At 47.8% G+C, this 404,491-nt stretch overlaps 5 protein-coding genes and 1 long non-coding RNA gene across 13 annotated transcripts; 1 reads left to right on the top strand and 5 right to left on the bottom strand.

Annotated features, from left to right (window-relative positions):
• Nucleotides 1–10,436: 10,436 nt before the first annotated feature.
• On the bottom strand, nt 10,437–18,557 carry SUPT4H1 (SPT4 homolog, DSIF elongation factor subunit). Its single transcript, XM_050928973.1, has 5 exons — nt 18,427–18,557; nt 18,118–18,224; nt 13,198–13,253; nt 12,782–12,835; nt 10,437–10,954 (listed from the first exon to the last, which is right to left on the bottom strand). The coding sequence occupies exons 1-5, from the start codon at nt 18,493–18,495 to the stop codon at nt 10,887–10,889; spliced, it is 354 nt and encodes a 117-aa protein (XP_050784930.1). The 5' UTR covers nt 18,496–18,557; the 3' UTR covers nt 10,437–10,886.
• A 5,644-nt stretch (nt 18,558–24,201) lies between these two features.
• On the bottom strand, nt 24,202–153,836 carry RNF43 (ring finger protein 43). 3 transcript variants are annotated; one of them, XM_050928926.1, is made up of 9 exons: nt 153,647–153,836; nt 83,963–84,085; nt 61,588–61,662; nt 59,544–59,675; nt 58,936–59,037; nt 53,900–54,055; nt 52,569–52,671; nt 49,727–51,217; nt 24,202–26,773 (listed from the first exon to the last, which is right to left on the bottom strand). In XM_050928926.1, the coding sequence occupies exons 1-9, from the start codon at nt 153,647–153,649 to the stop codon at nt 26,730–26,732; spliced, it is 2,229 nt and encodes a 742-aa protein (XP_050784883.1). In that variant the 5' UTR covers nt 153,650–153,836; the 3' UTR covers nt 24,202–26,729. The 3 variants fall into 3 exon arrangements, with proteins under 3 accessions (XP_050784883.1, XP_050784881.1, XP_050784882.1); XM_050928924.1 differs by lacking the exon at nt 153,647–153,836 and adding an exon at nt 148,884–151,014; XM_050928925.1 differs by lacking the exons at nt 61,588–61,662; nt 153,647–153,836 and adding an exon at nt 148,884–151,014.
• A 550-nt stretch (nt 153,837–154,386) lies between these two features.
• On the bottom strand, nt 154,387–226,627 carry HSF5 (heat shock transcription factor 5). The gene is made up of 6 exons (XM_050928931.1): nt 225,952–226,627; nt 221,288–221,653; nt 218,845–218,942; nt 205,269–205,796; nt 200,725–200,902; nt 154,387–154,454 (listed from the first exon to the last, which is right to left on the bottom strand). The coding sequence occupies exons 1-6, from the start codon at nt 226,625–226,627 to the stop codon at nt 154,387–154,389; spliced, it is 1,914 nt and encodes a 637-aa protein (XP_050784888.1).
• Nucleotides 226,628–230,771: 4,144 nt separating this feature from the next.
• On the bottom strand, nt 230,772–240,420 carry LOC127037370 (uncharacterized). Its single transcript, XR_007770345.1, has 3 exons — nt 240,268–240,420; nt 238,557–238,661; nt 230,772–231,039 (listed from the first exon to the last, which is right to left on the bottom strand). It is a non-coding gene; the product is annotated as an uncharacterized LOC127037370 (long non-coding RNA).
• A 28,829-nt stretch (nt 240,421–269,249) lies between these two features.
• On the bottom strand, nt 269,250–400,141 carry MTMR4 (myotubularin related protein 4). Of its 6 annotated transcripts, XM_050928900.1 has the most exons (21): nt 400,057–400,123; nt 398,289–398,341; nt 382,708–382,776; nt 363,613–363,694; nt 339,351–339,440; nt 331,270–331,386; nt 330,201–330,283; nt 329,707–329,873; nt 324,684–324,780; nt 288,126–288,239; nt 282,774–282,970; nt 282,313–282,441; nt 281,810–281,921; nt 281,176–281,371; nt 279,531–279,716; nt 275,747–275,917; nt 275,441–275,595; nt 273,164–274,418; nt 272,522–272,632; nt 272,042–272,130; nt 269,250–271,600 (listed from the first exon to the last, which is right to left on the bottom strand). In XM_050928900.1, the coding sequence occupies exons 4-21, from the start codon at nt 363,616–363,618 to the stop codon at nt 271,423–271,425; spliced, it is 3,453 nt and encodes a 1,150-aa protein (XP_050784857.1). In that variant the 5' UTR covers nt 363,619–363,694; nt 382,708–382,776; nt 398,289–398,341; nt 400,057–400,123; the 3' UTR covers nt 269,250–271,422. The 6 variants fall into 6 exon arrangements, with proteins under 6 accessions (XP_050784857.1, XP_050784856.1, XP_050784858.1 ...); XM_050928899.1 differs by lacking the exon at nt 398,289–398,341 and having other exon boundaries at nt 400,057–400,141; XM_050928901.1 differs by lacking the exons at nt 398,289–398,341; nt 400,057–400,123 and adding an exon at nt 389,297–389,318.
• Nucleotides 359,015–361,159, top strand: LOC127037350 (uncharacterized). Its single transcript, XM_050928965.1, has 2 exons — nt 359,015–359,529; nt 360,549–361,159. Exons 1-2 carry the CDS (start codon nt 359,139–359,141, stop codon nt 360,770–360,772), a joined length of 615 nt encoding a protein of 204 aa, XP_050784922.1. The 5' UTR covers nt 359,015–359,138; the 3' UTR covers nt 360,773–361,159.
• Nucleotides 400,142–404,491: the final 4,350 nt, after the last annotated feature.

Genomic DNA, 404,491 nt, shown 5'->3' with positions numbered 1-404,491 from the left:
GGAGGAAAGGCCTGGGGGCAGAGAAGCAGCTGGGGGGTGTCAGTAGGTTATAGATTGTCAGCATGAGCCATAAATCCAGTGCTGTCATTTTCCATTTCACCTGCTGTAAACAGGCTGAGCTGGGCATCTGGAGGGGAGACAGGGCAGAGGTGGCTTGAGAGGGAAGCAGAGAGGAGGCAGGGCCAGGGAGGGCTCTTTTCTCTGCAAGGGTATTTCAAAACAGGCCTTTCCTCTGTTAGCAGGGACTGGCTCCTACACAGTTAAGGGCCAATCCTGACTGCTTCCACAGCACCATCACCTGTGCTCACCATTCCATAGGCACAATTAGCTTTCTTAGGACTGCGCTGTTTCTCCCTTGGGCTGAGCTGTGCTCCCCCCCCTCCCCCGCAGTTCCCATGGCACTTCAATGCTGCCCTGGAGCCAGCATCTCTTCCTGGGGCGGTTGGTGCTGCAGGTTTCCCCCGCGCTGCTGCAGGTGAGCTCATATTCTGGAACTGAGTTCCCATGTTGTCCTAGCCTGGGGCACAGCATCAATCTGATGAGGGAAGAGAAGAGCACATCCTACAGCTCTGCTGAGCCCTGGCTGGAGGAGGGGAGGACTCTGATCCCTGCTGCTCAGGAGAAGCCACAGGAAGGATCTCAGCCTTTCCACTGACCTCAGGGAAGAGTCAAGACACAGTGTCCCAGACCGCGGTTGCTGAAAGCTGTAGGGTGTTGTGGAAACCTGGAGCACAGCTGGGGAACTACTGAAAGACTTGCCAGAAACAGACAGGACTAGAGGAACTTCATCACTGCCCTAAATGCCAGAGGTGCAATGGGAACATGATGATGATGATGATGAATATAAACAAATAACACAAGTATGTAGGGACAAAATTAGAAAGGCCAAGGCACAAAATGAGATCAAACTAGCTAGACATAAACGGCAACAAGAAAACATTCTACAAATACATCAGAAGTAAGAGGAAGACATAGGACAGGATAGGCCTGTTACTCAATGAGTAGTGGGTGGGGGAGGAGGGAAATAACAGAAAATGTGGAAATGGCAGAGGTGCTTTATGACTTCTTTGTTTCGGTTTTCACCAAGAAGGTTGGTGGTGATTGGACATCTAACATAGCGAATACCAGTGAAAATGAAGCAGGATCTGAGGCTAAAATAGGAAAAGAACAAGTCAAAAATTACTTAGACAAATTAGATGTCTTCAGGTCACCAGGCCTGATGAAATACGTCCTAGAATACTCAAGGAGCTGACTGAGGAGATATCTGACCCATTAGCAATTATCTTTGAAAAGTCATGGAAGACGGGAGAGATTCCAGAAGACTGGAAAAGGGCAAATAGCGTGCCCATCTATAAAAAGGGAATTAAGGACAACGTGGGGAATTACAGACCAGTCAGCTTAACTTCTGTACCCGGATAGATAATGGTGCAAATAATTAAGCAATCGGTTTGCAAACACCTAGAAGATAATAAGGTGATAAGTAATAGCCTGGATTTGTCAAGAACAAATCATGTCACACCAACCTGATATCTTTCTTTGACAGGGTAACAAACCTTGTGGATGTGGGGAAGCGGTAGACGTGATATATCTTGACTTTAGTAAAGCTTTTGATACTGTCTCTCATGACCTTCTCATACACAAACCAGGGAAATGCAACCTAGATGGAGCTACTACAAGGTGGGTGAAAAACTGGTTGGAAAATCGTTCCCAGAGAGTAGTTATCAGTGCTTCACAGTCATGCTGGAAGGGCATAACAAGTGGGGTTCCGCATGGGATCAGTTCTGGGTCCAGTTCTGTTCAATATCTTCATCAGTGATTTAGATAACGGCATGGAGGGTACACTTATAGAGTTGGCGGACGATACCAAGCTGGGAGGGGTTGCAAGTGCTTTGGAGGATAGCATTAAAATTTAAAATGATCTGGACAAACTGGAGAAATGGTCTGAAGTAACTAGGATGAAATTCAATAAGGACAAATGCAAAGTACTCCACTTAGGAAGGAACAATCAGTTGCACACATACAAAATGGGAAATGAGCCTAGGAAGGGGCACTCTGGAAAGGGATCTGGGGGTCATAGTGGATCACAAACTAAATATGAATCAATAGTGTAACACTGTTACAAAAAACAAGAAAAAAGAAAGAAAGAAAGTGAACATCATTTGGGGATGTATTAGCAGGAGTGTTGTAAGCAAGACTTGAGAAGCTATTATTCCGCTCCATTCTGTGCTGATTAGGCCTCAACTGGAGTATTGTGTCCAGTTCTGGCTGGCACATTTCAGGAAAAATGTGGACAAATTGGAGAGAGTCTAGAGAAGAGCAAAAAAAAAATGATTAAAAGGTCTAGAAAACATGACCTATGAGGGAAGATTGAAAAAACTGGGTTTGTTTAGTCTGGAGAAGAGACGACTGAGAGGGGACATGATAACAGTTTTCAAGTACATAAAAGGTTGTTACAAGCAGGAGGGAAAATAATTGTTCTTCTTAACCTCTGAGGATAGGACAAGAAGCAATGGGCTTAAATTGCAGCAAGGGAGGTTTAGATTGGATATTAGGGAAAACTTCCTAATTGTCAGAGTGGTTAAGCACTGGAATAAATTGCCCAGAGAGGTTGTAGAATCTCCATCATTGGGGATTTTTTAGAGCAGGTTGGACAAACACCTTTCAGGGATGTTCTAGATAATACTTAGTCCTGCCATGAGTGCTGGGGACTGGGCTAGATGACCTCTCAAGGTCCCTTCCAGTCATATGATTCTATAATGAGGAGAATTGTTACTGTAAGACAGAGGTTTTCAGCCTGGGGCACCGCAGAGTATGTCTAAGATTTCCAAAGATGTCCACACTTCCATTTGAAAATTTTTAAGAGGTCCACAAATGAAAAAAAAAGGTTGAAAACCACTGCTCTAGTGCAGGGGTTCTCAAACTGTGGATCAGGACCCCATTTTAATGGGGTCGCCAGGGCTGGCATTAGACTTGCTGGGGTCTGGTGCTGGAACCCCAACCTTTGGCTTTGGCCTCCCTGCTTGGGCCGGGGGGCTTGGGTGGGCTCAGGCTTCTATATAACCTTCCTGGGGTCACGTAGTAATTTTTGTTGTTAGAAGAGGGTTGCAGCGTAATGAAGTTTGAGAACCCCTGCTCTAGTATATTTGTTTCAAGGAAGTGCACCCCCTAGGGGCCCCTCAGGGAACTGCACCAGTTCATGGTCCATTCTCCATACAGTACTGCCTCTGTGGCATGCCAGCAGCTGTTGGATGTAGATATCCACTATTGTAAAGTTTTCACAGAAGAACATGGACAGAGCCAACCCTAGGATTGGTAGGGACTTCTGCAAAAGAAGAGAGCAGGACTCCTTCTCTCTCCCTCTGCACATCTTAACCACCAAGGCACCCGAGCCACCTTAGACTTCATTTCTGAACCATGCTAAGCATAAGCAGCTCACTCGCACTGGCTGTGAAGAGTTGTGAGTACCCAGCATCCGGGAAAATCAGGCCCTTCTAAGGTGTCTCAGCTCCAGCACCCAGAAGCAAAGACACCGAGAATCAATGGCCTATGCTGGAAGTTTTGACTTAGAAGTATAGCCAGGACTTACAAGGTGGAGGATGGAGCTGCCAACAGAGCAGAGGCATTTCAGCCTTGTGTATGATTTTACCTCTGAAAGGTGTGAGTCCCCTCGCCCTGGTTCTCCTCCAGCCTCTAACATCAGCATCTCACCCCCTGGATCCTCCTCCACCACCACCCCCCTGTTAAGTGGGGGATGCATCATATGCTCACCCTGAAACCGATAGCTGGCTGATCTTACTTGAAAGCGTGGCTTCAGCCATTGTCACTGGTGACTCATGATGACAGCTACTCCCAGGTTCTGGGGCCTGCAATGTGCAGGAGGTCAGACTAGATGACCGTGATGATCCCTTCTGGCCTTGGAGTCTAAATTGTTCAGTTTATTCACCAAAAAAATGCAGATTTGGTCAACCTGAAACTATTTGCAAATTTGAGCTGCTCATGTCAACCAAGGGAGTGTGTTTCAGAGCCAGCGGAGTGGGCTTGTCTATTTGTCCCCTTTATCACTCTTAGCTCAGTGGTTAGGCCACTTGCCTAGAAGGTGGGAGATCTGGGTTTGAATCCCCAGTCTGGGGAAAAGGACTTGGGGATGGGTCTCCCCCCACCCATGTGAACAGCCCAGGCTGTAAGCTGTTCTGCTGTCACTACTCCGGTAAAGCTGTTCCACTTTGTATAAATATGTAACCATGTGTTGGGCCAGAGAGACCAAGGAGGACACTGGAGCTTGGTGATTAAGGCACACGCATGGGAGATATGGAGTCAAACCCCCCCCTCTGATTCAGGCAGAGAGAAAACTGGAATCCACAGCTCTACCTCCCCCGTGAGTGCCTTAACCATCAGGCTACACAGTTGTCCTTGCGCTCTTTGGCCCCAAAAAGAGAGTTAAATGTTTATACTAGGCGGCAGAGTTTGAACAGAAGAGTGTGAGCCATCCACCCTAGAATAGCCTGCTGGTTAAGGTGCTCACAGAGGGGAGCTGAGTTTCAGTTCCTGAGCATCCCAGGCACATACCTAACACATGGGCAAACACAGACCCAAGCGGTTTGCTGCCTGAAATGGCCTTTCCCCAGGTGTCAGCAAATTCCAAACATTTTCAGAACCAAGCCGAACATTTTTCCTGAGTTTTTGGTTTGCTTACTGAACTAAAAAGTCATTGATTTGCCCAGCTCCACTCCCAGAGCCACCTCTTTACTCAGGACCTGCCCCCTTCCATCCAAATTGAATTCTCTTCTTCCCCCCGCACCATCATCTTACGCACCGCCAGCCAGCAAACAACATTATGTGCAAGTGGAGCTCCGAAAGTCCCCCACATGCACCCATCTCTGTTACACTGGTGAGTCCCTCCTGCCTCCCTGCAGCTCAGGACCATCACCTTTGGCTCAGCACATGCAGGCTCTGTCGAAATCTTGCAGCTTCTTCCTACACATTTCAAAGGCCCGACCTGTCTTGTCTGCCCCCCCTCAAAAAAACCCTTGTCCAGACATTTGTCATCTCATATCTTGACTACTGCAACTGTCTCCTCTTGGCCTCACCAAGGGCAAAATCCCTTCACCACCACGCCCACATGAACACTGCTGCTAAGATCAGCTTCTTTGCCTCTCCCTCCCAGTCCCTCTTCCCCACCACATTAAACGTGCTACTTTCAGGCCATTTAGGACCTGTCACCTCTGACATGGCCAAGCCCAAGCCCCCTGCCAGCAATGCCAGCCTTCATGGCCCATTCGGCCAATTCCCCAGCAAGCACCTTTGTGCTTTCTCCTATGCTGCACTTTCTGCCTGGGCAAAGCTTCCCGTTATGATCTAACACTTCTGCGTTGTCCTCCTTACACTCACCTTGCCCCAATGCCTACGCAGCACCCTTCCTTGGCTAGGCCATGGCAGGCTGGGACAGCTGTTTGTAAAGCTGATCAATGCCCCAGGCCCCCAGCGGTTTTACCCACCTGTTGTCATCCACAAGACTGTAAATTCCTGCTGCTTTGGTACATGTGCATCCAGCACCCAGCACAATAGGGCCCCGATTCCTGGCTGGGGCACGAGGTGCTAGCAAATGCTAATAAGCTTGTGTCTTACTGCTCAGCACCTGGTCACTCGGCTGGGACAAGGGGGAACTTCTTACCCCTCAACAACCCGCAGGTGACGAAGGGAGAAAGCCGCAGCACATGCGAGCTGGGTGGTGAGAGGAGAAGCAAACAAGGAAGATGAGAGCAAAGCAGGAGAAGAACGTGTGATGACTGGTTACACCGACTGGATGTGAGTACTTAGCCGTAGGATCCTCACAGCCAGGAAAACATTTGCAAGGGCTACATCTAGGAGGAAGATGTCAGAGTGTGGAGAGCACAAGACCATGCTCAGCCCTGTTCTCCTGTTCAGTTCACTGAGTGCAGGCACTTCCACACATGGATCCTCCCCTCCTAAACCACAGCCAGAGGGGACTGTGAGAGCGCAGAGGACTCCCAATGGCCTGCAGACCAACCCAAGATATGAATCTCTCCTTACAGGCACTCTGTGCGTGCAGCTACAGCCCTGATGCTGCACAGAGCTGGAACTTGTGAGGAGCAAAAGCACGTGGGCGGCCAAATAAGGCACAGGCTGTGTGAAAGTGGGCGAAAGGCGGCCCCTTGCTCTGTAGCAAGTGCAGCTGGTGGCTGCTTGGCTGGGCGTTCCCCAGAGCTGCAGGCAGCTGCTTTTGGAAGAGACATTCTGCACTTTGTAGTTTTGGAAACTCACTTTTCATGACCTGAGGCAGAGCTGGGTATCAGTTCTTGAAACCTGCGCACCAAAATCAACTCACTCACACTTCCTGCCTCAGCACGTCCTAGCTGCAGCCAGCCCCCAGCCCAGTCCCTGGGTCAGCACTCTCACGCCACACAGGCTCAGGCTACCCAGAGAACAACCCGGCTGCTTAGAGCCAGTTCAGACAAGGCTGACACACACATACCCCGAGGCTTGGCTGAAATAATCCAGCAGCACACCATGCAAGAGCAGAGTAGGAGCTTCTGTCCGCTGACTGCAAGCTTTGGAGTCCCCCCAAAACAACTGGGATCCCTCTTTCCTGTCTCCTGGCCCTGGCTGGGATATGTTACAGGCTCTCCCCACTGCCTGTGGGATGGGAAACCTCCATCCACTGCCACCCTAACCCCCTCTGCAGACCAGCTCTGCGTATGTCTCTAACCCCCAAGCAGAAGACAATTCCCCTGCCCTTAGCTGTACAGGCAGAGCAGGTTTGGAGGGAGGCTGCTGGGAAGAGAGAGGATTAGTCTTGGCTTTGCAATCCGGTGGCCATTTGAATAGCTGTGCAGGGGCCCCCCACTTCCCTAGAACTACCCAGAGGCTATCGAGTCAGTAGGCAGCCAGTGCTGCCCCAGCATGGGCTAGGGAGCTGAGCTGAGCTGCAGGCAGTGGGGTGAGCACGTTGGGAGATGCCACACTCGGTCAGTATCACCTAATGCCCAGCATAGCAGTAGAGGGCACGCTACTGCTGGAAACCCCATGATCTGCACCAGACAGAAAAAGCCAGTGCCAGCCACTTTGAGATCCCCTGGTACTCAAGACATTTGCCTGAGCCTCTTAGCCAAATGCCAACACTGGCTGTCAAACTTCACTTTCCTCCATTCCCCTTGCTGTCTCACCTAGATACAGGTTGCTTCTTCATGTCCTGACACGCTGCATTGCTGTGCCATTAAACAGCTGCCAGGTATCACTCCACAGGTGGCTGCACTGCACTGGTGGGAGGAGGAGAGATTCCTGTGCTGGGTTTGCAAAGTTCCCCACTTCCATATACTGTATACCCCAGTGCTAGGCTACAGCCCACACAACCAACAATAGAGAAAAGGCTCTTCCTACCTCTCCTCCACTTGCCAGCCAGATCCTTCCCTTGCCCATTCCACCCTGAACACACCAGACTGCCCCTATGCCCAGCACTTGCCAGCCTACTCTATACACCGATTCACCAGGGCCCCAGCCATCTTCACTCTGCTCCAGGTTCCCAGCAGCAGGGCAGGACAGACAGACCTGGGGAGGGCGGCAAGCCCCCTGGCCTAGCCCTACTCCCAGGCAGCCAACGATCTTCCCTCTCACGGGACAACAGCTCAGGCCAGCCACCCCAGCCCCTTGGAAGGAGGGAGTCTCCCTGTCAGTAAGCAGCACCCAAAGAGCTCAGCTGTTGAGCACCTGGGGAGGGCTGGGTGTTGGGGGAGCCTCCAGCACAGAGCCAGAAAGCTGGGAAGGGTGAAGTGTAATTGGCATGTAAGAGGGAAGCTGAGACCATGCAGTCTGCCTGCCCCCTCCCGCCCGCCAGGGCTCAGCAAGGCCCACAACAAGGCTGTGGCACCCCCATGTGGCAGCTAAAAAGGGTCAGCAGTGAGGCCCTCAGCCAGCAGGGCTAGGACCAAGGCAACATGGGAACAGCACCCTAACCACAAGCACAGAGCCCACCCCCCCACCTGAAAACCAACTTGCCAGAATCCCCTCCCCCCACTCGGACAACTCAAGCCCTCTACAAACCACCTGCATGTACACTATGAACCTTGAACACTCTCCCTACACAAGCTTCCCCACAAGATGATACAAACGCTGGTAAGCCCCAAATCCTACCCCAGACACGACTGACTCTGGCTAGCCTGAACCCTCCCACACAAGTCCCCTCAGCTGACTAAACCACAATTGGGTGTAGAGGGTTACCTAACTTATGCTGCTCAACTGCCCAGAAACCATCACTAGCTCTCCCCAAGCTCCAAGGTTTAACCAGGACCAGGTGTCCCGGGATCAGCCTTTTCTATAAAGCAGCTCAGCCCAGCAGTCACTGATGCCAAATATTCTCCACAGATGCTTTTCACATCACAGTTGCAATTAAACTGAATTTCTTACAATTTCACTATTCACTGAGAGTTGTCCCTTGTGCAGGAATTGCCAGGCTGGATCAGACCTGAGGTCCAGCATCCTGACTCCAATGACGGCCAGAACCAGACGCTCCAGAGAACAATGCAAGAACCCCACAGTAGGTTGTTTTAGGGTAATCAGGCCCCAGGAAGGTTTTTCCTAATCACCATCAGATAGTTAAGCATCTCCCAGCGTGTGCCCAGACGCAAACATTAAAATGAAGAGGCTTTTAACTTCACACATTAGGATTGAAGGGTGCTCAACACGTTTCGTTTTCCTGTGGGGGATGCCTTAGGAGACATTTAATCCCCAAAGCACCAGGGTCATATCACAATTCAGAACCCAACTTTCATCCGAGTTTTGTGATGGGATGTGAAATCACCAGCAAACCCCCAGAAACAACTGGCACTGGGCATGTCAGAAAGGAGCCTTTTTAAATCTCCTGGGCAGGAATATACACAGAACAATATGACAACCTCAGAACACACAAGGATTGATATTCACAGAGTTACAGTAGAGACTTAGAACTGAAATGTGAATGCAGCCGTCATTAGGCAGAGGTTGAGTTGAGATTGGAACCTTGGTCCTCTAAAAGCATATAGGCCCTGGCCTCAAGTGAAAACATCCATCTGCCACACATCCAAGTTCTTTCTAAGCTGCAACCAGCCAGTAGAGGCCACATGCTCCCACACAGGTCGGTGTACATACACAGGTACACACTGCCCTACCCTGGAGCCAAAGAGAAAACACCTCCCATCCCGCCACCCTTGCTTTGTATAAGGCCCTCCCTATTCACAGATATTGTTAATAACTTTGCCTTGTGATAGCCTCTCTTCAAATGAAGTCAACATGTTCATTTTCAAGGAGTTTGAACTCACAGGAAGTCTGGAGGGAGACTAAGAAGCCATCACCGAACTGCCGAGACAAACACCAAGAGGCAAAGTTTCAAATCAGGGAAATGTGAAGGATCTCTCTGAGCAATGAGCTAAATGCCTTAATGACTCAGCACTAGAAATACCCCTGAAGTCACAAGGCCACGTACCCCTAAATCACTCTGGAAAAACCTCACCCTCAGACATACATTTTTCTTCACACTTACAAAAATATTCTCCTCAGTTTAAATGCAGCAACTTTCCAGCAAAGCAAGTTTTCCATGCGCAACTGATAGGATGCAAAAATAGGGCATTACAACGGACATTGATTGCAAGGTTAGTTCCAGAGGTGAAGGAAAATATGATTCACGTGGCTAATTTTTATCAGCTTTGTCAGCTTTAATGTTTGTAAGTTAGAGACCAGCCCAACCCCAATGGTCAGCAGCTCTTGCTGGAGAAGTATAGAATGAAGAGGAGCAAATACAGAAGTAACATGAGCAGCATTTTCACAGGAGACAAACAGGGGAAGAGGAGTAGGGAAGGTCCATCTGCCTAGAGGGCAGGGCACCAGTGAGAGCACAGGGGACTCTGGAATCCAAGCCGCATGGAGTGTGGGGTGTAAGGTGTCCACACCTCTCACCTCTTCCCCAAGCCAACGGGAGTCCCTGTACCCCTCCACACGGCCCCATCTACGGGCCTTTCTCTTGCTCGACATGCCACAGAATCCTCAGCTTCACCTCCTGCCTCCAGCTTGTGCTAGGTGCTACACAAGCACACAGAGAAAGCCTGCTTGGGAGCCTTACTGAGCACTGGATAGTGCAAACAGCTCTTAACATCCTCCTCCTCTCCGGCTCTCTCCTTCCTTCAGCACCTGGCACTGGAGCTTCAGCCGTCAGACTCTGCTCAGTAGTGCAGAAACGAGGCCCCATCCCAGTGAGCATAAGGATTCCCATCTGGCCCAAGGTGCAGAGAAAGGGGTGGCAGTTGCAGAGTCCAAGCCCAATTCCAGCATGCAAAGGGCAGCAACCAACCAGACCAACTCCCATAGTGAGTCCCTGCATGGGGCCCCAGCCTTCCTCAGACAGGCTGCTAGGAGGCTGGTGCAATAGGTGACTCGCAAAAGAAAACAGATGCCTGTGACCATATTTTTATTGGAAATAGTTACACAAAACAACCCTCCTCCCATGACCCATCCCCCACACAATGTCTGGTTGACCTGCTGCTTCTGAGAAACTTGGGGTGGGGGAGTCTGTATAATGCTCTTAGAGAAACCCTTCATCATACACAGATGTGTTCCTGCCAGCCCACTGCTTCCTCCATCCTGGCCTCAAAGATTCTCCATTTGCTCGGTGAAGAGAGGCACCATAAGAATCCAGATAATGCTTGAGCAGCTGGGTCTGATCCAAGCCCCCCACTACCACCACCATCAAATTAGAAGTTCCTGCTCACCTTCCCACCCCTCCCCCCCAGACTGAAAAGCACCAGAGCTACTTTCTAGAGCAGTCTTGGTACCCCAGCCACTCTGCAGAAAAGGAACATTGGCCACGTGCTGGAGACTCCTCCATGTGGTGCAATAACGGCTCAGGTTTTAATGGCTGTGTCTCGGGATTTGTAGGCCACACCTCGGCTCTTCAGCTCCCGCACAATCCCTGCAACAAGACAAACAAGAACTTCAGTGTCATTGGGAAAAGGGAGACCTGGGAAATCTGGTGGCTATGCACCTACTCATCCTTGCCCAGGTGTAGGCCCTCTCCCTGTCCCCGTTCCCATAATGCCCAAAGCCTCACTAATTACTCTGTTCACACTCCTTGTGAGGTGGGCAAGTCTCAGCCCCATTTTAGAGAAGGGCAGCTCAAAGGGTCCATTAGATCATCCAGTCTGACTGCCTGTATAACACAGACCATTACATGTCACCCAGTTATCCCTGGACTGGACCCAGTAACTTGTCTTTGACTAAAGCACCTTGCAGAAAGGCATCCAGTCTGGATTTGAGAACACTTAGACGAAGAATTCACCGATCCCTTTGGCAGGTTGTTTCAGTGGCTCAGTGCCATCACTGTTAAATATTTGTGTCTATTTCTACTTTGCATTTGTGTGGCTTTAACATCCAGCCGCTAGGTCCTGCTCAGCCATTCTGCACTAGGTTAGATTAAAGAGCCCTTTGGCACCCAGTATTTTCTCCCCATGCAATTAATTCCCCTGAACCTTCTCCTTGACCAGTTAAACAGTTGAGCTCTTGAAGTCTCTCGCTGCAAGACATTTTCATCAGCCCTCACATCATTCCTCTGGATTTCTCTGCACTCTTTCCAACATCTTTTAAAAAGTGTTGATTCAACAACTGCACAGTCTTCCAGTATTGTCTCATCAGTGCTGTATACGGAGGTGAAAATTGCCTCTCTAGTCACTACTCCTGTTTCTGTACCACAGCTCACATTAGCTCTATCTGCCCCAGCGTCACACTGGGAAGTCAGGATGATTTGCTTGTCCACTTTGACCCTTAAATCCTTTAAAGGCTCACTGCTCCCATTCGGTAGGTACAGCCTGCACCACTTCTTCCTAGATATGTAACACTGCATCGCATCGTCTCCTCCTTTTTTCCAAATGCCAACACTGGGTAGGGCCAAGGTTTGAGCAGATGCCAACCATGTCAGTTCTGTGCTGCCATCTGAGTCTGTTGGCGGGTTGCCTGGATGGCTTCACCTCCTATCTCCTTGACCATCTCCAGTTTCTCTCTCCATGCACTTTTCCATAGAGCAAAATTTTAGGCAGTCAGCAGGGGGTTACTCTAGCAGCACGGCCAAACACTGAAGCTTACAGAGCTGTGTGTAAGCTCAACAATTTGTCTCTCACCCACAGAAAGTGGGCCAATAAAAAGATATTACTTCACCCATCCTGTCTCGCTAATAGCCTGGGACCCACATGGCTAAAACACTGTCTGCCCAGTCTTCGTCATTTACCACGCCTCCTCTGTCTCACCCACAAAATTGATCAGCAATGATTTTATGTTTACATCCAGATCACTGATGGAAATGTTGCAGCATTGGGCCTATCACCTACCATTTTGGTGGAACCCCACCAGTTAACACCCGCATTTGATGATGATGCCCCATCAACAACTACTTTTTGAGATGGTCAATTAGCCAGTTTGTACTCAGCTTGACACATGCTCTGATATTGTACAGTTCTCTTTTTAAAACCAGAGAGATCAGAATGGTGTGTAGTGACTAAATCAAATGCCTTATAAGGTAAATTATATCTCTGCACTTTTATTAAGCAAACACGTAATCTCAAAATGAAATCAGGCAGAGAGATACAAAGCTTGTCTAGATCATACAGAGAGCACATGGCAGAGCTGAGAATAGAATTCTGATCCTTCCTCCACCATGTGCGCATTCAGGTGAGTCCCCCTACATGGGGAGACACCATCCCACCACCCTTTTAAAAATCAAGAGAAAAAAAAAAATCAGCCAGATTACCTTGGGGCAGACGACCAGTTACAGACACTGCATACACACCAGGCTTGAAATTACCTGCAAGAGACAGACAGACAGCACACATACTGGGTTATACTGCACATCACCATCCAGCCAAAGAACTCAGCCCTTGGTAATTTGGTGTGTTGAATTCCCCCCACCTCCGCTCCCAATTCAATGGTAATAAGGGAGGAATACACTAGAAGGGAGTGAGAAAGCACTTTTCCCATGAAGAGTAAATCACCCTGTCTTTAAAGGACACCTGCTCAACAACAGAGCATCAGCCAGGACTCCACAGCCCCACCTGAAACTTATCCAACCTCCCTGACCCTGCGGGGGTGGTGAGGAAAGCTATTGCTGCTACCTGAACATTCATCAGAGAAAAATAAGCTGAAGTATAAGAGGAGAGAGACACTCACTGACTCGCTGCCACTTGGAGACCCAGCTGTCCTCAGGGCTCATCATAGCAATAATCCTGCAGAAGAGAAGCGGATTAGTGCACAAGGCATGTTTCTGACTGCAAGTCCCACCACACAGCACAACCCAGACTAACCAGAGGTTGGATGGAGAGCAAGTTAAGACCCCCTCCTCCTACATTCCCCAGCACCTGGCAGCAGCAGGGTCATGGATACTAGCAGCAAAAATTAAGCCCTCTTCTATGGTGTCACCATGGCAGAGCCCCCTCTGGCAAAAGATAAAAGGGAGGAGGGGGAAGTGTGGAATCAGGAGACTCCCATTAACCCATTGGAAGGTACCAGCTCCTGCAAGTTCACAGAGACATGTCTGCCTTGACCAGTCAGATCAGACACTTGAGACTCCACTATCTATACACATGGTTGGCACTGCTGCCTACAAGTCAATGACAGGTTACCGTATACTCTAGAGGGCATTCTGCACCAAATATTAATAGTTCTGTGCACAGTATTTTAAAATTCTGCAAGTTTTATTTGTCAGTAAATAAATGCAGCGGCTCCAGCATGGCAATGGGCAGCACAGGCACTGGCTGCATGAAGGTGGGAGATCACCCTGCAATCCCTCTCCCTGGGATACGGACTCAGCAGTGATGCTGCACCCAACCCTGACAGCACAAGGCCTGGGGGTCTGGGTGTGGAGGTTGCACCAGGGACGTCTGGGTGCTGGGGAAGTGAGGGCTCAGGGTGCGGCATCAGATGGGGGTTTGAGTGCAGGGAGCGCAGTGGAGGTGCATGAGTGGGGGTCTGGAGGCAGAGGACTGGGTGCAAGGTGGCTCCAGAAGCAGGGTCTGAGTTTCAATGGGGTGAGGTATATGGAGGGCTTTGGCCTTCCAGATTACACCCCTGCATGCTCAAGCAATATTTTTATACTCCTCCCTAGTCATCTGTCCACATTTCCACTTCTTGTAAGATTCCTTTTTGAGTTTAAGCTCACTGAAGATTTCTCTGTTAAGCCAAGCTGGTCACCTGCCATATTTGCTATTCTTTCTGCACATTGGGATGGTTTATTCCTGCGCCCTCAACAAGGCTTCTTTAAAATACAGCCAGCTCTCCTGGACTCCTTGCCCCCTCATATTAGCCTCCTAACAACAGTAAAGACCTCTTTCCCTTCAGCTACAGGAGCAAATGGAGGGGAGGATGGAGAGAAAGGGGGAGGAAAAAACAAACACACACAGGACAGATGGAGAACGTTATTCTCTATATGGTCTGGCCCATAGAGGGACAACACACTGCCAGTGGAGCAGCAGTGGAACACTGGAAAGGAGGATTCTGGATTTCTATCCCTGGCCCGGAGAGCAGAGTGTGGGCTAGTGTTACAGACAGCATGGCCTGACATAACATAACAGCACCCCTGTGTCTGACCAGCGAGGGAACTGAACCGTGGATCTCTGGATGTAGTAGCAGCAGCAAGAGACTTCACCACATTGTGTAAGCAGGGGCTACACAAGCACATGGAGGTGTTAGTGCTACAGGGCACTGCTGTGCTGCAGAGTTGTTAATGCTGCTGTTCTTGGAGCTCTGGGGTTAGCGGCACTAGCAGAGAGGGCAGCTTGCCGAGTCAGCAGACAATGCCGTTCATAAAGAAAGGCCACAGGCTCGGCTCTGTGGTGAAGATGCTTGGCCAGGTTTATTGTCAGCAAAGCACAGTACAAGCGTCTGGCCAATGGGTCACAGGGACATTGACACACATATGACAAGGTAATGCCTCAGTCAGCATAAAAGGATGCTGTCCCCATAGCCATTACAAAGTGGCCCCTTTTATAGTTTCTTCTTTTATACACTGATATAAACAAGTTACGTCTGACACTCCAGGTGTTGTTAGTTACTGCCCTTCTTCTTGTACCTTCTAGTTCCAACAAAATACCCTCATCCATTATCCTGTCATCCCCTCCTGATCTTATGAGGGGTCGGTAAGATCCTGTACCACCTCTTGAAAATTTGTTTACATAGTTATTTGAAACCTTTGCATATTCTTGTACCATCCTCTCCGGTCAGAAATGGGCTTACTTGGTTAGCCAATATCAGGTGTGTCACTGTACTGCCAAGGCTTACTCTGGTTCATACTGTTTGTTACGTCTTGGGTCCCAACAAGGCGTACACATGGTTCCGGTTGTTCCTACTGAAGGCTGTATGGCAAAATTTTACAGACTTGGCTCTACTATATTAGAGACATGGATTCTGTTACTAGTTTTGCCTGAAGTGAATCTGTGCAAGCGTTAGCTCATCTGTGACAGGCGCCTACGATAGTTACCTCCCCCAAGGTAACAGTCAGAGACTTTGGTTAAAGGAACAGAAATATTAGCAGCTGTCAGTGGAAGAGGGGAGACTAGAACTCATGGCCCCCCTCACTCACCTCTCAATGCATCCTCCCCTAAACTACAATGCACAGTGTGGGGCTCTTCCCCCACCCGCCAGCCATATGAAGGCAAGAACTTGTTGCATTTTCACAAAAGTTCCTGCAGCAGGGGGATTGATGATAATTAATTATATTGCTGATAAATTAATTTAAGAGAACTGACAACACTTAGAATTCTAGTACAACTAGCTGATATTAATTATTTCAACCAGTTTAACAGATGCAAAGCGCCTGTTTGCGATATTCCATATCATTCCCAGTGTATTTTTTAACCACGAGTACATTTGCTATCCTCCAATACAGCATGAGAATCCAAGGGACTGCATATTAACACGGCATACACTAAACTGATTACCAACTGGCTAACTAATAGATCTCAAAACGTAACTGTAAACAGGGAATTGTCATCCTATTGGGCGTGTTTCCAGCAGGGTCATACAGATTCTTGGCCCTATGCTAATTAACATTTGTCCGAGTGACCTGAAAGGAAATATGAAATCATCACTGATAAAGTTCACAGATGACAGAAAAATAAGGGAAGTGATAAATAATGAAACAGGTTACAGATTCAGAGTGATCTGGATCTCATGGTAAACTGAGCACAAGCAAACAATATGTGTTCTACTGCAGTTAAATGAAAATGCATACAACTAGGAACAAAGAACGTAGGCCATATTTACACAATGGGGGACTCCATCCTGGAAAGCAGTGACCCTGAAAAAGATTTGTGGGATGAGGTGGATAATCAGCTGAATACGAACTCCCATGGGAAGCTGTAGCAAAAAGTGATAATGCGATCCTGGGATGCATAATCAGAAGATTCTTGAGTGGGGGGTAGAAAGGTTATTTTACATCTGTATTCGGCCCTGGTGCAACCACTGTCGGAATACTGCGTCTAGTTCTGGTGCCCACAATTCAAGAAGGCTGTTGATAAATTGGAAAGGGTTCAGAGAAAAGCTATGAGAAGGATTTAAAGATTAGAAAGTCTGCCCTATAGTGATAGACTCAAAGAGCTAAATCTATTTAGCTAACCAAAGAGAAGGTTAAAGTGTGACTTGATTAGTCTAAGTATCTACAGGGGGAACCAATATTTAATAATGAGCTCTTCAATCTAGCAGAGAAAGCTATGACACAATCCAATGGCTGGAAGTAGATGCTAGACAAATTCAGATGGGAAATAAGGCGTAATTTCTGAACAATGAGCGTAATTATCCATTAGAACAATTTACCAAGGATTTTGGTGGATTCTCCATCACTAACAATTTTTAAATCAAGATTGCATGTTTTTCTGAAAGTTCTGCTTCAGAAATCACTTTAATGAAGTGTTCTGGCTTGTGTTCTATGGGTCAGACTACTACATGGTCACAATTCCTTCTGGCCTTGGAGTTCATGAATCTGTATTATACAGTGGGGTGGCCAAACTGTGGCTTGCAAGCCAGATGTGGCTCTTTTACAGTTAGAGTGCAGCCCTCCCATTCTCCACCCACCAGGCTGGACGGGGGGAGCTCAGGACTTCTGACCTGCACCAGGATGGCTGGGCTAGGGGCATCTGCCCAGAGGGGAGAGAGGTCGAGGAACTTCAGCCCTGCAGGAGGTGTATGCTGGGGTTTGGTGGCTTCAGCTCCACTCTTGGTGAACCTTCAAGCCCCAGCAGGTGCCTCCTGCAGGGCTGGATCCCCTAGCCCCTCCACCCTGCCGCAGGGCAGAAGCCACAAGCCCTGGCAGGTGCACCTGGCTCTCAAATTTCTGAAGACTATCACACATGGCTCACATGGTCAGTAAGTTTGACCACCTCTGTTATACACTCTCCTGCTTTTGTCCATGCTCAGCCTTGGTAGCATCCTTAAGATGACCAGAGGTAACCCCGTCCTCAGTTCTTTTCTCAGGTCCTTAAAGTTATCCTTGGTTTGTTTAACCTCGCTCAGCTGTGACACTTGTCCATGTGGGGGCTCCCCAGCTGGAGGATGCTGTTCTCCTTCTGTAAGCAACAGAGGGATACGGTCATGCTCCTCATTACAGAGCCCCAATCCAACATCTCTGGCTTCCACGCCCACTGGCAGGCACTTTAGCCTATGGCGAGATCACTAGGAAGCCTCAAGGTACATCCACACTGCGATAAAAAACTTGCATCACCAAGGCTCTTAGCCTGGGTCAGCTGACTCAGTCTGCGGGGCTAAAAACTGCAGGGTAGAGATTCAGGGTCAGGCTGGAGTCCAGGCTTCACCATCACACGGTCTCAGAACCTGGGCTCCAGCTCAAGCATCTACACTGCAATTTTACACCCTTGCAGCTTGAGCACCACAAGCCCAAGTCAGCTGACCCAGGCCAATCATGACTGTGCCTAGACCATACCCACGGCCTCACATCAGTCTTGTGACATGCTAGGCCAAGCCCAAGGGGGAGCCCCTGGGGGAGCAGCCGGGCCAGGAAGTGCTAGAGCTGGTGTCTCATAGCACCCAAGTTCCCAGAAAGTCACCGTGGCCCCCAAGCTGCCTCGCCCTGGGGCTCACCCATCAAAGGAGGAGCTGGTGCAGTCATAGACCATCTCACGGTTGCCCTTCATCTGCAGGTAGGCGTCGCAGTTATCGCACCCGTCATACTCGAACTGGTCGATCGTCTGTGTGGCAGGAGAAGAGAGATCAGAGCCTGGTATCCCCACGCGTGTCCACCCCCCGCGTGTCCCCTCTCCGCCCACGCGCTCGACCCCCCATGAGTGTCCACTCTCCTCTCTCACGCGCTCGGCCCCCCGCGCGTCCCCTCTCCGCCCACGCGCCTGTAACCGCGACCCGCGCGCGTCCCCTCCCCCCACGCCCCGGCACCTTGACCAAGGAGCAGAGCAGACAGGCCCGCAGGTGCCGCAGATCCTTGGGCACCGTCTCCAGCGCCATCGCTCGCCCCTCCCCCACCGGAAGAAGAGAAGCCCCCGCGGCCCATAGAGACACACCACAGAACGGCTCCGTCACTTCCTGTGCCGGACAGGCGGACTTCCGGTCCCGCGCCACTCTCGGGGCCAGGCGCAAGCGCAGAATGCGTCGTTCCCGGGTGGGCGAGGAGGGAGCGGGGCTTGGCAACGGGCCTGACGTCACTTAGCAACCGGCTTAGAGCTGACTCCGCGCCGCCCGGCCTGGCTTCTCCTGCCGGCAGCGCCGCGGGGTGGGGGGGTCTGAGCCGCGGCGGCCCCGCTGGCCGCGTGACGCGGGGTCCAGCTGCTCCGCCTCGGCGCGTGACACCCGCTGCTCGGCCAGGCCCTGAACAGGCGGGCCCGGGACACGTGCCCATCCGGGTCCGGGCTGCGTGCGGCGCGTGCGGCCAGGCCCTTCCCCGCGGGAGCGGCGCTGGGCTGAGCGCTGCCTCTCCCCCTCCAGCGGGGCTGTTAGTCTGTACGCTGCCGCAGGACTCTGCCCCTTGATCTTCAGCTGCTGTGGAAAGACTCTTGCCAGCTGCGCTGCAGGACAGACCACGGACACTAGTGTAGACCCGCCACTGGAGCAGGACTTACCCAACTGCTCGTTAGTCAATAGTAGATTATTGGGCCCAGATCCTCCATGGAAGTTAGGGCCCTAAATACCTTTGAGGATCTGGGCTTTAGTGACCAGGAATTTTGGAATCTGTTACTGGCTCTGGAAACTGTGTGTGGCTTGAGAAGAGAGAACAGGTCTCCAGTTCATTCTTCTGGCAGCAAGACAGAAATACCCTTGCTTGAAGGAAGGGGAACAGTGCACAAGTGACTGGTTTCCGCTGAAATGGATCTGGCTTTTTTCCTCTGGCTCTTTTGGAGTACGCCTGCCCTGCAATTGGAGGTGTGATTGCAGCATGTGTAGACATACCTGAGCTAGTTTTAATCTAGCTAGTTCAGGTACCAATAGTAATTAAACTGTGGCAGCACAGACTAGCTGCTCAAGCACAAACCCACTAGAGAGCCTAGGTATGTACCATGAGCCTCTTTGGCCTGTGCTATGTTAGCACATGGGTTGTAGCTGGTTCATAATCCTCTGTGTAGTCCAGCCATAGGAAGATACAGACCCACTCTGTGTTCGTGTGGCTTATGCACAATAAAAAGTAAATTGCCATACCGCTCAAAGCCGCAGTCCATCTAATTCTCTCCTTTTTCTATCTTCCTGCCTCTTTTCCTTTACTTTTCAGTTTTTGATTTGATTCACTTTTCTTTCCCTTTTCTCTGTTTAACTCTCCCATCCTCCCACACATTCATCTAATGCCCTATCTTCACCTCTTCACTTTAGAGTATCAGGAGGGGAGAGATGAGGAAGCTATTTTGTTGCCCCAGGAATATGACTTGTCCTGTCTTTTCTCCCAGGAAGGGGATGGGAAGCCACCAAAGGTACAGTAACGCCTCACTTAAAGTTGTCCCAGTTAACATTGTTTCGTTGTTATGTTGCTGATCAATTAGGGAACATGCTCGTTTAAAGTTGTGCAACGCTCCCTTTTAACATCATTTGGCAGCCACCTGCTTGCAGGAAGAGCAGCCCGTTGCAGCTAGCTGGTGGGGGCTTGGGACCTGGGGGGACCAGCAGCCCCCTTATCAGCTCCCCACTCCCCTAAGTTCCCTGTGCAGCAGCTGCCCCTCCCCCCACTGCCATGTGCTGCTCCTGCCCTCTGCCTTGGAGCTGCTCCCCAAGACTCCTGCTTTCTGTGAGGGGGAGAGGGAAGGAAAAGGGGGGCTAATGTCAGGGTTTCCCCCTTCTCCCCCCTTATCCTATCTTCCGTAGTGCAGGGGGGGCACACCAGAGCCCAGGACGGAGTGAGCTTGCAGCAGCTGCAGTCTCAGCAAGCTGATCTAACTAACAAGGTAGTGTACTTAAAGGGGAAATGTGCATCTCTCCCTCCATTCCTGCTGCCTTGTCGAGTGAGAGAGTTAACCCTTGAGGGCTCAGCCAGTTGCTAGTTCATCATTTAGCAGTAAGGCAAATATCCCACCCTCCGACTCCTCCACCTCAACCAAGCTTCACAATCATCATCACTGTGTATCAGTATTAAATTGTTTGTTTAAAACATATACTCTGTGTGTGTGTGTGTTTGTGTGTATATATATATAATATAGTCTTTTGTCTGGTGAAAAAAAATTCCCTGGAACCTAATCCCTTCATTTACATTTATTCTTATGGGAAAATTGGATTTGCTTAACAACGTTCTGCTTAAAGTTGCATTTTTAAGGAACGGAACTACAACGTTAAGTGAGGAGTTACTGTACCTGAAGAGGGATGTCTCTGTTGTGTCTGATTCCAACTCCTACTTATTGCAAGGAATGAGGGGCTTGTGACGTTAATGTTTATGCAGTGCTTTTCTCAGGCTACTGGAATTCCTGAAATCAGCAGATTGCACAGGCAGCTAACACAGAACTACAGCTTGGGCTTGTCAGGAGGCAGAAGCAATCCTGTCTACTGTGCTTTCTTCACAATGCTGGCTGCCCGAGAGGTGGGGGGAGGGTAAGTACAGTAGTTACTCATGGACAGAGACAGCTGGGCCAGGCTCCCAATGACCATCCCCCAAACCTGGCACACAGCTCCAGTGGCCCATCCCCCCTTGAGACACTACATATGGGAGTAGATCCCCACATCCTGGTTGTGGGGGAGAAGGGAGAGAAAGTGAGCCTGGGTGGTTTTCACCTCATCCACACCCATACCTTCACAGTCAGCAGTCCCTCTCCCCGACGGGCTAACCAAGTTCTTCTCTTACCAGAAAAGGTGCTAGCAGGCAGTACTACAGGTTCAGTTCCTACTGCTGATGTGTGTTGGGTTGTTACATTTGTACACAATAGCATTTGTTTTTATTTTTTTTAAAACAACTAGATTACCTAGAAGAAAACTACATTGAAAGAACATTATTTAAGTTGAGCATCAGAGGGGTAGCCGAGTTAGTCTGGATCTGTAAAAAGCAACAAAGAGTCCTGTGGCACCTTATAGACTAACAGACATATTGAAGCATAAGCTTCCGTGGGTGACTAGTCACTTCGTCAGACGCATGTCATCTGATGAAGTGGGTATTCACCCACGAAAGCTCATGCTCCAATATGTCTGTTAGTCTATAAGGTGCCACAGGACTCTTTGTTGCTTATTTAAGTTGCAAAGTCTAGCACTTGAAAGTTAAGAAATGCCTACTTTAGGGTTGCCCATGCAACCTTAATTTGCCTTCTTTGTGCGTGTGTATTGCGATAAGAGTTTTTAATTACTTGGTCACATATTATTTTTCCTATGAGACCTCTGCCTCATTCAGTGCACAAGTTGGGTGCACAAGAGGGCAGAATTAAAGTTGCAGAGACAACCAACTTTCACGTACTTGACTGTACACACGCACTGGACTGTATCTCCGGCTCCCACCTACCGCTAGGAGCTTGGGCGTGTCCTTCTCATCAACATCAGAGGCTAACAGGAGATATTTGAAATAATTTATTTCTGTGGCATTGGAAGGAGGCACCTTCTTAGAACACAAGCCTCTGATGACTGTATACAGAACAAAAACACAAGAACAGACCTGATACGTGGATAAATATATTAGTAAATAAATATATTTCTGAGCACATCACCATATTCAAACATCTTTGTTTCCATCTCAGACATAAATATACAGATTTGCATATATAAAAAAACCTATTCTTCCTTTTTGGTTTGTATTTTACCCAAAACACCCAAGAGCCTTGCAGAACAGACTCAGCAAAAACTAAAAACCATGTTCACATTTCAAAAGGATCTGAGCTTTACAAGACGAAGGAACAGAGGGCTGTTTGCATGAATGAAGGAGGCTATAGACACAGCTACGGGAGCTGTGCCTGCTTTGGGCTCCTCTCGTTGACGCGGGCTGTCCTAGGAAGAGGCTGTAACTCAGCTGCCGGGGGCTCCGGGGAAGTGCTGGTAATCCTCATTTGAGCAGCTCTGGCTTTCACTTCTATTCCCAGCGGGGGCCTCCGCTCTATAGGGCAAGGACGAGAGCTTAACCCTGAACCCCTGCCTTGGACAAACACTGCTGACATGCAGTGCCTGATCCTGAGTACTGCTGAGCTCCTGGGAGTCTCCTTGAAGTTACATGTCCATTTGGAGGTGCAAGTGTTCAGCACATGTCAGGATTATTTGTCATTGATTCTTACATCACCTCCCCTCTTAGATGGCTAAGGAATCTATTCCTCCTTTTATTGAATAGTGCCTTGGATTAACTCTTCCAGACAGAGCTCTTCCCATCTGATAACCCATATGGACAGAATGGCAACCCCTCCCCCATCTAAACTACTTCCTAGATCTGCTCTCCATGCCCAGAGGGATCCTGAGGCCTTGATAGGTTGGTTTTGTGAAAGAAAAGTAGCAGCATAAGGCCAGGAAATAAAAACACTTTAAAGCGGGAGCTGCCCAATGCAGCCCACCTAATACTGCAGTACAGAGCAGCAGGGGTCCTTTACTACGGAGCACACGTTCCACTGAGCTTGGGGCCTATGCTAGCCAGAGTCCTCCTAAGGCAGGGCTTCTCAGATTGGGGGTCGGGACCCCTCGGGGTCACAAGGTCCTTACGTGGGGGGCCGCGAGCTGTCAGCCTCCACCCCAAACCCCGCTTTGCCTCCAGCATTTATAATGGTGTTAAATATGTAAAAAAGTGTTTTTAATGTATAAGAGGGGCATCGCACTCAGAGGCTTGCTGTGTGAAAGGGGTCAGCCATACAAACATTTGAGAACCACTGTCCTAAGAGAAAGAGATGAATACTGTTAAACTGCGAATGAGAGGCCTAGTCTTTCAAGGTGCCGAGTGGGCTCATCAGTGGGGGTTTAGCTCTGGGGTGGAAGGCCGCACTGTGCAGGATCCTGCCCTTGGTCTGAAAGCAGCTTGTAGTTCAATTGTCTTAACAAAGACAACTGAACAGCATTTGGCTGGGGCATGTGATGAACTGCAGAAGAAGAGCCATAGGCCAGCGTGCACTGTCCGTAAGCAGAATCTGGGGAATCTAGGCCAGCTCCTGCTTTCACTTCTACTTTAAAGGTGACCTGCTTGGGGGAAAAGGGGGACTGGGCTTATGTCCTTTTCTTCCTTCTTTCTGATGGAGAAAGAAAGCCTGCAAAGTTTAAGATACAAATCTGTCTTTGACCTTAGAAATCCAGCCCCTCTCCATGCTGAAAGACTGCAGTTGACTGGAGAACTAGTGGAATGGTGATATCACAGGAGCTAACAGAATGAGAGCAGACCAACTGGGAGAAGAGCTTTTGGTTAGACTATTTACAGCAGTGGTGTTGGTTAGCTGCTATTAACACCTGGCTAATTTCAATGGCAGTGGACACTTGGGAGACAGAAAGCCATTGTTACTGATTAAGGGGTTCAGAATTCACAGTAAACTTCCCTGGGACCCCTCCCCCAAAGGTCCCACATCAAAGCCAGGATAGAACACAAGAGTTAGACCAAGATCCATCCAGGCCAAGGCCCTGTCTCTGACAGGGGCCAGCCCCAGGTGCCTCGGAGAAAGGTGCAAATGGGCGGCAAGCTTTATGGGTCCATGGGGCCTGTGCTCCAGGAATATTCAGGACCCAGGGTCCCAACTCCCCCAACGTTCAGGGCCGGGTCTCTCCCCTGGCCCCGCCTGCCGCCCCCTCATGCCTCCCCCGGAGCATCTTCTGGCCCTGCCTGCTGCCCCCAGGTGATTTAAAAAAGGCAGCCTCCTGCCCACCTTCACTCTATGCCACTCTTGGAAGCGACTGGCATGTCCCTGCAGCCCCGGGGGTCGGGGGGAGGTCTCCCTGGGCTGCCCCCGCCCTGAGCACCTACTCCACAGCTCCCATTGGTCGGGAACTGCAGCCAATGGGAGATGCGGGAGCAGTGCCTGTGGGCACTGGCACACAAAGACTCCCAGCCCCCCTGCCTCGGTGCCGCTGTCAGACGGGTGTGCAGGTTGCTTTGGGGAGCCACTCGAGATAAGCGCTGCACCTCTCACCCTCTCATGACTTGGACTCATTCTGGGCACCACCAGAAATTATACAAACCTATTGCCCCTGAGCGCAACCACCTCATTGTAGCAGCTGTGGGAAAATCTATCTCCACATTAGGTCTCGGCCTGGTCTCTCCTACAGTCAGGGCGAGTGCAAGGATGTTTCGCACCCTAGGCGAAACTTCCACCCTTGCGCCCCCACCCCCCCGAGCCCTGTAGCAACCCTCTGCCCTAAGGCGCACCCCCCTCCCCCATGGCAGCTCCCTTCTTGAGACCGTTCATTAGTCTGATCTGTCTCCTCTCTAAGGTAACAATCCCAGTCTTTCCACATGAGGTTTTCCAGTCCCTGATCATTCTCATCACCCTCGCCCTCTGAAACCCTTCATGTCCACACTATCCTTCCTGAGAGGGCTGATTAGAGTTGCACATTCCAGGGGAGGCTGCACCACCGATTTCTATAATGGCATTATAATAGCTTCCCTATTATTGTCAGTGCCATTCTGCATGCATCTTCTTTGCTTTTTTGACCACAGCTGCACACTGAACTGAGGTCAAATTTAATATGCGTCTCTTTCTAACAGATCTGCTCTAGCTCAGCTCTAGAGCAGTGTGATTCTGGAACAGCCTTCCAAGGGGGGTAGTGGGGCCAAACAACATCACTGGTTTTAAAATGCAGATTGATACAGTTATGAATGAGATTATCTGACAGGGTTGGCTGCGACAGCGGGGGACTGGAGTCAAAGACCTAGGAGGTCCTTTCCAGTCCATATGTTCTTATGTTGCAACAAGAAATCACGGATTTGAGGCAGGACTCACTGAGTGATGTTCCCTGGCTTGTGTTATTACAGGAGCTCAGATTAGATGATCATAATGCTCCATTCTGGCCTTAACACTTGTGAATCCATGAATTCCTGGATTTCTAAAGTAAATACAAGCAACAACAAAAACCCCTCCCTAATTTTTCCAGCCTTCTGTCTCCATCAGAAAGAAGCTAGAAAAGGACACAGCTGATTTTGAAGAATTCTTTTGCAGGTCACTGAAAAGAGCTTAAGATTCCAGAAATGCTAGTTGGGATGGGGCGCTACTGAGCATTTACTGTCCCAGATGCTTTCCCAGGGACTTGAGTGTGCGTCTTACTGTGTCATGTGATGATGATGGCAATGATCACGATGAGGAAGGCAGAGAAGGAGGACCCATGCTGGCTCATGGATTAAGAGCGTAGTCTCTCATTTCTCCATGATTCCCAAGCTTTCCAGAAAAGAGAGGCTTTGAAACATGCACTGCAAGTGAGCTACTCAGCACTGTTACAGACCTGGCCTTTATAACTACTTTGATAATTAAGCAAAGACTTACGTGATGAATGAGGAATCCAATAACACTTCCAGGTAACGTAATGGATTCTGAGAAGATTCTCAGCCCCAGCTCTTTCCTGGAAATGCTAGCAGAATCCTGAATGTCCTCACTGCTCCTCCAGCTGGATCCTAGTATGGGCAAAAAGACAAGTTGTCCCCACCCTGGCCTCAGCTGAAGGACAGTCAATTGCCAAGTGGCAGGAACCCTCAATTCCCACTGCAGTCAATGGAAGCATCTTGCGGACTCAGGACCTCAGAGAGCTCCTGCAGTGTAGAAATGGAAGAGAGCATCTTGTGCTTAAGTTAGAGAAATAAGAGGATTCAGGGTTAGTGAAGTAGGCTGGCCTGACTTTGACCTAAGTGACAAAATGAAAAAGGCAGGAGCTATTTGGCTCTATAATGTCATCTCTGCAGTTTTTAGTCTCACTAGTCTGCCCATTTCCAAAACATTTCCAAAAGCCTCCAAACTCCGCCAGGTTTGTGACCATGCCAAAATACCGGTGTATGTCTACCCAGCAGGCTCTCCAGATAACGAACACTGGACACAGGGTTGGAATGAGTAAGTCCATGCCCCCAGAGTGTCTTCTGATCAGTGTGTGCTGTCTATGCCTTAAAAAGAGAGAGGAGCGGTGGATTTGTGTGACCACAATACAGTAAAGTGGGCAGGGAGCAGGCAGAAGGGGGCATCATGGAGGTTACCAGCACATTTTGTTTCTCAGTGTGGGGAGACTAGGACTGTTACTACACTACCTGCTCAGAGAAACAGGAAATAAGTCACTGATTCCAGTTCTTGTTCATTTCCTGAATGTTTTGTCCACTCTGGCTCTCTGTAGTATGCAGATGAGTTCATCTTTCATTAAACAGAATGTTCGTACACATCTTGGATCGCCTTCTTGGATCCTGCATTCAAAAAAAAATATGTAAGTTACAGGTATCCCAGCCCCCAAAGCCCAACTCCAACAGAGCCTTGATCCAGCAATAATATAGAGAACAACATGCCCCTAGCTTCCTGCCAGCATGTCCTGGGGGAACCTTCCTGTCACCACATGCATAGTCAGTCTAACCTTCCCAGGTAAGGAACAGTCCAAGCTACAGCTAAGGATAAAATTAAACTGCTCTTGTAAGTACCTGGTTCGCTCAGAACTTTCTGAAACCACTTACCATGGATGTGACACTTTCCAGGCTTTGCGCCAGCACCAAAGGGGTTTCGGTTGTTGGTGTTTTAGGGAGGCTGTTTGTTTTAATTTGGAGTAAAATACATTGAGCCGTTTTTGAATTATTAATGATTGAAAATAACAATTATTTGTATACCCAAGGTGCCCCTGACCACACCCTCCATGCCTTGGGCCTTACAGCAGAGTAAGCTCGACTGCAGTACAAGGGGAACACAAGTTCTTTGGGTATGGATGCACACGAGTGTGTTGTGTATCAAAAATGTACTGGGGGAAAGCTACATGGAAAGTTGTGTAATTGTTTCGGAGTTGACAATGAAGTCAAGCCCCAGCAGAGGCAGAGTTTGAGCATGAACTCCAGGCTTGGGTGCTCTGCTGAGGTAGTGGTAGGGCCTGACAAGTGTCCATTTATCTCTGAATTATCTAGGTACTGCATGGTTTACATAGACATGTTTCAGCCTATGGTCTGCTCACAGACTATTTGCCAGGACTATTGCTTCAAATATTCACTTCTCTGCTGTGTGACTAGGCACATAAATCACATGGGATCGTTTCTCCCCCGTCACTGAGTCACTCACAAATCATAGAATCATAGATTAGGGTTGGAAGAGACCTCAGGAAGTCATCTAGTCCAACCCCCTGCTCAAAGCAAGACCAACCCCAACTAAATCATTCCAGCCAGGGCTTTGTCAAGCCAGGCCAGGTCAACCTCTCAGGATGGAGATTCCACCACCTCCCTAGGGAACCCATTCCAGTGCTTCACCACCCTCCTAGTGAAAAAGTTTTTCCTAATATCCAACCTAGACCATCCCACAAGGTGCTCTCACAATGGATACACAAGTGTGTCCAGAACAAGTGCACAACTGTCCGAGTCTTTACAACATTCTCCTTGCCCCACATTTATTGAGAATGAAAGGAAACAGTTGCTTGTCTGAATGTTTGTGGAACATAAATACAAAAGGTTGTGAAACCTGTCACAGCAAATTCAGTGTCTGCAGATACTTCACTGCTTTGGAAATGGGACCAAACAGATTAGAAATACAGGCAGAAAATAAGCAAATAAATTTAGCTTGAAAAAAGCAGCGACTAGATTCGAGAAAATTAATCACAAACAGCTGCAATGCAAAAGAAGTGCTCTGTCTCTGCATATATGTACATAAATAGATAATAGATGAGGTGCCAGTAGGTAGTACTCAAGCATATGCAGCAGTGTTCCTGGGTTTTGCAGGACCAATAAAACCTGTTGCTAAACACTGCAGATTGTTTCTCATATGCAATATTTAAATGCAGTTCGCAATGTGGAGTCAGAGATTTTACTTATCAAATTCTACTTTGTGGCTGAGCAGAGGCCCTGAGTCACTTTGGCATTCCACACCCATCTGCAATGCCAGTGCATGGGTCTGTCTGTGAAGCAAGCATTCTACGGCCTCGTGGACAAACGCTGAAGCAGCTGCAAGGCTAACATTCTCCCGGGTCGCCCCAGGACAGTGAAGTGTCCACTCACAGTCCAGCTTCACAAACCAGACCAGGAAATAACTGAGACATTGTAAGTGCTTATGCTTTGGTCAGAATCAAGTGACAAGCTGCGGCTTTTGGAAGTGACGGACGACGTAATGATCTACAAGGTATCAGACAGTTCCAGCCTGTCACAAAGGAGCAAATAATCAATATGGGGATTTTTGTAAAGGTCTTGGATTCCTTCCTGGAGAACATCACTTGGAAATCAACCCTAAAATGGAACTGCTACATGCACCACACAGAGCAGCAGTTCCTATGAAGGAAGAACTTAAAAACCAGCATGACAACTTCATGGAGAGGGGAGTCTAGAAGAAAGTTAAAAGATTGACAGACTGGACAGCAGTCCAGTAGCTATTAAAACACTAGACGAACTCTGGTATTCACTCCATACCCCTCAGTGAAGCTCCAGAGCACTCCCAGTGAACTTTCTGAGCCACTGGAGGGATTCTGCCCAGCTTCACAATGGAGCTGTTCTAGTCAGACACCACAGATGGCTTCTGGCAGGTGAAACGTGTGACAAACATCTGGACTCCTTTAGGCAAATATAGATGGCTGGGAAGGCCATTTGACATTTCTCTGTCTCCAGAAGAGCACCAGGGATGTCACCACGAAGTGCTAGAGGGACTCAGGGAGTTGATGTAATTGCAAACGGCGTATAAGGGCTTGTCTACACAGCCCCACAGTGTGGACTATGGGGGTCTGAACTGCAATGCACACTAAAATGTTGTGCTGTAACTATCCCATGTAGACCCTGCTAGCATGAACTAATATGTACCTTGTTTGCATTACCGTCATCCTGTTTCAAGCAGGACTATTTTGGCTGTAGAGGATTGATTGTGGAGACACCCTTGCAGAGGCTAATGCTGAGCACAATGGTGTCCTGATTGCGCTATTCAGCAGAGAATTTCTAGTGAGCTTGAAACTGACTAATAAAAAGTGAGTCTGTGCCTGCCAGCTGTGCCACATCCAGACACCTTTGAACAGCAGAGAGCTGAAAACCAGACCGGAGACACCTCAGGCAGTTTGGGAAATGGCCATCCAGACTGTCCGGATCAGAAGGAAGACGTGGTGCTGTTTAGTATTTGGGAATATTGGAGATACAGAGAAGAGAAGGTTACTCACCTTGCACTAACTGAAGTTCTTCAAGATGTGTGTCCCTGTGGGTGCTCCACTCTAGGTGTCGGTGCGTCCTGGCACCGTCGATCGGAGATTTTCGGTAGCAGTGCCTGGTTGGGACGCAGGCGCTTAGATGGTATCTCCCGTCTCGTTGGAATCTTCCTGAGCACCTGTGTCCCACACCCCCCTCAGTTCCTTCTCTACTGTGGAGCGATTTTACTAGTACTCCAAAGTAGAGGGGAGGAGGGCAGGGAGTGGAGCACCCACAGGGACACACATCCCGAAGAACTTCAGTTACTGCAAGGTGAGTAACCTTCTTCAAGTGCTGTCCCTATGGGTGCTACACTCTAGGTGAATGTGTAACAGTACCCACTGTGGTTGGTGGGACTTTAGAGATGCGGCAGTGAGTACTGTAGATAGTACTGTATGGCCTACTATGGTGTCTGCCATGGTGTCTTGTGTGAGAGCATAGTGTTTTGCAAACGTGCTTTCAGATGACCATGTAGCCGCTTTGCAGATGTCAGGAATGGGAACGTTGTGTAGGAAGGCAACGGATATTGACATAGCTCAAGTGGAATGAGTTCTAATGCTTCGGGTGGTTGAAGATTTTGCATGTGGTAACAGGATCTGATGCAGTCAGAGATCCACTTGGACAGACGTTGTTTAGAGATAGCCATACCCTTTGATCTTTCGGTAATGGAAACAAAGAGTCGTGAGGACTTACGAAATGGTTTAGTCCTGCCTAAATAAAAGGCAATTGCTCGCCTGATATCGAGAGTATGCAGGGTTGTCTCTTGCAGAGGTTTGAGATAGAAAGTAGGTAAGTATATAGGTTGGTTGAGGTGGAAGGTAGATACCACCTTAGGAAGAAATTAGGGTGTGGTCTCAAAGTGACTTTGTCTTTGGAGAAGATTGTGTAGGAAGGGTGGGCCATCAGGGCACTCATTTCACTACTCTCCTTGCCGATGTTATGGCAACTAAGAAAGCCACCTTCATGGACATATGGAGATGAGAGGAGGTAGACAAGGGCTCGAATGGAGGTTTCATGAGAGCATGTAGAATGAGGTTAAGATTCCATTAAGCAGCCGTTGGGTAAATTTCAGGGTAGAGATTTTGCAGGCTCATGAGAAATCGTTTTATGGTGGGGTGGGTAAAGAGTGAATAACCTTCTAAGAGGTCATGGAAAGTGGTAAGCACCGCTAGGAGCACTTTGATGGAACTGAGCGAAAGTCCGTCTTGTTTTAGTTTCAGGAGGTAGTCTAGAATGTTAGGAAGGGTCACCGTATTGGGCACTAAGTGATTATGTGAGCACCAGTGAGCAAAACGCTTCCACTTCTGCAGGTGGGTTTTACGAGTGGAGTCTTTTGTACTGTGCAGGAGGACATATCGGACTTGCTCGGAACAGGCTAGTTCATGGATTTGGAACGATGAAGGAACCATGCTGTGAGGTGGAGCTTTTGGAACTGGGGGTGAAGAACCTGTCTGTTGTTCTGGAAAAGGAGAGCTGGCCTGTTGGGGAGAGCCCATGGGTGACGGGAGGACATGCAGCATAGGTAGGGATACCACGTCTGTCTCAGCCAAGCCAGGGCAATAGCATGACCCGGGCCTTGTCATCTACAATCTTCCGAAGAACCCTGTGTAGTAGAGGGATTGGTGGGAAGGCGTACAGGAAAGAGTTGTTCCATGGGATGAGGAATGCGTCTCCTAGAGATGCAGTTCCAAGTCCTGCTCTGGAGCAAAACCGGGGCCATTTTCGATTCTGGGTTGTGGCAAAGAGATCTATTGACGGGGTGCCCCAGAGGGAGAAGAGCTATTGAAGTATTGTGGGGTGCAGCTCCCATTCGTGCTCTGTCGAGAAGTGCATGCTGAGTGTGTCGTCAGTAGTGTTGTGGCAGCATGGTAGGTAGGAAGCGGTGATTTGTATTTGATGTTGTATACACCAATTCCATAGTCGGATGGCTTCCATGCAAAGGGAATGTGATCGGGCTCCCTTTTGTCTGTTGCTATGTTGTCTGTTAAGACCTGAATAGATTTGTTCCTTTTGAGGGGAAGAAAGTGAAGGCACGCTCATCTCACTGCTCTGAGCTCGAAGAGATTTATGTGTAGGTGTGTCTCTGATGTGGATCGCTGCCCTTGTGTCCTGTGTCCCTCTAGATGCACTCCCCAACCGATTAGGGAAGCGTCCGTGGTGAGCATGAGCGTTGGGGATCGTTGCTGGAAGGAAACCCCAGGGCAGAAGTTCTCTGGTCTTGTCCACCATTGTAGGGAAGCTAGAACGTTGAGAGGAGTAGTTAACAGCATCCCTACGGTGTGTCTGCTGGGTTTGAAATTGGAATTGAGCCAGTCCTGAAGACATCTCATGTGCAGCCTGACGTACTGGACCACGAAGGTGGTGGCTGCCATATGACCAAGGAGCTGTAGGCAGAGTCTTGCCTGTGTCCTTGGACGAATAGAGAGCGTGCGTTTGAGCTGTGTGATAGCGAGGAATCTGTGACATGGGAGTGAGGCTCTGCTCTGGATTGAATCAAGATGAGCTCCGATGAACTCGATCTGTTGTTTAGGTGTCAGGGTGGATTTGGGGGCATTTATTTGGAAGCCTAGACTGTGAAAGAGGGAGATGGCAAAACGGGTAATCGTCCAGGTACGGGAAAAGCATGATCCCATGTTGGTGGACGTAAGTCACAACCACAGCTAGAGTTTTGGAAAAGACTCTCAGCACTGTGGAGAGGCTGAAAGGAAGAACTCTGTATTGAAAATGGTCATGACCAATTGTGAAGCGTAGAAAGAGTCTGTGAACTGGATGAATTGATATGTGAAAATAGGCGTCCTGTAGGTCAAGGGCTGTAAACCAGTCTCCTTGATCCAGTGCAGGAATTATTGTGCCCAGTGTGAACATTTTGAATTTTTGTATCCTCACAAATTTGTTCAGTTGGCGTAAGTCTAGTATAGACCTCCATCCCCCAGTCTTTTTCTGAGTCAGGAAGTAATGGGAGTAGAAACCTTTCCCTTGATGTTGCATCAGCACAGGCTCCCCTGCACCTAGCTGTAGAAGATGAACCACTTCTGCGCTAAGTAGGTGCTCGTGAGAGGGGTCCCTGAAGAGGGACGGGGAAGGGTAGGAGGATAGGATATGAATGGGATAGAGTAACCGGACTGAACTATTTCGAGGACCCAGTGATCCTGTGTAATTTGCTGCCCAGCATGTTGGAAACTCTGGAGGCGGTGGCCAAATGGGCAAGTAGGCTGTGGAATCAAGGGGTGGTCGCACAGACCCTCGACCAACATTTCAAAATTGTTGTTTATTCCCAGATGGAGGGGAAGTGGTTGCTTGAGCTTGATTTTGTCTGTGCTTAGGGAGTCTAGCGCGATTCCTATTTACGTTGTATGGTTGAGGCCGATAATATTGTTGTGTACATGGTCTTTGGTAGGGTTGGTATCGTTGTCCCCTGAGAAGAGATGGTTGAATGCCCAGGGTGCGCAGTGTCGCTCTAGAATCTTTCATTGTGTGAAGTAGTTCATCGGTTTTTTTGGAAAACAGTTTCTCTTTATCAAAGGGGAGGTCCTCCACTTTGTTCTGCAGATCTTTAGGGATGCCAGATGCAGAAAGCCATGAAGATCTGTGCATAACCACAGCCGTTGCAGTCGTACGGGCTGCTGTGTCCACCATGTCTAAAGAGGCTTGTAGGGCCATTCTGGAAATCAATTGGCCCTCGCTCAGAATTGATTTAAAGTCTGCTCTCCTATCCTCTGGAATGTAAGAGGCAAATTCAAAAAGTTTATTGTAGTTATCAATCAATAGTTATCAATAGTCATAGCTGGCAAGGAGGGTGGTGAAGCACTGGGATGGGTTACCTAGCTGGCAAGGAGTGCAGAGTAGTTTGCAGTCCTGAACTGTAGAGTGGAGGATGTGTAAACCTTGTGATCCAAGACGTCAAGGCCTGATAAGACTACTTTTAAACCCCAGGGGTTCCTGCGTGGGGGAAATACTCACTTTGAAAAATCTGGTAGTGGTAGGATGGGAAAACAGAATGTATTCCTCTACAGCTGGTTGGGGGGACTAACAGCAGCTTGGTACTCCTTGCAAGAACTGATTGAGACACCTGTGTTCTTCAGAAACAGTATATACTCCAAAGGAATTTTGGCATTTAAATGCATTAGGTGATGTTCACACCAAATGACAAATATTCTCCACTTTGAATTACTAAGTCCTTTAAGTGAAGACTTTCCTGCTATTGATTAGTATGTTGTGTAGTTCAGAAGAACATTCACTTTTTCTACTGACATCTATCCAAAGCCCATACAGTTTCGTGGAGGGTGTGTAGGTTGGGATGTTGGATTAGATTGTTGTTCTAAGATACTAGGTCTGGTTTTAATGGTAGAAGTATTGGTGGCAACTCGAATGCCATGAGTTGTGGGAAGTAATACTGTCTTGGCCATACTGGAACTGCTGCATCCTGCCTGACTTTCCGGAGCACCCTTGGACTCAAAAGTAACTGGTGGGAATATATGTATCTGAGCATCTGAACATGAAATGAGCAATGCATCCCTTAGGGACCCCACACTGTATCCCCATATAGACTAGAAAGTTGGACATTTCTTGCCATTGTGCATTGCAAACAAGTCAATTGAAGATGAACTGAATCATTGAATACTTTCAAGAATCAGAGGGGTAGCCGTGTTAGTCTGGATCTGTAAAAGCAGCAAAGAATCCTGTGGCACCTTATAGACTAACAGACATTTTGGAGCATGAGCTTTCGTGGGTGAATACCCACTTCGTCAGATGCACGTAGTGGAAATTTCCAGGGGCAGGTATATATATATATAATCAGGGAGGATGAGGCCCTGTTCTAGCAGTTGAGGTGTGAAAACCAAGGGAGGAGAAACTGGTTTTGTAATTGGCAAGACTGTGAATGGCTTGCCAATTACAAAACCAGTTTCTCCTCTCTTGGTTTTCACACCTCAACTGCTAGAACAGGGCCTCATCCTCCCTGATTGAACTACCTCATTATCTCTAGCTTGCCTGCATATATATATATACCTGCCCCTGGAAATTTCCACTACATGCATCTGATGAAGTGGGTATTCACCCACGAAAGCTCATGCTCCAAAACGTCTGTTAGTCTATACGGTGCCACAGGACTCTTTGCTGCTTTTATTGAATACTTTATTTCCCGTTCATGGTCTGCCAAGGAATTCTTGCTCAGATCTCTCTGCCAGTGTGTTCTGTAATCCTGGTAAATGGATAGCTGTGACTGTAATGTGATGCTGAATGCACAGGTTCCAGTGTTGCTCTGCTTGTCTGCATAGGGTTGACGACAAATCCTCTCCCTGCCTGTTTACACACAGCATGGAAGTTGTATTGCCTATCATGATCTGAATGGAACCCCCTATGAATGGCAGGAACCCCTTGAAGGTGATCTGGATTGTTCTGAGCTCCACAGTATTCCTGTGGCATTGGGGAGGGGAGGGACAGCTCAGTGCTTTGAGCATTGGCCTGCTAAACAAGGGTTGTGAGCTCAGTCCTTGAGGGGGCCATTTAAGGATCAGGGGGCAGAAACACAACAACAAACTGTCAGGGACAGTACTTGGTCCTGCTAGTGAAGGCAGGGGAATGGACTGAACTGGACTCAATGACCTTTCAAGGTCCCTTCCAGTTTTATGAGATAGGTATATCTCCATATAAGAAGATTCTTCAATCATTTGCCTGCACTAAATGATGTTCCAGGTGGGCTCCCTAACCCAAAGAGCAACATCTATAACTATCATCTCCAGTGAAAGGAGCAGGAAGCAAGGGACTCTTGTACCTAGGCTGAGGGGGGTCTTTCTACCAACTGAGTCAGAGTAGAATCTTCTGTGGGATTGTTAGGAACATAGCCAATTTATGTTGGTTTGGAACGTAGACTGACTTCAACCAGTTTTGCATACACTTTAGGTGAAGTCTGGCATGCAATGCTACAAAAATGCTAGAAGCCATGTGTCCTAACAAAGTGAAACAAATGCTTGATGTTATCTGAGACACCTTCTGCAACTGTGCAATCAGACATGTCATCATCTGGAAACTGGGCTGAACTAAATAGTCCATCAGGGCTCTGCTAAATTCTGTCCATTGGGATGATACTAAGGGCAGCCTTTTCTGCATTTACCTTTAGGCTCAGAGTACTGAAGAGATTAAGAATAGTCTGGATGTAATTCTGCATTTCTTGATGAGCCTGTGATCCAAATATGGGTGTACTGATATCCCCATCCTTCTCAGGCAAGCTACCACTACAGATAGCAACATTATGAAAAGTCTTGGAGTTGGGGATAGGCCTGTACTGGTTGTGGTTTCAACCTACCACAAACCTGCGGTATTTTCTGTATGCAAGATGGATGGCACCATGAAAGTAGGCCGTGTGAAGAATGAGAGACACAAACCAGTCTTCTGGATCTAGCGTTGGAATTATCACTGCTACGGTCACCATCCAACCCTTATGCACTGAATGAAGGTGTTGGATAGCCAGAGGTCTGGAATGGGTCTCCAAACTCTTTCCTTCTTAGGTGTGAGGAAATATTTTGAAGAGAAATATTTCTCTCTGTAACATGCATAAACCTCTTCTATACTTCCAAGAGTGAGTAGAGTATTGACATCTTGGATGAGTAACCTCTTGTGAGAAGGGTCCCTGAGAATGGATGAGAAAGGTAGGTGGAGTGTAAAACTGGATCACATAACCAAACATTAGGATTTCTCTGACCCATTCCTCTGATATTATGAGGTTCCCAGAATGAGGATATGTAAAGAGAAGGTTTCCAATGGGTGTTAGAGCAAAAGATTAATGGGTTCCTGTCACGGAGTCACCGGGCGATGCTCTGGAACTTCTCCCCATCAAGCCAGTCAGGACTTTGGGGAACCTCCTCTCCCTCGGAGCAGACTTGTTCAGGGCAAGAAGGTCACACGTCTTCACCTCCTGGGTCTCTCCTTGGAGCATTCAGCGTCCTCTGCCCCTCCGTGTGCTTCCCACAGCAAGCCCGCCCCAGCGGGGTCCTGGGGAAGCCACAGGGTCCTGCACCCCACTTTGCAGTCAGATGTGACTCTCAGCCAGACAGTAAAACAGAGTTTTATTCGATGACAGGAACAGGGTCTAAAACAGAGTTTGTAGATACAGTGAACTGGACCCCTCGGCCGGGTCCATTCTGGGGGTCAGTGAGCCAGACCCCCATGTCTGCACTTCACTCCTTGTCCCCAGCCAGCTCCAGACTAACAACCCCCTCCAGCCCCTCCTCCTCTGCTCAGTTCCTTTCCAGGGCCAGGAGGACACCTGATCTCTTTGTCTCCAACACCTTCAGCTGACACCTTTGCAGGGGAGGGGCCCAGGCCATCAGTTCCTAGGAAACAGAGTGCCAGGCATTTAGGTGCACTGGCCCCTTCCTCTGCAGCAATCACACACCCTTATTCCACCACCTAGATATTAAGAACTGCATAGGGGACACTGAGGCACCAACACAGTATTCAGAGCAAACATTAAGAACATTCCCAGTTTGTCACAGTTCCAAGGCCAGAAGGGACCATTGTGATCATCTAGTCTGACTTTCTGTATGGCACGGGCCAGAGAATTTACCCAAAATGATTCCTAGAGCAGATCTTTGAGAAAATCATCTAATCCTAATTTTAAAATGGTCAGTGACGGACAATCCACCAGGACACTTGGTAAATTGTTCCAGTGGTTACTTACCTTCACTGTAAAGAATTTATATCTTATGTCCAGTCTGAATTTGTTTAGCTTCAACTTCCAGCCATTGGATTATATTATACCTTTCTCTTCTAGATTGAAGAGCCTGTTATTAAATATTTATTCCCCATGTAGATACTTATAGATTGTAATCAAGTCAACCCTTAACCTTCCTTTGTTAAGCTAAGTAGATTGAGCGTTTTGAGTTTATTGATATAGGGCATATTGTCAAATCCTTTAATCTTCTTGTGGCTCTTCTCTGAACCCTCTCAAATTTATCAACATCCTTCTTGAATTGTGGGCACCAGAAGGGGATACAGGATTCAAGCAGTGGTTGCACCAGTGCCAAATACAGATGTAAAATAACCTCTCTCCTCCTACTCCGGATTCCCATCTATGCATCCCAGAGTCACATTAGCTCTTTTAGCCACAGCATCCCACTGTAAGCTCATGTTCAGCTGACTATCACAACCCTAAACTGTTTCCCAGGATAGAGCCCCCCCCCCATCATGTAAGTGGCCTACGTTCTTTGTTCCTAGATATCTACATTTATATTTAGTCATATTAAAACTCATATTGTTTGCTTGTGCCCAGGTTATCAAGCTTTCCAGATCACTCTGTATTAGTGACCTGTCCTCTGCATCATTTACAATGTCCCCAATTTTTGTGTTATTGGCAAACTTTATCAATAAGTCATCAGCAAACTTTATCAATTTTTGTTTTCTTCCAGGTCCTTGATTAAAATGTTAAATAGTGTGGGGTCAAGAACCGATCCCTGCAGGACCCCTCCCTGAAGCACGCTGCTTGCTGGTGGTTCACTGTTCACTGTTATTTTGAGACTTTTCAGTTAGCCAGTTTTTAATCCATTTAATGTTTGCCAATTATCTGGACCTACTGATTTTAAAGAATCTAATTTTGGTAGCTTCTGTGTAACATCATCTAGAGATACTGGTGGAATGGAGAGTGTTATCAGCATCATATGATGTGACTATATCATCTGCTTTTTCTCCAAATACAAAACAGAAATATTTATTAAACATTTCAGACTCTTCTGCATTATTATTGACAATCCTACCATTTCCATCTAGTAATGGACCAATACCATTGTTAGGATTCTTTTTGTTCCTTATATATTTTAAAAACTCTTTTTTACTTTGCTGCTCATAGAGTGATTTCTTCTTCTACTTCCCTTAATTTTCTACACTTCCCAACTTCTGATTTATATTCATTACTATCAACATCCCCTTTCTTCCGTGTGTGTGCGTGTGTGTTCTCCCCCCGCCCCAAACCAAATTGGGTTTTATAACCAGCACAGCCTTCTTCCTCAGTTGCGGAATTGTGGCTTTGTGACCATCTAAGAAGGCGTTCTTAAATAATTCCCAATTATCATTCACAGTTTTCTGATTAAATTCTTTCTCCCAGCTGAGTTGGCTCATAATTATTTTCAGCTTTGTGAAATTAGGCCTATTCAAGCACCAAGTATCTATACTTAATGGTCTGGACTTCATTTTGTTTGCACATTATGAATGTGATCAAGTCACGATCACGTGTACCTAAGCTACCATTAATTTTAAGTTCTGTGATCAGTTCCTCTTTATTTGTTATGACAAGGTCTAATAAAGAATTCCCCCATGTTGTCTGCAACACTTTTTGAGTAAAGAAATTGTCATCTGTAATGTTTAGAAATTCCAACAATTTTGCTATTACTTTGAGTCTTTGGCTAACTGTTCTTCAAATTCGTTTTTGGCCTTTCTAATTCTATTTTTACACTTCATTTGCCAGAGTTTATGCTCCTTTCTATTTTCCTCACTGGGATTTAACTTCCACTTCTTAAAGGATGCCTTTTTGCCTCTCACTGCTTCTTTTACTTTGTTGTTTAGCCTCGGTGGCACTTTTTTGGTTCTTTTACGATGTTTTTTTAATTTGGGGCATACATTTAAGTTGAGTTTCTATTATTGTGTTTTTAAAAAGTTTCCATGCAGCTTGCAGGGATTTTACTTTTTGCGCTGTGCCTTTTAATTTGTTAACTAAATTCTTCATTTTTGTGTAGTCCCCCTTTCTGAAATTAAATGCTACAGTGTTGGGCCACTGTGGTATTTTCCCTGCCACAGGATTGTTAAATTTAATTATATTATGGTCACTATTCCCAAGCGATCCAACTATATTCACCTCTTGGACCAGATCCTGTGCTGCACTTAGGACTAAATCAAGAATTGCCTCTCCTCTTGTGGGTTCCAGGCCTAGCTCCAAGAAGCAGTCATTTAAGGTGTCAAGAAATCATGGTATCATGAAATTTAAGATATCGTGGATCTCAATGTGTCAGATGGGTATTTGCACAACTTACTGCAAAATGTGACTATACCACATCCTCCACATCACAGCATACATAGTAGAAGGACAAGGACGAATCAATGTCACTGTATGTCTACTGCATGCTGCTGGTAGATGCGGTGCTGCAGCACTGAACAGCAGCATCCTCTCCTCTCCCCTCCCCAGTGGCAGACGGTACAGTAGAAAATGACTGATAGCCCTCCTCATCATCCTGTGAGTGCTCCTGGCTCGGTGAGGTTGGCCGGGGGCACCTGGGTAAAAATAGGAATGACTCCTGGTCATTCCCAGCAGATGGTACAGAACGGCTGGTAACTGTCTTCATCACGGCAACTGGGGGCTGAGCTCCATCAGCCTCCCCCCTTTCATGTCTAAAGAAAAGATTCTGTACTGCCTGGACTATCATAGCAGCAGGAGGCTGAGCTCCTCTCCCTCGCCACCGTTTAATGTCCTTCCTGGACTTTCATAGCAGCTGTAGGCTGCCTCCCCCTCATTTTATCTCATTAAAGAGTCAGTGTTTCTTATTCCTGCATTCTTTATTACTTCAACACACAAATGGGGGGACACTGCAACAGTAGCCTAGGAGGGTTGGGGGAGGAGGGAAGCAATGGGTGGGGTTGTTGCAGGGGCACCCCCTAGAATGGCATGCAGCTCATCATTTCTGTGGGATCTGACACGGCGTGGCTGTGCTCTCTGGTTCTCTAGTACACTTGCCCCATATTCTAGGCAGGACTGACTATTTTTAGATAAAACAAAACAAAGGAGGGAATGACCTGGGGAGTCATTCCCATTTTTGTCTTTGTGCCCCCAGCTGACCTCAGCAAAGGCCAGCCAGGAGCACCCATGACAGCAGCAAGTGATACAGAACAACTGATATACCTATTTCATAGAACTGGAAGGGACCCTGAAAGGTCATGGAGTCCAGCCCCCTGCCTTCACCAGCAGGACCAAGTACTGATTTTTTTGCCCTAGATCCCTAAGTGGACCTCTCAAGGATTGAACTCACAACCCTGGGTTTAGCAGACCAATGCTCAAACCACTGAGCTATCCCTCCCCCATCATCTCATTGCCAGTATACAATGGCATGGCAGACTGTGCAATAGGGACGATAACCATCTCTGCTACCTTACAAAGGCAAATGAATGCTGCTGTGTAGCACTGCAGTACTGCCTCTGTCAGCAGCATCAGTACACATACGGTGACAGTGACAAAAGGCAAAATGGGCTCCATGGTTGCCATGCTATGGCGTCTGCCAGGGCAATCCAGGGGAAAAGGGTGCGAAATGATTGTCTGCCGTTGCTTTCACGGAGGAAGGAATGAGTGACGACATTTACCCAGAATCACCCACGACACTGTTTTTGCACCATCATGCATTGGGATCTCAACCCAGAATTCCAATGGGCGAGGGAGACTGCGGGAACTATGGGATAGCTACGGGATAGCTACCCACAGTGCAACGCTCCAGAAATCGACAGTAGCCTCGGTACATGGATGCACACCGCCGAATTATTGTGCTTTGTGTGGCCACGTGCACTCAACTTTATACAATCTGTTTTACAAAACCGGTTTATGTAAAATCAGAATAATCCTGTAGTGTAGACGTAACCATAGCTATGCCAAGGTGAGGTTTCGGTGTAGACCAGCCCTAAGGGAGCAAGGCTCCAAACTCATTGACAGTTGGGCAACCTAACTCTTTTAGGCTCATTTGGAAATCCTAGTCTACGGCCTGATCTATACTACAAAGTTAGAGCGACTTGTGTCAACTTCTTTCACAATTGGATCTACATTTGTCTCCCCAAAATGTAAGCACCCTGTTTCCTTGACGCACTATCACCACCTCCTCAAACAATGCAGAGCTCACCAGTGCAAGCACCCCATTTCACTGATGCGATACCATCACCACCTTTGGGGAGGTGATGGTATCGCATCAGTGAAATGGGGTGCTTGCACTGGTGAGCTCTGCATTGTTTGAGGAGGTGGTGATAGTGCGTCAAGGAAACAGGGTGCTTACATTTTGGGGAGACAAATGTAGATCCAATTGTGAAAGAAGTTGACACAAGTCGCTCTAACTTTGTAGTATAGATCAGGCCGTGGTGGTGATGGTATCGCATCAGTGAAATGGGGTGCTTGCACTGGTCTACCTACTTCCATTGACAACATGCTAGTGTAGACACTGCACTACCTGTGTTGCTCCTAACAGTGCTCCGGTAGCTGTCCCACAATGCTCCTGGCCCCACAAGATTGGTCACTATAGTCACAATTTTGCACTTGACTGCCCAGGGACCACAAATACCAGAGCCCCACCTTCCCCCTTTGAAAACCTCAGCACGTTTTGAAATGCCTTTTTCTGGTTGCCTGCCTTGGAAAGCACACCTACTAGCCCACGTTTGCAAGCATCTCACCATGCCAGCTCAGCACAGACAGAGCTATACATAGACATGTTCCTGCCTACAAGTCCTGGATCTCCTTGGCCTGTGGGGAGAAGAGGCTGGGTAAGCCAATTAAGGAATAGCCAAAGGAATATAGATATCTGTACACACATTGCACAGGGGATGCCAGACTTGGCACAAAAGGAATGAGCAGCAGTGCCTGGTGAAAGCCAAGAAACTTCAGCAGGCATATCAGAAAGCAAGGAAGGGCAACAACAAATCTGGGGCCACTCTGCAGACTTGCTGCTTCTACAATGAACAGTATGCGTACTTGGTGAGGACCTTACCAGCACCCTGAATGTGATTGTGGATTCATTGTTAGAACTGGGCACAGAAAAACCTTCAATGCCTAGTGAGGAGGAGGTGGGGGGGGGGGGGCACAGAAGGGATGCAAACCATGCTGCAAGCAAGGAGCTATTCAAAACTCTGCTGAAATCAAGCCAATCCCACCAGGTAAGAATGAGTGAGGAAGGGAAAGGGAACTCAGCTGAGTGTATGAAGTGCGCAACCCTGCATATCGATGGCAGTAGAAGGGACTCAGTCCAGGTGATGTTTCATATCTGAGGTGCACTCATGCTGTTCCTCAAGGATGGGAAAGCATACCAACATCTTGGCACACTCATGGGCTTCTGTGTCCAGCTGACACCTGAGGATACAATTGTGGAGATCCTACAAGATGTGGCCAGGATTGACTCCTCCCTACTGGCACCATGGCAGAAGATCAATGCCTTGAACACCTTCCTGATCCCTGTATCTTATTTGTCCAGAGGGATCAGCTGTGCCGAAGGTACCTCTGAACAATGCAGACAACACCATCAGGCAGCTAGTGAAGAAGTGGATGTTTCTTCCCCAGAGAGCCAGCAATAAACTGGTGTACATCTTGCACAGGCAGGGTGGTGCCAGTGTCCGTCAAATGGGTGATCTGTGTGATGGTGCAGTGATCACTTATGCCTTCTGATTTGCCCAGATGCCATGGTGAGGTACATTGCAGAAAGTGCCATGCAGGATGTCATCAAGAAGCAAATTGCCAGGACCCCCTCATAGAATATCAGAGTTGGAAGGGATCTCAGGAGGTATCTAGTCCAACTCCCTGCTCAAAGCAGGACCAATCCCCACACAGATTTTTGCCCCAGATCCCTAAATGGCCCCCTTAAGGATTGAACTCACAACCTTGGGTTTAGCAGGCCAATGCTTAAACCACTAAACTATCCCTCTGCCCACCAACCAAGCTGTTGCCATCTACCTTAGCAGCTCCCTGGAAGGCAAATTTGGAAGAGACAGGGAGATTTTGCTTTGCTCTAGACTTGTGCCCACAACGCTACACAACGACTGGAGAAGCATATCGGCTGCCACTGGACATGGTGTGAGGAACGCCAGGAGTTGGGAGTCCTGGTGCCACAGATGAAGAACACGGACCACACAATCATCACTCCAAGAGCCAGAATCATGCTAGAGAGGACCCTGAAGGATGCCATCCGCTGCCAGTATGTCGAAAAACTGAAGTGGAATCCGGACCAGGGCAAGGTGTTCGAGGTGACGTGCAAATGGGACTCCAACAACCACTTCCTCCCTGGGGGCAGCTTCACCCGATTTGCTGACTGGGGGTTCATCCACAGGGCCTGGCTCAACTGCGTTCCACTGAACGGAGCCGTCCGCCATGGGAATCAGGACAAGCGATGCAGGAAGTACGGCTACGCCAATGAGACACTACCCCACGTCCTGTGTAGCTGCAAGCCCCATTCCAGAGCCTGGCAGCTGCAACACAATGCCATCCACAATCACCTGGCCAGAGCCATCTCGCCACCCATGGGGAAAGGTTGCTGTGAACTTCACCATTCCCAGAACAGTCATCCAACTGCAACCGGATATCGTCATCACCAATGAGGACTGGAAGATGATCATCCTGGTGGATGTTACCATGCCCTTTGAGAACAGGACCCCAGCCTTCCATGATGCCCGAGCTTGAAAGGTGGAGAAATACGCTCTTCTGGCAGACACCTTCAGATTTAGGGGATACCAGGTTCAGACACACATGCTGATTGTCAGAGTCTTGGGCACATGGGACCCCAGTAATGAGCGAGTGTTGAAAGAATGCAAAATCAGTCAAAGCAATGCTTGGCTGATGCGGCAACTCATGGTGTCAGACAGCATCAGGTGGTCGAGGGACATCTACATAGAACACATCACCAGACACTGGCAATACCAGGAGGGATGAGCTGGAGTGCCAATGAGAAGCACAGGCAGGAAAGTAATTGAAATACTTCCTTGATAGATTGTATTTTCTAAATGGACAACCTACCCTAAATTCTCAATTACTGAGGGACAATCTTCAGTCATTGATATATTTTGCTTCCCACAACCACAACGCTGTACAACTTTTCATGAGTGATGGACTCAAATACATGGATGCTAATATCTAAACTGTATTCTTAAATTTATTCACCTAAATCTGGGTTTTTGCTGATTATGTACTATATGTATCTTATGACTTTTAAAAACAAACTTTGTTTTTGTGGATAATCTAAGCATTATACCCAGATGTACAGACTCTCTTTTCTCAGCCTGTGTATTATATAATTTTAACATTAGTGTTAATAAAAATTTAAAATCTATTCCCTATTCATTGTCCAAAACCTCCCTCCCTTCTTCCCTGTTTTAAAGTGGTGCCCACCCCATCCACATGTTTAGAGAGCAAAGAGACACTTTGGATTCCTCACTTTACTTTTAAAACCAGCACTGGGAATCCAATTCAAGTTAATGCTTTGGAATCAATATCTAGTTCATAGAATCATCAACTTGCCACTTTAATCAACTACTGCATGTTAGGCAATAAATTCAAATGGATTCGTGCGGCAGGCCAAATTCCACAGTCCACACAGATCAGGGTCCTGTGCTCGGTTAGTGGTAGAAGAAAGGAAGAGGTGGTGTTCACTTTGGCTGTCTGAGCTAGCAGGGGGACACAGTTCTCCTCAGCTCATTACTTTGTCCCTTTAATCCACTTGAACAACCTCGGTGAAACTCTCATGGAGATACTCTGCAATCCTCTCTGGAAGGTTTCTAGGGATGGCACCCTTGTTTCTTCCCTGCGATAGGAGACATCCCCATGCCACTCTGCGATAAATTCAGCTGGCAACAGAGCAACAAACAGTATAGTGGTATATGGGCCAGTGCAGCCTTGGGACGCCAGTAGCCGCTGTGTTCTCTAGGACTTTGTCCTCCTCAGGAGCAAGAGATGTCAACTCCAACCACTTTGCACATTCTGTATTCCAATATCCCAGGGACACGCAGCATCTAAACCTCCCAAGCAACAGTCTGTCCAAAGACCCGCTCCAATCCATGGAAACTCCATGGCATTGCTCTGTATATCCCCAAGCATAACGGGTGGCAGCACAGAGTGAATCCATACCCCCAGCACTCCATGCAAGGCGGAACTAGGAGATCCATGACTATACCAATGCTGACCTGTGACAATTGCAGGATCGGCCAACAAGAACAGTGCAGTACGTGTGTTTACCATGAATGAAACATTTTAAAATGTTTTAACATGTAAATATGTATTAATCAGCTTTTATAAATATGGGTCACCTTCTTACAGTACTGCTTCAAAGTTTCTAACTTGTTTATTTGCACGTTAGCTTTGTTTTCTGTTTATCTGCACACAATAAAGTTTTATTCTCTGAAACTCAGAGTCCAGTTTACATCAAGCAGACGTGCCACATTACAGAATTCACAACGGGAGTCAAGATCCCACCCATATTTAAGGTCTATACACATGAAGACACAACATTTCCCAAAAGCATCACACAACATTTCTATGTCTGACTGTTATAAAGTTCTTTTAAGGCCTCCCTCAACCTTATGGCTCCATAGTTGGCTTTTCTACTAGCCCTTGTGTCTGGCTGTTCAAATTCAGACGACAGCTGGTGCACCTCACGCCGCCCTGCCAGTAGCCTTTCCCCCTTTACCTCATGATAGTATTATATAATGCACAGCATGCTGCAACGATAATAGGAATGTTTGCCTTGCTGAGATCCACCCTAGGCACTAAACATCACCAGTGAGTTTAGAGTCTCCCAAATGCATATCCAGTGGTCATCCTGGACCTGCTCAGCCAGGAGTCGAATCTTTCCTTGGTTCTGTTGAGGTGGCAAGTGTATAGTTTCATGAGTCAGGGGAAGCAAGGGATATGCTTGGGCCTCCAGAATCACTATGGGTATTTCGACATTGCTAATGTGAATGAATCAGTTGAGGAAGAATGTCCCTGCTTGCAAGTTTCTCAACAGTCTTACGTTCTTCAAGTGTCAGGCACCTTCCCTGACTAGCCCACATGGACATCAATGAAGCATTCTCGGTGATCCACTAACACTTGTATAATCATGCAAAAGTAGTCATTTTCTGTTTACATAGCCCCTGGCCAGGTGGGCTGGTACCTGAATATGGATCTGTGTGCTGCCTGTCATCCCACCACAGTTCAGAAACACCGTTGCTGCAAATCCATCTGCTTCCTATTCCCTGCACATTGTCGAGCGTCTGCACAGCAGGAGACAGTTAATGACCTTGCACATTTGGATGACAAAGCCTCCTATGGAGTTTCCAAATCTGATCTGATTGCCCACTGCAGCATAGTAATCTGGCATTGTAAGTGTCCCGAGCAGCACCACCACTTATCAGTGCAGCTCTTATTGTGGAGTCCCAGTGCCAGAGAGCTGGCACAAGCTAAGCGCACAGACCCAGCAATGTGGCCTTTCATATCCCAAGGTCCTGCCACCACTGCTCATCATCCCAAACCTACGTGACAGTGCCACCCCACCAGTCAGGACTTGGTTCTCTGACCCAGAAGTGCCTATCTACTATGTAGAGTTGCTCCATGAACCCCAGCCACAACCTGACATTCTGATTTACTTTATCCGTCATCCTGCCATTGGCCTCGAGCATCTCATTTTCCTCACAATGCCACCAGTTGTAGCAGTAACTGCTGAGATTCTGCAGATAGAGCAGAATGCATCCTGTATTAGCAATGCTCGTGAAAATTGCACTGAGCTGTGCGCGTGCTTCTGCCAGAGATGTCAGAGACTAAAACGTGGTGTGCAGAACTGTAGGAATTTTTAAAATAGCATGAAAGTTATGGGATGGAATAAGCATTATGTATTGGAGAGTGTGGGATTGTGGGAACTTGATCCTTAGTTCCCAGAAATCCCTGGATGAATAGCTGGTATCCCACAAACCACTGTGAAAATGTCCCACAAGGCATTGCGTCGGATGGCATCGTGGGGCATGCTGTGATACCTACCTAGTGATGCAACCAGATCTGGTGAAGACATGCAGCACTGACGCAAGCAGCCAAGTGTGCACATGTCCGAGTGCAATACAAAAGTCGGTGGCTCTAAGCCAATATAATTTATATTGACCAAACTTTGTAGTGTAGACACAGCCTAAGAGTGTATTTACACATTCTCAAGTACATTCACAATTGACACACATCAGTCAGGCTACATGTGAGCCTTTTATTAATAATCTGAATGTGTTGCCAGAGACACTCCACGAAGCAGCCTCTGCACAATCTAGGTAAGGAGGAATGTAATTTATAGACTCACAGAGTTTAAGGCCAGGACCATTACATCATCTGCATAACTCAGGCCAACGAATTTCACACCATTACCCCTAGCTTGAGCCCAACAACTTGTGTTTGTCGGAAGCATGTCTTCCAGAAAGGCATCCAGTCCTGATTTGAAGACACACAAAAAGATAGAGAATCCACCAACCAGGCAGTTTTTTTTTGCAATGATTATTCACCCTCACTATTAAATATTATGCCCTATTTCAATTTGAATTTGTCTACATTCAGCTTCTAAAAGCTCAGATGCTGTCAGCTGATTTATAAGACAGGCAAAGGATTTATTAATCACATATGCTATTAATTAGAGCTTTAATATTGTAATGCCATTGGCCATTATCTTTGAAAATTCGTGGCGATCAGGGGAGGTCTCAGATGATTGGAAAAAAGCAAATATGGTGCCCATCTTTAAAAAAGGGAAGAAGGAGAATCTGGGGAACTACAGACCTCACCTCAGTCCCTGGCAAAATCTTGGAACGTGTCCTCAAGAAATCCATTTTGAAGCACTTAGAGGAGAGGAAGGTGATCAGGAACAGTCAGCATGGATTCACCAAGGGCAAGTCATGCCTGACCAACCTGATTGCCTTCTATGATGAGATAACTGGCTCTGTGGATATGGGGAAAGCAGTGGACGTGATATACCTTGACTTCAGCAAAGCTTTTGGTATGGTCTCCTACAGTATTCTTGCCAGGAAGTTAAAGAAGTACGGACTGGATGAATGGACTATAAGGTGGATAGAAAGCTGGCTAGATCGTCGGGCTCAGCGGGTAGTGATCAACAGCTCGATGTCTAGTTGGCAGCCGATATCAAGCGGAGTGCCCCAAGGGTCAGTCCCGGGGCCGGTTTTGTTTAACATCTTCATTAATGATCTGGATGATGGGATGGATTGCACTCTCAGCAAGTTTGCGGATGACATTAAGTTGCGGTAGAGAGGTAGATACACTGGAAGGTAGGGATAGGGGCCCGAGTGACCTGGACAAATTAGGGAATTGGGCCAAAAGAAATCTGATGAAGTTTAACAAGAATAAGTGCAGAGTCCTTCATTTAGGATGGAAGAATCCCAGGCACTGCTATAGGCTGGGGACCGACTGGCTAAGCGGCAGTTCTGCAGAAAAGGACCTGGGGATTACAGTGGATGAGAAGCTGGATATGAGTCAACAGTGTGCCCTAATTGCCAAGAAACCTAACGGCATATTGGGCTGCAATAGTAGGGGCATTACCAACAGATTGAGGGAACTGATTATTCACCTCTAATCGGCACTGGTGAGGCCACATTTGGAGTATTGCGTCCAGTTTTGGTCCCCCAATACAGAAGGGATGTGGACAAATTGGAGAGAATCCAACGGAGGGCGACAAAATGATTAGGGTGCTGGGACACATGACTTCTGAGGAGAGGCTGAGAGAACTGGGCTCATTTAGTCTGGAGAAGAGTGAGGGGGGATTCGATAGCAGCCTTCAACTACCTGAAGGGGGGTTCCACAGAGGATGGAGCTCGGCTGTTCTCCGTGATGGCAGATGACAGAACAAGGAGCAATGGTCTCAAGTTGCAGTGGGGAAGGTCTAGGTTGGATATTAGGAAACACTAGTTCGCTAGGAGGATGGTGAAGCACTGGGATGGGTTACCTAGGGAGGTGGTGGAATCTCCATCCTTAGAGAGTTTTAAGGTCTGGCTTGACAAAGCCCTGGCTGGGATGATTTAGTTGGGGTTGGTTCTGCTTTGAGCAGGGGGTTGGACTAGATGACCTCCTGAGGTCTCTTCCAACCCTAATTTTCTATTATTCTAATGTCTGAACTCTGAAAACATCCATTCTCAGTTGTTGTCAGTAGCTTGGGGCAATGTGTGGTGTTTATATGCGCGCGCGCGCACACACACACACACACACACACACACCCCTATATATATGAACCCTGAATTGTACAATCCACTGTTCAGAAGTTTGCTAAAAGCAGAGGTGACTAACAAACTTACCCTGATTGTGTTGCAGAGTTTGGCAGGGGAGGTAAAGACTTGTGTTGTCTTCTGCAGTGCCTGTCCCTGAGAATTCACCTGGATATGTGGGTTTCCCCTCCCGTTCTGATAGGTCCTTGTCCTGCTGCTGGGACTCCAAGTTGGAGGGCGGGACTCGGCACTTCCAAACCACCTGAGAGCCTGAGCAATAGGGCATAGGGGCCGTTGGCAACAATGACTGAACTTCTGGGGAGCAGCAGTAGCCAGGGGAGTGGCCATAGTGAATGTGAACATTGCAGTCTTTGTGCACGTCTGAGTCCTCTGAAAGGTGAGCCAGGACAGGCTCCGGGCGGCACTTCCGTTTCCTTCTGTGGTGACGGCTTTGTAAGCCATGTTTCTGTGACAGCGGGCAAGGCAATGGACCAGCTGCTCCAGCTTGCCTACTGAAGTCAGACCTGTCTGCAGAAGAAGAAAGGTGCTTTGAGAGGTCAGGTCCCTGATGCACACAGGAGGGCTGTCCTGACAGAGATGCATCCTGGGACCCTGGGCTGCTTTCGAGAGGCTGTTTGCAGTGACGAGTTTTCTCAGTCCTCTTTTGTGTCCGGGCACTGGGCACAGCCCCAGCAAACTGGGGCCTATGCTGGCTGGGTTCCTGGCCTGATCTCCCAGATGGACACTCCAGGTCTTTCCTGTAGTGATGATGCCTGTGGTGGTGATAATGGACATGACTCAGTATCTGACTCTTGGCTAATGCAGTGCTGCCAGTCTCCTTCAAGTCCAAAGACCTCGGCCTTGGCTCCCCGGGAGGCTGCAGCTGCTCCTGGCCATTGTCAGTGGAGCTACAGTACACCCAGGGGTCGTAGTCACTGCTCAGGGAGCTGCGGAAGGTGGAGCAGCTGCCATGGATGCCCTGGAGGCTGACGTCTGTGCAATTCAACATAGAATCACTGGAGGAGCCATGACAGGGTCCGGAGCTGGAGTCACTGCCTGGACCATCAGCCAGGTACCCACTGTGCTCTGTGAGATAGCTCTCCCCTGAGCCACTGCTGATGTGCTGCCTTCCATGACTGGTTCCCCAATGAAGAGGGGCAGCATGGTGCTGTCTCGGTACTGCCGCAGTCCTGAATCCCAGGCAATGGGCCTGGTGCTGAAGTGGGCAGGTCCTGTGAGAAGATGGCATCTGTCCACATGCTGGAGATTTTCGGTGCTGCTCATTCCCTAGGCCTTGGGCTAGAGAGGGTTGATGGCTGCATGTGGCCATGGAGCCCACTGGCCTGTATGGCAAATAGTGCATGGTGCTGAAATCCAGTTGGGAGAGCTCTGGGGAATGGAAGAAGGGGTTGCCATGGGGGAGCTGCGAAGCAAAGTTCCTGAGCCGCCGCTGGGGGTGGGCCTCTGGGAGGTGATACAGGGCGTATCCTGGGTGTTGTCGGAAGAGGTGAAGCTGCTGCCCAGGTTCCAGATCCTGGGAATTCTGCCTCAGATGTGCAGGCTGGGCAAAGGCAGCCCCCTCTAGAGAGACAGAAAGGGCATATCCACTATGTGTCTGCATCGCATCCCACGGTAACCTGGCAACCTCTGCCCAGAACTCTGCCCACACACCCAATGCCTGGCAATTAATCTCCAGTGCCTGCCCCCACTCACCTCACGCCTGGGCAACCCCTCCCCAGTGCCCTGCCCTCCTCACTCAGTGCCTGGAAACCCCTTCCCACTCACCCAGTGCCTGACAACCCCTCCCCAGTGCCCTGTCCCCCTCATTCAGTGCCTGGCTACCCCTCCCCAGTGCCTCGCCCCCCTCATTCAGTGCCTGGCAACCCCTCCCCACTCACCCAGTGCCTGGTGACCCCTCCCCAGTGCCCTGTCCCCCTCATTCAGTGCCTGGTGACCCCTCCCCAGTGCCCCACCCCCCTCATTCAGTGCCTGGCAACCCCTCCCCACTCACCCAGTGCCTGGTGACCCCTCCCCAGTGCCCCACCCCCCTCATTCAGTCCCTGGCAACCCCTCCCCAGACCCTGCCCACTCGCCCACCTGTCCTGACCCATCTCTCTTCTGTGCCTGATACCCAAACATTCCTTGTCCCCACCAGCACATGAGGGCCCTTTTACTGCTTCCCATACAGTCTGATGAGGCTTCCCCAAAAGCAGTGCCTCTGGAGACCTTCAGAGAGCTGCACATGGAGGTGTGGGTGCAAGAAAGCTTCCTCAGTGCTGGTTCACAGCCACACAAGTTCCCTCATATGCACACCACAACCCCCCTTCTCCCACACACCACAAACACTCTCCCCCCCAGACACATAACACCACCCACCCCCACACTCCCAACATCCACCCCTACATCCACACCACACCTTCCTCCCACACACCACAACCCCCCTACACATAACACCACCCCAACACACCACAACTCCCTCTCCCCATGCATCACAACCCCCTCCCCCATACCCAAATAGCCACTCACACACTACACCTCCCCCCACACTACACTCCCCCCATACATAACACTACAACCCCCTTCACATAACACCACACACACACCCCCCACAACCCCCCTCTCCCCATGCACCACAACCCCCCCATACCCAGACACACCACACCTCCCCAACACATCACACTCCCCCCCCCACAACACTACAACCTCCCCACATAACACCCACACACACACCACAAACCCCCTCCCCCCATGCACATAACACTCTACCCCTGAACACACACCACATTCTCCCTCTCCCACCCCCACCCCCCCACAAATACCCACATACATACCACACCTTCCCCCCCCACACCACAACTCCCCTCCCCCACCCACCCACACTCTTGCTGGGAGGTGCTTTTCATGGGCGATTTGGTCCCTGCTGGAACCCTACCAATGATATTGAACATGCAGAGCGGGCAGGTGTGGTGCTGCTGCAGCCAGGGGTCGACACACTCTCTGTGGAACTCATGGGAACAGGAAATAATCCGCAGCTCCTAGACAGAGACAGAGAGGAGGTTTGGGTGGGCAAAGCAAGGTCCCTGGAGGGAGCTGGATATGGGTGAGGAGGCGTCTCCCTGCTCCATGGATCAGCCCTGATCCCGCACTCTGGGCGCTTCCCAGTGTATAAAACAAGACCACCGAAGCATCTGGCTCCGAGCATACCAGCCCATGCCTTTGCAGCTCTGGGGTCTGAGTGGGGCACACATTGCAAAGCCCTCTGGAGGAATGTCCTGTCAGCAGCCAAAGTCCCCAGTGCTGAGTGCAACCGGTGCAGCACCCCTTGGGGAGAGGCATTGCTCAGGGAACCAGGCCCCAACCCATTAGAAGCTTTCCCCACACCCACAGCTCTCCCTGCAAATGTCCTGGCAGCCAGGCCGGGCCATGGAGCTCCGGAGTCACCTGGTCCTGGAGAGAGAGAACTGATCCCTTGATTCCAAGGCCAGAAGGGACCACTGTGATCATCTAGGCTCACCCCTCCACAAGACAGGCCAGAGAACTTCCTCGCAATAATTCCTAGAGCAGATCTTAGAGAAAAACCTCCCATCTTGATATAAAAATCATCAGTGATGGAGAATCCACCACAACTGGGTAAGTTGTTCCAATGGTTCATTGCTCTCGCTGTTAAAAACACACGCCTTATTTCCAATCTAGCTTCAGCACCCAGCCATTGGATGGTGTCACTTTTCTCTGTTAGTATGAAGAGCCCCAGATCAAATATTTGTTCCCTGTGATCGTCACCCCTTAGTCTTCCCTGTGTTAACTGATTGCCAGCAGGGGAGCCACGCTCTGGGCCAGCGTCATGTCTGAAGGCTCCCAGTGGCAGCGTGTTGCAGTAATCTGCTCTGGAAGTGACAAAGGCCAGGATACCTGGAGAGCAGCCAGGTTCACACACCCAGCAAGATGGTGCTCTTGGCATTAGGCATCACCTGAGCATCCTGGAGCAGCCTAGGACAGACCCCCAAAGGACGCAGGCCCATATTCTCAAAGAGATTTAGGCACCTAATTCTGGATTTCAATGGGAGCTGGGTTCCTAAATCTCTGTGAGACTCTGGGTTTAAAGCCCTCCCAGGCCCCCTCTCCCATGCTGGTACATTTGCCATTTACACAGAGTCCGTCCAGCTGTGCAGCCCCCCTCCCAAAAGCACCTCTGCCCAGAGAGTTCAGAGCCATGATTGGCCAGACTCGCTATCTGGCTTCCACTCCAGCGTGAGCTCGTCCTACCTGGCCCTCGCTGAACTCCTCCAGACAGATAGCGCAGATGGAGGCTGAGCTGCAGCTGCTGGCCGAATCCCTTAGGGCGGCCTGTCGGCACCGGGCCTGGAACTTCCGGATGGCCAGCCGGCTGATCGCCTGCATGGTCTGCTGCTGCAAGGAGTCCTGGGAGAGAAAGGAAAAGAGAACTAGACTGAAGAAGTGGCAGAGTGAAGAGAGGACTGGCCCCTCCTGCATAGCTAGGACGAAGATACACATGTTCCACCAAATTACCAGATATGAAAAGCTAGGGCTCTCCTTTCACCAGCCACGCTACAACCTGCAGCACCAGGCTGGCAATAAAGGCAGCTGCAACAGACAGAGACCTGGCAGCTGGTCAAGGCAAACCGTGAGGCAGCATGACCTAGTTGTCAGAACAGGTCACTAGTCTTCAGGAGACCTGGCTTCTATTCCTGATTCAGGTTGTAGTCTGGGCCCAATCCTCCAAACATGCCCACTAATTCTGAGTGCCTGATGCCACTCACCCAGTCCTCTGATTTGTCTGTGTCCCTCTCTATCCTGTCCCTACCCTCCAGCGTATCTACCACTCCTCCCAGTTTAGTGTCATCTGAAAACTTGCTGAGGGTGCAGTCCGCGCCATCCCAAGGATCGATCCTGGGGCCGGTTTTGTTCAGTATCTTCATTAATGATCTGGACGATGGCATGGACTGCACCCTCAGCAAGTTTGCAGATGATACTAAACTGGGAGCAGTGGTAGATACGCTGGAGGGTAGGGATAGGATACAGAGGGACCTAGACAAATTAGAGGATTGGGCCAAAAGAAACCTGATGAGGTTCAACAATGACAAGTGCAGAGTCCTGCACTTAGGACGGAAGAATCCCATTCACTGTTACAGACTAGGGACCGAATGGCAACAGTTCTGCAGAAAAGGACCTAGGGGTTACAGTGGACGAGAAGCTGGATATGAGTCGACAGTGTGCCCTTGTTGCCAAGAAGGGTAACAGCATTTTGGGCTGTATAAGTAGGGGTTCTGCCAGCAGATTGAGGGACGTGATCATTCCCCTCTATTTAGCATTGGTGAGGCCTCATCTGGAGTACTGTGTCCAGTTTTTGGGCCCCACACTACAAGAAGGATGTGGAAAAATTGGAAGGAGTCCAGCGGAGGGCAACAAAAATGATTAGGGGGCTGGAGCACATGACTTATGAGGAGAGGCTGAGGGAACTGGGATTGTTTAGTCTGCAGAAGAGAAGAATGAGGGGGGACTTGATAGCTGCTTTCAACTACCTGAAAGGGGGTTCCAAAGAGGATGGATCTAGACTGTTCTCAGTGATGACAGATGACAGAACAAGGAGTAATGGTCTCAAGTTGCAGTGGGGGAGGTTTAGGTTGGATATTAGGAAAAACTTTTTCACTCAAAGAGTGGTGAAGCACTGGAATGGGTTACCTAGGGAGGTGGTGGACTCTTCTTCCTTAGAGGTTTTTAAGGTCAGGCTTGACAAAGCTCGGGCTAGGATGATTTAGTTGGAAATTGGTCCTGCTTTGAGCAGGGGGTTGGACTAGATGACCTCCTGAGGTCTCTTCCAACCCTGATATTCCATGATTCTGTGATCCTCCAGATCATTAATGAAGATACTGAACAAAACCGGCCCCAGGATCGACCTTTGGGGCAATCCGCTTTATACCGGCTGCCAACTAGACATGGAGCCATTGATCACTACCCGTTGAGCCTGATGATCTAGCCAGCTTTCTATCCACCTTATAGTCCATTCATTCAATCCGTACTTCTTTAACTTGCTGGCAAGAATACTGTGGGAGACCGTATCAAAAGCTTTGCTGAAGTCAAGGAATCACATCCACTGCTTTCCCCTCATCCACAGAGCCAGTTATCTCATCACAGAAGGCAATTAGATTAGTCAGGCATGTCTTGCCCTTGGTGAATCCATGCTGACTGTTCCTGATCACTTTCCTCTCCTCTAAGTGCTTTAGAATTGATTCCTTGAGGACCTGCTCCATGATTTTTCCAGGGACTCAGGTGAGGCTGACTGGTCTGTAGTTCCCTGGATCCTCCTTCTTCCCTTTTTTAAAGATGGACACTACATTAGCCTTTTTCCAGTCACCCAGGACCTCCCCCGTTCACCATGAGTTTTCAAAGATAATGGCCAATGGCTCTGCAATCACATCTGCCAACTCCTTTAGCACCCTCGGATGCAGCGCATCCGGCCTCATGGACTTGTGCTCGTCCAGCTTTTCTAAATAGTCCTGAACCACTTCTTTCTCCACAGAGGGCTGCTCACCTCCTCCCCATGCTGTGCTGCCCAGTGCAGCAGTCTGGGAGCTGACCTTGTTCGTGAAGACAGAGGCAAAAAAGGCATTGAGTACGTTGGCTTTTTCCATGTCCTCTGTCACTATGTTGCCTCCCTCATTCAATAAGGGACCCACACTTTTCTTGATCTTCTTGTTGCTAACATACCTGAAGAAACTCTTCTTGTTACTCTTAAAATCTCTTGCTAGCTGCAACTCCAAGTGTGATTTGGACTTCCTGATTTCACTCCTGCTGCCTGAGCAGTATTTTTATCCTCCTCCATGGTCATTTGTCCAGTCTTCCACTTCTTGTAAGCTTCTTTTTTGTGTTTAAGATCATCAAGGATTTCACTGTTAAGTCAAGCTGGTCGCCTGCCATATTTACTGTTCTTTCTACGCATTGGGATGGTTTGTCCCTGCAACCTCAATAAGGATTCTTTAAAATACAGCCAGCTCTCCTGGACTCCTTTCCCCCTCATGCTGTTCTCCCAGGGGATCCTGCCCGTCAGTTCCCTGAGGGAGTCAAACTCTGCTTTTCTGAAGTTCAGGGTCGTATTCTGAAGAAAACTGTTGATGCCCGCGACCCAATGGAGCTGGGAATGAGGGGTTTGGGGTGTGGGAGGGGCTCAGGGCTGAGGCAGAGGGTTGGGGTGTGGGGGTGGAGCCAGAAATGAGGGGTTCATGGTGTAGGAGGGGGCTATAGCTGGGGCACGGGGTTGGGGTGCGGGAGGGGGTGAGGGCTCTGGGCTGGGGGTGCAGGTTCTGGGATGGGTCTGGGGATGAGGGGCTTGGGGTGCAGGAGGGGGCTCTGGGTGGCGGGGCTCAGGGTTGGGGCAGGGGATTGGGGCGCAGGGTTGGGGCACAGGCTTATGTGGCTCCCAGTCAGCGGTGTAGTGGGGGTGCAGAGGGAGGCTTCCTGCCTGTCCTGGCACTGTGGACCGTGCTGCACCCCAGAAGCAGCCAGCAGCAGATCCTAGGCAGAAGGGTGCAAACAGCTCCACACAGCTCTCACCCACAGGCATCACACACCTCCTAGCTCCCACTGTCCAGGAACTGGCCAATGGGAGTGCGAAGCCGGTGCTCAGAGCAGGGGCAGTACACGGAGTCCCATGGCCCCCCACCTAGGAGCCGAACCTGCTGCTGGCTGCTTCCAGGGCGCAGCGCGGTGTCAGAACAGACAGGAACTAGCTTGCCTTAGACAGGCAGCACCGCCGACGGGACTTTTAACGGCCTGGTCGGCGGTGCTGACCAGAGCCACCATGACCCAGTGCCTGACATTCCGTGACCTGGTTCTGGGTCGCGACCCGCAGTTTGAAAACCACTGTCGTAGGGCAGGGGTACAGAAAGGCTATAAGTGCAAAGAATTAATGGCACTAGAATTAGTAATGCCAGTTGCTGGAAGAAAAGAGACTAGAACTCATAGGATCCTGGCTGCCTGTATCTTCCCTATGCGAGGAGGAGGAGAATCTGGTTTGCCCAAGCCCCACCTGGAGCACTAGCTTCGGCCCTGGCACGTGTTAGAGGAGGCTGAGTGGGGCACAGGCTCAGTGCTGGTAGAACATTCCGAATATGGGTGCAAAAGTTTTGACATTGGGAAAAGCTCCTGGTTCTTTTATGGAAAACGACTGCGCTGTTTCCATTCTAACTTTCAAAAATGTCCAACCTGAGGGAGAGCCCAGACATGAGGAATTTCTGCCTGAGGTGAGTGTTGGGCTACCTCAGCTCTAGGCGTTGCTGCTGCTCCACCTGCAATAATCATATAATACCCCAAATCTCAACTCCTCTGGGACTTACCTTCCTGGGTACTGAGCTTTCCATTCTTCTGCTTATCTTTGCTGCTATGTGTCATTTCACTAGAAGACATGCCAGCTTATCTTTCTATTGAGTCTGAAAAAACTGGTTCTGTCAGAAATGGGGAAGTGCTGAATCTCAGGGCAAGGGCGGGCGGTGTTCTTTGTTCTTTCCATTTTCTAGTGGATTACACTAAAATGTAGCTATTTTTATCTGAGTTGTGGTCCTGGCCAAGAAAGTTACTCAGGACTTTTGGTGCCCAATCTCAGATGCCTTAAACAGGCCTGGGGCACAGAGGTAGCTGCTTAGCCCACATTGAAATCCAGGCCCATTTCAGGTGTCTCTAGTCACATGTCACTTCTGGATCGCTTGGCCAACAAGGTATTCAGGAAATGGGCTGTCAGGAGTGACTGTGTTATCCTGTAGAAAAAGGAGGGTTTCCAAATTTGGAAATATTTCCGTACTTGGAAAGTCTTCTATGTAATGTATTGGTTTTCATCCCAAACACTAAAATATTTTAATCTCTCTAATGTTAGAACAGGCCAGTGACATCAACTGGCACCGAGGACAGGGTTAGTTAGTGAGCTGGAGGACTTTGCCAACATTTGTGTGTAAATGGCACCTGCTCCGGAGAGCTGGCTGAGAAGGTGCTGCAATGCACAGGTACAGCAATGTCTGGGATGAGTGCAAACCACATATGACGTGACTGGTCCCCAAAACCCAGGGCTGGAGTTTGGCTGTACTGAATCACTACAGGAACCCAAACTGCTCACATTGTTTGAGCTGCAACGGGACGCTCGGCTTGTGTAGACAGGTCTCCTCTTTCTCAAACACACAGACACTTTCCCCATCACGCCCTTCCTTAGACTAGCTGTGTGCAGAAGGAACCCCCACTGCTCCCCTTTTGCTGACAGAACAACCAGGTTCTGAGCTGTCTCCACACAGTCTTACCTGAGTTCTGTTCCAGTGACACTTGGTGCGAGTGACAAAAATCAGAACGATCACGATGACAGTGCTCAGCACTGTGAGAAGAATCCACACATCATAGTCTGGCTGTTGGAGAGAGACAGAGGATCCGTTAGCCTGGTGTCTGTGCCTGATAGGAATGAGAGCAGGCCAGGCTCCTGATCTCTTCATGATCGTTACCCTTCAGACATATGAGGGGTGCCCGGCCAGACTCACCCTCCCCTATCTTCATAGGGAAAAGAAAACCGGTCTGAGGTCCTCTCTGCAAATCTCAGCCAGCCCCTCTTGGTGCCTCAGCTCGCTAGGCTTTGCTCTGCAGAGCAAAGGGCTGGGCCTGGTACCAGATAAAGAGAGAAGAAATTTCCTTAGATGACATGGGAGGTTTCAGAGCGAAATTGCCAATGAGCCGAAGGGGCTTTACAACCTTCAGTAGCCGTGGGCAGCCTGAGCCACAGAGGGGGAAGAAGGGCCCCGTCTGGCTCTTGCAGAGGGCCAGGGTGTCGCTCCCATGGAAGGGAGGCACAGCATTGCTCCAGAGCTGGCAAGATTGACCTGGAGTGGAAAGGAGAAGGGGGGTACGACATGTTCCTCACCCACGCTGGCTGCTCTTTAACCTCAATCTTCACATGCGCTTCTCGATTCTTGTTCACGACGCCCATCAGAAGCTCAGCATCATGGCCCCAGATCAGAACCACAGGCTGACTCAGGCCCCTGGGTTTCCTCAGCTGCAAAGAAACAAGCTTGTTCATGAGCTGGCGCAGAGCACAGCCTGAGACATGGGTGTGATGGAGATTTATCAACACCCACAATCAAATGAGGTGTGGGGGAATGAGCACTGCTGCCCAGGACAAGTGCTACAGTCGCTGCCCAGAACCCATGACATGGTATATTTATTATTGACCTTCTGCTCCTCCGTCTGCACCACGGGGAAGCGCCTCATCCCCCCACACCCTGGCTCCTGCCCACCTCTCTGCTCTTGCTTTTGCTGCTCCCCTGCCTGCCCCTTCACTGTCCTTGTCCCTGCCTCCTCTACAGGCACCGCTTGACCACATCTCTTGCTTTCCTCTGTCAACCCCTTTCCCAAATCCGACAGGCTTCACCTCAGAGCGGGGGCGATGTTTCGTAACCCTGGCAAAAAAATAATAAACACTCTGGTGTGGTTCATTGCCTTTACCCCCGGCCCTGCCTCCAGTCTCCTGCACCGTACGTTGTCTGTCTCATTCGTAAGCTGTCTGGTGCGGGGCCCTTTTCTTTATGCTGTTCCTGCTAGTAAAGTGCCTAGCACAATGCTGGGCCTAAGGAATGAGTGAACAAATCAACCATGAAAAGTGATGGGGCCAGTGCCAACGATCAGTGCCACATTCCTTTTTGTGTACACTGATATTGCAGCACTGATCTGGGCACAGTCTCTCTAGCCCACATCTGAGCTTTCTTCGCTCACTCACCTACGTTTGATTAGTACTATATTCTGGTCAGTCATTATTCGACATAACTAACGCTGCCTGCCTCATGCCCATTTCAGCAAAAGCCAGGTCTGCTTCCTCCCATGGAACTAGTTGAGGCTGGTCTTAGAACGCAATGTACTTGAATCTGTTACACCCTGACAAAGGTCCAGTGTTCTTCTCACTAGAGTAAAGTGTTCTTGTAGATAACAGCCACTTTATTTTATACTCACTTCCTGTGAATCTAGCACCACAGGAACTGGAGTCTATTTGTACCTATAGGCTGCAGGTCTCGTTCCGCTTAGCCTGGTGACAAAACACTCGCAAGCAGCATTGACCACCCACTTACACAACAATAACAGCTACTCCACACAGGCCTGAGACTTGCTCCGTTCCATTATTGTGTCACATGGGGTGGGAGGAAGCAGCCCCCTTTGTGTGAGACCAACACAGTTTATCACTGGCAGAGAAAAGAGCCGGCGAACCCTGAGCTCTTTGCACACAGCTGTAGTTCGGAAGTCTACTTGGATTAATTCTGAAGAGCAGCAATCTTTCCTGAGACTGGATTGTCCCACACTCTCTCACTCCCACCATACTTCACCACGAACTCTCTCCAGATCTCTCCCTACCAACCATGCTCGCTCTCTAAACACCCAATGTACCTCCTTGTGCCCTGACTCTCTGTAGGGACCAAATGTCCCCCCTCATTTCTCCTTAGGGAACAGATGCTCCTCAGTGATCCTGTGTAATGTCAGTGTTGTAGATGTTTTACCAGTTGTGATAGTCTATATGGCTCCCTCATGGGTAAAGGTTCGGCTGCTAGCATTAGGACTCTGGAGGGACTGCACTTGGCAAACTCGATGCCTGAACAGTTTGGCTGCACAAAGCAGGGATTATGTGCATAAATGCCTGCTTGAACATCTAGTTGTGTGATGTAGCTAACCCATTAGGGAAAGGCTTTGTGCGAAGTGGGCTCTCCGTGTTTGGGATGAGCTGGGGAAAGGTCTCTGTTCTATGGTACTGAATGGAGGAGCCAACCTGCACCATCACCCCTTGCCTCAACCCCAGCTCTGTCCCTTCATTTCTGCAGGTCCTGGCTACTATAGAGAAAGGGGAGCCTGGACTGGAGCTATGTGTATTTCAGGACAGGATGGTACCACTGAACTTTTTCTGAAGGTATCAATAGCGTTTGTACCTGGTCAGCGGCGCTTTCATCATCTGTGATGTCGAAGAGGATGGCACGAGCCCCCCGCTCCCCTGCTAGCTTCGCCTGTCCAAAAAAACAGACCAAGAACTTGAGTGGATACTTCATGCTGCACTTATGTGTTTTGCAAGGCTTGCTAGTCTAGCAGCCAACACACAACAAGATCCAGAGATTAGAAGCTGAAGTCAGCAAAGTCCAGCTAGAAACAAGACATGATATTTTAACCATGAAGCAATGACCCGTTGGAGTAGCCTCCCAGGCATGGAGGATTTTCCATCCCTTGGAGCCTTGAGGTTGAGACTGGCTATCTCTAAAAGATCCACTCCAGCTGGCCCACAAGTGAGGGCCCAATGCAGGGCTTGCTGGGGGACGGTCTCTGGCCTGTGCCATACAGGAGGTCTCAGTGGACAATCAGTGGCCTTCACATCTATGATGGTTACTGCAGGAGACTTTGTACAGAATGTGGCTACAGCACGATCTCTCAGCACGTTTGTCTACATTGCAGCTGGGCGAGATGGACACATGCTAGCTTTGCTTGAGGTAATGCGCTAAAACAGCAGTGTAGCTGGGCTTGCATGGATGGCAGTTGGTCTAGCTGGCCGGGGGGCCAGGCAGGTTTGTCCCCCGGCAGCTCGCCTGCACTGTCGCTTATGCCACCCTCGGCTACACTGATATTTCTAGCGTGCTGGTGCCAGCGGAGCTAGCATGTGTCTGTCTACCTGCACTGGGAAGCACCCGCCCAGCCGCAGTGTAGACATACCCTGGGTTACATACACCTGTTAGTTCCTAGGTCTCCTTCGTGCCCAGTCCCACGTTTGCATCAACACAAAATGTGCCATTACACTACAGTACACAGTGTCCAATGCACATGCAATTATACACACACAAACACACTCACTTAGGCATCATCACAGCATGTGTGCAAACACACGTGAAACACACATGTACATGTACCCAGACATTGTCATGTTTACATATCCATGCACACATTCATTCGTTAATACTTAGACCCGTGCTCACAGGACACCCACTCACTTACACACACAGTGCCATGTCCGTGTCTGTATACATGTGCATGTACACACACATACTTACACATACACACACACACCTGCAGGCATATACACACACAAAGACATGCCCATGTCTGAACACATGCACACACACATATACATGTATATACCTACACTTGAACACACATCTGCATGCACAGACACACGTTTCCTTGCACACTGAGGCTCATCACACACACACACACACACACACACACTCTTTCAGTCCAGCACATCCTCACCCCCCTCAGTGCTGAGCTGGGTTTGCATCCTGCAGGCTTACATGGTGCAAATATAGCGATAGGATGTGAATTTACTTGCTTTCCCCTCTTCTATATAGAAAGCCTCATTTATCCCACAAAACAAAGGGGAACTGGATCAGGGTTATTGCAAACAAAAAGATCAATGGGGCGTTTCAGCTTCCAAAGAGCCGACAGACGGGAGGCAGGATAGTGCAGTGGTTAGGACACTAGCCCAGGACCTGGGGTCAAACTCTGACTCTTTCATAGAGGCCGTGTGTGACCTTGAGCAAGTCACTAGCTGCTCTGTGCCTTAGCGGCTAGCTGTGCAGCAGGTACTAGCCTTTGTGATGCAGTAGGGACTGTCTGTGTGGGGAGTGGGAGAGCAGGGGAGGACTTTAGGGGATGGACGATGCCAGGGCCTGTAACCTGAGCTAGGTAAGGGAGGGGAAAGGTCAAACACCTTTGCCCGGGAAGGGGAACAAAGGAAGGGAGTGGCAGGAGGGAAGCAGTTTGAGTTTGGAGTTGGGGCTGTGTGGGTGGAATTCAGGGTATCCTAGCTAGGATCCAAGCACCCTGAAAGCCCAGAAGGACTCGGTGGAGGGGTCCTGACTGTGCCTGCAAGCTCTGCTGTAACCTGTGTTCCTGTTGTCCAATAAACCTTCTGTTTTACTGGCTGGCTGAGAGTCACTGTGGGTCCCAGGAAGAGGGGTGCAGGGCCGGACCCCCCCACACTCCGTGACAACTGGTGGCAGCGGTGGGATATACTGCACCCCGTGGACGGCGCTTCCTGCAGTAAGTGACCGGGGAGCAGTAAAACGAAGGGGTGGTTAACCCCTGGGAGTGTGTGCCCAGTGAGAAGGACTTTGCAGTAACAGGGTCCCCCGGGGGATTGCAGCGAGCGGTCCCAGGGGCGGAGGAGTCTGCAGCTCGACCCTGGCAGAGAGGTGGTGACCTCAAGAAGGCCTGGTGCACTAGGGGTCCCCCTGGAAACCATGGGGAGCGGCGAGCACCCCGGCCTGTGAGTGGCCAGCAGGAAGATGTATGCCAAGCGGCGCAAGTGTGACCTGGTGGAGCTGTGTAAGCAGAGGGGGCTGCACCCAGGGAGGCTCAGCAAGGACCAGCTGATTGCCCAGCTGGAGCAGGGAGACCGCATGAATGAACGGAGCCCTGTCTCTGAGGGAAGCAGCCGAGCAGATGCAGCGCAGGCACCAGTGACTGTCCCTGCTGGGAGTGGTCAGCCGGCAGACGAGGGCTTCCCGAGACCCCCCCTTCCTAGGCGTAGAGGAAGGGCGGGGAGGAGCCCAGTGTATACCGAGGGCACCGTGACACCCCCGGCCAGCAGGGGAGCCTCACGGCGAAGCTCACCCCCCAGCAGGGGTTCCTCCCGGCAACGCTCGGCATCCGTGGAGCGGATGCGGCTGGAATATGAAAGGGAGCTGAGACGGGAGGAGCTCGAGTTAAAGAGGCGAGAGCTGGAGGAGAAGGCGAAACAACGTGAACATGAGCGGGAGGAGAAGGAGAAACAGCGTAAACATGAGCTGGACCTGGCCCGGCTGAGGAGAAGTGAGGCCCCGGCTGCGGTGAGTGAGGGGGGACCCAAGCCTACAAAGAGCTTTGATAAGCACTTGCTGCCCCGGCGTAAGGAGGGGGAGGACATAGATACCTTCCTGATGGCCTTTGAGAATGCCTGCGAGCTGCACAGGGTTGACCCTGCAGACAGGATCGCAGTTCTCACCCCCTTACTGGACTCCACAGCCGTGGAGGTGTACAGCCGACTGAAAGGGGCGGAGGCAGGGGACTACGAACTGTTCAAACAGGCCCTGCTCCGCGAGTTTGGGCTGACTCCTGAGATGTACCGGAAAAAGTTCCGGAGCCAGCGTAAAACCCGTGAGGTTACATACCTACAACTGGTCAACCGGGCGCAGGGGTATGCTCGCAAGTGGACAGCTGGGGCCCAAACTAAAGAGGACCTGCTTGACCTATTCATACTGGAGCACCTGTACGAGCAGTGCCCGTCCGACCTGAGGCTGTGGTTGATGGACCAGAAGCCGGAGAACCCGCAGCATGCAGGCCAGCTGGCCGACCAATTTGTGGACAGTCGGGCAGGGGATGGCAGGGAGGAGTCTCGAAGGAGCAAGCCTGCCTCAACGCAGAGAGAGAGTCATCATGGGACCTCCCAAAGGGGGCCTATGGAGAACCCCCCCAAAAGGGGAACATCCAGCGGCAGGTCCCTTCGACCCACTCAAGGGGACCCACGAGATATGGGCTGCTATCGCTGTGGCCAACAAGGTCACATACGGGCCCAGTGCCCCAAGCTCAGGGACAGACCAAGCAGACCCAACCCGCAGAGGGTGGACTGGGTAAAAACCCAATCGGAGGAGGGGCTACATTCCCAGGAAAGGGGGGTTGGCAACATACCACCTGTGGATGCTCCCGGTTCCGGGTTTTTGGTTTACCGGGTGGGCGCGGGGCTGCCCCTCCGGAAAGAGTGCATTGTTTCCCTGGAAGTGGATGGGAGGAAGGTCACTGGGTACTGGGACACGGGCGCAGAGGTGACGCTGGCCCGGCCCGAGGTGGTGGCCTCAGATCGGATGGTGCCCGACACCTACCTGACCCTGATGGGCGTGGGCGGGACCCCATTCAAGGTACCCGTGGCAAGGGTACACCTGAAATGGGGGGCCAAGGAGGGCCCCAAGGATGTGGGGGTACACCAATATTTGCCCACTGATGTGTTAATGGGAGGGGACCTTGAGGACTGGCCTAGTAACACCCAGAGTGCCCTGGTCGTGACTCGTAGTCAGAGTCGGCAAATGGCACTGCACCCCGAAAATGGGGAAGGTACTCGACCTGAGGTGCAGGACCCTAACTCAGGGAGCGGGGAACGCCCAGGGGCACGGTGCAGAGAGGCTGCGGCCTCAGACCCAGCCAGCAAGAGAGAGCCGGTCCCCATTCCTGTCCCAGCTGCTGAGTTCCAGGCCGAGTTGCAGAAAGATCCCTCCTTGCGGAAGCACAGGGACCGGGCTGACCTTAGTGCGGTACAGACCATGAGGAGAGGTTGCAAGGAGAGGTTCCTGTGGGAGAAGGGGTTCCTGTACCGAGAATGGGCTCCCCCAGGGGAAGTAGAGTCATGGGGGATCAGGAGGTAGCTGGTGGTTCCCCAGAAGTTCCGTCACAAGCTGTTGTACCTGGCCCATGACATCCCTCTCGCAGGGCACCAGGGAATCCGGCGCACCAGGCAGAGGCTGCTACAGAACTTTTACTGGCCTGGGGTCTTTACCCATGTCCGACAGTACTCCCAATCCTGTGACCCCTGCCAGAGGGTGGGGAAGGCCCGGGACAAGGGGAAAGCGGCTTTGAGGCCTTTACCCATCATAGAAGAACCTTTCCAGAAGGTGGCCATGGACATAGTGGGACCCCTCAGTAAGACGACCCGGTCAGGGAAGAAATACATCCTGGTGGTGGTGGATTTTGCCACTCGCTACCCCGAGGCGGTGGCCTTGTCCTCTATCGAAGCAGACACAGTGGCAGATGCGCTGCTGACAATTTTCAGCCGGGTGGGGTTCCCCAAGGAGGTCTTAACGGACCAGGGGTCCAACTTCATGTCGGCCCTGCTCCGGTCCTTATGGCAGAAATGTGGGGTCCAGCACAACTGGGCCTCAGCGTATCACCCCCAGTCCAACGGGCTGGTAGAAAGGTTCAACGGGACGCTGAAGATGATGCTAAAAACATTTATGAACCAGCATCCGCAAGATTGGGACAAGTACTTACCTCACCTGCTGTTTGCGTACAGGGAGGTACCCCAGGAATCTACCGGGTTTTCACCTTTCGAACTGTTGTATGGAAGGCGGGTGAGGGGGCCCCTAGACCTGATGAGGGACGAATGGGAGGGGAAGGCCGCTCCCGAGGGAGAGTCAGTGGTGGAGTATGTCCTGACCTTCCGGGAAAGACTGGCCGAGCTCATGGGCCTGGCCAGGGAGAATCTGGCCCGAGCCCAGAGGAGGCAGAAGGTCTGGTATGACCGCACAGCACGAGCCCGTACCTTCGCCACCGGGGATCAGGTGATGGTTCTCATCCCCGTGAGGAGAAACAAACTCCAGGCCGCCTGGGAAGGGCCCTTCAAGGTTATCAAGCAACTGAATGAGGTAAACTATGTGGTGGAGCTGTCAAACCGGGCACATCACCGTCGGGTGTACCATGTGAACATGATGAAACCATACTATGACAGGGGGAATGTGGTGTTGGCCGTGTGTGGACATTGGGAGGGGCAGGGAGATGACCCCTTAGTGGATCTATTCCCTGGGACAAAAGCTGGTTCCCCCCTGGAGGCGATTCCCGTCTCTGAGCGACTGACCCCGGGCCAGCACGCTGAGATCAGAGCGGTGCTGCATCTATACCGACAGCTGTTTTCCAACCAGCCTGGACGCACTAATTTGACTGTCCACCGGGTGGAGACCGGGTCACACCCCCCTATAAGATGCTCCCCTTTTCGGGTCACTGGTAAAACTGCCCAGGATCTTGAAAGAGAGGTCAGGGACATGCTGGCTTTGGGGGTGATCCAGCCGTCTTCCAGCCCTTGGGCCTCGCCAGTAGTGCTGGTTCCCAAGAAGGATGGGTCAATCCGGTTCTGTGTGGACTATCGAAAGCTCAATGCCATCACCGTATCTGATGCCTACCCTATGCCCAGGCCTGATGAGCTCCTAGACAAGCTGGGAGGTGCTCGGTACCTCACCACTATGGATCTTACCAAAGGCTACTGGCAAGTGCCGCTGGACGCAGATGCCAGGCTGAAATCGGCCTTTATCACCCCTCTGGGGCTCTATGAGTTTTTGACCCTGCCCTTCGGCCTCAAGGGAGCGCCGGCCACCTTCCAGCGCCTGGTGGATCAGCTACTGAGGGGGATGGAGAGTTTTGCCGTGGCGTATATTGACGACATCTGCGTCTTCAGCCAGACCTGGGAGGACCACGTGTCCCAGGTTAAACAAGTCCTGGACCGACTCCGAAAGGCTGGGTTAACAGTAAAGGCTGAGAAGTGCAAGGTGGGGATGGCTGAAGTATCTTACCTGGGCCATCGGGTGGGGAGCGGCTGCCTGAAGCCGGAACCAGCCAAGGTGGAGGTGATCAGAGACTGGCCTGCTCCCCAAACCAAAAAGCAGGTCCAGGCCTTTATTGGGATGGCGGGGTACTATCGAAGGTTCGTGCCCCACTTTAGTGCCATAGCCGGCCCCATCACTGAACTATGCAAAAAGGGGAAGCCAGACAAGATGATCTGGACTGAGCAGTGCCAGGAGGCTTTCCGGGCGCTGAAGGAGGCTCTGGTTAGTGGCCCAGTTCTAGCAAACCCAAATTTTGACAAACCCTTTATGGTGTTCACTGATGCCTCAGATACGGGACTGGGGGCAGTGTTAATGCAGGAGGATGAAAAGGGGGAGAGACACCCCATCGTGTACCTGAGTAAGAAGCTGCTACCCCGGGAACAAAGCTACGCGGCCATCGAGAAGGAATGCCTGGCCATGGTGTGGGCCCTTAAGAAGCTAGAGCCATATCTCTTTGGGCGACACTTCACCGTGTACACCGACCACTCTCCCCTGACCTGGCTGCACCAGATGAAAGGAGCCAACGCCAAGCTCCTGAGGTGGAGCCTGCTCCTGCAGGACTATGACATGGACGTGGTCCATGTGAAGGGAAGTGCCAACCTGACAGCGGATGCGTTGTCCCGGAGAGGGGACCCTGAACTTCCCCAGGTCACTGGGCAGAGTGACCCCGCTCAGTTCAGTCTCGAAGGGGGGAGAGATGTGATGCAGTAGGGACTGTCTGTGTGGGGAGTGGGAGAGCAGGGGAGGACTTTAGGGGATGGACGATGCCAGGGCCTGTAACCTGAGCTAGGTAAGGGAGGGGAAAGGTCAAACACCTTTGCCCGGGAAGGGGAACAAAGGAAGGGAGTGGCAGGAGGGAAGCAGTTTGAGTTTGGAGTTGGGGCTGTGTGGGTGGAATTCAGGGTATCCTAGCTAGGATCCAAGCACCCTGAAAGCCCAGAAGGACTCGGTGGAGGGGTCCTGACTGTGCCTGCAAGCTCTGCTGTAACCTGTGTTCCTGTTGTCCAATAAACCTTCTGTTTTACTGGCTGGCTGAGAGTCACTGTGGGTCCCAGGAAGAGGGGTGCAGGACCGGACTCCCCACACTCCGTGACAGCCTTGCCCTGCTCCCAGGGGCTGGCTGGATACACTCACTAAAGCCGGTGAAGCGCTCGTGTACTGTGGTGATGGGGGCCATACCCTAGACAGGAGAAAGAGAAGAAAAGAGATTGTCAGACACCTCCACCTCCTGCCCGCTGTGCTTGAGAGGGGAACAGGTGAGCTGGAGGAATAGGGAACTGACTTACCCCCGAGCGAGCAGGAAGGAAAGCACCAGCGGGGGCTCCATCTAGGAGCGCGCGGGGAGAGTGTGGTAAGGAACACGAGGACGGAGAGCAGCCAGACACCATCATGGAGCAGTGTCCATATGGCAGAATGAAGGCTGCTTTGGAGTAGCCAGCAGGATCTGGTACAGAGGCACATTTCACTGAGAGCTCTTCAGGGTCCCCTCCCTGCATTTCCCGGCAGCTCCGAGGTGGTGGTAATGGCTGCGCTCTTTGAATGGGAATGTTACCTAATAACCGTACCTCGACGTGCTCAGTCAGTCTGGCTGTTTGTAGCTGGGTCTAACGTCTCACTCAGCCTACATGGAGAGCTCGTTCCCATGCACACTCTCCAGCAAATCTCCAAGAGGCTGCAGGGCCAAGCTAGAGAGCGGGGAGATGGAGAAAGGCACCGAGGTTCAGTGGCTCCCTCTTATGTATCCAGGCACTGCCAAATAGAAACCCCTGGAATGGAAGGAGGCGGCCCCTGCCTTGGGAGCCCAGTACCTGCCTCACAGTCACAAAGCACCGAGTGTCATCTCCTGGGACACAGCTGGTGTGTGAGGGATAATGGGAAGGGTTAAACTGTGTAAATCAGTGCTGGATTGAGGGGGCAGGGGCAGGAGCAAAGTGCAGACGTTGCTGGTTGTGGAGGATCATAGTGTGGGAGGCTGTTGGTTTGGGGGGATTCCAGTGCAGAGGTTTCTGATTGGGGGGACGGCAGTCAGGCAGTTGCTGTTTTGGAGGGATCACAGGGCAGGAGGATGCTGCTACCGGAAGAGATCGCAGTGCAGAGTTTGCTGATTGGGAGGGATCACAGTGCAAACGTTGCTGTTTGGGGGAGGCTGGGAGGGGAATTGCAGTAAAGGTTTCCAGAGGGGGGGTTGGGGTGGGGTAGAGGGAGGATTGCAATGCAGAAGTTGCTGGTTTGTGGAGGATTGTGGTGCAGGATATTGCTGTTTCGGGGGGGATTACAGAACAGGAAGTGCCTGGTTTGAGGTGGATCACAGTGCAGGAGGTGGGGGGTGGGGGTCGCAGTGCAGAGGTTGCTGGTTTGAGGGGGATTGCAAATGAAGTGATTGCTGGTTTCTGGGGGTTGCAGACCAGAGATTGCTGGTTCAGAGGGGGATTGTAGTGCAGAGGTTGGTGGCTTGGAGAAGGATCACAGTGCAGTGGTTGCTGGTTCAGAAGGGGATCGCAGTGAAGTGGCTGCTGGTTTGGGGGGTATTGAAGTGCAGATGTTGCTGGTTCAGACGGGGTCATAGTGCAGCAGATACTGGTTTGGAGGGATTGCAGCACAGAGATTACTGTTCAGGGGAGATCACAGTGCAGAGGTTGCTGGTTCGGAAGGGGATTTGTGTTGCAGAGGTTGATGATTTGGAGGGATTGCAGCGCAGAGATTATTGGTTCTGGGGGGATCGTAGTGCAGAGGTTGCTGGTTTGGGGGAGTGTTGCAGTGCAAAAGTTGCTGGTTTAGGGGGGATTGCAGTGCAGAGGTTGCTGGTTCGAGGAGTGTTGCAGCACAGAGGTTGCTGATTTGGGGGATCGCAGTGCAGTTGTTGCTGGTTTAGGGGGATCACAGTGCAGTGGTTGCTGGTTCGGAGGAGTGTTGCAGCACAGAGGTTGGTGATTTGGGGGGATCGCAGTACAGAGGTTGGTAGTTGGGGGGAATGCAGTGCAGAGGTTGCTGGTTTGGAGGAGTGTCGCAGTGCAGATGTTGCTGGTTTGGAGGGTTGCAGTGCAGAGGTTGCTGGTTCAGAGGAGTGTTGCAGTGCAGAGGTTGCTCGTTTCGAGACAGGGGAGATCGCAGAAGGGACTAGATATCGCCTCTGGTTTCTCACTGAGCTCCTTCCCCAACACTTGGCTCCAGAGTCCTCCTCAGCAGCAGGCAGGAGGCGTCTGTCTGAGTGCACACAGGCCTAAGGCAATGTGGTAACTGGTCATTCCCTGCCCCTCAGAACTGCTGTCCCCTACATTCAGAGAAGCACCACTGACACTGGCCTGCGAAGGGCATTGTGGCCTTGACTCTGCCCAATGCAGTGTTACAGAGTCCCCCATAACTTACCCTCTCAGTGTGTGACACGATTGCCCACCCACACCCGTTGTCACGGAGGCACCAGACCAATGCTCTGGAACTGCTCTGAATGAAGCCAGTCAGGACTGGGGGGTAACATGCCTCCTCTCTCTGAGCTGTCGCCAGGACAAGAAGCCTATATGGCTTGGGCCTTCCTGCATCTGACCCTGGAGCATTCAGCTGCCCCGTTCTCACTGCGCGCTTCCCGCGGCGAGTCGGCCTGGACAGAACTATGGGGAAGCCAAAGGGGCCTGCACCTCAACTTCACAGTCAGATGTGACTCTCAGCCAGCGTGTAAAACAGAAAGTTTATTAGTCGACAGGAAGACAGCACAGAACAGGGTTTGTTAGCACAGAAAGCAGGAGCATTCAGTGAGGGGGAGGGGAGCCCAGAGCCAGTGCTCGGGCCTTCCCCCTGGGCCTGAAGCCAGTCCAGAGCGACTTACTTCCGGCTGTCCAGCCCCCGACACACCCGTTGCCTCTCCTCCAGTCTTTTGTCTCACTTCCTGGGCAAAGTGTCACCTGGTTGCACCCCCCTCCTGGTTCTCAGGTTACGAAGGGCATCCGCCATCGCAGCTGCAGCCGCCTCACCTGCCCCCCAAGGGTCTCAACAAAAGTCACACCCCTATTCCCACCACCTAAGCACTGGTGTAACCCACAGGGAAACTGAGGCACACACCATATCCATGCAAAACAGTAAGACTCTCATAAGCTCACATACAACATAATAAGGAGGAGAACCCCACTTTGTCACACCTCTCCCCCCTTTGAGACCGAATGGAGTGAGGTTACTTTAGCCAGTGACCTGGCACCTGAAAAAATACTATCCTGCTAATGACCCCCTCATACCTACTGGTAGGTCCAATCTCACTCTCTCCCGCCTCGTTCCACCACCTTGTGCTGTCGTCAGCCACCGCTCACTAACCTTTCTCCCACCCAGATAGCTGAGTGTCTCTGGCTCCTGCATTACCCTGCACTAGGCTTCTCCATGCTGTATTTCGAAGCACAGAATGAGATCTCCAGCCTCCTGGGAACTGAACCCTGGCTGAGTGCAATGTGGGTCTCTGGCTCTGAGCACCTGAGCAAACCAAGTGGGATCCCTGGCTAAAGGTGTTGTTGTTGGAGTCTCTGATATATGCCATCATGTGCCAGCAATGCCCCTGTGGCTTGTACATTGGCCAAACCGGACAGTCTCTACACAAAAGAATAAATGGACACAAATCTGACATCAGGAATCATAACATGCAAAAACCTGTAGGAGAACACTTCAGTCTCTCTGGTCACTCAATAACAGACTTAAAAGTGGCCATTCTTCAACAAAATAGCTTCAAAAACAGACTCCAAGGAGAAACTGCAGAACTGGAATTAATTTGCAAACTGGACAGCATCAAATTAGGCCTGAATAAAGACTGGGAGTGGATGGGTCACTACAAGAACTAATTTCCCCCTGCTGATACACCTTCTTGACAACTGTTTGAAATGAGCCACCTTGATTACATTGGCCTCATTAGCACTACAAAAGTGATTTCCCCCCTTTGATATTCACCTCTTCTTGTCAACTGTTGAGAATAGCCCACTTCTGCCTTAATTGTATAGTCTCATTAGCACTGACCCCCCACTTGGTAAGGCAACTCCCATCTTTTCATGTGCTGTGTATTTATACCTGCCTCTGTATTTTCCACTCCATGCATCTGATGAAGTGGGTTTTAGCTCACAAAAGCTGATGCCCAAATAAATGTATTAGTCTCTAAGCTGCCACAAGGACTCCTCGTTATATGAGAGTCAGTTTGTTTCAATGGTTCTTCCTGTGCAAATGTAAAATAATGAGGAATCCAAGATGTGTCCACATGCAGGGCAGACATGGCCATATGTTTTTGCCACAGCCTGCTTTCTTCACTGACGCTTCTCTTTGGCTCTTTCTGGTCTGCTGTTCTCGATGGCTTTAACCACAGACCAAGAGGTCTGCCGCCGTTCTGATCTGTCAGCAGCAGCAGCTTCCCATGTATTCGGGTCAACTTAACCAGCTTTAAGAGAGTCCATACATCATTTTTTTTGTTTGCCTCCCAGCATATGTGCTCCCTTTCACAACTGTCCATAAGATCTGGCTTTGGGGAGTTGTGTATAGTCCATACATATGAGGTGACCAGCCCAGCAAAGTTGTGTCTGTATGATTAGGGATTCAACGCTAGTGACACAGCACTGGTCCAGGACTTTGATGCATGGTATCCTGTCCAACCACTTCATGTTACAGATGAGATGCAAACAGTGCATATGAAAACTCTCTAGTTGCTCCTGCTTTAGAGTGTCCATATTTCACAGCCATAGAGAAGAGAGCTTAACACAACTGCACAATAGACACTCATCTTGATGAAGTCGAATGCCTCTCACATGCCACAGGTGGAGACTAAGTCGACCATAGGCAGAACTGGCTTTAGAAATGCACTGCATCATTTCATCATTGATCATAGCAGTATCAGATAAAGTGCTGCCAAGATAGCAAAACTTTTCTACAGCATTAAGCAGTGTGTCATCCATTGTGATTTCGGGAGCAGAATACATTTTTGCTAGCACAAGCTGGTAAAACACTTCAGTTTTCTTGAGACTGATAGAGTCCAAATTGCTTTGCCAGTCTAGATTCCCGGAAAATACCCCAGCATTATGTCACTAGTCAGGGGCTAAAGGACACCCTCTGCTCCAGCCCTTACAAATGGGGCACGCACACGTGGGGGATGCAACACACACAACTTGGAGGGGGCAGGGAGAATTCAGACAGGCGTGAAGGTGGGGGAAGGTCTCACACACACATACATTAACCCTGTTGGGTGGTCCTAGCACTGAGTTCCGTAGGGTTCTATTGGCATGACACTGTGTCACCAAAGAGTAACAGAGACAGACCTTGCTAGGCTCTGCTGCAGTGGGTAGGCTCTGTCTAGACCAAGGCTTCACTCTGCACTTGAGATATGGTTCCCGGCCTCCACTGCCTGGAGCGTGCCTTGCTGACCAAATGGGACATTGCCTCATAATGTGATGTCATCTCTGCTGTCGCTTTACCCCCTAGGGTTAGCCTAGACCATCTAGCATATTTTCAAACCAAACCGTCCTTATCCGTGCTAAGGGCAAAATCATATCTCACAACGTGCTGGCTCCACTGTGACCGTCTACATGGTTCTGACACAGCTTTGTGTCTCCCAGTTTCCATATCTAGTTTGTGGTCACCTGGTGAGAGTTGGCTTTAACTTCTCATATGTCACGCTGGTGAGGGCTCTATTATCACAATAGTTCTGTGCAGGGAGCTGTACCAGATCAGCTTGTGGGGGGTTGGGATGTGGAATTCCCCAGGTATTGTAGGTTTATAGGTTTTGCTCTGATGTCTTGAACATTTCTGGGCTTTCGGTGGGTGGTTTGTCCACTGGCCAGGAGGGTGGAGTTGTAAAACCGGAAGGTGATGCTACAGGAGGGACAGGGCTCTCATTGGGATGCAAGTTTTGGCCCTCTGCTGCTTTGCGGGTTGGTGAGTGCTTGCTACACAGACTGCACAGCGGGGCTTAAAGTGTGTGCGGGGGAAGGAGACACTGGGATTGCAGATCTGGCAAAAATATCATTTAAAACTCAAGTCAGGTCAGTAAGGGGCATGCTCTCGGCACGGTCTTACAAAGCAGCTGCTCCCAGAGTATGCTAGACCTGCCACCTGTCCCAAAACACTTTGAGCACTGCTGCACTAGCCTCTCTGCTCACTGCACGCAGGCTGCACTTCCCCCCAGGACTGACAGAGCCAGGCCACCAAGGTCAGGAATTAGAGGCCATTGTCCCAGGGACTTTGACACCTCTTGGAACTATTCCCTGCCAGCCTCGGAGCGGTCTTTGGCAGAGAAATAGTTAATGGCTGCCTCTTCTGGAAGGAAGGAAGGAAGGAAGGAAGGTGAACAAAGTGCAGAGCAGGGATGATCTTACTCACGCGGGGTGCTTTGATCTGAGCGTCCTTGGGAGAGCATGTGCAAGCATGTATCTGCCAGAATTGCCACAACAGGCTTCACAATTACAGTGTGTGCCTCTAGCTAAGGGGTCAGAGGTGAGAGCCAGAGCTTCCCAGCTGTAAGATCAAAGGCAGCACTCCTGCACCGTGGCTGCCCTGAGGTAAGAGGCATTCCCCAACCCAAAAGAGGATGTTACACAGAGAGTTCAGCTCCTTCTTCCTCCTGCCAGGCACACACGTCCCTCTTCCCTTCTCTCCTGCTTGGGCTGCAGGGGCTCTGGAGAGCAGGGCTAGGAGAAAGTTTGGGAACTAAGATGGCAAATCCAAGGCCAGGGGATTAGGGTTGAGGGCTGAGGATCAGAGAAGGGATTGGGAGCTCTAGAGTTTGGTAGAACCAGATTGGGAAACTGGGTGGTGGAATAAGAGGCTCAGAGCAGGCTCTGGATCAGGGAGCGGAGTCATCAAAGGATCCTCAAAGTTTGCCAGGCCCTGAGGACAAACAGGACTTTCAGGTAGTGAATGCCACCCAGTGGGAACCAGTCAGCATGCGCTGGACAGCAATCGCTTTTACAAGGATTTTCTCCGGTTAAAGACAGAGGAGACGGAAGAAGCAAGCAACAGGAGCTGGGCAAATGATTCTTGACAAATAGCTTCTCTGCAAAGGTGATTGTTGGGAATTCATTTGTTATTCAAAATCGTTTGACAAATCTTTGCTGCAAACTCTTAGGCCAATGGGCTCCTCACAAATCATTGCTGTTGGAGTGCTGGCAGTTCGTTAGCCGGGCCATGTAACTGGTCCCTTCGGCCACATTCCATTGCTGGTTTCCATGACGGAATGGCCTGATTTCTAGTCACTTGGGATGCAAATCCATACTGGCAGGAATAGTCCTGAACTTCTGGCTTTCTGTAGCCATCCTTGGAGCAGAAACTCACCCACCATCACAGAAAAAGAAACACACAAGACTGGCTGCAAACACACGTGCAGCAGAGGGGCAGGTGAATAATTCCTCACAGTATCTGCCCAACTCTTCAATTAACTCTCCCTGTGCATCTTAATCACCTGGCTATTGATTTTCAGGTTTGGATGCCTCATTACTGGAAGGAGTTCAGAGAAGAGCAGCGGGAGGGATCAGGTGGCTGGAAGGAGTGACTCACAGGGCAAGACTGAAAGGGCTGATTGTGTATTGCTTGGCTGGGTGACAGCGAGGGTGGAGGTTATGATAACATTTTACAAAGGCCTATTCTTATCATCATTTATATAGTGCTGCAATTATATCTGCTATGCGCCACCACAGGAAACAAAAGCGAGATCCCCTTCCTCAGACAGCAGGAGCTGGTACCCCAGCACCGACTCCATGCTTCCCGCTTCCCAGCACAGGGAGTCCCGCGGAGCGAGAGGAGGTGTGTTGAATACAGAGCAGGAGGCTGCTCCACCAGCGGCATGCAGGGAGTCTACATCTGGGATGAAGGGGAAGAGAGCGATGAAGACTGAAGCTTGGGAGGATTGTAGAGCAGGGAGATGTGTGGGCAGCGCTGTGGGGTGGAGCTGGGCAGAGCCTACTGGCTGAGTACTCGGCCCTGACGTGGAAGCCAGCGAAGGGCCTGAGGGAGCTGCGGAGGCACAGCCTGTGTGGTGCACAGAGACGTGACCTCTGCCAGCAGAGCGAAAGGGGTGAGGAACTAAAACCTCATTCACTGAGCACTGCTGTGGACACATCTGCCCATAGGACAGGGCTGAGCTATGCTTGTCGTCGGGCGTCTTTGGTTCAGGGCCCCACGTTGTGGGAGCCCTTGTCACTGACAAGTGCCAGGAGAGAGGTTTCAGACCTGCACAGGAAGAGTGGGATGACGTTTGTCACAGTCATGTTAACTGGTCAACAGACAAAGTCCAGCCCTAGTCAAACCCAGTTCTGAAAGCAAAATGTAGCCCCCAAATGGGGTGGTGCCCCACGAGAAGAGTCGTTCCCTGTGGCCCCCATGGGCTCCGACAGAGCCCAGCATGGCTGACGTCCCCTGGCAGCAGGCAGGAAGGGGAGGGGGCTATGACCCCCCCAGTCACCCTGGCAGCCCCCCCCCGGCCCCCCAACCAGTGGGAGAAAGGGAGACCACAGCAATCCCCAGCAGCCAATGAGGGGGCAGAAGCCAGCCAGGCAGACAGGTGCCTGGAAAGCCAAAGGAGGCACAAATGGCTCAGTGTTACAGGGGGGTCTCCCAGCTGCGGGCCAGCACAGCGCTCCAGGCCCCGCACCTGGCCTGTCTGCAACGCCGACTTGCAGACCGGCCTCAGGCGGGACAATCCACTTCTCCTGCCACAGCCTACCAGCCCCAGGACACAGCCCAGCTCTCCAGCCACCGCCTGCAGCCACAGCGGTTCGGGATTTGGATCCAGAGACCAGACCTGCCCTGCCCGCAACTGAGCCCGAGGGTTCCAAGCTTTACAGACTGTCAGCACCGTTCAGGGAGGGAGCGGGTGGCTAGTCCCTCTCCAGCAATCCCCAGGGAGGGCCTTCTGGCCTGCACCGCTCTCCTGACCGCTCAGCCAGAAAAGGCACCTGCGTGAGTCCCCTGGAGTACAGTTAGATGGGTCGTTAGGGCTTAATCTTGCACCCGGAAAGTACCTGGCATCTGCAATAGGACAAGTCTTGCACTGCCAGGTCCCTGGATGATCAAGTGTGTTTGTAATGCAGGGTCGGTGCAAGGCAGTTTTGTACCCTGGGTGAAACTTTGCACAACCTCCCGCCTGAGCTAACCCCCTGCACCCCCTCGTAGCAGCTAACCCTGCCCACCTGCCCCACCCACCCAAGGAGTCCCCCAGCCCCCCATGGCAGCTAACCCCCACCACCACCCAGGGAGCCCCCCTTCACGGCAGCTAACCCGGCCCGGGGAGCCCGCCCCAGCTCTCCTCCACTAAGCATGCCGGTGCCGCTCTAATTCCCCTCCCCTCCCAGGCTTGAGCAGACTTAGAATGGGGGCTGTGTGCTCAGCGGAGGAGGCTGAGTGGAGGTGATCTGGGGCGGGGAGCGGTTCCCCTGTGCGGCCCCCCCCGTTACTGCAGGTGGCCCTCCCCGCACTCTCCCCCCCAGCTCACCTCCACTCCACCTCCTCGCCTGAGCGGGCTTTTGGGTGCCCTCAATGGCTGCCTAGTTTGCCTAAGTGGTTGCACCAGCCCTGTTCTAATGGCATCTCCTCCCAGGCCTGCAGCATGTCCCCATGTGCACCCCCAGATACCTGGGACGTGGGAGTCAGACAGAGCGGAAGGCGAAACACTGGTGGGCAGGAACATTGGGGTGTGTGTGGTCACATGACCTAATGCCCTTCAGTAATTAACAAGCATTATTGAGACAGCTCATCAGTTAAATCCATTAATATTGTACTGACTGTATATTTCTCCGTAGTCAGAGCCTGGTATATCGTTCCTAGTTATTGTCTTTAACCCGTTTGCTTGTGTGAGTTTGAATTATTTGTGACTCAAGTGTGGTAGTCACAGCCTTACTGTGAGTAGCCCCTCGTCTCACTGTAGACCCAGCTAAGTAGCTTTATTCTTAGCACCCCAGGAGGAGGAGTCAGGCACCTCCTAGCAGCACCATGAGATGAGCCCAAGCGACAGAAATGACTGGAGGTCCCCACTCCTGTTTTCCCATCAGACAGGTACTAAGCCAGCACCAGAAGGAGACTTACAAAAACAACCAATGCGAGTGACTATACACTGGGCACTGCACTTACCCCGAGACCTAGTCATGGTAAAGAAAGCAGAGCAGCATTTGCTTCAGGAATGTTATCACCGTGACACAGACAGAAAGGATCAGGAACGGGACAGGAAGAATGAGCACGTTACTGGGCAGTGCCATATTGCTGAACCTGCCTGTGCAGTCATTCCCCACCTGATCGCTGTGCCCCACAACTAGTGTTCCCGTCCAAAGGCTCAGCAAAAGCCAATGCTATGGCCACAACCCTTACCTAGGGGAACTGATTTCAACTTCCAAAGGAAGTGTTGACTTGATGTGAGAGACTGTACTGCAGCTTTCATTCTCTGTGCCTTGCAAACATTGCCGAGTTCAGCCTCCCACCGCCGAGGAGGTAAGTCACTGCTGTGACCCCCTTACACAGCTGGGAACTAAGGCACAGAGAATTACGGCCAGAATGGTCAGAACTGCTCAGCACCCACACCAGGGACAGATATTCACAAAGGCTCAGCACATCGTTCTCTTAAGGCAAAATTTTCACAGGTGTCGCAATGGGAGCTGCTGGGTGTTGAACACTTTTAAAAATCCTTTTATTTAGGTGCCTAAATGGGAGCGGGGCACTTGACATTCCAGGTCCAGCTGTGGGTGCTGACCACTTCAGTCTGGCTCTAAATGCATTTAAAATGCAGCCCCATGCAATTTCCCCAAAGTCCCACAGAAAGGCTATGCCAGAGCCAGCAACAGAACGCTGATCTGTTGCTAAGGCTGTCAAGCGATTGAAAAAATTAATCGCGATTAATCGCACTGTTAAACAATAATAGAATTCCATTTATTTAAATAGTTTTGGATGTTTTCTACATTTTCAAATATATTGATTTCAGTTATAACACAGAATACAAAAGATACAGTGCTCACTTTATATTTTTTATTACAACTATTTGCACTGTAAAAAACAAAAGAAATAGTATTTTTCAATTCACCTAAGACAAGTACAGTCGTGCAATCTCTTTATCATGAAAGTTGAACTTACAAATGTAGAAGTACAGAAAAAACTGCACTCAAAAATAAAACAAACAATGTAAAAATTTAGAGCCTACAAGTCCACTCAGTTCTACTTCTTGTTCAGCCAATCGCTCAGACAAACAAGTTTGTTTACATTTACAGAGATAAAGCTGCCCACTTCTCGTTTATGAGAACAGGCGTACTCATGGCACTGCCGTAGCCAGCATTGCAAGATATTTACATACCAGATGTGCTAAAGATTCGTGTCCTTTCATGCTTCAACCACCATTCTAGGGGACAGGTGTCCATGCCGATGACAGGTTCGGCTCAATAACAATCCAAAGCAGTGCAGACCAACACATGTTCATTTTCATCTTCTGACTCAGATGCCACCAGAAAAAGGTTGATTTTCTTTTTTGGTGGTTTGGGTTCTGTAGTTCCCGCATTGGACTGTTGCTCTTTTAAGACTTCTGAAAGCATGCTCCACACCTCGTCCCTCTCAGATTTTGGAAGGCACTTCAGATTCTTAATCCTTGGGTTGAGTGCTGTAGCTATCTTTAGAAATCACACATTGGTACTTCCTTTGCGTTTTGTCAAATCTACAGTGAAAGTTCTTAAAATGAACAACATGCTGAGTCATCATCTGACTGCTATAACATGAAATATATGGCAGAATGCAGGTAAAACAGAGCAGGGTACATACAATTTTCCCCCAAGGGGTTAAGTCACAAATTTAATTAACGTATTTTTTTTTTAAACAAGCATCACCAGCATGGAAGCATGTCCTCTGGAATGGTGTCCAAAGCATGAAGGGGCATACAAATGTTTAGCATATCTCGCACGTAAATACCTTGCAATGCTGGCTACAAAAGTGCCATGCGAACACCTGTTCTCACTTTCTGGTGACACTGTAAGTAAGAAGAGGGCAGCAGCACCTACTGTAAATGTAAACAAACTTGTTTGAGCAATTGGCTGAACAAGAAGTAGGACTGAGTGGACTTGTAGATTTTTTTGTTACATAACTGCACTCAAAAACAAAACAATTTAAAACTTCAGAGCCTACATTTGTAAGTTGCACTTTCACAATAAAGAGATTGCACTACAGTACTTGTGTGAGGTGAATTAAAAATACTATTTCTTTTGTTTATCATTTGTACAGTGCAAATATGTATAATAAAAAATACACCGACTTCAGTTATGCCACAGAATACAATATACATGAAAATGTAGACAAACATCCAGCCCAGAGCCCCATACCCTGAGAGGGCCTGAAGCCCAGAGTCCCATCCCCCCTAGGGGTCACAGTTTTTCTAGGCAGGGAGGTAACAATTTTTTTTTATGTCCAAAGTGTGTTGGCAGCACAAAAAGGTTGAGAAACCCTGATCTGAAGTATAAGTCACAAGCTAGAACAGAGGAAAGATGAGCCCAGTGCTCTAGAGCAGCGGTTCTCAAACTTTTCCAACCCGAGGACCCCCATTTTGATTTAAAAAAATTTATGGGGACCCCCCAAAACCCCCCCGCTCAGCCCCTGCCCCACCCCTTCTCCAAAGCCCTACCCCTGCTCACTCTATCCCCCCTCCCTCCATTGCTCGGTCTCCTCCAATCCTCACTCACTTTCACCAGGCTGGGGCAGGGGGTTGGGATGCAGGAGGGAATGTGGGCTCCAGGAGGGAGTTTGGGGTGCAGGCTCTGGGAGGGAGCTTGGGCATGGGGTTCAGGCTCTGGTTTGGGGCAGAGGATTAGGGTGCAGGAGGGAGTGAGGGGTGCAGGCTCTGGCTAGGCGGTGCTTACCCTGGGCAGCTCCCGAAAGCAACTGGCACATCCCTCTGGCAGCGGTTTCTAGGTGGGGGGGGATCAGGGGGTCTCCGTGTGCTGCCCCGGCCCACAGGCACCACCTCCACAGCTCCCATTGGCCGCAGTTCCTGGCCAATGGGAGCTGCAGAGTCAGCACTCGGGCACGCGGAGACCCCCTGCTTCCCCCCCCAGCGGCCACAGGGAGGGATGTGCTGGCCACTTCTGGAAGTGGCGCAGGGCCAGGGCAGGCAGGGAGCTTGCTTTAGCCCCACTGGAGTTTTAGTGTGCAGGAGGTGTTGGGAGGGAGGGGAAAGAGATGGGGAGGACAGAGGAGGAGTTGATCAGCAGGGCCTGCGGACCCCACTTTGAGAAGCGCTGCTCTAGAGCCTTTCAGGCACATTGGTCACTAGCAGAAGAGGGATTCAGGATGATGGGCATTTGCCCTGGGTAAACTGGGGGCAGAAAAAAATCTGTTACATTCTCCTCTGTTGCAAAGATCCATCACATTAGTTACAGTAACTGGACATAGGACGTGTCTGCCACAACTTGCATCACTTACCAATGTGGGGCTTCCTTCTATCCTAGATAGCTTTGGTCATGGAACCTCTGAGCCCTGCCTGGACAGACTCAGCAAGCAGGAAGCATTGGGCCTGACCCCTCCGAGCGCTGAGATGCCTGCTCAGTCCCACTGAAGCCAAGCGGTGTTCTCTGCACGGCTACAAGACACTCAGTGCCTAGTGGCAAAGGAACCACTGAAAGGGGCCAAGCAGGAAAGAAAAGGGGCAGCACCCAACTCCTCAGCTGAGCATGTGAGGAGCAGAAACGTGTAATTCCCTCTCTCACAGCGGAGATCATAACAGACACTAATCATTGAGGACAGTAAAAAAAACCAAAACAGGCTATAAACAGAGGCCCAGTGCTGCTGACAGTACCTTACTCCAGTGAAATCAGAAGGACGCCTCGGTGACTATGGTACAGCCTCATGGTGGGGGACAGGACTGGGCCCATAATGGCTGAGAAATAAGTTGCTAAGCAGAGCCTCTCCCAGAATGGAAATAGTCCATTCTGAGGTTGCAAAAGACACTTGTCAAAATAGGGTGTCTCTACATTGCAAGCTTCTGTGCCAGCCCTTCCTTTCACTCCCCTTGGAAAGCTCGCCTGCGATGCCGCGCACGAGTGTGAAATTAGAATAAATTCCATATCAAAAACGAAGTGAGGAGGCTGTCAAGGTTCCAGGCAGAGCCACTGACAACGCTGCCATAAAGCTCTGTGCTCTGCCTTAACGCTGCCCTCTCGTGCGCACGCTGGATTCAGAGTTTAAAGCCGGAGGGGACCACAGTGCATGTGGTCTGACGTCCTGTCTAGCACAGGCCAACACGTTTCACCCCCTTGCCCCTGGATAGGGCCCCATCGTTTGTGTTTGGCTGAAGCATTTTCCAGAAAGGCGCCCAGTTTGGATTTGAAGACACCAACAAACAGAATCCACCACTTCCTTCCCAAGCTGGTTCCACCAGTTAGTCCCCCTCGTTGTTAAGTATTTGTGCCTTATTTCCAACTTGGATTTGTCTGGCTTTTACTTCCAGCCCGAGTCTTGCTCTGCCTTTCTCTGCTAAAGAATCCTAATACCAGCTTTCATTACAGGACCACAGATTATGTTTTCCGGGGGATCTTGCCTCATTCAGTGCACAGGATAAATGGTGCAAAATATAACCCTTGTGCTGCCAAGTGCGGCCCTAGTGGCTGTGGCTGATGTCTGTTGGGCACATAACTGACTGGAGCGGGCAGGAGAGCACACAGCATGTGTGGAGGGGCAGCAGTGGGTGGGGAGTGGGTAAGCTGTGGATAGGAGCAGGGTTTTCTTCTGATGCTGGCTAATGGTCACCTGTCCCGAAGAACCAAGGCTCAGATTATGAAAACGTTACGCTGTTTACAAGGCTGTTAGATTCCAAGTGCTATGAAGTTTGGATACCAGGGCCAGCCAGGCTCCCACGTGCAGGAACACACTGGCTCAGAGCCCCTCCAATGGGAGCAGAAACCAGGTCAGTCCTCCTGCCAAGGGAACAGAGACCCCTCCTGCATTCCTCTTTATTTCTGCCTGTCCCTTTAGTCCCCATGGCCCAGGCCATTTCCGTTCAGCGCGTTCATGCACATACCTTGTTGGCCAATGACAGACAGGGATGCAGATCTCGATCGGGCCGCTCGAGTTTGACAATCGTGACAAAGCCGGAGCCGGTGTGCTCGTCCTCACTGGTGTTACACAGAGACAGCGGGTGGAACTGCGGGTACAAAGGAGGAGGGAACTCAGATCTCATTGAGCACAATGGGTGTGTCGGTTTTTATTATAACCAGTGTCCATCCTGCTAGTGTCTAAGTATGTGCGGGATCCCTGAACCGACATGCAAGGAGCTGAGCAGGGTCAGGCTATTGGTCCAGTGACCGGGTGGGATTTACACCACTGGCCAGCAGGCTCAGGCAGGTCTGCCCCAAGAATGCCGTACCCCTGCCCACAACCAGTGCCTCAGCCATCGAGACAGCATATGGGGAGAGAGTCTCCATCAGCCAGAAGCCAAGCCCAGGGCAGGTGCAGGTGCCTTTGCAGATCAGGTCTCACATAGAAACTCCATCACCAAGCAGCAAACTCTAGTGCATTGCCCAGTACAGCGAGAGCTGGGCTAATGAAGCCGGAGGCAGGGCAGGAGCCTGATGCTCTTTAAGCTTTGCACTCACTAACCAGCCTTTGCTGTTTGGCTGGAGTTGCAGGCAACACTTCTTAAGGGGGGTGAGTGCCCAAGAGCGGCAGTGGGGGCGGGGGATTAGTAGAAAAGCACAGGTTACCATGCCCTGGTGAGTCAGCTCAAGGGGTCCCAGCAGGAACTGGAACGTCCGGCTCAATCCCCTACAGGCAGCACATGCTCCGATGGAACCGTTCATCCAAAGGTCCCAACATTCTTTGCCACTCTCAGTTCTTCCAGCCACCCAGGTCGCTATCATCACCCCCACGTTAGAGGCAGGTAGGGCCTTGTCCAAAGTCAGAGTCACTGGCAGAGCCAAGGGTAGATCCCAGGAGTCCTGATAGCTGGTCCTCCCTATTTTGACCACTAGACCACTCTGCCTCCATGCAATTTTAATTACATGCGCCAGGACAGTTAAAAGCAGTTAATCTAAGAGGCGGCCTCCCTCCCTCCCCAGGTTTCTGGGCCCAAAGCCACACAGAGCACATGTATAAAGCCAAACTGCCTTTGAGCTTGCAACCGCATCAGTCACTGAGGCAAAACCACTAGTGACCCCCTAGGACCAACTCCATCCCTGATATGCAAACTGCATTTACAGACAACTCCCCGGTGCAGCACTGGTGCCTCCGTGGCTTGTGGGCTCCCACCTGCATAGTGGCCACAGAAACCCAGTGTTTGTTATCCAGCCGAGGAGGAACGGGGACACAAAGGGGGTGTAAGGAACAGAAGGAACTTCTGGGGCAGGCACAGCTGCACGTGTTCTGGGGCCAATGCACAACAGCCTATTGTCCAAGATTCACATCCTGCCTCTTGCCTGGCCAGAGTTATACGCGACAGGGGCCTGTTTCCCACCTCAAAGTTGCTGTACCACCCTGTGTGCATCTGGTATCTGGCCAGGCCACACAGGGCTCTCATGTTTGTGTCTGGCCACCGGTGAATCAAGCCATTTTTTCCTCATAATGACATCCCAGGAGGGGTCTTCTCAGGTCACTGTGTTGCCGAGTGTAGAAAGGAAGGATGGTCTTGTGGTAAAGAAATTGGCTAAATTCAATCCTTGGCTTTACTGCAGCCTTCTCGTGACCGTGGGCGAGTAATCCTATCTCTCTGCACCTCAGCTCCCTGTCTGTGCATCCTGCCCCACCCCCGGATGTTGTGTGGGTAAATTATTGTGTGAGAAGTGCTTAGATGTTATGAAATAAGAAAAGTGTCTAAATACGTAGGACACTGGAGAATAAAAGCTTTTTTAGCACACTAAGGCATCGGAGTACGGGAAATAAGTGGGAGAGTTCATTGAATGAACCACAAAGAATGAGGATATTATGAATTTGGGCAAGATTCTCATACCTGAGGGAGGGTTGCCAACCCTTCAGGATTGTCCTGGAATGTCCAGGTATTAAAAAGATTCATATTTAATTAAAGATTATGTCATGTGATAAAACCTCCAGGAATACATCCAACCAAAATTGGCAATCCTACCTGGAGTGTCAATATAGCTGCATGCAAAGGCGGCTTGTGTGATCCACAGCAAATTCTGCTGCAAGGGCCTTGCCTTCTGTGGCATTCAGTGCTGCAGCTTCTGCAAACTTAAAAGGAGGAGGATGAATCCTGGCCCTGTACCCTGCTGCAACCAGTCAGCTGGGAGAGGGTGCCCAGCACAGACACTGCCTCTCCCCCATGCAAGATACAAGCCCTCATGCAGGGGGCATATTGGGGGTGGGGCTAGAGGCAAAAGTGGGTGGCGGCATAGACAGTACATGCTCTACTCTGGCCAGAGAAGTTGCCATAACTTGCAGCCTGCCTGATGGCCATTGATTTCTGAGCCTTTAGGTCAGTGGTTTTCAAACTTTTTTTCTGGGGACCCAGTTGAAGAAAGTTGTTGATGCACATGATGCAATGTAGCTGGGGGTGAGGGGTTCAGAGTGTGGGAGGAGGCTCTGGGCTAGGGGTTCAGGCTCTGGGGTGGGGCCAGGGATGAGGGGTTTGGGGTACAGGAAGGGGTTCTGGGTTGGAGGACTCAAGGCTGGGGCAGGGGATTGGGGTGCAGATTTAACTCCAGTGGCTCCTGGACAGCGGCACAACCAGGGTACAGATGCAGGCTTCCCGCCTGTCCTGGCACCGCGGACTATGCTGCGCCCCAGAAGTGGCTAGCAGCAGGTCCAGCTCCTAGGTGGAGTCATGCAAGCGGCTTTATATGACTCTCACCGACAGGCACAGCCCCCCCACCCAGTTCCCCAGAGCTGGTGCTCAATTCGGGGGCAGAGTGGGGAGCCCTGTGGCCCCCCTGCCTAGAAGCTGGACCTGCTGCTGGCCACTTCCGGGGTACAGCGCAGTGTCGAACCAGGTAGGTACTAGCCTGCCTTAGCTGGGCAGCACCACCGATGGGATGTCTAACATCCTGGTCAGCGGTGCTGACCAGAGCGATCCAGTGCCTGACATACTGCACCCCAGTATGGGGTCACATCTTAAAGTTTGAAAAAACACTGCTTTAGGTTACACCAAGATCATTTTCAAGCTTTTCGCGGCAACCAGGAGGGCTGCTAGAAATGTACTTTTTAACGAAAGCTGAGATTCCCACATAATTAACCAGCTTTAGATCTTGGGCCTTTAAGAAGAATACCAAATACTGCGAGACTCACAAAACAAAAAAAAGTCACCGGAGTTGGCAACACTGGGGACATAATAAAAAGGTGTAATAATTAATGGTGTAGAGATGATAGATTAAGAGCACATAACGAGAACAAGGGGGACATTCAATAATATTGAAAGGCAGCAAATTCAAAACTGAGAAAAGGAAATACTTTTTCACACAATACATAGTTAAACTGTGGAACTCACTGCCACTGGAAGTTATTGAAGCCAAGAATTTAGCAAGATTCAAAGGAATAGACGTGTATCTGTATTACAAGAGCATCCAGAGTCAAAATAGTTAATGCTAAAAGAAGCGTTTTGGAAGAAGGAGAACCCTAGGAGATAAACCCTTCTGGTTCAGGGCTGATGCCGATCTCAGACTTTGAGGGATCAGGATGACACATTCATGGGTACAGAGTATTCCACAGCTGATACTGTGGGGTTTCTGCGGCTTCCTCTGAAGCACGGTGCTGGCCATTCTCAGCCAAAGGCACTGGATTAGATGGACCTCAGTTGTGAGGCAGGCTTGGAATTCCTATGTTCCTACAAAATGGGAGAGAGACTTTGCCAGCGGAGAAAATTCCTAGAGTAAGGAAACAAGGGATGAAACTGTGAGCATCTACTGCAGGCCACAAAACTGGCGGAGAAAGAACAAAGCTGACCTGCACCAGCTCGCCCAGTGCAGCAATCTCTGCTGTGCTAATGGATTACAACAGAATGAAACCAGCATCCCTGCCACTCCAAACTCTGGAAGGACATGATGGAAGCCAACCAGATAATGAAAAGGAAATAAACGACCCCTACTTACACTTCTCCCAATGGAGATCTCTCAATCCCCTCCCTGCCCGCATCTCCCAGAGACCTCCTATCCCAACCAGGGCTTGTTCACTCCCCCAGGGCTTTGCCTTCCTCTCCCACCCGTGTTAAGGATACAAACAAACCAAACAACTACATTTTTGATTGACAATTTAATTATTTGCTCCTAGAAAACTAGCCAATGCATTCGATTGGTTCTACGTGCTGCCACCTGACTCCTCATCTCTCCTCTCCAGGTCACCCTCCTCCTGGCATCCTCCCCCTCCTCCACCACAGGGCTCTTTGGCCCCCACTCAACGCCCTGCAGAACACCGCCCCATTGACTTACTGGCTTTGCTCTCTTTTCATCTGACCCTCTGCCAGCCTGGAATGCCCACTTGTCATGTTTCCTTATGCCAGGCCCTGAGCTCGTCAGAAGGGCTGTGTCTGTACTGCACCCAGTATGACGGTCCCACTCTGACAGCTTCCCTCAGTCAATCATCATCATCATCTGGGCTGCCCAGAGAATTACCTAAAGCCGCACATGGCCAGTACCCCTGGGTGCAATGCTACAGCACTCAGACAGGTAAAGGGCTGGAATGTGGGGTGCCCCTCCGACAGGCTCAGGAGGAGGGGAGTTTCATAGGGCTCAGTATTGAGACAGGCCCATTGTACAATTTTTATTAGTGATTTAAACAAGCTACCTTCATTTCTAGGCGACTTTGAGACTGGCGGGGGGTAAGGTGCCAAGGACACTGTGGTGATGGCAAACCAGCTATGAAAGGTAAAATACCTGCAGCAGAGGTTTTCAAACTATGGGGCATGTCCCCTTACGAGGCCATGGAGGAACATTCAGGGGGGCGAGTGGCGATGCCAGGTGGCTCGTGCCAGGCTCACACGGTGGAGCTGAGGCCAGCTCCCATGGGGGGCAGGGAGGGGGTGACACCTCCACCCCCTGACTCACCTCAGCATTCAGAACAGGGCCTTGGGCCTCCCAGATCCTAAACCTGCTGGGCTGCCAGCACTGATTCAGGAAGCCCAGAGGCCTGCTTGTTTGTGTCCCAACCTGCCTTGGCCTGGATGGGCCCAGCCCCGGGGGAGGAACAGCACAGGCTTAGTAAGAGCCAGGCCAAACTGTCTCGTGCCCTTGACAGAGGTGGCTGTGGGGGGGCTCCCTGAGCAGGAGCATTGCCAGGGGAGGTCTACAGTCCCTTTGCACTGAGCTACTGTGCAGTGAGGGTTTCCCCACTTGATGTTGAGCTCTGCAAGCTCCACATGGCACTAATCACCCCCGCCCCAGACTAGATGGGGCTGGGCCTTTCCCCAGCAGCGCTGGCCCAGCAGCGCTGGCCCTCACTCTCTTTCTTGTGGGAGGTTAGGGAGCGCAAGCCCTTCAGGCTTCTGTGATACCCTTATTCAGGCCAGGAGGGGCCCAGCCCCACTGCTGCACTGGGCCTGGTGATGCTGGCAAGGGCCAGGAAACCAACTATGACCCTAGGAAATGCAGAGGTTGTCCCCAGGGCTGGTGGGGCCTTGGGCACAGAATGATGGGGGGAGAGGCCTGGAGTTCCTCTCTTCCCTGAGGGCAAGCAGCCATCCCCTTGACTAACTCAGCCCCTCAGGAACAGCAGCGACCTGGCTTCCAGGGCAGGGGAGGGGTAGGGGGCTGCTGGAGCCCAACACTCTGCTGTGTGGGTCAACGACTGTCACTGCAGCACTTGTATGGCCCGTTGTTATGGGAGTCCCCTGGGGCCTTGCACCATGTGGCTTTGACTGGAGCAGGAGGGGATTGCGCTTTCACCCCCGGAGCCCTTCCAATAGTGTTCCCTTCCCCACCAGGCCTGATCTGTTCTTCCAGCCCCTAGCTCCTGGGTGCTGTAGCATGCAGGTGTTTCCATAACCCACCTGGGCCAAGAGCCACATGGCTGCTTTGTTACCAGTGCAGCAAAAAACACTGGGCAGTTCCACCACAGGGTGGAGCTATTAGCAGGAGCCCAGCTATCCTGGACATGCTCAGATCTGATCACTGAAACCATTGCACTTATCTGGCCCATTCTCTGGAACCTAGTGGAACACGAGGGGCCCTGAAAATTGAGCCGCCATGTCCATCCCTGGGCCTGGGGGCTGACGCAGTTTATGTGCGAGCTAGAGAGAACTCCAGGGGAGGTTCACTTCCTGCACGAGTGCTTCTTTGCTCTGTGTGGCTTGTGTAAGTGTGTACAAGACTCTGGGATGAGAACGAGATGGAAGAGAGATCAGAAGGAATGCAGCAGCATCTGGCTCTGGGTTAAACGAGCCTATCCACTCCTGTATTATCGCTCCCTGCTCAGAGCTGCCACACTTGGAACGTAACACGGTAAAGTTCCTTGCTGAAGCTCAAAGGCTCCCTTATCATTCCTCTAAACCTTTGAGAATAAGGGCAACATTCTGGTCTGTCATTCAAGTGTGACTCTAGTGCCCCCCACTGGGGTCATCAAAGTGGGAGCTTGTCCCTTTGATCATACTGTTATAGTCATAAGTGAAACAGTGAATGAATTTCTATGCACTAATCTACGAGAGACTGTCCTTGAGAGTCAGTGTACTTTAGGTGAAGGAGTTGGGGGAGCTGAGAAAATTAGCAAGTAGTTATTGTTCTTAGTCTAGCCTTGTTGGTAAGAATGATAAAATCTTCTCCCCTTTATTTTGGGATGCCAGCCCCCCAGTCTTGGAAGAGTCCTCTGGTGGCAATTTTTTACACCATGCTTTGCTGTACCCATAAAGCCTGTTGCAATGAAAATTGTGATAGAAAACTTGTACTAATTTGTATGAATAAGAGTATGGCCAACCTCAAGAATTCAAAAATCATGAGTTAGGTCCCCCAAAAATTATGAGATTGCCTTAAATATCAAGAGGATAAGTGTGGGGTAATTTAAGTGTAGAGTAACTATATTAATTCATTCTCCATCATCCTTAGCACCCTGCAAATACATCATGTGAGTGCACAAACCATCACTGCTGTCCCTGGAGCCAGCCCTCATAGTGAGAGGTGCATTTTCTGATTGCACGTAATATTCCTGCAATCCAACAGTGCCTTAAGACTGCTCCTGGTGAATTGGTTCGCCTTGCATCTCGCACACATTGTGCAGTGCACAGCAGAGCACAATAATGCAGCTGGCATTCACAACACTGCCATCCAAATGGTTCTGAAGGCAGCAGCATCTTGACTCCTGCCTTCCAAATGCACATTCCACCACCATCATACAGCTACTGGGCACATAACTGAACCTTCTTTGCCAGGCCTCTGAAGTCAGTAAATGGTTTCACAAACCATGTGTAACAATCCTCACTTGAGGGGTAGCTGATAGGGGAGCATCACCTAGTGGTCAGGGCTTAGACCCAGGACTTGCTGGGGGGTTGTTGGTAGGGGAGTGTGAGCTCTCCCACTCCACCAGACTTTGACCCAGGGCCCTTTGAGGGCTGTCAGATCACAGGGTTGCTTGAGGCCACCCTCCTTGGACAACTTCCTATCACTGTCCCCATCCTGCAATTGTCCCAACATCACCATCTGGGTCTAGGCAGCATGGAGGGTGTCTGCTCACCACAAAGCACCTTCTGGATGCTGCCTGTACCAGGGTAGTGCTCTCTCTCTCTCTCTCTCCCCCTCTTCCCCCCCCCCCATGGTATGGCCCCCCTCCTGGGCCAGCTCAATCCTAGGGCTTTCCCCTGCTTCCCTCTCAGGCTGTCCCTGTAGCAGGCCCTCCCTTTCCTCAGGAAAGGAGCTTTGGACAGTGTGACAATGCTCTGTCCTTGTCTCCATAGGGCCCATGTTTCCTGGCAGATTTTGCTAGCCTCAGAGGCTCACTGTGCCCCTCCACATAGCCCTTGTCTCTCTAGAGGCAGGGGTCAGAGCCTGAGCCACTTTCATCGTAAGCCAGCAAGGGAGGTGAGGAGAAGCTATCCTCCCTCACACAGTGTCTGTTGTCCCTCAGTCTCAGTGATTAATCAGGGGGATAAACAGGGGAGCCCAGGCCCACCCTCTACTCCAGGCACCAGCCCAGGGACCCTAATAGTATCAGCTATGGTAGCTGATCTTTTAGAAACAGGACAAGTACAATTCCCTGGGCTACTTCCCCACAGCAGCCCCCACTTCCCCCTTACTTCAGGGCCTTCTTCCTTGTGCCTGATACGGTGTGTACAGCTCAGTCTCTCCAACAGCTTCCTCCCACAACTCCTGACATGTGCACCCACCTGACTAACTGGGAGGCTTTTAACTAGTTTCAGCCAGCCCCGATTGGCTTCAGGTGTCCCAATCAACCTAGCTGTCTCCACTGCTTTCTGGAAGGCAATTAAGATATTGGCCGCAGGTGTCTTGATTAACCTGGAGCAACTGCCATTTGGTTACCATGGTACCAGGGATTTGTTTAGTGTGGGGCTAACATACCTGTTCCTCGCTACTTTACTATAGCCATCTGGCCTTGCTCCATCACAGCAGTTATCTAAGGGATGGATTCTGTTCTCCCTCAGCTCTGCCGGAGCTGCAGATTGCAGGTCTGCTCTCTTCACTGGTCTGCCCCAAGTGAGCTGCTCCCCTGCCTTGTAGCTCCTCTTCCAGTTGGTGCATTTCCTACAGTGTGGCGTGTTGGGGCTGGCTGGGCCCAGAGCAGTTCCTTTACCTCTTGTTACCCAGTGTGGGGTTGTACACCGCATCACACCATGACAGAAGGTGATACATGAGGTCCCCTAGAACAGTGGTTCTCAACCAGGGATATGCGTAACCCAGGGGTACTCAGAGGTCTTCCAGCATCAACTCATCTAGATATTTGCCTAGTTTTACAACAGGCTACAGAAAAAGTACTCGTCAAGTCAGTACAAACTAAAATTCCATACAATGACATGTTTATGCTGCTCTATAAAATGTAAGTACAATATTTATATTCCAAGTGATTTATTTATTAATGATATGGTAAAAATGAGAAGTCAGCATTTTTTCAGTAACAGTGTGCTGTGACCCTTTTTGTATTTTTATGTCTGATTTTGTAAGTAAGTAGTTTTTAAATGAGGTGAAACTTGGGGGTGCGCAAGACAAATCAGACTCCTGAAGCCATACAATAGTCTGTAAAGGTTGAGAGTTACTGCCCTAGAATAACAGTGGAGACAGATTCTGTTTGTAACAATGTCATCAAGAGGGAGTAGGGTCCCTGCTTGTTCATGGAGGTGAAGTCCTGATCATCGAAAAAACCCTGACATAAGAACATAACATAAGAACATAAGAATGGCCCTACTGGGTCAGACCAAAGGTCCATCCATCCCAGTATCCTGTCTACCAACACTGGCCAAGGCCAGGTGCCCCAGAGGGAACGAACAGAACAGTAATCCATCCATCAAGTGATCCATCCTGTCGCTCATTCCCAGCTCCTGACAAACAGAGGCTAGGGACACCATTCCTGCCCATCCTGGCTAATAGCCATTGATGGACCTATCCTCCATGAATTTCTAGTTCTTTTTTGAACCCTGTTATGGTCTTGGCCTTCACAACATCCTCAGGCAAGGAGTTCCACAAGTTGACTGTGCGCTGCATGAAGAATAACTTCCTTTTATTTGTTTTAAACCTGCTGCCTATTAATTTTATTTGATGACCCCTAGTTCTTGTGATATGAGAAGTAGTAAACAACACTTCCTTATCTACTTTCTCTACACCAGTCATGATTTTATAGACCTCAATCATATCTCCCCTTAGCCATCCTTTTCCAAGCTGGAAAGTCCCAGTCTTATTAATCTCTCCTCATACAGAAGCCATTCCATACCCCTAATCATTTTGTTGTCCTTTTCTGAACCTTTTCCAATTCCAATACATCTTTTTTTGAGATGGGGCGACCACATCTGCACGCAGTATTCAAGATGTGGGAGTACCATGGATTTATATAGAGGCAACATGATATTTTCTGTTCATCATGCACCTTGCCAGTACATCCCACATTGGTGCCCCTGAACCTGCCTTTAAGGTTGACCAAAGCCTACATAATGATGGAGTATTACCCTTTAGAGTTTGTACTCATTTGCTCCTTTTGGAGAAAAAGTTATGGGCACATAAGTCCCATCAATAACCCCACTGAAAGATCAGTGCATGGTGCTCACACAGGTCCAGGAACATCTGCTTCTTCATGCAAAAGTTCTAGAGCATCTGTTGGTCATCCCAGGTCCACAGAACAATGTGATCCCACCAGTCTGTGCTTATGGAGGGCCACTACTAGTAGTGCACTACCAAAAGGTGCATTACTACTCCAGGAGCTGCGACCCATGGATAGTCTGCAGCACTGGCAGGACGCATCAGCTGCATCAACTGGGCTGCGGATGCCATGTACTCTCCTCTCAGAGCTGCCTTCAACAGGACAAATACTGCCACTGAAATCTCCACCAGCACCTCGCAGATGCTCTGCCTGAATCTGGAAATAGCAGGGAACCGGTGACCAGGAAAAGGCTGTCCACCAGTGCTGGAGCCACATTGCAGACTCCTGTTGCAGGGAATATGCAAAACGTCTCAGCTGGAAGTGTTGGTGGGCTAAGAGCACTTCAGGCAAGTGCCACGGAAGGGACAGACAAGTTCTCCCACAATACATCACAAATCAAGCTCTGGAGCTAGTAAGGGTGCTAAGAATCCTGGGATACGCTCCCCAGAAGCCGAAGCTTCTGACACGTCCGCATGGTACAGTATGGACGTGCTGGCACAGGTATGAGGTGTGCATAGCAATACATTGTGGGTACTCACAAGTGAGCCTTACAAAGAACAGGTTTGCAAGTGTGGGCCACATGGACTCAGGTTTACTACACAGTGTAGACAGACCCTGGGGGCAAGGTTAGAGGGCTGGTTCCACCTCAGGCTATGCTGAATTCATGAGAGGTGAGCACATCGCTGAGATTGCACAGGAGCTGTGACGTACTCTTATTGGGTATCAGCTGGTAGGGCTGCTTGGAAGCTCTTTGGGGCAGGGTCTGTCTCTTTCTTCTGTGTGTGTCTAATGTTCAGCACAATGGGGCCCTGAGCCTGTCTGGGCCTCCCTGGCTTACCACAATACCTGTAATAAATAACATGAATAATAATTGCAGGTTGCTTCACCAGCTCCCAAAGGGGCTGGGTGTGTAAGTGAAATGCTAGCAGTGGAGTGAGACGGGTGATGTAAGAATCTAGCCAGGAAGCCAAGAGGGCAGTTGTTGTGGGATTCATGGTTAGGATAATGCAGAGACCCTCATATTTATTCTCTATTGTGAGGGGCCAGTTGTGGGTCTGTTTGTCCCTGTGGTCTGGCTAAGCTCCCTTGCCAAGCAAAGGCGCTTTGCACAGAAAATTTCTTCTGTTGGCCTGTCCCTGTCCTGCCGGGTGGCTGCTGGCACAGAGGGGCGCCTTGCACACTAGCCAGAGCAGGTTAACATGAGAGCACCAACAGCAGCAAAGCAGCAGGAGTATTGGTCAAGCTCAGAGCCCACTATTCCCACTGAAACCTAGTTATGTGAGTACCTACTCACTGATGTGTGTCAGAAAATCTACAGCTGACCCTAAATGGACTGATTGGCTCATGGGTAGAATTAGTGGAATGGAACTAGCCAAATCCCCAAATGAAATTAGCAGAAGCTAAACTTGCTGCCAGGTAGCCACTGGTGCAGAGTCCCAGAATGTGACTTGCACCTTTTCTGACCACCCCTCTGCCTCGCTCTCTGAGCAAGCAATGGCCACTCTTCAGGATGGCAGGAGCAGAGATGTGGCTGACAGGCCCATCCCCCATCTCAGGCAGAGCCTATGCTTTTCTTTTAGAAGCAGGTTTTTCCACAGAGCTCAGCATGTCAGGGTCGAGTGGATGTTGGGTCTCGGTCACTTCTGAAAACCTGGTCCCCTTATAATCACGAGTGAGACAAAAACTGGGCAGAGCCAGTTCTTGTCTAGTGAGCCCCAGAATCCACTCGCAGGGGAAAAGCTTGGCCCCATGCTCAGGACCCCGCACCATCTTAGTGAAAACTCAGCCAGGGAACTTTCTAGGCTGGACCTGGCTACGTCCCCTGGCTGTGGCCAGAGAAGGCATAGGGACACCGCCTTTGGAAAGGGAAATGTAATGGCATACAAGCAGTTTCTCCTCACTTATTCCAGCTTCAGACATGGCTAAGGCTCTTGTAATTCATTCTTGTGTGTGCCCTATCTGGAAACTATTTAAATACGAAATAGGGACTCAGGAAGCCGCCGTACGGCCAGCCAGAACTCTTTCATCCGCACGCAGTGGGGAAAGCAGAGCTGGAGGCAGCACCGCTGGGAACAGCAGGAGATTTCCACAGAGCTTTGGAAGGGAGATTTGTATTTTATCAGGAGCAGAGGGTAGGCTCTGAGTGTGCAGCCAGGGACTATTTACATTGTCAGATACAGAGCTGTGGCAATCTCCTGTCACTGTCCCCAGTAACTGACTGCAGGCTCATGTCTCTCTGGTCTTCCTGCCGTGATGCCATAATACCTGGTGCATTCTTTTTAGAGTGATCAAAGTGGCAGCACCCAAGGATTACAGAGCTGACCAGGTAATAGCACTGAAACTTTCAGGTATTCTAAACACAGCTTTATAATTTCCTTGTGTAACTTACATGTCTTTATAAAGCATTCATAGAATCATAGAACATCAGGGTTGGAAGGGACCTCAGGAGGTATCTAGTCCAACCCCCTTCTCAAAGCAGGACCAATCCCCAGACAGATTTTTGCCCCAGATCCCTAAATGGCCCCATCAAGGATTGAACTCACAAGCCTGGGTTTAGGAGGCCAATGCTCAAACCATTGAGCTATCCCCCCATTGTTTGCACTCAGGTTCTGCACCAATTTAATTGTATAGTAGCAACACCATGCCAGTGAAATAGGGACAAAACTTCTGTGCAGACAAGGCCTAAGCAAGTTCTTGGCAGCTGTCTAAGGCAGTAGTAATAATCATGGCCGTGTCCTCTTAAGGCAAAGCAAGTTGAGAAGGGCAGAATGGAGAGAGGACCCAGGACCTCCTCAAAAGCAAAGTCCAGTTTCAAGATAGGAAGGATGCTGGAGTCAAGGTGAATTTGGCAGAACTGGAAATAAGGAGGTGGAACCCTGTGGAAGCCCTCTCCCCTCTGCCTCCCAAGCCAAGCACCACCCTTAGCTGAAGGAATTACAACCCCAATAATTGACGCGTGTCTCTCTTAGTTACTCTTCCGCTTACACCACCTGAAGAAACACTGCAGCAGGTCCATCTTGGGACCGGTGGTCTCCTTAGTACGTTTCACCCTGCTGTGTCCACGGGAACAGTTCTCTGAGCTGTGGCTACAATTGCAGTCTGGCCCAGGAGACACGTGCAAAGCACCTAGGTCAGGTGCCTAACTCTCACTAAGCCCTTATCTGCATCGTTAGGTGCCTAAATACCTTAAGGCGTCAACCGTGTGTCATTTAGGCCCTTTGTTGGGTTTTGCCTCAGCCTTCAGTAAGGATGATGACATAGCCCATGCGGGCAGAAGTAGGCTGGATGGTGGGAATGAGTGTATGGAAATGGAAATTACCACATCAAAAGTGGAAGCAAAGCTCAAAGAGATATATGCACTCAGGTCAGAGGCACTGGATAATCTCCATCTCAGAACTCTGAAAGAACTGGCACATGAGATTGTAAATCCTGTGGCAAGGAATTTTAATCAATGTATCAAATTAGGAATGGTAACGTAATTTGGTAATGGTAAAATAGCAAAGGTAGTACAGGGAAAAAATGCGATCCAGGCAACTACAGTCTGATCTCAGTAGTATGCAAGGATTTAGAGCAAATTGCGGATGAAAGACTAATTAAAGGCATGGAGGTACATGGAAAATGGGAGAAAATGCAACATGGCTTTCTCAAAGGTAGATTGTGCCGGACTAACATGAGCTCCTGCTTTGATAAGATTACTGATTCTCTAGATAATGGAAGTGCAGTAGATCTAATACAGCTGGACTTCATTAAAACGGTCAACAAGGTACCAAATAGGAAATTATTAATTACACTGAAGAAAATGGGAATTGGAACAGGAACTGTAAGGAGAAGGCTGAAAAAGAGAGGGCGCTGAGTTGTGCTGAAAGGTAAACTACCAGGCCAGAAGGAGGTTGCCAGTGGAGTTCCTCAGGGGCTGGTCTTGGGATCGAGTTTACTTAATCTTTTCAGTAATGGCCTTGGCACAAAAGTAGGAATGTGCTCTGCAGCCTTGATGCTCTAGCTCGGGATTTCTTGTCTGAACACTCTGAACCCCATCCAGATTTGTCTCCAGGCAGGTGACCCCTCTGGCTCCCCAGCCAGGCAGTGCCTCAAGGAGTTCTTCCTTGGCACCCCCATACAGGGAGTATTGTGAGACTCAAGCAGTGTGGGTTGGCAGGGAGGTCGCTGATTGGTTCTGTGGATAGTGTGGGCAAAGCCATGCTCCAGCCCAGTCCCTCGCAGCCTTCCTGCCAGCATTTCCCTTCCCACACTGTCACGCTGCTCCGTGCAGAGACGCACAGGTGGGCCCAGATTCTCCAAAGGGCTCCAGGGCATCCAGAGTCTTTGGACAATACCTGACACCTTCCAGTCCAAAAACTAAGCCTGTTCATCAAGGTGAAACACATCCTCCACCCCCGCCAAAGCCAGGCCCCCTGCATTTTAGAAGACCAAACCAGCTGTGTCCTGCCAATTTCGTATAACTTAGCCCCCCCAATCTCTCCCTCCCACTAATCCCCCCCCCATTTTAACACATCTCGTCAAACTAACCCAGTCACCCAGTGGGCCTTGGAGTTTAACTGCCAGAAGGCTGTACCTACAGAGACTGATGTGAACCAGGAGGCCCCAGTGTCCAGGCCAATGCCCAAGAGAAAGGCCAACCTCAGCTGAAGGGGAGGGTGCTGGGATTCCTGAAAGGGTGCTGTGCCTCAGCCCTGCTTGGGGGTTCCATTTATCATGCCAGTCTCCACCTGGTCGATATGAAGTGTCTGATAAACGTGTCCCGTGCCCCATCATCCCACTCCCTTTCTGGCTTCTGGGAGGGAGAAGGAGCATTTCCTCTCTGCTCCAGCTCTCGCCCCACAGCCTCCTGGCCTCTGAGGCTGGGTGGGGGGTCTCTGCTAAGGACGCCTCCCTCAGTATCGGTTTTTGAGCTTGGCTCCTCAGAGACTAGCTCCACTTCCTCCACTGCTGCTCAGAGCCCTCCACACCAGCACTTGAGTCCTGTCTGCTTCAGGGAAGCCCACAGGGCTCTGAACAGCAGCAGTGAAACCAGACATGACTCTGGTTTATGTCCAGTCTGCTGCAGTGTGGAAAGCTGAGTCACCGAGGAGGCACGAGGTGAGCTGTTGGAAGGCTCAGGCAGACGTCACTGTGCCACTCACACTCAGGTGCCAGTTGCTGGCTTTCTTCACAGCACAAAGGGCTACAAAGGAAAGACGGTAGCAAAGAATGTAACAAAGCTGAGTGCCTCCAGATGCGGACGCCATTCAGATAGAAGAGCTTCCTTCCCCCCACGTAGCCCCAAGGGCAGCGGATGCTGTATGCTCCATGCTCTCCCTTCGTCAGTTTAGCTGAAGCTGCTGCAGAATTTCCACCAGAGGTCACAGAAATGAGGGACCTCGTCGTAGAGTCTGAGTGCCAGTTCACTGACCAGGGCTTCCCCCACGATCCCTTCCTCATGGACATGCCAGCACTCAGCCATCCCCCCCCTTTATTCCAGTCCATGTCCAAGGCATTGCAGCAATTCTGCACACCCAGGTGGACTGCACTTGGGAGCCTCTCCTGTGCCAGCAGTTTCAGCCGCTTAGTGCGAATGGCATTGTCTGCTGCCCTGCCAAGGCGCTGGCTGATAGGAGATCTGCTTGTGTCTCGGTGGCAGTAGGGGACAGCAATTGAAAATGCCAGGCTGGGGCAGAGGAGTCGCTGGGGCAGGGGAACTTTGGGACAACAAACACAGAAAGCATCCTGCCAACGCCAGAGGGCCCTAAGCAGAAAGTCCAGGCAGCTTGCCAGAGGTGCACTGAGCAGCTAAGCTTCAGGGCTGAGACACCGCTGTGTCAGGCACTTTAGAAATACCTCAGCCCCACCTGACTCATTTATTTCCACCACCTGTTGTGTCTTGTCACTAACCCAGATTATGAGATCCCTGGAGCCGACAGAGAACGTCCCTGCTTATGTGCATGCAGCACACAGGTCGGTGAGGCCTGAGCCCTGGCAGAGGGCTCTCACTTGGCTGTGCTGTAAATATGATTATTACTCAGATTTCCAAAGGGCAGGTGAATGCTCCTCAGGCTCCCTTCCAGCAGGGAGCTCACACTGGCCATCTCAAGCCCACCACAAGTCCATGGCAGGAAATGTACAGCAGAACTACATGGCCACAGAGCCATGCTGCTGGTCTACGAGACAACTGGGTGCCTAACTGGCGACACAACTGCAGTGTGCACCTGCATGTGATGTGCCAGACCAGTAAATCTATTGTGAATACTAACTCAGGGCCTGGGCCTGGGGAGAGGGGGCTGGACATCCCTCCAGTCTGTGGGACCTCTCGGGTAAGTCTACAGCCCTGTGGCCGGCCCAGGTGAGTTGACTCAGGTTTGTGGTGTGTGGGCACTGAGGCTCTGGCTAATGGGCAGTTTAATTGTGCTGGAGACATTTAGGCTTGGATTAAAGCCCAGGCTCTAGGACCCTTCGAGGGGGGAGGGCCCCAGACCTACACGGAAATTTCTAGCGCCACAGTAGGAGCCTGAGGCAGCTGACCCAGGCTAGTTGCAGTTGTGCTGTGACTTTTATAGCCGTGTAGACGAACCCTGAGTGGCATAAGTGGCAAAACTCCAGCCTTTTTCTTTTTGCTGTGTTGGGGTGTTTGATTTAGTGCATATGTAGAGGTGTGTGTGTGTTTCAGGGCAGGGTTGCCATGTATCCTGGTTTTCGACTGGAACACCTGGTTGAAAAGGGACCCTGTGGTTCCAGTCGGCACCATCGACCGGGCTGCTAAAAGTCTGGTTGACAGCACAGCAGGACTAAGGCAGGCTCTCTGCCTTCCCTGGCTCCGCATGGCTCCCAGAAGTGGCGGCATGTCCCATCTCCGACTGATAGGCTCAAGGGCAGCCAGCGAGCTCCACGCGCTGCCCCCACCTTTAGCGCAGGCTCCCCAGCTCCCATTGGCTGGGAACTGCAGACGCTTCCACCTCGGAGCCGGAGCGGGGACATGCCACAGCTTCCAGAAGCCACTTGAGGTAAGTGCTCCTTGGAACCCATGCCCCACATCCTCTCCCACAGCCCAACCCCCTACCCCAGCCCTGAGCTCCCTCCTGCACCCAAACTCCCTCCCAGAGCTTGTGCCCTGTACCCCAAACTCCTGAGCCCCTTCCTGCACTCCAAACCCCTCGGCCGCAGCCCAGAGCCCCCTCCTGCACTCCAAACTCCTCATCGCTGGCCCCGCCCCAGAGCCTGCACTCACAGCTGGAGTCCTCATCCCCTCCCGCACCCCAACCCTCTGCCCCAGCCCGAAGCTCCCACACTCCAAACCCCTGATTTCTGGTCCCACCCTAGAGCCCACATCTCCAGGCAGAGCCCTCACCCCCTCCCACACTCTAACCTCCTGCCCCAGCCCAGAGGCAGGGCCACCCAGGGGGGGCAAGTTTGGCAATTTGCCCCAGGCCCCAGGTCCCACGGGGGCCCCCACGAGAGTTTTTTGGGGCCCCTGGAGCGGGGTCCTTCACTAGCTCCGGGGGGCCCGGAAAACTCTCATGGGGCCTGGGCCCCTAGAGCTTCTTCCGCTCCGGGTCTTCGGTGGCAATTCGGTGATGGGGGGGGGTCCTTCCACTCCAGGACCCACCGCTGAAGTGCCGGGTCTTGGGGGGCCCCCACCACCGAAGACCCCAGGCCCCTTGAATCCTCTGGGCGGCCCTGCCCACAGCCCCCTTCCACACTGCAAACCCCTCAGTCCCAGCCTATAGCCCCCTCCTACACACCAAACCTCTCATCCTCGGCCCCACCTCAGAGCCTGCACCCCCAGCCCTCACCCCCACTGGCACCCCAACCCCCTGCCCCAGCCAGGTGAAAATCAGCGAGTGAGCAAGGGTGGGCGATAGCAAGCAATGGAGGGAGGGGGGATGGAGTGAGCAGGGGTGGGGCCTCGGGGAAGGAGCGGGACGGGGGCAGAGTAAGGGTGTTTGAGCAATCAAAAAGTTGGTAACTTTAGGCAGTGGTTATCCACTGCCCAGTCTCTTCCTCAGGTGTTTGTACAGCTCTTGCTCCCATAGCCTCACCCCACCTGCAGGGCAAGGCCAGGCTGTTAGCCGTACTTTACAGGCCTAGAAAGCCATAACCCTTGTCTCTAGGGACCATCTGCTCAGTAATAATAATTATACAGGCCTGGCTAGCCCAGAGACACCCCCCGCATGCGGGCAGGCTAAGTCTGATGTCAGAGTGTCTGCTTTCACTGTGGGTACCCCCTGCCCAACTGAAAAAAGGCCTCTTATACCAGCGTAAACATGACCACACAGGAGCTATAACAGCATGGCCTTATTGGCCTAAAGCCACCGTGTAGAAAAAACCTCTCGCCCCAGCCAGGATCTGAGTGACTGGTGGCATCAGGGTCGGGGCAGGGAAAGAAACCCAAGGGAGGCTGCATCCTCACCAATGGGCCATTTTTCCTTCTCTGCCCACTGTCAGTGACTGTCATGTGTCACTCTGCCCTGAAGGACAGCTACAGAAGAAGGGGGCAGGGGTGAGGGACTATTCCAGAAGAGGGGGTCAGAAGAGAGCCCAGGGGAAGAGGTGTGGGACATGCTGCCAGGAAACAGGCTCATGGCAGTGTTGCTATGAGGTGCTGTGGGATGGTGGCCAAAGCACTGGAGCCAGGGAAGCTAGGGCAGGGACAGATGAGCAGGAACAAAGTGAGCAAGGGGTCAGCACTAACTGTAAAACAGAAGGAAAAGGCATGAATTGGGAAGAGGTTTGAGCTGCCTGTCAGTTTTAGGAAGAACGGGAGTTGACATGGCAGAGTTTTTGTCTGAAACGCAAGACAAATTGCTGCTTCCTGCTACTGTTGGGCATGGAGCTCAGCTCACAGGGCATGGGGGTTTGTAAGTTACATGCATCAGGTTTCAAGGCTTGATGTAATAACAAACACACCTTACCCACATCTGAGTCACTGACAAACATGCACTCAGATAACAGGATATTATTCTTAGAGAGAAACGCTGGAGTTCTACCTCCCAGGGCAAGTGAGAGAGAAAGACTGAAACATCTGCCTTCAGACATCCCCTGCACCTGGGGGTGACTTGGGGTGTGAAAACGTTCCACTCTGCTGCTGTGACAGCCCAGGGACGTACACACACACACACACACACTTTGGTGCTTTCAAGGGGGCAGGAGTTGCAGAGGGTTTCATTTGACAATCAACCCCCAAGCTGATAAATGCTGCTCCTTTTCTCTTTGCTGGCAAAGGCCTGTGAACAATAGGGAGGAGAAGGTTTTAGCACAGAGGTGGGCAAACTACAGCCCACGGGCTGTATCTGGCCCATGGGACCATCGCCCTTGAGCTCCCAGCCAGGGAAGCTAGCCCCCAGCCCCTCCCCTGCTGTCTCCCCTCTGCTGCAGCGACGCTGATTTGCGGGCAGTGTGGCTTGTGCCCACCCATCTCCCAGGCTTTCCAATAAGCCAGTCTTGCCACTCTGAGTGTCATGGTAAGGGAGTGGGGGAGGAGGGGAGTTGGATAAGGGGCGGGAGTCCCTGGAGGCAGTCAGGGGACTGGGGGAAGTTGGATGGGGCAGAAGTTTGGGGGGGCAGTCAGAGGATGGGGAGCAGGGGGCAGTTTGATAAGCATGGGAGTCCCAGGGGGGCATGTCAGGGGACAGGGAGCAGGGGGCAGTTGGATGGGGTGGAGGTTGGGAGGGGGGCGGTCGGAATGGGGAACAGTTGGATAGGGGGTGGCGCCCCAGGGCTGGTGGTTAGGGGTAGGGGGTCCCAGGAGGGGGCAGTCAGGGGACAGGGTGCAGGGGGAGTTGGATAGGGGGTGGGGGTCCCAGGAGGGGGTGGCTAGGGGACAAGGAGCAGGGGGGGTGGAGGCGTTGGGGGTTCTGAGAGGGGAAGTCAGGGGGCGGGAAGTGGGAGGGGGCCAGGCTGTTTGGGGAGGCACAGCCTTCCCTACCCAGCCCTCCATATAGTTTTGCAACCCCAATGTGGCCCTTGGGCCAAAAAGTGCCCGCCCTCATCTTAGCACAAATCAGGACACTTGTACCATAATGGCACCTGGGGGGGAGTTGAGTGCGCAGAGGAGCAATGGTGTTTATTTGTTTGTGTGCTTCACTGTCCCAACCACAGTCTTAGAGGAAAACTTCCCCTGGAGCAGGTTATCCCAACTCCCCACCTGTGGGGGTCCCATGCATCTGCCTCTAAGGCACCTGGTGGTGCCAACGATTGGAGACAGGATGCCGGGCTACGTGAGCCCCTGGTTTAATGGGTCTGGGAATTCCTCCGCGTCTGGGTTCCCAAGGTGAACTCTCCTTGCATCAGTGCTAGCTGCCTCTGCAGTCACCCCCAGCCAGCGCCGGGCCCCGGCCTAGCCACCCGGAGGACCCAGCAAGGCTGTGAGGGGCGGGAGTCGTTTCACGCAGCATGTGGAAAAATACAGGGAATGGCACAGGGGAGCCTCCAGGGGTCACCAGAGAAACATGGGTGGCTGGGAGGGGCCGGCACGTTGGCTTGCTGCAGGCGGGAGTCTGGGCCAGGGGTAACTTCTGCTGAAGCTGCCAGGTGGTGGCTGTGGAGGGGGAGGGGGAATGCATTGTCTGACTCCAGCATCACATCCACCCCCACCACCCAGGCCTGCTTTCCTCGGCCTAAGCCAGGTGCAGAACAAAAGGAAACGGATGATTTAGTTATTGCTCCTGCACAGAAGGTTTGAAGGTCAGTTGTTCAGAGCAGGCTCCATTGTACGGCCAAGCACTGCAGCAGAGCTGGAGCTGCAATCTGCACAGCGGGGGCCATTACAGTCCGGCTGCCTTCGAGCGGAGAGATGAAAGGCTTTTTCTAATGTAATAACTGACGGCCTCTTCAGTGCCGTTTGAACTGTTTACAGACCGAGTTAACGATTACAGGCAATGTGTATCTTGGCTGGCTGCCCAAAATTCCTACCCGCCCGTCAGATACTATCAAAGAGCCCTTCACTGCCTGCTTGGAGCCCTTCCAAAGCACCGCACAGAGATGCCGACACAAAAGGAGGAGTGTTCAGTGGGCACTCGGAGGCCCAAGCGAAAAAGTTACAGTGTCAGCTCTGGCCGGGGGTCTGAGCCTGGCTGCCTGAATCACTGGCTCAGGACAGATGGAAATACCAGTGAAGTCAGCCAGCAGGGACTCGTCCGACAGGCCATTACCACGAGCTGCCCACCCTGGGCTCCACTTACTGCAGGAGAAGCTCTCAGTGAGAGGATTTCCCGCGCATTCAGCCTAAGCTTCCCCTTTCTCAGTGTAAACTCATTGCTCCCACTCCTACCCTCTGTTACCAGCCTCAGGAATTCCTCTCCCCTCTGCAGCTCCCTTTTAGGTCAGGACCCCCAATTTGAGAAACTCTGGTCTCCCGCAGGAAGGTGGTATAGTATAGGGTAAAAGCACACAAAAGACCAGATTTCACGGGGGGAGACCAGATTTCACAGTCTGTGACGTGTTTTTCATGGCTGTGAATTTGGTAGGGCCCTACCTCTCCATCATTACTTGCATCTACAAACTAGTTTAGTCTGGGTTAAAAACCAGGCTCTCAGTCTCTGGGGCAAACTCTGGAAATATTCTGCTGAATTGCAGGAGTAGAAGCAAGGACCTGACGCAGCTGAATAACACAGAGCCACTTTTAGGCAATACTGAGGCCACACAGTGAACAGGGCAGGAAACACAAAGCTAAGATTGAATGTTCAACCATAGGGCCCATTCCTTCACCCACTGAAAGCCGTGGGAGTTTTGCCACTTACTCTGATAAGAGGTATCAGCTCCTTCTGCTTAGGCATTACTGCACACAGCCAGGAGCACTGACAATTACTCATATACTAATGTTGGATACAATGCTTCTCCAACTTAGATACAAACATGGAGCATCTTGTAATGCATTTGTGTCACTCCCTGTACTCCAGCTAAACTCATAGAAGACACAATGCAAACCCCTAGAGTCCTCGTGCCACTTCAGTGCAAACCTCTAGAGTCTTTGTGCCACCCTGGTGCAAACAAGTCCTCATGTTGCCCCAGTGGAAACCCCTAAAGTCTTTGTGCCACCCCAGTACAAACCCTTAGAGTCTTTGTGCAAACCCCTAGAGTCCTCGTGCCTCCCCGATGCAATAAAGTCCTTGTGCCTCCCCAGTGCAAACCCTGAGAGTCTTCGTGCCACCCTGGTGCAAATGAGCCCTTGTGCTGACTCAGTGCAAACCCCTACAGTCAGTTGTGCCACTCTGGTGCAAACCCCTAGAGTGCTCATGCTGCTCCAGTGGGTATGTCTACACTACGGGATTATTCCGATTTTACAGAAACCGATTTTTGGAAACAGATTGTATACAGTCGAGTGCTTGCGGCCACACTAAACATATTAATTCGGTGGTGTGTGTCCATGTACCAAGGCGAGCGTAGACTTCCGGAGCGTTGCACTGTGGGTAGCTATCCCATAACTATCCCATAGTTCCCGCAGTCTCTCCCGCCCATTGGAATTCTGGGTTGAGATCCCAATGCCTGATGGGGCCAAAAATTTGTCACAGGTGATTATGGGTAAATGTCATCAGTCAATCCTCCCTCTGTGAAAGCAACAGTAGACAATCTTTTCGTGCCCTTTTCCCTGGATTGCCCAGGCAGATGCCATAGCACGGCAACCATGGAGCCCGTTCAGCCTTTTTTCACTGTCACCGTATGTCTACTGAGTGCTGCTGACAGACGCGGTGCTGCAGCACTACACAGCAGCATCCCATTGCCTTTGCAAGTTAGCAAAGATGGTTACCAGCCCTACTGTACCGTCAGCTGCTTTGCAAGTTGACAGTGATGGTTACCAGTCATACTGTACCGTCTGCTGCTGTCATGGGTGCTCCAGGCCAGCCTCGGTGAGGTCGGTTGGGGGCGCCTGGACAAAAATGGGAATGACTTGCCAGGTCATTCTCTTCTTTAAGTTTTGTCTAATGGAGAGTCAGTCCTGCCTAGAATATCAGGTAAGCCTACTAAAGAACCAGAGAGGCAAACAGCCGCTCTGGGTCAGCGCCCCAGACATCCCGCAGAAATGATGAGCTGCATGCCATTTTAGGGAGTGCCCCTGCAACAACGCCACCCGTTGCTTCCCTCCTCCCCCACCCCTCCTGGGCTACCGTGGCAGTTATTCCCCCATCTGTGTGATGAAGTAATAAAGAATGCATAAATAAGAAACAACACTGACTTTATTGCCTCTGCAAGCAGAGATCAAAGGAGGGAGGGGAGGGCGGTTGGTTTACAGCGAAGTAGAGTGAACCACCATTCTGCACTTGCTCGGCCTATAGCTGAAAATGGGAATCTGTGATAAGCACTAGGATAGAAGCACAGGCAGGACTGAATCTCCATTTGGGTGTTGGTCTTTGGTTGACACTGGTAAAATACAAAATGTCCCAGGATATGTATGTTGGGGGACAGTTCTAAATGGCAGCTTAATTTTTTTATTTGCAGCAAAATGTAGAGGTCTAAGTATCCGATTGTGAGCCCTGGTAGCAAGGGGTAGGCTGGGGTAGGCATGATCGTGCGGTGCTGCTGACTGGGAGAGCAGCCTGAGGCAGAAGTCTCCAGCTGCCATGATATTCCAGGCAGGACTGAATCTCTATTAGACAAAACTTAAAGAAGAGAATCACCTGGAGTAATTCCCATTTTTGCCCAGCCGCCCCCGGCTGACCTCACCAAGGCCAGCCAGGAGCACCCACGGGACGATGATGACGGATACCAGTCCTACTGTACCATCTGTCATCCGCAAGGCAAGGCAAGGCACAGGGATGCTGCTGTGTAGCGCTGCAGCACAGTGTCTGCCAGCAGCATCCAGTAAACATACAGTGACACTGAAAAAAGGCAAGAAATTGTTTTTTTCCCTTTGCTTTCACGGGGGGGGGGGTCTGATGACATATACCCTGAACCACCCGCAACAATGTTTTTGACCCTTCAGGCTTTGGGAGTTCAGCCCAGAATTCAAATGGTTTTCAGAGAGTGCAGGAACTGTGGGATAGCTACAGTTGTCAGTCGCCCCTCCCTCCATGAGCACTCATTTGATTCTTTGGCTTTCTGGTACACTTGTCTCAGCTCCTTAAGTTTCACGCAGCACTGTGTTGAGTCCCTGTTGTGGCCTCTGTCCAACACAGCCTTGGAGATTTTTTCAAATGTTTTGGCATTTCGTTTTTTGGAATGGAGTTCTGATAGAACAGATTCATCTCCCCATACAGAGATCCGATTCAGTATCTCCTGTACAGTCCATGCTGGAGCTCTTTTGCGATTCTGGGACTGCATGGTCACCTGTGCTGATCAGCGGTCCACGCTGGGCCAACAGGAAATGAAATTCAAAAGTTTGCAGGGCTTTTCCTGTCTACCTGGCCAGTGCATCCGAGTTCAGATTGCTGTCCAGAGCGGTCACAATGGTGCACTGTGGGATAGCTCCCGGAGGCCAATACCGTCGAATTGCGGCCACACTAACCCTACATTGAAATGGCAATACCGATTTCAGCGCTACTCCCCTCGTCGGAGTGGAGTACCGATATCGATATTAAGAGCCCTTTATATTGAAATAAAGGGCTTAGTTGTGTGGATGGGTGCAGGGTTAGTTTGGTTTAACACTGCTAAATTCGAACTAAATTCGTAGTGTAGACTAGGCCTTAGTGTCCTCATGCTACTCCAGTATAAATGCCTAGAGTTGGCCGTGCTCCCCTGCTGCAAACCTCTAGTGTAAACACATGGCTCCAGTGTAAATGGCGCTTGCAATGGTGTGGTTTATTCTGGTCAATTATTTATGTAATTTGTACAGTGCATGGTCTCCAGTGGGGTCTACACCAGTGGAACTACATCAGTGCAGCTACACTGGCGGGAATTCCTCTGATCTAGACAAGCCCTCACTCCAGTGCACTTGACTCTGGCATGAAACTTGGGCAAGCCGCAGAGTACAAGTTAGAGTTTATGCCGGGGCAGCATGTCTCCACTAGGGATTTGTACTAGTGCAGCTATGTTTCTACCTAAAACTCCCATGCAGCCAAGCCTTTAGGGATGCAGGTATCCAGATCTGAACCCACAGTTCATCTCTAGGAACAGAAAATGTGGGTATATATTGCACAAACTGAGTGTGACAGATATGTCAATTTCCTGCAATATCAATGAAAAACCTTATCGAATTAGGTTTAATTATTCTTGGAATCCATTGCATTAAATGCAAAAATTATGTATTATCGTGGGCTGGGATTGTATGTTGCCTCTCTAGAGGGGAGATGTGATATAAATCCTGGGACATGTTATAAACCTCAAATGACTACACTGAACAATGTGCCAGACACAATGGACTTTTGGGATAAACAGTGTCAAGTGGTTTGCCCCTAGGGTGAAGTGAATGCAAATTCTCCACACCTGATTATGCAAAAACCCAGCCGTTTGAAGTTACATCATGAGGGGAGGAACACAGTCTGCTGTTCACCTGTTTTGGATTTACTCATAGACTTATAGACTTTAGGGTCAGAAGGGACCAATGTGATCATCTAGTCTGACCTCCTGCACAAAGCAGGCCACAGAACCCTACCCATCCACTTCTATAACAACCCCCTAACCTATGTCCGAGTTATTGAAGTCTTCAAATTGTGGTTTGAAGACCTCAAGCTGCAGAGAATCCACCAGCAAGTGACCCATGCCCCACGCTGCAGAGGAAGGTGAAAAACCTCCAGGGCCTCTGCCAATCTGCCCTGGAGGAAAATTCCTTCCCGACCCCATATATGGCGATCAGCTAAACCCTGAGCATGTGGGCAAGACTCACCAGCCAGCACTCAGGAAAGAATTCTCTGCAGTAACTCAGATCCCATCCCATCCCACATCCCATCACCGACCACTGGGCGTACTTATCTGCTGGTAATCAAAGTTCAATTGCCAAAATTAAGCTATCCCATCATAGCATCCCTTCCATATACTTATCAAGCTTAGTCTTAAAGCCAGATATGTCTTTTGCCCCCACTACTCCCCTTGGAAGGCTGTTCCAGAACTTCACTCCTCTAATGGTTAGAAACCTTCGTCTAATTTCAAGTCTAAACTTCCTAGTGTCCAGTTTATACCCATTCGTTCTTGTGTCTACATTGGTACTAAGCTTAAATAATTCCTCTCCCTCCCTAATATTAATCCCTCTGATATATTTATAAAGAACAAGCATATCCCCCCTCAGCCTTCTTTTGGCTAGGCTAAACAAGCCAAGCTCTCTGAGTCTCCTTTCATATGACAAGTTTTCCATTCCTCGGATCATCCTAGTAACCCGTCTCTGAACCTGTTCCAGTTTGAATTCATCCTTCTTAAACATGGGAGACCAGAACTGCACACAGTATTCCAGATGAGATCTCACCAGCGCCTTATATAACGGTACTAACGCCTCCTTATCTTTGCTGGAAATACCTCGCCTGATGCATCCTAAAACCGCATTAGCTTTTTTAACGGCCATATCACATTGGCGGCTCATAGTCATCCTGTGATCAACCAATACTCCAAGGTCCTTCTTCTCCTCTGTTGCTTCCAACTGATGTGTCCCCAATGTATATCTAAAATTCTTGTTATTAATCCCTAAATGCATAACCTTGCATTTTTCACTATTAAATTTCATCCTATTACTATTACTCCAGTTTACAAGGTCATCCAGATCTTCCTGTATGATATCCCGGTCCTTCTCTGTGTTAGCAATACCCCCCAGCTTTGTGTCATCCGCAGACTTTATTAGCACATTCCCGCTTTTTGTGCCAAGATCAGTAATAAAAAGGTTAAATAAGATTGGTCCCAAAACCGATCCTTGAGGAACTCCACTAGTAACCTCCTTCGAGCCTGACAGTTCACCCTTCAGTATGACCCGTTGTAGTCTCCCCTTTAACCAGTTCCTTATCCACCTTTCAATTTTCATATTCATCCCCATCTTTTCCAATTTGACTAATAATTCCCCATGTGGAACTGTGTCAAATGCCTTACTGAAATCAAGGTAAATTAGGTCTACCGCATTTCCTTTGTCTAAAAAATCTGTCACCTTCTCAAAGAAGGAGATCAGGTTAGTTTGGCACGATCTACCTTTAGTAAAACCATGTTGTAATTTGTCCCAATTACCATTGACCTCAATGTCCTTAACTACTTTCTCCTTCAAAATTTTTTCCAAGACCTTACATACTACAGATGTTAAACTAACAGGCCTATAGTTACTCAGATCACTCTTTTTCCCTTTCTTAAAGAAAGGAACTATGTTAGCAATTCTCCAGTCGTACGGTACAACCCCTGAGTTTACCGATTCATTAAAAATTCTCGCTAACAGGCTTGCAATTTCATGCGCCAGTTCCTTTAATATTCTCGGATGAAGATTGTCTGGGCCCTCCGATTTTGTCCCATTAAGCTGTTCAAGTTTGGCTTCTACCTCAGATGTGGTAATATCCACCTCCATATCCTCATTCCTGTTTGTCATCCTTCCATTACCCCTGAGCTCCTCATTAGCCTTATTAAAGACTGAGGCAAAGTACTAATTTAGATATTGGGCCATGCCTAGGTTATCCTTAACCTCCTTTCCATCCTCAGTGTTTAGCGGTCCCACTTCTTCTTTCTTCATTTTCTTCTTATTTATATGACTATAGAACCTTTTACTATTGGTTTTAATTCCCTTTGCAAGGTCCAACTCTACTTGGCTTTTAGCCTTTCTCACTTTATCCCTACATGTTCTGACCTCTCTAAGGTAGCTGTTCAGGGAGTCTCAACACTAAAGGCTTGAGCAATATCAAGGAAAGACTAACCTATGCATGGGATGTTCTAAGCAAAGGATGTTATGAATGTGCAACCACAGAACTAACCCCTAGGTGGGGTTAGAAGGGCTAACTCCTACAAGAGCCCTGATTGGAGCTGGGGAATGATCTCTGGTGAGCTGATCAGCATGCAGGTAAGTTCTTTTATTCTTTTCTCTGTAATGCTGTCACTATAAGAATAAATGTGCTTGCTTAGATGGAGCTGTATGGTAACTTGTGACTGCTGCCAATTACAGCTGTTCTTAGTCTTCCGAGAGAGAACAAAGTGCAGATGCTGGCCTGAATAGGCAGTCTGGGAATATCACGGTGTAGGCAGGTAACTGCATCCTGGGAAAAAAATCAGTCAGAAGAGAGTGAGAAACACAGGTCCCTACCCAAGAGCGGTGACAGCTGAGGAGCCAGAAGCCTAGTGGGGTTCCCTTGGCCGACCGCCAAGGGGAAATACAGGTGCAGTTGCCTTGAGCTGTGAGACTGAGCAAAAGGTGTTGGTTCCTAGGACACAGGCATTGCAGATTGCAAGAAATGCATTCTGTGATAAGGGCTGTTGGGCACACACTGCCATTGCTGTCCAGGTATCATGGCCCATACCCGCTGCAGTCAGGCTCTGATGGCTGAGATTTCTGAGCAGGCACAGGAACAAGTCAATTGATTTTCAATTGCACATTTGTCCTTGTTTTCCCATTGTTTGGCTTTTCTCATGCATTTGTTTTCCCTGGGACGGGAATGGGGGAGATGGCTGAAATGGCCCATAGGAAGGAGTGGATGTCTTGCTGGATATAGGGAGATAGAAATGTGGATGCAAAGGGCATTTCACTGTGATTTGACTCAATAAAACTATTTGAAATATAAAATCAGTTCCTCCTATACTAACCTGCCAAGACCTGAGTTCAGGCCCTCAGGTTCTGCGTTTCTCTCACTGCTATTGATGACATCATTGACACCTAAGAAGCTGAAGGAATGAAGGGAATGCAGCTCCTGGCTCCCGTAGGTGTTGAGCTCATCAGCTACAGCAGGAGACACACACAACCAGGGGCCTGGGCTCCAGTCCTGGCTCAGCAGCCGCCTTTCACTCCCTTCACCGCTTTGAAGGCCATGTCCCCAAACAAAGTCGCACCAATTTAAATACAAGTGTTTTTGTTACGGGCTGCAGACTCCTGTGACTGTGGACAGGGTGGGTAAGGGAGTATCTTTCTGTTAGTGAAAGAGATGAGCTTTCAAGCTACACAGAGCTCTTCTTCGGGTCTGGAAAAGGTCCTCTGAGTGTCACAGCTAAATACAAGATGGAACAGATTGTTCAGCATAAGTAATTAACAAATATTCTAAGCGACCATTCAAGATGAATATCCTGTTAACATCGCTCCAGTCATAGGACTAAAAAGGGGGTTTAGTGGGTTACAGATTGTGGTAATAAAACAAAATCTACTGTCTTTATTCTGACCATGATTTTTAGTGTTTGGCCAAATGATGAATTTAAGCTCATCTTTTGAAGGTGTTGTGCAGGTTTCCTTTGAGAATGAGGACTGAGAGGTCAGATATGGAGTGGTCATTTGTGGAAAAGTGTTTGCCCATGGGTGATAGGGTGTTTTTGTCTTTTATCATTTTTCTGAGAGTTCATTCAAGAGTGTAGTGATTGTCTGGTTTCATCCACGTAATTGTTTTTGGAGCATTTAGTGCACTGGATGTTTAGTGCACATGCTGTGATGTGTAGGACCCATTGATCTTGAAAGATGTCTCGTACTGGGTATTGATCCTCGCAGCAGTGGAGATATGTCTCCGGGTTTTGCACCCGTTGCCACTTTAAGTGGTGGGTCAAGGTCTGTGGGGAGCTTGCTTCTCATGAGTTGGGTGAGGTTGGGGGGGCATTTGAAGGCCAGGAGAGGTGCAGTTGGGAAGATTTCTTTCAGGAAGTGGTCCCCAATGAGTATGGGTTGTAATTGTTAAATGACACCTCGTATGGGTCCCAGGGCGGGGTATAGGTCACAAATAGGAGCATGCAGTTGGAGTTTTTTTCCTGTATTGAAGCAATTCTCTCAGAGTATTTGGGTGGCCTGTTCCATGATGCAGTTTACTTCTCTGGTGGAGTATCCTTATTCATTTAATGAGATTTCAAGTGTGTAAAGGTGTATATACCAGACTCTTTCCTCAGCATATTCTATGGGATCTGAGTGCCTGGCTGTGGATAACAGATGTCTTGGTGTGATTGATGTGGTTACTGGATCTGTGAAGGTAAGCGTGATGATCTGTGGGTTTCTTGTATATAGTTGTCTGTAGGGTTCCATTGTTGAAGCTGATTGTGGTGTCCATGAAGTTGATGCTGGTACAGGAGTTTTCTAGAATGAGTTTGATGGATTCAGGGCCAGCTCCAGGCACCAGCTGAGCAAGCTCGTGATTGGGGCGGCAGATTCCAAGGGGCGGCATTCCGGCCGCCCTGGTTTTTTTCTTTTTCTTTTTGGTTTGCCGCTCCGGCCACCCTGCAGCAAACTCAGCAGGGCCCTGCAGCAAACTCGGCAGGGCAGCCTGCATCCTTCCCTCCCAGCCGACCAGAGTGATGCAGAGCCCTCCCAGCAGGCGGCGCGGTGGGAGGGGCCGCATGCCAAGAGCTCCGCTGAAGCCCTGGATGCCCCCCTTCTCTCTCTCCCCCTCCTCCCACTAGATGCGCACTCTGCTGCACGTCTGCAGCACAGGGAGTCCCCCTGCACTCTGGCTCCGACCACCCTGCAGGTTTTTTTTTCCTGCTTTGCCGCTCCGGCCACCTCACGGGCGGTGGGGGGGTTGTTTGTTTTTTGCTTGAGGCAGCAAAAAATCCAGAGCCAGCCCTGGATGGATGAGTGGTGATTGTTCAAGTTGCAGTGGAAATCTAGAAGGGAGTTATGGTTGTCTGTCCAGAAGATGAAAATATCATCACTGTCTCTCAGGTATATCATTGGTTTACTGGTGCATTTGCCCAGAAATTCTTCTTCAAGGTGGCCCATGAAGAGGATGGAGTAATGGGAAGCATTCTATTATCTATGGCTGTTCTTATGGCTTGGATAAAGTGTTTATTATTAAATGTAAATTGTTGTGGGTTCGGAGGAAATGGATGAATTTGGTGATATGTTTGGGGTGGATATCTGAGTGTTGTCCATTGTCTTGTGGATATTTCAGGCAGGCAGCAATTCCATCACTGTGAGGGATACTGGAATATAGGGAAGTGACATCCATGATAGCAAGGATGGTGTTCTGAGGAAGGTTGTTTTTGCAGCAGAGTTACTGGAAGAAGCCGATTGTGTGGTGGCAGAAGCTGGCACTTTGTGTGGTTAGTGATTTGAAAATGGTTTCTCTGAGTTCCGATATTTCTTCAGTAAGAGTGCTATGACTAGTTATGATGGGTGTGCCTGGGTTCCCTTGTTTGTATATCTCAGGAAGCATGCAGATCCCTGGGGAGTGTTCATGGGGGATGAGGATGTAGATTTTCTCTTGCAGTCATTTGGGGAAGTATTTGACAATATCCTTAAACTCCTGGGTGAATTGTGGTGTGGGGTGTTCTTTGAGTTCTTTATAGTAGGTGACGTTGGATAGTTGTCAGTTGCCTCATTGACATAGTTGTCACAGCTGAGAACTACGATGGCATCCCTTGTCTGCTGTTTTGATCACTATCTGGTGGTTGGATTTCAGAGACTGTATAGCTGTCCTCTCGGCGGTGGAGAGATTGTGCTGGATGTGATGTTTGTTAAGGATTTAGAACATAAGAACATCAGAATGGCCATACTGGTCAGACCAAAGATCTATCCAGCCCAGTATCTTGTCTATCGACAGTGGCCAATGCCAGGTGCCCCAGAGGGAGTGAACTTAACGGGTAATGATCAAGGGATCTATCTCCTGCCATCCATCTCCACCCTCTGACAAACAGAGGCTAGGGACACTGTTCCTTACTCATCCTGACTAATAGCCATTAATGGACTTAACCTCCATGAATTTATCCAGTTCTCTTTTAAACGCTGTTATATTCCTAGCCTTCACAACCTCCTCAAGTAAGGAGTTCCACAGGTTGACTGTGCGCTGTGTTAAGAACAATTTCCTTTTATTTGTTTTAAACCTGCTGCCCATTAATTTCATTTGGTGGCCCCTAGTTCTTATATTATGGGAACAAGTAAATAACTTTTCCTTATTCACTTTCTCCACACCACTCATGATTTTATTTACCTCTGTCATATCCCCCCTTAGTCTCCTCTTTTCCAAGCTGAAAAATCCTAGCCTCTTTAATCTCTCCTCATACGGGACCCATTCCAAACCCCTAATCATTTTAGTTGCCCTTCTCTGAACTTTTTCTAATGCCAATATATCTTTTTTGAGATGAGGAGACCACTTCTGAATGCAGTATTCAAGATGTGGGTGTGCCATGGATTTATATAAGGGCAATAAGATATTCTCCGTCTTATTCTCTATCCCTTTTTTAATGAGTCCTAACATCCTGTTGTTTTTTTTGACTTCTGCTGCACACTGCGTGGACATCTTCAGAGAACTATCCACGATGACTCCAAGATCTCTTTCCTGATTAGTTGTAACTAAATTAGCCCCCATCATATTGTATGTATTGTTGGGGTATTTTTTCCAATGTGTATTACTTTACATTTATCCACATTATATTTCATTTGCCATTTTGTTGCCCAATCACTTAGTTTTGTGAGATCTTTTTGAAGTTCTTCACAGTCTGCTTTGGTCTTAACTATCTTGAGCAGTTTAGTATCATCTGCAGACTTTGCCACCTCACTGTTCACCCCTTTCTCCAGATCATTTATGAACAAGTTGAATAGGATTGGTCCTAGGACTGACCCTTGGGGAACACCACTAGTTAGCTCTCTCCATTCTGAACATTTACCATTTATTCCTACCCCTTTGTTCCCTGTCTTTTAACCAGTTCTCAATCCATGAAAGGATCTTCTCTCTTATCTCATGATAACTTAATTTACATAAGAGCCTTTGGTGAGGGACCTTGTCAAAGGCTTTCTGGAAATCTAAGTACACTATGTCCACTGGATCCCTCTTGTCCACGTTTGTTGACCCCTTCAAAGAACTCTAATAGATTAGTAAGACACAATTTCCCTTTACAGAAACCATGTTGACTTTCGCTCAACAAATTATGTTCTTCTATGTGTCTGACAATTTTATTCTTTACTATTGTTTCAACTAATTTGCCTGGTACTGACGTGAGACTTACTGGTCTGTAATTGCCGGGATCACCTCTACAGCCCTTTTTAAATAGTGGTGTTATATTTGCTATCTTCCAGTCATTGGGTACAGAAGCCGATTTAAAGGATAGGTTACAAACCTAGTTAATAGTTCTGCAATTTCACATTTGAGTTCTTTCAGAACTCTTGGGTGAATGCCATCTGGTCCCGGTGACTTGTTACTGTGAAGTTTATCAATTAATTCCAAAACCTCCTCTAGTGACACTTCAATCTGTGACACTTCCTCAACTGGTCACTTACAAAGGATGGCTCAGGTTAGGGAATCTCCCTAACATCCTCAGCCATGAAGACTGAAGCAAAGAATTCATTTAGTTTCTCTGCAATGACTTTATTGTCTTTAAGGGCTCCTTTTGTATCTCAATCGTTCAGGGGCCCCACTGGTTGTTTAGTCTATCACTATAAGGCAGGTTTTCTAATTCTTTCATCATTCTCGTGGATCTCCTCTGAACCCTTTTCAGTTTATCAGACTTCATGAATTATGGACACCAGAATTGGACACCATATTCCAGAAGCAATCATGTCAGTGCCAAATACAGAGGTAAAATAACCTCTCTACTACTGCTCGACATTCCTCTATGCATCCAAGGGTCACATTAGCCCTTTTGGCCACAGTGTTGCATGGGGAGCTCATGTTCAGCTTATTATCCACCTTGATCTCCAAATATTTTTCAGTCACTGCTTCCTCCATCCTGTAAATATGGCTGACATTCTTTGTTTCAGGATGTATATATTTATATTTAGCCATATTAAAATGCACATTCTTTGCCTGCACCCAGCTTACCAAGCGATCCAGATTGCTTTGAATCAATTACCTGTCCTCTTCATTACTTATCACTCTCCCAGTGTTTGTCATCTGCAAACCCTACTAGTGATGATTTTGTTTTCTTCCAGGTGATTAATAAAAATGTTAAAAAGCACAGGGCCAAGAACCAATCTCTGTGGGACCCCATTCAAAACATACTGGTTCAATGATGATTCTCAATTTATAATTACATTTTTAGACCTATCAGCACAACATCTGCACAATCCACTGTGAGCAGCATCCCATTTTGGCTTCTCCAGTGGGTGAAGCTTGGTTTGTGGGTGGTGCTTGGAAGAGCATCATCACCACTTTTTCTTGTTCCATTTGGGCCCTGTCTAGAATACATGGCTGAGTCTCCCCAGGGAAAGGATACTGCAGCTGTAAGAGGCCCCACTGCTGGTAGCTATCTTCATCTGAAATTCTTTCTTGTGGCCCAGTTCAGCAGTCTGTGATGCTCCACAGAGGGTCTTCTGCTGAACAGGGAACATTGCTGAGCTTGTTCATGTTGTACCTGGGCCCCTCCAACATTATCAGAGTCTATGGTTGTGCCTGGGAGCTGGTTAGAGATTCCCCCCCGCCCCCAATCCTATGGAAAGGTGCACAGAGCTCAGTTCACATGCAAGCGACATCTGCGATGTCTGACTTTCCAGCCATTTCCTGGAAAATGGTATCAAGAGCAACATCCAGTCAATGAAATACCTACGGAAAAGTTTGTTGTCACCTGTTTGATACTGTATCCACAAACTTTAGGAAGGGAACGTTTTCATCCCAATTCAGCTGGCTTAGCCTATCAATCATTCTCCAAAAGGAGCCTCATCTAATGCGCATTTACACTGCTCAGCACACTCTGCTCTGGATTTACCCCATGCAGTCAAGACCAGCTTAGCTGTGTAGCTAAGACCTGGTGCCTCAAAGCACTGCTGCCAGTTTCCATTCTGTTGTCAGAAATTGGTGCAGCACTTGGGAACGCAGGGATAAATCATTAACAACCACTTATTGTTCCCAGGTATTTCTGGCAATAGACCATTGAGGTCAACTTGGACAAACTGTTACGGTTTAGTGGGGGTGGCTTTTTCCCCAGAGGAGCATTCAGATTCTTGTCTGGTCCCTTAAAAATAACAGTCTGAAAGTATGCTGCCCTACCCAGTCCAATATATGTGAACTGGTGTCACAGCCAGTTCTCCCCTCCCTAGGCTCTGTCTACTTTCTTCCTCAGACTGTGATCTCTCTGGGGAAAGGACTATTTTCTTATAGGTCTGTAAAGTGCCCAGCAAACTTTGGGCACCAACTACACATTAAACAATCATAATAAAGTGCACCCCCAGCAATGGAAGTAAAGTGAAAGCACAAATATCTTCCTCCCTGTCTACCCAGAAAAACATTAATTTACCAACTGCATCATTACATGGATCACTTAAATCACAGACAGCACTAGCGATACTGTCCAGAAGTGGTTGTTTTTCAGGATGTGGGCCCCTGCAGAGTCACCAGCCCTCATTTGTTCCATCCATTCATCCCAAACACCTCTCTCATTTCCTAGTGGTACAGCTGCAATGCAACGCCAGGTGCCTGCATCTGTGTGCACTGTGCTGGATTTATGAATTCATATTCTGATAGTTTAAGCAGCCATCTCTACAGGCACCCAGTTGGTGACTCTCTGAGAGCCAGAGCAATGCTTGATACTCTCTGTATACCAATTAATAGCATTGATGGTGTTTTAAGAGTTTCTGCACTGCCAGACATTCTAGTGCTGTGGCTGAGTATTTATTATTGTTGGCATTTAATTTCCTGCTTCTACATTCAATTGTCCACCTACCTCTGATGCTGTCTCATTGTTATAAATCGAACACCAAGTGGCACTTCCAGAACATCACATGTGGCGACCCCTTGGATTTATGAATGGGGTCATTTTACAACTACACGAGTACACAATTCTGACTTGACACCTCAAAGGTGTATTCTGCTCATTGTACAGAAAATCCCCAAGTAGAAGGACAAACCCTGAGGCCGGTCTTTCTGCAAAATCTAAATGCTTACAAATCATCCACATGTCTCAGATGGCAGCATTATCAGCCAGCTCACCAATTTCCTCCGTTTGGGATTCTGGGTCCAGCTTTCTGCTAGGAAAAATGTCATTTACTGCTGCCTGGCTTTTGAAGCCAGCTTTCCTGAGATGAGTAAGGTCCTTTTCAAACTTGCCTACTGCTTGGGACACTTACAGAAGCCAACAAAATCAGCCAGGTAAGTCCAACTCTTAAATAAAAGAACCCACTCATCTCACACAAGTGCTGGCTGCATCATCAGAGATCTAATGGAAGCCAGTTGTAGCCCAAACGCAAGTGAAAGCTGCCTTGCAACAGTCCGACTGTGGGATCTGGAGTTGTCATGGCAGCACAAACCGATGATGATAGGAGGCACTACAGACTAGATCCAGCCAGCACAGAAGTCAATGGAGAGACTCCACTGGATCAGGCCCACAGTGTTCCAGCTCTGCTGGGGAAGAAGGAAAGTCTCTTAGTAGTGATTTAATTTAGTCAACGCCTGGGTGCCATCACTTAGCACTATAACTGGGGGGCGGGGGGGCTTTCACATTGTCCTCCATCACCTCGAGCACTTTCTGTATCAGGCCTTGTGGGAGTGGCTTTGGCTTCATGCTAAGGCAATGTTGGACTCTAGTTGACTAATGGCCAAAAAGTTCTGAACTTGCATTGCCACCTACCATTCCCTCAGCTGCACCAGGAGAAACATACCTTCCAGAGGCAGCGAGACCATTTGGGTGAGCACCACTTACAGCCACAATCACAGCTCCAATCTGTGGCAACAACTGCACTCTCTGTCAGAGTCCCAAATTCTCCTCTGGGACCTGGCATATTGTTGTTTAAAGGGCCCTGGGATGCTGGAAGATATATTTAACTGCCTCCTAGAAATGCAAACTACTGGATGGCAGCTGCCTGCCTTAAGGGAGGGGGCTGAGGCCTTGGCTAATAATAATAGCTGTAAAGTGAATGAAAATAGTAATAGCTGGAATTAGAACTCACAGTCTCCTAGCCTGAGGCTATGATGTGCAGAACAAGGCTGTTCTCCACACACACACACACACACACATCCCCAATCTGACTGAGCTGCTAAACAGGTGACTGTCCCGCAAGATGCATAGCCCTGGTCTCCATTTCTGACTCAGGAGGAGCCCACTGTACAGACCAGAGCATGTCCCACCCCAGTGAGAGGCTGGACAGGGCTTACATCCATGGCTGCCAGGCCACAAAAGGCAAACCCTGCCTTAAAACTCTGCCAGACTCCTTAGTCATGGCTGCGAGTGGAAGATTGCTGTAATGTCTCCATTTACGAGGCAGCCAGGAGTCCTGTGATCACTCACATCCACGTACTGCAGCGATGCACGTACTGCCTGCGTTGCACAGCAAGGCCCACAGCAATTTCTCCAGAGCGTGTTCTTCCAGCCCTCTGATCTCAGGCAGCTGTGCTCCTTCCTGCAGATCGGAGTTCATGTGCTGCTCAGGATATGCTGCTTCTGCACCTTTGTCTGTGGGTAGCAGCCAATCCTCTGTGGCAAGCTCCCTCCATTGGATTTAGCTTGTTAAGCTTTTGCCCCCGGAGCACTAACCCATGCTGTTCTAATGAGGATCTGTGTGCTCGACATCGCCCCAGTGACACTGGGGGCTAGTTAAGGGCATTCCATACTAATCAAACTGTCAGCCTGCAGCAGGATTACCAGCATCACCATGCAATGGGATGGCCCATACAAAGGAATGTCCAGCAGAGACATCCCCAAGCCTGATGAAAACAGAAGGAACAAGGGGTATATACCCAGTCCAGCAAGGTGAGGGCTCCTGCCTCCTGTCTCCATAGGGACCTTCCCTTTCTTGCCTCCTTGTCTGGTTGTTGCTGTTTTCTGTGTTGATGGTGATAGGTTTGCAGGGCTTTGAGGGCCCTAGTGAGGGAGCCCAGCACAGAGTGTTAGTGCTTTGCCTTTCATGCCTTCTCCACAATCCATTCTAGGACCCACATATTTCTCCAGTCCCTTTAAACTCCGTTTATACTCCAGGACTGGGGATGAACAGCAGTTGGTTAGAAAACAATTTCTTTTATTAATAAAAAATTCTTTGCAGGGCGTGAACAGCAGGAGAAAGAAAGGACTTTTCTGAGCGGCAAGCTAGTTGGAAACCCCCTGGGGGAAAGAATCTGATCCCTTGTCTTTGAAAGGAGTAGGCCTGTCTGTACAGGCTGCTGGAGCAGCAGGCCTGGGAGAGCTGTTTGTGTGCATGGCTGACGGCAACAGCACATCAGCCTCTTGTCTTTTCCTTGCCAATGGAGACATCTCAGGATGTACAGGATTTATTAACAATATGCCGCTTCTAATAAGAGCACATCAAATGGCCCCATTTCCATAACCCACAGAGAACTATCCCCACACCCAAGCTCTCAGGCGTGCTCCTGACAAACCCATCCCCCCACTGCACACACCTGTCCCACACAGCTTTTCATGCCTGCCCCCAAGAGCACCCCAGCCCTGAGCATGTCCCCAAGAAGAAATCTGCCTCCTGCAGCACCACACTTGTCCAGCCAATATCTGCCCTACATTCTCCCATAGCTGCCTGGTGTACCTGCTCCTCAGCCTGTTGGGTTCAACTTTGCACAACTGTGCTGACCAGGGACCCCCTCAGACCAGCTAAAGAGAAGGAAGCAGGATACCACATAGCATGGCCACTCTGGGAGACCTCACAAGCTACACAGTGATGGGCAAGGTCAACACTTTTATAGCCCTTCGAGCAACCTTCAGGCAGCGATGCTGGTGATCCACTAGTTAACACATTTCCCTTTGAACCAGGCTTGAACCTAGGGCCCAGAAACATGACAGGGGCACTGTGCTGTATGTGCTATCACCAGAAACATTCCAACTCCCCAGACCTACCTATTCCCCACTGAGATCTTCCGTCTCCCTCATAGACTCCTAAAATTGAGGACTGAAAAAAAAAATCAAACGGTTGATAGACTTTATTTGCAACTTTATCACTTGCAACCTTCTTCCCATGGAAGATCCTTCCAAACGAATGCCAAACCACACTGAATAAGAACATTAGAATGATGTTTCTGCTCAGATAATCAGCAATGAAAAAAAAGTTTTCATTAGGCATCAGAATAAACACACTGAGAAGAACGGTGCCGTTCACACACCCTTCAGAGCTCGTTTCAGTTTGCAGATTCAGACAGCCCTAATTCAGCTCACATTCAGAAGGTTTTCATCACAACCAGAAAGGCTAGAAATAAATGTTTTAAATGAAAGCATACATCACAGAAAATATTAGACCAAAAAAAAAAAAACAATAGCAAAACAAATCTTTTGAGTTCATGGAAATTCTGCATGTGAGGATTGAGTGTCCTGAGTTATGGGTAACTGTAGCATGACACGAATTCCAGGCCCTGAATGCCCCCTTCAGTCTTATGCACTAAATAGAAGTCCCCAAAATGGGCTCCCTTTAAATCAGCCCCCCCCCAATAGATAAGTTCTGCGATCTCCTGCCTCACTGTGCCATAATAGTACATACTCCCTGGGCCCAACCTTCCCCCATTGTTCTGCTAGTCTCAGTTCCTACCTGCCAGTAAGAAGCAAATGCAGATCCAGGGGGCTGCTTTCTTAGGTTAGATGCTACTTCTGGATCATAGCAGTGGGTGCAAGCATGTGCTATGCCTCTTGAAGGTGCAGCCCAGGGGCTTTAAGCCATCTTTGTTCCCCCTGATTCTGGGTTATTCCAGGAGTTGGTGTGGCCCTCAATGAAAATTGGGGAGCTCTGCAGGGCTTTCTAAGTTACAGAAGATGATCCCTGGCTGCCTATTGTTACAGCACTGCCTAAAATCTCCATACTGCCATGTGCTGTGACCCACCCACCCCTAAATAGCTCTCCCTACGCCAAAGCATGTTATGCAGTTCTCCCCCACCAACTAAGGGGATTTTATGGTCCCTTTATGGTGCCACTGCACAGCATACAGGGCCAGGCCAGGGGGAGAGAACCCCTTCCCTTGCCATCTGTGTACCTGAGCAACCTCTTTGGTGAGGCATGCTTGGCTGCATTCATCAGCCCACAGTTCTCCAAGTAATTACTGAACTCTCCCTATAGCCCAGTTTCAAGCATGCTGAGACCTGGCCCAGGAGTTCTTTGCTTTTGCCCACAGCCCAGGGGGTTGAAGCTGATTGCACTGGAACATCTTTGTTTTCCACCCCTAACATCCTAACCCAGAGTGCCACCTCCAGTCTCTTTGTTTTAACAGTATCTCACTGGCACCGCAGATATGGCCAGCACACAGCACAAGCCCTGCGCCTCTCCATCACTTTTTCTATCCATGCTGAATAGCTCATCCTCATCTGCACTCACAATCCACTTCTGAGAATCCTCTTGCCATGTGTCTGTCTGCTCCACAAGTCCATAATTTTTGTCACTCATTATGACTTCATCACGGGCCCAGTTCTCTCTGGCAGCACAAAACAACCATAGAGGCACCATATACAGTTTTATCAGGTGACACAGATGCTTCTATGCCAACCCTCTCCTGGCCAAGGAAAAATCAGGGTATCATAGTGCCCCTGCACTCAAGTGTTCAATACTACAACAGCCCCTTTCACCTTCGGTCGCTGGTGCATACAGCAAATCAGGGCAGCTTCAAGCTCCTCTACTTCTTGCTAGGAACCAGCACAGCAGCCAGATGGCCCGGGATTGGGGCAGGATGCAAAGGACACCTTTCTGCTCCTCCTCCCAAACTATACTGAATGCTTTGCAGTTGCAGCTAAGGAGCAGTCCCTAGTTCTTGCTTGTTCCCGTCACTCCTGGAATTTAGGGACAGACTCTTCAGTACATTAATACTCTTCATCCTCTCTTTCAGAACTCCAGCTGCTGCCTTGCTTTGTAGGTTGGACCTACACAACAGCCTATTTGTGTCTGTGTGTGTAGATTGGAGGCAGGTGGGTTCAACTGAAGCAGTTCAGGACTTTGAGGGAGCGAAGCAAGACATGTAAGGGATTGGTTCAGCACTGTTAAGGACTGGAGAGAGGAAGGGGACATGCAAAGAGAGGACAGAAAAGGCCTGATTAGAGCATGACAGAAACGGAATAAAGTGCAGGGCCTGGAGAAGCATGGAGGAGAAACGGTGTTTTGGGTAGCAGGCGCAAGACTCCAGGGAGTTTCCCTGGGGAAGGATTGATTAAGAGTCAGAGCTCATGATATCTAGGGCTCAGGAACGTGGTTGCTGGTGTGAAAGGACAGCAAGGGAAACTGGGTAGATGGCATGCTGTTTGCATGTGAAATTCAACCATAACAAAAACAAGAGGAAACATGTTGCCTGCTTAATACTTTTATTAACATTTGCAGAGATTAGGAGCTAGAGACATCTGATCAGTGTCTTATTCTATACCAGCATATCTGATTCTAACCCTGCCTCTATGCCTGGCCCTGAGCTAGTCACTGACGTCAACATTTTTCAATCTACATTAGATAGTCAAAGGCAATGCAGAACACCCACAGCTCCCACTGCTTGCTCAGCACTTCTGAAAACCAAGCCACTCTTTTAGATTTCAAATGTAGATCTAAGTGCTTGACTTTACTCTCTGATGGTTGAAATTTGGCTGTAATTTTTTTGTACTTCAAATTCTGCACCTGTAAAATGGGCATAATACCTACAAGCCTATCACACGGACCTGCTGTGAAAATTAATCAGAGAGCTTGCTCACTTGACTTGCCAATGTTGGGCAGGATTAGGGCTTATATAAAAACTAGCTGGTTAAAGTCTGTTCAGATAAGAGTGAGATGATACTGCTGCTCTTTCCTCCCATTGTTTCCCTGTATCCAGCAGTATCATAAATTCTGTACATTGGCAAGTCAAGTGCGAATGTAAATTCTGTAACTGAAGTCAACATAACTTAGGTCGACTTACAGCAGTGTCTACACTGCTTTATGTCGATGGCAGACGCTCTCCCGCCAACTTACCCTCCGCCACTTAGGGAGGTGGAGTACAGACATCGACAGTAGAGCGCTCTGCCATCGACTTAGCTTGTCTTCACCAGACCTGCTAAATCAACACTGCTGCATCGATCACAGCAGTGCTGATTTAGCAAGAAAATAGACAAACCCGAAGCCTCCAGTCCTTAGGATTGCCATTAAAACACTGTACATGTGCAATGAATGTAACAAATACAGTGATATCTGCTGCAGTCTTTAGACAGCCTGAAATAATAGCTCTGAGACCTATGAAGTGTCCCTATTCATTTCAAGGGATGATAATGCTAAAGTCTAATTATGATAATTCAGAAGAGCAGTACTGTTCCATTCCTGGTCAAAGCAAGAAAGAAAGGACAGGGAAGATGATATGATGAGGCTCTCTCAGGAGCTGAATCTCACTCTAACATTTCAAGTAGGAGTTTGTTTTATGGGCAGTGTTCTAGGGAAGTCTACTTCTTTTCTCCAAGTTTGAACACAGCAAAAATGGACAGGTTTCTCTAGAGCTGGGTGAACCAGAATGACCATAGTGGGTCAGACCAAAGGTCCATCTAGCCCAATATCCTGTCTTCCAACAGTGGCCAATGCCAGGTGCCCCAGAGGGAATGAACAGAACAAGTAAGCTTCAGCGATCCATCCCGTCACCCATTCGCAGCTTCTGGCAAACAGAGACGAGGGACACCATCCCTGCCCAGCCTGGCTAATAGCTATTGATGGACTTATCCTCCATGAATTTATCTAGTTCTTTTCTGAACTCTGTTATAATCTTGGCCTTCACAACAACATCTCGCACAGAGTTCCACAGGTTGACTGTGCGTTGTGTGGAGAAATACTTCCTTTTGTTTGCTTTCAACCTGCTGCCCATTAATTTCATTTGGTGACCCCTAGTTCTTGTGTTATGAGAAGGAGTAAATAACACTTCCTTATTTACTTTCTCCGCACCAGTCATGATTTCAGAAACCTCTATCATATCCAACCCTTAGTCATCTCTTTTCCAAGCTGAAAAGTCCCAGTCTTATTAATCTCTCCTCAGATGGCAGCCTTTCCATACTCCTAATCATTTTTGTTGCCCTTTTCTGAACCTTGTCCAGTTCCAATGTATCTTTTTTTAAGATGAAGCGACCACATCTGCATGCAGTATTCAAGATGTGGGTGTACCATAGATTTATATAGAGGCAATATGATATTTTACGTCTTATTATCTACCCCTTTCTTAATGATTCCCAAGATTCTGTTCATCTTTTTGACTGCCGCTGCACATTGAGTGGATGTTTTCAAAGAACTATCCACAATGACTCCAAGATCTCTTTCTTGAGCGGTAACAGCTAATTTAGACCCCATCATTTTATATGTATAGTTGGGATTATTTTTTCCAATGTGCATTACTTTGCATTTATCAACACTGAAGTTCATCTGCCATTTTGTTGCCCAGTTACCTACTTTTGAGAGATCCTTTTGTAGCACTTCGCAGTCTGCCTGGGACTTAACTATCTTGAGTAGTTTTGCATCATCTGCAAATTTTTGCCACCTCACTGTTCCTTTTTCCAGATCATTTATGAATATGTTAAATAGGACTGAGCCCAGTACAGACCCTTGGTGAATACTATTTATCTCTCTCCATTCTGAAAACTGACCCTTTATTCCTACCCTTTGTTTCCTATCTTTTAAGCAGTTATCAATCCATGAGAGGACCTTCCCTCTTATCCCATGGCATCTTACTTTGCTAAAGAGCCTTTAGTGAGGGAACTTGTCAAAGGCTTTCTGAAAATCTAAGTACATTGTATCCACTGGATCCCCCTTCTCCACATGCTTGTTGACCCCCTCAAAGAATTCTAGTAGATTGGTGATGAATGATTTCCCATTTAAAAAAAACAGAATCATAGAATATCAGGGTTGGAAGGGACCTCAAGAGGTCATCTAGTCCAACCCCTGCTCAAACCAGGACCAATCCTCAACTAAATCATCCCAGCCAGGGCTTTGTCAAGCCTGACCGTAAAAACCTCTAAGGATGGAGATTCCAGCACCTCCATAGGTAACCCATTCCAGTGCTTCGCCATTCTCCAAGTGAAAAAGTTTTTCCTAATATCCAACCTAAACCTCCCCCACTGCAACTTGAGACCATTACTCCTTGTTCTGTTGACTCTTCCCCAACAAATTACGTTCATCTATGTGTTTCACAATTTTGTTCTTTACTATAGTTTCAACCAGTTTGCCAGGTACTTAAATCAGGTTTACCGGCCTATAATTGCCAGGATCATCTCTGGAGCCTTTTTTAAAAATTGGCATTACATTAGCTATCCTCCAGTTATTTGGTACATAAAGTGATTTAAATGATTGGTTACAAACTAGAGTTGGTAGTTCTGCAATTTCACATTTGGGTTCCTTCAGAACTCTTGGGTGAATGCCATCTGGTCTTTGTGACTTATTACTGTTTAGTTTATCCATTTGTTCCAAAACTTCCTCTAACGACACCTCAGTCTGGTACAGTTCCTCAGATTTATCATCCTTGAGTGCTCCTTTAGTATCTTGATCGTCCAGAGGCCCCACTGATTGTTTACTTCCTGCTTCTGATGTACTTAAAAAAATTTTGCTATTACTTTTTGAGACTTTGGCTAGCTGTTCTGCAAATTCTTTTTTGGCCTTCCTAATTATATGTTTACATTTCATTTCCTAGAGTTGATGCTCCTTTCTATTTTCCTCACCAGGCTTAAACTTCCACTTTTTAAAGGATGCCTTTTTGCCTTTCACTGCTTCTTTTACTTTGCTGTTTAGTCATGGTGGCACTTCACTGGTTCTCTTACTATGTTTTTAAATTTGGGGCATACATTTAAGTTGAGCTTCTTTTATGGTGTCTTTAAAAAGTTTCCATGCAGCTTTCAGGGATTTCACTTTTTGCGCTGTACCTTTTAATTTCTGTTTAACTAAATTCCTCATTTTTGTGTAGTCCCGCTTTCTGAAATTAAATGCTACAGTGTTGGGCTGTTGTGGTGTTTTTGCCACCACACGGATGTTAAATTTAATTATATTATGGTCACTATTACCAAGCGGTCCAGCTATATTCACTTCTTGGACCAGATCCTGTGCTGCACTTAGGACTATATCAAGAATTGCCTCTCTTCTTGTGGGTTCCAGGCCTAGCTGCTCCAAGAAGCAGTCATTTAAAGTGTCAAGAAATCATGGTATCATGATGTTTAAGATATCATGGATCTCAATGTGTCAGATGGGTATTTGCACAACTTACTGCAAAATGTGACTATACCACATCTTCCACATCACAGCATACATGGTAGAAAGACAAGGACGATTCTGTTGACACAGCCATTGCTTCCTACAAGCAACTAGGGAGAAGCTGCCCTCAAGGGATGGCCCAGGTGCTTCAGGCACAACAAGATGAACAGCTGTTCAGAATCTGATTGTGAATACTCACAGAGAGGTAATGTAGTATTCACCCAGCTCTGGTCTTCCCAGCAGAATATAATCATAAAAATGGAAAACTGAGATGCTGTAGACTACAATTACCAAACTAAATGTAGAAGTCAATGAAATGGGGATGTTTAGATTGCTTCTGTAGATCTAACACTACAAGATAAAAACTTCCTCAAAAGTTCAATATAACCATTATTATCAGTTCTCAAAGAAAGTAAATCACTGCTGATACAGTCAGCAGATGACAGGGATGGGTGAAGTGATAAAAGTTGAAGACAGGGCACAGATCCTGAGTAATCTCTGGTAAACTGGATGTGACGGGTTGGATCACAGAAACCCCCTGGGAGCTGCTACCCAATGTGCCCAGACTACTTCTACCCCTGCTTTCCCTGTCAGCTCAGGACCCCAGCACCCTGTCTTGCTGAGCCAGACACACCCGTCTGCTCCAACAAAGACCCAGGGTCTGAATTACTTGCCCCAAAGCTGCAGGTTTACCTGAAAGCAGCTCACAGAAGTGTTCCTGTCTAACACTCAGATGCCCAACTCCCAATGAGGTCTAAACCAAAATAAATCCGTTTTACCCTGTATAAAGCTTATACAGGGTAAACTCAAATTGTTTGCCCTCTATAACACTGATAGAGAGATATGCACAGTTGTTTGCTCCCCCAGGTATTAATACATACTCTGAGTTAAATAATAATAAAAAGTGATTTTATTAAATACAGAAAGTAGGATTTAAGTGGTTCCAAGTAGTAACAGACAGAACAAAGTAAGTCACCAAGCAAAATAAAATAAAATGCACAAATCTATGTCTAATCAAACTGAATGCAGATAATCTCACCCTCAGAGATGCTTCAGTAAGTTTTTTCCTCAGACTGGACACATTCCAGGCCTGGGCACAATTCTTTCCCCTGGTACAGCTCTTGTTCCAGCTCAGGTGGTAGCTAGGGGATTCTTTATGATGGCTCCTCCACTCTGTTTTGTTCCACCCATTTATATATCTTTTGCATAAGGTGGGAATCCTTTGTCCCTCTGGGTTTCCACTCCCCTCTCCATTGGAAAAGCACCAGGTAAAAGATGGATTCCAGTTCATGTGACATGATCACATGTCACTATAAGACCACGGGCCTTCATTCCTCCCAGCCTGACTCACAGGAAGTCTTGCCTGCAAACAGAACCATCCAGTCAATTGTCCTGGTTGATGGGAGCCATTAAGATTCCAAACCACCATTAATGGCCCACACTTTGCATAATTACAATAAGCCCTCAGAGTTATATTTCATATTTCTAGTTTCAGATACAAGAGTGATACCTTTATACAAATAGGATGACCACACTCAGACAATAAGCTTTGTAATGATACCTTACACGAGAACTTTTGCATGAAGCATAGTCCAGTTACGTTATATTCATTCATCATCAATTTCTTATAAACTCATATAGACTGCACCATCACACTGGACACAAACAAACATGCATTTTAGTACGGCCAAATGCAAAGTCCTATATATAGGAACGAAGACTGTAGACCACACATTTGTATAACTGTAGTGCATAGTAGGACCTCTAGTCATGGACCACGACCTCATTGTGCTAGGCACTATACAAACATGGAACAAAACCAGTATCTGCCCCAAAGAACTTCCAATCCAATATAAAGCAAGAGATAACAGAGGGATACAGACAGAGCAAGCGAGGAGTACAAGAAAACAGTGAGACTGGATTGGTCAGCATGACAGGTCAGTGCTTTCTCTACACTGGGGTGACGGGGAATTTTTTTCTTGGAAAGAAGGGACTGTGAAAAGGATTTGGAGTCATGGTGGATAAACAACTGAATATGCACTCCCAGTGTGATGCCATGGCCAAAAGGACCAATGTAACCGTTTGATGTAACAATGGGAGACTATCAAGTAGGATGAGAATATAGGCCATATAAGCTCTACATGGCATCATTATTAGAATATTGTGTTCAGTGCTTGTGTCCACACTTCAGAAAGGATGTGGAAAAGCTGAGAGAGAATTCAGAGAAAAGCCAGAAAAACTGAGGACTGGAATGTATTAATTGTAAATCAGGAATGTCAGAACAATCTCTTGGGCTACAGCAGACTCTAAATCTTTACCAAATGATTGGAGGAGAATGAAACTTTTTTCATTTAAACAAGTAAGTCTGTAGCCATTTCTCTTGTGAAAAGTCTTCAAAATGGAAAATGATTGCTAGTATGATTAGTCATGCCATTTTTCCTTTAAAAAAATCTTTCCAGGAGCTGACATTTGCCAAGGTGACGACTGACTTTATGGTCCACAGATGATCAGAGAATTTTTTAAAACTTGCCTTAAGGTCTGGTAGACTTTTATAACAGGACAGAATGGGGCAAGGATTGGACCTTCCCACCACGATACACACACACAACCACCAAATTAATGCATAATCCCCCTTGATTTCCTCTCAAATCTTGGTTAATGCACTCATGTCTGCAGAACTCTCAAACCACACAAGGACTCTTGTGGCGGTTATATGTTCCACATTGGCTCTACTAGACTTTCTAAGCCCTGCATAGACTTTGCAATCTCTTTGTCCCCAAGTCACAAAAACTCCATTACCAAACATACATACACAACTTCACTGCTCACACAACTGCATGTCCCATCCACCCAAAGCCTGGTAATACACTTATTCCTGCACAGTTTATAAATCTGGAAATGCACAATTCAAATTCCCCAAAGTGTAACTCCGCTTCTGACAGACATGAATCTGCCTTCGCTTGTGGCTGCATTGGGTGGCATGGTCACATATACAGAGTAAGAATTGCTTCAGGGACTTTCCCACATTTTCTAGCCTTGGATTTCTTTTCGTGTAACTGAATATTCCGAGTTGCCGATGTTTGTTTCTTTAGAACGCCACTTTACTTTGATATTTTGTTCATAGATACAAAGATTTTAAGGCCCAAAGAGCCATGATGATAATCTATTCTAAACTCCTGTGTAACACAGAGAATTTTACTATTTGATTTTTGCATTAAGCCTACAATGTCTGGTTGAAGTACAGCACATCTTTCAGGAAGACAGCCAAATTTGATTTAAAGATTTCAGATGATGCAGAATCCACCACATCCAGAACTAAATTGTTCTGATGGTTAATCATCCTTGCTGTTTAAAACATGCACTTTATTTCTAATTGGAATTTGTCTAGTTTCAGCTTCCTGCCATTATTCAGCCTTCGTTTGCTAGATTAAAGAGCCCTCTACTATCAGAAATCTTTTCCTTGTGTAAATTCTTGCAGATCAAGTCACTTAACCATCTCTTTCTTAAACTAACTAGATTACGCTTCTTTAGTCTCACGGTAACAGATTTTCCAGACTTTGGAAATGGTTCAGAAAAGAGCTACAATGATTCAGTTTATCAACATTCTTTTTAAAGTGCTGATATCAGAACTGGACACAATATACAGTAATGGCCTCATTTAATGCCATTTATAGTGGTAATAACACCTCCCTACTTTTTGCCTGATATTCCCGTGCTTATACATGCAAAGATCATGATAGTTCTTTGAGTTACCATACTGCACTAGGAATTCACAATCACTTGATTATCCACCAGGATGCCTAAATGTTTTTAAGTCACTGCTTTCCAAAATACATATCTATCATGTGTTTCCTGCATGTTATTGACATAAATTTATAATTTTAATTACCTTAAACACAATTCTGTCTGGAAATTAAAGTCACTCATTTGTGCATGGACATGAAATGCAGCTCTTCTGTGGTCTCCTAAACTCTGCATAGTTCTCAAACAGCAAATTATACATTTCTTATGTGGAATTGGTTTTGGTTGGCTGATAAAAGTGAGACCACAGAATACAGCCACAGATGAAGAATTTAAACATAATACTGGGCTAATCTGGGTACAGAAAATGCCAAGTAGAATTTTAAATTAATGAGAAAATTTTGGACACTTACACAGTATGGAATATTTGGTGTTTTTTCTGAAAAGGCTGACAAATAATTCAAGGTCGACCTTCCAGAGCATTCAGAAAGTTACATTCTGTCTTCCGTCACTCTCCCCCCATTTCCTGCTTCCCTAAGATTTGTGACTCGTGTCAAGTTCTACAGGGGCAGGGAAAGTCCAAGTTCACTCTATTCCGATAAGATTGCGGGGTTCAGCAGTACTGTGTAGATCAGTGGTTCTCAACCTATTTACCATCATGGCCCACATATGCAGCTCTCTATGTGTTATGTGGGCCACATCCACACAACATATATACTACTTGCACATCTACAAAAAAAATAAGGTTTAGTATTTGTTATATGACAGCATGTGATTCAAATCGACATAGTACCTTTCATTTCAACATTGGCAAATGTCTACCAAGAGCATTTTAAATTAGCAAAATAAGTAAATCATTAACTGTAAAAATGAATTAATTTACAGTAAGGGTGGCATGGCATGATGTATTGCCACCTTCACTTCTATGCTGCTGGTGGTGGCACAGCTGGGCTGAGCACCCAGAGAGCACAGCTATAGAGCCTGCCTGCAAAGATGGGGCACACCCATCCCCAGCCAGGCCCTGTTCCTCATGTACTTAGGCCCTCCCACCCAGGGACTGACACCCAGCCAGAGAATACCCCCCCTCACCCAACCCCCCACCCAGGACAGTCCCCCAGCATCCAGACAACCCCCCAACATCAGGCTGGCACACAGGATGCCCTGCACAGGCAGGATGACAGAACAAGAAGCAGTGGTCTCAAGTTGCAGTGGAGGAGGTTAGATTGGATATTAGGAAAAACTATTTCACTAGGAGGGTGGTAAAGCACTGGAATGGGTTCCCTAGGGAGGTGGTGGAATATCCTTTCTTAGAGGTTTTTAAGGCCCAGCCTGACAAAGCCCTGGCTGGGATGATTTAGTTGGGGTTGGTCCTGCTTTGAGCAGGGGGTTGGACTAGATACCTCCTGAGGTCTCTTCCATCCCTGATATTCTATGATTCTATGATGTCCTGTACAGGGCAGAAAACCCTCCCCCAGGACTGCCCTCTCCTGCACTCAACAGGGTGGTGGTGATTCAGTATCCTGGATTCCTGCCAATGCCACTGGGCCTGATCCTGCAGGGGTGGTGGTGCTGGGGCTGAGTCCAATCCTGCACCACCCCCTTCATTGCACCTCCCCGCCAACTCTGCGTCCAGGGAAAGTGTCCCTCCCACCCCACCCTAGTTATGGCCCTGAGGATCTCACATGAGCCACAGCTTTGTGTTGATTAGGCCACAGCTGGCCCGTGGGCTGAGAACCAATGGTGTAGATATTATCAACAATGTTTAGTATTATTATTTCCACAGAATTACTATCATTTGCTGAGCATGGTGTGTTCAGTGCTGCACTGTACCACAGAGAGAACATGGTCCCTACTCTCTGAAGCTTACAATCTATTTTTAAAACTCCAAAGTATATACCATGATGCACACACAAAATGCCAGGTGACTAGACAATGGATTTACAGGTGTGCACTTTAAGGAGGAGTTTAAAAGAGGAGAGCATAGAAGCTTGCAGCACTGTAAGGGGTTCCATTCTTTAACTGTTCAGTAGGCATCTGACCAGTTTCCAGGTCTGATCATCAGCAGTGTGAAAGCTTACTTTCTCTTGAAATATGCATATAAGCAAGTTTCAGGGTATTTTTTGCTGTCTTGGTCAAATGTAAGCTGAATGATAAGTGAGATGTGAGATCACTTAATAAAGATTATTTAATATTGGCTTGACATTTGATGAGGTATTAGTTTATTTCCTTTTCCTCCCTCTTCTCCAGACTTAGACAAATAGGCAGACTGAAGCAGTAAGCTGTATACATACACTTCATTATTTCCATCTTCAGCAAATGACTGATAAAAACTTAGTTATCTCATATTTCTTTGGGTGATTTCCCTAAGAGATCTTATGATTAATTTTTAGCCATGAATTTCTGAATCAGGTTTTAGTCCCAGAATTATAGGGATCACTATACTGCACCTTAAATGTGGATTATTTGGTTTTCTTCCAGATCCTTAAGATATCTGATAAGAATAGGGCTGGCCTGTTGGAATCAACATCTGTCCCTATTCCTAATTCAAAACCCCATAAAACAATGTAAGTGAGCTACTGATGGTTGTGCACAACATCACACTAAGTAAAGGATCGATAAAAGCAGCAAAGAATCCTGTGGCACCTTATAGACTAACAGACATTTTGAAGCATGAGCTTTCGTGGGTGAATACCCACTTCGTCAGATGCATGTCTATCTCACCATACTATTAGATTTCCTTCTCTATCTTACATATAACAGTCTTCCAAAATCTTTATTCAGCCCCAGTGCTCATCATCCCTACATTGCTCCATTATTTGGTTATTTTGCTCTTTATAGGAAAAGATGAAGCACAAACTGTAGCAGTAACACAGTCCTAAGAACAATTTGCAACTTGTAGCACAAATAGCCAAAGTTCTTTCTACAAGTGTCAGACTATCCTGCCTCTTGCCCCAGTGACCGAGGGCTGTAAATTCAGATTCTAGTATCTAAGGGGATATGTTTACTTCATACATCTGATCTCTTACTTGCCTATCATTGTTCTTCTTCTTCCTTCACAGAAAATGGATAGGTTGAGAAAGGCCAGATCCCAGATGAGAAAGGTCCCTCACCTACCTTTGATGACTCACTGGATTTCAACTGGGACAAGAGAATTCTAAAACTTGAATTTTAACATTCATGTATAGCTCCCAATTTCTTGGGAAGAATTGTTATGCTCTAACAGACAAATAAATTCTTTGGGTCAAAGATTTTATGTGAACAACAATTATTTAATGGGTTTCTGCCATGCTTATGTCTATCCTTCCAAACCAATATACAAGACTGGTGTGATTTTGCACAGATCCTTAGTCTATTTTTCCACACATGGATTTGATTGAATAGTGGAGGATTGAGGTAAATAGAAGGAGGGGACTCGAACACTTGGAATGAAGGAATTCACTCTCATATCTGGGGGAACAGAAAACCTCAAATTGCCTTCTCCATCACTGATTACTTCACATACTTCTCTTATCCAAATTAAATAATCCTACAGTTAACTCGAAGTCTGTCTCTGTCTAAATATTTAAGTTGTTCCCTTCAATGTACAATTTTGTACACTTTTCAACACTGCTTGAGCTGTCTTTGTACTGGCTTCGTAACCAACCTACCTAGGTCCTCTTAGATTTTCTGATGTTTTAGCTCTCTCTCCCCCCTTCTTTCACTCCCACAGTAATGCCCAGCCATGAAGGAGCTAGTTTATATGAGTGACTGAAGAGCTCGTGAGACAGCCGTTATCAAACTATTTCAGAAGCAGAGCATCTCTGCTACATAGTGGTTTCATGTTATTTTGAAGCAGGAAGTAACATATTTTGTGAGACCTACAGAAAACTTAAAACCCAAACATTTATTTTAGATCTAGTGATGAAAAGTGCTTTGTGAGTTCAATGATTAATGAGAATAGCAGGACAAACTCTACTCTCACTTATATTGGTGCTACTTCATGGAAGGCAACGTGAATTACATAGGTAATCCAAAGAGGAGAAAATGGCTCAACATAAGCAGTTACAGTACATTGGGGTGATAATTAAAAGAGCTATGAATTGTTATGCTTCAGAGCAAAAGCAGATCGATCCTCAGATCACCTAGGTGAAATGAGTATGAAATTTCCCATCCTAATATTCATTACACTAGCAATATATTAGCAAGTGCATTATGTTTATTCAAGATCCAACGTTTTTCTAAAATATATGCTCTAGGAATTATTTTGGGAAAGTTCTATGGCCTGTTATACAGGAGGCCAGGTTCTCTGGCTGGTGTTATACATGAGATAATATAAGATGATCACAGTGGTCCCTTCTGGCCTTGGAATTGATGAATCTTACCGTGGTTTTTGCCTTTACTTGCAGCCTACTGCTGGAGCCAGAAATACTAGACTGGATGGACTATTGGTCCATTGTGGTATCGTGATTACTTTTACTAACTAGACTGTAAGCAATGATGTGTTCAGTGCTTAGAGCACAATATGGCCCCAATCCTGACTGAGTCCTACAGGTACTACCATAATACAAATGATACATTTCTTCCCCCTTCTCATCTCACAGATCCAGCTCCTTCCTATCCTCTCTTTGCAGCTTCATAGTCACACTTAGCTCCTTCCCTTCAACACTCATCACTTTTGCTCAGCCCTGTTCAGTTATTTACCTGCAACACTTTCTTGTTCCTTTGAATGTTGTTCATGAAGCATCAATATCGCTATTTGCACACAAGCCCCTCACACTGAAAACATCCTCCCACTTCAATCCTCTTGTTCGGAGATAATCCTGACTTCCATGAACTAAGTTTGGAGTCTGAGAGTAAAAGCATTTTTTTGTATCCAAGTCCATAATGACATGAATGGGCTCATTCCTTTCCAACAGCTTTAGGACAGGAATTTCCCACTGCCATCCCAGCTGCATATTTTCTGATTGCTCACTTCCTTATCACCTTTCCAGGACTAGAACAGGCTTTAGTTCATATACAAATCATCAAAGATACTTGGAGCACTAAGGATTTTGTAATGAATTTAGCCATTACAAAATCCTCACTACTCATCCCTGTGTGGCGCCCTTCTGAGCCCAATAGGAAAGTGATGTTTGGGGCATGACCTCAAAGAAGAGTTTAAGATGAAATAAACATGTTGGCTTGGTAAAAAATAAAACTCATTAAAATACGTACTTTGGTACTCAATTCTTGTCTCAGACCAATGCGCAAAGGAAAGTGTGGGATCCTTAACATCGCCTCTGGAGACAAACTTGCATTTTTACTGCATGATTTGTTTCTCATGTAACTGGAGATAGAGTGTGGGCTACACCCTTAGTGTATCTTCATTCAGATACTTACATTCTGGGCTGCAGATGCAAAAATATCAGATGATTCCTGACTTGTACTTAATTTGTGACTCATAAATGCATTAGATTCTACCTGAAGTTGACCTCCATTCTGCTGCTGATACACACACCTTGGGACTTTTTGCATCAATCTCTGCTGGAAATAATTTCACACCCCTCTCTAGGGATTAGGACTTTGTTACAGATCACCTACCAGAAAAAGTAGTCTAAACTCTTACAGTCTGGGAGATTCCTTAAAATGCAATGCTAGTCTGTCTATTGTTTTGCTTTTTAAAAAAACCAATTGATTCTACGCTATTGTATAGTTATACCAAGTTTCATGGTAGTGAAAACTACAGTTAAGGCTGCAACATAATTAATTATACAGCTCTACTTTTATTTACACATCACTTTCTCCTATTTAGGTTGATTTTTATTTGTTTCAACCCAAAGGAAAGGAATTTTTCAGGAAAGTTTAAATAAAATCTTATAGACACTTTTTGAGTCATAAAAGTGGGTAAACTAAATGTATATTATTTATTTATAAACAGCAGTTACAAATAATTTTGTATAGAAGTATACTCAGCTGACTTTACAACTTCAAACTTTGCAGGTGGCTAGATCTAAAATAGTTTCTTTGCTACTTTGGAAAACTTGAATAACTAAAAATGATAATGGATAAATTATACTTGATATTTCTACCAAATTTTCAGTAACAGTCATCAGCACATGGGAACTGCCACAATGGATCCATGGTCCATCTAGTCCAATATCCTGTCTCTGACAGTGGCCAGCCTCAGATGTTTCCCAGGAAGGTGAAAGAAACCCCACAAGAGGCAGATGAAGAATAATCTGTCCCCTTGCAGGACTCATCCCAATTCCTAGTAGAGATCAGCTGAAACCCTGAAGCAGGAGGTTTTTTACCATTATCATAACAACTCTGGAAATAGTTGTTATTCAGATAAATATCCCAACCCTTTTTGAAGCTTGTTAAACTATTGACTTCAGTGACATCATGTGGCAAAGAGTTCCACAGCTTAATTACATGTTGTGAGAAAAAGTATTTCCTTTAATCAGTTTTGAATTTATAACCTTTCCATTTCATTGAATGTCTCCTTGTTCATGTGATATAGGACAGAGAGAACAAAGACTCCTGATTTATCTTGGTGATACATATGGCAATCTCTTGTCATATCCTTGGGAGACGTTACTGAATTAAGTTTTAGTATCTTTGGGGTCCATTGTATTAAATAAATGTATTATTGTGGACACACAATAAGGGATCTGCACAGTCTGACAATCTCTGGTTAGGAAAGAGAGAGATGTGGGTCTTTGCCCAAGAGAGATGATGGCTGAGGAGCTGGGAGCCTGGAGTGGATGCCCTGAGGGACCATGATAGGAGAAATACAAGTGCAGTTCCTCTGAACTATAACAATCTTCTCTAAACTATTATTTTACATACTTTTATCACGTCCCCCTTTCTCTCCTTTCTAAAGATAATCCAATCATATCACAATTTTTAAAAGCCTCTATTGCCTTTTCCTGACCCTCCTATAATTCTGCAATATCCTTTCTGAGAGTGCTGCATATAGTATTTTAGGTGTGACCACATCATTATTTATATAATGGTATTATGCCGTCTTTTGTATTTTCCATGCCATTCCTTTGTTTGCTTTTTTGACAATAATAGCATATTGAGCAAAAATTTTCATTGAGTTGGTCACAGAGATGAGATGATAGCTAATTTAGAACCCTGTAAGGTGTAGGAATAGTTCAAATTCCCCCCCTGCAATGTGCATTACTTTGCCTTTATCAAAATAGAATTTCTGGGTGCTTAAAATGTTGCACTGGCATCGCTGTTATGCTTCAGTGTAGAGAATACCTCTGCCAACAGGAGGTGTTCTCACACTGGCATAGGTAATGCACCTCCCCAAGAGGCAATAGCTAGGTTGACCTAGCACTGTCTACACTGGGACTTAGGTCAGTTTAACAATGCCACTCCGGGGTGTGGATTTTTCACACTCCTGACCAACATGGTAAAACTGACCTAATTTTCTAATGTAGACCAGGACTAATCTACCATTATTTTGCCCATTCACCTACCTTGGTTAGGATTAGGTCTACACTTCAAAGTTGTACTGGCATAGCTATGTCAACCAGGGATGTGAAAAAGCACACCCTTGACTGACAACTATGGTGAAAAACCCCCCAGTGTAGACACAGCTATTGATGAAAGTGCCTCTGTTGATGTAGCTAATGTCATTCAGGGAGATGTTGTCCCTAAACTGACAGAAAAACATCTGTTGGTGTAGGCTGACTCTACACTAGGGGGCCATGCTGGTGTAGATTCCACAATGTAGACATAGCCTAGGTCTCTCTAAAGTGCCTCACAGTTCTTTCTAGTTTTGACTAACCTAAATAACCTTATGTCACCAAACACCCGATCTAATACAGAACCTGGAAGCACACCACTTTAGCCATGATGAAAATGAACTATATAATTCCACTCTTTGCTTTTTATCCCTGAAATAGACCCAGGCCAGTTGGGAACAGCAGGGTAGTAGAAAAGAGATATACTGGCCACTGGATAAGCAGTTTTGTGTTCCCTGAATGACCAGAGCAGGGGCTGCTCCAGGCTAATGAGAATACCTGACTCTAATTAACCAGCAAAGAGTCAGGGTGAAGCTGTAAGCACCTGACTCTAATTAAGGCCCCTCTGATACTATAAAAGGGCTCACTCCAGTCAGGCCAAGGGAAGCCAGGGAGCTAGAGGAGAGGAAGTGTGTGAGAGGAACTGGGAACAAAAGGTGTGCAAGAAGCTGAGAGTGAGTAGGCACACTGCTGGAGCACTGAGAAGTACAAGCATTATCAGACATCAGGAGGAAGGTCCGGTGGTGAGGACAAAGAAGGTGTTGGGAGGAGGCCATGGGGAAGTAGCCCAGGGAGTTGTAGCTGTTGCGCAACTGTACCAGGAGGCACTCTAGACAGCTGCAGTCCACAGGGCCCTGGGCTGGAACCTGGAGTAGAGGGTGAGCCCAGGGTTCCCCCCCAAACCTCCCAACTCCTGATCAAACACAGGAGGAATTTACCTGGACTGTGGCTTCTACAGAGGGGAAGGTCTCTGGGTTGTTTCCTCACCCACAGGGTCAATCTGTGAGGCGAGCAAATCTGCCAATAAGCACAGGACCCACCAAGGTAGAGAAGGAACTTTGTCACAATCCCATTGCCATTTTTTGTATCTACCCCATGACTACTTAGTTTCTTTAGTAGCCTCTTGTTAAGAGCTTTTGACAAACGACTTTGGAAGTCTAAATAAATGTCAGCCAGTTCTCCTCCTTACACACATTCAATTAATTCTAATAGATTAGTGGGATATCATTTTCCTTTGCAGAAATCATAATGATTAGTCCCTATCATACCATAATCTTCCAGGTGTTTCATTATTAATTATTCTATTTTTAATTATCATTTCAACCAATTTACCATGTACAGATGTAATGCTTATTGGTCAGTAATTCCCCCAATCAGCCCTAAAGTCTTCTTAAAATACAGGTAAAGCGTTTTTCATCCCGCAATAGTCCAGTACAATAGCTGTTTTTAACAAGTTCTTATTTTTGCTAAAAGCTCAGCCACTTCATACCAGAGCTCTTTCATAACTCTTGGATCTATCATCTGGGCTTTGTTCAATCATCATTTTGTTCCAGCACCTCTCTCAATCTCTGGTAGTACCTCTTTTTAATACCAAAAAAAGAGCAGGTATCTTCCCCCAAATCTTCTGCAGTGAAGACTGATGCAAATAAATCATTTAGTTTCTGAGCAATTTCGTTATCATTAATTGCTCCCTTCAACTTCTGATGATCCAGCAGACTGAAATTCTTTTGCAGTTTTCCTGTTTCTGATCTAGTTAAATGTCTTGTTGCATTTTTTATTTAGTGCTTTGAGCAATTTGTTCCTTGAAATTCATCTCAGCCCTCTGAACTTTCCTTTTACATACTGCTTACTGTAATTTATGTTCCTGCATATTGGCATAACTAGGGTTCCTGTTAGACATTTTGAAAAATCTCTTTGGCTCAGGTAACCTCTTGAACCTTGCCAACAGAAGGTAAGACTACATCGGAAAAAAAGCCCCACAGCAGTGAGTCTCAGAGCCCAGGTCAATGGACTCAGGCTCAGGGCTGATGCTTCAGGGCTGAAAATAGCAGTGTAGATGTTCAGGCTCAACATGGAGCCTGGGTTCTAAAACTCGAACATCTACACTGCTATTTTAGGCCCCACAGCACAAGACCCATGAGCTAAGACCCAGGCTCTAAGAAGACTCACTGCTGTGGATTTTTTTTTTCTGTGTAGATGTACCCACAGTCATATTTACTTTCTCATTCTCCTTTCTGTTCAGCCTTCTGTGATTCTCCTTTAATTTAAGTAGCATCCATGTCACATCCAAGGACTTTTTTCTTTACCTTTTTCCTTCAAGGTCTTTGACTAGACTTTATTGAAGTCTCTTTCTAAAGTTTAGTGTCACTGTGTCCTTTTTTGATACTTTGCTTAGGATGTTGAACCTATACCATGGTCACTATTAGTGGCTCAACTACTGTTAATTCTTGAATTAGATCTTGTATGTTACTTACTTTAGACTACGGCCATGTCTACAATAGCAAGTTTACAGAGGTACAACTGTACCAATGCAGCTGTGCCGCTGTAAGATCACTCGTAGTCATTCTATGCCGACGGAAGAGAGCTCTCCTGTCGACATAATTAAACCACCTACATCGAGCGGCATTGGCAGGAGAAGGTCTCCTGCAAACATAGCACAGTCCACACTGGTGCATCTGCTGGTGTAACTTATGTTGCTCAGAGGGGTGGGTTTTTTTCACATCCCTGAAAGACATAAATTACACCGACAAAAGTGCTCGTGTAGACATAGCCTAAGTTCCTCTTATGTGCTCTAGATAGACCTAGTTGTTCCAAGAAGCAATCAACATTTAAGTGTCAAACTGTTTCTTTGAACTTCATTCCATTGTACCATACAACCTGTTTATATGTGGGTAGTGGAAGTCACCCATTATCATAATTTTGTTAGACTTTGCTGCCTCTGATTTCTCTCAACAATGTGCAGTCTATCCTTTTGTTGATCCAGAGATCAACCATTGTGACAGACCCAAACCAGTGGGGTACAGGAGTCTGGTAGAGGGCAAATATACTGGTCACTGGGTGAGTAGTTTTCTGTTCCCTGAGTGACCAGAGCAGGGGCTGCACTAGAGTAGTCAGGAACTTGCTAGAAGCAATTAAGGCAGACAGGCTGATTAGAACACCTGCAGCCAATCAAGGCAGGCTAATCAGGGCACCTGCGTTTTAAAAGAAGCTCTCTCCAGTCAGATGGGGAGGAGCCAGAGGAGAAGGAGCCTGTGTGAGGAGCTGGGAGCTGAGAGTGTACTGCTGGAGGATTGAGGAGGACAAGCATTATCAGACACCAGGAGGAAGGTCCTGTGGTGAGGATAAAGAAGGTGTTTGGAGGAGACCTTGGGGAAGTAGCCCAGGGAGGTGTAGCTGTCACACAGCTGTTACAAGAGGCACTATAGACAGCTGCAAATCCATAGGGCCCTGGGCTGGAACCTGGAGTAGAGGGTGGGCCCGGGTTCCCCTCAAACCTCCCAACTCCTGATCAGACACAGGAGGAGTTGATTCAGACTTGGGGGAAATTGCTGAGGTGAGCAAATCTGCCAATAAGCACAGGACCCACCAAGGTAGAGGAGGAACTTTGTCACACCATATAGTCCTGCTAATATATTTACATTTTTAAAGTTTGGGATTTGTATCCGTATACATTTAACTGAGTTCACTCAGAACTATCATCTCCCAACTGCACTATCAACTCCAATAGTGGGAACCCTCTCCATTTCTAAACTTTGTAATCTGGGGCTAATGTTGGATTCTGTTCATCTGTGGATAACTTGCTACACTGATTAATTAATCTCTCTGTTAAATTCGACCTTACTTGTAATCTGAATTGATCTAGTTTCAGCTTCCAGCCATTAGATCTTATTTAGTATTGCTAATCCTAGGTGTTCAAAAATCATGAGTCAGATCCCAAATCATGTCATTGATTTAAAAAAATTTTTTTAATAAAAAGTTTTGAATTTTTTCTTTGCCTTCTGAGCCTTTAGGATATTTTGCTTTATGTTTTCAGGTTTTTCTCTGCAACCATCAGAACCAGAAGCATATTTTACTTTTTTTTCCTTTTTTCTTTTTGTTAAAGAACTGAGTTTCTCATGCTATCTCCTGATCCTAGCAACTGTCTTTTTAAGAAAAACACCAAATATTGTGAGACTTGTAGTCAAATCACAAGAGATGCTAACACTGACATCTTTGTCTGCTAAATTACAAGAGCTCGCAACTATCAAATCTTCCCATGTTGGTTTCTACAGACTATGATCAATCACCATTAACTGTTTCTTGGATAAAATTATAGCTATAATTTGAGTTTCTTAAAGGTCTCTCTATCTGGCAGGTTTTTCAGACCTTGGATCTCTCTCCTTTTTTTTTTTTTTTTTAAACCTTTCTAATCTATCAACATTCTTTTTAAAATGTGGACACCAGAACTGGATCCAGAATTCTTAATACTGATCTCATTAATGTCATATACAAAGACAATACCATGTTTCTACTTTTACATGAGTTTGAACAGTTATACATCCCAAAAATAAATTATAATTAATGTTTTTAATTTTTAATTCTGAACCCCATGCACATGCTTTTCGATACAGTCTTTAGTTATGTGATCACATATTTCCTCAAATAAGTTTCATTATCCCTAATCTCTAATGGAAGAAGGCAGAGTCAATCTGAAGTACGGCTCTATCCCTTTTTTTCTGGGAAATCTGATATTTCTATTTTTTCCAACCCTACAAGTGAAACTAAATGATTTACCCAACATCTAATGGAGTCTGGGGCATGGATAAAAAAGCAAACTGGCTGAGACTCAAGTCAGCACAGAGACAGATAATTACACAATAGGGAAAAGGAGAAGTAGTGTTAGAAATGTTATTAGTAACCACAACTGAGGGAGTTCATCTGCCAAACATTTATAAGGTTTGAAATTGGGGGCCATTTTGGATCTCAGATGCTTCTGGATCTCCAATTAGCAGCAAAGGTCAAAAGTGCTTTTTATAATGTGCTTATCTAGAAGGTTGTGTCCTTTCCTTTTTAATGTAGGGATGCTTCCTGCAATTATCCAGACTTTTTCATGTCAAAGACAGATTACAGCAAGGTGCTTTACATGGGGCTGCACCTTGACACTGTTTGAACATTGCAGCTAGTGTAGAATGCTGCTGCCCACTTACTAAGCAATGGTTCATGCTGAGAGCATATTATTTCCATTTGAAGTATAAAGTGTTGGTTTTGACCTATATAATGTCTTAAGTGGTCCTGTGTATTTGAGAGATTATTCTCTCTTTGTGACATATTACCTCTGGAGTGCCAGAGCTAACTGTCTCCTGGTTTAGACTGGAGGGGGCTGATGGCAGGGACTTCTCAGTGAGGGATCCTTTGCTTTGGAATTATCTCAATCCCCTATACCCTCCCTAGTCACAGGAGCCTGGATTTGGTGACCTTTGGAACATGCTGCAAAATTCAGTGTTTTCCCAGGCTTTTTCTGGTATAAACAGAAAGGATGTTTGGGAGGGAGCACGGTGAATAGGACTGAATTTGGTCTGGGTTTGGGAGGGTTTTATTTATGAAGTCATATTTATAAAGTCTGATACATGAGGCTATGTAATAGTAATTATTTTGGTCAATCTAAGAATACCCTAGTCAGAGAATTTTCCTTTAACGTATGAGGCCTAATTTTGCAGCCCTTGGCCCCTTATACATGAGGAATCCTACAGAAGTGAAAGGCAATACCTATGGAAGAAAGGGCTGTAGGATATGCCCATAAGTGATTAACATTTTACTACACTAATTCTGAAGCTGATTCTTGTATCATTGTATTAACAACTTATATTTTCCAATTGTTTTGTTTTCAGCATGTAGCTCTCTAGTTAACTTCATTTATCTATAAAAGGCTGTTATATAGCCTTTAGCTTTATTAGTAGAACTAAAAATCTTCACAAAGGACTGTTCAGACATTTCTCTTCAGTGGTAACACTGATAGTTTATGTACAGTTGTGTTTAGGACGACTGACTGGTTGTACATTATTGATTTTGAAATGTAACCATGTCATCACAACTTTAGATCTAAACTTGGAGGGTGTTTAAAAAAAAAAAAAGCTTTTCTCATTAGCTGATGGAAATATAATGTTGTGTTTAGTATCTAAATCATATATAAGGACTTGAATCTGTAGATACTTGCACACATGCTTCACTTTATTCACGAGTAGTCCCATTGATGCCAAAGTCAAGCATGTGCAGGACAGGGATGTTATTAATACAAGGACAGTAAGATATTCCAATATACTATAAGATGTATTTCCCTCTTTAAATGTAAACCCATATATAGGCCATCCTATTAGTTTCTTATATTTGAGTTACTTAAACCCTTTTCATTGTGTACTTTGAGGAAATAAAGTGAATTTGCTCTTATTCTTACAACAAGCTACAATTGTGTATCTAGATTTCAACTCTTTCAAGGGGACCCATGTGCACACACGGGCCTTACCATGTGGATCCTACAGCAGGATCTGACCAACTTGTTTTTAAATGGCACTGTATTGTATTACCTGAGTATCAGTATGTTATAACAGAATTAAAGAGGATATTATACATACACACAAGAGGTCAGAGCTAAAATTGACTATGCTTTTCTGGCCATTGTGCCTGGCATGGTATAAACATCCTGAAAATGAAGATAGTCTCTGATCCCACAAATTGAATCTTAGGCCCTAATCCGGAAACCAGCTGCACGTGTGCATGAACCTCTGCAAACGAGTGAAATACCATTGACTTCAGTGGGACTCTGAGATTGAGAAATGTCCACCTGTACAAAGCTAGTTACAGAATCAGGGCCTAAAATCAGACACACAATACAGTTCAGTATATGTTTCAATACATTAAATAAGATTAGTGAGAGTTTCTCCAATCTTTTCATTTTGTGGACATTTTTATTCTCCCATAGATTTAACACTCCAATCTACTAATGTTTAGTTCTCGAAATAGTTCATTCTATGGTGTCTTAGAATAGGTTCAGCTTCCTTCTAATAGTAAAAGGATAACAATTTGAAAAACTGCATTAGGTTAAAATGTTCAAACTTCCATGCAACATGGGCTATCCTCTTTTTTTTTTTTAAAAAACCTGTCAATATTCTATATTTTGTGGGTGAACATCTGAAGACTTGTATGCTCAAATGCAGCACTTACAAACTGCAGAACTGTAGATTTTGGTATGGCATAAATATTGACTTCATGGGTGTTGCTTGAGGACAGAACTGGTCCTCAAGTATATTTGTCGAGGATAATGGGAATATAGTTTAATATAATAATACTTTGAACTTGGAATGAAAGTGCTAGAGCAGAGCAAATTGCTTTACAAACCTGAATTAAGCTTCAAAATGCCTCAGTGCCTCTATTTTGTATTACTGTCCATTTCCAATTTGTTAGCAGAGGACCATATATTGCAAGACTGGCTCAAAGATCTTTCTGTTCTCCCACTATTATATACAATTTAATGTTTTAGTTACAGAAAAGAGTCGGTGTCACATTTGGAAAGTCACCACAGGGAACCGCTTTTCAGAATTATATACAACTTCAGAATTGAAATTAATCAAAACTGTCTCCATGAGCTTTGCAGTATCTGGTTCTTGAACAGGGAGCTCACAAGGCAAGTCACTGACAGACAAGATGGCACATGAAGGTACTCCAGTAGCGCACTATGCGCTGCTACAATGAACCAAACTCTACAGATACATTATGTGAGCAATCAGCCTGCTCACTGACCAGCACAACTGTGCTTCTGTCACAGCCTCTGCTGCTATAATCTGTTCAGAGGCTCTCCTCTCTCTTTGGATGAAGATGTTAGAAACAGATATTGATTACACTTATAACAGGTAAGGTACTGACGCTGTGGGAACCTGCGAATTGAGGATAATTTGCCTCCTTAGCTGAGCCAACACTCAGATCCTAGATCAATAATTATGGAGGGCAGAATGCACCTGTATCCCTCAGTTCCATTAGAAATATAGAAGTAAGGGGAGAGGTAGGAGAATCTCTCAGGATTTCAGCAGAAAGCCCATCCTCTGAGTGGTGTTTGCCCAACATGGAAAGTAGCTCACCAGACTTTGCATTGTATCACCAACTATGACAGAAAGTAATAAACCCCATAGGAGCAACTGAACATGTCCATACATTCAGCATTAGGACACTAGCAGCATTAGTATACAACTGCAGTTGATGACAGGATGAAAAACAGCTAGAAAAGAAATTATCTTAAGAGCCACAGTGTGAAAGGTTAAAGAGCAGTAGGATACTATACTACAAAGCAAACAGGTAGGCATAGTTCCTCTGGTTACAAATGTACACTTGAGAAATAAAAACAATTCCACTGCACTAGGGGCAGTAAGGGGGTGGGGTGAAGGGAGGATACGGCACTAGGAGCATAAGGCCAATGAAATGGGACAGAATAAAGTTTCTCTTACCTGCAGCAATTTTCCTTCTGCTGGAGTAACCTCAGCAACATTAGCAAACACTCCTTCCAATGTGATTGGCTCCACTTTTAAGGGGATCACCCTAATAAGAGCCTTCTGTGCTGCTGACCTCTCTGACTCCACTGCCAGTGCCAGCCCAGTATGGCCAAGTCCAACCTGCAGTGTAGCCATTAGCAGCCAAGGCCAGAGGACAGCCAGCTGCAGCTGGGGGCCAGCACTCATGCTACCAGCTGCAGCAGCGCACTTCGGCCACACATATCGCTCAGGAATGCATCCTCACCCCACCAGCAGGTTCCAACAGTTGACAGAGCTGGTTAGGTATAGAGCTTTTGTGTGTTTCCAGTCAGTGGGGCAGATGGGAAGGAGGGGAGAGGGGCTCAATACCCTACAGCCCCTTCCTCCTGGCACTCCTTATAGGGTTCCTCTTCTGTTTCTCACCATAAAGGTTTCTCTTGCTTGGTGCCACGTGCCTAAAGGCCTGTGGAGCCTTAACAAAATTAAAAACAAAACACCAACAATCTAAATCAAGCGTTTCTTCTTCTCCTCCAATGGATAAATCCAGAAAGATCAATATAAACTGAACAAATGGGCATTAAAAAAACCCAGTCAGGACATACAACAATACTATGTAGCATTTCAGTCCTGCCTGAACTAATCACAAAGCGAGTCTCTGCCATGCAAGATGTGTCTCTACAGCTCCTGCCCTTTCAGGATTACATTTCAGGATGATCAGCAGGTCGAACACATCAATCTTAGATGCACTTGGCCTTTTCTCCAGCTAGTTATCTTCTCCACATATCTCATTCCCAAAAGCACAAGCTCTTCCGATTTAATGTTAATTACAAGTATCAGTGTCCTCCATCAACTCCACATATTAAAGACTAATGTTGGAGGAGAGCGGATATTCCCCTTCGATAATTACAGCAGTATTTTTAAAGTTCAGTATAAATAATAAGTGTTTGCTATTGGGCTATCCTCCAAATGTATTTGATCCCTGACATGCCTGTTCTGTTAGAAATGCCTCTCACTTGGGCTCAGGGATCAAGATTTATTCTCCTGGTTCAGCATAAGGATAGGAAGTCACTAGTAATCTGTGTTTGGAATCTGTTTTAAAGCACATATCTTCTGATCTTCAGTTCCCAAAATTCATTAGATGAACAAGAGGCTTCTCAACCTATCTTCAAATTCCCAGGAGGTAAAAAAATTTTTTAAAAGTTTAGGCACAGGCTTTGAGAAAAAAGTTACCAACATGTCCTTGTTTTATGCTATTCCTGTGCACGCTCAGGAACTGCTGTAATTGCTTTCAAGCACATGCTAATACAATCGTAAATAAAAGCACCACACAAAAAAAATCCATACGGGCTACCCAAAGGTCACACAAAAAGTACTGAAGAGTCTTCATAATTGTAGACACGATAGAGAAATTCAGCAACTAAAATGACTTTGGACACTGATCATTCTCCTGAGAAGGGAGATATGGATTTTTAGGAGAGATCTGCAAACCTGCTGAGTAGTCTGCCTGCAGGAATCTCCAGGGGCTGAAACAGATGGAAATGTTTCTATAAATCCTGGACAAAACCAACTTTTAACAGCTTAGCAAAAACTGTCTCTTACTTTACCAACCTGTTACTTAGAAAAATATAATTCTCTCTCTCACACACACATGCGCGCACAAAATGCAGGTAGATAGGAATGGAATTCCACAGCCCGAAAGACAATCCAATAAGATCAAAGGTAGAAATTTACTCCAGGCTGAAAGTTCCTGGGCCAGGCATGGCTGAAAGTTAAGTGTCCAAACGCAATCGAAAGAGCTTAGAATGAATTCAAAAGCATTTCTGAATACTCCATTCAAATAAAAAAGTCTCTCTCTTCTTGTTACAGCACATACAATGATCAGCTTGAAATGTGGGGAGCGAGAAAGAAAAAGTTTGGAAATATCAGCAACAATCCAGCAGCAAACCTAGGCAGACTGCTATCAGTATAAAGTAGGCAACAAATCCCAGAAGCAAGGACTCTGAATCCTGAGGTGGACTTGGAAAGTTATGTAGATGTCGGGGAAGAGCTTTCCTTCCAGAAAAGCACTTCTGGATCGACTCTCTGGAGGAGGAAGCCTGTGGTTTGCAGTTTGTGTTCCTCAGCTCTCTGCCTCCCTCCCCTGGGACTGCAAGCTTTCTCTCTACCTGCTGACACAAAGTGAGGGTGGAGCAGTCATAGGCAACAACCCCACCCCCTTGATATCTGGTTCTCAATGCTCCTGGACTCCCTCTCCTGATCCACAGCTAAATTGCATTCAACACATCCCGTACTAACTTACTAACGATTAAGCTATCACATATAAATCAGGGTCATTGAGAGGTCCTTCAAACTGACATTAAAGCAAAGTCTGTGACCAACATAGCAAAGATAAAAATAAATAATAAAATAAATTAAAATGCAAAGTCAGATCAATAAACAAATGAAGTAGGGAATTTATCAGTGGGATGGCAGGCTCTTTCCCAGCCTTCCCGTGACACTCTGAATGGCATCAAGCCAGTATCTGAAGCAACTCCCCTCTGTAGAATGTTCTGATTTATTGCAGCCTTATGTCTTCGACCCTGGGAAGGACTCTGTCCATTTCACGCACAGCTTTTCTTCAGCTCTTGCTAATTTAGATTCAGTAGCCCTTTTCTAGTTGCTACTGCAAGAACGTTTCAGGTCAGGCTGATGTCAGAGGTCTGGAATTCAACTGTTATTCTCCTCTGACATCACTGGGAGGTGAATAATACTATAGGTCAGACCTATAACCTCAAAGTTAGGTTGCAAGTGGAAGTTTGTAACTAGGCATGTGATGGATCTGTGTTGAGGCAGAATCTCAGAAAGACATACAAAACCCTCCCAAGTATGTACCATACAGAAAATATGCTTTCCTATCCAGCCAGCCTCTCATTAAGCTAGTTAGGAAAGAATCTCTGTAGAACGTGGTACTTATGAAAAAGGAATTGCACTCAAAAACATGACCAATTAATGATCCTTTGCGTACACGTGGAGCCAAATTCATCCCTGGTGAACTCCACAGAAGTCAATGGAGTTACACAAGGGGGAAATCTGGTAGACTATACTTTTAAGAAGCCTATCAGTGCAGCAATGATATTTTTTAATTTATAAAGGTGCTATCAGGAACTATTGGTTAAAATATTTATTTTTAAATATCTACATTTTAAAATTTAACACACATATTGAGAATATAAATGCAACATCTATTTCACTTTAACAACTTTGGTTGCAGATTACTGCAACCATGATCTGTATGTGCTGCTGTCATTTTACATTGCAGTGTAACCAAACTTCACACCGTTCCCGTTAACAAGAAAATAGTAAAACAATGTGCCTGGTTGGAGCAGTCACACTTTATTATTTACTGATTGAAATACATCCATGCTAAAAGTGCCGAAATATTGAGATGTCCAGTCTGCCAGGTTACCCGAGACTTGTTTGTTTTGTGCAATACTAAACGGATTTCTTTACAAAGTGAATGTCCTTTCTCTTCTGCCCTCTCACAATGTGCCTGGGAGTTAATGAAGGCTAAGGAAAGCTACAGCTGATAGTACTGTGCATGTAAAGTATGGCAGGAGATCCGGCTCCATGGTCTTTTTTAATTCAGAAAGGTAATAAACACTAGGATTTCATAATTAATCATTAAAACAACAGAACCTTTAACCATGCCAAGACTCCTTGACTCACCTCTCCAAAAGAACATCACATGTTTTGGTGTAGACAGGACTGAGAAAGTTAAGACAGGAAGCTTCCTTATTTTATATGTAACAGCTCCAGTCTGGCAATGCAGAATTCCAGTGATCCCTATGACTTCATATTCACTTCTTAGTCAGGGCAGCTGAACTAGACAGGACTCTCCTCAAAACCTGCCATCACTCCCTTAATGGCAGAAACTGCTAAAGGGTAATGAGGCTCTCCCCTATTCCAACAGCATCATCTGCAGTAGTCCCAAGCCCTGCCAGCCTGGGGTGCAACAAACCAAACTCAGATTTCAGTGTTCCTGCTGTATTGCTGAGCTCCTTTTCCCTTTAATTGTTTGAATGCATCAAGTCCATCTTTTACTATTGGGTTTCCACATATTCTAATTTGACTGCAGGGCCTGAGAAGATGCAACCCCCTAAAACATTCAAGGCCTCTGAAAACTTACTGTATGCATACAACAAAAGATGTAAAATGTCAGCTCTGAGGAAGGTCAGGATAGCAGTGCTCCTGCTAGTGTGCCATGACCAAGAGCATCCCCCAGCTTCTAACTTTCTAGTCTGGAGCCTTGGAAGGGGTTTAAGAGGTCTGATCTTGGTTCATCCTACCATCCAGAGTTTTTCTGTGAGGTCCTGAACATAGCTGTAAGCTGTAGAAAGATTTAGAGGCCATAACTCGGTGTCTGACAAATTAAGGCCTATTCGCTCTGTTTCTTCCTTGTGCATTTTCCCAATTATATTGGACTGAGTCTCACTGACTATAAAGATACATGAACAGGCAGGAAACAATTAGAGTTACATTTTTCAATGCTGCCTCATTCACATATATTATCCTAACACAACAAATATTGCACATGCATCCTTTATCGCTCTGTCAGTATTTCAACATTAATAAATATTAATACAAATACATAGCTGTTAAAAACCTTAACTCTACTGTCAATATAAATACAATTATATTAAACAATGTCTTGTGAAGATCTACTTAAAATAAGCAATACAGTAAACAAAGAGATGACTTACCATTACAGATATCGCTAGAATCAAATGAAATGATTAAAACAGAAGAATGTTTCATTTATGTAAAAGATCCAGCGGCTGTGGTGTGTGGTGGATGCTCATCAGTTGGACACACTTGCTGATGAAACAGAGCACTGTGCTTGGAAGGAAGAGCATTTCCTGAGTAATCACTTCGAAAATGAGCTCACTTTTCTCTGCTGGAATCCCTGACTCACTCAGACATGGAATCTTTTGACCTCTCAATGTTTTTGTTTCTCATACAATTCTCTTTAAAGGGCTGCCATAACTCCAAGGAGATGCACTGTTAGCACAAAACTGGGGCTGTGCTGACTATACTCCCCAACAAAGTGAAGTAGAGAGATTCCAAATACAACACGAGAAACAGCTTGCTCCCCAGTAAGAAAGTCTTGCGGAGGCTTTTAAGATTTCCTGTTTACAGAGAGTCCAAGCTTTTTGTTTCTAAGCAATTTTAGGCAGGTAAACAATTACTACATATTAAACACTCTGGCCGCTAGATGTTTTACAACCTGTCAAAGTAGAAAATGTAACAAAAGAGATTCAGTAAACAATGAAGTGACTAGTTCCCCATAAAACTCACAACAAAAGCAAAAGGAAAGAGATTTTTTTTAAACAGTTGAAAAGTTCCAAAGTGCATATTATGTGCAAAGCATTGCCTCTGGGGTCTGATATGGAGAACCCAGTTGGCAGTTACTGCACATTTTCACATGCTTGTCACCCACTTCTCACTCTCTTAATTCTTCTTTTGGAAAGTGCTCCTGTTTGCAAGCTACATCCACCAGTAGATGGAGATCTAGGAGGAAAAAAAGGAGCAGTTATACAGTACACATGAGTGCATCTCACCTAACTACATCTAGGGCAGAGTTCTCAAGTATCTTATCATCTACTTTCTGGGAGCTGGTATAAAATGTAGCCACAGCCAGCATAAACCTCAGGATTTTGCTGGTCATTGTCTAGGAACACCAAGTGCTCAGACTTTGGGCACCTGCACCTTTCTAAACAATTTTTATCTGACATACACCTATCTAGACTGAGGTGAAACATTTCACAGCTGATTGTTAGTTTATTTGTGCTGCCGCTTGCCAGAATTTTAGCCCTTAGGCATCTACTGTTTCCTGCTCTCTCCTGCAATACAAATGAAGTGTCCACAACCATCCCGTACACAGAGGTCAGTTAGGAAAAGCATAAGCAGAGTTCAAAATCAACCATATACTGTCCTCAAATGAAGATAAATTCGGAAAAACATGGACCAATGTTCCTCTCTGAAACTTACATTTCTTAAGCAGAGTGAAGATATTCTGGATGTATCCACAGGGCTAGATTAAGGCATAGGCTCTGTAGATGCCTAGGGCCCCAGCTCCTGGAGTCATGTGATTACATCAGAAATTCATCTTTAAAAAACGAAAGAGTTTCCTAGCCCTCAAAGTAGGAAAGAAATCTTTAAAATATGATTCAAGTGTATTGATGCAGTGAAGTCAACAGACAAGACTTACCTGTACTGTAATTGTTGTCCTTTAAGATGACGGTGCAGAAATGTATTCCACTCAGGTGTGCGTGTGAAAGGGCATTAAAGTCAAAGAACTTCCTTAGCAGTATCTGTAGGAGTGGCATGAATGCTCTGGTCCTGAGCTACTCCCCAGGATGTTTAAGGGCGGCACCACACTGACCCCCCCTCGGTTCCTCCACGCCAAACATCAAGAATTTAGACTCCAATGCTGAGGAGTTTGAGAGTGGGTTGTGGAATACCCATTTGCCATGGATCCACAGGATCAGTGCTATGCTCTCAACTTTGGCACAGTCATTTGGAGGAACCCCTTTGATGTGCCCAACTCACAGGGGGTTCCAAGCTTCCTTCAGGGTAGGCCACGCAGCCTCACCACTTCCTGAGACAGAACCTCTGAGCTTTAGCACTCCTGCTTCACATGGTGAGCTCTGCTCAGCAAGTCCAACACAGATAGATTCCTGGTAGAAACTTGTACTCTCTTCAGGAATTAATGCACCTCACCAAGCATTACAGTGACACTCAAGCAGTATTTTCCAAACAGTAGGGCTTATTAAGTCAACTGGAATACAGCACAGAAAACCCTTAAGTCAACACAGAGAATAAAGGTTAAAGCATTCTGGTTAGCCTCAAGTCCTAGCCAGGCTGTATTAAAACTCAATTTTCAGGTTCTGTCTCTCTCAGGAAATTTCTATATGTACAGCGCATCTGGTGAAGACACTCTCCAGCACAGAACGTCTTCACCAGATGCATTTCAGCTGTATCGGTACAGCTGCGCCTGCTTGAGAGCTGTACATAGCACTGTGCACACAAACACTTATGTAAGTGTAAGTATGTTGCTCAGGAGAGTGGTTTATTCACAACCCTGAGCAACATAAATTATGCTAACACAGGCTGTAGATACAGCCTCAGTCTGACCTCCTTAACCAGTTCCCAGATGAGAGAGTCCCTCAGCTTCCTCCAGAAGCCAACACTTTATCCTCCACTTCCAGTTCTTTGTCTTTGAGCTGGGGTCTTTCCTCAGCATCCCTGTTTAGAGGCAGGGAAATCCATCTTTCTCTGGGTCATTGGTTGCTATGGGTTAATGGCCTGGTGATTGCGTTTTCCACTATCTCCTCAGCCAGTCCTTTTTAATAGCCCATTCAGGGTCAGAAAGCTAGATCACACCCACCCACCCACCCACCCCGTACGTCTCTTAGTCTGCCCTCAGAGCGAACATGGTCCTTTTTTCCCCACCGGGTCATGCAAAATATAAGGGAAACTGAGGCACCCAGAGAGTCATAAAACTATTACAGAAAATTCCCACTCTATCACACACAGCTGCTCCCACATCTCGAAGAACAATTGTTACAATACAGGTAAGTAACCGTTTTTTCTTTTTCAAGTGGTTGCAGATGTATTCCACTGAGGTGGCTCACAAACAGTAACAGAAGGAGATGGGCTCGGATTTTATTTAAGAAGTGCCTGCAACACTGTCTTCCCAAAATTCACATCTGATCTGGATGCAGTCATAACAGCATAATTGTTTGTTAAAAGTATGTATGGAAGACCAAGTAGCAGCCCTGCATATGTCCAATATTGTAATATCGCTGAGAAATGTGATTGAAGCTGTTTCGGACCTCTTCAAATGAATTCTTAACCTGTGCTGAGGTGAAATCCAAGCCACCACATAAGCCGTTTAATACAGGATGTTATCTACCAGGAAATCATCTGCACCGAGACCACTTGACCCATCATACAATCCACAAAAGAAACAAAAAGATGAATGGAATGGCTTACTTCTTTCCAAGTAAAATACTAAATATTGTCTCACATCCAAGGAATTAAGACATTGTTCGTCAGCACTTGAATGAGGTTTGGGAAAAAATACAGGTAAGTGACTAATCTGGTTAAGATGAAATTGTGATGCTACCTTACACAAAAACTTAGGATGAAGTCTCAAAGCAATCTTGTCCAGGAAAAACTACGTATATGGAGGGTTTGTCATTAGGGCCTGCAGCTCACTAACTTTTCTCACAAAAGTTATGACCACAAAAAATGCTTTATTTTGGCATAGTAGAGACATAGAACAAGTTGCCAAGGTCTCCAATGGAGGTACCATGAGTAGGGTCCTTCCATATAAACAATTGTGAAAAACATATCACAGACTGTGAAATCTGGTCTTTGGTGTACTTTTACCCTATATTATACAGATTTCACAAGGGAGACCAGTGTTTCTTAAACTGGGGGTCCCAACCCAAAAGAGGGTTGTGGGGAGGGGTCAAGGTTACTGAAGGGGGATTGCGACCTTTATTTCTGTGGTGCCTTCAGAGCTGGGCGGCTGGAGAGCACCAGTTGCTGGCCAGCTGCCCAGCTCTGAAGGTAGCGATGTAGCCTGCAGCAGCACAGAAGTAAAGGCGGCAATATCCTGCCATGACACCCTTATTTCTACACTGCTGCTGGCAGTTGCGCTGCCTTCAGAACTGGGCTCCCAGCCAGCAGCCGCAGAGCTTCCTGCAGCTGGGGGAGGTTCCTGGAGGTGAGTCTGACCCAGCCCTGGGAACGGGCCCTGCAGGAGAAGAGGAAGTCCAGTCACTCACCAGCCTGGATAGGACCAGCAGCTGGAGCCCGGCGTACAGTAGGAGCTTTCAGCCAGGGTGCCCTGAGTCCTGCCCCTCCCTGAGCCCAATGCCCCAGCGCTCAGGGGTTAAGGAGCCCTTGTGCTAGCTGTGTGGGTGGGGGAGGTGACCATAGGACCCCCCCACAACATCGCTCACCTGTAAGGCCAGCCCTGTCCCCCCCACAAAGTGAAGCCCCCTCCATACTATGCCACCCTCACTTCTGTGCTGCTGCTGGGGGCGGCGAGAGAGCAATGGCTGTTGGCCAGGCGCCCAGCTCTGAAGGCAGCTCTGCCACCAGCAACAGCGCAAAAGGGTGGCAATATCGCAAACTCCCCTCCACATTACATTCTTTTGGGTTGGAACCCCCATGATTACACCACTATAAAATTTCAGATTTAAGTCTCTGAAATCATGAAATTTATGATTTTTAAAATCCTATGACTGTGAACTTGACCAAAATCGACCATGAATTTGGTAGAGCCCTGGCCAAAACAGTGTTACGGTCCCACTGAGAATCACTTCCTTCACTGGTGGAAAGAGACAAGTGAGCCCTTTCAGAAATCTGACTACCAAAGAGTTCAAGAAGATTGATTTTCTCTTGAACTGGGGGATGTAAGACCAAAACTGAGTGACATATCAGATGACTAGAGGTATAACAAGTATTCTACAATGTTCTGAACACACGACTGCATTGTTGAGCTCCCCAGATGAGGAAACGATTCCATTTTGCCACATAGGGAGTCCTAATAGAGGGCTTTCTACTGTTCAGTAGAACTTGTCAGAAACAGCTTCAGAACAGGGTTTCTCTTGTCTAGCCACACAGTATCCATGCTGGGAAGTGTAGATTGTTCAGCGCAGGATGTGAAATCAATAGATTGGGACAAGGAAGAGGAATGGATGGAAGAACAGAAAGACTGAGGAGATTGGAAATCCAACACTGTCACAGCCAAACTGATGCAATGAGAATCAGTCTGGCATCATCCATCCTTAGCCTGAGGATTACCTAAGGAATGAGCAGGACTGGGAGCAAAGTATACATCTGAGCTGATTCCCAACTCAGATGAAATGTGTCTGTCATGGAATCCAGACTGAGATCCATTTGAGAGCAAAATTGATGGCACTTTTTGTGGTCTTTCATTGCAAACAGGTTAACAGCAGGAATACACCATTCTCTGAATATGTACCTCAGCACACTGCTCTTCAGAGATCGTTCATGATTCTGAGAGAAATTCCTGCTGAGATGATCAGCCACGTGATTCTGGGCACTTGGTAAATGAACGGCTGTGAGAATGAAGTTCTCTTCAGTGCAGAATTGGCAGAAATTTACTGCCTCTTGACAAAGCTGATAGGAGTGGTCTCCCCTGTTTGTTCATGTAATACATTGCTGTGGTGTTGTCGGTGAGTATGTAAACCACTATGCCCCTGATCTGTGCTCAACATTCCTTGTGTGCATTGTAGGCGACAAGTAATTCTGGAGAAAATAATATATAAAACTGAATTGCTTGCAAAATTATAAAGTGACACACTTTATACACCCACTCGTATAATAAACCCCTAGTCTCTGGATGAGTTACTAAGGTCCTCAAATCATGATTTAAAGACTTCAAGTTACAGAGAAACCACCATTTACACTAGTTCAAACCTGCAAGTGACCCATACCCTATGCTGCAGAGGAAGGTCAAAACCCCAGGGTCTTTGCCAATCTGATCTGGAGGAAAAACCATCCAAGACAGATGGCTCTCCAGCATCTTTTGGAAAACTTCCAGTGAAGGAGCTTCTACAAGTTTGTTCCATCATCCTACTGTTCTTCCAGTTAGGAAGTTATTCCTGAGATTTAATCTAAATCTGCTCTGCTGTAGTTAGAATCCATTGCCCCTTGTCCTGCCCTCTGTGGCGAGAGAGAATTTTTCTCCATCTTTTTTGTGGCAGCCTTTCAAGTATTTGAAGATCGCTATCACATTCACCCACTCCTTTAATCTCCTCTTTTCCAAACTAAACATAGCCAGTTCCTTTAGCCTTTGTTTATATGGCTTGCATTCCATTCCTTTGATTATCTTCGTTTCTCGCCTCTGGATCCTTTCCAGTTTCTCTACATCCTTTCTATACATTGATGAATAAAACTGGACACAGTACTCCAGCTGAGGCCTAACCAGCGCAGAGTAGAGCGGTACTGTTACCTCCTGTGACTTGCATGCTATGACTCCCTAAAAGTCTCAGTCAATGGCACATTATTGAGGGAGGTGATGAAAACTATGTGGGTTCAAGTCAAGTGTTCAGGAGGATCTCTGTTAGCATGTAGCAGGTATGTATACAGTCCAAAACCCACTTGGCCACTGTGAAGGCATTGGTTGTCCTGTTATCTATTTCGCTAATAGCCTCTTGGTGAGGCTCTAAGTGATGTAGTTTACAGGGCTGGCTCTGGCTTTTTTGCCACCCCAAGCAAAAAAACAAAAAAAAAACAGCAAACCTGTGGGGTGGCTGGAGCAGCAGAGCCAAAAAAAACGTGCAGAGCAGCCGGAGCGTGAGTGCAGGGGAACTCCCAGCGCTGCAGACATGCCCCGGGCAGCAGGGAGGAGGGGGAAGGAGTGGGCGGGGAGAGAGAGGGGGGCAGCCAGAGCTTCCGCCGTGCCACCTGCTGGGAGGGTGCCACGCCGCTGCAGTCAGTGGGGAGGGAAGGTTGCGGGCTGCCCTGCCGGGCTTGCTACTGACCTGGCAACAGCTGGGGAAGACGGAGGGTACAGCCTGCTTCCAGCAGGGCACTCCCCTCCTCGGTGCCGCTGCCCCCTACAGGGCAGTCGGAGCAGCGAACCAAAAAGAAAAAAGAAAAAAAAACCTGCGGGGCGGCCGAAGCGGCCAAGCCAAAAAAAACAACAAACAAATCAGGATTTGAGGGAATGCCGCCCCTTAGAATCTGCCGCCCCAAGCGCGAGCTTGCTCAGCTGGTGCCTGGAGCCGGCCCTGGTAGTCCAGTACATGTAAACGGACACTGCCCTAAGCACACCTAGTGTTTGGAGTTTTACTTTGGCTATGGAAGAAAGGGGCTTGGGGAAAATAAAACAGGAGAATGAATAGACTGGCTAATGTGAAACTCTAAGACAACCCTGAGAAGGAACTCTATGTGGGTATGTCTACCCTGCAATTATTAAACCTTCTTTTGCCAGGGACTCTGAAATCAGGGTATGGTTTCATAAGCCAAGGCAAAAGGGAATACTCGGGGTCTCTCAGAATAATGGTGGAGAAAGTAACTCCATTTATGTCAATGTCATTTAGTGGGAATAGTGTCCCAGCCTGTCCATGAATGTAGACTCCTGAGAAGCAAAAAACTCTGGCATTATGAACTTTTCCAGTACAGCCCAAGCTGATGCTCATAAATTGGCCTCTGTGGTCTAAGAGGTTCCACATAACAATGAAGTAGTATCCTTTGTGGTTTATGTACCATGTTCTCCTTGAGGAGGGCAACTTATGGGTTCATGAGTCCCATCAATTGCCCTGGAGCAGTAAGGAAACCATATTCTCTCAGCCAGCAATTACCTCTGGAATATCTTTACTGCCCACTATACATAGGTAAACCACACACCTGATTGCCTCAGATACCTCCACCACCACTTTACTCACAGTTGACTTTCCAACTCTAAACTGGTTGACAATGGATCTGTAGCAGTTCAACATAGCCAGCTTCCAGATGATTACGGCAACACACTTCTGAACCAGCAACGGTGACCTCAGTTGTGTCTCTACACTAGAGGGTGGGAGCAAGCTGTTCACAAAGCTCCAGAAATGTAGCTTTCTTCATGTGAAAGTTCTGGACCCACTGCTAGTCAACCCAGATCTACAGGAAAATGTGACCCACCAGTCTGTGTTCTACATAGGGAGGCATCAGCGACTATGCCAATTGTACTGAGTAGCATCTGCCAGTGCGAGTCTGCCATGCCAGGGTGGTAGTACTCCTTCTCCATCAGGAAATCCATCAGGTATCTTGGGTGGGACAGAAAACACTACTGAAATGTCCACCAGCACCTCACAAATGCTCTGCCAGTTTCCTGACACAGGAGTGAAAGCACAAGCAAGAGAAGTTCTTCAAAAGGTGCCTCCATGTTGCTAGCTGCAGTAGCTGGGAGTACACCGACCAAAATGACTGCTCAACGGACTGAATTGGCAGGCTGTTCAAACTTCCTGTAGTCTGCAGGGTAGGCAGTATAGTTTTCTCACAGTGCATCATGATCATGGGGCTAGAGTGGACACATTTTGGGAAGGAGCTAAGGACTTTGGGATATGTTTGATTTGTCTCAGGTCTGCGCGCTGCAGTGTGGATGCCAGAGCCCCCAAGTTTGAGCACGAGTTAGAAAATTCTTAATGTAGGATTAAAAAACAGTGTAGGCGCTCAAGCCCAAGGTTCCCTAACATGAGTCAGCTGACTCAGGTCCCACTAACCCTGGGTTTACACTGCAACACAACAGAGAGCTGGTGGCCATGGGCTCAGAGGGAGGGCCCATCAATCAGTTAACACTACATTGAGATCCAAAGAGGAGGCATTCTTTGATTGGAAGAAAGGCATGGGCAAGTTCTTTGAGAAATATTGTCACAGTAGGGTGAGAAAATATGTGGGCCTGTACCAGAGGCTATTCACTGCTTGAAAGAGAATGAGTGATCCAAAATACTGTGGATTGTCGCTTGCAGAGGAGCATAATTTTGTCATGCAATAACAAATAAAGAATATTTTCCATTTGGCTCAATAAGTTCATCTCACTGTGGGCTTTCTACTTTGGTACAGAATATCTAGCACTGCCACAGAGCGGTCCTTTTCAGTAGTGGTCAGCCAGATAACATCCAGGCTATCAGCTGTAGACACTCTGGCTCTAGCTGAAGAACTGGGCTGTTGCTCTGAGACAGTAGCAGTGAGTGAAGCCGGTAGGGTTATTGGCTTCCAAATGGAGTCTCACTAGTTCAGGCATGTTGCTAAAAGGCACATAGCATAGACAAAGCCTTAGTTTGTGACAAGTTGGAGTGTGAATCTAGCCTGACAGCACTAGCCTGCCATGGACTAACTGTCCATGTGCACTCTGCTGGTGCGCCTATTAACAGTTTGTTAACACACTTCGATCTAATTCTCTTTGAAATGGGACTTGATCAAAGTGCATTAAAAAACTGTGTGTGTGTCAGCAAGGTCCACACTGACAGATAGTTCCCAGCAAGCTAGTGCTGGCAAAGTAGATTCACACCCCAGCTTGCTTCTAAGATAAATGTTCATGTAGGCAAGCCCTGTTCATGCTGCTACAAAATCTGACTACTGCTTGCAATTTTAAGCCAGCGAGTCTTTCCTTACTTTTTCTTCTGTCACATGGTTTCTAAAGCCCTCAAACGAATTCCTTCTTTGACTATTAATCATCCCATGTAAGTGAAACATAGCCCTAAAGTCCAGACTGAGTGGGGAGCCTCTGGGTGGGGACTGTGGAACCCCATGAACTGTCTGCAATTGAAACAAACTGCCTAGCAGACTTTCAGAAAGTTTTGGTTCTGTTCAGATAAAAGGCTAATGCCCATCTGACAACTAACATATGGACTGCCACGTCTGATGCAGTTTTGAGGGGAAAAATTGAGATATGGATGGTCTTGTTTATATGAAATTGAGAAGACACCTTGGGTCAGAACTTGGTATGTAGTCACAATAATACTTTAAAACACTGTAAAAGGCGGCGGCCGTGGGGTGCGGAGGTTTCTGCTACTAAAGCCTCCAATTCTCCAACCCTCCAAGCAGAAGCTATGGCTACCAAGAAAACTGTTTCAATAGCTAGGAGAAGCAGCAAACATGTAGCCAATGGTTCAAAGGGGTATTTCATAAGGCAATTAAGAGCGAGGTTCAAGTTCCATAGTGGATCAGGTTCTCCAATCTGTAGAAAGAGATTCATCAGTCCTTTCAGAAACCTTACGGTCCCGGGGGTAAGAAAAAACTGAAAAACCTTCTACCAGTGAAAGGTATAGCGCCACCAAGAGGACCCTAAGAAAACTCTTAAGGAGACCAGATCTTTTCAATTCCAACAGGTAAACTAAAACTGTGGGAAGAGGAGAGTGAACAAGAGAATCTTGATGATGGGAATACCAGTGGTGAAGACTCTTCCATTTCTGAAGTATTTCATGTAAATGTCTTTCTACTATGTAACAATATTTGTTGCACCTCTGTTGAACAGGAAGTCTCTATCCCCAAGAAGCATCAAGGAGTCACACCTGAAGTTGCAGAATTTCTAATCCGGGATAAAGCAACAAACCAGTCTCCTGAGACAACAGGTAATGTCTCAGCAGTGGACAAGAAGTGAGTCAAATCAGGTCAGGATACCAAACTTGTCTTGGCCACGTCAGTGCAATCAAAATGACTATGGCTTTGTGCTTCTTTATCTTGTTCAAAACTTGGAAGAACAACGGTGTTGGTGGATACTTGTAAAGTAGACTCTTTGCCCAGGAAATAAGGAAAATATTTCCTAAAGCCCCTCTGGAAATCCCCAAGGTAAAAATATGGTGCTGAGGACTCATAAGTCCCCATTTGTAATTATAGGAGAACTACCTGCTGAGGTCATTGCTGTGATATTCTGTATAGCAGGGAGGTAAGAAACTGAGATCACTGTTTGGTTGGCTATGCACCAATTCCAGCAGTTTACTGCTCCAGCACAAGTGAGAGGGAACACACCCTGCCTGACAATTGATGTAAAACATGCAGGCCACATGGCCTGTCATGATCTTGAAGGATTTTACTTTGATCAAAGAAGGTGAATACAAGCACTTCTCACTGCTCTCAACTCTAGAAGGTTGATATGAACAGGGCTGGCACTTCCATTTAGGTGACCTAGGTGGTCGCCTAGGGTGCCAGGATTTGGAAGGGCAGCAGACTGCTCCGGTGGACCTCCCACAGGCGTGCCTGCAGATGGTCCGCTGGTCCCGCGGCTCTGGTGGAGCATCCGCAGGCCCACCGGAGCCGCAGAACCAGTGGACCCTCCGCAGGGATGCCTGGGGGAGGTCCACCGGAGCTGCGGGACCGGCGAGCTGGCCCTTCGCCTACGGCGCCAAAAACCCTGGCGCTGCTCCTGGATATGAAGAAGCATCTCTTGTGATGACTATTTGTCCTGGATTGTGTCTGACCTCAGATGCACACCCTATCCCAAGAAGGATGGGTGTGATGGTATGACGATAGTAGGAGGATCTTAAATTGCAGGAGTCCTGAAAAGATCTGCTGTATTGGTGTCAAAGTGGATTTCTCAAGATTGAGTTGGAGGTCTAAACTGTGGAATAGTGACCTTGTCATTTGTACTGCTGATAATACCTCTTGATAAGAGGGAATTCTGAGCAACCAGTCATTGAGATAAGGGATAACGATTATCCCCATAAGACATAGGTGGGCAGCTACAATTACCATGATCTTTAAGAATACCCCTGGGGCAGAGGTGAGGCCAAAGGGGACAGTGCAATACTGATAGTGGTCGCAGTTGACTACAAAGTGAAGAAATCTCGTGTGAGAGGGATGAATTGTGACATGAAAATAAACGTCTTGAAGGCTGACAGTCAGAAACTAATCCCCAGAATCAATGGAGGAAATTATAGCTGCAAGAGTCCCCATCCTGAATTTCAGCTGTTTCACATATTTGTTAAGACATCTGAGATCTAATATTGGCCTCCATCCCCTGTTCTTTTTGGAAACCAGAATGTAGTTGGACTAAATCCCCGTTTCCCTTGAGTTATACTGGAATGGGTTCTGTAGCTCCTAAGTGTAGAAGAGAGGCAACCTCTTGTCTAAGCAATTGATCATGAGATGGATCCCCAAAAAGGGATGGAGAAGCAGTGGTAGGACGAAGGGATGGAAGTGAAGGGAATGGAGCAACTGGACCTTATGATATCCAAAACTCACTTGTTGGATGCTATGGCCTGACATGCAGGTTGAAATTGGGAGAGATGGTATCCAAATGGGGGGTGAGAGAAAATGGAATAGTGCAGTCATCCTTGTGGAGTGGGTGGGTCAGACTCTCAACCAAGTCATCAAAATTGGATGGCTGGGATGAAGTAGCTGTGGGAGTAGCTGGCTTCTTGGAATATTTTGGTCTCTTAGTTGGAGGTTCAGGAGGTCTACAGAAAGTAGAAAAGTGAGCTGGGAGAGATCTCTGGGCTGTATGACACCTGCTAAATTTTCTTTTATTCACAGGTGTATAGAGCCCAAGAGATCAGAGTGTTGCCCTCAAATCCTTCAAACTGTGATGGGAATTGTCAGTAGAGTTCAAAAATAAAAAACTTGTGACTGTTAAAAGGAAAGTCCACTACAATATATTGTACCTCCTAAGGTATCTAGACAGCTGGAGGCAAGATGGTCATCACATCATGATTGCAGTAGAAATGGACTGGGATGCAGTCTTAGCTGAGTCTAAGGAGGCCTGTAAATGTGTCTTGGCCAAGAGCTGACCTTCATTTATGATGGCCTTCACAGTGCTCTTTTTGTGCACAATGTACCTTTTGTGACCAAAAAAAATCAAGATGCTTCTGGTCCTTGGTATAGAGTGTCTTTGGTGTTGTACTGCCTCCCATGTTTATTAACTGCAGAACCAAGGAATTCTATTTAAGATGTGAGAATAAAAATTCTGACTCCTTGACCAGGACATAGTATTTCTATTGGCACACTTGTATGTAGGGAGTGCTGTTGCAGGAGTTCGCCAGATCATCTTGGCTGGCTCTAAAAGTGCCTCATTAATTGGAAGTGCCATATGTCTTGAAGCTGAAGCATGTAAAATCTCCAGGAGTTTATGATGGGAGTCCTGGATTTCCTCAAGAGGAATATGAGGTGTATCCAGGACTCACTTCATCAGCTCATGGAACTATCAAAAGTCATCCACCATGGAAGGTGGTGGAGGCATTACAGCCTCATTTGGTGATGATGACAAAATATTTGTGTGAAGTTTTACTTTCCTTGTCAGTCCTTGCCTTCTGTTCTTTAAAGGTCTACTATAGCGGTTCTGATTAGTGAGGAGGGAGCGGGGCACAGGAGAATGAGACTGCCTATGTCCCTATGAGAGGGACTCAGGGCCCTTAAAAATTGTTGGTGGTATAGGGCCCATGGATTGCAGTAAGACCATTGAGGAGGACCATAGGGCATAGGAGGAGATAGCTACCATTGGTCATCTCAGCTGTTTGAAGGTGGAGGTCACCTAGCCTCCCTTCCCTCTGTGTGCAGAGTAATGTGTCTTTGAATAAATAAAATTCTTGAACAGAAAGCTATGAGTCCAAATCAGACTCCTCTTCCACATAGATGGAAGGTAGGGGGAGAGGGATAGCTCAGTGGTTTGAGCATTGGCATGCTAAACCCAGGGTTGTGAGTTAAATCCTTGAGGGGGCCAGTTAGGGATCTGGGGGAAAAATCTGTCTGGGGAGTGGTCCTGCTTTGAGCAGGGGGTTGGACTATATGACCTCCTGAGGTCCCTTCCAATTCTGATATTCTATGATTCTATGATAGATGGTACCTATTCTCCCTGGATGATGGAAGTCAGAAAAGTAGAGGGTCTCAATGAAAAATGAGTAATTGTTGACCCAGAAGACCTTGGTACTGAAAAGGGCACAGTATGAGTAGGCAGTAGAGACTCTGGTTCATTGGAGACAAAGAAGTCCGTTGAGTATCTGAATTCCTGTGGTATTGGGGGTATGCTGGAGGTCAGTATTGGTACTGATATAAGTACCTGTCTAGTCTGAATTGAAGGATGAACATGCCCAGGCACAGACTCAGATGTAATAGTCCCAAGAGTACCAAAGATTCTGATGGCACTGATCTCCAAACAGGAGACATGACCAATGGAAGCAGGAGGATGACTTTGGTGTCAGGTCCTCCTTGGTAGAAGCAAGACTCTTAGAAGCAGCCTTAGACATATTCACAGTACCAGAAACACTCAGAGCCTCAATAGCACTCCTCTTGGGGTCTCTAGTGACCAAGGCTTCTTTGAAGGAGATCTAACACTCCTGCTCCCCTTGGTTGGTTATCCACCAATTTATAAAGTGAGGCTCTTGGTACTTTTAGCATGGATGAAGATGTCTCAGCCCCCAGGGCTTTCAGTGACTGTCATATTGAGGTGGCCAGAATAGCAGCTGTCTTCTCCCTTGCAAGTCTCAGTGACTGAGATCCTAAGGTAGAAGGGATAGCAGAAAACTCCTTGAAGCTCTCAGTGACCAGGATCCTGAGGTAGACAGGGCATTCAGGGGTGTCCTCAGAGCATTGGTCTGAAGCCAGTTTTAAGGATTTCCCTATTCTCCCTGTTCTTATGAGATCTGATTTTAAATGAAGTACATATCTTCCACTTTGAGAGAATACGGGTATCCCCCAAACACTCCAGACTCTGAGAGCATCTGCCACTACCTGGGATCACCTCCCATCAGGAAAGACAATATTTAAAGACTGGAGATCTTGGCATAACCCAGAAAATAAAAGTCCAAAATGATTCTGTAACTGAGGAAACACAAATACAAGAAAACAGACAAACATCCAAATAAACTAACTAATCTAACATTTTATAGGTAGGCCTTGCCTGAGTCATTAGACACACAAGAGAGGCCTCATTCTTTGGAAGATTGTATAGGGAGGTAGATGAATCTTCAGGCTGAAAACAGGACATTTGTGCTAAATAAAGTAAGTAAATAGGTCTATAGGCTAAACAGACAGAATATCTGAGCCATCTAAAATAAGAGGCAGAACACCAAGGCAATCATTTACTACCAACAAGATAACAATGGACAAGATTGGTTAGAAATCTAGAGATGAGGTAAAGAGTACATTGAGCGTGGAAAATGCATGGACAGAGCATGTTGCACAGGGATTGGTTCTTGAAAAATAACCAATCCAATCAAAAAATGTGCGATTCAATTCTTACTAAATGCAAAGAGCTGTGTCATGTATATAAAGGGAGAGGGTTTCTGTGTAACTTTAGAGCTGTGATGTATCATAGAATCATAGACTATCAGGGTTGGAAGGGACCTCAGGAGGTCCTCTAGTCTAACCCCCTGCTCAAAGCAGGACCAATCTCCAACTAAATCATCCCAGCCAGGGCTTTGTCAAGCCTGACCATAAAAACCTCCAAGGAAGGAGATTACACCACCTCCCTAGGTAACTCATTCCAGTGCTTCACCACCCTCCCAGTGAAAAAGTTTTTCCTAATATCCAACCTAAACCTCCCCCACTGCAACTTGAGACTATTACTCCTTGTTCTATCATCTGGTACCACTGAGAACAGTCTAGATCCATCCTCTTTGGAACCCCCTTTCAGGTAGATGAAAGCAGCCATCAAATCCCCCCTCATTCTTCTCTTCTGCAGACTAAATAATCCCAGTTGCCTCAGCCTCTCCTCATAAGTCATGTGCTCCAGCCCCCTGATCATTTTTGTTGCCCTCCGCTGGACTCTTTCCAATTTTCCCACATCCCTCTTGTAGTGTGGGGCCCAAAACTGGACACACTACTCCAGATGAGGCCTCACTAATGCCAAATAGAGGGGAATGATCATGTCCCTCGATCTGCTGGCAATGCTCCTACTTATACAGCCCAAAATGCTGTTAGCCTTCCTGACAACAAGCGCACACTGTTGACTCATATCCAGTTTCTTGTCCATCATAACCCCTAGGTCCTTTTCTGCAGAACTGCTGCCTAGCCACTCGGTCCCTAGTCTTTAGCAGTGCATGAGATTCTTCCTTCCTAAATGCAGGAATCTGCACTTGTCCTTGTTGAACCTCATCAGATTTCTTTTGGCCCAGTCGTCTAATTTGTCTAGGTCTCTCTGTATTCTATCCCTACCCTCCAGCGTATCTACCACTCCTCCCAGTTTAGTGTCATCTGCATCCACACCTCCTACATTTGAGTCTAATCAACTAAGCGCAGCATTGCTGTATGCCAAATAAAGATATGTGAGTGTCAAAGTCTGGAGCTGAACTGATTTCTTGGGAAGCAGAGTGGAAGGAAGTCTCAGGGGGAATCCCAACACACTAAAACCACTCTGTAAAAGCAGGCACGTTTGACGCTCTGTCTCAGGCCGAAGAGGAGGAACTGAGAGCTGTTCACCTCTGCAGTCCTATACATCCTTGCTATTGGGCATGAGTGGTGCACATTTATGGGCCGAATGGGCGCTATTACCAAAAAATTTCTGATCACAGGCGCAAAACAGTGGGACAGGGTGCATGCACACCTGAAGAGGAGCACCCTTAGGGAAGAAGAATCAGAAATTACAGGCAAATGTTTGAGTCCCAATTGCAAGGACATTTGACCTTCTCAGACCATCTTTGGACCGTGGGTTCATCAAACTAGTGCAAAAGCTGATTAATGTGGATGATACCTACAGCTGAGTATCAGCCAGTACTGTGTTACCACTCCCAAGTACAGTTTCAAGGAGATGCCATGATCTAGCTGAATAGGAAAGAACAAATTTATCAGATGACATACCAAAAGATGTGATTGTGGTGGGTATGACAACTGATATGTGAGAGGTAAGTGGGTGAGATAATATCTGTTATTGGATCAACTTTTTGTTGGTGGCAGAGGCAAGCTTTCGAGCTTCACAGAGCTCTTCTTCAGGTCTGGAAAAAGTAACCATAGTATCATAGCTAATCTGTGGGACAGACTGTTAAGAATACAGCATTAACACATGTTGCAAGAAACCATTTAAAATGAAGTAGCCAATTAACACCTCTGCAGTCATAGCACAAATGAGGGTTAGTGGGTTACTAATTGTAATGAGCCATAAAAACACTGCCTTTGTTGAAAAAAATGGTTACCTACCTTTTCATAACTGTTGTTCTTCGAGATGTGTTGCTCATGTCCATTCCATCCTAGGTATTTGCACACCCACGTGCACAGTCGGAGATTTTTGCCTTTGCAGTATCCATAGGATTGGCTGTAGCGCCCCCTGGAGTGCCACGCTCATGTATTGGTATATTAGATGCTGCTGACCCTACGCCCTCTCAGTTCCTTCTGGTTGGCAGCTCTGACAGACGGGTAGGAGGGCAGAACACGAGCAACACATCTTGAAGAAAAGACGGTTACTCACCTCTGTAACTGTTGTTCTTCGAGATGTGTTGCTCATATCCATTCCAATTAGGTGCACGCACGCTGCATGCACGTTCATCAGATGATTTTTACCCTAGTAACACTCGGTGGGTCTGCTGAGGAGCCCCCTGGAGTGGTGCCGCTATGGCACCGGATATATACCCCTGCCGACCCATCGCCCGCTCAGTTCCTTCTTACCGACTACTCTGACGGAGGGGAAGGGGGGCGGGTTTGGAATGGATATGACCAACACATCTTGAAGAACAACAGTTACAAAAGGTGAGTAATGGTCTTTTTCTTCTTCAAGTGCTTGCTCATATTGATTCCAATTAGGTGACTCCCAAACCTTACCTAGGCGGTGGGGTCGGAGTGAGATGTCGCGGAATGAAGTACTGCTGAACCAAATGCTGCATCATCTCTGGACTGCTGTACTAGTGCATAGTGGGAAGCGAAGGTATGCACAGATTACCAGGTCGCTGACCTACAAATCTCCTGGATGGGTACGTGAGCCAGGAAGGCGGCAGATGAAGCTTGAGCCCGAGTGGAGTGGGCAGTGAGGTGGCTAGTCGAAACGTAAGCCAAGTTATAGCAGACACGGATGCATGACGTCACCCAAGATGAAATTCGCTGCGAGGAGACCAGCAGGCCCTTCAACCAGTCTGCCACGGCTACAAACAGCTGGGGTGTCTTTCGAAAAGGCTTTGTTCGCTCAATGTAAAAAGCGAGAGCCCTACGAACATCCAGAGAGTGCAGCTGTTGCTCTCGACGTGAGGAGTGCGGTTTCGGAAAGAAGACCGGGAGGAAGATGTCCTGGTTGACGTGGAAGGCAGACACCACCTTAGGGAGGAAGGTGGAGTGTGGACGCAGCTGTACCTTATCCCTGTGGAACACCGTATACGGGGGATCTGCTGTGAGGGCCCGAAGTTCCGACACTCGCCTTGCCAATGTGATAGCAACGAGAAAGGCTGTCTTCCAGGAAAGGTACAGCAGGAAGCAGGTGGCCATCGGCTCAAAGGGAGCGCACATGAGCCTAGATAAAACTAGACTGAGATCCCATGTAGGGGCCAGACTATGGACCTGCAGGTACAAACGCTCTAGGCCCTTGAGGAACCTGGTGACCATAGGGTTAGAAAAGACTGAGCGTCCGTTCTCTCCTGGATGGAAGGCTGAAATGGCTGCCAGGTGTACCTTGATGGATGAGACCACTAGACTGTGCTGCTTCAGGGATCAGAGATACTCCAGAATGGTGGGAACTGGTACCTGCATGGGGACAGCATTGTTCTGGGCACACCAGCAGGAAAAATGCTTCCACTTGGCCAGGTATGGGGACCTAGGAGAGGGCTTCCTGCTGCTCAGGAGCACCTGTTGTACAGAGATGGAGCAACACAGCTCGGAGTGAGTTAACCATGCAGCATCCATGCCGTGAGATGGAGGTCTAGGTGGTGTAGTCTGCCGCGCTCCTGAGTTATGAGGTCCGGCCACAGCAGTAGGGGAAGTGGTTCAGTCACCGACAGGTTGAGGAGCGTGGTTGACCAATCCTGCCTCGGCCATGCTGGAGCGATCAGGATTAAGCAGGCCTTGTCTCTGCGTAGCTTGAGGAGGACCTTGTGGACCAGTGGGAATGGAGGAAAGGCATAAAATAGATGGTCTTTCCAAGTTATCAGGAATGCGTCTGACAGGGAACCCGGGGAGCGCCACTGGAGGGAGCAGAACACATGGCACTTCCGATTCTTGTGAGAGGCGAAGAGGTCTATGTGGGGAAACCCCCACTTCCGGAAAACAGAATGGATAATGTCCGGACGAATTGACCACTCATGAGCAAGGAAGGATCTGCTGAGGTGATCTGCCAAGGTGTTCTGGGCTCCTGGGAGAAAGGACGCCACCAGATCGATTGAATGGGCTATACAAAACTCCCAGAGGTGTATGGCTTCCTGACAAAGAAGGAAGGACCGTGCTCCACCTTGTTTGTTGATGTAAAACATGGCCGTTGTGTTATCTGTGAAGTCTGTAACACAATGGCCCTGGAGATGTTCGCGGAACACCTGACATGCGAGGCATACTGCCCTCAGTTCCCTCACGTTGATGTGCAGGGTTACTTCCTGTGCGGACCAAAGGCCTTGCGTATGGAGCCCCGCAAGGTGGGCACCCCAGCCTAGAGAAGACGCGTCTGTGGTCAGGGCTAGTGAAGCTGTGGGGCATGGAATGGCATCCCTGCACAGACCAGGGAGGGGTTCAGCCACCAAGTCTGCGAGGTTAAAACGTCCTTTGGCCAGTACACTGAGGAAAGCCAGGTCTGAAGTGGACGGAGGCGTAGTCTGGCATGTTTGGTCACGTAAGTGCAGGAGGCCGTGTGGCCTAGGAGACCGAGACACATGCAAACTGTCGAGGTCGGGAAGTTGTGGAGGCCTTCAATTATGGCTACAATTGCCTGAAAGCGGGGCTGCAGTAAACACGCCCTGGCGAGATTTGAGTCTAGGATCGCTCCAATGAAGTCTACTCTCTGTGTGGGCACCAGAGAGGACTTTTCAGTGTTGAGCATAAGGCCGAGTTGCTCGAACAGTTCTCTGATGAGATGCAGGTGATGCTGCACTTGCGTCTCGGATGGACCTCGAATAAGCCAATCGTTGAGGTATGGGAAGACTTGTATGCGATGTCAACGGAGTGAGCCCGCGACGACAGCCATACACTTCGTGAAGACTCTTGGCACCATGGAGAGGCCGAATGGAAGAACTGCAAATTGGAAATGCTGCTGGTTGACCACAAAGCGAAGGTATCGCCTGTGCGGCAGGTAAATCGCTATGTGGAAGTATGCGTCCTTCATATCGAGGGCGGCGTACCAGTCTCCAGGATCAAGGGAAGGGATAATGGTTCTCAGGGATACCATGCGGAACTTTAACTTTACCATGAATTTGTTGAGTCTGTGCAGGTCCAGGATGGGCCACAGACCCCCCTTTGCCTTGGGAATTAGGAAGTAGCGGGAGTAAAACCCCTTGCCCCTCAGGTCCTTCGGGACCTCTTCTACTGCTCTGATGTCTAGGAGCATCTGCACCTCGTATAAGAGGATTTGCTCGTGAGAGGGGTCCCTGAAGAGGGACGGGGAGGGGGGTGGGCGAAACAAACTGAAGATGGTATCCAAATTCCACTGTGCGTAGGACCCAACGATCTGAGGTCACGCAGGACCAGGCAGGGAGGAAACAGGAGAGATGGTTGAGGAAGGGTGAGAAAGGATCCGGGAAGGAGACTGGTGCTCCGCCCTCAAGCGCACCTTCAAAAGTTTTGCTTGGGCCCCGCCGGTGGCTTTGGGGGGACCTGATTCTGGCCTGCTTGGGAACCAGATTGTCTCCTATGGTTACCCCGGCCGCGCCTTCTAGTGAAGTCCTGCCGCAGCCAAGCATTAGGGTAGGTGCGTTGAGGCTGAGGGAGGAAAGGTTTGCGTTGAGTTACCGGGATATGCATCCCCAGTGAGCACATTATGACTCGGTTGTCCTTGAGGCTCTGAAGCCTCGGATCTGTTATAACCGAGAACAAGCCTTGTCCCTCGAAGGGCAAGTCCTGAATTGTCTGTTTAAGTTCTGGCGGAAGGCCGGACACCTGTAGCCAGGAGATGCGTCGCATGGCCACTCCCGAGGCTAGAGTTCTGGCCCCCGAGTCCGCTGCATGTAAGGACGCCTGAAGGGATGTCCTTGCCACTTTTTCGCCTTCTTCTAGTAAGGCAGCAAACTCTTGTCTGGACTCTTGAGGAACAAGTTCTTTAAACTTCCCCATGGAGGTCCACGTGTTACAGTTATAGCGGCTCAGGAGAGCTTGCTGATTAGCTACCCTAAGCTGTAGGCCTCCAGCTGAGTAGACCTTGCGTCCGAATAAGTCCAGGCGCCTAGCCTCCTTGTGCTGGCCATGCCGCTCCCTCTCGTTCACCGACTGTACCATCAGAGAACAAGGGTGAGGGTGCACATAGAGATTCTCATAGCCCTTGGATGGTAACATATATTTCCTCTCCTCCCTCTGGCAGTGGGAGGAATAGATGCTGGGGACTGCCAGATCGTATCTGCATTGGCCTGTATGGTCCTAATGAAAGGCAGGGCGACCCTTGTAGGTGCATCTGCTGACAAAATGTCAACCACAGGGTCCTCTACTTCCGGTACCCCCTGCACCTGTAGGTTCATATTCTGTGCCACCCTGCACAGGAGATATTGTTGAGCTCGGAGATCTATGGGTTGGGGACCAGAAGAGGATGTGCCTGCCACTGCCTCGTCTGGGAAGGAGGAGGAAAGCCCAGGTACCAGTGGATCCTGAGGAAGTTCTGGCTGTGGAGGATCCTGGTGATCGAGATCTGATACAGCCGGGACCTAAGTGTGGACTGGCAGGACAGCAGCCTCATCTGTGTCCAGCGGGGGAGGACGGCTCACAGCGGCCTCAGGTATCCGATGGTCGGAATGGGCTGACAGAGAGGCGCCTGAGGGAGCACCTTCGGCTTGATGGTATGCCCAAGGTGTCCAGAAGGACCATTGTGGTGGTCCCTGATCTGGATCTTGACTCTCATATTGGGCTTGACTAGCGTCCTCTACATCCTGGCCCTGGATATAGTAGCCGCTGCCTGCCTGAGACGATGATGAGTTGTGTCTCAAAGGCCCAGGGGGGACCCAAGCGCCTATGAGCATCTGCCCCGTCCAGCGCTGTCAGGTCACAGGGACCAACGGCTATAACGGTACCAGGAGGCCGACCTAGATCTCGACGAGAATCTGCGGTGTTGGGATCGGCTGCGAGGCAACCGGTGCTGGGATCGGTGCCAGGACCCGGATCAGTACCGAGCATACTGGGAGGGCATGTGTGAGGTAGAAAGGTGCCGCGAGTACGACTGGCGCCGCGATGGAGAGCAGTGCCAGGACTGCAAGCGGTGCCGGAACCGTCGGTGGGACTGAGATCGGTGTCTATCTGTCATTCCCAAGGAGGCAGGCCTCGTCAAGGCAGGTTTGCCTATCGACTGAACAGCCCGCACCGGCAGTGCCGGGGACTGAGGTGGTCCAGGCTCCGTCAACGCAATCAGGTCGCGGGTGGTGGAGAAGGTCTCCGGAGTGGACGGGAGGCCGAGCTCTACCACAGTGCGCACTGGGGAGCTGTGAGCACCGGACTCGACGGCCCTTGTGGAGCCAGAATCGATAGTGCCGAAGTCTGCGGTGCAGGAGCTGACATCCTGGCAGGACGATCTGGTCTGGGCTGGTGGCGGCACAGGCGGTGCCGAAGCAACAGGTGGTTTATGCTGCTTCTTTGGCTGTGGAGACAGCGAACAGTGCTGTGATTGTATCGGTGCCGGAGAAGGCCGATGCCGGGGTTCTTTAGCGGTGCCGGATCGCTCCGGTGCCGGAGGGGCGCTTCGGACCAAAGTTGTCTGTTCCGTGCACGGTACCGAAGGCGCTGGGGTAAGTGTCGCTTCCATTAGGAGCTGTTTTAAATGAAAGTCCCGCTCCTTCTTCGTTTTGGGCTTAAAAGTTTTGCAAATGCGGCACTATCAGGCAGATGGGATTCCCTGAGGCACTTCAGACAGGAGTCATGGGGATCTCCCGTTGGCATCGGCTTGAGGCACGCCAAGCAAGGTTTGAAGACTGGTGACCTGGGCATGGGCCCCGGTACCGGGGTGGAGGGAAGGGGATGATCCCCAATCCCCCCAAATGCTATATACACTATATATATATATATACACAAAACACTAATAACTAAGTATAACTACAAAACTACTGAACTATTCACAACTATCTATAGAAAAACGAGCAAAGTTAGGGAGGTCGAGATCAGCTATGCTGCGCTTCACAGTTCCAAACGACCGTCACGGGCGGTAAGAAGGAACTGAGGGGGCGATGGGTCGGCAGGGGTATATATCCAGCGCCATAGCGACGCCACTCGAGAGGGCGCCTCAGCCGACCCACCGAGTGTTGCTAGGGTAAAAATCTTCCAACAAACGTGCACGCGGCGCGCGCACACTTAATTGGAATCAATATGAGCAAGCACTCGAAGAAGAACAACAGTTACAAAAAGTTAGCTCATGACGATTCCATTCTAGGTGACTCACAAGCAGTATCCTTGCAGGTGGGCTAGGAGTTCACAGCCTAGCGGCTTGTAATATTGCTGTACCAAAGCCAGCATCATCCTGGTCTGCTGGGTAAGTGTGTACTGGGAAGTGAATGTGTGGACTCACAACCAGGTGACCGCCCTACAGATGTCCTGGATAGGCAAATGGGCTAGGAAAGCTGTTGAAGAGGCTTGTGCCCTGGTTGAATAGGTGGTTACAGTCGCTGGAGATGGCACCTTTGCCTGAGTGTAGCAGGGTGTAGCCCGAAGATATTATATCGAGCACCCAATGCTCTGGGGTCAACCACAATCAGGCCAATCGGAGGGGAGCAGGCGGTTGAGTAAAGAGTGGGAGGTGGGGATCCTGGGAAGTGACTAGGGTGCTGTCCTCACGAGCATCCTCAAAATGCCTGCTTCTGGAAGAACCAGGTTGGGCAGAGGAACAGGAAGATGAAGGATGACGCCATTTAAATCCTTTATCTCTGTCCTTCTTCCTGTAGGAGCTGGACGGGGGGACACCCCAGGACCTCGACAGAGGGGGAGACATACATACCTGAGTCTGCCGACTGATCCTCATCGGTGACTGGTGAGGAGACAGCAAGGACCAGTGCCTGCCCAAAGAGCAGTAATGGGGAGCCAGAGACCGGTGCTATGACTGGGAACAATCCTGTACCAGAGGGATCAACTCCTGGGAGCCCGCTTAGACGATGGCCATCTGCACCGTGGCGAACTCTGGCAGAAGGCCCGACGGTACCATGGGTACAGGGATCTGCACTGGGACTCAGGCATCAGGGACCTGTGTCTTCTAACTGGGGACTGAGGAAGCAGTGCCATGATCTGAGATCATAGTGACGGGGACAGCCACCTGTGGTCCGAGGACTGGGAATGCTCCACTGCTTTAGGGGGTGGTCTGATAACCAGCTTGCCCAGAGATGCCGGGGCCTTGGCCGGGTCCATTGCCTGACTTGGGGTGTGCGGTGCCAGTTGGCCTACTTGCTCTTTGGCCGTTGGGCCCACTTCAGACGCAGGTGACACTATGAGGGGCTGGGACCCCCTGCCACTCCCAGGATTAGGAGATGGGTCCCTGGCTGGGCTAGGGGGTCCGACTGCAGCGGTACCCCCAAGCAGTTCTGGCTTGGGCATGTGGCCTGACACAGGTCCTTTGCCCGAAGCCCCCTTCTTCTGTGATGCTGGCGGGCCTGTCAACTTTGACCGTTTCTTAGGCACCGGTGAAGGGGAACGGTGTCGGGTGTATTCCGATGCTGGTGGTGCACTGCGTGCTGATGCTGAGGTGCCAGGTGTGAAGTGCAATTGAGAAGGCTCTGAGGTAGGATAAAGTAAGGCGTTCATGAGGAGGGCCCTCAAGTGGATATCACGCTCCTTCTAAGTTCGAGGGTGAAAGTTTTTGCAGATCTTGCACTTATCATTTCTGTGGGACTCCCTCAAACACTTTAAACACCTCTTGTGGAGGTCATTAATGGGCATCGGCTGGCTGCATGATTAATGTGGCTAAAGCCTAGTGAACGGGGCATGCCCCCTCTGTGGAGAAGCCCCAGCTGGGACTCTAACTCCTAAACTACTATTCTAACACTTAACTTAAAGGTCTAAGTACCTATCAATTAACAACAAAGAAGACAGAACAATGGACTGTAAGAACGCTCTTGCGATGCAAAACAAGGCTCTTCAACCAACCATCACTGGAGGTAAGCAGGAACTGAGAGAGCGTAGGGTCAGCAGCACCTAATATACCAATGTATGATGAGCATGGCAGTCCAGAGAGCGGTACAGCTGACATAACGGATAACACTAAGGCAAAAATCTCCGACAACTGTGCACATGGGCGTGCACACACCTAGAATGGAATCAACATGAGCAAGCACTCGTGAAGAACCACCATGATTTTTGGTGTCCAGAGAGTTCTGAATTTAAGTTTCCAAGTTCATCTTTTGATGGTTTTGTGCAGGCTTCCTTTGAGGATGAGGACTGATAGGTCAGATATGGCATGATTGCTTCATGAAAAACTGTTTGTCCATGGGTAATAGGATGTTTTTGCCTCTTCTCATTTTTCTGAGAGTTCAAGAGCATAGTGGTTGTCTGGTTTCCCACACACAGCTGTTACCTGGGCATCTGATACGCTAGAAGAGGTAAACCACATGTTGTGATAGGCATTATAGGACCCACGTATCTTGAAAGGTGTGTTGAGTGGGGTATTGATCATTGTAGCAGTTGAGATACGCCTGCAGACAGACAACTACTGTAAAATATATTATATTACAGTAACTTGCCATTATGCCATACCAGACTTTACACTTAAAGCCAGAATTCAGCTACTGCTATGTTTCCTTTAGAACAAAGGTCCCCAATCTGAGTGATGTGCCCTTGTAGGAGAGGAATGTTTGGGTGGGAGGGGGCACGGTTGGGGCCCGGGCCAGCCCCCACAGGGGGCAGGGAGGGAATGCCACCCAACTCCACTCCTAGCTCCAGCCCCAGCTGCTGGCCCCACTCCTGGGGCTCCGCTTCCGGCCACAGCTGCCAGTCCTTGTCCAGGATCTGGCTGCCGGCCTCAGTTCCTGGTGGAGGCTATGCTCCTACACCCACATCTAGCTATGGCACCAGCCTCAGCTCCCTTCTCCATCCATGTCCCCCCTCCAGAGTCGTGGCCCCGCTCCTTTACTAGGGAGCCGGGGGCAAGGTAAAAAGTTTGGGGACCCCTGCTTTAGAAGGAAAAAAAAGTGAAAACATTAGGTGTGAACTTTTAAAGCAGATGGTGTAAACACGTGGATTTGATCCAGCTAATTTATATACAGTAATGTGAGTGACAGATCAGAGAGCTAATATAGTGCTTTCTCTAAGACCACACAAATATCTAAATTGTCAAGACCATGTGATGCTCCCAACATCGTACAGACTGTACATAATGCAATGTCTTTGGTGAAATAATCTGGCATCACAGCACCGTCGTCTAAACTGTGATTAAAAAGGCAGAAAGAAGTTTCAACATGGTGTATCTGACACTAAATTCAATTCAGGAGATTTACCATGAGCTGCAAGAGAATCTAAAAGAGTGAGGGGAAAGCTACAGGTTGGAAAACAGCCCCCAAGGGGAAGTAGTGTCATTCCTCTAACCATTTTATGAAGCTCAGAGGGAACTGGAAGGAGACAAGATTCTACACTGAACTTAGTAATGCTATAGTTTGAGAAACTTAAATGACACTGTCAGTCTCTTTTCTTAGGATACGTCAGGCAACATCATCGCAAGTTGCTTGTAAAAATAAATGGAAATACTGGAACTACACAAGACACAAGTATTTCCCTGGCCTAATTTTAATCAGCACCAAATGCTGCCTGACCATGAACAGGAAAAAGTTAATTCCAAGTGTGCAGGCTAATTAAAAACTTGAAAGGAGATGGATCAGACCCTGTAAAGCAATGGAACATTACTGATAATCTACCAACAGCTGCAGAAAAAGCAATGTCTGACTTTGGAGAATGGGAGAATTTACATGATGATGGATGATGAAGTGAAGCAATATATAACATAAAAGGCCATAATGGAAAATGAACAGGATGTGTTGAACTGGTGGAAGGAACACAGTGTGGTGTATGCAAAATTAATCATGTTGGCTAGAAATATGCTACATATTCCAGCCAGCAGTAGCAGCAGGGAGAGGAACTTCACTGTAGATAGAAAGATGACTGATCAGCAGAGGACTATCCTCAAGCCATCAGCCGTTGACTATTTTCTTAAATGACATTTTATAAACCAGCTTTTCCATTAATTATTTTGCTTTGTTTTCTGTTCGGAGGAATTTAATAACTTTACCTATCCAGTCTACCTTGCCCAAGGCTAAGATTATATTTATCATACATCAGTAAAGACCTTTTGGATTACTTAATTACTGAAAGTAGATGGACACAGCATAACTCCTAGTTTATGGCAAAAAATGGTATTTAAAAGCTACAGATGTGGTATGTTTTTTAATTGAATATTAACTTTGTTCTTTGAATGTTACATGAATCTCAAAATTTTAATAACTACCAAGACTCTTCAGTGACAAGGTAAAACCTTTTCCTGGACCAAGTTCTGTTGGTGAAAGAGACATGCTTTCGAGCTACACAGAATTCTTCCTCAGCTCTGTGTAGCTTGAAAGCTTGTCTCTCTCACCATCAGAAGCTGATCCAATAAGAAATATTACTTCACCCTCCTTGTCTCTCCAATATCCATGGATTGACATAACAACAAACACTGTATACAAGACACTTCAGTGTCTTTTTTTTTTTAACTTCAGTAAATATAAAGATGAAGAAACATCTTACTGAGATGATTATGATCAGGATATATTTGTGTTTTCTTCTGGCTTTGCTTTTATCTGTATTGCTTCCCCCTCCCAAAAAAAAAGGCTGTTCCTAAAGGCTAAGAATTTTGCTAATTAGTGCTAAGACATGTCTTAGAGAAGGACTTTCTTTTTGGAGTTGGAAACCAAGAGGACAATATCACCATATGGTAGGTAACCCCTTAATGACAGAACAGCTAACAAGGGTGCCATCCTGTAATTATAAGCTCATTCTAGCTATAAGTGTGTTGCACTTCTCAGTTAGTGTCAACACAGCGTGTACCTTAGTGCTGTCTACAAGAATGTTAGTTTGCTGCAAGCTGACGTGTGAATCTACCTCACACTAGCCTGCCATGGAATAACTGTTCACCTGAGCACCACTGATGTGCATTAAGTTAGTTAATATGCTTTGAACTAGTCTTCTTTGAAATGAAATGGACCTATATAAAAAAGCATTAAACTGTAAATGTGGCTTCTGCAGGATGCACACAGCCAGTTAGTCTGCAGCAGGCTAGTTTCACACCACAAGCTTGCTGCAAACTGACTATGCAGATATCCCTTTAGTTTGAAGCATGTATTTTGGGATTATTATATTTGAGAAGGTTTTTGGGTTGGGAGTGAAACAACTCCAGGCACTTGGGCTCAGGTTGAGTTTGGGATTACATAAGAACATAAGAACAGCCATACTCGGTCAGACCAAAGGTCCATCAAGCCCAGTATCCTGTCCTTTGACAGTGGCCAATGGCAGATGCCCCAAAGGGAACATCAGACAGGTTATCATCAAGTGATCCATGCTCTGTCACCCAATCCCAGCTTCTGGATTAGCTGTGGTCTAGTCAGATTCAGGTCTGGCTGTTAGATTAGGCTCGAGCAGACCTCCACCCTGATGAGCTTGGGTATCAGCAGAAAAGCTTACATCAGACCTACCTAAATTTAAGGCATAAGGAAGAAGTATGTGAGGGAACCCAGTCACCTGCCTCCTCTGAAACAGAATCTCTTAAACTTCAAAGAAACTTGTAGCATGTTGCAAATAGATCTGTCATCAGATATCCCCCACCTGAAGAAGATTCTGTGGAGGACCAAGGACTTAAGAGACTATGTGCGGTCCCCTGAAAGATCCCTGCTGACTTGATCTGCATAAGTGTTTTCAAAGCCCAGGAGATGAAGAGCTATAGGATGACAAGATGTTGAATACTCCAAATCCAACAGACACATGACCTCCTGGCACAAAGGAGATCATTGTGCTCCTCTATTGCCTGTTAATGTAATGCATCACCAAGGTGTTGTCTGTAAGATCCTGCACAGTGACACTTCAAAGGGGCAGGAACACCTTGCATGCCAGCCAAATTGATCAAGTTCTAGCACATTAATATGAAGGGAGGTTTTGGGGGCCAACATTTCCCTCAGATTTGTAAGTGGTTCAGGAGTATTCCCCATCATTGGGTGGAGCTGTCTGTAATTAGCCTTTGATAGAAAGGATGTGGAAAACTGGACTTCATTGCATACCACATCCGGTTATATCCATCAGTCTAGTGATGACAGGATCTCTCCAGGAAGGTAGAGTGTCTTGACTATATGGTTTCTTTTGGGTAGAAAGCTGATTTCAACCTCCTCGGCAGTGGTTAGAAGTGAAGTCTGGCACACTATGTGACATACTTGCACACCAACATGTGACACAGAAGCTGCAGACAGGTTCTTTTAAGCTGTTGTATGATGTCTGTTATAGAGCAGAACCTCTGATGAAGTAGGCATGCTCTCATCAGTTCTGAATCTAACACTGCCTCTTTGAATTTGATGCATTGTGTGGGATACCATGGATTTGTCCTTGTGACCCTTACAGCCAAGAGAGGCAAAAAGGTCTGGAGTTTTGTGACCTGTTGAGGGGCTGAGCCCTGTATAAGCCATTTATCCCGAGAAGTGTATACTTGGATTCCTGGTTGATGGGCAGTGTGGTATCACATGAGGGGCAGATCTTAAACCCTCGACAGTTGCTTTCAGGTATTTTAGGCTGCATACACGAGGCATAGCGGGAGCAAAGAAACATATCAATGCTCTGGATCTTATTAAAACTACAATAAAGAACTCAAATTTTTAATCTATTGGTTTAAAAAAACCCTAACTACTGGAATAACAATAGGCCTACTAACCTAAGTGGAGATGGATACTGTAGGGTTGTCTCACAACCACTGGCGGAAAGAAGAAACAGAGACACACCAGAGGGTGCCTGGCCCCACCTCCTATACCTTCAGCTACAAAGATTGCAAGGGCTCCCAGGAAACAGGCACAGCCCAACTGGCACTGCTATTTCAAAAGTATACAATCTTGCGCACAAGATTAGAGCAAGCACACAAAAAGAGGAATCTGCGTGGGCAATCACTCAAAGAGCAACATTTACAAGGAAAATTTCCATTTCTGCACAATAAGATATGCAAATCTCAGCAGCGTAAATTGATGTAAAAGGCCTTAGAGACAGTGGACAGAATTATACTCTAACAACTATGTGACCTTGGTGCCCTCATACAACATCAACAGAAGCAAAAGTCTAAAGGCTTTCAAAGAAGTAGCCAATAATTTTGAGGGTCCAAACTGAAACCAGATTTTCCAAAGTGCTGAATTCCCATGCCTCCAACTGAAGTCAAATGGCACTGCAGGTCCAAGGTTTCTCATGCTGGACATCTAAAAAGTGTCAGCTTTAGTAACCAATGTGAACAATGGCAGGCATAACTAAGATGCTGCCAGACAAAGTTCCAAAGCCTGCCCCCAAAAGAGGCCATGCCTTTGAGGGAGTGAGGTTAAATGACATAATGGTAAAAAAGAGTATGGTTGTGGAAGCACTATCTACACCAGGGTTCCCTCTAGTAAATCACTCATAGTGCAGGTGAGAAATTTTTTTGGTAAAACTCCCTATTGTAAACCTGCTTTTTGAGACTCAGGGCAGGGAGTGGTGCTCTGAATACAATGCTGACACTTTACTACTACCAAAATTAAATAAAAGCTCCAGGGTTGTTTCTAATAGAAGAAAAATACCTCACCTCAACAGGCAATGAAAGATGAAAAATAGGATAAAAGAATCTTGAAAATTTAAGAAAATGTACAAATGAAATTATATTATAGCTAGGGCATGTAGGAACAGCTACAATTTATGTGTTTAAGCATTTCCATTCTAAAATGCCATTTTTAGTGGCTTTAAACTGTCAAAAATCTCACTTTTGGAGCTGAAATCTTCCAGGTTTCTGCTCTGCCTGGGAGCACATATCTGGAAAATTTGAACAAGAACAGTTCAGCCATTAAAAAATATACACAGAGTGAAAAGAGTAGTTTTGTCATTTGTCACGAATCCACACAATTTGTGCTATTTCCTAGCTTTTGAACAGTTTCTTAGAAGAACTGCATCAGAGGTAGATCCCCAATAAGTCCCACTCTTCCTTCAGGGTAAGCTGCAGACTTACTGCCTGCTAATCTGAGGCCAGGTCTACACTATAAAGCTTATATTGATATAAATACGTTGCACAGGGGTGTGAAAAATCCAGACTCCTGAGCGACGTAGTTATACCAACAGTGAGGGAGCAGAGAAACTGCCAACTGGCACAGCAAAGGTTAAAGAAACCCTGTGGGTTCAGCTAGCCTTGCCCCACTGTACCTGCAGGCAATGCCAAGCCTGGATGGGGGAAAAAAGAAGGGAGCCTTTCTCAGTTGGGGGCTGAATTGTAAGGAGGCAGGAGCTGTCTGTTTGCCTGACCAAAGAGACTGATGAGCAACCTGCCAGCCAGCACAACCACTGGAGGCAAGTAAGCCTTCCCTTGCCAAGGGAGCCTGCAGATAAGCCCCAATTGCAGGGCCACTGGAGTAGCAGGGCCATGTCCCAAACTAAAGAGACTTTAGTAGACCAGGGAAACTGATCTTGACCTGACCCTCCCCGCTAGGAGGGAGACTCATATCTCCTGTTTACGGGTTGAACTACACAAGGCCCTGGGCTGGGACATAGTGGAGAGGGAGAGTCTGGGTCCCCCACATCTGACCAATGATCTAGTCACTAGGCCACTTGATCACCAAAGGCCCTATCACACCAACCTAACCTCCACATAGACAGCACTATGTTGGCGGGAGGACTTCTCCTGTTAACATAGCTACCATCTCTCATGGAGGTGAAATGCTACAGCAACATAGCTGCACCGATGCAGCTATGCCACTCCAGCACTCCTGTTTCACACCATGAACTCTGCCTAGTGAGTCCAATTGAACTAGACTCCTGGTAAATACTTGGCCACTCTTCAGGGACTAACAACAGGAAAAAAACCCTTGGTGAAGTTTGAAGAGTTATTCCACTCAGAGCTCCTGCTGGGATTGTAGGGGGGTGATCTCTGGTAAGCTTATTAGCATGCATGTAGGATCTTTTATTGCTTTTAACGTTTTCTCTGTAACGCTTTCACTTTAAGAATAAATGTGCTTGTTTAGAAACAGCTGTGTGCTAACTTATAACTGCTGGCTATCATGCTGTTCATAGCCTTTGAAGAGAAAGCTAAGAGCAGATAGTTGTCTGTTAAGGCAGTTTGGTTTACTGGGGAAATCACAGTGTAGGCAAGGAAGTGTGTAGCTAGAAAAGAACCAGTCAGGAGGGAGAGCAATGCAGGTCTCTACCCAAGAGAGGCGACTGCTGAGAAGGCAGGAGCCTAGAGCTGATGCCTGTTGTTTACTATGTGGGGAATATAGAGGTGCAGTTGCAGGGAATAAGAACAACCCAGAGAATTACAGACTGGTCAGTTTAATTTCAGTACCTGGAAAGATAATGGAGCAAATAATTAAGCAATCAATTTGCAGACACATAGGGCTTGTCTACACTGGCACTTTGCAGCGCTGCAACTTTCTCGCTCAGGGGTGTGAAAAAACACCCCTCTGAGCGCTGCATGTTTCAGTGCTGTAAAGTGCCAGTGTTGGCAGTGCACCAGCGTTGGGAGCAGCAATCCCAGGGCTGGTAGCTATTCCCCTCGTGGAGGTGGGTTTTTTATAGCAGTGGGAGCGCTCTCGTCCAACGCTATGCCGCAACTACACAAGCCATGTTAAAGCGCTGCCGCAGCTGTGCTTTAACATTGCTAGTGAAGACATGCCCTTAGACGATAATAAGGTGATAAGTAACAGCATGGATTTGTCAAGAAGAAATCATGTAAAATCAACTGAGTAGCTTTCTTTGACAGGGTAACAAGCTTTGTGGAGGGGGAAGGAAGCGGTAGATGTGGTATATTTTGACTTTAGTAAGGCTTTTGATACTGTCAAGCATGATCAAACTAGAGAAATACAACCTAGATGGAGCTAATATAAGATGGGTGCATACGTAGTTGGAAAACTGTACCCAGAGAGTAGTTATCAATGGTTCACAGTTAAGCTGGAAGGGCATATCGAGCAGGGTCCAGCAGGGATCAGTTTTGGGTCCGTTCTGTTCACTATCTTCATCAAAGGTTTAGGTCAGGGGTCAGCAACCTTTCAGAAGTGGTGTGCCGAGTCTTCATTTATTCACTCTAATTTGAGGTTTCGCATCTCAGTGATACATGTTAATGTTTTTTAGAAGGTCTCTCTCTATAAGTCTATATATTATATAACTAAACTAGTGTTGTATTGTAAAATAATCAAGGTTTTCAAAATGTTTAAGAAGCTTCATTTAAAATTAAATTAAAATGTTGATCTTATGCCGCTGGCCCGCTCAGCCCACTGCTGGTCTGGGGTTCTGTTCACCTAGGCCGGCAGCAGGCTGAGCAGGGTCTGTGGCCAGGACCCTGGCTGGCAAGGGTCCAGCAGCCAGAATCCCAAACTGGCAGCAGGTTGTGTGGGGCCGGTGACTGGCAGTGGGTTGAGCAGCTCAGTCCACTGCCGCTCAGGGGTTCCATCCGCCAGCTCCTGCCAGCCGAGATCCTGGCTGCTGGATCCGTTCAGCCCACTTCCAGTCTGGGGTCCTGGCCCTGCCCACATACAGTGGGTATCTACCTTCTCCCTGGTTCTGGCCCACTCTCTTCCTCTCTCTGCACTGAGCTGAGGGTGGGAGTGCACTGAGCACAGGCTGGGGGTGAAGGGTCTGGCCAGGAGCTAGAATGAAGGAGGGGGCTCAGGGTTAGGGCAGGAGGTTTGGGTGTGGGGCACTTACCTGGGCAGCTCCCATTTGATGCGAGGGGTGCATGTGGGAATGGGGGGGAAGATGCAGGAGCTTCTGTCTGGTGCTCAGGGTGGGGGTGGGGATATGGGAGGTGCAAGAGTCAGGGCAGAGGGCTGGGGGCATGTGAGGGGGTGCAGGTGTCAGGGAAGGGGGGGCTGGGTATGTGTGGGGATGCCAGAGTCAGGGCTGGGGTCATGGGGAGGTGGGGTGAAGAAATCAAGCAGAGGGCTGGGTGTGGATGAGGGAGGTACAGAGCCCAGGGCAGGGGGCTGGACAGGGGTGTGGGGCTCAGGGCAGAGGGCTGGGTGTGTGTATGTGAGTGTGTGGGGGGTCAGGGCTCAGGACTGGGTGACTGCCCCCTCATAATCCCCAGTCCCCCCGCTCCTTGTCCCCTGACTACCCCCTCCTGGGAACCCTGCCCCTAACTGCCCCCCAAGACCCCATCCCCTATCTAATCCTCCCAGCTCCTTGTACCCTGACTGCCCCCCCTAGGACCCTACCCCCTACCTGTCCCCTGACTGCTCTGACCCTTATCCACCCCCCCACCCCCAGACAGACCCCTGGGACTCCCATGCCTATCCACCCACTCCATGCCCGCTGACAGGACCCCCAGAACTCCTGATCTATACACCCCTCCCCCTGCTCCCTGCCTGCCCCAACCCCTCTCCACGCCCCTGCCTCCTGACAGGCCCCCCCAGAACTCCTGACTCATCCAACCACTCCAGCTCCTTGTTCCCTGACCACTCCCTCCAGAGACCCCCCCAACTGTCCCCCCAGGACCCTCCTTGCTCCCTGTCCTGACTGCCGTGACCCCTATCCACCCCCTGCCTCCTGACAGACCCTGGGACTCTCATGCCCCATCCACCTGCCCTGCTCCCTGACTGCCCCCTCCAGAGACCTCCTACCCCTAACCACCCCGCCGGGGATCCCACCTCCATCCAACTACCCTGCCCTCTGTCCCCTGACTGCCCCCCCTCTTATCCGATCCCCCCAGCCCCGGGTCCTTTACCATAAGGCTCCAAGCAGAGCCATATATGCTGCCCCACAGGAGAGCGCAGCCCCGCCCCCTAGAGCGCTGCGTGCACGGTGGCAGGGCTCCGGTTGAGCGGGGCGCGTGTCTGCCTCCCCGCGGAGCCGAACATAGCCCCATGGAAGCGCGCAGCCCCGGCCCCCAGAGCACTGCGTGCACGGCAGCAGGACTCCAGGGGAGGGGGGAAGGCAGGAGAGGGGCTAGCAGCTTACTGTGCTCAGTTGGGTGCACCGGCCCAGGAGTGCGGACCCCGCAGCTTGCCGCACCGGGCAGGATTTTTAATGGCATGCTGAAGTTCCAGCGGGCAACAGCGTGCCATTAAAAATCAGCTTGCATGCCAACTTTGGCATGCGTGCCATAGGTTGCCGACCCCTGATTTAGATAATGGCACAGAGACTTAAAGTTTGCGGACGATACTAAGCTGGGAGGGGTTGCAAGTGCTTTGGAGGACAGGATTAAAATTCAAAATAATCTGGACAAACTGGAGAAACGGTCTGAAGGAAATAGGATGAAATTCAATAAGGACAAATGCAAAGTACTGCACTGAGGAAGGAACAATCAATCAGTCGCACACATACAAAATGGGAAATGACTGTCTAGGAAGGAGTAACACAGAAAGATCTGGGGGTCATAGTGGATCACAAGCTAAATATGAGTCAACAGTGTAACACTGTTGCCAGAAAAAGCAAACATCATTCTGGGATGTATTAGCAGAAGTATTGTAAGCAAGACATGAGAAGTAATTCTTCTGCTCTACTCCATGCTGATATGGCCTCAACTGCAATACTGTGTCCAGTTCTGGGCACCACATTTCAGGAAAGATGTGGACAAGGGGAAAATCCTGAGAAAAGCAACAAAAATAATTAAAGTGCTAGAAAACATGACCTATGAGGGAAGATGGAAAAAATTGGGTTTGTTTAGTCTGGAGAAGAGAAGACTGAGGGGGGACATGATAACAGTTCTAAAGTACACAAAAGGTTGTTACAAGGAAGATGGAGAAAAACTGTTCTCTTTAACTTCTGAAGATAGGACAAGAAGCAATGGGCTTAAACTGCACCAAGGACAGTTTAGGTTGGACCCTAGGAAAATCTCCTAACTCTCTGGGTACTTAAGCACTGGAATAAATTATTTAGAGATGTTGTCGAAACTTTGTCAGTGGAGATTTTAAGAGCAGATTAGACAAACATCTTTCAGGGATGGTCTAGATCAGGGGTTCCCAAACCTGATTTGCAGCTTGTTCAAGGTAAGCCCCTGGCGGGCCGCAAGACACTTTGTTTATCTGTTTACGCTTTGTTCCCGGACAATGGGAGCTGCAAGAAGCAGTGGCCAGGGGCTTACCCTGAACAAGCTGTGAACCAAGCTTGGGAACCCCGTTCTAGATAATTCATAGTCCTGCCTTGAGTGCAGGGGACTGGACTAGGTCTCTCAAGGTCCATTTCAGTCCTACACTTCTATGGTTCTATGACAGAAAACAAGAAAATTCCATTTTTGTTATAAAGGTTGTTTAAAAAATAACCCAATTTAGTGAATTTAAAGTTGCAAGCACAGAGGGCCAGATTTTCAAGGATGTGTCTAAAAATACAGATACGTGCCCACTGGGATTTTCCAAGGTGCCTAAGCAGATGCCTATCTCCCACTGAAATACCTCTAAAAATCTGGTCCACAGTGTTCGAAATGTAGACTGCCTTTCAAAAATTTTAGAATTAAAAAACCAAACATTTCAAACCTAGGAAATTCAGAGTTAATGTTGCACTTTCCCAACAAGCTACACTCAGATAACAACCACTCTCTTAATTCTATACCAATACAAAAAATAGAAGTGAAGTCTCATACTTGCACAAATTAATACCAGCATTCTTTTCCACAATGGTCATCAGCAAGCATCTTTTAGTGGTTCTAATGCTACAGTAAAAATTAAACTATTTTTTTTAAAAGTTACCACACAGAACATCTATTGCAAATTCAGTTCCAGTGACAACTCTAAAATAGTAAGGGTAATATTTTCAAAAGTGCCTTGATGACTTAGGAACCTAAGTCATAAGAATGGCCACACCAGGTCAGACTAATGGTCCATCTAGACCAGTGGTTCCCAAACTGGGGTTCGTGAACCTCTGGGGGTTCATGAAATGTTACAGGGGGTTCTTGGGGAAAAAATCCCTAATGGCAGACACAGCTGTCCCTAGGGATCCTAGGCAGCACAAGGCCAGCAGCCCTGAGCCCCTGGACTTCCAAGAGCTAAGCAGATCAAAGCAAACATCTCTATCCCACTGAGGAGATTTAAACTTCAAGCCTCCTTATAAGAAATGGAAAGGGAGGTGGATATTTTTTTGCTGTTTTTAAAATGAAGTAGGCAGCTAATATTGTTTTTAAAATTATCATGAAGAACAAGTTTAAACGTTGTTGTAACGTGTGCTGTTTGCCCGGACTGCTCAAGACTTGAATGCTTGTGTAGGAGGAACTCTTTGAGTTGGCTTCTTAAATCTCTTCCTGCTGTTTCACATCTGATACTCCTTGATGAAACATAGGAGCCTTGTCTTATAACAGGCTTCTTCAAAGTGATACAAGCAAAAAACGTGAGATCTTGGAAGAGTGTTGTTGTTTTCATAATGTAATCAAAATATTGTAAAGATAAATAATAATTAATAATAAATAATGTGTAACAAATAGTGTGTCATAAAAACAAATGTTATAGTCCCAAGATCACTGCTTTTATAATTTATACTCAGATAAAGGAGAAAATCCCTGGAAATATTCATTTTTACGAAGGGGTTCGAGAAACTTGATATTTTAGTGAAAGGGGTTCACAGGTTGTTAAAGTTTGGGAACCACTGATCTAGACTGGTATCCTGTCTTCTGACAGAATCAAGAGCCAGATGCTTCAGAGGGAATGAACCGAACAGGCCAATTTATCAAGGGATATCCAGTCCCAGCTTCTGGTAGTCAGAGCTTTAAGAATATGAGAATGGCCATACTGGGTTAGATCTGTGATCTGTCTAGCCCAGTATCCTGTCTTCTGACAGTGGCAAATGATGGGTGCTTCAGAAGGAAGGAACAGAATGAACAGAATAGGCAATCATTGAGTGATCCATCCGGTTGTCCACTCCCAGCTTCTGGAGGTCAGAACCTGGGGACACCCAGAGCATGGGGTTGCATCCCTGACCATCTTGGCTAACAAAATCCCCTGGCAATGAGTTCCACGGGCTGACTCTCCATTATCTGAAGTACTTCCTTTTGTTTGTTTCAAACCTGCTGTCTATTAATTTCATGGGGTAATCCCTGGTTCTTGTTATATGAAGCAGTAAATAACACTTCCTTATTCACGTTCTTCACACTATTCATGATTTTATAGAACTCTATCATATCCCCCCTTACTCATCTCTTTTCTAAGATGAACAGTTCCAGTCTTTTTTGATCTCCCCTCATATGGAAGCTGTTCCATACCCTGAAATCGTTTTTGTTTTCCTTCTCTGGACCTTTTCCAATTATATCTCTTTTGAGATGGGGCGACCAGAACTGTATGCAGTATTCAAGCTGTGGGCGTATCATGGATTTATATAGTGGCATTACAATATTTACTGTCTTGTTATCTATCCCTTGCTAATGGTTCATAACATTCCATTAACTTTTTTGACTGCTGGTGCAGCAAATGTTGTCAAAGAACTATCCACAATGACTCCAAGACCTCTTTTGTGAATAGTTACAGCTAATTTAGACCCTGTCATTTTGTATGTGTAGTTGGGATTATGTTTTCCATGTGCATTACTTCTGCATTTATCAATATTCAAATTCATCTGCCATTTTGTTGCCCAGTACTCTGTCCAGTTCTGGGTGCCACACTTTAGGAAAGATGTGGATACATTAGAGAGAATAGAGGAGAGCTACAAAAATGATAAAAGTTTTAGAATACCTGATCTATGAGGGAAGGTTAAAAAATAACTGGGCATGTTTAATCTTGAGAAAAAGAAAGGGGGAAGGGGGACCTGATCAGAGTCTTCAAATATATTAAGGGCTCTTATAAAGAAGACAGTGATCAATTGTTCTTCGCATCCACTGATGGTAGGACAAGTAGTAATGGGCTTAATCTGTAACAAGGGAGATTTAGGTTAGATGTTAGGTTAGGTTAGGTTAGATATCTAACTGTAGGGATAGTTAAGTACTAGGATAGCTTACCAATGGAGGTTGTGGAACCCCCGTCACTGGAAATTTTTAAGAACAGATTAGACAAACACCTTCCAGGGATGGTTGGTCTAGGTATACTTGATACTGCCTCAAGGGTGGTGGTGGTGGGGGAAATGCTAGATGATCTCTCAAGGTCCATTCTAGTCTTACATTTCTACGATTGCTGGTGCCGATGATGGAAGTAGGGTAGCTGATATCAGTACCGCAGGAGATGTTCATCTCTGAACTATTGATAGTGATGGTACTGAAGTGACTACTTCACAGTGTTGGTAAGTGGAGACTCAGGGATGGTCTACACCAGGGGAGGGGATCGATCTAAGATATGCAACTTCAGCTACGTGAATAACGTAGCTGAAGTCGAAGTATCTTAGACCAAATTACCTACCGTCCTCACGGCGCGGGATTGACGTCAGCGGCTCCCCTTGTTGACTCCGCTACCGCTGCTCACTCCAGTGGAGTTCCAGAGTCGACAGGAGCGCGTTCGGGGATCGATATATTGCGTCTAGATGAGATGTGATATATCGATCCCCGAGAAATCGATTGCTACCCGCCGATATGGCGGGTAGTGAAGACGTGGCCTCAGTTTTGACAGACACAGAAGATCCTTTGCAGCTGCGTATGCCTCTGGTGTACTCTACTCAGTAGTGGTCCTGAATCCACCACAGTCTCAGTGGATGCAGCTGGTCTCAACAGCTCCACAGAGGGTATTGGAGTCAATGGTTCCAGATGGTGAGTGCCACTATGGGACTGTACTGCGGAGTGGCGGAGCTGATGCCTGCACTCTAATCTCAGTGCTATGCTGGCTGACATCAAGTCCTGCACTGCAGACAGAAGAAGTACTCTTCTTAGGCTTTGGAGCCCCAGAGTGCTCCAGATGCTTGCGTTTCTTACTCAGAAAGCCCATAGAAGGGGATTTCTGTTTCTTCCATAGTCAGAACAATAAGATGCAAGGCACTACCGACAGAACTCTCCTGCAACGACCTAGTGAGCTTCAGAGCTAGTTGAAGTGCAGTGTCCATTAGGTCAATGATTCTTGACCCGCAGGGGTCCATCAGTGTAATCAAGGGGGTCTGCGAACAGATTGGTCCCTCCCAAAGATGATGCATAAGGGGCATGCAGAGTCACGTGCCCCCCCCCCGATTTCTGCCTTCCAAAGAGACCCAGCAAAGAGGAGGCAGCAGCCACGCTCATCACGTGTCCGTGCAGGGAAAGAGGAAGCAGCAGGGAGGCTGACTGTGGGCTGAGCCCCCTCTCTCCCTACTACATGGGGCTGCTTCTCCTTCCCCGCTGCTGGAGTCCCAGCACTTCTTGATACCTGCTTTGCAGACTGCCTGCTGAGGTAAGCCGGGGGTGGAGACGGCACTCCCTCCCTGAGCCTGGCTGCACAGAGCTCACCCAGCCTGAGCCCCCCAAATGTTCCTCTGCAGTGCCCTCTGGTCCCTCCTCAAGCACCTACTTGGGTACCCCTCCCAGTACGTACACACACACACACACAATCCAGCACCTGCCCAAATATCACCTAGCAATGCTATAATATATTAGTATCAGGTAAGCTGTCAATATTTTAATTAGCTATGTTTTTTGTTGATCTGTTCAAATAATTTCTCTACAGTAATATGTGTAATAACTATTAAAGTAACATGAAAAACAAATTATGAGCAACAAAATAATGAGGAGGAAGTTGGGGATCCGTAGATTTATCTATTTAAAATTAGGTTGAGAAAAAAAAAAGGTTGAGAACCACTGCATTAGGTAATCCCGAGGCGCATGTCCCTCAACTTCTGAGTCCTTTTCTTAAAACCTCTGGAAATAGAACACCTATCTCTAATGTGACATGCTCCTAAACAACAAGAATGAGGGTCACTAATGGACATCAACACGCAACACTCTAAGCAGTATTTAAATCCAGGAGACTCTGGCATAAGCACTCCCAGTACCAAGCAGAGCCCAACAAATAAGAAATAAATCAACTATATAAAAAGTAAGAAAATAAAGAGAAAAAAAGTGTCTTTCTGAACTAAAAATTAAAGAGCATCAATAACTCTATACTAGGGCTGTTGAGTAATTGCAGTTAACTCACACGATTAACTAAAAAAAATCGTGATCACAGTTTTAATCATATTGTTAAACAATACCAAATGAAATTTATTTATTATTTTTTTCCTACATTTTCAAATATATTGATTTCAATTACAACACAGAATACAAAGTGTACAGCGCTCACTTGATATTTTTATTACATATATTTGCATTGTAAAAATTATAAACAAAAGAAACAGAATTTTTCAATTCACCTCATACAAGTATTGAAGTATAATTTCTTTATTGTGAAAGTGCAACTTACAAATGTAGATTTTTTTTCTTACATAACTGCACTCAAAAACAAAACAATGCAAAAAACTTTAGAGCCTACAAATCCACTCGGTCCTACTTCTCATTCAGCCAATCGCTAAGACAAACAAGTTTGTTTACGTTTACGGGAGATAATGCTGCCCTCTTCTTATTTACAATGTCACCAGAAAATGAGAACAGGCGTTTGCATGGGACTTTTGCAAAGTATTTACGTGCCAGATATAATAAACATATAATATAATAAATATTCATATGCCCCCTCACGCTTCGGCCATTCCAAAGGACATGCTTCCATGCTGATGATGCTCGTTAAAAAAATGTGTTAATTAAATTTGTGACTGAACTCCTTGGAGAAGAACTGTATGTCTCTGGCTCAATTTTACCCACATTCTGCCATACATTTCATGTTATAGTAATCTTGACTGATGACTCAGCAAGTTGTTCATTTTAAGAACACTTTCACTGCAGATTTGACAAAACGCAAAGAAAGCACCAATGTGAGATTTCTAAAGATAGCTGCAGCACTCAACTCAAGGTTTAAGAATCTGAAGTGCCTTCCAAAATCTGAGAGGGATGAGGTGTGGAGCATGCTTTCAGAAGTCTTAAAGAGCAACACTCCTATGTGGAAACTACAGAACCCAAACTACCAAAAAAGAAAATCAACCTTCTGCTGATGGCAACTGACTCAGATGATGAAAATGAATATGCGTCGGTCCACATCACTTTGGATTGTTATCAAGCAGAACCTGTCATCAGCATGGATGCATGTCCTCTGGAATGGTGGTTGAAGCATGAAGGGACATATGAATCTTTAGCACATCTGGCATGTAAATGTCAGCTTGCAATGCCAGCTACAACAGTGCCATGAGAACACCTGTTCTCACTTTCAGGTGACATTGTAAACAAGAAGCAGGCAGCATTAGCTTCTGCAAATGTAAATAAACTTGTTTGTTTGAGCAACTGGCTGAACAAGGACAGTTACCTGTTCTGTAACTGGCGTTCTTTGAGATGTGTTGCTCATGTCTATTCCACAATAGGTGTGCATGCTTGCCACATGCACCGGTGCCAGAACTTTTTCCCTTAGCAGTATCCGTACGGGGGGAGCACCGCGGCGACCCCTGGAGTGGTGCCTATACATCGTGCTATAAGGGGAGCTGTGGGCTCTCCCCATCCTTGGTTCCTTCTTGCCAGACAACTCCAAAAGAGGGGAAGGAGAGCGGGTATGGAATAGACATGAGCAACACATCTCAAAGAACGCTAGTTCTTAGAGTGACTGCTCATGTGTTTTCCACAGTAGGTGATTCCAAGCTATCTGTTGGAGGTGAGTAGGAGTTCATGACAGTTTGGGACGAAGTTCCGCCCTGCTGAACCCGACATCATCCCCAGACTGGAAGACGATCGCGTAATGTGAAGTAAAGGTGTGAACTGAGGCCCAAGTGGCCGCCTTATAAATGTCTTGGATAGGGATATGGGCTACATAGGCTGCTGATGAGGCCTGAGCCCTCATAGAGTGTGCCCTAATGATCGGTAGCGGGACACCCCTGCCTGATCACAGCACGTGCATATGCATGAAGTGATCCAGTGGGAAAGCCATTGGATGGAAATAGGCTGCCCCTTCACCCGCTCAGCTGAGGGAATAAAGAGTTGGGAGGATTTCCAGAACAGCTTGGTCTGATCCAGATAAAAAGCCAGCGCTCTACGCACATTGAACGTGTGGAGGCAGCGTTCCTCATTAGAGGAATGGGGCTTAGGACAGAGCACAGGAAAAAAGATGCTCTGTTCCATATGGAAGGCGGAGACCACCTTCGGGAGGAACGCCGGGTGCGGGCAGAGCTGGACTTTATCCCTGTGGAAGCCTGTACAGGGGGATTCCGAGGTTAGGGCCCTAAGTTCCAAGACATGTTGGGCCAACGTGATCGCTATGAGGAAGGCTACCTTCCATGAGAGGTGAGACCAGGAACACTCAAAGGAAGGTCCCGTGAGTTGGGACAAGAACAGGTTTAGGTCCCATTGTGGCATGCGGGGGGTCTAGCATACGGGAACGAATGTCAAGGCCCTTTAAGAAATGTGAGGTCATTGAGTGGGAGAAAACCGAATGTCCTTGCACCGGTGGGTGGAAGGGCAACATGGCTGCCAGTCCCTGGGCCCTAAGGGATAGGAGATAGTCCAAGATAAGCTGGAGAGGCGCAGTGGAGGGGGAGACTCCCTGCTCACTCGCCCATCTGGCGAACCTGAACCATTTCGCCACATACGTCTGATGTGTGGACGGCTTCCTGCTTTCCAGGAGGACTCACCTTACCTGCTCTGAACACCTGTTCTCCTTGTTTAGCCATGGAGAAGCCATGCTGTTAGGTGGAGAGTGGCCAGATTGGGATGGAGGAAGTGGCCCTCGTCCTGGGAGAGGAAGTCCAGGTGGGGAGCCAGAGCCCTTGAAGGGGGCCGCCACGAGGCGTAGGAGGGGCCAGTACCAGTGTTGACGGGCCCACGCCGGGGCTATGAGAATGACTTTCACCTTGTCTGCTTTCACCTTCTAAAGGACCTTGGTGATGAGGGAGAATGGGGGGAAGGCGTAGAGGAGCTGGTCCAACCACTGTAGGAGGAACGCATCGGAGATCGTGCCCTTCCCCACACCTCCCCTGGAGCAGAACCAGGTGCAACACCAGTTCTGGCGGGTTGCGAACAGGTCGATATGGGGAACTCCCCCCTCTCGGAAGAGCCAGTGAGTGACCTCTGAGTGGAGTGACCACCCATACTGGAGGAAGACAACCCTGCTGAGATGGTCTGCTTGCGTATTGCGGACGCCCGGGAGGTGGGCCTCCCTCAGGCGGCCAAGGAACGAGTCTCGCCTTGCCTATTGATGTAGTACATGGCGGCAGCATTGTCCATGAGGACCCTGACCACCCTGCAGCAGAGGTGCATGTGGAAAGCCACACACACCAACCGCACTGCCCTGAGCTCTGACATTTATGTGAAGGGACAAGTCTGGGGTCGACTACATTCCCTGGGTCTGCATGTTCCCTGTGTGGGCTCCCCAGCTGAGGTCCGAAGTGTCGGACACCAGGTCTATGGATGGGCTGGTATCCTGAAAGGGAACTCCTTGCAGGATATCGCTCGGGCAAGATCACCATTGAAGGGAAGCCAGTATCGGGGATGGAACCATGAGCACCTTTTCTAGGCCATCCTGACCTTGAGAGAATTGGGAGGCTAGCCAGAACTGGAGGGGCCTCATTCAGTGTCTGGCATGGCAGACCATGTACATACACATCGCCATGTGCCCCAGAATTCGAAGGCACGCCCTCACCATGGTCACCGGGAAAGCCGTGATTGAGGCGATGAGACTCCTTAGGGTCCCGAACCTGTCCAAGGGGAGAGAGGCTGGGGCCCATGAGAAGTCCAGCAGGGCCCCAATGAACTCTATGCGCTGAACAGGAACTAATGTTGATTTGGTCTCGTTCACCACTAGGCTGAGACCAATGCATGTCGATAGGAGCAGCACCACATGGGTCTTCACCTCAGAACAGGACTCTCCCTTGAGGAGCCAGTCACCCAGGGAAGGAAAGATCTATACCCCCTCCCACCTGAGATAGGCCGCTACCACTGCCATACATTTCGTAAAGACCCTGGGTGCCATGGATAGGCTAAACGGGAGGACCGCAAACTGGTAGTGGTCCATCCCCACCAGAAAGTGGAGGAAGCGCCTGTGCCTCTCGAAAATATGGCTGCGTGCTCGGGACTGGCAGGCTCATAATGTCCTTTGCAGCCTTCATCGCCTCCGGTGTTGACAGGGGGGATACACGAGCCGATGGAGCCAGGCTGCTCCATACTGGAGGCCTTGAGCTCAGGGGAGACCGAGGGCTGCCCAGCGCCGGACCAGCCTCCCTCTTTTCCTTGTCACGGTGCTGCTGTGAGGCAGGGTCCTTCCCTTGCTTTTTGCAGGGAGAGCAGTGCCGACTGGTCGAAGGGGCCTCGCTACGCACCAATGACGCGGCAGTCGGTGCCGAGTCCAATCAGAGTGCCGGTGCTGGGGCCAGTGCCGACTCCATCAGGAGAGCTCATAGTCTAATGTCTCTCTCATTCTTAGTCCTTAGTCTGAACAACAGGCAGATCTTACAATGGTCCCAGGCAGCGGAGACACTCAGCATGCGGGTCCACTCCTAAGCATTGAACGGCAACAGGAGTCGCAAGACTTGAAGCCTGGGGCACGGGCATGCCCCAAGCCCACTCTAACAACTGAAGAAACGATCCACAAATGGTACCAGTAAGGTTGAGAAGAAAAGGCTACAGCAGAGCTGGAGCACAAAGTTCTGACTACCTTCACTGGTGGCAAGAAGGAACTGAGGGTGAGGGGAGCCCGTGGCTCCCTTTATAGCACGATATACAGGCGCCACCCCAGGGGTCGCCGCGGTGCTCCCCTAGTACGGATACTGCTAAGGGGAAAACTTCCGGAACCGGTGCATGTGGAGAGCACGCACACCTACTGTGAAATACACATGAGCAATCACTCAAACAAGAATAGGACTGAGTGGACTTGTAGGTGCTAAAGTTTTATACTGTTTTACTTTTGAATGCATTTTTATTTTTTTGTACATAATTCTACATTTGTACATTCAACTTTCATGATAAAGAGATTGCACTACAGTACTTGTCTTAGGTGAACTGAAAAATGCTATTTCTTGTTTTTTTTACAGTGCAAATATTTGTAACAAAAATAAATATAAAGTGAGCACTGTACACTATGTATTCTGTTTTGTAATTGAAATCAATATTTGAAAATGCAGAAAACATCCAAAAATATTTAAATAAATGGTATTCTGTTACTGTTTAAAGCAACAAAGAGTCCTGTGGCACCTTACAGACTAACAGATGTATTGGAGCATAAGCTTTCATGTGTGAACGCCCACTTCGTCAGATGCATGTATTGAAAACTTATGTTATTGTTTAACAGTGTGATTAAAAAAATTAGTTGTGCGATTAATCACTTGACAGACCCACTCTATACACTAGCAAAAATCTAAAAGGGTAAACTGTATGCAAAGGCACAGTGAATGCTCCACTCTGACTACCAGCCACTGACAGTAAGAAAAAACTGAGGGAGGGGCAGCGCAGCTACATTCTTTATATCACAGCTCAAGCAGGAGGAAATGCAGGGCTGATAACACTAGGGAAAACTCTCCAGCACCAATGCACTGGTTGCACATACACCTGGAATGGAGTACATGTATGCCAGCACTTGAACTCTAAATTTTTGGGGTTTACATTAAATAAAAAAAACCAAACCAACTTTGAATAGCCTGGAAAGGCATTAATATTACTGATAATGTCACTTTTAAAAAGTTTGTGTGATAATTTGCATGAAATTAAGATTGAGCTAATTATTCCATCTCAACAAGAAATATTCTAAAAAAAAAGTCACTTGAAAGTACACATTGAAACTATTTAGGGCTTGTTTACAGATAAAAATTGTTCTAAATTAAACGAATCAGCGTAGTTTGACTATACCATATTGCTGAAGAAGTATAACCCACCTAGCATGAACAATTTATACCAGCATAAAGTGCTTCTGGTTTATTTCTGTATGGAAAGAAAAATAAGCTATACTGGTATAAGGCACCTTCATACTGTGGCAACTTCAGTGGTTGTACTGGTATAATTATTTCAGTAAAAAAAAATAGTATACAACTAACCAAAATAGGTATACTGGTATAACTTTCAAGTGTAGACCAAGCCTTAGACTGTTCATCATTCTCTCGGTCTTGACTACATGGCACCTTAGTCACCAGGCACAGTAAAGGCTGGAAAAGCTATGGGCCCAATTCTTACCAGGAGACTTGCCCTTCTGTGAACTGCTTCTTCTCTCTCTGCACCTGGTTTGTACGGATGAAGCTGTGTCTTTGACAGATCTGCTCACAGGTTCCACATCTGAAATAAGGAATCCTACCTGCTCCGAAGACACAACTGTCTCCGTTGGACTGGTCTGACATTTAATACTGGGATCCACCTTTTAAAAAAAAATCAAAACCCACTCAATACATTCTGTAATCACTTTAGGGGATTTAATGCAGATAAATATCTCTTTCTCTCATGAAATGTCCACTTCAAGGGACATTCCACAAACAGAAAACACTACTTGGAGCTTAGATGCCATAAAAGAAAACTGGTTTGAATTTTCGTAAGGTATAAACTGTGTAACATAAATGTAAAAATAAAAGCTCTCTTTTTTAAAAATAGGCATTTCTGAGCATCTTGCTGATTTGTAATATCACTTATGACTTCAGCAATTTGACCCCCATCCTAATATAATATTTAACAAAAAAAAAAACTTCTGGGTGAGATTTTTAAACTAGTGCTAAAAAGGTGTAACTGCATACTCCAATGACTAGTAAGGCATCTAAGTAGCCACTTGCATGCACAACTGCCACAATTCTATGTGCATTCCTAAAAATGTCTCTAAATCTAATCTTTAATCAGTGATATTTCACCCAGTAACATTCTGTTTAAGTAAATATTATGAAATACAAACTAGTTTTCAGATTTTTTTCATTGTATCAGCATATACTCATATATCAAATGATGTTACCATTTAGCAAGATAGTTGTCAGCTGCAGTCTCAAAGTCCCAGAACTTGTCCAATCTATTAACACATTAAAATAAACTGGGATGAAAGCATATGCAATAAGGGGACAGGATGTTTGGCCAAAACTCTGTGTTGATATTTAGGTATACCTTTGTGTTGAGAACACTCATGAAAAATTTCAGCTTGAAAACAAGTTTTTCTGAAGATTAATAATTACCAGAACTAGAGGGGTTGTTTCCTTAACAACAATTATAACACTTAATGTAATGCTATAATGGTCTTGAACCTATAGGGTCCAGAGTGACCTAAACAAATTGGAGGATTGGGCCAAAAGAAATCTGATGAGGTCAAGTGCAGAGTCCTATACGTAGGATAAAAGAATCCCATGCACCACTACAGGCTGGGGACTGACTGGCTAAGCAGCAGTTCTGCAGAAAAGGACCTGGGGATTACAGTGGACGAGAAGCTGGATAAAGTCAGCAGTGTGACCTTGTTGTCAAGAAGGCTGATGGCATTTTGGGCTGCATTAGTAGGAGCATTGCCAGCAGATTAAGGGAAGTGATTATTCCTTTCTGTTTGGCACTGGTGAGGACACATCTGGAGTACTGCATCCAGTTTAGGGCCCCTCACTATAGAAAGGATTTGGACTAATTGGAGAGTCCAGCTGAGGGCAATGAAAATAATCAGGGGCCTGGGGCACATGACTTACGAGGACAGGCTGAGGGAACTGAGCTTGTTTAGCCTGCGGAAGAGTGAGGGGGAATTTGATAGCAGCCTTCAACTACCTGAAAGGGGGTTCCAAAGAGGATGGATCTAGACTGTTCTCAGCGGTGGCAGATGATAGAACAAGGAGCAGTGGTCTCAAGTAGCAGTGGGGGAAGTTTAGGTTGGATATTAGGAAAAACTATTTCACTAGGAGGATGGTGAAGCACTGGAATGAGTTACCTGGGGGAGGGTGGAATCTCCTTCCTTAGAGGTTTTTAAGGCCCGGCTTGCCAAAGCCCTGGCTGGGATGATTTAGTTGTGGTTGGTCCTGCTTCGAGCAGGGGGTTGGACTAGATGGCCTCCTGAGGTCTCTTCCAACACTGATATTCTGTGAGTCTATAAATGCTGCAAAGATGTGAATAGATGTTGCTCTGCAGTGCAAGCATAAATAGAAGCAGATGCATGGTCCAAGTAATTAAATGTAGAACTAGTCAGATATAGGCTTTTCCCCTTGCTTAAAATTTTGCATAAACTTTTAAAGACAATTGTTTGAGCAAACTTTTCCATGGAAGTAAGATTCCGGGGAAAATCTGAAATCCAAAATATTTTGATTTGGAAGTGCTGCTGTGCTCCCATTCTCCTCCAAGGGCTGGACTCCCTGGTCGGACATCCCACATGACACACCTCTCCTCTCCTGGTGAAAGGAGGCACCTGCACCAGGGGAGTCTAGTCATGGTGCATCATGGGAGATGTAGCTGATGCTGGGAAGCTCAGCCCATAGAAGAGAATGGGGACTTCCATGAGATAGCACAGTAAGATACCTGTATCAAAATGTTTCAGTTTTTTTGTGAAATAATCTAAGTTTTCCATGGAAAGTAAACAGATTTATTTATTTATTTATTTATTTACACACACACAAAATCCATTTAATCAAAAACCCAATTTCTCATCAAAAACAGTTTAGATTAAAGCTTTTGACCAGCCATGGTTAAATGCTAGGTATGAATCTTTGCTTTGACTGTTAGCTCCCTAAGCACTCATCCCTTTCTCTCCAGTGTAATGTGTAAAAGATGGAAGTAGACAGAGTGGGCATGTCTGGGAAGACCTGGATTTAGTCACAATGCCATGATAAACTGGTGTTTAACCCTCTCTCTCACATTTGGGGCCTCACTTCTATGCAGAAATAACTTGGTAGCCATACACCCGCGCTCTCATTCATACAGGATACATGTCCCCTGCACATCCTGTACTGCTCATCCTTTTTTACTTTGTATGTCTAGAAAGAACAATCAAATCAAGCATGGGATATTACAATACAGAACGTTCAGAGAAATCTTTCCTCAATGAAACAAAAAAATTGAATTAAATAGTGTGCAAAAATTAAGAATACTAACCGTCTCTCCAATTAATTGCTCAGTGTTTTGCAGTAACACTAAGACTTTGTGCAGGGCTGGATTAGCCTTTTGTGGGCCCCCATGGAGGCAATGGAGCATGGTGCGGGGAGGTCAGTCCCCAGAGCGAGGGGCCAGTCAGAGGCAATGGGGCATGACGGGGTGGCCCTGCTCTGCCCAATGCGAGGGCACTATTTACAAACCAGCAGTTGCCAGACACACAGTGGCCTGCCTGGCCCTGTGCTGCCAGCTTGCCCCTTCCCCTCGGGGGTGGGCTTATGCCGTCTCACAGAGCCCCCTTGCCCAACACCCTCAGACTCCATATGGCCAATAGCCCCACTATGCCCAGCACCCCCTGAGCTCCACCCACAAATGCACAGTGCCCTGCACAACACCACCCCTGTCCACAGCCCCACCACAACTGCCCAACCCTCCCCCCAGAACCCACACTCCCTAGTGGCCCAAAACACACATCTTCCCCACCCCCTCACAGCCCAGCCCCTCCCACAATCCTCCAAGAGACCCACTCCCCTACACCCTGCCTCCCAGCCACACTCACCAGCCTGCTGGGAGGCAACTGTGTCTGTCAGCCTGAGCTGGCAGTATAGCCAGAGCCAGTCCCAGGGCCAGGAATTGCTCTGGCCCCTTGGAAGCAGCGCGATCTGCCTGGCCAGGACCTGCCCCGGTGGGGGTCCCTCAAGACACACTTTCCTGGAGGGTCCCAGCCAAGCCCTCCACACTGTCTCCCCCTCCACCTGGTTGAGACTGGCCAGGCTTCTGCACCAGTCCCAGACGGCTCAGCTCCGGGGAGTTAGGCAGAGCCACTAAGGTGGTGGGAAGCAGAAAGTGCCTGGAACCGGAAATGCACTGGGGTCCAGCCAGGGGGCTGAGAGGAGCAAGGGGGTGGAGTCAGGGGGCGGAGAGGAGCCTTCGGCCAGGTGGGGGCAGGCTGAGAGAAGCAAGTGGCGGCATAGTGCAAGCAGAGCAGACCGGCGCCCTTCTGAGCATGGGCCCGGCTCCATGGAGCCACTGTAAACCCAGCACAGGGTTTGTGTACAGGACCTTCCTTTTAGTGACACGGCTGTGCTGCCACAGCCATGCTGCTAAAAGGCGTGCAGTATAGCTGCTGTTTGTCGGCAGGAGAAAGCTCTCCTGACGACAAAAAACATCCACCACCACCCCCCACCAAAGCAGCAGCGGCTTTGTTGGCAGGAGTACTCCTGCTGACAAAGTGCTGTTCACATTGGTGCTTTTCATCAGTAAAACTTTTGTCGTTCGGGGAGTGCGGTGGGGAGCCGATGGGAGAGTTTCTCCCGTCAACCCAGCATCATGTAGATAATACAATAAGTCGACCTAAGGTACAGTGACTCCAGCTATGCTATTCATGTAGCTGGAGTTGCATAACTTAGGTCAATTTAACCCTGTAGTGTAGACCTAAGTGACATAAGACATAGTAAATACTACGGGTCAGATCACACTGGAGTGATGCGGATTTACATTAGCTGGGAATCTGGCCCGAGAAGTCCAACACAGCCAACCCTTTAGTTTCTTACAGTTTTATGTAAGTTACTTCAATGGGACTACTCACACAAGAAGTTTGTAGGACCAGGTCCCCACTGTGGTATAGTGTAGTTATCACAGCAGAATATCCTGTAGTACAGGAACACATATTGCAATGTTCCTTTACTCCATACCTGTTGTGGATTGAATGGCAGTCCCTCCTGAAGAAACACCACTGAAGACTGAGCTGAAGCATGGCTCATCTGTTCTTTCAGTTTTGCATGTTCTTCCTGTGTGGCTGAAGGTTCCTGCACCATTTGTGCAGCAGTATTCTCTACAGGCTCGGTGGTGTGGATAGTATAAATAAATTCAGAAGACTGTGGCAGAGAACAGGCTATTGCTTGATCTGTTCCCACCATAAATGTAATATCAGAACCTACAGGTGTAAGAGGCTCCAGCTGGCTGGCATGACCCGAGGAAGGTGCATCATTATTCCCAGGATTAACTATCAATTGCTGGCCTGCATTAGGCTGTGGGGTTGGACACTGGTTCTCCACAGGTTCCACCTTCACCATCTCTAGCTTGGGGGATGAATGCATCTCATCTACAATCTGAAAGACAGCCTCTAGGTTTACTTCTGTCTTCTTGTTTTCATCAGATGTATTGCATGGCCAGTTAGATGGCAAAAATTCAACTGGGTATGATGATTGCATTGGAGGATTCTGGGAAAACAAAATGCAGTGGACTGCAATCAGAAAAATATTACTACAATATTCGATATATTTAAAGTTTCTTAGATTCATCAGTTCCAAGGCCAGAAGGGACAATAGAGCTTCCCCAAAATAATTCCTAAAGCACATCTTTAGAATAACATCCAATCTTTGATTTAAAAATTGTCAGTGATGGAGAAACCACCATGACCCTTGGTAAGTTGTTCCAATGCTTAATTACTTTTGCTGTTAAAAATTTACACTTAATATCCAGTCTGAATAGGTTTAGCTTCAAGACATTAGATCATGTTATATCTTTTTTTGCTAGAGTGAAGAGCCCATTATCAAATATTTGCTCCCCATGTAGGTACTTATAAACTAATCAAGTCATTCTTTCACCCTCTCCTTGTTAAGCTAAATAGGTTGAGCTCCTTGACTCTTTCACTATAATAAGCCATGTTTTCTAATCCTTTAACCATTCTCTGGCTCTTATCTGAACCAATCACCAATCAATCAACATTCTTCTTGAATTGTGGACAACAAAACTGGACACAGTTCTCTACCAGAAGTCTCACCAGTGTCAGATTCAGAGGTAAAATAACTCTCGACTCCTACCTGAGATTTCCCTGTTTACACATTCAAGGAAAGCATTAGCCCTTTTGGCTGCAGCACCAAACTTGGAGCTCCTGTTCAGCTGACTATCCACTTCAACCCCCAAATCTTTTTCAGTCACTGCTTCCCAGAGTCCCTCATTGTGTAAGTACATCTACATTCTTTATTCCTAGATGTATAAATGTACACTTAACCATATAAAAATGTACAGTGTTTGCTTGGTAAATTGGGTTCAAGCAATCTAGAGAGCTATGAATCAGTGACCTTTCCTCTTCATTGTTTACTACTCCCCTAATTTGTGTCATCTGCAAACTTTGTAACTGTTGATTTTTTGTTTTCTTCCAGATCATTAATAAAATGTTAAATTGCATAGGGCCAAGAATTGATCCCTACGGGATCGCACTAGAGACACATCTGTTCAAATATGATTCCCAGTTTAAAATTACATTTTGAGACCTATTCGTTAGCCAGTTTTTAATCCATTTAATGCGTGTCATGTTAATTTTGCATCTCTCTTCTCCTGCAGTACCAAGCAAAATGCCTTACTCTTAGTCTATTACATAAACACTATTATCTTTATCAGCCAAACCTGAGATCTCATCAAGTTCTTAGTAGTGTCTCAGGTCTACCAGTTACTTCCCCTTAAACACCTGCCTTTCACTTTGCAGGTCCACTTTTGCCCCACTTGTATCTCTGCCTGGAGAGAAGTCTGGACAGCATCACATTTTGGTTAGTGAAGGGGGAGGGGTGGCATGCTCGCTCTCTCTCTCTAAGGGAAAAGAAATTTAAGCAAGTCTCAGATAATTTGAGAAGAAAATTATTGTCACTAAAGGGGAGAGAAAACTTCATAACATCATAGAATGAAGACCATAATTGTAACAAGGAGTCCTGTGGCACCTTAAAAACTAACAGATTTTTAGGTGCCACTGAACTCCTTGCTGTTTTTGTGGATTCAGACTAACATGGCTACCCCCGATACTTGAGGCCATAATTGTGATGTCCAATATTCCCTCCACCTCCCAATATCTGGGGCTGCTAATCCTCTGTCCAGTACTGGCCTATAGTATATCATAGAATATTAGGGTGGGAAGAGACCTCAGGAGGTCATCTACTCCAACCCCCTGCTCGAAGCAGGACCAACCCCAACTAAATCATCCCAGCCAGGGCTTTGGCAAGCCGGGCCTTAAAAACCTTCCACCACCTCCCTAGGTAACCCATTCGAATGCTTCACCACCCTCCTAGTGAAAGTTTTTCCTAATATCTAATCTAGACCTCCCCCACTGCAACTTGAGACCATTGCTCATTCTGTCATCTGCCACCATAGAGAACAGCATAGCTCCATCCTCTTTGGAACCCCCTTTCAGGTAGTTGAAGGCTGCTATCAAATCCCCCCTCACTCTTCTCTTTGGCAGACTAAATAACCCCAGTTCCCTCAGTCTCTTCTTGTAAGTCATGTGCCCCAACCCCCTGATCATTTTCTTTGCTCTGTTGGACTCTCCAATTTCTCCCTTCTTCAATGGGGGGACCAAAACTGGATGCAATACTCCAGGGATGGCCTTGCCAGTGCCAAATAGAGGAGAATAATCACTTCCCTCAATCTGCTGGCAATGCTCCTACTAATGCAGCCCAAAATGCCATTAGCCTTCTTGACAACAAGGACGCATTGCTGACATATCCAGCTTCTTGTCCACTGTAATAACCAGGTCCTTGTCTGCAGAACTGCTGCTTACCCAGTCGGTCTCCAGCCTGTAGTGGGATTCTTCCTTCCTAAGTCCAGGACTGTCATAACTCTCCTACTCAGATCTGAACCTTAGAGTTCAGAACATGAGAGGCTAGCATGAGACCTCCAAAGCTTAATTACCAGCTTAGATCTGATATCGCTGCCACCAGCCAGAAGATTCCAGTGTCTGGCTCACTCTGGTCTCCCGAAAACCTTCCCTGGGGAACCCCAAGACTCAGATTCCTTGAGTCTCACAACAAAGGGGAATAAACCATTTCCCTTCCCCCTCCTCCCCTCCAGGTGTTCCCTCCCTGGGTTCCTGGAGAGATATACAGATTCAAGCTCCGTGAATCTAAACAAAGGGATTCCACCCTCTTTACCTCCTCCCAGATTTCCCCGCCCTGGGGACCCTAGGATACTCCCTGCTTCAAGTCCTTGAAACACAAGTACCGAGAGATCTAATCTCTCTCCCCCCTCACCCAGAGGGTATGCAAAGTCAGGCTTAGTAAATCTAACACAAAGAGATTTTCCCCCTCCCTTCGTTTCTTAGCCTTAACCAGTGAAAAACACTCAAACAGGTCTTAAAAAGAAAGCTTTATATAAAAAGAATGAAAAAGGACATAAAAGGGTCTCTGTATCAAGGTGACAATATACAAGGTCAATTGCTTAAAAGAAAAAATGAATAAACAGCCTTATCCAAAAAGAATACACTCCAGCAACTACACACATGTAAATACAAAAAAAACCCAACAATATAAACCTATTGTCTTACTATCCTTGTACTTACAACTTGGAAACAGAAGATTAGAAAGCCTGGAGATTCCTGTGGTCACTCTCAGAGCCGAGAAAGAGAACAGACCAAGAACAAAGGACTCACACCCAAAACTTCCCTCCACCCAGATTTGAAAAAGTCTTGTTTCCTGATTGGTCCTCTGGTCAGGTGTTGTTCCCTGTGTTAACCCTTTATAGGTAAAAGAACATTAACCCTTAGCTATCTGTTTATGACAAGGACTCTGGACTTGTCCTTGTTGAACCTCATCAGATTTCTTTTGGCCCAATCCTCTAATTTGTCTAAGTCACTCTGGACCCTATCCCTACCCTCCAGCGATCTACCTCTCCCGTCAGCTTCGTGTAATCTGTGAACTTGCTGATGGTGCAATTCATCCCATCATCCAAATCATTAATAAAGATGTTGAACAAAACTGGCCACAGGACCAACCCCTCGGGCACTCCACTTGATAACGGCTGCCAACTAGACATCGAGCCATTGATCACGATCCATTGAGCCTGACAATCTAGGCAGCTTTCTATCCACCTTATAGTCCATTCATCCAATCCATACTTCTTTAACTTGCTGGAAAGAATACTGTGGGAGACCATATCAAAAGCTTTGCTGAAGTCAAAATATACCACATCCACCGCTTTCCCCATATCCATGGAGCCAGTTATCGCATCAGAGAAGGCAATCAGGTTGGTCAGGCATGACTTGCCCTTGGTGAAACCATGCTGACTGTTCCTGATCACCGTCCGCTCCTCCAAGTGCTTCAAAATGGATTCCTTGAGGACTTGCTCCATGATTTTGTCGAGGACTGAAGTGAGGCTGTAGTTTCCCAGGTTCTCTTTCTTCCTTTTTTAAAATATGGGCACTATATTTGCCTTTTTACAATCATCTGGGACCTCCCCTGATGGCCATGATTTTTCAAAGATAATGGCCTATGGCTCTGCAATCACATCAGCCAATTCCCTCAGCACCCTTGGATACATTAGATCTGGACCCCTGGACTTGTGCACATCCAGCTTTTCTAAATAGTCCTTAACCTGTTCTGTCACCACTGAGGGCTGTTCACTGCCTCCCCATACTGTGTTGCCCAGTACAGCAGTCTGGGAGTTGACCTTGTCTGTGAAGATCGAGGCAAAAAAAAAAAAATTGAGTACTTCAGCTTTTTCCACATCATCTATCACTAGGTTGCCTCCCCCATTCAGTAAGGGCCCCACACTTTCCCTGACCTTCTTCTTGTTGCTAACATACCTGTAGAAACCCTTCTTGTTACCCTTCACATCTCTTGCTAGCTGCAACTCCAATTGTGTGTTGGCCTTCCTGATTACAACCCTGCATGCTCGAGCAATATTTTGATACTCCTCCCTAGTCATCTGTCCACATTTCCAGTTCTTGTAAGATTCCTTTTTGAGTTTAAGATCACAGAAGATTTCTCTGTTAAGCCAAACTGGTCACCTGCCATATTTGCTATTCTCTCTGCACTTTGGGATATTTGGTCCTGCGCCCTCAGTAAGGCTTCTTTAAAATACATCAGCTCTCCTGGACGCCTTTCCCCCTCATATTAGCCTCCTAGTGTGTCCTGTCCATCAGTTCCCTAAGGGAGTCAAAGTCTGCTTTTCTGAAATCCAGAGTCCATATTTCGCTACTCTTCATTCTTCCTTTTGTCTGGATCCTGAACTCAACCATCTCATGGTCACTGCTGCCTAGGTTGCCACCCACTTTTACTTCCCCTGCCAATTCTTCCCTGTTTGTAAGCAGCAGGTCAAGGGGATCACAGCCCCTAACTGGTTCCTCCAGAACCTGTACCAGGAAGTTGTCCCCAGCACTCTCCAAAAACTTCCTGGATTGTCTGTGCACTGCTGTATTGCTCTCCCAGCCTATGTCAGGTGACTGAAGTCCCTCATTAGAACCAGGGCCTGTGATCTGGAAACTTCACTTTGTTGTCCAAAGAAAGCCTCGTCTACCTCATCATTCTGATCCAGTGGTCTATACCACACGACCACCACCACATCACCCTTGTTGTTTTCTCCTCTGAACTTAACCCAAAGATTCTCAACAGGCTTTTCTCCAGTTTCATATTGGAGCTCTGAGCAATCATACCGCTCTCTTATATACAGTGCAACTCCTCCACCTTTCCTCCCATACCTGTCCTTCCTGAACAGTTTATATCTATCCACGACAGTGCTCCAGTCATGTGAACTGCTCGATAAAGTTTCTGTTATTCCAATCACATCATAGTTCCTTGATTGTGCCAAGACTTCCAGTCCTTCTTGCTTGTTTCCCAGGCTTCTTGCATTTGTGTACATGCACCTAAGATAACTAGCCAATTGCCCTATTTCCTCAGTATCAATCAGGAGGCTTCCCATCTTGTACCCTCGTCTTTGTGTTTCCTCCCGGTATCTCACTTTCCGCTTGGCTTAGGTCACCATACCCTGGTGAACCTAGTTTAAAGCCCTCCTCACTAGGTTAGCCAGCTTGCCTGCTAAGATGCTCTTCCCTCTCTTCGTTAGGTGACTCACATCTCTTCCTAGCAATCCTCCTTCCCAGAACAACATCCCATGGTCGAAGAATCCAAAGCCATATCTTTTATTACATTAAACCTAGGAATTTTGTTTGCCCCCAAATAAATTGTAAGATCATAAATAGTAATTAGATAAGGATTTATTTTAGAAGTGTTTGCAGTAAAAATGTAATCCTAGGAAAAAGTATCACAATGGTGAAAATGATCCTATCAGTCAAGGATATCATCATTCTGACCCATGTTATTATATTTTTTAAAAGTATTTACAATAGAGTTATGTTATTTTCATTCTGTACATTTTTCTAATAGGGGTCCACATTGCCTTCAAACGATTTTTGAGATTTCCCCCCCTAACAACATTTAATATTTTTAAAGCTATTTTAGAGTATCTTGGTTTAGTTCAAGTACTAGATGCCATCCTCACTAATACAAAAATTGACAACTGACAATATGTAACCTGGACCTACAGACTTCCTACTTATTCTTATCACCCTTTTCCCCTCCGGAACTGTAAAGGTCCACTCTGAAAAGCTGTAAAACCAAGATCTCAGATCTTTGAATCCTTGTGGTCAGTGAACTCCAAGGTCTTGCTCTGGAAAGAATGCACCATACTTACAACTTGGGCTTGACCAACAATGGGTAAGCTAAGGTTCTCTTACTCTCTATCCGCCCTAAAGCCAAAGTGATCATATGGGATGAAATAGCTTCTCTCTTTTAAATTTTAGAATGGCCCAAAGATTCAGTCACCATAGGTCTAGCTGGAGGTGTCAGATGTATTTTTCAAGCACCAGTCATTGTTCTTGGTCTTTTGAAGACTTTTACAATACTGTTTCAGCATCAGTGGAAAAATACAAAGGAGAGCATAGGTTCTTATATTATTGAAAAAGAAAGACTTCTAACACACAAAATGAGAGAAACTTGATCCAGCATTCCAGGCATAATATAACCTCAGAAAAAACAAAGTATTGTCTTGCACAAATGATATGCAGGACAGGAAATGTTGGACGAACAGTGTCAAACCTTGAGGATTGAAGCTGTCCTCATCACATTCTGTGAGTTTTTGGAAACAGGGGTACTTGAGCACAGATAGGAGATACAAAATTCCACATAGCATCATTATACACAAAATGTGAACAGAATATTAGGATATCATTATTAAAAAGATCCTTATTATTTTTAAAAAACTTAACTGTGTGTGTCTGTGTCAAACAGGTCCTTCTATTCAGCCAAATCAGAGATTTTCCACTAGACTACTGAAAGGCATATATCCAATCTATTGACTACCACTGTACCAAATTTCAAGTTTCTACTTTCTCTACCATCTCATAGAAGTTTTTTGTTTGTTTGTTTTTTAAGAAAAAAAAATTATACAACAAACAATTTTTGTCATTCACTTCCTTCTAGAGAAGGAAATAAAAACCAAGAACCATTAAAACTGTTTTTGCTTAAACGCCACAGGAATATTCTCCTCCAGGTAGAGAAAAACTTTTCAGGCTGAAATTTTCTAAGTAAGTCAAAGTTGTAAGAAATTGAAAACAGGCCTTTTGGAATGGAGATGTGCAGGCAATCATAATTCTATCTGTCACTAGGCACTATAAGCCAGATTTCAAAGTATTTAGGCACCTAAAGACGCAGATAAGTGCCTAGTGGGATTTTTAAAAACACCTAAACGGGTGAAGTGCATAACCTGCTTAATCACTTTTCAAAAATCCCAGTAGGCACCTGAATACCTTTGGAAAACCTGGCCCCCACAGCTATACTACCACCATGTGTACATAAACATTAGCAGTAGCTGGTAGTAACTCCTATATTCAGGGTGCATAACAGTATCCATTATAAAGAATCCTTGTAATCTTTTCAGGGAGGATTTGATTTAAATTAAATTGATTTAATCATGATTTAAATCACTAGTCAGGAAGACTTGATTTAATCACGGATTTCTACATAAAAGTACATTCTTGGTGGTGGTTATAACCTTAATACATATTCTTCCCAACTCAGAGATAGATGTAGGTTTCATTTTTAGAAGCTACACACACTATACGTTTTTAAAGTGATTTATTTTGAAAACTTTTCAAATTAGTTTTTATAGCTATATCAGAAAATGAATGAATGATTGGTTATTTCATTTACCAAAGGTAACTGAAGCAGATATTTATGAAGTCATTGAGAGGTGAATTATCTCCAATTCAACAGGTTAATCATTAATATTTGGAGGATTTTCTTGCCATGCTGTATTAGGAGGAGAACATCAGACAGGCGCACATTTAAAATGTTTTATTTAACTAAAACAACAAAGTTATGTATTCTGCATTTTTTTCTTCAAAAGGAAACAATATTTTAACAAAACAAGCATATGAATTTTTTAATTTAAACATTCAAGTTTTTTTAAATCATGTTTGTTTTTGTTAAAATTGTTTTTAACTAAAATAGTTAAATGAAATATTCTTTTTAAAAAAACAAAAATTAAATCGATTATGTCAGCCAGGTCAACATAAGAAACTTAAAATATTGGCTTCTGCAGCTAACTCAGTCGTCTTCACCTACATTTTCCTGTTTGTTCATAACCTGGAAAAGAAAAACAAGCTTTCCGGCTTTTTCAGGTCCCAAATGATTTCTCAATTTCTTAATAAATTAGTCCAAAGGAAGAAAATACACTGGCAGAAGCAGCTACTGCTGTTAAAAGTGAGATTATCACTTCAACAGTTTCTGAATCCAAGAGTTTGCTTTAAAACTTCAGCAGCAAACATATTTCTTGAAAGGTTCACCCTCAGTTCTGAAGTTTGTTATGGTTGGCATTATGGAGGGATGATTGCTGGATGTCCATGTCATAGCCAACTCTTCTTCAGCAATTAAAGTTTGACCCTGGTACTGAATATTGAAAATATTTGCAAGAAAATCACCTGGAGACAGTGCTTGTCCCATTCATTTTTTTTAATGGTTGTAATTTTACTCTGTCATTGCATACATCTCTTTTTAAGATCTCACTCAGTTCCTTCCAAATTTCAACAGCATCAGCAATAAAACAGCTATTTCCCTGCATTTTGTTCAAGGTTATAGAAATAGGCTTTAGGGTACTCAGCATGTGTTCAACATTTCTCTTAAGCCCAATGTTGAGAACTTTGGCTGTGACAGTGCCATCTATTTTTTCACAATTTTGTTCACAAACTCTCACTAGATTAGGCCAGTTCTTGATATAGTGCTCAATACACCACTGAGTTCCATTGCACATCTTGTGGGAGAGTTAGCTTGGTTCCTCCCACTTTTTTCAGAGCAGCTGCTGCAAAGTGGTTGCTACGGAAGTATTTTGCAATTTCAACAACATTGGCCTTTATTTCTGGAACACTGAAGTCTTTGGCTAGGAGGTGCCTCAAATGAGTATTGCAACTATATGTTATTAGCTTGGGACTCTTCTAAATTTGAAGCATTGTATATGACCAAGCTGCATATTAGACATTTGAATTTTTTTTCAGCTTGTTACAGCTTTTACGGCTACTTCTTGTAAGTATTCTGTTGTGTGTGCATTTCCTGATGCATCAGTTGTTTCTGTAAGGAAGACATTCCCTTCTTCTCTTGTCACACAAGCACATACAACAGGATCACTGTGGACATTGCTCCACCCATCAAGACTCAGGTTAACAATTTAACCCTCTAGACCTTTTGCACACTGCTCAATTTCTCTTTCATACACTTTATCCAGCAATTTGCCTGTGACATCTGCTCTGTTCGGTGGACTGTATCCTGGTCTTAATGACTGAACTATGTCAATGAAGTGTGGGTTCTCAATCATACAGAAAGGAGTTTGTTGCATAAACAAACCGGGCAAATTTTTTCATCAATTATCTCTTTTTTTAATCTGCTGGTTCTTAGCACAAACTTATCTATGGTTGTTTCTGGATGATGGAGATTTGTTTTTCTTTTTGCTACAGGTGATATACTGTGGCTATGTGACATACATGATGTGACAAACACTATCATTGGCAGATAACTCTGAAACTATAGAAAATGATGGTGATCTTGAAGGTGGATAGTCTTCAGAATCTTGTACGTTGAGGATGGATTCTCCTAAACAAAATAAATCAATGCAGTTATTTAATTATCATTACCATATTGCTCATTTAGTATTACTCATTGCATTCATTGACACTCAGTACTACTTTAAAGGTGAAACTGTAAAAGGAAGATCAGCCTATTTCAGATATTAATTTTCACAACTGCATCTAAAATGATAGTGCCATAGAGTAACAACTATATTCTTGAATTCTCATGTTTGAGCAAAAAATAGTCCAGAAGGAAGACAGGCAGTCTTAAGAAAGTATGAAATAAAAAACAAAAAAGTTTACCAACCTGAAGATTCTGCATGTTCAGACATGTTCCTTTCATCATCTTCAACGCAGCTTCCTCCTGAGAAGGAACACTTCTCATGATGTTTCATTCAGGCTACCAGACCTTGCATTTCTTTGTTGCACTGTTTGCATTTTGCATGCATGCCTGTCTTACCCACAGTTAGAGGAACTTCATTATAATATTCCCAAACTGGGTCTCTTTTACGGCCTGCTGCCATTATAGGTTTTCCCCCTTCCTCCATTCGACCACAGCTGGCACAGGAAATAAAGTCCCTGTTGTTCTGAATCCATTCATTCATTCATTTAAAAAAAGTTGAGATCACTGGCAAGACTGACTAGTAAAAGGAAGCCCGAGAGTACAAAGAGTTTCATAACGGGGTGGGGTTGGGGAGGAGGGAAGGACAGGGCCACATTGCTTATTGCAGCCACACGACAAATCAAAGCTGTTTGAATGACAGCTTTCTGTTGCTTGGGCCAAACCCTGGAGTTGAGTGGCAGGATGCCCGGAGCCCCCCCCCGCCCACGTTCTTGGGCGTCTGAGTGAGGAGGATATGGAATTTGGTGAGGAGAGCAGGTGGTTATACAATGGCTGCAGCGGGGGTCTGTAGTCTAGTTGCCTTTCCTGCAGCTCCTCCAGACGCCACATCATGTCCGTTTGCTCCCCCATTTGCCTCAGCATCTCCTCCTGTGTGTTACAATCACGCTCACTTTTTGCTTTCCTGGCCTTTGCCACCGAATGCTTCCATGAATTCAGCTGTGCCCTATCAGTGCAGGAGGATTGCATGAGCTCTGAAAACATGTCATCGCGAGTGCGGTTTTTTCGACTTCAGAGAGTACAGAAACATTTGCAGCTGCAGGGGAAAAAAAGGGAGAGTAGACTTCACAGAAGATATATTTCTGAGAACAAAAGAGAGACTCTTTCCCTGTTCTGCTGAGTTCGCCACGCTGTCCAAACAGGAAATGAAATTCAAAAGTTTCTGGTGCTTTTCCTATGGACCTGGCTAGTGCATCAGAGTTGAAAGTGCTGTCCAGAGCTGTCATATTGGAGCACTCTGGGATAGCTCCCAGAGGCCAATACCATCAAATTGCACAGCGCTGCGTCTCCACTACCCCAAATTCAACCCAGGAAGGTCAATTTTAGCGCTACTTCCGTTGTCAGGGAGGAGTACAGCAGTTGACTTTAAGAGATCTTTAGGTTGGCAGAACGGGGTTGGTTACCTAATGCAGCTAAATTTGACCTAACCTCATAGTATAGACCAGGCCTACTTCTACATTGCTACCCATGATGTGATTAACCAGTGCTTCTTAATACTCCTCCACCACTACATTAATCAGACCACAATTTGGCCTTAAATGTACATAAATTTCTGTAAGACTATCATGGGTGGCGGGTATTATAGGCTGGGGGAGGCTGTGCCTCCCCAAACAGCCAAGTGTAACCCCACCCATGCTCCACCCCTAGCCACCCCCCGCACACTTCTGTTCGGCTCGGCTTTGCCACCCTTCCGGTGCTCCACCTGCCCTCCTGGTGCTCCAAGGCTGAGGCCGCGCTGCTCGCCCAGTGCTTGGGGGGCGGGGGAGGGGCGCTCCAGTGCTAGGAGCACTAGCCTGGGGCGGGGGCCAGCAGGTGCACTGGGGGGCTCCGGTGGGGGGCGCAGAAGGGGCAGGGCTGGGGTTAACCTCCCCAAGCCAGCGGTTCATACGCCACCCATGAAGACCATATAAAGGCCCTTGACTAGAGGATTAGAATTGATATATATGGGACTTTGTGTATATGGCAAAAAAGACAACCAGATAATCAGATCTGGAGAAGCCAACCCCTTTTCAGAACACAGAGGCATATACTTTCTCAGTACAACTCACTTCACTAGTCTCATACGAAAAAGTACAAGGTCTTCTTCCATTTTAGACCTTTCCAATAAGCACAGGCCCTCCAAGTCAGTCAGACACTTCCCTCTTCGTTAGAATCAGATGGTGCATTTTCAGTAAATATAGTATTTTAGGTAATATTGACATTTTAATTTGGTTACTCAGAGAGAAGAAGCCAACTTGATAAGTCATCTTTGATTTTGCTAAGCATGAGATAAAGTTGCAGAAATGCAAATCAGAAACTTACTTGGTATGCAGACTAGAGAGATTTCACAGTGTTATGAAAAACTCCTTGTCCAACCTAGGAAATCCCTAGAGGACTGCTAATACTCCAGATTTATCAACATTAATATTGAAATCTGAAATAGTGAGGTTCATTAACAACGACAAATAGAAACTTTATAAAAGAAAACATAGCTGACTTCTTCATTGTGGTTGCCTCAGAGCAGGTAGCTCCACAGAGTGGAACCCCTGACATGGTGTTTACTGGAGGACTACTCAGAGTGTTACAAAAACCACACATTTATATACAGCTATCCTTGCAGGTATTTTTACAGTCAAGTTAATCTTATGTATTCTCAAATTCATCCTCTTTCAATTCTACATCCCCTTCCCCAAGAGTTCATAGAAGTGTACTCCATGGTCACATGCAGTGTTCCCTATAATTTTTGTATGTCCATGTGCGGAATGAATTTTGTTACGTTGACCAATATGGAGGTGATGTGCAGTGGCAGTGGGGCCAAGGGGTTCAGAGTGTGGGAGGGAGCTCAGGGCAGAGGTGCAGGGGGATGAGGGCTCTGGTTGGGAGTGCAGAGGGGGATGATGGGGCCAGGGTGTGGGAGGGGGCTCAGGGCTAGGACAGAGGGTAGGGGTATAGGGGCGGTGAGGGCTCTGGGTGGGGCTAGAGTTGAGGGGTTCAGGGTGCAGGACGGGGCTCCGGGCTTGCGGGGCAAGGGTTCTGGCTGGGGGTGCCCTCTCTCAGAGGTGCCCCAGCCCTCTGTCACAGCAGCTTGGGGCCAGGGGAGGAGCACCCCTCAGCAGCTCCATCTGGGCTGGGCTGGGCCAAGCTGAGGGAGAGGCGTCTCTCCACAGCCACGGTAGCTCCAGCCAGACTGGGGAAGGGGCACAGCCCTTGATAGCCTGCTGCACAGCTGCATGCCTTAGAGGGAAGTTAGGTCACATGGCTTCCTCTTGTTTCAACTTAGTGCACTCACCTGGAAATAGCTGCAGTGTGGATAGGCTGAGGCTGTAGGACTGCCACAGCCACTAAGAGGATCTAGGTGAGCCGTAGGTGAGCAGCACTGTAACACAGCTGGAAAGAATCCAAACAGAAAAAAGTTATCAAAATTTCTAGAACCTCTGTTCATTGTAAAGAGTTCTACATCCTACCCTGACAAAAACATTTCAATAGTGGCACTGCCAGCTCACTTCCCGAAAACTAGTATTACCTCCTTCAGGGATTTAAAATATACAAGATTCACTTCTATTATCTTAATAATAATGCTTATTCTATGTATTTAGCCTATCCAGAATCTATTGCTTTGGGTCTATGTCTGAGGTGTCTCTCCTGAGAAGTCAATCACATATGGGCAATGGACTATACCTTTAGGAAAAGTTAAGATTCTTAAGAAATCAGAAATGAATAATCATTATAGCTTTTAAGCAATTAGGAGTACACAAAGTAAAGGATTGTCTTAAAACAGGCTTAGAAATACACTTGAGGCATTTAACAGAAGGCCTGAATAGTCAGCATGAGTGGCTGACACAAAGATCATGAGATTTAGCAATATGTATCATGTTATAAACACATAAGACACAATAACAATTGTCTGGGCTTAAAATAGCATATTTTATGTACTTTCCGGGTACACCTGAAATTACATTGACATGTTGAAACCATTGTTAAATGCACTGATGCAAATTGGCCATACAAGAGGCAAGAACCCTAAAATTGGTCCCTGGAATACAAAACATGGGCAGAGGGCTGACACTTAATAAATTATGGTCCCAGACACATGTGGGTGTAAGGGAAAGGTGTATTCCCAACTTAGTTGGGACAGTTGGACTGTGGGAAGCTTAATACTAACCCCAGAGAAGATGGGCTCCTTCTTCCTTTCCTCGTCACGGACAATAGAGCCCCTTTCCCTCCCTCCCTGCTACTCATCACAAAGCTGATTGGTAGGAGAGTGTCACTCCAGAACAAGGACGCAGAATTAACTGGCTCAGACCATCCCAGAAGGTCCAAATGAACAGATGGGACGGGACAGGAAACAAGCCCAAGAAGATGTAGAGAGAGAACAAAGAAAGAGCTGAGAAGCAGTAGCACTGAGCTGGGCAGAGAGACACCAGGGTGCAGTGTCTGAATGAGGAGCTGCTTGAGAGCCAGCTGCTGCACTGGAGCTTGCAACTCTTCTAGATGCACAGCCTGGAGCTGACAATTCGGCTGGGACTATACAGTAAGTCTGTATATACCAGTCTGAGCTGAACAATGTATACAAGCACGAGAGTGCACAGACAGGTTGGAGTGACCCAAGTAGGGAGTGGGGAGGAGAAAGAGAGAGTTGCATTGGCATGGAGCAGAGAGTCTCTGTGCGTCTAGCCAAGTGTGGGGGCGCGGGTTATGTGCTACATGCTGTATCAGGGCAAGGAAGTCTCCATAAATCCTGCTAGAAATCCAGACCTCAGTCTACTTCTGGCTTTGCCTGGGTTAGATAAAAGTATTTTTCTATTGTTACTGTGGTGCTTGATCCAGGGATTATCTCTGTCCTCCCCTAAGAGGAAGGTCTGGTGTTTGTTTAGAGGTGCGTGTCTGGAACCTGGGATCACTTCCCAACCCTGGGAATCCCCTACTTGACACAGGTGTTCCAGATTAGTTTTGTGAGTATGCATAATGCGGATCGTTCTTTTATACTTTTGATGCCTTAACTGTGTTGTGATTATACTTAGAAAGATTTTTATTAAAGCCCAGATCAGTATTTCTCTGAGTGCCTCACCAATTTCAAATATCTGAAACAATTCCTTAAGCAGCCACTTAAGAAACTGAACCAGGGATCAGTAGCTTGGGCATTTTGCACCCCAATCAACTAAAAGGCTATGAAAGCACGAGAAACTGGAACTCTTAAAACCTAGAAGTCTGAGTTACATACGCTCCAAAATGGAATACCTCTATTTGTAACATTTACAAAAATGAAAATTTCTCTTTTCCTATAGTTCAAACAAGGGTCTTAGACAATTTGCTTCAAATTGTCTGGACAAAACATCTGCTTTGGTCTGAAGATACATATAGAATTTTTGAGGCAATATTTTTTTTGGGGGGAGGTGGGGGAGAAGAAAGAAGTCAAAAATAAAATAGACTAGAATGCATGCAACCTTAACTATGGTACTACAAGAATGATGGATAGATGTCACTTTCCATATGGAGGTAAACAGAGATTACAATATGAATGGCTCATCAGGAAAGAATTTGAGAAAATGCAAAAATGGTGGCACAGATTTTCAAGCAGGGTGAAATATCCTATCAGGGATTGTTAGGAGATCCTTTAGGTTTGATACTCTAAGTCTTGTTTAATATAGATATACATTAAAGTGCATTGCAGAAAAATAATTTGTTGATTTAAAATATCTTGATGAAAAGCAAATGCTAGACCCTCCTCATACCTGTTGGGTAGTAGGTTTGGGAGTATTGCGCTGAAGGTGTGTAGCTGCTATATTTCTGGGAAGATGTGGCCATTGCCTGAGGTATGTGCACAGACGTGGCACTGGGTTGAAGAGTGTACGTGACCTCTGTTGGAAATCTCTGGAGTACAGGAAATGGAACTCCTTTGTCTGAAAATGTTGGGGAAGTCTCCATCTGCCCCGGAAGCATCCCAAGGGAGTTCTGCCATGTTCTGGGAGGGATTGGAGTTCGATCTGAACATTTCGATGATAAAGTGCTGTGGTTGTGGGATGAAGCAGATACATAGGAGTAAGGAGATAAACTGTCTCGCCGAAAAGACCGATGAAACTGTCCTATTGTCAGTGCTCCTGTATTAAAAAGAAAATGTTTACTAGGATTACATGGTTATGAAATAAATAAAAGGATCATAAAATATACCCTCAATTCACACACACATTGTATTTCACCATATGAAGACAAAGTAATATCTGGCTCTTAATGTTGCCAATGCAGCATTTCAATCCCTTGTTTAAAAAAAAAAAATCGTTCAGTAGGCAGTTCTCAGCCCCACAACTTGGAAAGTAGTTTTTTGCAGAGTAAGACAGCAAACCAAACTGGAGTTACTTAGAATCTAAATTTTGGTAAGCCATATGGTATAGCAGACAAGCGTGAAGTAATATGTCAGACAAGAGGGAGTACAAGATTCCTAGGATGAGATTTTCAAAGCCACCTAAAAGAGGCCATTGGAAACTGAGTGTCCAAATCCTCTAGGCGGCTTTGACAATCTTACCTTAATTGCTTTATCACAAACTTTCTGATGGAAAGAACAGAGAAAAATCCAAAAGATGGAAGAGTTAATAATAAACTCTAAACACTGGGCTTTAGATAATACAACACTCTGCTTCCATGTCTGACATCCCAGGACTCTTGGTACCAGCCTTTTGCTCTCTGGAAGTAAGGTTTGGAAGCACAATCAGCACTGTAGAAAGGGAGAGCTGCAAATCGCTCAACCTCTACTAACCAATCTAAGGAATAGACTGTAGATAGGGGGTGGTGATAGTGATACAGAGAATAGATGTTAAACATGACCTGCAAAAGAGGAGATGCTTGTTTTATAACAGGCAGAGCTGGCAGCAATAAGACTACAGCTACTGTTGTCCAACTCTTTCCACTACAAAACCTTGTTTTCATTTTTTTAAAACTTTGCTAAATTTAACCATTTAGGGGGAAATTTTCAATGGTGGGAGTCTGCCCCAGGCTGAATTTTTTGTAGAAAGTTTCCACAAAAACAGTTACATAAGAACATAAGAACAGCCATACAGGGCAGACCAAAGGTCTATTCTGTCTTCTGACAGTGGCCAATGCCAAGTGCACCAGAGGGAATGAACAGAACAGGTAATCATCAAGTGATCCATCCCATCACCCATTCCAAGCTTCTGGCAAACAGAGGCTAGGAACACCATCCCTGTCCATCCCAGTTAATATTAATTAATGGACCTATCCTCCATGAACGTATCAATCCTTCTTTGAATCCTGTTATGGTATTGGCCTTCATAACATCTTCTCGCACAGAGTTCCACAGGTTGACTGTGTGTTGTGTGAAAAAAAAAAATTCTTCTGTTTGTTACCGCTGCCGATTAATTTCATTTGGTGACCCCTAGTTCGTGTGTTACCAGGAGTAAATAACACTTCCTTATTTACTTTCTCCACACCAGTCATGATTTTCGAAAGCTCTGTTATATCCCCCTAGTCGTCTCTTTTCCAAGCTGAAAAGTCCCAGTCTTATTAACCTCTCCTCATATGGCAGCCATTCCGTACCCTTAATCATTTTTGTTGCCTTTTCTGAATCTTTTCCAATTCCAATATATCTTTTTTGAGATGGGGCGACCACATCTGCATGCAGTATTCAAGATGTGGGCGTACCATGGATTTATATAGAGGCAATATATTTTCTGTCTTATTATCTATCCCCTTTTAATGATTCCCAACATTCTGTTAGCTTTTTTGACTGCCGCTGCACAGTGAGTGGATGTTTTCAGAGAATTACTCACAATGACTCCAAGATCTCTTTCTTGAGCGGTAACAGCTAATTCAGATCCCATCATCTTATATGTATAGTTGGGATTATGTCTTCCAACGTGCATTACTTTGCAGCATTGAATTTCATCTGCCATTTTGTTGCCCAGTCACCCAGTTTTGAGAGATCCTTTTGTAGCTCTTCGCAGTCTGCCTGGGACTTAACTATTTTAAGTAGTGTTGTATCATCTGGAAATTTTATCACCTCACTGTTTACCCCTTTTTTCAGATCATTTATGACCATGCTGAATAGGACTGGGCCCAGTCCAGACCCCTGGGGGACACCACTATTTCTCTCTCTCCATTCTGAAAACTGACCATTTATTCCTACCTTTTGTTTCCTAACTTTTAACCAGTTACCAATCCATAAGAGGACCCTTCCTGTTATCCCAGGACATCTTCCCTCACCAAAGGCTCTTAAGTAAGGTACCTTGTCAAAGGGTTTCTGAAAATCTAAACACACTATATCCACTGAATCCCCCTTGTCCACATGTTTGTTGACCCCCTCAAAGAATTCTAGTAGATTGGTGAGGCATGATTTCCCTTTACAAAAACCATGTTGACTCTTCCCTAACAAATTAGGTTCAGCTATGTGTCTGACAATTTTGTTCTTTACTATAGTTTCAACCAGTTTGCCTGGTACTGAAGTCAGGCTTACCAGCCTATAATTACTCGGATCACCTCTGGAGCCCTTTTTAAAAACTCGTGTCCCATTTGCTATCCTCCAGTCATTTGGTACAGAAACCGATTTAAATGCTAGGTTACAAACTACAGCTAGTAGTTCTGCAGTTTCACATCTGGGTTCCTTCACAACTCTTGGGTGAATACCATCTGGTCCTGGTGACTTATTTCTATTTAGTTTATCAGTTTGTTCCAAAACCTCCTCTCAGTCATTTACAAAAATGAGGACAGGAGGAAATGTACTAAGAATCTTAATTCAAAAACACAATTTTTTTTTGTTTAGAGCTTCTAGCATGCCCAGGCTTTAATTTAGGAACTTTAAATTTGTCCAGGTGAGGGAACACCTTGAGGTAAGACAGTTGTTTTTTTTTTTTTGTTGCCCCTATGAAAATCCACCCAGACGTGCCAAATTATAAGACTCTGAAAAAACAGCTTGGAAAAAATATTCTCGCAGTAGGGATAGAAAAGAATGGGAGGATTTTAGCGATTGTCTGTGCCCTTTTATTATTTCTTTATGAAGCACAAAGAAAACCCAAGTAGTATTTATCCTGCTTATTTATTACCTTAGGAGGGGAAAAAAATCAAGACTATCCAGCTTTGTCTTCCCCGTTTTTTCTGGAGGTGCTCTTGGAGAACCAGAGATCTGCAGTGGGAGCTCTCTCAGTCCTTAGTTGAAAGGACAAGAGCACTCAACCCAGAAGTCATGGGCTTGGTACAGGAATTATGATGTGAAATTCTATGATGTATTATAGAGGATGTCAGATTAGATGATTACAATGGTTCCTTCTATCTTTTAAATCTTTAACAAAGATCTTTTATGTTAAAACAAAAATTAAACAAGAAGTTTGATTTAAGAGTTCCTTCCCTTCTCAAGTTCTACTTCCTGGGTATCTAAGGTGTTGTAATCTTAATAGTTTTCCAGTTGTCCATTGAATCTTCCAGAAAACACAGGATGAACAAGTTTTCAATTTATATTGTTAACCAACCAAACAAAAAAAAACCCACCCAAAACAACAAAAATCTTCAACCAAAAGAAGTTCAAGCCTTCTTTACACATCAAAACCACCCATTTTTTTCACCTTTGCCTGTCATCTTTGGGGGGTGGAAAATGCAAGAATTGGGGAGCTCTTCAAAACTTCACTTGGACAATGAATAACTCCCTTGAGGAGATCGGAGGAAAATAAGACTTCTGATTCATATTTGCAGACTGATTTCAAATCATACATACTCCATTTAACCTCCACCTAACTCATTCATTCTTCTCAAGAAAATTATTTAGCTTTTAATTCTCCTTCTGAAGAGATTTTGCAGAATTATTACTTAAGCATCTGTGTTTCTTAGCACAAAATGGCCACCACACTCCTAGCTACTATTCAGACCACTCATGGAAGACAAGTGGTTGTACATGTGTACGTGGAACATAGCAAGCAATACACACAAGCAGCATAAGAAAGAACAGAATCCAGATCCATCTGTGAAAGCTCTGCAGGGATAACAGTATAAAAACTTATTTTACTCCCTGATCCTGTAGATCTTTATACATACAAGTAACTTTATGCACATGAGAAATGATCCTGAACCCAACGTCATGTGCCTAAAGCTACTCACGCTGACGGATATGATAACGGTTTTAGTCTGTAGAGAGGTGTTTGAATACACGGAAATACCAATTGATAAAGGATAATTTTTATTGTCAGCACAGAAACAGAAACACACTGGAGAGCTCTACATCGGTTCAGATTGCCCAATTCACTGTTCCCTCAAAGCCAACACCTCTGTTTGCACAAGTTCTCCCAACTTCCTGCATGTAACTAACTAGCGGGCTAAACAACCCTTGGGATGAGGGAGGCCAAAGCTAGGTCGCTACCACCGGGCCCTGCACTGCCCCAGTGTAAATATCTTGACCCACGGGGCCCTCCCCATGCTCCCGTTGCTGAGCTGACATTCCCCATGCACCCCCTCGCAGCGGCCACGTGCCCCAGGTGCTGCCCGCCCCCAGCCTCACCGGGCTTCTCGGCCTTGCCGGGCCCCGGCGGCGACACGAGCGGGTCCCCGTGCAGCGAGGTGCTGAGCAGCCGCTGGAAGCGGTTGGGCGGGCGGCTGGTCACCTCCAGGCCGGCCGCCAGCTTGGCCTTGTTGGCACTGGTGAGTCTCTTGAGGTGGACGAGCAGGTCGGGGCGGTCGCGGCGGAAGTGCGGGCTGTGGAAGTGGTGCAGGGGCCCGGAGGAGGAACCGCCGCCGCCGCCGCCCGCGGGCCCGGGAGCTGCCGCGGCCGCGGGGCCGCCCGGCGGGCCCAGCACCACCTTGCGGAAGCCGTAGAGGTTGAGCTGCCGGATGAAGCTGGTGAAGTTGCTGGTCTTGAAGAGCTCGGCCGAGGCGGCCGCGCCCCCGTCGCCCCCCGGCCCCGCCCCGAGGCCCGGCCCGGCGCCCAGCAGCTCGGCCTCGAAGAGCGGCTGGTCGATGAGCAGCCCCTCGCCGCGGGTGTCCCAGCGGATGGAGCGGAACCGCGGGCTGTTGACCAGGCGCCACAGCTTGGCCGGGAAGTTGTTGGGGTTGATGGGGGCGACCAGCAGAGGCTCCTCCATGGCGGGCAGGGGCCGAGGGCCGCGTCACACCCAACCGCCGCCGGCGCGCGAGCTCGGCGGCCAACCGTGGCGGCCGCCAATCAGCGCCGGCCGCGAGGCCCAGCCGCCCTCGGCACGCGCCGGCCTCGCGCCTCGGCCGCCGCCGCCGCCGGCCCTCAGCGCGCCACGCGCCGGCCGCAGCTAGCGGCGCCGGGCCGCGGGGAGCCGGCTCTGCGGCCAGAGCCCCGCCACGCTCACCGGGAACAGGTGAGGGGGAGCCGGGAGCGGCGGTGGGGTTGCTGGGGAGGCAGAGCTGACGGCCGGGACCCGGTAGTTGGAGAGCTGGGGGGTGGCTGTGGGGCTTGGGGATTTGAGGGGCTGCTGGGGCATCCCCTGCCCGGGCAGTGGGGTTGTGTGCTGGGTTGGAGCCTGGCTGGGGGCTGTAGGGACTCAGGGTTTTCAGTCCCCCACAACTTTGGGGCCCAAATTGCTGCAGTGTCAGCACCTTGTTCTTGCCAGGGCACAGCCTGGGTTGCACCTAGCAGTTCATATAAAAGGCAATAAGGAGAGGTGCTAAAATAGGTTAGGAGCAAGAGAAGGCTGAAGGGAGGTGTAGGCCCACTAACTGGTGGTCAAAGAGCTAACACCACCACCACCAAGATGGGTAAACTGTTTAATGCTGATTTGCTGAAAGAGTTAATTGTGATGAGACGCTTAACATAATTATTAACAAGGGGGAGAGAACAGGTTAAAGAGTGTTTAGATAGTTAGATGCATTGTACGCAACACGCCCTGACAAAATTCATCCTGAGATATTGAAGGAACAGCTGAATCAGTCTTGGAGGTATTAGTGATTATCTTCAAGAAGTAACAGAGGATGGGGGAGGTCCCAGAGGGTTGGACAAGGGCAAACATAGTACCTGCTTTTAAAAAGGGGAATAAAGAGGACCCAGAGATTTATAAACCGTTCAGCCTAACTTTGAGACCTTGAAAAGTACTGGAACAAATTATTAAGCAAAAAAAAAAAAAAAAAAAGTAAGTACTTAGCGAATAATAGTGATAAACAGTAGCTAACGTGAATTTGTCAAGAACAAATCATGCCAATTCAAAAATTTCTTTTTTTACAGGGTTACTGTCCTAGTGCAGTGGGTTTCAAACTGTTTTTCGGGGAAGAAAATTGTTGATGCCCGCAACCCAGTATAGGTGGGGATGAGGAGTTTAGGGGGTAGGGGTGGGGTGGGGGTCAGGGTTGGGGGGTGAGGTGGGGCTGGGAATGAGGGGCTCAGGGTGTGGGAGATGACTCTGGGCTGGTGCAGGGGGATGGGAGCTGGTCAGGACTCCGGGCTGGGGGTGCAGGCTCTGGGGTGGGAATGAGGATGAGGGGTTTGGGGTGCAAGAGGGGCTCTGGGTTTGGGGGGCTGGGGCAAGGGTTTGGGATGTGATGGGGTCAGGGTTCTGGGGTGGGGCTGGGGATGAGGGGTTTTGAGGGGAGGGCTTGGCTGGAGCAGAGGGTTGGGGTGCGGGAAGAGGTCAGGGCTGGGGGTCCAGGCTATAGGGTGGGGCCATGGGGTGGGGCTGGGGATGAGGGGTTTGAGGTGCAGGGAGGGGTTTTAGGGGGTTCAGGGCTGGAGCAGGAGGTTGGGGTGTGGGAGGGGGCAGAGCTCTGGCTGGAGGCACAGGCTCTGGTGTTGGGATGGGGATAAGGGATTTGGGGTACAGGAAGGAGTTCCTGATTGGGGGGGCTCAGGTCTCTGGATTGAGGTGCATGCTCTGGGATGAGGCTGGAGATAAGGGGTTTGGGGTATAGGAAGAGGTTCCAGGTTGGGGAGGCTCAGGTCTCTGGATTGGGGTGCATGCTCTGGGATGAGGCTAGAGATAAGGGGTTTGGGGTACAGGAAGAGGTTCCAGGTTGGGGGGGCTCAGGGCTGGGGCAGGGGATTGGGGCACAAACTTACTTCCAGTGCTCCAGGTCAGTGGTGCAGCCGGGGTGCAGAGGCAGGCTTCCTGCCTGTCCTGGCACTGCGGACTGCACTGCACTCTGGAAGTGGCCATCAGCAGGTCCAGCTCCTAGGCAGAGGCATTTGACTCTAGCCCACAGGTACACCCCCTCCACCCCCGTTCCCACTGGCCAATGGAAGTGCTGAGCCAGTGCTCAGGGTGGGGGGCAGCACGCGGAGTCCCTTGGACCCGCTACTGGCTGCTTCTGGGGCACGGCGTGGTATTGAAACAGGTAGGCACTAGCCTGCCTAAGCTGGGCAGCACCACCAGCGGGACTTCTAACATCCCGGTCAGCAGTGCTGACCAGAGCAACCCAGTGCCTGACATGCCACCGCAACCTGAAGTTTGAAAAACGCTGGCCTAGTGGATGGAGGGGAGCAGTAAACATTTTATATCTTGATTTTAGTAAAGCTCTTGACACAGTCCCAGACAACATTCTGTTAAGCAAATTAGAGTAACGTGGACTAGATAAAAATATTGTTAAGTGGAGGCACAACTGGTTGAAGAACCATACTCAAAGAGTAGTTATCAGTTGTTTGCTGTCAAACTGGGAGGATGTATCTAGTAGAGGTTGTTCTGACTCCACTACAATTTAGTATTTTCATTAATGATTTGGATGATGGTGTGGACAGTATGCTTATAAAATACATGGATGACATGAAACAGGGAGGAGTTGCATGCAGTTTGGAAGACATCACTGATAAAGTTTTCAGATGACAACAACTGGGGGAATTATTTGCCAGAAAATTAAAAATTCTGTGCACAATATTTTATTTTTTTGCACAATAACACAATATAATTACTAGTTTGTTATTTTGGTAATTTATTTCAAAATACTGTCAACAAATATGTCTGTATGAATACAGACAAGAAAAAAGATCCCCCCAGGAGTAGAGAGTTAAAGAAACCACTATGACCACCCAGTTCCTGTTTCTGTTATGCTGTTGTTAGGTGCCTCCATCTGGGTGTGTCACACATGCTAGCTGGGCACATCTTGAGGGAAAAATCTGCACCTCTGGTCTCTTAGTTGATTCTCGTTTTTTGCCCTGCCCCCGTAGGGTTACTATACAGAAGTTCCTAATAGGGGACACCGCTGGGGAGAGGGAACTGGAGGGGAGGGATGCAGTTGAAGAGGTGCTGGTGGGGCGTGTATGTACTGGGCGAGGGTATTTGGGGGGTACTGGAGGGGGTTGTTTGGAACTGCCCAGCCCAGACACCCCCACCCCCTTGCCTTCAGACCCCAGCCGTGGGGCATCCCCTGGCCCAGACACCTGCACCCCTGCTCTCCCAGAGCCCAGCTGCGGTGCCAGACATCCCCACCCCTCAGAGCCCAGCCACAGTGCCAGACCCCCATCCACCCCCGCCAGCCCTCCCTCCCAGGGATCCAGAGGGAGAAACAGCCTGATACTGGTCAGACTGGGCTTGTATGGAGTTTCCTGAATGCCACCTCCCTACTTCAGGATGTGCTGAGAACTGCAGCTGCTGGGAACCCTCCAGCTCTCCCTCCCCTTCCCCCTGGCAGTGTCCTCTATTTGTGAGCTGGGGAGGTAGGTGCTGCTGGGTCCAGTGGCCCCTACTGGAGGCCAGCAGCTCTATAGCACCAATTCTCCAGGGAAAAATGTTCTTCAGTGGAATTAATGTTCTGCACAAATTCTGCGTTGCGTACTGTCACAGAATTCCCCCTGGAGTAAGAGGACAGAAAAAATTGGGGGAGTTGTAAAGAATGAAGAGGACAGGTCAGAGGTCTGGGTTACTTGGTAAATGGTGCACAAGCAAACAATATGCATTTTAATATAACTAAATGTAAATGTATACTATGACACTGCACCCCATATTCTTCATAGTTGTATGATTATGATATTATGACATAATTATACATTTTATACAAGATGGGTCACGTAAGGTGTCATTGGAAAAGTTATGATTTGCTGAATATGCTCATATTGTATGCATGTATCATATTTGTATCTGAAGTTATAAATATTGACTATGTATCTGTATTTCACATGCATGTCAAGTATCAAAGGGGTAGCCATGTTAGTCTGTATCCACAAAAACAACAAGAAGTCCGATGGCACCTTAAAGATGAACAGATTTATTTGGGCGTAAGCTTTCATGGGTAAAAAACTCACTTCTTCAGATGCATGGAGTGAAAATTACAGATGCAGGCGTAAATATACTGACGTGAAGAGAAGGGAGTTACCTTACAAGTGGAGAACCAGTGTTGACAGGGCCAATTCAATCAGGGTGGATGTGGTTCACTCCCAATAATTGATGAGGGAGTGTCAATACCAAGAGAGGGAAAATTGCTTTTGTAGTGAGCCAGTCCCTATTCAAGCCCTCTCTATGTAAAAGAATAAATGGACACAAATCAGATGTCAGGAATTGTAACATACAAAAGCCAGCAGGAGAACACTTCAGTCTCCCTGGACATTCTATAACAGATTGAAAAGTAGCCGACTTCAACAAAAAAAACTTCAAAAACAGAGTTCAAAGAGAAATTGCAGAGCTACAATTCATTTGAAGATTTAACACCATTAATTTGGGCTTAACTAAGGGGTACTGGCAAGTACCACTAAATGACCCGGCCGACCTTTCCTTGGTGGGGTCATGTAGCAGAACTTGCCAGTACCCCTTAGTTAAGTCTAGGGTGGAGATGAATTGGGCATGTCTCAGTTTCTCCAATAGTGCATCTGTGCATGGCATTGGATAGTTTTTCTGGGCTAGTTAATGACATTTAGTTTATGGTAGTCCACCCAGAAGCAGATTTCCCCATCTGGTTTGGGAACCAGAGCCTCTGGAGAGGCCCATGCACTCTCAGAGGGGCGGATTACACCCATCTGTAACATGTCCTTGATTTCCCTATTTATTGCGATTTTGGCTTGAGGAGCCATTGGGTAGGGTTGGGCTCTAATTGGGCGAGCATCATTTGTGTCGATGGAGTGGTACTCCCGTTCTGTCCATCCTGGGGTGGCTGAAAACATTGGCACAAAGCTGGTACGGCGCTCCTGGATTTGCTGTCACTGCTTGTGCCTAGGGGTCATAGAAAGGCTCACCTCTTCCATGCCACTGTTGCTTTTTGCGTCATAGTAGACTCCTTCAGGCCACTCAGCATGGTCTCTCTCCTGGGCTATAAACTGGGGAACCTTGATTTCTCAGGAATAAAAGGACTTTAGAGAATTACCATGGTATACTGTAGGTTTAGGGTAGGGTCTGGGAACGCTATGAGGTAACTAACAGCTCCCAGGCACTCTCGGACTATAAATGACCCCTTCCACGACACTTCCATCTTATTGGCCTGAAGCACTTTCAAGACCATGACTTGGTCACCTACTCTGAAGGAACGCTCTCTGGCATGTTTATCATACCAGACCTTTTGCTCCTTTTGAGCATCCTGTAGGTTTTCTTGAGCAAGGGCTAGAGAGTCTTTGAGGGTGTTTTGCAAGTTGGCTACAAAGTCCAAAATGTTAGTTCCTGGAGAAGCTGTGATCCCCTCCCATTGCTGCTTCACCAACGGTAATGGCCCCTTAGCTTTGTGGCCATAAACAAGTTCAAAGGGTGAAAACCCCAAACGGATGTGGTTCAGCTCTGTAGGTAAAGAGCAACTGCTGCAACACTAGGTCCCAATCATTGGAGTGAATCATTCACAAATGTACGTATCATGGCCCACAAAGTCCCATTAAATTTCTCCACTAGTCCATTTGTTTGGTGGTGGTAAGGGGTGGCAACCAAGTGATTCAACCCATGAGCTTCCCAAAGACATTTCATGGTCCCTGCCAGGAAGTTAGTCTCCGAATCCATAAGGATGTTGGAGGGCCAACCTACCCTGGCAGAAATGTCTGCCAATGCCTGGCTCACGCTTTTAGCCCTGGTGTTGTTTAGAGCTACTGCTTCTGGCCATTGAGTGGCAAAATCCATGAAAGTCAGTATGTACAGCTTTCCTCCTGGTGTCTTAGGGACAGGACCCAGAATATCCACAGCTACATGCTAAAATGGAACCTCAGTGATGGGGAGTGGCTGGAGAGGGGCCATGACCTGGTCTTGGGGCTTTCCCACTCTCTGGCATACCTCACAAAACTGGACATAGGTAGAAATGTCCTTGCCCATCCCCTCCCAGTGGAATGACCTCCCCAAACAGTCCTTGATCCTGTTCACCCCAGCATGGCCACTAGGGTGATCATGGGCTAAGCTCAAGAGCTTTTCCCTATACTTAGTTGGAACTACCAACTGTCTCTGAGGGTGCCAGTCTTCCTTGTGCCTACCAGAAAGGGTCATCTTGTATATGAATCGTCCTTCTATAACAAACCTGGACCTATTAGAAGAGCTGAGAGGTGGGGGGTCGCTCCATGCTGCTGTCCAAGCTCCTTTGAGTCTCTCATCTGCTTCCTGCTCTGCCTGAAACTGTTCCCTTGATGCTGGAGACATTAGTTCCTTGCTGGGTTGTGGACTTGGGCTTGGTTCCACTGGAAGCGATGTAGGTGATGGAGTTCTTTCCGTTGACACTGAACCACTCTCCGCTGTTGCACTTGGTGGTATTTCAGGCTCCGGTTGAGCTGCAGGTGCAGGCTCTGTGGCGCCCGTTAGTGCTGACTCCCCTAACTCCGGTAGGGTTGCAAGCACAGGCTTTGGTGCTGACCGCTCCACCAGTTCCGATTCTTGGGCTGATTCTGGCTGGGTTTCAGGAACTGGATTTATAACTGCTGCATAGACTCTGGTCTGGGGTCTGGTTTCAGCACCTCTGGCTGGGTCCCCAGAATTGTGGTATCAGGGGACACAGACTGGGTCCTTTTAGGAGGCTCAGGAATGGAGTGAGGTGTGGAGTCCTGTTTAGCGTGGCTGTGGGTTACCATCCCCACCCATTTTGTTAGCCTCACAAGGTTGGCTAAGTCTTCTCCCAGCAGCATGGAAATCAGATAACCGTCATAGACTGCAAAAGTCCATAGTCCTGACCAACCCTTGTATTGGACAGGCAACTTGGCTGTAGGCAAGTTAAGAGTTAGTCTTAAAGGGTTGCACTGTCACTTGTGCCTCTGGGTCGATGAATTTGGGGTCCACCAGGGATTGGTGGATAGCTGACATCTGTGCACCAGTGTGTCTCCACGCAGTAATCTTCCTCCCACCCACACTTAGTTTCCCTTCTCTCTGGGGGTATTTGTGAGACATCTGGCATTGAGGGCTCTTGGTGATTAGTTGTAGTCGGCTGGTGCTCTTGGGACAGTTGGCCTTCACATGCCCCAGCTCATTACATTTGAAACATCGCCCAGCTGATTGTGGACTGGGGGGAGGCTGGTGATTGGATAGTGGAATGGTGGGACAAGAGGGCTTCTGAGGTCTCTCTGGCTGTGTGGAGGGCTCCTCCTTGCGAAGTGGGGCTTTGGGCTGACCCCAACGGTGGGGTGTCATCTTGGATTGCCCCTTCTGGTATCCACTCCAACTGCTGCTAGCTTTCTTCTTCCACGCCACCTCCACCCATTTGGTTTTAGTCTCCCCCATCTCAATTACAGTTTCAGGCTTCCCATCTAGGATATACCTTTCTGTTTCCTCAGGAACACCCTCTAAGAACTGCTCCATTTGCATTAGGAGAGACAGATCTTCCAGAGATGTAACACTTGCTCCTGATATCCAGGCATCCCAATTTTTTACAATGTGGTAGGCATGTCGGGGAAATGCCACGTCTGCTTTCCACCTTAGGCTCTGAACCGCTGACGGGCATGTTCAGGTGTTAGCCCCATTCTAATTCTGGCCTTTTGTTTAAAAAGTTTGTACTCGTTTATGTGTTCTTTAGGCATTTCAGCTGCCCACCTCTGTTAAGGGTCCACTGAGCTGTGGCCTCAGCTCCACCATATACTGGTCTGTAGGGGTGTTGTACCCAAGGCAGGCCCTTTTGAAATTTTCTAAGAAGGCCTCTGTATCATTGCCTACCTTGTATATGGGGAATTACTTGGAATGAGGAGCGATACCTGGAGGAGGACTTTTAGGGCTACCTGGCTGACCCAGCTTAGCCCTTTCCAGCTCTAAGTGCTTCAGCTCTGGCTCCACTTCTAAGCACTTCGCCTCCATTTCTGCCTCCAAGTGCTTTGCCTCTCTCCTCTCCTCTGCCTCCAAGTGCTTCATCTGTAGGAAGAAATTCCTGACTTCTGCCATTAGAACTTGGTCTGGGTTAAGGGCATCATCCCTCCATCTTGGCACCTGGATCTTGGGTTGGGGAGGGCTGACCATTCCCTTTGAGGAAATGTCTGGTCCCTAATCCCCCTCCCTGCATTTCTGTCATGGAGCTGGATATCTGGGCTTGATCTGGGTCTGTCTTCTCCGTGGTGTGCCGCTTTGGGAAGATTGGTTTCTCTAGGGTTTCAGTGCCCAACTGAAACCTCATGCACAGGGCTGCCCTACTGTAGCCTAACTATTTTGTTGCCACAAAGCTAGAAAAGTAAACTGCTTGTTGGATTCCCTGGCTTTGCGGGCTAATCCTCTAGCGTGCCTGTTCCTCATCAGGCAGCAAAGAAAAGAAAGGAAAAAAACCTCCCTGACTTTCAAGTAGCCGAAAGGAAAAATGTGTCCTTTTAAAATCCTGAGGTCTGTGCTTTTGGTTTAAAATGATCCCACTGCTCTGCTGCCATGTCAAGGCTGATTCCCCACTTTGGCACTTAGAGTGCAGAAGGTAGGTACCTGCAAGGATTCTAACAATTAGTACTTGCCACTCCGGGCTACTCCCAAGGTTACAGCTTTTCTCTGACCTTGGCTTGGTAAACGCCACCACCACCCAAGTGCAGAACCCCTTTTGAGATCCCAGGAAGGCACACTTGGGAATTCCTCCCTGAGGGGTACCCTCAAGCCTTTCAACTGCCCCCCCAGAGCTGAGACAGGGAAGGGGAAGGAAATCAGCTGTTGCCACCAGCTAATTAAACAACATCCACAAATCTTTTAAGACACAAAAATCCAATTCTGTTCTTAAAAAAGGTAAATTTTATTAATAGAAAGAAAATACATCTGGAAAGTCAGGCTATTGCTAGATTTTAAAAGAGCAACTACAAGGATTGAGCACCAAAAATAGCTTTCTTGAGGTCCAGCTTAAAGGTTACAAGCAAAACAAAGGCACCTGGGGTTAGCACAGAGGAATCCACAAGCCATAACACAATGAAAGGGATAAACCTAATTGTGTTTTCCTAGACATTTCCCGATCTACTTACATATCTGGGGTTTTAAATGAGTAGTTTGTAGGTATGATACTGATGATTTTTTCATACTTGGCCCAAGTTTCTTACAGCATAGCTGTTGCCTGTCCGCCTCTCTCCAGGAGAACCACAGACAAAGAGGAGTCTTTTTTCACTTTTAAAAAGTTCTAGCCTTCCCATTGGCTCTTTTGGCCAGGGGCCCACTCATTTCCTTTTACCTATGCCTAGCAGTGAGATGTTTTAACCCTTTACAGGTAGAGCAATTAGACAACAGCTACTTAGAGGGATTTTAGAATGGCTGGCTATCTGGCTGTCCATAAAAATGAGCAATACGCCCCTCCCCCCCAATCATTTATCACAAATGGGAAGAAAGAACAGTAACTGAACACATGCTATGGTTTGGGGAGGAGCTGAAAAACACAATGAACAGATTTAAAATGTTTATTAACGTGAACGCTAAAACAATTATATAATACATAGGTTGGGAAAAGTGTCTGTACATAGACTCATAGACTTTAAGGTCAGAAGGGACCATTATGATCATCTAGTCGGACCTCTTGCACAATGCAGGCCACAGAATCTCACCCATCCACTTCTGTAACAAACCCGTAACCTATGTCTGAGTTATTGAAGTCTTCAAATTGTGGTTTGAAGACCTCAAGCTGCAGAGAATCCTCCAGCAAGTGACCCGCGCCCCATGCTGCAGAGGAAGGCAAAAAACCACCAGGGCCTCTGTACTCTGTCCTGGAGGAAAATTCCTTTCCGACCCCAAATATAGCGATCAGCTAAACCCTGAGCATGTGGGCAAGACTCACCAGCTAGCACAGCAGGAAAGATGTCTCACTGGGAAAGTACCAGAGCTGGTTGAAGTTATCTCAATTTTGAGTTTGATGTTTGTGGTTTTTTAACCAACCAGCTCTGAAAAGCAATGTAGGAACTGTCACAACAAGGAAACGGGGTGAGGGGGGCCGCTTTGTTTTTAGAACTACAAATTAAAGATACGGGTATAGTGCTTAGAAATCAGGGGTGGCCAACCTGTGGCTCTTCTGAAGTTAATGTGCAGCTCCTTGTATAGGAAATGACTCCAGGGCTGGAGCTACAGGTGCCAGCTTTCCAATGTGCCAGGGGGTGCTCACTGCTCAACCCCTGGCTCTGCCCCCACTCCACCCCTTCCCGCCCCCTTCCCCTGAGCCTGCCATGCTGATGCTCCTTCCCCCTCCCAGAGCCTCCTGCACACCATGAAACAGCTGATTGGGAGGGAGCGGGAGGTGCTGATTGGCAGGGCTGCCGGTGGGTGGGAGGTGCTAGGAGCAGGGGGAGGGAGAGCTGATGTGGGACTGCTGATGTATTACTGTGGCTCTTTGGTAAATACTGGCTCCTTTTCAGGATCAGGTTGCCTCCCCCCATTGGCTTAGATTAAAAACAAACTTCATATTTGTAGATAAAGTCATATGATACATAGAGTACATAATCGGCAATAATCCAAATTTAGGTGAATAGATTTAACAAAACAGTTTAGATATTAGAATCCAAATACTCAGGGCCATCACTCATCAAAAGTTGTACAGAGATTTGGTTGTGGAAAGCAAAATATATCAGTGAGTGGAGATTGTCCCTCAGTAATTGAGAATTAGGTTGGTTGTCCATTTAGAAAATACTCTCCATGAGGAAAGTTTATTACTTTCCTGACTGTGCTTCTCATCAGCACTCCAGCTCATCTCTCCTGGTATTACGGATGTGCAGTGATGTGTTCTATGTGGTTGTCCCTCGACCATCTAATGGCATCTGACACCATGAGTTGCCATATCAGCCGAGCATAGCACTGACGGATTCTGCATTCTCTCAGCACTCGCTCGTTACTAGGGTCCCACGCACCTAAGGCTCCGACATATTAAACAAACCAGACTGTCTAAACCAAAGGCGTGGTATGATAAAGATACTTGGAAACACCTACCTGTGATTTAAAAAAAATTGGTGTCATTGTTACATCTCATGATACAGAGTTTGTTGCTCATGGTAACCTTATGACAAAGAATTGGATACTGATGGTAAATCCTATACAAAGGTGTAACATGCATAATTTTTGGAAAAAGCTTTTGGACATGCTAGGAATGGTATCAAGGAAGTCCTATAAGGAAACTGCTTCTTAGTTAATATCTATAAACTGGCTTAGAGCTTGGTACAGCAGGGAAACCATAACAAACCTAGTTTGTTGAGGGGGAAACTGAGGCATACCACCTCCTGGCATTGTTGGCTAAATGCCAAGACACCTGCACTCTAAAAGATATTGATATCTGTATTATGTTAATAATGCTACACAAAAGAATGTTTTCAGGCAACCTGGGAAAAGAAACACAGGACTTTGAGGAACACCTGTGAGTGACACTACAATGTTTGGTAACACTTGAGAGTTGTATAACTATTTGCTATTACTTATAATCACTTTAAATCTGTCTTTATAAACTTTTAGGTTTTAATCTAAGCCAGTAAGTTTGGAGTGAAGTGCTTGGGAATCATAGCTCAAGGGGCAGGGGCTGTTGCATTTCCTCTCCATATTGAGGGAGGGTCAAACTCTGAGTTCATGCTGTACAGTTCCTGTGCGGCGCAAGATGGGATAATTTTGGGCTTATACTCCAGTGAGGGGGGGTACCTGGGGAGCTGAGGGTTATCTTAGCTGAAGCCTCTCTATTGTTGGTTCATGCAGTGGCTGGTAAGAGAGCCTGCATTACAGAGAATTTTTTTTTTTTTTTAAAGTTCCTACATGCATGCTAAAAGCTTACCAGAGGTCAGCCACCAGTCTTGTGGGGCCTCAGTAGGCCAAAGTCCTTCCAACTCTTCCCAGGAGTGCTTGTGGCCCTCGTTGGACAAAAGATCTTGTCCATTTGCTGGATCAGAAAGAAGGCACTGAATCAGTTTAAAATCTAGAGGAACAGGCCGTTCATATACCTTTTGTTGTTGTTCCTTTTGACAAACCCCACATCCCTGGAACTCCATAAAAACACGCTTTACACAGTTATTTTCAACTGACATTTTATTTTACAACACGGCCTGTTTTGTTCCCAAAACACGCTCTGTTAGTGTTTTTTCTGAGCTAGATTTTGTAATTTGCTGAATGAAGATGATATTCAACATTTTGCATTAAACATTTATCTGTTGGTTTGACGATTTCATCTAAAACGCTATTGGGGTTCTTGGCCTCTGTCACTTTGCCCCGTCATAACATTTTTTCCCAGATCTGGACCTTAGCGTCCAAAATATGGGAGTTAGCATGAAAACCTCCAAGCTTAGTTACCAGCTTGGACCTGATAACGCTGCCACCAGCCAGGGATTTATACAATGCCTAGCTCACTGTGGTCTCCCCAAAACCTTCCCTGAGGGACCCCAAGACTCAGATTCCTTGAGTCTTACAACAAAGGGGAATAAACCATTTCCCTTCCCCCTCCTCCCCTCCAGGTGTTCCCTCCCTGGGTTCCTGGAGAGATATACAGAAGCACGCTCCGTGAATCTAAACAGAGGGACTCCACTCTCCCTGTTTCCAGTCCTGGAAACACAAGTACCGAGAGAGCTAATCTCTCTTCCCCCCTCACCCAGAGGGTATGCAAAGTCAGGCTTAGTAAATCTAACACAAAGAGATTTTCCCCCTGACTTCTTCCTCCCACCAATTCCCTGGTGAGCTGCAGACTCAATTCCCTGGAGTCCCCACTAACGAAAAACTCCAACAGGTCTTAAAAAGAAAGCTTTATATAAAAAGAAAGAAAAGGACATAAAATGGTCTCTCTGTATTAAGGTGACAAATACAGGGTCATTTGCTTAAAAGAAAAAAAATGAATAAACAGCCTTATCCAAAAAGAATACAATTAAAACATTCCAGCAACTACACACATGTAAATACAAAAAAATATATAAACCTATTGTCTTACTATTCTTGTACTTACAACCTGGAAACAGAAGATTAGAAAGCTGGAAATAGAGAGAGATCACTCTCAGAGCCGAGAGGGTCAGACCCAAGACAAAGGACAAAGAGCTCACACACAAACTTCCCTCCACCCAGATTTGAAAAAGTCTTGTTTCCTGATTGGTCCTCTGGTCAGGTGTTTTTTGTTACCTCTTTCCAGGTGAAAGAGACATTAACCCTTAGCTATCTGTTTATGACAGCCCCTAGAGCTAAATGTTCCTGAGTTAAACAGAGGCACTGCAGTGCGTGTCCCGGCATGATGATGATATTTAACACAATCTCCATACACAAACTACCGCTAATTTCTTTAATTTTACAATTCAGATCATCTAAAGACCAGAACACGCAGGCATGATGCTTCTGACCGGGGGCATTTATGGCACACCCAGGACAATCCTCATTTTGTTTTTCTCTCAGGCAGTGCTTGATGATTCTGTGCACAGCCGCTCGCACAATTGCACGCATCGCTGTTTTACGGTTATGAACTTGCACCGGCTTAATACCAAATTTCTCCCTCAACTTTAGATAGTACAGACCTATAGAATAAGCGTCCTCCGCTCTTTCGGCATTCTGTGAAGCATCTGGTTTTGTGTCTGAGCAAAAACAGATCGGGCCCAAACCACTCGGTCCTTCAGAGCTGTCGGTGTCCAAAACCTCCAAGTCCTCTGAAGAACCATCGCTCAGCTGCTGAAAAATTGACAGTAATTGACAGTAAAATGCGTGTAAGGCATCTTTGTACTTTTTCATAACATGATTTTAAAACCTTTTACACTGTGTATCAAGAGATCCCGTCCGCAGGCAGCTTTTAAAAACAACAAACAACAAAAACTGAAATATATCTCTGAGCAGGTTTGATCCAAAAGGCTCTAGCCAACTGAGCATCGGTTCCTGCCAAACCCTCCTTTGAACGTTCTTACGTACAACGTACCTGTGCCTTGTCTCTGTACAGACCTTTGTTTGAATCGTTTGGGTTCTCCTGGCCAGGGGCCGGAGTCTCAAACAAATCAGGGCCCAGTGGTCTGGCCTCGTGTTTCTCCATCACGTTGTTTCTGCGGGTACAGGCATCGTTAGCTATCCCTGTCTCCCCACTCCCATGACCCGTCTCAAACACTGTTTGCCACAACGATGTGTTTGTTTCTTCAGGGCCCACAGCTGCAACCGTATAATGTCTCTTCATAAGAAGCTTGACAGCCGGGCCCAACCACCTCACCCAGCCCTGGTGTTTGTGCATGAGGGTTATAGGCTCCCTATGAACCGTTGCAAAGTAGCCCCAGAACCCCTCTTAAATCATACCATCTTCCGCTTCGGCTGTACCTTTTCATTTTCCACTCCAGAGCCCTCTGCATTAGGACTTAATCATAGCCCCTCTGATTTCAACAACGTCTCAGGTCTCTTGTCTACTGTTTTGTATTATTTAATGCTGTACATCACCTAGGGTTACAGTTCACATAAAAATGTTTCATAAAAACAAAACAAAATATATTCTCTAGGGCCTTAAACAAGGTAATAATCAACAATATTATAACTATTGCTTTGCAGTCCTTGCTACAATGTATCTTTTAGCTTGTTTTTGTTAATATTTATGATAGGCCGTAAGATGGGGGGAGATAATACCTCATAAAGTGGAAAAGTGTTTTCAAACAATAAATGCTTGCCCATGCTAAAGCGTAACAACTTACACAGACAGGCTGCCTACAAAACCGTTTCACTAAAAGAGTTATCAACATGCCCCCTAAAACTCAGAACAGCTTTCTTACCCCCATGGCCTGATCTCTGTGGCTCTGGCTTTTAAAAAAAAAAGTTTGTCCTTGGTTTAGATTTTAAAAAAGTCAAAAAAAGAAGGAAAAAAAGGGGAATGGAGGGGAGGAGAGTGTATGTGTGTGTGTAAGGCTCCATATCTCTGGTTAAAAAAAAAACAGCTAATTTTTTTTACATAAGCTATTTTTTCTTGTGTTTTTGTATATATCCAAACTTTAAAAAACAATGTTGGGTTGTTGTTTTTTTTTTTATTAAAACACATATGTAATGTGGAAGTAGAGAAAGAACTGACAGGGATTTGTAGGGGATCTTAATGCAAGACAGTCTCTGTTAGCAAGAGTGAGGCTAGCTGTAACCCTAATAATGAGATTTGTAGAAGCAAGGATTGTGTGAGGCGAGTGGAAAAGAACTGTGGGAGAAGTTGTTGCGACCTTGTGTAGAGAATATGAAATGTAGACTGGCATCTCTTTAGAAGTGAGAAAAACAAGATATCAGGATGACCTGTGTATAAACAAAATGCAACTGTTGCTTATTATTGGCTGTAACAAAAGTATAAATGCTGCTGTAATTGTTTATCTGTTGAGAGAACTGTCCTGGACTGGGGTGACCCTGTGTCCTAGGGCAGTCCCTCCCTCAATTGCAATTGCTTGAGAAATATTAAAGTATGTGACTCTGCTGCACCCAAACAAAATGTGAGAACTGAGTTTTTCTCCGACAGTAAACTCCCCTCAATTGCCAGTTTTCATATTCTTACCCAGTTGTTGTTTTGGTACTTTAAAAACACTATTTTTAAAAGAACAGGCTAGTATCTTACGCCTTTTTAGTTCACTAAACTTCTACAAAATATCCCTAAGAGGGGCCTTGTTTTGTTACAGCTCAGGCAATACTGCTTTTTCATAATAAACTTTACAAAAACATAGTGCTTCAAATATATGGGGAGGAAAATAAACTTCTCCCTAATCTACTGGATTACAAAATAAGGGGGATATAAACTAGCTATTGCTAAGGTTCTGTGGTTTTCAACCTGGCGTGTTTTCTGCATGCTCTCTTTTTTTAATTAAAACACACATGTAAAAATGTTATATAAAGGGCTCTGTCTTCATATAGACTTGTCTTTTAAAGTGTTTATTCCTCCACAAAACTTAATATAACTTTCACTTGTATGTGTTAAAAAGCAGGCAAAGAAGCAGCCTTCTTATCTCTGACCTACTGGTTTACAGAGGCTGTTTTTGCTGACAGCTGCTTTGCTGCAAAAGCCTGCTGTCCATACTAAAAAATGACCAGTGCTGGCCTAAACCTAGGGAAAAACTTTTATAAACAGGCTTTCTGTGTTTTTAAGCCTTGGTTGTTTCTGCAGACTTACATGTTATTGAAACACCTATGCCTAAGGGGCTAAATGAAGGTTATGGGTCTTCAGGTAGGCTTGTCTTTTCAAGTGTTTATTCCTTTCCAAGCCTTTCACCTCTCTTTGTTAAAAAGTGGGGAAAGAAACAAACTTCTTCTCTCTGATCCACCGGCTTACAAAATAAGGGATGTATAAACTGTTACTAAAAACCTGGAGTTTTAAGCCTAGGGTGCTTCTGCCTGCTTTTTTTATTACAACACATACAAAAGGGATGTGTTTTAGGTTTGTCTTTTCAAGTCATTATCCCGTTGCAAAACTTAATGTAATTTTAACTTGTGTTTGTTAAAAAGTTTGGGAAAGAAGCAGCCTTCTTATCTCTGATCCACTGACTCAGAGGCTGCCTTGCTAACAGGTGCTTTGCTGCAGCTTCACATATTTTTTACTAAAAAAAAAAAACCCACCTTAGTCTAAAACTTTTTTGTCACTATACATTACTTTTATAACCCGGGGTTGTTTCTGCATGCTCTTTTTTTATTAAAACACTTCTACCAAAGCACTGTGTTTTTAGATAGATCTGTCTCTTCAAGTATTTATTCCTTTACAAGCCTTTCACCCCTCCCTGTTAAAAAGCGGGTAAAGAAGCAATCTTCTTCTCTCTAATCCACTGGTTTACAAAATAAGGGGAATATAAACTGTCTTTTACTAAAAACCTGGGGTTTTAAACCTAGGGTGCTTCTGCATAATTTTTTATTAACAATACAAACAAAAGGGATGTGTCTTAGGTTTGTTGTTTCAATGTAACTTTAACTTGTGTTTGTTAAAAAGTTTGGGAAAGAAGCAGCCTTCTTATCTCTGATCCACTGACTCACAGAGGCTGCTTTGCTAACAAGCGCTTTGCTTCTTTGTCTTTCTAATCCACTGGTTTAGAAAATAAGGGGTATATAAACTGTCTTTTACTAAAAACCTGGAGTTTTAAACCTAAGGTGTTTCTGTCCTTTTTCATTGAAACACTTATGCTAAGGGGGTTAAATAAAAAAATGTGTCTTCATTTAGGCATGTGTTTTCAAGTGTTTATACCTTTACAAGACTTTCACCTCTCTTTGTTAAAAAGTGGGGAAAGAAGCAATCTTCTTCTTCTCTCTAATTCAGTGGTTTACGAAATAAGGGGTTTATAAACTGTCTGTTACTAAAAACCTGGGGTTTTAAGCCTAGGGTGCTTCTGCCTGCTCTTTTTTTTCATTGTAACACATACAAAAGGGATGTGTTCTAGGTTTGTCTTTTTAAGTCCTTATCCCTTTGCAAAACTTAAGGTAACTTTAACCTGTGTTTGTTAAAAAGCAGGTAAAGAAGCAAACTCCTTCTCTGTGATCCACTCACTCACAGAGGCTGCTTTGCTAAGAGGAGCTTTGCTGCAGCTTCACATTGTGCTTACTAAAAAAATAACACCTGTTAGTTTAAAACCTAGGGGAAAAACTTCAAAAATGGTGTGTTACTAAAAGCTTATGGATTTAACTTTTATAAAAACCCCTCTGTAAAAGGGCTACATGGCGGGAAAACGCTGGGGTTCTGTTTCAAGACTAAAAACAGTTGGAAAGGAGGGAGTTGGCTCTTGTTTAAAATCTTGGGACTCTAGGATTGGTTCAGGAAAACAAATTCTATGATGCTGCTGTAAAACAACCTCTGATTGGGCCAATCCAAGGGCAGTGATAACAAGAAGGTCTGAACCAGGGACAAAGACTTAAAAGGTGAGAATTCTTTCTCTCTCTCTCATTCTGATTCCACTGTGTGCTGTCTATCTTTGCCCTTTGCAAAGGGGGCTCTCTTTTCTTACCCTGTTCTTTCTTTTAACCTCTCTCTTTTTTTCTTAACCTACCCTGATTCTGGATGCTTTTCTATTCACTTTTTTACCTTGTGCTTACTAAAAAGGCTCTGCCTGTTTCTCTCGCTCGTTCTGATTCCACCATGTGCGCTCTCTCTTTGCAAAGAGGGCTCTCTTTTCTTTTTTCTTGTCCTGTTCTTTCTTTTAACCTCTTTTTTTTTTTCTTAACCTACACTGGTATTGAATAGTTTAAATGCTTTTTTTATTCACTTTATCCTGTGCTTACCGAACAGGCGCTGCCTTTGTAAATTCCCTTTTTAAACCTAGTCTTTAATCATTTTAAATGCTTTTTTCTTAGTACCCCTTTATAGTTTTTGGTCATGTGCTTACTAAACAGGCTCTGCCTTAGTAAATTCCCTTTTAAAACTTAGTTTTTAATGTTTTTTAATGCTTTTTTCTTAACCTACATTGGTATTGAATAGTTTAAATGCATTTTTATTCACTTTTTTACCAAGGGCTTACTAAACAGGTTTTGCCTTTCCCTTTTTAAACCTAGTTTTCAATATTATTTAACTCTTTTTTCTTAAACTAACCCTTTAAAAACAAATATTTCCTTTTTTTCTTTAACTTCTATCTTTCTATTCTTGAATAACCTGCCTTTATCAGGCTTTCTCCTTACTCAATCACATCCAATAACCTTTCTTTCCTTCTTTCTCTAAACCTTACTCAGACTTTTTTTCATCTTTACACTCTCACTCTCATCTTTCAACCTTTTTCTCTCCATGTAACCAAGCACAAGCACACACAACACATCCCCTATTTAAACACACACAACATTTTTTTCAAAATGGCCGATAGCACCAAACTTTGGTGCCAGCATCATTTTTTCTCTCTCTCTCTCTTTGATTCCACTATGTGCTGTCCATCTTTGCCCTTTGCAAAGGGGCTTTTTTTTTTTCTTTAAACCTACACTAGTATTGAATAGTTTCAATGCATTTGTATTTTTTACCCTGTGCTTACCAAACAGGCTCTGCCTTAGTAAATTCCCTTTATAAACCTAGTTTTTAATGTTTTAAAAAGCTTTTCTCTTACCCTACACTGGTATTTAATAGTTTAATTGTATTTTTCTTAGCCACTCTTGGTTTTTACCAGGGGCTTACTAAACAGGTTTTGCCTTAGTAAATTTCCTTTTTAAACCTAGTGTGCAATATTATTTAACTTTTTTCTTAATCCATCCTGATATTTAAATACACCTTTTACATTTATCTCAAAATTTTCTATTCTTTAATAGCCTACCAAACTAAGCCTTTACCATCATCTCTCCTTATTCAAACTCACTAAAAATCTCTTCTTTCAAACTAACCCGTTAAAAACAAAAATCTTTCTATTCTTTCATAACCTGCCTTTACCAGCCTCTTTTCTTCAATAACTTACCTCTCTTCTTTCAGATTCCCTTTTTCTCCTCTAAACCTTACTCAAACTTCCTTTTTTTATCTTTACACTCTCTCACACTCTTCTTTCAACCTGTTTCTCCCCATGTACCCAAGCACAAACATACACAACATGTCCCCTAGTCAAACACATACATACACACACTTTTTCAAAATGACCGTCGGCACCATACTTCGGCGCCAACGGAAACGGGGTGGGAAGGCGGGACATAAGCCCTGAAAGGGGCGTGGAAACCTGTCAAAATTGCATGGTGATGAATACTATCAAGTTAATTACTACTTTCATCTAATCCAGTGTGTTTAAATGGATGCATCTGGATAATTCTGTTTCTGATAACAGGGTAGTTATCCCTTATCCCGTTAAAGGAATACAGACTTAATATGTTTAGACTGTCCAGGAAAGGACTGGGCAATACAAAATATACAATTCTGGGGGAAAGTCCATGACTGGGAGTGTGTTGGGGGCACCTGCAGCATAACCGAGGCTGGTGAGAGCAATGTTGTGACTGGCATGCTGCAGTTACACACATCTGGGAGTGACTTACATGCTTATGGCTGATTGTGAGCAGTCTGGGCTGAAGGCTACAACCACAAGGCATCCCTGGTTACAGGGCAGGGGTAACACTGCCCCCCCCCAGTCTAGATAGTACCACAGAATCTCACATTCCTGCTCATCTTAGTTACTGGAGGATCTGTGGTCACCCTCCCCCAGCCAGTTACATACAGTCACTATTGCACAATGGTATATAAACAATACAGTAAGATCTGCTAAAGAGATTGCAGAAAATTGCCATATCTGTCACAAACAGGACTGTCGTGTAACACAGAGGAGGTAATTTATCTACTTTTCTCAGTGCTGCTGAGGCCTCAGATTGACTACTGCAGCCAGTTTTGGGCTCTCATTTTGAGAAAAATTTGGACAAACTGGAGGGAGTCCAGAGGTGTGCAAGAAAAATGGAAAGATTTGGAAAACATGACCTTTGAGGAAAGATTAAGAAAATGGGTATGTTCAGTCTTGAGAAAAGATGGCTAAGGGAGAATCTGATCACTGTCATCAAATATCAGGGTTGGAAAAGACTTCAGGAGGTCATCTAGTCCAACCCCCCTACTCAAAGCAGGACCAATCCCCAGATTTTCTTCCCCAGATCCCTAACTGGCCCCCTCAAGGATTGAACTCACCACCCTGGGTTTAGCAGGCCAATGCTCAAACCACTGAGCTATCCCTCCCAGCTGTGTGACCTGAGGTGCCTAGAGCAGCCACATTGAAAATGTAAAGGGCAGGACAGGCTGCAAAAAAGGAGAGCAGATTCTCCCAAAACTGGGATTCACCCGTCAGTCACAAAACTTGCTCCTGATCCTCCACACTGGTTATCAAGAAGCTGGAAAAAAGAAATCACACAGCCTCCTTTATTGCATTTTAGTCTCTGGCTCCCAATCAACAAATAGGTCCAGTAAAGTGAGAAGTTACTTAAAACTCTGTTCACTATACAAAATATTATTTTGATCTCTAAAGGACCAGCCACGTTACCAAATCAGTACTTGTTTGGATCTTACCCAAAATACCATGCTGCCAGCCAATCCTTTAGTATCTAAAACCAAAGGTTTATTAGAAAAGAAAAGAATGAGAAGAGAGTTGTTAAATGGTCAAAGCAATCAGATACATCCATATGACTTCAGAGTCCATACATCAGGTTATTAGAAACATTGGTGAGGTTGCTGGCTTGTAAAGTCCCTCTGGAATACATCCAAAGCTTGGATTGATCTATCAGTCCTTTGTTCAAAGCTTCAGGTTGTAGAGAAGTTACTTCAGGAGGTGAGAAGCAAGACTGAAGACAACATGGAGGTGATGCAGCTGCCTGCGTTCTCTGCCATGTGGCTTGTACATCCTTTGTCCCAAACAAAGGCTCACAGCACATAGGCATGGAAATGTATTTGGAGTCCGCTGTCCATAGACATGTCCTGCTGACTCATAGGCAAAGCCCATGGGTTCATTGTACAACTGATTCTCCTTGATAGACCATCAAATAGGCTGGGTAATGCTGATACTAATCTGTCTGGGGGTGTGACCCAGATACACAGGAGAAGTTTGAGATATCAATATACCACACATACTTATCACTCACAATGCAAAGATGATACATATAAACACACTTATCTATTTAGCAAATAATATCTTTTCCACTGATACCTCACATGGCATGTATAAGAGTTACTACAATTTTGTAATATTGGTATCAATAATATAAATGATCATCCACATTCCATACAGCATCACAGGCTGTTATAAAGAGGATGGTGATTAATTGTCCATATCTACTGAAGGTAGGACAAGAATTCATGGGCTTAAATATGCAGCAAGGGAGATTTAGGTTAGATACTAGAAAAACTTTCTTGACTGTAAAGATAGTTCAGTACGGGACTAGGTTATCAAGGAAGGTTGTGGAATCCCTGTCATCTGAGGCTTTTAAGAAAAGGTTAGACAAACACCTTTCAGGCATGGTCTACTTCAGTAGAGCCAAACATACCCAACACTTTAGATGCCAGCAGAGAATAATAAGTGATGAGTGAGAGTGGTCTACTAATTAGAGCTGGGGTCAGCACTAGACAGTGGTGAGGATGAACCAGATGACCCCTTATATTTCTGTAATTCTGTGCCATCTGATATCACTAACATGTACCCGAGAAGTAAAGTGACTACGGGTCCCATTTTTATATGCTGTTCCACCCTTCAAAGAGCTGCTTTCAAAAAGCCTTAAGTATCTGTTTTTGTTGTAAATTAAAATGTTCATGTTTTCAGTAACTGTAAAGCGTTCCACGTGTGTTTCTGCCCTGATATAAAATGCTCTACACATGCTTATCACCTAACAAGATTGAGTTCTGTGCCAACCATTATTCAAGGCCACCGTTTGTCATAATGTGTCAGGCAACAATATTGCAATGTAAGACTGATGGTTCAATGACCTTGTCTAGTCAGTGCAGAACTCCTCCTGTGGCCCCAAAGGAGGAAAAGATGGAGAGGGAGGAGGAGTTGGGGATCTAATGGTTAATTTCTCTGTCCTTTGCTTCCCTTGACTCTATAGTCACCAATAAAGGACAGAGAGATGCAAAGGATAGGGTCTAGGCAGAGCAGATCAAAAAAAGGAGCCAGAATCTAGAGCACCTAAGTATTTCATGACCCTAAAAAAGTTGCCTCAAAAGTGTCCATATTTTTTATTTTGAAAATATAGTTACCTCATCCAGAGTTGCACTCTCAAAACTGAGTACCTTATCTTGGCTAGATTCACAAACCCATGTCTCCCAGAGCTTCACTGCTCTGTGTGGGCCCTGCTGGACTATGTTAATGTGCCCTGCATACCTACAGCATACCAGCAGGGTTCACACAGGGTAGGTAAAGTGCAGCATGCAGCCTGTGGCTTGAATGGTGAATTGAATGCCCCAAACTTCACTGATAATCACTGCAGCTTGCTTCCTATCAGACCCTCCCTGCACAGTCTGTGGGGAAGAGGAGGCAGCAGTGGCAGAGTGGGAGGATCATCCCGGGAAGGAGGTCCAGGCCCAGGACTTGTCAAGGTACTTAAAGGCCTTAGGGGGCATGAGGGCAACTTTCCTGGGACAGATTCTCCCTTTCGCCCTTGGTGGTGGTGATAGTTTGACACAATGTGTGTGTAGGGGGAGGGCGCAGCACAGGGAGCTCAGGCTCCCTTTGGCCTGGAGAGGGGATGAAGAGAGGTTCCAGTAACCTCTCTACTTATTTGCATAAACATCACTAAAAGTCTCAGAGCAAGGTTGGCATCTCTGCAGTAGCCTAGGAGTTAGGAAACCTGGGTTCTGTTCCATGCTCTGCTACCGACTTCCTGTGTGATCTTCGGCAAGTCACTTGGCTTCTTTGGAGATCAGTTCCCCAGGTATAAAATGGGAATAATGGTACTTCGTACCTCAGGAGTATTGTGATGCACAGTACATTAAAGATTGTGAGCTATTCAGATACCATGGTGGTGGAAACTATATAAGTACCTTATCAGAGGAGTAGCTGTGTTAGTCTGAATTCACAAAAACAACGAGGCGTCCAATGCCACATTAAAGACTAACAGATTTATTTGGGCATAAGCTTTTATGGGTAAAAAACCCACTTCTTCAGATCAAAGAATCAGAGAATATCAGGATTGGAAGGGACTTCAAGAGGTCTTCTAGTCCAACCCCCTGCTCAATTCAGAACCAATCCCCAACTAAATCATCCCAGCCAGGGCTTTGTCAAGCCTGACCTTAAAAACCTCTAAGGAAGGAGATTCCATCACTTCCCTAGGTAACCCATTCCGGTGCTTCACCACCCTCCTAGTGAAAAAGTTTTTCCTAATATCCAGCCTAAACTTCCCCCACTGATTGAATCCTCCCTAACTGAACTAACCTCGTTATCTCTAGACTGATTCTTGCCTGCATATTTATACCTGCCTCTGGATATTTCCACCACATGTCTAACGAAGTGAGTATTCACCCACGAAAGCTTATGCTCCAATATGTCTGTTAGTCTATAAGGTGCCACAGGACTCTTTCTTGCTTTGTAATGTTGAAAAGGTCACTTAAAGCCGAACTTCTGGAGGCACAGTTCAAGGCTGTGAGGGAGGCAAGCTGTATAGGGTTTTGGAGAGTTCAGAGGAGGTAGTGGAGATGCTGTTTGGTCACATTATGGGCTTCGCAGCCTGTATTATGTCAGGTTCTTTAGTTACCCACATGGTCTTTCTGAGGCAAGGGTGGTACCAGGTTCATGGCATTCCCATCCCAGCCATCTCTTAAAACAAAACAAAAAAAACCCATTACTCACCCTTTTTGCAACTGTTGTTCTTCGAGATGTGCTGCTCATATCTGTTCCATTTAGGTGGGCGTGTGTGCCGCATGCACGGCTGTCGGAAACTTTTCCCTAGCAGCTACCCGTCGGGCTAGCTGTGGAGCCCCCTGGAGCGATGCCGATATGGCGCTCTATATACGACCCTGCTGGCCCAACCCCCATTCAGTTTCCTTCTGCCAGTAACTCCGACCGCGGGGGTGGGGGAGCGGAATGGAATGGATATGAGCAACACATCTCGAAGAACAACAATTACAAAAAGTGTGAGTAACCGTTTTTTCTTCTTTGAATGCTTGCTCATATCAATTCCAGTTAGGTGACTTCCAAGCCTTACCTCAGAGGTGGGGTCGGAGTCAAAGTATCGCTGACTGAAGTACCACTCTGCCGAAGGCTGCATTGTACTGAGATTGGTGGACGATGGCGTAGTGCGATGTGAAAGTATGCACTTGTCACGGAGTCCCCGGGCGATGCTCTGGAACTGCTCCCCACCAAGCCAGTCAGGATTTTGGGGAGCCTCCTCTCCCTTGGAGCAGACTTGTTCAGGGCAAGAAGCTCACACAGCTTCACCTCCTGGGTCTCTCCTTGGAGCATTCAGCATCCTCTGCTCCTCCGTGCGCTTCCCACAGCGAGTCCACCCCAGCGGGGTCCTGGGGAAGCCACAGGGTTCTGCACCCCCACTTTGCAGTCAGACGTGACTCTCAGCCAGCCAGTAAAACAGAGGTTTATTCGATGACAGGAACAGGGTCTAAAACAGAGCTTGTAGGTACAGAGAACCGGACCCCTCGGCTGGGTCCATTCTGGGGGGCAGTGAGCCAGACCCCCAGGTCTGCACTCCACCCTTGACCCCAGCCAGCTCCAGACTAACCACCCCTCCCAGCCCCTCCTCTCTGCTCAGCCCCTTTCCCGGGCCAGGAGGTCACCTGATCCCTTTGTCTCCAACACCTTCAGCTGGCACCTTTGCAGAGGAGGGGCCCAGGCCATCAGTTGCTAGGAGACAGAGTGTCAGGCATTTAGGTGCACTGGCCCTTTGCTCTGCCAGATATTTAAGAACTGCCATGGGGACACTGAGGCACCAACACAGTATTCAGAGCAAACATTAAGAACTTTCCCAGTTCGTCACATCTCTCCCCCCTTCGAGACCGAACTGAGCGAGGTCACTCCAGCCAGTGACCTGGGGAAGTTCGAACCCACCAACGTTCCCATGGATGCCCCAGCATCTCTCCCATTCCTTGGTGTGAGTTACAGCAGGACAGTCCAGTCTCACGCCCTCCCTTAGGTCGGGTGTGATTGATGGCACTTGCAGGCCGCATGTGGGAAGGTTTATGCGGCTTGAACCCTTTTGCTGCCCCAATACCTCTGGGGTCCAAACTGGGACGGGGTCTTCTCCCAGCACTTAAGAGCCCCCATCTTGGCCTTGGCCAGCTCTGGGCTTGGGCAGCCACTTCCCACTTTGTGGCCCAGACACAACACCTCTGCCGTCCCCCCTTACACTTTCCAGCTTTTAAGGTCAGTCCCACCTCCTTGAGGCAGCCCAGCCCCCTCTTCACCTGGGACACCTGTTCCTCCCAGGTCTGGCTAAAGATGCACACCTTATCAGTGTCTGCTAGGGCCAAGTTCTCCATCGCCCTCTGCTTGTCTAGAATCTCCCCAGGCCTAGGCATGGGGTCGGCACCAGACACTGTGATGGCTTTAAGTTTCTGATAGCCCTCATAAAACCAGATCATCCTGTCTCCCTTGGGGATCAGCCCCACGGGTGAGGCCCATGGGCTGTAAAACGGCTGGATCCCATCTAAAGCCAGCATGTTCCTGACCTCTCTCCAGGTTCTGGGCTGCTTTCCCAGTGACTCTGAATGGGAAACACCTGATGGGGAGATTGTCTCCCACCTCAGGGAAGAGATCCCCCCGGGGGTCTTCCCCCTTCTTCATCCAATCCTCCCTCTTCAGGTTCAGGGGTCCCCTCACTCTCCTCCCATCCAGCAGCTTGAACGGGAAGAACCCTGTGGATTCCTGGGGCACCACCAGCTGCCTCCCGATTCCCCCCAGTTCTACTTCCCCTTGGGGAGCCCATTCCCGGTACAGGAATCCCTCCTCCTGCAGGACTCTGTCCCTGCAGCCTTCCCCAAGGGGGTTTGCAGCGCTGTGGCCAGCAAGTTCCCTCAGCTTCTCCAAGGAGGGATCCCTCTCCAGCTCTGTCTGGGATTCAGCGGCTGGGGCAGGGAGTGGGACCTGCTCCCTCTCGCTGGCTGGGCCTGGGGTCACAGCCCCCCTGAGCCCTGTCCCTGGTAGCTCCCTTCCTGCTGTGTAATCACTTCCCAGCAGCACATCTGGACCAGGCAAACCTGTTTGGCAGCTGACCTGCCCTGCCCGGGTGTCCCCCCACTCAGCTGGGGTCTCAGCTCCCCCCGTGCTCAGCACTGCCCTTGCTGTCCCAGTGGGGCCAGGCAGCGAGCTCTCTGCTCTGGTCACAGCATCAGAGCCAGTGTGAGCCCCGTCTCCGGTGTGCAGGGGGGCGGGGAGCATCTCTCCCTCCCACTCAGCCCCAGGGGGCTGGTTACAGGTAGGCAGGTATCCTGAGCCCTGCAGCCCCTCCCCCCTGCCAGCCAGGTCATTTGCATTTTCACTGACCATTTCCATCCTAGCCAATTGGTTCCCTGGATTTGAATTCAAACCCTCGGCAATTACAGGAGCGGGGCCTGGATCCTGTCCCATGGGGAGACAGTCACCCCCCAACAGGGCCTCCCAGCCGATATCCTGGAGAACCCGAACTACCAGCCAGCCCGACCCCTCCTGGGTCTGCATAGGGATCTGGGCCATAGGCAGGGCGAGGGGCTTCACCCCAGGGAACTTCACCCAGGTTCCACAGTCGCTCAGCATCTGGGGCTGCACCACCACAGTTCTCTCTGTCCCAGGGTCTCGCCCCTGCAGGCGTGTTTCCCCACTGACCCCTGGGCAGCCCCCTATGTCTCTCTGCTCCACCATCACCAATCCACGCTGCTGCTGCTTCTCCTGCAGCTTTTCCTTGGGCTCTTCCTTTCTCTCATGGTCCTCTCGCTCTCTCGGGCTCTGCTCCCATCCCATCTGTCTCCAATCTCCTGATGGGGAACCCAATCGTGAAGACCCTCGTCTGATTGGGGACCAGACTCCCGGGGATGCCTGGCTGATGCTCCAGCTGCTCTCAGATCCTCTTGTAGCCCCATCTGGGCCAGGAATCTGCTCCTCAGAGCGGTGCTTCTCCTTCAACTGCACGATTAACTGTGCCTTGGTGAATTTCCCCATGCGTAACCCTCTCTTTGTGCACAGGATCACAGTGTCCTTCTCAAGGAGATGGTGATAGGCCATCACTTCATCGTTCCCAAATGGCTCTGGACTCACAGGCCTGTGTGCTCTTGGCTCCCCCATGGTTTCCAGGAAGAATCCCGGGTGTGCCAGCCCTTCTCGTGATCACCACCTCTTTGCCAGGGTCGAGCTGCAGACTCCTCCGCCACTGGGACTGCTCCTGCAATCCCCAGGGGAACCCTGCTACTGCAAAAATCCTTCTCTCTCCCAGGGTCGAGCGGCAAGCTCCTCCACCCCTGAGACTGCTCGCTGCAGTCCTCAGGGGGGACCCCGTTACTCCAACAGTCCTTCTCGCTGGTCACACACTCCCAGAGGTTAACCGCCTCCTGAAACCGTCCCAATCTGAGCCTTCAGCACGCCTGGTCCTCATTATCCCTCCTTTGTTTTACTGCTCCCCAGTCACTTACTGCAAGCAGCGCCATTCACGGGGTGCAGTACATCCCGCCGCTGCCACCAGTTGTCACGGAGTCCCCGGGCGATGCTCTGGAACTGCTCCCCACCAAGCCAGTCAGGATTTTGGGGAGCCTCCTCTCCCTTGGAGCAGACTTGTTCAGGGCAAGAAGCTCACACGTCTTCACCTCCTGGGTCTCTCCTTGGAGCATTCAGCATCCTCTGCCCCTCCGTGCGCTTCCCACAGCGAGTCCACCCCAGCGGGGTCCTGGGGAAGCCACCGGGTTCTGCACCCCCACTTTGCAGTCAGACGTGACTCTCAGCCAGCCAGTAAAACAGAGGTTTATTCGATGACAGGAACAGGGTCTAAAACAGAGCTTGTAGGTACAGAGAACCGGACCCCTCGGCTGGGTCCATTCTGGGGGGCAGTGAGCCAGACCCCCAGGTCTGCACTCCACCCTTGACCCCAGCCAGCTCCCGACTAACAACCCCTCCCAGCCCCTCCTCTCTCCTCAGCCCCTTTCCCGGGCCAGGAGGTCACCTGATCCCTTTGTCTCCAACACCTTCAGCTGGCACCTTTGCAGAGGAGGGGCCCAGGCCATCAGTTGCTAGGAGACAGAGTGTCAGGCATTTAGGTGCACTGGCCCTTTGCTCTGCCAGATATTTAAGAACTGCCATGGGGACACTGAGGCACCAACACAGTATTCAGAGCAAACATTAAGAACTTTCCCAGTTCGTCACATCACTGAAGACCATGTGGCAGCCCTGCAGATTTCCTGGAGAGGTATGTGGGCCAGGAAGGCTGTTGACAAGGTCTGCGCCCTCGTGGAGTGAGCCATGATGGCAGGCGGAGGAATCTTCACTAAGTCATAACAAGTGTGGATACACACTGTAATCCAGGAGGAGATCTGCTCGGAAGGGACTGGCAACCCTTTAATCGTCTCTGCAAAGGCAACAAACAACTGGGTTGTCTTGTGGAACAGCTTCGTGTGGTCAGTATAGAAAGCAAGCGCCCTCCTGACATCCAGTGAATGCAACTGCTGTTCACAAGAGCTGGCATGCGGTTTTGGGTAGAAAACTGGCAGAAAGCTGTCCCAGTTAACGTGGAAGCGGGACACCACTTTAGGAAGGAAGGTTGGGTGAGGCCTAAGTTGCACCTTGTCCTTATGAAAGATAGTGTATGGAAGTTCAGACATGAGGGCCTGCAGTTCAGACACGTGTCATGCCGAGGTGATAGCCACCAGAAAAGGAGGTCCCATGAAGTGGGAGAGGACTAGGTTTAGGTCCCAGGCCAGAACAGGGGGCTTCATTGGGGGATGTATCTTTTCCAAACCTTTTAGGAAACGTCCCATGGTGGGGCGCGTGAACACTGAGTGCCTGGAAACACCTGGGTGAAACACCGAGATGGTCTCAAGGTGGACCTTGAGAGAACTGAATGCCAGATGCTGGTCCTTCAGGTACAGAAGATAATCCAGGATACAAGGAATGGAAGCCTGGAGTGGGAGCACCTGCGTTTGGGCACACCAGATTGACAACCTTTTCCATTTCGCTCTCTATGTGGCCCTAGTAGATGGCTTGTGGCTCTCCAGAAGCACCCGCCTCACGGGTCTGAACAGGCGAACTCTACCTGGTTAAGCCACGGATCCTCAAGGCCATGAGGTGGAGCGATGGAAGGTCTGGGTGAAGGAGACGACCATGATTCTGCAAGATGAGGTCAGGAGTGAGAGGTAGACATACCAATGACTGAACCAATAGGTCCAAGAGGGTGGGGTACTAGCACTGGTGAGGCCAAGCTGGGGCCATCAGTATGACATCCGCTTTGTCCCTGAGGATCTTGAGGAGCACCTTGTAGATGAATGGAAATGGCAGAAAGGCGTATAGCGGTTGACTGGACCATTGAATCATGAATGCATCTGCGATCGAGCCTGGATTGTGGCCCCTGAAGGAGCAGAAGGTTAGCCACTTCCTGTTGGCCCACATGGTGAACAGATCGATTTGGGGAAACTCCCAGCTGCGGAAGATGGAGTGGATGATGTCTGAACGAATTGACCACTCGTGCGTGATGCTCAAGCTGTCCGGCAGCACATTCTGAATACCCAGCAGGTCTGAAGCCTTGAGAAGGATGGAGTGGGCTAGACAAAATTCCCACAGCAGGAGGACTTCCTGACAGAGAGGAGACGATCGGGCTCTGCCTTACCTGTATATATAAAACATGGCCATGGTATTGTCCATCAGTACTGCTATGCAGTGGCCATGCAAGCAGGACAGAAACGCTTGGCAGGCGAGGCAGACCACCCTGAGTTCTTTGATTTTGATATGTAAAGCCAGTTTCTCTACCTGCCATAAGCCCTGAGTCGTCAAGCTCTCGAGATGCGCTCCCCTGCCCAGCGCGGATGCACCCATTCCAGAGTCAAAGTGAGCTGGGGAGAATGGAAAGGAACCCCGGCACCTACCATGTGGGGATCCAGCCTCCACTGTAGGGAATCAAGGATGTGCCTCGGAACGGTCAGCACCATGTCCAGACTGTCATGGCTTGGGCAGTACATGCTTGCCGAGGCCTGAGTCGTAGGCTAGCATGCTGAACCATGTAAGTGCAGGATGCCTTATGGCCCAGCAGCCTGAGACACTGCCTCACTGTGGTGGTGGGAAAGCTGCAAAGACCGCTGATTATCTGCAAGAGGGCCAGGCACCGCGTCTCTGGGAGGAACGCTCTCGCTTGATTCGCATCCAGGACTGCCCCGATGAACTCTTCTTTGAGTTGGAGTGAGGACAGATTTGCTGATGTTAAGAATGATACCTAAGCGTTCAAACGTGTCTCTGACCATTTGCACCTGCTACTCCAGCCGTCCAGGTAAGGGTAGACATGCACGTGGTGGTGGCGACCACCATGCATTTGGTGAAGATGCGAGGAGCTGTGCACAGCCAGAATGGGAGGGCCGTGAACTGATGATGCACCTTGTTCACCACAAAGTGGAGGGAGGAACCGTCTGTGAGATGGGGTGATAGATATGTGGAAATAGGCGTCCTTCATACTGAGGGCAGCATACCAGTCTCCCGGATCCAGGGAAGGGATGATTGTGCTCAGGGAGACCATGTGGAACTTCAAGCTGACGATGAATTTGTTGAGTTCCCTCAGGTCAAGAATGGGTCTTAGCTGCCCCCCCCCCCCGCTTTTGCTTTGGGGACGAGGAAGTAACGGGAGTAGAAACCTTTGCCTTTGAGCTCCTGGGGAAACTCCTCCACCTCTCCTAGAGTGAGGAGGGTCTGAACCTCCTGGATGAGAAGTTGCTCATGAGAGGGAGAAGTGGATAGAATATCCCACCTCTACTGTGCGGAATACCCATTGGCCCCACGTAATAAGGGACCATGCATGGTAGAAGGAAGATAGATGGTTCAGGAAGGGAGGATAATTGGCCAGGTTGTGGACTGGTAATACATCCTCATGTGCACCTTCAAATACAGGTTGTGGACTGGTAATACATCCTCATGTACTTAGGGCCCGGAGGGGCTTGGACTGTCCCTGGCCCTGCCCAGGAGGAGGGCGTGATGGCCTATGCTGACTATATCTGTTTCTCCTATGGGGGAAGTCCTGTCTGGGCCTAGAGGGGAAAGACTGCTGTTGGGTGGTCTGTGGTTTGAAGGACTTCCTTTGAGTTGCTGGAGTATGCATGCCAAGGGTCTTAACCGTGTTCCATGAGTCCTTCAGGCTATGCAGTCTGGAGTTTGTATGCTCAGCAAACAGGCCTTGGCCATCAAACGGAAGGTCTTGAATTGTTTGCTGAACCTCTGGGGTGAGACCCAAGGATTGGAGCCAGGCTTTGCACCTCATTATGATTCCAGACACTAGAGTATGTGCTGCCAAGTCTGGGGTATCTAAAGAGCCCTGGAGGGAAGTCCGGGCTACGACTCTGCCCTCTTCGGCAGTGGCCTCCAATTCTGCTCATGACTCCAATGGAAGCAGCTCTTTGAATTTTTGAATAGCAGACCAGGAGTCGTAATTATATCTGTTCAGGATCATGAGTTGATTAGCGATCCTGAGAGAGAGGCCCCCCTGTAGAATAAACTTTTCTTCCAAACAAATCAAGGCATTTAGCATCTCTTGATTTGGGTGCAGGGCCCTGCTGACCCTGCCCCTCTCTCTCATTCACTGCCTCCACTACAAAGGAAAACGGGTAAGGGTGAGTGAAGAGATACTCTTCCCTTTAGTGAGGACAAAGTATTTTCGTTCAGACCCTTTGGCCATAGGGGGAATGGAGGCAGGCATTTGCCAAATAGACTTAGCATTAGAGTGGATGGTTTTTAGCATGGGTAAGGCCACCCGAGAGGGCCCCTCTGGTGCAAGGATGTTCACCATGGGGTCCTTCTCCTCAACCACCTCCTCCACCTGGAGGTTCATATTCAGGGCCACCTGTTGGAGGAGTTCCTGCAGGGCCCTATAATCCATGGGTTGTGGTCCGGATGCAGAGGTACCTGCCACTGCCTCATCAGGAGATGACGAGGATGAAGCCACCGGCAGGAACGGTTCTGTGACAGTCTGTTGATCCTCCAGGACCGGTTCCTCCCGAACACCGGGTGTAGCCTCCACCGGGGGTGGGTTTGGATCCAGGTTTTGTGATGGGTCCTGAGGTGGGTGACTGAGGGTTGCCTCGGGGAGGCGAGACCCTGAATGGGACAGTGGTGGTACACCGGAAGGGGGAGGGGCACCTTGGGCCTGATGGTACGTTCAAAGGGTCCAAAATTGCCACCGGGGCTGCCAGTGGGGTGCTGAAGCATCCTTCCTAAGACTCCATGGCCCTAATCTGGCGCTCCTGATACCTTGCCTGATCTGAGGGAGGGTGATCTTGAGTGCAATGGCCAGGGGGGAGTGGTGCGAGACTGCACCAGGGAGGCCTCCTCCTCCTCCAACGGACGGGATGGATGCCGAGAAGGGTAGTGAGGTTTGGACAGTGAGCGGTGGCACGATGCAGGGTGGTGCTGCTGCGGGGAGCGACGGCGAGATGTGGAGCGGTGCTGGAAGTCGAACGCGCTGCAACGTGGAGCTTCACCTTGTTTGGGAGTGGTGCCACGATAGAGGCCGGTTTCAAAGCAAGGACCAGTGCCTGGAGCGGGATTGGCAGCGGTGCCGCAAGCCGGAGTGGTGCCGCAAGCAGGAGCAGTGCCACACCGGGGTCTGGTGCTGCTACGTAGAGTAATACCAATGCATAGAATGGTGCAGGTCTGTTGAGCGACGATGGGAAAGTGCAGGCCGAGGTTGATGCTGCAAGTGGTGCCGTGAGGTGACAAAGCGGGACCTGGACGCCAAGCGGGACCACGACCTATCCACCGATGACCACCCTGAGCAGGAATGGCTCCAAGGGTCAGGGCTGCGAGGCCAGTGCCATGAGTCGGGCCGGTGCCGTGAGTTAGACCAGCATGGGGCATAGGTGCAATGCAGGGACTCAGAGCAGTGCCGGGACTCGGAGTGGTGCAGAGATCCTGGTGGGGGGGCAGACTGTCTGTACATGGCCAGACCTCAAAGTAGTGGAGGTCTCTAGACTGGAGACTTGGGCACCATCATCTCAATGAGCCCCCTAGCAGTCTTGAAAGTGTCTGGCATGGAAGGCAATGTGACCTCTCCCACTTGCAGCCGCCATGAGCCCAGGAGCATGGCCTTCCTGGGGAGACAGGGACTCCTGAGGGTTGAGTTCGTCCCGAGCATCTGTCGGCTGTAGGCCTTTATTCCGCACCGTCCCCTGCTGGGGGTGCAGTGTCCATGACAGGACATAGGGGAGACTTGCCCTTAGCCTGCTTCTTGTGGGCAGCTGATGAGTGGGTGCGGTGCCGAGGGGAATGCTTCTGGGGCCCAGGAGACTGCCAGCCCCTGGGTAGGTGTGCCAAGTCCTTTTCCGGTACCGCGGACAGCACCGCTGGAGGAGCGCTCCGCTCAGGGCCGGGTCCTGCTGCAGATGGAGGGCAGGCTCCATGAGGAGTTGTTTTAATCGAATGTCCCTCTCTTGTCTGGTGCAAGGCTTGAAGGCCTTGCAGATCATGCACTTGTCTGACTGATGGGCTTCTCCTAGACACCAGAGGCAGGAGTTATGGGGGTCACCTATGGGCATAGGTTTGGCACAGGAGCTACAGGGTTTGAAGCCCTGGGATGGCATGCCCCATGGGGGCACTCGGAGGGGAAATCTCCCCAACCACTAAAGACTACAATTAACACTAAGAGAGAACGATTAGCTAACAATGGGTAACTATAAACAAAGATAAGCAGAAGAGCTAGGGATTAGTGGGACACTTGCGAGCAAGAGATGACTGTTCCAACAACCGTCACTGGTGGTAAGAAGGAACTGAAGTGGGGTCAGGCCAGCAGGGTTGTATATAGAGTGCCATGCTGGTGCCACTCCAGGGGGCTCCACAGCTGTCCCGACGGGTAGCTGCTAGGGAAACATTTCCAATAGCTGTGTATGTGCCGCATGCACACTCCTAACCAGAACTGATATGAGCAAGCACTTGAAGAAGAACTCACCATAATCACATCAAGCTAAAGCCAGAAAGCCACATAAGTGCATCACTGACTGTGGGTGGAGACATTTAGGTACTACTGAGAGTCTCAAAACTTCTGCACCATTGTTGCCTAACTCTGTAGCCACCTAAGTCCTATCACCCCTGAACTGCTCAGTGCCCTCACTCACATCTAAGCCCTGGTGGAATTGTCCAACTAAGCATTCCCCCACTGATCTTGCCTGACCTGATAGACATGCTCTGATCATGCCTCTCAGATTGGGTGTCACACATGAGATTGGGAGAGTGTGCGTCCTAGAATAGCCTATAACCCAGTGATTTGACGCACTCGGCTAGAATGTGAGTGACCCTTTTTCAAATCCTCACGCTGACAGATATGGAGCAGGAACTTTAAACCCAGGTTGCCCACATCTCAGTTGAGCCCTAACCCCTGGGACATATGGAGGTGGGTATATCTCTCTGCCACCTGTGAAAGCTCTTCCGCTTTGTCTAAATCACTAAATATTCAGAGGGCTAGTGAGACATGGACTCTGTAGCCCCAGGGCTAGGGCATACACCTGGCAGGTAGCAGACTCAAGTCCCTGCTCCAGAGTAGAGATTTAAAATCCGTTCTCCCAGCTGAATGCTCTAACCCAGGGGTGGGCAATAATTTTCACAGGGGGCTACTCCATGAATTTTGGTAAGTCATCACGGGTTGCACATTTCTATTATATTAATGGAGGGGGTGTGAGGTCTGGGAGGGAGTTTGGTGCAGGAGGGGGCTCCGAGCTGATGCAGTGCGTTGGGCTGCAGGAGAGGGTGAGGGGTCTGGGAAGATGTTTGGTGCAGGAGGGGGCTCTGGGCTGGGGCAGGAGGGGGTGCAGGATCTGGGAGGGAGTTTGGGTGCAGGAGGGTGTTCCGGTGCAGGAAAAGGTACAAGGTGCAGGCTCTGGCTGGGAGACGTTCATCACAGGTGGCTGCTGGCCAGCGGTGCAGCAGGGCTCAGGCAGGCTGCCTGCATGCTATGGCCCCACGCTGCTTCCAGAAGTGGCTGGCATGTTTCTGCATGCCCCTTTGGGGAAGAGGGACAGCAGGTCTCAGTGCACTGCCCATGCCCGCAAGCGTGAGGATGGTGCTGAGGGCAGGGGCAGCACATAGAGCCGGCTCCCTCCCACCAGGGGTGCGCAGAGATGTCTCAGCAGCAACCAGCCACTTCCGGGAGCAGCATGAAGCCACAGCAGGCAGGCAGCCTGCCTGAGTGCCCTGCTGTGCTGCGGGACTTTTAGGGCCTGGAGTCGAAGATTGCGAGAGGATAGAGGCGGCTGGCCAGAAATGTTAGATGGGCCAGATGTGGGTGTGTTGGCCCCTGTGAGAAAGGGCTGACCTGACTTAGACACCTAAACCCAGGAGAGGGTGGATCCTGACTGGAGAGAGGGGCTCCTCTCATCAGCATTTCCTACTAGCTACCTTAGGCTGCTTCCTGCTCATCCTATTGGCTTGTGATAATCCAGTTCTTAGGTACCTAACTCTCCACATGCACTGTATAGGGAGCCAGGGCTGTGAATTCCATTGGGCAGCAGGGCCCCTAAGTCATGTTTTGCAAAGCCTAAGGCTCAGATCCACCAATGGACTTTGGCATTGTGATGCTCAGTGTCAACACTTAACCCCTGGAATCCACAAAGCCTAAATTAGGTACCTAGGCTCCCTACACAGTGTATGAGGGAGAGGGGCATCTGAGGAAGGGATCCACAAAAGCCAGCCTACCAGATGGGATGCCATCTAAGCTCACCCATGGGAGATGCTGCCAAGAGGGGTGTATCCTAAGCCCCACTCTTCTCACAGTTCAGTTCTTCACATCAGGCTTCCAAGAAGCACTAATCTCTGACTGAGCCCCGCATACAGGATCCCCTCTCCTGGAGTCAGGCAGATGAGGTGTCTCTTCTTCAGAGAATAGCTTAGGCCTGCACCCAATGGCTGAAGGGGAGATGAGCCCTTGAGCCCATGGTTAGGTACCCCACTTCCATTGCCTCCTCTGCCTGATGAGAAGGGATTTTCCCACCTCTCAGATGAGTGCTCTAACCCCCAGACTATAGAGTCAGGCTACGTCTTCACTACCCGCCGTATCGGCGGGTAGCAATCGATTTCTCGGGGATTGATATATCACGTCTGATCTAGACGCGATATATCGATCCCCAAACGAGCTCCTGTCGACTCCGGAACTCCACCAACGCGAACGGCAGTAGCGGAATCGACAGGGGGAGCTGCAGATGTCGATCCCGCGCTGTGAGGACGGTAGGTAATTCGATCTAAGATACTTCGACTTCAGCTACGTTATTCACGTAGTTGAAGTTGCGTATCTTAGATCGATCCCCTCCCCTAGTGTAGACCAGCCCTCAGTCTCATTCTCTCTCTGGCCCAATACAATACAAAATAGAACAGCTTCAACAAAAACAATGGAGACACCCCCACATCACTGTCCCATAGTCCAGTGGCTCGGAGTTCCCAACTCAGAGTGATGTCTAATGCTGTTTGCAATGTCATGAGAGGCTAGCCTGGAGAGCATGAAACCACTCTTTTGTTACAGAGATGCCAGAAGCTCCTGCTGGCCAGGCTCCTTTGTATGTTAAAAAGTAAGGAAATAGACACCAAAACATTTTTTTATAATAGTGCTAAATTGCTGCTGCCTTACAGGGCCTCTGCTCCCTGTACCCTCCAGGAATATGATATATGAGGTCATTAGAAAGCATGATAAACAACGTCTAATATTGTGCTAGTTAAACACAAGTTTTCCCTCAGTACAGAGGTCTGTTATATTTGAAAACATTACAGTTAATCATGTCACGCTAATATATTTCAAACATGAGTGTCCTTGTCAGCACTAAGGGCACAATCCTCTTTAACATAGTGCTACTTTATAGACTGCAAGGCCACGAGTGACCATTTTGATTCTCGGAGTCTAGTCTCACCTCCTGCATAACGAAGGCCATAGTTTTTCTTTCAGTGAGTCCTGTATCCATCCCGTAACGCCAGCTTAACCAGAAGTTATCTGTAAGAGAGCCATCCGGTCAAAATTTTAAAGACTTCAAGTGATGGAGAATCCACCACATCTCCAGCTCAGTTGTTCCAATGATTCATTTACAAATTGTATCTTATTTTTAGATTGAATTTCTCTATCTTCAGCTTCTAGCCCTTGGACCTTGTTCTGCCTTTGTCTGCTAGTTTAAAAAGAGTTCTCCCCACTATCCACATCTTCTTGTGTAGTTACTTACCAACCATGATCAAGTCACCTAACTCTCTCTTTCATAAACTAAATAGATTGTGCTTCTTTAGTCTCTCACATAACACAGATTTTTCCAGACTTCAAATCCTTGTAGCTCAGTTTCTGCCAATCCTATGGATACTGTGGCAAGATTTGATTTTTTGTTGTTGAAATTTCAATATAGATTTTATTTTTTTAATTTTTACAGTTGTGGGAAATTAAGAGTGGGTAAGGTTGGGCTTAGGACAGCACTGACAGCAGGGCTCCCTGTGTGGCCATCGGGTCCAAACACCTGAACACAAGGTACAGGGGAGGCTGTGGTCGTGGCCCAGCAGAGCAGACACCCCCGGTCAACGCTGCAAGGATGATCCTCTAGCCATGGGGAAAGCCACCCCACAGCCAAGCAGTTTCTTCTCAGGGATACTCCCTGCACTCTGGCTGGTGAATGAGTGAGCTAGGCCTTGACAGCAGGGACAGTGGGGACACAGGGCCAGTGACACCACGTCCTGACAGACACAAGGTTCAAGCAAGGCTGCAGTCCTGAGAGGGCACAGCTGAGACCCCTGGCCAGAATGAGGATGAGTCCCTGGCTCTGGAGGCCACCTGGCTATTAAAGGACTCCAGCCCTGCACAGCCAGGGGCTCATCACTGCAGTCCTGGTCTGTGTGTACGCGCATGCGCATGTGTGTCTCTGCTCTGTCCCACCAGGACCACACCCTTCCATGCACCTTCCACCTACAGGCATGTAGTGTCACTGGCCTTGTGGCCATGCCAGGGAGCCCTCTACAGCTCCACTGTCTCAGCTAGTTCATTCACTCTCCTGACAGCCAGCTCTCTGCACTGCTGCAGGGCTGGTGACACACAAGCCCTGCACATGCAAGATATGAGGGGAGGCTGCACTCCTGCTGTTCCCACTGGATGATTTGTGTGTGCGCGGATTTCAGTGTGTCAGGTGAAATTGACATTTATGACATCTGCAATTTAAATCAAATCCTGTCAAGCCTAAGGTCCAGTAATCCTGTATAAAGAGGTAATACCACCTCCCGGCTTCCATTTACACATTCAAGGATTGAATTTTCTCTGTCAGCCATATCACACTGAAAGCTGATGGTCAGTTGGTTTCCACCATCACCCTTAAGTTCCTTTCACAGTCTCTGCTTTCCAAAATGCAGTCCCCTTGCATGTGATTCCATTCTTGAGTCCTAGATGCACGACACTCTATTTAGCTGCATTAAAATGTTTGTTCTTCAAGGGAGTCCAGCATACCAAACAATCCAGACTGCGCTTTGCAACAGCCCTATCCTTAAAGTTGTTTACCACTCCACCAATGTTTGTGTCTGCTGCAAACTTTACCAATAATGATTTTTTCCTTCCATATCGATAAAGACATTGCATAGCATTTGGCCAAGAATAGATCCCTACATGACCCCACTAGAAAGACCCCACCTGAGTAATGATTCCCCACGTACAATTAGTTTTTGAGATCATCTAGCTAGTTTTTAATCCATTTCATATCTGCTACATTGATTTTGTTTACTGCCCATTTTTAGTCAGACTATTGAGCAGTACTAAGTGAAATGCCTTAGAGAAGTTTAAGTGCATTGTGTCAACACTGTTACCTTGTCAATCAAATCTGCAATCTCAAAAAAAAAATCAGGTTTGTTTGGCACAATCTGTTTCTCATAAAAGCACATTGATTGGCATTATTTATGCTGCCATCCTTTAATTCTTGTCCCATTTCAGCCTTTCCATGATTTTGCCTGGTATCAGTGTCTGGCTTCCTGTCCTATAGTTACCCAGGTCAACCTATCAGCACCAGCTGAGCTTTTTTCCAGATCTCTGGAGATTCCCCCGTTTCCAAGATTTGTTAAATATTGACCTCACTGGTACAGAGAGTTCCTCAACCAATTTTCTTAAAACTCTTGGGAGTGAGCTATTTAGCCCTATGCTTATAAAATGCTTAACAGCCTCCCTAATTATTATTGGAATAGAAAGTATCACTGTACACTATGAATATGTCAACCAGTCTCTTTCCAAATATGTTAGTTAAGTTTTCTAACACAATGCATTTTCTACTGTAGATAAAGCCAAACATGAGAAAAAAACAAAAGAACTGCTCAGTTAAGATCTTTCTCCATGATGCCAAAAAGAATATTAGTGTGATAAGAAAAAACAAATCACAAGCTTATGAAAACCAGGATATGCACAGGCAAGGTGCTGTTTCACAGACCTTAACTCTGCCCTTTTAGGGATGGCAAGAAGAACTGGAAACATCACAATATCTTACTCCCACAACATTTCTCTGGCTCTCTCTCTAGTCGCACTTCTATTCATGAAGTCCAACAGCCTTTGGATCTCAATGTGACCTGTGTAGCGGCACTGACAGAGATTACACTGAGTAATCATGCTGCCTCTCCTTATTTTCAACCTCACTATCACAACACTGCATGAGGGGATTTCCTGCAATTTAGGAAACTATTCCTCACTCTCAAAAGAACAATAAGGGGTACTGCCATCACTGTGGGGGCTGAGTTAAGGATGGGGTGTTATAGTGTGTGAGAAGAACTCTAACTGTACTTCTTAGTTTTCAAAAGTTTGTGGTGTATTTTTTTTCTTGTAACAAACAATTTTTGGGGATATGTAAAGAGACCTTAACTGAGTGTTTCCTGTTTTTTTAATACTAGGGGTTTGAAGTCTCACATTTGGGAAAGATATGGGTAGTAAAGAGCTCTATTTTATGGCTGCAGCTCAACTCCCTTTTAAAGCTTTCTGGATCATATTAGCTGGACACGTCACTCTGGCTGAAGATGTTAAAGTACGACTAATAATGACTGAGTTTGGCATTGTCCCCAGCACAGACTGCAAATATGCCTTTCATTCAAGCCAGCATGTTAATTTTAATGGGAATAGGGCCAAAATGTGCTAGAGCATTACTGGCTTAAAACAGACACCACTATTGGACCTGCTCCTGCTGAGAAGTGCTTCAACTCCCCCCTGCTGCACTTTGCAGGATTAGACCCCCGTCTGGCTTTCAAAAACATTTGATCTCTAAGAAATGTTGCCAGTGTAAATGGAACTGTTAACTGCTCAATGATTGCTACTGTAGAGCAAGCATCTGCATGATGCTGAACTAGACCGTGGTAACACTACATTAGTGCTGACCTCCTGGGACCCTCCTAGGGAGGAATTGTGTCTTGAGGCTATCCCAGGGTATGTCTACATTGCAGTTAAAATTCTAGGGGTGGCCTGTGCCAGCTGACTCAGGCTCACACTAAGGGACTCTTTAGTTACATCTGAGCTTAGGCTACAGCCTGGGCTCTAGGATCTGTGGTGGGAAGCGCCTGGACCTGAAGGTCTACAGCACAATCAAACAGCCCCTTGGCCCAAGCCCGAGTCAGCTGCGGGTATCTAATTGCAGTGTAGATGTACCCTCCATGAGTGCAACAATGGTAAAAAAAAACATCCGTAGGTGGGTTTCTTCTGCATAGACACATTGCAGTTCTTGCCCGAGGGTGGCTTTCCTGCTAGTGCTCTCCTCATTCAGAGGGGACAAAATTAAGATAACCAACTAGTTAGTAAAATTCCCTGTTCCTGAGAGGAAGACACTCCTGTGTCCTGGATAAATTCCAGCTCCCTAGTTACATTCTGTATCCCTTAATTCCTCCACCATTTTCAATAGGATACGGACATTTTCACTTCCAGTCTAAACTGTTGTCTAACACTGCAGTGTACGTTTAAACGTATTCTGTGGGAACTGCAGGAAGAACTAAGGGAGGCACAATGCGATTTGTGAGTTGGAGTTAAGCTGTGTTTTGCTCAGAGGGAGGCACAGCAATTCTAGTGTGTTATCTTTGTGTGCAAGGGGTCAGATGACGCTCACAGTGATCCCTGACTTTATAATCGGTTACATGTATATGAAGTGCTCTGAGATGGATGCTGTGGGAATACAAAGAACTCACTACCAGCTCTCCTGAGAAGATTTCTGATACTAGAGGGCTCTCTCGTCTAGCAAAGTCATAACAAGATCCAGTGGCTGGAATTTGAAGCTAGACAAATTCACACTGGCAATCAGGTGCAAATTTGTAATAAGAAGGGTAATTGACACTTAGAACAGTTTACCCTGGGATATGGTGGATCCTCAGACTCCATGAGTCTTGAAATTGACGCCAGCCCAACCAGAAGTAAAAGGCTTGATGCAGGAATTGCTGGGTGATATTCTCTCACTTGTGTTATGCAGCCGGCCAGACTAGATTATGAAAACAGTCCCTTCTGGCCTTAACAACTGTGACTCTACCCTAGAGGAGCACTGCTGACTCCCAGGTCTTTGAAGGAAGGGCACTGGATTGCCCCCTTGTTCACTCAGTGACTCACTAGTGACAGGCACAGCAAGTGCAGCACTGAACGTAGTTCTTTCTGTTCTGCCCAACACACTGGGTATCAGGCTAAGGGAGGATCCAGGCACTGATCTGGTTATGTGGGAGCCAGTGGACCCAGCCCTGCCTGGGGGAGGTGGGGAGAGATAAAGCTAACGGGACTTGCTTCCAGGCAGAAGTGTAGCAAGTATGCTGGTCAGGAGCAGGTGAACTCTCTATACTATAACTGGGGCGGAAGGAAATCGCCACACCTGGCCATTAAGGGGACACACAGGACAGAGCTCCTGGGGGCAGAATGACAGGGGCTTAATGGGTTTGACAGAAGAGAGGGAGCGTGGCGTGTGTGATGCAAGAGCATGGCTTTACTTTGACTTTTTGCCCTAGTACAGCTGGCTGCAAAGATTTTTATCTAAAATGAAAAAAACAACAGAATCCAGACTAAAGAACGGGCCAAACACAGCGGCACTAATATAGAGATTTTATTTCAAACGTATTGAGTCTTACAGCACATTGTTCGTCACAGCGCTACTGAACTGATTTGGAGGTTCTGGCCAGCACATTGTGACACTGACACCCACAAGAGCTGAAAGCAGTTTAGATTAACCATGTCTGAATCCATTTGTCCAGGAATACGGGCCCTGACTCTCTGCTGCCTTATGGCTTGCAGTCACTTCCACCCGCAGAAGGTGAGGCCAAATGGGAATTGTGCTCACACCAGGGGCTCAGTGTCTTATGCCCACTCTCCTCTAGGGGTGGAAATAATGCAAGGTACAAGGCAGGGGAGAATCAGAAGTACGACATCTCTCTCTCTCCCCTCACCCTTGTTGTTTGCTCCCAGTATGGAACAGCAAACCAGTCTGAGCAGATACAGTCTCTTCAGATGATGCTACCTTTACTTTCATTATTGGAAACCAGGGAGGCGGAAATGTAAAAGTGCGGGAAATTAATTGGTTTTTTACTCCTTCAACTGAAATTTGAAAACCACTGGGTTCTGCAAATAGAACTGGGAAGTCAGAACATGGTTTGAATAGCCTAGTGTTTGTCTGGTTATTTACGAGATAGGGAGGACTCATATCCCCCACCCTTCCCAAGGTAGAGTCTTAAGTAGGGTATCTGTGGTCTCTTAATTTGGAGAAAACCAATTTACCCAGCTATAAAAAATGCCCATGGTTCCACGCTCTTTCCATTGCACCGACCAGCATCTCCAGATTTCTCAGGAACCAAGGATCAAACATGGCTCACAAGGATTCAAGAAAAAAGCAGAAGCTTAATCTTGTACCTCATGTCTTCCTAAACTTGTAACCTAGTGAGCTCGCCTTAAAATGAGCTGGGATGCTTGGTGTGTAGCATATGGAAGCAACAGAGAGGCAATAACTACAGATTTCAAAAAGGGCGACTCTAAAAGTTATGGCTTTTGTACAGCAGACAGGAAAGGAAGTCTAGTCCAGGAGAAACTTTTAAGTGGTGTTGGAATGACCCAGAGACTGTTTCTGTCATGTAGGGACATATGCTGCATGTGATGCCCATCACTGTATCCTTTTGGTTAAGTGCCACATTACAGTGGAAAAAAAAACCAGACTGTAGAGGCTCTGTTGGCCGGCTTTCTCCCTACCCCCAATTTGGTATCTCTGCTTCATTCTCCCTTTTTCGGGTTACATTAAGTGCACAGAAATATATAGCAGCATTTGGACTGAAACCCTCACGCACACCAAACAGCACATTCCAGGAGGTAAAATGACACACTATGGCCTACCCTCAAGATGTCAAGTTTTCAGGATAAAGAGCAACAGGAAAAGGAGGAGATGGAGGCAGCAAAGGGGAGAAGGAGCAACACAGGAACACAAGTTATGTTTCCATCCCAGGACAGAATCACGGTCATTCCTGTGTTAGCACCAGGATGTGACACTGCGAGAGACTAGAAGTAGACAGGCAGAGCAAGAAGAGAACAAACCATTCTCCCCTCTCCCCACACAGTACTGCAGGGGGACAGTCTAGTCTAGTGCATTCACCACTCTCTGCAGGACCCGGACATTGACAGAGATCTGCTTGGCCTTGCAGAGAAGCCCCATTTTGTCTTCAGAGAGAAGGAATTCCTTTTCCGCATCCAAGAGAAGGTTAACCCAGGGATTGCTAATGAGTTCAGACCCCTTATCCACAAAGCCAGCCTGCAAATCAAACTCCATGGAAAGAGAAGCAGTGGAACCTCAAGGCTGAGCCTTTCTGAAGGGACACAGAGGTACCATTCGGAATCCACCCTCTTCATTCTTGTACAATGCAAACTGCCTTTTGTAGGGTGGAAAGAAGAGTTTGATTCTAAACATACCTTTCTATTGCTTTGGGGTACTTGTACAGGCAGTATCTGTGAAAGCATCACTTTCCAATCCATAGGAGAAAGAGGTTGTGGTCTCCTATTTAGCCCTAGGTCTTCAGCTATAAGTACACTGGGACCAAGATGGGCCCATCTCAATTCCTCTGCTTCAGACGGATATGGGATCAAGGAGGATTGCTGAAGACAATGCATTTGAGTTTGGTATTCAAATGCTGCACCAAAGACCTTCACAATTCCACTGGAGGCAGAGCCGTCCCTCAAATCTGTGAGCAAAAAGGCTTGGCATGGACAGCGTCCTTGTCTGGCATTCAACTGGATGCTGTGGCGATGGGTTTCTTCAGGTGTTGGCTCATGAGCTCCCTAGCACGAGACACCTGGATGTGATCGTAACAGGAGTTGCAGACAAGGACTGGGTCGTAGAGCTGCTGATCAGGAATGGGCAGCTTCAGATGGCAGCAGCCAGCACAGAACACGTTCCCACAATTCCTGTTTAGAGGTAATAAAAGCAGAGAGCAGTGACACAGTGACAACTCTATAAAGAATAAGGCCATGTCTAAACTGGGGGGGTCTAGGGCCAAACACAATCAGCATGTTCTTGAAGGCGTTCAGTCCTGTCTGCACTAATGTTCAACTATGTGAGAGCTGAGATGTTAGCTGACATGTTTTTAAACACCATCTGCATTTCTAGTGTATACACGGCCAGAGGGAGGGTCAGCGACCCCAGGACAACTGATAAAAAAGACAGAGGGTCAGGGACTTCAAGGGGAGGGTGCGAAAGGGTAGGTGGATAGAGAAAGAGAGGATCAGTGATCCTGTGCTGGGGGGCCTGAGGAGACAGAAAAGGAAGAACAGAGTCTTGGTCATTTGGGGGTTGGGGAGGAGATAGAAAAGAACAACGGAGATATGCAAGAGGTGGCTGAGTTTTACCTGCAGTGATGCCTTCGCTTGGCTATCCAAAATTCACAATCACAGTTAAAGCAGTGTGAGGCCATATGGTCTGGAACCCAACGTGTGACCTGGGGAAAATAACGGCCTTCATTAGCATCTCACTCCAGGAGCCTGTAATAGGCTTGCGAAACAATATCATTGAGGAGGAGACTGGAGCATGGGTTTCAGTGTGACACTGGGCCATAAAACACACTGAACCGTGTGGGTTGGTCTGCAAAGCAAGGCATGGAGGCACAGCCTGGTGAACCCACACCTCGCCTAGCACCAAAGGACATGGAACTGCTCCCAGGAAAGCCTGCAGCCCATCCTGCTACAGCCTACCTCGCAAGGAAAGCAGAGAGCCAATCCTACCATACGTCGCCACCTTGCAAAACAGGAACGGCTGCTCTGAGCCTAGATCCCATCCTGCTTTGTAGACAAAGCCAACCCTGCGACACATGTAGCTGCATATGGATGTACCTCAGTCTCCTTCTTATCGACAGGCTCCCAGCTTGCTTCAGACAGGCAGTCCTCACTGTGATCAGAGTAGAAGTCCTCGGTGTCACTGCTGTCCGATTCCTTTAGACAGGTCTGCAGAGAGAAAGCCAAAGTCACAAAAGCCATCAGCCCCTTCCAGCACAGACCCAAAGGGTAGTATCCCTTCCACCCCACTCAGAATGTCTCCTGAAGGAGCAAGTGGCACTGTCACTCCCCAGCTCAGGAAGCAAAGGGCAGGAGAATCTGGACTGGCGTCATCCCCCATGTCTTCGGAAATAAAGGAAGATTGGATGAAGGAATCTTTGGGTACTAGGAGAGTGAAGGCCAGGAGGAGATGGTGTCCAGATGAGAGAAGAAACTCTGTTCCCTCCTGGGAAGCACAGGCTAGGAGAACGTAGAACCCCTGGACTGGGAGGACAAGTGGGGGAGGGGAGGAGTGAATCATTATCCTAATGAGCGTCAAACCTGCACACCAACAGGAAGTGAGGGGTAAGAGAACATGTGAGCCTGGCATCACATGCTCCCCCTGGAGTCAGGGGAGAGCGGGACATGAAGGGCAGGATATCATGGTTCATGGCTGGGTCAGACACTGTGGGAGATGGCACTTTGTAGGCCGTTACTTACGAAGTCGTCTTCATAGTCCATCTGTGGCTCAGCCGGGGGGGCGCAGCAGTGACGTATATCCAGCCTAAGCTGGAGCTCTCGCACCTGCCTGCGCAGCTGCTCCACTTCCTGCTTGTAGCTGGCTTCGATCTGTCGCAGCCTGTGCTGAATCACATCTGTAGGGAAGGGGAGCCCGTCATCATCCAGGTAGAGAGGAGGCACAGGGGAAGGGCAGCTTGGTGGCACATGCTTGGAGCCAGACACCTGCTTCAGGTGGCAGGGTAGCCATGGCCGGCTAGGCTTCCCTTCAGGGCCTGCACAATGTGCACTGCAGACTGGTGGTTTCACACCTTCTCTTGGAGGCCACTGGCTACTGAGATAGAGCCCTGGCGCCCGCAACTGTTTGCTGCTCAACCTCTTGTTACAGCACCCATAGGAAAGCAACCGCCTGGTTACTGTCTCCCCACCAGGGAGTGACGTCACCATCCTCTGGAAACTGTCCCAGTTGGAACCCAGGAGGGAGAACTCGCTGGTCTGGCTCTGGGAAATGGGCCTATGCCACAGCTCCAGTGGCACCATCCCCACCTGGCCCATTTCCTCCCAGTGCCCACTTCTGCTGCTCCCACTTTTGCCAGTGTCTTTATATTGATGGGGGATGCCTGGCATGGGGCTTAGGTTGTTCTGAGGAGAGACACCTGGTGCAGGGGTGTCCTGGCTGGGAATGCCCACTGCAGGATTTAGGGTGTCTTGGTGGGGGGGTTTCACAAGATTCCAGCTTCCATCAGATTCCAGGCCAGTTGCTTTTGAAGGATTATGGGGGCATGTTTCAAGCTGCTCCACAGCTCTGACACAAGTCCTGCAGACGTTCTCCTGTCCAGAAAGGTTTGGAGCTGGGCTGATGCCATCTACATCCTCCACATTCACCCTCCATCCCATTTCTGTCTCTGGAAAGATGTTGCTTGCTGGTGGAGGCACCCAGTCACTAAGCGGCTTGCAATGCGCTTGATGATCAGTGTGGCTGTTGAAGTTGTTGCTGGTTTGCAGGGGGTGAGTTTTCCCCTGCTCCACTGGCACCTGGTGTGTTTCTCCAACAGCCACCACGCTGCCTTCCTCAGGGTGCAGCTCGGGGCCCTCTGTGCTGGCATATCTAGGCTCCAGGCCCATCCTGACCTCCTGGCAGTGATTGTTCAGGTTGGGATCACTAGAAGTACGGGTCAGCGGGCTGCTGGAGTCACCGGCTGAAAGCAGGTCATCCATAGATCTTGTCTTTGGTAACCTGGGACCAAGAAACAAAGCCTGAATCTCCGGAAAAGGAACTTCTACTACAAAAATTCCAGTACCTGCTGCTCTGTGCCACAGGGGCCCTAGCAGAGGGGGAAGGGAACTGCCCAGCACACAGGGCTAGGTCTCTGAATAGTGCTAGGATGCTCCGAGGTGTGGTGAGAGAACAGTTAATAGGGTTGCATCATTGCATCACCTTCGAATTTAGACTTACAGTCAACATGTTAAAAGTAGGCACTGATTCTGGGTTCCTCGCCAGCCATTTTTTGGTTTAATCACTTCACAGCTGGGACATCACCTCAGAGGCCTAACCAGCCTACAAGAACCTCTGCTAATCTCTAGTTTACTCATCATCCTGGAGCAGGGGGAGGGGAGGGGTCTATGTAGCACCAGGCAGCCCCTGGAGCACAGGGATACAGCTGGAGGAGCTCCCCTTTGAATCCCCAAAGCCAGTCCCCTCAGGTGTTGCTCTCCATTGATCAGGAGGAGAAGGAAGTGCCCAGGGCACTGTGGTGAACTGCCTGTGTGTGAAGGTGAAGGCAGCATCAGCATTAGGCTGAGACTGCACAAGCCAGCTAGTTGGGAGAGGCATGGACAAGTCTCTCACAAACTTCATTTTTCACACACAGTTTCCTAGAGAGAGAAATAGACACTCCTAGTGCAGCCAGCATCATCATATCCGGGCACCAGGCTCCCTTCCCCAGGCCTCACTTCTATTGCTCCCTAGGACATGCTGGTGTTTGCACCACTACCAGGTGGCCTCAGAGCAGCTACATGAAATCTCACCTTATGGTGCTCCTAGTATGGCGGGGAGCTGTGTCCTCTCTCTTCCAGGTGTTCCCTGAGGCTACCCTGGAAAGAGGGGTGACAGGACACTCCAGGCCCTGTCTTTTCAGGACAATGGTGTTGGTAATGTGTGTGTGTGTAATGTCAGCCAGAGGAAAGAGCAAGTGAGCAGGAAAGAAACCCAGGAGCACGGTAGAAAGGGAACCCAGAGTGGTGCTCCTTTCTCCCTACCTGTCCAGAGATCTGCCACAGAACTCCTGGCTTTGGGATCCTGGGAGCAGGTAGCGGTCCATTCCCTCCTCCCCTAGCGGACAGGGGGATGATGCTGGAAGGTACACTGCTGTCCACAGATGTAGTGCTCGCACATGGCACACTGGGTGCAGCACCTGCAGGAGAAATTATACTGAGGGACAAAAGGGAAACCCCTCCCCATCCAAGGCAAACCAGCCTCCCTTCCCTCCAGCCCAATTACCCTTCCCAGACAATTCTGGCTGCTAGCTACAAGCCCATACAGCTGGGTTGTGGGCTGCTACTCACCTGCTCGGTGCCAGGCATGTAGAGGAGATTGTGGAAGTTCTTGTTGCCAGCTCTCAGGAGGGACCACACTGAGCAGGTGCGTTTGTAAATGTTGTGCATCTCTCGCTCACATGGGTTGTTGCCCAGGAAGGTCCCATACAGGCAGGAGTATGTGTGCTGCACCAGCTTCACCTGCACCACCAACAGAAAAGGGCAATTGACAGGGCCCTTAGAAAGCAATTCTCCCTCACACCCACGTAACACAACTCCCACCCCACCTAAAACAGCTCACCCCCAAAGCACACCACTCCAGCCCCCTGCCACAGCTCTCCTTCCATCCTGTGGGAGAATGTTTCCCAAGGATCCCTTGATGTCAACTGGCAGAGGCTACAGGGGATGCATAGGGTTTTACAGGAATCCCTTGGGTTGGATATTTGCATAATAATTCACCAAAAAGTGGTATATGAGATCTCTACTGACAGCCAGTAACCTCCTGGTTCTCATAACCATTGCAAAATGTATGTGTGGATAATATTTAAAGGAGTTATGTACTATATTAAAAATTGTGTTTTTAAGGTCCTGGAGTTAAGGTTCTATACCTCGGAAACGTTCCTTTCAGGCAGGAGAAAACTGACCCTTATCTCACTGTCTGGCCATTTGTGCATTGCATGCCTATTTGCATACTGAGCCAGGTGCAGACTGAGAGATTGCAAAATCTACAAGTGAGGAAATCTTCAGGAATAAACAAACAGCCGGGGGTGTCCTGTTCATTAATAAAAACAAAGAATTGGTGTGGGATATCTTGGACAGCTAAGAAACACACTGAAGTCTTCACCAAAGAGGCAAACTGACAGCATGCATATCTCATGAAAGGAGGGTCACTGCCAGCCTGGCTGTAAAGCTGCGGAGATTTTGGTTGAGCAACATTCTGCAAGACACCACAGTGTCCTCTTAATTAAGTCTAGGTTCTAGAATGTATGTTATGATTTTATTTTCTATGAAACCATTTGTTTCCAATACTTCTACTTGCTACTACTTGAATCTCTGGGCTTCACCACCCTCCTAGTGAAATAGTGTTTCCTAATATCCAACCTAAACTTCCCCCATTGCAACTTGAGACCATTACTCCGTGTTCTGTCATCTGCTACCACTGAGAACAGACTAGATCCATCCTCTTTGGAACCCCATTTCAGGTAGCTGAAAGCAACTATCAAATCCCCCCCTTCTTCTTCTCTTCTGCAGACTAAACAGTCCCAGTTCCCTCAGCCTCTCCTCAGAAGTCATGTGCTCCAGCCCCCTAATCATTTTTGTTGCCCTCCGCTGGACTCTTTCCAATTTTTCCACATCCTTCTTGTAGTGTGGGGCCCAAAACTGGATACAGCACTCCAGATGAGGCCTCACCAGTGTCAAATAGAGGAGAATGAGCACATCCCTCAATCTACTGGCAATGCCCCTACTTATAAAGCCCAAAATGCCATTAGCCGCCTTGGCAACAAGGGCACACTGTTGACTCATATCCAGCTTCTCATCCACTGTAATCCTTAGGTCCTTTTCTGCGGAATTGCTGCTTAGCCATTTGGTCCCTAGTCTGTAACAGTGCATGGGATTCGTCCATCCTAAACGTAGGATTCTGCACGTGTCCTTGTTGAACCTCATGAGATTTCTTTTGGCCCAATCCTCTAATTTGTCTAGGTCTCTCTGTATCCTGTTCCTACCCTTTGAGTATCTACCACTCCTCCCAGTTAAGTGTCATCTGCAAACTTGCTGAGAGTGCAATCCACGCCATCCTCCAGATCATTAATGAAAGTATTGAACAAAACTGGCCCCAGGACCGACCCTTGGGGCACTCCACTTGATACCGGCTGCCAACTAGACATGGAGCCGTTGATCACTACCCATTGAGCCCAATGATCTAGCCAGCTTTCTATCCACCTTATAGTCCATTCATCCAATCCATACTTGAACTTGCCAGCAAGAATACTGTGGGAGACTATATCAAAAGCTTTGCTAAAGTCAAGGAATAACACGTCCACTGTTTTCCCCTCATCCACAGAGCCAGTTATCCCATCATAGAAGGCAATTAGGTTAGTCAGGCATGACTTGCCTTTGGTGAATCTATGCTGACTGTTCCTGATTACTTTCCTCTCTCTCTGAGTACTTCAGAATTGATTCCATGATTTTTCCAGGGACTGAGGTGAGGCTGACTGGCCTGTAGTTCCCTGGATCCTCCTCCTTCCCTTTTCTAAAGATGGGCACTACAGTAGCCTTTTTCCAGTCATCCTCCCCCTATTGCCATGAGTTTTCAAAGATAATGGCCAATGGCTCTGCAATCACATCTGCCAACTCCTTTAGCACCCTTGGATGCAGTGCATCAGGCCCCATGGATCTGTGCTCGTCCAGCTTTTCTAAATAGTCTGGAACCACTGCTTTCTCCACAGAGGGCTGGTCACCTCCTCCCCATGCTGTGCTGTCCAGTACAGCAGTCTGGGAGCTGACCTTGTTTGTGAAGACAGAGGCAAAAAAATCATTGAGAACATTAGCTTTTTCCATGTCCTCTGTCACTAGGTTGCCTCCCTCATTCAGTAAGGGGCCCACACTTTCCGTGACTTTCTTCTTGTTGCTAACATACCTGAAGAAACCCTTCTTGTTACTCTTGACATCTCTTGCTAGCTGCAACTCCAAGTGTGATTTGGCCTTCCTGATTTCACTCCTGCATGCCTGAGCAATATTTTTTTATACTCCTCCCTGGTCATTTGTCCAATCTTCCACTTCTTGTAAGCTCTTTTTTTGTGTTTAAGATCAGCAAGGATTTCACTGTTAAGCCAAGCTGGTCACCTGCCATATTTACTATTCTTTCTACACATCGGGATGTTTTGTTCCTGCAACCTCAATAAGGTTGAAGTCACTTTCAGCACAAAATACAAAAAAAATTAAAAAGCAAACGACATTCATTAATTCATAGCTAGAGGACAAAATTTCAAGAAAGAACTTTGTTGGGTCTTTTCTTAAATTTGCAGTTATTCTTCAACACGATGTGGGACATTGGAAATCAATGAACAAAACATTAATTTTAAAACTGACATTGGGAATTAAGTGCAACTTATTCACAGAAAATATATAGAGAGTGACCCTCCATTAAAATAAAAAAAATGAAGCTCTTTTCATATAGCAGGCAGAAAATGAGCCCACATAAAACTCAACTATTCTTTTCTATTATGTCTATAACACAGGTACCACCCAAAGTTTGAAATAGGAAGGAGTGTGTGTGTTTGGGCTGAAGAGCAGTCTGCAAATACAGATGATCAAACGTGTAACAGGATGGAAAAGATTATTTAAAAATATGATGAGGTGTTTAATAGTCTGGAATGCATTATAGGTTTAAAATTCCAAGTGATAGAGATCTACATGTGTGAGCAGGGACACAGGCACCATGTAAAGTTCCTTTAGCACTGGGAAATAAGTAAAAACTGAACTACATTGGACAGTGCAAGTAAGCAAATAGGGACATCAACTGACAGCATTAACAATGGAATCACCATAATCAAACTAAATAGGGAAGGATTTGTACTGGCCAAATAGGAGTGTTCCCCACTCCAGCCTCATTGGCTGAATTCTATGCATTTTCACTCCCCTTCCCTCTCAGCCACATCATTAGAAAACCCAATCCATAATAAAACATCTTTCACTTTTACCTAAGCCCACTTTGCTTTTCCTCAATACAACACCTCTGAGAGGCTCAGCTGTCCTTCTGCCCCAGCTCATAATCAGCAAGAAATAAAGACACATTTGCTTGCACAGCTCTTACCAGGAAAGCTTCGTTAAATTCAAACAGGCAGGGGAACTGCTTGAGCAGCTGATGAACAGAATCTAGCCACTGAAGAAACACCGGACACTGCTCATTCTGATCTTCCACATTCTCGTGGTGCCCACAGCGATCACCAAATTTGTGACCAAAATCCAGCCAGTCTGATTCAATTAGCACCTGAAAACCCTGTTAACAAAGAAGAATGTTAACTGCAGCGCCAGGTACCCAGCAGAGCAAGGAAGCTCCCGTGAGTTTCTTGGAGGGCTAGAGAGAAGCTTGCACTTGTGCTAGGGTTAGAAGCAAAGCATAATGAAAGCTGGTGGTTACTCTGGCTTTATGTAAGGACAAGGCCTTTTCAATAGCACTGAACTGACACTTTCAGAACCTATAATCCAAATATGAAGGAGTGGCTACTAAATCCACATAACAAATCCCTTTGAATGCCATGCAGAGAATATAGTGCGGAAGCTGCTACGCTCTGAACACAAGCGGTCACTTCCCGAGGCAGAGGCTCTTGAGAGCCTAATGGATCACAATACACTGGCTACAAATCATTGAAGAATAGGTGGAAAACCCCTCACCGGCACAGCAGCTCTTGGAAATGTTGTGTGACAGACATGGCAATTTCCTACAATATCACTGGGAGGCCTTCCAGAATTATGTTAAAATATCTTTGGGATCCATTGCCTTAAATGAATGGTCTATGTATTACTATGGACCAGGATTGTATGCAACTTCTCAGGAGGAGGAGGAAGGTAGGGAGATATGACAGATGTGAGACCTGGGGGTTCAAAGGGCTTTATTAAGCAATGTGCCAGACAAGAATGGACTTTTCGAACAAAAAGTGGTGAGTGGTTTTCCTGGGAAATATCTAAGGGGGAGTGAATGCAAATTCCCCACGTCTGATTATGCAAAAAGCCAGCCTTTTGAAGCTATGCCCTGAGAAGTGAGCCATTGTCTGCTGAGCAATTCTGATAAGAGGCCAAGAACAAAGGACCACGCTATATAGAGGAAAGACTGAACTATTCATGGTGAGTCTGAATCTGAGACAGATGCAAACTGGTAACCATGATGAAAATCCAGTTGTGAGTTTGAAGGACTGACACCTACCAAAGCCCAGGTTGGAGTTAGGATGACTTCTGGTAAGTTTTTTGGCATGCATGTAGTTTTTCTTATTGTTTTTAATATATTTTCTCTGTAATGCTTTTGCTTTAAGAATAAATATGCTTATAAAGAGCTGCACAGTAACTTATAACTGCAGCCCATTACATTGGGCATAGACTCTAGAAAAAAAGCGAAGTGCAGATGCTGTTCTTTTAGAAGGCGTGGCTTTCTAGAGATATCACAGTGTATGCAGGGAACTGAGCAGCCTGGACACCCCCGTCAGGAGGGAGACAGATGTGAGTCTCTGCCCAAGAGAGGTGACTGCTGAGGAGCCAGGTCCCTAGCATAGGTTTCCTTGAAGGATCACAGAGGGGGAATATAGGTGCAGTTACCCTGCATTGTGACATTTTGCAAAGCAGCTTTACTATGAAATGCAATTCCACTCCATATCCTTTTTTCTGCTTCTGCTTGAGGCTCATCGCAGGCACAAGCAACTTCTTAACAGAAGCTGAACTAACAGAACGGCACTACTGTATGGTACCTCCATGGTCCTATAATAGGGGTCCAGAAGAATCTTTGCCAGTGCTACAATTTGCGGGGTTCTGTCCCAGCCATCTGAGCAGTGAACCAACACTGGACGCCCGTCTCGGTCAACTGCATTTGAGACCAGAACTGCTGTCTTCAACATGACGGAGAGGTGCTGCAGCCACTTGGTGCTCTCCAGGGCTGAAAGCCAGCTAGAGTGCACATAAAAAGGAAAGAAAATGACTTGTTAGCTCTCTAATAGAGGACACGTCTATCCCAAGACTCTTTGGAGCCCTCAGCAAATACTGTACTGCTGCCTTTCCACACCAGCTCCCACAGATAAGAAGCAGCTAACTCAGGAAGAACAGCACAGAATCCAGACCCCAAATCCTACTTTTTCTGGACACAAAAGCCATGAGGTCTCTACTGAAGCCCACAGAAGAGTGGAGCGTTTACAGTATCCCCAATAGTAAATACTGATCACAGGAAACAATGCTTAAGCTCTGTAAACACACCCAAGAGAAAACCTCTCTGATTCCTGAGCCAGCAACCTGGCTTGGGCAATTGGCTGGGAATGAGGAGATGAGAATTTCCAGATGGTGAGGAAGACAAAAAGGCAGGGAATGGTAGTAGAGCGCGCTGGCACTTACTTGCTCGGATCTGGCATCTGGCTGCAGACAGCACGCAGGTACTGGAAGCTGTTCCTGATGGAGTGGATATTGGCCATGCCCATGAACACCACCTCGCAGTTTGGGTAATACTCTAAACATAGACAGACAGAAAAGGTCGGACGGGATCTGCTGCAGTCAAAGTGTCTCACTGCAGCTGCTCTGATCACAGCCCACAGAACAGGAGCTGCTGCCCCTCACTTCCACACTGCATTCCTGATCCCTGGGAGGTCTATGTGCAGCCGGTGGGAAGCTTGTCCTAGCAGAGTGCATGGTAGGCAGGCAGGCAGCCTCGCAGTAATCTAGCAAGAGGAGGAAGGGGCAGCACGAATCTTGCCACTCCTCCCCAGGGAGATGTGTGTATTGGACACACTACACAAAGAGCCCCAGTCCAAACTGGGCGTCCAAGGGGTCCAACAAGAAAGAGTCCAAGCACCGAGATGCCATGAGACAAGCTATTAAGCAGCCTGAGTGTAGTTTTATACCTTCACATTCACAGCCCCCTCCCTTTGCCCTGTTGGCAACAGCTGCGGTGTAGGATCTGGCATCCAGGATCAGCAGCTTCTGAGGAGCTCCTGCATTCTCCACACCCGAACAAGCCGTCAGCGAGGAATCTGCAGACACAGGACAGGCTGAACTTCCCCACAAACCAGACAACTCCTCCCATCTGGGCCTTGGCCTTTCACAGGTGGTGCTAGGCCAGCGCAGCCAGACGCTGACGAAACACATGTTTAAAGCCTTCCCCAGCATAGTGCAGTCAGGGCCTGAAAGGGCCTAAATAGTTAATCTGGGTGTTATTTTTAAATCCCACCCCACAACATCAACTCCCCCAGCCATCAGGAAACAGCTGCCCATCATTTGCATGCATCCCTGGGGTGGGACCAGGCTCTGGAGAGCCTTACCCAGCCCAGTTTGGGAAGCAAGCAGAAGGGAGTGAGCGTCTTACCAAAGTCTGTGTCGCTGGCCTCAGTGCCTTCGCTGGGGCCGTTGTGGAGAGTTCCACTGGCTGTCTTTGCTCCAGGGTTCAAGGCACAGGCCTTGGCGATGGAGGTCACAAGATACTCGTCATCAGCGTTGCGCCAGCCCCACCAGCTGATTTCCGGCTGGCTGCAGCGTGCGATTGCAGCTCCATTGGGCTGGTGTCTGAGGAAGAGGAGAGTTTCACTTGGCATCTCATTGCAGACACACTAGGCAGCATGCCAGCAAAAGATGCGGTTCTCGCCCTCAGAGGCAAGCGTCCTGCTCTGAGGACCCAACATTGTTCAAAGCAGATTCATTGTGCGGGGCCAATGTCTCAACTCACACATTAAGTGCACCGAGATCATGCCTACAAAAGGCAGTATGATGGCCCTGACTTCTTGAACTCCGGTCTCTGACGGCAAAGAGAAGCACAGCTCCTAAGAAGCATACAGGAGGTGAAAGACAGGAAATAGCTCATAGGTATAATGGGGTGAGAACCTGGCTGCCAAATGGCCTAAGGCCCTGGAGTTCACTCAAAGGCCTTGTCTACATTACCAAGTTTTGTCACCAAAACTGCCATTTGTTGACCCAAACGGTGAGCGTGTGCACACTGTGAGGCCACTTCCGTTGGGGAGAATGCCCGGTTTTGGCAGCAAAATACATCCACCCTCATGAGAGATTTACGTCTTTTTTCCACTACATTTTTGTCAACAAAGTGCAAGTGTAGACACCACGCTTAAATTCATCACTTTAATTGGCCTCCAGGAGTTGTCCCACGATACCCGTCCTGACCGCTCTGGTCAGCAGTTTGAACTCCCCTGCCTTGCAGTCAGGTGAACAACCATCTGCCCTTCCCCCTTAGAAGCCCTGGGAAATTTTGAAATTCCATTCCCTGTTTGCTCGGTGTGGAGAGATCTCATTGCATCTTCCCAGGTGACCATGGCGGGTTATCGCAGCAAACACTCTCCCGCTTGGACCACTGCAGAGCTGTTGGATCTGCTCCGTATATGGGGAGAGGAGGCTGTGCAGTCCCAGCTGTGCTTGAGCTCGAGGCTTGTGCGAAAAGGGCTATGATTGGGACATGCTGCAGTGCAAAGCAAAGAAAGGAGCTGAGGCAGGCGTATCATAAGGTGAGGGAGGCAAATGGTCGCTCCAGTGCTGCACCTAAGACCTGCTGGCTCTGTAAGGAGTAGACGCTATCCTCAGTAGTGACCCATCGGCAAGAACCCCATGGATACTTCGGAGGGGAAGAGGCAGCGGAAAGAGGACCTAACTCAGTGGTGGAGTTAGATGCAGATGTGCAGCTCCCGGTGAGGTTGCGTGCTGGGGCAGGCAGCCAGGGATTGTTCTCCACTCCAGAGGTGTCTAGTCGGTCTCAGCAGTTGCTCTCCAGCGAGCAAGAAGCAGGAGATGAGAGTCCTGGTAAGTGGCTGTGGCTTGTGTAGTGCGGAGGTGGGTTCAGGGCATAGAAACGTGGGAGGTTGGCTGTGTTTCTGTGAGCTGGACATTTCCCAGTGTAGCTAAGCAGTATGGTAGAACAGGGTGTTGATGCACGCTGAGATCTCACAGGAATCCTCCAGAGAGATCTCCAGGAAAGTTTCCTGGAGGTACTTGGTAATCTTCTGCTAAAGATTCCGTGGAAGAGCAGCTTTGTTCCTTCCCTCATTGTAGGAAAAACTTTCCCGCACCATTCGGCAATCACTTGTGCAGGGACCAGAGTGGCACACAGGCGAGCAGCATAGGTAGCAGGGTGGAAGCCACAAGCATGGAGTAGATGTACCCTTGTTTCCCAGCTTACCCTTAGCAGTGAGATAGTCTGCTAGAATTATGCCCACCTGTGGAAAAGCGTAGGAGAATTTTATAATTTGTTCCTAGTATGCTGCACTACGACCCTTGCAAACAGCGTGTGCTCTTTTCCCCATGTGAAGCACTCCCTATCCTCCTGCCAACACTAACCATGCTTTGGCTGTTCACGGAAATGTGTGCCTGGCTAGGGTCAGTAAGAAAGTGATGGCAATGTTGCAAAAGGTGTGTTTAACAGAAATGTTTCAATGCCATGCGTGAATTTAACAATCCCGCTTCTGTGCATTGTCCCCTGTGCTTCACCACATATGGCCTTCAGTAACACCTCACATACCCCGGCCGAGTGTCTCCACCAGATAAGAAAGCGTCCAAGACACAGCAAAGAAGACATGTACCGGGAGGTCCTGCAGTGCTCCAAAGCAGAAAAAAGGGAATGAAAGGAGTGCCAGGACAGAAAAGAGAATCAGGAGTTTGTTAAGGACGCTACTGAACAGATGCTTAAAGTAATGGAGGAGCAAACGCAGATGCTGCAGACTGAGCAGATCAGTGCTCAACCTCCTCTGCAGCACATTCAGAACTCTTTTCCATGCCTCTCCAAACTCCACCCATACATTCCTTTCCACCTTTTGAGACTTCTCAGTTTCCCCTTCACTCTACCCCCTCAGACAACTTTCACAATGACAGCTGGACCTACACACAGCTGTAAGAGTCTGCCCTTCCCTGGTTCCTGCTTTCCTGCCAAGCATCTGTGTGTTTGTGGGTGCTGTTTCTTGTGCAATAAAAGCAAACTTTTATACTGGTAAATCATTTTTTTCTACACGGTGAGATTGCGGGCACTGCCAATACATGCACAGGCATTTTAATCACTTTATTCCAGGAATTTAAGGCCCCAAATGTCACCATTGGCCCCTAGGAAAACTACCTGTAATGCAACATTGAAGCAGCTCAGACAGAGATATATGTAACTGGTGGTCATTGTCAAAGTGCTGCCTCAAAGTCTCCTGATTCGAACAGCCCCCCTGTGGGCTCCTCCGACAACCCTGGTATCTGGCTGCTCAAAATCAGCAGCCAAGCAGTCTGCCTCAGCACTCCGCCCCTGAGCAAACCTTTCACCCTTAGCTTCAGAGATTATGCAACTTATAGCACACGGCTATGACCACAGGAATATTATCCTCAGTGAGGTCCAACCTGCCATAAAGGCACCACCAGGGTGCCTGTAATCTGCCAAAGGCACATTCAAATGTCATCTGGTACCTACTGAGCCTGTTGTTGAATTACTCCTTACTGCTGTCCAGGTGTCTCATGTAGGGTTTCATGAGCCACGGCTATAAAGGGGTACGCAGAGTCCCCCAGGATCACTAGGGGCATTTCAACAGCCCCCACTGTAACTTTCAGGTTAGGAAAGAAAGTCCCCGCTTGCAGGTTTCTGTACAGGCTGGTGTTCCTGAAGATACGTGCATCATACACATTCCCAGACCACCCCACGATGATGTCAGTGAAATGCCCACGATGATCCACAAGTACCTGCAACAGCATGGAGAAGTACCCCTTCCTACTGATGTACTCCATTGCAAGGTGGTCTGGTGTCAAAATTGAAATGTGTGTGCCATCTATCACCCCTCCACAGTTAGGGTAACCCATTTCTGCAAAGCCGTCCACCATTTCATGCACATTTCCCAAAGTCATGGTCCTTCGTAGCAGGATGCAATTTATTGCCCTGCACACTTGCAGTCGACTTCCTCACTCCAAGTTGATTCACGACTGACTGGTAGCAGTCTAGAGTTTGCAGCTTCCACACAGTGATCGCCACACGCTTCTCTACCGACAGGGCAGCTTTCATTGTGATGTCCTTGTGCCGCAGATCTGGGGCGAGCTCTGCGTTCCAGGAAGGTGGCTTTCTGCATCCAAAAGTTCTGTAGCCACTGCTCATCATCCCACACCTGCATGACAATACAATCCCACCATTCGGTGCTTGTTTCCTGATCCCAAAAGCAACGGTCTACCCTATGCACCTGCTCTGTGAATGCCAAAAGCAATCTTATGTTGCTCCTATCCATATCATGCAGAGTGTCGGGCGCCTGTGAGTCTTCTTCAGTTAGGAACTTTACGATTAACTGCACTGCCAGCCGTGATGTCCTCATGACAGTTAACAGAGCATAGGAGAGCAGCGCAGGATCCATCCCTTCTCACAAAGATGCTGGCATGCACAGCCAACAACGGCTGTTGAAAAAATGCCAGAAGCCCATGGAGTGCTGGGACAGAAAGCAATTAGCACTGTCCCAAGATGCGCCGTGATCCACTCCGTCGTCCCACAACACCTAGCAACAGAAGGATTGTGGGATAGGTACCCACAGTGCATTGCTCACACTGTCAGTGATGATGCGCCCACTGTGGACACGATCTGCTGACAGAGGGAGCAAGTGTGAACACAAAATTGCGATTTTTATTTTGTCGACTTTTGGGTGTCAACATCACTTTTGTCGACACAAATTGGTAATGTAGACATGGCCAAATGTTTGGTCAGTAAGATCACCACAAGGAATGACACTTTCATAACCAGGTCTCTGTGCAGGAAGCTACAGGAAAAAGGCATAGGAGTCAGTCAACTTTTATACAGTGTAAACCCTGGTCCGGCGATCCTCAGCTAGACACAATAAGGAAACATTAAAGGCTGGGAAAATACATAACAAACATCTCATTTTCAAACCTTGATACAAGCCTGCAGAGTCACAACTATGGGCTGTAAATTACCAAGTACTAAGGAGAGGCACAGAACTCTACACAAAAACTGTTAGAACAATGGCAAGGCTGCACAGCTGAACACTCAGTGAAAAAAGGCAGAAGTTCAGGTCATATCCCCACCTTAACTCTGTCCTCTGGTGCGCGTGTATGGTTATAACAGTCTCCTGGTCACATACCATTTTTCAAACAACAGATGCACCAATGTAGCATGGCTGTGCTCAGCTGCATGGTGCTGCCTTTCTTCAATGAAGGAAGCTCTGCGGGGTGCCAGGGCTCCAGGCTTTGGCTGCTGGGTGAGAGGACCCTTGGGCACAGGCGTAGTTTGACTTCTCTTTGGGGGGGAGGGCCCATGCCAGCTCCACACTTCCAAGGAGGGAGCATCACATTGACCCTCTGTATAGTATCCGTAAGTATAGAGTGTAGCTGCACACCCCAGAATGGCAGTACTTCTGCGTAAAAGACTTATAACAGCTATACGAGTCAGTAGCACTGGTGCTTCCCCTGTGTATGCTTCCATAGGGATCCCAAATTGCCTTCAAGCTCTAAACAGCACCAATGAGGAGCAAGGTGGCACACACAGCCTGATCTATAAGTGCTTCAGTAATACCAAGTTAAACCAGGCACGTGCAGAGTTCAGCTTGCTGTCCTCCCCAGGGAGCTGCCATGATGGCTCACTGGAACATGGACATCCCACCCACCCTCTCTAATTCCTCAGCCAGCACCATGGGTTGGGGTCATGATATTGTGTACAATGGACTATGAGCGACAGGGCAGCTACTGTAGATTCTTTTACCTGTACACAACTACAGGAATCCTTTTCCAAGACCTGAAGGAAGCCACATTCTCTAGCTCCTTGTCAGTGATCCAGACAGGAACTAGCAGCTTCTGAGGATAACTGGTACAGAGTCTAGAAATAAAGTGACACGGTGTCAATCAGAGCCAAGCAATGAGAATATTTATGCAGAGAGAACAGGGGAGACCTTCAGGTTTGTCTGAATTCGACTAACGAGAACACAGGCTATGGGTGATTCTTCCCATCCAGAATTAGGGGTGCCTGGGAGAAACAGCCAAAGGTGGCCCTGAAAACTGGGCTGTGTACAGGGTCTAAACCATGGAATACGGGACCCCCATACAAGAGATTGTAATCTAATTTACTATGCAAAAGAAGTATATTTGAATAGGCAAAAGCAAATTTTACTCTACATAACATTATAATATCTGAATGTTGCAAATTCAGAGAGAATGTAGATGGCTAATCAATCCAATGACTCATGCAAACATGCTAAGAGAACTAACTAAATCTTGCGATTTTGGTACATCTGAATCAGACATGACTAGCAGAAGGGTGTGTGTGATGGTATAGACCCCCAAAGCTAAAAGCATGGGCTGCTACAGCTTGAGCGAGAGCCCCGTCCCTGGGGCTGTTACAGACTCTCTCCCTCTGTAGCCCAGACACACAGCGGGACCTGGAACTAACTAGTGGCTTACATGTGCACAAAACATTGCATGAAAGATTCTTTCAACACGAGGGTATAATCCTAAAAAAGGCAGTTCCAATAGCACAACTATCAGTACAGACAGAACTTAGCCCTGCAGCTGTAGCACTCTCACCTTACAGCTCACAGACATTTCAGTCAGAAAGATGATGCTTCAGCAGAGGCACAAAACATGGATTTTGTCACTGTAAATGGTAAGTGTCTGCAATCGTCGGGGACTGTCCGCACACATGCAAGGCAAATGCTACCGTCAGCTTTGTAAGGGAGTTGGGCCCTGGGCTAGAGTTTGCTGAAAGCCACAAATGCAAAATCCGGACACACAAATTCTGAAGTAAAGCAGCCTCAGAAGGGAGCAGGAGCGTGTAAGCTGTCTGAGATTGTATGCTTGACTCAGAGGCAGAAGAGATGAATTTATAAACTCAGAACTAAGGAAAAGTGAGGCTGTAAATAGACCCAAGTTCGTAATGAGAATTGACACACAGAGTGAAAAAAAACAATTACTATAACTGTGGTTCTTTGAGATGCAATGCAGACGTGTATTCCACTTTGCCCAGTGCATCGGAGTTGGAGAATTTTGCCTAGCAGTACCCACAGAGGGGCAGCACTCATGCCTTGTAGCCATAGCCCCTCCCCTGGCTACATGAGGTGGCAGCGCCCTGGCCCCCCTCAGTTCCTTTGCACCAACCCCCAGACTATTCTCTGATGCAGAGGGGATGGAGGGTGGGTCATGGAATACAGATTTGCATCACGTCTCAGAACCAAAGTTACAGTAAGTAACTTTTTCTTCTTCAAGCAGATGAAGTCATGTATTCCACTTAAGTGACTGACAAGTAGTACCTCCCCATCAGGAGGTGGGGTTCGGAGTCCACCTAACCAAACACTCCAGACCCACCCTGCTGAGACGTGCATCTGCCCTGGAAGATGCGGTTATGACATAATGGTTCGTAAATGGATGGACGGATGACCACATACCAGCCTTGCAAATGCCCACTATTGAGACATCACTGAGGAATGCTTGACACTGCTTGCGCTTTTGTAGGATGAGCTCGCAACCGCGGATGGGGTATACCCGAAGCTATTTTGTATGTGCTTTTGATACAGGATGTTACCGTTTAGAGAGAGTCTGTGAGACCACTGGCCCCTTCACACAATCTGCATACGATACAAACAGGCAAGGCGAAGCAGGGAACTGTTTGGTCCTGCCCAGATAGAAAACTAGACATCATCTGACATAGACTCACAGAGTATCAGGGTTGGAAGGGACCTCAGGAGGTTCTAGTCCCAACCCCTGCTCAAACCAGGACCAACACCAACTAAATCATCCCAGCCAGGGCTTTGTCAAGCCTGACCTAAAAAACTCTAAGGAAGGAGATTCCACCACCTCCCTAGGGAACCCATTCCAGTGCTTCACCAACATCTTAGTGAAATAGTGTTTCCTAATATCCAACCTAGACCTCCCCCACTGCAACTTGAGACCATTGCGCCTTGTTCTGTCATATGCCACCACTGAGAACAGTCGAGCTCCATCCTCTTTGGAACCCCCCTTCAGGTAGTTGAAGGCTATCAAATCCTGCCTCTTCTCTTCTGCAGACTAAACAAGCCCAGTTCCCTCAGCCTCTCCTCGTAAGTCCTCGTAAGCCCCCTGATAATTTTCGCTGCCCTTTGCTGGACTCTCTCCAATTTGTCCACATCCTTTTTCTGTAGTGGGGGGGCCCAAAACTGGACGCAGTACTTCAGATTTGGCATCATGAGGGCCTAATGGGGGGGATAATCACTTCCCTCGATCTGCTGGCAATACTCCTACAAATACAGCCCAATATGCCGTTAGCCTTCTTGGCAACAAGGGAACACTGCTGACTCATATACAGCTTCTTGTCCACTGTAATCCCCAGGTCCTTTTCTGCAGAACTGCTCCTTACCCAGTTGGTCCCCAGCCTGTAGCACTACATGAGATTCTTCCGTCCTAAGTCCAGGACTCTGTACTTGTCCTTGATGAATCTTATCAGATCTATTTTGGCCCAATCTGCTAATTTGTCCAGGTCACTCTGGACCCTCTCTCTATCCTCCAGCATATCTACCTCTCCTCCCAGTTTAGTGTCATCCACGAACTTGCTGAGGGTGCAATCCATCCCAACATCCAGATCATTAATGAAGATGTTGAACAAAACTGGCCCCTGGATCAACCCCTGCGGCACTCCACTTGATACTAGCTGCCAACTAGACATGGAGCCGTTGATCACTATCCGTTGAGCCCAACAATCTAGCCAGCTTTCTATTCACCTTACAGTCCATTCATCCAATCACACTTTTTTAACTTGCTGGCAAGAATACTGTGGGAGACCGTATCAAAAGCTTTGCTAAAGTCAAGAGATAGCATGTCCACCGCTTTCCTGATATCCACAGAGCCAGTTATCTCATCATAGAAGGCAATCAGGTTGGTCAGGCATGACCTGCCCTTGGTGAATCCCTGGTGACTGTTCCTGATCATCTTTCTCTCCTCCAAGTGCTTCAAAATGGATTCCTGAGGACCTGCTCCATGATTTTGATGGGGACTGAAGTGAGGCTGACCGGTCTGTAGTTCCCAGATTCTCCTTCCTCCCTTTTTTATAGATGGGCAATATATTTGCCTTTTTCCAGTCATCTGAGACCTCCTCGATCACCATGTGTTTTCAAAGATAATGACCAATGGCTCTGCAATCACATCTGCAACTCCCTCAGCACCCCCAGATGCATTGCATCTGGCCTCATGGACTTGTGCATGTCCAGCTTTTTCTGAAAAGTCCTTAACCTGTTTTTAGCATTTAGGGCTGTTCACCTTCTCCCCATATTGTGCCCAGTGAAGCAGTCTGGGAGCTGACCTTGTCTGTTAAGACCGAGGCAAAAAAAGCACTGAGTACTTCAGCTTTTTCCACATCATCGTTCATTAGGTTGCCTCCCCATTCAGTAAGGGTCCATACTTTCCCCGACCTCCTCCTTGTTGTTAACATACCTGTAGAAAAAGACGGTTATTCACCTTTGTAACTGTTGTTCTTCGAGATGTGTTGCTCACATCCATTCCAGTTAGGTGTGCGCGCCGCGCGTGCACGTTCGTCGGAAACTTTTTACCCTAGCAACTCCAGTGGGCCGGCAGGTTGCCCCCTGGAGTGGCGCCGCCATGGCGCTCAATATATATCCCTGCTGGCCCACCCGCTCCTCAGTTCCTTCTTGCCGGCTACTCCGACAGTGGGGAAGGAGGGCGGGTGTGGAATGGATATGAGCAACACATCTCGAAGAACAACAGTTACAAAGGTGAGTAACCGTCTTTTCTTCTTCGAGTGATTGCTCACATCCATTCCAGTTAGGTGAATCCCAAGCCATACCTAGGCGGTGGGGTCGGAGTGAGAAGTCGCGGCATGGAGCACTGCAGATCCGAAGGCCGCATCCTGTCTTGACTGCTGGACCAGGGCGTAGTGGGAAGCAAAGGTGTGGACCGATGACCAGGTCGCTGCCCGACAGATTTCCTGGATGGGCACACGGGCGAGGAAAGCCAGCGACGACGCCTGCGCCCTGGTAGAATGCGCAGTCACACGGCCCGTAGGGACGTGGGCCAAGTCATAGCAGGTCCTGATACAGGACGTTACCCAAGAGGATAGCCTCTGGGAGGAGATAGGAAGCCCCTTCATGCGGTCCGCTACCGCCACGAAAAGCTGGGGGGATTTGCGGAAGGGCTTGGTCCTCTCCACGTAGAACGCGAGAGCCCTACGGACATCAAGCGAGTGGAGCTGCTGCTCCCTGCCTGAGGAGTGAGGTTTCGGGAAAAAAACCGGAAGGAATATCTCTTGGCTGATGTGGAAGGACGAGACTACCTTGGGGAGAAAGGCAGGGTGTGGCCTCAGCTGCACCTTATCTTTGTGGAAGACTGTATACGGGGGGTCTACCACAAGAGCCCGGAGTTCCGACATCCGCCTAGCTGAGGTGATAGCTACTAAAAAGGCAGTTTTCCAAGAGAGGTAAAGCAGGGAGCAAGTAGCTAACGGCTCAAAGGGGGGTCCCATGAGCCGAGACAACACCAAGTTAAGATCCCAGGTTGGAGTAGGGAGTCGGACGTTAGGGTATAAACGTTCCAGTCCCTTAAGGAACCTAGACACCGTCGGGTGAGAAAAAACAGAACGACCATCCGCACCCGGGTGAAAGGTGGAGATAGCTGCCAGGTGGACTCGCAGCGATGATATCGCCAGACCCTGTTGTTTGAGGGACCAAACGTAGTCTAAGATATTGGCCACCGAAACTTCCATAGGGCGGAGATTTCTCTCCACGCACCAACAGGAGAAACGCTTCCACTTGGCCGAATATGTCGCTCTCGTGGAAGGCTTCCTGCTGCCCAAAAGTACCTCCCTCACCGGTGTGGAGCAGCGCAGCTCAGAGCCGGTCAGCCACGCAGGAACCACGCCGCTAGGTGCAGCGACTGCAGGTCCGGGTGACAGAGGGTCCCGTGCTCCTGGGTAATCAGGTCCGGGTGAAGGGGCAGGGGAACTGGGTCGGCTATGGCCAGGTCCAGCAGCATGGAGTACCAATGTTGCCTGGGCCACGCCGGGGCTACCATGATCACGCGAGCCCTGTCCCTGCGCACCTTCAGAAGGACCTTGTGGACCAGTGGGAACGGGGGAAATGCGTAGTACAAGTGAGTCGACCACGGAATAAGGAAGGCATCCGCTATCGACCCGGGCTCCCTGCCCTGAAAGGAGCAGAACGCCTGGCACTTCTTGTTCCCCCCGGACGCGAAGAGGTCCACACGGGGATAACCCCACCTCTGGAAGATGGAGAGGGCGACGTCCGGGCGAAGGGACCACTCGTGCGACAGGAAGGATCTGCTCAAGCGATCCGCCAGCGTGTTCCGTACTCCGGGGAGGAAGGAAGCCGTGAGGTGAATGGAGTGGGCTACACAAAAGTCCCAGAGTCGCATCGCCTCGTGACACAGGGGAGAGGATCTGGTGCCACCTTGCTTGTTGATATAGTACATGGTCGTCGTGTTGTCGGTAAACACCGCGACACAACGACCTTGAAGCTGATGGCAGAACGTTTGACAAGCAAGGCGGACCGCTCTCAACTCCCGCATGTTGATGTGCAACCCCACCTCCTTCGGGGACCACAGGCCCTGCGTTCTCAGGGTTCCCAGGTGGGCCCCCCAGCCTAAATCTGAGGCATCCGTTGTCAGGGACACCGAGGGCTGAGGTGGGTGGAAAGGGAGCCCCGCACATAGCACGGACTGGTCTAGCCACCAGTCGAGGGAATCTAACACCCCTTGGGGGATCGTGACCAGCATGTCTAGCGGCTGTCTTGCCGGCCGGTAATGATCGATGAGCCACAACTGGAGGGGCCTCATGCGGAGCCGAGCGTAACCGGTCACAAAGGTGCAAGCCGCCATGTGGCCTAACAGGGCTAGACATGTCCGCACTGATGTCAAGGGGGCTGCCCGCAGTCGTTGAACGATCGCCGACAATGCCTGGAACCTCTGCAACGGCAGCAGAGCCCTGGCCACAGTGGCGTCCAGGACGGCCCCGATGAACTCCACCCTCTGCGTGGGGATCAGGGTGGACTTGTCCATGTTTATCAAGAGGCCCAAAGTAGCAAACAGGCCGGTGATCACGCGGACATGGCTGCAAACTTGCCGTTCCGACGTGCCCCGAATTAACCAATCGTCTAGGTAAGGGAACACGTGGATACGACTGCGTCGAAGATGTGCCACAACAACTGCCGTGCATTTCGTAAATACCCTCGGGGCCGTAGAAAGGCCAAATGGGAGGACTGCAAACTGGTAATGAAGGGGGCCCACCACGAAACGAAGGAAATGTCTGTGGTGTGGCCAAATGGCAATGTGAAAATACGCGTCCTGCATGTCGAGGGCGGCGTACCAGTCTCCCGGATCCAGGGATGGGATAATGGTCCCCAGGGATACCATGCGGAACTTCAACTTCACCAGGTACTTGTTGAGCTCTCGCAAGTAGAGGATAGGCCTGAGGCCTCCCTTGGCCTTGGGGATCAGAAAGTAACGGGAATAAAACCCCTTGCCTTTCTCGTTTTCCGGAACCGCCTCTATAGCTCCTTTGCTGAGGAGCGTCTGTACCTCCTGCCGAAGGAATTGCTCGTGAGAGGGGTCCCTGAAGAGGGACGAGGAAGGGGGGCGGGAAGGAGGAAATGATACAAACTGCAGGCGGTATCCCGTCTGCACCGTGCGTAAGACCCAGCGGTCCGATGTTATTTGGGTCCACGCCGGGAGGAAAAACGAAAGGCGGTTGGAAAACGTGGGAGAAGGATCCGTGGGGGAAACTGTTACTGCGCCCTCGGGCGCACCTTCAAAATGAAGGCTTGGGTCCAGGCGGGGGCTTAGAGGAGCCTTGGTTCTGCCCCCCTTGGTTCCCCGAATGCCTGTGCCTTCCATTCCTGCCACGGCGCCTATTAAGGTCCTGCCGTTGGCGGAACTGGGAATATGGCCTGCGCTGCTGTTGTTGCTGTGGCCGGAAGGGTCTGCATTGCGTTCCCGGTGTGTGCATCCCGAGGGAGCGCATAATGACCCGATTGTCCTTCAGACTCTTAAGTCTGGGGTCTGTCTTTTCGGAAAACAGGCCCTGGCCTTCGAATGGGAGGTCCTGGATGGTATGTTGGAGCTCCGGAGGAAGGCCAGAGACCTGCAGCCAGGAGATGCGGCGCATCGTTACCCCCGACGCGAGGGTGCGGGCAGCCGAGTCTGCGGCGTCCAAAGAAGCTTGCAAAGATGTGCATGCAACCTTCTTGCCCTCATCTAAGATGGCTGCAAATTCCTGGCGGGCGTCTTGCGGCAGCAGCTCTTTAAATTTGTCTGCTGCCACCCAGGAGTTGAAAGCGTACCTGCTGAGCAGGGCTTGCTGGTTCGAAACCCTGAGCTGCAGCGCCCCAGCCGAGTATACTTTACGTCCGAGGAGGTCCATTCGCCTGGCCTCCCTGGATTTGGGGGCTGGAGCTTCCTGCCCATGACGCTCTCTGTCATTCACCGATTGTACCACCAGGGAACACGGTGTCGGGTGTATATGGAGGTACTCATAGCCTTTAGAGGGGGCCATGTACTTCCTCTCGACGCCCCTCGCTGTAGGGGGGATGGAGGCCGGTGACTGCCAGATGGTATTGGCGTTGGCCTGGATGGTCCTTATGAAGGGTAGGGCGACCCTGGTGGGAGCATCCGATGAGAGGATGGTAACAATCGGATCCTCTATTTCCGAGACCTCCTCGGCTTGTAGGCTCAGATTCTGAGCTACTCGCCTGAGGAGGTCTTGGTGCGCCCTGAGATCCAGCGGGGGGGGGCTACTGGAGGAGGTACCAGCCACCGCTTCATCAGGGGAGGAGGATGAGGAGACCCCCGGCATGAGAGTGTCTAATGGGGGGTCTCCCTCGGCCCTCGCCTCTGTCTCAGGAGCCAGAGTGGAGTCTTGCTGCTTGGACCCTTCCTCCCCATCCGGGGAGGGAGGGGGGCGAGACAACGAGGCTTCCGGCACCCTGTGCTCCGCCGTCGCAGGCCTAGCAGGAAGCTGTTGGGGCCCCTGGGCTTGATGGTATGCCCAGGGTGTCCAAAACCCCCACTGCTGCGGGCCTTGGTCGTGTTGCGGCGGGTCGTGAAAGAGCGCCGCCTGCCGGTCGGTGCCCAGCGCATACCCACTGTCCGTTTGTGAGGAGACCGACGGCTGTCTAGAAGGCCACGGCGGGGCCGACCCTGGCTGGTAAGGGTCTGCGCGGGTCGGCACCGAAGATCTTCTCGGTGCCGGGGATCGGTGCCGGGAGTCATAACGGTGCTGGGATCGGGACCGGGACCGGGTTCTGTCTCGGTGCCGGGATCTGGACCGGTACCGGCCGCCGCTTCGGTGCTGGGATCGGGACCGGGACCTGCCACCAGCTCGGTGCCGGGAGGTCGACCGGGACCGGGACCTGCCACCAGCTCGGTGCCGGGAGGTCGACCGGTGCGGCGAGTGACGGCGAGACTGGCTCCTCGAGTCACGGTGCCGGTATCGGCGGCTGGAGTCCGACCGCGACCGCCTTGAGGTCGACTGGTGCCGCGAGTGCGACCGGTACCGCCGAGGAGAGCGGTGCCGGGACTGCGAGCGGCGATGAGATCTCGACCTGCCGTGACGTCGGGACCTGGACCGCGAGCGCGAGTCCCGAGACGGTGCCGACATCATGGGCTTGCCTCTAGACGCGACCCGCACCGGAGGTACCGGGGGTGGCAGCTGAGTAGGCTCAGTCAAGGCAATGAGGTCCCGTGCCGAGGTGAAGGTCTCCGGCGTGGATGGGACCAATATCTCAACCCCAGATCTCATGGGGGAGCTTGGCGGCACCGGACTCGACGGACCCGCCGGGCCCGGAGTCGACGGTGCCGGCGGCGCCGCGGCCGATGTTGAGGCCGGGCGCTCCAGTCGGGTCTGCCTTGCCGGAGTAGCAGACTTCGACGGTCTTGGTTCTGCCCCCGGTGCCGGAGAAGGTCGGTGCCGGGGAGTCTTTTCGGTGCCGGTGCGATCCGGTGCCGGCGCCGAGATCACGGCCTGCGAAGCCGCCGGGTCAAGTGCCGCCTCCATAAGGAGAGTCCAGAGTCTTTGATCTCTCTCCTTTTTTGTCCTTGGCTTAAAAGCCTTGCAGATGCGGCACTTGTCCGATCTGTGCGATTCCCCCGGCACTTCAGGCACGCGTCGTGGGGGTCGCTGGTAGGCATAGGCTTCTTGCAGGCAGCACACTGCTTGAAGCCCGGCGAACCAGGCATGAGCCCGGTGCCGGGTGCCGGGAAGGGCTAAAGCCCCCGGCGAACAACTATTTACAACCTATTTACACTTAATTACTACTATCTATACTTAACAATCTAACTAACAACTATAACAATACGAGAGATAACGAGAGATAACAAGGAGAGCTAGGGACATGGAGGACAGCTATGCCGCGCTCCACAGTTCCAACGACCGACACGGCGGTAAGAAGGAACTGAGGAGCGGGTGGGCCGGCAGGGATATATATTGAGCGCCATGGCGGCGCCACTCCAGGGGGCGACCTGCCGGCCCACTGGAGTTGCTAGGGTAAAAAGTTTCCGACGAACGTGCATGCACGGCGCGTACACCTAACTGGAATGGATGTGAGCAATCACTCGAAGAAGAACACTTCTTGTTACTCTTCACTTTGCTAGCTGCAACTCCAGTCGTGCCCCGGCCTTCCTGATTACATCCCTGCATGCTCGAGCAATATTTTTATACTCTGCCCTAATCAGCTGTCCAAGTTTCCACTTCTTGTAAGCTTCCTTTTTGAGTTTAAGATCACCAAAGATTTCTCTGTTAAGCCAAGCTAGTCACCTGCCATATTTGCTATTCTTTCTGCACATCGGGATGGTTTGTTCCTGCCCCCTTAATAAGGCTTCTTTAAAATACAGCCAGCTCTCCTGGACTCCTTGCCCCCTCATATTAGCCTCCCAGGGGATCCTGCCCATCATAGAGTCATAGACTCCAGGACTGGAAGGGACCTCGAGAGGTCATCGAGTCCAGTCCCCTGCCCTCATGGCAGGACCAAATATTGTCTAGACCATCCCTAATAGACATTTATCTAACCTACTCTTAAATATCTCCAGAGATGGAGATTCCACAACTTCCCTAGGCAATCTATTACAGTGTTTAACTACCCTGACAGTTAGGAACTTTTTCCTAATGTCCAACCTAAATCTCCCTTGCTGCAGTTTAAGCCCATTGCTTCTTGTTCTATCATTGGAGGCTAAGGTGAACCAAGTTTTCTCCCTCCTCCTGATGACACCCTTTTAGATACCTGAAAACTGCTATTATGTCCCTTCTCAGTCTTCTCTTTTCCAAACTAAACAAACCCAATTCCTTCAGCCTTCCTTCATAAGTCATGTTCTCAAGACCTTTAATCATTCTCGTTGCTCTTCTCTGGACCCTCTCCAATTTCTCCACATCTTTCTTGAAATGCGGTGCCCAGAACTGGACACAATACTCCAGCTGAGGCCTGACCAGCGCAGAGTAAAGCGGAAGAATGACTTCTAGTGTCTTGTTTACAACACACCTGTTAATGCATCCCAGAATCACGTTTGCTTTTTTTGCAACAGTATCACACTGTTGACTCATATTAAGCTTGTGGTCTACTATGACCCCTAGATCTCTTTCTGCCATACTCCTTCCTAGACAGTCTCTTCCCATTCTGTATGTGTGAAACTGATTGGTCCTTCCTAAGTGGAGCACTTTGCATTTATCTTTATTGAACTTCATCCTGTTTACCTCAGACCATTTCTCCAATTTGTCCAGATCATTTTGAATTTTGACCCTGTACTCCAAAGCAGTTGCAATCCCTCCCAGTTTGGTATCGTCCGCAAACTTAATAAGCGTACTTTCTATGCCAACATCTAAGTCGTTGATGAAGATATTGAACAGAACCGGTCCCAAAACAGACCCCTGCGGAACCCCACTTGTTATACCTTTCCAGCAGGATTGGGAGCCATTAACAACTACTCTCTGAGTACGGTTATCCAGCCAATTATGCACCCACCTTATAGTAGCCCCATCTAAATTGTACTTTCCTAGTTTATCTATAAGAATATCATGCGAGACCGTATCAAATGCCATACTAAAGTCTAGGTATATCACATCCACCGCTTCTCCCTTATCCACAAGGCTCGTTATCCTATCAAAGAATGCTATCAGATTAGTTTGACACGATTTGTTCTTTACAAATCCATGCTGGCTATTCCCTATCACCTTACCACCTTCCAAGTGTTTGCAGATGATTTCTTTAATTACCTGCTCCTTTATCTTCCCTGGCACAGAAGTTAAACTAACTGGTCTGTAGTTTCCTGGGTTGTTTTTATTTCCCCCTTTTATAGATGGGCACTATATTTGCCCCCTTCCAGTCTTCTGGAATCTTCCCCGTCTCCCATGATTTCCCAAAGATAATAGCTAGAGGCTCAGATACGTCTTCTATTAACTCCTTGAGTATTCTAGGATGCATTTCATCAGGCCCTGGTGACTTGCAGGCATCTAACTTTTCTAAGTGATTTTTTACTTGCTCTTTTTTTATTTTATCTTCTAAACCTACCCTCTTCCCGTAAGCATTCACTATATTAGACATTCCTTCAGACTTCTCAGTGAAGACCGAAACAAAGAAGTCATTAAGCATCTCTGCCATTTCCAAGTCTCCCGTTACTGTTTCCCCCTCCTTACTGAGCAGTGGGCCTACCCTGTCCTTGGTCTTCCTCTTGCTTCTAATGTATTGATAAAAAGTCTTCTTGTTTCCCTTTATTCCCATAGCTAGTTTGAGCTCATTTTGTGCCTTTGCCTTTCTAATCTTGCCTCTGCATTCCTGTGTTATTTGCCTATATTCATCCTTTGTAATCTGACCTAGTTTCCATTTTTTATATGACGCCTTTTTATTTTGTAGGTCACACAAGATCTCATGGTTAAGCCAAGGTGGTCTTTTGCCACATTTTCTATCTTTCCTAACCATCAAAATAGCTTGCTTTTGGGCCCTTAATAGCTTCCCTTTGAAAAACTGCCAACTCTCCTCAGTTGTTTTTCCCCTCAGTCTTGATTCCCATGGGACCTTACCTATCAGCTCTCTGAGCTTACCAAAATCCGCCTTCCTGAAATCCATTGTCTCTATTCTGCTGTACTCCCTTCTACCCTTCCTTAGAATTGCAAACTCTATGATTTCATGATCACTTTCACCCAAGCTTCCTTCTACTTTCAAATTCTCAACGAGTTCCTCCCTATTTGTTAAAATCAAGTCTAGAACAGCTTCCCCCCTAGTAGCTTTTTCAACTTTTTGAAATAAAAAGTTGTCTGCAATGCAGTCCAGGAACTTATTGGATAGTCTGTGCCCCGCGGTGTTATTTTCCCAACATATATCTGGATAGTTGAAGTCCCCCATCACCACCAAATCTTGGGTTTTGGATGATTTTGTTAGTTGTTTGAAAAAAGCCTCATCCACCTCTTCCACCTGATTAGGTGGCCTGTAGTAGACTCCCAGCATGACATCACCCGTGTTTTTTACCCCTTTTAGCCTAACCCAGAGTCTCTCAACACTTCCGTCTCCTATGTCCATCTCCACCTCAGTCCAAGTGTGTACATTTTTAATATATAAGGCAACACTTCCTCCCTTTTTCCCCTGTCTATCCTTCCTGAGCAAACTATACCTATCCACACCAACATTCCAGTCGTGTGTATTATCCCACCAAGTTTCAGTAATGCCAACAATGTCATAGTTGTATTTATTTATTAGCACTTCCAGTTCTTCCTGCTTATTACCCATACTTCTTGCATTTGTATATAGGCATCTAAGATACTGGTTTGATCTTGCCTCCCAGCTTTGCCCTGACCCTCCTTCTTCACTGCCATTATAGCCCGTGCTCCCTCCTATTTCCAACCCATCTCCCAGGTCTTGTTCCCCACTTACCTGTGGGGTTTGCTCACCTGTCCCCGTCGAACCTAGTTTAAAGCCCTCCTTACTAGGTTAGCCAGTCTGTGCGCAAATAAGGCCTTTCCCCTCTTCGAAAGGTGAACGCCATCTGTGCCTAGCAGTCCTTCCTCGAATAGCATCCCATGGTCGAGGAAGCCAAAGCCCTCCTGGCGACACCATCTTTGCAGCCAGGCATTCACCTCCACGATGCATCTGTCTCTGCCCGGGCCCCTACCTTCAACTCCCTCAGTTCCCTAAGGGAGTTAAAGTCTGCTTTTCTGAAGTCCAGGGTCCGTATTCTGCTGCTCTCCTTTCTTCCTTTTGTCAGGATCCTGAACTCGACCATCTCAGGTCACTGCTGTCTAGGTTCCCACCCATTTCTACTTCCCCTGCCAATTCTTCCCTGTTTGTGAACAGCAGATTAAGAGGACCATGGCCCCTAGTTGGTTCCTCCAGTACTTGCACCAGGAATTTGTCCCCAACTCTCTCCAAAAACTTCCTGGATTATCTGTGCATTGCTGTATTGCTCTCCCAACAGATGTCAAGGTGATTGAAGTCCTCCATGAGAATCAGGGCCTGCAGTCTGGAAACTTGTTAGTTGTCTGAAGAAACCCTCGTCTACCTCATCCTCTGAGTCCAGTGGTCTATAGCAGACGCCCACCACGACATCACCCTGTTGCTCTCACATCTAAACGTAATCCAAAGACTCTCAACAGGGTTTTCTCCAGTTTCATACTGGAGCTCTGAGCAATCATACTGCTCTCTTACATACAGTGCAATTTCTTCACCTTTCCTCCCTCCACCTGTCCTTCCTAACAGTTTATACCCATCCATAACAGTACTCCACTCATGTGAGTTACCCCATCAAGTCTCTGTTATTCCAATCACCTAATAGTTCCTTGACTGTGCCAATTTTTCCTGCTTGTCTCCTAGGTTTCTTGAGTTTGTGTATAGGCACCTAAGATAACTAGCCGATTGCCCTACTTTCTCAGTGTAAATCAGGAGGCCTCCCCTGCTGCACCCGGCTCCTTGTGTTTCCTCCTGGTATCTCACTTCCCCACTTACCTCTTGGCTTAGGTCTCTATCCCCCAACAAACCTAGTTTAAAGCCTTCCTCACTAGATTAGCAAGCCTGCCTGCAAAGATGCTCTTCCCTCTCTTCGTCAGGTAGATCCCATCTCTTCCTGGCAATCCTTCTTCCTGGAACAACATCCCATGGTTGAAGAATCCAAAGCACTCTTTCCGAGTGCAACCACGGATTTACCTCCATAATTTGATAGTCCCTATCTGGGCCTTTTCCTTCAACAGGGAGGATGGACGAGAACACAACTTGCACCTCAAACTCCTTTATCCTTCTTCCCAGAGCCACATAGTCTCCAGGGACCTGCTCAAGGTCATTCTTGACAGTATCGTTGGTGCCCACATGGAGAAGTAGGAAGGGGTAGCAGTCTGAGGGCTTGATCAGTCTCAGCAGACACTCTGCCACATCCTGAATTTTAGCTCCTGGCAAGCAACACACTTCTCGAGTCTCCCAGTCTGGTCGGCAGAGGGAGAACTCCATCTCCTTTAGGAGGGAGTCCCCTACCACCATCACCCGTCTCCTCCTCTTGGGAGTGGTGGTCCTGGAACCCCCATCCCTAGAACAGTGCATCCCATGCTTCCCTCGATGGGGTCTCCTGATCCCTTCCCTCAGATGACTCTTCCAAACCATTCTCTGCCATAGTACCTGTGCAGAGAGCTTGAAAACAGTTTCTTACCTCTATCTGCTTCGGGGGTACATGGCTTCTCCTCTTTCTTCTTCTGGAGGTCACATGCTGTCAATTTTCTTCCCCGTTCTGCATTGTCCTTTCTGATTCTTCAGCATGCTCTGCCTGCAGTACCAAATGCTGATTTCTATCCAGATAGTCTTCATTTTCTCTGAAAATCTAACATCCAGCATATGGAGATGCTGCTCCTGCGGATATGAATATGGCTTTGGAAAGAACACAGTTAAGTAGTCAGCCTAGTTCAAATTAATACAGACACCACTTTAGATACAAATGTGGGGTATGGTCATAAAGTCACTTTGTCCTTGGACAACTGCATATAAGGAGGCTCTGCCATCAGAGCCTGCAACGCACAGACTCCTTGCGGATGTTGTTGATACCAGGGACTCAAAAGTGGAAAGGGATAAGATGCCAGGAGTTTGAACGGCGGTCCCATTAAAGCTACTAGGACTGTGTTAAGGTCCCACAGAGGAACTAGCTCTTGGACCGGAGATGGAGATTATTAATTTGCCATCATGTGATTGGAGAAGTCGGATATTCCTGGAATAGGGGGACAAAATAATGATATCACCACCAAATGCACTTTCAATAGGCTAAGTGAAAGCCTGATGACTGAAGGTGCAGCAGGTACTCCAAGATGTCCTGGATAGAAGCCGCTGTTGGTTGAATTCCACAGGCCAATGACCACACTGAAAACCGCTTCCTTTTAGCTGAACAGGCCATTCCAGTAGTGTGCTTCCTACTGCTGAGTAGGACTTATTGAAAAACCACCACACACCACTTTTCCTCCTCATTTAGACACGAAGTAGCCACACCGTGAGATGTAGGGAGCTGAGTGTGGTACATAAAGTGTGACTGTGGTTCCATGTGAGTAGGTCGGGATGGAGATTGGAAGTGGTACAGGAGGTTGGAAGTAGGTCGGAAGTGGTACAGGAGGTTGAACTGACAGTGCGAGAAGGTTGGAAAACCAGCACTGCCTTAGCCACACCAGGGCAATGAGAATGAGCTTGGCCCAATCCATCTTCAGCTTGAGGATGACCTGTGGGATGATTAGGGGGAAAGCATACAGGAGAACCAACTACCAGCTGAGATGGAAAGCATTGGACAGGCAGCCTGGACAGAGTAGAACAGATGACATTTCTTGTTGTCCCTTGGAGAAAACAAGTCAATCGTTGGAATGCGCCAAGCTGCAGAGATTACCCATACATTTGTTTTCAGAGACCACTCATGGTTCGGGGGGAAAATATGTGCTGAGACAATCTGTGAGCTGATTCTGGACCCTGGGCAAGTGGTCAGCTATTGGAGTGCTCCTCTTCTCGATGCAAACCTGCGACAACCTGATTGACTCTTGGCAGAGCATCCTGGAGCATGCTCCCCCTTGCCAGTTCACATAATGCATTGCAGTGGTATTGTCAGTAAGTATGTGAACCAATGAGCCCCTGATACGGTGCAGAACATTGTGACATATATTGTAAATGACCTGAAGATCCAACACTTTTGATATGCAGTGAGGACTGCTATTCCAACCACTGACCTTGAACTTTCAGCAACCCCAGATGTGCTCCCCAGTCCATTGGTGACAACAGACCTAGTTGCTAAGGGCCAGATGAAGGGAACGCCCTGACAAACCTTCTCCAGAACTTTCCACCATTGCAAGGAGTCCAGAAGCAGTGGAGGGAGACGGACCAATCTGTCCAAGGAGTGAAGAGTTGGACAGCAAAGTGTGCTGAGCCACATTTGAAGGGAGTGAAAATGCAACCTTGCAAACTGGACCACACGTGTGCGAGCGGATGTGTGGCCAAAGAGCCTCAGGCACATCAGAACTGTCATGGAGGGCTGAGGCTGCAGACTGAGACAGAGGTGGTGAATTGCCTGAAAACAGTTGGTTGGCAAAAACGCTCTTAAACTCGTAGAGCCTGTTAGGGCCCTGATGAACTTGATTTTCTGAGTGGGAACAAAAACGTTCAGTGTTTAGGATGAGACCCAGATGGTCAAGCAAGCATAGCGTAGTGTCCATGTGGGAAAGGACTTTGTCTCTGGACCTGCCCATAGTAATCAGTCATCTAGGTATGGGAAGATGTTGATCCGTTTCTTCCTGAGGTATGCCATCAGCACAAGCATGCGTTTGTTAAAAACCAAAGGAACAGAAGAGAGGCCATAGGGAAGCACTGTATACTGGAAAAGGTGCTCTGCTACAACAAATCAAAGGAATTTTCTGTGGCTCAGGAAAACTGCCACATGAAAGTGGGCATCCTGATCGTCCAGGGCAGCAAACCAGTTGTTCTGAGGGAAAGTGGAGAGAATAGTTGATAGAATGACCGTTTGGAATCTCATGTACCTGATATATTTGTTGAGGCTGCGAAGGTTGAGAATAGGTCTTAGTCTTCCCCTCCTCACCCTGATTTGGGCACCAGAAAGTACCGGGAATTGAAACCCTGATGCTGGTGTTCTGGTGGATCCTCCTCCACTGCTTCCAGCACCATCAGAGAGCACACCTGCTTGAGGAGCGGTCCCTGAAGCTGACACACCCTGTGGCCCATATTCACCATAGTGATATGATTATGATATGATCATGATACATCTTGTATGAAATAGGTCATGTGAGGTGTCCGTGGACAAGTTATGGTTTGCTGAATAGGATCTCCTATTGGTATGTATGTATCATTTTTGTATCTGGAGTTTTGAATATTGACTATGGATCTCTATTTCAAATGTGCTTACTCCTGGGTAACTCCCTGTCACGGAGTTCCCGGGCGATGCTCTGGAACTGCTCCCCACAAAGCCAGTCTGGACTTTAGGGAGCCTCCTCTCCCTTGGAGCATTCAGCATATGCCCCTCCATGCACTTCCCACAGCTAGCCTGCCCCGGCAGGGTCCTGGGAAAGCCAGAGGGTCCTGCACCCCCACTTCACAGTCAGACGTGACTCTTAGCCAGCCAGTAAAACAGAGGTTTATTTAGATGACAGGAACACAGTCCAAAACAGGTCTTGCCGGTACAGACAACAGGACCTCCCTTTAGTAAGGTCCATCTGGGGCCCCCAGGGAGGCCTCAGCCCCATTGGGAAGTCCAAGCCCCATCGAGGCACCCCTCTCCATTTCCCAGTCAGCTCCAAACTGAAAACTCCCCCCAGCCTTTCACTCAGCCTCTCCTGGCTCCTCCCCCAGCCGTTGTGTCCTTTGTCCAGTGTCCCGGGCAGAGGTGTCACCTGGACTCCAACCCCCCTCCTGGGTTCTCATGTTACATGCTCAGGTATGCTCCCTTCCCCAAGGCAGGCCATCCCAACTCCCCTACAACCTTCCCAGGTCAATATTCCCCACTCAGCAGTCACATAACACAGCCAGAACATTCCCACAAGTCAGTTTACATCCAGTCCAGCCAGCACATTGTGAAGGGACAACACAAGGTAATAGCCCAGTAACGAAAACAATGGGCTATGGGAAAAGATTATCCTCACCGAATGGTCTTTCCTGTGACTGTCCTAGTCATAATATGGGTAATGGTCCATGCCATGATTCATCAAAGCATGCAAGGGCATGTGACTAAATCATGTGATATTGGACTTCATCTTGTGCCTGTAGTTTTCCACAAACTGTACGAGGGACTATGCTGGGAACAATAAAGTTCCCTCCGTGAAGAAACTATAAGAGAGGAAGTGACATCATCACTTGGCCTCACTCCCCCTACAACACAACACCTGGAAACACCTTGGGAAGAAAAAGCACTGAACTGGGGAAGGAGGGGTCCCAGGCAGGACAGAAGGAAACCCTGCCAGTGTATGGAAGATTGGTGAACTGTTTGTACCCATCAGGGTGAAACACCGCTTAATTCAAACCCTGTCTAGTGTATAGAACTTAGATTGCGATTTTGTTTATTTCTTAGGTAACCAACTTTGATCTGTACGCTATGACTTATAATCACTTAAAATCTATCTTTCTGTAGTTAATAAATTTATTTTATATTTCTTACCTAAAACAATATGCTGCTTGAAGTGCATAGGAAATCTACTCAGTTAACAAAAATTGGTGCATGTCCTTTCCACATTGAGGGAGGGGCGGACTAGGTACTCATCTTATATTGGTCAGGCTTTTGTACCAGGGCAGGACAGTACAGATCAGGGGTGCAAGTTTGGGGAGCTGTGGGGAATTGGCTGCAGCCAATTGTTAGTTCATGAATGGCTAAGAAGCATTCCTGTAACTGCAGCTGGGTGTGTCCCTGCCTGTGTAAATGTTTGTGTGACTGTAGGACCAGGAGAGGTTTGCAGCATATCTCAGCCCCACAGTGTGAGAGGGGGCCCAGATTGCTATACCAGAGGGTTCAGCACTACCCCAGTTCCAGGTTGCACCCCAGGAATGCCCATCACAGACTGCAACAATGTCTTAGCCACCAAGCAGCCTTTGGTGATAAATGACTGAAATTCCTCCCTTGAGGCTCTGGGCAGCTAATCCACAAACTCCAACACAACCATCCAATTCACAAAGTTGTATTTGGACAGCAATCCCTGCTGGTTAGCAATGTGCATCTGCAAGGAAGAGCAGGTATAAATCTTCCTACCCATCAAGTCCAGCCATTTAGAGTCCTCATCCTTCGGAGCGGACTTAAATCTGCCCTGCCAGGCTCTATTGTTCACTGTGGCTATGACTAGTTAGTTTGGAACCGGATGTGAGTAAATATCTCAAATCCCTGCAACAGAACAATGTGGTGTTTCTCCATGTGCTTTCTCCAAAGTCGATGTGCTACAGAGAACCGTAGCAGGCCCTAGAAGCACATCGTTAATAGTGAGGGCAACTCTCCTGGGGAAGGCAGCTGCAGGATAGCCAACAACTTATGGGTATTCTCCTGCAGGAATTCCGCTTGAAGCAGCCACGCACTGCAAAAGGTTCTGGTACGCCTTGAAACCTTCCAGTACCGAAGGAGAGGAAGAGCCAGGCACCGCAGAATCATCCAGGGATGAAGACGAAGTAGTTAACTATGCCAGAGCTAGTATTTCTCCAGGACTGATGGATCTGGGTGGGACAACTCTGGAGACTCTGCGAGTGGAATATTCATTGTTGCCTGGGCCTGCGGGGGATCGACGGTCACAGCCACAGGCCTGCTCAGTGGTCTCGCCTTACAGCGAGATGAGGAGTGGGACCTCTGCAACTAAGGAGCAACTCACAGATCCCCTGGAGGCCCTGGGTTTAGAGAGGGCTCTGGTGGCCAGTAGGATCCAGGCCAGGAGCCCCTGTCCTGACTGCAAGATAAGCGCCAATCCTGGTACCCGTAGTGCTCCATGAATGCCCCCCCGAATGTGGATCAGGTGATAGAGAATGAGGGAGAAGATCTTGACCTGGACACTGAGAAGTCCCAGGCTTTAGGGGATAAAGGTAGAGCCAGTCCAGAGGGTGCAAGCAACCAATCTGACTCATCCATAGCTCAGAATGAAGAGGGAAATGACACCAACAGGGGGAACGGTACTGCCAGCACCAAGTACACCTCTGACGTTTCCAGTGCCGGAACTGATGTCGACCTCAAAGTCAGCCTCAGTACCAAGATGACTAATGGCTTTGAAGTGGAGGGCAGTGAATGCCACCATGGTTACACTGGCGGCACTGACAGCAGGGGTGCTGAAGAAGCTCCTGGCGGCAAGGACATCTCTTGTGCCAAGCCCGACTCCACTGATTGTGAAAGGGAAGCATCAGGGTGTGGTGCTGACAGACCCATAGGTTTGGGGCCTGTCCACCCAACAGGAATATAAAAAATGCAGCCCTGGCAAAGTCCTGGACCAAGGGAGAGATCGGGAAAGGGCAGAGGAGGATATGCTGCCAACACAGAAACAGCTAGTGCCAGCAATGCCCTCACTGGTACTGGAGTTAACAGACACCCCGGAGCCTGAACCAGAGTTGACGGTATATGGTCTCTGACCTCTCTGCACGGTACCTGGGAGCGCTTGATGGGACCTGCTCCATCCTACGTGCCAGCATTCACACTGTGCTGGTCTGTGCTTCTTCTGGAGTAGGTAGACAAGTCCCCCAGGACCTGGAGCTATCTCGCTTGGTTTTATGCCTCAGTACACTTGACGGAGAGCAACTCCTCTGCTCTTCAGAGGCGCCAGCTCTAGGACACAAAGCAGCTGCACACTCAGAGTCCAGCACAGGCCTCAGTTCAAAAGCAGGCCGACTGGCTTGTTCAAGCAGGTGCTGCTTCAGACAAAGACCTCTTGTCACTTGAGTCCGTTTCGTGAAAGATTTGCAAATAGAACACACTCCTTGCCGTGGGCTTTGCCTGAGCCCAGCAAGCACCATGTGTGGAGATCGTCGTGTGCGGGGATCGCTCCCCCACACAATGGACAACACTTAAACCCTGGTGAGGGTATCACAAGGGAAATACTTAAACGAAATCTAACTCTAAATCTAACACACACTATACTTGGGGTATTAGTTAACCATATACAACTGGAAAAGTCACCAAGAAAGAGAGAGACTGTGAGGTTAAAAACCACACAGAGCTCCACCTACAGCCACAGGCAGTAAGAAAGAATGAAGTGGGGTCAGCACGTCATTGCCTCATATAGCCAGAAGAGGAGCTATGGCTGCAAGGCACGAGCGTCACTCTTCTACAGGTACTGCTAGGCAAAATGCTCTGGCTCCATGCACTGGGCACACACACACCTAAGTGGGATGCACGGCTGCATCTACTCAAAGAAGAAACTTTATTCGTTTTGTTTTGTTGAAGATGATATTTTTATATAAAACACCAGAGTTATCAGTAAGAAGTAAGTTTTGCCTATATTCAGACAACACCAATTCAGTGTGTGGGATAATTCAGAGCACAGATTATCTAGAAAACCTATAGTGAATGGGATGATATATGCAGGTGATTGAAGGGTGTGATAGACATGGAGCTTCTATACAATAATTTTATGAATACTTTGTGACCTACTTAATGAGATAGAATGTTACAACTATATTAAGTTAGTGGAATGTTTATTATACCCCTCTATGGCTTCAAATGAATAGGGGCTCCCAGACAAGAGCAATAGCTGCCAGATAAGAACATCCCAGTACACTCTTGAAGAGGGATGGGCAAACTTTTTGGCTTGAGAGCCACATCTGGGAACAGAAATTGTATGGTGGGCCATGAATGCTCACAAAATTGGGGTTGGGTGCAGGTGCTGGTTGGGGGTGCGGACTCCAGGGTAGGGCCAGAAACGAGTTCAGGGTGCAGAAGTGGGCTCCGGGCTTGGGCGAGGAGTTGGATGCCGGAGTGAGGGCTCCAGCTGGGGGTGCAGGTTCTAGGGTGGGGCTGAGATGATGAGTTTGGGGTGTAGAAGGGTACTCCAGGTTGGGGTTCAGAGGACAGAGGACATCAGGGCTGGGGCAGGGGGCTGAGGCATGGGGAGAGGCTCGGGGTGCGGGCTCCAGGCAGCGCTTACCTCAAGCGGCTCCCAGAAGCAGCGGCATGTCCCTTCTCCAGCTCCTATGTGGAGGTGTGGCCAGGCGGCTCTGCGCACTGCCCCATCCACTGGCGCTGCCCCTACACCTCCCACTGGCTGCGGTTCCTGGCCAATGGGAGCTTCAGGGGCAGCACTTGGGATGGGGGCAACATGCAGAGCAGAGGTCCCTGGCTGCCCCTACGCATAGGAGCCAGAGGCGGGCCATGCCACTGCTTCTGGGAGCCGGGTGGCATGGCCCTCAACCCTGCTCCCCGGCTGGAGTGCTGGAAGGGGGCCACATGGAGTGGCTCCTGACCCTGCTCCCCAGCTGGAGGGCCAGAGTGGGGCCATGCAACTGCTACTGGGAGCCACGTGGAGCAGCCCCAACACTGCTCACCAGCTGGAGCACCGGAGCGGGGCAAGCCCCAGCCCCCTCTCCCCAGTGGGAGCTCGAGGGCAGGATCTGACCGTGGGCCATAGTTTATCCACCCCTGCTCTTGAAAGACAAAGGGCAAAGTTATTAGCTTCAAGGAACCTACATCCTGTCTCCAACAATTTGCAAGCCTAGTTCTGCCAGTGCTGGGAGCTAACAGATCAAAGGCTATAAACAGTTTAGAAGTAACTTGATTCCTATAAAAGCAGTGATCAAAAGACTGAGCAGCATTTAAAGACACTCCCTGAAAGAGCAAGAGGGAACTAGTTTCTGAGTTAGCAGGACAGATTATGCCACCGAGAGCCTAGAAGGTCTTAGATAGAGCTGGGAGGGAAACAGTTTTCCCGTCCCATGAAACTTCTTGAGATTTCAAGATTTCTCCCTTTCGAAGGAGGGAGAAAGAGCCCAGAATAGCCAGTATCCTAGCAGTCAGGGCACTCACCTGGAATGCAGGAGACTCCAACCCAGGGGAGTGTCCTGACAACCAGGCCACTTGCTATTCTGGGCACTCACTCTCCCTCCCTTCCCATTCCCATAAAAGAGTTTGTTTTGATTGACTGACATTTCCCCTTTTTAACATTGTATTTATTAACAAATCCATTCTTTTATAACAAATCACATTAAACTTGCTTTACACCAGGGGCTGGCACGCGAGCTAATTTTCAGTGGCACTCGCCACTGGCCACTGGTCAGAAGGGCTCTGCATTTTAATGTAATTTTAAATGAAGCTTCTTAAACATTTTAAAAACCTTAGTTACTTTACACACAACAATAATTTAGCAATATATTATAGACTTCTAGAAAGGGACCTTCTAAAAATGTTAAAACGTATTACTGGCATGCAAAACCTTAAATTAGAGTGAATAAATGAAGACTTGGCACACCACTTCTGAAAGGTTGCCGACCCCTGCTTTACACCTTAAAACAGCAATAAGCTTAGTATAAACACAAACACACAGTTATAAACTGTCCTATGTAAAAGTCCCCGCAGCTGAGACCTACTACCAGTCACTTTCTCCTCCTTTATGGTATTGATCACATATTGTGACTGCTGCTTTTCTATTCTGTGTCTTCCTCTTCTGTCTTGTCAGTTGACCATGTTGGTTAAAGTCTTTCATTATCTCATGTTTAGAGCCAAACGTCTGTTTTTCTTACATTTAGATGCGTAAAAGACGGTTACTCACCTTTGTAACTGTTGTTCTTCGAGATGTGTTGCTCACATCCATTCCAGTTAGGTGTGCACGCCGTGCGTGCACGTTCGTCGGAAACTTTTTACCCTAGCAACTCCAGTGGGCCGGCAGGTCGCCCCCTGGAGTGGCGCCGCCATGGCGCTCGATATATACCCTTGCCGGCCAACCCGCTCCTCAGTTCCTTCTTGCCGGCTACTCCGACAGTGGGGAAGGAGGGCGGGTGTGGAATGGATGTGAGCAACACATCTCGAAGAACAACAGTTACAAAGGTGAGTAACCGTCTTTTCTTCTTCGAGTGATTGCTCACATCCATTCCAGTTAGGTGAATCCCAAGCCATACCTAGGCGGTGGGGTCGGAGTGAGAAGTCGCGGCATGGAGCACTGCAGATCCGAAGGCCGCGTCCTCTCTTGACTGCTGGACCAGGGCGTAGTGGGAAGCAAAGGTGTGGACCGATGACCAGGTCGCTGCCCGACAGATTTCCTGGATGGGCACACGGGCGAGGAAAGCCAGCGAGGACGCCTGCGCCCTGGTAGAATGCGCAGTCACACGGCCCGTAGGAACGTGGGCCAGCTCATAGCAGGTCCTGATACAGGACGTTACCCATGAGGATAACCTCTGCGAGGAAATGGGAAGCCCCTTCATGCGGTCCGCTACTGCCACGAAAAGCTGGGGGGATTTGCGGAACGGTTTGGTCCTCTCCACGTAGAACGCAAGGGCCCTACGGACATCAAGCGAGTGGAGCTGTTGCTCCCTGCCTGAAGAGTGAGGTTTCGGGAAAAAAAACGGGAGGAATATCTCTTGGTTGATGTGGAAGGCTGAGACCACCTTGGGGAGAAAGGCAGGGTGTGGCCTCAGCTGCACCTTATCTTTATGGAAGACCGTATACGGGGGGTCTACCACGAGAGCCCGGAGTTCCGACACCCGTCTAGCTGAGGTGATAGCTACTAGAAAGGCAGTCTTCCAAGAGAGATAGAGTAGGGAGCAAGTAGCTAACGGCTCGAAGGGGGGCCCCATGAGCCGAGACAACACCAGGTTAAGATCCCAGGTTGGAGCAGGGAGTCGGACGTTAGGGTACAAACGTTCCAGCCCCTTCAGGAATCTAGTCACCGTCGGGTGAGAAAAAACGGAGCGGCCATCCCCACCCGGGTGAAAGGTGGAGATAGCTGCCAGGTGGACCCGCAAAGACGATATCGCCAGGCCCTGTTGTTTGAGGGACCAAATATAGTCTAAAATATTGGCCACCGAAACTTCCATAGGGCGGAGACCTTTCTCCACGCACCAACAGGAGAAACGCTTCCACTTGGCCGAGTATGTCGCTCTAGTGGAAGGCTTCCTGCTGCCCAAGAGTACCTCCCGTACCGGGGTGGAGCAGCGCAGTTCAGAACTGGTCAGCCACGCAGGAACCACGCCGCTAGGTGCAGCGACTGCAGGTCCGGGTGACAGAGAGTCCCGTGCTCCTGGGGGATCAGGTCCGGGTGAAGGGGCAGGGGAACTGGGTCGGCTATGGCAAGGTCCAGCAACATGGGGTACCAATGCTGCCTGGGCCACGCCGGGGCTACTATGATCACGCGAGCCCTGTCCCTGCGCACCTTCAGAAGGACCCTGTGGACCAGCGGGAACGGGGGAAACACGTAGTACAAGTGGGTCATCCACGGAATAAGGAAGGCATCCGCTATAGACCCGGGCTCCCTGCCCTGAAAAGAGCAGAACGCCTGGCATTTCCTGTTCCCCCCGGACGCGAAGAGGTCCACACGGGGATAACCCCACCTCTGGAAGATTGAGAGGGCGACGTCCGGGCGAAAGGACCACTCGTGTGAGAGGAAGGATCTGCTCAGGCGGTCCGCCAGCGTGTTCCGTACTCCAGGGAGGAAGGAAGCCATGAGGTGAATGGAGTGGGCTACACAAAAGTCCCAGAGTTGCATCGCCTCGTGACATAGGGGAGAGGATCTGGTGCCGCCCTGCTTGTTGATATAGTACATGGTCGTCGTGTTGTCGGTAAACACCGCGACACCACGACCCCAAAGCTGGTGACAGAACGTTTGACAAGCAAGGCGGACCGCTCTCAACTCCCGCATGTTGATGTGCAGCTTCACCTCCTGCGGGGACCACAGGCCCTGTGTTCTCAGGGATCCCAGGTGGGCCCCCCAGCCGAGATCTGAGGCATCCGTCGTTAGGGACACCGAGGGCTGGGGTGGGTGGAAAGGGAGCCCCGCACACACTACAGACTGGTCTAGCCACCAGCTGAGAGAATCTAACACCCCCTCGGGGATTGTGATCAGCATGTCTAGTGGTTGCCTTGCCGGCCGGTAATGTGCGATGAGCCACAACTGGAGGGGCCTCATGCGGAGCCGAGTGTAACCGGTCACAAATGTGCATGCTGCCATGTGGCCTAACAGGGTTAGACATGTCCGTATTGATGTTAAGGGGGCTGCCCGCAATCGCTGAACGATCGCCGACAACGCCTGGAACCTTGGTAACAGCAGAAGAGCCCTGGCCACGGTGTAGTCCAGGACGGCCCCGATGAACTCCACCCTCTGCGTGGGGAGCAGGGTGGACTTGTCTACGTTGATCATGAGGCCCAAGGTAGCAAACAGGCCGGTGATCCTGCGGACGTGGCTGCAAACCTGTAGCTCCGACGTGCCCCGAATTAACCAATCGTCTAGGTAAGGGAACACGTGGATACGACTGCGCCGAAGATGTGCCACAACGACGGCCATGCATTTTGTGAATACCCTCGGAGCCGTAGAAAGGCCAAATGGGAGGACTGCAAATTGGTAGTGAAGGTGGCCCACCACGAATCGAAGGAAACGTCTGTGGTGTGGCCAAATGGCAATGTGAAAATAAGCGTCCTGCATGTCGAGGGCGGCGTACCAGTCTCCCGGATCCAGGGATGGGATAATGGTCCCCAGGGATACCATGCGGAACTTCAACTTCACTAGGTATTTGTTGAGCTCTCGCAGGTCGAGGATAGGCCTGAGGCCTCCCTTGGCCTTGGGGATCAGAAAGTAGCGGGAATAAAACCCCTTGCCTTTCTCGTTTTCCGGAACCGCCTCTATAGCTCCTTTGCTGAGGAGCGTCTGTACCTCCTGTCGAAGGAATTGCTCGTGAGAGGGGTCCCTGAAGAGGGACGAGGAAGGGGGGCGGGAAGGAGGAAATGATATAAACTGGTATCTGATATAAAATGGTATCCCGTCTGCACCGTGCGTAAGACCCAGCGGTCCGATGTTATTTGGGTCCACGCCGGGAGGAAAAACGAAAGGCGGTTGGAAAACGGGGGGGGAAGGATCCGTGGGGAAAACTGTTACTGCGCCCTCGGGCGCACCTTCAAAACGAAGGCTTGGGCCCAGGCGGGGGCTTAGAGGAGCTTTGATTCTGTCCCCCCTGGTTCCCCGAATGTCTACGCCTTCCATTCCTGCCACGGCGCCTATTAAGGTCCTGCCGTTGGCGGAACTGGGGGTATGGCCTGCGATGCTGTTGCTGCTGTGGCCGGAAGGGTCTGCGCTGCGTTCCCGGCGTGTGCATCCCGAGGGAGCGCATAATAACCCGATTGTCTTTAAGACTTTTGAGTCTGGGGTCTGTCTTTTCTGAAAACAGGCCCTGGCCTTCGAACGGGAGGTCCTGGATGGTGTATTGGCGCTCCGGTGGAAGGCCAGAGACCTGAAGCCAGGAGATACGGCGCATCGTTACCCCCGAGGCGAGGGTGCGGGCAGCCGAGTCTGCAGCGTCCAAAGAGGCCTGCAACGAGGTTCGTGCAACCTTCTTGCCCTCGTCCAGAATGGCCGCAAATTCTTGGCGGGCCTCCTGTGGCAGCAGCTCTTTGAATTTGTCCGCTGCCACCCATGAGTTAAAAGCATATCTGCTGAGAAGGGCTTGCTGATTTGAAACCCTGAGCTGAAGGACCCCAGCCGAATAGACCTTGCGGCCGAGGAGGTCCATGCGCCTGGCCTCCTTGGATTTGGGGGCTGGAGCTTCCTGTCCGTGGCGCTCCCTCTCGTTTACCGACTGCACCACCAGGGAACACGGTGTCGGGTGGACGTGGAGGTACTCGTAGCCCTTGGAGGGGGCCGTGTACTTCCTCTCGACGCCCCTCGCTGTAGGGGGGATGGAGGCCGGTGACTGCCAGATTGTATTGGCGTTGGCCTGGATCGTCCTAATGAAGGGTAGGGCGACCCTGGTGGGAGCATCAGATGAGAGGATGGTGACGATGGGGTCCTCGATCTCAGAGACCTCCTCGGCTTGCAAGCTCAGATTCTGTGCTACTCGCCTAAGGAGGTCTTGGTGTGCCCTGAGATCTAGCGGAGGAGGGCTACTGGAGGAAGTGCCAGGCACCGCTTCGTCGGGGGAGGAGGATGAGGAGACCCCTGGCAAGAAAGTGTGCAGTGGGGGGTCCCCCTCAGCCCTCGCCTCTGTCTCAGGAGCAAGACCAGGGTCTTGCTGCTTCGATCCTTCCTCTCCATCAGGGGAGGGAGGGGGGCGAGACAACGAAGCCTCTGGCACCCTGTGCTCCGCCGTTGCAGGCCTAGCAGGAAGCTGTTGGGGGCCCTGGGCCTGATGGTATGCCCAGGGTGTCCAAAACCCCGCTGCTGCGGACCCTGGTCCTGTTGCGGAGGGTCCTGAAATAATGCCGCCTGCCTGTCAGTGCCCAGCGCATACACGCTGTCCGCTTGAGACGACACCGACGGCTGTCTAGAAGGCCATGGCGGGGCCGACTGCGGCTGATAAGCGTCTGCGCGGTTCGGCACCGAAGATCTTCTCGGTGCCGGGGATCGGTACCGAGAGTCATAGCGGCGCCGGGATCGGGACCGGGTTCTGTCTCGGTGCCGGGATCTGGATCGGTACCGGCCGCTGCTTCGGTGCCGGGATCGGGACCGGGACCTGCCACCGACGTGGTGCCGGGAGGTCGACCGGGACCGGGACCTGCCACCAGCTCGGTGCTGGGAGGTCGACCGGCGCGGTGAGTGACGGCGAGACTGGCTCCTAGAGTCACGGTGCCGGTATAGACGGCTGGAGTCAGACCGCGACCGTCTGGAGGTCGATCGGTGCCGCGAGTGCGACCGGTACCGCCGAGGGGAGCGGTGCCGGGACTGCGAGCGGCGGCGGGATCTCGAGCGACCGTGGCGTCGGGACCTCGATCGCGAGCGCGAGTCCTGAGACGGTGCCGTCATCATGGGCTTGCCCCTAGATGCTACCCGCACCGGAGGTACCGGGGGTGGCGGCTGAGTAGACTCAGTCAGGGTGATAAGGTCCCGTGCCGAGGCGAAGGTCTCCGGAGTGGATGGGACCAATAGCTCAACCGCAGATCTTATGGGGGAGCTTGGCGGTACCGGACTCGACGGACCCACTGGGCCCGGAGTCGACGGTGCCGGTAGCGCCGCGGCCGATGTCGATGCCGGGCGCTCCATTCGGGTCTGCCTGGCTGGAGCAGCAGACGTTGATGGTCTCGCTTCTGCACCCGGTGCCGGGGAAGGTCGGTGCCGGGGAGTCTTTCCGGTGCCGGTGTCGAGATCACGGCCTGTGAAGCTGCTGGGTCAAGTGCCGCCTCCATTAGGAGAGTCCTGAGTCTCTGGTCTCTCTCCTTCTTTGTCCTGGGCTTAAAAGCCTTGCAAATGCGGCACTTGTCCGACCTGTGCGATTCCCCCAGGCACTTTAGACACGCGTCGTGGGGGTCGCTGGTTGGCATAGGCTTTTTACAGGCCGCACACTGCTTAAAGCCCGGCGAACCAGGCATGAGCCCGGTGCCGGGTGCCGGGAAGGGCTACAGCCCAGACCGGCGAACAACTATATACAAATACTATTTACACTACAACTAATTAACTAACTATACTTAACGACTAACTAACAACTGTAATAATAACGGTAGTTAACAAGGAGAGCTAGGGACGTGGAGGACAGCTATGCCGCGCTCCACAGTTCCAACGACCGACACGGCGGTAAGAAGGAACTGAGGAGCGGGTGGGCCGGCAGGGGTATATATCGAGCGCCATGGCGGCGCCACTCCAGGGGGCGACCTGCCGGCCCACTGGAGTTGCTAGGGTAAAAAGTTTCCGACGAACGTGCACGCACGGCGTGCACACCTAACTGGAATGGATGTGAGCAATCACTCGAAGAAGAACCTGTTTGTTAGTTGTCCTATCAAAACCTTTACACAATATTTAACTTTGTTCCTATTTCCTCCTATCTGTTTTCCTTATTTTAATATCTTAATTCTAAGTTTAATTGTGACTGTTGCTGAAGGGGTTTCTCCCTCTCTCAGTATTCAAACAGAAGTTCTCAAACTCCCAGTTTGATGGCCAATGATGACCCTCTTCCAGCAAACTCCAAAAACTTCCACCATCCTCCTTAGTCCTTATCTTTTTGTCTTCTCCCCTGCAGAACTGACTTAACCAGTCAGCTTTTCTAGTACCTGAATTTCCCACACCTTTTTTATACCAGCCAATAGTTTTAAGAGAATCACTCCTCTTCTATCACCTTGCTATAGTAATTCCAGCAGCAACTACAAAAGAATGATCAGTTCTTTATGGCTTTTAGAAGACAGAGTTTTCAGGACAATTGAATACAAATACTAAGGGGGTTATATGACAGCTGACACCCTGTTATCCCCCTTATGGAGTCTCCATTGGCTTTCCAAAAGGTCTTAATTTTGGAGCACATCCACCATACATAGAGAAATCCTCCTGTTTCATATGTTCTCCCGTTCCTCAATTTTTGTGCCTATGTCTACTTCAACTCTCCTTCTTCTCATGAAATGTAGTTACACCTCTACCCTGATATAATGCTGTCTTTGGGAGCCAAAAAATCTTACCGTATTATATCAAACTTTTTTTTGATCCACCAGAGTGTGCAGCCCCACCCCTAACATAGCGTTGCTTTACCGCATTATATCCACATTTGTGTTATATTGGGTCACGTTATATTGGGGTAGAGGTGTATTTCCTCCACGTAAGTTAGAAATTGTTTTGCAGTGGAAAGTAAGCATTTATGTTTCATGGATGTAGGGAGTACTTTTTCAAATTCTGTCAATTTTCTGCATAGGTTTTCTTTTTTGTGGGGATGGACTGAAAAATCCCTCAGTGGTAGTTACTGATATACTGCAATTTTGGGGTCTTTTGAGAGTTGCTTTATTTCTTCAAGTGATCTATTGTCTCTGAACAGTTGGCTGAATTTTGATATACCTGTAAGTTCCCAAATGTCAAAACTTTCCAGGCTGTTATCAGGGTTAAATTCTGTATTATCTACTATGGACACTGGATGTGATGGATACGAGTTCTGCTTTCTAAATAAATTATCCCAAGTTTCTACTGTTGCTGTCATAAAAAAAGAGTTGTTGTATGTTGATTTTGACCTACAGGTTTTCTTTTTCCAGGGGATCACGTGGAGTTTGACTGTACAACAAGAAACTTCTTGTATCTCTACCCAGTGCTTATTAGGGTTTGGTGTTATCCAGTGCCTCAGGTTTCTGATCTGACTAGCTTGGAAATTGTGCTTGATGTTTGGTAAAGCCAAGACTCCATTTTGCCATGACCTTTGTAAAGTAGGTTGCTTAACTCTAGATTTCTTATTTTCCCAAATGAATTTACTTATCATAAATTGCCACTGACCTATAAGGCTTCCTGGAACTCAAATGGGAAGTGTTTGGAAAAGGAAGTTAATTCAGTGCAAGACATTCATTTAGCTGTTACAATTTTGACTAACATGAAATTTCATATTTTGACCAATTTCCAGATGTTTTGATTTTCTTAACGAAAGGACTTTAATTAATATTACATAAATCTTAACATCTTTCAGAAATGTGTATTCCCAGGCATCTTATTGAAGTCGTAGCCATTTATATTTAGCTTTTCTTTCTGTAGATCTGAGCTCACACCTATATCCAGGAGTTCTGATGTGTGGTGTTTATTTTAAATTCTGACTCTTCACCAAATTTTAAGATTTCTTTTTGCAATTCTAGTAATGTGAGACCTGGACTCGTAACAAATGCCACAACGTTGTCCACATATAAGCCTAATTTGGTTCCCTGTTTCCTACTGTAATTCCACTTATATTAGGATGATTTCTGACTGACTGAACAAATGACCCCATTATTATGTCAAAAAGAAGAGGTGATAGTTGGCTTCTCTGGCAAATGCCTCTGAAAGGAAGCTTTTTTCCGATAAATACCCATTTGCATTTATAGTAGCATATAGGTTGGAATATAAAATAAAAATCCAACTTTGAAATTTAGGGCCTAAAGAATTGACATTTTCCAACAAAAACATTTTGTAGTAAAATTCCCAACCAGGTCTAGTGTTGGGGTGTCTATACGAAGCTTAGACCTATCAAGATCCCATGGGGAAGATGGATAGACACCTGGTAAGCTAGACATGCACACAGTCTGCTTATTGTTTTAAGACCTCTTTTCTTTTTAATGCTTTGGACCTAAACAAACAATACTTGGCTTTAAGGAGGCCATCTGGTCAGTGTGTACCCTGCCATTGCCCCTGGAGGGAACAGAACTGCAGGTACTGAACCAGAGTCAGGCCTGTGAGGTGACCAGAGCTAGTGACAGGGCACTGCAGCCCCCAGGCCTGGTCTGAGAGCAGGAGACTTGCGACTCCACCCTAGAGAGGTGATGGCCTCAGACCCGAGGGGTGTGCTCACAGAGACCAGGGTGGGCCAGAGAGTCTTTTAGAACAGTAATTGTGAAAGAAGGGAGCACCAAAGCCCTGCAAAGCAGTTCTGATTTACACAGGCACCAGTGAGGGGATGGGTGAAACAAATAGCAAATTCTAGAGAATGACACCATAGAAATTGTATTCCTGTATTAATCTAATTGAAAGGTCTTGGACAAAGTCACAGATATTGTCACAAGGTGACAGCAGATGACAAAGTCACACCAGTAGTCCAAAAGCTATGGCCCGGTCCATACCCAGGACACAAGTTATGCACCAGGGACTGGCTAAGATGCTGGCTGACAAAATTACTGAGAAGTAAATAAAGGTGTGAGTAGAGTGCCTCACCCTGTAACTAGAGTGGATTAATAGTCTCAAAAGTTTTTGACAAACTCGATGCTAAGAAAGACTTTTGGCATTATCCCCTGAATTCAGAAAGCTGCACTGTGGTGGTTACACATATTGTAGAGTTCCTCTGGGACTTCCAGGAGCTCCAGGCTTACCAAAAGGCCATGGATTCAGTATTGGGTCATTTACCTCAAACTATCTGTCAGTAAAGATAGCCTCATCATCCATATACCAATGAGAAACAGCTGGAGAAAAGACAGAGGGAAGTGTGTGTTTGGTTTCAAGAAATGGGACTTTGTCTCACTAGAAATACATGTTGTTTTCGGTGTAATGAAATACAGCTATCAGTTGCAGCAGATGGCAGTAAGCCTGGCACAAAGAAAGCAGAAGTTCTTCTTAAAGCTCCAAGACTATTATTATTGTTGTTTATTATTTGTATTAGCAGAGCGCTCCAGAGCCCTAGCCATGAACCGGATCCTGCTACAAATACAGAACAAAAAGACAACCTTTTACACCCTGACCAGGGGTGCTGGAGCAATGTGTACAGTGGGGGTGCTGAGAGCCATTGAACCAAACTGTAAACCCTGTATATAATGGAAACCACTTCAAGCCAGAGGGTGTGGTAGCACCCCCCACACTCCTAGTTCCAGCACCTATGACCCTGATACCCCAATATTCACCACTGTCATATAACTGGGATTTGTCTTATAGAAAGTATGACTTGTGAGGTGTCATTCTGAGTCTTGATCTGCTAGGCAGTAACATCTTGCTGGATTGTATGTGCTAACATCGTATGTGAAGTTATGAATTTTGGCTACGTACGTGTTACTGAAACATGTCCCGAAGCTGAAAACATCTACAAGCAGCCTTTCAAGAACAACAGTAAAAAGGCCAAACAATGTTAATGGCTTATTGAGGAAGTGCACACAAGCACAAGGATTACCCCAGGAACTGTGTACAACAGAAACCTCTCAGAGACAGCCCCACACAACGGGAACGGTCTGACCCAGGTCACAGCAAAAGAGCTTTCCAGCAAGTGGGGCGAAGATATAAAAAGGGGGAAATGACATTATGGGGAACCTCACTCTGTCTACAACAACATACCTGGGAACACCTGCGGGGCAAGGACTGAACTATGGGAAGTGATGGTTCCACTCTAGAAAGATCTTTAGTCTGTGTATGAAAACCTGGGAAAGCCCAGGCAACTTGTGCCTTAAGAATCTGCCAGCCTATTTATCACTCAGGTGACAATCTGCTGATTTATATCCTACCTACCCAGTGTGTTACGCTTAGTTTGCGGTTTTTGTTTATTGACTAAGGTAACCTGCTTTGATCTGTTCACTATCACTTACAGTCACGTAAAATCTACCACGTGTACTTAATAAACTTGTTTTTGTTTTAAATCCAGCTTGTGGAATTCACAACGCAGGGGGGAGGAGATTTGCAGATCTCCCTCCACATTGAGGAAGGGGGCGAATTTCAATGCGCTTACGCTGTACAGGTCTCTGTGCAGCGCAAGATGAGACAATTTTGGGTTTGCACCCCAGAGGGGGAGTGCACTTGAGTGCTAGGCAACTCTGTAGCTGAAGTCTTCCCAGGCACAGCTGATCTCAGTGTCTGTCTGCACTGGGTGTGTCCCTACCTGGGTGTGTGATGGAGGAGGCTTGGGGGCCTGGCTCAGCATGACAGGGTAAGAGAGCCCAGGCTGGAGGAACATGCGGGCTCAGTGGTACCCCAGAACATCAGGTGGCACCTCAGAAGGGGGAGCAACCCATCACACAATCCTTGCCCCCAAAAGGGGACAATCAGTATGGATGGGGAATTCTCAAACAGAAACAGCTTTGCAATATTCCAAAAGGCTAATGAAGAAGCATACCTACCACCTTTTAAACTGGATACATCAGCATTCGTTGCAACTTATGCGACCTCTAAAAAAACGAGGAGTACTTGTTGCACCTTAGAGACTAACAAAGACTCCTCGTTCTTTTTGCTGATACAGACTAACACAGCTACCACACTGAAACCTGTTACACTCTTGAGCTTGAAAAAGAGGAGACTAAGGGGGGATAAGATAGAGGTATATAAAATCATGAGTGATGTGGAGAAAGTGGATAAGGAAAAGTTATTTATTTATTCCCATAATAGGAGAACTAGGGGTCACCAAATGAAATTAACAGGCAGCAGGTTTAAAACAAATAAAAGGAAGTTCTTCTTCACGCAGCGCACAGTCAACTTGTGGAACTCCTTGCCTGACGATGTTGTGAAGGCTAGGACTGTAACAGCGTTTAAAAGGGAACTGGATAAATTCATAGACTCATAGACTTTAAGGTGAGAAGGGACCATTATGATCATCTAGTCTGACCTCCTACACAATGCAGGCCACAAAATCTCACCCACCCACTCCTGTAACAAACTCCTAACCTATGACTGATTTACTGAAGTCCTCAAATTGTGGTTTGAAGACCTCTAGCTGCAGAGAATCCTCCAGCAAGTGACCCATGCCCCATGCTGCAGAGGAAGGCGAAAAACCTCCAGGGCCTCTGCCAATCTGTCCTGGAGGAAAATTCCTTCCCGACCCCAAATATGGCAATCACTTAAACTCTGAGCATGTGGGCAAGACTCACCAGCCAGCACCCAGGAAAGAATTCTCTATAGTAACTCAGATCCCATCCCGTCTAACATCCCATCACAGACCACTGGGCACACTTACCTGCTGATAATCAAAGATCAATTGCCAAATTAATTGCCAAAACTAGGCTATCCCATCATAGCATCCCCTCCATAAACTTATCAAGCTTAGTCTTAAAGCCAGATATGTCTTTTGCCCCCACTACTCCCCTTGGAAGGCTGTTCCAGAACTTCACTCCTCTAATGGTTAGAAACCTTCGTCTAATTTCAAGTCTAAACTTCCTAGTGTCCAGTTTATATTCATTTGTTCTTGTGTCCACATTGGTACTAAGCTTAAATAATTCCTCTCCCTCCCTGATACTAATCTCTCTGATATATTTATAAAGAGCAATCATATCCCCTCTCAACCTTCTTTTGGTTAGGCTAAACAAGCCAAGCTCTTTGAGTCTCCTTTCATAAGACAGGTTTTCCATTCCTCGGATCATCCTAGTAGCCCTTCTCTATACCTCTTCCAGTTTGAATTCATCCTTCTTAAACATGGGAGACCAGAACTGCACACAGTATTCCAGATGAGGTCTCACCACTCATGGTGATTAAGTCCACAAGTGGTTATTAGCCAGGATGGGTAAGGAATGGTCTCCCTAGCCTCTGTTTGTCAGAAGATGGAGATGGATAGCAGGAGAGAGATCACTTGATCATTGTCTGTTCGGTTCACTCCCTCTGGGGCACCTGGCATTGGCCACTGTTGGTAGACAGGATATTGGGCTAGATGGACCTTTGGTCTGACCTAGTACGGCTGTTCTTATGTACCCATTAGCTTAGGTGCAATGCTGCTCCAATTCCATAACCCAGGGTGAAGAGTGACATATGGCTGGTACGCTGTGGGTTATTAGCCAGGGTGAAGAAAGGGGTAGGGAGATGCCTGGCTGGTACACTGTCCTGCCAGGAAGTTATATGGGATGAGGGGTGGGGTCTGGCTGGTACGTTACTCACTTGTAATTGTTGTTGATGTCAGAAACTCTCCAGACATTCTGCAAGTCAAAGTCCATCCTCACAACTTCCATCTCAAATCGGTATTTCACATGGTCTCCTGGAACAGCACAGGCACAGCACAGTTACTGGCAGCCGGACACAGCCAAGGGAAACCTAAACCTGGCAGCTTCAACATTACAGGACTGGATGAGCAAGAGGCCAGATGGTGTCTGAACACTGCGGGATGGCTGCTTTTCCAAATGTCACACTCACTTGCTCAGGTTAAGAGGTGACTTGATTATAGTCTATAAATACCTACACATGGGGAACAAAGATCTGATAACGAGCTCCTCAGTCTAGCAGACAGAGGTATAACATGATCCAATGGCTGGAAGTTGAAAGTAGACAAATTCAGACTGGAAATAAGATGTACATTTTTAGCGGTGAGATAATTAACCATTGGAACAATTTATCACAAAATATCAGTGTTGGGAGGGACCTCAGGAGGTCATCTAGTCCAACCCCCTGCTCAAAGCAAGACAAACCCCAACTAAATCATCCTAGCCAGGGCTTTGTCAAGCATGACCTTAAAAACCTCTAAGGAAGGAGACTTCACCGCCTTCCTAGGTAACCCATTGCAGTGCTTCACCACCCTCCTAGTGAAAAAGTTTTTCCTAATATCCAACCTAAATCACCCCCACTGCAACCTGAGACCATTACTCCTTGTTCTGTTGTTTACCAAGGCTCATGGTGGATTCTCCATCACTGACCATTTCTCAATCAAGATTGGATGTTTTTCTAGAAGATGTGCTTAGGGAAATATTATGGGGAAGTTCTCTGGCCTGCATTATACAGGAGGTGAGACTACATCACAATGATCCCTTCTGGTTTGGAATCTATGAAAACCTGGTAAACAAAAAAGTGAGGGACTGGATGCTAATGAACCAAACTTGGCAAATCAGAAGTTAGGCCTAAATGGCAAACACAATAATGAGAGGATGGATTATTCCAACCAACAGCCCACTTTGGGGGCTAGGACATGCGGCCTGATGGAGGGATTTCTGGAGGAGGAGGAATGCCGGTCAGGACTCCACTCCACTTGTGAGACTCTGTCCTTCATCCATGGACCCCAAAGGTCTAATGATCATCATGCAGCTCAGACCTCAGAACATCAGCAGGGACACCCAGTCAACAGAGCCACACCAGCAAAGACAGCAGCCGGAGACATGTGAGATCATGCTGTCTCCTTTTCCCTTGTGTGTTCCTTTCTGCCCAGCTATTTTTCCTCCTCTCTTGGCTTTTCATCTGATCCTGAGGTCAATTGTACCATGCTAGATCAGCACAATGTGACAAAACAGACCATCCAGCTTTGTCCTGGCTGAGAGAGACTGTTAGAGGAGAGGGACCAGCCACACGTCAGATGGCAAGATAAGCCAGAGCTCAATGCAATTACTGTAGTGGCTGATTAAACAACTCACAGCATCTGTCTCTGACTGACCTGACACCCGAAGTTCCGAAAACATTAACAAAAGCCATTTTCCCCCCACTGTTAGTATATTCTCTCTTCTCCCCTTTGTGTCTGTTTGTTAAAAGAAGGAAAAGTGACCAGCTCTAAGATATGAAGGATGAGCAACAAAACTCTTTCCTTGCTACCAAGAAAAGTTGTCCCACAAAATAAGAGCGCACCTGATACATAAATTTTAAAGGGATTTTGATAGGTTTTGGTTACGTTTTTATCACATAATTCAACTGCTGTTTTAAAGTGCTATACAAATTGTTTGACCTCTTTTTCTCTCATGTATTCTAACTAATAAATCTCTAAACTTCAGCATGAATTTCCTAGCACGTTTGCCATGGTATGAAGCAGGCTGAGGTCTCTGTATAGCAACCCCCAAATCTTATTTAATACTGTTTACTGTTGGAAGTAATAGCCCTGGTCTACATTACGAGTTCAGGTCGAATTTAGAAGCGTTAGATCGATTTAACCCTGCACCCGATGAAGCCATTTTGTCGACTTAAAGGGCTCTTAAAATCGACTTCTGTACTCCTCCCTGACAAGGGGATTAGCGCTGAAATCGACCCAGCTGGGTGGAATTTGGGGTAGTGTGGACGCAATTCGACAGTATTGGCCTCCGGGAGCTATCCCAGGATGCTCCATTGTGACTGCTCAACTCAAATACACTGGCCAGGTAGACAGGAAAAGCCCTGCGAACTTTTGAATTTCATTTCCTGGTTGGCCAGTGTGGCGAGCTGATCAGCACAGGTGACCATGCAGAGCTCATTAGCACAGATGACCGTGGAATCCCAGAATCGCAGAAGAGCTAACGGCAGGTACTAGATCTGATCGCTGTACGGGAAGACGAATCTGTGCAATCAGAACTCCATTCCAAAAGACGAAATGCCAGAATATTTGAAAAAATCTCCAAGGGCATGAAGGACAGAGGTTAAAATAGGGACCCGCAGCAGTGCCACGTGAAGCCTACCAAAGAACCAGAGAGGAAAATGACTGCTCTGCGTCGGAGCCCCAGACATGCTGCTTCTATGATGAGCTGCATGCCATTCTAGGAGGTGCCCCTACAACTACCCCACCCCTGTGCTTCCCTCCTCCCCCACCCCTCCCAGGCTACCTTGGCAGTTATCCCCCCATTTGTGTGACGAATTAATAAAGAATAGATTAATTTGAAACAATGACTATTGCCTCTGCAAGCGAGATCAAAGGGGGGAAGGGGAAGGTGGTTGGCTTACAGGGAAGTAGAGTGAACCAAGGGGGCAGGTTTTCATCAAGGAGAAACAAACAGAACTTTCACACGGTAGCCTGGCCAGTCACAAAACTGGTTTTCAAAGCTTCTCTGATGCACAGCGCACCCTGCTGTGCTCTTCTAACTGCTCTGGTGTCTGGCTGCACGTAATCAGCGGCCAGGCGATTTGCCTCAACCTCCCACCCTGCCATAAATGTCTCCCACTTACTGTCACAGATACTGTGGAGCACACAGCAAGCAGTAATAATGATGGGAATATTGGTTTCACTGAGGTCTAACTGAGTCAGTAAACTGCGCCAGCGAACTTTTAAATGTCCAAAGGCAAATTCTACCAGCATTATGCACTCTCTCAGCCTATAGTTGAACTGCTCCTTACTACTGTCCAGGCTTCATGAGCCATGGGAGCAAGGGGTAGGCTGGGGTAAGTGCGACTGTGCGGTGCTGCTGACTGGGAGAGCAGCCTGAGGCAGAAGCCTCCAGCTGCCATGATATTCCAGGCAGGACTGAATCTCCATTAAACAAAACTTAAAGAAGAGAATGACCTGGAGTCATTCCCATTTTTTTCCAGGAGCCAGCCAGGAACACCCATGTCTGCCCAGGCATCCCCGACTAACCTAAACGAGGTCGGACAGGAGCACCCACGGGACGATGATGACGGCTGGCAGCCATATTGTACCACCTGCCATCCACAAGGCAAGGCAAGGCAAGGGGATGCTGCTGTGTAGCACTGTAGTACCACGTCTGCTAGCAGCACTCAGGAGACATACGGTGACAGTGAGCTGAGCAGGCTCCATGCTTACCGTGGTATGTCGTCTGCAAGGGTAACTCAGGAAAAAAGGCAAGAAACGATTTTTTGCCGTTGCTTTCACGGAGGGAGGAAGGGGGGCCTGACAACATGTACCCAAAACCACCCGTGACACTGTTTTTGCCCCATCAGGCATTGGGAGCTCAACCCAGAATTCAAATGGGCAGCAGAGACTGCAGGAGCTGTGGGATAGTTACCCACGGTGCAACGGTGAAAACTGACACTACCCTTGGTACTGTGGACGCAAACCTTTGACTTAATGTGCTTAGTTGGCACACACAATCGACTGTATTAAATCGATTTCTTAAAAATTGACTTCTATTAAATCAACCTAATTTCGTAGTGTAGACATACCCTTAGGGTCATGGTAAAACCTTTCACTCTCTGGGCCCATTTGTTCCATCTAAATTAATACTGCAATTCCTCCAAGCCCCAAACTCCTCTAATTAGCCCCCTGAGGCCAGATCAATTGGAGAGGCATATTCTACAATCGAGGGCCTGGCACTGAGAATATCTTATCCTCAGTCCAGATCTGGGACTGTCAGCTCAGGTGCCTCCAACAACCTAAACTCCTGGAACAGAAGGAGGCACAAGCCAGAAAGAGGGCTTTATCCCCCGCTGTTGTGTGCTGCAGGTGTCTGTCTGTGAGAGGGTAGGAATTTAGGTTTAGTCACCATGCTGTACTTGTTGCTCAGTGGCCTGAGCACTTTTGGGAGAGGAGATGCAAACAGAATTATGAATGACATACACTTTCAAGAAAGCCATGAACATTTAACAGTCCAGAGACAAGATCTAGTCATCCTCCGTCAGAACCCAAGGTTGAAGTTGGGATGACCTCTGGTGAGATTTTTAGCATGTGTGTAGGTTCTTCTATGGCTTAAATGTTTTCTCTGCAATACTTTTGCCTTAAGAATAAATGTGCTTGCTTATAAAGAGCTGAGTGGTAACTTATAACTATGGGCAATACACAGGTCACAGCCCTAGGAGAGAAAGCAAAGCAGAGACAGTCTGGTTCACTGGGGAGGGAGGAGTGTGGGAGGGAGACTGTGCAGCCTTAAAAATCCTCCAGTCAGTAAGGAATGAGACAGGGGTCTCAGCCCAAAAGAAGTGATGGCTGGGAGCTGGGAACCTGAAGTGTGTGCCCTTAATGTTTCCTGAGTGACATGCTGCTAGGCAAGCGGTGAGCCCGCTCCGCATCAACTAAAGCTTCCAAGGGATGGCCAGGTGCAGCACCTGGATCTCCAGGTTAAGTCTAGACACAGCAATCCACCAGAAGACAATGCCACCTCCTAGCCAGAGGAAGACAAACAAAGCACATCTGGCTATAGCTACTCTTTGTGTAGCAAAGGACTTAACAGGACCCTCCTGGGACGTGGCTGCAGCAGAACACAAAAACACAGCATAATATGGGTGTATGGTTTCCCTCCACCTGGACACACCATGAGGGCTGCACTGAGAAAGGGGCTGGTTGGGAGCTCACCTGGGTGGCACAGATGTGCGTGCTGATCCTCCTCATCGGCACAGACCCCCAAGCACCAAGCATGGTAGGCGAATGCAAACAGGTCTTCAGGCTTTGCAGGGCGGGCAATGGCTCGGCTCAGCCTCTTCAGCCATTCCTGGCACTGTTTAAAGGTGGAGAAATGGCACCTGCAGGACACACAGACTCAGTAAGGCCAGGCAGGATGGACAGACAGGGCATTCCACGGCCTGCAGTTCAACCAGGGGAGGGGAGGAGAGGAGGAGATCCAACCTCCTTGGGAGGACCAAGAGGCTCTGAGCTTCCCAGCAGAAGGCTGGGACGGGCGGATGGACTGACATACCCACTCACACACACCCACACCTGAGAGCACCCTCCAGGATAGCAGGGCTTGACTCAGCAGCACAGACTAGGGCAGGGATTCCCCAAGGCTGCTGGCCACACCCGTGGCTGGAGAAACCTTACACTGTGGCAATAGCAGGGAACTATGCAGCTACCTGACCACTTTGGAGTCCTTGCAGATGATGTGAAGTTGGAACATGTCCCGACTCTCCACGCTTTCCATCATCCTCAAAGGCACCTGAAACATAAAAACGCAGAGAGTCACTTGACAGCATGGGATGTCCCACACCAGCAGGGACCCCAGCCTGACACACACTCATTATGCATCCCAGTCAAGGCTCTCTGAGCCTCCGAGCAGCAAAGAGAATCCCACATATACATAGTTTCATGATCCACAATTTAGAGTCTCCCCCTCAATCCTCACCCTGTCCTCCTCTCTCATTGTCACGGAGGAACAGACTAGGGAGGCAGAACGACAGGGTGCCTGGAACCACTGGATACGGCCTAGTGAGCAAAAGGGGATCACAGATGCAGAAGAGACAAGGGCAGCAGGAAAACAGGGGACTGAAGAAACTTGAGAGTAAGGTACCATGGGACAAGGCCTCACACTCCAGCAGTGTGGAACATAAGTCCTGGCACCACACCCCTGGCCTCAATAGAAGAGTAATAGCTCAGTGGTTTGAGCATTGACCTGCTAAACCCAAAATTGTGAGTTCAATCCTAGAGGAGGCCATTTAGGGAATTAGGGTAAAAATCTGTTTGGGGATTGGTCCTGCTTTGAGCAGGCAGTTGGACTAGATACCTCCTGAGGTCCCTTCCAACCCTAATACTCTATGATTTTATGTCTAGCCTGGTCTGCGAGAACCGGTCTTAAACCCAACTGCTGGGGGGATTAGAGCCTGCAAGAAAGGAGAATGGCAAGAGAGAAATCTGACCATCACGCACAAGCCAACACAAAGGTCTTCAACCCATAAAGGAGAGGGACAGCATTCCTGTGACTTGCTAATGGCACTGCAGTATGTCAGGCTGCGTGCCTCTTTAGAGATGCAGCTTCTGCGTCACAGGGCATGTGGCCACCTACTGGAATGACTCCAAGCCCTAATTTCATGGAGGATGATGAGACCTGAAAGTGGTTTCTGCAGCCACAGAATACTGCAGCAGCCTAAGAATGCCAGAGGCCTCGGTTGTGAGTAACAAACCAGTGACAGACAGAGCTGCACTTACATTGATCACAGAGTTTTTCAATTTGATATGAAGCCGGTAGTTGGAGATAGCGATCACTGCATCATTAGCATGGCCCAAATACTCCACACCCTCACCCTGCAGCACACTGAACGGGACCTGAAAGGGAGGAGAGACAATCAGAGCAGCTGTCAGATAAACACACCCAGAACTCCTTGTGCAATGGGGAGTGAGAAGAGCCAGCTCTGCTAGTGCCTTCTCCATGCTATTTACACATGAAATCAGTAGGACACAGCGATCTCAGTGGGACCTGAGTGCAGGCAGCAGGGCACAGGGAACTGCCCCCCATGAATTCACCTCCAAAAGCTCTTTGGTGTGAAACGTGGGGACCGCAGAGGAAAGTGGTGCTGAACAGCATCGCTACAGAACTGGGAGAGGACTGGAGGTGTGTTCACAGGCAGGTTTGCTAGACTGACCTGCAATTTGACTCAGCAATGCTTGGGCCCTTAAATTCATCTTTCCAGGTACATCTGGTTTGTGTTCATAGAGCTTCAGGGGAAGCTAATTGTACCACCAACACTGGTGCTCCTGCCCTGTGCAGACTGGCAGCAAGGTCAGCGGGTGGGCAAGGATTGAGATTTACAGTCACTGGCTTTCTCACAGTAAACACACCACCAGCATAAGCAGCAGGTGGAAGGGAAGAAAGCACTTGTTTGGAGGCACTTTGCATGTGTCCCAGAACAGGGAGCACTGTGTCTGTGTAGCCCAATTTGAATCACCTCCCCAGACAGCATCGAGCCATGTAATGGTCCTGCAGTGTCGTGTATATGTAACTGAAACAATTAGATGCAGCATTAGACCCGCTGGCCACAGCCCAGGCAACTGGAGGAGCCAGACAGAATCTGGCCACAATCTCTGCAGACAGGACTGTACACGAACCACACAATCACTTCTGTAGCCGCCGATAGAAAGGAAAGTGCAAGACTAATGGACAGGCCATAAACTAGGACTCTCTCTCTCTCTCTTTCTTCCTCAGTCAGGAAGCGACCCAGCTATTTTAAAACCTGGAGGCCATTTACGCAGCCAGATATAATGTTCATCTTGTGCAAAAGAGGGGAGGGAAAGATCCAGAATAACCTAAAATTGGCCACGGCCGTGCTCTCTCTTCTCCCTTCCTCCTTAGCGATTCAAAGCCCAAAGCTCTGTTAAGGCTAGGACATCCGATCATGGAACAGAGGCCATAACATGTGATTTAGGTGAGCAAATCTCACAAAAATACCAAGTAGCCATAGTGTTCAAATCACAGGCTGTAATCTGTCCACACAAGGATTTGATTAAATTATGCTTTACATATACTGTACCCAGCTCCAATTCCCGAGTTTTAAAACAGATATTCTGTACCGTTTCATTTCATATACTTTTGTGACCTACATGAGTGATGCCTAAACACCGAATTTCCTGGCTCTCCAAATTTTTTTAAGTCATTAAGGATTTCTCCCCTCTCAAGTTACTTTTTAATCGCAGTTAACTCACATAATTAACTCCAAAGAATTGCAATAAAAAAAATTAATCCTGATTAATCATATTGTTAAACAATAAATAATAAATAAATACTTTGCCTCAGTCTTTAATAAGGCTAATGAGGAGCTTAGGGATAATGGCAGGATGACAAATGGGAACAAGGATATGGAGGTAGATGCCAAACTCAAACAGCTTAATGGGCAAAATCGGAGGGCCCAGATAATCTTCATCCAAGAATATTAAAGGAACTGGCACATGAAATTGCAAACGCATTAGCAAGAATTTTTAATGTATCAGTAAACTCAGGGGTTGTGCTGTACGACTAGAGAATTGCTAACATAGTTCCTATTTTTAAGAAAGGGAAAAAAGTGATCCGAGTAACTATAGGCCTGTTAGTTTGACATCTGTAGTATGTAAGGTCTTGGAAAAAATTTTGAAGGGGAAAGTAGTTAAGGACATTGAGGTCAATGGTAATTGAGATAAATTACAACATGGTTTTACTAAAGGTAGATCGTGCCAAACCAACCTGATCTCCTTCTTTGAGAAGGTAACAGATTTTTTAGACAAAGGAAACACAGGGGATCTAATTTACCTTGATTTCAGTAAGGCATTTGACACGGTTCCATGTGGGGAATTATTAGTTACATTGGAAAAGATGGGGATCAATATGAAAATTGAAAGGTGGATAAGGAATTGGTTAAAGGGGACACTACAATGGGTCACACTGAAAGGTGAACTGTCAGGCTGGAAGGAGGTTACTAGTGGAGTTCCTCAGGGATCAGTTTTGGGACCAATCTTATTTAACTTTTTTATTACTGACCTTGGCACAAAAAGCGGGAATGTGCTAATAAAGTTTGCAGATGACACAAAGCTGGGAGGTATTGCTAACACAGAGAAGGACCGGGATATCATACAGGAAGATCTGGATGACCTTGTAAACTGGAGTAATAGTAAAAGGATGAAATTTAACAGTGAAAAGTGCAAGGTCATGCATTTAGGGATTAAATGACAAGAACCATTGTTATAAGCTAGGGAAGGCATCAGTTGGAAGTAACAGAGGAGGAGAAGGACCTTGGAGTATTGGTTGATCACAGGGTGAGTATGAGCCGCCAATGTGATATGGCCGTTAAAAAAGCTAATGCGGTTTTAGGATGCAACAGGCGAAGTATTTCCAGCAAAGATAAGGAGGTGTTAGTACCGTTATATAAGGCGCTGGTGAGACCTCTTCTGGAATACAGCGTGTAGTTCTGGTCTCCCATGTTTAAGAAGGATGAATTCAAACTGGAACAGGTACAGAGAAGGGCTACTAGGATGATCCGAGGAATGGAAAACCTGTCCTATGAAAGGAGACTCAAAGAGCTTGGCTTGTTTAGCCTAACCAAAAGAAGGTTGAGAGGGGATATGATTGCTCTTTATAAATATATCAGAGGGATTAATATCAGGGAGGGAGAGGAATTATTTAAGCTTAGTACCAATGTGGACACAAGAACAAATGGATATAAACTGGACACTAGGAAGTTTAGACTTGAAATTAGACGAAGGTTTCTAACCATTAGAGGAGTGAAGTTCTGGAACAGCCTTCCAAGGGGAGTAGTGGGGGCAAAAGACATATCTGGCTTTAAGACTAAGCTTGATAAGTTTATGGAGGGGATGCTACGATGGGATAGCCTAGTTTTGGCAATTAATTTGGCAATTGATCTTTGATTATCAGCAGGTAAGTATGCCCAGTGGTCTGTGATGGGATGTTAGATGGGATGGGATCTGAGTTACTATAGAGAATTCTTTCCTGGGTGCTGGCTGGTGAGTCTTGCCCACATGCTCAAGGTTTAACTGATCGCCATATTTGGGGTCGGGAAGGAATTTTCCTCCAGGGCAGATTGACAGAGGCCCTGGAGGTTTTTCGCCTTCCTCTGCAGCATGGGGCACGGGTCACTTGCTGGAGGATTCTCTGCAGCTTGAGGTCTTCAAACCACAATTTGAGGACTTCAATAACTCAGACATAGGTTAGGAGTTTGTTATAGAAGTGGATGGGTGAGATTCTGTGGCCTGCATTGTGCAGGAGGTGAGACTAGATGATCATAGTGGTCCCTTCTCACCTTCAAGTCTATGTGTCTATGAAAATACCAAATTGAAATTTATTAAATATTTTTGGATATTTTTCTACATTTTCAAATATATTGATTTCAATTATAACAAAAATAAAGTGTACAGTGCTCACTTGATATTTTTTATTACAAATATTTGCATTGTAAAAATGGTAAACAAAAACAGTATTTTTCAATTTACCTTATATAAGTATTGTAGTGCAATTTCTTTATCGTGAAAGTGCAACTTATAAATACAGATTTCATTTTGTTACATAACTGAGCTCAAAAACAAAACAAAGCAAAACTTTAGAGCCTACAAGTCCACTCAATCCTACTTCTTGTTCAGCCAATCACTAAGACAGACAAGTTTGTTTACATTTACGGAAGACAATGCTGACCACTTTTTATTTACATCATCACCAGAAAGTGAGAACAGGCATTCGCATGGGACTTTTGTAGCCAGCATTACAAGGCATTTATGTGCCAGATATGCTAAACATTCATATGCCCCTTCATGCTTTGGACACCATTCCAGAGGACATGCTTCCATGCTAATGGCACCCATTAAAAAATAATGCATCAATTAAATATGTGACTGAACTCCTTGGGAGAGAACTGTATGCCTCTGGCTCTATTTTACCCGCATTCTGCCATATATTTCATGTTATAGTTGTCTTGGATGATGGTCATTGCAGATTTGACAAAACGCAAAGAAAGTACCAATGTGAGATTTCTAAAGATAGCTGCAGCACTCAACCCAAGGCTTAAGAATCTGAAGTGTCTTCCAAAATCTAAGAAGGACAAGGTGTGGACTTTCAGAAGTCTTAAAAGAGCAACACTCAAATGCAGAAACTACAGAACCCAACCCACTAATAAAGAAAATCAACTTTCTGCTGGTTGCAGCTGACTCAGATGATGAAAATGAACATGGGTCGGTCTGCACTGCTTTGGATTGTTATCAAGCAGAAACCGTCATCAGCATGGATGCATGCTACAGTAGTGCCATGAGAACACCTGTTCTCACTTTCAGGTGATATTGTGAACAAAAGCGGGCAGCATTATCTCCTGCAAATGTAAATAAACTTGTTTGTCTGAGCAACTGGCTGAACAAGAAATAGGACTGAGTGGACTTGTAGGCGCTGAAGTTTTACATTGTTTTACTTTTGAATGCAGTTATTTTTTGTACATAATTCTACATTTGTAAGTTCAACTTTTATGATAGATTGCAGGACAGTACTTGTCTTAGGTGAATTGAAAAATACTATTTCTTTTGTTTTTTACAGTGCAAATATTTGTAATAAAAAAATAAAGTGAGCACTGTACATTTTGTATTCTGTTATAATTGAAATCAATATATTTGAAAATGTAGAAAACATCCAAAAATATTTAAATAAATGGTATTCTATTATTGCATAACAGTGTGATTAATCACGATTTATTTTTTTAATCACACGATTAATCATGATTAATTTTTGTAATTGACTGACAGCATTAGTTATTTATAAATATTAATAACCTTAAAGGGCACCATCAACTTAAAAACTACTTCTTCCTGAAATCTGTGTACTTAAGAGTTTTATGCAATACCAATGATTTTACCTGACAGAGATTGGGGAAAATTATTCTCTTTTTGCAGTTCACCATCTGCTTTCGGCAGCACTTTCTGTCTAGTCAGTTGCTGCTTCCCATGTTCGTGTGGCTCTTTCGCATGGCAAATGAGCAGCAAGAAACTTTTTAACAATAGGTTTGTAAAGTTATAACAATTGGAAGTGGGTAATCCTGGAACAAACTGACTGTAACAATTTCTAACTCATTGTTTGAACCAACTTGATCTCAAGTTGATGGTGTCCCTTTGAATTCTACTTTAACTTAAGAGAATAGTACGAATTTGTGCATGCAAATTACTCCTTTGATGCTGAACTGTAAGGTCCGTCAGCAGAAAGCTATCGTTGCAGTGCGTCCGGCTATGTGCAGTTCTGTTCAGGATTTGGTTTAGAGGATGTGCCTCTCACAGAATGGTGAAATGACAGACCAGTCGTCCCACCCATATTCTTCTGTGAACTTCCTCACGATCTGACCCCATGCCATCCCTCTCACACAGGGTGACCAGATGAGAATTCGAAAATATCAGGACAGCCCCAGGGGCAGCACCTTTTCAACTGTTACACTCAGTTGCCCGAGTCTTCGGCGGCACTTTGGCAGAGGGTCCTTCAGTCGCTGACGGTCTTTGGCGGCATTTCAGCAGAGGGTAATAAACCTTGCCACCAAAGAAGGAAGTACCCGCCGCCAAAATGCCACCGAAGACTGTCAGCGACCGAGGGACCTGCTGCCGAAGTGCCACCGGGTGAGTGTAACAATTGAAAAGGCACTCCCTCTGCTGGTCACCGCCACCTAAGCAACAAGGAAAGAAAAATAAATAAAAAAAGGCGCCTGAAACAAAATATCAGGACAAATGGCGTCCCGACCGTACTTCGGTTAGGACACAGGACAAACTGCTCGATATTGGGACGTCTGGTCAACCTACTCTCACAAACCATTATCTTCCATTTTCCATGTCCCTCAACTTTCAACCCCTTATTCATTCCTCAGCTTAAGGCCTATGAATGTAGTTCAGCACGGCACTGCCATCTGGCCAATGAACTTGGGAACAGTAGAACAGCAAGTGTGAGTGTGTAGCCAGAGCCTGGCTCCCAGCAAAGGAGGACGACAGCAGACATGTAAGGGAGTGGAGCGCTGAAAGCAGCAGGAGAATAGAGCAGCTTTGGTCAGAGCATCAATCTGTGACCCTGTCCTTGCTCGCATAGGTGCCTCCATGGCAGCATCTATATGTCATCCCAAAGCCTCTTCAGCAGTGTCTCTCCTTCCAGCCTGTGACGTTGCACTCTATATGATTTTTATGAAAATATGCTAATAAGTGTGAATATAATCTAACTGGAATATGCTTCATACAAAAGGTCTTGTGTAAGGTATCATTACGAAGCTTATAATCTACTGAATGTGGTCCTCCTATTTGTATGAATGTATCACTCTTGTATCAAACTAGGAATATAAAATATAACTCTGAGGTCCGATTGTAGTTATGCAAAGTGTGAGTCATTAATGGTGGTTCAGAATCTTGATGGCTACCATCAACTAGGACAATTGACTGTAGATGGCTCTATTTACTTGCAGGCCTTCCTGAGAGTCAGGCTGGGAGGAATGAAGGCTTGGGGGGTCTCACAGGACATGTGACCATGACACTTGGAACTGGAATCCATCTTAAACTTGGTGCTTTTCCATTTAGGAGGAGGAGTGGGGACCAAGAGAGACAAAAGATTCCTGCCTTGTGCCAAAGCTATATAAGGGGGTGGAACAGAACAAAGGGGGCTGCAGTCATGAGACATCCCCGAGCTACCACCTGAGCTGGAACAAGGGCTGTACCAGGGGAAAGGATTGGGCCCAGACTAAAAAGGAATCTAGCCTGTGAAGGAACTTTACTGGACCATCTCTGAGGGTGAGATTTACTTGCATTTAGTTTCCTACTATATTAGGCTTAGACTTGCATGTTTTATTTTATTTTGCTTGGTAATTTACTTTGTTCTTTCTGTTATAACTTAAAACCACTTAAATCCTACTTTTTATATTTAATAAAATCATTTTTTGCTTATTACTGAACCCAGAGTAAGTGACTAATACCTGGAGGAGCAAACAGCTGTGCACATCGCTCTATCAGTGTTATAGAGGGTGAACAATTTATGAGTCTATCCTGTATAACCTTTATATAGAGTAAAACGGATTTTGGCAGGGTTTGGATCCCATTGGGAACTGGGTGTCTGGGTGCTAGAGACAAGAGCACTTTCTAAGCCGTTTTCTGTTACGTCTGTAGCTTTTGAGGGACATGGTTCAGACCCGGGTCTGTGTGTGCAGCAGGCTGGCGTGTCTGGCTCAACAGGGCAGGGTTCTGGAGTCCCAGGCTGCCAGGGAAAATGGGCTCAGAGGTAGTCTCAGCACATCAGGTGGCAGTCCCACAGGGATCTCTGTGACCCAACCCATCACACAGCCGTTCTGATCTTCACCTCCACAGTATGACAAAGCCACAACATCACACACTGGACCAGATCTGTTACTGGATGCTTAGTGTCACACTATGAGACAATCTGGTCCTACAACCAGCCTAAGTGGCCCAAGAGGGTCTTCCATCAGCAGAGAGTCAGCATAGATGCTGTTGCAACACTCACTCCCCTCTCGCTGACAGCACAGCAGGAGAAGAGAGCATGCCCAGGACAACTCTGCACTACATCATTCCTCAGTTACGTTCCCATCCTCTTGTGGCTACGGCAGCACGGTGTAAATCAGAACATCTTGGTGTGCAGGAAGATGAGGGTCGGTCGAAGCATGCAGCAGCCACGAGTCAGCAGCCTGCAAGCTCAGGGAAGAAGCCTGTTCTCTGATGCTAACCTCTACCACTCATGAGCCTGTGGCCTGGGATTTACAATGTTCTTCAGTGGATGGTTTCCTGGGTTCTTACATCCTTACCTGTAAATACTCTTCTTCCTTAACCAGCTCTTTTGGGGGGAACAAGTCCTTGGCCTGGATGTACTCCAAACTGGGAGGGCCTTCTTCACCCTGCATTCCAAACAGAACACACACTCAGGCAAGAAACGTCTGGGAGCAGTTTGAGGTGAATTGGACAAGGTGCTCCAGGGTTACGGATTTGGAAAAAACAGGGTGTTTTTTTTTCCACTTTTGAAAAGTAACTTTTTTAACCTAAAGTATCTCTCAGACATCGTGGACTAATTCCCACTTTGTTATAGACATTACTGCTCAGGGAGAATACAGCACTAGATCATTTTTATTAGGTCGAGTGGAAACCTACGGAATTAGATGATGAAAGATTGATACTTTGGAGGCTCCATGAAATCCTCTGAACATTTAACCTCCGTGAGTGGTCTTGTGGTGCTTACAAACATGAAGTCCCATGAAACAAATACCAAGGATAAGACCGTGAGAGTTTTCATTATGAGCCTAGAACAAGATTTTCAGAAGTGACTAGAGATTTTCGGGACCTCCATTTCTGGTGCCCACTTGAGACTCTGTAAAGAGATCTGATTTGCAGAGGCCCTGTTAGGATACCTCAAACTGGGAACCCAAAATCACTAGCAAGTATGGAAATCTAACCCTAATTTTCACCCACTTCTAAATTGTGCAAAATTGCAATTTTTTTCCTCTCTCATTTAAGGACTTGTTTCCTTTCTTAGAAGTTTTTTTTCAAGTGGATATTAACTGGAGAAGGTAAGACTTTGGGAGAAATGCAGTTTAGACGTCTAACTTTCATTGAAAGATCTCTTTTAAAACTAATTTTCTTCTAAAGTCTCTCAAACTGGTTTTATTCATTGGTCATGAGTGAGGTGTAGGTTTGGAGAAAACACACACACTTCACAATTATCAAAAAACCAAAAGCTTGTGACTTTACAATAAAATACCTTTGTACTGTGCCTGAGCCGTTTGGGGAAGAAACTTGAAATCTGGCACAAGGCTAGTCTCCGTGACAGACCACGGTAGCCTAGTTAGGCGGCCAAGTTATAAGGGTCTAAATATACATATCACACAGTAATTTCATACCAGACTTTTAAAATGAAGATGTCAGCATTCTCTAGTGTTGAATATAAAACTCAGAGGCAAAGTGCACATGGACTCATCCTCGTTACTCCTGGGGGAATTCTGTGCTACTGCGCAATGCAGAATTTTGCAGAAATTGATGTTTTTGGCACAGAATTTCCTTTCTCCCACAGAAATGGGCTGCAGCGCTGCTGGCCATGGGACCCAGCAAAGCCCAGCTCACACATAGAAGACACTGCCAGGGGAGTGGGAGAGAGCTCGAGAGTTCCTGGCAGCTGCCGTTCCCGGCATGCCCTGAGGGAAGGAGATGGCGGTGCGTGGGAAACGCCACACAAGCTTGGGACCGAGCATCAGGCAGCTTCAACCACTGGATCCCTGGGCTCTGGGAGGTCAGGCAGCGGGTGTCTGGGCTGGGGAGGGAGGGCTGCAGCTGGACTCTGGGGAGAGTGTGGGTATTTGGCTGTGGGGGACCAGCAGCTGGACTCTGGGGAGAGGGGCTGTGGGTGTCTGGTCCCGCAGCTGAGCTTCGGTGGGGGCGGGGGGCATAGAGAGAAACAGGGTCAGAGAAACAGGAACTGGGCTGTCATAGGGGTTTCTTTAACTCTCTACTCCTGGGGGAATGTGTGTGTGCGTCTGTATTGTTACAGACATACTTGCTGACAAGTATTTTGAAATAAATTATCAAAATAATTGAAACTGATGTGATTATGTAGCATAACTTTGACAAATAAAATGTGCAGATTTTTAATGCTTTGGCGCAGAATTCCCCCAGGAATTGGAGCACAGAGTGCAGGCCCAGCGCCTCACACAAACACACACCATGGGCACACAGCATGGGCCTAATACTTCTCTCATTCCCTGCAACCAGAGCGTGCCCTCCCACACACTCCACAATGCACAGAACATCGGGCTAACACTTCACACACCTCCGTCCACGGGGCACAGTGCACCAGCTACCACCTCACACATTCATGTGTACTAGGGTGACCAGATTTCTTGATTTTATAGGGACAGTCCCGATACGTGGGGCTTTGTCTCATATAGGCGCCTATTATCCCCCACCAGATTGTTCACACTTGCTCTCTGGTCACCCTCTTATATGCACAAAGTACACACTCCCCTGCCCTACTGCTCTGCCTGGTGCCAGAGCAGTGTGCTATCAGCTCACACACAGGCCTTGGGGTTCTCCCGAGGGCAGCCTACAGACACACCACCTGGCATGAAGTGAACAATACTTCTAGCAACACGTGTTCTAGTTTATGCCTAGGGCCATAGGGTCGTCAGACCTCCACCTTGGCATTCACTAATTCCCAGAACTGCTAGCCATAAAGGTAGCAAGGAGCTCCACTAGCATCTGGGTAGCATAATAGGGAAGTGAAGCAAGCTGCAGCCCACCGCACAAGGGGCTCTACTAAGGAGCTGGCTCAGTATAGGTATGAGACCAGTTCTCAGAGCCACCTTCTTCCCATCACTTACAGGAGATGCTTTAATCCAGCTTCAAGAAGTTGTGCAGCCTGTTTGCACAGGAGCTGGGTTGAGCAGTTGTGGTGGCCCCTTCTGGCCTTGCAGTGTATGGATCTGTGGGTCCCCCTGCTCATCCCCTTCCTTCCTGGGCCTTGGGGCGAATGGGATTGCCTGCATTGCCCTCAATATACTCATAGCACTGCAGCTCTGCATTAAGCTAATGACTAATCCAGTGTCATGCTTCAAGGTTTCAGCCAGCCGGTTGCCTGTAGGGATCAGGAAGGCATTGTTTTCCCAATGCACAACTGGCTACACACATCTGGGATTTTTTTTGCCTTTCTCTGAAGCATCAGTGATTCTCCACAACTGGAGATGGGACACCAGGCAGGCTGGACCAGTGCTCTGAGGGGATAGAGGGAATCCTTTCTAGCTGCCAGGCTAGTGTGTCTTGGTCACATGCTCAGAGCCCAACTGATCGCCAGACCTGGGGTTGGAAAGGAATTCCTCCTCACCTCCCATGCCAGATTAGCAGGGATCTTGGGGATTTTTTCACCTTCCTCTGCAGCACGGGGTCTGGCTCACCTTCTGGGACCAGCTGGGCACATCTCACCTAATCAGCTCCCTGTCACTGCAGGGGTTGTGGCTATCAGTAGCAACTCCGTCTCTCCTGTTCTCCGCCTGTATGCACAGTTTAATCTCTTGGGGACTGAAATGCTTTGGTCTATTTTAAGACTTTGGGCTCTGTATAGAGGTCACTGGATGAAACTTCATGGCCTACTAGATGATCCACTTGCCCCCTCTGGTCTTAAAGTCTATGAAACTTCCCTTTCAGTCACTGTAGAAACACGGCATCACTCCAGGCCGGAAGCCAACTCACTGTAATTCCCCAGTGACCAGCCACGTTGCAGGTGCTTGCACGTAGATAACAGGGAGACTTGCACAGGCTTCTGCCCCTACTGGTCACCAGTAATGAAGAGCAGCAGGCTCCCTGGAGAGTCTCCAGGGGAACAGCAATGGCTTGGAGCAAGAGCCCTGCAAGCCAGCAGTCAGCTCCCACCCAGCTTCACTCGCTGCTAGCCAAGCAGTGAAGAAGCAGGAAAGCACAAAGGCAAGGCAGTAGCGATGTCACTCCAGGGGACAGACAGTGAGCAAGGCCTATGGCCAGGTGGCTGCAGTGTGCCATCCCCCAGAAGGGGTACCTGGATACTATGCAGCCCACTAAGTAATGCCAGGCGAGGGATGGGAGCTGCCCCCTGGAACAGAACTAAACAGAGCTTCAGCCAGCTGTGTCTCCTCATTTCCTTCCCAGCCAGCATTATGCATTGGGGCCAGGGGAGCTCAGGGCCTCTTTGCAGGGCATGTCAAAAGGGTGGGAGCTCTGGGATCCCCTCCCAATTTATGCCCTTCCCAGGCAGCATCAGGCAGCGTGGGTACTCAGGGATTCCCCCCAGGTGCCTGCTGCTGTCATACTGTAATTTTCCAGCTGCAGACAGGGGCTGGCTAGGAGTCTGCGCAGCACAGCACACTCAGTCTGGCCTCCCTGGCCGACTCACAGCTATGGGCTAGTTAGAACTGCGGCCTTGGGAAACTGCAGGCAATCGCTGCAGGACTATTAGGAGGGTCCAGGGCTTCTCCCAGGAGCACGTGGAATCAGTGGGATGGAAATCAGAGGAGGGAAGATCCTTTCCCCCAAGAAAAAGCAGCTGGGGCAGAGCGAGAGCAGCATGTCGAGCCCAGGCAGGTCCAAAGCAGGGAGGGGAGCGAGGATCTGCAGGACGCTCAACTCAAGGACAGGCTGCGCCTGGGACGGCTACCCCTTCCCTGCCTCACGACAGGCGCTGGAGAGGAAATCTGGCCTGCAGCCCTGCATGCAGACACTTAGACAACAGGGAGGAGAAGAGAAGGCACTTACAAAGCAGTTGAGCATGGAGCAGGAACTGCGGCCCGGCAGACTCATGTTCATTTCCAGAGGTGTCGGCTGGGCTGGGCGCACACAAGCAGCATCGCCCTTCTCTGGTCCTTTGCTGCTGCCGGCAGCGATTCTCACACAATCACACCCGATTAGTACAGCCTGCCCATCCCTCGAAAGAGGGCAGGAGCATCCCTGCTGCAAGCGACTACAGCAGGTGTGCCTGCTGGGGCTGCTGCCGCCGCCGCTGACAATGGAGGTGGGGGAGGGAGGGAGGATGGAGAGACTCCACCTACCTCCTAAGGAAGCAGAGCAGACTCTGCCATCTGAGTGCCTCCTTGACAGACTGCATGGAAAATGGAGACACCAGCAAACCGGCCAGAAGGATTCACCCCCTCCCCACGCAGAGCTGGGATTCTGCTGACACATCCCCCCTTCAAACTAAGCTGCAAGCTGAGTGAGAGGAGCCTGCCGGGAAATGCAGTCCTGGCCTGCAGCACGCCCCCAGGGGCACCTGCCGCACAGCCCGCGACCCAGACAGCGTGTGCAGGAATGTGCAGGAAAAATAGCAAGCAGCTCGCTTTGTGCGCTCCCCCTGAGCCCCTCCTCCCCCAGGAGGGACCACAGGGCCTGGCTCCAGCTCCAAGCCTGCTGCTTTGGGATACTCAGTTCCACAGAACCACAGCAACTGGGTCCCAAACCTCCCTGAACTGCAACTCACCAGCGCTCACAGCCTTCACCACCCAGCAGATAAACTCTGCCTGGTCAGGCAGAGGGGACAAAGGGGCTGTCCTCTCTCACCCTACAGCTTCCTCTTGCAAGGGAGCTCACAAGTACACACCCTCTATGGCCACTGCCCTGGCCGGGCACAGCACAGAGCACTTGGGGGGCACTGCCCCATAGGCCTTATCTACACTAAGGTCAAAATGTAGCTAGCCCGGCAGCCACTGCCCTGGCGTTAGCACATTTGGAAGCCTGAGTGCAGACAAGGCTCCTGTGGCTGCCAGCACTTTTCACACTGTATCAATCAGCCCCTCTGAACAGCATTAAACTGACTGTTTAAAATGGCTGTTGGAGCCTTGCCTATGCCAGGGCTCCTAATGCTGCCAACCCAATGCAGCTGCCCTGGGTAAGCAATAGCAACAGTGGGAAATGTTCAGAAAATATCTCCAGTGCAGACAAGCCTGCGGAACAGAAGCCTCTTCGCTCTCACAGGCCAGTGTTGTGCCCCGAGCATTGCCTCTACCATCACCTCAAGAGCTAGGGAAAGGCAGGAAACTTCCCAAAGTCCAAATTAAAGCTCCAGAGTTAGTACCTGCCAAAAGCCACACTCACAACGTTCTAAAGAAAGTCTCAACTGGGTTTCCATCACCAGCTGCTCTCCACTGCCCACTGCTCAGACAACAGCCTGACCCTCCCAGCACCTTGTTCTGTTCAAGCATCAACAGCCCCCTAACATGTTAGAGAACATCCAGGGCTTTGGACCAGCAGGAAGTAACAGGCTGGGCCTTCAGGCCTTCTCTGTTCAAGGCAAGCATGCTTTTGGCTGCACCCTGAGCTAACGGTCAGGGACCACTCCTCTGAGGTAACTGGCATATGACGAGATGAATGACAGGGTAAAGAAACCCAGACACAACCGAAGAAGGAATCCTCTCTGTTTAGAGAGAAAAAGTAGAAACCTAGACAACCAAGAGGTGGCGTTTGAGGGACACTGCGCGAGCCCAGGCCAATCACAGCATACTATGTCAGGAAAACTTCCAGCACAGAAGAGCCCTTTCACTGTCAGGATTAGACACTTGGGCCTAGCTGTGCTACAAACAAGTCCACAGCAGTGCATCTGCACACACTTCACAGCTGTCCATCCCCAAGGCTACGACAAGACACCTCCAGCTGGTAACACAGAGAGACTCGGTGGTTTTCTGTAGCCAGACTAAAGTCTTGGATGTGTCTCCAGGGGGGTGATTTAAGGGCCATGCTACACTAGACTGTAACCGGACCAAGGGGCAGTTGTGTTGGGACCAGATTTGCAGACTGTTCTAACTGTAGTGCTACAGGCCCTACCCTACGGTTACTAAATGAGCCACCTGTCAAGAGTTTTTAAAAAGACTGTGTCCAAAAGTTTGCACATCATTCGGTAGGTTTACATGCAGATGGTAGAGGACTAAAACTTTTAGAGAGCGAGGCAGGGGAAGGGTGCTTTCAGTACTTAGTGTCTAAATGAGTTTACCATAAAAGACTGAACACATCCCCAACATTTACTCTGAGCAGCAGCACAGCTTTGGTAGTGACTGTACTCATACTGGTCAGCACCATGAACACTTGGTGCCACTGGACTTTTTTCTGTAATTTATGTCACTCAATGGGTAGTGATCAATGGCTCTGTGTCTAGTTGGCAGCCTTTATCAAGTGGAGTGCCGCAAGGGCTGTTCCTGGGGTTGGTTTTGTTCAATATCTTCATTAATGATCTGGAGGATGGCGTGGACTGCACCCTTAGCAAGTTTGCAGATGACAATAAACTGGGAGCAGTGGTAGATACACTGGAGGGTAGGGATAGGATACAGAGGGACCTAGATAAATTAGAGAATTTGGCCAAAAGAAACCTGATGAGGTTCAACAAGGACAAGTGCAGAGTCCTGCATTTAGGACAGAAGAATCTCATGCACTGTTACGGACTAGGGACCAGATTGCTAGGCAGCAGTTCTGCAGAAAAGGACCTAGGGGTTACAGTAGACGATAAGCTGGATACGAGTCAGCAGTGTGCCCTTGTTGCCAAGAAGGCTAATGGAATTTTGGGCTGTATAAGTAGGGGCATTGCCAGCAGATCGAGGGACGTGATCATTCCCCTCTATTTGACATTGGTGAGGCCTCATCTGGAGTACTGTGTCCAGTTTTGAGCCCCACTCTACAAGAAGAATGTGGAAAAATTGGAAAAAGAGTCCAGCAGAGGGTAACAAAAATTATTAGGGGGCTGAAGTACATGATTTCTGAGGAGAGGCTGAGGAAACTGGGATTGTTTAGTCTGCAGATGAGAAGAGCGAGTGGGGATTTGATAGCTGCTTTCAACTATCTGAAAGGCGGTTCCCAAAGAGGATGGAGCTCGGCTGTTCTCAGTGGTAGCAGATGACAGAACAAGGAGCAATGGTCTCAAGTTGCAGTGGGGGAGGTTTAGGTTGGAGATTAGGAAACACTTTTTCACTAGGAGGGTGGTGAAGCACTGGAATGGGTTACCTAGGGAGGTGGTGGAATCTCCTTCCTTAGAGGTTTTTAAAGGTCAGGCTTGACAGAGCCCTGGCTGGGATGATTTAGTTGGGGTTGGTCCTGCTTTGAGCAGGGGGTTGGACTAGACCTCCTGAGGTCCCTTCCAACCCTGATATTCTATGATTCTAATTCTACCACTTTCTGTAGTTAGAAAAAACACAAATATTTTGACTGATGAAAGGAAAGAACAAGCCATGTCTGGTGTCCCAAAAAAGTTCTCAGGACACCAGGACATCATATGAAACCAAGACTATCCTATTAAAAGCGGGATGTATAGTCTCCAGTCCTGGGGGCACTGCATCTCTCTGGGTGTTCCCCACAACTGGCCAAAAAGGCCCATGCGTGGCAGGCTCTGGGCCACACCACCAGCCTTTAGGCTCCGTCAGGCTTTTCAATCAATACATGACATTTGCTTACTGGATGCTTTGGGTCAGGGAAGTTTTATGAAAAGCAGGTTTTTCAGGAGTTACCAAAACCAAAACAAGTCGCTCAGACAATATCCCAGGCCTTTGCATGTTCCCTGCAGCATCTCCACACCATGTGGGATGCCATCCAGAGTGGTGCCCCTCCTAATAATGGTGTATAATAATAATACTGTATGAGCATCGGAGAAAGGAACCAAGATTCTCTCCACCCCCCTGCCCAAATAGTGACTATGCTGAGCATTGCCTCAGGACATGGAGAACATTCACTCATGCCATGCACTCCAGCAGGAAAAGCTTCTCTTCACGCAGAATCAATTAGTAACTTTGAGAAAATGGTGCATATTTATTCAAGCTGATATATTTTTGCCTCAATCTCATCTCTGCCCTAGTTTACAAAGCATGTTGGGTCCTTAGAGTTTGCAGCCTTGAAACCAGGCTGTTTCCCAGTAAGGGGTACAGAAAAGTATAAAATATTTATGAGTTTCTAACAAAGGTGTATTTTTACTTCTCTAGCTCCAAAATGGTTGGATTCATTTTCTTCAAGCTTGGCAAGAAATTCTCCTCTGGCCTCACAAAGTGCACCGGTTTTCACACCAGGGGAGGATGCTTGTAATGTTACAGCAGAGCACAATATAGGGTTTCTAATAGGACAATGGTTACATGCATGACTAATAGAGTCACTAGCCACTACAGCTCCAAAATCAGAGAGATTAGAGGCAGAAGACTTCTTAGATTGTTCTGTCTCTCAGGGCCAATGCAGGAGCATGCTCTATGTATGCTCTCCAAGCACCTGAACCTGCAAGGCACTGAAATAACTGCCAATTTTGCAAGAGTACAGGCTGCAGGATTGAGTCACTATTAAACCCTGAAATGGAAATGATAATAGACCAACCAGGGAGGCTTCCTCCAATTCCCTTGGGAGATTCTGCCATTTCTTTGATCTCATGGGTAGGAAAGTTTTCCTGACATTCTACCTAAACTGTCCCTTTCTTAATTTCATCTTATTACTCCTTGTGTTGGACTAAATAATTCTCTCTCCCTTTTCACAGACTTTAGATATTTGTAAAACTTGTGTCCTACTTCCTAATGGTTGCTTGGTTAAAATAGACATAGTTAGCACTTTCACATTCAAAGAGATTAAAACTCTCCAGCCCTTTGATCATTTCTGCTGCCCCTCTCTGAGCTCCCCTCACCATGTTGATACCCTTCTAGTAAAAATGAGCACAAAACTGAATATAATTGAATATAATGCTTCTGCTCCAGTCTCATTAGAATCATGCAAAGAGGGATTTGCCGTCTACCTGCTCTGAGACACGATCACTCTGCAGGTACTGTTACATTCAAACTCCTATCTGATTTACTATCCCCAATACCTCTTCAGCTGGTTTCTTTCAGCATTACTGCTTTCTAGCTTACTTCCCTCCCATTGATTTTGTATGGTTTGGATTATTTTCCCTCAGAAAGGTTTTTTTCAAATCTCATTTTGTTACTTTGTGGTCACATTCCTACTTCCTCCACATTCGTTTGTATTTTTCTTTCCTCATTGCTGTTTGAAATTCCTCCCAATTTAGTCTCATCTGAGGATTCATGAGCATGTTGTTTATACTAGCTCTAGATTGTTAAGGGAAGACGCTTTCATTCTTGCTATTCCGATGCGGACCTCAATATCCAATCTGCCATCTCCTGTAACGATGCTTACCTATACTAGTATAATTTGTGTTGCTGCCAGCACTACACGGGTCCAGGCATTTTCATTATAACCCATTTTCACCTGCTCATTATCTTCTTTTCCACTGAAACTCACCATGTACAGGCACAGGACAAGTGGCGAGTTTTAAAGTTACAGATAAATCTATTCAGCTATTTTTCAGTGATGAGAGTACACACAAAAAATTTAGAGCACGAAAAGTGTGAGGACCAGTGTTTTCACTTTAACAGGTCACAGTTCTTTGGTGGGGCCCGAACCTTCAACAGGAAAAGTCACCAGGCAGACCCAAAAACAGATTTAACCTTCCACAGTTATAAGGGATGAAAATTCGATGCCTAGCCCTTGGAGATATGTAGCTGGCCATTTGAAGCGCATAACCCTCTGGGCCCACACCAATACGGCTGCCACAGCCTGGCGGGGCTGTGACAGTATCACGTTAGGCTGTGTGGGCTGGACATTGACCTGTGGAGCTCAGCACAGCCTCCTCGTGCTACAGGATTTATTATCTGTGAGCAGATAAGAAAATTCACTGCAGAAACCTGAGTTGATGCTACATTAAGGCTGCAAATTAAAATATGTAGAAATCAAAACATGATAAAGTTATCACAATTAAAATGCTCCTTAAACCTTAAGTGTTTTACATTGCAATGCAAAACTCTTAGCCAGGCTTCAGTTTCATGGAGACAACGTCAGACCCTTTGGGTCTTGAACCCAGGACTGTGGGGTTTCTGGGAGCCACTACACTACAATTCTCCACCTGGCAGCTCACAGGGTCCATGAAACCCAGCTGGGGCACAAGCACTGACCCATACACTCTGATTGGGCCCCAGCTCCTATTTAAGCCAGTGGAGGAAAACGGAAGTTGTCCATACAACGGGGCCTCACCCTGCCTCGGACCACTGGTCTGGTGTTTACTTACTCCTGACTTCTGAGCCTCACCTCCTGGTATCGTGACTCAGCCTGACTCTTGGTGACTGATCCTTGATCCCTGCCCTCCGATTTGTCTCTCACTTCTGATCTCATGAAGTTCCAACCCAGTCTGATTCCCAGCCGTTTGTTCTTGGCCTCAGCCCATAGCCAGTGCTAATCCCTTGGCCAGGCAGCCCACACTCCGGATACAACAGCTAGTTACAGAGGACCTGTGTGGCAAAGAGGACAGTGGGACTGGCACCAGGACTTTGGCAAAGACTCCATGCCCCCATTCCCATGCTGCTGGTCAAGAGTCCATAGGCCAGGTGGAGCAAGCAGTAGAGAGCCAGGGAGAGGGGAACAGGCATTGAGCCTGCTGCACAAATGAGGTATGGGACTGCAGCTGGCAGCTCAGGGCACTGGGCAGAGATACAGAACCTCTTTCAGTACTCAAGGGGAAGGACCAAGCCCTGGAAAGTTCTTCAGCTGTCCCATGCTCCCACCCACCAGACTAGCCTCCCCCAGGTGACCAGGCCAACAGGAAGCCCATGCTCCTGCATTTGTGCCAGTCAGAGGGCCAATGGCAAGTCATTTTTTACCCTCCTCTGAAAGCTTTTGGGGGCCCTGCTGGTTGCACTAATGGAGGAGGAAGTTTCTTTATCAGCAAGTTGCATGGGTAGAGGCTACCCTTCTGGTAAACTGCAACATTCACAAAGATTTACCATTGACGCCTGAGTTCAGACTGGGGAAGACATTATGAAAATTGTTTTCTAAATTAGCTAAGGTTAAAGGAAAAACTGAATTGCCTTCAGTCCTGCATGAAGGTCAAGGATGCCATGAGGCTTCAGCAGAAAACTTTTTATTTTGGGATATGATGAGCACTCGCCTCCCCTGCCCCCCCCCCCAAAAAAAAAGAAGAAAAGAAAAACCCACCGTTACAGAAAGTGAAAAACCTTTTAAGAAGCCTCCCCTCTCAAACATATTGTTTAGAGTCAAATTTTCCAAAAAAAAATCTGCCCTCGCCTAAGATGACTTGTGAAAATTGAAGTGGCTTAGTTTAGTTTTGCTGATATTCAGGACAATACAGGTGAAAGTGTAAAAATCATACTTCTAATAGAAAGCTAGTGTCAATCTTATCGATGGAGAAACTAGGTTCCCCCCAAGACTGTACAATACGTTTAACAGCCACATTAGGGACCCAAATTATTGCGTAAGTGCAATGCAGCAGAGTTAGCGGTGTCCCAAAAGAGAGCTTTACATTTTTCATTTCCTGACTTTACATTTACAGCTCCTTTTTTTTCATTCTTTCATCTGTGAGACAAGGTAGGAATTGTAACCTATGATGTAGATGGTTTGCAATGTCTCCTGTCTTCTTTCACCTTCAGGATAAGGAAATAACAGGAGTAGTAACCCTTGTATCTGAACTCCGCCGGCACACCTCCACTGCTCCTAAGTGAAGGAGCCACCGCACCACCTACTCGGGTAAGCCCTTGTGAAACGGGTGGAGTGTCAGGGAATGAAGGTGGGTAGGTGGGGTAGCAAGAAACTGGAGGGTATAGCCCTGGGAGATGGTGCTGAGGACCCACCAGTCCGAGGTCAGCCGTGATCACTCTGGGAGAAAAGTACGTAGGCGGTTGGAGAAGGGAAGGTCGGGTGGATCCCTGGTACAAACTGGTAAGTCATCCCCGGGCATCCCATCAAAACTAGCACTTACCTGCCTGCTTGCCCTTAGAGGGCCCTGGCTGGGGTGCAGGCCAGGATTGCCTTTGTAGGCACTTTTTATAGTCCCCTGATTTTTTATAAGGGGGCTCATATCTGGAGTGGGTGGCCTCACTGGGAGCCTGCTGCAGCTTGAATTTGGTCCTGACCAGGGCCAGGACACAGAGACCAAGGGTCTTTAATGTCATGTGTGAGTCCTTAAGACCATGTAACTTCACGACTGTTTGTTCCGCAACCAGGGCCTTGCCATCAAACGGAAGGTCCTGTAAGGAGTTCTGTGCCTCGCTGGACAACCCAGACAGCAGGAGCCACAACGCTTTCCCCATGGACACTGCGGAGGCCATAGACCGTGCAGCCACATCCACAGTGTCCAAGGCTGCCTGAAGAGCCGCCCAGGTGGCAGCTGTGCCCTCCTCAATCAAGGCCTTGAACTCTCTCTTATCATGCTACTGGAGGGAGTCCACAGATTTAGCCATCGAGCCCCACAAATTGAAGTCATACCCGCCCAGCAGGGCTTGGTGGTTTGCCACCCTCAGTTGGAAGCTCAAGGATGAATAAACCTTTATACAGAATAAATCTAGTCTCCTCGAGTCCCTATTCTTAGGAGTAGGAGCTGGTTGACCCTGATGCTTCCTATGGGTGACCGCCTTGACCACTAGAGAGTTGGGGGCGAGGTGGGTATACAAATACTCGTGCCCCTTGGCGGGCACAAACTACTTTTATTCTGCCCTCTTAGAGATGGGGCGCAAGGAAGCCGGGGGTTGCCACAAGGTGTTTGAGATCTTTGCCACCCCTTCATGGAGTGAGAGAGCCACCCTGGCCGGTGCTGTAGCCGAGAGAACATTGAAGAGGGAGTCCAAGGGTTCCTCCACCTCTTCAGCTTGTAGGTTGAGGCTCGATGCCAGCCTTTTCAACAGTTCCTCATGGGCTTTCGTGTCCTCCTGTGGGATGGGAGGAGGAGGAGCTGTGATTACCTCATTTGGGGAGGATGAGGATGGGTGTGCAGTGCTCTGCGTCCCCACCAATGCCGCAGGTCCCACCACCTGGTCCCCTTCTAATTTATTTATTTTATTTAATTAATAAACTAGGTTCCTCCCAAGACTGTACAATACATTTAACAGCCACATGAGGAACCCAAACTATTACGCAAGTGCAATGCAGCAGAGTTAGCATTGCTCCAAGAGAGTATGGGACTGGGGATGAACTCTCCACTGACACTTTTCTGAAGGTTAAGAGAGGGAGGCCAATGGTCCTTCCGAGGCTCTGGCCACCAAGCAAGCCACTACTGAGGCCCATTTGTACCATAGTGCTGACCAGGGACCCTGGTGCCACTGCCTCTGCTGTGGCACCGTCGAAGTGGACTGCCCCGTCTGACTTGCCTGGCCCACCGACTGTCGACTTGGAAGGGAGGCCAGGCTGGCATATGATCTACTACCATCCCGGGACGGAGACGAGTGACGGTGACGTGAGCGGTGCCGAACCCAAGACTGTGATTCTGGCATAGAGGAGCAGGAATACCGTCTGTAGCAGCTGCTCTGCGAATGTCTCCGATGGGTGGATCTGCAATGGCAGGGTGCCTGCTATCAATGCCTGGGGCTGCGGGAGTGGTGCTGTGGTGGGGACCTTGAATGTGACGAAGAGCAGGAGCGGCGTCGACATCCATATCGCAAGGGGCTATGATAGCTTCTCTGAGATAACGACCTTCGGTGCTGTCTCTCTTGGTCTTGGAGGGGCACGCTCTCATAGTGAGGTCTACATTCCCTCAAGGTGGAGTGGTGCCTGGAACCCCTGCTGCCCGGCACCCAGCTAGGCAACCTGGTGGGGGTCGACAGGGACAGGTGCGGCCTGTGCATGGGATGGTCACTGTGCAGAAAACGGCGTCAGGAAACTTCCCTCAACTGTGAGTGGTACTGTCCAGGCAGTGACTGCAGGGGTCCAAGCAGTGGCTTGCCTCTGGATCAGGGAGCTGCTGATGTTGGTGCAACTAGTACTGGTAGAGACATAACATCTTGAGCTGTCTGCAGGGCCTCTGGCGTGGAGGACACCTGAATGTGGCCACTGGCGTCCAGGGAGGTCAGCTCAGAGTGGGCTGGGCTATTCCGCTCAGCTTGAGTTGGAGGCCGCAAGGCCAATGGGGATTGAGAGCTGCCCAACGTGGGTCTAGTCTCTCCCTCAGCCTTGCTCCAATGCGTTGGTGGAGAAGACCTGATTTCTTGCAATTGTGGAATCTTCGCCCTGCAATTTTTGCAGATTTTTCTAAAAAGATTTTTAAAGAAGGAGTAGAACTATCTGGTGTTATTCAGAACTCACTGTCACAGGTTTTGCTAACAAAGTTCATAAGCTAGTAGGTCTGCAGTTACTTGGGTTTTACTTCTAACAAAGTCTACCTGTAAAGCTCAATCACCTTGCTAGAAAGGCTATTCAGCTTCCGATTAACAAACTCTGCTGGATTCGTCACCAGAGTCAATCAGTGGTAGTGCTCTGGAGCCTTACGGCTTGTAGCGTTTACCAGCACAACTTGTCAACTGCATTTTAAACAGCAATTCGCTACTGCATTAAATAGCTATGGATGCACACATATCCATAGTTCCAGGAACACCTTACATGTTACTGACAACATTCCCTATGGTGTGGGCAAAAAGCCATATGTTCAAATGTTAACTTTGATTTTAAAAACGTTTTTTGAAATATCAAAAAGTTCAGTCATTTTGTAACTCCTCAAAATAATGGTGTCCAATTTTCTTATGCAGGAAAAGTATCTGATACTTTGAAAATGACTGAGGGGATTTGGTGCAAACCTTCTTAAAATAAACCAAAGCAAAATAAATTAGACAATCTGGTTTTTGATAGAGACCAAACATTTCAGCATAAAAGCTACAGGTCTTGGAAAACATAAAGTCCATCTAGCCCAGTATCCTGTCTTCCAACAGTGGCCAATGCCAGGTGCTTCAGAGAGAATGAACAGAACAGGCAATCAGCGAGTGATCCATCCCGTCGTCCATTCCCAGCTTCTGGTAAACAGAGGCTAGATATACCCAGAGCATAGAGATGAATCCCTGATCATCTTAATTAATAGTCATTGATGGACTTATCCTCCAGGAACTTTTCTAATTCTATTATTACTTTTGGTCTTCACAACATCCCCAGCAATGAATTCCACAGGTTGACTGTGAGTTGTGTGAAGAAATACTTCCTTTTGTTTGCTTTAAACCTGCTGCCTATTAGTTTCATTGGCTGACCCCTGGTTCTTATGTGAAGGGGTAGATAACACTTCCGTATTCACTTTCTCCACACCAGTCACGATTTTATAGACCTCTATCATATCCCCATTCAGTGATATCTTTTCCAAGCTTCCAAGTCCCAATCTTATTAATTTCACCATGTATGGAAGCTGTTCCATACCCCTAATCATTTTTGTTGACCTTTTGTGTAACTTTTCCAATATCTTTTTTCAGATAGGGTGACCAAAACTGCACACAGTATTCAAGGTATGGGCATATTATGGATTTAGACCAGTGTTTCTCAAACTTTTGTACTGGTGACCCCTTTCACACAGCAAACCTATGAGCATGACCTCCCCCCTTATAAATTAAAAACACTTTTTTGTATTTAACACCATTACAAATGCTGGAGGCAAAGCGGGGTTTGGGGTGGAGGCTGACAGCTCATGACCCCCCCCCCACGTAATAACCTTGCGACCCCCTGAGAGATCCCAACCCTCAATTTGAGAACCCCTGATCTAGAGTAATATTTTCAAAAGCAACATTGGAGTCTCATTGAAAGTCAATGGGACTTAGACTCCTTAGCGTCAAAGTCACTTTTGAAAACATTATCCCTACTAAACAATTCCTTACCTAGATAAGGGCCAGACTGACCAGCCTTATTCATATTTTTGAGCAGTTACTCAGATAAGCAAACCCATTGACTTCAGTGGGGCAACTCATGCCCTAAACGGCTGGAATTAAAACTACATATTTCTTTTCATGAAGATTTTAACTAGACTGGACACCAACCGCCATGGTACCCAGAGGACACTTCCTCCAGCTCCATGCATTGCTACTCGATGCATTGTTTACTTCCATGAGTCAGTTTTCAACACAGGTGATGGTGCACATTTCCAAGCAAATGAACCAGTGAGGTTTCCAAGAGGTGCTGTACCATATACTCTCCTAAAATCAATCTTACCATCTGTCTTTGAATAATTGTTTTTGTTATTGACCAAAAACGGATCCAGTTAATCTGGAATGATATTTTCCTTTAAAATCAATATGCTGCCTCTCACACAGAGTATGGCTGCTCAGTCAATGGCAAGAAACCTCCCAGACCATGCTGACAGACTTAGGCTAGCAGGGCTCACGTTAGCTCTCTAAAAGTAGCTGTACAGACAGTGCTTTGTGCTGCAGCTTGGGCTCAGAAGCTCACCTCTCTCCCTAGCTACAAAGCCCAAGCTCCAGCCGAGCCACAACTTCAATAACATGAGGGGGAAAGGAGTCCAGGAGAGCTCGTGTATTTTAAAGAAGCCCTATTGAGGTTGCAGGAACAAACCATCCCGATGTATAGGAAGAATAGTAAATATGGCAGGCGACCAGCTTGGCTTAACAGTGAAATCCTTGCTGATCTTAAACGCAAAAAAGAAGCTTACAAGAAGTGGAAGACTGGACAAATGACCAGGGAGGAGTATCAAAATATTGCTCAGGCATGCAGGAGTGAAATCAGGAAGGCCAAATCACACTTGGAGTTGCAGCTAGCAAGGGATGTTAAGAGTAACAAGAAGGGTTTCTTCAGGTATGTTAGTAACAAGAAGAAAGTCAATGAAAGTGTGGGCCCCTTACTGAATGAGGGAGGCAACCTAGTGACAGAGGATGTGGAAAAAGCTAATGTACTCAATGATTTTTTTGCCTTGGTCTTCACAAACAAGATCAGCTCCCAGACTGCTGCACTGGGCAGCACAGTATGGAGAGGTGACGACCTGCCCTCTGTGGAGAAAGAAGTGGTTCAGGACTATTTAGAAAAGCTGGCCGAGCACAAGTCCATGGGGCCGGATGCGCTGCCTCCAAGGGTGCTAAAGGAGTTGGTGAATGTGATTGCAGAGCCATTGGCCTTTGAAAACTCATGGCGAACGGGGTTGGTCCCGGATGACTGGAAAAAGGCTAATGTAGTGCCCATATTTAAAAAAGGGAAGGAGGAGGATACAGGGAACTACAGGCCAGTCAGCCTCATCTCATTCCCTGGAAAAATTATGGAGCAGGTCCTCAAGGAATCAATTCTGAAGCACTTAGAGGAGAGGAAAGTAATCAGGAACAGTCAGCATGGATTCACCAAGGGCAAGTCATGCCTGACTAACCTAATTGCTTTCTATGCTGAGATAACTGGCTCTGTGGATGAGGGGAAAGCAGTGGATGTGTTATTCCTTGACTTTAGCAAAGCTTTTGATATGGTCTCCCACAGTATTCTTGCCGGCAAGTTAAAGAAGTATGGGCTGGATGAATGGACTATAAGGTGGACAGAAAGCTGTCTAGATTGTCGGGCTCAACGGGTAGTGATCAACGGCTCCATGTCTAGTTGGCAGCTGGTTTCAAGTGGAGTTCCCCAAGGGTCGGTCCTGGGGCCAGTTTTGTTTAATATCTTCATTAATGATCTGGAGGATGGCGTGGACTGCACTCTCAGCAAGTTTGCAGATGACACGAAACTGGGAGCAGTGGTAGATATGCTGGAGGGTAGGGATAGGATACAGAGGGACCTAGACAAATTAGAGGACTGGGCCAAAAGAAACCTGATGAGGTTCAACAAGGACAAGTGCAGAGTCCTGCACTGAGGATGGAAGAATCCCATTCACTGTTACAGACTAGGGACCGAATGGCTAGGAAGCAGTTCTGCAGAAAAGGACCTAGGGGTTACAGTAGACGAGAAGCTGGATATGAGTCGACAGTGTGCCCTTGTTGCCAAGAAGGCTAATGGCATTTTGGGCTGTATAAGTAGGAGCAATGCCAGCAGATCGAGGGACGTGATTATTCCCCTCTATTCGACATTGGTGAGGCCTCATCTGGAGTACTGTGTCCAGTTTTGGGCCTCACACTACAAGAAGGATGTGGAAAAATTGGAAAGAGTCCAGCGGAGGGCAACAAAAATGATTAGGTGGCTGGAGCACATGACTTATGAGGAGAGCTGAGGGAACTGAGATTGTTTAGTCTGCAGAAGAGAAGAATGAGGGGGGATTTGATAGCTGCTTTCAACTACCTGAAAGGGGGTTCCAAAGAGGATGGAGCTAGACTGTTCTCAGTGGTACGTGATGATAGAACAAGGAGTAATGGTCTCAAGTTGCGGTGGGGGAGGTTTAGGTTGGATATTAGGAAAGACTTTTTCACTCAGAGAGTGGTGAAACACTGGAAGGGGTTACCTAGGGAAGTGGTGGAATCTCCTTCCTTAGAGGTTTTTAAGGTTAGGCTTGACAAAGCCTTGGCTGGGATGATTAAGTTGGGGATTGATCCTGCTTTGAACAGGGGGTTGGACTAGATGACCTCCTGAAGTTCCTTACAACCCTGATATTCTATGATTCAAAGCACCATCTACACATCTAGTTTTAGGGTACTAGCGTAAGCCCCTTATCCCAAGTCTTTCAACCGAGGCTAGGAGGCTCGCTGTTGCCGGCTGTGTAGACATACCCACAGAGCTCTCAGACACAGACTCCCTACAGACACTTCTGCTCTGATACATGTCCAGCCTCTCTCACAGATGGAGGTGCACACACATATACATCCCTCTTTTTGCACATAAGGCCCGGTCTACACTACGCGTTTATACCGATTTTAGCAGCGTTAAACCGATTTAATGCTGCACCTGTCCACACAACGAGGCCCTTTATATCGATATAAAGGGCTCTTTAAACTGGTTTCTGTACTCCTCCCCGACGAGAGGAGTAGTGCTGAAATCGGTATTACCATATCGGATTAGGGTTAGTGTGGCCGCAAATCGACGGTATTGGCCTCCAGGCAGTATCCCACAGTGCAGCACTGTGATCGCTCTGGACAACAATCTGAACTCAGATGCACTGGCCAGGCAGACAGGAAAAGCCCTGCAAACTTTTGAGTTTCATTTCCTGTTTGGCCAGCGTGGACAGCTCACCAGCACAGGTGACCACGCTGAGCTCATCAGCACAGGTAGCAAAGCAGTCTCCTGAGAATCAAAAAAGAGCTCCAGCATGGACCGCACGGGAGGTACTGGATCTGATCGCTATATGGGGAGAGGATTCTGTGCTAACAGAACTCTGTTCCAAAAGACGAAATGAAAAAAATTTTGAAAAAATTTCCAAGGCTATGATGGAGAAAGGCCACACCAGGGACTCAGTGCTGTGCAGAGTGAAAGTTAAGGAGCTCAGACAAGCCTACCAGAAAACCAAAGAAGCAAACGGAAGGTCTGGGGCAGGGCCAAAAACATGCCGCTTCTATGCTGAGCTGCATGCAATTCTAGGGGGGTCTGCCACCACTACCCCACCCCTGTCCGTGGATTCTGAGGTGGGGGTGGTAATCTCAGCCATGGCTGAGGATTCTGTGGATGGGGAAGATGAGAAGGTGGAAGAAGAGGACGAGCTTGCAGAGAGCACACAGCGCTCCGTTCTCCCCAACAGCCAGGAGCTTTTTCTCACCCAGACAGAATTACCCTCCCAAGCCAGTAGCCCAGACAATGAAGCCATGGAAGCGACTTCTGGTGAGTGTACCTTTGTAAATATAAAACATGGTTTAAAAGCAAGCGTTCTTTAATGATTAATTTGCCCTGAGGACTTGGCACGCATTCGCGGCCAGTACAGTTATTGGAAAAAAGTTTGTTAACATGTCTGGGGATGGAGCGGAAATCCTCCAGGGACATCTCCATGAAGCTCTCCTGGAGGTACTCCAAAAGCCTTTGCAGAAGGTTTCTGGGCAAGGCAGCCTTATTCCGTCCACCATGGTAGAACACTTGACCACGCCATGCATGTAGCAAGTAATCTGGTATCATTGCGTGACAAAGTCTAGCTGCGAATGGTCCCGGTGATTGCTGGCATTCAAGCAACATCCGTTCTTTATCTCACTGTGTTATCCTCAGGAGAATGATATCGTTCATGGTAACCTGGTTGAAATTCAGGAATTTAATTAAGGGGACAGAGATGGCCATTCCTACTGGCCTGTCTGCCTGTTGCTTAAAAGAAATCCTTCCTTGCAGGTAGCCAAGCGGGGGGAGGGGAGGAGGGTCATGGCGCTGAGCTTTTTCGTGTTTGGCTAGCAGGGATCTTCCCTGTTACCAGCCACACGGGGGGTGGGGGGAGGGAAGTAGGGGGGAGATACCAGCCATGCGGTGGGGGGAGGAGTAAAGCGATCATCCCAGAGAATTGGATGTGGGGGGTGGTTTCTGCTGCTGCATGTTAACAGGAAAGAAGCAGCACTGAACGGGATTTGCTTGGTATTTGGGAAAGGAGGGCACCATGTACATGAAGGCTGCAGAAGCCGAAAGACAATGGCTTACCATGGCGGCATGCAAGCTGAATTCTGCTGCCCGGACCTGCGTCTGTGAGATCGCTAACACCAGAGCCGCAGGCACTCAATATTAAGATGAAAAATGCGACCTTGTAGTGAAATCACATGTGCTATGTAAGGTGAATAGTGTTGTTCACTGTGAAAGAGTATAACCGTTGTTCTGTAAAATCTATCTTTTTAAATATTTCTCTCCCTTTTTTCCCCTCCCTCATGCAGCTGCAAATTTTTCAAGCCTCCCTACTCCATCCCGAAGATTATCTCAGATAAGGCGGAGGAAAAAAAAGACGCGAGATGAAATGTTCTCGGAAATCATGGAAGTAACCCACAATGAAAGAGCTCATCTGAATGAGTGGAAGGACGTGGTATCAAATTACAGGAAAGATGCCAGTGAACATGAGGACAGGAGGGACCAAAATGAGGAGAGGAGAGACAGGAGATGAGAGGTGGCGGCAGGAAGATCAGAGGTGTAGCCAGGAAGATCAGCGGTAACGGGATGCAACGCTGGGGCTGCTGCGTGATCAAACTGACATCCTACGATGTCTGATGGAGCTTCAGGAACAGCAGAAGGGTCACAGAGTGCCGCTGCAGCCTCTGTGTAACCACCCTCACCACTCACCATGTTCCATATCTTCCTCACCCAGACGTGTAAGAACGCGTGGGGGAAGGCTTCGTGCACCCGCCCACTCCACCCCCGTGGACAGCTCAACCAAAAGGCTGTCATTACTTTGAAATATTTTTAGTGGCCTTTTCCTTCTCTCCTATCCTCCTCCCAAACCACACTTGGGATATCTTGTCAGTTTTCTCCCTCTTCTTATAATGACTTTTTAATAAAGAATACATGATTTTTAAATGATAGTGACTTTATTTCCTTAAGCAAGCTGTAATTGAAGGGGGAGGGTGGGTTGCTTACAGGGAATGAGTCAATCGGGGGGGCGTTCATCAAGGGGAAACAACCAACAGTCACACCGTACCCTGGCCCGTGATGAAACTCGTTTTCAAAGCTTCTTTGATGCGCACCTCTTCGTGGTGTGCTCTTCTAATCGCCCTGGTGTCTGGTTGCGCGTAATCAGCGGCCAGGTGAGTTGCCTCAGCCTCCTACCCTGCCATAAAGGTCTCCCCCTTACTCTCACAGAGATTGTGAAGCACACAGCAAGCAGCAATAACAATGGAGACATTGGTTTGGCTGAGGTCTGAGCGAGTCAGTAATGTGTGCCAGCGCGCCTTTAAACGGCCAAATGTACATTCTACCACCATTCTGCACTTGCTCAGCCTGTAGTTGAACAGCTCCTGACTACTGTCCAGGCTGCCTGTGTATGGCTTCATGAGCCATGGCATCAAGGGGTAGGCTGGGTCACTCAGGATGACTACAGGCATTTCAACATCCCCAACTGTTATTTTCTGGTCTGGGAAGTAATTCCCTTGCTGCAGCCGTTTAAACAGAGTAGTGTTCCCGAAGATGCGAGTGTCATGAACCTTCCCAGCCATCCCACGCGGATGTTGGTGAAACGTCCCTTGTGTTCCACCACTGCTTGCAGCACCATTGAAAAGTACCCCTTGCAGTTTACATACTAGGTGCCCTGGTGCTCCGGTGCCAAGATAGGGATATGGGTTCTATCTATCGCCCTCTCACAGTTAGGGAATCCCATTGCAGCAAAGCCATCCACTATGACCTGCACATTTCCCAGAGTCACAACCTTTCGTAGCAGCAGCTTAATGATTGCTTTGGCTACTTGCATCACAGCAGCTCCCACAGTAGATTTTCCCACTCCAAACTGATTCCCGACTGACCGGTAGCTGTCTGGCGTTGCAAGCTTCCAGAGGGCTATTGCCACTCGCTTCTCAACTGTGAAGGCTGCTCTCATCTTGGTATTATGGCATTTCAGGGCAAGGAAAGCAAGTCACAAAGCTCCATGAAAATGCCCTTACGCATACGAAAGTTTCGCAGCCACTGCGAATCGTTCCAAACCTGCAAAACTATGCGGTTCCACCAGTCTGTGCTTGTTTCTTGGGCCCAAAATCGGCGTTCAATGGCTAGAACCTGTCTCACTACCAGCAGGATCTCCAAAGTGCAGGGGCCCGCGGTTTGAGAGAATTCTGTGTCCATGTTCTCATCACTCTCGTGGCCACTCTGCCGTAGCCGCCTCCTCCTCACCTGGCTTTGCAGGTCCCGGTTCAGCATAGACTGCACGAGAATGCGCGAGGCGTTTACAACGTCCACGATTGCGGTCTTGATCTGAGCAGGGTCCATGCTTGCTGTGCTATGGCGTTTGCACAGTTCACCCAGGAAAAAAGCTGCGAAACAGTTGTCTGCTGCTTTCACAGAGGGAGGGCTGAGGCTGTACCCAGAACCACCCGCGACAATGTTTTTTGCCCCATCAGGCACTGGGATCTCAACCCAGAATTCCAACGGGCGGAGGAGACTGTGGGAACTATGGGATAGCTACAGAATAGCTACCCACAATGCAACGCTCTGGAAATCGAGGCTAGCCTCGGTACATGGACGCACACCGCCGAATTAATGTGCTTAGTGTGGCTGCGTGCACTCGACTTTATACAATCTGCTTTACAAAACTGGTTTATGTAAAATCGGAATAATCCCGTAGTGTAGACATACCCAAAGCTTCCCTATAGTCTGGGTTTAGAGTTTAGATGTTCATTTTTCATTTTTTTTTCTTTTTGAACTGAAAAATATAATCAACTCCCCTTTTATTTGTTAGGGCTAACATCCTTCTTCTACCTGGAATCATATGGCCAGGGAAGTCCTCCCACCATGATATCATCTCAGATGAGGAGGAAACCAACTTTTACCTTTTCTGCAGTCACATCATCACTCCTCAAAGCAACATAGTAACCTAAGCATCCACTCCCAGGTCTGTAATAAGAGCCAAGGGGCCTCTTGCATAATTCTTGGATCTCAGGGCCCTCCAGTGTTGAAGGTCGGAAAATTCTAGTGCCCAGAGGCCTGGGCTAGCACACAACTGCTGCCAGACAACACTATCTTCTCACTTAGGTGCCATCAAGCAATGGCACACACTTGTTCTGATCCCTTTCTTCTACTTAATTCATTCTCCATTCCCCAGCAGTTTGGTTCCTACTTCAGACGCTATTGCCACAGCTTGGAACATCTCAGATGCAGCCACATTGGCTGTGTCTAAGATGCAGAAGGTAGGTGCGTGGACTCTGAGTTTCCAGTTACTACAGGGAGAGAGGGTAAAGTTCTGAAGAAAGTAGAGAGAGATGAACAAAAGACAGAGACAGAGAGACGAGAGAAAGTACTCACCATCATTACAAGGCTTGGGTCCAGATCTCACAATTCAAATCCAGACGGTTTTCTCCCTCTCTCTATCTTCCTCCAGACTCACCTATAGCAAAAATAAAAGAAACCAGTATAGAGGCTGTAGGCAGACGGTAACGGTACTGCAGGGTGCACACAACGCATGCCCAGAAAAGGATTAGCATATGTAAGGTTACCAAGAGCACACAACCTATACACTTGTCACCATTAACCTCGCTATTTGGCTTCATCTTCATCTCCGCAGGGCCACCACTAACAGAAGTGCCCTCTGTCAGGGCAACCAGCCTCTCACTGTGACACCCATCTCAAGGGCGAACTGCTTCTCCTGGGAATGAATGTTCTCTCCCCAATACACTGGGCAGAAGATCTCTGTCCATTCCCCCATGGAGAGATGGGCAGGGAAGGTCCCTACCTAATCCCTTCCTTTTCACTGAGGGCTGCTCCAACTTCTGGGCAGCCAGCAGGAAAGAGCAGCAGCCTTGGTTAGACAGGTTTATGAGCAGAAAATAACCAAAATAACACTGAAATGTCCCAGCACGAACATCTTAAACACCCAGGCCATGATTTTCAAGAGCAATATGTGACTTTGGGGGTGCCAAACTTGAGACACCATAGAAGGGGTCTGAACTCTGGAAAGTGCCAAGCACCTGCACCTGAACACCAGGCCTCCCGGAGGTGTCTCGTTAGGCAAGCAAAGTCCCCAGTCACTTAAAAGACTTGGCCTCTGTAACTTCACGAACAGCAACAACACTGAAGCCAGTGCCCAGTGACTGAGGCACTATCACTGAGACACTTCAGCTCTGGCTTTCCAAAACCTTGAAAGGAGAGACAACATTATCCAGATAAATGGAAAGTCACTGGATCTGGAAAGGATGTTTTACTCTTTGAAGATTGGTTCAAGATCAGAAACCTGAACTGAGCATGCAAGGTGACATGAGCCTGCACGAGCTAGTACTCAAGGGATATGTCATCTCTGGTTGCCTGAGATGCCCAAAGGGAAGGCTCCAGACTTGACAGAGCCTTTGCAGTGCAAGAGAAGTCATGAGAACAGTCCCAGCATAAAAACAGAGGGTCAAGCCTGCCTAGTCAGCCAGGAGACTCAGAGTGAAGAGGTGGAAGCTGCTCCCAGCTGGCAGGTAGAACATGGGAAACAGTCCGTCAGGTATCACGTGGAGAAATAAAAGCAAGCCAGAAGGAGGGGGCATCCTAGAGGGAAAATGAAATGATGATGGGGTGGGAGGAGAACAGGACTACTCCAGTAGTCTTCCTGGTCCTCCCTAGGGAATCTGATTTCTTGGCCAGCCCATGAGAACGAGGACTAGCTGGGCAAGGAGATTGGGAGCAGCAGAGGAGGAGAGACAGATCTGATAAGGAGACAGAGCATGCAGGGAGAACTGGGAATGACTGGACAAAGAGACTGGGAAAAGGGGGAGGGGAGGAAAAAAGACTGGGAGGAAAGGGAACATGGGCAGGGGGATGACAGATCAGACAAAGAGCTGGTAGGGAGGAGGGGAGAATCCAGAGGGGAAAAATAGGGCGTGATCAAGTAGTTAAAAGGCTGTATCATACAAAGGAGTCAATACAAGTCACACAGGCAGCCTTTATTAACTTGTGAGCCTTGACTTCACAACTTTAAAACACTCTTTTAACAGAGTTTTCTCGTGTGTAATATGGAATGAAAACAGCATACGGCATCATTTGAAGTGAGAGGACTTTTGGGAAAAGGCAACTGGATCTGGTAAGACAATAGGACTAACACTCATGGAGAAGTGACAGAGCAGCTGTCACAATTTTCGGGTAACTGACCAACACCTCCTGCTGTCTAACCACCACTAAACCACTCCACACAAACAAGAGTCCCCTCAATACTACATCAAGCTAAACAGTTTGAGTTTAGGGGTAGGGGAAGGCCCTGGCTCCCACTCTCAAAGTCCTTCTTAACATAGTCCCAGATGCACCAAGCCTCTCCTGCTGTTGATATATCATAGCACGCTGTCCCCTTGTACACATGGGGAATCAGTGAGTGGCCCTTTGGAAGGCTAGTTCTCTGTAGCTCTCCTGGGGTTCCTCTTGGGAGCTGTAGCGCTAGCCTCTGTTTGCCAGAAGCTGGGAATGGGCAATGGGATGGATCACTTGCTGATTACATGTTCTGTTCATTCCCTCTAGGGCACTTGGCACTGGCCACTGTCAGAAGGATAATGGGCTAGATGGACCTGTGGTCTGACCCAGTATGGCCATTCTTATGTCTGCTCTCCCGCAGGGCTGCCCACCAACTACCTGGAATTTCCTGCTTTTCAACCCTTATGCCACCCCAAGATGACTCGCAGGGCTGGAGGGGCAGGGGCAGCCCTGCCCACAGCAGCATTAGGTCACCAGAGCAGGTTTATATACCTGTCACCCCTGCTCCAGTCCTGAGGCAGAGGGTGTGAATCAGAGTAACCCATCATGGGGGAAAAAACTGGCACTATGCTAAGCTTTTCTGGCTCAGTGGTTGAGTTGGAACTTATTGGGTGGCAGTGACACATGCCAATGCATTATTCGAGGGTTGGTCTTCCTCAGTGCCTTCAACTAGAGTGCTACGTGGTAAGTAGTGAACTAAAAGGCATTTCCCAATGGGCAATAATGTTAGGAATCCACGGCCTGTCTCACAATCAAGATGAGCTGGTACAATTGGACTTTCCACCCAGTCTGGATGCCTTGATTGACCTTGCATAAAGGCTGACAAATGCCTAATGGAATGCTGCCAGGAAAGGTTGGTTTCCCAACTCCCCCCAGTCCTGCCATGTCTGGCCCACCAACCCTCAGTGTCTTCCCCACAGCCTGACCCCCTGCAGCTTGACCTCTCTGATGCAAAGAGAAAGCTGCATTGGGGCTATGCCTATTACTGTTGAAGACCAGAACATTCCACGTTGGGCTGCCCGCTAAGGTCCAATCTACACTGTCATCAGAGAATGGCAAACACCAGCCCCTGATGGGGGGTCCGGGCTGGGGTGGTGCTCTCCACCTCTCCTCGGTACCCAGCATCAGCACCTGTCTGCTGGCAACAACCGAGCAGGTCCCGACATCTCCATCTCCCTTTGCAAGTCCAACAGTCCTCCGTCTGGAGGTACTGGTGGATTCAGGTACCTTAGACAATTTCATGAATCAGGACTTTGCACAAGTACATCAGATCCCTACCCAATGCAAGGACTCTCTGGTGTTGGTGGAGTCTATTGACAGTTTGCACCTTTCAGCAAGACTGGTTATCCACCAGATCGCACCAATGCTTAATTTGTAATGCAAGAGGTGCTGGGGCTCAAACAGTTTTTTTTTTATATTCATAATTGATGCAGCAAGCCTAGAATTGCTAGGCAAATTAAGCACTGGATTGCAGGATCACCAAGAGACTCTCCAGTATAGATTTATCTGAGCACCACACTTTCCAGTAGTTCTCAGCATGCTCTGGACTCACTACCTCTGCATTTATTCCTACTGGGAACCAGGAAGTGGGGGACAGAGCCTGCCCACTGCTAAAGGACTCTCCACTGAGCCTAAGGGGGGATCCACAGGGCCTGGAAACCAAATAATTCCGGGGACAACTAATGAGATAACAGAGATGGGACTGAGGTCAAAGGGTCAAACAAAGGGAACCTGACGGGGACACCAAGCAGAGAACCCTGGACAGTGCCTACTGCTCCTCGAAGGCATCAAGGGAGCCAGCGGACGCCGCCCAGAGGAACTCTGCCCAGATGCGTGAATGGACAGAGGATCGGAAAGGCCCCAGTCATAGGAGACCTCATCGGCTAATCTCATAGACTCATAGGTCAGAAGGGACCAATCTGATCATCTAGTCTGACCTCCTGCACAAGGCAGGCCACAGAACCCCACCCATCCAATTTTGTACAACCCCTATCCCAGGACCGAGTTATTGAAATCCTCAAAAATGGTTTGAAGACCTCAAGCTGCAGAGACACCACCAGCAAGCGACCCGTGCCCCACGCTGCAGGGGAAGGCGAAAAACCTCCAGGGCACCTGCCAATCCTCTCCCTGGTTTTATAGATGGCCGTTTTAGACAGGCCCAGGAGGAGACGGACCAGGAGGTCCCATGATTTTGTGGGGCCACAGATAGAGAGTGCATAAATAAAAAGGTGAGGGCAAAAGTACAACCAAAATCTTAACAAAATATTTGTGAGGAGACGGTATAGGGGCTGCAGTCTGGCACACTCCAAGTAAATGTGCACCAGGGTTTCCCTCATGCAGCAAAAGGGGCAGGTGTCCAGGACAGGGGTAAACCGTGCCAAGTACACGCGAGCTGATTTTCAGTGGCACTCACATTGCCCGGGTCCTGACCACTGGTCCAGGGGGCTCTGCATTTTAATTTAATTTTAAATGAAGCTTCTTAAACATTTTAAAAACTTTATTTACTTTCCATACAACAATAGTTTAGTTATATATTATAAACTTATATAAGGAGACCTTCTAAAAACATTAAAATGTATTACTGGCATGCAAAACCTTAAATTAGAGTGAATAAATGAAGACTCGGCACACCACTTCTGAAAGGTTGCCGACCCCTGGTATACATAGCTTGAGAAAGAAAAGGTTATGGGGTGATTTGATCTGTCTATAAATACCTACATGGGGAACAAATATTGGATTCTGGGCTCTTCAGTCTAGCAGCGACAAGTCTAATACACTCCAATACTGGAAACTGAAGCTAGACAAATTCAGACTGGAGATAAGATGTAAATTTTTAACAGTGAGGAGAATTAACCATTGGAACTACACTGGAACCTGGTGGATTCTCCATCACTGGCAATTTTTAAATCAAGATTGGATTTTTATTTATTTTTTTTTTAAAGAAATGTTCTAGCCCAAAGGGAACGGTTGAGGACATTTTCTGGCCTGTGTTATGCAGGGGTCAGACCAGATGATTACAATGGTTCTTTTTGGCCTTGGAATTTATAAATTATTAATCCAGTGATCCCCAACCTTTTCGTCTGGTGGGCGCCAGACGAAGGACCGTGGTGGCGGTGCGGCATTTCGGCGGCGACACCTCTTGATGATGGTTGCTTGTCGGCGTCGCCGCCGAAATGCCGCAGAAATTCGGTCGCTTGTCGGCGGATGCTCCACCACCGGCCAGGACGTGGGCGCATTTAGATGCCCCTGCGGGCACCATGACAGCCGCGGGCACCGCATTGGGGACCCCTGTATTAATCTAATTCCCAGGGTAAGCCAGACACATGACTGTTGCACACCAGGTGGCATCAAGGATGGACTTCTTGTTCAGCTTTGCTTTTTTAGAATCATAGAAGATTAGGGTTGGAAGAGACCTTAGGAGGTCTTTTTGACTAACTCCTACTGTTCTAGTCATTATAAGCTGCCTTGGGAATAGAGTCTGCTGCTTATTGCATGCTCTGCAACAGTGCCAAGCTTGCTGTCCGTGCAGTACAAATTACAACACAGTCATAGCTTGGCAGTAACTGTGTCCTCTCAATCACAAGTAAGTCAGAGAGCTAAGGTTCTTGCACAGACTTGAAGGAGACTCCTGCTCACTTCTACAGAGCAAGAAGGAAGCTCCAGCCACAGGCCACTCATGCAGTCAGATAATACACACTGCCATATGCTGCTATAGATTCTGAATATGCAATACAACCCCTTGGTGCCATTGCTCTTTGCTCTCCCATCACCACCAGGCCCTCAACTAGGGAATTACCCCATTTAACTCACCACCTGATCAGAAGCCGTGGAAACGCCAGAGGATAACAGGAGGTCAAAACAGAGAGCAGATTTAGTGTTACCAGCTTTGCAGGATTCTAACCTTTCTGGTTAAGATTTGAATTGAGCTGGAATAATCAAGAGCAGGGGTGGGCAAACTTTTTGGCCCAAGGGCCACATCTGGGTGGGAAAATTGCATGCAGGGCCATGAATATAGGGCTGAGGCAGGGGGTTGGGGTGTGGGAGGGAGTGCAGGGTGTGGGAGGGGGTGCAGTGTGCAGGAAGGGGCTTAGGGCAGGGGGTTGGGATACAGGAGGGCTGCGGCAAGGGGCTCAGGGCAGGGGACTGGAGCGCGGCAGGGTTATGGGGCTCAGGGCAGGGGGTTGGGATACAGGAGGGCTGCGGCAGGGGGCTCAGGGCAGGGGACTGGAGCGCGGCAGGGTTATGGGGCTCAGGGCAGGGGGTTGGGATACAGGAGGGCTGCGGCAGGGGGCTCAGGGCAGGGGACTGGAGCGCGGCAGGGTTATGGGGCTCAGGGCAGGGGGTTGGGATACAGGAGGGGTGCGGCAGGGGGCTCAGGGCAGGGGATTGGAGTGCGGCAGGCTTAGGGGGCTCAGGGCAGGGGGTTGGGATACAGGAGGGGTGCGGCAGGGGGCTCAGGGCAGGGGATTGGAGTGCGGCAGGCTTAGGGGGCTCAGGGCAGGGGGTTGGGAGTGCGGGCTCTGGCTTACCTCAAGCGGCTCTGGAGTGGCAGGGGCGTACAGCGGAGCTAAGGCATGCAGGCTTCTGGGGTATGGGGTGGGGCAGGTAGCTCCACCATGTGCTGCCCTCGTCTGTGGGTACCAACCCCAAAGCTCCCATTGGCTGGGAATGGGGAACAGCGGCCAATGGGAGCTGCAGAGGGCAGTGCCTGCAGGAGAGGGCAGCACACGGAGCCCTCTGCGCTCCCTCCAAGGGGCCGCAGGGACGGATTGCCGGTCACTTCTGGGAGCGGTGCGGCGCCAGGGCAGGCAGGGAGTCTGCCTTAGCCCTGCTGCGCCACAGGGCTGGCAATCCCGCTGGCCAGATTCAAAGCCCTGATGGGCTGAATCCAGTCCGTGGGCCGTAGTTTGCCCTCCCCTGGTCCAGAGCCACAGAAACCAAGGACAGAGGCTGGATATGAGAGAAGCAGGGAAAAGGCCCTCACATCAGGCCCACCCAACAGCCAAAACTTTCATCCTCTGGTGAAAAAAGAGGCCTAACCATTCAGACTGCCAGCTCCCTGAATGAGGAACTGCATAGATCTGGTACAGCACTAAGCTATCAACATCATCTGCACCTCAACAAGAAGACATGAAAGTGCCCAGGACATTAAAAAGAGGTATCATGGATTTAGGTCTACTTGGGTTCTGGAATCAAGTATCAGAGGGGTAGCTGTGTTAGTCTGGATCTGTAAAAGCAGCAAAGAGTTCTGTGGCACCTTATAGACTAACAGACGTATTGGAGCATGAGCTTTCGTGGGTGAATACTCACTTCGTCAGATGCATGTGATTTCTGGAGGAAGAACAATACCCCTCACAAAGAACTTGCTTTCTCAACCAGGCCCTCCTGATACTTGATGTCTAGACAATCCCAGGTCTCCAGAGAGAACTCTACCCATGCAACGTTTCTAACGCTGCACTGACTGGCACCAATATCAACTTTTCAGACTTACAGAAACTAAGAGGCAAATCCTCTTGGCACTGTAATGATTTACTTACACAATAGCTTTGAGTGTAAACGCTCATGATTTATTATGAGTCTTGCAATATTTGGTGTTTTAATACAAACCCTGGCTCTTGACTTCCTGTGATGATGTGAGAATCTCAGGTTTCATTAAGTAGTTTTGGTCCTTGTGGTTGCAGGGGGGAAAAAAAAAAAAAAAAAACCCTAAAAATGTGACCTGAGTGCACCCTAAAGGATCAGAAACCAGAAGGTAAAGAAAAAACAACTAAAAAAATAGTTTTTTAAAATGTTATGATTTTTAGGGCCTGACTCATGAATTTTGGCTGGCAATACTGTGTAAAGCAGCCATACTGGATTCTTGGAAAAAATGTCTGTAAAACAAAAAGGGTGGTGCAGTATCAGACCAGATTTTACACGATTCTGTTAAGGCAATGTTGCATGGAAAATTAATCCAACTTGTCTGAAAGAAAAACACACAAACAAAAACTGGAAAGAAAAATAACGTCTCTACAATTGGTTCTGTGCTATAGCGTTCCTAAAACATTACAGGTTTGGCTAACCTGAGAGGCACAGACTGAAAGCTGTTTGGGGTAGGGACCATCTTTTTGTTGTGTTTGTCGCAGGGGTGCTGGAACAATTTGTATAGAAGGGGTGCTGGGAGCCACTGAACCAAATCCTGCATTTGATGGAAACCACTTCAAGCCGGGGGGGGGGGGGGGGGGGGGGGGGGGGGTGCGTGGTAGCACACCCAGTACCCCTAGTCTCAGCACCTATGTTTCTAGAGTGCCTAGCACAACAGGGCCCTAATCAATGACTGGAGCTCTGGTGCTACCACAATTACAAAGGAATCTGAAATAAACAAACAAATTTGCTCAAAAATTTCTAAGAGCAATTTTTCTCTTGCAGCAATGAAGTGAGCAGATTGTTAGTTAATTGTGTAAACATGCATAAAATGTGCAATTAATGCATGGCAGAAAAGTACCCAAAGACTCTCCAGAAGAGTTTTTACATATGATGGGTGGATGTGTATGTATTTTATATATACAAATAGTTTTTTAAAAGGAGATTTTAACTTCTTAACTTTGTGTTAGTCTGACATGCCAAGTCCTGAAAAATATAACAGCTTTTGTGGCCAAAGTTAATATACCCAGATGTACTGATGAGGAAAGAGAGGTTCTGGAGTCACCTACTCCATTCTCTGAAATGCTGACACTGAAATCAAACAACCACCATTAATCCAGAGAGTAAGTCACAAATTTTTATAAAATCTTTGTGCCCTGGCTTCCCTTATTACTATGGCAGTTCTAAGGAGGAGACTACATTGCTTTTGGGGGGCTTATTCCTTCACCGTCTCACTTCCCTGGTCCTTTTTGCATGAGCAGAGAGCAACAATACCCGAAGTCGCAAACAATTTGATGTTTGTTGGGGTGAACTTTTAGCAAGCATGATTCCAGCTTTCTTTCTTAGGGTGCCCCTTCCCAGCGCTGACACCACAGAGCCTTGCCTGTGTTCCTGTTCCCATTCCCCCCCTTAGCAAAACATGATCCCAATTCCCCCACTCCCATTCCCCCCTTACTTCCTGATTGACTGCAGACTATATAGTAAAACTTGAGTTTTGCTTAGCTTTATTTTAACCAACCATTTTACTGAAATTTAACTAATCAATTTTAACATACAGTAACATGGTTATTTAACCAATTATATCCCACCACCTTAATTGGTTTACACGTAACAAAATTAAATTATACAGCAGACAAACAATTACAAAACCAGACAGAGATTATACAGACAAAAACAATAAGGAAGTGGAGACTACAGCGATAGAACAATACAGAAATGAGGATTTTACATTTCAGCTATTGATGAGTGAATTTTTGCCAGACGCGATGCTGTTAAACTAAGTTTTCTTTTACATCTTCTAGGCTCTTTCCTTTCTCTGGAGGTGATAGGAATATAATCCTGTCCTGATATTTCTAACAGCCCAATAGCACCTTATGTCAATGTGACTAGTTTGAAATGTAAGGGTGTGACCATACACTTCCCAGTTTATGGCTGGCCTCTGCTGCTTAGCCAAAGGCCTCAGCCTAAGAACCAGGCCTCAAACTGTCACAGTAAGAGAAGGCCACTACACAGACAAACAGTAATTTTCTCTTTTATACCCCTATAACTAGCTAAGTAATAAAAATACACCTAAATTCTTAAAGTATAGGCCTTTGCAAACAGGCCTAAATATCTACATCCTAACAATTGCTCCGTGACACTACAGCGGTACAGTCACACCAGCGTTAACCAAGTTGACACAGCTGACAGATCCAATGGCCCCGCCTGGCAGGCATATGGAAATTGGTTTTGGGATCAACCTTTCTGGATAGGAACAGGCACAATGTGGTAAATCACAAGCCTTGGTACTGTTCTCTTTCTCTGTGACTTCACAAAAGGCACATTTTTCAGGGTGTCACACTGTTGCCATTGCTGTCCATGCTAGTCACTGACCCAGACTTGTACTGGACAACAGCCACATTAGAGTCTGAATTTATCCGAGTGTTCTTGTCTAACCCTAATCAATTCTTGAAGAAAGCTCTGGGTATAAGGGGAATCTGTCAAGACTCTCAGGTCACCCTCATTTCTGTATCTGAACCCTCCAAGCCAGTTTTGACTACCATCGGTTTGGAACGATTTCCATTGCTGTCTCCATACACAGGTTTGATTTCATTGATAAACTCACTAATAATTTTATCTGAGCAAGGAAGGGGATTCAGATGAGCTTAAATTTGTTACCTAAATGTTTTGAACGCTGCAGATTTTCTTTGCCAGATCTAAAAGTGTACTATCATGCTGCCCCTAAAAAACAGGATATTGCTAAGGCAATGTTACAGAGGTCAATACAAACTGTTTCTGAAAGAACACACACTCAGATAGAAAAAGTAAAAAGAAAAAATAAGTTCTCTACAAGTGAATCATGTGCCCTATAGTGATCCCAAAACATGACTAGGTTTGGCTAACCTATGAAGGGTACAGGTTGTAAGCTAAAGACAGCAGGGACCATTTTTGTGTTCTGTGTTTTAAAGGGCCTTAGAAATCAACCTGTTGTGGAGTGGAAACAGAATGAATTTGGTAGGTGCAGACCAGCAATCATAAGTCTGTATCAAGTGCCTGCTCCCTATCCACACCAGTGGTGCGATATGGGTTTCACCAGGATGGATGTGTGCCAAAGTTAATGCTATAGGTAAATCCATCCTCTTCATACTCATCTGGTCCAATTCACATGTTGTCCTTTTTAACTTGGGTGATGGGAAACAGAGGTGGAGTTTAAAAATATTATATACATATTTTTTTAATATTTTTGGCTGTTGTTGTAATAAAGATAAAATCCACATCTCTCCTAGAGCTAACACACCAATGGAACATGCCAGATCTTCCTTTGTTGTCAGATGAGGAGCTTCCTTACTCTGCCTGAAGTTGAAGTTACAAGTTTGAGAGAGTTCTTTCTTTCTGAGCAAACCCTCTTTAAGAAACGAACCACAGAATAGTGCAATTTCTCCATCTTCTTTGTCTGATAAAGAAAACTTTATGATTATATGGGAAAAGGAACTGTCACACCTTCTCCAGTCAGATGCAATGATCTCCAGTGCTGAAATCCCAGCGCTCCTATAGTTAATGGACGTTTTATCAACTTCAACAGGACAAGGATTTCTCCTTAAGTTTTTTATACAGTTTGTTTCATTTTAACACATTCCTTAAGGCTTAACTTAAGACAATGACACCAAGTACTAGTACTAGTGAAAATAAGTAAGATGCAAGTTACGTCTCTGACAAATTTTAGAGTCACTTCATTCAACAGGACACCCTGCTTCACAAACTTTTACGTCAGCACTGATCACTTGTTCTGTGTTACACTGGGGGGAAAAGATAATTGTCTTTTTAGTACGAAGTACTTTGGTGTCTTGTATGTTGGGGTACTGGAGCTCTGAGGAACGTAACAGATAATCAGATGCTAATTCAGATTTTGGGCCAGTTGCTCAATCAATTCTTTGTAAGAGAGGGTAAAAATCTCCACTCTCCTTTGTTGTCCGAATGGGTTCAACAGGCCTGGAACCTCGCATCTCTGTACAAGACTAGACAGACACACTCTGGAAAGGGATACAAACACAGCATGCACTGTGCTTCTGCAGAGTCCTTTAGCAAAAAGGTGAAGACAATGACATTTAATCCTCTATTCTCCCTTCTGCTTATTTTATTTCCATTTTTCTTCACTTCCTCCTGTCTCTCTCATTATGTCTCTTCCTCTTCTCTAAATTCTGTTAGATTTAACAAATATGAAATTCTGATCTAATTTAACAGACAAAAATCTTCTGCTGTATTTCTCATCTGACTTAGCAATGCAGGCCAGAACCCTGTGCAGTGTATTTGTAATGGGACTGACTTTGGAATCTATGGATTGAATCATTTTATAATATTAAAAAAATATATTTTAAAAATTAACCACCCTCCAAACAGCTCCTAACATTCACCCTCCTTGCCCAGGAAACAGCCATGCACAGGATCACGCTCCAATGCTTTGCTCCTTCTGTATTCAGGGGCCCCTATGATTACAGGCTAGAGCAGTGGTTATCATACTGGGATATACAAGCTCCTCAGGGGTACACGAGAAAAATCTAGTAATGGCAGACAACACATTTCATTTAGTAAGACTTGGCAATCTAACCATAGGTATATTATGACCTATTTCAGATGGTGGTACACAGTAGACTACATTATTTGGAAAGGGGTACGTAGCCTAAAGAGTTTGAAAACCATTGGGTTAGAGCAAGAAGAAGGTCATGTTGGGTAGCATTTCGGGGGCAGGCAGGTGGGGAGGAAGCTTCCAATCCTTAAGCAGGGAGCAAAGTTGGCATCCCTATAACATATACCTTCTATTTTTAAAGGAAGATGAGGAACTGGAGAAAGAGGATGAAGGGGGCGGGAGAAACAGGAAACAGAGGGTGAGCAAATTGCTCACACTCTCAGTTCCCTGTTTTACTGGTGCCAACAGTCGGCCCAGAGGAGAGGGAAAGAGTGATGGAAGCAGCAGCCTGAGGACACCAGCAAGGCAACCAGACCCCTAATGGCAAAAGGTAGGGGACAGAGGTCATTTGCATGCTGGCACATGTTTGTCTTTGGGAAGCTAGTGCCTCTGGGTCCCTGTGTTCGGGTTGTGCTGCATTCTGGATAACATGGTGCTCCCCTCAGCGGCCGCCTGTCAATTTCCCTTCACATTCCTCCAGTCGCCCTTGTAACATGCACAGTCCCCTGTACGGTGGGAGCCTCTGTCTCTCTGGGCAGTGAGACTGCCCGCTATTGTCAATGAGACAACAATTCTCCCATGGGACGACTGGGACAAGTACCAACTCTTCAGACAAAGGAGCAGCTGTAAATTCAACTCAGTGCACAACCCCTCAGCATTTATTCACTCATCCCAAATGACTGCAGGAAAACTCGGAGTGCTTGCTCCCATTCCAAACACCAGATCCCTGCACTCACAAACACACTCTGCACCCTCTCCCCTCAGCCACACAATCAGCACTCCTCCCTCCCATAACACAACCCTACAACCTACTGACCAGCCTTCCTCTCTCTTTACAGCAGAGAGTCAGCAACACCACTCCTTCTCAGGAGCTCACCCCAACATCCAGCTGGTCACAAGGTTACCCGCATCGTCCATCAAGATATATGGAATACATCAACCAATCCAGCTTGAATTCCCACCTGCGTCCCCCCAGTGTACATCATCTGCCTCCAGGCACGCTCACCCCAAAGCTGGACACTGCAAACATCAGTTCAAATTAGTCACCAAGGCCCAGGTGCTCACCAAGAATGAAGGTGCCACAAATGGCTGGTCCAACTTCACCTGTAGGGCTGGAGCTTGCTGGAGTGAAGCTGTCACAGTGAGCAACTGCTGATTCAGGAACTCTGCTTCCGCCTTGCCCTAAGGAATCGCCAGGGCTCACAATGGACAGAGGCTCTGTTGGGACATGCAGCTTGGGCACTGCCAGGACACAGGAAAACACTGGGGCTTTCCACTAGACCTAATCCAGAATTTCAGCCTCCAACTCCTAAGCGTCTCCTATCAGAGCAAAGCAGTCAGAACTGCTGCATTATCACTTCTCTTGTCAGAGGGATCCCATCCAGAAGAAAAGCACCTCCAATGGCCTGAGGGGAAGTTTCTCTCTGGCCAGACTCTTAAATGACACCCATTGCAGCGATGGTGCATAACAAAATGCAAAACCCCCAATAAACAGGGACTTCACAGCTTACCAGACACTTCTGCTTTCAGGGCCAAGGGACTTTCCCTTCCCATGGGCGCAACGAGCTACTTTAAAGCTTGTCTACACTCAACATGTTGCAGGTCCACCTGAGTTATTTTGCATTACAGTGCCTGGCTTCCACACAGTGTTTTTGTTGGGAACCATCTGGTGTTTTAACCCCACTTTGGAAGCAGGTTCACTGAGCTGTGAGATGAGTTTACCCGCAGCAGAGTAGATGTGGATGCATCTTCATCCTGAACCCACTGACGCACATTTGCCAAGTCCTCTTACTGCTATGCCTTGCTGCTTGGCTGGCTACTGGAGTTATCCTGTCTGTTTGCCTCTGTGGCCTGTACTGCTCCGGAGCTATCCTGATCAAATGTGACCTCCCCATCCCACTGAAATGCTGGCAGGCAGACTGGTTCTGACTTGAGAATCCAGCTTTTGTGGAGTTCACACACTTCTGTCATCCTCTTGACTACTGAGCAGCAGCCTTGTTCTTCACCCTGGCACCATACTGAGATCCAGGACTTAACTGACCTCTGGGAAGAGAGGCGTGGTCAGGCACATCCAAATGGCAGTCACTTAGCTCAGGGGTACAAGCAGCTATCATGACAAATGCAGGCTAGGCGGCATGTCCAGGACAGCCTCTAGTACCACAGTAAGGCAAAGGCACTCTGACTGGAGTACAGACCTGGTAACTACTATAGGAAATCTGGGAGAGCCAGAACATCCTGCTCGTACTATGAGGAGCTGGATTGTGTGTTTGAATGATGTGATTGTCAGCTACCAGAGCATGTTGTGGCTCCCTGATTGACCCTCCAAACTAGGATCTTTTCAACTCTGTGATTCCTGGGGCAGAAACAATCGAAAAGATCCAGAACCCTCCAATCACAGCCAGAGAATCAACCCATACCACATGCAGAGACCCAAACCATGGCGGGGACCAAGTCCAGTAAATATGAAATGACATGTTACATCAGAACTGAATGGGCCAAGGGGTAAGCAACTTAGTTCTGGGCACCATGAGGGCACTACCATATTGGTCTACTTTCTCTCTGCCCCCTGGGCTTTTAACACTGTCTCATACCCCCACTACCCAAACTGACAGACACGTCAGACACTGCAAATTCTATTCCTTTACTTCTATAAACATGCAAACATAAAAACACCACTTACGCTTGCTGTATACTGCCGAACTCTCCCTTACTGAGGCACTTGCTAGTCTTCACCCACCCAACTGACCCCACCATGCCCACGCAAAATGGCAGCACTGCATGGACTACGCTGAAGAAAGGCACTTTTATTGCAGCAGAAAATACAGAGAAATATAAAAATCATGTTTCTGGCTCCCAGTTTCACTACTGCCCTCAGCTCGGCACAATCATGAGTTGTGTGTTAAACCACTCAAATCATGCTACAGGCATTTCCCAAAAGAAAACTATTTTAAAGCACTGAAAGGAATTCATCCCTCTGCGTTACTGCAGAATTCTGTTCATTTGGCAGTGCACTTTCTGCTGATCTGCGAGTGTTAAAAAGGAGAACTTACTGCACAAACAGTGCTCTAATTCAGCAGAAGATGGGCAGTGGTGAGCACAGTGGTTCCCTTACACTCCTGCATCAGCTCTGGGGGAACCATCCTGACAAAGAGCAGCAGGGCACAACTTCCCCATTGGCCCAATGCCTTTTTGAACGGAAGGGACACGCCTAGGGTGACCAGATGCCCCGATTTTATAGGGACAGTCCCGATTTTGGGGTCTTTTTCTTATGTAGGCTCCTATTACCCCCCACCCCCATCATGATTTTTCACACTTGCTGTATGGTCACCCTAGACACACCTCAAGCTAATATCTTCCAAAGCAATGGCAGCTTGCAGAGGTGCACATGCAATTACGAGCTTGCAATTGCTGCACCCTCTTTAGGTAGCCACCAGCCATGCTGACAAATGCCAAAAAATACACTCACTCTTACAAGTGACACCCAGATTCGCGGTCTGAGCAAAATGCATCCCCCACTCTGTGCCCCTGAGCAGCTGCATCGTTTTGTAATGGTCTCCAACTGTCCCAATCCATTAGCAAGGTCCTACCCCTTGCTCTCAAAAAGGTTGTGCAAAACACAGCACAGGGTGGATAAAAGTCAACTGGGGGGGGGGGGGGGGGGGGATAGATTTTTATTTAAAATTGGATTTTTTTTATTCTGCTCTTTAAGTTATAATACATTTTTCTTTCTAAAGATAAGCTATTTAAAAAAACAATTTAAACAAAATAAAGTCTAATTTAAATAAAAAAATCTTTTGTTTAAGAAATCATGTAGCTATAAATGTGAAACATTTTGATAACAGAAGTTTACATTTACAGGTGTTTTAATAAAAAAATACTTTTACATGCTGTTGTGTGTTTAATTAAATGCTAGTTACCATCTTAATGCAGCTCGACACAAGTCGAGAGCAAAACGTTAATTATCTAGTAAATAAGTAACATTATTCACCACTTTTTAACATACTAAAAATGTACGATTAATAAGGATCTGAAAATATTAAGCTACATAATTGCTTAAACGTAAATTGTTATAGTGTTCCCCCCAAGACACCAAAAGATGTACCAAAACTAGCGTAAAGGCCTTATTTAGTTGTAAATCAATATGTTTTAATGGTTACATCATGAACCAATGAGAACGTACCTCCACATGAAAAAACTGATTAAAATTGGTGACTTACTGATTTCAAATCAACCCAGCCTGACGCAGCAAGCTTCTATCCTAAGAGAAAGACGCTCCTCATCAGCCTCAGTCCCAGGATCCTTCATCTACCTTTCAATCTTCCAAATGCACATTCCACATTCATTCTACATCTATTCAGGAAATGGTTAAACAGTTCCTTTCTTCCCTCCAAGTGTCCAGTAAAAGGCTTCATAAGCCAGGGTAGCAGAGGGTAACCTGAATGACTGGTGGGTGGTGATACCAACAATGTCCATCAATACCACGGGTGCAAAAGTTCCATTTGTGAATGTAAAAAAACTGTCCAGGCTTTATAAAGATCCTAGCATCATGAACCTTTCCCAGACTACCCCTCATAAATACGGTGTGATGGGTTGGATCACAGAAACTCCCTTGGGGCTTCCACCTGATGTGCCAAGACTACTTCTGCCCCTGCTTTCCCTGCCAGCTTGGGACTTCAGCACCCTGTCTTGCTGAGCCAGACACACCTAGGGCCTGAATTACTTGCCCCATAACTGCAGTCTTAACCTGAAAGCTGCTTACAGAAGTGTTCTTATTTTTAACACTCAGATGCCCAACTCCCAGTGGGGTCTAAACTCAAATAAATCCGTTTTACCCTGTATAAAGCTTACACAGGGTAAACTCAAATTGTTCCCCCTCTATAACACTGATAGAGAGATATGCACAGCTGTTCACCTCCTCCCTCCCCCCCAGGTATTAATACATACGCTGGGTTAATTATTAAGTAAAAAGCGATTTTATTAAATACAGAACGTAGGATTTAAGTAATTCCAAGTACTAACAGACAGAACAAAGTGAATTACCAAGTAAAATAAAACACACAAATTGAGTCTAATACAGTAATACGACTGAGTACAGATAAAAACTTCACCAGCAAGCTTCCTTTTACAGACTAGTCTTCTAGTCTGGGTCCAGCAATCACTCACACCACCTGTGGTTACTGTTCTTTGTTCCAGTTTCTTTCAGATATCCTTGGGGTGCAGAGGCTCTCTTTAGTCAGCTGAAGACCCTATGGAGGGGTCTCCCACGGGCTTAAATAGACTCTCTCTTGTGGGTGGAGACCCCCTCCTCTCTCCTATGCGAAGTCCAGCTCCAAGATGGAGTTCTGGAGTCACCTGGGCAAGTCAAACGTCCATGCATAACTCACAGTTTTTACAGGCAGAAGCTATTGCCCACACGGTATCTTGAATGTCTCTAGGAAGACTTCTTAAATGGATTGGAGCATTCCAAGATGCATTGTTCCTTCAATGCTTCTTAACTGGGCACTTAACTTTGCGAATTCCTCACATGAGCCCACACTAACCAGAGCCGGCTCCAGGCACCAGCCAAGCAAGTTCATTCTAAGGGGCGGCTTCTGGCCAACCCTAGGGCAGCACAGCCCCCCCCCCCTTCTTTTTTTCATTTGCTGCTCTGGCCGCCCTGTAGGGGGCGGTGACGCGGAGGAGGGGAGCACCTTGCTGGGAGCCGGCTGCACGCTCCGTCTGCCCCAGCCAGTGCCAGGTCTGCAGCAAGCCCGGCAGCCCGCGTCCTTCCCTCCCCGCCGACCGGAGCGCTGCAGAGCCCTCCCAGCAGGCAGCGCAGCAGGAGGGGTTGAGTGGTGAGCCCCCTGGCCGAAGAAAGCCCTGGCCGCTCCCCTTCTCTCTCTCGCCCCACTCCCTCCCCTCTCCCACCTGTTAGCCAGGGTGCGCACTCCAGTGCCCGGGGCATGTCTGCAGCTCAGGGAATCCCACTAGCCAAAAGCTTGCACCCTGGCTCTGGCTGCTCCGCAGGTTGTTGGGTTTTTGGTTTTGGGGGGTTTCTTTGGCTTGGGACGGCAAAAAAGCCAGAGCTGGCCCTGATACTAACACCATGTTCTTGTAAAACCTGGTATAAGGCAGGTCAGTGCCTTGGGCCTGAAGCTCATGCTGTGAGGTAAAAATCATTGGCATCAGGTCAGTGACCTTCCATATAGGAAATGTAACTCTCCGAAACCAAACCATTCAGATGGAAAGTACACATTTCACTCCTTGTTTTTGGTATCAAACATTAGTATTATACCGTCCAGCTGAGACCAAGAAGTAGTACTAGAAAGGCTATAACAAGTAATCTAAGTAGCTTCAGACAGACATCAAAATGTATTACTATTTATAAGCCAATCATCTGATCCTCCTAACAGAAATCCTATCCCTTTAGACTCTCCTGCAGAGGACTTAGGAGGGGAGGAAGGGGGATGTGTCTCTAGATATATGTTCTTTATTAACTCAGTAGAAGCCAAATGCAATCTTGCAAAAGATAACGTACTTCAGCCACCAATGGACACTCACAATAGCTCTCCCGCATATGGGGGAAAACTGAGTATTAGTTTAGTTGCTGGGGACGTTAAATTGGAAAGCATAGGAAATAGGAAAGTCTGTCAACATACCAAAGGCTAGATTGTGCATTTGCTCCTAGCTCCAAATATGAAGCAGTGCATTGCAGTGCTGTTTCAAGAGCAGCCCTGAGAAAGAACAGTAAAGGAATAGGTGATATCAGAGGGGAACAAATGAAAAACTTGTGTAGATTTGTTTCCTGTTTGGTAATAGGGTGGGCTTCTTTCTGAAGGGGTAATGAGCATCTTTACTTATTAGGTTCATGTATTAGTGGAAAAGTAATAATACATAAAACAAATATTAAGCACTACCTTTTGAGACTTCGATTCTTCTGTCGTTGTAGATGTCTCTAAGCTTATTCTATGAAGGCTGACATTTTCCTGCAAACAGAAGTAAAAATCTCAGTGAAAAACTATGCATTGAAACCTAGAGAAGCATTTTCAACAAATGCAATAACCATCCCTTTGACTTAGCTTCTTCCCTCAATAACTACAAGCAGGGAAGGGAGAGAAGATTTTTGTAGATTTTTGAAGACTTTTTTGTAATTATTTGTTACTTTTTAATTACCTGAGAGGCACTCAGATACTACCAAGGTGAGCATCACATATGACTAGATAGAATAAAGATTTCATTTCCACTTGGTACTGTAATTTTTTCTAGTTAAAAGTAATTGTGTGTTAAGTTTCAATTCTTTATTTTCATGCAAGGAAATGTCCATGAATTTCTAATGAAGACAAACTGTACACTCCCCTGAGAAACGGTGCCTCTGAGCTCTGGCATCTTTTTTCTGTATCTTCAGCCCAGTACTTGCAAATGCTTTGGAGGACAGGATTAAAATTCAAAATGATCTGGACAAACTGGAGAAATGGTCTGAAGTAAACTGGATGAAATTCAATAAGGACAAATGCAAAGTACTTCACTTAGGAAGGAACAATCAGTTGCACACATACAAAATGGGAAATGACTGCCTAGGAAGGAGTACTGTGGAAAGGGATCTGGGGGTCATAGTGGATTACAAGCTAAATATGAGTCAACAGTGTAACGCTGTTGCAAAAAAAGCAAACATCATTCTGGGAAGTATTAGCAGAAGTATTGTAAGCAAGGCACTAGAAGTAATTTTTCCGCTCTACTCCACGCTGATTAGGCCTCAACTGGAATATTGTGCCCAGTTCTGGCCACCAAATTTCAGGAAAGATGTCGACAAATTGGAGAAAGTCCAGAGAAGAGTGGGTGCATAACTGGCTGGATAACTGTACTCAGAGAGTAGTTATTAATGGTTCCCAATCCGGCTGGAAAGGTATAACAAGTGGGATTCCGCAGGGATCTGTTTTGGGACCGGCTCTGTTCAATATCTTCATCAACAATTGGCATAGAAAGTACGCTTATTAAGTTTGCAGATGATACCAAACTGAAAGGGATTGCAACTGCTTTGGGGGATAGGGTCAGAATTCAAAATGATCTGGAAAAATTGGAGAAATGGTCTGAGGTAAACAGGATGAAGTTTAACAAAGACAAATGCGAAGTGCTCCACTTAGAAAGGAACAATCAGTTTCACACAATCAGAATGGGAAGAGATTGTCTAGGAAGGAGTACGGCAGAAAGAGATCTAGGGGTTATAGCGGACCACAAGCTAAATATGAGTCAACAGTGTGATGCTGTTGCAAAAAAAGCAAACGCGATTCTGGGATGTATTAACAGGTTTGTTGTGAGCAAGTCATGAGAAGTTATTCTTCCACTCTACTCTGCTCTGGTTAGGCCTCAACTGGAATATTGTCCCCAGTTCTGGGCACTACATTTCAGGAAAGATGTGGAGAAATTGGAGAGGGTCCAGAGAAGCGCAATAAGAATGATTAAAGGTCTAGAGAACATGACCTATGAAGGAAGGCTGAAAGAATTGGGTTTGTTTAGCTTGGAAAAGAGAAGACTGAGAGGGGACATGATAGCAGTTTTCAGATATCTAAAAGGATGTCGTAAGGAGGAGGGAGAAAACTTGTTCATCTTCGCCTCCAAGCATAGAACATAGAAGCAATGGTCTTAAACTGCAGCAAGGTAGATTTAGGTTGGACATTAGGAAAAAGTTCCTAACTGTCAGGGTGGTTAAACACTGGAATAAATTGCCTAGGGAGGTTGTGGAATCTCCATCTCTGGAGATATTTAAGAGTAGGTTAGATAAATGTCTATCGGGGATGGTCCAGACAGTATTTGGTCCTGCCATGAGGACAGGGGACTGGACTCGATGACCTCTTGAGGTCCCTTCCAGTCCTAGAGAGTCTAAACAAAAATGATTAAAAGGTCTAGAAAACATGACCTATGAGGGAAGATTGAAAAAACTGGGTTTGTTTAGTCTGGAGAAGAGAAGAGTGAAGGGGGATTTGATAGCAGCATTCAACTACTTGAAGGGGGCTTCCAAAGAGGATGGAGCTCGGCTGTTCTCAGCCGTGGCAGATGACAGAACAAGGAGCAATGGTCTCCAGTTGCAGTGGAAGAGGTCGAGGTTGGATATTAGGAAACACTATTTCACTAGGAGAGTGGTTAAGCACTGGAACAAATTGCCTAGGGATGTTGTGAAATCTCCATCACTGGGGATTTTTAAAAGCAGGTTGGACAAACATCTGTCAGGGATGGTCTAGATAATATTTAGTCCTGCTCTGAGTGCAGGGGACTGGTCTAGGTGACCTCTCGAGGTCCCTTCCAGTTCTATGATTCTACTCAGACCAGGTCACTCCCATGTAGGGCATTGGAATATAAAGTTGAGGTCAGGATGGTTTTGCCTTAAGGGGGAGAGACCAGAGGCACTCTCAGGAAAAGCTGTCCCAAAAGAACACTCATTGTGCTCATAATAATGGAGACAGAGTTATAACCTACATGATCACACAGTGCATGGAATACACACATAATGGTTCTGGATGCGAGCCCAGTGAATCACAAAACATTTTGTTTGGAGTCCCTGAACACAGCCATACCAATCCACCCTCCACAAAAGCCAAGGATAAGGAGCCATTTCTGAAGAGCCACACATGTAGTAACCTTCCCCCTGGCACTACCAGCTGCTACAGCAGTGATGCAGCACCACAGAATGCTGTCTTGGGGAGCGAGACAGACAATGAGAGGGCAGCTTGAGCTGGGGAGCGGGCTCAGGATCTACCCAAAGGGGCAGTTGGGAAAAAAAGCTGTTAGAAAAGGAGAAGAATCTCAATGGTGAGCTAGCAGATGAACAGGAGGACCCAGGGTAGGAGGTGAGGTGAGGTGATAAGAGAAGAACAGGACAATAAAAGTAGGAGACTGAGAAGTAAGAAAGAGGAAAGAAAGAAAATGGGAATGGTTTCGGGTCAGGAGAAACAGGTACTACTGGAGAAGGGAAGTAGAGGGAAATAAAATCTACAGCAGGGGTTGGCAACCTTTCAGAAGGGTGTGCCAAGTCTTCATTTATTCACTTTAATTAAAGGTTTCGCATGCCAGTAATACATTTTAACATTTTTAGAAGGTCTCCTTCTATAAGTCTGTAATATATAACTAAACTATTGTTGTATGTAAAGTAAATAAGGTTTTTAAAATGTTTAAGAAGCTTCATTTAAAATTAAATTAAAATGCAGAGCCCCCCAGACTGGTGGCCAGAACCCGGGCCGTGTGAGTGCAACTGAAAATCAGCTGGCGTGCCACAGGTTGCCTACCCCTGATCTACTGACTTACCAGAAACAGAGCATCAGGGGGAAAAACTGAAAGAAAATATCATTGGTGAAAAGAGGAATTGATCAAAAAGCTGTGTCAGATGAAAACAGACCCTGAAAACAGTGAATGAAAAGCCCACCCAGAAAGGACCTAAAGTGAGTGAGCAGAGAGAGAATGACTGTTTAAACATCTGCCGAAGGAACACAGTTCAAAGGTGCCTAATGGACAAGTGAGGGCCCACAAAGCAAAGAAACCCCGCTTGTGGATAAACTCGGTAGAAAGAGGTACAGCCACAGGAACATCAAATCCAAGGAGCACTTCAGGCCAAAGAGAGGCAAAGAATAGGACAGCAAGAGTGGAGCTGGACTTAGAGTGAAAGCGAGGAAGAGTTTCTTCTCTGAAGTGACAGTCTATGGCAATCTCTTTTGTTCTTGGTAACAACAATGTGTTTGGTACTAACTGTACAGCAAGTCCAAGCACTCAAAAGGTTAACAAGTTGGTAACCTATCGTTTATTATCGTAAGTAGTAAGTCTTTGGTAATGTTCTATATTATCTATGCTCCTGGTACAAGTTTGGGGTTTTCCCTTAGAAAGTTATAAACATTTCAAATTATCCCTTTTGTTGTGGTTTGCCTCTCCTCATAGTTAACATAGCCTAGCCGAGCCGGGTCACCACACAAACACTTATCAGTTCTACAAAATCCACCTGGGGGGGGAAAAACAAAACAGGCAGAGTGTTTTGGGGGACAAAGGCAACAATGTAAGTTGGTGTCCCTTTGACCTTTGAGGTCTGAACACCATCCTGACAGACTCCTCTGAGGTACTGGGTAGAGCTGCTGCTCCTAACATATTACTCAAATTCCTGCCTCCGAGATGGGCCAGAGACTTCGGTTTGCTGGAGGGCTTCGCTACACATGCTGACAAAAAGACCTCCTCCCAGCTAGGGTACGAAGCTGCAGCAAAACATGAGATTTGGAAGATGTGGCTAAATAACTCCAGCAGTGGGGTGACAACACTCTGGAAACTTACTTACTCATCCTGCCCTCCTCAGAACATTACATACGTGTTCACTTTTATCAGTGAAAGCTACAGTGCCCACTGCTGCAAACGAACGCTGATTTACAAACCCTTTTAATTAGAGGTGTCAGACTAGTGCCTGTACAAGTTAGTTCTCGGAAAGCTCCCCATCTTTACACTAGCCTCCTTACTCTCTCCCAGGAACGCCCTGAAAGCTATGTCAACAATGAGAAGACTAGTAATTAAGCAGATCAAATCAGAATGACAAAAAAGTACCCTTACCACTTAGGACTTCACATGCCTCCATATAAAGCAAGCAAATACATCATAAGGTAGTAAATCAGGAAGCCACAGCAACTCAAAACACCCAACAGCCATTCATAAACACCTGAAGTACAGCACCTCTTCACTTAACATTGTAGTTATGTTCCTGAAAAATGAAACTAAGTGAAACAATGCTAAGTGAATCCAATTTCCCCATAAGAATTAATGTAAATGGTTCCAGGGAATTTTTTTTTTGCCAAACAAAAGGCATTAGGTACTTTTTAAACAATTTCAAACAAGCCATTTAATACCACGCTGTGGGGGAGTAGAGTGTACGTGCTGTGTGTTTACACACATACTGTACATACAATACTGTACTATAGTTGGGAGGTGCCCCTGCCTTACCCTACACAGGCCCAGCCCACTGGCACTGGAGATGAGGCAGGCAAGGAGGCTGAAGGTGCTGTCGGCTGGGAGAAGCACATTGCGCAGCAGCGGCAGCTTCCTCTACTCTGCAAGCACCAGGTGAGAGGGGGAGGGAGTTCAACCCTCAGCCTGCCCACTTTCCCCCTTCCCCGAACCGTCCTTGACCTGCCTCTTCTCCCCCCCACCTCTTCCCCCTTTACTTCCCACGCTGCATCCTCACTCCTCCCCAGTATCCCCCACCTCTAAAGGCCGCAAGCCAGCTGATTGCCCAGGGCAGGAGGCAGGGGGAGCCTGCACGACTGAGTCCTCGCTCCTCCCCGCTTCCTCCTGCCTGGGGCAATCAGCTGGCTTGTGGTGTTTAGGGGGCAGGAGGGAGGACTTGGAGCACAGGCTCCCCTTCCCTCCCCCCCAGCCTCCTGCCCAGGGCAATCAGCTGTTCAGGAGGCAAGGGACAGAGGGGGAGCCTTTGCACCGAGTCCTCACTCCCCGCCCCCAAACGCCGCAAGCCAGCTGATTGCCACGGGCAAGGGGTGGGAGTGGAGGGGGAAGGCACTGATCCACGGGGTCTGCCAGCGGACAGGAAAGGCTGGGGCGGGGGGGCATAGGTAGGCTGCCAGCTGTGGAGAAAGCAAGCAGCCAAACAACGTAAGAGTGGAGCATTGCACAACTTTAAATGAGCATGTTCCCTAATTGATCAGCAACATAACAACAAAACAATGTTAACTGGGACGACTTAAAGTGAGGAGTTACGGTATCAGATAAACCGGCAAACAAGTTGTCTCCAAACCAAATCCCCAGCCTCAGAGGTTAGCCCCAAGCTGCTCCAAACCATCCCTCCACATTGGGGAGTTTGTGGCCAGGTGTTCCCAGCAGCCACATACTTCTAGTCAAGAGGGACAATGACCTGTTTTCTCAGATACTTTGTCAACTAGACAGATGGACTCAGGTCATTGACAGCATAGGGAATCCACTAACACCTTGACAAACCTATGAGGTCAACGTATGTCACGGCCAGAATCATCTACTGAAGCAGATGAGTGCAGCAAGCGCACATCATGGACCTCCCCAGAGAGGCAGTAGCAAGTGGCTTCCAAGAGGGGCTTGCACACAAGAGACAGTAACCAGCCACTACACTGAAAGCAACTTCCCAAGAGAGGTAGGAAGAGGAGGGATGTTTTAACCATTGTATTTCTTTAGGAAGGAAGGGAAAGAAGAAAAGACTAATGTCCCTACGATCATAGATTATTAGGGTTGGAAGGGACCTCAGGAGATCATCTAGTCCAACCCCCTGCTCAAAGCAGGGCAAATCCCCAAATGGCCCCCTCAAGGACTGAACTCACAACCCTGGGTTTAGCAAGCCAATGCTCAAACTACTGAGCTATCCCGATAAGATTCTTCAAACACCACAGGAGTATGTAAAGAGAGAGCCACAGTGTCAAAGTCAACCAGGCCTTTACAACAACTGTACAATGGCCAACATGCTGCTTCCCTTAAACTGGGCTGACTACTTTAGATTGATCAAACCTGTCAATGTCAAAGAACAGGATCCCAAGGGGTCTGAAAGGCTCTCAATCAATATCAGTCACAGTCCAGGTCTTCATTTCACTTTAGAGATCCTACTCAACTGAAATGGAGAAGTTATCTTATTAGCATGACAAATGCTACAGATGGTGGTGCCCAGATACTACATATAACAGTGGCCAAAATTACTGAACCCCCGAGCTTAACACTATAATCTTCAGAAGTTTGAGAGCCGCAAGACATACACAACCTGCCCTGAGGAGCAGTACCTGCTGGGGTATGGAGCTTCTGCCTTCATGCCCCCCCCTTTCCTGCAGGGCAGAGGCCCCAAGCTCCCCCCTGCCTAGTCCTGTAGGCAGAGAATGGGTGGGGTGCTTTGGGGGCTCCAAGAGCTGCACTTTTAAACTGTAAAAGAGTCGCATGTGGCTCACAAACCACACCTGATATATAAGAATGATGCCCAGACTGGGTCAGATCAAAGGTCCATCTAGCCCAGTGTCCTGTCTTCTGATAGGGGCCAACGCCAGGCACCCCAGAGGGAATGAATAGAACAGGGAATTATCCAGTGATCCATCCCCTGTCGCCCACTCCCAGCTTCTGGCAAAGAGAGGGCAGGAATACCACCCTTGCCCATTGTGGCGAATAGCCATTGATGGACCGTGAACTTATCTAGTTCTTTTTTGAACCCTGTTATAGTCTTAGCCTTCACAACATCCTCTGGCAAAGAGTTCCACAGGTTGACTGTGTGTTGTGTGAAGAAATACTTCCTTTTGTTTGTTTTATATCTGCTGCCTATTAATTTCATGTTGTGACCCCTAGTTCTTGTGTTATAAATAAATAACACTTCCCTATTCACTTTCTCCACACCAGTTATGATTTTATAGACCTCTATCATAACCCCCTTAGTCATCTCTTTTCCAAGCTGAAAAGTCCCAGTCTTATTAATCTCTCCTCATATGGAAGCTGTTCCATACCCCCAACCATTTGTTGCCCTTTCATGTACCTTTTCCAATTCCAATATATCTTTTTTGAGCTGGGGCGACCAGTATTCATGCAGTATTCAAGAATGTGGGCATACCATGGATTTATATAAAGGCAATATGATATTTTCTGTCTTATTATCTATCCCTTTCATGACTACTTCCGACATTCTGTTAGCATTTTTAACTGCCGCTGCACACTGAGTGGATGTTTTTAAAGAACTATCCACAGTGACTCCAAGATCTCTTTCTTGAGTGGTAACAGATAAATTAGACCCCATAATTTTATATGTATACTTGGGATTACGTTTTCCAATGTACATTACTTTGCATTTATCAACACTGAATGTCATCTGCCATTTTGTTGCTCAGTCACTGAGTTTTGTGAGATCCTTTTGCGGCTCTAGGCAATCTCATTTGGACTTAATTATCTTAAGTAGTTTTGTATCATCTGAAAATTTTGCCGCTTCACTGTTTACCCCTTTTTCCACATCATTTATGAACATGTTGAACAGCACTGGTCCCACTACAGACCCCTAGGGGACACTTCTATTTCCCTCTCTCTGTTCTAAAAACTGACCATTTATTCTTACCCTTTGTTTCCTATCTTTTAGCCAGTTACTGATCCATGAGAGGACCTTCCCTCTTATCCCATGACTGCTTACTTTGCTTAAGAGCCTTTGGTGAAGGACCTTGTCAAAGTCTAAAGTACACTCTATCCACTGGATCTCCCTTCTCCACATTCCTGTTGATCCCCTCAAAGAATTCTAGTAGATTGGTGAGTCGTGATTTCCTTTTACAAAAACCATGTTGACTCTTCCCCAACAAATTGTGCTCGTCTAAGTGTCTGATAATTCTGTTCTTTGGTATTGAAATTAGGTTTACTGGCCTGTAATTGCCGGAATCATCTCTGGAGCCTTTTAAAAATTGGCATCACATTAGCTATCCTCCAGTCATCTGGTACTGAAGCTGATTTAAATGACTGGTTACAGACTACAGTTAGTAGTTCTGCAATTTCACGTCTGAGTTCCTTCAGAACTCTTGGGTGCATCCCACCTGGTCCTGGTGATTTATTACTGTTTAGTTTATCAATTTGTTTCAAAACCTCCTCTAATGGCCTCAATCTGGGACTGTTCCTCAGATTTGTCACCTAAAAAGAATGGCTCCGATTGGGGAATCTCCTTCACATTGTCAGCCATGAAGACCGATGCAAAGAATTCATTTAGGTTCTCACAATGGCCTTATCGTCCTTGAGTGCTCCATTAGCATCTCAATCATCCAGTGGCCCCACTGGCTGTTTAGCAAGCTTACTGCTTCTGATGTACTTTTTAAAAAAAAATTGCTATTACTTTTTGAGTCTTTGGCTAGCTGTTCTTCAAATGCTTTTTTGGCCTTCCTAATTATATATTTTTACACTTCACTTGCCAGAGTTTATGCTCTTTTCTACTTTCCTCACTATGATTTAACTTCCACTTTTTGCAGGATGCCTTTTTGCCTCTAACTGCTTCTTTTATTTAGTTGTTTAGCCACAGTGGCACTTTTTCGGTCACCTATGTTTTTTAATTTGGGGTACACATTTAATTTGAGCCTCTATCATGGTGTCTTTAAAAAGTTTCCATGCAGTTTGCAGGGATTTCACTTTTGGCACTGTACCTTTTATTTTCTCTTTAACTACGTTCCCCATTTTGTGTAGTTCCCTTTCTAAACGTAAATGCTACCATGCTGGACTGTTTTGGTGTTTTCCCCACCAGAGGGATGTTAAATTTTATTATGTTATGGTCACTATTACCAAGCAGTTCAGCTATATTCATCTCTTGGACCAGATCCTGTGCTCCATTTAGGACTATATCAAAAATTGCCTCTCCTCCTGTGGGTTCCAGGATTAGCTTCTCTAAGAAACAGCCATTCAAGATGTCAAGAAACTTTGTCTCTGCATCCTGTCCTGAGGTGACATGTACCCAGTCAATATGGGAATAGCTGAAATCCCCCACTATTATGGAGTTTGTTTTATTTTTATAGCCTTTCTGAGCATTTCACATTCACTATCGCCATCCCAGTCAGGTGGTCAGTAGTATATCCCTACTGCTGTATTCTTATTATTCAAGTATCGAATTACTATCCATATAGATTCTGTGGTACAGTTTGGTTCATTTAAGATTTTTATTTCATTTTGACTCTATGCTTTCTTTCACATGGAGTGCCACTCCCTCACCAGCACGACCTCTTCTGCCCTTCAGATATATTTTGTACCCTGGTATTACTGTGTCCCATTGATTATTCTCATTCCACCAAGTTTCTGTGATGCCTATTTTAACAATATCCTCATTTAATACAAGGCACTCTAGTTCACCCACATTATTTAGACTTCTAGCATTTGTATATAAGCACTTAAAAACTATCACTTTTTAGCTGCCTGCCATTATGTGGAAGGAAGGGATACAGCCCCTCAATACACTTTCCAATCTACCACTTTTTGGCCCTGGACTACAGCAATCAATGGAAGCATTGCAGGATATGGCAATCAGGAAACAAGCTGTTACTTTTCAAACATCACATGCTTTCTGGGCTAACGGCACAAAAATACCAGGGCAGAGCAGTGAATAGGCACTGGGACACAGAAAATTAGAAACACACTAAACTAGACATACCTGGGCCTCCTGACTAATGTGTCAGGGAGTTCTGGACTGGCAGGAAAAGCACTAGAAGTCCTGCAGACCTATTCCACCAAAATAGACCACTGAATAGTTCAAAACCAACAGTTCACAGACAGAAATGTCAGTTTCAGGGGCAACTGCACCTTTGAATGTTCCTCCCCCCAATGTTCCTTGAGGGCATCCACTTAAGGTTTTAGGGTTCAAGCCACCACCTCTCTTGGGGTGAAGACCTGCATCTCTCCCTCTTCAAATCAGGGGGTTAGACTACAATCCCTGTCCAACTCACTGTGATTTCCCAGCAGGTCTGACCTGGGTAAAGCATCTGTGGTTAACTCTTTCTTCAGGGGCTACAACAGTGTATGCTAATTTCCAACCAGCCTTCACAAAGCAAACTGTATTTCTTCTTAGGAGAAAAGCATTACAGACAAAAAAAAAAAAAGCCATAAAACACAACTTCCTACATACATAACAGCTTACCAGAGTCACCCATCAGTCTTACTGGGCCCCAGCAGGCCAAAATCTTTCCAGCCCTTCCATCAGGGTTGGGGCCCCCCTTAGACAGAGGGTCTGTCTGTTTGCTGGATCAGAAAGAAGCCTATGAGTCAGTTTAAAAACAGCCTTTTTATATCAAAAGCCCTTTCTTTGTCTGTTAGTCTTTGGAAACCCAGTGTAATCAACTGTCCCCAGGTGAAGCAAGGGGATAACCACTCAGTATTTCTTCTTAATCACCCCACACTGTTCTCAGATCCCGGCAGAGTGGTCGCAACTCTCCACCACTACAGTTCCATATAAGCCCTGGCCCACAGTGCTACATAAACCATTCATATAATATGGTCCCCAGAGATATTGCATGTGGTTGCAGTATCCATCACAAATAATGCTCCTGAAATGGAAATGTCACTGTGTGGGTTGGAAGTGCATGACTTTAACTGTTGTGACAACTGGGACTATAAATTGTGAGCTCAACTGTAAAAAGGAGTGAAAGTCATGAAGTGTCACTATAACTTACAATAACAAATGTTGATAGGAAAAGTTGCAAAAGGGAGACACATTGAACTGGTCCAAATAAAAAGACCGTCTGATATAATTCAAGGACTGTGTTAAGATCATGCTGGGTAAACAAGAGAAGCTTTTCCACCCATCATGCCCTTTCGGGGTCCTCAAAGAAGGGAACTTTAGAAGAAAAACTGGCTATTGTAGCAAGCTTTACCATTACGGCTGCCACCCTCAGCATCTCCCGAGACCCCAGGCCTTTGTCATCTTGATCCTGAGAGATGTCCTGACCAAACTGGGCCAGAGAGAAGGATTCACATGATATTGTCACTTCTACCAACTCCAGCTGACTCCCAACCACCTGGAATATGAAACTTTGTCACAACCCCACCTTGCCTTGGTATCTTCTTTACCTTCACCACCTGATTTCTCCTCTTTCCTAGTCTCTCCTTTTCCCTTCTGTCTAATAAGAGTCTGGCTTAGCCAGCCAAGCCTGCTGTAAACCTGTGACTAGAAAGAAGCAGCTAAAAGCAATGCCCTAAAACAGAGGTTCTCAAAATGGGGGTCAGGACCCCACAGGGGGCTGTGAGGTTATTATATGGGGGGGGGGTCACGAGCTGTCAGCATCCACACCAAACCCTGCTTTGCCTCCACAATTTATAATGGCGTTAAATATATTTTAAAAAAGTGTTTTTAATTTATTGGGGGGGGGGGGTGTCACACTCAGAGGCTTGCTATGTGAAAGTAGTCACTGATACAAAAGTTTGAGAACCACTGCCCTAAAAGGCTCGATGCTGCTATGAGTCTGTCAGGTCTTGGGCTGGCTGATAAGACTGTGCGCTATGCCTGTGTTTTTCCAGCAGTGATGGTACAAGTGGAACTCAGAGACAGAAACTGTATTTTTTGTCCACGCTGTTCATTTCTCTCCCCATTTTGTGTGTCTGTCATGTTCTTTCTTCTTAGGAAATGGGATCGAACAACAACAGTAACGACAACTGCTCCAGCCATCTTCGAATCCATCTAAGGGTACATCTACACAGCAATGTAAGCCTAGGGATAGTGGGACTCAAGTCAGCTGATCCATGTCAGGGAACTCTGGGTTTGAGCATCTACACTGTATTTTGACCCCAGGTTAAGGATTTTCTGACCCACACTCAAGCGTAGGGCTCTGGCATCCACACTGCAGTGCACAGACACAAATGAAAGTAACCTTATCCCATAGTGGCTAGCACCCCCCCACACACACACTGCATGTTGAAACACTAACCCTATGAATGTGTTACACTGTGGGAAAACTCTGCTGCCCACTCCTAACTCTGAGAGTGCTATTGACGGGACTCAGGAGCAGGTAACTGCATAAACAGCTCGTTTGGTGGCTGTCTCAGTAGAATGACTGCAATTTTAGAAAGCTTCATGCTGAACTACCATCTAACCTGATAACAGGGCGCTCCACCTTTAGGCTGAGTCAGATTGGCAGGAAAATGCCTATGTGCACATGTCTGAGGATAATTAGGACATCAAAGGGCTGTCAAACTATTAAAATGAAAATTTGCAATTCTTAATTTTTAAAATGGGACATTCAGTGATGGTGTTGTTTGGTTGTTTTTTATTTATTTTTGTCTGTTTGTTTTAAAGTTTGACATAAAATATAGGTTTCAGAGGGAGGGAAAAAAACAACACACACACACACACACACACACACACACACACACAGCCTGCGGAGAGGTGAAGGGCATCCCCAGGGCTTGGACCCCTGGGAGGCTGTTGGTAAGTTTTGGCGCTGGCTCCCACTTACTACCCTCACACTGCCTGGGCACCCCTACACATGTAGCCAGAGGGGGCTGCGGGAAAGCACCTGGGAGCAAGACACAGAGAGCAGAGCAGGGACCAAGCAGCTGACTTCCACCAAAATCTGGTTGTGCTCTTGTGACCAAGAAGTAGCTCTTTTTGCAAAAAGCATCTTCTGATCAGTCTCCACTGAAAACCCCACAGGCTCTCTGATTGCGTGCATGCAGACTGGTGTCCAACAGACAACGGGTTAATGCTGATCATCTGAGCTGCTACGGTTTGCAAAGGGAGGTGTGGCTTCTGTTTGCAAGAGTGTAATAGACTGCACCACAGATTTTTGGCATAGAGAGGACTAAGGAAGTTGCCCCAAGGAACAATGGGATACATTTAAAGGACTTCTGGGATTGAGACAAGAGAGGGCTAAGACTCATGCAGAGGAAAGCAATAAGATTTGGATTCCAGGTCCCAGCTTAACATGGGCTCGTACACTTCAGGGTCCTGGGACCTTTGGGTCAAGCCCTAGATTAACACAATTGGTATGTGGACGCAAGGGCGGTTAGGCTTGTCATCTAGGCCGTGCTTACATTGTTGTGTAGACATACCCTAAGCGATAAAAAGAGCTAGGTTATAAAAACTGGGAGAAACACAGACACTCGACTTCCTACTGGCTGAGCCTGGGGACAGGAAGGCAGGACATGGGCCCCGGGGAGCAGATGACTAAGCTGAAATCTCTTTATGAAAGCCACAGCTGTACAAACATTCTTTGTCACCTTCTGGCTGAGGTAATTTCCTATCATTTTTAATACACTGACCACTCTTATTTCAAGTGGCTCAAGTGATGGAGTTGTAAACCACACACCTCCTAGGTGTAGTGTTCTGTGCCAATCTAGTGGCACCAAGACCACTTAGAGAGAGATTAATGAGTCTGCTATACAGCTTTTGCTAAGAGCTTTATGGCTTTTAGCTCATGCATTTAGCTCCAGAGGTCCGATCCCACCCACCGACCACTGGGATCCGTCAGCGTTACAGAGGTACCACCATTTTCCAAGAGAGACTAGTACCACACAAGCGGTCCATTTCCTGGACACTACTGTGCTAATAAGCAATGGACACATAAATACCACCCTATACCGGAAACCTACTGACCGCTATACTTACCTATATGCCTCCAGCTTCCATCCAGGACACACCACACGATCCACTGTCTACAGTCAAGCTCTAAGATACAACCGCATTTGCTCCAATCCCTCGGACAGAGACAAGCACCTACAAGATCTCTATCAAGCAGTCTTAAAACTACAATACCCACCTACTGAAGTGAAAAAACAGATTGACAGAGCCAGACGAGTACCCAGAAGTCACCTCCTACGAGACAGGCCCAACAAAAAAAAAATAACAGACCACCACTAGCTGTCACCTTCAGCCCCCAACTAAAACCTCTCCAGCACATCAAAGATCTACAACCTATCCTGAAAGATGATCCCTCACTCTCACGGATCTTGGGGGACAGACCTGTCCTCGCTTACAGACAAGCCCACAACCTGAAGCAAATACTCACCAGCAACCACACAACACTGAACAAAAACACTAACCCAGGAACCTACCCTTGCAACAAAGCCCAATGCCAACTCTGTCCACATATCTATTCAAGTGACATCATCATAAGACCTAATCACATCAGCCATACCATCAGGGGCTCATTCACCTGCACATCTACCAATGTGATATATGTCATCATGTGCCAGCAATGCCCCTCTGCCATGTACATTGGCCAAACCGGACAGTCTCTATGCAAAAGAATTAATGGACACAAATCTGACATCAGAAATCATAACACTCAAAAACCAGTAGGAGAACACTTTAACCTGTCTGGTCATTCAATGACAGACCTGCGGGTGGCAATTTTGCAACAGAAAAGCTTCAAAAACAGACTCCAACAAGAAACTGCTGAGCTGGAATTGACATGCAAACTAGATACAAACACCTTAGGTTTAAACAGGGACTGGGAATGGCTGAGTCATTACAAACATTGACTCTATCTCCCCTGGTAAGTATGCTCACACTTCTTATCAAACTGTCTGTACTGGGCTATCTTGATTAACACTTCAAAAGTTTTTTTTATTTTTTTCCTTACTTAATTGGCCTCTTAAGAGTTGGGAGGGCAACTCCTACCTTTTCATGCTCTCTGTATGTGTATATATATCGCCTCAATATATGTTCCATTCCATGCATCTGAAGAAGCGGGCTGTAGCCCACAAAAGCTTATGCTCAAATAAATTTGTTAGTCTCTAAGGTGCCACAAGTACTCCTGTTCTTTTTGCGGATAGACTAACACAGCTGCTACTCTGAAATCTAGTACCACACAGTGGCAGATTTTCCCTGGCTTAGTTTTGTCCTGGTACTCCTAGTGAGAAACCCAGCTATCATCCTAAATTCCTCTCCAGCCTTGCTTGTCACCCACTTGAAACAGTAGTAGGTTTATGGTCCCTCTGTTCAAGCTATATATAAAAAGCAGGTTGCATTAATAACTTTTCCTCTACTTTTCCCACCCACTGCAAGCTTAAATGAACTCAAACTTACCATAGCTGCTCATGCATATATGTTCCATCTAAATAAATCTCACACCTGCAGTTCTGCACATAAGTGCAACATGATCAGAGGAACTCCAGCAATTATGGCTGCTCGGAAATCAACATATAGAAAATGGTACTTAGCTTTTGATGACACTTCAACTAAAGCAGAAACCTCTCCCTTTCCCAGAAAGTCTGAGAGAGGAACAGAAACTAAAACCAAATAAAAACATCATCCACTGCTACATGAGATTGTTCCCAAGTCTCAGCAACATAAACCTCTTGGCCAACAGAGCAAACAATCAATCTCACCTAGAAACAATGCTGTAAGCCAGGGGTAGGCAACCTATGACACGAGTGCCAAAGGTGGCACACAAGCTGATTTTCAGTGGCTCTCACACTGCCCAGGTCCTGGCCACCGGTTTGGGGGGCTCTGCATTTTAATTTAAATTTTAAATGAAGCTTCTTAAACATTTTTAAAATATTATTTACTTTACATACAACAACAGTTTAGTTATATATTACAGACTTATAGAAAGAGAACTTCCAAAAACATTAGAATGTATTACTGGCATGCGAAACCTTAACTTAGGCTACGTCTACACTACAGCATAAAATCGAAATAACTAAAACCGGTTTTATAAAACCGATATAAAATCGATTTTATGCGTCCACGCTAGGGCACATTAATTTGGTGGTGTGAGTCCATGGTCCGAGGCTAGCGTCGATTTCTGGAGCGGTGCATTGTGGGTAGCTACTGTAAAATGATGAGACCAATAACTTCGATTTCCATCCATACTAACCCTAAATCGATATAGTAATATCGATTTTAGCGTTACTCCTCTCGTTCGGGAGGAGTACAGAAATCGATTTTAAGAGCCCTTAACATCGATTTAAAGTGTGTTGTAGTGTGGACGGGTACAGCGTTAAATCGATTTAACGCCGTTTAAATCGGTTTAACTGCATAGTGTGGACCAGGCCTGAGGCGAATAAAGGAAGACTCGGCACAGCACTGCTGAAAGGTTGCCGACCCCTGCTGTAAGCACTAGACCGAAGTCTAGAAGAACAGATCCAAAACAGGTTAGACTTGCAAGACCTACACAGAATAGCAGATATTTTACCACAGTGCTACGTGGCCAGACTCTTTGCCGAGACAGAAGCAGCAAGCACATTAAACTGGAATTGGAAACTGGGAGATAAATCGCACAAGGCAACGCTAGAAAGATCAAGCGTGCGGCCAAGGTGACTGAGCAGAAGCTGAACCTGGGCGAGGAGAGCCCTTCTCACTTCAATCTCTGAAAGACGAGAAACAGCAAGACAGACGGAAGCTGGAATTATGAGAAGGGGCAGAAGCCTTCCCTTGGCAGGGGATCCAAACCCCCCTGTGAGCGGCCCTTGGCAAAGCAAGGAGAAAGCACCGGCCCCTCAGCCACGGGCTCCTAGCACCCCCCGACCTCCTGCGGCCCAGGCCCAGTAACTCCTCTCAAAGGCAATAAAACAGCCCGCGGGGGGGGGGGGGCTGCCAGGGGCAGCGGGATGGCCCGGGGGGCGCTCGCTTCACGCAAGGGGCGGGCGGGGCGGGCGGCCCGTGGGGCGAAGGGTGAAGCCCGCGGGGGGGGATCGGGCACGCGCACGGCTCCGTCCAACGGGCCTACAGGCGGAGCGCGCCCCGGGGCACGTGCCCAGGCTCGCCCCCGGAGAGGCTGTGGGCGGAGGCGCGCGAGGTCCCGGGCGGCGGGACCCGGCCGGGGGGCCTGCACCCAGCGCGGGGGTCTCACCTCGGTCCGTCTCCGCCACTCCCGCCCTGCCGCGTACACCTCCACGCACAGACCCTGCCGCTGCAACCAATCAGCGCCCGCCCCGCCGCGGGCCAATCAGCGAACGGAATCCCCTCCCGCCCCGCGGCACCGCCCAGCCTGGGCCCCCGGAGCTCGAACACACCCCCGCCCTGCCAGCCTATCGGGGGCGCGCGAGGGGCGGGACCACGCCGCCAACGTCCAGTGACAAATCACAGCGCGTCGCCGGCGAGCCAATGGGCACAGTGGGCAGGACCACCGGCTCCTCCCCGGCACCCCAGGGGGCGAACCCGCGATTATTGGTGGCTCAGAGAGGCGGGTCCGCACGTCACAGGAATTGGACAGGGGCATTGCCGGGGTTCCGGGGCCTGGCGAGCTGAGAGGGCGGGGAGGGTCCCCGTGTCACTCAGAGCCCTGGCCCCGCCACTTGCGGGAGGGGCTGTGCCGGCTGGCGCGGGGGGGAGGGTGAGGGGGAAGGGGATTGTCCAATAGCAGACGGGGAGCGGAGTGCGGGAGCCAATGACTAGCCCCGGCCTCTCCCGGCAGGGGGCGCTGTGGGGCAAGAGTGTTGGCTGGACGTAGCGCTCCTAGGAGGCAGGAGCGCAGGGGGAGCAGCGGGGAGCGCTGCGGGGGGGCGGGGCCGGGGGCGGGAGCGGGAGCGCTGGGAGAGGGGGTGGGAGCGCTGCGGGGGGGCGGGACCGGGGGCGGGAGCGCTAGCCAGGGGGTGGGAGTGCTGGGAGAGGGGAGTGGGAGCGCTGGCCAGGGGGGCGGCACCGGGGGCAGGAGCACTGGGAGACGGGGTGGGAGTGCTGCGGGGGGGGCGGGACCGGGGGCGGGAGCGCTAGCCAGGGGGTGGGAGTGCTGGCCGGGGGGCGGGAGCACTGGGAGACAGGGTGGGAGTGCTGGCCAGGGAGTGGGAGCGCTGGCTGGGGGGCGGCACCGGGGGCAGGAGCACTGGCCTGGAGGCGGTGTGGCTGTGAGCAGTGCCCGGGGAGCGCCCTGCAGGGTTACTCTCAGGAACGCTTTGCTCCAGGGGTTTGGGCTGGGGGTGGAGCACAGTCCTCGCCCTTGTCCCAGCTCTCTCAAGCAGGCGGTAAAGGGGGCCTACTGAGCAGGCCATGCAGGGCCCAGAGGACATGCAGAGAGACGCCTACAGGCTGACCTGCTGCTTTGATTTGTTTGCGGCTTGGGCGAGATGAGGCTAAAAGGACTTGCCCGGAAGGCTGAGCTGTAGCCTGCGGAAAGCGGCCTTCTGCCCGCGGTGTATGTGCAGAGGACAGGCTGGATGGGACGAGTAGCCCTTTCCAATGGGACAAGGCAGTGCACACCCCCACTGCAGCAGTGCTGCTGAGAAAAGAAGCTTGAGTAATGGGTTCCCAGAGGTAACAGAGCAGGACAGCTTCCCAAATCAGGTGCTGTGGCCATGGGACGTGGCCTCACCAAGGTCTGATTCAGCTGGCAGTGCACCCCTGTATGGCAAATTCAGAGGAACGAGCTGGGTGAGCTAATCGCTCTTATTGAACTAACTTCTGTTTGTGAGAGAGCCAAGCTATTGAGCCACACAGAGCTCTTCCTCAGGCTTCGGAAAAGTCCTCCCAGCGTCACAGCTTAATGCAAAGTGGAACAGATAGCTTAGCCTAAGTAGTTAGCACATATTGTAAGGAACCACTCAAGGTGAAGTGGCCCATTCACATCTCTCCAGTCGTAGGGTTTACAGATTATTATAATAAACCATAAATCCAGTGTCTCTGTTCGGTCCATGATTTTCAATGTCTAGCAGAGTGATGAATTTAAGCTCCCTCACTCATCTTTGGAAAGTGTTATGCAGGTTTCTTTTGAGGATGAGGACTGATGGGTCAGACGTAGAGTGATCACTTTGTGAAAAGTGTTTACCCACAGGTGACAGGGTGTTTTTGTCTTTTATCATTTTCCTGAGAGTTCATTCGAGAGCGCAGTGATTGTCTGGTTTCACTCACAAAGCTGTTATTGGGGCATTGAGTGCACTGGATGAAGTACACCACATGTTGTGATAGTGTTGTGTAGGAACATGGATCTTGAAAGGTGTGGTGTGAGGGGTATTGATTATTGTGGAAGTGGAGCTATGTCTGCACTTTTCACATCTGTTGTTCTGGGGCAGCTTTGAGTTGGAGTGTCCTGGTCTGTGGGGAATTTGCTTCTGATGATGAGGGTGAGGGATTGTGGAAGGCCAGAAGTGGGGGTTCAGGAAAGATTTCTTTCAAGATGGGGTCCTCACTGAGTATGGATTGTAGTTGTTTGATGATACCACCCCATACTGGAACCCATGCAGGGTAAGTGACAACTATGGTTGTGCGGTCAGAAGTTGAGTTTTCCTCCCCTGTATTGAAGCAGGTTCTCTCAGGGTATTTGGGTGCTCTGTTCCATGATGTGGCCTACTTCTCTGGTGGAGTGTCCTTGTTTGGTGAAGTCGCTTTTAAGTATGTTAAGGTATATATCCTGGACTTGATCCTCGAAGCATATTCTGTGGTATCGGAGTGCCTGGCTGTAGATAACAGATTTCTCGGTGTGTTTGGGGTGGTTACTGGATCTGTGAAGGTAGGTATGGCGATCTGTGGGTCTTTTGTATATGGTCTAGCAAGCTGCCAACAGGCTAATTCACTCGCATGCTAGAAATCAAAGGAGTGTCAAAAGGCCAATTCACTTGTGTGGGGGCATAATTCAAAGGAAATGTGATAGTAAATTGTCTTCACTTATCTCTAAGTTTATTCACTATTATTAAGGCTACAATCCTATCATGTAGGTCACAGATTCCTTGACTTCCTGGGGCCCCTGTGACTTCTTCTGGGGCAGGGTTGGAGCAGCTGCCAGCGCCGGGGCCACCAGAACAGTTGACCGACGCCAGCCTCGGGGTCGCCAGAACATCTGACCAGCAGCCAGGCCCAAGGCCTGCTGGAGCAGCAGCTGGGCTTGGGTTAGCCCCCCCTGAGGCTGGAGAAGCAGCTGGGCTTGGGTCAGCCCCCCCCACAAGGCTGGAGCAGCAGCGGCCAGTCCCTCCCGCAGGAGCAATGGCATGGTGGGAGCAGGGATGGTGAGTTGTATGGGCCTGTGGTGCCCATGCTCCAGGAATACTCAGAAAATGGGGGCCCGGCTCCACCAATATTCAGGGCTGGGTCTCTTCCCCTGGCCCTGCCTGCTGCCCCCCGCGCACCTCCCAAGAGCGTTTCCTAGCCCTACTTGCCACCCTTGGGTGATTTAAAAGAGCCCGGGGGGCCCTGCCACCACCACCGGCAGTGCAGCTGGCTAAAGTGCCTTCCTGCCCACCCTCACACTCTCACTCTGCATGGTGCACCACTCCCAGAAGCAGCAGTTCCTGCAGCCCTGGGGAGGATGTGTCTCCACGTGCTGGCCCCGCCCTGAGTGCTGACTCTGGCATTGGAACTGCGGCCAATGGGAGCTGCATGGGCAGCGCCTGCAGGCAGCAGCATGTGGAGATCCCCCTACCCCCCCCCCCCGCCTAGGAACCACTGCCAGAGGGGTGTGTGGGTCACTTTCAGGAGGTGCCCAAGGTAAGCATTGCACCCAGAACCCCCCAACAAGCCCCTGTGCATGCAGATCTGCCCCCCACACCCAGATCCCCCACTGAGCTGCCTGCACCCAAATTGCCCTACACAGAAACCTCTTAACCCCCATGTGGATCCCCCCACACTGAGCCCCTCCACACTTGGATCCTGCCTTGCTGAGCCTGCCTGCCAACACCTGGTGCACCTGACACAGAGGGGCGGGACCCTGAGGTGTTTCTGGGGCAAGTTGGGTCCTTGCGCCCTGTAAGGGTTGGGTGCAGCCTCACCACTGAGTCTGTGTCGGGGAGCGGGGTGGAGCAGCACAGTGATCTCCTACCTCTGTGCAGTCAGGGGCTTGTGCTCCCCAAGGCCACGCTGGAGCCTCCACATTGATTTGACAAATAAAGTCTGCACAATTTTGCAGAATTTGTATATTTTTTTGAGTAGACGTGTTAATTTTTTGGTGCAAAATGCCCTCAGGAGTAATTGGTGTCTGTCCTTTTTAGCTCTAGTGCCAAACGTTATGTCAGAGAGATCAGGCGGCCACAATCAATACTTTAGGGCAGATTCTCTGCTCTGTTCCCCTCCCTTCTCACTTCTGATGTGGAGCAAAGGGAAGGAAGCCACCCCCAACCCCTGCTGGGAATGCCACTGGTGTGGGAGAAGCCCCCAGCACTGGGGTATAGCTTTATAGCCAGCTCTCCTACCGCTGGTGGAAAGGGTTGCCCTCAGGTGAGAAGGACGTGGCTGCACTCTGGCTGTCCCCAGTTGGTGTATGGTCCCTTGGGGACTGTTGCCAGGTGGCATAAGTTAGAGCAGCATCTCCCAGACTGTTCTGTACCAGGACTGGGGCAGAGACTGCAAGAGCTGGAACTTGT

Source organism: Gopherus flavomarginatus, chromosome 19 (assembly GCF_025201925.1).
Source record: "Gopherus flavomarginatus isolate rGopFla2 chromosome 19, rGopFla2.mat.asm, whole genome shotgun sequence".
NCBI lineage: Eukaryota > Metazoa > Chordata > Testudines > Testudinidae > Gopherus > Gopherus flavomarginatus.
Note: the sequence above shows the minus strand (reverse complement) of the source record. Positions and strands in the feature narration are given on the sequence as shown.

Bases quoted from the DNA above. Each gene is read 5' to 3' on its own strand.
- MTMR4 (XM_050928897.1), bottom strand. From the start codon at position 343,860: ATGAACATGAGTCTGCCGGGCCGCAGTTCCTGCTCCATGCTCAACTGC. The intron at 282,971-288,125 runs GTAAAAGAATCT...CCTCTTCCTCAG, and splicing joins ATTCCTGTAGTTGTGTACAG to ACACCAGCCCAATGGAGCTG. The intron at 272,633-273,163 runs GTAAGTAACGGC...TTCTCTCTGCAG, and splicing joins TGGACTATGAAGACGACTTC to ACCTGTCTAAAGGAATCGGA.
- RNF43 (XM_050928924.1), bottom strand. From the start codon at position 149,114: ATGAGTGCTGGCCCCCAGCTGCAGCTGGCTGTCCTCTGGCCTTGGCTG. The intron at 59,676-61,587 runs GTACAAACGCTA...GTTTCTTTGCAG, and splicing joins ATGAAAGCGCCGCTGACCAG to CTGAGGAAACCCAGGGGCCT. The intron at 59,038-59,543 runs GTGAGGAACATG...TCTCTCCAACAG, and splicing joins TTAAAGAGCAGCCAGCGTGG to CCAGACTATGATGTGTGGAT.
- HSF5 (XM_050928931.1), bottom strand. From the start codon at position 226,627: ATGGAGGAGCCTCTGCTGGTCGCCCCCATCAACCCCAACAACTTCCCG. The intron at 221,654-225,951 runs GTGGGTCAAGAT...TTTTTAATACAG, and splicing joins GGGAGCATGGGGAGGGCCCC to GAGCACTGACAATAGGACAG. The intron at 205,797-218,844 runs GTGAGTGCACTA...TTGTTTTCCCAG, and splicing joins CACACTGCAGCTATTTCCAG to AATCCTCCAATGCAATCATC.
- SUPT4H1 (XM_050928973.1), bottom strand. From the start codon at position 18,495: ATGGCGCTGGAGACGGTGCCCAAGGATCTGCGGCACCTGCGGGCCTGT. The intron at 13,254-18,117 runs GTGAGCCCCAGG...TCTCTTCTGCAG, and splicing joins ACCAGCTCCTCCTTTGATGG to GATTATTGCTATGATGAGCC. The intron at 10,955-12,781 runs GTAATCTGGCTG...GTCTTGTTGCAG, and splicing joins AACTGGTCGTCTGCCCCAAG to GGATTGTGCGGGAGCTGAAG.
- LOC127037350 (XM_050928965.1), top strand. From the start codon at position 359,139: ATGATGGAGAAAGGCCACACCAGGGACTCAGTGCTGTGCAGAGTGAAA. The intron at 359,530-360,548 runs GTGAGTGTACCT...TCCCTCATGCAG, and splicing joins AGCCATGGAAGCGACTTCTG to CTGCAAATTTTTCAAGCCTC.